This window comes from Dipodomys spectabilis, unplaced genomic scaffold, assembly GCF_019054845.1.
Source record: "Dipodomys spectabilis isolate Male_0828 unplaced genomic scaffold, ASM1905484v1 ptg000098l, whole genome shotgun sequence".
In the NCBI taxonomy this organism is placed as follows: domain Eukaryota; kingdom Metazoa; phylum Chordata; class Mammalia; order Rodentia; family Heteromyidae; genus Dipodomys; species Dipodomys spectabilis.
The window spans coordinates 11,994,212-12,558,647 of record NW_024870775.1 but is presented as its reverse complement, the minus strand read 5'-3'; the positions used below and the strand labels follow the sequence as shown (position 1 = coordinate 12,558,647).

The window sequence follows — 564,436 nt, the reverse complement described above, 5'->3', positions numbered from 1 at the left end:
CTGTAGGATCTGACCTGGGCTCTAGGACTCAGAGCAAACAATGAGTTCATCTCAGAGCCCTGGGTTGGGTTGGTTTTGTTTTTAGGGGAGAGGGTGGTGTTTATTTATTTATTTATTTGCTGTTCATGGGGCTTGGACTCAGGGCCTGGGTGCTGTCCTGAGCTTTTTTTTTTCTCTAGGCTAACATTCTACCACTTTGTGCCACACCTCCACTTTGAGCTTTTTCTGTTTTTGGTTGTGGGTGCCACTTCTGGTGTTCTGGTGGATTGGAGATAAGAATCACACAATCTTTCCTGCCTGGGCTGGCTTCAAACCAGATCTCAGCCTCCTGAGTATGGAGGATTAGTGGAGTTTTTGCAGAAACAGCCTGGCTTCTCACCAAAGTATGGCCTGGAAATGTAACCATAGTCCTGACCTGGGGCTGGACTAGAGCCACCCTGCCGCCCCCACCCCCACCCCCACTCCAGGCTCCTGCCCTCCTCCAGGCTCCCTTGAAATCCCCCTTGTCTGTCCCTCTGGTGGACAAGAGAACTTCAAGGGACTCGGATCTGAAAAGTCCAATCCACACAGCTTCAATTCCAGCCTGGGTCTAGGCAGACTTTGGGTGTTTTCCTCAAGTTGAATGTTGGGCTGGGAAGGTGGCTCAGTGGTAGAGCGCTTGCCTCGCATGCACGAGACCCTGGGTTCGATTCCTCAGCACCACATGAGCAGAAAAAGCCAGAAGTGGCGCTGTGGCTCAAGTGGTAGACTGCTAGCCTTGAGCTGAAGAGCTGAGGGACAGTGCCCAGGCTCAGAGTTCAGCCTCCATGACTGCCAGAGGGGAAAAAAAAAAAGTTGAATGCTGTCCACTACTTTGTAGTAGTAAGAAAGGCCCATGGCTGGGGAACTCCTGGAGCTGCAGGGAAACAGCTATTCCAATGACAGTCCACTGGAAGCCCCCCAGGAGGCTGCCCAACCCAGACACCAACTGCCCCCCCCGCCCCCCCCAGCCAGTCCATGGAGGGTGGGGAAGTTTCCACCCTGCCAGCCACAAATATGGGACTATCGGGGGAGGAGGCCCTAGACCTGAGCTGACCCTGGCACCATGGCTGAGAGACCTCCTTTTTTTTCTCCTTTTCTTCCTCTTCTCCTTCCTCCTCCTTTTCTTTCATTTTTCCTCCTCCTCTTCTTCCTCCCTTACTCTCTTCCCTTTCCTTCTCTTCCTCCTTAATCCTTCTCTTCCTCTTTTTCTTTTTCCTTCTCCTCCTCCTCCTCTTCCTCTCTCACTTTTCTTTCTCTTCCTCCTCTTCTCCCTTATCTTTCTCCTTCTCTTCTTCTACTTTCTCCTCTGTTTCTTCTTCCTATCCTCCTCCCCCTTTCTCTTTTCCTCATCCTATGCTTCCCCCTCTTTTTATTTTTCCTCTTCCTCTTATTTTTTGGGGGGGGTCCGGTCATGAGGCCTGAACTCTGGGCCTGGGCACTGTCCCTCAGCTCTTCAGCTCAAGGCTAGCGCTCTACCACTTGAGCCACAGCGCCACTTCCGGCTTTTTTCTTTTTGCTTATGTGGTGCTGAGGAATCGAATCCAGGGCCTCAGGCATGCAAGGCAAGTGCTCTGCCTCTAAGCCACCTTCCCAGCCTCTCTTCCCCTATTTTATTTTGGTCAGTTGTGGAGCTTGAACTTCATCGTTCTCCTCTTCTTTTCTTCTTCTTCTTTTTCCTCCTCTTCCACTTTCTCCTCCTCATCCTCTTCTTCCTCTTCTTTCCTCTCTTCCTCTCTTTTCATTCTCTTATTCCTCCTCCTCTTCTTCTTCCTCTTCCTCCTCCACTTCCTCCTCCTCTTCCTCTTCCTCCTCCTCTTCCTCCCCTCCATGGGACCCCAGCAGTGTCCAGCACAGGAAGTGGGGACACCCCACCCCTGAAGGCAGGATGCTGACGGTTGGAACCGGAGCACAGCAGCCTCAGCCAGCAGCAAAGGCTTCTCTCCCTCAGAGCCAGAGGGGATTTCAGCGTGAGGCCCACACGCTGCCCAGCCAGCAGGACAGTGACTCCAGGTGCCACTTGACAGCGTGGAGGCTGAGGCTAAGAGGCTGGGCCCCGCTCATGGGAGCAGAGGCCAGGCCAGGGCCCAGGGTGTGGGCCCAGGGCAGAAAGTATCACCCAAGGCAGGGAAGGTGGCTCAGTGGTAGAGTGCTTGCCTCGCATGCATGAGGCCCTGGGTTCGATTCCTCAGCACCACATAAGTAGAAAAAGCTGGAAGTGGCTCTGAGGCTCAAGTGGTAAAGTACTCGCCTTGAGCTGAAGAGCTGAGGGACAGCGCCAGGCCCAGAGTTCAGGCTCCATGATGGACAAAAAAAAAAAAAAAAAAAGAAAGAAAGAAAGAGAAAAAAAGAAAAGAAAGAAAGCATCACCCAACCTGGGATTAGAGACTTCCCACTAGCTACAGCCATTGCTCCAGGGTCCAAAATAGGGGGTGCACGGTGAGCCAAGACAGCTCCCCCCCCTGCTCTACAACATGGTGTGGGAGTCACCACGGTGAGGGACTACTGTCTGGTTTGGGGTCGTTAGTGCCCCCAGCCCTCCTATAGGCCAATCATGTTATAAGGAACTTAGAAGTCTGGATATCCATGGTTCACCCCCCTAGTCCTAGCGACTCAGGAGGCTGAGATCTGGAGAATCAGGGTTTGAGGCCAGTCCAGGCAGAAAAGTCCAAGAGCCTCCATTTCCACCTCACTGGCAAAAAAAAAACCTGACTGGAGGCATGGGTAAGTGGTAGAGCGCCAGTTGAACCAGCAAGCCAACTGAATGTGAGACTCTGACTTCAAACCCTGGTAGTGGCAAAACAAATAAACCAAAAGAAATGTAGGAAGGAGAACGGTGTGCATTTTTCCCATCCTGTCAAACATTCATAAAACGATATGCATAACACCAAGCTCATCCCAGGTAAACGTGTGCAGTCCTTGAGTTGGGCTATTCCTGGGAGACATCCCCAAACCTACACCACCAGCCTTGGCTCACCAGGCCAGGCCAGGCCACTGAGACAGAAATGAACACTGCTGGTCTGTGCATTGTGTAATCACAACTCTACCAGCTTTAGGCAACTTTAAACTCACATTCCAAATATAATTCGCGTGCATTCAACTGAAACTTGCAGTATTAGATTTATAACAAACAAAGAGAGGTCACTCAGCTTTGCCAATTTTTTTTTTAAGGAAAGGAAATTGAATGGGGGTGGGGGGGCGCTGCATTCAGCTTGGGCCTGCACTCTGAGTCGGATCCAGGTGATAGGAACAGGCAGGTACTTGCGGTTACCAATGGCGATGTGGCCGGGCCTGTCCCCACCAGGCCTCTGCCACTTCTTGGAGGGCCCCTAACACATGGGGGACTCAGTACTGGCAGTGACTCCCCCCACAGCCTCCCCATGAACCCCTCCTTGTCAGGAGCCAGCAATCCCCCCTCCAGAAGTCCCAGGGCTTCTCACAACATCCATCCTTCCTTCCTTCCTTCCTTCCTTCCTTCCTTCCTTCCTTCCTTCCTTCCTTCTGTCTTTCTTCTTGTTGATCATGGGGCCTGAACTCTGGGCCTGGGTGCTGTCCCTCAGCTCTTCAGCTCAAGGCTAGCGCTCTACCACTTGAGCCACAGTTCCACTTCTGATTTTCTGGTGGTTAATTGGAGATAAGTATTACGAACTCTCCTGCCTATGCTGGCTTTGAACCACGATCTTCAGATCTCAGCCTCCTGAGTGACTAGAATTACAGGTGTGAGCCACTGGTGCCCGGCACTCTCCTTTCTTTATTTTGTGTGTGTGTGTGTGTGTGTGTTCGGAGTGCATGCAGGCAGGGCTGTGGACACCACCCAGCCATCCTGGGTGGGAGGACAGATGGAGCATGGCTGAGCTCACACTGCTGGCTCCCGCTAACCTGTCACCCTCACGGCCCGCACGGCCGCACCCGCTCACTTGCCTCTCCGCAATGCCCTTCTCATTTTCCCCACCTTATAAACGCCTGTGTGGCCTCCCGTCCTGGAACGCAGAGGCCCCTGCCTGTCACGGGGAGCACGCAGACTGGAGGCTCTTTCTGCCCCCCCCCCCCCGAGCATTTGCATAGGATGCTTTAGCTCCTCAGACCTGTGCACCCCAACTTTGAAGGAGGAAGAAGAGGAGGAGGAGAAGGAGGAGGAAGAGGAGCCGTCCCAGTGCATCAGACATGGGCCTCTCTCTCCAAACCCCCCCCCAAAAAAAAGTCAGCACAGACGAGGTCTCAGCATCCCAGACACAAGACTAGATGAGCCACATGCGTCTTGCGGTTTTGAAAAGCTGGGAGCAATCCTCCCCCTTTTGCCCCCCCCCCCCGGTTTTCAGTTTAGATTCACTGGCCTAGCCAGATGTGAGCTCGGCCTCTCCTGCCAGTGCCAGGCAGTGCCAGGCAGTTGTGAGGACCATGGCTCCCTCATTTGCAGGTAGCCAAGGACCCCTCCCTGTTGGGGCTGGTCTCTATCTAGGACTGACAGCTACAGGGGATCCATTCTTCCCGGGGGGAGGGGTCGGGGGGCCTGGCCGCAGCACTCCCTCAGCCCAGCAGCAGCTGGAAAAAATTACATTCAGGACGAAGGGTCTGTGGGGGGATTTGCTGCCCCAGGCCACAGGAGGGGAGACCCCTGTCCTCAAAGGACCCCTCTCCCCCACCCCCCCTGCAGCCAGCCCTTCCCACAACCTTTTTCTTTTCAAGGCCACAGCCAGCGGCCTGGCTACTCCCCTCAGATCAGCTTCTCCAAGGCCCATCTTGTACCCTTGCCCCGCCACATGACCGCCCCAAGCAGTGGCCCTCAGCACAGAGATGGACTCCAAAGTGATCCTAAGGTCTGTGGTGGGAGGGGGGGGTCTCATAATCCCACACAGTGAGATAAATCCCAGCAGTGGGGTGGGTGCTGATGTGAGGCAGGGAAATGAACCCTTCCTGTTTGATGGACTGAGGGGCTAGAATCAATCAGGAAAGCTCCTCCCAGAAGCAGCAGCACGTAGAAGCAGAAATCTCTGATGGTGCAATGGAAGCTCCTGGGTCCAGCCATACCTGAAGCTGCTGCATTTCTGTCCAGCCCTCTGTGCCAATCAGACGCAAACATCTACTATTTCCAAGTGTAGCAGTCTCTGTGTATGTAAAAATGTTCCCATAGTTACCCAATAATGGGAGAACAAAGGTTTTCAGCCCAGGAAACTTATCTTTGATTTATGACCGACAGGACAGTTGTAGGTAAATAGGAAGCATAGGCCGAGGCCCAGCCACGGCTTGCTGCACCCGCTGGGCACCATGCACAACAGGCCTCTAACCAAAACAGCAGATCAGAATCCACTCCCAGAGCATGCCTAAGGTTCGTGTCACCTGGGGATCCTCTGGGTCTGGGTTCTTCAAGAGGGAATTCCCATCCTGGAGGCTCATCTGGGCAGGGTGATGCAGTAAGAAGAGCCACAGAAGGCCCCCCAGCTCACCAGCTGGCACCCAAGCCGCCAATGACAGCCATCAGCACGCGTGGAAGGAGAGAAAGGTTAATACATAAATCACAGGGAAATGTCAGCTGCCTTCTCATGACTGACATGTGATTGGGGGCGGGCCTGCCATGAGGGAGACTCGGCTGTTGGTTTCTGTATGTATTTCTGATCACATCAAGGCTGAGTTCTCCACCCTGGATGGGATGAATCTTTACGGTGGGAGATTAGACATTTGGTGAGTGCTAAGGATTCCCCACAAACCTGGCATCCAGGCTGAGCGACATAAGGGCTGGGCACTGGTGGCTCAGGTCTGTCATCCTAGCGGCTCAGGAGGCTGGAATCTGAGAATGGTGGTTGGAAGCCAGCCCAGACAGACAAAGCTGAATAACTCTTATCTCCAAATAAGCTGCTAAGAGCCAGAAGTGGAGCTGTGCCTCAAGTTGGTAGAGAGCTAGCCTTGAGCACAAAAGCTCAGTGCCCAGGCCCTGAATTCAAGCCCCAGGATCAACACACACACACACACACACACACACACACACACACACACACACACACACACACACACACACACACACACACACGTGCAAGACCTTATCTGAAAAATAACTAAAGAATAAAAGGCTGGAGGTGGGGCTGGGAAGGTGGTTCAGTGGTAGAGCGCTTGCCTTGCATGCATGAGGCCCTGAGTTCGATTCCTCAGCACCACATAAACAGAAAAAGCCAGAAGTGGCGCTGTGACTCAAGTGGTAGAGCGCTAGCCTTGAGCTGAAGAGCTGAGGGACAGCGCCCAGGCCCAGAGTTCAAGCCGCACAACTGACAAAAAGAAAAGGCTGGAGGTATGGCTCAAGTGGTAGAGTTCCTACTTAGCAAATGAAAAGCCCTGAAGGTAAATTAATCAAGGTAAATTTGCAGTAACCAATACTCAAGATCACTAGGTATGCCTGAGGTAACGTATTGAGATTGCATTTGACAATAAAATATAAAAATGTTTCTCAATTGAAGCCCTGGCTGGCCAATTTTTTTACTTCTTGTTTTTTGTTCTTATTGGGAGGTTGGGGAGCTTGAGCTCAGGGCCTTAGCTTTTTCACTCAAGGCTGGTGCTCTGCCACTTGGGCCCCAGCTCCTCTTCCGTTTTTTCTGGTGGTTAACTGGAGAGTCTCACAGACTTTCCTGCCCAATTTTGATCCTCAGATCTCAGCCTCCTGAGGAGCTAGGATTGTAGGTGTGAGCTTCCAATGCCCGGCTTCTTTGACTTTTTTTTTTTTTTGAACTTGGTTCTGATCCAGAAGCAGCAACTTTTTTCTCCACCACCAAATCCCAAGCATGCTCTGATCCTCCGTCCAGAGCTGGCTGGTCCCGGAGCCTTCCCAGCCAGTCTGTCCTCCTGGGCCTCTTCCAGGCAGCCACCCTGAGTGCGGGGAGTGGGGGGGTCCTGCCTGGCTCTGAAGGCCTCCAGATCCAGACCTGATCATAGCACCCCCTAGTGGCCGCAAGGCTAGCTTTACAATAGCCCTTCCACCTCTAAGGGGACCCAGCCCCATCCACTCCCCAGTGAGACTGGCCTGGCCCACGGGGCCCACTGCAGCCTCTGCCCAGGATTTTCTTTTTCTTTTTTGTCGGTCGTGGGGCTTGAACTCTGGGCCTGGGTGCTGTCCCTTAGCTCTTCAGCTCTAGGCAAGTGCTCTACCACTTGAGCCACAGGGCCACTTCCGATTTTCTGGTGATTTGTTGGAAATAAGAGTCTCATGGACTTTCCTGCCCGGGCTGGCTTTGACCCACGATCCTCAGATCTCAGCCTCCTAAGTAGCTAGGATTCCAGGCATGAGCCACCGGCACTGGCTGGGATGTGTGTGTGTGTGTGTGTGTGTGTGTGTGTGTGTGTGTGTGTGTGCGTGCGTGTGTGTGCGCACGCGCATGTGTGTATGCCTGGAAGCTGAGCCCTGTGGTTGAAAGGAATCTGTGGTGCTTCCGTGGGAACTCTAAAACATTTCCAAGTGTTGGTGGAAAGCAGGTGTTTCTGCTTTACAGGTAATCAGGCTAAAAATCCCCAAGTCCTCAACCAGGCCTTGAGGTCCGGCCATCAGGGGAGGGGAGGGAGAGGCTTTTTTTTTTATTTACTTATTTTTTGGGTCCGGTTGTGGGGCCTGAACTCTGGGCCTGGGCACTGTCCCTCAGCTCTTCAGCTCAAGGCTAGCGCTCTACCACTTGAGCTACAGCGCCACTTCGGCTTTTTTCTTTTTGCTTATGTGGTGCTGAGGAATCGAACCCAGGGCCTCATGCATGCAAGGCAAGCGCTCTACCACTGAGCCACCGTCCCAGCCCCAGATGCTTGTTCTTTAGCTGAGTATCTGCCATCGTCCCTTGGTGCCTGCGTCAAGAGCTACCCAAGGAGGTGCCGTTAGGTTCCACAAGGATAAATAGCCAAAAGCTTACCCACTGAAAACTAACCCACCAAAGTGACTCTGAGATGATTCCATAATTTCCCCTGTGTGTGTGTGTGTGTGTGTGTGCGCGCGCGCGCGCGCGTGTGTGTGTGTGTGCCAGTACTGGGACTTGAACTCAGAGTCTCCTGCTTTCACACAGCTTTCTTGCTCATGGCTGGTGCTCTGCCACTTGAGCCACACCTCCAGTCCAGCTTTGGGCTGGCTGATGGAAGGCAGAGTCTCTCAAACTTTTCTGTACCAGCTGGTACAGAATCCACAGTCCTCAGACCTCAGCCTCCTGAATGGCTGGGATTGTAGGCTGAGCCCCCCATCACCCAGCTCTGCTCATCTACTCAAAGGCAGCCACCTAAATCACTGTGTGCCACCTTGCTCTCATTTCTTGGCTGACACAGACCCAGGACCCTGTTCAATTTTGGGTGCTACCATTGGATGCCATGCTGGGGGCTGCTCTGCTCCTCTCCCCAGCCTCCCTCACTACACGAGCTGCGCTCTGTGCCGGGCAGCTGAGCCTGGCCGCGTGGGAGCCCTCGGCTCTCTCAGATGCTCCCGCTACCTGTGTGGGCGCCCCAGCCCCAGGGGAAATCTGAGGACAATCTGTGTGCACAGGACTGCTTTCCTGCTCATTGACTTCGTATGGCGTCCCTGGCCTGTCGCGGGAGGCATGCCCTGTGTCACCGCCAGATGGGGGTTCCCAGCCCCAACCCAGCCTCTCTCCCATCCCACTGGGGGTGCTGCCAACCCAAGCCTCTCCCCCTACCCGCGAGGAGCCGTGAACCCCATAAACCCAGCGGAGGCCTAAGGGACAGATCTTGAGCTGCTGAAAGGAGAGGTGGGAGGGGGAAGATGGCATCATGGCCCCTGTCCCTGTTATTTGTCCCTAAGTTGTCACTCTGGGCTTCAATGGCAGGAAAAGAACACCAAACTCACAGGCTGAATAGAAACCTGCTCTTGATTATGAAGGCAGCAAGGCCGGCCAAGCAGCCAGAACTTTCCACCTGACCCACGCCTGCCTGAGCAAGGGCTCCAGCTGTGCGCAGGCTCCAGCTGCGCTGGGCGTCAGGAAGGGGATCTTTCTACCCATTTTAAATGGATGATGCCAGGCACCGGGGCTCACGCCTGTCATCCTAGCTACTTGGGAGGCTGAGATCTGAACAGGAAAGACCATGAGACTCCAATGAACCATCAAAGAACTGGAAGTAGAGCTGTGGCTCAAGGGCTAGAGCACCCAGCTTTCAACAAAAGAGCTAAACAAGAGTGCAAAGCTCTGAGTCCAAGTCACACACACACACACAGAGTCCCTATGCTTCTGGTGGGTTATAAGATGGCAGAACATTTTGGTGTTTTCTGGAAAAGCTACACATAGAGTTGCTTTATTTTATTTTATTGCCAGTCCTGGGCCTTGAACTCAGGGCCTGGGCACTGGCCCTAAGCTTCTTTTGCTCAAAGCTAGCACTCTATCACTTGAGCCAGAGAGCCACTTCTGGCTTTTTCTGTGATTAACTAGAGATAAGAGTCTCACAGACTTTCCTGCCTGGACTGGCTTCAAACTGCAGTCCTCAGATCTCAGCCTCCTGAGTAGCTAGGATGACAGGGGTGAGCCACTGGTGCCCTGCTAGAGTTGCCTTTGCATCTAGAATTCCATTCCTGGGCCCACACACATTCCAAAATTGGAACTCCAGACTTGTATGTTGATATAACCCCAAAGGGGTAACAACCTGCTATCAAAAGACAGATGACAAAATACAGTGTGCACCAGCCACACACAAGACTGTCACTCACTCGTCAGGAGCGAGCAGACGCCACTACAACCTAGATGAGCTGGAGGACACAGACTGGGGGTGTGCCTCCTGCCTGTAATCTAGGCACTCAGGAGGCAGAGAGAGGGAGGATCAAAGTTGGAGGGGGGAAGAGTGTGGGGGGAAATGACCCTATCTGGAAAGTAAGTAACGGGAAAGAGCTAGAGGTGTGGCTCAAGCAGCAGAGCTCCTGCCTAGCAAACGCAAAGGTCCTAAGTTCCAACCATGGGGGAGGGGCGAGGGGACGCAAAACAGTGAAGAATTCCATTGTCACGCCGCAGCTGGACAATCCCACAGGGGCAGAACCTAAGTCCGTGGTGGCCGGTGGCTGCAGTGGCTGCCAGTGGTTTCTTTCTAGGGTGTGGAGAAAGATCTAGGAGGTGGCTAGGGGGAGGGGGAGGGGGAGTGGGGAAGGGACGCGTACCACCTGTGAATAGACCAGAAACTGCTGCCTTGCTCCCTTTAAAACAACCCCCTTAGGATTCGTGCTGTGTGCGTTGTCTTAGGTTTGGGGTGTTTTGGGTTTTTTTTTTTTACATATTACCCCCCCCGTCCCTCCCCCCTCTCCCCACCCCCCCTGCACTGTGCCCCCGTGAGGTCACTGTGCGGCCTCTGAGCATGCCAGGGATCTCGTGACCCTGACACCTGGGCACCTGCTTCCTTATACCTGAAATAGAGGCAATAAGAACTTACTCACACCACACCGGGCCAAGAGGCCAGATAAGGAGACAAATGCCCTGGGTTATTGCACTGGGATAACCGAGATAAAGCGTGCAAGGTAACAGGAGGCTGGAAGACAGGGCCATTTAAATCGCCACCTGGCAGCCATCCTGTCACACCTGTGCGGATTTCACCAGGCAGGTGGCCTTGATCCTCCCTGTCTTCCATTCCTGGAGCAGATCCTCTGTCTTACTGTTGCTCTTCACTTACAGCCGCTCCCCTAAGCGGTCACGCACCTGGTTCCCCCACCCATCCTGCAGCCAAGAAGGAACCACTATATCCCCACTCCACTTGTGACCACAGGGCCTTTGCACCACCAGCTCTGCTTCATTAAAGCCAGGACAGGCAGCCAGCACCTCCATCCCTTTGTGTTCTTCTCCATTTATCTTCTAAGCACACCCCCGGCTGTGGGAAACACAGTTACCTTTCTGCTACATAGTATCAGAGGTATTAACTATAATTTTTGAGTTTGTTTTCTTGTGTTCCTCGAGAGAACAGGCTCCAGCAGCAGGTTGGGCCTGAGTGTATGCCTTTCCCCGCCCCCCCGCAACCAGAAACCTACTTGTCTTGGGTCGTGAGAGGTGGAAGCCCCGCCAGCTCTTGGCTAGCCTCAGTTTCCCCCACTGCCAGATGAGATGGTGGGTTCTCAAGGTGCAGCACCGGTCCACCCAGGTGACGCTATGACGTCAGAGGACCCTGTTCCCGTCTGGGTAAGCCGTGCTCCTGCGTCGCGACTTCAGATGACCCCTTCCCCCCCTCCCTCCCCCCCCCCCCCCCCCCCCCCCCCGCTAGTGCGGGGTGCAGGCGCCTGCCTTGTGGGAGCATGCGCACATCTGCGCTCTGCAGGGGCGGTCGAGAGGCTGCGCGACGCACTTAGCCAGCAGGTGGCAGCAGAGCGCCAGAAACCAGCCGGACCGCGTCGTCCACTGAGCGAGCAGGGTGGGTGCGCAGGCCACGCCCACCGTGCAAGCCACACCCCTTTAGGCCCCGCCCCGCCGCGCCTCTGCAGGCTGAGCGCTGGGTCTGGGGTCTGTCTGCTGACACTTGAGCAGCAGCAGCCATCAGGGCTGGCTACTGGGGGCCAGGCCTTGTCCCAGCACCTGACACTTTCTAGAACCTTCCACATCTCAATTTTGCAGAAGGGCTGAGACTGGGAGAGCAGCTGCACCCCCCGGTAGGCACAGGGGCGTGAATCCCGCCATGCATGGCGGGGGTGGGGGGGATGACCTGGCCCCTCATGGGTACCCCAGTGCCAACACTGCCTGTCGCAGGGACGGCCCCAGGACCAGGTGGGCTCTGTCCCCAGAGTGAGGGGCCCCTCCCCCCACCGCAGGGCTCCGGACCTCTTCCCCTGTGGTCTGATCGTGGTGGACCCCGCATTCGTGAGCCCAGACCAGCCCGCGCTCACTCCCATGCTGGCCGAAGCGGATCTCAAGGCCCGGAAGGGTGGAAATGGTACTGGAGGCTGAGGGGCTGCACCCTCAGGACACCCTTTGAGGGAGTCACAGGATGTTGAGGCCCATCTTCTAAGAATGCCCCCTCCCTTAATGCACAGCCATTCACACTGCATGCACTGAAGCAGCATCCAGCCTTCAGGGTGGGAAGGAAATTCTCCACAAAATCCCACTAGAAAGTGGCGGCCCAGGAGGGGTTTGAGGTCAACTCCTCAGGTCCTAGGGGTCCACACAGTTAATATCTCTGATTTTTTTTTTTAATTGGTCCTGGGGCGCTGTTCCTGCGCTCTTCAGCTCAAGGCGAGCGCTCTACCACTTGAGCCATAGCGCCACTTCCAGTTTTCCGGTGGTTCATTGGAGATAAGAGTCTCACGGACTTTCCTGCCCAGGCTGGCGTTGAACCTCGATCCTCAGATCTCAGCCTCCTGAGTAGCTAGGATGACAGGCGTGAGCCACTGGTGCCCATCTTGTCCTCTGAGTTGTAAAGCTATGTTCCTGGAAAGGCTTGTGACTGCCACAGAAGGCCACTTGGAGCAGCCATGAACACTACAATACGAGCCAGTTTGCCAGAAGCCCAGAGGGGTGGGCAGGACCTGTGTGAGCAGTAGCCTGGATGATGAGATTCTGTCTCAAGAGAGGCGGGACTCCATTCCCAGGAGTATGAATCCAGAGTGGCCAGCAGGGCAGGGCAGGACTCATGGAGCTCATCCTCAGGGAACCATCTCTATTTGTCTCTCCCTGGAGCTCACATCCCAGGCTGGGGGCTCAAGCCTGTAATCCTAGCTGCTCAGGAGGCTGAGATCTGAGAACAATGGTTCAAAGCCAGCACTGGGCATTAAAGTCGGTGACTCTCTTATCTCCAATGAACCACCAACTTACCTGGCACTGATGGCCAAGGTTCCAGATGCCCACTGAGGTGGTCCCTACCCAGAAGGGCTCCATCCTTGTTTGAGGAGAGGCCTTGAGGCGGAGACCCGCTCCATGTCTAGGAGAGGGGGATGGGCAAGTTAGCAGTGGCCACCTTCAATGTCCTGAAATGCTCTCAGGATTCTGGAAACTTCAGTGGTCTGCGATTACAAGTAGCCTCGATTAAAAGCCAATCCACATCAAGGAGAAATGAATGGCTAACCACCTAGGGGAATGTTCGGGGAGGCCGGGCTGCTGGGGGGAGGCGGGGTCCAGAGGCCTCAGGAATTCTCTGCCACAGCTTTACAGTGTTTGTCTTTGCTGCAATTACATTTGGGTGTTGTTTGCCTGAAAATATCTCTCTTGACCTGGAGGGTGTGTCACACACACACACACACACACACACACACACACACACACACACAAACACACACACGTGAAGGCGGAAATGGAGCACGGGCCAAAACATTATAAACTGGAGGCTCCCTGGAAGGAGGATGCCTGGGGGTGGGGAGGCCGGTGGGGGCAGCATCTTCCCCCTGACATGTTTGCAGGGCCCTGCTGGCCTTGGATACAGCTTCCCTCTGTCCAGTCCCTGTGTCTAGCTTCTGTGTCCAGCTTCTCTGTGCCCTGGGTCCCCATGTCCAGCCTCCCCTCGGCCCCAGTCCTCTACGTAGCAGCCACAAAAGGGTCTCTGCCTGTTTCTCCTCCTGACTGGTGTGGCCGATGCCTCCCCTTGGTCTGGCCTGGCCACTGAGGCAGGTTGAATGTTTAGGTGTGTGTGCTTGGGTGTATAGATAGGTATGTGTCTGTGTCCATGAGTGTGCCCATGGGTGTATGAGAGTGTGTGTGATTGTGGGGGGTGTTTGTGATTTGAGGGGTGCACGGTGTGTCTATGTGTGTGCACACACGTATGGCAGCGTGTGACTGTGTGGGAGGTTTCCTCCCGTGGCCACAATGGGTGCTAAATGGTGGGAGGACTTGGGACATGCGCGGCGCTCGACCCGCCTGTCCGCACCCCTTGCTAACCAGCCACCTCCAACGCATCTTCTGAGCCCTGTGCCTTCTCCAGGCTGGTGCCGCACGGCTGCCACGTTCTCCACCGCGCTGGGAGAAAGCATGGCCACTTCACTGGGAAAACAAAGCATCACGTTATCTCAAGCACTGAAGGGAGAGCATTTTATCTTCCCGAAAGCCTTTGGACCACGTTGTATTTGCCCTTCTTTAGTTTGGGAGGGGAGCGGTTCCCGTGTTTGAATTCAAGGCCATAAGCCTTCCCCCTGGACACACACACACACCCAGGCCTTTTTACTTCACTTATTTCTCTTACATTCTTGCCCAGAACTGGCCGGGACCACGATTCTTCTACTTATGCCTCTCACGTAACTGATTATGAAGACATTCACCACTATACCTGACTTACTGATTGAGATGAGGTCTTGATAACTTTCCACCTGGATCCTCCCAGAATCTCTATCCTCCTACTCTCAGCCTCCTGAGTAGCTGAGATTATAGGTGTGAGCCACTATGCCTGGCCTTTATCTTTTTCCACTTTTTTTTTGAACAGCCAAACGGTGTCTCCTGGAATGACACCTTCATTCAAAAAACATTTTTTAATCCAATATGTATCAGATTTTTAATCCAAGATGGGTGGTGGGTCAGCATTTGCTGCTGCTCCGTGGATGGACTGACTCCACTGAAATTCCAGCAGTTCAGGCCTCAGTTCCCCAAAGTAAGAGAGATCCCAGCATATTCCATCAGTAGTAAGAACAAAAACACATAGGAACACGCTTAGTGAGAAACGTGCAGGAAACTTACCCAGGAAATCCGAAGACACTACAAACTAGAGTTGAAAAAACAAAACAGAAAAACCAATAGTTGGAGTGGGGTGCAACTGTAATCCTAACTACCCAGGAGTCTGGGATCTGAGAATCATGGTTCAAAGCCAGCCCTGGCAAGAAAGTCTGTGACACTTGGGGCTTGAACTTTGGGCCTGGGCACTGTTCCTCAGCTCTTCAGCTCAAGGCAAGTGCTCTACCACTTGACCTACAGCGCCACTTCCAGTTTTCTGGTGGTTTATTGGAAATAAGAGTCTCACAATCTTTCCTGCCCAGGTTGGCTTTGAACCTCAATCCTCAGATCTCAGCCTCCTGAGTAGCTAGGATTATAGGCGTGAGACACCAGCGCCCAGTTCTGTGAGACTCTTACTGACAATAAACTACCCCCCCCCCAAAAAAAAAAAGCCAGAAATGGAGCTGTGGCTCAAGTGGTAGAGCAAAAGAAGATCTGACCAAAAGAAGCTCAGGGACAGCACCTAGGCCTTCAGTTCAAGTCCCAGAACTAGCACACACACACACAAAAAAAAAAAAAAAAAGGAAAAAAATAGCTTCCTGAGACATTCTGGACTGGACAGATTCATTTCCCAAACATATGAGAAGCACCCAGGAAGGCAAGAGAAAAAGAAACATGGAAATGGGAAACATGGAAATCAGCCAGCCAAGTTTGCTTACCTCATAATGAGAGAAATGCAAACCAAAAACGGCACACATACAAACGACCTTTTTTTTTGGTGGTTGTGGGTCCTGAACTCTGGGCCTGGGCGCTGTCCCCCAGCTCTTCAGCTGCAGACCAGCGCTCTACCACTTGAGCCTCAGCCCTCTTCTGGCTTTTTCTCCTTATGTGGTGCTGAGGAATCGAACCTAGGGCCTCAGGCATGCAAGGCAAGCACTCTACCACTGAGCCACCTTCCCAGCCCCTAGGAATGACCTTTTATTACCCACCCAAAGAGCAAAGGCAGGCAGCCTGTGGGAGAGGAAGCAGCCTCGCACAGCTGATGGCTCTATGGGCGCAACTTTTATGGTCAATACAAATAAAAAGTATAAACAATACACCCATGCACCCTTTGTCCCAACCAGCTCTCGATATTACAGGCAACCCCTCCACCCAGAAGAGAGCGGCCGTGCATGTGGCCATTTACTGAAGAGTGACTCACAATGTCTTCTAAGACCATGAATAGGATACAGTGAGATAAGTCAAAAAGACCTCCATAAAATAAAACACAACTTCATTCATCGTGAGGTTGGATCTCAGAGCTTCACACTTGCCAGGCAGGTGCTCTACCACTTGAGCCAGGCTCCAATCCATTTTGCTTTAAATACTTTTTTTTTTCTCAGATAGGGTCTCAAGTGCTTGCCCAGGACGGGAGGGCAATCCTTCTACTTATCCCTCTCTTAGAGCTGGGATGACAGGCATGTGCTACCACACTTGGTCCAGGGTTGGCTCAAACCTCCATCTTCCCATCTTCATCTCTCAAATGGCTGGTATTACAGGCATGAGCCACCATGCTTAGCCTGAAAAAGAACTTTTTAAAAAACTTTTAATAGCCAGTGCTGATGGCTCATGCCTATAATCCTAGCTACTCAGGAAGCTGAGATCTGAGGATCACGGTTCAAAGCCAACGTGGGCAGGAAAGTCCGTGAGACTCTTATCTCCAATTAACCACCAGAAAACCAGAAGTGGCACTGTGGCTCAAGGGGTAGAGTGCTCACCTTGAGCTGAAGAGCTGAGGGACAGCACCCAGGCCCAGAGTTCAAGCCCCACAACCGACAAAACAAAACAAAACAAAAAACAAAAACCCCCACAACTTCTAAAAAGAGCAAAGGTCCACTTTCAGCTTTGATAGGCAAGATTGGTGAAAACATCTTCCCCCTAAGCATCAGGGAGCTGGCAGGGAGGCAGCAGGATATCTGGGGTTTTCAGTAAAGGGAAGGTTTGCAGAACCGGAGCGGAAGTCTGGGGAGTTGGGAGAGAGATGGAAGTTCAGGCCTGTCTCTCTCCCTTCCTGAAGGAAAATCCCTCCTTTCTAGTCTAGATTTGGATGCATCTGACCTGGTGTCTGCCTTGAGATACTCCTGTGCGCCACCCCCCCCCCACACACACACAATATCCTCAAAAAGATGGTTAGAGGAGAACCTGAACTATCCTTCCTTTTGCTCAACCTGTCAGAAATCAGAACACAAGGAGCACCTGACCATTCTGTCTAGCTCTTCCTTCTGCCTACTAAAACCCCCTCCTGGGCTGTAACCACAGTGTCTAGCTCTGACTCCACAGAGAGAAAGCCAAAGTCATGCTGCACCAGCAAGAACAAACTTGCAAGCCTCAAAGGGGAGGGTCGACCCAAAGGCCCCAGCTAGCCCTAGCCAAGGGGCTTCAGATTGAGTGACACAGGTTCCAACACCCCCGCCCCTCCAAATCCTGTCTGAGACACCACAGACAGAAAACGCCACGTGGAAGCCAGGCACCAATGGCTCACACCTGTAATCCTAACCACTCAGGAGTCTGAGATCCGGATGATCAAGGTTCCAAGGCCAGAAAAGTCTTAAGGGGCTCTACTCTTCAAAATAGCCAGCAAAAAGCCAGGGTTGGAAGTATGGCCCAAGTGGTAGAGCACCAGAGAAGCAAGTGTGAGGCAATGAGTATCAGGAAAAGAAAGAAGAAAGAGAGAAAGAGGAGAGAGAGAAAGAGAGGAGGAAGGGAAGGGAAGAAGGAAGGAAGGAAGGCAGACAGGAAGGAAGGAAGGCAGGCAGGAAGGCAGGAAGGCAGGAAAGAAGGAAGGAAGGAAGAGAAACTGCTAGATGAGCCCAACTTCCCACAAGTGAGTGTCTATGGGCAATGTCCCTTGGGGTGTATTCCTGTGTGGCCCTAGGTGGAGCAGGAATCTGGAGGAAGAGGGATACAATGCTACAAAGCCCAGCTGGGCAGAGCTCAGCCAGCTCAGCCGCCATGTGCCAGCCAACACTGAGGACAAGGTTCAGGGCAGAAGCTCCAGGAAACCGGCTGTGGTATTTTTCCAGGTTAATTACCGGGGCAGATGACAGACAACTTCGCCTGCTGACCTCTACCATGCCCAGACGCTTCCTAGGGGAAACGTTATCCAGCCTGCGCAATCAGCCATTCCCAGAGCCCACAGTCACCGTGGGGGCTGCAGGGGAGGGGGCACCAGCCGGGCTCAGGTGAAAGGTCAGGCTCTGAGCCTGAGGGGAAGCAGCCAGCCAGCCAAGGGCACTAGGGAGGGCTCAGATCTCCACGGGCAAGGCTCCTGGCGATTCACCTGGGCGCCAGTAGGGGACGCCCCTTTTCCAATTCTCCCCCAAGGTGCCACACAGCACCTTTAGGAGAGGTGGTGGCATTTTGTCCTTCTATTCTGTTGCCCATAGAGTGGGCTGTCTTTAGGGCAGGGGTCATGCTCAAGACTAGAAGGGGACCTTATTCAACAGCCACAGCAATGGGCTCCAATGTCCATCCTTGCACTGGGTTTCTGACCTTCATGTCCCTTGAGGCTGTCTGGCCCACTATAGGAAGACCCTGGCTCCAGATCCCAATGTGAAGACCCTCCCCGCTCCTCCCACCCTACCCCAAGTGGGCCCGGGTCAGCTCCTCCCAAGGGTGACCAGTGGGTGGGTCCTCGGCTAAGAGCTCTGTCCCCAGAGCTGGTACTGCAGGACCCGTTCCCCCTCCCGCCTCTGTCTTCTGAAAGAGCTTTCATCTTCACACCACTGGCCGCATCAAAGGACGTCTATGGTAAGTCATGTTTTCCCCCCAAAACCAGAAAAGTTCAAATCTCACAGCACAAACATTCGCTTCATTATTTAGAAATAACAAGTCCTTTGGGTCCTGGTATCAGATCAAAGCTCAGAAATTAAACTCTCCGGAAAAGAAGGCAGCCACGATCAGCAGATTTGTTTGCATAGATTTTTTTTTTTAATTTTTAATTTTTTTTTTCATTCAGGAGCTAAAAAAAAGGGGGGGGTGCAGATCTGCCTAGCGGTTTGGAAATCTGGTCCTGGAGCTTGTAGCCGGGAGGAGACAGCACTCCCAAGGCTTCTGGGTGTGGGAGCTGAAAATATTTGGTTGACATGACACTAGCTTGGCAGGTTATCAAGTGCCGGCCTTTGGGGAAATCTTCACTGTACTCCTTGAGCCTCAGTCTTGTACACGCACAAATGTACATATCCACACACACACACACACACACACACACACACACGCATGTGCACACCGCACATGGGGAGGGATGTACAGATTTACAACTCCCAATGAGAACAGAACAAAAAGCATTTCTCCTGATGGCAGCCTACCACTAGGTGCTTTTACCTGTTACTTTAACGGGCTGCTTCAGTCCCCATCTTTATAACAGGGGTCCTCTTCAAGACCACCATGACCCTAGTGGGCTCCAGCCTCCATCTTTGCCCTAGGCCAGCTCGGAGGCTGACCGTGATGGGTCCGCTCCATGGTGGACCTGCCCACCCCAGACTCAGATGCACTGCTCATTCAGGACATTGCTTCTCACTGTTCCTCCACCTTCCAGTCTCTAAGCCCTCACCCCACCCAGGCCCCCCAACTCCATGCCTCTACTCTTATCCCACTCCCGGCCCCCCAAGATCTCTCGTCCACATGCTGAACCCCAGAGAAGCAGGTATGCAAGCTCTGCCTCCTGCACTATGGCAGAGCCTAGTTCAGGCCTAAGCCCATCCCACAGTCCCACCCACTGGGTACAGGGATTGGCTTCTCTGTAGGCATGTGACCTGGGCTCAGCCAATGAGGTGTCAAAGCATTGGCTGGGGCTTCAGGAGAGAATATGGATGGAACTGGACACCCATGATGTGTCCTGCCCAGTGGGGATGCTGGACTAGGCCAAGCACTAGGCCCAGGAAGGCAGGTCCTGGAGGCCACCACTGAGGGCTGGATCAAAGCCAGCCTGAAGCCGTAGTGGTTCTCAAGAGCCATAAAACCTTCAACACTAAAGTCATTTTCAGTGGTTGTGTGCAGGTGTGTGTATGCATGCCAGTACTGGGGCTTGAACTCAGGGCTTGGGTGCTGTCCCTGAGCTTCTTTGCCCAACGCTGGGGTCTCTACCATTTGAGCCACACCTCCTCTTCCACTGTTTGCTGGTTAATTAGTGGTGAGTCTAATAGACTTTCTGCCTGGTCTGGCTTTGAACCATGGTCCTCAGATCACAGCCTCCTTGAGTAACTAATAGGCATGAGTCACCAGCACCTGGCTGGGTTTGTTCTTAAGTGCCAAAAAGGAAGCAGGAAGAGCTAGAACCCTGAACACCAGTCCTCATCTGTCACCAGCAGGCTTCTGCTCTCTCCTATCAAGTGGCAGGGCTGCCCCCATGTAGCACAGAGCCACTGGCTATGACAGACCTGGCCCTGTGGCTTCAGTCCAGGCTGCGCATAGCCTGGCCTCCTCCGGCTCTGAACACACAAGCTTTGTGTCTTCAGAACCTCCTGCCACTGGCTGGCACCCTATCTTGAGATCTGTAACTCAATCACACCTGTGAGTGTTTGTTTGCTGTAGAAGGTCACATGCCAGGCTCCGAGGTGATACCTTTCTACTCTGGCATGAGAGCTTACTGAGTCTGCCACCTGTGTGTTCACATAAATGTGGGTGTGTGGCCTGGCACTGGTGGCTTGTGCCAATAATTCTAATTATTGGCACAATAATCAGGAAGCTAAGATCTGAGGATCATGGTTCAAAGCCAGCTCTAGTAAGAAAGATGGTGAGACTTTTATTTCCCACTCATCACCAAAAAAGCTGGAAGCAGAACTATGGCTCAAGTGTTAGTTAGATTACCAGTCTTGAGCAGAAAAAGCTAAGCAACAGTGCCTAAGCCTTGCATTCAAGTCCCAGTACACACATACACACACCTGGCTATGTATGCACAGATATGCTGTGCATATCTGTTCAGCATTCACCTGTGGCCCTGCAGACAGGTAGATTCCCCAAAAGGCAGTTCTGAGACAAAGATTTGGGCAGGAGGCCTCCGGAGGCAGGAATGGGGAGGTGAACCTGGGAAGCTGGGAGCAGGAGCAGCATTGTGTACCCGCACTGAGTACATGATCAGGGGCAGAGTGACCCCCAGTGGCTGAGTACCCCTGAGCATTTACACATTCCAGATCCTCCTCACCGCCATCCCTCTTGGGGACAGACACGTGTCCAAAGAGCAGATCTGACTACGCCACAGAAGCCATCATTCCCTTTAAAGTCGTCCCGATCCATCGCTAAGTTTAGCACAAAACACAGGACACATGGGGGGCGGGGGAGAGGAAGAAATGTAAAACAGCTGGAGAAGCAGACAATGTGACTTTTTCTTTTTTTCCTCCCTTAAAAAAAAAATGGTGAACATACTGTCCCAGACAAGTTTCCATTTTCTAGGCAATGTTATTTTAGGCATCGGGTATTAATGGCTTGAGAATTAGTGTCAATTAAGTAATTAGGGGCAGGCTGGCAGCTAGCAGGGCAGGTACTAAATGGACATGTGTCTCCTGATTCTTCCCCAATAGCGCCCACTGCTTGGTGGCGCTTGGAGTCCTGCATAGAGTTCTTAGATGCCTGAGTCTCTGGATATTGTCACCCTCAAGCTCCAGGTTAAGCCTCAGGGCTCCTCAGATGCTGGGAACTCTGCCTGGTTTGTCTGCGCCCAGACCTCGCTGTGGACAGGTCCATGAAGCTCACAGCCCCCCCTTCCTCCAATCCCCAGTTTCCTGCAGGATGTCTCAAGTTCACTGATAACTCCTTGCCTGCACAGGTGCCTGGCAGGCAGTGACGCTGGAGAGAGACATCACCTTCATGGCACAGGACGTGCTAGCAAGAGCTGCGAACCCCTTCTACAGAGGAGAAAACTGAGGCTTGTCATATGAACTGGCTTTGCCAGAAATTCAGATCCAGGATTAGGACACTTCTTCTCAGATGTAGAGTGGGCAAGATTAGGTCCAGGCCTGCTCCCACAGTCAGCTCTGTGTGGACAGCAGGGGCAGGAAGGAAGAAGTCCACACCTGGAAGCCATCACATCTGGTCTCTGAGAGTAGGTGTGGCCCAGCGGGAGCCCCTCCCCCTCCTTCCACCTCAGCTCCCTCCACTTCAAAAGAAGGTTGTCTTGAGGGTTTTCAAGCCAGCCATCCTCCTCCTCATCTTTCTGAGTACCTCCTAGCTCTCACCCTGTTCTAGATGTGTGGCCTCCCCAGGCCGCAGGCTGCTTCTCTCTCTTATCCGACAGGGGACACCTGTGATTTGATTTAGGGCTGACTCTAAAATCCAGGACAGTCTCATTTCAGGGCCCTTAATCAATTCTATCTGCAAAGAACTATTTTCCAGCCCCCATTAAAGTCATCTTCCGCACCTGCAATTCTTTTTGTTTCGTGTGTGTGTGTGTGTGTGTGTGTGTGTGTGTGTGTGTGTGTGTGTGTGCTATCCCTGAGCTTTTGTGCTCAAAGCTAACATACTCTACCACTTGAGCCATAGTTCCATTTCTGGCTTTTTGTGGTTAATTGGAGGTAAAAGTCTCATGGAATTTTCCTGCCTGGGCTGGCTTCAAGCTGAGATCCTTAGATCTCATCCTCCTGAATAGCTGGGATTACAAGTGTGAGCCACAAGCACCCAACTCACTTCTTCTTTTTGGGTGATTAATTGGAGATAAAGTCTCTCAGATTTGTCTACGTGGCTTGAGTTTGAACCTAGATCCTCAGTCTCAGCCTGCTGAGTAGCCACGATTACAGGCTTGAGCCACCAGTGCCTACTAGCCCAGGATTCTTTACACTGGACATTCCTTAAACACATTCCCATTTTCCTCTAAGTGAAATCCACCCGCATCTCCAGCCTGGCTGCTCAAAGCCATCCAGACTCTGTAATGCCAGCGCCCCAAGGCTGGTGAGACATGCAGAAGGCCAGGGTCCCCACAAGGTGCTCAAAATATGTGTATGGACAGGACCCTTGGGGTTCCTGCATGCACCTATGCTTGAGTGACACAGATCTAGATAAACGAACAGCTGTCCTCTGGCTCTCCATGTGTGTTCACAGCAGGCTTGATCAGAACAGCACAGAGTCATCTGTGGCCCTCAGACCTCCAGGAACCTCATTGTGGGCTTCCTCTTTGCTCTGCCTACTCTAAAGGCCCCCAGGATTTTGAGAAACTCGTCCCCTCCACCCATCCTGGCTGCAATGGAGACCTCAGCCTGTGTGCACCTCTAGATCCACCTGGCCTGCTATATCCTAATTGCTCTTGCCCATCTCTGTGCAGGCCCTGCTCCCGGTTGCCCTGCTCCCTGACCCTGCCAGGGCCCCCTTGTTTACCAGTGGGGAGAACAGGCAGGCGGATGGGGTGTGAGTCCGTCCCTGGCTCCAGCTGTGGAGCAGCTGAGCTCACTGGAAACGGGCATTGAGTGTGAATGTGCCCCTTGTCTGGTGGCCTGGGTCAATAGGCCGCATGGCTACCCAGCATTTCTATTGACTTAAGATAAGTTCCGGGGGGTTGAGAACATTCGGTGTTTGGCCTGGTGTCTGCCAGCAGGGCCAGGCTGGGACAGCTGGGCCTGGAGACGCCCAAGCTGGGGCCTAGTAGCCAGCAGCCAGCTGCAGCTATCAGCTCACCAGACACAAGGCTAGCCATGCTCCTCACGGCAGGCCAAATCCAACCTACCAGCCTGGTGTGGCAATGCCAGTGTGGGAAACGGGTCAGGGCCTCACAGCTCTGTCCAGAACAGGTGTTGAAGTGACATCATAGCTCCCTAGAGATCAGTCACTTTTCCGCCTGCCTTCAATATTTATGTTTCCAGTTGCAGAAAATCTAATCAGACATCCAGCGACACCTGCTCCTTCCCTCTCCCCCTCCCTCTTTCTCCGTCCCCCCTCTTTCTTCCCCCCCCCCAAGCTGTGTTGCTGAGGGCCTGGCCCTGCAGATGTAGGGTTTTAGTCTCCTTGGGGACTCATGAGCTGGCATGTGTAGGGACTCAGGGGGTAGGTCTGGAGTGGGTGGGTAGGGACAGGTGGCCTGTAGGGTCCAGATTTTGGTAGGAGGGAGCCTACAGCCCATCTGGGAGCTCTAAGACTTATAGCTCTTCTGCTGCTGAGACTTGATTGGGTCAGAGGCAAGGCAGAAAGAAAGAAAGAGAGAGAGGGAGGGAGAGAGGGAGGGAGAAAAATAAAGAAAGAAAGAAAAAGAAAGAAAGAGAGAGAGAGAAAGGAAGGAAGGAAGGAAGGAAGGGAGAAAGAAAGAAAGAAAGAGAAAGAAAGGAAGGAAGGAAGGAAGGGAGGGAGGGAGGGAGGGAGGAAGCAAGGAAGGAAAGAAGGAAGGAACCAAGCTTTTTCTAGAAATTTCCTTTTGGACTATAGCAACTCTACTACCAAAAAACCTAACCAGTAGCAAGCAGTGGTGACATGTATGTGTGTAATCTTAGCTTCTTAGGAAGCTGCGATCTGAGAAGCTCAGTTTGAAGCCAGCCCTAGGAAGACAAATCTGAGACTCTTATCTCCAAAATAACCAGCAAAAAGGTGGAAGTAGAGGCGAGGCTCAAGTGGTAGAGGGCCAACCTTGAGTGGAAAAGACAAGTGCGAGCCTAAGGCCCTAGGTTCAAGATCCTATACTGGTATGTGTGCATTATGCACATGTGCGCATGCATATGCACGTGTGCGCAAACACACACACACACAGGTAGCAAACACTATACAGTAGTGGAGTTAGGCCTATGGAGGAGCTGCTATGACCATCACAATTATCCTGAGTTGTACCCTAAGCCAGCTACTGAGCCATTTGCCCTCACTGCCCACTGCCACTTTCTGAACCACTGTGGGTAGAGGCTTACTTGCTCTGCTCTGGGCAATTGCACCTTTTTTTGGTACCAGTCTCCTGGGGCTTGAACTCAGGGCTTGGGCACTGTCTCTTAGTTTTCTCACTCAAGGCTAGCACTCTACCACATGAGCCACAGACCTACTTCTAGTTTTTCCTGATTAGTTGAATAGTCTCATGGCTTTCCCTGCCCAGGCTGGCGGCCACCTGCAGTCCTCAGATCTCAGCCTCCTGAGTAGCAAGGATTACAGGTGTGAGCTGACAGTGCCAGGCTGGCAACTGTACCCTTAATAACAGAAGCAAAAAAGGGGGAAACTGAGTCACATGCTGGACACAGTAGAAGCTACTGCTGTGCCTTTGGCTGTGTGGTCCTGTTGGAGCATGTCTGAAGCATGGGAATGTGGCCTGTTAGGGAGGTGCTGATCCCTTTCCTGGGTTGTATCCCCTTCACCCCACCACGGGGGTGGGGGGCCCCAGAACCTCAGAGAAAAATTCTCTGGGGTTGTATTGGTCTGTCAGAGCAGGAGATAAACCCCACCTGATGTCAGAACAAATAAGAGGCCAAAGCCACAGGGCCTGGGAAAGATAAGACAGGCATTTGGGGTTGTGGTGGGGGCGGGAAGAGGGGAGGTTATGGCCCCTCCACTGCCCTGCACCCCCAGCCTCAGCCCAACAGAAACAAAAAGAGCAGACCTGGTTCAAGTTAATCATTACTGGTCAGCCCCAGGTGGGGAGAAAGAGTTGCTGTTTGTAAAAGGCTGAGAGGCCCCACCCACCAAGCCAGGGCCCCACCTACCAAGCCAGGGCCCCACCCACCAAGCCAGGGCCCCACCCACCAAGCCAGGGCCCCACCCACCAAGCCAGGGCCTGGCATGGATCTTGAACTCAGCACTGAGGTGGCCAGGTACCCAGCAGTGAATCAGACAGGCTGACTTCACACTGATGTGCTAAGTTTTTTCAGGAGACCAGGGATTGGACAAAAGGTGCTGCTCTGGTCCTTGAGGCCTGGGGACAGAGCTCTGTCGCCCCCAGATGAAGGAGAACAGAAACAGCTTGATCAGGCTGAACTATCCAAACTCACACAGGCCTAGAAAGGGTCTTCTGGCCCCCAGGCCCCACCTGACATCTCCATGTGAGACTGCTAGAAGCTGACTGGTTGGGGTGAGAGGGCTTTCATATTTTGGGGGGATTCAAGTGTCCCCTATCGTTTACCCCATTCACTAGCTTCTCCTCCCTCCTGACCTGCATTCCCAGTGACCAGCAGAGAATAGTGGCCTAAGCCCAGATTAAAACCTAAGCCACAGCTTAAAACCAGGCTTTGCCTAGGCTTGCACAGCAGAGACTGCTGGGGGTCAGAGAGGGCTGGCTGGAGCCTTCCCAGAGGCAGGGGAGGGGCCCTGGGAAAGGGGCGCCTTGCCTTGTCCTGCAAGTCAGATCTACAGGGCTCCTCCAAGAGGAACCCCTTCCGAGGGGAGGGGCTGGGGTCCCAGTGCTGATGTGGAGACAGAAGGGCCCAGGTCCCTTGGTAAGGGATGGTAAGAGGCGGCAGGGCAGGGGCCTCTGCTGAGCAGTTATGAAGCCCAGACCTGGACATAGGTTGTGGGTGGCTTATACCAGTGTAATTGTGATTTTTAGATGCATTAGACAAGTTCCTGGGAAGGGAAATAGCTTCTGAGGCTCACCCACAGGAAGTCAGGAATACTGATAAGGATGTGGAAATTCCTTCCAAGCCCACACAGAGGCTCAGGCCACAGAGCCAGGACTCTCTGTGAAAGGCACATAGTCCAATAAAAGGCTCCTGGGGCCGGTGGCTCATGCCCATAATCCTAGCTACTCAGGAGGCTGAGATCTGAGGATCATGATTTGAGACCAGCCCAGGGAGACAAACCTGAGAGGCTCTTATCTCCATGGAACCAGTAAAAAGGCTGGAAGTGGAGGTATGGCTCAAGTGGTAGTGTGCCAGCCTTGAGTAAAAAGTGAGAGTGAAAAGCCCTAAGTCCAATCCCTGGTGCCAGCACACACACGCATAAAGGCTCCTGGAAGGGGGTACATATGTGTAATGTGTGTATATTTGTTTACATATCTGTGTGCATACATATGTGTGTACTTGTACAGACTCAGACACTGAACTCTGTGTGCACATGTGCATGCAAGCAGTGTTAGTGTAAAAGTGTTTATACACAGATCTCATATTAACATATGTGTACACATGTGCACACCATGCAGTAAGTTGGTTGTGTACATCTGTGCATGAATGTATGCTAGTGTACATGTGTCTGGATGCATGGGTGTGCATGCTTGCACTGGTGCACTAGTGTCTGTGTGCACACATGCGTACATGTGCAGAGAAAGTGTGTGCTGAGCCCAGTGGTACTCAAATACAGATAATTGATTCTCATCTCGCCTTTGAGATTAATGTTCAACAAAAAAAAACATTTTCCAGAGCAAATGCTATTTAGTCCAATGTAATACATCCTAGTTCAATTATCTAGGCTTGAAATTAATTTGTTTTTCCTTTGACTGAAATTATGTTCCCAGGAATCAGTTTTCGTCCATCTCAATTTTACAATTAACTGATGGGTTTGTATCAGTTTTCAGGGTTCTTGCGTTCACACCAGGAAAAGAGAACAAAATCATGGGCCCTAAGTTGCTTCTCCTCACCTCCCTCCCTCACAGCTGGTGTTCTACCACTCGAACCATGCCTCTCTATCTCAGCATTTTGCTGTGGGTTATTTGGAGATAAAGAGTCTTATGGATTTGAATGGCTGGGGCAGCTCCAAACTTTGATTCTCAGATCTCAAGTCTCCTGAGTACCTGGGATTCTAGACATGAGCCACCAACGCTTTTCTCTCTTTTTAATTTAACCAGATTTAATGATAGTGAATCCCTCTCTGCCTGTTGCTTTGCAAATGGCTCCGTGGGCCTTGTGGCAAGACCTGCACAAGGCTGCCGAGGCCGGGGAGGCAGCTCAGGTCTCCCTCAGGTGTCTGAGCCTGTGAAGTTTCTGTTCGAGTTCCCTCCGACTTTTGGAATGTGGGGGTCTCAGGGCAACCCCCCCTCCCCACCCAGTGCATCCCCCTTTGGAGCTCCTCCTCAAGGCAGACTTGGGACTTGAATTCTAAGTCAATCAGAAAAGGATCCAAGTACCAGGCCCACAGATTCCCAACTCCCATTCTCCCTACTCCAGCTATTCCCAAGAGAATCTCTCCCTGGATGGTGATAAGTTCCAGTTGAAGTTCCAACTCTCTCCTGCCTCATGGTGGGTCTTGAGGCTCTGTAAGCGATGGATCCCACCTGCCAACCCTAGGAGCCCTGTCACCCAGCCACACTTAGCCACTGTGCTCACAGCATTCTAGTCCCCTCTTCTGGCCGTCTGCACAGAAGCCTCCTGAAGCCTCCCTTCCCCCCACTGCTTTGATGCTAAGCAAGGTGCCTCATCCCCTCTGAGCCTGCCTGCTACTCTTTGGCTTGGTACTAAGACATCCCCAAGAATAAAGGTCCCTGTCAAGAGTCTGGAGTGAGGACACACTCAGACTTTGTGGGACACCCTGGAGTCATAGCCTGTGCTAACTCTGGTCAAAGGTTGCATTCTCTCTCTCTCTCTCTCTCTCTCTCTCTCTCTGCTGCTGCTGCTTCGCACTGGCGAAACTGTGGAAGCCGCCACGTGTGGAGGAGGCTCAAGCTGTTTGAGGTGAGAAGTCACCATCCAGCCTCCACAATGGATCCTCCAGATGGCGGCAGACTCATGAGCCAGAAACCCCCAACTGAGCGATTCTCCAACCGCCATCCTCCAAGGCACAAGAAAGAGAGAAATCTCCACATCCCTCTAAGTCATGAAGTCCCCGGTTACACAAAGATAGAGGATGCTGCATGCTTTTCAAACTTGTAGAGTTGGATGCTGGAGCTTTTCCAGGGCATCGTGGAGCCTAGAAGGCTGTATAGACCCTAGCTACTAGAGTCCTCCTCCTGCAGATGGGCCTTGCCTCTAACCTGTACTTGACAGCCCACGTTGAAATTCCCCTCTGCCAATTAACCCTCCCCGCCAAGGCCATGACGAGAGGCAGATCAGCCCCAACCAACCCCAGCTCTGTACCCTTCCCGGAGTATGCAGGCACTGCTGCTGGGCCCTCCAAGTGTGTACTGTGCATTTGGACAGGTGTGCTGAAGGTCTTGGATTTGTCTGCTGGTCTCTGCTGCTGTTTTGCTTGTGTCCTAGCCACAGGAAAAAAAAAAAAGAGCACATCCATCTTCCTGCCACAGAGATGCTTGTGCCCAAGGCTTCTGCCCCCCACAGGAGCTGCAGGGAGGACTTGATTCCCCAATGGGGCCACAAGGCACAGAGAAACCATGCAATCTGCCCCTGGTCACCCAGAAGTGGTGAGACCCAGAGCTCTCAGCCTGCCCTGGGCCAGGTTCCTTTCAAAAGGTAAAAGAATCTGGAGATTTTTTTTTTTGCCTCTCTCCAAGTTGAAGACACCGATCACTCTATCAGGACAAAGAATCAGGAAATGGCCAAAAATGTGCCAACCTGCCCCAGGCTGTACCATCTGCTCACATCATGGTTCTGATTACAAGTTCCTGCAGGAGACACATGGCCAGGGGATCCTGTGCCCCGGGATCACTGGTGCCCCCTGTGGGTGGGGCTTTCCACTCTGGAAGGAACTGGGGGTGGGGGAGGTAGAGCAAGGCCACATCCTGCAAAGGTCTGCTTTATCTGTGGAGGCCCACTGGCAGCTCTGGGGTGCTTTTTACTCACACCTGAACCTTTGCAAAGGGCCATGAGTTAGCCACTTGTCTGTGTGTGACCACCAAAAATCAATGGAAACTGCACAGGAGGAAGAGAGTAGGGGAGATGGGAACATTTGACCCATAGAAGAGGGAGCACCTGGCATAGACAATGCTGGCCACAGCTGGCCAGAGGCACGTGCCCTGGGAGCTAGCCAGAGCTGGCGGAATCAGAGAAAATGAGAGAGAAGGAGGTAGGTATCTGTCCAGCTGGATTTGAACTCAAAGCTGATCAGGGACTTTCCTGAAGACTGTAGAATTCGCCAGGCCTATGGTGCCAGGTAGACCCCACAGACAGAGGCTGGCATGGCCGCCCCGGGCAAGGATGGATTCTGAGCCTCTCTCGTTGCACTTTCTCTTCACCAGGATTCAACTCCAGAGATTTGGCATCACCACCTTCCTGGGATTTGAACTCAGAGCCTCAGCATGCTAGGCAGGCACGAGCACTTGAGCTCCAGCTCCAATCCTTTTCTACTTTAATTTTTTACTTTTTAGTTAGTCTCTGTCTGTCTGTCTGTCTGTCTGTCTGCCTGTCTGTCTCTTTGGCCAAGGCTGGCCTGGAACCAGAATCTACCTATTTATGCCTCCTGCAAAGCAGGTATCACAGTCTGTACCACCACATCTAGCTTGTTAGGGAAGGTGGGAGATCTTGCTAAACTTTGCCCAGGCGCCGGTGGCCTTAAACCTCAATCCTTCTGATCTCTGGCCTCCCAAGTAGCCGGGATTATAGGGATGAACCACCACACCTGGCTTAACTTCTAATAAACAAGTCCTACCTCACAACTTCGTCTGTGCCTGCCCCCAGACTGTCTTCCTTATGCATGGGAGCCCCTAGCTGGGGTCAGTTTGGATCTCCCCAACATATGTCCTGTTATAAATATACCTTCAGTAGTTTCTTCCATCGCCAGTGCATTTGGGGAGCTGTGCCTCCCCCCTTTTTTTGCTGTAGGAATAGCAGGTTCCCATAAAGTCTCCAAGTCTACCAAGCAAGGATTTCTCTAAGTCAGACAGAGGTGGTGGCTCAGCCTTTCTGGGCTGTGTTGCCATTTCCCTGGAGGCGGACAGCTCTTGGCTCAGCCTCGCCAGCCCTTGGTGTGGTCAGTCTTTGAAACTGTTGCCAATGTGCTGAGTGAGTGAGGTTCTCACTGTGGTTTTTAGCTCATCCCTTCCGATTCCTAGCAAGGCTGAGCGCCCCTGATAACCAAGCTTTCTTTTTGGTGAACTCACTTGACCATCTGGAACAAAGCTAAGATACTTGGCCCTGTTGATTCCGACAGATGTCATTTTGAGGAAGGATAGAGTCTGGCTGAGTAGCTGACACCTGTAATCCTAGCTTCTCAGACCCGAGGTTGGCAGCTCCAAGCCAGCCTGGGCAGGAAACTCTGTCAGTCTCTTAGCTCCAGGTAGACACCAAAAAGCCAAAAGTGGAGCTGTGGCTCAAGGGATAGAGTGCTACCCTTGGGCAAAAAGAAGCATGGGTCCCAAGATAAGGCCCAGATGTTGGGAGGTAACTCAGAGTCAGGATGCTGACCAAGAGGCTCTGGACCGCCTTTGTGGGACCCTAGGTAGAGTCTGGCTCTTGCATTCAGGGCTCAGTGACATACACTAAGTGAATGCAATTATCCTAGTCACTGCTGTGGCAGCCAATCAGAAGAGTGTATGGAAATGACCCCCTCCCACGCCAGAAGCACAGGCAGTGTAGAAGAGGAAGGTCGCCCCCTGCTCTGGCCACGGCTGGCAGCTGGCCATTCTTTCTCAGTTCTTCTCCTCAGGTATCTGTGCACCCACTGCCCACAGCTGCTTCAGTCCTCCCTGGACTCCACAGAACTCAACGTTTTTCAAGTTCATGCAGGATCATGGCCACGCTCCAAGATAAACAGACCGGACCTCACAGGACAGGCTACTGTGTCTATTTCCTGAGATCCAAGAGCCAAAATTTCTCTACCACAGGACGCCCTTCCAGGACCCCCCAAACCCTCTCCCCTCCAGGCAGTTGGGGTTGATGGATAGGACTAGAACAAGTGGACCCCTCGTATGTTATTACTGCCTTGTGACCTGGTGTCACAAGCGAGGACTCTTGAGAAAAGACCCTGATAAAGCAGCCTTGGTGGGGAGGGGCGGGACATTCCTGAACGAGAGCAGACACAGCCCCCCGCCCCCTCCCCGGAGGAAGCTCCTTGCCGAATTCCATTCCGGATGTGGCTTTTGCACAGGCCTGGTCTTGTGGGGACAGGTGGCCCTCTCCTGAAACTGACAGCCCAGCCCCGTGGGCGGCAGGTGGCCGATCCCATGCAGGAAAGCGGAAGATCAAGTCCCCGGGGGTGGGGGGGCGCTGGGAGATGGATTGAATTCCTGGGGACCCACCCAGCCCCCTGCACACCAGCCCTGCAGAATAGATAAGGCTCACCGGCACAGCTCAGAGCTGCGGAGCCATCGAAACAGCTCAGGCTGGGTACAGAGATGGACTCTGCCACCACCCTGGACACGGTGGCAGATAAGACACCTACACAAACAGAGACACAAAGGCCACCCTGGTTCATTACCAGCAGCGTGCCAAGCCTTTGGCTGGCACATTATGGCATATTATCACATCTGCACCCCACAACAACCTTTTTAGGTGGGAATTTCACTCCCTTTAAACAGATAAGGAAGAGATTCAGAGCGACAAAAGGAAGGCCAAAGTCACGAGGGTTATAAAGCTGCTGAGCCTGGATCCAGCCCAGGCCCACCTGGACACACAGCCCACCTGGGCACTCACCCCACGCCCCTTTAATGAGAGAGAATGAATAGACTCTTTGTTCAAAGATGTTTAAAGCCATGCTGTGATGCTGGTTGCAGGTAAAGAGCAGAGGTAGACACAGGCCCCCAGCTTCCCTCCAACATGGTTGGAGCCCCTGGCCAGGGACTGGATGTGCATGTAAGCCAACAAAGGACCGGTAATGGTGGCATTTCCCACACAAACGAGGAACCAGACTGACAGTCAGCTCTGCTTTCCTCGAGATGGACCCCCTCCCACGAGCCTGGTTCCAGAGATTTGCTCAAAGGTCTCTGGTCTAGGACACCTGATATCACAAAGAATGGGGGCAAACAAAGATTAGCAGGGGACCTGCTTAGACACCCCTGCACCTCCCCCCGCACCTCCTGCTGACACTCTGGGCAAGGCCCAGCCTAACCCAAGAGAAGCAGATCAAATGCATGGATCTGGGAGCCTCCCATGAGACATTCTGGTCACTTGTACCCAACAATCTCATTAATCAGGATCCCTAAAGAGATAAGGGTGTATGTGTGTGTGGGGGGGGGGGGGGGAGAGAGAGAGAGAGAGGAGAGTAAACTCAGACACCTGACAAGGGGAGATCTATGTTAAAGGAGAGGGTGAGGGCTGGGAAGGTAGCTCAGTGGTAGAGCGCTTGCCTTGCATGCATGAGGCCCTGGGTTCCATTTCTCAGCACCACATAAGCAGAAAAAGCCAGAAGTGGCTCTGTGGCTCAAGTGGTAGAGCGCTAGCCTTGAGCTGAAGAGCTGAGGGACAGCACCCAGGCCCAGAGTTCAGGCCCCACAACCAACAAAAAAAAAGAAAAGAAAAGAAAAGAAAAAGAGAGGGTGATCAACCAGGCATGGTGGTGCACACCTGAAATCCCAGTACTCAAGAAGTGGAGGCAGGAAGATAACACATTTGAGGCCAGCTGGGGCTACAAAGTGAGATCGAGAGGTGGGGGAGGGGGATCACGGACAACATTCCTTGTCTGTTCACACAGTCCTACCTCATTCTTTTTACGTGTCACATTATATTCAACCCACTAATGGGCTTGTGGTTTGTTTCAAAACTTTGTTTTTCCACCAGTAATTACACAGTGCTGTTGCTTGGACCTGGTGTGTCCCCATGTCTCCCATGTCTCCAGCATGGCACCATTGGGAGGCAAGGTCTCACAGCACGTCTTCATGTCAATCAAGACAGGCTTTGGAGGGCATATTAAGACCCTAGGCTCGGGGCTGGGAAGGTGGCTCAGTGGTAGAGCGCTTGCCTTGCAAGCTTGAAGCCCTGGGTTCGATTCCTCAGCACCATATAAGCAAAAAGAAAAAAGCCGGAAGTGGCGCTGTGGCTCAAGTGGTAGAGCGCTAGCCTTGAGCTGAAGAGCTGAGGGACAGCGCCCAGGCCCAGAGTTCAGGCCCCACAACTGTACCCAAAATAAATAAATAAATAAAAGACCCTAGGCTCTTCTTCTTTCTCCTCCCTGCTTTGATGAATGCTTTGATCCCATGAGCTCCTACCATGATGGTGTATGCCACAGGCCCAAACCCATGGGGTTCACCAATCACAACCAGAAAACCCTCCAAGTGGGAGCCAGAATAACCATTTATAGCTAGGCACCAGTGGCTCACACCTATAATCCTAGCTACTCAGGAAGCTGAGATCTGGGGATCATGGTTTGAAGCCAACTTTGGGCAGGAAAGTCTGTGACACTCTACCTCCAATTAAGTACCAAAAAATAAAACAAAACAAAAACTAAAAACAGAGGCATGAACAGGGGCTGGATTTGCTCAAGTGGTAGAGTACCAGGCTTGGGGAGAAAAATCTCAGGGACAATGCCCAAGCCTTGAACTCAAGCCCCAGGACCAGCACACACACACACACACACACACACACACACACACAGTGTTTAAAGGTGAACTGTCCCAATGCTTGTCATAGCGTCAGGAAGCTAACTCATACAAGTTTATCCATGAACAGGTGTCCTGGCACCTCTGTGGGGGTAAAACAGAACCCTGAGAAATGAGTGTGAGTTTCTGTACACCTGTGGGGCAAACTTCCTGTTTCTTCATTTGCATTTTATCATTCACTCGTAGATGTGCTTTAGCAATTGGAATATTAACTCTTTATTGAAAAGATATTCTCTCATACTGTTGCATACTAATTTGGGGTGGTGGGGGAGAGAATAGTATTGGGATTTGAACTCGGGGCCTCACACTAAGTTTGTTTGCTCAGCTGACCCTCTATCAGGGGAGCCATGCTTCCTGCCTGGCTTTTTGCTGATGGTTTTGGAGATGGAGTCTCACAGACTTTTCTGCCCCAGAATGGCTTTGAACTGTGATCCTCTGGATTGCAGGCTTCTGTGTAGCTGGTATTACAGGTGTGAGCTTTAGGACTTGGTATGTTTTGGCTTTTTAATACTGTTTCCATGCAGTGGGTTTTTAAATTATTTATTTATTAATTTATTTATCTATTGCCAGTCCTGGGGTCCGCCCCTAAGCTTCTTCTAGGTGAGTGCTCTACCACCTGAGCCACAGTGCCACTTCCAGCTTTTTTGAGTGGTTTATTGGAGATAAGAGTCTCACAGAGTTTTATGCCTAGACTGGCTTCAAGCTGCAATCCTTGATCTCAGCTTCCTGAATAGCTAGGATTACAAGCGTGAGCCACCAGTGCCCAGACCATACAGTGTTTTTAATTTTTAAAATCCACTCAAATCCACACCTTCTCCCCTTGGGTTTCTGGGTTTGCACACAGCCAGCCCATGAAGTTTTCTGACTGGTGGTGCACCTCAGCACTTCAAGCATTAAACACGGGATTGCCACAGTCACTCCAAGTTTTTGCTTGACTAAGCACTGCATCAGTGAGAATCTCCCAAGGCTATTTACGTGTGTGTGTGTGTGTGTGTGTGTGTGTGTGTGTGTGTGTGTGTGTGTGTGTGTGCCAGTAGTAGGGTTCGAACTCAGGACCTGGGCACTTTCCCTTAGCTTTTTCATTTTAGACTAGCTCTCTACACTTGAGCCACAGCTCCACTTCTTGCTTTTTGATGGGTAATTGGAAATAAGAATCTCACAGACTTTGCTACCCAGGCTGGCTTCTATCCACGATCCTCAGATCTCAGCTTCCTAAGTAGCTAGGATTGCAGGCATGAGCCACTGGCATTCAACACCCAAGGCTATTTAACAGAGGGTCAGATTAGCCTACATCAGGGTGGACCCTGGGGCAAAGGATGCTCTGACCTCTGACCTCAGCCTGGGCAAAGAATGCTCCGACCTCTGACCTCAGAGACCTCCTGAGAACACAGGTCCATACATCTTCACAGTGGCAAAGTGGCTCCAATAAGGGCATAAGGAAAGATAGCAACATGCAAAATGGCGGATGGCCTTCTAACAGTCCACCTGGGGCTCAAGGGACAGGCACAGTGCCCTGAGAAGGGCTGCTTTTCCCAAGGATCCTTGGGCATTGAGCTTTGCTTTTTACACATGCACTTGGGTCAACTGTGGGTACCTGTGAGAAAATGCGTGGGGATCCTGGCTCAGACATAAATGGCATTACCAATGCTCCAGTTCCTGCCTTTGGATTTCGCTTTCCTAACTGGTCATTTCATTCCTGATAGCTGCCTCACAAATCCTTCCAGGTCCCTGTAGGACATGGCTGAGGGGCCAACACCTGGTCACGATTCATGTGCCACCCATGGCACCACTGTAGGGGCCTGCTTTGTCAGCTGTAGCGATCAAGTCCTCTTGCCTTGTCTGGGAAGAACAGAATACCATCGCCCAGCTTCCTGCTGCTCTCCTGTGGCGGTGTAGAGGACTCTCCATGGGTGGATGGATGACTGTGGATCTGGAGAGATGCTGGGGACCCCACTCCGCCTTCCCAGAAGACCTGGTCAGTTCCTGCCTCACAGGCTCTGGGGAACAGTGAGTGACAGGCCACCTGTGTCGCCTGGGTCACCAGCAAGAACATTGAAATTGACATCCGAGCTAATTCTGCTTTTCAGAAGTCCAGTTAGCTAGCACAGGACAGAGTCCTTACCATGCAACCCCTCAGCCATGCACAGGCAAAGCAGCAGAACAAATAAGCAAAGAGCACTTCTAGTGGCCATGGGCATTCACACCAAGGCTGAGTCTCCCAGAGTCTCAGCAGGCAGCAGCCCCCACCTAGTGCTAATCAGTGCTCATCCTCAAATGGACCAGAGCTGGGCAGAGCATCTAAGCCTGAGGCTCATTGAGCTCCATGCCATTTCCTCCCCAAGACACCCCTAACCTGAAAACAAGCACAGAGGACCATGTGGTCCTCTGCGTGCAGCGAAGAGCTCATCCCAGAAGCCCTGCAGTTGGCACAATTCTCAGCCTGTCACAAGAGGACGGGTCTGGTAAACAGCCGCCTCTGAAGCTCAGTAGGGACCTTGGGAGGGAGTAGAAGCTGGACCATGGCTGTCTGAGAGGCCAGTTTGGCTCCTCCCTCCTTGGCTAGCAGACTCTATGGTGGCCCACATAGGAGGCTCAGCCCCAAGAGGTACCTGGCACCTCTTGGCACAGTCAGCAACCCCATCCAGATTCTCTCTTCCCCCCAGAGAAACAAGTAGCTCACAGTCGGCCCCCCCTCTTAACCCAGCTTGAGGCCTCTTCCTTCTCCTCCAGCATCCCAGCTGGGGGCTCAAGGATGGATTCCCCAAGCCAACAGAGCCCAGAGCGCAGCAAATCACCCAGCACCCTCACTTCCACATCCCCCCCCCTTTTTCTTAATGGTTAACTGCATAATAAAAGCAGGCGATAATGAAAGTTTTTTTAATTTTTTTAAAAAAATGTCTTATCTGTCTCTCAGCCAAGGAGGTTGTGGACATAGTAAATGTCCCACAGGGCCAGGCAGCCCCTGACCACCTTTTATCTACAGCCAAGCTGTTCAAAAGAGAGCTTTTTTTTTTCCCTTCTCCCAAACCAAACGCCCTTTGCCAGTGCAAATTTTTGCAGTAAAAATAGAAAAGGAAATTCTCAATCTGCTGTTTCATGTGTGACAAGCGGTCCTGTGGTGGCACACAGCAACTTCAGGAATGCATTGCCCTCTCCAGGCCTCGTTACTGTCCCTGGAGGAAGCAAACACGGTGGCATTGTGAGTCTTTTGTACCATGCAGCCAACCAGCCAGCCAGCCAGCCGCAGTCCTATTGTAAGGATGGCAGAGTCCAGCCTGGGGTTACCCACATCCCCTTAGCTTTGATCTGAATGATACAGCGTGGATGTGGCTGGTTGCTATCTGGGTCTCAGATCCTCAAGGCCTTGAGTCCCCACCGGGTATGTAGCTCTTTGCTGGCAGAAAGCAACAGAAGCCTGGGAGAAGGCCCAAAACTCGTGTTAGACAGCCAGGAGCCCTGCTAACATCAAAGGAAGGCTCGGTTACCCAGCTGATGAGTCCAATCATTGAGAGATGATTGAATTGTGAAGCTTCTGGCTTAATCTGCGGATGATATGTGCTGATGGATGCATGCTTTGAGGCTATTATCGGGAAGTGGATCCTGGTTGGAGGAAGTCGATCACTGCGGATGTGTCCTGGAAGGTTTTATCTGATCCTTAACCCCTCCCCCTGTCTCTCACTACTTCCTGGCAGCCATAAGGTGAGCAGCTCAGCTCCTCCACACCCTTCAGCCACAATGTCCTGCACACCATGGCCCAGAAACACAGAGCTAGTCTACCTGGCTGAAACCATGAGCCCAAACCAACCTTTCCTTGTTCTCAATTGTTTTCCTTGAGTTAGCAGGCAGGGACAAAAATTGAGTGCACTCGCCTTTGATGTTGGGTTGTTGGTCTTCGAGGCCTGTCTCTGATTCTGGATGATACTCCAAATGACCAGATTTGTCTAAGTTTTCCCAGTGGCCAAAACCATAGCTAGTCTGGGAAATGGGAATGTGTATCAATACATTCCAGAAAAATCGTTTTAACAGTGCTTTCTACACATTGTTTTTTCCCCACTTTGATTTTTTGAGACAGAGTTTGGCTATGCAGCCCAAGCTGGCCTTGAACTACCCATTCTCCTGCTGCTACTGCCTCCTCCTAAATACTGGAATTACAGGCATACACGACCACATTTCAATGCTTTTTGAAGTCCTCAGGACCTGGACTATATTATCCAAGAAGAGCTGCATAAGTGCATGATCAAGTAATCACTTAAAGGTCCCACTGCTCTCTTGGGGCCAAAGGGGGACAGTTGAATATACTGCACATCATTGGAAGACCCCAGGACATAGTCTTGTGACTCAAAAGGCTGGCGTTGCCTATGGGCTCAGCCAGATGCTTCTCAAGAGTACACTTATCTCAGAAATATCATGAACTTTGTTCACATCTCAGAACAGACCTTATATGCCCCAGCCCACTGCTGGAGAATTCTTGAAGGTTTTGCCATTTCCCACATGCACACAGCCTTGCTGGCTCTGACCGGAAATGATCACATGGGACCACCCACCCTGCACCTGTCACTCATCCATCCTCCCTCCCACCAGCAGCCTCCCACAGGTGGAACAGGGATCCTAGGCTGGCAAGGAGTCACTTCTATTTTAGTGCCTACTGCCAAATGCCAGAGTCAGCCAGAGGGCAAGTGGCCACCACCTGCACACACCCTGGTGACATTTGACAGGGAGGAGGGCCTTGCTGCAAGGGAGAGGGAGACAGAGCCCAGAGGCCGGGTAGATGCACCTGTTTGATGGCAGCTAGCCTCTCCCCAGGTTTCCGTTTTCACCATCCAGAGCAGCTATATTAGGAGACCAGGATGTCTGCCTGTGTTCACTGGATAAGCACAGGCAAAAGGAATTGAGTGGGGTGGCCAGAGCACATGGTCCTGCTAATTGACCTGCTGGGCTGCCTGCTGTGGGTGGTATCATAAGGCCTCTTCCAGCCTCAGTGCCAGGCCATAATGCACCCAAGAGATGTGAAATGTACAAGGGGAAGAGGAAGCACAGGGAGAGGAAGCCTTGTATGAGAGAGTGCCCCCCAGGTCCAAATAACACCATCTAGGTGGGTGAGGGCCTCCCATGAGCTTCAAGATGAATCCAAGAAGGCCAAGCTTATCCGGATGCTGGAAGCTCATGCCTGTAATCCCAGCTACTCAGGAAGCTGCTATCTGAGGATCACAATTCAAAGCCAACCTGGGCAGGAAAGTCTGTACAACTCTTATCTCCAATTAACCACCTTAAAAAGCCCGAAGCGGAGATGCGGCTCAAGAGGTAAGGCACCAGCCTTGAGTAAAAAAGCAAAGGGAATAGCATTCAGGCCCTGAGTTCAAACTTCAGTACCAGCAAAAAAAAAAAAAAAACCAAAAAAACAAAATCAAACCAAAAAAGACTTGGCCTGTGAAGATGGGCCACCTCAGCCAAGATGTTAACGTTCCCTGTCCACGCTCTGCAAATGCATCCTCAGCCATGGGAAACATCACAGCAGAGTGGGAAAAGCCAAAGGGAGGCGACACACAGCTGGGGGCCAGGCGCAGAGTGGAGGGAAGCAGGAAAGAAAGAAGAAAGGGAGGGAAGGATGGAAGAGAGGAGGAGTGGGAGAGGAAGGTGATGCCAAGAACCCACCAGACCCACGGTCCCACAGACCCCTGGACGATCTGGGCTGCCACTTCATTGTCCCAGGAAGTGTCATCTTGGTGTGAAAAGCCAGGAGGTGGGGGCAGGACTTCTAGCCCTCATCCTCTCCCTTTGCTGGTCCGCTTTGTCCTCTGATGTCTCTGTCCTTATCAAGAATCTTCTGTGGCCTCCGCTGCCTGGTGACTGAGGTCCCAGTCTTCCCAGAGGAAGTGGCATTTAAACACATCCAGCTGGGGGCGGGGAGGACACCAGCCAGAGCGTGGGAACCAGGAGGCTGAGACTCAGTGAGTGGCGGGTATCATGGGTGAAGATGGCTGGAGGGTGGAGGAGACACCAGAGGCTGAGGGAGGACCCACGAGGGGGCAGCAAGGCCCAAAGTGGATTTTAAGGCTCTAAAAATCCAAGAAGGAAGAGCCTCTGGGTAGCAGCCACCTGCCTGAGGACTAGTAGCTCCTTGGAATGATGTGTGGTGTGTGTGTGTGTGTGTGTGTGTGTGTGTGTGTGTGTGTGTGTGTGTGTGTGTGTTGATCCTGAGCTTGAACTCAGGGTCTAGGTGCTGTCCCTGAGCCTTTTTTTTTTGGGGGGGGGGGGGTACAAGGCTAGTGCTCTACCACTTGAGCCACAGCTCCACTTCTGGCTTTTTCAGTGATATACTAGAGATAGAATCTCCTAGACTTTCCTGCCCCTGCTGGCTTCAAACTGTGATTCTCAGATCTCAACCTCCTGAGTAGCTAGGATTACAGGCATGAGCTACCAGTGCCCAGCTTGCAATGATATTTTGTGCTTCCTCCACCGCCCCTGCCCCTGGCCTTTTTCCCAGATAATGCCAGGAGGGAAGGGGAGGGTGGAGGTTGGGGTAGCTGTGGGATAGGGAAGCAGAGCTGAAGGTTGCACTGGACTGCTCAACACATAGCAAGCTCAGTCTGAATGCAGGAAGGCGTTGTAGGCAGGAGGCAGCTTGTTGGAGCTGGAAAGAGGCCGCCCAGCCAGGCATCCACCATGCAAGCTAGGACTCGCCAGCTGCCAGCCAGCCCCCTGGTCCCCCGCTCACAGCCCCAGGCCTCTGCCCACCCAGGCCTGGCTCACCACCCCCCTCCCCCCCCCCCATGCATCCCAGGAATTCCTGGCTTCACATCCGCTCTGTCTGGCGGCTCTGCTGCAGGTCGGGGCAGGGGCAGGTGGGAGAAGGGGTCTGTGAGCTGGTGACTTGAGTTGGAAGTCTCATGTCTTCTTTGAATCCAGCACAGTTGTCTGGACTTTGGGGACAGAGGCATGTTCTGCAGTGTGGAGGGTCTGAGTCACAAGTTGACCTCTGGGAATAGCCAAACAGTGAGAGGAGATGGGGATTGTGGAAGGCACATAGAGCCTGAGGTCAGAGGACCTATGTGGCCACAGCATAGCCCTTCTCTAAGTTGGGCCTTAGAAGCTTTGTTTGAATAGTGAAGCCAATAGCTTATTATGAGACACAGCCTATCAGATTCAGTGAACAGAGAACTCTCAAGAAACTGTAAGGACAGTTGGTGAATGGATGAGTGGCTTGATAGATAGATGAGTGGATGGGTGGGAAGATGGGTAGAGTGGATAGATAGATGAGTGAATGGATGATAGATGGATAGATGGATGGATAGTTGGTAGGTAGGTGAGTAGATGGACAGATGGTTGGTAGATGGGTGAATGGGTGGATGGATAGATGAATGATGAATGAGTAGATAGATGGATGGATGGTTGGTAGATAGGTAGGTGGCTGGATGGGTGGCTGGATAGATGAATGGGTGGGATGGATGGATAAATAGTGGATGGGTGGCACCCACTGAGGTCCACACAAAGGTGACCCTGCAGGAAGCATCCAGTGAGTAGGAGCTCCCCCACACACAAGGAGGTGGTAACCTGGCATCCACCAAGGAGGGATGGGAGTATGAGTGTGTTTGATGGATGGATGGATAAGTGGTGGATAAGTGGATAGATGGGTGGATGGTAGATGGATGAATGGATAGATGGGTATATGGATGAATGGTAGGTGAGTGTGTGAATGAGTAAACAGATGAGTAGCTGTGTAGATGGATGAATAGATGGGTAAATTGATGGATGGGTTGATGGATGAATGGGTGGATAGATGGATAAATAAGTAGGTAGGTGGATGGATGGGTAGATGGATGTTGAATGGGTGTATGAGTGAGTAGATGGATGGATGGATGAATGAGATGGATGGTAGATTGATGGATAGATGAATGTATGAGTGGGTAGGTAGATGGGGAGAAGTGTGGATGAATGGGTGGGTAGATGCATGAATGCTGGCTAGGTGGATGGATGGATGGATATATGAATGGGTGGGTGAGTGGGTAGTTGGGAGGATGGATGAATAGGTGGGTGGGTAGATGTGTGGGTGGATGGATGGATGATGAGTAGATGGCTGGTTGGGTGGATGGATGGATGGATGGAAGGGCATATGAATGGGTGGGTGAGTAGGTTAGTTGGGTGGATGGATGAATGGTGAGTGGGTAGATGGGTGAACCCCTATCTCTTCTCAGGTGTGGCACTTTGAGCCCAGCATGTCCAGGGAAGGGTCTGGGTAGACCTGACACACCCATGCTGTGGGCAACTGGGTGCCCTCACCGTCCTCTTCCACAGCTCCTCAGAGGTTGAAGGGCAGCTCAGAGTGGGGCCTCTGGCCACAGACAGTGGGTCCTGCACCACCCAGAGCAGCATGGGGGGAGGCACACCGCAGGACACGTGCCCTGCAGGTCAGCTCTGCCAGCTCTATGCCTCACCCCCGAGTGTGTGGAATGAACATAGCTGCTGCTGTGTGCCGGCGTCTGCAGGGGGGTGGGGGCCGAAGATGAGGTCAGTCTTACACTGGCTCCCAGACAAGGGTAGGTATGAGGGGATCTCCCAGAACATTCCAGAACATCCCATCGTCTGCGGTTGGGATTTGGCTCTGACCCCTGGCAGATCAGAGATGAGGGGCTGACAGGCATGCATTGTCTCATGACTCTGGATGAGTCACCTGGCCCTGATTCCAGCTTCCCCCCTGTACAATAAGAGGTGATGCCCCCCCCCTCCTGGGGGAACTGGCCCAGCCCAAAAGATGAGGCCTCATTGTTCAGCTCTGACCCTGGCTCAGCCAGGGCAGGAAGTAGGGCTGGACTGGGGGCCCCCTGAGGGGCCCCATTTTCTAAGGGTTGGAGGTCCTAGAGCAGAGGGTGGTTCCCTGTGCGTGGGCTCCGGGGCGGGTCTGTGTATGTCTGAGGTTAAGAAAAACATTGGCAAGGGAAGTGTCCCTGAGCAGAGACAAGCTCCCCTTCCCGAGCCCCGGAAGGTGGCAGCCCCACCCCCACCCCATGGGTCAGCTGGCCACTGGATTGTGTTCACCCCTCCCTCCTCAGGGCCTGAAATGTCCCCTACCTGCTCTCTGTTGGTGCGCAGATTTTGTAAGGACACTGGCCACCGTGCATTAGGGTCACCACGTGGCTGTCAATTCCACCCCCTGGAAACGTTCAAACGAAAAGAGCAGAGACCAGATGTGGGGAGGTGGCTGAGCCATAGTAACACCCCCTGCCTCACTGGGGTGGGGGGCGGGGGATGAAAGGGAGGGGAGGGGGGGAAGTGCAGCTGAACACCTGTGTATCTCACAAATACCATTCACAACCATCAGAAAACCTGTCCCGAGCCAGGCGCTGGTGGCTCACACCTGTAATCCTAGCTACTCAGGAGGCTGAGATCTGAGGATTGCTGATCAAAACCAGCCCCGGGAAGGAAAGTTCATGAGACTCTTAGCTCCAATTAACCAGCAGAAAACCAGAAGTGTCTCCAAGTGATAGAGCACTCTCTTTGAATAAAAGAGCTCAGGGACAGCATCCAGGTTCTAAGTTCAAGCCCCACAGCTCCACAACCAACAGGAAGGAAGAAAGGAAAGAAAGAAGGAAGGGAGGGAAGGAGGGAGGGAAGGAAGGAGGCAGGAGGGAAGGAAGGAGGGAGGAGGGAAGGAAGGAAGGAAACAAGGAAGGAAGGAAGGAAGGAAACAAGGAAGGAAGGAAGCAAGGAAGGAAGCAAGGAAGGAAGGAAGGAAGGAAGGAAGGAAGGAAGGAAGGAAGGAAGGAAGGAAGGAAGGAAGGAAACCTGTCCAGAGACAATGCAGGCACCATGGGGGAATCGGGCGCCTAAGCCCACAACTTGTACAAGAAAGGATTAAATTGTGCCGGGTTCCTACAGCAGAAGTGAATGAACACACCGTGTGGCTCTATGTGTATAAAGCCCCAAACCAGCCCAAGCTGGTGTGGGATGATGGAAGGCTAGGCGGGGTCTTCCTGCAGGGAGAGATTCCTGGCAGGAGGCAGGGACTCTGGGCAAGGGGCCAGTCCTGGGCTGCCTCACCATGTAGAAGCTGCTTATATGTTAGCTGAGTTGTGGGCTGGGCATGTTGTGTACCTTCCACCGGGAGCCAAACATCTCTACAATATTTTTAAAGTAATAAATCAGTTAGGAACCAGTGGCTCATACCTGTAATCCTAGTTACTCAGGAGGCTGAGATCTGAGGATCACAGTTCAAAACCAGCCTGGACAGGAAAGTCCATGAGACTCTTATCTCCAATTAATCACCAACAAGCCAGAAGTGGAACTGTGGGCTTCCATCTTTCTGCCTTTTCTCAGACTCATTCCCAATGGCCCTGTCCGATTTAGGGTCACGGACTTGCACCCCATCTTTTCTCCTGAGCCACACTTAATGTCCTTGTGAGGTTGTAGAGTTTTGATTCTTTCTGCTTGTTCTTTTCTTAGTGGTAATGGAGTTTGAACTCAAAGCTTCATGCTTGCTAGACAGGTATTCTACCACATGAGCCATACTTCCTGCCCTTTTACTTATTTATTTTTACACTTTTTTTTTGGGGGGGGTGTCCAGTTGTGGACCTGAACTCTGGGCCTGGGCACTGTCCCTCAGCTCTTCAGCTCAAGGCTAGCGCTCTACCACTTGAGCCACAGCGCCACTTCCGGCTTTTTTCTTTTTGCTTATGTGGTGCTAAGGAATTGAACCCAGGGTCTCAGGCATGCAAGGCAAGTGGTCTACCACTGAGCCACCTTCCCAGCCCTGTACTGGTTATTTTTGAGGTAGGGTCTTCCTTTATACCTCAGCCAGCTTGGGCTGCCATCTTCCTATTTGTTCTGTGTCACTGGGGATAACAGGCATGGGGCACAATACCCAAACATTGTTTGAGATGGAGTCTCTCGATTATGCCCAGGCTGGCCTCAAACCACTGTCCTCCAATCTCTACCTCCCAAGTAGCTAGGATTACAGGTATAAACCATCATGCCCAGAAGACTGGATGTCAGATTCTTCGAGGGGACCAGTCCTGCCTGGCCAAGCTCTGTGCAACTCATATCAACAGCTTCTCCTCAGTCAGGGCCCTGGCTGGGTGTCACCACTTCCCAAGCTCCTGTATGGACAGCACTGAACTCAGTACCAATACAGCATGCACTGCTGTCAATTCTGTATATGAATCAGTCAGGAAATTCTAGAGCCTGGTGCTATAACGAACAGACCCTCAGGTCCCAGGCATCATGATTAAGCCTCTTTCAGGGACTAGGCAACAGAATCTCCATCCCTGGTTACCATGATGATGGGAGTTAGGCCAGGGGGTAGGGCTCACTCTCAGAGGAAACGTGTCCTTTCTACACATGTCTCCTTGGACAAAGCAAGTCTTGCAGCCATGTCTCATAATGGGAAGAGGGGAGGCAATTAGCAGTGTCCCAGAAGGAAGTCAGGGTGATACCAGTGGTGGCTGCTGGCCACCTGCACCCAGGCTTCCCTTGGTCACCTGGCTTCTGCCCACCTGCTTGAGACTGGGCTTTGTCCTGTTCTATCATGCAAATCCATTCTGCCAGGATGGAGGAAACTGGGTTCAACTCAAGTTCAAAGGGAGATAGAGTACATGTCATCCTAACATATCCCAGCCTCTCCATGGTCACCTGGCCAGCCAGGTTGGGTGGCTGCCCTCGTGGATGCTTACTGTCTGCCCCCATGGGGTTCTGGGCTTTTCTATGTAGACATTCCATAAATACTCCCAAGCCAGTGGCTCATACCTTTAATCCAAGCTACTCAAGAGGCTGAGATCCTGCTTGGATGCCAAGTTGGACAGGAAAGTCTATGAGACTCTTATCTCTAAGGAACCAGCAAAAAAAGAAAAAAGAAAATGGGGAGGGTGGTGCAGAACTGGAGGCGACGTTCAAGTGGTAGAGTGCTAGCCTTGAGCAAAAAACTAGAGGACAGTGCCTGGGCCCCAAGTTCAAGCCCCAGTTCTGGCATGCATACATACTCATACATACATACATATACACATACTTCCACAAAACAATAAATATATGTTATGAGGAGTTTACTAGAATTCAAACAATGTAAAAGATATTCTTGTATCATGCAGCCAGTCTAAAGATCTGAGACTGAAAATAGAAAAGAGCTTGGGGTCCATTCACACATTCATTCATTCATCCATACAACAAATACAAGTATTTTTGTTCCTGGTGTACTTATGGCAAGGAATGAGGCTTCTAGAGATCTGCCTGTGGGAAGATTGCGCCCTCCAGGGAGAGACCAACAAGAAAGGAAGAATCGTTGGCACTGGGTGTACAAGCCTGGGATAGGTATGTGGCCAACACAAAGCTCAGCTCATACAAAGGCCCTGAGGTAGTGGTACAAGAGTTCAGAGGAGGAGTTGGTGGCCAGGCAGGCTGACAGAGGGGAAGAAGATAGGGGGCCCGAGCAGAGACACAGCATAGCCAAGGTGGGAGATACACACACACACACACACACACACACACACACACACACACACACACACACACACACACACACACACACAGCAGCTGGGCAATCAACTTCTGAGAATTCACCTCTGACAGCTCTGTCTGGAGTTCCCTCCCCTTCTTTCTGTCCCCCCTTCTCCATTCTTTTCTCTCTTCCTCCATATCCCCTACTCCATGACTCAGGACCATGGCAAAGGCCCACAGTTTGCTGTGAGAGAATTCATCGTTGCACTGGGGGAGAACATTTGAGTCAGACTTTAAAGTGGAATTTTTTCCCCTCTGAAAATAGGAATTGGCTGTCCGGGAGTTAAAGATAGAATCCTGTGGCAAGGCCAGGGTCACTGTCTGTCCAAGCTGGCCCCAGAGACGGGTGTGGGGCTGCTAGCCACAGCTCCTGAGCTGTGAGCTGTGGACTGTGGGCTGTGAGCTCGGGCGGGGACCCTTCAAGGGACACCCTTGAAGTTCTGTGGTGACACCAGATGGACCAGGCTGAGCCAGGCCCCAGCAGATGTCCATTCACAAGTTCCCATCCACTACTGCCTCACCTCATGATCTGCAAGAGACACGGAGCCCCTTCCAGGGCTGTGGGGGGCCTCCTGTGTGGAGCCAGATGTCAGCTCAGGAATTCCCATGTGGGCAGCGGGGAGCTTTCTCCTACTTCCTGTTCACTGGGCCTGGGTAGCCCAGCCACCAAAGACAGGCCGCCAGCTACAACATTCCACACACTCCCCTCCAGTAAGCCAGGACCCCAGGTTCTGTGGGAGATTCTGCCTGAGTTCACCACCTACTATGTGTGTGTGTGTGTGTGTGTGTGTGTGTGTGTGTGTGTGTGTGTGTGTTTTCTTGGCAGTACTGGGGTTTGAACTCAGATCCTCTCACTTGTTAGTCTTAGTCAACTGGTGCTCTACCATTTGAACCATACCTCCAGTGTGGCTTTTTGCTTGTTATTTTAGAAACAGAGTCTCAGGGACCCTATCCTGCTCTAGTTGGCTTTGAACTGTGATCCTCTGGATCTCAGCCTCCTGAGTAGTGAGGATTACAGAAATGAGCCACCAGTACCTGGGATAATGTGTGGTTTTCCTGCATATCTCCTCCAGGCCCCAGATGAAGAGCAGAACAACTCAGACTGTGCCTCCCCCCGCCCCCTCAAGAAACCCAGTGGAGCCCCACCCGTGGAGGCTTAGGAAAAGCACTCCAGCTGCACCTGGCAGGGGCTGGGCCTGCCTGCTACACCTGGCAGTCCTGAGCCCAAACCAGCTTGAGCTTCTTCAGTGCCAGGCAGGGGGAGGGGGCAGGCATCTGAGGGCTCCTGAGCTCCTGAGCTCCCAAGAGGTGATCTGGGTAACACCAGGAAGGCACAGGCTGGCCTCTCCACCTGTATGCCTTGGGGCTGGCTTCCCATAGCTGTCTGCACCCCCTGGTACCCTCTCCCTTGGCAGCAGGGAGCCCCCTAAACTCCACCTTCATTCCTGGTGGAGGAGGGGTTGTAAGCCCCATGGGCAGGTGCAGGGGTGCAGCAGAGCCAGAGTCAAGCCAATTCTAATGAACCTGAGGCACTAGACCCCCTTGCCACCCATCCTCCTCTCCCAAGGTGACTTCTTTCACAGAATGACCCACCTAGTGGCAAGGAAACAGGAGCATCACCATCGGCAGCAAGAAGGACTCAAAGCTAGACTAAGTCCAGAATTCCCAAGCCCTGGCTGCAAAGCTGACCTTCCCATCTACACTCTCTGCCTGAGTACCCAGCACTAGGCTGACACAGCCTGGCAGGTGTAACACACATAGCCCTGGTTTACAGATGGGGGATGGGGTGTCAGACTACAGCCCCACCCTGCTTTGTAAAGCAAAACAAATGCACAGCTGTGCCTGGTCCTGTCTGTCTGTCTGAGGCCACTTTCTCTCCCTGATTACAGAGCCGAAGGGCGTGGCTGAAATTCTGGTCCAAAAGAATTAGGAAGAGTAATGGATTTAATTATTAAGTATCTTTTTTTTTTATTTTAATGTGTTATTTTTCTGTGTGCTGGAGCTTGAACTCAGAGCCTGGGCATTGTTCCTGAGCTTTTCTGTTCAAAGCTAGCACACTGCCACTTCAGCCACAGCTTCAGTTCTGGCTTTTGGGTGATCAATGGGAGATAAGAGTTCTCACAGATTTTCCTACCTAGGCTGGCTTTGAACTTCAATCCTCAGCTCTCAGTTCTCCAAGTAGCTAGAACCACAGGCATGAGCCACTGATGTCTGGCTTATGATTTAATTTCTCTCAATTACACATACGTATATGAATCCAAATTATTTTACTTCTCCACCCCAAAGTCTTTCTTTTTAAGCATTTCTGGTCATATGTATCTGATAGTGATAAATTCATTCAGCTTTTGTTTGTCTGGATCATCTTATTTTAACTTTCTAAAAAAAAAAAAGAAAAGAAAAGAAAAAAGAACTTTCTAAAAATAAAGAAGACCAGGTTATTTTAATTCTAAGTTTACAGGATTTCCTGACCATAATTTAAAGATGCTATTCCATTGTCTTCCTGCTTGCATTGTTTCCAGCAGAAGTCTGCAGTTATCTCCCCATGTTTCTTTCTCTGTATATGATGTGATGTCTTCTTTTCCTGGCTGCTTTAAAGGCTTTCTATTTATCAGCCAGGCATAGATGATTCACACCTATACTCCTAGTACTCAGAGGTTGAGATCCAGGTGATCACAATTCAAAGCCAACCTAAGCAGAAAAGCCCATGAGACTCCAACCTCAATTAACCAGCAAAAATCTAGGCTGGAGACATGATTCACATAGGAGAGCACTAGCAGAACAAGCAACCCAGAAAGTACAGAAGAAAAAAAGAAGGAAGGAAGGAAAGAAAGAAAGAAGGAAGGAAGGAAGGAGGAAAATTTGGTCACTAGTTATGAGTGATTTATGATGTATTTTGCTGTAATTTTCCTCATTTCTTGTGCTTTATGGTAGTCTCTTGACTTAACATTTTTCTTATATTTTGACTTACCAGCCTCCCTAAACTTATACTTTTCATTAAGTTTGGAAATTTTTCAAGCATTATATCTTAAAATATTTTTCTGTCATCTTCTTTTGATCTATCCTCTCCTTCAAGGTCTAAAATTATACATAGTTCACACACACACACATAATATATATATATATATATATATACATTGTCCCAAAGCTCACTTGTGCATTTTAAACTTGTGTGTAGGTATGTGTATGTGTGTGTACATGCACACACCTGCACACTGCTCTTGGGGCTTGAATTCAGGGCCTGGGCACTGTCCTGAGCTTTTGCACTCAAGGCTAGCGCTCTAGTACTTTGAGCCACAGCTCCACTTCTGGCTTTTTACTGGCTAAGTGGAGATCAGTGTCTCTTGGACTTTCCTTCCTGGGCTGGCTTTGAACCACAATACTCAGCTCTCAGCCTCCTGAGTAACTAGGATTACAGGCTTGAGCCACCAGTACCCAGCTGTTAATTCACTTTGAGTTTTTTCTCTTGGTATGTCTTCAGGTTCACTCTTCTTTTCTTCTTGAAGGTCTAATATGCCTTTTCCTCTCTCTCCAGTGAATTTGTTTCTTACTCATTTGTCTGTTTTAAGATCTAAGAGTTCATTCTTATGTCCTGCGCATTTCGTAGAACTTCTCACATCTATGGGATAAACTGTTAACACCTATTCTGATGTCCTTGCCCTCTGTGAGCTTGATGTCAGTTTCTGTTATCAACTTATCTCCCCTTACAGCTAATCTCTCACTGGATATCAGACATTGTGATATTTACATTGTGGGGAAAGTTTTTCTACCCTGGGGACTGGACCTGAGTGATCTCTCCAGTGTCAGGGGTCCTGGACAGTGTGGTTGGAAGAAGCCCCTCCTGACAGTGATGGCTACTTCATCCAAATCTCTTTGTGCAGTCTTTTTGCCATGTCTTTTTTTTTTTTTTTTTTTTGGTCCGGTCGTGGGGCCTGAACTCTGGGCCTGGGCGCTGTCCCTTAGCTCTTCAGCTCAAGGCTAGTGCTCTACCACTTGAGCCACAGCGCCACTTCCAGCTTTTTTCTTTTTGCTTATGTGGTGCTAAGGAATCGAATCCAGGGCCTCAGGCATGCAAGGCAAGCACTCTACCACTGAGCCACCTTCCCAGCCCTTTGCCATGTCTTACAAAGTTTTCTTCCCCCCACCTCATGCCTACCCATCCTCTGATCCTATGCAAATTAGTGGAGTTTTCTCTTCATGCCACTCATTGTCCTGAGGCCTCTAAGTCAACCCGATTCCCCAGATTCTCTACTTTGTCTTCTCCACTCAAGACATCCATGGATCTTCTGAGTTGCTGCTCCCTGTACCCCAGAAGATAAGTGGGAGCATTATAGGACTTGGACCAACTGTTCCCTCCCACAGGAAACACAATCCTCCTGGCATGATACTCCATGTCATTTCATATACCCTGTCTTAAGATTTGGTAAAAATGGTGAACCTGGACTTCTTCTTAATCCACCTTGGCTAGTAACTATGGTTTTGCTTTTGGGCTATGTGAAAGTCTCAAGAAGCTGCCAATGGCTCATTGCATCATAAGCCAGAGAAAGGAGAGTCCACGAAAGAGATGACAAGTCACAGATTGACTCAGTTTGTGTGTAGGGGTGTTCCTCAGGGGTCTCCAAACATGTGGTAATAAGGAGGAAAACATAGCTAGGGCAAAGGAAGAGAAAAGACTAGAGGGAAATCCCACACCCAACTATCCACACATCTCCATCCATCTACCCATCCACTCACCCACCCACCCACCTACCTGTCCATCCATCTATCAACCCATCCATCCATCCACCTACTCATCATTTGCCTATCTACCATCTATTATTATTCTAACAACGCATCCACTCCTCTATGAGTGGGAAGGTAGTTATATGAATAGTTAGATAAGTGAGTAAATACATAGGTGGGTGAATGAATGAGTGGGTTATAACTATGGACAGATGGGTAGATGGAGGATGAGACAATGAAAGAATGGGTCAAGAGATGTGGCTCAAGTGGTACAGTGCTTACCTAGTAAGTGAAAGGTCTTAAATTCAATCCTTAATATAACCAAAAAAAAGAAGAATGAATGAATAAAATAAGCAATGCATTAACAGATGGATAAGTAGAAAGGTGTGGTGAGGGCTGGGAATGTAGCTTAGTGGTAGAATGCTTGCCTAGCATTCATAAGGGCCTGGGTTCTATTCCTCAGTACCACGTACACAGAAGAATCCAGAAATGGCACATTGGCTTAAGTGGTAGAGTGCTAGCCTTGAGCAAAAAAAGCTCGGGGACAGTGCCCAGGCCTTGGGTTCAAGCCTTAGGACTGGCAAGTAAAAAAAAAAAGGAAAGTGTGATGAATGATGGATGGATCGATGGGTGGATGAATAGATGAGTTAATGAGTGGTAGATGGAATGAGTGTGTAGATGGATCCATGGGTGGATTGGTGGATCAATGGATAGATAGATGTTTGATTGATAGATAGATAGATAGATAGATAATTGACAGATGGATAGATAGATACATGGAATGATGGATGGAATGATCCATGGATAGGTATAGATGGAAGAATGGAGGATAGATAAGTGTATGGATGGATGGTAGATGGATGGATGGGTGGGTGGATGAGTGGGTAATTAGGTGGATGAATGAATGAATGGTTGATGGATAGATAGTGGGTGGATGAGTGGATGGATGGGTGTGGATGAAGTGTGTATAGGTAGGTGAATGAATGAATGAGTAGGTGAATGGATGTATGGGGATGAGAGGATGAATGGATGGATGAATTGATGAATAGATAGATGAATGGATAGGTAGATGGATGATGGGAGGAAGAATGGATAAATGGACAGTGGATAGATGGGTGGATGAGTGAATGAATGGGTAAGTAGGTAGATGTATGGATGAATAGACTGATGGGTGAATGGATGAAAGGATGGATGGATGGATGGATGATGAATGGATGGATACATGAATAGATGAGTGGGTGGATGGATGAATGCATAGGTAGATGGATGATGGGTGGATGGATGGGTAGATGAATGGGTAGATGGACAGGTGGATGGATGATGGGTGAGCAGATAGATGAATGGGTGGGTACATAGGTAGGTAGGTAGGTGGGTGAGTGGATGGATGGATGGATGGTTGGATGGTGGGTGGTGGGTGGGTGGATGGATGGATGCGATGCATGTGTGGGTGAACATTAGGGATAGAGTGGTAGTCCCTTGAAATAAGCCCACAGGGTCAACTATGCACATATTAAGCTACACATAAATATAGCATACATAAACTAGGTGTAAAGCCAATGACAGCTTCACCAATCTCAGCTATTAGAGATTGGTGAACCAGCCAGACACCCAGTCTGGTCTGAAGCTTCAAGATCCTTCCATAGCTCTGCCCATAGGTCTTGGGAAGAATGGAAGACTGTCTCATCTGCCATCCTCAGGCAGGCTTAAGAATAAAAAAAATCATAGCAAAATTAGCTTATAAAACAACAAACTTTAGAACAAATAGAAGCCAGGGGGAAAAAGAAAGAAGAAAGGAAAGAAAAAATGAAAAGAAAGAAGGAAAGAATATGTATCTCTAACATACAGCAATGGGGTTTGTGATAACAATTCTCATACAGTCTAAAAATAAGGCATTAAAAACTCAGAAAGAGTCTGTATATGATCCACCCCCACCCACCACCACCCAACAAGGTCTGGACTACATGAAGGCTAGATGTGGCGCTCTGTGGCTGACACACAGGCCAGAAGCTTGTATTCACCTACTGGGCTCAAAAACCAATTCCACAACTGAATGAAAAGAGGAGTCCATTGGTTGACTGGAAATTCCAGTTGGGGATCTTAGGCATGACTGGATCCAGGAGCCTGGGTGGTATCTTTGATTTTCTACTTTTCTTTTCAGGTCTTAGCTGGCTCCTCTCTGAAGCTAGCTTCATCCTCAGACAGTCTCCAGTTCGTGGTGGGAATGCGGGATGTTTTAAGTACAGTTTATCCCCACTCCAGAGACGGAAACAGGGGTTGGGGGGGCACCTTTCCCAGCAACTTGAACTAGAATCCATGGAGATCTCTGAAAGCCTGGCCACTAACCCTTCCCAGAGACATAGAGAAGGTAGACTCCATCTAATCAAGACCTCCTTCCTGAAAGGAGCACAGGGAATCCAACTGCTCCCCAAGAAGAGCAGCTCTGGCCTCTTGAGGACATGGCAGTGTATTCTGATGCTTCCATAACCAGGATCAAGATTTGTGTCCTTTGCCAGTCTCAGTTTACCCATTTGCAGAAGATGCCTGATATGACAGTCCCACAGAGAGGTCATGCAGATGGCAGTAAAGGGCCACAGATGCTGATTCCCAGGCCTCTCCCACTGAAGGACTTAAAAACATGACATGAAAGCCTCCAGTGGCTTCAGAAAGGTAGTAATGGTGGGGAGGTATGTGCAGGAGACCACAAAATTCCATAAATAATGGTGTCCCTGGAGGAGGCGGGTCCCCAGTTAAGAGGAAATCCACACATGGGTTTGGCATCAGTCAGAGAAATGGCCTGAGTCCTATTTGCATTGGAGACCTGGGCCTGGACCCCCTTTGTCGTGTGAGGTTGAGGGGTGCTTGACATCAGAAAGCTGCCCCTTGGAGGGTGTAAACTGCTGTGCACACCAGGGAAATATTTGGTGGTAAAAAGTCAAATACACAACTGTCCCTTCCACTCCTTGATAGTTATTTACCCAGGAGGAGCAAGACCTATGGCCACAGACCCTTGCAAGAAAATTCTCCCAGCAGTGTCATTTACAAACGCCAACACCAGGAAAGAGCACAGATGTCCAGCAACAGGAGGACAGATGGGTGGACTGTGACATATCTTTCTAACAGACAGTCCTTGGCCAGAGAAGGAAGCAAGTGGCTGGTCAATGACACCACAAACCAACACCCAAAACTACAGGGCACCAAAGGCTCATTCTGTCATCCTATATATCCAGGAGGCTGAGATCTGAGGATTACAGTCAAAGTCAGCCTGGACAGACAAATCTAAGAGAATCCTATCTCCAATTAACTAGCAAAAAGCCAGAAGTAGAGTTGTAGCTCAAGGTGCAGACCCTCAGCCTTGAGTGAAAAAGCTATGTTAGAGCTCAAGGCACTGAGTTCAAGACCCAGTGCCTGTACATGTGTGCATGCACACACATGCACGCGTGTGCACACACACACATACACACACATAGACACACACAAATCCAAAACATCCTGGGTACAATTCTTCAATAAGCAAACCCAAATACAGCTCTGTGGTTGTCTTTTTGGGGGGGATGTCCAAGGAAGGTCCCCAGGGAACCTCTGAGTGATAGGCAGAGTCTCTGCCTGGACCCGTCCTGTCCAGTTCATTTGAATGATGCGCTTGAGATCTGAACACTTACTGGTTTAAAGTATATAGCAAGAGAAGAAATCAGGCCTCACAAAATTAATCAGAGGGGTTAGAGGTGAGGAGGTGGGAGAGAGGGTGGGAGAGAGACATTTCAGGTGGTGTGCAATTGAGATGTGTGCTTTCTATGTATGCATGGAACGTGAAGGGGGGGGGGGTTCACAAAATCAAACTCCAGGCTGTGTCCAGCATACAAACCCCTCTGCTCTGTCCTGGAGGCACCAGAGGCCACCATTGTGCCTCAGCCCTGGACCCAGTGTATGCCATCTCCCTGGTGGGGTTTGGGGTGGCTCCCTCGCCCCCCACCCCACCCAGGGAGAATGGAAGGACAGGCCTCTTCAGGGCCCAGCAGGAGCTCTGACACCTTCCATCCTCCCCTCTCCCTGGCTCTCTGCCTGAACCCCAGCCCCATGGAGAGGGGAGCCATGCCCCTGGGGCTGAGCCTACCCCACCCCAGAGCAGCTGTCTCCTCCCCGAAGTCCCAGCATGAGTCCCTCCACAGAGCCAGGGCCTAAGATGAGCAGCAGCAGCAGTGAGAGTTTCTGGGATGGGCAGGGAGGGAGGAGCTGGGCACCGGCTGGTGTTTTGGAAGAGTATAGACCTGCTCTCTGGGTGGGTGGGCTGGCAGCCCTTCCTCTACGACCCCCTCCGGCTGCAGCCTCCTCCGCCCTTCTCCCTCCCACCTCCAGACCACCCTGAATTCACCAACTTGTCTTCTAGACAGCTGGGAGTGTCACATGACCAGGCCTGGGCACCCCCCTCCCCCTCCCCTCCCTCCCTCCCCAGGTAGAACCGATTTCTAGGCCTGGGTCTCCCCTTCCCTGGCTCTGGCCAGAACCTTCTCCAAATCCAGCATTAGAGGTACTTTGAAATATCAAGGTTTCTAAAGATTTAAAAAAAAAAAAAAAGCCAAGTGAGAGAAAGGTATTATGAAAACATGGAATGTGCCAACTAATTAAGCATCTGATTATTTGCAAGTCCACACCCCCCCCCCCACAAAGGAGGGGAGAGGCAGCCAGCCAATCTCCAGCCACTTCAATGGAAATCAGACAGGAGGAAGTAGCACACATCAACAGCGCCAGCAACCAAAGGCAAACAGACAAATGAGCCGACATCAACCTGAAAATCCACACAGCCGAGGAAAGAGCCAGCCCGGGGAGAGGGTGGAGGTGGGGGGAAAACTGCAGAAGGAGAGAAAATATTTGCAAACCGCAGGCAGTAATCTGATAAGAAGCCAGTCTCGGAAGCAGCAGCAGCAACATCCAAAGAAACTCTACAACTCTATAAGGAAACCACACACCACAGGGCAATGGGGCGGGGAGAGACAATTCTCCCCAGAAGAGAAACCAATGGCCACCAAGCCCATGCAAAGATGGTCCACAGCACTGGCCACCAGGAGGACGCAAATCAAAACCGCAAGGAGAGTCGCTGCCTCACCATCCTCAGGGTAGTTGCTGTCCAGCACTACATGGAAAGCTGGGCATGATGGCTCATGCCTGTAATCTTAGCTACTCAGGAGATCTGGAGGATAGGAGCTCAAAGCCAACCCAGGAAGAAAAGTCCATGAGACTCCATGTCCAACTAACAAAATGTTACTCTGGAGGCATGGCTCCAGTGGTATAGAGCACCAGCAGTGAATGACAAACCCACCCGAGAGTATTAGGACCTGAGTTCAAGCCTCATCGCCAGCACACATACATACACATACACACACACACACATACACCACACACATACACCACACACACATACACATACACATACATACACACATCACACACACATGCACCTACACACCACACACACATACACACATACACATACACCACACACATAACACAACACACACATACACACACATACACACATACACCACACACACAAACACACACATACACCACACACACATACACATACATACACACATCACACAACATGCACCTACACACCACACACATATACACACATACACATACACCACACACATAACACACAACACATACATACACACATACACACACATACACCACACACACATACATACACACATCACACACACATGCACCTACACACCACACACACATACACACATACACATACACCACACACATAACACAACACACACATACACACACATACACCACACACACAAATGCACATATACCACACACATATACGCACATATACCACACACACATACACACATTACACACAACATGCACATACACACATACACCACACACACATATACAACTCACACAACACACACACACATACACCCACATACACCCCCACACACACAATAGATAAATAGATAAAAAATAGAATTACCACATGATTCAGCAATCTCCTTTCTGGATTCACATCCCAAAGAACTGGAAATGGGATGTGTAGGAAGTCAGGATATCACTGCAGCATTGACTAGTGCAGAAGCAATCTAGTCATTTTATAGTGGAGCAACATAATGGGGTCCAGCTGCATAAGATGCTTGTGGGAGGGTCCCACTGAGGAAACTGAGGGCAGCTGGAAGGAAGACACCTAGGACCTTGCTAGTGACTCACAGCCCACAGCAGAGCCCAGGTTGTTTTCTCCATGCCGCTAACACCGTCTGTGGCAAACCACCCATCCACACAGACAGCTATTCAGACATCTGGCCCTTGCCTCTCTATACCCCTACCCAGCCATCCAGCCATACACCTGCCCACTCACTCACTCACCTATCATCTACCTGTACAGACATCCAAACATCCACACACGCATCCACCCACTCAGTCACCCCTCTACCTGTACCTAGACACCCACTCATCTATGTATATAGCCATCCATTTACATATACATGCACGCATATACACATACATCTTCCCATCTACCCATCTACTCATCCATCTAATCTACCCACCAGCCAACTTTCTACTCATCCACCCACCCATCCATCCACCTCCCATCCACTCATCCCTCCATCCATCCACCCATCCACTCATCCATCCATCCATTCACCCATCCACTCATCCCTCCATTCATCCAACTACCCACTCATCCCTCTATCTATCCCTCCACCCATTATATATACATACATACATACACACACACACACACATACATACACGCACATGCATACATTTAACAAATTAATTAAATGGCTATTCTATACTGGGAGCATAGACAGAGAAGGGAAAAAAAAGCAAGCCTCTGCCCACCTGAAGCTCACAACCCAAGAGAGAAAATAGACACATGACAGACAGACAGACAGACAGACAGATAGATTCTATCTATCTATCATTGATACATAATAGATGGTCAGGCAGGTATTGGATGAATGACAGAGAAGTGACAATGAAAGGCTGGCAGTAGGTGACAGCTGTGCAGCTTGCATCTATAACCAGGGAGGAGACCCTGGAAGCAGCTTCCTCCCATGGAGAGGGGACCCTCCGTTTCCAGCAGGGGATGGAGAGCCAGTCTGAGGCACAGGAGGCAGCCAGGGGCTGGCTGGCAGCTGGGGAGGGAGGGCAAAGCTGAAAACATGAATGGTTCTGTAGCAGGTACATCAAGCCTGCCCTTACCCAAGGCCAAGATGCCACCGACCCCCAGCTCACCTGCAGCCCAGCTGGAGATGCTCCCTCCAGGCCCAGCCCTGCCCATGCCCAACCTGAGCCGAAGGTACGAGGGTGCCTTCTGGGACCTCCACCCCGTGCTGGAGGAGGCCTGGGTCTTTGAAACTTTCACAGAGGAATCCTTTCCCGGACTAATCCAGGTCCAAAAGGGCCTGGTGGTAGGGAAGGTTGCCTGGCTGGGCTTGGGAGTTGTTGCCTGGAGGAGAGGCCAGGCCAGCTAATCCCCACCGGGCAATTAGGGGCCTAGCTAGGGTTTCCTGTGTGCTAAGGTTTCCCTCCTTCCTGGAATGTGCTAGGGACCTTTGAAGACCTCCCTGAGGTACTTTACAGACTGGGAGACCACCCGAGCAAAGCAGGGGACAGGTGGCCTCTCCCCAGGGGGCCGTCAATTACCCAGAGTGGGCAGGGAGGGTCTTCCCACCCCTGGGTCCCCAGCTCCAGCGCCTGCCCCTGCTTCCCACTTTAGTCCAAAAACCATGAGGCCCTCTCGTCCTTGGCCCCAGATGAAACAGGGCAGGGACTGTCTTTGTTTTGTGTTGGGGGCCCTGGTTTGACACTTGGCTGCCCCTGCTCTGGGGTTTTCAAAGCACTGTCTGCAGGACTGGGGAAGGTGTCCTGGCCCAGGAGGCTGTGACCAGGGGTAGACAGAGCTGTGGGATGTCCCTCCCTCCCCAAGGCCTTGTATGATTCCACCTTACTCTGTCCCACAATCTCCTAGCAAGAACTCTTAAGCCATTAGAAGTAATTAATCCAGCTGAGGCTGGGGGAGGGGGGAAGGAGTCAGTAGCTCACACCTGTATTTCTAGTTACTTGGGAGGCTGAGACCTAAGGATTGCATTTCAAAGCCAGCCTGGCCAGAGAAGTCTGTAAGACATCTCTAATTAGACACCAAAAAGCCAGAAATGAAAGTGGGGTTCAAGGTATAGAGCACCAGCCTTGAGCAAAAAAGCTAAGAGACTGTTCCTAGGCTGAGTTCAAGTCCCAGGACTTGAACACACACACACACACACACACACACACACACACACACACACACACACACACACACACACACACACACACACAGCAAAGCACATTCCCATACAAACCTATGGACCATGGCTCCACTCATCTCCTCCCATCTGGGCAGGGAGGACCCACCATGTGGGCTGGCTGGGACAGAATGGACGGTTCTGTGTAGAGACAGAGGCTCTCTCCCTATCATTATCTGAGGCCTAGGCCAGGACCACAGATACAGCTCAGCCTGTACCTGGGGAACCTAGTCCCCCCCCCAAAAAAAAAACTCCACAGGAACAGCAAAGAAACATCAAAGGATTGTACCCCAGAGCTGCAATCCCAGCTTAGGGCTTGTGGTTTCAGGAGTGGGGTGTGGGGAGGCTTCATGAGCGTGAGGGGAGCAATCAGGAGGTTCTGGACAGCATGGCCGTGCCGGAGCAGGTAGAAAGGCATAGACAAGAGCGGACAGATTCTGAAGAGACTCGAGGCTATGATGGGCCAGACAGCCTTGTGCCCAATCCCACGCCTGGCCCCAAGGGACAGCAGAGAAGAGGGCCATCTCACATCCCGAGGGTCGCACCTTGCAGCAGGTGGCTCTCCATTTGCTCTGCTGCCCAGAGCTTGCGCTGGGACATGCGCATTTGGCAGCCAGGGCTGAGGAACCCTGGGAAGGCCCTCAGCTTGACTTTAGCTGCCTCCCTCGTTCAGACTGGAGGGGCCCTGAGCTATGTGTTCCATACAGCCTGAAAGAGCAGGTTGGTTTCAGCTAGGCCTGACCTGCCCCTTTCAAAAAACAAAACAAAACAAAAAAAAAAACCCTGAGCACCTTATCTCCAATTAACCAGCAAAAAGCCAGAGGTGGAGGTGTGGCTCAAGTGGTAAAACACCACCAGCCTGGAGTAAAAAAGCTAAGGGATAGTACCCAGGCCATGAGTAAGAGCGTGCACACGCACGCAGGAATGGACACAGACAGACAGACAGACAGACACACACACACACACACACACACACACACACACACGCAGTTGACTGACAAAATTCTCATGGCAGTCAGGTGCTGGTAGTTCACACCTGTAATCCTAGATACTCAGGAGGCTGAGATCTGGGGATTGTGATTCAAAGCCAGCCCAGGCAGAAAAGTCTTAAGACTTATCTCCAATAAACCACCAGAAAACTAGGAGCAGAGCTGTGACTCAACGTGATAAAACATTAGCCTTGAACAAAAAAGAGCTCAGGGAGAGCACCCAGGCCCTGAATTCAAGCCCCACAGCCAACAACAACAACAAAAATTCTCATAGCAACACCAGTGGGGTGTGGGCTCTGTGCTGGGACCTCACCAGACCACAGTCACCATCCTACCTCTCAGGACTGAGAAGGATTAAAAGGTAGTCCCAGTTCTGAACCATATCTGTGCAATGCCAGGGGAGTAGCACTTCCGCTTCCGGCTCACCCGCCGTGGGTGGGTCTGTTTCGTGCCTCGGCTGGCCCTGGGGTGGCCCTGCTGTTGGCCTGGATAAAGAGGAGCCTTGGTGCCAGGCAGGTAGAGGTCACATGATCACAGGTGAAGGAGGCTGTGGGAGGGGCCCTCAGAGCCAGGACTTGCCTAGGAGCTAGCTCCTGCCCATCTGGCAGCCACAGACAGCAGAGCTGGTGGGGCTTGAAAAGCATCTGCCCACTTCCTGGGGGATGAGACCCCCAGGGTTGACTTCCTCTGACTACGACAAATCCTTCTGGAACCACAGGCTAGCCCTGTGACACACACACACACACACACACACACACACACACACACACCCTGTGCCCATGCCAGGCTAGGCAAGTGTCCTGCATTACCTCCTCAATGCTCCATGAACCCTATGCCATGATATACTACAAGCTGGGCCACACCACACAAGATACCTCATGACACAGCATGTCTACCCTGTAGACACGACGGGGCTGAAGCAGGTTCAGATTCCCCATGGGGGGCCTGGGGAGTTAAGTCACCCCCAGAGCACAGATTTTGTCCATTTGCCTGTTCTCAGTATTTGCCACCCCAGAATTGAGCTAGGATTTTTTTTTTTAGGTGGAGGGAAGGCATTTGGAAGATTCAGGGTGTCTTTCATTTCTTCTTCTTTTTTTTTTCTTTTTTCTTTTCTATCTAACTGTGCTGGAAATTTGAGCTCTGGCATTCCTTTGTTTCTCCGTAACCTCCGCTGCAGTGTGCAAACACGTTCTGCATAATTCCATCCATCCATCAACCTCTCCTTTTTCTGAATTAGCCCAGGTCAGCACGACCGACCAGAGTGAAAGGCTCTGCTCTTTAAACATTAGCCAGACACAGGCGGCCCATAGTCTGCCAAGAGGGTCTGGAGGAGCTGGCCGAACCCTGGGCCACTGTCGCCAGCAGGCCTGGTTTGGGAGATCTTGTCCCATCCATCCATCCCCCCTCTTCCAGCTCTGACAATGGTTTCCTCGATCCCCATTTCCTGTCTGTGGATGGTGTCTCCCCAGTATAGCCAGGATTCTGATCTGCATTGGAGGCTGAGAATGAGGGAGAACAACTCCATGATTAAATGCAAGATGCATGGATGTCAAACACAAGCAGCATTGGAGGCTGCCCATGAGTGGCTACCAGGTCTGTGGCTGGACCCTGTGTTCATTCTGAGATGCCAGCTTGGGCTGGGACCCCAGATCTGATCATTCTTGAAACACAAGCAGGTCACTCCCTCTCTTTGCCTCAGTTTTCTGGTTTTGAGATGGAGTTGGTCTGGTGGTTTGGGGGCCTGTAGAGAGGTAGAAAATCGTGGAGGAAAGCTACTCCCTAAGATTGTCATGGAGCAGCAGGGCACCGGTGCCTCACGCTCACCATCCTAGCTACTCAGGGGGCTGAGATCTAAGGATCACAGTTTGAAGCCATCCTGAGCAGGAAAGTTCATGAGACTATCTCCAGTTAACTACTAAAAATCCAGAAGTGGAGCTGTGGCTCAAAGTAGTAGAGCACTAGCCTTGAGCAAAAGAGCTCAGGGACAGTGCCCAACAACAACAACAAAAGATTGTCACCAGCAGCTAAGAGAGGCAGGAGCCAGGGTCCTCCCAAATCCCCTTCCAGGCCACGCCCCCAACGACCTCACTTCCTCCCACTAGGCTTCACCTCCTAAAGGCCTCACCATTTCCCAGTAGCACCACAAGCTGGGGACAAAGCCTTCTACACATGACCTTCTGAAGACATTTCACAGCCTACCCATCACAGTCTCAGCAGGCAGGAGACAACCCCCCCCCCACGCCTTTCTCCTACCCATTGTCAGGTAATACCCATACCCCAGAGGCCCATCCCACCACCCAAGGATGGAATCCTAGGTAAGGGACTCACTGGGAGACCAGAAGCACTGAGCACATCCTTAGCATATCCAAAGATGGAGTCTTCCCTCTCCTCTCCTTCTCACTCTGCGAAAAGAGCTCAGAGATTCACAGTAGGCCATAGTGGGTCACACAGCACACAGGGCAGAGGGCAAAATCCTGGCATCAGACTAGATAAGACTTTCTCTTGTGGTGACAGTAGGCTCACCTCAAATGACTCACCTTACCCAGCCAGCAGGTCTGTTGGTTTTCCACCAGGGTGCAGAGAGGTTGTGTGCCTTGCCTTAGCTCATACAGCCTGCTGGCATAGCAATGACTGCTCTGGTCAGGGGAGCAGATCTCTGTGATGTGACAGGAATGAGACTTGGGGTCTCAAGCAGTGGAGACAGGAGGATCATGGTTCAAGGACAGTCCAGACAAAAAGTTAGTAAGATGACTTATCAATGAATAAGTTGGGCCTGGTGCTTCATCAGGTCTGTTAAACCAGCATCATCAGGAGGATCAAGGTCTAAGACCAGCCCTGGGCAAAAGTGAGAGACACTGTAAGGTTAACCACCTGCCTCTGGAGGCCCACTCACAGGCTGAACCATGAGGACCCCTCTCCGATTTCAGAGAGCCCTGCAGAATGGTCTTGGGGGCTTCAAGTTTGCTGAGGGGCTCTGAGGGGCAGGGAGGGCAGAGGAAGAGGGCAGACGTGAGAGATTCTACCTGAAAAATTGACTGAAGGTCTCCTCAGGACCACTGTGGGGGAACGCTCACGAAGTGCCCCAGGATGGGTCATTTGTATTGCACAAAAATGAAGATCAGAGCTGAGTGCCAGTGGCTCACACCTGTAATCCTACTTACTCAGGAGGCTAAGATCCGGAGGACCATGTTCAAAGCCAACTCAAGCTTAAAAAGTCTATCTGCAAAATAACCAGCAAAATGCTGGACTGGAGGCATGGTTTAAGTGGTAGAGTACCAACTGTGGAGCAAGCAAGCCAAGTGAGCATAAGGCCTTCAGTTTGAATCCTGATACCGGCAAAAGAAAATTGCAAAAGTGTAAAGCAATAATATTCTTAGTATTTATTTTTAACAATGGAATTATGTTAATAGGTCTATTAGTCATGCTAAGTTTACTCGGAATTAAGCACTCTTTTCTTCCTCCTCCTCCTTTTCCTCCTCTTCTTCCTTTTCTTCCTCCTCCTCCTTCTCCTGCTTCTTCTTCCTCTTCCTCCTTTTCCTCCTCTTCCTTCTCCTTCTCCTTCTCCTTCTTCTTCTTTGTGATAGTACTATGGTTTGAACTCAGGGCCTGAGTGCTGTCCTTTGGCTTTTCACTCAAGGCTGGTGTGCTCTACCACTTGAGCCACACCTCAACTTCCAGCTTTTTGGTAATTAATTGAAGATAAGAGTCTCATGAACTCTTTCTGTCTAGGCTAGCCTTGAACCATGATCCTTCAGATCTCAGCCTCCTGGGTAGCTAGGGTTACAGGCAGGAGCCACTGGTGCCTGGTGAGCATTATACTTCTCGCCCCTCTCCCAAGGTGGGCAACCCTCAGCTGACTGACTTTGAGTCAGCCAACTATCCCTTTGGCTTTGGTCCCTGCCGCAAGACAGAAACATTCTCCCTGCCGCCTTGGGCATTTTTCAGTTCTGGCAGGCAAGGTGTTTGCTGGCACCTCCTGCCCACCTATGAGTGTATTTGTGCAGCCCAGCCCAGCTCAGCCCAGCGGAAGCAGCTGGGAGAGCAGGACATTTGTTTAGAATTGCATCCCAACTGGCCAGAGGCAACTCAGAGTTGTCCAGAGAGCCCTTGGCTCCGTCCTCCTGGAATCCTGCCCCTGTGTTGGACGTGAGTCCAGGCGTAGAGGGGCAGCCAGGAGTGAGCGGGAGGGCTTGGGGCCAGGCGCGTGGCCTGGGAGGGACCATGGAATCGACCGCGGGGAGAGACCAGGGCCCACTCCTGTGCCAGAAGGCCAAGAGAGCCTTTCCTGTCACCGTTCCCTGGTATGGCTGCAGTGGCTGGGCCCTGTCATCCTGCCCAGGCTGGGGAACCCCCATGATCCCCTCCCTTGCTTGCTTCTCTCCAACCAGTCCCTCCCACCCCCACCAGTAGTTCCTAGGGACAGAGTAGGAGCTTCAGGGACAGGCACCTGTCCTGGGTCTCACATTGTCTGGCAAGGCCTGAAGCAGCAGAGGTAGGACCTACACTGGCTGTCCACATCTGGGCCTAGGCCCTCCTGCCCAGAGACCACTGCACATGCCTGGCCACAGCCCCAATCTAGATGCGAGGTGCAGGTGGGTCCTGCCTGTGGTTGGCACCAGAACCCCAGGATCCCCAACAGCTATTTTGAACAGATTGGGCCCCTAGGCTTCAGAATCTAGTATTTCCTCCAGTTCCAAGCAGATGCTGTCAAAGCCCTCTATCTTTATGGGGCTGCTTGCATCCATCAAAATAAGACCAAAAAGCCGGACACCGGTGGCTCACGCCTGTCATCCTAGAACTTGAGAGGATGAGATCTGAGGACTACAGTTCAAAGCCAGCTCAGACAGGAAAGTCTGTGAGACTCTTAACTCCAATTAATCACAGAAAACACTGGAAGTGGCACTGTGGCTCAAGTGGTAGAGCGCTAGCTTGAGCAAAAAAGAGCTCAAAGACAGTACCCAGGCCGAGTTCAAGTCCAAGGACTGGCAAAAAAAAAAGTATATGTAAAAACTCACTATCTACCAAACTCCCATGAGGTTCACTGGACAGTGAAGAGCAAACCCTTCTGTTTCTACATTGAAATCCACTGGCCCATGTTTAGGTATACGCTGCTAGCCTGCCCCATCTCCTCTACCACCTGCCTGTCCCTCCTTCCTCCGCCTGCCTCCGCTTCCCACCTCCAGTGGCCTGAGCTGGCCAGGAAAGCTTGCAGGGAAGTGGCATCAGCCAACCTTCCAAATGTTATTTGGAGGGAAAAAGATCAAGGAAAAGAAAGCTGAGGCTCTGTGGAAGGAAATCCGGGAGCTCAAGTCCCAGTAGGCCAAGGGGAGGTGTAGATTGCAGGGCACCCAGAGAGGCTGGGGTTGGGGGGGAGGGGAGGAGAGGGACAGTGTCCAGGCACCAGGATGGCACTAAAGGATGGAATCCTTGCTCTCTCCCAGCTGGCCGGGACCCAGGACTCTGAGGTGGGGACGGTAAGGGGGGTGGTGTTCTCCTGGCCCCCAGAACTTGGCTCTGAGCCCAGGTGCAGAGAAAGCACCAGAAAGCCCGGACAAGATCAGAATGTGCCCATGGGTGACCTCAGGAGTCAAGTGATTCCTCGGACCTTGATGGGAGGGAAGGTGAGGCCAGAGGGGAGTCTGCAGACTTGTGGAGACTCTGGAAAGCCACAAGGGTGACTGAGTCCATTACAGACTCTCTGCACACACTGTGTGTTGACCCGCCTGTCCTGCTTGTGGAAAGGGACACCCCCGCCTCTTGCAGACTTCAAAAGGCCCTGACAATTCAGACATAGAAGGGTCCTCCGCCCTCCTAGGGGGTCACACAATGTGGCTGACACTATGATACTCAAGAGATATACCTCAGACACCCCAAGGGGAAGAGTAAGCCAGGCCCAGGTGTTAATCCTTAGAGTCCCCTCTCTGCCCATTGTTGAACCCTGCTTTTATGGTCCCGAATGAGTAGAAGTCCTAGTCCCTGAGAACATTTGGTATCCTCCCCCCCCCAAAAAAAAAATCATTATGGACCTTGTATATCAAAGCCACCCTAGGACAGGTAGGACCTCTGAAAATTTGAGAGTGAGGGAGGCCAGGGCACCAACATAAACTTCAGGCGTAGCCGGGCGCTGGTGGCTCACACCTTTAATCCTAGTTACTCAGGAGGCTGAGATCTGAGGATCGCCGTTCAAAGCCAGCCCGGGCAGGAAAGTCTGTGAGACTCTTAACTCCAATGAACCACCTGAAAACCAGCAGTGGCTCTGTGATTCAAGTGGTAGAGCACTGGCCTTGAGCTGAAGAGCTCAGGAATAGCACCCAGGCCCAGAGTTCAAATCCCCTGACCAACCCAAAACAACAAAAACAACTAAAAACTTTCAGGCTTAGACTTGGGGGTGGTGGGAGTATTTGGAGGTTCAGAAATAATTCATTTCACAATTAGTCTTGAATAAAACCACCAGCCACCAGTAAGCCTGCATGCACCCCTTCCCCCACCCAGCCAGTCTGCCTGCCACCCAACCCAGGTGGTCTGGCCAGTTGGAGCTGTTCCTACACTGGGAAGCCCCCTGGACCCCAGCACCACCAGCACATTGTCAACACCAGGCAATTTTGCTCCAAGCCCTGGATGGATGCCAATGGGCAGCGGAAACCCATGTCTGAGTTGTGTCCTAATCCTCTAAGAAAATGACAGAACATAGATGTCCGCTGGTGGCTCACACCTATCATCCAAGCTACTTGGGATGCTGAGATCTGAAAGTTGCAGCTGGAAGCCAGCCTGGGCAGGAAAGACCATGAGACCGTTATTTCTGATGAACCACCAAAGAACCACAAGTGGTAGAGTTATGCATAGCTCAAGTGGTAGAGCACTAGTTCTTGAGCAAAAGAAGCTCAGGGACAGCACCCAGGCCCCAAATACTGGCATCAAAAAAAAAGTATACATTACCTGAATCGTGAAATGGTAACCCCTCTGTTCAACACCTTAATAATAACAATGAAATTATATATATACACACACACACACACACACACACACACACACACACACACATATAGATTAAAGACTGCAATGAAAACCCTCCTTTGCCAAGGACCCTACCCAGTTAGCAGCTGCAGAGGGCTGTGTCCCTTTCCACATCAGCCTTCAGCCACCCACCTAGCACTTGGGACTCTGATAGAAGCAGGAAATTATCACCAAGTGGGTGACTCAGGGAAGCAGTTGACCCAGAGGCCTAGGAGAACCTCACCAAGCCTTAAGCATCCTGCTGCCTGCAGTCTCAGTGGTGGGGGGGGGGGAGGGGGACTGAGGCCTGCCAGGCTAGAGCAGACCTCTGGCTCCACCACCCACCCCCTGACTCATAGTCCTGGCAAGAGTTAGCGCTGGTCACTCCTGCTCCCAGGGAGGTGGCCGCCTGCTTTTTTTTTTTCCTGGGCCTGGCTCTGGGCACAGCCTCATTCAAAGTGTGTCCGGGGCCTCGGCCAACAAGAGCTCTTTCAGCACAGTCCCGTCCCCCAGTGCAAGGAGGGCAGGCGGGGGTGGGGAGCGGCATAGGACAAATCCTTCCCGGAAACAGAGTCAAGAGGAGCCATGTGAGTGTGACCAGATGTCCAGCCTCCCTGGACCACCCAGTCACTACCCCCATGAGACTCTCAAATCATCCTAACCCCAGGGGTTCTGGGGTTCCCTTAGCCCTCACACTAGCCTGAGACCACCTTACTCTACCTCTCTGTGCTCAGGTGTGAAGAAAAGCCAGGCTGCCCCTGCGTTGCCTGTGGGTGAGCACCGAGGGCTCTCACAGGGATGCTAGCCATCATCCTCTGCTCTGCAGCCCTGGAGGCCACAGGGCTGGGCTTCGGCTCTGAGGGTTCTTGTCCAGGACCCTCCCAGATTTCTCCTCCCATGAGTGGACGGGAATACCAGGTAAGCAGGCTGATGCCCCCTACTTATCACCCATCTGGATCATCAGGAAAGGAGCCATGAAGGAGCTGCTTCTTATTCAACTCCTCATGACCTGAAATTACATGGCCCTCGAACTCAGCTTTGGTGGGAGAATTGACTGTCTATGGTCAGGGCTTTTCTGTGACCACTGGTTGCTGAACATGACCAAATCCCTTTCCTGATGCTTTAGATGGGATGGTTTACCACCAAAGGAAATACCAGTAGACCGTGGGGAGGGGGAGCATTGCAATATTTTATTAGGAAATTCTACCTTTTCTGCCTGAGTTCTACAGTTCATACTTGCTGTAATTTTTCACCACACACCCATTCATATGTCCACTCATCCACACATCTATTAACCCATATACCTCCCCATCCATCCACCTATACATCCATCTATCCATTTACCCACTCACCCATCCATCCATCAATCCACCCACCCAGCTAGCCATCTCCTCATCCATCCACCCATCCATCCACCCTCCCACCCTTAAGTCAATCCATCCACCCATCTATCCATCTATCCACACGCACTCATCCACGTATCAATACATCTATGTATTCAGCCATCCACCACATCTATTAACTTATTCACCCACCAACCCACATACACATTCACTCATCAGCATATCCATCCACCTATCCATTTGTCCATCTATTCATCCATTTACCCATTTACCTGTCTGTCCATCCATTCATCTATCATCTACTCACCCATCCATCCATCCATCTACTCATCCACCCACACATCCACCCACTCACCCACTCACCTATCCACCCCCCCATCAATTCACCCACCCATCCCCTCATCCACACATACACCTATTAACCCCTCCACCCATCCACCCACCTACCCCTCCACCCACCCACCAATGGCCACTTTCCCTCAGCTTAAATTATTCAAATCAGACAGGACTCAAAGTTGGTTTCCCAGCTGCACTGCCCACATGGGGGTAGGTGCCAAGACGGGCAGGCTCCACTCTCTGCCCAGAGACCCTCACTAAATAATACTGAGATTTTAAAATGGGATCGTCTTTACTCTTCTCAGCAGCATCTCTGGTCCAGTACCTTCCCACCACTGTTCAAGGGAGCTCATGGCCCCCAGAGGGGACCAGATCCCTGTTTCCTCCTCCCTGGACCAGGGGCTCAGGGTAAGGGCTATTTAGCCATGGGGATGTCCTCCTTGGACGTGACCTCATGCCTAGACATCTTACGAACATCATCTCCAATAGCATCATGCATTTTTCATGTGAGAATTAGTCTTTCTGCCTGAGCCCCATCCTGACACAGCACCTTCCAGATACTTCCAAACGGGAAATCGATAAACATCATCTACTAGGGATTCTTCCTTCCACACGCTGCCCTGACTGGAAGTTGCAGGCCGCTGGCCATACCTCACTATCTAGCCCACACAGCCCGGTGGGCATGTTGTCTTTGACAGTTCAGCTAGGCAGGCCACAAGTGTGGCCTCTGTCCATAGATGTTCTGACCTTGGAGCTGGGCAGGGCCCAGCCTGGCCTCCAGGGGCTTCAACTGGCCTGGCCATGCTGTAGGTTTAAACCTCACTTCCCTCCCCTCCTCCCCCCGCCACCAATCACTTCCACAAAGAGAGCCACGGCCCAAGAAAAGGAGCCAGGCTGGGCCAGTCACCCTGGGGCAGGGGCAGCCTGCAGCTACAATAGGGCCTTCCAGTCCTTGTACTGTTCTGAGGACCAGTTCAAGCCACCAGGGGGATGAGGGCAGCCCCAAACAAAGCTGCAGCTGGCTGGGCAGCCTTGGCCCTCTCCCCAGAGCCTCCAGACACATCTCCGGCCCGCATTTGAGTTCTATGTGGCCTTTGAGGGAGGCTGGCGCCCACTCCCTTGGACTAAGCAACTTTGCCTGATCCTGCAGCCCTCAGGAAAGAAAGCCTAGGGCCGAGGACTGGGCAGGAAGGGAGGGGGAGTCCCAGAACTGAAAGAAAGAGGAGGCAAAGGTCCAGGAGAAGCTGTGGGGAAGAGGTGGGCCAGGGGCCTCCGGCCAGTGGCCAGAGAGAAGGAGAGGCCTGGGCTAAGGGATGGGAGGAGAGCACAGAAGTGGGGGCTGGCTTCAGCATGAGCACCAAGGGCCAGGCTTTGTTGGGGCTGCAGAGCAGTCTACTGGAAAGCCACTGTGTGTGTGAGTGTGTGTGTGTGTGTGTGTGCGTGCGCGCGCGCACATGCACGCGTTTATAACTGTGCACGTGCACACATGCACACACACCCAAGAGTCCAAGGTAGAAGGCTGAGTTGCTCATTCCTGGAGTCAAGCAAGTATAGTCTGCTTCTATTCCTCCTCAGCCAGTACCCTTGGCAACTCACCCAATGGATCTAGCACCTGAGGCTGACCCAGGCTCTAGGGAAGATCTTGGAGTGAGGGCACAGGTACTCACTTGGATTTGATGGTGGCCAGAATTCTCAGAAAGAAGCTCTCTAATGCTGAGCCTGGCCACCTCAGTACTGTGCAGGGACCTGCCTAAGAATGACTTGTTACAGAGAAAATCATTAAGTGGAGAGAGGCAAGGCTGATGGCATTGTCAGAGTACCTGGATCCGACCATACCTGACACCCATCCCATAGCCCTGCAGTGTTTGCTATGAACTATAAAGGGCCCTCTTGTTGTCTATTAGGCCTAAAGAGTCCTTGCCAAGGTCCCTCTGCTCAGGGAGCTGTCCACCTCTCACAGCCTGGTCTGTACCACTACCTCCTCATCTCAGGTCTTTGAGCACCAGCTCCTCCTGCCTCAGTCCCCTGGCCCATTCCCAGAGTGCAGCTCCCACTCTAAGTTACTAAGGAAACAAATACGAGAGGTTATGAGACTCATCCCTCACACAAACACACAAGAAGAGGGTCTTCTCCCCACCCCCACCCCCAGCCAAATGTCTTCTGTTATTTCTGGCTATGCAACATCAGGCGAGTGGCTGAACCTCACAGATTAAAATGAAAGAGTAAGTATCAAGGTATGAATCCAACCAGGAGGCAGGCTGGGTGTGATCTCCGCTCACTGGCCCATGGCCCCCGCTTGGCTGCCTGTGACTCGGCTCCAGGTTGTGGTTGTCCTGAGTCTCACAGTTCTGGCTCCTCAACCATCCTTCAGGGAATGCACGGGCTCCAACTCCACCACCCCGGTCAGTCAGTGGTCAGCAGGGGCAACATTTGGGGACTATCTTTGAGTGGGCCCCAAATGCAACACAGAGAAAGGGAGACCCAGCCCTTCTTCAGGAGGCCCAGCATGGAGTTCCAAGTCTTAGTGTGGCCTTGGTGGGTTCCTGGTCCCATGGCCACCTCATGTCCCAACAGGGAGACCTCAAGGGACCACCACCACCACTTGCAGATGGGAAGTGGAGCTGCTCTGAGGGACTGGAGATCTCCCTGGGCCTCCGAGGGCTCGTTCCCTCAGCCCGCCTGCAACCTGGCTGGGGGCCAGCAGCCTCCCTGCGGCGGCTGCACCTGGATCTCTGGGAATTTGTGCTGAGTGACACATCCAGGTGACAGAGTCCCATCCCGGACAGGCCTGGGAGGCAGCTGGGGGCAGGCTGGGCCTTGTATGGTGGAGCCACTTGGGGAGGACCAAGGGGAAGGGTAGGAGTAAGCCCTTGCGGGGAAGGACAGGCCCCAGGCCCTCTTTCTAAGGGGTCTAATCCAGCTGGATGAATGTCCCCCCAAAAAGCAGGGCGAGCAGCCTTCCCTGGAGCACACAACCTCAGGTTACGGATGGGGTCGCATACTTTCCAAATGACAGCTGCTACCCACACAGGCCAGCACAAGTAGGGGCCTCCAGGCTTGCGGGTGGGGTGGGGTGGGAAAGGATAGAGCATGCCCCCCCCATGTGGTCATTCATGGGGCCTAATCTGCACAGAGTTCCTGTGACACTGTGGCTCTGATGCATGGAGAGAGAGACATAGCAGACAGGCACAAGGCTCTCGTAAACCTGGATTCCAGGCCTGCTAGGCGGAACTAGGCCCTCTTGGCAAGGTTCTTGGCAGCAGGATCCTCTCTCCAAACCCACATGCTAAGTTAGACCCCCACATTGCCCACTGGGGTGGACATAGGCTGCTCCCTGACTTGCCAGGATATGATATCTAGAAACTTCTCTGCTCCAAGTGCTCCAGTGGAACACGGGTCATTCTCACCAGCTCCTGCACCCCTATGGTCCCTCACAGAGACCCCCACCCCATAGCTACTACCATGTCTCAGAAGAGCCCCCCCATCCCTCGCCCCTCAGTGGTTCTACTCCTGTTAATACTCCTTCATTGTATTTTTTTTGTATGTGTGTGTGTGTGCCAGTCTCTGGGCTTGAACTAAAGGCTTGGGCACTATTCATCAACTTTTTCACCTAAGCATAAAGCTCTATCGCTTGAGCCAAATTCCACTTCTAGCTTTTTGCTTTTTCTTTGGAAATAAGAGTTTCACAGACTTTCCTGCTTGGGATAGCCTTGAACCTTGATCCTCAGACCTCAGCCTCCTGAGCAGCTAAGATTACAAGCCTGAGCCACAGTACCTGGCACTCTCTCATTTGTCTATTTATATGGATTTCCACGTCTACCACCAGTCCACTTCCCTCAGCCCCATGAAGAAGTGCCCAAGCCCTGTGGGAGAGAGGGAGCCAATTTTCTGGGATGTGGGCTCAGTTGGAAAGGGAGCTATGGGAAAGAGGCTAAAGGACCAGGCTTTAAGTTGCAAGGGGGAAAAAATGCCTCTAAGATCTTCCTTTGGGTCCAGGATGGAGATCCAGCCTCAGCCACCTGATCCTCTCCCAAATCCCATTTGAGACAATGCAGCCAGCTTGGGGAACTCTTAGCTCAGCACCCTTCTTCATCAGGAGTCCTAGGACTCTTTTCCCTGCTCTGAACAACACCAGCAAAATGCAGCATCATGTATGAAAAGCAGTCACTCCTGGGAGTGTGGAGGCCTACTACTCTCCCTCATACCGGTGGCAACCAGCAGTCTCAGGGAGAAAAACAGAGGTTGTTGCACCTTCTGAGGCTTGCTGTCACCCTGGCTCCTACAGAGATGGGCCAGACAGCCCCCACCTTCCGGAAGAACACCTCCTCCATCCCCTGGGGGGGGGGGGGACCAGCAAGGGTTACCAACTTCTAAGAAGTAAGCAAACAAGCTTCAGACCAGCACCGCCAGGGAAGAGACAGGGTTGTACAGTGTGCTCTCTGAACACCAACCCTGGGGCTCACAAAAGCTCTTCCTAGCCTGATGAATTGATGTACGGCTGGGGCTTGATCTCCAGTGACATATTATTTGTGTAACCTGCAGTTTTCTATTCACATAGTAATTTTCACCCCCCTCCCTGTCAAGCCAAAGACAAGTTTTCACCTTCAGTCAGAGCTGACGGAGCAACCAAAATAGCAGAAAGGGACCTGTCTCAATGAAAGTAATCCCACAAAAAAGGCCTGACGGACTGACGTGAGCTCACAATGGGCGCCCGGATAATGTCCGGGTTATCCAAACAGCCCAGGTGGGCAGGCGAGACGGGGCACGTTCCCAGGGACCGCGGGCGTCCCCACCCCACCCGGCTGCCATGTCTCAAAGGGGGATCTGAAGGAGTGAATTCGCAGGCACCGCAGATCTCGCTGGTCCCCATGCCTACCTCTGTGAAAGCTTCCTAAATCCTAAAAAATGTGATTACAGTTTAGTTGAGAGGCAGAACGAGAGGAAAGAACGGTAACATTTGGCAATTAGAAGTGCTTTCCTCTCTTTGCTCCTCCTCCTCACAGATGTGGGAGTAGAGACCATGGCCTGCAAGGCAGAGATGGCTCTTAAATAAGAGATCCATTTCTGGACAGATCCTGGTGGCTCATACCTGCACTGTTAGCTACTTAGGAGGCTGAGATATGGAGGGTCATAGTTGGAGGCCAACTGAGGCAAAATATAAAAGAATCCTAAGACTTCATATCTCCTGTCTCCAAAATACCCAGCAAAAAGGGGTACTGGATGCATGGCTCAAGTGGTAGAGCAGCAGCTAAGCAAACAAGTTGAATAAATTCAAGGTCCTGAGTTTAAATCCCAGTATTAACAAAAATTAAAATTAAAAAAATAAAATGAAGAAGCCAATATCTCTGGAGCTATTTCCTTGCCAATAACAAGAGTAGGAACTGAATTTAAGCTGGGCATTGGTGGCTCATGCCTGTAAAACTAGCTACTCAGTAGATCTGAGGATCATGATTCAAAGCCAGCCTGGGCAGCAAAGCCTGTGAGACTCCAATCTCCAATTAACCACCAGAAAACCAGAAATATCATTGTAGCTCAAGTGGTAGAGCACTAGCCTTGAGCAAAAAAGAGCTCAGGGACAGGGCTCAGGTCCCGAGTGCAAGCCCCATAAATGAGGAGAAAAAGAAGGAGGAGGAGGAGGAGGAGGAGGAGGAGGAGGAAGAGGAGGAGGAGGAGGAGGAAGAAGAGGAGGAGGAGGAGGAAGAGGAGGGGAAGAGGAGGAGGAGGAAAAAGAAGAGGAAGAAAGAAGAAGAGGAAGAGGAAGAAGAAGAAGAAGAGAAAGGAGAAGAAGAAGAAGAAGGAGGAGGAGGAGGAGGAGGAGGAGGAGGAGGAGGAGGAGGAGGAGGAAGAGGAGGAGGAAGAGGAAGAGGAAGGGAAGAGGAGGAGGAGGAAAAAGAAGAGGAAGAAAGAAGAAGAGGAAGAGGAAGAAGAAGAAGAAGAGAAAGGAGAAGAAGAAGGAGGAGGAGGAGGAGGAGGAGGAGGAGGAGGAGGAAGAGGAGGAGGAAGAGGAAGAGGAGGGGAAGAGGAGGAGGAGGAAAAAGAAGAGGAAGAAAGAAGAAGAGGAAGAGGAAGAAGAAAAAGAGAAAGGAGAAGAAAAAGAAGAAGAAGGAGGAGGAGGAGGAGGAGAGGAAGAGGAGGAGGGGGGGGGTGAGAAGAAGAAGAGGAGGAGGAGGAGGAGGAGCTAAATTTAAGCCAGGTGCCAGTGACATGCCTGTAATCTTAGGTACCCAGGAGGCTGAAATCAGAAGATTCAGGTTTGAAGCCAGTACAGGCAGATAAATCCAAGAAAGATTCTTATCTCCAATTAACCAGCAAAACTCCAGAAGTGAAAATGTGGATCAAGTAGTAGAATGCCAGCCATGAGCGAAAAAGCTAAGAGAGAGCAGTTTGGCTCTGAGTCCCAGCCCTAGTTCCAGCACATACCAAAAAATAAATTAATTAATTTAATAAAGCTGGGCACCAATCGCTTGCGCCTGTAATCCTAGCTACTCGGGAGGCTGCTCAGCAGTTCAAAGGCAGCTTGGGCAGGAATGTCTGTGAGACTCCTATCTCCAATTAAGGAGCAAAAAGCTGCTGTGGTTCAAGTGATAAAGCCTTGAGCAAAGGAGCTCAGGAACAGTGTCCAGATCTTGTGTTCAAGCTCGAGGACTGGCACAGAAGAAGAAGAAGAAGAGGAGGAGGAGGAGGAGGAGGAGGAGGGAGAAGAGGAAGGAGAAGGAGAAGAGGAAGGAGAAGGAGAAGAGGAAGGGGAAGGAGGAGAAGAAAGAAATCTACAAGCAAGATGACGATCTGTTTACATACAATACACAGACAATAGAGAGAGAACGGGCCTCTAACACAGACACAGCCGTAGGAGGAACAGCAGGCCCCAGCCCGGCTGCTCAGAGGCCCTCCCTCCCTCTTTACCCTCCCTCCCTGGGCTGCATTCCTACCTTGGGTTCTCAAGCATGGTGGATGGCTTGTTGGGTGGCCCAGCCTCATGGTGGACCAATGAGAAACTCAGTTTCTCTCCAACAAAATGGACCCCACACCACCTCCCGCCCACCTGTGGGAGGTTAATGAGTCAGTGTTTGTAAAATGTTTTGCAGAACAGATGAAAGGGCTCCAGGAGGGGGGTCTGCTCATTAGAGGGGCTCATCATGCTCATACCCCAGAACCAGGGCCAAGGGGCCCCAGAGGAAGCCACACTGGGCCTCCCGGAGCACCTGCTCCATGCAGTCACTAGAGGGGCCGAAGCGGATGCTCCTTCTCCTTCTCCTTCTTCTTCCTCCTTTTCTCCTTCTCCTCCTTCTCCTATCTTCTCCATCCCCTCCCTTCTCCTTTCCTCTTCCTCCTCCTCTTTCTTCTCCTTCTTCTGTTCTCCTTCTGCTTCTTCTTAGGCACAGATATTCAGATACCCCAGACTGGCAGGTCTCCCTTAGATTCACCCCCTGTGTTTGGGCAATGCATCGATCTCCCAGACCCAGTGTCTTATGCTTCAGTGGGACTGAGGGTCCTCTGCAGGGGCTTCTGTGAACCTGAGGATGGACCATAGCCTGATCCATTCCGAAATTTAGCCTGAGATATCTCTCTGTCTGTGTCTGTGTCTGTCTGTCGTCTGGTCTGTCTGTGTCTGTCTGTGTTTGTCTGTCTTCTGTCTGTCTCTGTCTCTGTCTCTGTCTCTCTGTCTCTCTGTCTCTCATGCACTCATTCAAGACTTTAGCCAGCATGACATACCCCCTGTTTCTCTGATGAATTGTGTTGAAATAGCAAATTTTGAATTATTGGACTAGATGCCATCAGAATTACATTTCATCTGTTTCTTTCTCTACTTGAGAAGTAGGGAAATATTTGAAGTTACGTATATGCTCACCGGCTGTGGCTGCGGGATGGCTCTGACCTGGGACCCAGTCTTCCTTTTGGTTATTGTTGTTGTTTGATTGATTGATTATTCATTTATTCATGTATTTATTCATTCATTCATTCATTTATTGGCCCTAAGGGAGTTTGAATTCAGGGCCTCGTGCTTGCTAGACAGGCAGGCTAGGAACCGTATCCCCAGTTCTTTTGGCTGTAGGTGGTTTGTTTGTTTGTTGTACCTGTACTGGGGCTTGTCCTTGGGTACAGTCCCTTCACTCTTCCACTGAGGGCTGACTCTCTACCACAGCTCCACTTCCAACTTTTTGCTGGCTAAGATAAGGATCCTGGATGTCCCTGCCCCAGATGACCTAAAAACTACCATCCTCAGATCTCAGTCTCCTGAGTGGCTAGGATGAAAAGCATGAGCTACCAGTTACTTTGTACGTAAGATCTCACTTTTTTTTCCTTTTTCTTTTTGCCCAAGGCCATCCTGGACCACAGAGCTCTTATGTATACCTCCCACACAGCTGGTACCAAAAATGTACACTTACCATACCTGGCCTGATGATTGAAAGGAGTCTCACTAACTTTTTGTTTGGGCTAGCCTCAGAATGCAATCCTCCCCATCTCTGCCTCCCACAGACCTGGGATTACAGGCATGAACCACCTCACCCAGCTGAACCTCTATTTTTTTTATTTTTTATTTTTTTTTACCAAAGAGGCCCTAGAGCTGAAGACAGAAATCTGACAGACTTAGGAAATTAAGAAAGTGTGTTCAGGATGCAGGCAACCTGAGAAGGGAGGGACATTGAGTTCTCTTCCTGAACCATCCTAGCCCAGCCTCCTTACTTGATGCCTGGCCAGGGGCTTCCACTGGAGACCCTGGATGAGTTGGCCCTTGGAAGGCAGTGTGACCCACAACTACTACTTCTCCTCATCCTCCTCCTCCTCCTCATCCTCCTCCTCCTCTTCCTCCTCCTCCTCCTTCTTCTTCCTTTTCTTCTTCTCCTCCTCCTTCTTCTCCTCCTATCTTCTCCATCTCCTCCTTTCTCTTTTCCTCTTCCTCCTTCTCCTCCTCCTCCTCCTCCTCCTCCTTCTCCTCCTTCTTCTCTTCTTCTTCTCAGTAAGACTTGAGGTGAACACAGAGGCACACAAGTTACTCATTATGATAACCAAGGAAATCCAGGGTTCCGCAGAGACATCGCCTCCCATCTCCAAGCCCCGGGGCGGCATCCATCTTCTGCTGTGGCCCGGGCAGAGCAGCTCACCTTCCTCTCACCCAGCAATAACCCGGATGGAGCCTCCGGCCATCCATCACTGTCACTGGGTTTTAAAGGCGGCCTGGCTGCAGCTGCTTCCGCCCCACACAGGGGAAGGAACGGAGGGGCTCCCCATGGGGCCGGCCACTGGCAAAGGTGCCCCGGTCAGGATGGGAGGCACTGGCCAGATGCTCATTGCTGGCCAGCTCCAGCAGGAGCCCAGCCAGCATCCTTCTGGGGTCAGAATGAGGTCTCTGAGCCCTTGCCTGGCAGAAGCGACCGGTAGCCTGGGCTGTGCCAAGAAGTCACTGGGCCAGGACTTGCGATGCAAATGCCAGTCCTCAGGCTTCATTCAAGAACTCCCTCTTAGCCAGGCACCGATGGCTCACACCTATAATCCCAGCTACTCAGGAGGCTGAGATCTGAGGATCACTGTTCAAAGCCAGCGTAGGCAGGGAAGTCTGTGAGACTCTTTTTTTTTTTTTTTAATGTTTTTTATTGTAAAAATACGGTACGGAGGGGTTACAGTTACATGAGTAAGGTAACGAACCAACTACCCACCAGAAAACCAGCAGTGGCTCTGTGGCACAAAGTGGTAGAGCTCTTACCTTGAGTGAAAAAGAGTTCAGGGGCAGTGTCCAGGCCCCAAGTTCAAGCCCTACAACTGACTGGGGGACAAAAGAACTCCTTGCCAGGTGCTGGTGCTCACGCCTATAATCTTAACTATTCAAGAGGCTGAGATCTGAGGATCAACGTTTAAAGCCAGCCCAGGCAGAAAAGTCCATAAGGCTTTATCTCCAAAGAACCAGCAGCAAAAAGCCAGAAGTGGAGCTGTGGCTCAAGCAGTAGAGCACCAGCCTTGAGCAGAAAACAAAATCGAAGACATAGTGCCCAGGCCTTGAGTTCAAGCACCAAAACAAACCTAAAAGAGTCCACTCCACACCCGCCTTGCTTCCAGACCCTCGTTTCTTTGTGTTTGACCTTCCGGGGGCCTGCATGTAGTGAGTGGCCAAGGCTGGGGCCAGGCCCTACCCACCTTTGTCTGGAAACCTGTTCATTCCTTGTCTGTTTCAGAGTGTCTGACCTCAAAAGTTGTGGAATACCTTCTCTTCCGGGCCTCCATGCAGAGCCTAGAGCCCCAGAGCTTGGCTCTTCCTGGGGGCGTCCACAGGGCTCCCAGGCTGATGGATGTGTCCCCTCCTGGGACAGACAGAGGCAGACACCGGTCAGGGCTGAGGCCTTGTCCCTGTCCTCAAACAGATCACTCTTTTTTTACTTCTGAGGTTTGAAATCAGGGCTTTGTGCTGGCTAGGCTGGCATCATACTGCTGAGCCATGCCTCCAGGTTAGTGTTCAACTGGTTACGTATGAAACAGGATCTCAGCCAGGTTAAGCCATGATCCATCTACTTTAGGCTTCCGGTAATTGCTAGAGTCACAGGTACGAATGACTTTATCCAGCTTCATCCATGCAAATGGAATCTCATGAACTTTTCTGCCCCAGGCTGATCTGGAACCATGATCCTCCAGATCTCAGCTTCCCACATTGCTTTGCAATGACAGGTGCATGCGCCATTGCACCCACAATGGCTTAAGAAGAGGGCTTATCAACTTTGTTGCCCAGGCTGGCCTGGAACCATGATTCTCCCATTCTCAGACTCCCAAATAGCTAGGATTATAGGTCTGAGCCATCAGTGTCCTGGTTCTGATCTCCAGAACCAGAGTAGGTAGGAAGGCTGGAACCCCTGGAGGAAAGAGGAGCTGGGGGTGAGCTGAGCATCAATGGCCAATGGCCCCTGCTACGAGGCTTCCATAAAACTCTGAGAGGACAGGGAGAACTTGCAGATAGTGGGACACATGGAGTGGCTAAGGCTGGCTCCTGGGGTGTATGGAAGTTCTATATAACTCTTCATCTGTATAACAGCCTTATGACCACCTGGGAAATGTGCTCCCAAGAGTTCTGTGAGCCAATCAATGGATGGATGGAAATGGGTAGATGGATTGGTGGTTCATGAATGAATACATCAGTGGGTGGGTAGACAGATTAATGGATAGATGGATGAATAGATGGATGGATGGGTGGAAGTGTAGATGAATGGATGGATCGATCCATAGCTCAATGAGTAGACAGATGAATGGATGAGTGAATGGATAGATAGGTGGATGGATGGGTGGGTGAGTAGGTGGATGCATGCATGCATAGACAGATGGGTGGATGGATCCATCTGTGGCCAGATGGATGCATAAGATGAGTGGATAGATAGATTGGTAATGGATGGATGGCTAAATGGGTGGATGAGTGGATGGGTGGATGGGGAGGTGGGTGGATGGATAAGTGAATGGAAGGGTAGATGGATGATAGGAGGATGAATGAGTAGGTGAGTGGTAGATGGATGTCTCAAGTGGTAGAGCACCTGCCTAGCAAACTCAAACCCTGAAATTCCCAGTAGTACCAAAATAAAAGCAGGGGGCCTACCATAGGGTCTTTGATATGTCCTGAGACTCTCTATTTCAAAATAACAATGTTTTTATTTTATTTGGCAGTTCAGGGATTTGAACCCAGGTCCTCATGTTTGAAAAGCAAGCAGGCTCCTGCCTTCAAAATAAAAATAATCTTACATAACTAAACAACCATTGAGGCTTAGATTTTTTTTTTTATAAAAAGAAACTTTTGTTTGGCAAAATAAATAAGAAGAAACTAAATAGATAAATGTCAAAATGAGGAAACATTTCCAAATTATCTCATAGGTGAAGGGTTAATAGCTGTGATATATAAATAGCCTCTACAAATAAAGAAAAAGAAAAACACTATAGAAAAAAATGAGCCCCAGAAATGGAGAAATAACAGAAAAAGGAAATGCTGATGTACTTCACTCATATGAAAATATGTTCAAAAAATAGCCAGTGGAAAAAATTTTTAAATGAAAGCAGTTTTGTCTATGAGAATGTGGGTATTGATTTTTTTAATGAATTGGGGAAATAATAGACCAATTGGAAAACAAGTATAGTTCAGCTAAGTGATCTGTTTTCCAACTGTACATTTTATGAAATCTGCATAATGCATAATGAATTATTTCCCACACTGAGGTGTTCTATAGGCATAAACTTAGTACCTGATGTCTAAGACCAAATTTGTTTTTGTTGTTGTTGTTTGTTCTTTTTTGTGCCAAAACTCAGAGCTTGGACACTGTCCCTGAGCTTCTTTGTACTCAAGGCTAGCAGTCTACCATTTGAGTCACAGCTTCACTTATGGCTTTTTCTGAGTAGTTTATTGAAGATAAGAGTCTCAACAGACTTTCCTGCCTAGGCTGGCTTTAAACCGCAATCCTCAGATCTCAGACTCCTAAGTAGCTAGGATTACAGGCATAAGCTATCCGCTCCTAGCAGACCAAATGTTTTTTAAAAGGAATATCTCATTGGTGACTTTTTGTCTATGTGCTGATAATGGGGCTTGAACTCGGCACCTCAATCTCTCATTCAGCTAGTGCTCTACCACTTGAGCCATGCCTCCAAGCCTGGTTTGTTACTGGAAATGGAGTTTCATGGACATTTTTGCCTGGGCTGGCCTTGAATGTCAGTCCTCCAACCTAAGTAGGTAAGGATTACAGACCTGAGTCACCAGTACTAGGTCTGTTAATGAATTTTAATTGATTCCATGTTTAAGGAATAGCATGTTGTGTATGCTGGATAAAATAAACACATTCCTTAGAGTCATCTTTTTTTTTTTTTTTAATCTTTTTTGTGATCCAGGGATTTGAACTCAGGGCCTCACAGTTACATCCCTGGCTGTCTTTCTCTTTTGCTTTATATATTCTTCAGGTAGGGTCTCTAGTTTTTGCTCAGGCTAGCTCAACCATGTAGCTGAGGTTATACAAATACCCCACCACACTCCACTTATTGGTTAAGATGGTAGTCTCACTGACTTTTTGCCAAGGCAGGCCTCCAACCTCCTGATCCTCCTGATCTCTACCTCCCAAGTAGCTGGGAGAGATGAGCTACCACTCCCAGTTTTTTTCATCTTTTTTTGGGGGGAGGGTCCAGTCGTGGGGCCTGAACTCTGGGCCTGGGCACTATCCCTCAGCTCTTCAGCTCAAGGCTAGCACTCTACCACTTGAGCCACAGCGCCACTTCCAGCTTTTTCTTTTTGCTTATGTGGTGCTGAGGAATCGAACCCAGGGCCTCATGCATGCAAGGCAAGCGCTCTACCACTGAGCCATCTTCCCAGCCCCTCATCTTTTTTTTTTTTAAATAAGTTTTTAATTGTGAAAATACTGTACAGAGGAGTTACAATCACATGAGCAAGGTAATGAGTACATTTCTTATCAAGCATTGTTGCCTCCTCCTTTGTTTTACCCCTACCATCCCTTCCCTCCCACCTCCACAACTATATCCCCCGCCCTCATCGTTTTTTTAAAAGTGGCTATGAGATTGTTTAAATCATATATGTGGTTGATATTCTACTGGACATGGTGGCCCAAGACCTTCCTTCCATATAAAGAAGAGAGATAAGGACCATTGAAGGAAGGACCACAGGGCTCTCTTTGCCCAAGCTTTAAAGTCTCCTGGGAAAGGGGACATGCATCAACCACCAGCTCCATTCTGCCTCCACCCGACGGCCTCCATTCTGTCCCTGCCCCCCTCCTCAGGCAGGGACTCACCAAGCATGTCAGCTGCCAGCCCGCCAGGCCCTGCAGGACCCAGGAGGGCCCAGCGGCCACCACCCTGTCACCAGCCTCAGCTCTGCAGGTGGGGCTCAGCCTCCGTTCTCTGCCTCTCCACTAGGCTCTACCCCGTCTCCCTCTCCTCTGCTTCTCTCTCATTTGTTTCTCTTGGGTCTCTTTTCATTTCTGTCTTTGTCTCTGCCCCTCCTGTCATTCGCTCAAGGAATAAACCAAGACACAGCAAAGACCCTGCCTCAGTTTCCCACCTGGAGTCCAGCTGCTTCTCTCTGAGTCCAGGAAGATTTCTGAGCTGCAGGGACCCCATTGTCTCTCCCCACTGCCCGTTCTCTCCTGCCTGGGAGCCTTCAAGTCTCAGGGTTACCAGAGGAACGTGCCAGGGGTGCTGGGCAGACAGGGGCTCCCCGTGCTGAGTAGGGGGCTCGCCAAGGGCTTGAAGGATCCAGGCTCAGGCAGTGGGCCAGCTGCCACCCTCTCACTGGGGCAAGGGAAAGAACTGAATTTCTCTATCTCTAGGCTTTGCCACCAGCATCCTGGGGTGGGGGAGAGCACGGTCCTGAATGGGGGGGGGGGGAGGGGGGAGTCTCACCCAGCTGCTGCTTCCTAAGGAAGCCAGCAAGCCTTCTGCTGGCATTCCTGATTTTCCCAGACAGGAGCCTGGTCTCTCAGGACAGGCTGGGGTCTCCAGCAGGGTGAAGCAGTGCGGGAGCCCTGCAGGGTATTAGTGTCCCACCCGGCCCTCCCACAGAGCCCCCTGTAATTTGGGATGATGTCACCCTCACAGAGTCACCAGAGTGAGATTTGTGGCCATCCCAGAATAGTCCCCTGAGGCTACCCAGCAACCAGGAATGCCGGGAAGCCACGCCCACAGGGACAGGGGTCACCAGTCTCCACAGCCTCTGGTGCTTGATAGAAACTTGAAGAAACTTCCAGAAGAATCCCATTCGGTGGGGTGGGACTGGGGGAGCCTCCAAGGCACAGCCCACAGAGACATGAAGGAATGGAGGGGCTCCATTGGGAGCCTGGCAGAAACGCAGCTCTGAGGTGCTAGGATGGAATTGCTGTCACTCCCACTTGGTTCCCAAGCCAGCCGCAGGACACACCCAGCCATGCTCCAGCCCTGGCCTTTGTAGGAAGGTGACCCTGGCCACCAGCGTGGCCATCCAGGGGAAGGGCTGTTGTCACCACTGCATCCCCATCACGGGATCTTGGAACTTACTCAAGGTCATGAAGCTAGCTAGCAGCACGGGAGCCATTCTGCATCTGTGAAGTGGATGGACTCTGGTGTCCCAATGTGCAGGGTGTGTGGGATTCCACACACCTAGCACAGGCACGCCTGAGCCCTGTGCAGCCCTCCAGGGATGAGGAAGACAGCTAGTCAACCCACCTTAATTGTGGATTTGTTACACAAGTTTGGGCCAAGAATAGAAGGAGGAGGAGGAAGAATAAAGAGGAGGAGGAGAAGGAGGAGGAGGAGGAGGAGGAAACAGCCATATACCAGTGGCTCATTCCTGTAATCCTAGCTATTCAGGAGGCTGAGATTGGAGGATGGAGATTTAGCAGGAAAGTCCACAGGACTCCTATCTCCAATTACTCATCCAAAAAAAAAAAAAAAAAAAGTAAGACACAGAGCCCAGGCCCTGAGTTTAAGCCCCAGTATCAGTACTAAATAAATGAAAAAAGAGAGAAAGGGGAAATTTGAGACACATTAAAAAGGGCACATCTTAGCTGGGCGCTGGTGGCTCACACCTATAATCCTAGCGACCCAGGAGGCTGAGATCTGAGGATCGCAGTTCAAAGCCAGCCTGGGCAGCAAAGTCTTAGAGACTCTTATCTCCAAGGAACCACCAAAAAAACAGAAGTGGCACTGTAGGTAGAGCACTCGCCTTGAGCTGAAGAGCTCAGAGACAGCACCCAGGCCCAGAGTTCAAGACCCACCACCAACCAAAAGAAAAAAAAGGCGTGTCTTCAGCAGAAGTTAGAGGGATCATGGCAAAGTTAATCCAGCACCTTAGAACAGTACTGAACTGCAAGCAGACTGAACACGCGCAGCTTCTCCATCACAGTGGGCTCCCTGCACCCACATACCTCGGATACTAAAGGTGTACCACACTGAAGACGGCCCCCTCTCACCTTCAGGAAGGGAGGTGCAGCAGATTCCGGGTCCTATGACTCCATTCCCACCAGCGATGGCAAACCCTGAAGGAGGAGTGAACAGAGGAGATCTGGGCCAAGTTAAGAAGGCTGCAAGCCAGGCATCGGTGGCTCACACCTGTCATCCTAGCTACTCAGGAGACTGAGATCTGAGGATAGGGGTTCAAAGCCAGCCCAGGCAGGAAAGCCTGTGAGACTCTTATCTGCAAAGAATCACCAGAAAACTGGAAGTGGTGCTGTGGCTCAAGTGGTAGAGTCCTAGCCTTGAGCTGAAGAGCACCGGGATAGTGCCCAGAGCTCAAGCCCCACGACCGACAGAAGAAGAAGAAGAGGAAGAAGAAGGAGGAGGAGGAGGAGGAGGAGGAGGAGAGAAGGAGAAGGAGAAGAGGGAGAAGGAAGAAGGAGGAGGAGGAGAAGAAGAGGAGGAGGAGGAAGACTGCAGGATTAAAAATGACACCCCCTTTCTGACAGCCCATGCTCTTCCTGTCCAGGCAGGCTCTTGTTATGGATGGGAAGCTCTAAAGGTAGAAAAAGGGGCTGGGGTCCAAACTCTGTTTGCCCTCCTAGTAAGGGGTGTCCATGTGGAGTGTCAGGTGACATTCAGAGCCCCATGACATGGGGCAGGTCACTTCCCTTGAGTGTGTGGGACTGGAGGAAATGGCCATGACAGCCCTGGATGGCCCCATCGGGGTGGAGGAAATCTATTACTGCCACTTGAGGGCACAGCCAGGCTCTCCGCCCACCTTCCCATCCCACTAGGTGATAGAGCCCCGGGAAAAGCCACCAAGGGAGGGTTGAGATTGTTGCCTGGTCGACAGACAGAAGATACGTACGTGCAGAAACACAGACACCCACGAGCTACTCCGAGCCCCAGAAAGAACCTATTTTAATTCCAGCAAGCCTGGGCGTCGTGTTCAAAGATCATAATGTCTATTTATCAAGTCTTCCCTGGATAGCCAGACATGTTCCAAGAGCTTTATATCTATTAACTCATTCATGCCCACATGGGACCTGCTGAGAAATATACGGCGATCATCAGGTAAACCAAGGCACACAGAGATTTATGGGCAGCATTCCCAAGCCACATGGCTAATTAGAAAACAATCTGACAGTCCAGATCAGGATGTATAAGTTAAATATCTTTATCTAATGATTTTGGTTTCTCATGTTGAGTTCATCTTGAGAGATGTGGGCCTGGGCCTTGAGCTCCTGGCCTTGTCAGACCCCAGGACCATGTAGGTGTGGGCATCTTCCCACAGAGGGTAACTTTAGCAACACTGCTGTTCCCCGGAGTGAAGCAATGCTTGTCCAGCATCTCTGGACCTCAAGTCAGGAATTGCTCAGGCTGCCTGAGGAAGGAGGCCCAGGGCTAGAGTTGTCCACCTGCCCTGAGGCCTCACTTCCTAGACCCACCTCCAGGATAGATCTTGGACAGCTATTAGCCTTTGTTTGTCCTACCAGGAAGGGCCCCTGTACTCTGATGCTCTTGGCCTCACTTCCTAGTCCCGCCCACAAGAGTTACCTGAGATAGCCATTGGCTCTTTCCCTACCAGCCAGGGGCCCCTGTACTCCAATGGTTCCCAAACAGGGGGTGGAGCCTAAGATCCCAAGTGTGAGCTACAACCATTGAGCAGCCCTGACACCTGCGAGGCCCCAGGAATTCCTGGACTCTGGCAGTTTCTTGTTATCCAGAACCCCTCTCTCTGCAGACTCCCTCACCCTGGGCCTTGCTTGAGAACTATGTTGGAGAAAAGCAGTGTGGCCTCCAGGCCTCAGTGCCCAAGGGAGAGGAAGGGCCCCGCCTACCTAGGACCTCAAGCATTTAGAAATATGGCTTCCCAAACTACATGTTAGTGACTCATGACTGTACTCCTACCCACTCAGGAGCTTAAAATCCAGAGGACCGTGGTTCAAAGCCAACCCAGGTAGAAAAGTAGGTGAAATTTCATTTCCAAAATAACCAGCAAAATGCTGGGCTGGAGTCATGGCTCAAGTGGTAGAGCCACAGTAGAGTAAGCACGCGGTCCTGAGTTCAAATCCTGGCGCTATCAAAAAGTGGCTCCTCAATCGGGGCTACTCTACCACCTTCTGGATAGAGGATCCACATGGTTCCAGCCCCATTTGTTCAGACCTTGGACAGGTCTGAGTCCACCTTTTATCTGTGTGTCTGTCTTTCTGAACTCCCAGGCTGGAACCCCTGCACTAGGGCTGAGTCTGCGTCCACAGGGACCTCATCGCCCAGCCCAAGCAGAGACTCCCTCAGCCCCAAGTCAGCTTCCATCCATCCCAAAGTGGCCCCTGGGGCAGCCAGGACCCCAGCAGCCCAGCTCTGTTCCCCCTCTTGTCTTCTGACTGGCCCTACCCTGGGCACAGGAGTTGGGAGCCAAGCTCTGATCTAGGATCCACACTTCCTGGGGTCCACATGGTGTCAGATTTCAACTCACAACACAGAAGAGATCCATATTCACTCCGAGGCTGTGGGTGTAAAGTTTCTAAGCCCGGACTAGACCTTAGGGACCTAGTGGCAGGCATATTTCATGTCATTGTAAAATAAACATCAGATACGATCACCACACGTCCATCAGAGACTCAGTTTCCCCACATCTGACTGAGCCCCTCTCTGGAGGTCCAGGACACCTACTAACATTCCTTCCTGTCCTGTCCCCTCCACCAGCAGGACCATCAAGCCAGCTTCCTGGCATGGGAGAGTCTGGCTTGGGTAAGAGGATTCATGGTCCCCGTGGCCAGAGAGTAAAATTCCCGTGTGGGCATGGCCTCCCACGAGCAGCCGTGGGGACACAGCCTGGCCACCTGCCAACTCCCCAGCATGCCTGTGGGATTCCTGGAGCCCAGCCAAATGATGTCGCCCCCCCCCCACCAGGGGCCCCTCAGCATTCTTGGCTTTTGTTTCCAATGACGCAGGGTCCTCTGGGAAGGGAGAGTCTTGGAGCTGGGAGGAGCATGGGGGTCCAGGGAGTTGCTTGGAATCCTAGCTGCAATGGCAGGATCCTGGGCCTCCTCACCCCTGCACCAGGAGGCCAGGGCTGATAAGTGATTTCTTGTTAGGAAATGGAGAGATAAAGAGGAAGCTGGGGGGGGGGGGGGTTGCGTGGTGGCGGGGGAGAGGGCTCTGATACTGCTCAAATCATGTATTAAACCAGAAGTTGGGGTACAAGCAAGACATGGTGGCTCCGATGCCAGCTCCTAGGGGTCCACGGGCCCCAAGCCAGCTGGACACAGCTGTTGGGCCAGCCGGAGGATTTCTGCCACTTGGAGATGGAGGTGGGTGGCCTCTTCTCCCCCTTTCCCTGCCCCCCCCAAGAGGCAGAGTGGGATCTGACTGCTCTGGGGGTACCCCCCTCAACCCTCTGGGGTGAAAGACAGAAACAACTGCACTCTATTTATATCAGCCCGCCTCCCCATCCAGGGGCAGCGGCCAGTCAAGGCAGGAATTCCTCTGAGATCCGTTTACACTTAAAATAAATGTTTCCTTAACTTGCATCGGATTGCTGGCAGTGAACTTGGGAACGAGGCATCGCTGAAGTGGGGGACACTTAGGAAAGGGCCCCCAGCTGCCACCAGACTCAATAACTGAGAAAGCCAAAGGAAAGCAGCCGCCAGACCAGCTCCACCGGAACCCTGTGGCTTCCCATAGATGCGTCCCTGCCTGTTTCTCACCTGGCCAGGCGGCTGCAGGGGCTTTGCAGGGTTGGGCACCTGGCTGCCAGATCCCCTGGGACAGATCACGGCCACACACCTGGAGTCTTGGCCTCCTCTGCCTTTAAACAGAAGTCTCACCCAGTCTAGCCTCCCTCACAGACCACAATGGGGGATAGCAGGACATCCACCTAAGCCAGGCCTTTGCCTCAGTGGGGTCGCTGCAGAGGCGCCGACAGGTACCCACTTGGCTTTGCGGAACTCCTCGCACTGCTCACATCGCACAACCCCCAGATCCCACACACTTCTTTGTCTTTTCTTTTCTTTTTGGTTGGTCATGGGCTTGAACTCAAGGCCTGGGTGCTGTCCCTCAGCTCTTCAGCTCAAGGCGAGCGCTCTACCACTTGAGCCACAGCGCCACTTCCGGTTTTTTGGTGGTTCTTGAAGACAAGAGCCTCACGGACTTTCTTGCCTGGGCTGGCTTTAAACCGAGATCCTCAGATCTCAGCCTCCTGAGTAGTTAGAATGACAGGCGTGAGCCACCAGCACCGAACCCCACACACTTCCAATGCAGGTGACCCAAGACGCTAACTGAACCCAAGATGGCTGAACTCCCCAACCCCCTGAAGCCCAGGCCGGGACAGCAAGCAAGGCCAGGAGTGGGGCTGGCCAAGCGCAGATCTTCGTTTAGAGTCTGAGGAGCTCCAGGCCTTGAGACTGGAAGGCTATTTCCAAATTCTGGGATCAGCTCAGGCTCTCCCCAGCCTGTGAGGCTGCGCACCTGCCTTTGGCAGGGTGGAGCCCTGGGTCTATGCCCTGAGCTTGGACCCACCCTTCCCACAGCGCCTCTGCGATGGCCCAGAATGCTTTGCCAGGTCGGTCCTCCAGAGGAGGACATGGAGGGCAGATGGCAGCAGGAACTTCCCGACTCCCCCGCTGAGGAACTTGGCAAAGGGGAGGTGACACAACCGAAGCTGGGTGAGGGGAGCCCCCCAAGACCTCCTGAAGCATGGAAAGTGTGCATGCCCTTGTCCCTGGCACCTTCTGAACAGCTGAGTGATAAAAGAATGTCACGTTTCCAAAGCCAGCACATACACACTGGGTATCAACCAGTGCTGGTACATTGGAGCGACAACAGAGAGTCCAGTTGGGCCTCTGTTGTTGGGGTCTGTACTGGAAAACTGAGGGGCAACTCAGCATCAGTAGGACTGAAAAGCTTTGACTTGACCCATCCAGGAGCTACTGTCCCCCAGAACAGGGTTTTGAAGATGAAACAGGAGTTTTTCCCATTGAAGAAAAGAATTGCAAATGGTGAAGACTGTGGCTACCAAAGTGTCACCTTCCCGCCAGGTGCCAGTGATTGTGCACACCTGTAATCCTAGCTACTTGGGAAGCTTAGGTCTGGAGGATCACAGTTGGAGGCCAACCTCAGGTAGAAAAGTTATTTCCAAATTAACCCAGGTGTGTGTGGGGGGGGGGGGTAAATTTGGGGAGCCAGATGTGGAGGTGTAGCTCAAGTGGTAGAAGGCAAACTATGAGCAAGGAAAATGAATTTGCACTCCTGTACACACACACACACACACACACCAAATATGTGTGACATTCTGAAGAATTTTCCAAGCGCATGAGGATGGACTAGTTCTCAGCACCTGCTGGAGACTGAGAGATGGACAAGGAGCCCCAGGAGTGGGCAGCAGAGGCAGGACCCCCTGTCCCCCCGCTGCCACACGGGCTCTTGACATCTATTTCAGAAGTTCCCCTGCAAAGTCTCAAGCTGGGGACCGGAGGTGGCTCCGGGCAAGGTCCCACCCCGTGTGGGGGCAAAGCTTCTCTGGCCAAGACACCAGGCAGGCACTTCCTGGCTTGGCTCAGATCTCAGGGGGCATGGGGGCGGAATTCCAGCTGGCATTCCAGCTCCTCCTCGATAATTTCTGCATTTCCTGCCCTGGCGGCATATTTCAACCATTTCCTTCTTGGGCCGCCTCCGGCCTCTGCCCGCTGCCTGGCCCCACGCTGACCCTGCCAGGGACAGAGGACCGTCTTGTCCCCATGGGTTTCAACTTTGGAACTGGCCCTGCCCTCAATCCAGCCTCCTGCCAGGGTGCCCTGGGGAGGGGGAGGGTCTGGAAAAAGGGGCGAGAGGCTCCAAGGAAGGGAAGCCCTTTGGGCATCCCCCAGCCATACCAAGCCCTGGCAGGCACACATGCAGCACCAATGGTGTGGTTGGGTAGGAAAAAGGTCTTAGTTTTCCCAGCTAAGAATCAGAGAGGAGGGTGCTCGGAAGGCCACAGTCCTCCACCCTGGCATCCTCAGTCCCTCTCAGCTGGGATCGTGGGCACCTCCAGCTCAGCTCTGCCATTCAGGCCTCCTACTCAGCCTGAGCTTGTGGGTACCAGGAAGGACCTTCCCTATGTCCGCATAAGGTGATCTCTGCCAGTGGACCATCAAAGAGGGCCAGGAGATACCTACTGCCACCTCCCTGGCAGCCGTGTGCCAGTCTGTCACCCTCTGGGAAAGATCAACCAGGTAGCCACATGCTTGGCTTTATAGAAGAGCGAGAGGACAGCAGATGGCCTTTTTTTTTCCCTTTTGTACCAGTACCAGGACTTGAACTCCAAGCCCCAGCACTGATCCTGAGCTTTTATTTTGCTCAAGGCAGTCACTCTACCACTTGAATCACAGCTCCACTTCCAGCTTTTTGGTAGTTCATTGGAGATGAGTGCCCCAGACTTTGTTAACCTGGTTGTGAGTGGTGATACTCCTGATCCACCTGAGTAGTCAGGATGACAGGCGTAAGCCGCCAGTCCCCAGCTAACACCTGGACCTTCAAGCAGTTCTGCTACTGTCTGTTACCAGATGACTCAGCCTGAGGCCCCTGCCACCCACCAGAGACTGTGGTTCAACCTTGTTCTAACCCAGGGGCGCCAGATACCTCCCACTGGGTGCAAAGATACACTGAAGCAGCTGGGTGCTGGTGGCTCATGCCTGAAGCCCTAGCTACTCAAGGGGCTGAAATCTGAGGATGGCCAGTCAGGAAAGTCTGTGAGACTCTTATCTCCAACTCACCACCAGAAAACCGGAAGTGGAGCTGTGGCTCAAGGTGGTTGCGCACTAGCCTTGAGCAAGAAAGCTCAGGGACAGCACCCAGGCCCCAAGTTCAAGGCCCCACCCCCACCCCCACCAACAAAACATTAAAAAAAAAAAAAAAAAAAGATGCATTGAAGCTCAGAAAGACGTTTGGCCACGCTGAGGCCAGACAGGGGCAGGAGCCCCAGACCATCTGGAAGGCCACGCCCGAGACAGGCCCAGTGCCATGTTCTTCTTGCCCCACTCTGGCAGCATCCCAGCTGCTCCCTCCAGCCGACAGCATGAGGGCTGAAGGAAGGACAGAGTATGGGGCCCACTCCCATGGTGGAGCCAGGGGGACCCAGAGGTAGGGACCAGTGCTCAGAAAGCCAAGCAGGACCCCCTTGCCCCATACTCCAGCAATGTATCCAAGGCCAGACAGCCTGCAGGTGAGAAGTTCTTCCAGGCTGAACCCAGCCTCCTGAGAGCCAGCTTGGTTTTTGGTTTGGTTTGGTTTGAGGATGGTGTTTTGAAGTACTAGGATTAGAACTCAGGGCCTCGCACTCACTGGGTTCTACGATTTGATCCTACGTACCTTTTTTGGTTGCATTGATTTGTGTGATAAAAAGAGTCTCATGTTTCTGCTCAGGGTCCACCTGAGACTAAAACTCTCCTACATAACTCCTGAGTAGGTGGCATTACAGATGTGCCCTGCACACACAGCTTATTGATTACAATGGAGATTTTGTTAACTTTTTGCCCTGCTGGCTTTGAACCTCCATCTTCTCCATCTTTACCTCCTTAATAACTGGGATTACAGGCATGCACCACTGGGCCCAACTTGCCAGCTTACTAATTATTAAAAAAAAAAAAAAAATCAACGAGATTCATTGGAAAGACTAGAAAAAGATCCCAACACATTCTTGCTTAATGAATAATGCCCAGAGCATCCATGGTGGGGGTTAATGTGTCACAGGAGGTCCATCTGAGTCCCACCCCCATCCCATCCCCCCAAAAGAAGAATGCTGAGAACGGCTTGTTTCTCCGCTTCCCATACGGCCAGGTGCATGGCAGCTGGGCCCTGCATGTAGGGAGAGATTTTGTACCCAAGTCCCCCTGCTTTTCTGCACCAGAGAAGAGAGGGAAATGGAGAACGTGGGCAGGCGGCTGCATTCCTAGAAGCAGCCGCTGCCTCTGAGTGGAGGTCTCAGATTCCCGGAAGCCAAAGAGAGACACTGAGGTCCAAAAACTCAGGCCCTTTGACCCCAGCACTAGGGAAGAGCATCAGCCACCAAGGCCAGAGACAATCCAAATGAGAGAACGTGCAGCAGGCTTTTGAATAGCATCCTTACAAGATACATCAGGAAATAGTGTACAATGCAGCCAGGCAAAGTAGCTCATCCCTATAATCCCAGCTGGGAAGGATTGCAATTAGAAGCCAGTCATTACAGAGTTATCAAGATTTCATCTCAATCAGTAAGGTAAGTGTGCAGGTATGTACCTGGCATCCCAGCTATGTGGAAGTAATAAGTAAGAGAATCACAATCTTAGTCCTCCCTAGAACTCAAAGATCCTACCTAAAAAAATAACTAAAGCAAAAAAAAAAAGGGAGCTAGGGATGTGGCTCAAGTGGTAGAGTACCTGTCTCGCAAATGTAAAACCCTTAGTTTAAAAGTCCCAGAATTGGCCCGGCACTAGTGGCTTATACCTATAATCCTAGCTACTAGGGAGGCTGAGATCTGAGGATCACGGTTCAAAGCCAGCCTGGGCAGGAAAGTCCGAGAGACTCTTACCTGCAATAAACCACTCAGAAAACCAGAAGTGGCACTGTTGCTCAAGTGGTAGAGTGCTAGCCTTGAGCTGAAGAGCTGAGGGACAACGCCCAGACCCAGAGTTCAAGCCCCATGACTCACACGCACACACACACACACACACACACACACACACACACACACACACACACACACAAAATCCCAGAACTTGTCTGGGAATGTGGCTCAGTGGTAGAGTGCTTGCCTAGCATGCATGAATCCCTGGGTTCCATTCCTCAGTACCACATGCTGTGGCTCAAGTGGTAGTGCCCAGGCCTTTAGTTCAAGCCCCAGAACTGGAAAAAAAAAAAAATCCCACAACTGAGAGGAACAAATTCTGTCTAAAAATAAATAAATAAATATTCACTTGTTTCAAAAGATGAGTCAAAAGTGTGAAGCCTCAGTACCAGCACCAAAAGGAAAGATAGAAAGAAGAAAACAAAGAGAGAGAGAGAGAGAGACAGAGACAGAGACAGAGACAGAGACAGCATGCATGTGCTCTTGGCAAAGCAGCAGCCACCCAGCTGAGACATCGCCCCTCCCATTGGCTCTACGACCTACAGTAGGTTTAACTTAGGGGTATCTTCAGGGTCAGGCTTGTCCCATTTGGGGGCCCGCCCCACCAATGCAAAGCTGGAATGACTTGTTTCTTACAGTTGAAAAGCCTGTTTTATTTGTTTGTTTTGTGCTGGTACTAGGGCTTGAACTCAGGGCCTGGGTACTGTTTGTGAGCTTTCTCGCTCAAGGCTAGCACTCGATCAGTTGAGCCACAGTTCTGCGTTCAGCTTTCTGCTAGTCATTTGGAGATGAAGAGTCTCACAGACTTTCCCATCCGGGCTGACTTTGAACCATGATCCTCAGGTCTCAGTCTCCTGAGAAGCTAGGATGACAGGCGTGAGCCAATGGTGCTCAAGTGAAGGAACCTATGAAGTGACGGCATTTGTCCAAGTCAGGAGGAGGCGGAGCTGGGATCCAAGCCTCCAATGGCTCAGCCGGAGGAGCCCCTCAGCCACTGCAAAGCACCAGGAGAACCTGAGGTTCCCACATCCCACGGCAGCCCTGAGCCTCCCCATGCACAGACGGAGCAAAGCATCAGGCCACCCCAGGCGTTGACAGCCCCTCCCAGAGCCTTGGGGACCGCAGGTAGCCAACACAACCCCTGCTAATAAAACAAATCACTGCACGCTACAGAGGCCGCAGCAGGAAACATCTGTGCACGGCCGGCTGTAACCCAGCCGTGGGGCCATCGCTCAGCTCACCTATTCTGCCCCTGTGGATATCGGAGCACCCGACAGAAAATGTGCCGGGCTATAGAAACAAAGGTCGGGGGCTACAGAGCTCGTGTACAGTGTCGAACCCCACACAGATGTCTCAGACCACCATCACATCTGTAACATCCATGTACCGGTCATCAAGTAAGGGATGGTCACCAAGTGAGGACCAGCCTTCATGAACCACATCTGTAATCCTAGCTACCCAAGAGGCTGAGATGTAAGGATTGCAACTCAAAACCAGCAAAGCTAGGAAAGTCCATGAGACTCCTATCTCCCAGAAGCTGAAAAATGGAGTTGTGGCTTATGTGGTAAAGCTTCAGCCTTGAGTGAGAAAGCTCTGGGACAGCACCCAAGCCCTGGGGTTCAAGCCCCAGGCCCAGACAAAATAAGAAAGGAATAACCAATAGCCCTGCCACTCCCTGAGACTCTCCCTGCTCAGGTCACTCAGCCATGGCCCTGGCCAAAGGCTCCAGCCCACAACTCACGTCTGCTCACTCCAAGTCCAGCAGAGTCATTCTCCCTAAGCCATGGGCGTCAGGAGCCTCCTCCCTACTGCCAATGACCCTCAGAGTGCTAAATGTATGGTAATTACAAGACTACAAAGTACCCTGGCTCCTCAGATCCAAAACCAAGCCTTTCCTTCTTCCAAAACCCAGAAGTCAGGCGCCAGTGGCTCACACCTGCAATCCTAGCTACTCAGGAGGCTGAGATCTGAGTATCACCATTCAAGCCAGCCAGGGCAGGAAGGTCCTTGAGACTCTTATCTCCAATTAACTATCAGAAAACTGGAAGTGGCACTGTGGCTTAAAGTGGTAGAGTGTTCACCTTGCACTAAACTGCTCAGGGACAGGGCCCAGGCCCAGAGTTCAAGCCCCACACCAACAAAACAAAACAAAAAACCCACAACACAGACTTATGATTCCCCCAGAGGAGACAAGATTACCACCCAGAAACTTTATATGGGGTTGGTGGTACCGTCTATATTTAAAACAATTCTAAGCTGGATGCTAGTGGCTCACGCCTATAATTGTAGCTACTTGGGAGGCTGAGATCTGAAGATCATGGTTCAATTAAGGCAATTAAGTCTATGAGGCAATTAAGTCCATGAAACTCTTATCTGCAATTAACTACCCAAAAGCCAAAAGTGAAAAGTGGAGCTGTGGTTCAAATAGTTGAGCGCTAGCCTTGAGCAAAAAAGCTGAGAGAAAATGCCCAGGCTCTGAGTTCAAACCTTAGTATGAGCACAAGGAAGAGAGAGAGGAAGGAGGGAAGGGAGGGAGGGAGGGAGGGGAGGGAGGGAGGAGGAAGGGGAGGGAGGGAAGGAAGGAAGGAAGGAAGGAAGGAAGGAAGGAAGGAAGGAAGGAAGGAAGGAAGGAAGGAAGGAAGGAAGGAAGGAAGAGAGATGGAAGGCAGGGGGAGAGAGAGAAAAGAAAATCTCAGCACTAGACCCTCTGTTGCACCATCAGCATTTCCGGTGTCCCACAGACACATGTGGCCTGTGGTGATGCTGGCAATGCAGGCAGCAAGCACACTGCATGAGGCCCATTGGCCAGCGCGTGTGCGGAAGCAAGAGGCCAGTCCTGAGCAGGTGCCAGGCCCAGAGCTGAATGCCATGTCAACAACCTGAGCTATCACAGCAAAGGCTGGAGCCTGAGCAGGCTGAACAGCAGAATCTATTACTCACAGGTCTAGAGGCATAGGGCTGAGGTCAGACTGGATCCTGCTGAGACCCATTTACTGGGGGAGAGAGTAGGAGAATTTGAACTTGCTAGTCAGGGGCTCTACCAATTGAAACATGTCTCCAACCCTTTCTGTTCTTCACGGAGAGTCATCCTGACTCTCATGGCCAACATCAGGCTGTGATTCTCCTATCTCTACCTCCTGAGTAGCTGATGTGCTTTGTTGCTGTTGTTTGTGCCAGTCCTGGGGCTTGAGCTGAGGGCCTGAGCACTGTTCCTGAGCTTTTTTGCTTAAGGCTAGTATTCTACCACTTGAGCCACAACACCACATTTAGTTTTTTGGTGGCTAATTGGAGATAAGAGTCTCCCAGACTTCCCCTGCCCAGGATGGCTTTGAATCACAACTATCAGATCTCAGCCTCCTGAGTAGCTGGGATGATAGGGAGGAGCCACTGGTGCCTGGCAACACCCATGTTTTAGTCTAACGGCTGGTAGGATCCCCAGCAATCCTGGGCGTTGTTTGACTGATGTGTGCATCACACTTATCTCTGCCTGTGTTCCCACAGCCCATGTGTACACCTGGGTATACATATGTGTTCACATGTATGTATTATCTACCTCTCACTAAGACAGTCATGGTGTGGAGCCCACACTGCTCCAAGGTACTCTCAGCTCAGACCTCAATTTGCCTACATCTGCCAAGCCCCTTTCCAAATAGGGTCTTGCACACAAGTTCCCAGTAGACATGAAATTGGGGGGAACTACACCAGCATGCCAACTCCCTTGTGCAACTTATGGCCAGCTGAGATGATGTGGGGCGTGTCTATCACTAGCTTTCTAGCTCCACCTGCAGGATGGGAGTTCCCAGGGTAACACAGGCCCTGTCACTCATGGATGCATGGATGGATGACAGATGGGGAAATGGATGGATGGATGATGGATGGGGATGGATGGATGGGAAGATATATGGATGGATGGATGGATGGATGGATGGATGGATGGATGGATGGATGGATGATGCATGGATGGGAAGATACATGAATGAGTAGTTGGGTGGATGAATGGATGGATGGATGGATGGATAAATGGATGATGGAGGCATGGAGGCATGGATAGATAGATAGGAAGATACATGAGTGGGTAGTTGGATGAATGGATGGATGGATGGATGGATGATGGATGGATGGATGGATAATGGATGGGAAGATGCATGGGTGGGTGGGAAGATACATAAGTGTGTAGATGGATGGATGGATGATGGAAGCATGAATGGATGATAGGTAGATAGATGGATGGATGGATTGGATGGATGGATGGAAGAAACATGGGTGTGTGGTTGCATGGATGAATGATGGATGGAGGAACTAATGAACAAAGCAATTAGCACAGAAGCCACATGGGTTTAATTTCTAGCTCTCTAGAGAGACTTGGGCATATCTACCCCAATCAGGAACAGTCTGGACGCTGCCGATGCCATGGACAGAAACAGCCTAGCTCATCCATGTCAACACCGGCAGCAGAGGCCTCACCTCTCTGTCCCATGCTGCCCTTGACCCAGCTGGCCTAGGTGGGGTCCCAGATATATGGTTGGCCAGCAGCTTGAAATTGGCCTTGGGCAGGGCAGCATTCAGAGACAGAGGGAAGGAGAGGAGGTAAGAACTCAGGGCCCTCCTCCTCCTCTATCAGTGTGTGTGTTGGGACTGACTGAGCCTGTGGGGCTTCCACAATAGTCCTGGGGACCACACCCCACAGGGCTGTGAATCCACTAAGGAAGGCCAAGCAGACTCAGCTGGGATCTGGGATCTGACTGAGGACCTCTCTGCTCCTCCCGTCCCCTGGGTTCCTTTGGGGGCTGGAATCAGAGGGGTCCCCCTTACCTACCCACCCCCAAAGGAGGCTCCTGATGCCCAGGAAGCTTCTGGAAGGCAGGAGCTGAAACTTCTTCACATGGTCTGTGCAAGGCCAGGCTCTGAGGGAAAGCAAAGCCAGAGGACTGGCAGCGAAATCGGGCCTGGCAATTCTCCTGGGGCTCTGGGTAGGCTCGAGTTTCTAAGGAGCGTAAACTGTGTCTTATAAATTAAGATATGGCTCCAATGAGAGCAAACGTCAGAAATAGCCCTGCTGACTCAGGCCCGCTCAGAGTTCTGTGGCAAAGAGCAGTTGGCTGGAGGACTGACCCTCAAGCTTCACAGCTGAGGAGGAAGCTGGGAGGAATTACAGTAGTTGGTGCTGTGCAGCCAGGAGGAGCCAGGAGGCCCAGCTCTGGATGGTCCTGTGGTTTTAGGAATGGGTCTATATGGGCCCAGAAGCATCTCTCTCTCTCTCTCTCTCTCTCCTCTTCTCTCCCCCCCCCCCCCATGGGCTCTGTTTCAAGGATCCTAGGATGCAGGAACACGTTTGGCTTGCTGGCTTCTCATTCTGATACTTCCTCCCCTAAAGCTGCCTTGCCTTGCCTGGCCTCCATCTGCACAAAAACCCATATTGTGGAGAGGAGGAAGCATTCTACACCAAAGCATCTGCATGTGTACACATCAGAGTGCTTTAACTACAAGCACTAGTCAGACTGGCCTCCAACTCCCAGTCTTCCCAACCTTAGCTTCCCTAGTGCTGGGATTATAATAGTATATCACCACACTCAGCTTGTGATGGCTTTAACAGGACGTGGGCCTCTTACCCCATTGCTAGAGATTCAGGCTGGCACACTCAGCCAGCCTCTAAAGGGACTCATGATACCGTGTGTGTGTGTGTGTGTGTGTGTGTGCGCGCGTGTGTGTGTGTGTGCGCGCGTGTGCGCGTGCGCAAGCGCTAGTATTGAGGCTTGAACTCAGGGCCTCATGCTCTTGCTTAGCTTTTTGATTCAAGGCTAGGGCTCTCCCACTTGAGCCACACCTCCACTTCTAGCTTTTTTGGTGGTTAATTGGAGGTAAGTCTCTCCAACTTTCCTGCCTGGGCTGGCTTCAAACTGCCATCTTCATATCTCAGCCTTTGCCTGGCTTCTATCTTAGTCTATGGAGCTGAGTCCACCTACTGGCTAGGTACCTAGGTGGGCATTGTTATCCTGAGGGCTGGGCCCCAGATGGAGCAGTGCTCTGTGTCTAGGACACCTGGGTAGTCTGAAGCCCCCCTCACAACCAAGCAGTAAGCTTGTGGCAGAATATATACCTGGGGAAATGGGCACTGTATCTTTCTTGTCCTCCCACAACTGACAAAAAACAGGTGTTTATCTGCAGGCCAGCAGGAGGGCATGCCCTGGGGGCAGCCAGAAATGTCTCAGAGAGAGACAGACACAGAAAAGAGAACTGGAAGGAATAACCCCCAAAATCAATTTCTACATAGAAGAATTATAACAAGCCTGTTTTCTTCAAGCTGCTGTGTCTGAAGTGAAGATGAATTTCTTCTTTGTGCAAATCCTGGGGCTTGAACTCAGGGCCTGGATACTGTCCCTGAGCTTTTTGACTTAAAGTTGGCATTCTACCACTTGAGCCACAGCTTCACATCCAGCATTTTGGCTGCTTAATTGGAGATCAGATTTGTCTGCCTGGGCTGGCTTCAAACCTCAATCCTCAGATCTCAGCCTCCAGAGTAGCTAGGATTACAGGCGTGAGCCACTGGCATCTAGCCTGTATTCCTTTTGTAGTTAGACAAAGTTCTAAAGAAACACTCTTGTCCCTAGACAAGAGTCTAGAGTCCAAAATTATAGCTGGGTCTCCTCCAGGGGAGAGCTAGTGAGGCGGGCAGTGGGGTCGGGGTGGCACAGGGAGTTGGTGGTTTGAGGGCTTCTCCCCACCCTCATGCTCCAGCACTTCCATACAATTACTATTTCATTCCCTACTAATTATCTGTGACTTGTTTTTCTGAAAACAAGAATTATATCTCCAGATTCCTTATCCATACAAAGGATCTGCTCAGAGCTGGCTGATGCGTTTCGCTGATTTTATTTTGCAGACGTGGGGCTTGAACCCAGCACCTCTACACATGCCAGCCACATACTCTGCCACCCGAATTATCCCCCCCACCCCCCTCAGCACTTTTGCTTTGTGAGGGAATGAGTAGTCAAGAGAAGCCAAGAATGGCTTGTCCCTTGCAACTTCGGGAGCAGTCAACACTCACAAATAATTATAAATTTTTAGCTGTGAGAGGAGCTGTTTTCCATTTTGGTGACGCTGGGATTTGAACTCAAAGCTCTATGCTTCCTCTGCTTATTTGCTCACAGCTAGTGCTCTACCACCTGATCTACTTCTCCAGTCCTGCTTTTTTTGCTGGCTAATTGAAGGTGAAGTCTCAGAGACTCTTCTGCCCAGGCTGGCCTCAAATCTCTATGCTTCAGATCTCAGCCTCTTCAGTAACTTAGATTACTAGCATAAGCCATCAGAGCACTCACTATGAGAGGAATGAATCATTTCTGTTGTTGAAGCCAACCAGACTGTAGACCTTGGAGCCACAGCCCCAGGGGAGAAACTGGACAGCCACCCTCCTTCTCCAACTTCTCACCCCTTTGGTCTTCATTCATAGTAGTAGCACTTTTCAGACATTGGAATATAGGTGCTCAGAAGATGGCAGAGATGTCTCTGTAGTCCAGACAAATGACACCCGGCTGTCAGCATGGGTTTGTGTGAAGACAAAGACCCAATGATAGTATTTCTGCAGGTTGTGGTCCACTTGGACCTACCTCCTTTCCTAGCCTGTCTCTGTGGGGTCTCCGTGTATGGATGTGGGGGTGAGGGCACTTCCTGAGACCTCTCCAGAGCCAGCATCGTGCACGGTCCAAAACAGCATAGGATGGGAGGGAGGACTCAAGTATTGTTGTGCATTTGTTTCTGTCACCAGAAAACACCAAATTAATTCCGCCATTTCTCCTGACCCCAAAATGTCTAAGGAATAGAGCGGGAGCGGAGGGATGAATTATTCATATCTTTGCAATCCATTCTCCCAAACATGTGTGAGAATAATTGGATTCTTTCCCCCTTCCTACCATAGCACTGTTTTTACCCCAGGGCTGTGAGTCCCAGGAAAGGAAGCCGCTGTGTCTGCACACGCCCCAGGGTCCCTCACAGCCCCACGCTCCTAGATAGGCAGTCATGGAAGACAGGCTGTCATAGATGTCGAAGGTCACCGGAAATGAGATGGCTGTGTCTCTTCCCCTGGGGAAGGGGTGTGTGTGTGTGTGTGTGTGTGTGTGTGTGTGTGTGTGTGTGTGTGTGTGTGTGTGTGTGCATGTGTGTGCAGGGGAAATCAAGTGGACTCCACATAGGCAGCCAGTGAAGGCTGGGGTGCCTGCCTCTGTGCAACCCCAACTTGGTACAAATGAGTTTGCTCATCTGACTGTGACTAACAGGCTCCAAGAGGGCTGGTCCCCAAGTGGGAAGGTCTCGGGGAGTTTGTCTTATGACCCTTGGCGATGTCATCTGGATCCTTTGAGTATAAATGTCACCTAAAGGGAGAAATCATTTTTGACCTTTCCTAGTCCCGCTGGTCCTCCTGTTGGGGTATCACCAGTTGTGGAAGGCTTGGTCACCAGCTGGTGGCGCTATTGAGAGATGACTGGATGGCAAACTTCATCAATGGCTTGGTCCATTAATGAGTTCAAGGCTGACTTGTGCAACTAGCCAACAGGGACTGAAGATCAGAGTGAGTTTGAAGGGTCTCTCTTACCTTGGTGCCTCTCCTCCCCCTCCTCCTTAGTAATCATGGGTTGAGCCTCCTGAAAATTATGACCCAAAGAACTCTTTCCTCTTTTTTTTTGTTTTGGTTGTTGGTCAGTTATGGGGCTCGAACTCAAGGCCTGGGCGCTGTCCCTGAGCTCTTGTGCTCAAGGCTAGTGCTCTACCACTTTGAGCAACAGTGCCACTTCCGGTTTTCTGGTGGTTAATTGGAGTCTTATGAACTTTCCTGCTGGGTTGGTTTTGAGCCACAATCATCAGATCTCAGCCTCCTGAGTTACTCAGATTACAAGTGTGAGCCACCAACACCCTGCTCTTTCCTCTTTAAGTTGATTTCCCAGGGGAATTTTGTCACAGCAACAGTAAGCTGGCTGATACAAGGTTTGTGTCCTGGGCCCAGCATTCTGGTAGGGACAGGTGCTAGGAGAGTGGAGACGTGGTGGGCCCAGTACTATGTTTGTGATGGAATGCCTTATTGGTTTGATGGGGAATCCAGCTTGGGGGGGGGGGGTTCTCTCCCCCTCCATTTCTCCCCCCCCCCCCATTTACTGTCTGCCTGTGCCATACTTCTGATGCTCCAACAGAAGGGGCTATGGGGCTGAGTGAAGCTGCTTTCAGCTCTTCAAACACTGTCAACCAGGCAGAAGCAGGAGGCCAGAAGTGGGGCTGGCCTGGGCGTGGTACACCAACACCTGATCCACTAATTAATTGTTTCAAATGGGCTCTGAAGGCCCTGGAAAATGACTTAAATAACTTGTTTAGCATGTGGGAACCAATGGGGGACAAAGACTATGGGGGTTAGTCCCCCTCCCAACTACATCAGCCCTGGAGGCTTCCCTCATTAAAAGGGCCTGTCTAGCCAGGCACTAGCGGCTCATGCCTGTAATCCTAGCTACTCAGGAGGTTGAGATCTGAAGATCACTGTTCAAAGCCAGTCCAGGTAGGAAAGTCCATGAGATTCTTATCTCCAAAAAACCACCAGAAAACTGGAAGTGGCGTTGTGGCTCAAGTGGTAGAGCACCCACCTTGAGCTGAAGAGCTGAGGGACAGCACCCAGGCCCAGAGGTCAAGCCCCATCACTGACAAAAAAAAGTGGGAGGGGGCTGTCCATACTGCCCCCTGCATTCCAGATATGTGCCCTACATCATCCATCTATTTCCTCCTAGAAACTCCATCTCCTAATAGCCCATTTAGCTCTGAAATCATCAATGACTTAATCCATTCATGAAGGTACCATTTTCCCAATCCCAGCTACCTCTCAATAGCGCCACCATCTGGGGGCCCCAGTCCTGCAGTCTCAGTTCAGCAGCCCTGTGGGATGGCTCTACTTATCCCACTAGATCAGACCACATCCACACCCCAAAGGCAGAACAAATTCGACTTCAGAACTAACAGTATTTAGGTCGTGGTTCAAGCTGCCTCAACTTTGCCCTCTGTAAGTTGTGGTCATGTGCAGCAGCGCCCATGGGTGTCAGTAAGATTGACAATGAAGAACATCTAGACCTGAGCTCTAGCGCACAATGCCATTTTGCCCTCAAGCACCTACTTCACTCCATAGCGAGTATTCATTTGAGTAGTGGTGTGATTGACAACCAGTTTTCCCCTTAGTGGTAAGCACTCAATGATCCTAGCAGGGAGTCAGGGCCCTTGATAAGGACTCCAGGAACTTAGGTTCAGTACATAGGTATGCATAGATGGATGGGTGGATGGATGGGTAGGGAGATGAGCAGGAGAAAGGAAGGAAGAAAATAAAGGAAAGAGGGAGAGAGGAAGGAAAGGAGAAGTGGAGGGAGAGAGGATGGAGGCTGGATGGATGGAAAGATGAATCAATGGATGGATAGATCAACTGATGTATCAATAAATGGAAAGATGGGAAGAAGATAGACTAGTGGACGGATGAGTGGGTGGGTGGATGGAAAAATGGGTGGGTGGGTGGATGGGAAGATACATAGGGTAGATGCATGGGTAGATGGATGAATTGATCACTCAATTGTAAAGATAGATGAATGGATGGATGAGAAGATAGATGAGTGGATAGATGAATGGATGGGTTGGTGGATAGATGGATGGATGGTGGACTGGTGGATGGGTGGATGAATAGAAAAGTAGATGAGATGATGGATAGGTAGATGGATGGATGGATGGGAAGATAGATGAGTGGATGGGTGGATGGATGGTAGATTCATAGGTGGATGCCTGGATGGGAAAATAAATAAGTTGATGGAGAGATGGTAGAGGAAGATGGATATAGACATGGTAAATAGACAATGGATAGAGGACAGATGTATGATGTCTCATGATACCAGAAGGGCTGCTCCATGTGGAGCTCCCTGCAGGGGCCCTCTGTCAGAGTCTGATAACAGGCCCTGTCTCTCTGGAACTGACCATCTTGCTCCCTTGCTGTGCAATTCAGGCTCTAGGCTTCCAGTCTCTGGCTGGTAAGAGCTGTCACAGAGGCCACACTGCATGTTGCAAACCTCCTTCACGTCCTATGCCCATGTCTCAGGACGGCAAAACTGCTGGGCAGGCAGCTGGGAGGGGCAGGTGTGTGGCGTACAGGCACAATGCCCAGGTTGATGGAGAAGGCACCTCCAGTGGCCCTGGCTCCAGGTGGTGCTTAGCAAGTGGACAAAGTGGGAGTGGTGACTGGCCCCTAAAAGCCAGACCAGAGCTCAGTGCAATCTTTCCTTCCTCTGACCCATGTCCTTGATGGGCCTTGCCTACCCCCCATTATTCCTTCCAGCATCCCTTCGCCTTCACCCTCCATGTTCCAGGTCCCCCTCCCCCTCCCCCCATCTCTCCCTACCCCCACCCCCGCCCCGCCACCACCACACACACACACTTTTCCTCCAGACTGCAGAGAGAGGGAAGTCTTGGCTCTCAGCTGTTTTTTGGGGGGTGGGGGGGGAGCACCGATTGTCTTCACCGCTTGGGAAGTTATGATCTGAAGCTGCGGCTTCCGAAGGCGTTGCCACGGAGACGGATTTTCTGTCATAAATAAACGTGTTCTGGGGTCAGGAGATCTCAAGCGAAACTAGGCCAGATTTTAAGGGGTGTATGTGGTGGTGGGGAGGTTGCCAGAATTCTGAGAGACACCAGAGGAGGAGCTGGACAGCTTTTGCTCATTCAGGCAGCTGTCCCTTCCCTGTCCTTGCCATCTCCCCCCCCCCAGGCTAGCACCCCGTCCCTTCCCCCTCCCACCTGCACACACATGGGCTGAGCCCCAGGGAAGGCCTGGCATGTGAGTCTCACGGTACTTGGATGGGGTAAGGTCAAGGGAATCCTCAAATAGGAGTCAAGTCCCAGGGGAACCACCGAGCACCCCATGGCCTGTGGTTTTGCTGGGTGACAAGTCCCTTCCAGTCTCTGGCCCTGGACCAAGCCCTCCCATCCCCCTAGGATTCTTGGCACATTCCTCATGGCGCCTCTTGAGGGGCCGGGAGTGCTGGGGCATTTGCCTGATTTGCGCTTGGTGCGAGGTGAGAGGACCCTCTGGTAGACAATGTGTCACCTCTGAGGTTCCCCCCCCCTCTATCTCCCATCAGCCCTTGGGAATTAGCTTTAGGGATTGTCTCCTGTTCAGGGTCACTACAGGTCAGTGTTTAAGAAGGTAGGGAAGGCACCGGAGCTCTGGGAGGAAGGAATGCTGGGCCCAGGGGCCCCTGGACGCCACCCAGGCCCCAACAGCGCCAGCCAGCAGCCATAAGCTGTTTGCCAACCTCTCTCCACCACCACCCCTGCGTTAGATAAATAAGAGTCCTCTGGCCATGAGCAGGGGCCAGTGCCAAAAAGCCTCCCTCCCTCCCGAATTTGGACAGCACCTGCCCACCCCCACCCCCCCGCCATGATTCTGGGACTGGAGTTATAGTTCACCCAGCCCCTCCTCCCAGGCCCCTAAGGCTCTAACAGGGACCAAGCAGCGCAAGGACCCCATTTTCCCAAGGTTACCCCATCACTCCCAAAGGAATGGGCAGGGGAGGAAGGAAGCAGAAAATGAACTGAGGCTCTCCTGAGGGATCCCCTGAGAATTTGGACCCCAACTGGGGTTTCCACCCATCCCCACTGCCTCTCATCCTCAGGCTATGGTGCCACCCTTGGCCAGAATGCCAGCTCCCCCTCCCCACCCCCCCAGGTCCCTGAGATGGAGAGGGAGGGACTTTCTTGACCTTTGTCCTCAGAGACTGCAGTCACGGTCTAGATTTCAGGACCCAAGTGACAAGATCCTGCCTAGGGTCTCAGGCACCTGAATTTGTGTCCCCCTGCCAGCCTGGTATCCTCTGCCTCTGGTTCAAACCCAGGACAGGCGTACCTCTCACAGCTGCCTAGCGTGCACATCACCCATCGGGGCTCCTTCCTCGTACAGAGGGAGACATGGCTCCTAGCTCAGGCCCATTCCCCGCTCCCCTCCCCAGCTGGGGACTTGTCCCCTCCAGTCTGTGCTGCTCATGCCACACCAAGAAGGGGCTGGGGTGAGCCAGCTCAAGGCATGGGTGCAGCCAGAGGAAGGGGTTGGTAGAGAAGCTCAAGGGCTGGGGTCGTGGATCTGAAGGAATGTGACTAGCCCAGGAGGCAGGCACAGTGCTCACAAGTGGGACAGAGGTCATGAGCACTGAGCATAGATTGGACCCAGACCAGAGGCCACCAGGTTCATTCTGGCTTGCAGGGTGGGACTGTGTGTCTGTCTCTATGTAAGGCCCTGTGCCCTTCCTTTCTTTTTTGTGCTGGTACTGGCCCTTGAACTTGGGACCTCATCCTTACTTTCTGGACTGGTGCTTTACCACTTGAACCAGGTCTCCAGTCTGGTATTTTCCTGGTTCATTGGTCATAAGAGTTTTGAGGACTTTTTTAAGCTGGGCTGGCTTTGAACCATGATCTTCAGATCTCAGCCTCTTGAAGAGCTAGGATTAGAGGCGTGAGCCATCAGTACCTGGTCTCGCGTGTGTTTTTCTATGCATCCGCATTTGCCTCTCTGTCTTCATGATGGTGCATGTCTCTCTGACTTATCATCTGATTCAAAAACGGAGACATCACAAGGGAATTTCAGACCAACACAGACAGATGAGTCCTCAACAGACTACTCAGTTACAATTGGAAGCATATAGGAAGAATAATAGGACCAGGCACTGGGCACACAAAACAACACATTTTATTTTTCTTTTAGTTAGTTGTTAATTTTGCGGTACTGGAGTTTTTTTTGTTTTTTGGATCCGGTCGTGGTGCTTGAACTGGACCTGGGCTCTGTCCCTCAGCTCTTCAGCTCAAGGCTAGCACTCTACCACGTGAACCACAGCACCACTTCCAGCTTTTTGTGCTTATGTGGTGCTGAGGAATCGAACCCAGGGTCTCATGCATTCAAGGAGAGCACTCTACCACTGAGCCACCTTCCCAGCCTCGTGCGGTACTGGAGTTTGAACACTAGTCCTCAAGCTTACTAAGGCAGGTGGTCTTCCTGCTGTACCACATACTCAGTCCTGATTTTTGCTTATTATGTTTGAGATAGGGTCTCACTTTCTGTCCATGTGTGCACCAGGGCGTGATCCACCCATATTAGGTGTCTCAGTAGCTAGCATCACAGGCTTACAGCACCATATCCAGTTCTTCATGGCAAAAGGATCTTGTCAAGGGTCGAGGCCAGGCTGGCCTCAAACTTTGATCCTCAGCTTCCAAAGTCACTAGGATTACAGGTATGAGCTACCAGTGCCTGGCAATAACACATTTTTCTCCTGAGCATGTGGAACCTTCTAGACCAGGATGGTCCAGATGTGAGGCCATAAAACAAATCTCAATACATTCAAAATAACTGAAACCCTATAAAACATGTTCTCTGGACATAAGGATGGCAAATCAATAATAGATGGAAATTTAGGAGAATCACTAATGTGGAAATTAACCAATATATTCTTAAATAATCACAAGGTAATGGAGAAATCCAAGAAAAACTAGGGCACTACATCTATGGCCAATGGATTTGTGACACCGGTGTTAAGGAAATTCAGTAGAGAGCTATAGTCTTTTTAACAGATACCAGGATAACTGAACTTCCACAGGCAAGAAGGAAATGGGACCCTTTACCTCACATCATATACAAAAACTGACTAAAAGTAAGAACATAAATACAGGCACTATAGAAGTCTTTGAAAAACATGATCAAACGCCTTTTTTTTTTTTTTGGTCCAGTTGTGGGGCCTGAACTCTGGGCCTGAGCACTGTCCCTCAGCTCTTCAGCTCAAGGCTAGTGCCTTGAGCCACAGCGCCACTTCCGGCTTTTTTCTTTTTGCTTATGTGGTGCTGAGGAATCGAACCCAGGGCCTCAGGTATGCAAGGCAAGCGCTCTACCACTGAGCCAACTTCCCAGCCCTGATCAAATGCCTTTATCAGTGCCTTTTGTGTACAAAATTTCAGGCAACATTGGTCTAATCCAACAGATCTGTCATCAGATAGGAAAAGAGCTGTTCTTCAGTCTATAACTCTCTCTGTCTTCTATACCAGACTGACTTTATGGTCACCCTAAGCGTGCATTTTTTACTGAGCCAGTGATGGGTGGATGGGAGGATGGATGGGTGAGTGGATGGATGATGGATGAGTGAATGGATGGATGGAGGATAGACAGATGGGTGAGTGGATGGATGGGTGGATAGATAGGTTGATGGATGACAATGTCTAGAACATAGAGTTTGGCTCTTTTCCGATGCCCTAGAAGTCTTGGGTACCTACTGCTGTTCAGATGCCTCCTGGCTCCTGGGGAACAGTGGGAAGGCATCACTGCCTTTGGAGCTTTGAGCAGTCTCAGGCCAGGTCTGTGAGGGTCTGGTGGGTGGGGGTGGGTAGGGCTCTGAGGACCAGGACAAAGGGCCTGGCCTGCAGAAGGTGGGGAGAGGGTCTAATGTCAGGCAGGGCTTCCAGGACCGTGGAGCTGTTCCAGGCATCCAACGTGACAGGCCTGGGGACCTGCTCTCCAGGTGGCTGTGCCTCAGTGAATTCAAGTCCTGGCAAGTCTGCTCGGCAGCTTTCTCTGCAGAAATGCAGCCCTAGAGGAAGGCACAGGCCTTGGGGAGCCAAGTGAGATCTTGAAACCCTGGGGTGGATGTGGCGGGGGGGGGGGGGGGGGGGGAAGCTGAGCATGGGGCACCTGCCTGGGCTTTCCAGACACAGCCACAAAGAACTACAGGAGCTGAACCGGGAAGGTACCCCAGAACTGGAGGCCATGCAGAGAGCTTCTGTAGAGAAAGGCCAGCCCCTCCTCCCCCCAGGCCACCCCCATGCCTGTTACCAGCCAGACCATGTCAGGAAAAGCTGTCTGCAGCCAGCCACAGAAAAGAATGGCAGCCCTACTCTGCCCTCACTGGCACAATCAGCAGAACCAGACACCTAGCATCAGAAAGGGCCAGAACAGGGCTCCCAGGGCAACTCAAAACACTTATCCCACAGAAGACAAGGCCAGGGCTGCCCTCACTGCTGTGTGATCTAGGTTTGGCTGGACACCTGCCATTTGCGAAAGGAAGGCTCTTGGAGCTATAGAAATACTCCCCAAAGTTGTGTTCTAAGGTCATCAGGGACTCTGCTTGAGGCCAGAGCCATGATTGATGGGTTCTCTCCTGGCTAGGACTGCCCAGGAGGAAGTTGGGAGGGCCAGTGCTTCTGGGTGTATACCTGGCTGTCCTGCACACTGGACAACACTGAGCCACACAGCATTGAGTCCTGTGCTCAGGAACAGAGTCACCTACTGCAGCTCAGGCACCTGAGGGGGAACACTTCAGAAGCCTGGGGCCAGGACAGATGCTCGGTACGTGCTGGTGGCCCTCGACTCTGAGAAACGCCGCCCACAGATCAGCAGGATGGGAGCCAAATAATAAATAGTCCACATTTTTTGGCGGCTCAGAGGCCGGGTTGGAAACAAGTCACTGTTTTATTGTGCAGAAAAACCACAGGCTTTTTCATCTGAGTGCCCGCCTGAGAAAAGGGTGGCTGCCAGCCAGGTGAGAAGGCTGGGTGGCAGGTCTGCCCCCACGTGCCGAAGGTGTCCCCTCCAGGCTAGCCCTGGCCCCCACCCAGAGCCACTAATTCCAGGAGCCAGGTCCCAGAGTCTAAGATATGAGCAGCTGGTGGTCCAGTTGGGCAGAGAACCTTCTAGAACCTTAAGTCTATAACAAGTCACCTGGCTAGAACATCATAGGATGCTGGTGGCTCACGTCTGTAATCCTAGATACTCAGAAGACTGAGATCTGAGGATCATGGTTCAAAGCCAGCCCAGGCAAGGAACGTCCATGAGACTCTTATCTCCAATAAACCACCAGAAATCTGGAAGTGGAGGTGGGCTCAAAGTGGCAGAGTGAGAACCTTGAGCAGAAGAGCTAGAGACAGTGCCCAGGCCCTGAGTTCAAGCCCTTGACCATTAAAAAAAAATTAATTAATTAAAAATATTAAAAAGCCCAAGCAAGCCAGGTACCGGTGGCTCACATCTGTAATTCTAGCTATTCAGGAGGCTGAGATCTGAGGATCTTGGTTTGAGGCCAGACAGCAGATGACAAATCTGAAAGACCCATCTCCAATTAATCACCAAAAGAGAAGACCAGAGTAGAGTGGTCACTTAAGTGGAAAAAGCAAAGGAACATCACCCATGCCCTGGTATCCCTACAACCAAAGAGAAAAGCCTGAGCAAGTCCTTCCTGTGTGGAAATTCGAGGGGGACAATGGAGGGAGTTGTACCTGCAGCAGACCTCACCACCATCCCTCTTGCTCTCTGGTAATGGGACCCCAAAACCCGCCTGTGTCCAACCCTGAACGTACAACACAGCTGACCAGGTAAGTGCCCAGCCCCAATTCCTATGCACCCAAAGCCATGGTAAAATGGTCAAGGTTGCATAGTAAGTTCATGCAAGGTCACAGGGAGGTCACCCAGGGTCATAGTGAGCTCGCCCAAGGTCATGCTGAGGCCACCCAGGATCATGATGGAATCAATCAAGGCCACAGCAAAGTAGCCTAAGGTCACAGAATGGTAGCCAAGGTGAGTGGGGCCACCTAAGGGACAGCCCTGCCGGGTGGTAACGCCCCCACACAAAATGGGGCATCTCGTGACCTTGCTGCCCCACCTGGGGCCAAGGAGACACCTACCTTCAGTATAGTCCCTTCCTCTCTGTGCCCAACAGCATCCTGTGATGTCCATTCAGGGTCTGACCCAGGATCTTTTTTGTTGCTGTTGGCAATGGGACTTAAATCCACTGTTTTCTTGCTCATGGCTGTTGCTCTACCACTTGAGTCATGCCTCCAATCCTGCTTTTTGCTGGTTAACTAGGACTTTTCTGCCCAGGCTGGCTTCAAACTCCAGTCCTCCAGGTCTCAGCCTCCTGTGTAGCTAGGATTACAGGAGTGAGCCACCATGGTGGGATAACAGGATCATCTTTAAAACGGGAATTTTCTAGCAGAATGAAACTCCCGTCCCTACAGTCTGCAGAGAAGCAGATGCCTGTGGAGTCCACCCTGAGGCCTGCTAGGCCGAGTCGATCCTGGCCCTGTCCTGGGCTCACCTTCCACCTGGAAGTCAGCCAGCCAGAAAAACTGAAGGAGTCAGGTCCAATGTATCCCATAGTCAGGGATACGAGGACTCCAGACATGGCAGCCTGCTGCTGCTCAGCAAACCTGCACTCAAGGTCTCCACTGGGGGTCCTCTATAGCACTGGTCCAGAAATGATGAAACTGGCAAGGTCACCCCAAGGTCACCACACAGAGGAAAACACCACATCCAGCCAGCCAGAAACCCCAAGTGCAACCCAGAGCACAAGATGCTTGTGCTACCCTACCTGGAGCTAGGCCTTTATCTGCCAGACTCAAAGAGGTACAAGGGAAGCCATAGAGGTCATAGGAAGAAAGGTCAAGGTCACGGGCTAATGCTGACTTCTGGATCCCACCAGGCTACAACACAGAGGCACAGGCCAGAGGAGCCAAAAGCAGAAGGTGGGACAACAAAGGCTGCCTAAAAGATAGCAGGGCCTTGAGACTCAGGCTTGTGATCATAAGGAGGCTGAGATCTGGAGGATCAAGGTTTAAGGCCCACCTGGGCAGAAAAGCCTACATTTCAAGACTACATTTCCAAAATAACCAACCACAAACCTGGCTAGAGGCATAGCTCAAGTAGTAGAGCACCGGCCTTGAGAGAGAAAAGTCAAGCAAGCACAAGGTCCTGTGTTCAAGGACCTGATACTGGGAGAAAAAAAAGATAAAATAAATCAATAGTTATAGATCAGGTGGTACTGTTCTACCCAAGTCCAGCCAGGTAGCACCCTCCTGTGCCCAGGGCCCTGGCCTATTTGAGTGGATACTCAACAGGGGACAGAGGCCCAGGCTGGCCCACAGGCTGGGCCACCGGGTTTGAGACCTGGTCCTCTGATTTCTGGCCCCACTTCCATCGGTTTCTCGACCCCAGCATCTTACCAGGTAGCACTGTACCAGGGCAGTGCATTGACCTCACAGGAACTTGAAAGGCAATGTTTGCAACCTGTGCAGCTGCTGCTTTGTAAGCCACACAGCCCGGCCTCAGTGGACACCTGGCAAACAGCAGCAGTCCATCCACCGTGAGAGAGCCAGGAATGTGGCTGGCCCGCAGTACTTTCCACCAGCCTCCAGCCAACTTCTATCACTTGAAAAGCATCCAACCTGAAGGGTAAGCCATGAGCAGATTTCCTTCTCGTGTGTGTGCTGGTACTGGAACTTGAACTCAAGGCTCTGCACTCACCCCCATTTGCTTGTTTGGCTGTTACTCCTACCACCTGAGCCATGCTACCAGCTTGGCTTTTTGCTTTTTTTTTTTTTAAGAGTCTGGCCTTGAACCACAATCCTCCAGGTCTCGGGTCTCCCAAATAGCTAGGATTGTAGGTGTGAGTCACAACACCTGGCTTCCTTTGTTCCTTACATCTTCCACACGCACCAACAACAAAGACGACCCACAGGCCACAGGGATGAGAGCAGTCATGAGCCATGAGGCTTCAGGAGGTGGCGGCCGGCTGTGGGCTCCATGCAGACCAGCCCCACAAGCAACAGGTTAGCTTGCTGTGGATGAAATCTTTTCCCCATCCCCACGATCTGCACTGGAACCCAGAACAACCAGACCTTCAATGTTCATTGTGAAAAATCAGCCTGGGGCTGCAGCCCTGATGGCCCTGGCACCCCCCCCTGTTTTCTCCCCAATAACAGCTCAATTAATAGGGGTACAGCTCCACAAAGAAACTAGGAAAAAAAAATGCAACCACAAAGTGCCCCATAGGCCTGTGATGTTGATGGGTTTTTTTTTTTCCATAAAACTGATAATATTAAAAATACAAAGTTCAACTTTACAAAACAAGAACAATGCCAAAAAATGAAACAAAGAAACCACACACATACATAATTCTGTTAACAGGTAAAGCACATCTCACCGAAAATAGAGAACTGAGGCTTGGTCGCACACTGACGTAGTGGGAATACAATTGACAAGACAGTTAAGATCAGCAGTGCCTAGGCTGGGTGAGGTGGCTCATGCTTGTCATCTCAGCTACTCGGGAGACAGAGATTGGGAGGATTGAGGATTGAGGTGCAAGGCCAGCCCCAGCAAAAAAGTTGGCCGAACCTCACCTTCCCACCCTGATCTCAATAAACAAGTTGGGCATGGTGGCTCACACCTGCCATCTCAGCAAAAATATATAAACTTATCTGAAAAATAGCTCTCTCAAAATGGCTTAAACCAAAAAATAAAATAAAATAAAAATTAAAAAAAAAAAAAGGTTAGGGAGAAAGACAGAAAGACAGAAACATTTAGGAAAGGATGCATGGGTAGATATTCCATGTTTTATTTTAATACATCTCATTAGTTTTCATCCTGCTAGGAAAAAAAAAAATACCGTCACAAAGTCCCAACAGTTTAACAACAGCAGCCTCCTGTGTTATCGGCAAAAAAACAAACAAACAAACAAAAAACAAAAAACAAACAAAACAAAACAAAATCCTCCAAGAGATAATTAAAAATTTTTTTTTAAAAATGCTAGGCAGAGAGTAAAAAGGAAAGCTTATAATCACTTTATGGTGTAAAAAAAAAAAAATCCACTTAAGGCTCTCAGGAAGGCCCCGTGCTGACTCAAGCGAGGAAGTATGGTTTTTTGTTTTTTTTGGGGGGAGGGCTCCCGGACAGCTCCCATGTACTCCAATCCCTGTGTCCCCTCGAAGCCAGTGACCCCTGCAGTCCCGAGCTGGCCAGTGCCAAGGGCAGAGGGGAGCAGAAGCCAATCTGGGGGCAGCATCACCTCCGTTCCTCAGGGCGGCCCTTTGCCGTTGTTGGCGTTAGCTAATTTGTTGGAGTCCGTGGTGTTTCTGTGTTTTGTGGTTTGGTATTGGGTTTGGTGATTATTTTTTTCTCTTTTTCTGACAAGGAAGTGTCTTACTGTCCCACCCAAGTGCTACAATACTTCCTTTGATGTGACATCGAACAAATGGACACTGTCTCTTTGTTCTCCGGGGGATTCTTGAACACAGTTTTTTGTTTTGTTTTTTTTTTTGTTGGTTTTTTTTTTTTTTTTTTTCACGGAAAAGAACAAAGACCGCACAACTGGCCATAAAGCACCGTACATAGTAGGTCCAGGAATGTAACACGCCACTACATCCGTGTCCCGAGAGGGCTGGGGGGGGGCTCATCCTCACCTCACATCTGCAGGAAGAACGGAGAAGACAAGAGGCTGAGAGGCCAGGCCCAGCTGATGGAAAACACTGACACATCTGGCCCCAGCAGGCCAAATACACACCACACAAGTCTTAATAAAAATTTCAAAAAATAAGTAGAAATAAATCAGGTTTGCCACGTGAACCCCATTGGCCATATCCTCAAAGGATTATTAGGACAAGGCTCCTAGCATCACATTAGAACCCAACACTCCCATTGTGCAGATGGGGAAACTGAGGCACTGCGGAATTTTGTTGTTTTGTTGTTTGCCCTTCTCTAAGGACTTGGCTGTGATTTCTGGAGCTCTGCCAGCCAATTGGAATGCCACGGGGGGGGGGGGGGGGGGAGGAGGGGGAAGGGGAGGGGAACACACTGGCTGTGATCAGGTACAACCATGCTGAACTCTTGTTGTTTGTTCTCTGTTTTCCTTTTTTCTTTTCTTTTTGGTGCTGGCACTGGCTGTGTACTCTTGCTTGGCTTTTTATTTTTTAATGTATTTATGCTCAAGGCTGGACCACTTGAACCACACTTCCAGTTTTTGGTTTTTTTTTTTGCTGGTTAATTGAACATAAGAGTTCTCACAGGCTTTTCTGCTCAGGCTGGTTTTGAACTAGGATCATCAGCACTGGACTTGTTTGTTGTTTTCATATTTGTCTGCAAATACATGCTCGGCAAATACTCTGCACTGAGCTATAACCCCAGCCTACACTGAGCCCCTGAACAGCTCATTCCCCACCCCACCCCCCAAATTCACATAAGCCTCTCCACAGCAGACATTCCAATACGGGCACCACCCACAGCCAGCAGCCTGGATGCTGGTAGGCAGCAAGTATGCTGGTCTCTCATGGGGGGGGGGGGGGGGGAGTCCCTGTCACCAGCTGGCCCATCTCAGCCAAACTCACAACAGAGGAAACAGTTGACCTTCCCCCCGCCCCCCCCCCCCACCCAAAGTGGGCCCTTAAGCATCCCTGCGACTCCCCTCAGGAGCCAGGGCTCTCAGACACTATCTCTAAGGAATCTCCTCTAGCCCAGAACAATTATTTGTTTTGGATGCCCCAGAGCTCCACGTGCCAAGAGGAAGGCCCAGCAGAGAGGTTCCAGCCCTCCTGGACCAGGCAGGCTGCCACCCAGAAGGCCAGGCCCCTTTTCTGTTTGGAGAAGCAGCAGACCTCTCTCCAGACACTCCTCACTTCCCAGGATGGCAGGTTGAAAAAGCAGAAGTCCCTGGATGGGATTTTGGGGGAGAGTTCTCCCTTCACAAAGATTCTTGGGCCCTTTTATCTTCCAGCCTAGAGAGCCAGTGTGATGATGGCTGAGCTCAGCAGCCACTACAAGCCATGAGGCAACTCTGAGAGGGAAAGCCTCCAGCTCCAGGAAGAAGGGGCACCCATGTCACCTCTGACTGCCTCACCTGCCACTGTCTCCTAGTCTTAGATCTTGTACGTACTTGGCTCTCCATCCCTGTCAGTGCTGGGGTACACAGCCAAGCACCCTAAACTTTTATAAAACTCTTGTAGCTCCACTGAGCTATCAGCAAACTTTGTCTCCAATCTGTCAGGCCGCAGTTTGTCCATCTGACAATGGGGTGAGCAGCCGGCTCAATGTAATCCCAGCTAGTGAACTGCAGAGCCAAGTTTGGCTTAGAATCAGGAATTGCGCTGTTTCTCGCTGCCTGTGTTCGATCACGAAGGAAATCAAGCAGCAAGGAGACCCAGAGCGCAGCAGGCACCCACCGAAGCACACAGACCCCTCTGGGCCAATCAGGACCCACACTGGTTGCCCCACCCACAGAAGCTGATTGGCTGATCAGTACATCATTGATTTTCCCTCCCTTTTGCCCCCTCCTCCCTGCCCTGCAAGCAGGGCCTACCTTGGTCTGGTGCTTTATGTGGGTTTTAACCTTTTCCTTTTCCGTTTTTTACCTGATTCCCTACGCTTTCCTGTTGAGGAGAAGGCAGGGTGGTGAGCAGCCTCAGGGAAGGCCATCAAGTGCAGCCATAAATACCTAGGTGTTTTATCTTTTTGCAAGAGAGCTCCAGCCACCCCTGCCAGACACTTTGGGGTGCCTCTGCACCCCAGGTTGTCAGAGAACATGAGGACCTACCACCTAAGGGTGAAGGTCAGCATCCACCTCCCCACCTGCTCCTCGGCCCACCTGGACGGGCAGCCTGGCAGGCCTGAGAGGAGACCCAAGGCCCCTGAGTGACAGGTCACCATCTCAGCCTGTTAACCAGGTGCCCACCCTCCTGTTCAGCTTCAGCTCCCTCCATGTGGTCATCCAGCAGGAGCCCCCTAATCCGGTCGTCATGGTGACTGACTCACCAGTCTCCTCTTCCCGATGGTCTGGATTCAGGCTGGAGGTTGCACATGCACACTCCAAGTGCTCCTCTAGTCTCACCTGGACCTCTTTTAATTTTGGCTTCTTCCTGACGTATTCAACTTTGGCCACCTGCAGAGGACAGAGCCCACACTAAGCACCCTGAAGACTGAGGGGGGGAGGCGGGGGAGGTGCTTTCTGGACAACCTAGGCTGGTGCATGGGAGGGAAGAGAGAAGAGACTGACTTTGACCTCTGACCCTACCTGGTACCCTCCCCTCCCCTTCCAGGTGAAGAAAGGAAGAGGTGACAAACAAGTTCAGTCTATTTCCATTTAAAAAGAAACATGGAGGTGGGTGTGCCCATGGCTCAAGCCTATAGTCCTAGCTACTCAGGAGATGAGATCTGAGGATCATAGTCAAAACCAGCCCAGGCAGAAGTCAGTGAGACTCTTATCTCCAAATAATCAGTAAAAAGCTAAAAGTGGGGCTGGGAATGTGGCTTAGTGGTAGAGTGCTTACCTAGCATGCATGAAGCCCTGGGTTTGATTCCTCAGTACCACAGAAACAGAAAAAAGCCGAAAGTGGTACCGTGGCTCAAGTGGTAGAGTGGTAGGCTTGAGCAAAGGCTCAGGGACAGTGCCCAGGTGTGAGTCCAGGTCCCAGGACTGGCAAAAAATAAAACAGGCCAAGTGCTGGTGGCTCACACCTGTAATCCTTGCTACTCAGGAGGCTGAGGTCTGAGGATTGATATTCAAAGCCAGCCTGGGCAGGAAAGTCTGTGAGATTCTTATCTCCAATTAACCACCAGAAAACCAGAAGTGGCACTTTGGCTCAAAGTGGTAGAAAGCTCACCTTGAGCTGAAGCGCTGAGGGACAGCTGAGACCCAGGCCCAGAGCTCATGCCCCATGACCAACAAAAAAATAAATAAAATAAAAAGCTAAAAGTGAAGTGCTAAGTAAAGCACCAGCATTAAGCAAAAACAGGCAAGCAAGAACACAAGGCCCTGAGTTCAAGCACTTGTATAAGCACAAAAATAATAAAATAAACAGATAAATAAACCTAAACAGCCAGGCGTGGTGGTGCATTCCTATTGTCCCAACACTTGGGAAGCTAAGGCAGGTGGGTGGATCATGAATTAAAGGCCAGTCTGGGCTGCAGAAAGAGATCCTGTTCAATAACAACAGTATAATAATAACACTAAAACTGAGTGCTGATGGCTTTCACTTTTATCCTAGCTACCTGGGGAGGCTAGAGAATAAACAGAAGGATCATGGTTGGAGGCCACCCTTAATAGAAAGATTCATAAGACTCCACTTCAGTGCCTGCCATCCCAGCTATGATGGGAAGTGTAAAATAAGATCGCTGCCCAAAGCAAGATCCTATCTCGGCAAATAACCTGTGCAATAAAAGGCTGGAGGCGTGGCTCAGCAGTAGAGAGCCAGCCTAGCAAGCTCCAAACTCTGAAAGTTCAAAGCCCAGTATGGGAAGGAGGACAGAGAGGACAGGAGGGAGGAAGAAGGGAGAACGGAAGTTGGGGACCCCTATGCCCTGCCTATCCACAATCCAGAGACTCTACATGAGGACCCCTCCTCCCAGAGGTTACAGCCCCCAACGGGCCTTGTGCATTGTGCATGCATACATGTATACACACGTGTGCACAGGAATACATGCCCCCATCATGGACATGCAAAGCCCACCGCCCACACAAGTGACCCTCACCCCACTACAAGGTGGCACCTTCACCCAGCCCCAGTTTGGAGGGACTGGTTAGGAGATGCTCTGCCCTCCTTCCTTGGAGCCCACACACCCACTCAGTTCTCCTGGCCATGCCACAAGAAGCAGTATAATCACCTCCACATACAATAAAGAGAGCCAAGGCACGGCGAGCTCCCCTCCCCAAGGTGCCCATCCCTAACCACCAGGCTATCTGACCACCAGTGGATCACCCTGGAGCCAAGAGCCACCATCCATCGCAGCCCAAGGGGCTACATGGGTGTCTGTATCCCCGAAGTAGCCCCTAGGGATGCTTCCCCTTCACCATTCAACTGGAGAAACTGAGGCTAGAAAAGACCCAAAGCCCATGATGGGCTGCTAGGCAGGGAAGGGTGGGGAGCACTAGTACCTAGTGAATGAGACCCCCAGGTGGAGACCAGATGTCCAGTCCTGGCCTCTAGGGCAGTCAAGAAGGTAAGAAAAGCCCATTTGCAGAATGATCTGGAATGGCGGGGGAGGGGAAATCCCCTATACACAGGGGTTGGCCCTATACCCGAGGCTGGCAGCACCTCTAGAAGCCTGGCCTCAGGCACTGGGGAGCAGGCCTGGCCAGCCCTGTCATGTGCCACCTCAGCTGCATTAATGGTTAACCTGTGGTGCAAAGGGTGCTGGATGCCCGGCGGGTGTGTAAAAGGCTCAGAGCTGCTTCAGGTGCGAACACAGCCTGCCAGGTATGAGCTCAGCGCCGAGGGCGTGGGGCCCCGGGGCAGGGGGCAGCCCCGGAGGTTTCACTACGTCAGGAGGCAGGAGATGCCAGCCTGGAGCTAGGCACTGCCTCCTGGATAGATGGGGTTGTATACACATACCTGGGGCTCCAGAGCAGCCCCCCCCTCCCAGACCCCCAACCTGCCCTTCCCCAGGTGCTTGAGCTTAGGGGAGCCTAGCCTAGCCCCCACCAGCCCACAACTAGTTCTTGCCCAGATACCTGGACTCCAGAGGGGGCAGAGAGCAGCCCCTCCACCACTGGCCCACAGTCTGCCCAAGTGGGAGGAAGTCTGTATCCTATGCTGTTAGAGGCCCTGCAGCCCTACCTGGGAAAATTGGGGCACAGGTGCTCCCTACACAGGAGGTCACCTGTGCAGAAGCACCTAGAACCAAGCCACAGGGCATTTGTAGGAGCCAGCTACACTGACAGGCACCTGTTAGTCCTTCCAGGATCTGCTCAGGGAGGGGACCATGTGTCCCAATGCTGAGCACAGTGCCTGTACCCTAACAGCCAAGAGAAACCCACTCTCCCCCACCTTCTAAATGGAAGAGGTCCTCCGTTGGAGAGGTTTCCATCCCAAGGATAAGCCCCAGAAAGTTTCAAGAGCAGCATGGAGGGAGGGCACCAGGCTATACCTCAGCCCTCCAGAATCAAGAACCACAAATCTACCAGCCTACACAGACTGGAGCCCAGAGTCCCCTCCCCTCTCCCTATGCTGCTTTAACCCAAAGAGGAGGACCCACTGACCCCCTTGTACCTCCAAACCTGGGGCTGGACCCAGGTCTTACAGTTCAGGCAGGGCTCTGGTCTTACAGACTTGACCTTGGATGACCCCAAGGTCAACAGCAACCTCTCCACAGGGCAGATCCTAGAGTCTGAGCCCTGCTGGTGAGTCCTGGTTCCCCCCAAGCTTTTCCACTGAGCGAGGCAGGTGCTATGGACCCCCTACAGCCACCTGAAGGGCTGCTTGGCTGGGGGAACCCACTTTTCTCTCCAGACAGGTCCATTTTTTATCAGAGACAAAACAAACAGCGATTTACAACCCTACCTGCTCAAGGAATGCCAGGATTCCAGAGACTCCAGCCACCTCTGTCTGACAGGAAATGCCTACATTTTTCTTCCAAGCACATGTTAGGAATTTTAAATTCTCAAAGCCTGCCTCAAGCTAGGCACTGGGTGGCTCAAGCCTGTAACCCTAGCTACTCAGGAGGCTGAGATCTGAGGACTGTAGTTGGAAGCCAGCCTGGGAAAGAACGTCCAGGACTCTGATTTTCCAATTAACTACTTAAAAGCCAAAAGCAGAGCTGTAGCTCAAGTGGTACAACACCAGCCAAGCAAAGGCTAGAGGTCTGAGCTCAAGCCTCAGGACTGGCACAGAAATAAAACACCTCTTCCACCGATAGTCAAGTCAAAAAAGGAAGATACTAATATCCCCAACACTCCTACTTATACCCCCAGGCCCCACAATGGGGGCCCTCACACCTGTTCCAGCCACCTAACCCACCCCTCCTCCCTCTGGTTCATGGAGAGTACACACCAGACACCCCATTCCCACTACTGCCACAAGCTCCCCTGCCTGCATGCTCCTGTAAGTTCACCCCAAAACATCACCCAAAATGCTAGCATTCAGCTGCTGCAGGAAGCCCCAGGGGGGAATTCTAAACACACCAGTGTCATGTGATAAAACTGAGCCCCACGCTATACATAAGCCTTATAGCCAGTTGTGTGCACAACTACAGCCCATTTCCCAGATGAGAAAACTGAGCAGACCCTTGCCTGGAGACCCCAGGGTTCTGTTCTTCTGTCTGCTTTGGAAACCTGCAGCTTGGACTTGGAAACAATGGAGCCTAGCAGCTGAAGAGACAGAAGCAGGAAGATCCAGGTCAGAGGCCAGCCTGGGCAAAAGTGTAAGACCCTATCAGAAAAGCAAACTAAAAGCAATAGGGCTGGAACATGGCTCAAGTGGTAAAGCACCTGACTAGCAAGTGTGAGGCCCTGAGTTCAAACCCCAGTAGTGCTAAGACAGAGGAGTGGGGAGAGAAGAGGGGGAATGGAAGAAGAACAGGCAAAGCTTGGCTCTGAGACCCCAAGACACTATTCCAACTGTCCAGTTTAGAACCCCTTGGAAAGAAGCCAACCACAACCTTCAAATTAGGCAACAGATGAAAGACTGGGAGCTCCACTCCACGTGGCTGAGGAACTCACACAGCATTAGGACGGTGATTGCAGATATAGGGTGCACATCTCAAGAGACCTGGGCCAGGACTTCAGCTTCCTTGGCCTCCTCCCCTTGAGGAAGAAGGTGAGACCTGCACCCCCCCCCCCACTTCCCTCAAGACTGAGAGAAAAATAGCACTAACTCCAACCCCAGCCAGCACTAGGTAGAGCTCTAAAGGAAACCCAATCAATGCAGGGTCAGATGGGCCATAGGCAAGCACCCTGGGTAGGTCTCATTGGCCAGACACAGTTGGCCATGCCACTGTACATCTCTCCCTTGCAGCTCCCATTGACCACCTTACTTCACGCCTCCTTCACCCCACCTACGTATGGGCCAGCCAAGTGCTGGCCATCCGGGCACAGGAAAGCCATCTAGGCCTGGCCACCTTCTGTCTGTACCCAGGGGACAGCAGTGGCCTAGTCATGTCAGCAGGGTATAGTAAAAGACTAGGACTATACTACATGTGTCCCCAAGAAGAGAAGACCCCAGTTCTCATCCCCACACCCCCGACTCCAGTCTCACCTAGGGCAGTAGCTAGAATATCCAGTCCTTGGGAATCACCAGGGGCTGGCCATCAACCTTAGCATGTATATTAAATGCCACACAGCCTAGGTGGTGCCACCAAGCAGGCTACCATTGAACCTACAGTGGGTGGATCCCCAGCCCGGGCCACATGGGGTAACCATTCCTGGACTTAAAACTGTCCTGTAGCTGGGCACTAGTGGCTCACGCCTGTAATCAGGAGGCTGAGATCTGAGGATCACAGTTCAAAGCCAGCCTGGTCAGGAAAGGCTGTGAGGCTCATATCTCCAATAAACCATCAGAAAACTGGAAGTGGGGCTGTGGCTCAAGTGGTAGAGCCTTGAACTGAAGAGCTGAGGGACTGAGTCCAGGCCCAGAGTTCAACCCCATGACTGACAAATAAAAAACCATCCTGTGTAGTGACAGTAGCCAGGAAAGACCATGGATCAAGCATTACAAGGACACAGGAAGAGCTGGATACAGTGGCACATGCCTGTAACTCCAGCACTTGGGAAGCTGAGGCAGGAGGATTCTAAATCAGAGACCAGCCTTGACTACATTGTGAGGCCTTGTCTCAAAGATAACAACAACGAAAAAAAGTTCTCAGGGGGAACAGGAGTCGTGGTAGAGTGTTTTCCTAGCAAGTGTGAGGCTCTAGTTTCAATCCTTTGTACCCCAAAAAAAAAAAAGCCAAAGAAAGCAGGGCAATGTTGGCTCTGGCCTATAATCCTAGCTCCTCAAGAGGCTGAGATCTGGAGACTCTCAGTTCACAAAGCCAGCCTAGACAGCAGGCTCACTTCCAATTAATCAGCAAAACAGCTGGGCTGGCGGTATGGCTCAAATGGGTAGAGCAGTGCCAGCCAAGAACAAGGAAGCCAAGCGAGCAGGAGGCCCTGAGTTCAAACACAGGTACTGGCAGGGGATAAAAATTTTAAAAACAAAAGCAAAGCAAAACTATAGAAACTGGAACCCAGCAAAGTGGGAGGAGCTACCCTTGAGTTTCCCCTGCCAGCCTGGCCCCTCCCCGCGTCTATTCCCACAGGGGCGGAGCTCTAAATGCATCTGGGATGTCAAGGCTACGTCTTTTCCATCCAGCTCAGCACCACCCTGGCTCCCAAACCAGCCTCCTGCACAGGCCTCCACAAAGACCCTCCTGTTCCATGGACCTTCCGTCCCTTCTCCCACAGCCCCGGAGGTCTGGGGCCAGATGTCCCCTCCTCACTCTTGGAGGTAGGGACTGGGGAGGGCTGGAGGATGCCCTCCTCAGGAGGAAGCCTGGGATGAAGGCTGGCTCTGGTTTGCAGGACTCAGTCCCTCTTGGTTGTCTGGGACCCTGGTGGGTAGATGAGATAAAGCTACAGTCCCAGCAACATGCAGGGGAAAGGCCTCTCTGGGGATCCACCTGGCTTCCTCGGAACAGATGCTTCCGGTCCTTTGAACTGGAAGACAGGGTGGGGTCATGGGGCTCCCAGATGCTGAGAACCAGGAACCCCTGAGTCACACCTTGACATTACCACCAAACTTTCTGAGGATACATTTTAGGCACCAAGAGTTCCTCTGCACCCATACAGAACTCCTACCCCTTTCCTTGCCTGCATGTACCCAAGAGGCCAGGCCCTGGTGGCTCAAACCTATAATCCTAGCTACTCAGGAGGCTGAGATCTGAGGATCGAGATTCAAAGACAACCCAGGCAGAAAAGTCAGTGAGATTCTTATCTCCAATTAGCCAGAAAAAAAAAAGCAGGAAGTAGGGCTGTGGCTCAAGTAGTAGAGCACCAACCTTGAAGGCAAAAGCCAAGTGACAGCCATAAAAACTGGAACCTAGTGCCAACACCAAAAGGGAACAAGATGGCAGATGGGTCTGTATAACTACCCAGTACCCTAACAGTGGGAGCCCCAAAGCCCAAGGAAAAACAGAAGAGTAGAACTGACAAGTAGTGGCAGGAGGGTGTGGCTTGTGCCAGGGACAGAGTCCCAGGCCACTTAAGCCTAGAGGCCCAAGTTAGCAACCCCTTCCCCGCTATTGCCCCATGCATGAGCAGCAACTGCAGGCTCCCAGACAAGCCCCCCAGGCCCAGGAAAACCCAGGGCTTTAAGGGGAGTGTCTGGCCTTAGAGATCCAGGCACTGGAATGTGGAATTTGCTCTTAATCCCCAGAGCTCCACGGGGACCAAGTCCCAGACAGAGGTCATGGTAGGTTCCAGCCAAGGAAACTAAATGAGGCACCTGTACGGCCTGCTGAGGACTGGTCCTTACTAAGAAAAGGGCTCCCTAGCATCTTCTTCCAGTGTTCAGGGTCCAGCAGAGACAGGGTAGGGGGAGTAGGGATGGAAGGGATTTTCCATAATCAAAGAATGGGACCAAGGTTACTACCGGAATTGACATCCTCAAATATTAATTCTGGAGACCCTTCACCCAAGAGAGAAAAACCTTAAAGCCAGATGCCCAGCCAAGGCATGGCTCTGTTGAGAGTATCCAGCCCCTTAGCCCATCCAGATTGACAGACGTGGCTAGTCCCCCTGGCTCTGACCCACTGGCTCCCATAAATCAAGTTAGACAATCAGAAATGGAAAACCAGTTTCCAGGCAGCATCGAGCTCTGAAAGCTCCAGACTTAACCATACCTCACAAAAGCCTGGAGATGCCCGAGTCACATGACAACCATGCTCAGGTTGAACCTACAGGGGTAGGAAACCCTCTGTCCAGCAGAAGCCTCAGCTCTGGAGCACATTTGACCAGCCTCAGACCCACTGACAAGAGGGCATGTTGCCAGGTGCTGGTGGCTCATACCTAACATCCAAGCTACTCAGGAGGTTGAGAACTGAGGTTTGAGGTTCAGAGTTAGCCTGGGCAGGAAAGTGCATGAGACTCTTATCTCCAATTAACTACCAGAAAACAAGAAGTGGAGCTGTGGCTCAAAGTAGTAAGAGTACTAACTTTGAGCAAAATGCTTAGGGAAATCATTCAGGCCCTGAGTTAAGCCCCACAAGCGACCAAAAAATAAATAAAGTGGATATATGGGTCACAAGGCAACAGACTAGACCCAATAGCCATTGGTCAGGCCAAAGTCCACAGACCCTAATGCAGCTCCTAAGAGATCTACAGCATCAAAATGGTCCCCCAGACCTTAAAACTATGGCAAAAATCAGGTGCCAGTAGCTCATACCTGTAATCCTCGCTACTCAGGAGGCTGAGATCTAGAGACCACAGTTCAAAGCCAGCCTAGGCAGGAAAGGCCATGAGACTCTCATCTCTAATTAATCAGCAAAAAGCTGGAAAGTGGAGCTGTGGCTCAAGTGGTAGAGTACCAGCACTGAGTAACAAAGCTAAGGGACAGTGCCAGACCCTGAGTTCAAGCCCCAGTACTGGCAGGAAGAAGAAAGAAGAGGAGGAAGAGAAGGAGGAGGAAGAAGAGAAGGAAGAGGAGGAAAGAGGAAGGAGGAGGAGGAAACAGGGCAAGAGAGAACCATGAACTATCATTGGACAGTCAGCTCCACCAGCCCCTGCCTGGGAGTATGCTGAACACTGGCCCCTCGTGAGCACAGGCTGGCAACAGACAGCTCTGCCCTGCCTTCATTCCAAATCCACCAGCCACCTGAGGACACTGGACAACAATCTGAGGACTGGCCAGCAAGACCAGGTTACAGGCTCACCTTGACACTCCGGTGGTGTACCCTGGAGGGCTGGCATTTGACGCTGCTTGTGTTACAGCAGCCGGTACAGCGCTTCACCTCCACACATGGGGGCCAGATCAGGAAGTTGGCAGACGTGGGGTCTACCTGGCTCCGAGGTATCTCATAAATGACCGTCCTGGTCTTGCAGACTGCGGGGATGGCTTCCTCTGCAGAGCAAAAACACAGGGAATGAAGCCGGGCGCTGGTGGCTCACGCCTGTAATCCTAGCTACTCAGGAGGCTGAGATCTGAGGATCGAAGTTCAAAGCCAGCCCGGGCAGGAGAGACCGTGAGACTCCTATCTCCAATAAACCACCAGAAAACCGGAAGTGGCGCTGTAGCTCAAGTGGTAGAGCTCTCGCCTTGAGCTGAAGAGCTGAGGGACAGTGCCCAGACCCAGAGTTCAAGCCCCACGACCGACAAAATAAAAAACAAAAAAAACCCACAGGGAATGATGAGTGACCACCCGAATCTCCCGGGCAACACGAGCACACACTTTGCGGAGTTTGTGAGGAGGGAGGGGTTGGTGGGGTTTTTTGGAGCCAGTGCTTGAAGTCAGGATCTTGCTCTCTTGCCTTTTTCCACTCAAAATTGGAGATCCTCAGATCTCAGCCTTACAATCAACTAGAATTACAGATGTGAGCCACCACTGCCTGGCTGGCTGAGTGGAGTGCTGGTGGCACCAGAGGCCATCTGACAGCAGAAGGAGGGAGGCTGGGGTAGCCCCGGGGACAGGACTCAGCAAGCTGTGTCTGTGCAAGGCTCACGTCAAGAGGGTCAGAGGACAAGAGGACAGGCTCAGCCTGATTCCCCGTGCACCCTGGGGCCAAGAACTTGGTCTTATAGGACAGAGAGGACAGCTGTTTCCTGCCTATCCCCCCCCAGGTGTGGCTTGCAGATAAGGAAATCCTCAAGGGATGCTAGAATACACACTGGACTCCCTAAACAACCCCTTCATAGCTATGTCAGCCTCCAGGCTCAGCTGGTCAGTATGTAGTGGGCACCTGACCATGCCCAGCCATGACAGTGGCCAAAAGGGTCAACCTTGCTGGCTGGCCAAAGGCTTAGGGATCTGGCCCAGCTCTAGAAGGCACCCATGTGTTGCTTCTTACTGCCATAATAGCACTAAGATGCCCTGGATCCAAGACCCAGAGTTGGGGTTGCAGGAGGCCCAGCCCAACAAGCCATGTCCAGACTGTGTGTGGGGGGGGGGGACACTGAAGAATGTCTGAACCTAATGGAGATGGACTCCAATAGGATCAGGAAGGCAGGACAGCACCCCTCAATCCCCACCATGTCCCTCTCCTTGTCCATATCTCCCCATTGTGAGACTCCGGTGATCACCATCTTCTCTGGGCCTCACGGAGTCCCAGGAATAAGAGGCCTTTCAGTAACTCTGAAGATGTCCTGCAAACAGAGGAGTCACCCGAACCCTGCTCTACAAATTCAGGAAAGGCCACTCCACACCTCCAGCCCCAACCATAGCCCAAGGCTCTCCAGGTGGCAGGGGCTAGGAAAACCTAGCCAGAACACAGAGCCAAGAAGAGGCCTTGAGCCTAATCCCCATTTGGCTCATGGGTGCCCACCCCTCACTTCAGTCTAGACAAAGGATTCTGGAATACTAGCTGGAAGGCTTTTTGTGTTCAGTTGCTGTTGCTGTCCCAGTATTGGGGAGGCTTGAACTTAGGGCCTGGGTGCTGTCCCTGAACTTTTTCACTCAAGGTGGGCACTGGACCCCTTGTACCACAACTCCATGTCCAGCTTTTTGTTGGCTAATTGGAGATAAGAGTGTAATAGGCTTTCCTGCCTGGGCTGGGTTAAAACCTTAATCCTAGATGGGCGCTGGTGGCTCACGTCTGTAATCCTAGCTACTCAGGAGGCTGAGATCTGAGGATTGTGGTTCAAAGCCAGATCGGGCAGGAAAGTCCATGAGACTCTTATCTCCAATTAACCACTAGAAAACTGGAAGTGGCACTGTGGCTTAAGTGGTAGAGCGCTCTCCTTGAGCTAAAGAGTGTAGAGACAGCGCCCAGGCCCAGAGTTCAAGCCCCCACGACTGACAAAAAAAGAAAGAAAGAAAGAAATCCTCAGATCTCAGGCTCCAGAGTAGCTAGGATTACAGGCATGAGCCATCAATGCCCAGCCTAGAGGGCATTTTGACTTTGCTTAAAACAACCCCAACTCCTGTCACCTAACAATCTTACCCACATACTACTCCCAGTGTTGGTAACTGAATCTCAAGAGAGGGAGATTGACTAGGTTAAGGTCACACAGCAATGAACAGCTAGACAATAAGAAGGCATTTCTCTCAGATGGACTGTGATGGACCATAGCCTCAACACCACCACCACCCCCCCCCCCAGGAAAGCACAGGCCAGACCTTGGGGAAACCCAACTACACCTCTCAAAGAGAGGCCTGTATGGAGCCAGCCACAGAGTCAAGTCATGGGGAAGGATGTCCATGAGCAGCTAGCCACTGGACATCCAATTGTACCCTATTTTCCTGCTGCACTGGGGGCCATTCTGGTGTTTGCATTCATTAGGAACTGGAAGTTAAGCTCAGCCACGTTTTCTAGCAAGGCCTCTTGGCAGACAGGCCCTGACAGGACCTGGCACTTAAGGAATTTATGATGCTTCTTTCCATGGCAGAGGGGCAGGCAGGAGACACGCCGTGGAGGAGGAAGAGAAGAGGAGAGCAGAAGGCCAGAGCCTTTGTTAAGTGGAGGAGAGATCAGGTGGCTGACTGCACCTGAGGCCACACATTCTCTCCGCCAGGGGCCTGCCCCCTCTCCCCCCCCCCACTGACTGCGGTACTCACCAATGCTTCTCTTCCGCCGGATAGGCACAGGCCGCTTTTCGGGTGCATGCTTGCCACGGGACCCATGGGCTCTCAGGCTGGTTGCCAAAGCATCCTCAGCCCCTGTGGGTGGAGAAAAGCTGGTAAACTAGTGCCCACACCCTGATCTGCGAGGTTAACGGGTATCCACACCTGTGTGTGGCATCCTGGGGCCCGAGCTGGGGCCAGCCTTACAGATCAGCTTTCAGAGCCTCTTGGGGGCAAAGGGCAACAGCTCAGCCCTCACTTCCCCACCTCATACAGCAGGGCCCCCACACCCTCCCCCTTACTCAGTAAGGCCCCCACTGCCCCCACCTCCTACACTGCAAGGCTCCTCATACTCCCACTCCTACTGAATAGGGTCCCCTACAAGATCCCCAAAATTCATGATCCTTCACATTCTATCCCAGTGGAGACCCCTTACCCTGTACCCTATATAACAGGGTACCCTTTCCCCTCATGCAGCAAGGCCTCCCATAGCTTCTACCCCTCAGGGTCCAGCCCAGCCACACAGCATGGTCCTCTTCTCCCTCTATAGTGCCCCAAACAAGAAATGGATCCAAAATGCTATAGTCTTCTCTGGGCCTATGACAGACAAAGCTAAGGCCCTTTGGGGAAGGGGCTCAGTCCGTGGACCCCCCTAAGGGGAGGCTAAAGGTTGCCCCGCTGACCCACGTCCTGGGCGGCTCCAATCGTCAGGCTAGACCACAGATGCCCTCTCAGTCCCCTGTGGATGTGTGTATAGCCCCTCCCCACTCATGGGCCAGGACTTGATGAAGTGTCCTAGCCCCCAAGGGGGCATCGGAAGCAAGGCTCCAGACTGGGCCAGGCGCCAGCCCCCTCTGGTTCCTGAAATAAGCCTGCTTTGAGGGCCAGAGGCCATGAGAAAAAGCCAGGAGGACTGGGGGAGCACAGTTACGGTTGCAGACCTGAGGCCAGAGTCCCATAAAACAGCAGTAACAGTGAGGGCCATGAGCGCTGGATAGGGTACAACCTAGAGATCACAGAACTAAGACACCCCCACCAAGAACCGCAGCCCCCACCCCCGGCACACCCCGGCCCATGCAAGCCACAGCACACAGCCCTAGCCAGGTTTCAGTGCTTCCTGGGGTCAGGGGAGGACACACATTCTTACCACTAACTAATATGAACAAAACTTCTCCTTGATTTGATGGAACACACATCTGAATCAATAAGGCCCATTAGGCCTCCAGGCTTGGCTCTACAGACCCAGCTGGAGATTTCTGTCCACCTGAGTCCTAGGTACCTAGTAATCAGAGACCTAGGCCCAGCAACTGAGACCCTCACAGGATCACCAAATCCCTAGCCTGCAGCCTCCTCTTCTGTTCAGGGCATCAAGATGCCCCAGCCCCTGGCCCAGTTTGAGACCTCTTTCTGCCCTGCTTTCCCAAGTTTTTGCGGGGTTTTTTTTTATTGTTTTGTTCTGTTTCTTTTTTTTTTTTTTACACTGTCTCCCAACCAGCTGGAGAAACCTTGGCTCCCCCGCCCTGCCCCCACACCCAGATATGTGAACCCACACGTTTAAAATGAAAATTGAAAACTTTGCACGAGGTGTGAACCAAGCCTGAGCAGAGCCCAACTTTTTAAATGACTCAATGTTCCAATGCTTTTTTATTTGAAGACCCAAAATAAGATCAGAACAGAACTATTCATGTAGTAAGAATTTCCCATCAGCCAACTGTTACAAGAAGCTTCCCCTCCCCTTTCACCAAAAAAAGTGTCACTATGAGTCATGTCCTAGGGGTCGCCATCACCAAACCAACAACTGGCCTGCTCTTCGTATCCAGGAGAAAGATTAGCAGCAGCAGCAGCATGATGTGGTGGGATGGGAGGACCCTTTGGTGACTTTTCTGTGTCACCCACATTGAGTCTCATACAACTACAGTAGATACTACTGGCCAAGGAAACTGAGGCCCACAGAAAAGACAACAAAGAGCTGAGCGCCAGTGGCCCATGACTCTAATCCTAGCTACTTAGAAAGCTGAGATTTAGAGGGTCATGGTTCAAAGCCAGCAAGCAAAAAAAGTTGGGTAGCGTGCATCTCCAATTAACCAGCCAAAAAAAAAAAAAAACCAGACTAGAGTCATGGTTCAAGTGGTAGTGCACAGGGTCCAGAGTTCTAACCCCATCATCACCACCAAATAAAAGCAGCAGCAGCAGCAGCAACCTGATACTGGTGGCTCGTGCCTGTCATCCTAGCTACTTAGGAGGCTGAGATCTGAGGATCCTGGTTCAAAGCCAGCCCAAGCAAGAAAGTCCACAAGACTCCAACTAACCAGCACAATGCTGGAAGTACGAGCCTTGAGTGAAAAGTCCACCCCTTGCCCTGAGTTCAAGCCCCAGTACCAACACAAGAAAAGGAAAACAAAGACTCCTAGCTAAGGGATTCATCAAGGCCAGCATCCAGCATACAAAGCCCAACCCAGGACTCTAGGCTGAACTAATGCAGACAGGACCACTACCCTGACAGTCTATCAGTGCCACTGATAACCAAGAACAGCAAGACTGACAACACAAGTCCTGGTCAAACAAAGCCATTCTGTCCCGGATCACCAGCCAAGCACTATCCCACACTCGGTGGGAAGTAGTGTGGGAAACCAGCTGAGAACTGCTTCACTCCAGAAGGAACTTAAAAGCTAAGCCATGAAACAGTGTAGGACAGTTAATCAAGGTCTCTATTTTGCACAGATGTCCACATGAACTGTGAGGACAGAGTGACTCCATCAACCCTGTCCTAGTTGGGTGTTAATGGCCCAGGACTGGGATGTTTATGTAACAGTTATTCAATGGCCCATGGGCACCTGACCAGCCCACGCTGGAGAACAAAGCTCATGGCTCCACACCACACCTACAAGACAGTGGTGAACCCCAAACCCATCACTTCTGTCCCTGACAGCATCATGGACATATGATGTCTGCATCCAACGGCCACATGGGAAAGGTCACTTTGTGCTCCCTGTGGACCAGAACAAAAGCTCCCATCAAACAGCCCAGAAGCAGCAACAAGGCTGGGAGCAAGTCCCTTCCTCCCCCCATCTCCATCTATAAAATGGGATGCTGCAGGCTCCTTGGATAAGTTATATGCCAATCACAAAGCTCCACCTACTAAGAATGAGAAGATGATGAAGGAGGGAGCTGGGATACCCCCAAAAACCATTTCCTGCTCTCCTCTGGCAAGCTTCATCTGAGGCTAGACAGAGAAACACTGAGAGCCCACCTAAGGGTAGACACCTTTGGGAAAATCCAAGTGAGGTAAATCAAACTAGTTTTCCCTCTGGACCAGCTCTCCCCACCCCTCCTCACCAGTCCCCTAAACAGTCATAAGCTCTCACTAGGACACAGTAACAGGCCAGGCAGCCCTGACTAGACCTAAAGAGAAAGTACAGCCAAGAGGACACATTACTGTCAACATTCTATTGGGGGGATAAATAAAATAAAATAAAATCTCAGGAGCCAGCAACAGCAACTACTGTCCTCAGACCAGAGATGGGAGTCCAGCAGGAAAGAAACCTACATGGAGGTTTGTGTCCCCAGTCAAGACTGGGAAGCAAGGAGGACACCAGAAACCCCCTAACTTGCTCTCAGTTTCCCATTCATACTTCAAATTGCCAGGCAGGTGGTTGGAAGGAAAGCAGGTCAGTTCCACCTCTGCCTCCCCTCAGGACAGAAGAAGAGACATTCTTACTTGGGCAATTTGAATCCAGCCTGGCCAGGAGTAGGTGAGCAGTAAGTCCTGTCTGGATTCACTACAGGAGAGGCCCCAGCCCAGAAGCCCCTAGGCTAGGATACCAAGAGCAAAACAGCACAGAAGGACAAAGTAAAAGGAATTAATGGGTGGGGGTGGGGGAGGCGGGGCTGCAGCAACCTGAATAAGAATGGTCAGAACAGAAAGTGAATGGCTGATTTCCCCAAGGCATTTAAAGCCTGGAGAAGCAGGACTCCAGGCCTCACTTCTGGAGGGGGCAAGCTGAGCCAGGGGGACCACCTCAGGGAGATACACCATCTTCAAAGTCATCTGGGGACCCTCAAATCACTGAGAAAGAGTGTTTGCCCAGCTACCCCCAGGCCAGCTTCTCTCCTCCAGGCTTGCAGATCAAGGGACCAGATCAAAATCCTCCTGGCCCAACTCTGATCTCCAAGTGAAATCCTACCCGACTCCTGATAAGGATCAGGCAAAGGATTTCCTGGGTCAAGAAACTGGAGAAACCAGCGGCCTCCTTAGAAAATGGTTTTGGCATGGAATGAAAACAGTTTGGGCCTCCCTACCACCATAATTAGGTACAAATTTCCAAATGACTAGGCCATGTGATTTTACTTAATTCCTCTAACCCACCCACCCCACCCCCCCCTTGCTGAATAGAAAGGGGGGGGGGGGGTAATTAGCTTTAAAATTCTTCACTCTGGCTGCCTTTCCTTCCTTTTTCAGACAAGCTCATCTCAGGCTCTGTTCAGCTAAGTTTTCTCCAGTGTCTCCTGAAGACACTGAAAAGTTCAGCAAAGTCGTGGAGCTCCCAGCCAAGTGTTAATTTTGGAAAAGGGTAACACAAAGGAGAAGTCCTTGTCCTACACAACACACACACACACACACACACACTCACACACCTCCAACACCACCTCTCCACCCTCCCCACCCCATATCTCAATAGCGGGTCTAGGTTTAGTCCATGCCTTTAAACCAGCCAGACCCTTCCAAACTCTGCGTTTACAAGTAAACTATTTTCTAAAGTGGCTTGGCTCCAGGCCCTGAGGGTGAGCCCCCCAAAATAGCCCAGAGCACGTGCGTCTAAGGAAGCGCCTTTTCACTGAGACTTGAAAAGAGGGGAGAGAAAAACAACAACAGAAGCAATCCACCGGCTGCCTGCAGCCACTGGAGCCCAACCCGCAGCTCACAGGGCTCACAAAGGGGCGCTGACCAGCCGCAGACGGCCCGCGCGCACCCTGGGGGACCTCGTCCCGCGAAGGACTGCCTGTCACCCGGGGCTCAGGGCTGCACGCCCACCCATCATCCTTCTGGATCGGGCCGCTCCTGGTTTCCCCGGGCACGCGTTGGCCCGCACACCTGGCCGGAGCGCCGGCGCCCTCTGTGAACTTTGGGTGACACACGCGGCAGTTTTGGTTAAATCCTGGAGCAAGCACGCAGCCCTCGGGCCGCCGCTGGGAGAGAAAGTGGCGACTGGAGGAGAAACGCCTGACTCATGCGCCTGGGCGTTTATGGCCGAGGAGTGGATTCTGACCTTTCGGTGCGCTCCTGCGCGCGGCGCCCGGCCTGGCCGAGTGCGGGGGCCGGCTCTCTGCGCAGCCCTCTCCGCACGCCACCCGCACCCTCCCCGCGCCAAGGGCAGGGGCGCGATTTACCTACGGAGTCTATCTCCAGGAGTCGCTGCAGGTCCCGGATGCTGTGGATCTGACTGCGAGCCAGCCGCTCGATCAGCTCACGGGGGATCTCCGCTTCCTGCAAGCAGATCACACGGTCAGCCAGCGCCAGCCCAGGGCCACGGTCCCGGCCCGAGAGATCCACGCGAGCCGCGCGCGGCCCCGCCCGACCCCTGCAGATTCCCTCTGGGCCCAGGAGAGGGAGGCTGGGGTGGGGCTGGGTGGGTGGGACTCCCAAGTCCTCCAACCCCATCCCAACCTGACCTTTGCAAAAACAAGCCCCCCAACCACCTCCTCTTCATGTTGAGACAATCAAAACAACCACCAAAATAAAACCACCCCAGCCCTCCCCAGGGGATCAGTTACAGGAGGTATGGCGGGGGAGGGGGCAGCCGAGGGAGCCTCGGAGTTTCTGGTTTAATAGTCAAATCGACATCCAGAAAGAACGGGGTCGAAATGCGTCACGGATCGACGACGAATAGTCACGGCAGCTCCAACACTTTAAATCTAGCCAGGAGGCTTAAATTTCACGCCCCAGAATCCTGGGGCCGAGAGAGAGGGTCTCCCCCTCGCCAACACACGCACGCACGCGCGCGCCCGAGCTCGCCCCACCCGGCTCCGGCCCAGACGCGGCCCTAGCGCCGACAAGGACTCCCCAAACCAGCCAGGGGCTAGAAGAGGCTACCGGGAAAGCAAGGGTTAAATACACACCTCGAGGCTTTTACCCAGCCCGGCCCGGACCACTCCCACCACACGGCCTCCCTCCCCCCCTTTGCCCCCCCCCTCCCCATTCTCCCTCCTGATCTTTTTACAGGGAGTCCGGGGTCGCTGGGGGGGCGGATGGGAGGGGGCGGTGGCTCAAGCACTAAGTTCCCACGACAGGGGCTGGGGAAACTCATTCATCACAGCAAAGCTCCCAGGGACTCGTGGGATACGTGGGGAGGGGAGGGTACCCCAGCGGTGGGAGGGCGCGGGCGCCTGGCCGGGCCTCAGCTGCCTAGCTCAGCCACCTGTAAGCAGGCCCCGGGGCGGGCGGGACTTGCTCGGGCCCGGCGCCCAGCTGAGCTTGGAGACGGAGAACCCGGGACTGTGCTTCTCCGCTGCCCACCCTCAAATCGCCCACCGCAGGCGCCTCTACCTGTTCACGAGCCGCCGTATTCCCCACCTACGCCTGGCACCGTCTTTCACACACATACACACCCCCTTTCCCCGCACCCCGTTACTGCAGAACCCGCTGCGCCCCCCCCCAAGCCACCGCTCTGGAGACGCGCCCGCGCCCCCCGAACTTTCTCCCCTCTCGTCCACCTCGCCGTTCCCCGTCCCTCCAAGGCAGAGAGACGCAACACGCTGGAAACTCACCAGACAACACTTGGGCATGGCAGAAAATAGAACCCGGTCGGGAAATGTTTTTGAAAAAAAAAAAATCAGCCCCTCTAAGCAAAATCAAAATGCTCTCCGCAGAGCCCGGAGCGCCCCGGCCCCGCGGGCGGCCGAGGGGGGCGTGCGCCGGGGGAGGGGAGGGCGGGTTGGGGAGGGGGGGTCATCAGAGGGGACGACGGGGCGCGGGGGTGGCACCCACCTCGGCCAGGGCATGGGCGAGGTATCCGCAGCCGAGGAGCAGCAGGCAAGCCCAGGTCCTCATCGCGTCCCGAGGCGCTGGCGGCTCGGCAGGGAGGCGAGGCCGCGGGGCGGGCGCTCCAGCCGGGCTCCTGTGGCGGCGAAATTCAGTACCATCCCTCAGGGAACGCGGCCCGGAGGAGGGTGGCGCGGAGAGCCGGGAGCCGGCGGAGCGCGCCCGGCGCGAGCAGAGAGTGCAGCGCAGGCGACGGCGGCGGGGAGGAACAGGGAGTGCGCGCCCGCCGCGCCGGGAGCCTCCTGGGCCGCCGGGTAGGGGGTGGGGACGGAAGGGGCGGAGGGCGGGGGCTGGGCTTCCTTGGTGCGTTCCCCGTGCTGGCCGCGGCCGCGCTCGCTCCCCGGAGCTGGCTTTAGGAGCGACCCGGCCGGTAATTCCGCATATTTGTGGGCATCAGTCCCGGGAGGGACCCCGGAGCGAGTCTGGAGCCGCTGCTGCACCAACGATCACCTGTCTGGACACCCAGCCGAGCCCTGGCTGCCAACTCGCCGTTTGTTCTCCCTGCGGAGGGCTGCGGACAACCCTACACGCCTATCGCCGCCGGCCAGCGATCGTCTCCGGCCTCCTCTAGTCGCCGATGCCCGATCGGGCACCAGTGCGGCCCAGCACGCCGGAGGCCCGGCGGCCTGCGTGCGCCCCTCCGCGGCGCGCCCTCGGCTACGGCGCCGCGCGCTCCGCCCTCCGCCGGCCGGGGCCGGGCAGCGCCCGCGGCCGCGCCGCCTGGCAGCCACCTCCTGCCCCGGGGCCTCGCTGCTCCGCCCGCACGGGCGCAGGGCCGAGCCGGCGCCGCCGCCGCCGCCGCCGCAGCAGCAGCAGCAGCAGAAGCCGCGGGGAGAGAAGGAGGAGGAGGAAGAGGAGGAGGAGGTGCTGGCAGGCCCAGCTCGCTGGAGTTGTGCGGGCTCCGCGGGGCGCGCGTGTGAAGCCGGCCGGCGGCAGGGAGGGGGGTTATAGCGCCGCCGCCGCCGCGCCCCTCCCCCGCCCCCGCCCCTCCCGCCTCCCTCGGGTTCCGGGCCCCGGACCCACACCTCGGAAGCGCGCGGGGATCGTGCGGGCCGGGTAGGGCCCGGCGGCCACCGCCACTGCAGTGAGGACACACGCGCTCACGCAGGCAGCTAAATCCATCAACACCTCGCGCCCGGCTCCGATCCCAGACGCCGGGGCTTCCCGCGCGCCCCTCCCTCGAGCTTGCCCACCCTCCGGTGCCAGCTGCAATCCTGCGGCACCGGGCGGGGAGGGGAGGAGGCCGCCGCACGAGCACCGCCGTCGCCGGCTCGCCTCTGTCGGGCCCCAGCGGCGGCCGAGGGCAGCGCCCAGAGCTACTGCGCCAAAAAGGGCATGAGAGCCGCCACTGGCCCCCGCCCGGGAGCTCGGGCCGCTTTCCACAGTTTGGATCCCAGGCTCGGGCTTTCCCTTCTCCATAAAAGGAGGGGGAGTGAGTCTCTGGAGAAAGGTGGGGCGGATTTAGGGGCGCGTCTAAGGCACTCACCTGGCGGCTGCCACGCGCCCCTGCCCAAGGTCCGAAGCCTGGGGCACCTGAATGAGGAACCTCCACCCACATTTCGAGGTGGGAACAAGGTTGGGGAGGAGATTGCAGCAACCTGTTTTATCCTTGACCTTGACACTCTGGCTGCCCCTTCCCTTCCTCCCCAAGTCTCCCACTCCCTTTCCGAAAGCGAGGCAGCACCGAGATCGGGATTGAGAGGGTGGAAGGAAAGGAAGAGAAAGGAACCACTGGTGAACCCGTGGGTTCTGCGTCTGGATCCGCGGGCGCACAGAGCGCCACCTCCGGCCAAGCCGCTGCACCGAGCGCGCCGCGGGGGAGCGACGCGCGTCGACCGTGGGCTGGGCAGGGCTGGACGGCTCCTGCGCGGCGGCCGAGTGGGTGCGCCCGGACGCTGGAAGATTGGACCCCGACTCACGGGCGGATGCCTGCCAGTGCCTCCCCTCGAGGGGGGCTACCTACAGCTCTGGTATCTGGGATAGAGGGGCTGTCGGGCCTTGCGGACCGCAAAGCTAGAAACGCCTGGGCCCTTGGAGACTAGGAGACACCTTAAGGGTGAGTGGACCTCCGAGGAAAATGTCACCCGCCCCAGCCCCCACTCCCCCGTCCCACCTCCCCACCCCCACCCCCGCCGCGGTCGCCCTCACTCCCAGACCGAGGTGCCACCTGGAGGGGACTTTTCATCCCCTGCTGGGCTGGGCGGGTTCCTGCATTTCAAAGGCCTAGTTGAGGGACGCTGGGGAGGGGGGCGCCCCCCACTCCCAATTTCTGGGGGCGGGGCCTCCCCGGCAGCTCTCCACTGCCTGCCTCTACGCCCCGTGCCCCACCCGCACGTCCCTGCTCGGCCCCTCCCGGTGGTGAGGAGGACCAACACCGAAAAGGGAAAACTTGGAAACGTTCAGAAGCGCCTGTTCCGACGCGGAGGGAGAAACACCGATGGTTTCTGGAAGGTGGCCCAGCGCACATCGTCAGGTCACAGCCGGCTAGACCTGGGTCCGGCCCTCGCCTTCCAGTCCTGAGTTGTGCGCATCTGATCCCGCAGAGCCCCTGGGCACCTCACGGGCAGAGAGGATGAGGCTCGAGGACTCGGAGTGACAGTGAGTTGTCTGTCGCCCAGCATGGCCGAGGGGATCCTCACTCTCCACCCACTCCACTCATGGAGGCTGCTGATTCCTGGGGGGTCCCCATCTAGATCAGTGCTTCTCTCCGCTCCCCTTCCTGATCCACGAGTACACGAGTGCAGGGCAGAGCTTAGAGGAGATCTGGGGACCACATGGGAGGAGGTGCCCTGATTTGGATGGGGGGGGGGGGACACAGCGAGGCGGGGCCTGGCAGCATCCTCCCAAACGCAGGAGCACGGTTCAGGCCTGTCCCCCCTTTCCCCCCACCCCCCCACCTCACCGCCGGCCGCTATTAAAAATAAAACCGCGACCCGTCGTCATAGCGACCACAACAACAGCGGCCGAGCGAGAGTGGTAACTTGCGCCTCCGAGCGCCAGCAGCCTGGGGTTCCCGGGAGCTCTGGCTTGGGACAAAGACACCCCCCCCCCTTCACCGTGTCCCAACACCATATTCTCGGGTCCTCAGGAAACACAGAGAGAGAGAGAGAGAGAGACGGGGGGGGGGCGCCCCCCAAGGCTCCGCCTTTCGAGAACTGGAAATTGAGACCCGGTAGGACGGACTTAGCCCAGCGGCCACAGGCTTGGATGTGGATCAACCCCTTAATATCTTAAGTGCTTCTTTCAACCCCTGGAGAAAAAGGAGGGTACGTGAGGCGATGGGGCTCGGGGACCAGAGCCCCCCGCCCCGAGGAGCTGGTGGAGGGCGCGGCGGCCCCAGCACCCGTTCCGCCCGCTCCCCGTCCCGTGCGTCCGGCGGCGGTGATCCCCGGCTGCTCAGTGTCACATGCTTTGCTTTTTTTTTTTTTCTGGCTAGGAATCGAGTTTCACATCCAGCCGCTATTAGGCGGTTCACACGGTTCACTGCAAACATTTGATAATGAGTCTAAATATACTTAGGAGACCGAGGAGGCGTGGGCGGCCTCTGCCCGAGCGCGTGGGCGCGGCGCTGCGGGCGCCCCGGGGGCATCCCCGCCCTCGCCCGGCCCCGAGACCATCCTGGGAGCCTGTGGGCCAGCCAGACCAGCCGGAGGGCCCCGTTCCACCTCCCCCACCCCCACCCCCACTCCGGAGGAAGAAAGCCAGAGCAGGGCGGCGGTCGGGAGACCCCGGGTGGAGGTGCCCTGGCGACCAGGTGCACCTGGGGGCGGCCCTGGATCTCCGGTCGCCCCCGGAGCGGGTGCTTCCGTCCGGGTCTTGAGCCTCCCTGGCACGCCCCCAAGGAACTCCGGGGCCTATAATTAAGGTGTCCGATGCTCCAAATAGACCCAAAGGGAGGTGACTGCCCCTGGCTGGCTTAACTCCTGACACCACCCAAGATCCAGAGTAGCCAGGGAGGGGGTGACTGGGGCCCTGAGAAAGGTGGGACCAGAGGGCGCCCACACAACCTATATTAAGAATTTGTCAGCCAGGGTGCTGCTGCTGGTGGCCACAACCTGGAACCCTGGCTGCTCAGAAGGTTGGGATCTGGAGAAGCAGCGTGGATGGGCAATGGGGAGCACAAGTAAGCCTCCTGGGCCAAAAGCAAGACCCTTGTGTGGAAAATAGCCAAAGCAAAAAGGGGGCTACAGGCACCCCTCCAGTGTAGAGGGCCCAGACCCGAAGTCAGAACCCTCTTGTTTCGCATAAAACCCGCCCCGCCCCCTTCCTACCCAACTGCACAACCAATGAACTTCCTTAACAGCCTGCCCCTCATAGGTGCTCGATTATTGTTGCCTTAATTGATACTTATTGCTAAGGATGATTTTTGTCTTGTGCCAGGATCTTCCTCTGCCCAGTTTAACCCTAGGGCTGGGACTTAGACACCCCCCCTCCCCATTGTGCCATTTGAGGCAAAGCCAAGTCTTGGGATTCCTATGAGATCTCCATGAATAAACACAGGATTGCTCTGTGACAAGTCAACACCCATTGACAAGTTAGGATCAGACCCCCAGTTCCTTGCTGGTCCCTGTCCCCGGGCCCCCTGGTTGGTTTGTTTTGTTTGGTCAGTTTTGGTTTCTATGTTTTGTTTTGTGCCTATTAGTAGGGCTTGAACTCAGGGCCTGTACACTGTCCCTTAGTTTGTTTTTTTTTTTTTTTTTTTTTTGTGGGTTGTGGGGCTTGTGCTCTGAGCCTGAGTGCTGTCCCTGAACTCTTTAGCTCAAGGCAAGCACTCTACCACTTGACCCACAGCGCCACTTCCAGTTTTCTGGTGGTTAATTGAAGCTAAGAGTCTCATAGGCTTTCCTGCCAGGGCTGGCTTTGAACCGTGATCCTTAGATCTCAGTCTCCTGAGTAGCTAGGATTACAGGGATGAGCCACCAGTGCTTGGCAACTTCCAACTTTTTTATGATTAATTGGAGATAGGAATCCCACAGAGGGCTGGGAAGGTGGCTCAGTGGTAGAGCGCTTGCCTTGCATGCCTGAGGCCCTGGGTTCGATTCCTCAGCACCACATAAGCAAAAAGAAACAAAGCTGGAAGTGGTACTGTGGCTCAAGTGGTAGAGCACTAGCCTTGAGCTGAAGAGCTGAGGGACAGCGTCCAGGACCAGAGTTCAGGCCCCACGACTGGACCCCCCCCCCAAAAAAAAAAACAAGAATCCCACAGACTTTCCTGCCTTGATTGACCTCAAATGGTGATCCTCAGATCTCAGCCTCCTGGGTAGCTAGCAAGGATTACAGGCCTAAGCCACTCTACCATGCATCTGCCTTGTTGGTGTGATTTGCCTGTGTGACGTTCAGTTCCCCATCTGGAAACTGAGCCATAGCCTGTCCCAACCCCAGTGGTCTCTAGCCTAGGGGTTCCATCAGTCCATATAAAAGAGGGCAGGAGGCTGCCAATCGAGGCAGGTGGCACAGCTGGGCTCTGTGCCTCAGTTCCACAGCAGATCCCAGAACAATTTGTTATAAGGAGAAACACCAGCCTCCCTTTATCTCTGGGCAAAGCTTTCTTGGTTTGGGGCAATTAACTAGAAGTAGCTTCAGCCATGTGGGCGTGGCCCCTTGAAGATCAAAAGTGCAGGTTGCAGGCGTTAATTAAGTCATTATCCAAGGCCCCCTTAGGCTAAGGATCAGGCCCTTCCAGTTCGGGGCTTCCCAAAAAAGGAGATAAGCAGTGAGGCCAGGTGGAAAATAGACCTCTAACTCCCTGGTAAATATTATTTTCACTTTTAAATACACAAGCAGAAATGAAGTCTAAAATCCACTATGAGCCCACAATTGCATTTGGTGAATGAAGACCTGTGTTAAGAACATTTGGTGGCTTCAGGAAGTGACAGACTAAAATCTAGATCCTGCCTAGGACTGGAGCCCAAGCTCCAAGAGCCATGGAACATTTAAACTGGTGGCTGATTAGAGTTGGGTTAAACACAATTAAAAAAAAAAAAATGGGTTGAGTTTGGTTTGTTTTGTGCTGGTCCTGGGGCTTGAATTCAAGGCTTTAGTTTTTTTTTTTTAATAAGGCTGGTGTTCTACCACTTGAGACACAGCTCCACTTCTGGCTTTTTGCTGATTTCTTGGAGATAAGAAGTCTCCCTGGGTGCCAGTGGCTCACGTCTGTAATCCTAGCTACTCAGGAGGCTGAGATCTGAGGATCATGGTTCAAAGCCAGCCCGGGCAGGAAAGTCCGTGAGACTCTTATCTCCAATAAAACCACTAGAAAACCGGAAGTGGTGCTGTAACTCAAGCCTTAGAGAGCTCGCCTTGAGCTGAAGAGCGCAGGGAAAGCACCCAAGCCCAGAGTTCAAGCCAAAAAAAAAAAAAAGAAGTCTCTTGGAGGGCTGGGAATGTGACTTAGTGGTAGAGTGTTTGCCTTGCATGAACCCTCGGTTCCATTCCTCAGTACCACATCAACAGAAAAAGTTGGAAGTGGTGCTGTGGCTCAAGTGGTAGAGTGTTAGCCTTGAGCAAAAGAAGCTCAGGGACAGTGCCCACACCCCAGGACTGGCAAAAAAAAAAAAAAGTCTCTTGGATTTGTCTGCCCCAGCAAGCTCCAAAGCCTTGGTTCTCAGATTTCAACCTCTTAAGTAGCTAGAATTACAAACCTGAGCCACTAGCACACTGTTGGTGCTGAGCTTTGAACTCAGGGCCTTGGGCTTGCTAGGCAAGTGCTCTGCCACTTGAGTACCCCATCCCTAAAATACAGAGAGAGGGAGAGAAAAGACAGACTTTCTCACTAGTAACGTTTAAAATTTTTTTTATTGTGGGGCTGGGAAGATGGCTTAGTGGTAGAGTGCTTGCCTTGCTTGCCTGAGGCCCTGGGTTCGATTCCTCAGCACCACATAAGCAAAAAGAAAAAAGCCAGAAGTGGCGCTGTGGCTCAAGTGGTAGACCAGACCAAAAAAAAAAAGAAAAATTATTGCTATTATAAAGGTGATGTATAGAGAGGTTATAGTTATATGTCTGGTAATGAGTACATTTCTTTTTGGACAGTGTCACCCCTTCCCTCACTCCCAGTTTTTTCCCTCCCACGCCCACCCATAAGTTGTATAGTTCATTTTTAATGTCTTGTCCAGTGAATACCACTGCTGCATCACTAGTAACTGATTTCTAAATTTAAATGGTATAAAGTTAAATAAGCAATGTTTGGTTGATCTTTTTTTTTCTGTCATGGGCCTTGAACTCTGGGCCTGGGTGCTGTTCCTGAGCTCTTCAGCTCAAGGCAAGCACTCTACCACTTGAGGCTGAGATCTGAGGATCATGGTTCAAAGCCAGGCAGGCAGGAAAAGTCAGTGAGACTTTTATCTCCAATTAACACCTCAAAAAATGGAAGTGGTGCTATGGCTCAAAGTGGTATAGCACTAGCCTAGAGCAAAAATGCTCAGAGAGAGTGCCCAGGTCCTGAGTTCAAGCCCCACTATCTAGTAAAAACATAATAAAAATAAAGTAAAATGAATATTTAGGAAGGCAGAGGTTAGAAGGATGGTAAGTTTAAGACCAGCCTGAGCTACATTGTCAAGATGCTCAAAAAACTAAAATAAGCTAGGCGCCAGTGGCTAATGCCTGTAATCCTAGTTGCTCAGGAGGCTGAGATCTGAGGATTGTGGTTTGAAGCCAGCTGGGGCAGAAAAGCCCCCATGAGACTCTTCAGTTAACCACTCAACAACAAAAAAACATAAGTGAATCGATGGCTCAAAGTGGTAGAGTCTTGAGCAAAAGAGCTCCGGGACAACACTAGGCCCTGAGTTTAAGCCTCAGGACCAACAAAAATAAAAATAAAAACTAAGCCAAGCATAGAGGCTCATGCCTAGCTACTCAGGAAGCTGAGACCCAGGGAATCTCAGTTTGAAACCAGCCCAGGCAGAAAAGTCCAAAAGACTCTTAATTCCAATTAAACAGCAAAAAGCTAGAAATGAAACTGTGGCTTAAGTAATAGAGCACCAGCCTTGAGTAGAAAAGCCAAGCAAGAGCATATGGCCCTGAGTTCAAGCCCAGTAGAGTAGGCACTAGGCTGAAACACCTGGCATGCAACACAGACACAGGAACTGTGTGGTGCCTGCGGTATCTCTAGGAGACAATAAACAGGTGACAGGTCATTGTGGGCCATTTTGAGTGTGGCTGGGAAGGGATGGTGGGAGCTGACTGGAGCATTCTGTGTGGAGATAACAGTAGGTGTGAAGGCCCTGGGGCAGGAACTGGCCTGGTATGTTTAAGGGCACAGCCACAAGGCTAAGGAGACACAGGGGAGGTAGGCTGATCACAGGGGCCTGAGAATAAAGGAAGGAATTTGGAGTTTTGTTCTGTTTGGTGGAGACAAGTTCTGGCTACGTGACTCCTGGGCTAGCCTCAAACTCTCATCCTCCTACCCAGCCTACTAAGTGCTGAAATTACAGGTGTATATCACTTACCCAAGCTGGTTTGGATTTTATTCTACTTTGAAGCTACTAGACAGCTCTGATTCCTGCATATCCCATATGAGAAAGGGCTCAGCCAGGGGAGGTGGGCTCCGGGTCCCAGGCCTGGAGAAGCTGGGTACTACAGCCCTTGAGCAGACCATGGCTCTGCCTGCGGCTTCTGTATGGCCCATATGGGCTTCTTGCACTCTGTCCCCTCTGCATAGCACATTATGCACAGCTGAGGGCTTCCTGTGCAAGCCCCAGAGCCCAAAACAGAAGTCACAAGCCCCCATACTCTAAGCTGAGTCCAGCCTACCTAGACTTCAAAGGAGGGGACAGAAAGAACAGAAGTTTTTCTGGGGTCTTGGAGGAACAGGCCACAGAAAAGCAGGAGTAGCTGCCACAGGGAAACTGCTAAAGATGTAGGAAGAATGTAAGAGGGTGCTCTAAAAAGTGTCTTGAACCCCTGGGGTACCACAGAGTCCCATGCCCTTAGTATCTACCTATTGCAGGGAAATATGTCAGGATGACAGTAGCAAGGGGAAGAGTCTCCCAAGCCACCTCAGGGTCTGGCCCTTTTTTATTTTATTTATTTATGTTGGTGCCAGTACTGGGGTTCAAACGGTCCCTTAGCTTTTTCACTCAAGGCTGTTTTTCATCTACCACTTGAACCACGGCTCCACTTCTGGCTTATTGCTGGCTAATTAGAGATAAAAGTCTTGTGAACTTTCCTGTATGTGCCGGCTTTGAACCGCTATCCTCATATCTCAGCCTCCTAAGTAGCTAGGATGATAGGCCTGAGCTATAGGTACCCGGCAGGTCTGGCCCTTAAAGCAATGAAAGCAACTCAGAGTCATGTCAGACCACAGGTCTACAGACTCAGGTGTGAGATCTTTATCCAAACCAGCAGTTTATAGGACTGGAGAAACACTGAGAGATGCCATGGGACTTCATTGCATAGAGGCCACATCACTGGTGGTGGTGGTATGCTGAGGGATGGCCAAGATGGCTTTGGAGGGGAGGGCATGATGTCCCCAGAGGAGCAGATGGATGATGTACCAAGGATGGACGGTTAGACTGAAGCATAGGTAGGTAGATGGATAATAGATACATAATGCATACATTCACATGAACGGGTAAGATGACATAAATACATACATAGGTTATACAGACACAGAGATAGATGAGATGCACAGAGGAGCAGTTGATCGTTTCAGAGATAAATAGATGTCAGCAAAGTAATCCTTACTACTCAGGAGGCTGCCGTCTGAGAATCACAGTTCAAAGCCAGCTCAGGCAGGAAACTGTATAAGACTACCTCTAATCAGCAAAAGGCCCGACATGGCACTCATGACTCAAATGGTAGAGTGCCAGCCTTGAGGGAAAAAAAGCCAAGCAGGAGCATGAGGTCCTGAGTTTAAGTTCCACTTACAAGACACACCCACAAAAGAATAGCTAGATGATGGCAGCTAAATAGATGGTAGGTACTATAGATGCATGATAAATAGATGATGGATAGATGGACAGAGACCTACAAATGAATAGTCATTATTCTGTGAAATTGCAAATGTTTCAAATAAAAAATGATCAGTTACTGCTTCCTACTTTTCTAGTTTTCTTGTCCTTTTTTTCAGACTTCTGGATGACCAGAAAGTAGGAGACACAGAGCAAGAGATTAAACGGGAGCATCCCAGTTCACATTATGTAAGCTTACAGAAGATCTGGACTCCACAAAGCAGAAGCTAAGGCATTAGTGCATTTGAAACATCTGTGGGCCACCATTCTGCCTGGCAAGGCTGAGCAAGGTGCTTTTGGTCTCAGGAGCACCATATTAGATCAGATTTGAAAATACCTTTGTCCAGTGACTCAGATGGAAGGATGGTCAAAGCTGGAGGCCGGGAGATGGGGGAGACGTTGCCCCGAAGGCCACAGAGCTGGAGGGAAGCTGTGGGGAGCAGCAGGTATTCAGACCTAACTGCTATGGAGCAGTGAACTATCAGAGTGGCCATGGGCCTTGACCCTGCCATCCTGCATCTGGGTACTAGCCTAGGAAAGTGCGCCAATTACAAGACAGCAATAAGCCAGACATAGCGAGTTATGCCTATAATCTCAGCTACTTGTGAGTGGAGCTCCAAAGGATCTCGGTTCAAGATCAGCCTGGACAAAATGTTAGCCAGTCCTCCACCCCTACATATAAACCAAGTATGGTGGTTCATGTCTGTAATCCTAACTACTCTGGACGTATAGGTAGAAAGATCAAAGTCCCAGGCTGGCTCCAAACAAAACAAACAAACAAACAAAAAAAAAGACAGCACTAGGCTTTATCTGAAAAATGATATAGTGCCTACCTTGCAGGCAGGAGGGAGACCCTGAGTTCAAATCCCAGAAACTCCTAGTTAATGAACGAATTCATGCATTCATGAATTCGTTCATTTAATAGCAATGACTGGAGGCAGACTTGCTCCTAGACCCACTCAGGGCCTGTTTTCCCTGCATTCAAAGTCAAGGCGTGGACACACGGTGCCTTTGACACAGCTTTTCTGCTCACCAAGGACAGCTCCACACTGTGGCTTCAGAGAGAGCCAGGCCCTGTGTACCCTGAGGCCCTGAGCAAAGCACACTGGGGCACAGAGCCTCAGTGACCCCATCTGGGAAGTGATGATTGGCCCACCACTGCTCTGATGCTCCCAGAGGCTGGACTTCAGCCTAGGCACAAAGCAGACAGGTGTAACGCCCAAGGAATGGGAGAGGGGCCCACTGTCTGCAGCTATGCCAGAGCCAACAAGCATCTGCACACCACCTAAGTGAGCAGGGGCACTTCAGATGGAAAGGTGGGGGGGGAGGGTCTTGGAGATCCTTTCCTGGGATGAGAAGAGGATACACAAGAGAGCAGCAGAAATGAGAGGGGCAAGGAGAATAAAGGACCAAAAGAAACCTAGCACCCTGTCATTCCTCCTCTATAACATTTTACAGAAGAGATGGGGAAAAAAAACCCACAGCCCACTAGGTGGGTTCCAGGGTCCTGGTGTCTATGGACTAGGTAGGCATGGGGCAGGTGGGGTCCGTGGGCATTGGGACACTGGAGCCCAATTCAAAACAGCCAAAGGCATTAGAAGAGTGTACTGGTTCCACATAATGTGGCATTCAGGAGTGGCTTGATCAAGGCATTCAGGCCAAGTCTACAGAACCAGCCTCTGGCTTCATTGCCATCCTCCTGCATGACAGCAGAGCTCAAGGCCACACCTTTCCAGCTCTGTTCGGACTGTAGTGCACCAAGCTTCATGGTCAGAGATTAAGGACACAATGCCCAAATGCTCAGGCCTGCTAGTTCATCTCAGAGAAATGATTCTCCATCTACAGAGAACTACAACAGCACTTAGAGACCCAGATCTGCACATCAGGCTTCTCCATCTTATATAGTTGTGAGTCCTGCACTGGCCTGGTAGCTCATGCCTATAATCCCAGCTGCTTGTGAGGCTGAGATCTGAGGATCACAGTTCCAAGCCAGCTCAGGCAAGAAGTCCATGAAAGGGGAAAGGACTCAAAAAAAAAAAGTCTGTGAGACTCTTCTCTCTCATTAACCAGCAAAAAGCCAAATGTGGAGTTGAGGCTCAAGTGGTAGAGCACCAGCTTGAGCCAAAGAAGCTCAGGGACAGTACTCAGGCCCTGAGGTCAAGCTCTAAGACCAGCACCAAAGAACAAATTGTTTTTTAACAAGCCTGAAGCTGCCTTTAATGGCTGACCTATCTCAGCTCAACGCTTTTAGCTTTAAGCAAGGAAAACTCAACCCACACTGAGGGACCCAACAAAGCTCCTCACTGCAGAGCCCAGAGGTCAAGCTTCAGGAAAGGTCTGACCAAGGGCCCAGCTGTGTCCTCTGAGAGGTCCTCTCTGATTTCTTCATGGTGGATTGATTCCTCATTTATGCCCAGCAGAAAGAGGGGGGAAATGCTTCTTTTCCTCCCCTGTAGGACTGAGGAAGCTCCTCAGGTCCTGCTTCATATCTGTGACATCGCCTACTCTCTGGCATGCTGGTGTCCTTGCCAACACCAGCTCGCCCCACCCACCAGCACTCCGCTTCATCCACCTTGTCAGACCCCCCTCTTACCACACCCACTGTCCTCTCAGCTTCCCAGACTTCCCACCTTCGTGTTATTGAGTGCTCCCTCCCGGCTCTTTCTCTGGGTCCATCTCCCCGCACCTCCTCTTCAAACCTACACCAATCCACCTGCACAGCCATTGATTCCTTCATCTTAAGCACCTCTACCTGCCAGGGCCTCAGAAAGGCCCAGGAGCCAGTGTGGCCAACCCAGCCCCACCCTGCCGGGGAGATCCACACACTCACGGCACATAAACCCACCAAGGGAACCCTGAGGCCCCAGTGGACCACCCAGCTCTGCCTGAACAGGAGGGAGCCCTGGGTCCAGAGCCAGGAAAAATCTGAGAGGGCTTCCTAGCAGAGGTGTCTTGGAGCCCAGAAAGGCAGCCGGAGCTCTCCCCAGGGCAGAATCTTCTCTTCCTTCTTAGCCACGCCCCACCCATCCCACCTCCCCCTCGGGGACCTTCCTGACTGGCAGCTCTGCCACCCGCTGAACCCTCCCTGCCCTCTGGCCGCAGGGCTGTGTCACCAGTCTGGAATGCACTTTCAATTCTCCTGGCTTCCCCTCCCCCCTCCTCCCCTGCCAGTCCGCCCATCGCTTCCTGAGTGGAGAGGGCCCAGCCCACGAATGGGAGTCTGGGGCTCCAGATGGGCTGTGCCCCCAGAAGGGGGCCTTTCCTTAATGGCTCTGAGGACTCCCCCTAAACTAGAGCACCCCGGATTCAAGGAAGGGTGACCTCTGTGCTAGGGACACTCAGGGAGGAGGGACATGACCAAGGGGGACAGGGACGGGCAGCAACAGTCCTGGGCATCCTCAAGGGCAGTTTGTGTCCTTGGTTTGCCAGTGGCCTTCCTGCAGGAGAGGTTGCTGAGAACTTCAGATCCTTGCTGCCCATGTTTCCACCCCAGCCCCCCCTGACACGCAAGGCGGGGTGTCTTCTGGGGCTGACGGCTGCGGCCCCTTGCCCTGTCCATGGTCACTGTCCCTTGAAGCCCCTCTTGGTTGGGAGCCCAGCCCTCACCCCCGCCCCCATTCCTTGGCTGGAGGAATGGGTGTGGCCAAGGGCTGAACTAGTCAGCACCTGCCAGAGTTATGGGGGTTCTGCAGGCCCCTTCCCCTCCTGTTCTCCCTCTTCCTTCCCAACAGCTCAGCTGGGTTCCCAGAAGTGGCCAGTAAGAAAGATGCTCAGGCTGGGCGCTGGTGGCTCACACGGGTAATCCTAGCTACTCAGGAAGCTGAGATCTGAGGATGGAGGTTCAAAGCCAGCCTGTGCAGGAAAGTCCATGAGATTCTTCTCTCCAATTCACCACCAGAAAACCAGAAATGGTGCTGTGGCTCAAGTGGTAGAGCACTAGCCTTGAGCTGAAGAGCTGAGGGACAGCACCCAGGCCCAGAGTTCAAGCCCCATGACCGACCAACAAAGAAAGATGCTCGGGATGGCCCTGGAAGAGCCAGGCTCCACACTCACCCCCGAGGGAGAACTTGAGGGTGGGGATGACTATTTGGATCAGGGCACCCCCCCCCCCAAGGATACTGAGTGTCCATCTTCCACACAAGGGTTCCATAACCCTGGTCACTCATTTACCTGGCCTTCTGACCCTCTTAAGCGCAATCCCAGCACCCTTCCTGGGCGTGGGGATGGGGAGCATCTCAGCAGCTTCCTCAGAAGCCCCAGAGCAGTGCCCAGCAACTCACTGAAATGGGTCCCCACAGCATGACCCTCTTCTCCACTGTTCAGACCCTAGATGACCAGAGGAGGTGTCACTTGCCGCTGTCAAGCCCCTTAGAAGGTCCCAGTCAACAGTGGTGGGAGCAGGAGAGGCTGCTGGACTCCAGCCTTGGTTCTAAGCCTGGAGGTACAGGCAGGGGGTTGAGGGGCTGCAGGGACAGCCGGCTTCCCCCTGCCCAGCACATGCTGAAGGTATGGGGGAGGAGGGGAGGTAGGAATCCAAGCCACTGTCCAGCCCATGTGACCAACACATCCTCTCCCCGCTCTCCAGTGGTGCTCGATGTGGTGTCTTCCTGGGCCTCTACTTCCCAGAGGCTCCCACGGAGGTGTGGCCGTCTGGGAGGGGGAGGGCCCTGGCCAAGGCCCAGAGGGCAGTGCCAGGCCTGTAAACAGTTTTATAGCCCACAGGCAGGCAGAGCTGGCAGGGCGGGGTGGGGCAGGCTGGGGCTGGACTGGGAGGCCCAGTTAGCTGATTTCCCTCCCACTCCCAGCTCAGCATCTCTGGGTGTGAAATGCACCCCCAAAGGGCCACAGGGAGGAGTTGGTGTTCAACAGGGCCTGGCATGTACTCCAGCTACTGATGTGTGTGAATGTGAGAGCCAGAAAGAGCACCAGAGACAGACAGACAGACAGACAGACAGACATCACCTCCCTGGGGCGTAACATACCCTCCCCCCCCCAGGCCATCAAGGGAGTGAGTGAATGGCCCAGCCAGTTGACTAGGTAGAAGGGGGTGCTGTCTTGCCCTATGGGTAGCGTCAGATGTTTTAACTGACACTTCATGTTCCTGCCGAAAAAACGCCTCCTACCAGACCGCTGGCAGCTCATACCTGTCATTCCAACTAAGGATGGTGATTTGAAGTCAGCCCAGGCAGGAAAGTCTGTGAGACTCGTCTCCAAGTAACCACCAAAAAGCTGCAAGTGGAGCTGTGGCTCAAGTGGTGGAGCACTAGCTTTGAGTGGAAAAAGCTAAGCAAGAGCACAAGGTCCTGAGTTCAAGTCCAGGGATGGGCTCCTGGTAGCATTATTGCTGGATGAAGGTAGAGATCTCAGGCCCCTCAAAGGCCTGGAAGCCTTAGTGAGCCCCTTCCTTGTGGTAGGCCCCAGTGTCTGCCCTTTCTGAGTCCCCAGGTCAGCACAACAAGTAATGCTTCCTAGCTCATTGAGATTCAGTCACAAAAGGCTCACAGCCAGTTGCCAGAGCCACCCCAACATGTGACCACGGCAGCTGCCACTTTGTGGCCAACCCATGTCCCAGGCAAGAGCCTGGGGTAGGCCATTCAGAGAGCACAGTGAAGCAGACTTCAGGGGTCCTCGACCTCAAGCAACAGAAAAGCCATACTCCAGCAGAGTCAGAAGTCCTCACTGCAAAAGCCATACAGTCACCTGATCAGGGTGCTTGTACCACAATGTGGTGTGAGGACATCATGCAATTGCAAACCAGACCAGGGCTCCAGGCAGAGGAGGGGAGCAACGGGGCTCCTCCCAGGCTGGATGTGCTGAACAGTGGCCTTGAGTTGGCGTCACAGTGTCCAAGGATGGTGGCTGCCTAGGCCCATATTCATGGTTTTGGTTTTTGTTTTGTGCTGGTACAATATGGAGCTTGAACTCAGTGCCTGAGTACTAGTGTGTGTGTGTGTGTGTGTGTGTGTGTGTGTGTGTGTGTGTGTATGCATACATACATATGTATGTATATGTATATAGCTCAAGGCTGTCACTCTAACTTGTATCATAGCTCCATTTCCAGCTTTTGGGTGGTTAATTGGCCATAAGAGTCTCAAGGACTTTCCTGCCCAGGTTGGCTTCAAACTGAGAGCCTCTTATTTTAGCCTTCTGAGTAGCTAACATAACAGGAGTGAGCCACAAGCACTTGGCTTAATTCATAGGTTTGGATAGAGCTGGAAGGCCCAGCTACAAGTAAGGTAGGTCTATATTATACTCTGACTTCCTTTTACTTCACACAATCTCAATTTGTGCTTCATCGATGAGGCTACTGAGGCTCAAAGAAGTTAATGAACTTGGCATATGCCACACAGCCAAAAAGAACTAAGATCAGAAACAAGGCATGATGCCACCTGCCTGTAATCCCAGCAATCAGGAAGCTGAAGCAAGAGGACCTTGAGTTGCAAGCCAGCCCAAGCTCCATAACAAGAGAATCAGAAGTTGAGACGTTAGGGAAGCTTTTGTTCTAGGCTTCAACCAGCCCTGCTTGATGTATGCATAGTCAGTTGGCAGTTGCTAGTTTCCATGCCAAGAGAATTCCTGAAGGGTTGGGGGCATGGCTCAGTTGGTTGAACACAAGCTAGTGAGCAAAAAGTGTTAGGTACTAGGGCTGGGAAGGTGGCTCAGTGGTAGAGTGCTTGCCTTGCATGCATGAGGCTCTGGGTTCAATTCCTCAGCACCACATAAGCAGAAAAAGCCGGAAGTGGTGCTGTGGCTCAAGTGGTAGAGTGCTCACCTTGAGCTAAGAGCTGAAGGACAGCGCCCAGGCCCAGAGTCAGGCCCCACAAAGGACCAAAAAAAAAAAAAAAAAAAGTGTTAGGTACTGAGCTTGAGTCCCAAAGAGGAAGAGTTCCTGAAAGGCACTAGCCTGACTTTTCCAACTGCAGGAGTAGAAAGGAGGTTGGTCCAAGGAGGCTGACAAAGGAGGCCGCTGGTCTAAGAGGAAGAATGCCGGTCTCTGTAGTGGAAGAAGGCCCGGCACAGGGTCAAAACCCTGCTTGGATCAACAAGGTTGGAGAGGAAGTGACCTCCCTGGCTGACTACAAGTACCAAATATGGATTCTCATGTCCAGCACATACATATAAGGCCTGACTTCGTTAAGTAATTTCCATCTACGGGAACTGAGCTCAGAGACAGTGCCCAAGTTCAAGCCCCATGACTGACAAAAAAAAGAACAAATAAAAAAGAAAACCCATAGATCAAGTGGGCTAGAGCTGGAAGAGGAGTCAGACATTGGGGACGGGGCCTCTACTTTGGACACTCTACGAGTCAGGAAGCATTAGTGTGGCTGGGGTCAGGGAAGAAGGTGTGAGGAGAACACAGAACTGCTTTCTAGCTGAGGCACCTTGATGGCCCTGGAGGCCCCCCCATGGCAGGCACTGGGTACCACAGACATGAACTCACCGCCCCTCCCTGGAGTGGGGGCTCTGGGCCTACGCAGTTGGGGGGCTTCCTGTCTCCCCAGCAAGGCAGGGAATTGCCTGACCTCAAAGTGACTCACAGGGTGATTCAGCTGAGCCGGGAGGAGGGGGAGACGAGGACTGTCCACTGTCTGGAGAGGCAGCCAAGGCCACTGTCCCAGCCGGGCTTGTGGGTGGGGTCCAGCCCAGGCACTTGCCAAGGATGACCTCATCTTGCCATGCCACTTGAATGGTCCTTACATCCATTGTAGACCTGTGAACCAGGCTGAGCACATTCAAACCAGGGCCCACAGGCACAGCCCCAGGTAAAGCGCCTGTGCTTACAGCAGCCCACAGGATCCTGCAGCCTCAACCTCCATGGGCTTGGAAACTTGGGTACCTGTCTAATGGCTAAGAATAAATGTAACCAAAAAAGCAGAAGATCTTTAGAGCAAAAACTATAAAAATCTTAAGAAAGAAATCCAAAATCCCAGGTGCTGGGAGCTCACACCTATAATCCTAGCTACTTTGGAGGAGGCTGAGGTCTGATGATCTTGGTTCAGAGCCAGCTGAGTCATGAAAGTCTGTGAGACTCTTATCTCCAATTACAGAACCGGAAGTGGAGCCATGGCTCAAAGTGGTACAGTGCTAGCCTTAAGCAAAAAGAGTTCAAGGGACAGCACTCAGGCCCTGAGTTCAAGCCCCATGATCAACAACAACAGGAAAGTCCATGAGATCCTTATCTCCAATTAACCAGCAAAAAGCTGCAAGTGAAGCTCTGGCTCAAGTGGTAGAGTACCAGCCTTGGCTGCAAAAGCAAATGGTCAGGGGCCAGGTCCTGAGTTCAAGCCCTAGTACTGGTATACACAAAATAACTTGAAATAAGCTTTTGGATATGTGTGATTCTGGAACATGGACAAGCAGGGGCAGGGAGGTCACCTGCAGGTGGAAGGTGACCATGATTATACCACACAGAGCCTAGATGACAGGCTTACAAAATGGTTAAAATGCACAGCGTGGTGCCCATGGCTTACACCTGTCATCCTAGCAACTTGGGAGGCTGAGATCTGAGGATCTGGGCTGGAAACCAGACCATGAAGACAAATCGTGAAGATTTGGTCTCCCATTAACCAGCAAACATCTGGACTGGAGGCGTGGCTCAAGTGGTAATGATGCATAAGTGAAAAAGTTGAGTGGGAACGTGGCTTAGTGGTAGAGTGCTTGCTTCGCATGCATGAAGCCCTGGGTTTGATTCCTCAGCACCACATACACAAAAAAGCCAGAAGTGGCGCTGTGGCTCAAGTGGTAGAGTGCTAGCCCTGAGCAAAAGAAGCTCAGGGACAGTGCCCAGGCTCTGAGTTCAAGCCCCAGGACTGAGGAAAAGGAGAGAGGAGGGGAGGGGAGGGGAAAGGAGGAGAGAGGGAAGGGAAAAAGCTGAGCCAGAGCATAAGGCCCTGAGTTCAGGCTCTAGTACCAGCACAAAAGAAAAAGGAAACAACCTTATTCACAACAGATTTCAGACCAAGACACCCTCCCTTCCCCCGAAAAAATTGGCAAAGAGGCTCTTCATTGCAGGTTTTATGGCTCATGCAGCACTTGGGGACATAAATAAGAGTAAGGCGAGCAGGTCCACAGGGCCCAGAGTCCACTGGTGCAGGCAGGGCAGGGAGGGACAGATGCCTTCCTGGACAGGCATGTCATGTCACGGGCGAGCGGGGGGGGGGGGGGGGGGAGGAGGGGGACAATAAGTTGTTTTATTGTGTGTCTATTACCCAGAGGCAGCGTGGGCAGCTCCAGGTACCCATGAGGTACAAACTGGGGGTACAAAACTGGGGGTACAATTGAGGTTCCAGCTGGCTCGTGAGGGCTGAGGGATGTGGGGCACAAGGTTGGATTCTCTTCCAGAGATTTGAACAAGACACACAGGCTTCGCTGGGGCTGGGACCTGGGGTTCACAGGGCTAACTATGGGGACTGGCTTAGAAGGGTTCCTTCAGCTTTATCCAGAATCTTCTTGACACCTCTCCTCTCCCTTCAAGGGCCCCCACAGGCTACTGACAGAGAAATGGAACCTGACATTGTCCCGTGTCCTCTGTGCACGCCAGGGCTTGGCAGGTCCCAACCCCATCTGTGAGGGGATCAGGGAGCCCTGACAATTATCCCAACCCAGCTGGGGACCTGCTTTCCATGAGGGGTAAGGACCAGCCACTGTCCTTGCCCGCCTCCTTCTCCATTGTTCTCCTGTACACGTGACACTGGTCCGTAAGTCAGGAGTCAGAACCCATCTGGCTCCTCTGAGGACCCCTGGGGATGCGGGAGTGATGGATGGGGCCCTCTTCCTGAATGTCCTTTTGGGGATACACCCATTCCACAATCAGTTCACACAGCCTCAAGAACAGCTCCAAGGCTCAGCTAAAAGGGAGGGAGGGAGGGAAGAAGAAGGGGAGGCTGACCCAGGGGACTCCTCAGTCTGGAGGTACATCATTCTGCTTGTTTTTGCAATGCACAGGTGATGATTGAGTCCCGAGGAAGGGGAGGTTCCATGCCAAGATGCCCTAGCCCCACCCAATAGCCTTGCAGAGCAACTCCGAGGCTGGGATGCAAGGAGGGTGCCAAAGGTGCTGGCACAACTCAGACGGTGAGGGAGATGAAGCTGTTGTAGCGCTGGATGTTTCTTTTGAGAATCTCTGAGCAGGGACCCAGCACGCGCTCGAAGCGGGGCCTGTCCAGCTTGACACACTTCAGGGGTCCGCGGGCCACCACGGTGGCTGCACGAGGCCGGTTCAGCAGCAGGGCAATCTCACCTGGAGGAAGAATCAAGCTGGGTCAGGGACCAGTTGGAGAGGCCTTGTGCCCAGGATGGACAAAATCCACCACAGAGGGGCACCAGGGAAATCTAAATTTCAGATCCACGTACAAAAAAAGCTGGGTGCTGGTAGCTGACACCCGTAATCCTAGCTACTCAACAGGCTGAGATCTGGGAATCATGATTCAAAGCCAGCCTAGGCAGGAAAGTTCTCAAGACTCCTATCTTTAATTAACCAGCAAAAAAAAAAACTGTGCTGGAGGTATGGTTCAAATGGTAAAGCACTAGCCTTGAGTAAAAAAGCCCAATGAGAATGTGAGGTCCTAGGTTCAAGCCCCAGTAGTGGCACACACATAAAAAAAAAAAATCCAGGGCTGGAAATGTGGTTAGTGGTAGAGTGCTTGCCTAGCATGCATGAAGCCCTGGGTTCCATCCTCAGTACCACATAAACAGAAAATTCCAGAAGTAGTGCTGTGGCTGTGCTCAGGCCCTGAGCTCAAGCCCCAAGACTGGCTAAAAAAAAAAAATCCACACACACACAAAATTAATACAAATACATCCTGTGCAATATGTATATAAACTGAAAGATTATTTTTGCTTGTTTGGTTGGGTTTTTCCCTTTGTGTCATTACTGGGGCTTGAACTCAGCACCTGGGTACAATCTCTTAGCGTTTTCATTCAAAGCTGGTGCTCTACTACTTGAACCACAGCTCCACTTCCAACTTTGGAAGTAAACTAGAAATAAGTCATAGACTTTCCTGCCTGGACTGGTTTCAAACTATGATTCTCAGATCTCAGCCTCCTGAGTAGCTAGGATTACAGGATTGAGCCCGGGCACTTGGATGACTTTTTTTTTTTTCTTTTCCAGTCCTAGGGTTTAAACTCAGGGCCTGGGCACTGTCTCTGAGCTTCTTTTGCTCAAGGCTAGCACTCTACTATTTGAGCCACAGCACCACTTCCACAGCCTTTTCTGTGTATGTGGTACTGAGGAATCGAACCCAGGGTTTCATGCTTGCTAGGCAAGCACTCTACCACTAGGCCACATTCCCAGCCCTGATTATTTCTTGCTTTTCTGAAAATTGTCCTGCCAGACCTCATAGGCAGCAGGTACTGCGGTGTGGGACACCCCTTTAGGCACCATGGATGGGCCCTGGATCTCGACTGGAGGTAGCCCCATTGAAGGTCTTCCTGGTGCTCTTCTCACCCTGGGGGGCCCACCATGAGGCCTAAGGAACCCTCTACAACTCCCCACCCAGAGCCTGAAGGAGATGCAGCCTGAGGAGGCCCAGACTCACCAAAGTAATCCGAGGGCCCCAGACGTCCCACCTCCACATACTCCTCGTTGGGGGACCGGCGCTGGAGGACTGAAGCGGTGCCCTGTGGGAGGGGACACGAGAGGTCAGTGGGGTGCGGGGGACAGACATGGGGGGGCTCTGCATGGGGAGAAGCTCCTTTCCTTTGTGGCTGCAGAAACCTTCATTGCTCCTTTGTGTCTCTCCTCTCCCTAGATGCCCTGGGCCTCCAAGTCTGAGCATCTGGGTGCCATAGAGAGCTGGCCACCAAGCTCTCCCGCAGATCCCAACCTGGCCAAGCACCCCATTTCCACACACACACACACGCAGCCCCAGTAACGGGGTTCACTCAGTGCCCAGCATGTTTGCTGAGGTGGCCATCTGACTCTGGAAGTTGGGGGCAGGGGTCACAAATGCTTGCGGCTGACCTTGAATCAGGCTCAAGGTCAGGGAGCCCAGAGAGGGAGAGGAGCTCAGTCTCAGGGTCACACACCTGCTCAGCCATGGCCCCTCCTGACTCCCCAACAGGGGCTCGGGGTCTGCAGACGGCGCCTGAGTCAATGATTAGCTGAGAGGCTGTGGGCAGAATATCACAGGCCACCACAAATGGGATAAATACTACAGACACTTGGGGCTGTCTGGGCGGCTAAATGCCTCTCACGCTCACGTCCCTGCTGCCTCAGGGGGAGTTTGGGTTCCAGCCCACAGGGTCCCCCCCAGATCCCTGCCTTCCTGTCTGAGCCAGCGTCCTGCCTGTCACCTTCATGCTAGGGAAGACAGAGACTGGCTCTCTATGCTGCTTTTGACACTGAACCCCAACAGTTGTGTGAGGCCAATCTTAGGGAGCCCCTCAAGCGCTGCCCAGTTTCTAGTCCCCAAGACAAGGCCCATTGCGCATCCAGAGAATCACCTGTCCCAGAGTGGCAGGAGAGGTCGGGGACCTCCCAGAATTCGGGTTCCCAGAGTCACCTATGCATGCCCGGACATCGCCTCAGAACCACTGGCGGGGCGTGAGCTGTAATTCATTACAAGGTGGGCTCTTCATCCCGCTCCCAGGACCAGCCTCGTCAGCACCAGAGCCAGGCTGTGCCCAGCTTAATGAGTAACCCTCGTCTCTCCACAGTCTGGAACAGACGGGTTGGTCTTGGGGTGCAGCCTCCACCCAGGTCCCCTTGTGCTACATGACTCCCAGACCTTTGTGTGTTTATAAATTAGGTTGATGGATGGACCAGGACGGGACATGTAAACATTGCCCGCTCCACCAAGTCGCCAAGGGTAGCACGGAGGGAGACAAGGGGGTACCTTCACCCCCAGAACACTGGGAGAGGGGGAATGGCCCCATCCACCCACATAGAGCTCCCTCTTCCCCCACATCTGGGTTGAGACAGGTCCTGTGTACAGCCCCAAGCTCCCCAGTCTGGGGCAGGGACTGACCTCTGTGCTCCCCAAGAAGGGACTCCAGGCAGGTGCTGTGAATTTGGGCATCTTTATTTATTTTTGGTGCTGGTCCTGGGGCTTGAACTCAGGCCTGGGTTCCTCTGTCTCTGAATTTTATTGCTCAAAGCTAACACTCTACCACTTGAGCTACAGTTCCACTTCTGGGTGTTTTTGTTTTGTTTTGTTTTAACTAGAGATAAAAGTCTCGGCTGGGAAGTTGGCTCAGAGGTAGAGTGCTTAACCTCACATGCATGAGGCCCTGAGTTCGATTCCTCAGCACCACATAAACAGAAAAAAAGCCAGAAGTGGCACTGTGGCTCAAGTGGTAGAGTGCTAGCCTTGAGCTGAAGAGCTGAGGGACAGCGCCCAGGCCCAGAGTTCAGCCCTACAACTGACAAAAAAAAAAAAACAAAAGACAAAAACAAAAAGTCTCTTGGCCTTTGCTATCCAGGTTGGCTCTGAACCATGATCCTCAGACGTCAGCTTCCTGAGTAGCTAGGATGTCAGGCTGAGCTGCCAGCTGTCCATTCGGAACAGGGGCTTGTAAGGCAGGCAGTGGCTGTCCCTGTTCTGGAATGGACCATCCAGGGTCAGAATTCTCATTGCCAGGGCCCCCACCATGTGGTCAAAACTCCCCAGGAAGCTCCAACCAGAGACTAGCCAGCATCTCCCACCACAGAGAGCTGGAAAAAATGCTCCTGTCCAAGCTCCCTGTCCCCAGCTGCCATGGAAACAGGCAGAACCTGGGAAGCTGCAGAGCCAAAGCTCAGGACTGGAAAAACACCCTTGCAAAAGATCTGCTTCCCATTCTCCCATTTCTCACCAGAGCCTAAACTTGGTCTAAAGTAAACCAGGTCAAAGCTCCCCAAAGACAGCCCAAAGGACACTTAACAAATGTTACCCCCAGGTGCCTGTGATGGATGGGTGGGAGTAAGGATGACCATTTCCTCTAATTGTTTTGATTAATTTTTTTTTTTTTCTGCATGAGCCGGGCACCAGTGGCTCACAACTACAATCCTAGTTAACTCAAGAAGGCTGAGATCCAGAGGATTGCCATTCAAAGTCAACCTGGGCTAAGAAGTTCGAGAGACTCCATTTCCAAAATAACCAGCTAAAAGCCAGGCTGGAGGTATGGCTCAGGTGGTAAAGTGCCAGTTGAACAAGCATGATATCCTGAGTTTAAAACCCCAGTAATGGTGGAGGAATAAATTAAGGGAGTCTGACCTTTAAGCCACATCTCTAGCCTTGCTTGTTGCTAGTTAATTGGAGATGGGAGTCTTTCTAACTTTTTTGTCTGGATTGTCTTTGAACCATGATCTCTCCAATCTCAGTTTCTTTGCGTAGTTAGGATTGCAGGTGTGAGCTACCACAGACAGTTTTGTCATTTTCATAAGCTAGGTTTCTCTATGTAGCCTGGAATTGGAGATCTTCCTGCCACCACCTCTCAAGTGCTAGCAGTACAGGTGTATGCCACCATACTTGGAGCCTTTTATTTATGTTTTTTCTGCTTATGTGGTGCTGAGGAATCGAACCCAGGGCCTCATGCATGCAAGGCAAGCGCTCTACCACTGAGCCACCTTCCCAGCTCGAGCCTTTTATTTTTTAAACAGTCTCACTAGGTAGGTCAAGCTGGCCTGAAGTTCACAATCCTGCCACCTCAGCTTCCTTAGTGTTAGAACTACAGGCGTAACCACCACATCTGGCTCACTTTCTGAAGCTTTGAAGAAAGCAATCATTACAACTAAAACTAATTTGTACACATCAGGCAATTTCAACTCGTTTACTCCATGCAAATCCAGTTTCTACACCCTATGAAAGCGGCTCTTCCCAGAGCTTCCTAAGGACATACTAGAAACATCTTGGGTGGGGCTAGAAAAATGGCTTCTGGTATCTGTTTAGGGGGCCAAACTCCTGTCTGCTGTGGTGCCTAGCTCTTCCCGGCTGTTCCACAACCTGGCTGCAGAATCCTTACCACAACTGGACAGCCTCCCCCGCCTCCCCCCCCCCCCCCACTGGTGGGTGACCAAGGTCAGCTTTAATGGCTGGTCCGTGAGTTCTGTGCCCTGGGGGAGGCGCAGCCCAGTGGCTTCCGTGGGAAAGCAGAACATTCCTGGGGATTCCTGCACCAGGGCTCCCAGGAGGGGCCCGGGGAGCCAGCCTGGAGCTGTCAGCCCCTGCCTCCTGCAGGGACTCCCCCAGGCCAGCCTGCCCTCAGTGGACATACAGCAGTTGGGGCGGGGACAGACCTCAAGAATCAGGGACTTGATGTTAGGGGGTGGGAATAGGGAGCCCATAGGCCACGCCCTGCTATGGTCACAACTCCTCTCTGCCGCAGCTCAGTTTCCCCCCCTGTCATCTTCTGGGGAAAGCTGGCCACACAGGGACCCCAAGCAAGAGTACAGGAGCCCCAGACAGGGGCTCAGCCCTGTGGCTTTGCCTCTGGGGGTGGGGGTGGGGTGGAGACTTGGTTGTCTGCTTATTATGGCTCTTCCTGGGGCCCAGCAGCCTGAGGTCTAGAGTGGGGCTCCAGCACCTGCTTCTGGACAGACATCAAAGCTCACTTGTTGACTGATTGACAGATGGCCAGCAGGACCCCCATTCCTGGCTGATGATACCCTACCAAGGGACCTCCATCTGGTGGCACCCCAATGATGGACCCCCAGGATGATAGCTCCTCCACTTCTGGTGGGTGGCCACACTCTTTCTGCCTGCAGGGTCATTCCTGGGCCTCCGCCTGCACACATACACACCCCAAAGCCTCAGTGTCAGCAGAGGGGCCAGGGTGGGTGGCTCTGCCAGGCAGTCAGGAAGCTTCTAGAAGTAACACACAAAATTATCAGGATGAGCCTGTGGGTACCTCTCCTCCAAGTATCCCAGCTTGGAACCAGCTCCGCAGCCCCCTGATACCTCTGTCCTCTATATAGCTCAACCATGGCCAGGAGGCAAAGATTAGGAAGCTCACCGTTCCAGGCCAGTCTAGGCAAAAAGCAAGACCCCATCACAACCAATAAGCTAGACATAGTAGTGCTCATCCCTCATCCCAGTTACTTGGGAGGCATGCACAGAAGGACTGAGGTCCAGGCCCAGGCAAAAACATAAGACTTGATCCAAAAAGTAACTAAAGCTCATGTGTAGAGCACGTGCCTAGGAAGCACAAAGCCTTGAGTTCAAACTCCAGCACTGCCAAAAAGGAAGGAAGGAAAGAGGGAAGGAAGGAAGGAAGGAAGGAAGGAAGGAAGGAAGGAAGGAAGGAAGGAAGGAAGGAAGGAAGGAAGGAAAGAAGGAAGGAAGGAAGGAAGGAAGGAAGGAAGGAAGGAAGGAAAAGAAATGCTTAAAGTGATGTCTTACTGTCAAACACATTGCCTTGAACTTTATTTTTCCAGGTACCAGAGTTTGAACTTGGCCTTGTTGCCTCACCTCCAACTTGGCTTTTTTCCTTCCTTTCTTCCTTCCTTCCTTCCTTCCTTCCTTCCTTCCTTCCTTCCTTCCTTTTGTACAGGTACTGGGGCTTGAACTCAGAACCTTGAGCTCTTTTGCTTAAGGCTAGCACTCCACCACTTGAGCCACATGACCACTTCTGCCTTCTTGCTAATTGAAGATCAGAGTCTCATGGGCTTTCCTTCCCAGGCTGGCTTCAAACCACAATCTCAACCTCCTGGGTAGATAGGGTTATAGACATAGCCACCAGCACCCTGCCGACCTTGAACAGACCCCCTCCCAGCACCCCCGGGCCAGTAGGGAGAGCCATAGAGGGGGTTACACACCAACATAAAGCTTTATCCCACTGCCTGGGCCCATGGCCCCCTTGGTCAGCCCAGTGCTGGGTCAGCCCAGTGCTGGGTCAGCAGGATTGGCGAGCCTGCAAATCGATTTGTCCGGAACTGTGCAACGGTTAGGGTGTTCCCACCACATCTCTCCCCTGCACGGTATTTAAGGTTCCTCTCTGCAGGGCCAGGAGTCACTGCTGGGGAATCTGGGACGCTGGAATATAGCAGATACTTTCCACATCTGTCTCATCTGGAATGTGTGCACAGCATGGCAAAACGGGTAAGAAATGGGATCCCAGGCCGAGGGGGTCCTGAAGAGTTGGGGAATGAGGAAGAAGACCATTTTTTCCATACTTGTTTGCAGGATACTGTTACACTGTTGGTTTTTTTTTCACCACTTCTCAGTTTTCTTTCTTTTTTTCCCTCCCCCCTCCCTCTACCCTCCCCCCTTTCTTTCTGTCATAGGGCTTGAACTCAGTGCCTGGGCGCTGTCTCTGAGCTCTTCTGCTCACGATGAGCACTCTACCACTTCAAGCCATAGCTCCACTTCTAGTTTTCTGGTTGTTAATTGGAGACAAGAGTCTCCAGTTAACTTTCCTGCCCAGGCTGGCTTCGAATTGTGATCCTCAAAATCTCAGCCTCCTGAGCAGGTAGGATTACAGGTGGGATCCTTAGGCATCTGGTTCTCTCTCTGGGCTTTGAACAATCTCTGGTGGCAGGCCGGAGCGTTCCCAGGCCCCAGGGTAGCTGTGGATGTTGCGGACATTCATAAAATTAATTTCCTAAGCAAGGAGATAATCCACCCCTGTGTTCCCATGGCAACGCCTCCCAGGCCTCTTGGCTGGGAGTGAGCTGGGGATTTTATGGGGAACCGGTTCTCAGGGGTCCAGCTGCCTGCAGGCTGCCTGGAGGGCTCAGGCAGAGCCTGGAAATGTGCATGTGCCGACTCGAATGGAGGAATGTTCAGCAGAACACGAGCCCCCGAGCCCCTGGCTCCCCACCCAGCCCCTGCCCAAACCCTCCTCCATTTTCCTGGACAGAGGCAGAGACAGGAGACGTGAACGCTGATGAGGTCTTGGAACAGCTGGCAGTCCCAGCTTCTGGGTCCTGGTACGGCCCAGCACAGGGGCTGCCTTGTCCCCGCCAGGCCCCCTGTACCTCCCCCAGAGAGGGGAGCCAAGCTGGTGTCCTGCTGCAGGAGGGTCCACCCTGTTGCAGTCCCCTGGGGTGACACTTAAATGGGGGATGCAGCTCTGCCTTCTGGAATGCCATGAGTTTGGCTCCTGGGCCCAATGGATGGTGTGAAGTCTGGGTGGATTTTTTCACATGCGGTGGAAATCAGCTCTGAAAACATCTTCCAGTAAAGCCTAAGCAGGAAATCACCCCCAAATCCTGTGGCTTCCATGACCCAAGGGTGGGGGGAGGGAGGAAGGGAGGGAGGAAGGGAGGACAAGACTTGTGCAGAGGACCTGGCTGTGCATTCTGGATCTCCAGGATGAGAATGTCTGCAACCTGCCAAGGGCACAAAACATCTAAAGAAATCCACACTGGGGTAGGGGGGTGGGGGGGGGGGGGAATGTCACAACTAAAAGAGTGTGAGGCGGGGCTGCCAGACAGAGGGACGAGGTGGCCCAACAGCGAGAAAACAAACAGGTTTCAAGGGCAGCCTGGAAGAAGGCAAGTGTAAGCCAGGCTCATACCGCTCAGCTGGGCGCTCTGGGGTGGGCACTGGGTGCCTCCCACTGCATCTGGCTCAGGTGTGGCCAGGTTGGCTCACACCATGTGGCCCACAGTGGCCGGAAACTGGTAACTTAGAATTGACTAAACATCGGGAGATCGTAGTGGGGGGGTGGGGATCCACATTATTAAGGAGACAGCTTCAAACATATTTTGCAGGATTGGGGCATGGCTTAAGGGGTAGAGGCGCCTGCCTGGCAAGTGTGAAGCTCTGAGTTCAAACCGCCAGGACAGACAAACACATCTTACAAGTCTGTAAAACACCCACACTTATTCTAGGATTAGGTTGCATGCCAGATACCTGGGCAGTATGGAATTTATGAGATCAAGTCCCACCTTGTCCCTTTGCCCCACCACAAGGGACAACGAGGGCATAATCCTGACAGTGCTGATGTCATGCTCAGAAGCACGATGAACCCCATCACTCATGACCTTTTAGAAATGTCTTTGTACAGCCTAAGTTCCTGGGATGGGGTGATTGCAGTCCAGCCCCATCTCCTGGGAATCCCACAGGGCAGATGGCAGCCACCCACCCATGGTGGGGGAGGAAGGGCTGGTCAGTCCCTGGGGCTCGGAGGTCAAAGAGCTCCATGAGGTGAGCTCTCACACATACCTCAAGGAGGGGAAGCCAAGGAGGGCCAGGGAGAAGCGCAGGAGGAGCTAGGATGGGATGAGCCCCTTGCGCCTGCAGAAGACGTGCGAGATGCCTTGCCCTAAGTCTGCCCCTGGTGCCTGTCCTGTGTCCTGGGCAAACAACAACTTACATCTGCACTCATGGCCTGGTGTGGCCGCAGTGGAGCACCTGGCACAGCTGGGTGTGAATCAAATCCACCGCAGACCTGGAGGACTGGGAGTTTAGTGTGGGCTGAATTCTGCAGTGGGGTTTGTGATGGCCTAAGCCACCTTCCTCCGTATTCTTGTGTGCGTGTCACATGGTGGGGGGGGGGAGGGGGAGAGATGGGGAGGGGGAGGGGGTGTGTACTGGGACTTGAACTTAGAACCTGGGCAGTTTTCTCACTCAAACTCTACCTCTTGAGCCATGGTTCCACCTCCAGTTTTTGTTTTTGGAGGTGGGGGGTTGTTCACTGGAGATAAGTCTCATGGACTTTCCTGCTGGGGCTGGCATTGAATCATGATCCTCGGATCTCAGCCTCCTCACTAGCTGGGATTACAGGCGTGAGCCACCAGCACCTGGCCCTGGACTATGCTTGATCTCGAGGAAGGGGTATGTTCTATCAGGGGTGTGAGGCCGTCATCCTGCCCACACCATGTGGAATGGGGGCAGAGGACCTGGGAGTGAGAGGGAGGCATCAGGCAGGGGATCAGGGAGGCGGCTCCCCCAGTGGCACCTGCACTCACCGTGGTGCCTGGAGAGCCCCGAGCACTGCCTTCTGTGCAGGACTCACCTCCGTGATGATGTAGAAGTCATCGCCCGCCTCCCCCTGGACCACAATCTTCTCTCCATCTTCAAACTGCACAGGCTCCAGGGCATCAGCCACCGTTAGCCGCTCCCACTTCTCCAGGGACTCTGCCGAAGAGGACAGGGGTTCATAGAACTCGAGGAGGGAGTCTGCCACTCCACTCTGCTAGAAGGCACCCTCAGAAAACCCGCACTCCCGCGCTAGAGATCAGAGTCACAGACTTTTCTGTTCAGACTGGCTTTGAACCGCAATCTAGGATTACAGGTGTGAGCCAGCAGCACCTGGCTAATTCTCTCTCTCTCTCTCTCTCTCTCTCTCTCTCTCTCTCTCTCTCTCTCTCCCCCCTTTTTTCCTTTTTTTTTTCAGTAAGAGAAACCTTTCTAGCCTACGCTTAGGATACTACCTAAGTAGGTCAGCTGCTAAAAATAGAAAAGTCATCTATTTTAGATCTAGGTTAGTAGGGGGGTTCTGTCCCTAAAATCTGGGAGATTTTTTTCACACTTCCTGTTGACCCCAGATGTCAACGTCCTGCTGTGTGGTATGCATAGCAAGCTGTTCCAGCTATACCCCCGGACCAGTTTTGTTGTTTTTGTTTGTTTGTTTGCTGTTGTTTTGTGGCAGTACAATCCTAAAGCCTGAACTACAAGGGTGCTGTCCTTGAGTTTCTTTGCCCAAAGCTGGTGCTCTACTATTTGGGTTACAGCTCCACTTCAGGTTCGGCAGTTAATTGGAGATGAGTCTCACAGACTTTCCTACCTGCGTGGCTTGTAACTTCAGTGCTCTGATATCAGCCTCCTGAGTAGCTAGGATTGCAGGTGTGATGACCAGAATCTCTCTGGTAGCCCAGGCTGGTCAGCCTCTCCAGTGCTGGGATTGCCAGCATATAGCTTTAAACCATATTTCTTAAAACTGATGGTAGGGTCCATTTCATATTATGAGTTATCTCATCACAAAGGGAAATAAAAAAAGCTCACATTTTTACCTCTACATTTCACAAGAGGATTCAAAGCAGACATGGGCGCGCGCGCGCGCACACACACACACACACACACACACACACACACACACACACACACACACACACACACACACACACACACACACACACACCCCTCTGGTCCCTCCAAGTATGAAATAGGTGGTGCTGAGCATGACAGGCATGGAGTGGGCCAGGCCCCTCATGTACAGAGCGAGTTCTACACCATCCTCCCACAACATTGCTGAGCAGGCTGACCTACATGCAGGAGGCTGGGACACACCTGTGACCCCTACTGACCCCTGCCACTCCAGAAGGACAGAGTCTGAAGGCACCATCAGGAGGATGAGATGTTACCAGAAGAGCCATTCTTCCAGTGAGCCCAAAGGGCAGGGTTTGCTGGGCACTGGTGGCTACGCCTGTAATCCTACCTACACAGGAGGCTGGGATCTGAGAATCGTGGTTCAAAGCCAGCCCAGGCAGGAAAGTCTGTGAGACACTTATCTCCAATAAACCACCAGAAAGCTGGACATGGATACCAGAAAGCATGGTGGCTCAAGTGGTAGAGCGCTCACCTTGAGCTGAAGAGCTGAAGGACAGCACCCAGGCCCAGAGTTCAAGCCCCACAACCGACAAAAACAAAAAACAAAAAAATACAGGGCAGGGCTGAGGCCCAGGAGAGTGGCCAACTGCTGGGCATCACTGGGCGGGGGAGGGGAACTGAACCAGCACCGCAGGGGGGGTGGGGAGGGCAGGGATGCTGAGAGGATCCTGTGCACAGAGCATGCATATGCATGTCTGCATCACATGTGTGCGTCTGTATAGGTGTGAACTACATCCATGCATGTGCAAGATTCAAGTGTGCACACAAATGCAATGTGGGTAGTCTGTGCACACATGGGTGTGCGTGCAACACCTGTGCAGACAGTGCCTGTATGTGGGTGATTGTATTACGTGTGTGCTTGTATGCAACTATGGATAAACATGGGCATCCATGTGCCTGTGCCTGTGCCGAGCATGTGTATTCTGCACATGATTCCCCAAACACGTGACTGGTGAAGAGGAGAGGGAAGGCAGGCGTGTGGGGCTGGCAGGCAGGCAGGCATGCAAATAAGGCCAGGGAAGACGCCCCAGAGGCCACAGGATGCCTGGTGCACTGACCTAGGATGGACACCTTGCTGAGGAACTCCTCATACATCTTGCGCTTCCTCAATGTGCTGCCCTGTTTGGTCAAGAAGAACAGAAGAGAGGCATCAGATTCCCCCAAAGCCTCAGGCCCCAGCCCATGGCCACACCCAGCCCTCTGCCTCCTCCCACTGCCCTCCACTTCCCACCTTAAACAGAACCAGCCTGGGGAACCACGAGGATGCCAAGGAAGCCAAGTTTCCTGAACCAAACCGGAGAGGATGCTACCAAAGGAAGCACCAGGCCATGGTCAGGAGCTTCCCCCCCCCCCCATCTGACCTTGAGTTGACACCAGCCCAGAAAGTCCTAGGCCAGAGCCTCCCAGGTGAGCCACAGAAACTCTTAACCACTTTGTTACATTGTTGCCTCAAGCCACTAAATTTAAGGCAAGTTTGTTATAGCAAGAACTAATGTATTTAGCTAACTTTGATCCTACCCACTTCATAAGTCTCCCCCCACTTTTGTCTTCCTTTTCTCCTCCTCCTCTTCCCTCTCCTCCTCCTCCTCCTCCTCCTCCTCCTCCTCCTCTTTCTCCTCCTCCTCCTCCTCCTCCTCGTCTTTCTGCTACTGGAGATTAATTGAACCCAGTGCCTTGAGCTTCTACACAGATGCTCAATCATTTAAGCTATGTCCCAAATTACACTCCAGCCTTTTAAGTGGATTTTATTCTTTGCCCAGGCTGATCTCAAACTTCCCCTCCTCCTGCTTGCCTCTGTCTCTCCCAAGTAGGTGAGATTAGAGTTGTGCCTCACCACACCCTGTCTGGCTTGACATACAATCTTCTAAGGTTCATAGACAGTCAGGGAGAACACACGACCTGCCAGGGCCTTCCATCTGCTTCTGATGTCTGCGAATCATTGACACACCCCAACATCCCTGAGGATCTGCCTGTGTCCTTTTGTGGAGCTGTACCCTGCTGGCCGCTACAGGAAACAGCAGCCTGGGGCCCTGAAGCTTCTGGCTGTCAGCTTGCTAAGACCACCTCAGAAGATGGTAGGGAGTTAGGTGGGAGCCAGTGGAGGTGGCTCATGTCCTGTAATCCTATCTATTCAGGAGCCTGAGATCTGAGGATCATGATTCAAAACCAACCTGGGCAGGAAAGTCAGTGGGACTCTTATCTCCAATAAATTACGCCCCCCCCCCAAAAAAAAAGCCAGAAGTGAAGGTTTGGCTCAGTGGTAAAGCACCAACCTTAAACAAAAATGCTCTGAGTTCAATCCCCAGTACCAGCCCAAAGAAAAAGGAAGAAAGAAAAGGAGGAGTACACCAGGAGCGCGCCTCCCCCCTCCCCCCCCCCCCCCCCCCCCCGCGTGAGGTCCCTGCAGGTCAGGGGAGGGAGGCATGGCTGCAGCAGAAGAGGAAGCGCTCTCAGGACCAGACGAGGGGGCGTGACATGGATGCCTCTCCTGTAAAGCGGTGACAAAGATGCAGTGAGGTGGGGCTGGCAGGGCTTCCGGGGGCCAGCCCAGGGGCTTCTCCACAGCCGATGGTGGCAAACATTGGCCACCCCTGCCAGCCTTTGCCACCACCAACTCCCTATACCCCTCCGCATCCTGAAATACAGACTCAGGGAGCTAAGCCAAGTCACACACTCCCAGCCAGAACACTCAGCCCAGGCAAAGGGACGTACCCCGCACCCCACACCCCATACCCCACACCCATTCTCCTGTTTCCCAGGGCTTATGTAGCAACAGCTACCTGCAGACCTGAGGGAAGGACACTCCACTCCACTGGACAAGGGGAGATGAAGATGCGGAGGCTACCTGCACCCTCGAGCCTTCGTGGAATGAGATTTAAGATTCCCTGACTCCTTAGGGTGCTGTAAGACCGAGCCTCAACTCATGCTCATAGTTGTTGCTGCTGTGGATGGTCACAGTGGTGGTCATGGTGGTGGTGATGATGGTGATGGTGATGATGGTGATGGTGGAAGGAAACCAATTGAACAGTTCAGCGCACTGCATCTGACCACTAAGAATATTATTACCTGCCCCAAAGCATTCCTGTGGAGGCATCTCCTGGGAGCACATGGCATGGGATGTGGTGACAGGACTCCAGCCTCATCCCTACTCCTAACCTCAAGTTTCCTAGCAGTTTCTGGCTCTGGACCAAACACTGCTAAAAAGGCCGTCACTCCCGATTTGTGTAGCCCCAACATAATCCCTCCCCATCCTCTCCTCTTCCCAGTGAAGGGCCCAACCGGGCCACAGGACTCACAGCCCAGCAGGGTCCACAGACCACCTAAGCTAGCACTAGACCTTCAGACAGCAGCAATGTGAACACGTTCATGGAGACAGAACAAATGGGTTTCCATGGCAACTAGAAACATCACCGCGGTGCTCAGGAGGTAGAGTGAGCCGTCTGCCCATTAGGGCAGGTCAGGATGGTTGCGGCAGCAGCCCAAGCCATGGAAGAGCCCCACCAGGCATACAAAAGGTATTTCTATCAGCCACTGGTGTCCTAGGTACTCACAAGGCTGAGATCTAAAGGATCACAGTTCCAAGCCAGCTGGGGCAGAAAAGTTCATGAGACTCTTATCATCTGTAATTAACCAGCAAAAAGCCAGAAGTGGAGTTGTGGCTCAAGTGATAGAGCACTAGCCTTAAGTGAAAAGCTAAGGGACAGCATCTAGGCACTGAGTTCAAGCCTTAGTATTTGCACATGTGCACTTGTGCACGCACGCATGCGCACGCACATACGCGCGCGCGCACACACACACACACAATACTAGCACCAATGCAATGTCCTGAGATTAAACTCCAATATGAGAATATGAGGGGGTGAGAAAGAGAAGGAAAAGAAAAGGACAAGGAGGAGGGGAGGAAAGGAGGGGTGGGGAAGAGAGGGGAAGGGAGAAGAGAAAGAGGGAGAAGGAGGAGGGGGGAAGGGAGAGAGGGGAGAGGGGAAGCAAGTCAAGCACTGATGGCTCTAAGTGTAATCCTATATATTCAGTAGGCTGAGGGCTAAGGATCATGGTTTGAAACCAGTCCCAGCAGAAAAGACTGCATTTCCAACTAACCAGCAAAAAGCAGGAGTTGAAATGTGGCTCAAGTGATAAAGCACTTGGTAAAGTGGTAAAGTGAGCAAGCAAGTCTAGCAAGCATGAGGCCCTGAGTTTGAGCCCCAGTCCCTCACATAACAAAAGGAAAAGAGGAATGCTGGTCTCCTTGGGTCAGATGCTCCGGGATTGTGGGTGTGGAGTCCCCACTGGCGGGGGGATGGCCTCCTGGAGGGACCGGTCTCCCTCCTCTCCCTCCTTGATCCACTTTATTCCAGGTGGTTGCAGAGACACCCACAGTGTGATGGGCACCAGGCCAGGGGGCCCAGCCCTGTTATTTTCTTCCTGGGACATGGGAGCTGGCCTCCAGGCCTGTCCTCTATTCTTAGTGTTCAGGGATCCAAAATGAGCGGGAGCGGAAGCGCCGGCTGCCTGTGGTCTGAGCGCTTCCCTGCACATAAACGGCCACAGCCAGGAATATTCGGCATCCATGGTGGGGAGAAGCAATGGCTCAGGCCAGCCTTGGCCAGGTGTGCAGGGTGGACATAGGGGCGGGGGCGGGGGTGGGTGGGACAGGAATGGGAGTGTCTCATTGGAGGGAGGAGGCCCTCTGGCTTCCCACACAGACAGACAGATGGATGGACATGGGAGATACAGGACGGGGGTGACTGGCACCTCCTGCAGGACCATGTTTGTCCCCTCTGGGACTTGAGCCCAGGGTGACCTGGAGCCCTGGCATGGGGCAGAAGAATGTGTGAGTGCCACATGAAGGAGCTGGCACCGTGGGGGAGAGGTGGGGTAGACTGACTTGGGGAACAGGCAAGGATTTGAGTCCCAGTCTCTGGGCCTCAGCCCCAGGGGCTGCCCTGAACCACCCTGAGGTTTCTGCCTGCAGGGCCAGGGAGCTGGGTTGACCATGAAGGGAGACCCAAGACCAGTGCCACCAGCCTCAGAACCTTCCAGAATGCTTTGCTCCACAGCCTGCTCTCTGCCCTACCATGGCTCATTCTAGTTAAGACTGTTTTTATTTGCCAGTCCTGGGCTTGAACTCAGGGCCTGGGCAGCTCTTTCTGTATATGTGGTACTGAGGAGTCAAACCCAGGGCTTCATGCATCTGAGGAATGTGAGCCACATTCCCAGCCCCTAAGACATATCAAGTCAGCTTAAACACCTCACTGTGGCTCTGGGTCATAGGTGCACCAGCCCTAGTGGAGGCTGCTGGTCCTCGGAACAGAGCTCTCCAGACCCTCTAGTCTAAGCCTTTACCCTTCCCTATCTGTCATGGCTTCCTTGCTGGCCCACAGCATTCCAGGGAGCTCCTACCTCCTGGCCTTTGCACTTGCTTCTTCTGAACAGTCTTTTGGCCCAGGCTTCCTGTCCCAGGACACTGCCCCAATGTAGCCTCGTGGGGGGAAGGCAACTTCTCTCTCTCTCTCTCTCTCTCTCTTTCTCTCTCTCTCTTTCTCTCTCCCTCACCCCACTCTCTCTTTCTTGTTGGTTGGTCATTGGGGCTTGAATTCAGGCCTGGGTGCTATCCCTGAGCTCTTTTTGCTCAAGGCTAGTGTTCTACCACTTGGAGCCACAGTTCCACTTCAGGTTTTCTGGTGGTTAAGTGAAAATAAGAGTCTCAAGGACTTTCCTGCTCAGGCTGGCTTTGAACTACAATCCTCAGATCTCAACCTTCTGACTAGCTAGGATTACAGGTGTGAGCCTGTAATAATAATAAGACAGAAGCCCCTCCCTGCCCTCGGCAGGGAATAGTCCCTGTCTGATTAGAGGTCTGTGTTTATTAACCACCTTGGATTTCCAACTGGACCTATATCAGCACCCTGTGGGCAGCATGAAGGGTGAGTAAGGAAGCGTCCTTCAGAACCACCCATGAACACCTGCTGCATGGCCATATCCGCCCTAACTAGCCCTGGCACAGTGTACTCCATGCATTTCTGCCTCACTACTTTGGTGGGGCTTTTTTTTTTTTTTTTGTCGGTCATGGGTCTTGAACTCTGGGCCCAGGCACTGTCCCTCAGCTCTTCAGCTCAAGGCTAGCACTCTACCACTTGAGCCACAGCACCACTTCTAGTTTTCTGGTGGTTTATTGAAGAGTCTCATAGACTTTCCTGTCTGGGCTGGCTTTGAACTGTGATCCTCAGATCTCAGCCTCCTGAGTAGCTAGGATTACAGGCCTGAGCCACTGGCACTAGGCTGTGAGTTTCATTTTTAAAGCTACCTCATGATCCAAGATAGCAGCTGGAGCTCCAGGCATTACAATCATGTTCCAGACAGTCAGCAGGAGAGAGGGAAAGCAAAGCAAAAAAGCAAAAAGGACTTCCCAGACCTTCTAACTGTCTTCTTTCTGGAACCCTCCCAATATTTTCTCATTCAGCTCCTTGTGTCAGGGAGGATAAGAAATGTCTTCACCTTCTATCAGGGTTCCTTTGGGGTGCGCCTGGCCAAGAGGGGACGGGGCGCCAGACTCAGCTGCTGCCTTTTCTTCCTGGCTCAGTTTCCCCGGCCAGGGTGTCACTCACCATGAGAATGCGCCGGTAGCTGTCGCGGTCAATGCCCCAGAGCTTGAGGTCGGTCTTGGCTTTCACCGTGGCAGCTCTGGGGGTGCCATAGATGAGTGCGAGTTCCCCGAAACTGCCGCCTTCACTGATATTAGTCACCCACTCCCCGTTCACATACACCTGCAGGGGACACGGGGGACAAAGAAAGGAATGGCATGGCTATGTGTATGAGCTCTCTCTCTCTCTCTCTCTCTCTCTCTCTCTGTGCCAGTTGTGGGTCTTGAACTCAGGTTCTCAAACTCTCACTCAACTTTCTTACTCAAGGCCAGCACTCAACCACTTGAGCCATGCCTCCAGCCTGGCTTTTTGCTAGTTAATTAGAGATGGGAGTCTCTGAGGACTTCTCTGCCCAGACTGGTCCCAAATTGTGATCCTCTAAGATCAGCCTCTTCAGTAGCTACAGTTACAGGCGTGAGCCACCAGTGTCTGGTCTGATCTCTCTTGAGATACCAGCACAGACTATGTCCCCTGCTGAGTCCCCACAGACCTCCCTGCCTGGGAGGTGGCCTCAGACTGGCAGGGACTGTGGTGGGCCATCTACTGATCTGGTCAGAGCCACGGCGGTCAGCAGAACCAGATAGAAGCACCCTGGGGCCTGACCTGCAGCCCGGGGTGTCCCACCTCCCTGCCAGATCTCTGATTCAATACATTGCTCATCAACAGACTCTGAATACTAACCTGTCACCATGCATGGGCTGACAGGCTAGGTGGACACGCTGCCCCTGCCCTTTCCAAGCAAGGGTCCCCAGTGTGTCCCCCACACGCTATCACACACTGCCCAGCCCCCTGGGAGCACCAGTGTGCGCAGTCCCCCGTGCCTACCCCACTTCCATCATCCCTCCATGTACGGCACCAAAGCCCTTTGGCTTGGAGCCTGAATGGAACCCCTCGGCCGTGCACGGCTGCCAAGCTGTGCCAAGAAGGAGTCGGGACAAGGTTCTTTTCAGCCTGGCACGCACGCTGTGCATGTCCGGCAAGAATGGTACGGACTGTTCATTCTGCTCTTCACTGTGCACCCCGGTTACTCCCCATCACCACAATGGCTCCCTTTTCCCCCCGCAGCGTGTCAATGAGCGCACACACGACTTCCCCAAGCAAGAATGGGTGTGTGCAGGGAGAATGGACGGCGCTGAATCACCGAGGGATTCTTCTCGAAATCAATGACTCATTATGATCTGACAATAACCGGAGCACAGACCTTTCTGTCTGCAGAGCCCCACGGGTGGCCATGGGCAATCCCACGGTTAATCAGGAGATGGCTACACCCTGAAAGTGGGGAGAGGGAGTGTGTGTGTGGCCCTGGCTGGGTCTGCAGCCTCCTGCCTGGCCTTGCGGGTGCCCCACTTCCTAAGGAGGGGTCCAGAAACTTGAGGGGGAACCCACATGGGCCCTGGGGAAATCTGAAGACAGATTCCTCCTGATTGCTACACCGGGCAGAGAGCTGGGCAGTGGAGGCCCGTGGTGAGAGAAGCAGCAATGCTGGCATTCTAGGGGTGAATTTGGGGAGCCCACAGGCAGCCCTAGGGACTCTGCATCTTGTTTCCACAAAGGGGACTCAGAGCCTGGGGCAGGGCAATGATCATAGGGTACCTGCAGCCTCCTCTCCCCGCTGAGCTGGCACAGCTCTCCTCAAAGACATATACCTTGAACATGTAAGCCGGGTGTCTGGAACCCTTGCTACTCAGGAGGCTGAGATCAGAGGATCATGGTTCCAAGCCAGGAAAGTCCATGAGATTCTTCTCTCCAATTGACCACCAGAAAACCAGAAGTGGAGCCGTGGCTCCAAGTGGTTGAGTACTAGCTTTGAGCAAAAAAGAGCTCAGGGGGGCTGGGAAGGTGGCTCAGTGGTAGAGTGCTTGCCTTGCATGCATGAGGCCCTGGGTTCAATTCCTCAGCACCACATAAGCAGAAAAAGCCGGAAGTGGGGCTGACGCTCAAATGGTAGAGTGCTAGCCTTCAGCTGAAGAGCTGAGGGACAGTGCCCAGGCCCAGAGTTCAGGCCCCATGACCAATAAAAAAAAAAAACGCTCAGGGACAGCACCCAGGCCTTGAGTTTAAGCCCTATGACTAACAAAAAAAGTTTAACACATAAATCTGAGCACAGGAGTGCAGGTACGTGCACAGACGTGTGAATACGCATGAGTGTGACTACCAAGGTGAGCACATGGAGATGAGTGTGCACATGGAGGTGGAAATGCACACGAATATACATGACAAGGTGCATGCATGTGTGTAAATGAATGTACAAGGTGTGTATGAATGTGAGCATGCAGATGCATTCTGTGCAAGCATGTGTGTGCAAGCATGACTGGAAAATGAACATGACGTGCAGCTGTGTATGACTGTACATGTGGGCATGAAAACACGTGTGTGTGTGACCATATGTAAGTGTGTGTAAATGCGAGCATGCCAGTGTTGTGCAAACAGCTGTGTGCATGTGTGTGCAAATGTGCTTGTGAAAATGCAAACATGGCTGTGTGAAAGTGAACATGTAGGTGTGCATGTGTGTGTGTGTGAGAGAGAGAGAGAGAGCAGACATTAGCCCATGTGCACTGCCACTCCTTGTGGGTGCCCCTCCCCCGTGCCACCCTCCCCCACTTGGCTCATCCACCCTGGGCCTGGGCTGCTCTGCCCTGGTTTGTTGGGTGCCGCAGCCCTGGGGCGCCATTCTCTGTGGTATCCCAGGGCCACCTTTGCTCTGCTTCGCTGGCTGCGGTTGAATGCCAGTCTCTAGAGGTTGCTCTCCCCCACCACCCACCCCATGCTTTAGCCCTTGTGGGTGACCCTGTGCCAAGTGCCAAGTCAGGAGTGTGGGCGGGCTCTGGGGTCACAAATCTGAGGGTGGCATGGCCTCAACCCCAGAGCCCTGCCAGGGGGCAGCCCTGGTGAGAGCCACCGGCCGGGAGCCCAGGTGGCCGAGCCAGTCTCTTTTCAGGGTGCAGGGCCAGGAAACCCCAGCCCCAGCACAGTACACGAGGTCCCCCAGAACAAAACACAGGGTGGCTGGATGTGTCCTGTCCAGCTAGTGTGGCAGCCATACTTTCCTCTTTCCTGAGGCCACACATTGTCTCTGCATGAGCAAGGGCAGCTAGGACCTGCTGCAGGAAGCCCCCTCCTCACTGGGAAGCCCCCCAGCCTCCCACGGCCCCCCAAAGGCATTAGAGGAAAGCATTGTGCATCCAGGGACCGGCCAGCGCCACCCTGGAGGACAAAGGGGCCATCTTTCTCAGGACACTGTGCTCTGTCTCTGCTCCCGGCACAGCGCGGACCCCACCCAGCTGGTACGCAAAGGGACTTCTCTTGTGTTGGTGCTTTTTTATTATTTTTTTTCCTTCTTCTTTAGAAAGAAAAATAGCAGGAGACCCCACTGGGCTGCATTATGCTCCCCAAGGCGTGGCCGTGTGTCCTGTGGACACAGCATCTGTGGGCTGTGTGCGTGCCTCTGTGTGTGTGTGTGTGTGCATGAGCATACATGCTTGTGTGCGCACGCCAATCCTGGGACTTGAACTCTTTTCTTGGATGCTGTCCTTGAGCTTTTTTTTTCTCTCTCTAGGCTGGTGCTCTTATCATTTGAGCCCCAGTTCTACTTCCAACTTTTTGCTACTTAATTGGAGAAAACAAAGAGTCTCATGGAATTTCCTGCCTGGGCTGGCTTTGAACCACGATTCTCCTATCTCAGCCTCCTGAGTAGTTAGGATTACAGGCGTGAGCCACAATGCCTGGCTCCACCATGCTTTCTTCAGTCACCTACCCTATTTCCCCTGCTGCTGTGGGCACTCCTGGCTCCCTGTGCCTTTCAACTACCAACCAGCACTGAGATGGGCCACAGGCAAACTGACAAACATGTCCACCAAGGCCTCAGAGAAAATGGAAGGTGATGTCCAGAGGAGGGGAGTTCCACTGAGGACTTTCCCATGGATGTGAACTTGAGCCAGTCATGAGCAGAGAATGCCCAGAGACACACACACACACACACACACACACACACGCACACACACACACACACACACACACACACACACACACGAATGCTCAAGGTGGAAGGATAGCCGTGCCAAGATCCTGAGGCAAAACTGGATCAGGAAGGGAACTGCTCTGCCCACAGGGCTGGAGATGCATTAGAGTTAAGACTGATCAAAGGAAGGGTTTGGCTGCGAATTCCAGAAGCTACAGGAAGCCCCCAGTGCTGGGTTCATTCCCAGAGGGAACAGTCCTGTCTCCCTACACAGAGATGCTGGCTGGGGACAGCCGGAGAAAGGCTGGATGAGAAAGAGGCTGTGCCACCTGAGGGCCCGCAGCACCCCACCCTTCACAGACTCCAGAGAGGAAGCGGCCATGCATACCCGCTTCCCAACATGGGAAAGCGGAGGCAAGAAAAGGGTGAGTTCAGGACCAGCTGGGTCTGCATAGTGAAACTCCACTCAAACAGAAAAAAGAAAAGAAACAGGCTCCAGGCCCCACCTGGACCTGGGGTCAACAATCTGTATGTTATTGGGGTTTCATCTGCAGTGGGGTGGCTCTAGACTGGGTTACCCTTAGATGAGGGCAAATATTCTTGAGAGGCTCCAAGTCTTCCAGAACAATCTCCCCAGCCAGTACCTTGGGCCATGGCCACCCAGTGTTCAATAAATGACTAAGTAAAACGTAACACCCCACAAGCAGAGTCTCCACACCCCACAATCACTGTCAGTCCATCCCAAGGCAGAAGCTGTGTGCCCATGTGACCACTGACAGATGGATGGCAAACAAATGAAAGGTAATCTAGGCACACAGCAGAATATTACTCAGCCTTGAACAGGAAGGACATTCTAACTTGAGGGTCCCATACTGAGTAAGAAAATCCAAATGCAGAAGGATACTTTACGTGAGTCCACCACCGCCCTCCTGTCAAGAGAAGTCAGATTCGTAGAAACATCAACATTTGATGGGGACAAAGTTTCAATCCGGGATGGTGAGAACATTTTTGTAGACAGCTACCTAACACTGAACTGTGCCCCTAATAGTAATAAAAATTCATGTTATTTAAATTTACACACACACACACACACACACACACGCAACGAACATTCCCCAGTGGGAGCCACAGAGGTGCCAGGGCAAGGGCCTTCTCCCTGCCTTTGAAAGGTAAAACCCACTTTTCTTCCAAAGCCAGAGAAAAGTCTGGAGCGTACAGACCCCAAAGACCATGGAAATCTGGAAAGGAACATAGAGCTAGGAGCCCCAACCCAACAAGTAGCCCAGAACTACTAGAGATGGATCAGATCTCAGGGAGGCACAAGATGGAACTGTATACCCCCTGAACCTGTATCACCAATGGCAGGGCTTAGATCAGTGGCTCATACCTGTAATCCCAGCTAGTAAGGAGGATGAAAAGTCAAGGCCAGTCTAGGCAAAAAAATGAACACGACTTCCCTATCTCAACAAATAAACTCAGATACAATGGTGTACATCTGTAATGTCAGCTCAGAGGGAGGCTTGCGAGGAACAATCAAAGCTTAGACTGACTCTGGGGGCAAAAATGTGAGGACCTATTTGGAAAAACAATAAAACAAAAATAAAGGGGTGCTAGGGAGTATGGCTCAAGTGGGAGGCTTCAAAATCCTAGTACCAGTGGCTTACATCTGTCATCCTAACTACCAGGGAGGCTGAGATCTAAGGATCACAGTTCAAAGCCAGCCCAGGCAGTAAAGTCTAGGATACTCCAATTAACTACTTAAAAAGCCAGAAGTGAAGCTATGGCTCAAGTGGTAGAGTGCTAGCCTTGAGTGAAAAAGCTAGGGACTGCACCTGGACCCTGAGTTCAATCCCCATTACACACACACACACACACACACACACACACACACACACACACACACACCCATAGCCCAGTGCTGAAAAAACATAGATATATATTTTAAAAAGCAGTAGAGTGTCCTTTTAAGTAGAAATGCTGTGTTCCATGAATAAAATAAATTGGAAGTTATTTTTATACTTAGAAAATGGATTATAGCTCTTGGCAACACACACACACACACACACACACACACACACACACACACACACACACACGCTAGCAGCCCCTCCCATCCCTGTCTCTGTAAAAATAATAATAATAATTTAAACCAAACCAGTGCATCTGGAACTTGGTGGGGAAGGAGGGTCCTGTCCACCCTGGGGCTGGGGATTCAGGACCCCAGCCCACCTCTCCGGAGCATCTCCAGGCAGATGGAGGGGCCTGGCACGTCAGCCCCAGAGCAGTCATTTACAGGGCTGCATAAACAAACTTAGAGGAAGCAGGGCTTCAGGCTGGCCCCTGCGGCTCTTCAGAGCTGTAATGACAGTAATTATGGTCATCTCAGCCCGTAACTCAGCCCAGCTCCCCAGCTGGCCAACCCCTCACCAACTCCTCACAGGCACCTTTCCAGGGCCCTGCGTGGTTTTCCTGCACACCAGATGCCCCCTCCAGCACAGCCTGCCTATCCCACAGGCACTCCCCTTCCTGTCCTGTCCTGTCCTGTCCTGTCCTGTCCCACTGGAAAGTCTGGCCACAGCCATCAAAGTGATGGGCAAAGAGGCTGGCCTGCCGGCCCACTCACAGGCTGGCCCAGCCATCATAGACTTGTGCCATCTGGTCTCTGGGTGATTCCAGTGCCAGGCCGTAACCACAAACCAGGCACCTACCCATGGTGCCCCCACATCCAGGCTCTGGCCAGGTGAGTCCAGAGAGAACCTTGAAGCTGCCTTTGACCTTGAACTTCCAGGCTGAGAGGGGGACCTACAGAGAGGTGGAAAGGAAAAGGGAGGGCTGGACATGTCCAAATGGTGTATTTGGGGTACGCTAATCAGGGGAAGGTGAGCTTGCTTTTTCCTTGACAAGAGTTGTCTTCTGGGAACTGGTGGATCACACCTATAATCCTAGCTAGTCAAAGAGGCTGAGATCTGAGGATCACAGTTCAAAGCCAGGCAAGAAAGTCCATGAGATTCTTTTTTGTTGTTGGTGGTGGTCATGGGGCTTGAACTCTGGGTCTGGGCACTGTCCCTGAGCTCTTCAGCTCAAGGCGAGCACTCTACCACTTGAGCCATAGTGCCACTTCCAGTTTTCTGGTGGCTTATTGGAGATGAGTCTCATGGAGTTTCTTGCCTGGGTTCGCTTTGAACCATGATCCTCAGATCTCAGCCTCCTGAGTAACTAGGATTACAGGTATGGGTCACTAGCGCTCGGCTATGAGATTCTTATCTCCAGTAATTTACTCAGAAAATGCCACAAGTGGCAATATGGCTCAAGTGGTAGAACTCTCGCCTTGAGCATAGAGCACCCAGGCCCTGAGTTCAAGCCCCAGGACTGGGAAAAAAATTGTTTTCTGCGTTCCTTGGTCTGCAGGAATCCAGCTCTGAGAGAGACAGAGACAGAGAAACAAAGAGACAGAGTCACAGAGACAGAGACAGAGAAAGGAGAGACTGAGAGATAGTCAGAGAAACAGAGACAGAAAGAGAGATAGAGAGCATGCAAGCCAGGCAACCTCCTGGATGGTCTCCAGGCCTAAGGCAAGGGAGCCTGGATGCTGTCCCTGGGAAAGGGGTGGAAAGGGGCTCCTGCTGGGGTGAGTTGGGGGATCTGGGAAAATTCAATCCCTTCCTCTCAGTGATCCTCAGCCCAGGACAACACAGGAACAAGACAGGTTTACTTCCTGTCACTTCTGCAGCCCAGGTGTTGGCTGGTCTGATGGGGGGTGGGGGAACTACACTGGGGCCCCAGACAGGTAAGGGGTAGAGGTGGAGGGCTGCCCTCAATGGGGTAAGCTGCAAGTGGAAGGGGTCCTGGCATGTCCAGGACGGCAAGAGGCAGCCCTAAGGAAGGCGAAATAGTCTAAGAAGGCCACATCAGATCTTTGACCCCTGTATCAGGTGAGGCTGTAGGTGGTCCTCATCCAGATTTCCTCTGTGATAATACTTCTTCCTCCTTCCTTCCTTCCTTCCTTCCTTCCTTCCTTCCTTCCTTCCTTCCTTCCTTCCTTCCTTCCTTCCTTCATTTATTTATTGTCGTTGTGGGGCTTGAACTCTGGGCCCGGGTGCTGTCCCTCAGTACTTCAGCTCAAAGCAAGTACTCTACCACTTAAGCCACAATACCACTTCCAGTTTTCTGGTAGTTAACTGGAAAAAAAAAAAAAAAAGAGTCTCAGGGATGTTCCTGCCTGGGCTGGCTTTGAACCTCAATCCTCAAATCTCAGCCTCCTGAGTAGGCGTGAGCCACTGGCACCCAGCTCTTCCTCTTCTTTTCTTTCTTCTTTTTCCTTCTTTTCTTTTTTGCCAATACCAGAGTTTGAACTCAGAATCTTGAGCTTACTGGACTGGTGCTCTACCATTTGGGCTACACCTCCAGCCTGGCTTTTTGGGCTTCATTGGAGATAAGAGGCTCACGGGCTTTTGGGCCCACCTTGGCCTCCAGCTTTGATCTTCAGATCTCAGCCTTCTGATTATCTAGTCTTACAGGCGTGAGCCACTGGTGTCCAACTGAGGTGTTGGTGTCTAACCAAACTCAACCCAGTGTCACCTCATTCCTCCTTACCCTTTCCCCTCATGGCAGCCTTTAGGCAGCCTTTACCCCAGGGGGTCTTTAGCTCTTGCCTCAGTTTCCCTGTTTGGGGAGAGAAGAGCTGCCAGATCCCAGCAGTGGGGTAGAGGGGCTGGGCTGGAGCTGAGACAGAGGGCCAGGGTTGTGACAAAGCGGGTGCTCACGGCAGGACGGCAGGGTGACTCACTTCCTGTGCCACAGCTCCGGAAGGAGATGGCTCTGTGAGATTCCCAGAAACCTCAGGCAGGCAAGGGACACAGCCCTGCCACTGAGGAAATGACAAAACGCCCTGTCCAGACACAACCCAGCTGGATGGAGGCTTGGGAGCCAACGCCAAGCCTGAAATAGCCTATACAGGGCAGCCAGGCATGGCATGGCCTGGACACTACACAGGGGCTACCTAGAGCAGGGTGGGGCCCCTCAGCAGAAGGCACCAAGTCTGTGGGGCAAAAGAGGGCATGGTAGAGCTCAGGGGCAATGGGCCCATGTCTGGAGCCTCAGGGAAGAGGAGAGACTCGGTCCCTGGCCCCAGGTGGCTTCCACTCTGCCACAGACAAACTTTAAAGAAATGGTCACAGGCTAGGCACTAGTGGCTCACCTCTGTAATCCTAGCTACTCAGGAGGCTGAGATCTAAGGATCAGAGTTCAAAGCCAGCCTGGGGAAGTAAAGTCTATAAGAACCCTATCTCCAATTAACCAGCCAAAAGCCAGAAGCAGTGCTGTGGCTCACAAGGTAGAGCACCAACCTTGAGAAAAAAGCTAAAGGACAGTGCCCAGACCATAGTACTGGTGTGCATACACCTGTGCATATACACACACACACACACAAACACACACATCAATCATAAGATAGGGTGTCTTGGGGCTGGGAATATGGCTTAGAGGTAGAGTGCTTGCCTAGCATGCATGAAGCCCTGGGTTCGATTCCTCAGTACCACATAAACAGAAAAAGCCGGAAGTGGCACTGTGGCTCAAGTGGTAGAGCGCTAACCTTGAGCAAAAAGCTCAAGGACAGTGCTCAGGCCTTGAGTTCAAGCCCTAGACTGGCAAAAAAAAAAAAAAAAAAAAAAGATAAGGTGTCTAATCCTTTTGATTTGGAGGCAGCAAAGAACCCAGTGACAGTGGGTGCTGGCCGTGGTACCATCCTAGGTGTGCTTGCAGCTGAAATGTCCTTTTGTTGATGAGGTCTGGGGCTCAGCAGGAGAGAGTCCACCCTGTAGGTTCAAGGGTGTGGATCTAGCCCCCAAAAGAAGATACTAGGAATGTAAGTCTCTGGTGTGTGAAAACCTGGTCTTCAATAGTGAGCAATCTTCAGGGTGTGGAAGAACCATTTCCCCATTTCAATACTCACATCTGCTTCTCCCTGGTCAATGACGTAGAAGTTATCTCCTTCATTCCCTGGAACCAAAACCAAAGAAGAAAGGGCAGACATGGTAAGACACACTGAATTGCACTGTTCTTGTTTTTCCTCTCAACTACCTCTTTCATTTTTTTGGCTGGTACTGAGATGTATATGAGGCCACTGAGGACCTCATGCTCTCGCTTGACTTTTGTGCTTTAGGCTAGTGCTCTACCATCTGAACCACAGCTCCACTTCCAGCTTTTGGGGTAGTTAATTGACCAGGCTGGCTTGGAATCTTGATCCTCAGATCTCAGCCTCCTGAGTAGCTAGGATTACAGGCATGAGCTCTCCTGGCTTGCTTCTTGAGACAGGGATCTTGCTAATTTCACTTCTTTTTTTTTCTGTTTTATTTTTCATGATAAGAACATTTATGGAAACAGTGGGTTAAAGCTGAGGTTCATTCGTTTCGTCAGTGGACATTCTCATGAACATACCCATATGCATTTTTTTCTGGTCTCCCTCACTCTCTCACCTTTTTTCTTTCTTTTCTTTTGTGCCAGTCCTGGGATTTGAACTCAGGACCTCTAGGCACTGTCCCTGAGCTTCTTTTGCTCAAGGCTAGCACTACCACTTGATTCACAAGCACTACTGGGTTTTTGGGGGGTAGTTTAGTCTCAACAGGCTCTCCTGCCTGGGCTGGCTTCGAACTTGAATCCTCAGATCCAAGCCTCTGAGGAGCTAGGATTACAGATATGAGCCACTACTGCCCAGTTGGTGATATGTATTTCTAAGGCACTGGCTCTGAACATACCTTGCTGTATGACAGTCTCTCCGGCAATGTGCGTGACTGGAAACATGGCATCAAATATGTCACTGAAAAATAAAATACACCACATTGAGGGATGCAGCAACACTGGGTGGCATAAATCCTGCTGCTTTGGCACTCAGTGCAGAGCCAGTGGCTCACACCAGTAATTCTAAATTACTCAAGAGGCTAAGTTCTAAAGGATCATGGTTCAAGGCCAGCTTAGGCAGAAAAATCCACAAGAATTTATCTCCAATTAACCAGCAAAATACTGGATTGGAGACATGGCTCCTGCCAACCACTTGACATTTCACCTTTTTGTTTGTTTGTTTTTGGCAGTACTGGGTTGGAACTCAGGGCCTCACACTTGCAGACATAAAAACACTTGAGACATGCCTTCAGCTGTTTTTGCTTTTCTAGTTATTTTTGAGATTGAGTCTTGTGTTTATGTTCAGGCCATCCTGGACTGAAATCCTATTTATGTTCCCCAAGTAGCTAAGATGACAGACTAGGGCTACCACAGCTAGCAGTTGGCTACGATAGGGTCTCATGTTTTTGTCTGGGCTAACTTGGATTGTAATCCTCCTATTTATGCTTCCTAAGTAGTTGAAATGACAAGCAGGTACCATGACACATGTTATTGTTGTTGAGATAGTAACTTTTTACCTGGGGTTGGCTTTCAATTGCCATCTTCTCAGTCTTATCTCTTGAGTAGCTGGGACTACAGTCATGAGCCACCATAGCCAACCAAGTCCAGGTCTTGCTAAACTAAAGTCTTCGGGCAAAGGAGAAAATGCACTCATGCCCTGCTCTCCAGAGACCAAGGCTATAAGATGCCCTGTCCATCTCTGAGCAGACAGGTTCAGCTTGTTAGAAAAGCAGGATCACATTCTATGCACTTATTTGGCCTCCACTTCAAAAAGCCAGAGCCACTATCATTGATGGCTCATGCCTGTAATCCTAACTATTTAGGAGGCTGAGCTCTAAGATTCATGGTTCAAATCCAGCCTGGGAAAGAAAATCTGTGAGACTCTTATCTCTAATTAATGACTGAAAGCTGAAAGTGGAGCTGTGGCTCAAGTGGTAGAGTGCTAGACTTGAGCAAGAAGCTCAGGGACAGTGCCTAGACCCCAGAGTTCAAGCTCTAGTATTGGGGCGGGGGGCGGGGGGGAGGGAAAGACCAGGTGCCGGTGGCTCACGCTTGTACTCCTAGCTACTCAGGAGGCTGAGATCTGAGGATCAAGGTTCAAAGCCAGCCTGCCTGAGCAGGAAAGCCTGAAGTGATGCTGTGGCTCAAGTAATCGAGCCCTTGCCTTGAGCTGAAGAGCTGAGGATCAGAGCCCAGTCCCAGAGTTCAAGCCCCATGACCGACCATGCAAGGGAGAGGGGGAATCCAGAGCCACAATAGATGACAAGCATTTCTCTTGTGGGTGAATATAATCCTACTGGACTCATCTTTCTTTCTTTCTTTCTTTTTCTTTTCATAGGAGTGTTCTACATTTTGGATGCAGGAATGGAGGCTTGGGGGGGGGGGGTGGAGGGGGAGTCAGCGCCTGCACACAGAGAACACAGAACCCCTAAAACACATGCATCCACCAAGCCATCCAGGCTGGTGAGGCCATGGCAGGATCTGTGCCAACCCAGCAGCCTGGCCATTTAATTATTCTAGACATGTGTGAAATGGGCCTTGCAAACAGATGTTCAGGGCCTGAGGAAGGGGTGCGCTGGCAGAGGCAGCGGAGACCATGGGGGAGGCCAGGTGGGCCTTGGGTGGATTGCCGATCCTGTTCTCAGAGCCCTCATCTGGCCAGGACTGTCAGGAAAACATGGTCAGATACATAGTGTCAGAGTAGGCTGGGCATGGTGGCTCACTCCTGTATTCCCAGCTACTGAAGGAGGGAGAGATCAAAAGGAATTTGATTCAATGCCAGCAGGGGCACAAGTCAGCAAGATTTCCCCCATTTCAACCAATAAAAGCTGGGCGTGGTGGTCCACACTTACCACCCTAGCTACGTGGGAGACATAAGTAAGAGGACCACTGTCCAGCCTAGCCCTGGGCATCAAGGCAAGACCTATCTCAAAAATAACTTAAAGCTGGGTGCCAGTGGCTCACACCTGTAATCCTAGCTACTCAGGAGGCTCAGATCTGAGGATTGCAGTTCAAAGTCAGTCCAGGCAGGAAAGTCTGTGAGACTCTTATCCACCAGAAAACCGGAAATGGCACTGGGACTCAGTAGAGCACTCAGTAGAGTGCTCGCCTTGAGCGAAAGGGTTCAGGGACAGCATCCAGGCCCTGAGTTCAAGCCTCAAACCACCACCACCAAAACAAAAAACAAACAATTTTAAAACACAAAAGGACTGGGCATGTGGCTCTTCCACAGAGAAGCTGTGAAGAACTGGAATCAAAGGGTAGGAATGCTAGAGACCCCACCCAGAGTACCACACTGGGAACTGCAAGCATAGCTTCTTTCCCACCTTGACAATTCATGAAGATAATTCACGTCCCAGAGTGAGTGTGCACACCTTTAATCTTAGCTACTTCGGAGGTAAAGATAGGAGTACTGAATTCCAAGCCAGCTTAGGCAAAATGTTAGTACAAAATGCTATCTCAAAAACAAACTAAAAGCTAAAGGTCTGGGGACCTGACTCAAGCGGTAAAGTGTTTGCCTCACCAAGCTCAGGCCTTGAGTTCAAATCCCACTAATGACCCCAAAAAGATTCTCAGAAACCTATGTAGGAGGGAGTGGGTCGAAGAACTGAGTCTCAGAGGAACTTGAAAATGCTCATTGGCTTTGGAAAGTTCTGAGCCACACTTTAAGTGAACACAAAATCAATGATCCAGAGAGCCCTGAAACCCTGGATCCAGAGTCCACAAAAAAAAAAAAAAATATATATATATATATATATTTTGGGTCCAGTCGTGGGGCCTGAACTCTGGGCCTGGGCGCTGTCCCTCAGCTCTTCAGCTCAAGGCTAGCACTCTACCACTTGAGCCACAGCGCTACTTCTGGCTTTTTTCTTTTTGTTTATGTGGTGCTGAGGAATCGAACCCAGGGCCTCATGCATGCAAGGCAAGCACTCTACCACTGAGCCACCTTCCCAGCCCTAGAGTCCACAAAATATTTTTTTTTTTTTTATATTTTTATTTTTTGGGCTGGTCATGGGGCCTGAACTCTGGGCCTGGGCGCTGTCCCTCAGCTCTTCAGCTCAAGGCTAGCGCTCTACCACTTGAGCCACAGCGCCACTTCTGGCTTTTTTCTTTTTGCTTATGTGGTGCTGAGGAATTGAACCCAGGGTCTCATGCATGCAAGGCAAGCACTCTACTACTGAGCCACCTTCCCAGCCCCTAAATAAGTAATTCTTAAAATACTGGCTATTGCCTTTGTGTTTAAAAAAATGTTTCTTGGCTGGGCATGGTGGTAACACACCTATAATCCCAGCTAAGCTGGTGACTGAGATCAGGAGGATTATGGTCTAAGGCCTGTCCTAGGCAAAACAGGAGATCCTATGTGAGAAATAATTAAAGCATAAAGAGCTGAGGATGAGGTTCAAGAGATGAGTGCCTCCTTTGCAGACATGAGGCCTTGAGTTCAAGTCCCGGAACAGCCACACACAGAAAAGAAAAATTAGAAACTCATAAATGCTGTCTGTTTTTTTTTTCTGTGTAAGACACGCCTTTTGAGTTCCACTTCCTAACTCCAGTAACATCTTGGTTTTGGTTCTTCTCAGGACAAGGAGGGCAGGTCCCCAGGAGGGAGCTGTGGGCAGGTCCCTGGCCAGCCCCCCAAGCATCCGTTCCCTGGCAAGGTTATCTTTTGGCCACAGGGTCCTTGGTCCATCTGTAGGAACCATCCAACTTGCTTTTCCTCAAAACCAGAAAATAAGAGCCCTTAGAAGGAACATATCTGTAAGAAATTATTTAGCCAGGCATGATGGGTTACTGCCTGTTATCCTAACTACATGGGACTCTGAGAGCCAGAGGATTGTGGTGGCAGACCAGCCATGGCAGAAATTTTTAGAGACCCCATCACAACAGAAAGAAGATGGACGTTACAACTCACCTCTCCATCATGCCAGCTATATCAGGGAGAAAATAAAATAAAAACAAGGAGGAAGGCAGGAGGTGGCTCCGTGGCACAGTGCTTGCCTCACATGCATGAGGCCCTGGGTTTGATTCCTCAGTACCACATAAGCAGAAAAAGCCAGAAGTGGCACTGTGGCTCAAGTGGTAGAGTACTACCCTTGAGTTGAAAAGCTGAGGGACAGCGCCCAGGCCCAGAGTTCAAGCCCCACAACTGACCAAAAAAAAAAAATGCAATTCCATCTTTGCTTGAAAAATACTAATAATCAGCGAGGCGCTGGTGGCTTACACCTGTAATCCTAGCTACTCAGGAGGTTGAGATCTGAGGATCTTGGTTCAAAGCCAGCCTGGGCAGGAATGTCCATGAGACTCTTATCTCCAATAAATCACTCAGAAAACCCTGAAGTGGCACTGTGGCTCAAGTGGCAGAGCTCTAGCCTTGAGCTGAAGAGCTGGAGGACAGTGCCCAGGCACAGAGTTCAAGCCCCATGACTGACAAAAACAAAACAAAATAAAACAAAAACCTAATAATCTCAATACATAATGGTAAAATATTTCCAAAAATGCCCTAGGTAATCCAAAAGACTCCATGCTCTTGGGCCTCAAACAGGGCTCCACCCTCCAGGCACAGGGTATGTGGTGCAGCCTCCCACACCCCAGTCTGGGGTTGTTACTTCCCAAATGCATCCACAGAGAAACTGGATTATTTGCTCTTTATCATTTGACCTTTAGCATTCACATCTGAGGAGCTTTTGCAATTCTATTCTATTCTCCTCCCAGGCATAGGAAAATGTCCTGTCCCCCCCCCCCCCCAAGCTTCCATCATCCACCTGCCCCTGCCAGAAAGATGCTACAAAGTTTCTGCAATCACAAACTCAAGCATGACAAACATCTCAGATGTCCCTAAGCCAGACAGACAGGCACTAGGTACAACAGTGCCCCCATATTGGAGACAAGGCATTGCTTGACCAAGGGGTTGCTCTTTTCTTTCTTTTTTTTTTTTTGGTTGTTGTTGTTGGTCATAGGCCTTGAACTCTGGGCCTAAGCACTGTCCCTGAGTTCTTCAGCTCAAGGCTAGCACTCTACCACTTGAGCCACAGAGCCACTGCCGATTTTCTGGTGGTTAATTGGAGATTAGAGTCTCATGGACGTTCCTGTCCAGGCTGGCTTTGAACCATGACCCTCAGATTTCAGCCTCCTGAATAGTTATGATTACAGGTGTGAGAAACCAGCACCTGGTCCTTTTTCTTTTCTTTTTTGAAGGAGGATTTGAATTCAGGGTCTCCTATTTGCTAGTCAGGTGCTCTAGCACTTGAACCCCAGTGCCAGCCCTTTTTGCATTTCGTTATTTTGTGAATCAGATCTCCTGTTTGTGACCAGGGCCAACCTTGAACTATGATTCTCCTATCTCCACTTCCACATTAGATGGGACATTACAGGCATGAGCCACTACACCAGGACCACTGTGCTTCTTCAGGGGGACTCTGTGTGTGTGTGTGTGTGTGTGTGTGTGTGTGTGTGTGTGTGTAAGACACATGTGCGCACACACAATAGAGTGCTGGGACTTGAATCCAGGGCCTCCTGCTCTCTCTCCCTTACTTTTCCACTCAAGGCTGGTACTCTACCATTTGAGACATACTTATACTTTGTGGTTGAAAGCTTTTGGTGGGGGATTTGGACCCCCCCAAAATGAGAGTTTAGGTCCTTGGCATTGACCACCCTCAGGTGAGTTTGCCTTGGACCTGCCCAGATCAGCCCTTCTGAATGACCCACTGGTGTCCTGGTGAGCATACAAATGAACACACAGCTGTGGTCACCTCTCCCACCCCCAGATGTGTGGGTGGGGGGAGGCCAGGAAAGGTGAGCTTGTTTACTAGAGGCCAGGGAGCTCTGTTTGCCCCACACAGAAACCTGACATCCTGAGTTCCTAATCCACAGAGGCCCTGGGGTCTTTAGGCCTGAGCTCTGAAGCTCTGTGTTCTCTGTCCCCTCCCCTGCCCAAGGCTGACCTCTGTTACCCACATCTCCAGCCTTTCAGACAAGCCCAGCACCTCCCGTCTCCACACTTAATGGCATTAAAAGGCACTGGAGTCTGCCATTCTTAAAAAGAAAACCAGTTTTCTATCCCTATCTGGAAGCCAACCTTCAAAGACTTCACCAGAGCCCATGGCCCAGACCTTAACCCATCTCACATTTGCCCCTTGCCCTCCCCACCCTGCCCATCAACAAGGCTGGCCTAGCATTTGCTCATTGTAGGCCCAGCAGGGCTCTGGGGAAGCAGAACACCTAGCGGAGAAAACAAACGTGGCAGAGATCACTCTTTGTGAGCATCCAAGGATGGACACTGCCTCGAGACACTCTTCCACCTCTTGTTCCACCCTCACCCATCCTTGCAGTAACCTTCAGGTGACCCCTGTGGTCACCTCCATTTCCCAGGGGACCCTTGGTAAGATTTGCCTGAGATTGAGCACCTGGGAAGAGGCAAGGTCGGCTGCAAGCTCAACAGCACTGACTTGCAGTCCCTCATGGTCTGGGTTTCCCTCGTGTCTTCACAAGCAGGGTTCAATTCCCCCCCCACACACCCATCTCTCTATATTTGGGTACTATAGCTGGGACTAGGGACCTGGGTATTTGGGACGGATTACTCTCTCCAGACAAGTGACTAGAAAGGAGTCCTGGCATGGCCAGGACTGACCAACAGAGAGCTGGGTCAAGATGACTTAAGGAGCCATCTTGGGTTTTGCCATACTCTGTTCTGGCCATAAAGGAAGCCACTGTGAGGAGGTGTCAGCTACCACCTGGCCAGTAGCTCAGAGAACACAGGCTCTTGGCAAGTCAATGCTCAGGCCATGCTCTGGATGTGTTTCTTCCTACTGCTCATCCCAGTTCTGTTACTTCTCACCTGAGGACAAAGTTTTCCTTGCTTCCCTCCTTCCTCTCTCTCCAACCAGCTGTTTTCTGGGGATGGAGACCACATGCCACTGCCATCTGTTATGTCTAGACAGGGTCTCATTCACAATGGGCCTCAACATAATATGGATGAAGGGAAGAAGGAAGGAGAGATGGACAGGTGCATGAGTGGATGGATGGATGATGGACAAATGGGCAGATGAATGGATGATGAATGGATGAGTGGATGGATAACAGAAGATGAATGATGGATGGATGATGGATAAATGGATGAGTGGATGGATAAATGGATAGATGAACGGCTGATGGATGGTGGATAAATGGATAAATGTAAGATAAATTTGGATGGATGGATAAATGGACAGGAAGGATAGATGGGTAGATGGTGGATGATGGATAGATGGATGAGTGGATAGGATGGATAAATGGATGGATGATGATGGATAGATGGATGGATGATGGATGGAAGATGTACAAATGGATGGATGGGTGGGTGAATGAATGATGATTAATAGGTAGGAAGAAAGATGGATGAGAGGAAGAGAAGAGAGAAGGACATGGTGGCTCAGATTTTTTTCTTGGTCGATCTTGAGCCTGAACTCTGGGCCTGAGCATTGTCCTTCAGCTCTTCAGCCCTCTACCACTTGAGCCACAGCACCACTTCCAGCTTTTTGTGCTTATGTGGTGCTGAGGAATCGAACCCAGGGCCTCATGCATGCAAGGCAAACATTCTACCACTGAGCCACCTTCCCAGCCCTGGTGGCTCAGATTTGTAATTCTAGCTATTTAGGAGTCTAAATATTGAGGATTGAAGTTGAAAGCCAGTCTCAGCAGAAATGTGTGTGAGACTCCTATCTCCAATTAACCACGCAAAAGCTGGAAAGAGTCATATTAGAGTGGTAGCCTTGAGTGAAAAAATTCAGGGATCACACCCAGGCTGAGTTCACCCTCCAGTATCAGCATACACATGCTGTGTACATACATACACGTGTATGTGCATGTGCATATGTGCGTGTGCACTCGCGCACGCACGCGCACACACACACACACATACCACACTTGAAGAAAGAATCAAATAATTCCCTGGAGGTGGCTTGTCACCATGCCAGCATGATGGGGGAGAGGAGCTAGGGCCTTAGTCATTGACAGTGTGCTGTTTCTCCTGCAGTTGGGTGATGTGTAAGTGTTTGCATTCTCTATATTTAATTTACATATTCCATAGTTTTTAAGTGCTGGCAGCTCCTCATTGGGGGAAATGCCACACACACACACACACACACACACACACACACACACTTTTTAGGGGTTTCATCGAGGGCCAAAAAAAAGGCCAAATCTAGACTTGCGAATGTTAAAACCTGCTTATCTTAGCACGGGGCCCAGCTCCAAACCCTTCATTTTCCCATGGAAAGTTTCAGCTTCATACAGCCAAATACATTTCCAAACTCTTCCGCCACAGCTACATACGCGCAGCGCAGCCAGGTTGCCATTCCTCCAACTGCTCCTACGAGCAACTTTGCAAAATGGCCCCGTTTCTTTTATTTTTATTTTTCTAGGGAATACTGGGAATTGAACTCGGGGCTTCACAGTAGTTAGGATAGCCTCTACCACTTAAGCCACGTACCCTGTCCCTTTTTACAGTCGTTATTTTCAAGGAAACATCTCCCTTACGGCCTGGCTGGACTGGACTGCCATCCTCCTACTTTTACTTCTGAGTCACTGAAATGACAGGTGTGCGCCCAGCCACTGAGCTTCCCCATGTTTCTGGGATAACAGGAATATGCTACCAAATCCAGCCTTTTGTTGAGATGGAGTTTTATAAAAATTTTCTTCCTGGGCTGGCTTAGAACCCTAAACTTTCAGATTCTAGCTTCCTGAGTAGCTAGAGTTATAGGCGTCAGTTACAGCTCCCAGATCAACTTCAACAGATCAAAATGCTTTTAATATATTCAGAGGTTACAGATTCCCCAAACTAGAGGCTGCCAGCAACATGACTCTTAAGACCAAGATCTGCCTTCTCATGAATCCATATTCCCATTCCTTCACACACATGGTTAGGATGGGTATGGGATCGATAGATCTTGAGGATATTTACATCCTTGCCATCAATAGCTTTCCCAAACCCTGGGATAGGAAGGACAGTGTCAGGGTATGAAATCTCTATGGGGTGTGAGAAGGGCACTGGCACGCCAGCAGGGAGCCAAGGAAGTAGTAACACATGTCCAAGGAACACCACTGTGTCAGCCTGGGGTCAGGGCTGTGCAAGTTGGGTAGCAAGCCCTTCTTCTCTGCACAGACAAGGGCACTCCTACCCCAAAGCCCTAGAGAAGGGAAGGTGCAGGAAGCAGACAGGCCTTGCCCTTGAGTTCAGTTATGCAGGCCCATCCACACACAAAGTACATAGAATATGTACTTGACAGATTCAGCTCCTCCTGCCAGATGGCTCAAGGCATACAGCACTGGATCAGGTCCTTGGGGCCTAAGAATCAAGAACCACCTGAAAGCTGGGTGCGGTGGCTCACGCCTGTCATCCTAGCTACTGAGGAGGGTGAGATTTGAGGGTTACGGTTCAAAGCCAGCCTGGACAGGAAAGTCCATGAAACTCTTATTTCCAAATAATCAGCAAAAAGCCAGAAGTGGATCAGTGGCTCAAGTGGTAGAGGGCTAGCTTTGAGCATAAAAACTCAGGGACAGTGCCCAAGCCCTGAGTTCAAGCCCCAGGACCAGCACACACACAAAAGAAAAAAGAAAAACATGTTTAAAAAAATCTATGCAACATATGCTTTTCCCCTCCTATCTATGTTTCAGGGTACTTTGTTACATGGAAACTCTTCTATAGGTGGAAGGTTCTGAAACTGAACCATTCTTGATTTCTGAATCACATTATTTGATTATAGTCTGTGGCTTTTTTTTTTTTTTGTCAGTAGGGGGCTTAAACACTGGATCTGGGCGCTGTCCCTGAGCCCTTCAGCTCAAGGTGAGCACTCTACCACTTGAGCCACAACACCACTTCTGGTTTTCTGGTGGTTACATTGTTTCCTGCCCGGGCTGGCTTTGAACTGCGATCCTCAGATCTCAGCCTCCTGAATAGCTAGCATTAGCCGGTGTGAGCCACCAGTGCCCTGCCTAATTACAATTTTTTAATTTAATTTTTTAAAAGAAGGGTTTGTTTTAGTATAGAAAGGTTACAATAGGGAGAAACAAAGTGAATCGTGTTCTGCTACCCATGCAGGAAATGGGAATTAAAGGCTCAAAAAAGCAGCTGTTACCTCTGCCTGTATCCTTTATCTGGGGAGAGGAGGTAATTACACATGGTCCTCTAGCATGGTTCTGGGTTGCCCAAATGGATGTTACTTATTACTCTAAAATATAGAGATGGGGGCTAGGAAGGTGGCTCACTGGTAGAGCACTTGCCTTGCATGCTCGAGGCCCTGGGTTTGATTCCTCAGCACCACATAAGAAAAAAGCCAGAAGTGGCGCTGTGGCTCAAGTGGTAGAGCACTAGCTTTGAGCTGAAGAGCTGAGGGACAGCGCCCAGGCCCAGAGTTCAGGCCCTACGACCGGACCAAAAAAAAAAAAAAAAGAAATAAAATATAGAGATGTCTTTTGGCCTACCCAAACATAGGGACAGTAAGTGAACTTTAGGGCTTCCTTTTTTCAGATAAGCCTCTTACCCTGTGGTCTCTACACTTTACAGAGAGTTGCCATAGCTTTACCATTTCAAAAGTAAGGAAGCCGGGCACTGATGGCTCACGCATGTAATCCTAGCTACTCAGGAGACTGAGATCTGAGGATCATGGTTCAAAGCCAGCCCAGTCAGGAAAGTCCCTGAGACTCTTCAATAAACCATCAGAAAACTGGAAGTGGCGCTGTGACTCAAGTGGAAGAGCGTTCACCTTGAGCTGAAGAGCTGAGGGACAGTATTCAGGCCCAGAGTTCAATCCTCACTACCGACAGAAAAAAATAAAAATAAAAAAGGAGGTAAGTTTTAGATAGCTAGTGACCCCCCACCTCAAGTGTTTCTCCTTCCTTCCTTCCCTCTTCTTTCCTTCCTTCCGTCCTTCTTCTTTCGTGTGTGTGTGTGTGTGTGTGTGTGTGTGTGTGTGTGTGTGTACCAGGATTGGGGGCTTGAACTCAGGGCCTGGGCACTGTTCCTTAGCTTTTTTACTTAAGATTGGTATTCCACCAATTGAGCCACAGCTCCACTTCCAGGTTGTTTTTCTGTTTGTTTGTTTTTAAACTGGAGATAAGAGTCTCATGGACTTTCCTGCCTGGGCTGGCTTTGAACCTGGATTCTCAGAGCTCAGCCTCCCAAATAGCTAGGATTACAGGTGTAAACCACAGGTGCATTTCCCTTTTTACTTTTCTTTACTTCTCTCTTCTTTTCCCTCCCTCCCTCCCTCCCTCCCTTCCTTCCTTCCTTCCTTCTTTCTTCCATGGTATTTGCTTGATTCTTTAGGATTTTTGCATTGACATGGGTAGCAAACTGTGCCTATCATTTATTTTCTTTGCTTGTATTAGCCTTATGGAGCTCTGCAGTCAGGATCTTATTGGCCTGTCAACTTCCTCTTGTTTCTGTTTTCTGGACAGACTCAGAGAGAGGGAGGAAGGGAGAGAAGGAGGACAGGTTGTTGGAAGTCTGACAGCTCTCTAACACAGTTCTCAGGAGTTGGCCCCAGATCTTCCCTGCAGCAAGTAGCTAAACTGCTTTTGTGTTAAAGCCCTGATTCCTTGCTTGCTCTTACACATACATTCACTAAAAGCAGGAGAAAAGCCTAGCATCTCTGCCTCTATTCTGTATATGGCTTTGCTCTAAGCCATTCTTTCTGCAGCCAGGTTACAATTGCCTTGGGCTCCAGGAAGGACTGGACCCATGGATAACATCTTTATGAGGAGAGACTGAAACTACCCTCAGGGGACAGCAGAGCCTGGCAGGCCAGATCACCCCCCAGATGAGAATCATTTCCTCTCATGAAGAAGCAGAACCCTGGAGCAAGTGGAATCTCCTCACAGGAACCAGATTGCTCTCCAGAACCTCTAGCAGAACCAGAATAAGGTAGATAATAATCAACCAGATCAGCTTTGTCCTGGACCAGTTCAATTATGGAGACTTCTAGGCTTCTGGCTCAATTCCTCCTCCAAGTAAACCTAAAATGCATTCATGAGTGTATACCCTCAGAAATGGGCTAGGGTCTATGATAGAAGAGCGGATCCAAAAAATGTGGTGCCTATACACAATGGAATTTTACACAGCCATCTGGAAGAATAATATTATGTCATTTGCAGGGAAATGGATGGACCTAGAACAAATCATATTAAGTGAAGTAAGCCAAGCTTTCCCCTCATATGTGGAAGCTAGATCTAAAATACACTAGGACATAATAAACTATACAGGACTGTAGGCATTCATACATAGTGAGACCAAAGGAGGATACTTTTAGTGGAGGAACATAAAGGTACAATGTCTCTGTGCCTCTGATCATTAAAAGAATATTTATTGAAATGAACTCCAGGAAATGGAAACAAGAGGATTTTTCCTTTGTTGTTGTTTTTGTTTCCTTTTTGTCTTGTTTATTCATTTACCTGTCCTTGGGAAGGAAAGATGGGGCACAGAAATGGAGGGACAAAGGATGAACAAATGCAGCAGTGGTACTCACAAGACACTGTGTTGAAAACGAACTGAGATGGCTCAGTGGTAGAGTGCTTGCCTTGCATGCATGAGACCCTGGGTTTGATTCCTCAGCACCACATAAGCAGAAAAAGCCAGTAGTGGTGCTGTGGCTCAAATGGTAAAGTGCTAGCCTTGATCTGAAGAGCTGAGGGACAGTGCCCAGGCCCAGAGTTCAGGCCCCATGACTGACCAAAAAAAAAAGAAAGAAAAAAAAGGAAGAAGGAAAGAAAGAAAGAAAGAAAAGAAGAAAGAAAGAAAGAAAGGAAGGAAGGAAGGAAGGAAGGAAAAGAAAAGAAAAAGAACTGTAGCCCAGCACTGGTGGCTCACGCCTGTAATCCTAGCTACTCTGGAGGCTGAAATATGAGGATCACTGTTCAAAGCCAGCCTGGGCAAGAAAGTCCATGAGACTCTTATCTCCAATAAACCACTAAGAAAATGAACTGTACAACTTGTGGGTGGGAATGGGAGGAAAAAACTGGGAGAGAGCAAGGGAAGGGGTGACACTGACACAAAAGAAATGTACTCATTACCAGACTTACGTAACTGTCACCTCTCTGGACATCACCTTTGTAATAAAAAAAAAAAAAAAAAAGATGGGCTGGGTATCATTCTGCTTCTTCCCTGGGTGTGTTCCAGGCCACATGATAAACTCCCCTCAATGCCTACATCACAGCTATCTCTTTACCTAGCTTACAGGACTCCAGAAGTCAGGGCCTGGGGCCTCAAATCTCTACAGAGTTCACCTCTGCAAGAGAGGCTGATCACAGGCTTCCCTGGGGCCGAGGGGAAGATCACCAGAGATGCCAGCGCCAGCAGGCAGTTGGCAAGACCGTGAACCCCAGACCTGCTGAAATGCCCAGAGGGGCCTAGGATCCCCCATGCATGCTGCAGAAGGCACTCGGTGCCAGCCCCAGCAAGTCTAGTCCGCTGTTTCTTTCCTTCTTATCACTCACATTCCTAATACCCCCTTGGAACTGTACCTGGAGGGGACCCGCCCGCCCTACCCGATCACACGGCCCCTCTCTCTCTCTCTCTCTCTCTCTCTCTCTCTCTCTCTCACACACACACACACACACACACACACACACACACACCCCACACACACACACACACCCCCACACACACACAACAGGTCCAGCCAGTTCTCAGCACACCCGGGCGCCCGCAGGCAATGGAGAACGCGCCAGCCAATCAGAGCACGTCTCAGAGAGCCTCGGCAGCCAATCAGAGAGAATCCTGGATTTGAGCGAGTCTCCCTCCGCCCCCACCCCCAACCCAACCCCAACTCCAAACCCGGATGGGGCCACGGGGGGGGGGGGGGGGGGGGGGGGGGGAGGAAGGTTGTAGATACCTGTGCACACAATTGAGGTACAGATTACCTTCCAACAGCTGGCTGTGCCTCTTAGAAAAGGCTCCCTGGAGGTTACTTTGATTGACAGATAGATAGATAGATAGATAGATAGATAGATAGATAGATAGATAGATAGATAGATAGATAGATAGATAGATAGATAGATAGATAGATAGATAGATAGATAGATAGATAGATAGATAGATAGACAGACAGATAGATAGAGTTGTTTTGGTGACTGTAAAACCACAGTCCCAGGACACTGATGGCAGAGAAATGACCATGCAGGCCTCTTTTTCCAAAAATGAAGCCAACTGTGTTAACACATTTACCCATCTCTGTTTCTTTATCTTTTAACTTAAGCTTTGTATTTTGAAAGTTTTTTGTTTTTTGTTTGGTTTTGGTTTTGGGGCCTGAACTCTGGGCCTGGGCACTGTCCCTCAGCTCTTCAGATCAAGGCTAGCACTCTACCACTTGAGTCACAACAGCACTTCTGGCTTTTTCTGCTTGCGTGATGCTGAGGAACTGAACTCAGGGCCTCATGTATACAAAGCAAAAACTCTACCGCTGAGCCACCTTCCCAGCCCTGTATTTTAAGTTTTAAGCTTCCCTAAAGATGGAGAGTCTGGACTTAGAGTAAGGACACCTGGTGGTACCCTGGCTGATGGTTTCTGGAATAGACAACTGATGACAACACAGACCCACAACCACAACCAACCAAAGATACAAAACATACGGATGTGTGATGACAGTGGAGAAGAGAATTAGGAGAGTTGATAACAACTGTGTGTTTGTGTACATGTGTGTGGGGAAGGGGTATGCTGGGGCTTGAACTCAGGGCCTGGGTGCTGTCCTTTAGCTTTTTCCACACAAGGCTAGTGCTGTACCATTTGAGCTGCTGGTCTACTTCCAGCATTTTGGAGCCAAAATGACATTTTTTAAAGAGACCCCACTTTTTAAAGAGACTCCTCTCAAGAGGAGCCCATGATAAACAGGGCTTGAGGTAAAGATATCAGAAAGAAAAAGGAAATGTTAGGTAGGTAGGAATAAAACGTGGCAGATTGGAAGTGGAGTTGTGGCTCAAGTGGTAGAGCGCTCTCCTTGAGCTGAAGAGCTCAGTCAGGGACAGCACCCAGGCCCAGAGATAAAGCCCAATGACTGACAAAAATAAAATAAAATAAAATATTAAAAAGTGGCAGACACAACACCTGGCAGATAACATGTGGTCTATCATGGCACTTCGTGGTCCCATAGTGCCTTGGGCTCCTGCTCAAATGCTGCTTCTTCCTATAATACTCTGGTATCTGCTCAACCAATGAAAAGAGCCAGGACTGCTCATGCATAAGCCATCAAGCAATCAGCACAAAGCTCGGGAGAGGAGATATAGAAGGAGCCTCTTACTATAAAATTGCCCTCCAGAGGTAACTCACTGGACTCCTTTTTAGGCCCCTCTCCTGATACAGTGCTATTACTTATTCTTTTCAAATCAATGTACTTTTTTTTTTTTGGACAGTCCTGGGGCTTGAACTCAGGTCCTGACCACTGTCCCTAAGCTGCTTTTGCTCAAGGCTAGCACTCTACCACTTGAGCCACATTGCCACTTCTGGATTTTTTTGTTTATGTGGTACTGAGGAATCAAACCCAGAGCTTCATGCATGCTAGGCAAACACTCTAGCAGTAAGCCGCATTCCTAGCCCTATTTTCTGTTTATTTTTTTAAGACTTCCCTGTCTTTTCTTCTTTACTAGCTAGAGAAAAGAAATCTGTTTCCCCAAGATGGCTCCAGATAGGGGTCTAGGCCACCCTGTCAATGTAGGGAGTGTCTGGATGACCAGAAATGCCTCTTGCTCATTCCTTAGTTTTCCACAGGAAACAGCAGCGAAGGCCCTGGGATACATGCCCTTTGAAGTCGATTTTCTCCAGTTACAGCTACACAGAACAGGGGCTACTGGGATAGGTGGTGATCAGAGCTGCTATAATCATGGAAATGTAAAACAACAACAACAAAAACCCTGTCACGATCTGAATGACATTGTTCCCTCATAAGAGTGTTGAAGGCCAGGTACCAGTGGCTCACACCTATAATCCCAGCTACTCAAGAGGCTGAGATCTGAGGATCACAGTTCAAAGCCAGCCCTGGCAGAAAAGTTCCCTTGAGACTCTTATCTCCAGTTAACCACCAGAAAACTGGAAGTGGTACCACAGCTCAAGTGGTAGAGCACTATCCTTGAGCTGAAGAGATCAGGGACAGCACCCAAGCCCTGAATTCAAGCCTCACAACCACCACCACCACCACCAACAAAAATGTTGATGCCTTGGTTCCCAATGAAGTGGTTCAAGGCCAGGCTGTGGAAGGTGATTGGATCCTGAGGGCTTTGATGCCATCAATGGATCTAGCCACTGAGGGGTTGGTAATGTGTTGGCATTTTTGAGAGACAGTGGAAAGAGGGAGGTGAAAACTAGAGGAAGGGCTGGGAAGTTGGCTCAGTGGTAGAGCGCTTGCCTTGCATGCATGAGGCCCTGGGTTTGATTCCTCAGCACCACATAAGCAAAAAGAAAAAAGCTGGAAGTGGCGCTGTGGCTCAAGTGGTAGTGCACTAGCCTTGAGCAGAAGAACTGAGGGACAGTGCCCAGGCCCAGAGATCAGGCCCCACGATCGGACCCCCCAAAAAAAAAAAAAAAGAAAACTAGAGGAAGGAGTGTGTCACTGTGGGTAGGAGGAGAAGTCCTGGAAAGACACATCTGGTCCCCAGCTCCTTCCTTCTCTCTGCTCCCTGGCCACCAGGAAGTGATCAGCTTTCTTCAGCTTTGCTTCTGCCTCACCCCAGGCCTGAAAGCCCTGGTGCCAGCTAGCCATGAACCAAAACCTCTAAAACCATGAGCCATGCCAAGTACCAGGGGCTCATGATTGTAATCCTAGCTACGTAGGAGTCTGAAATCTGAGATCAGGGTTCAAAACCAGCCCTGGCGGAAAAAATGTGCAAGACTCCTTCTCTGATTAACCAGCAAAAAAGCCGAACTGGAGCCATGATTCAGGTGGTAGAGTACCAACCAGAAGCAAGTAAGCCAACCATGAATGCAAGGTCAAGTTCAAGCCCTCATACTGACATTAGATAAATATAAATAGATAGATACAAAGATACATAGAAGAGAGATAGCCAGTTACTTAGGTAGATAGATAGATGACAGATAGATAACTAATAGATGATAGATAGGTAATAGATGACTGATAGGCAGATAGATCATTAATAGATGATAACTAGATAGATAAACCATACCCAAAATAAATGCTTCCTCTTTTAAGTACTTTTTCTCAGGTATCTTTCATGGTGACATACAGTACATACTAAAGTAATACATACCCAATAGTTGGGGGATTGGCTAAATTAGGGTACAAGACAGAATACAAGGTCATTTACAAAGTCATGCTGCAGAGACATCTGTGGAGATGGATGAAGGCTACTAAATAAGAATAACAGGACTACAGGTAACTCTGACACAACTTCAGGGAGAAAAGGACAAGCGTACCTTTAGAGTTAAAGACTTACAACACCACAGACGCAGGGTCTGGAAGCCAGTTAGGACACTGGGGGCTGAGCCTCTCTAGCCAAGAACCGCATCCACTGGGCATTTATAAGAGACTTCTCCAAACAATAGCAAACACTCCTCAAACTCCCAGGAAACTTTCGCCACGAAAGACCACATCCCAGGTCATAAAACACACCTGAGTAAATTGAAAGGATACACTGAGATCTCACAAAGAGGATTGCCAGTCACCGGGAGATTAAATCAGTAACAGGAAGACAGCTAGGAAAACCCCACAGTATTCTGACATTGAACAACAACATTTCTAGATAACACAGAGGTCAAAGAAGAAGGCTCCAGAGAAAATGAAAAATAATTGTAACTAAATGAAAATATCAGTTCATCAAAAGGCAAGTTCTCTTCATAGAAGGGAATGTACAGAATACACTATAAAAGATCTGAGAGCAATAGCATATACCTATGCCTTGGGAAAACCACCATTAGAAGAAGAAATCAATGCTCGGATGGGCTCAAGAGGTAGAGCACTTGCCTAGTAAGCAAGCACTCTCAGTTCAAATCCTGGGTCCAACCAAGAAAAGAGAAGAGAAAATCAAGTCAGGTATTTTGGATCATCTCTGTACACGTAGGCTGTGATCTACAGGATCATGGTTCAAAAATCAGCCAGGCAGAAAAGTCCTTGAGACTCCATCACCAAAATAACCAGCAAAAGGCTAGGCTGGAATCATGGCTCAAGTGATAGAGTGCCAGCCATTAACAAGAAAGCTAGGTGCAAGACACACACACATACGTACACACGCACCCAATTAATAAAGAAGCACAGTTTGCTGAACAATATGTGTAATTTGAGTTTTCTAATTACACAGGTGTTATATACAGAACACGCACCAGGTGTGGCCAGTAGTGCAGATAGGCAAGGGCTATTAAAGTCATGGAAGTGATTTATGCCTTTAGTGTTCATGGGGCTGATAATAACATGTTTCTGTTTTGTCTTTTTTTCTTGTAATTAGCGTATATTGTTCTCATGGTCTTGAGAAAAAGAACTTTTGCTTTTTCAGTGGCGGGGCTTGATCTCAGGGCTTTATACTTGCTAGGCATGGCAGACATTCTACCTTTTTTTTTTAGGCCCTTCCTCAGGCCCAACCCCAATCTCTTGCACCTCCTGAGTAGCTGGGATTACAGGTGTGTACTATCATGCCCAACCCTGAGGGCAAACTTTAAATCAACCCTAGCGGAGTGGAGCTGTGGGTGCCCCCTGGTTTCTAACACTTGGTCAACCAGAGGCAAGGATGTAGCTGAAGGCAACTGCCACAATGGAGCCGAATATGGGGCTGGAAATCTCATCATTTCCTCTCACGAGGGACTGAGAAACAAGGCTCAGAGCCAAGGGAAAGGGCCTCACATGGCCAGCAAGGTGGGAGGCCGCCGACAGCCATCCCCAGGGTTGAGGAGGGGTTATGTAGGGTCACTTGGCAAGGATCTCCCTTCCAGTATGTCATTCCAGCTCCCACAGGGGTGTTGGCAGCCATTCTGGGCACATGAGGAAGAGCAAAAGCTGGTCTGAAGTTGGGCCTGCATGGATTCAGCCTCTCCACTGGAGGGCTGTCCACACTTTGGGCCTCTGATCCTCAGGTATACATCTAACGGGGCAGAAAGTTTGCAGGAACCAACAACACCCATAATCATGTGGTCACTGGACCCATGCCCTTCTCCCCCACTTTCCCCACAAAAACTCTGCAGGGTAAGTCCTGGATGGATGAGCAGCACCTCAGTCCCCTGGAGGTGTGAACGTCCCAACAGGCGAGCTTTGAGCCTGCCCTAGCCCAGGACAGGGTCCCACGCTGACAACCCAGAAGGGATTCAATGTCCTGAAAGCCCTCAGCCACTCTGACACAAGCAATCGGTGTGGCCATGTCTCAAAATGTCACCATGGGTTGAGGAGATCCCTTTCCCCGGCCCCTGCTGAAGCATCCCCAGGCCTTCTCTGCTGTCCCCTGGCTCTCCAGGAAGAAGGAAGATGCTGGGCAGGCTCCTGCCGCCATGGTCGATTCCAGCAGCCACAGTGATAATCGAGCTCCGAGCGCGTGGGCTGGGAGATGGCAACCTTCACTGCCCTGGGAACAAACCCACGTCTGCAAAACCAATCAGTGGCTCCCCCAGGCATCTGGGAGGAGGGGGCAGGAGCCAGGCATTTCCCACCCACTCCCACTCCTGTCAGGCCATCTCAGAGGTACCAGGTCAAGGGAAGCTGACTGTGACCTCCCCAAGGTAGGCAGCGGAGACGGTCAGGCTGCAGGGAGACCCCAGCCATAACAGCAGCCTGGGGGCTACAGAACAGAGACACAAAGGGCCCTGGTGGCAGGTGAGCAGGGGACCCATGGACTGTCCAGGTCCTGGCTAGAATGCAGTTGAGGCTCATGGACACCCAGGCAGGGTCCTGTGGTTCTCTGTATCAGGGAAAAAATGGCAAACTCAGAGTTACTTAAACCTCCTGACTATTAAATTTGGTCTGCACATGCAGCTGTTAAATGGCCAATGTGTAGGCTGAGAGCAGTGACTCATGACTGTAACCCCAGCTACTCAGGAGGTAGAGGCTGGGAGGATCACAGTTCAAGGCCAATCTGGAGGAAAAGATACTGAGACCTCCATCTCAACTGCTGGGTGTGTGGGTGAGCACCTATAATCCTAGCTATGTGGGAGGTAGAGGAAGGAAGATCACAGTCTGAAGTGAGCTCGGGGCAAACACATGAGACTCTATCAATAATAATGGAAGCAAAAAGGGCTGGAGGCTTGGCTGAAGTGGTAGAGTGCCTGCATAGAAAGTGTGAGCCCTGAATTTAAGCTCCAGTGCTGGGGTGGGGGTGAGGGGGGTCTGCCAAGCAGCTGGTGGCTCACATCTGTAATCCCTGCTACTTAGGAGGCTGTTCAAAGTTAACCCAGACAGGAAAGGTCATGAAACTCTTAGCTCCAATTATCCAGATTATATTCCACTGTTAGGACGGCTTGCTGGTCAAACTAAAGGGATCAGCATTGTGGCCAAAAGTGGAACCTTTTCCACATGGCTCACCTTGAAGGTATGAAGCCTGAGGCCCGCATCAGGAAGCCCACTGGCCCCAAGCCATCCTAGCCAGACCAGTGCCAGAATCAGCGGCTCCTGGGACAGATGCCAACCCACAGTCCTGCAAGGTAGTGAAGCTCCCTACCTGGCAGGGGGAGGAAGCACAGCTGGCTCAGGTGCTAGGGATCGGAGAGGACTACAGCTCAGCCTAGAGGAGCCACACCACCTCCACCACCTGCAGCTCCTTCCCCCAAGTTTACATCCTCCTGCCATCATCCAGGAAAGATGTGGGAGCCCTCACATTCACATCCTGGAGCGGAACAGCCCAGGAGAGACTGTAAAGCGGGAAGGTATCGGCGCACTGATGGCAGAGCCCTGGGCTACAGCAGCGTTGCCGGGCTATGTACATCTGTGCAATGTATTACCTGCTGCCAAATTAACAATTGTGACTTTAGCCAGCTGCTGGTAGCTCACACCTGTCATCCTAGCTATTCAGGAGGCTGAGGGCTGAAGATCGTGGTTCAAAGCCAGCCCAGGCAGAAAAGCCCATGAGACTTTTATCTCCAATTAGTCACCCCAAAAAAATCCAACATGGAGTTGCAGCTCAAGTGGTAGAGGGCTAGCCTTGGGCAAAAAAGCTAAAAGACAACACTCAAGCCCTGAGTTCAAGCCCCAGGACTGGTATACAAAAAAATGTTAAAAACGACTTTATACAGCTTTGCATTTTCAAAGATACCTACGGTGAGAAAAGACACCTGTCCTCATGTCCAGGGACTTCTTGGGAGGACACACACACAGACACACACACACACACACACAGAGCCCTTTGTTTCCTAGAAGACCAGGACAGGACAGCTTTCTCTCTGGGGACAATCTCATGAGGGCATGGCTTCACCCACACTGGCACATGCCTTTCTCCGGCCCTCTGACACAGCCAGTCACATCAGAGCACAAACTTTGGAGCAACTGGATTTTGTGAGCCTCACCTGCAGCAGTCAGGACCTTGGCCAGGCTCTGAGCTACAAACAGCCACAGGCAGATCTCCAGTGAGATTGTGACTGGCTCTTGTCAGCCACTCTAAACTCCTGCGACAGGGGCACTGTGCCTCATCAGCAAGTAGACACCCAATTCTAGCTATGTGAATGCCACCCCTTTCCCTGCTGGGAAAACCTGAGCAAGCCTCCATTTTTCCTCCCTCTCTAAAATGGATACAGGTGATTCCCTTTGGGCCTCGCTGCATGGACCGCCCTAGATTGAGTTATGTTGTCATGATTTGAGGATAACCAGCCTCTATCCCTACCACCTACACTCCGATCTGAACTAGTTCCAGAGCTCAGCTGTCAAAAATCTTCCTACAGGCCAAGTATGGTAGCTCATACCTGTCATCCCAGCTACTTGGGAGGTGGAACTTGGGAGGATCTTGGTTCAAAGCCAGCCTGGACAAAAAGTGAGACTTGCATCTCGACAAATAGCCTAGGTATGGTAGCAACACCTGTAATTTCAGCTACACAAGAGGCATAGGGAGGAGGATCGTGGTCTGAGGCTTGCCCTGGGAAAAACATCAGGCTCTATCCAAAAAGTTAGGGCTGGGGAATGATGCAAGTGGTAGAGCACCTACCTAGAAAGAGTAAGGCAATACTGTCAGAATAAAAAAGGGAGAGGAGGAACCCAGTTCTGTATGCGAATGACATGCACCCTTCACCCTCAATGTGGTCTAAGAACAATTTTCCACTCGAAGGATACAGAAAGCCCAGAGAAAGCTGCCTTGCAGGCCTGTAGACAGCAGCACTTCTACTACCAACAGGACAGTTAGAGCATCTATTAGTGGAAACTGATTCTTGGGCTCATGGCTGCCAAAGATCGCTGCCAAGAGCAGCCTGGAGGTGCGGTTGCCTGTGTTTTCTTCTTGGATATCTACAGTTTCAGTCCTGGCCCCTAACTCTTCCACCCACTTGGGGTGGATTGTCCTGTATGCTGTCCTGTGTGAGTCTGGGGCTGTTTCCTCTCTTGTAGCTATCCAGTTTCCCCAGCAGCACTTAGGTTTTTCTTTTGCCAGTCCTGGGGCTTGAATTCAGGACCTGGACACCATTCCTGAGCTTTTTTTTTTTGCTCAAGGCTCGTGCTCTACTGCACTGAGCCACAGTGCCACTTCCATTTTTCTGGTGGTTCATTGGAGATCAGTCTCATGGACTTTTTTTTTAAATATATTTTTATGGTGAAAATACTGTACAGAGGGGTTACAATTACATGGGTAAGATAATGAGCACATTTCTTATCAAGCATTGTAGCCTCCTGCTTTGTTTCCCCTTCCCATCCCTTCATATCCTCCCCCTCCCTCGTACCCCCCCACCAAAGTTGTAAAGTTCGTTTTTCGACATAACGACTTGTACATCTCATTATTGCAATGGGTCCACCTGTATCCCTGTTTTAACAATTTGTTTTTTCCCTTCCCCTCCACATATATCAACATCATATATAGTGAAAGCAGAGGTTGTACCATGGGGGAGGGACATACAAGGCACAAAGACATAATCTTATAAATAAGTCTCATAGACTTTTCTGCCCCGGCTGGCTTCAAACCTCAATCCACATATGTCAGCCTCCTAAGTAGCTAGGATTGCAGGCATGAGCTACCAGCACTCGACTGCACTCTTGTAAGCTCCTGTGTTTCCTGCCTCCAGTCACTACTATAGCCCCAGAAAGCAGGGCTGTACCCCCATTCCTCCCCTGAATCTGCTCATCCAAGCCAGCTCTGAGCCCAGGGAGGGCCAGGTAGGATTGGTGGGGTCACCTCTGCATCCCTCCCTCCCTCAAAGGTCCAGTTTCTACTCAACATCTGAGCCTCAGTTTCCTTCTTAGTGAACCTGACCACATCCTTGCCCACATGGATACAGCATTCCCCCATTTCCCCCCGGCCCTCCCCCTGCTGCTCCAGAGGCCTCCTGCCCCAGGCAGAGTGGCTTTTGTCCCCTCCTTAATAGCTGGGGCACAGTGATCCCAGGTGGCTGGCACCCCCCTCCTTCATTAAAGCAACACTGGACAGGGTCAGCTCTGGGGTGGGGGTGGACAGACCTTGTATCCATCAGTCTTCTGGTGGTATTGGGGTGGGGTGCCCCGAACCACTGTCCCCAGTATACAGAGCAGCCCTCGAGTCTCTGGTTCCCCCTGCAATCATGATATCAGAGAGGCAAGTGGGTGCAGACAGTAGCAGAGAGGATGGGTCAGCTGTTGGGAGGATGGCCCTGGAAGGAGCCAGGAAACACATAGGTGACATGAAGCCTAACACCACTCCTCAGGGCAATGTGGCCTCAGACAGGTTGCTGGACCTCCCTGATCTATTCCAGATACTTCCTGACTAGGACTGCAGGACTTTGGCTCCATCTACCAGGTTCCTGGCACAGACCCTGGACCCTCTGACTCTGGTCCTGCCTCCAGGGGATAATCCAAATCTTTACTGGCCCTGTACCTCCGTACGGCTCCAACTATGTGGATAACATTGTCACCCCAATTCTTCACCCTGGGCCTGGTGCCTTCCCTTCTGCCCTCTGAGAGGCAGCCCAGCCCTCTTCCCTGGAGCTGCTGGCCCCAGAGACATCCAGGCTTTGGCCCTGAGAACCAGGTGGCCTGGCTAGCTGCTGGTCCTTCAAGGAAGATGATGCCAGCTGCACAGATGTGTCTGAGGCTGAAGCAGATGCCCAGCAGTTCTACGGATGTCAACAGCGGATGGGCAGGCATTTTACAAACAGGGACTATGACAATTTGAGAATTTGGTAGAGTGCCCCCCCCCCCCGCCCCCCGCCGCCCCAAGAAAAGCTTCTGTTCATTTTGCTCAAAATTCTCCAGGTTCAGCCAGGTGCGGTAGGTAGCACATTCCTATCATCCCAGCACTCAGGATGATCACTAGTTCCAGGCCAACCATGGCTACATAGCAAGACCCTGTCTCAAAAGCAACCAAACAAAACAAATGAACAGCACCAGATTCAAGATCTCCTGCAAAGTTCCTCACCTACTAGCCAGACCAGCAGGGCTTTGACTCTGGGGGGACCTAAAGCACTCTCTGGACCAAAGGTGCTATCATTCACAGACCAGAAGCAGGGAGGTCTTGATCCCCAGCCATGGTGAGACCCCCAGTCCAGGGCCTACACAAGCAGTGAGTCAGGCAGGGTCTGATAGGTGTTGCAAAACCTGAGATTTCAGCCCTGAGCTCCTCCCAATCCTGCCCTCCAGACCCCACTTCCTGCCAGTCAGTAAGCAACTCTACCACCCCTGCCCATCCACATCCCTTCCGCTCCCACCCCACAAGCAGGCCTCCACACTGCCAAGAGCTTCTGCCATCCTGGGATCCCGCCCCACCACATGTAAGCAGAAGTCATGGGTCATTCCACTTGGAGATGCCTCACAGCTGTGGGTGTCAGCTTCCTGGTCTGTACCACAGGGTGACAAGTACCAGGCTCCCCAGGTTACTGTGAGGCCAGATGGTTACTATGCGAAGATTTGGGGGTGTGGTGCATGTCTGTGGCCCAGCACATGGCCTCCAAACTGACACCATCATAGCTAGCCAAAATGCGAAGTTTGGATTACTCTGAGATGAAAATGTAATGATACAGAAATCCAATGGAGGGGTCGGGAGTGTGGTTCAAGCAGTAGTAGTTGTGAGGTGGGGACATGTCTCAACCAATCGTAGGATGGGGTGGAATGGGGCGTGGCTCAGCAATCACTGGCTGTGGGCGTGGCCCAAGCAGTTATCAGTCGTGGGATGGGGGCGTGGCCTGGCAATCCTGGCTGGAAATGGGCACAAGCAGTAGCAGTTATGAGATGGGGGCGTGGCTGAAGCAGTCATTGGACAGGATGGGGTGGGGAGGGGAGGGGCTCGGTAATCATAGGACAGGGCGTGTCTAGCCAATCACGGGCTGTGAGCATGGCTCAAGCTGCTGTCAGTCATGTGATGGGGGCGTGGCATGACAACCCTGGGCTGGGGGCGTGGCTTATGCAGTAGAAGGCCTGCAGAACATGTTGTGAGCCCTGAGTTCAATCCCCAACACTTAAAAATAAAAAGAATAAATTATGTAAAGTTAGGAAGCACAAAACTGTACACCCTATAAAACCTAAAAAGGGAGATTTACGAGAGACACCCAGGGTCTGTTTCCTGCAAATCTCCACCGCTCTATTCCTACCAGTCTCCCCTGCTTCCAATCTTTCCCTGTCACCTGGACACTGGCTGTTTGGCAGGGGCAGGATAGCTCTGGCACCCAGCAGGCACTTAATCAACGCCTTGGAATGAACCTGTGAATAAAAGCCTAAAATACCTTCTGTAACCACCCCCTGCCCCACGTCTGAGCAGCTCTGAGGCTAAGATTTAGCTGTAGATGGATGGAGTCTCTTCTGCCCAAAGGCAGCTGTTGCAGTCCAAAAATACCTCAGGCCATTCAGATCTAGCCTGCAGTCCTCACCCTGCTCCCTGGTAGTAGACAGTCTGCTCAGGGTGACCCATATTGTCTGCCCTGAGGACAGAAAAAAGAACCAGCAAAAGCGGGCTCCTCTGCACAGGGCCCACCTGCCCAGAGGGAGGGGGTCAGGTTCTGCGGGGGGGAGGTGTAGGAGCTCCCTCCTTGCCAAGTCCAGCAGCTCTGACCCACCACAGCTCCCTCCTACAGACACAGCCATTTGATTTCATGACCATATCAGAAAACACACAAAAAAAATGAAATGCAAAACACCACAGGGAGTGGTGAAGGGCCCGAGCAAATGGAGAGAAATTTCACGCTCATGACTCAGAAGTCTAGACAGCATTGAGGTGGCAGTTCCTCACCTAACTGACCTACAGTCCCACGCGGGCGCTTAAAATAGAAACTGCCCAACAGATGCTAGCAGAGAAATGTAAAGGTAACTTTTTGAAAAAGAATGAAGTAGAGGATCTACACCACCCAGTTTCAAAACTCACTATATAGAGAGCCACAGTAACCAAGAGAGTATGAGTTCAATGAGATGCTTGTAAAGAGATTGAACTGAGAGTCCAGAAATAAACCCATACATGGACACTCAACTAATAGACAATTAATAGAGAATAGCATTTCAACAATGGTGCTGGGAGCAGCTAGAGATTCACCTAAGAAAATGAATGTAGAGGCAGGCATGGGGGTACCTACACCTGCAATCCTAGCACTCCAGAGGCAGAAATCTGGAGGATCACAGTTGGAGGCCAGCCCAGATAAAAAGTTATCAAGAACCCCCCTTGCAACCAATAAGCCATGCATGGCACCACCTGTCATCCTAGCTAAGTTGATGACACATTGTTGGTGGCATGGCTTAAGTGGTAGAGTGCCTACCCAACAAGGTCAAGGCTCTGAATTCAAACTACAAAAAAAAAAAAAAAAGCAGTTTTCAGCAATATTATCCACAAGACCTCAAGCCAGCTGTTCCTCAGATGAAAAGATAAACAAGTATGGTAGACTCAGCCATTGGAGATACTATTTGTCAATAAAAGCAAAGCAATGAAGGACAAAGGCATGCTTAGGTATGGTACTCTGCACAAGTACCACAGCTAGAGAACCCAGCCAGACACAAAAGACTGTGCATTGTACTGTTTGAAAAATCTCAAATGTCTCCAAAGTGGGCAAGAGTGAAGATTTCTGAAGACAGGACCAGAGGCCATTCTGAGACAGTGGACCTATCTTAAAACTAGACCAGAGTGAAAGTGTCACAATTTTATAAATCCACCAGAAGGCACCACCTTGAGCTAGGTCAAGTCACTCACACTTGTAGTCTTAGGTACTTGGGAGGCTGGGATCCAGAGGATCATCATTCACAAACAGCCTTGACAGAAAAGTCTCTGACAGTCCATCTCCAAAATAATCAGCAAGAAGATGGGCTGGAGGCATGACTCAGGGTGGTAGAGTGCCAGACAAGCAAGTCGTGAGGCCCACAGCTCAAACCCCAGTACTACAAATAAAAAGTCACGGACTCAGATATGGCAGGGGGCATGTTGCACATGAATTAACCAGTGACTCTGGTGAAGAATCAAACTGTCCACCTGGTGAATGGCGTGGGCTATATGAGCTGATGTGCACACAGGTGCTCAGGTGTGGGGCACACCACCCATAGTAAACTATTTGGCTCTTAATGGGAATAGTCAAATTAGTTTGAAGATGACAGCACCACTCTGTTGCAAACCAGAAAGAAGGAAAACATTTATTATCTTTAACTTCCTGAGCTGTATTCTGTCCTTGTCTACTGCCACCTTCAAACTATATGCTTACAACTTTGGATCAGAAACAGGCATAGCCAGGCACCAGTGGCTCACGCCTGGAATCCTAGCTGCTCAGGAGGCTGAGGTCTGAGGATCGCAGTTCAAAGCCAGCCTGGGCAGGAAAGTCCATGAGACTCTTATCTCCAATAAACTAGCAAAAAGCAGGAAGTGATGCTGTGGCTCAAGCTGGTAGAGTGCTAGCCTTGAGCACAAAAGTTCAGGGAAGGCTGCCCAGGCCCTGAGTTCAAGCCCCAGGACTGGCACAAAATAAATAAAAAGAGCATCCTTGACATGCCAGTCTGTGACCTTCCGCTTCAACTGCCCCTTCCTGGCTCCTGCTGTCCTCCATTGCTGCACACACTGGGGGACCACCATCCCCCAGGCCCAGTGGGTCCCACGGGAAGCTCTCTCAACCTTCTGGGAGCTCCTCCTTTGCACCAGGGCAAGCCAAGTCCCCATTCAGCATCTGGGACTCACTGTACCTCTAGCACTGATACCCAGTGGTCCAGGCCATGGAGGCAAAGATTTGGAGGTTTACTCCAGCCTCTGGAGGGGAGATAGGAAAAGGAAGGGTTCCCCTGGAGATTTTCATCCCCTCACCCCCACCCCTCAGGTCTGTGTGGCTCAGAGACCAGAGTCTCACCCCATTCTCCTTCAGGGCCAAAACTCTCCCCCAAACACTGTGACTGCCTCCCAGGCCTTCATCCCCAAGGAGATGGGTAGGTGATACAGCCAGCCAAAGGGCACTGATGAACTGCAGCTCAGAGCCTGAGCCTTCTGTGGAGAGGGCGGAGGGGAGGACCTGGGAGGTCCTGTCTCATGCCACCATGGAGATGTGACCCCATGGAGATGACTAAGGACAGGAGCCTTTACAGCAGTCTATAAATAAGTGTGTGAGGATACAGGAGGGCGGGCACCCCAGCCCCGTGCTCCCACAGAGCCCTAATTTGGAAATGCCGATAAGGAATCTGGCAAGGACCTCATCTGGACAGCTCCTCCTCCACCCCAATTGTCCCCACGTGCCTCAGGGGGGCAGAGAGGCTGGCACAAGGTCATTGGCAAGCAGCCAAGAGAGCAGGAGGAGCCAGGCCTGCAGCCCCAGCCTCACTCAGTCCTAGTCCAGAGGAACAAAAAGCCAAAACCAAATCAAAGACCCGCAGGGCAGGTATGAAGGCCATGGAAGCCCAGGACAGATGAGTTCAGGAGTTCCCAAGGCAGAGCAAAACCTTGTGACCCTCCGGTGTCTCACTCCTGCAGCCGCCTCTGATTGGCCGCCTCTAATTCCTCCTCTGAAATGCAAGGCTGGACTGGGAGCGTGGCTCAGCAGCAGAATACCTGGACTAGCAAGTGTGAAGCTCTGAATTCAAATCCCAGTAGAAAGAAAGAAAGCAAGAAAGGAAGAAGAAGGAAGGGAGGAAAAAAGGAAGGAAGGAAAGGAGGGAGGGAGGGAGGGAGGGAGGGAGGGGGAAGGAAAGCAGGCAGGCAAACAAGAAAGCAAGCAAGCAAGAGAGATGGAAAGCTAGGAGTGCCCACCAGGTTCCTTTAACTAAAGGATGGGGACGGACACACGGCCTTCCCAAGGGCGTCCCCAAACACCCACACATTGCCAAGATAAACACCTCCATGAATCAGATGCCTGAAGGGAATTAGAGCAGAGTGCACATGAGGTTGGAGGCCATACAGCTCTCAGAGGCCATGACACACTGAGGGAAAGAGACGAAACCTGGCTTCCTCCAACCTCAACCTCATGTTCCTTTTAAGAGAACCATTTCAGTCCAGTGCAGTGGCTCATACCTATAATCTTTGCTACTCAACAAGAGGGAATTAGGAGGATCAAGGTTCAAGGTCAGCTTGGGCAAAAATTTAGTGGGACTCTATCTCAACGAACAAATTGCCCCTGAGTTTCCAGCTACATGGGAAGCATGGGTTCTCAGGAGGATCGTGATCCAAGGCTGGCTCCAGGCAAAAACACGAGACCCTATTTGAAAAACACCTAAGGCAAAAAAAGAGCTAGAAGCATGGCTCAAGTGTAGAGCAACTGCCTAGCAAGCAGCAAGCCTTAAGTTCAAACCACAATACTGGTGTGAAAAAATAATAACTGGGCGTCAGTGGAGCAGGCCTATAATCCTAGCTACTCAGGAGGCTGAAATATGAGGACCTCAGTTTGAAGTCAGCCTGAGCAGGAAAGTCCAGATTCTTATCTCCAGCAAGAAGCTGGAAGCGGAAGTGTGATTCAAAAGGTAGAGGGCCAGCCTTGAGCATAAATAAATAAATGCCTCAGGGAAAGCGCCAGGCCCTTGAGTTCAAACCTCAGGTCCTGCACACACAAAAAAGAAAACTTACTGCAAAAAGGCCCCAAACCATATTCCTCCATGGAGCTGCTCCCTTTACCCACAAAATGAAACCTTGCTTTTCCTGAAAGCGTCTTGGAAATGGTGCCCCCCTCCCCCAACCCACCCTGGTCTCCTGAACTCAAAAAACTGCATTGCTAGGAAATGGCTCTGAGAGCTAACTGCTTGGCTTTGTACCATGGAGTCGTTAGAACAGACGCAATTAAGAACAAGCCACATTAAACAAACTAGATTAGAAACAAGATTTAAATACTGACGTTGGCCACAGGCAGAGGGCTCAACTCCAGAGCATCCATTAGCCAAGTTCACTAACCACACCGGCACAGAGGGGGCTCTGCTCCACGGCCCAGGGAGACAGGAAGAAGCAGGAGTGGAGAGAAGGAGGGGGGCTGGCAGATCATTCTGGGCTGCCAACACCTGAAGCAGAATGGGAGACCAAAGAGACATGGCACCAGAAAAGAGGGAGAAACTGAAGTGTGAGGGGTGAGCCTTTCCCCCCACCCCAGGACCATGCCTGACACCTCTCAAATGGGGTAGCCACTCAGTCATGTGTGGCCAACACCAGTCTGCTGGCCCATCATCTAGATGCCAGAGTCTGGGGGCGGGGTTAGCAGCAGTCTACCAGCAAATCCATTGGTCCATCCTTAGCCAAGGACTGGGGCCAGCAGCAGCAGTCCACCAGCAAAATCCACTGGTCCAACCTCAGCCTGTCACACCAATATCTTATCCCATCTCAGCTCACCCTAACCACCATCTCTAGCCAGAATAACTGGGTTCCCCCTCCTCCTACCCTATCCCCTAGCTGCAAGACCTCTCACAGCTCCACTGTGCTAATCTTGGAAGGTCTGGGGCAAGTTTGAATGTAGGGCCTCGTGTTTGGTAGAGTTGTACTCTACCACTCTACCACTTGAGCTACACCCCTAGGGTCTTATGCTCTGCCCAGACTGGTTTCAAATCACAACTCTCAGATAATCTCTGCCTTCAAAGTAATTGGGATTACAAGTATGTACAACTATACCTGATTTGTGTTGATTCTTAATCCTTGGCTTTGGATCTTTGACCCACAATCCTGGTCCAGGAATATCACCCATGAACTATGTAAAGAATTTTCTTTCTCATCGTTTTTTTTCCTAGTTCATTTGTTTACTAATTTTTTTCCCAGTCCTGGGCTTGAACTCTGGGCCTGGGCTCTGTCCCTGACCCTCTTTGTGCTCAAGGCTAGTGCTCTACCACTCTAGCCACAGTGAAACTTCCAGCTGTTTCTGAGTAGTTTATTGGAGATAAGAGTCTCATGGACTTCCTGCCCTGGCTAGCTTTGAACCATGATCCTTAGATCTCAGCCTCCTGCATAGCTAGGATTACAGGCATGAGCCACCAGCACCTGGTAAGTTTCACTTTTTTGCCTAGACTATGATCTTCCTATTTTTTCTTCCTTTTTGTGTACCTACAATGACAGGCATGCACTGTACTGCCCAGATTTTTATTGCTAAAGATGCCAAGTCTCAAAAACTTTTTGCCTGGGCTGATCTGGAATTGTAAACCTCCATAACTAAGCCTGCATAGGAGTGAGAATTACAGGTATGAGAAATTGTTCTTGGCATGTCATGTATGTGTATACATACATGACATACATAATATTAGTAGTATTAATATAGATATAGTATTAAATGTACATAGTATTAGTTATATAATCCTGCAGAGGAGCAAGCATTACAGGAGTCAGCCATTTTCTTGGCATGTTGTATATACATATATATGCATCTATATGTATATATATTTGTATGTATGACATATACAGTAGTAGTATAATAGTATTAATATATACATTGTATTAATTATATAGTTTAAATTAAATATTATCTTGTCTTTTTTTTGTCTGTCATGGGGTTTGAACTCTGGGCATAGGCACTGTCCCTCAGCTCTTCAGCTCAAGGCAAGTGCTCTACCATTTAAGCCACAGTGACACTTCCAGTTTTCTGGTGGTTAACTGACGATAAGAGTCTCACAGACTTTCCTGCCTGGGCTGGTTTTGAACTGCAGTCCTCAGATTTCAGCCTTCTGAGTAGCTAGCATTACAGGCATGAGCCACTGGCACCCGGCTATCTTACCTTTTCCTTCCTTCCTTCCTTCTTTCTTTCTTTCTTTCTTTTGTTGGTCATGGGGCTTGAACTCTGAGCCTGGGCACTGTCCCTCAGCTCTTCAGCTCAAGGTTAGCACTCTACCACTTGAGCCATAGCTCTACTTCCAGCTTTTTCTGTTTATGTGGTGCTGAAGAATCGAACCCAGGGCCTCATGCATGCGAGGCAAGCACTCTACCACTGAGCCACCTTCTCAGCCCAAGTTTTTCATTTTTATATGTTGTATTTAAGTATTATTTGTAAAATTAAAAAATATATACATATATTAGATTACACGCTTAAAATTATATTTTTATGTTATATTCATGCAGCACTAATTAAAAATTAAAAATAGATTATATATTTATCTGTATATAAATATTGGATGAATTGAAAATGTTAGAATGTTCATAATCTCTGTACTCTTCACAGTTTTTGAAGGGGGAAATCTATTTCCATGTACTGTGGCTCTTCCCTGTTTTATTTGTTTTCTTTGTATGTGCCAGTCCTGGGGCTTCAACCCAAGGTCTAGATGTTGTCTCTGAATTCTTTTGCTCTAGGCTAGTGCTCTAACACTTGAGCCACAGTTCTACTTCCAGCTTTTTGTTGGTTAACTGGAGAAAAAAGAGTTTCGTGGCCTTTTCTGCATGGGCTGACTTCTGTGATTCTCAGATCTCAGCCTTGTGTGTAGCTAGGATGACGGGTGTAAGCCACCAGCTTCCAGTCCCCTCTTTTAAATAAAGGCAAGGAGACATGAATTTACAGCTAGTTAGAAGCAGACACTGCACAGGAAAACAATTCTTGACACTTGGAATTCTGACAATGCTCCTTCTTCCTTTGGGTGAATATTTTAAATCCATCTTCCCATGGAATTTATCCTAATGTAAAAAACATTTATGTTTTAAAGCATTTTATTGATCACCCTACCTCGCCTCTCTGTAAAAAATTATATTGAATTTTTGGAATTTTTTTTCCTGTAAACAGAAACCTCTAAGTATTTCTTTTCAAGATTGAGTCTTTTTGGTATTTGCACACAATCCACTAAATGTAAATACGTGAACATTTTTGATGAATTTTTTAAAGTGAGCTGGGCACTGGTGGCTCACACTTGCAATCCTAGTTACTCAGGAGGCTGAGATCTGAGGATTATGGTTCAAAGTCAATCTGGGCAGATAAATCTGAGAGACTCTTACCTCCAATTAACCAGTAAAAATTCAGAAGTAGAGATATGATTCAAGTGGAAGAGCACGCATGCACGTGTGCGTGTGTGTGCGCGTGCGCGCGCGCACACACACACACACACACACACAGAAGCAAAATGCTTTCCCCCTACCTGGTTCACGTCCCCCACCAGATTCTCCTTGACACCTCTGCACTCTCCCACCCTGCACTTAACTTGTCTCCTCTTTGTCTCCCCCTTTAGAACAAAGATCCATAAAGCCAGGGGTTGTCTGCACTATCTGCGGCCATCTTCATCCCCTGCTGCAGGTCTAGTCTAAGAAGATGCTCACAGAATTCCTGGTAGGGAGTGAGTAGCTTCCACCACAGTGCCCCCTCTTCAGCTGCCATGTACGCATGGTTCAGAGTTGATGCACAATGAAAGAGGACAGCAAGTCCCAGGGAGTCTCTCCTACCTCTGTTTCCCTCCACTCTGCCTGAGGGTGGGGTGGAGGAAGGCAACCACACTTCTATCTTGGGAGTTACATAGAGAGTGCACAAGGCTGTGAGATGGCACAGCCTGCTCTGGTGTGAGGGGCTCGGCTTATCCACATCAGGGAAGCTGTAGGTGGATCCTCGAAAGGCAGAAAATCCACTGTCAGTCTGATGCTCTCTGCACACCCCATCTCCCTGCATGGAGGACAACAAGAAGCAACAGTCCTCCTGTTCCCTCCTACTTAGTGCCTGCATGGTCCACAGAAAGCTCACAGCCAGTACTTACTGGATGGATGCATGCATGGAAAAATTAAAATGGATGGATACATGGGTAAACATAGGGGGGCTGGATGGATGGAAGAAAAGCAAAAAGCATGGGTGGATGGATAAACAGATAGATGGCAGACTGGATGGATAAATAGATGGACATATATGGATGAATACATGGGTAAATGTATGGGAGGGCAGATAGACAGAAGGCAGAATGGATGGGTGGATGGATGGATAGATGGATGGATGGATAGATGGATGAGTGGATGGATAGATGGATGGGTCAATAGATGGATAAGGGATAAGCACATGGCTAAATGTGTTGGGGACAGATAGATTGCAGAGTGGATGGGCAGATTATGGGTGAATGGATGGATGGATGGGAGAACGGATGAATGAACAGATAGGTAAATGGATGGATGAGTATATGAGTAAATGTATGAGGGATGGATGGATGGATGGACAAATGGATGGATGGATGGATGGATGGATGGTAGGAATATAATTGGCTCTTCCCAACCACCTCTCCCTCAATAATAATATAGATTTAACCTTAACTCAGAGGACACTGTGTCTGCTGTTAAGAAGTAAGGAAGCTTTTCTCACTACTAGAAAATAGTTACTGAGGAAGTTTCCACTACAGTAAAGGGTTAAATCTGCACCCCAGGCACCCGAATCCTCACATTCAGCTGCCAGGGCTCTGGCCTTCCCTCCTACGCTGTCCTGGGAGTCAAAGCACATCTTTGTTTGCCCAACTCTTAGCAACTGTTGCTTTTCCTGAAGGACAAGCAGGAGCCAGCTGTCAGCCCACAAAAAGAAAGGCAGGGAAGGCTGGCCCTTCAGTGAGCAGTTGTGAAATAGAAGCCACTCAGTGTCTGGATTCCAGGGGGTCCTTCACATTTTCTTATGTAACTACCTGCTCTCAGGCTGGGAACCCCAAAACCCACCCGCTGCACAGCAGCTCAAAGGGCTGGGGGCAGGAAGGACCTCTTCTAAAATAGAGAAAAGAAAGACAGCCTCATGGGTTGTTCAGAAACCACAGCAGCTCTGCATGTGGCCCATGCTGGCATGTCAAATGCAGCATGATCGAGAGGACAAGAACCTGGCCTGAAAATTAGCACGTGATGCTAAAATATTTACCGGTGACATGGATGGCTGAGATTTGCCCGCAGGGTCAGGAGGACGTAGGTGGGAACACAAGGAGCACCATCCAGCATTACATTACAGACACCAAACATGGGGAGCAACTCCCACTGTTGCATTAGAGACGTGGAGCACGAGGAACACCTCACACCATTGCATTGCAGCCGTGCAGCACAGGGAGCACCTGCCAGCACTGCATTACAGACACAGCATGAGGAGCACCTCACAGCATTCTATTAGAGACACAGAGCACAGGGAGCACCGCCCAGCATCGCATTACAGACAGAGAGAACAAGGGAGCACCACCCAGCATTGCATTACAGACAAGGAGCATGAGGAGCACCGCCCAGCATTGAACACAGATGCAAGCTGCCTCCCCATCCCACAGGGAGAGTGTAGAGGCCTGCAAGGACCTCAGGAGCCTGATCTCAGTGCAAGGATATCCTACAACCATGAGCAAGCCATCTGCCTTCTCTAGGTCCCAGTTTCCCCACCTGACTAATCCTAGTCGGGTCATCCAAGTGGATGGTGAGATGTCATGTAGAGCATGGTGTCCCCAAGGGGATGGGACATGTCTGGCCTCCTTACACTGGGACAGTCACAACCACCCTGCCCTCTCCATAGCCTATCTTAACCCCCCCCCCAAAGCTAGCACATTCCTTGTACCCCATTGGGAGCAACAGGACTATTTTTAGGGACTACGGCTCTGGAGCCTGGAGACAAGACAAGACCTAAGTTGCCCAGAGTTGGGTTAAAATACCTGAGGATCCCTCCTCTCCTGGGATCAGATCCCCAATGCTGGGAGGGTGTGGTGGCCCAGCTCACCACCAGGGGGCACCCCGCAAGGGTCTACCTTGGCTCTGGGTCTAGGCCCAGCAGCCAAAGACCTGCATGGGCCCTCTGAAGTCTTATCTGCTCCCTGCCAGGTGAGCACCAGGGCAGTGACTGCCCACACCCTCTCTGGGCACGGAGCCCCATCCCCACACCAGGTGCTTGCTGGGAGGAAAGGTCCCCTGTCACCTAACCCATGTGTCCACAGGGGGCTTGTCATTGAGGTGAGAAGGTTAATGGCCCCGGGCACTGGTGGCTCAGGCCTATAATCCTAGTTACTCAGGAGGCTGAGATCTGAGGATTGCAGTTCAAAGCCAGCCTGGGCAGGAAAGTCCGTGAGACTCTTATCTCCAAGTAACCACTCAGAAAACTAGAAGAGGCGCTGTGGCTCAAGTGGTAGAGCGCTAGCCTTAAGCTGAAGAGCTGAGGGACAGTGGCCAGGCCCAGAGTTCAAGCCCCACGACCAACCAAAAAGACAAAAAAGAAGGCAAATGGCTAGAGGGGTCTGCAGCATGAGACACACACACATTAGATCCTAGAGTTGTAAAACATAAATAAGTAAGTCGACACCAGGCAGCAATGGCTATACTCCTCAAAACCTGAGGCTCACCTCTCCCCCAAAACTCCAAGAGCTGACCTTGGAAGCTAGGATGCGTTGTCATTTTTCACACTCTGCAGCAATGCAGACCTGGAGACCTTTACTGACAGACTCTGAAGAGAGCTGAACTGCAACTGTCAACATACTGCAGGATTTCCAATCCACTGGAAAATTTTGGCCATGTGGAAAAGTACTGTTCTCTGAAAAAGGTTATTGCCATTGCTATTACCTATTCAGGTAATGAGGTACTTATGCCGTTGTGGAGGTCAGAAAGGTCAATCAAGATCAGTTCAAATCCCAACCTCTCCTGTTCCCAACAAGCTTGGGAAACAGTTAAACCTTTCTGGATTCTAATCAGGCAGCAGTATCTCACGCCTCTAATCCTAGTTACTCAGGAGGCTGAGATCCAGAGGATTACAGTTCAAAGTCAGCCCAGAAAGAAAAGTCTGCAAGACTTCATCTCTAGCAAAAAGTCAGGCTGAGGCATATGGTAGAATAGCGGCCAAGTAAAGGAAGCCAAAGCAAAGCCCTGAGTTCAAATCCTGATATCACTACAGCAGCAACAACAATGAAAAAAACCCAAAACGTTTCTAAGACTCATCTGCCAAATGGTCTTTGTAGCAATGTCAGCCTCAGAGTACTATTTGCAGGGTCTAATATGACAATGTTCATGTTAGGCCTTCCAGCCTCTGCCCCAGAATGAGCCTGGCGATGGTGCAAGAGGAGAAAACAAAACAAACAAACCTCAAATATTCTCCATGTTCAGGCCTTTAAGTATCTCTTCAGAGTGAGGCCTTGCACTTTTCCAAAATGGTAATTTTGTTTTTTCATCACCGCCCAAAAGGGAAGCAGAAAGTCCCAAAGCCTGAGCCAAGCTAGAGAGAATCAGGGATGAAAACGTTCTTAGCAGCCAGAGGCTGCTGCATGTGACCGGGCAGACAGCGTGTTTTCCCCATCACCTGAGCCCAGAGCCAAACCCTGGAAAAACAAACTGCAGAGACAGTGGGTGGGAGGAAAAGACTCAGCACAGATAGCTAGCGGGGCTTCGCTCAGGCCAGACGCCTCAGTTTTTAATTAGAGCCACAGAGAGAAAGAGTCCCCAGCCAGGGCCACCACCAACAGGCGCTGTTTCCTAATTATCTTGTGTTTCAGCTCCCCGAGGCTCTACCACGTTCCCTCTCCAGGCACCCTAATCGGGAAGTCAGAAGGGACCAGATGGAGACTCAGGGCCCCTGCCTCCCTCCCAGAGGCCAGGCTCTGATTGCCCTGGGACATCCCAGGGTTCTGGGGACCACATTCTTGAGGCAGCTCAGAGAACTAGCTGCCCAGCTAGCTGCCCTGTGTGGAGGTGAGATTTGCTGCACCTGCTGTTACCCCTGGCCCTCACCAGGAGCAATTGGATCCTGCAGAAGGGACCTGAAAGGGATGCTCTAGGGGGTAGAAAGCCCTGTTCCAATCCCAGCTTGGACACCTGCTGCGTGGTCTGTACATCTGCAGGGCCTCCATCTTCCCTCTCTGGGCTTCAGAGCTCTCATTTGTACAAGCCCACATCTGGGGCAAGGCGCCCTCCCCAGGACCATCCTTCCAACTTGGGGGTGTCCTAGACCAGGAGTGCAAGACAGAGCAGAGAACCCCCCTGTGGTGTGGCCTTAGAGGATGACCCTAGGGAGCAGCCTCAGGGTCACACCAGCCCCCAGGCACAGAGGGGACTGGCTGCAGGGGCTGTGTGCAGCTGGGCTATCCAGGGAGAAGCCACACAGTGGTGAAGGTCACCTGGCCTCACAGCCAAAGGACAGCCAGAGGACGATCATGATGGGGGGATGGTGACAGTGGTGCTGATGGTGGTGGTGACGATTATGGCAGTGATGGTGGTGGCGGCAGAGACAGTAAGACACGTGTGGCATCACTGTGTGACATCTTCATGACATCCCTCAAAGTCCATTTTAGTACCATCACTTGATGCCTGAGCACAGGGGGACCCCATGTGTACATGCCAGTGCACAGCTTTCTCCTTTCAAAGACATCCTAACCCCTCAGGTTGTGGTGTGTGAGAGTATGCATGCATGTACCTGCATGGGCACATGTATGCATGAGTGCCTGTGTTTGTGCATACACAGAACATTCCAGCCCAGTCCTCTGCTACAGGAGTCTCCACCCCCATCCTCTTTCACACCCGACATCCTCCAGGCCACAGCTGGCTCCCAGCACTGCAGTTCACCTCAGAACACGGGGACACCCCCCCACACACACACACTGACTATACCCAGAATGCCCAGTTCCCATGTAGGTGGGAGAGGGGAAGGTACTAGCAACCTGGCATCCTCAGGGGAGACCCCCCCCCATGCTGGAACGCTGGTTCAGCTTCAGGTGCCAGGGGTCTAGGGGGAAACTGAGGCTGTGAGGTGAAAGCAGGCAACTTGGCGAGTCAGCTCACCCCCACCCCCAACCAAGCTGCACCATTCTCTTTGAATAAAAGGATCGGATTAAATATGATCTTTGCCTTTCCCAAGCTTCAGTAAAGAAGATCAGTGGACAAGAAAGCACCCCCATCCCATAAGTGGGTCCTTGGCCCAGGAACATTTTTTTTTTTGGGTCCAGTCATGGGGCCTGAACTCTGGGCCTGCGCACTGTCCCTCAGCTCTTCAGCTCAAGGCTAGAGCTCTACCACTTGAGCCACAGCGCCACTTCCAGCTTTTTTCTTTTTGCTTATGTGGTGCTGAGGAATCGAACCCAGGGCCTCAGGCATGCAAGGCAAGCGCTCTACCACTGAGCCACCTTCCCAGCCCGCCCCCCAGGAACATTTTGATTTGTCTTACCCATCTGTGGGGACGCAGAGGAGTGGCAGGCAGCTGAGGGCAACACTGCCAGGCGCCCCCAGACTGAGAAGGGACCTTGCCACCCTTGACAAACCAGTCTCAGAAAGCTGGAAGCCAGGGTGTCTAGAAAGCTGGAAACTGGGCTGTCTAGAAGGTGCACAGAGGAGACATCAGGGGAAAGGTCAGCAGACAGTGCCTCCTGGCCCACTCCCGTTTGGAACTTTCCTGAACCCTCTGCCAGTTTTTGTAGAGACTATAGCCAGGAGGAGGAGCCCATCACATGGTCATGGAAAGTTCAAAACAGCAGACTTGAAGGAAACAGACGCACCCACTTAGCTTCCTCTCCTGCCTGTCTACTTGCATCCCCAATCAGTTCTAGGGTGTCACTGGGGACCTGCCTTAGCCATAAATGCCCACTCTGACAGACTGGGCCAGTGAGACCCAGGCAGATGCCCATGGGGACTTGTCTACCCCTGGTCACCTCCTCCTACAGGACTGGAGTTCCCTGCCTCTACTTTGAGTTGTCAAAACTGCACTAAATGGCTGGACTGAGTATTGGGAGGCTGTGGCGGGGGGCGGGGGGGGGGGGGGTTACGTCCAACTGCTCCCAATAGGGCCTACATGCCTTCCAGAGTGGGCGTCATCTTGACATCTAGTATCTAGTGGTGTTGGGTGTTGGGTGGCCCTGGCTGAAAAATCTGTTTTATTTTACTTACTTTTTATTTGTTTCTGCTAGCTCTGGGGCTTGAACTTAGGGCTTTGCACTCTCACTAGGCTTTTTGTGTTCAAAGCTAATGCTGTACCAGTTAAGTCACAGCTCTTCTTCTGGATTTTTTTGCTAGTTAACTGGAGACAGGAGTCTCATTAACTTTTCTGCCCAGGCTGGCTTTGAACCATGATCCTCAGATCCCAGCCTCCTTTGTAGTTAGGATGATAGGCATGAGCTATAGTGTCTAGCTGAAAAGCTGGTTTTAAATCTGAGCTCAAATCAGTGGCAGGCTCAAGGAAGAAAATGACTGAAAAGGGGTCCAGCTGGGTGCTAGTAGCTCACCTGTAATCCTCAGGAGGCTGAGATCTGAGAATCACGGTTCAAAGCCAGCCTGGGCAAGAAAGTTTGTGACACTCTTATCGCTAATTAACCACCAGCAAACAGAAGTGGTTCTGTGGCTCAAGGTGGTAGAGCATCAGCCTTGAACAAAAGAGCTCAGGGACAGCACTCAGGCTCTGACAAAAGAAAAGGGGTGGGGGGAGGTCCAGTATTCCCAGGAACCAGAGACATGACACCAAGAAATCACACAGCACACCCAGGGACTTCGGAGTGCATGAGTCACCCCAAATGAAACTAAAGAGGCACACTGGATTGAGTTTATGCAAACCTCTTGATGTTTCTAATTATTTACAGACTCTATTCCCAAAGCATGACCTTTGAACCCTTCATCACTCATAGGATCCTTCTCCTTAGAATAATATGGTCTCTGCCATCACTAAGACTGAGGTGACCCCAACTCAGACCCTGGCACCAAGGACAGGAAGGGGACCCGGAATCCTGTAATCTCAGCAAAGGCCAGGCACAACTGGCATATGGAATATGCCTGAACATGCAGCCTCTGTGATCATGTCTTTATATAACAGATTTGGCATCAGGGACTAGAGGTCCAGGAGACCCCTGACCTTGGCCAGGGTCCAGATGTGTCTCCTGAGCTGAACCAGAGTCACACACGGCACTGGTTTCTGAAGTCACCCCTGCCTTGGTTCCAGAAAGCAGTGACCCTCTCCTCCAGGAACCAAGTACCTCTGTGACTTGCCTGGTGACTCACACTGAAGGCTCAGAGGGGAGGCCAGAGGGGAGGCCAGGAGGGGAAGCCAGTGTCTCCAGATCCAGCCAGGGGAGCTTAACCTGGTGACCTGGTGACCTACCTTCTCTCATTGTCATCAAGGTGTGCAAAGAGCACATTTCTGGAGATGGCTTTGGCCAGCGCAGTCATGGTCTTGTAGTCCTTAGGAATGACCTGTGGGGAAGCCAGTGGAGTCAGGATGGAGTCAGACTTCTGGTCCATCACGGAGGGGAGGGGCTGGGGCCAGAACACTTCCCAGATTCTGCTTGGCCTTGGGGACCCCCACCATGACTTGAAATCTAGCAATTCTGCCCTCTGTGTGGTGCTGAGGTCAGATGATGCAAAAAGACCCAGTGTGAGATTTCATCTTGTGTGTGTATATGTGTATATGTGTGTATATGTGTATATGTGTGTGTATTTTAATAAAAGAGGAGACACCTGGAGTGGCTCAAAAAGAAGCCTGGGCATCATCTAAAATTTGGGATCATTGTCGATTGGCTCTGCTAGGATTCAGAACCACCTAGAAGGTGCTGGAAAATAGCCAGTTCCTAGGCTATATTTTGTGTTTATTTGAAGTACTGGTGTTTCAACTCAGGGCCTCAAAACCATTCTCACACTGCCTGTAATCCCAGCTACTTGGAAGGGAGATCAAGAGGACTTCTGTTTAAGGTCAGTTCTAGCAAATGTTACTAAAACACCCCTCCCTCTCCCCGCTGCCTTCTCAACTAGTAACAGCTAGGCAAAGTACCTTAAGTTGAGCCTTAAACTCATGATTCTCCTGCCCCAGCCTCTCAAGAGCTAGGATTACAAGCATACACCACTACACCTAAACCCACAAAGAGCTGCAGAGACCTCATAAAGGCTACCCCAAATACACGTTGAGCTCACACTGGCAGAGACAATGGTGACCTCCATCCTACCTACAATCTCATCTCCCATGCCATGGCTCTAATCTCTGATCAACAAGAAAACTGAAGTCCCCAGGGCTGTCAGATCTAAGGACGCAGGGGGGGGGGGGGCTCTCCTCACCTTCCTGACATAAGAGACGGCATCCTCCTCAGTGTAGACCTCAGCACTCACGCCTCCCCGCCTGCGACGTGCCTTCACCACAGGATTTGGGGGTGTTGGGGACACTTCCTCATCATGTGAGTCTGACTGCGAGTTCGACTTCTGCCGGGCCAGGATCTGTCTGTTTTCTTCCTGGGTGGGACAAAGGAAGAAGGGAAAGGAGAAAAGCAGCTGTCAGGGCTGTGCCAAACCTACAGACTCAACAAGAAAAGTAGAGCTGGAGCTGAAGCCAGAACCAGCACTTCCCCTGTGGCCCAGCAGACAGCCTATGATTGGTCAAAGTATAATCCTTCATTTGCATGAAAGGCTGTGCTGTGATTGGTGTACACTTAGTCCTTTATTTACCTGAAGGACTGTGCCATGATTGGTGCATACATAATACTTCATTTGCATGAGAGGCTATATCATGACTGGTATAACTGTAACCCTTCATTTGCATTAAGAGCTATGTAGTGATTAGTACTGTTACTCATGTTCCTGACTATGCCAAAATTGGTGCAAGTACAATCCCTCATTTGCATGAAGAATTGTGTCCTGATTGATATACACATGATCTTTTATTTGCCTAAAGGGCTATACCATCATTGGTACACATACAATTCTTTATTTGAATGAATGGCTGTGCAAACACAATCTTTTATATACATAAAGAAAGGACTGTGTCATGATTGGTGCAAGTACAATCCTTCATTTGCATGAAGACACTAGGAGGGCAAGTCTCTCACTGCACACAGTTTCTGGGAGAACAATGGGACCTGAGAGACTGGTTCATACTTTCAGTCATGCAGATCTGCTCTGCTCTGTCCACATGAGTCCCTGCTATTGGTGACTAGCACCTTCCCCTGCATACCCAGAGAGGGGCCTTAGCTGTGAGTGTCACTTGCCCTGAGCCCCAATTTTGCAGACACTTGCAGAGGCCAGAGAAGAGGTGGCCACAGATAACAGAGTCCCCCAGACCAGAGCCTGCTCTTGGGACACCAAGGCAGAGGAAGCTGAACAAGGGTTTGAGATTCCCATCATGCCTTGGCTCCCTGCTGGCTCAGCAGCTGGCACCAGTCATTTAAGGGGCTTACAGGTAGATGCATGGCTGTATATCACCTGTCCCCATACAAACTGATGACACAAGGTGAAAGATTCTGCTCATCGCCAGCCAACCTTGGTCATGTGGGTGGGTGACACAGGTGACCATGGCTGGGGAGGCTGTGGCTTAAGCACACAACCCCAACCAGACCACCACTCAAGGGCAGAATGGGCACTGGGGACAGAACTCTCCCACCTCATGTGGCACCTGCTTTGCATGGGCCATTTAACTGTGTCCTCATTCATCTGAGAATACTCAACACCCTCAACAGCAAGACCTGCAACTGTTCCATGAGGTTCTAGACAGCTGTTTTTTTTTTTAATCTTTCATGGGATTTCCAGAGAGAAGATGGCAGGTAGGTAGCATATGACTTCCTCCTAGACACTCCACTAAAATGATAGTAACATTAAAATATGTGCATATATAAATCTACAATGACAGGGAGAAGGTTAGAGATACCAAGGAGAGACAGCAAAAGATTCTTAGAAAACAGACAGCTTGGGGTTGAGGCAGATGCAGGATACTCCCAGCTCCAGGAACCAAACAACTTACCCTGAAGAAGCCACCAGCTCAGGTGACAGAGATAACCAAGAACAGAACTCTAACTAGGTGCTGGTGGCTCACGTCTTTCATCCTAGCCACTGATGAGGCGAGATTTGAGAGTTGTGGTTCAAAGTCAGCCTGGGAAAGAAAGCCCATGAGACTCTTATCTACAATTAACCACCAGAAAACCAGAAGTGGTGCTGTAGCTCAAATTGGTAGAGTGCTAGCCTTGAGTGAAAGGTCCTGAGTTCAAGACCCATGACAAAAAAAATAGAACAGGACTCCAGGTTCAGGAGGCCCCACACCAAACTGCCTCACACAACTTTCTACTACTCCCCACTTTTCTTCTACCTTTATTATGGAAATTCTCAAGAAGACATCAAAATAGAGAAAATACTACAATAAGTCACAAATGCCTTCACCATATGCCAGCCATGAGCACAACAAACCAGTCCTTTTCACTCTCCTCCATACATCTCAGACACATGTGCTCCTGCATCCAGTGGACTGAAGCAAATCTCAGATATCATATCTCTTCATTCTAAACATTACAGTATGAAGCTGTAAGAGGTGGGTCATGCCTCAAATCTTAGCTACTTTGGAGGGAGAGATGGGAAGGATCAAGGATAGAAGCCAGCCAAAGAAAAAAGTTTGGGAGATTCCCAAACAAGTTGGGTGCAGTAGCCTCTGTCTGTCACTCCAGCCACCAGGGGAAGTGCAAATAGGAGGATCATGATCCAGAATGACCTAGGGAAAAGTGAAACCCTATACAAAAAATAACTGTAGCAAAAAAGGGCAGAGGGGTAGGCTCAATTGGTACAGTTCCTGTCTAGCAACTGTAAGGTTCAGAGTTCAAAGTCCAGCACCACTCAAAGAAAAATACTTCTGTATGGATCAATAAAAGACAGCCCTAGCCAGGCGCTGGTGGCTCATGCCTGTAATCCTAGCTACTTAGGAGGCTGAGATCTGAGGATGACGGTTCAAAACCAGCCTGGGCAGTAAAGTCCATGAGACTCTATTCTACAATTAAACACCAGAAACCAATAAGTGGAGCCATAGCTCATAGTGGTAGAGCACTAACCTTGAGCAGAAGAGCTCAGAGATAGCACCCAGGTTCTTAGTTCAAGTGCCACGATTGAAAACACACACACACACACACACACACACACACACACACAACCTTATAAAACACCATCCAGGGCTGGGAATGTGGCTTAGTGGTAGAGTGCTTGCCTAGCATGTATGAAGCCCTGGGTTCAACTCTTCAGTACCATATAAACAGAAAAAGCCAGAAGTGCCTCTGTGGCACAACTGGTAAAGTACTAGCCTTGTGCAAAAAAGAAGCTCAGGGACAGTGTTCAGGCCCTGAGTTCAAGCCCCAGGACTGACCAAAACAAGCAAACAAAAACACCAGCCACAAGGCCGGGCGCTGGTGGCTCACGCCTGTAATCCTAGCTACTCAGGAGGCTGAGATCTGAGGATCGCGGTTCAAAGCCAGCCCGGGCAAGAGAGACCGTGAGACTCTTATCTCCAATAAACCACCAGAAAACCGGAAGTGGCGCCGTAGCTCAAGTGGTAGAGCGCTCGCTTTGAGCTGAAGAGCTGAGGGACAGCGCCCAAGCCCAGAGTTCAAGCCCCACGACCGACCAAAAAAAAAAAAAACACCAGCCACAGCCAGGCACTGGTGGCTCACACCTGTAATCCTAGCTACTCAGGAGGCTCAGATTTGAGAATCACAGTTCAAAATCAGCCCAAGCAGAAAATTCCTTGATAATCTTAGATCCAATTAAGCAGTAAAAATCTAGAAGTATAACTGTGGCTCAAGTGGTAGAGAACTACCTAGGCAAACAAGCTGAGTGAGTGTAAAACCCTCAGTTCAAAACGCACACACACACACACACACACACACACACAACCTTGCATACAATGAGACAAAGTCATGTGACTAAAAACTCAAAGAAACAACAGACAATATACACAGACGCTACAGGGGGTAAACATCACAGAACTAGTAGATACAGACTTTCAAATAGCTATGCTCAAATATGTGAGAAAATAAAAGGTAAGGTTATAAATGCTGGCACAGAAACAAGAAAAAATTAGTGAAAGCCAAATGGAAATTCTAGATCAAGTATTAGAAAACACAATAACAGGAACTCATAACTTGGTGGTAGACTTAATAGCAGATGAGAAGTACAGCTGAGAAAACTAATAACTTGGAATGCAAGTCAAAAGAAAACATCTGGGCTGAAGTACAAAGATTCAACAGGAAAGACAAAGGAGAAAAGCACAGAAGAGGATCTGGAATCTGGATAAGAAGCTCAAATATACATGAAATTAGAGTTCCAGATGGAGAGAAGAGAAACAAGGCTGCAGCTATGTTTGCTGAGATGATGAAAATTTTTTCCTGAACTAACAAAAGACACCAATCAGGCCACCATGCACAAACCCACAACCTTCATGGCCAACCAGGGATCTAAAGACAATGAAAGCAAACAAGTAGGTGCTGGCATCTCACACCTGTAACCCTAGCTACTCAGGAGGCTGAGATCTGAGAATTGAGATTCAAAGCCAGCTCCGGTAGGAAACTCGTACCAGTGCCACTACCTGAGACTCTTTTCTCCAATTAACCACTAAAAATAGCTGAAAGTGGAGCTGTTATTCAAGTAGTAGCCTTGAGCAAAAGAAGCTCAAGGATGGCTCCCAGGCCCTAAGTTCAAGCCCTAGGACTGGTACAAAAAAAAAAAAAAGCAAGGCTAGAGATATGCTTCAAGTAATAGAGGGCCAGCTAGGATGGATGGATGGATGGATGGATGGATGGATGGATGGATGGATGGATGGATACATACACACATACAAAAATAAACATAGCCAGATAGATACAAATATACATACATACACAGAGATGATTAATAGATGGACACATATATAGACACAGCTAGACAGACAGACAGACAGCCTAAGAGAAACATAATTGTGTGTGCAAGTATGACCTGTACCCCAAGAGGAAAGCTTAGGATAGCTAGGATAATAAGCATGAGCCACCAATGCTCAGCTAGGATCCTCCTATTTACACTTCCCCATTGTAACTCAGATGACAGGCATGTACATCTCAACAGTAACTGTTGAGTAGGGTTTGGTTTTGCCCAGATTAACCTCAAATAGTGATCCTCCTAATATCCGCCTCCCAAATAGCTAGGATTACAGGTGTGAGTCACTGTACCCGACTTCCATTTGTTTTCAATATGGCCAATGTGAGCTAGAATTTGTACACATTGACTTTGAGCTAACAGTGAAACCCTTATGTGGGGACTGCCCACAAAAAACTAGAATCAGCCTGGGCAAGTCCAGGGTCTCACCAGGACACAAGCTACCACTGAGCTACTCTCACTCAAGGCTAATTGGGGGATGATCTCAGGACTGAAGACGCAGTGTGTGTGTGTGGGGGGGGGGGGGGTCACAAGATCCTACTCTAGTGAGGGAGTCATGAAAGCCTGCCAGGAGAGAGAAGGCCACTTTAGGTTAGTGATGGATCAATCATCCATCTGGTGGTACCAGCTACACTACAGATAGAGGCAAAGAGATAACTTTACAAGGGACAGGCAGGATGTCAAGGCATTTCCTATTGGGATCTGTAGCCAAAGACTATAATGAGATCATGTGCCTTAGCCAGGGGTCCTGCTAACAATGTGGCTTGGGGCAATGTGACTTTGAATGTCATAGATAACACCCCCCCCCAACCACTTGGAAATGTCCTAAGCTTTGATGGTCTGTGTCCACAAGGGACTTATGTTAAGGTGAGAGAAGTCAGGCCCTACTCCCACAGGCTGGTGAGGACCCAGGCAGCCCTCTGTGGGAACCAAAGCTGCTTTTCTCCCAGGCAATGGCAGATGGGGCCTTGCTCTCTGAGATGATGTGGGTACACCTGTCCTGACACAGAATGGTTTTTCCAGCTTTGGAAGGTAGGAGGTCAACCCGGGCAGGATGCAGGTGTCCCAAAACACTTCACAAGGCCTCTAGAGGAAATCCGGAGGGGCCATGGTAGGGGGAAATCTCTGTCCTCCTCTCCCCCATTATTTCTGGATAGAATCTGTTCCTGGTCCTGTCCTGAGATTCCCAGAAAACCTACACTCCCCATTTCCTGTCTTCTGTTTTCAGACTGATGAATTGTCTAAAGTAGAAGGGTCAAGGTCACAGTTTGGGATCCATCAAGTTTTCCAAGCCAGAAAGAATCTTCCTAGAACCAATGGTGGAAAGAGGGCACCTAGCCAGAATTGGTTCTGCATCAAGCAACACAGCAGGGAATTTGTCCCCAACCTATCCCCAGGAGGCTGTCAACTTCCTGGGCTGGGAATGGTACTGTGCACCCTCCCCTGACAGTGTTTTCTTGTTGTTTTTTTTTCCTACCCAAGGGAAGAGAAAACATTCAGACAGGGCTGGAGTCGAAAGAGATTTTTTTTCTTTTTTTGTCTATAATGGGACTTGAACTTAGGGTCTGGGTGCTATCCCTGAGCTTTTTTTCTCCTCAAATCTAGCTCTCTACCATTTTAAGCCATAGCTCCACTTCCAGTCTTTAGGTGGTTAATTGGAGATAAAAGTCTGGCTCTAGTCCAGAAGAGATTTTTCTATAACCCAGTTTAATCTCTTTAGAGAAGCTCGTGGGCCCAAGAGGAACAGTTGGACTTCCTCATTCCTCCCAGCTACCCATTTCCCTGCCCCAGAGAATAGCTTGGCCTGCCCTGAGTAGCTAGAATCACAGGCATGAGCCATTGGTGTCTGGCTTGATTGATATGTTTGGATGCTCAGTGAAACATAGGAAGCTAGGAGCATCTTTGTTTGTACTTATGATAGTTCATTAAGTTTTAATTGTCTAGCTTTCCATTTATGGATCATTACGTACATGTGAGTTTCTTTAATTTCTTTTCTTTTCTTCTTCTTCTTTTTTGTTGTTGGTCATGGGGCTTGGACTCTGGGCCTGAATGCTGTCCCTCAGCTCTTTAGCTCAAGGCAAGCATTCTATCACTTGAGCCACAGCACTACTCCTGGTTTTCTTGTGGTTAATTAAAGATAAGAGTCTCACAGACTTTCCTGCCTGGGCTAGTTTTGAACTGTGATCCTCAGATCTCAGCCTCCTGAGTAGCTAGGACTACAGGTATGAGCCACTGGTGCTGGGTTTTATTTTCATTTTTTAAATGACACTATTCAACTATCTTAAACTTTCTATGAAGACAAATTTAATTCAGTTATGTGACTTTAATATGTACGTACTGTCTCACAATGAAGATTAAAATGTTTTCCCAAAACAAAAACATAAAAGAATGAAACAATACAAACTTGTATAATGTCTACATTAAAAGAATGATAAAAATAATCTTACCAAAAAAGTCTAAGCTCTAGCTGGATACTGGTGGATCACACCTGTAATCAGAGCTACTCAAGAGGCTGAGATCTGAGGACTGCAGTTAAAAGCCAGTCTGGCAGGAAAGTCCCAGAGATTCTTGTCTCCAATTAAGGACCAGAAAACTGGAAGTGGTGCAGTGGCTCAAGTGGAAGAGCACTTGCCTTGAGCTGAAGAGCTCAGGGATAGTGCCCAGGCCCAGAGTTCAAGCCCCATGACTGACAAAAAAAAAAGTCTAAGCTCATAAATTTAACAACAATGAGGGCTGGGAAGGTGGCTCAGTGGTAGAGTGCTTGCCTTGCATGCATGAGGCCCTGGGTTCGATTCCTCAGCACTACATAAGCAAAAAGAAAAAAGCCGGAAGTGGGGCTGTGGCTCAAGTGGTAGTGCGCTAGCCTTGAGCTGAAGAGCTGAGGGATAGCGCCCAGGCCCCGAGTTCAGGCCCCACGACCGGACCCAAAAATAAAAAAATAAAAAATAAATAAATAAATTTAACAACAATGAAACAAACCCAATTTCTCAAAATTACAAACCAATAAAACTTACTTAAGAGAAAATGGATAATCTGAATAGTTATCTATTATCTATTAAAGGATTTGAGTTTATTGTTTAAAACCATCAAAGAAAGCCAGGCATTAGTGTTCATGCCTATAATCCTAGCCACTCAATAGGTTGAAATCTAAGGATTGTGGTTCAAGCCAGCCCAGGCAGGAAAGTCCCTAAGACTCTTATCTACAATTACTCAGAAAAAACAGCCAGAATGGAGCTGTGGATAAAGTGCTAGAGTGCCAGACTTGAGTGAAAAAACTAAAGAACAGCATGCAGGCCATAAATAATTAACCTTCAAAGAAAACTCTATTCAATGTCTCCCCCCAACACAAGAGGGGTTATATCCAACTCAATTTGTAAGACCACCATTGTTCTGACACCAGTATTCATTAACATAAACAAAAAATATAGACTAATAGCCTCCACAGACACAGATGAAAAGATTTTCCACCAAGTATTAGCAAATAAACCCTGGTAATACATTAAGAAAACCATCTGGCCAGGTGCTGGTGGTTCACACCTGTAATTCTAGCTACTCAGAAGGCTGAGCTACTCAGAAGCCAGAGTAGGAAAGTCGGTGAGACTCTTATGTCCAATTAACGATCAAGTGGTAGAGTGCTGGCCTTGCTTTAAAAAAAAAAATAAAAAAGCTCAGAAGCTGGGTGCCAGTGGCTCATGCCTGTAATCCTAGCTATTCAGGAGGCTGAGATCTGAGGATCTGGGTTCAAAGCTAGCTCAGGTAGGAAAGCCATGAGACTCTTATCTCCAATTAACCACCAGAAAACCAGAAGTGGTGCTGTTGTTCAAGCGGTAGAGCATTGTCCTTGAGATGAAGAGCTGAAAGACAGCACCCAGGCCCAGAGTTCAAGCCCCAGAATTGCCCTCCTTGAGACAGACAGAGAGAGAGAAAGAGAGAGAACCATCTGACAGAAGTAAATGGGGTTTAACCTCAGGAATTCAAGGCTGGTTCAATGCCCAGAAAAACAACCAGCATAGTTCATATGTTCTCAGTAGGACAGAACTTTCATAGCTCTGGCAACCACCAGGACAAAGTCCAGACTTCAGCCCAAAACTCAGGACATCCACACCCTGTCTACTAAGACCATTCTTTCCCTTGTGCTCTCTCTCTACCCAGTCTTGTAGCCTCCAGGAACCATTTATTGTAACTTCAGCTCTGGAGCTTTCTGCAAGCTGCCCCATTGCCCTGACAAACTTTCTCCTCCACCCCATGCCTTCCTGGACAAGGTAGAGGAGTCTCCAGTGTCCATTTAATTCTTTCTCTGGAAAAATTCCCTGCCCCTCATCCTTTTCAAAGCGAAGACAACCATTCCAGCCCAATGCCCAATGTGCTCAAACTTCCAGATCACTTTCATAGGCCATGTCACCAACAGCCTGCTATGTGTCATGCATTGAACACCAACCACTTCAAGCTGAAACTACATCATTCCCATCTTAGTATCCTCAGAGTCTACCTCACAACCCAGATACGTTCCAAGGTCCTAGTGTGACTCCTGGAAAATGCTGGGTAATTGGTGGTAAGAATCTCACAAACTTTTCTGCCTAGGCTGGTTTTAAACTAAAACTCTCAGATCTCAGCCTCCAGAGTAGCTAGGATTATAGGTGTGAGCCACCAACGCCTGGCTTTTTTTAATTTTTTTTTGAAGCGAACATATGCCTCTTATAAGGGAGAATCCAGGCTGACCTTTGTGAGAGATTTCTACTGAGTGAACATCAACCCAGGCTCATAACATTTTCTGAGGAAGACAGGCTTAAACTGGGCTTTTACATCAGTATGGGGAGGCACTTCCCTCTAATCAGAGCAATCAGGCCTTTAAAAACAGAATTCTGGCTGGGCACCGGTGGCTCACATCTATAATCCTAGCTATTCAGGAGGCTGAGATCTGAAGATCTTGGTTTAAAGTCAGCCTGGGCAGGAAAGTCTGTGAGACTCATCTCCAATAAACCATCAGAACACTGGAAGTGGTGCTGTGGCTCAAGTGGTAGAGCTCTAGCCTTGAACTAAAGAGCCCAGGCCCAGAGTTCAAGCCCCATGACCGACCAAAAAAAAAAAAAAAAAATTCTGGGCACCAATGATGTTCTAACTAGACCTGGTGCCCACCTGCATCCCCCAAGTGAGAACTCCCAGCAAGCTCCACAGCTACCAAACACCCGGATCACCTCCTGCGAGAGCTGGGAAGATCCCAAACCCCTGAAGCAGAGGCACAGGGCTTTCTTGGTGGCTGGGAAAACCACACTCCAAGAGGTACCCAAGGAACCCAAGGCTACACAAAGCAGTGCCAGCTCTGATCCTCTTCTTCTGAAAAGAATTTCCACTGCCAGAGGGTGTCTAAGGAGCAGGGCTGGCAGCTACTGCCCCAGGACTTGGGAAAGAATACTGGGGCCAGGTGCTGGTGGTTCACATCTGTAATTCCAGCACCCGGGAGGCTGAAGTTTGAGGATCACAGTTTGAAGCCAGCCCAGGCAGAAAAACTCATGAGACTCTTACCTCCAGTTAACCAGAAAAAGCCAGATGTGGAGCTGTGGCCCAAGTGGTAGAGTGCTAGCCTTGAGTGGAAAAGCCAAGTGTGACGAAAAGGCACTGAATTCAAGCCCCAATACCAGAACAACAATAACAAGACAATATGGAGATGTGGGGGGAGCCACTGACCTTTTCAAGCTTCTCAAAGTGCTCCCGGAGGAACCTCATGGGGCGATCTGGCTTGGCGATACATAAGTGCACAATGCAATCTTTGAGCACCTGCTGAATATTGTGGTTCTGAACGTACAGCTCGCATCCCTTCAGACTGTCCTCCTCCTCCAAGTGGAAAGAGGAAGGAGAGGCCATGATGAATAGGAAATCTTCCTTCCTGCTGAGAAAAATGAAAACCACACAGACCTTAGGAAGTGCACTGCTGGGGCTTAGAAATATGACAGGGTTAGCCTGGTGGTCAGAGCCAAGCGACAGACAACACAGAAGAAGCTATTTATAAGGGAAGCAATGGTGGATCATGCCTGTAATCTTAGCTACTCAGGAGGCTGAAATCTGAGGCTCTCCATTCAAAGCCAGCCTGGGCACAAAAGTCTGTGAAGTTATCTTCAATTAACCAGCGAAGAAGTAGAAGGAGGAGGAGGAGGAGGAGGAGGAAGAGGAGGAGGAGGAGGGGAGGAGAGGGGGAGGGGGAGGGGGAGGGGGAGGATGATATGGGGAAGTGAGGGGGAAGAAGGGGAGGGGGAAGAGGAAGAAGAAGAGGAGGAAGAAGAGGGGGAGGGGAGGGGGGAGGAGGAATAGGAGTGGGAGGAAGAAGAGGAGGTGGAGGAGGAAGCAACAGCAGCCCAAAGTGGACATATGGCTGAAGTGATAGAGCTCCAGCCTTTAAGGAGAAGGCTAAGCAAGAGCACAAGGCCCCAATAACTAATCTCTCTCTCTCTCTCTCTCTCTCTCTCTCTCTCTCTCACACACACACACACACACACACACACACTTTCTCTCTCTCTCTCTCACACACACACACACAGCCATTTATTTAAGAGCTTGCATTTGGGGAGCTAGATCACTAGTTTAATAAACAATGCCCAATGCCTTAACCACTGAATAGACCTTTGTGAGGGTGTAAAATGTTCAAATGGAATTGGTGCGTGATCTGGAAGCTCCGTTCTGCTTCACTGAGGGATCTGAGATGAAAAGTGTGCAAAGATCATGTTGGCTGTTTCCCTGGCCTTTATATGTCCATTTTCTCCCACCACCACCCCCCCTTCCTAAATATACTTGTGTGAAATGAAAATGTTGTCACGACCCAAGGAGGGGAGGGGCCGGGGAGCCCCACCCTTCCCAGGATGGGGGGCTGGGGATGCTTGAGAAGCTGTCAAAGGTTAAGGTGGCCTGCCTGGCAGGAAAAGAATGGAAAGCATCTGGGGGTGGACCGGGAACAATAACAGATCCAGTCACAATAGCTTGGTCACCGGCCTTCCCTGGGGCTGAGACCCCACAGGATGAGAGGCCCCAGAGTTTTCCCCAGACGCCCCGAGATCCCACCTCCCCCAGCGCGGCCTGGCCTCTGTGTGGCGGGGACGCTCCCAAGACAGCAGCCTCGCCTAAGAGAGGAGCAGGTAGCGCCGCCCCCAGCCCGCGTGGGGCACACAGGGCGGGCGGGGACCCTGCTGGGCCCGTCCTGTGCCCCCCACGCCGGGGTGTGGGGGGGGGCGCGCGGCCTGGCTCCCCGGGACGGGCCTCCCTCCTCCCCGCCGCTGCGGGGGGGGGCTTCCCGCGGCCCAGCGGCCCCCCAAAATGCCCGCCTCTCCCCGGGGATGTCCCCCAACTCCCGGCAGGGCCGGGGTACCCACGGAGACCCCAGCTCGGATGCCCCACCCCAGTACCTGGATGCGCGGCGCCGGGCCCGAGGCGGCTGCGCGCGGACGGCGGGAGCGCGGGGATGGTGGGGACGCGGGGGCGCGGGGACGGCAGGGACGGCGGGGCGCGGGGACAGCGGGGACGGCGGCTGTGGGTCCCCCCCCCCCCCCGCAACGCCGCAGCGCCGCCTTGCGCCCGCCCCGCCCCGCGCCGCCCGCACGCGCGTCTCCTCACCGACCCCTAGGCCCCCTCACTCTTGGCTTGCCTCCTCTTCATCACCTTTCCACTTGGCCTCCCTGCCCACACCCGCCCACCCCTCCACCTCTGCCCTGGACTGGGGGTGGGGGGGTCACTACTGGGCCAACCCAGCACGGGAGGGGGGGGTCCCTCCTGAAAGGCCCAGCACCTAGGCTCCCCTGCGTTCACCCTGCAGCATGCACCTTGCAACACAGGGGGCTCCCATACTGCCTCCAAGGGAACCCTGCCCCCCTTTGCTGGCCTGAACTGCAGTCACTCTAGGGGGTGGCCTCCAGCGGCACTGACATCCAAAGCCTAGAACTAACAGGAAAAAGAATTTTTTTATTTTTTATTTTTTGGTCAGTTATGGGGCCTGAACTCTGGGCCTGGCCTCTGTCCCTCAGCTCTTCAGCTCAAGGCCTAGTGCTCTACCACTTGAGTCACAGCACCACTTGTGTATTTTTCTGCTTATGTGGTGCTGAGGAATCAAACCCAGGGCCTCATGCATGCAAGGCAAGCGCTCTACCACTGAGCCACCTTCCCAGCCAGAAATTTCTTAACTTTCTTATTTATTTATTTAATTTTTATTTTGTCAGTCCTGGGGCTTGAACTCTGGGCCTGGGCGCTGCTCCCCAGCTCTTCAGCTCAAGGATAGTGCTCTACTACTTGAGCCACAGCACCACTTCCAGTTTTTCTGAGTGGTTTATTGGAGATAAGAGTGTCACAGATTTTCCTGCCCAGGCTGGCTTTGAACGGTGATCTTCAGATCTTAACCTCCTTAGTAGCTAGGAGGACAGGTGTGAGTGCTTGGCGCCCGGCTAACTTCCTTATTTACTTTTGTTTGTGCCAGTACTAGGGCTTGAATTTAGGGGCCTGAATGCCTATCCCTTAGTTTTTGCTTTGTGGTTTTTTGGGTTTTGTTTTACATTCCAGGCTTGGTGCTCTACCACTTGAACCACAATACCACTTCCAGTTTTCTGGTGGTTTATTGGAGATGAGTCTCACTGACTTTCCAGCCAGGGCTGGCTTTGAACCATGATTCTCAGATCTCAGCCTCCTGAGTAGCTAGGATTACAGGCGTGAGCCACCAGTCCCCAGCTCTTAATTTTCCACTTTTCCCCTTTAATTTTCTATTGCCCAGCACCTTATTTTGTCACCATTTGCCAGTGAGGGGACGGACACAGACTTCCCTTCTCTTTCCTGGAAGCATCTCCACTCCAGGAAAGAGGGTGTGGGGCCCAGGTATAGAGGAAAGACATCTCCCCTGTCTTCACATACCTGTCCCCCCAGCTCCTCCCACTCACATGTCATATTCACCTGTCCACATTACTAGTTCTCCCCATAGGGCACCAGCCTTGCCTGTGTATCCCAGCCTCTTCCTACAAGTAGAGGCTATGCTCAGGTTTATGGAAGAAGCCTTCCTCCAGGGTGCCTCCCTTGCCCCAGTCCACACCACAGGCAGGCACTCTAGACCTGGGCATACCTGTTGAAAAGGTCCTTTTTTTTTTTGAAATTCTGTTTCAACTGAATCAGAACTTGCATCCCCGGGCTGTAACTTAAAATCTTGAGCTGTCACCTGCTTATTTCCCCTCATTTCTCTCTTCTTCTAAATTCTGCTGCTGAAAAAGAATCGGGTTTCACCTGCCCAAGGCAATTCTCTGGTTCTGAAGCATGGGCACCCTAGGGCTTACTGTTGCTCTTATGGGCTCTCCTAGGATTCCCTGAAGATCCCTGTAAAAACACCCACCCCCAATTACATTGTTCCCTGGGGGAGGGAGGAGCCATCTCTGGCCAATCTCAGTTCTGAGGCCTACTGAGCACTTTGCCCCAGCAGAGGATCCCGTGCAGGATACCTTTCCAGGCAAGGACCTCCTGGATGCCCTCTCAATGATGGCTGCTACTGCTAAGTTCCTGTCCTCACTCCACCAAGATCTTCAGATCTCAGCCTTTGGGTAGCTGAGCCACTGGTGTCCGGTTCACAGCTGCATTCCTGTAGGTATCACTGACTAGCCACTTCCCTGGACCAGCTCCCCAAGACTCATCTTTCTACTCGCCTAGGACCTTGCCGAGCACCCGGAAATGTCACATGCCAGATAAGTATTTGTCAAGTTGGAAGAATGAATGAGCAAACAAAGCATTATTTGCTAAAATCAGTTTCTTTATACTGGTGAAATATTTTAAAATACACAGAATCATGGCACTGGGCAGGCAAGGTCAGATAGAGACTGGCTATCTTTTGCCCTTGCCCTTTGTGGCTACGTAAGACATACTCAGTGAAGGAAGTTAAACCAAGTTTTAGACAGCTTTGGTCACATTTTGGTTCAAACATAGATTAAAAATTTTTTTTTTTAATTTTCAGGCATTGGGTAGAATTCAAGGCCTAGGACTGTCCCTGAGCTCTTTTGCTAAAGGTGAGTGTTCTACCACTTTGAGCCACAGTGCCACTTCTGGTTTTCTGGTGGCTAACTGGAGATAAGAATCTCATGGATTGGCTTTGAACCATGATCCTTAGATCTCAGCCTCCTGAGTAGCTAGGATTATAGGCGTGGGCCATCACTACCAGGCTAACCATATTTTTTAAAGTTCCATAGTTAAGATATAAGCCCAAGCCAGCTACCAGTACCTCACACCTGTAATCGTAGCTATTCAGGAGGCTGAGATCCAGAGGAACTGAGGTTTTTGCCTTGATTAAGGCAGAAAAGTCTGTAAGACTCCATATCCAAGTTGCAGAGTGCCAGCCTTGAGCAAGAAAGCAAAGGGTCAGTGCCTAGCCCTGAGTTCAAGATCTACTGTTGTATGTATGCGTGCATAAACATGCACACACATACACACACAAATCTTAAAAAGAAAAAAGGATCATTTCTGTTTACAGGTCTGAAGATCCAAGATAAAACAGCAACCTGTGGTGATGACCTTCCTGTGATCAGAGTCCTGAGGCATCACGGGCAATCACATGGTGAAACAGCGAGTGTGTGTGCACACACATGTGCTTGGATGTGCATCTGTGTGTGTGCACTGTGTCTTCTGGACTAGCCCTGGGGGTTTTGCCTGATGATTTTATCCAATCCTGGCCCCTCTCTAGCCTCCCACTTCTAACCACTAATGCCAATATCACAGTCATCTTCTCTTTTATGCCAGTTGTTAGTCTTTACATTCACCTGTTCTTGATACAACAGAGATTTCTAAATGTCTTCTAGATGTCTGGGTTATTATACCTGGAGAGTCCTGACTCTGCTAAAAAAAAAAACAAAAAAAAAACCCTTTGCATTATCAGGTAGCTGCTCCATTCAGGTATGGCATTGGGGGTCTGCTATTCCAAAGTTGGACTTGTCTTTAGGGTTCTTGCCTTGCCTTCCTGGAGCAGGGGACAGGGATGGGGGTGCTCCATCCCTGCTGGTGCTGCCTGCAGGGTCATGATTCCCACTGGGTCACCCCATGTGTGACAAGGTCAGGTGAGCCTGTGGGGGGCAGGGGAAGATGGTGTCACAGAGGAAACATGGTGGGGTGATGGTGGAGCTCCTTTCCTCATTAGCTATAGAGTTACCTTTGCGGTGTTTAGTTGGGAGGGATGGGAAAAGGTGACACCTTCTACCCTCATGGTCCTTGCTTCTACTACTCCCTCACTCTTCCTCCTCCTTCCTCTTCCTCTCCCTCCCCATTCTTCTCCTTCTTTCCCTCTCCCTCTCCTACTGGGGTTTGAAATCAGGAGCTTGCACTTGCTGGGCAGGCATTCTAACACTTGGACTTTCCAAGAGCCTCACTGGCCATCTCAATCTGTCCCTCAACGGGCACTATGAGGGCCTTTAAAAAGGTAAACCTGGGGCTAGGATGTAGTGCAGTGGCAAAGCACTTGCCTAGCAAGTGCAACATCCTTGATTTGATCCCCACTGCCAAAACAAAACAACCCCCCCACCAAATCCCTAAGAACTGGGTGCTGGTGGCTTATGTCAATAATCCTAACTACTCAGGAGGCTGAGATCTGAGGATTGTGGTTCAAAGCCAGCCCACGCAGGAAAGTCTGTGAGACTTTTACCTCCAATTAACCACCAGAAAACTGGAAGTGGCGCTGTGGCACAAGTGGTAGTAGAGCTCAGTGTCAGCTCCCAGGCCCAGAGTTCAAGCCCCATGACCGACCAAAAAGAAAAAGCTAAGAAAAAAATTTGGATGCAAAACCTGATCCCTCAAACCACCTAAGACCTTTCTTCAGCCCTACTGCTATGAGACAGATGCCCTGCAACCCCTTGCTCCTTGGAGACTTCTCTTCCCTTCCAGGGACAGTATCAGCCCCCCTCCTGAGCCTGTTGATGGCTGTGTTCATAGTCACAAAACCTTCTCCCAATGTGTACATCTGTCCCCTATTCCCTTTCTCCTAAGGGTGGCAGTCTTAGGGACCACCCCTATGACCTCAATGCAAAGAGCCTCCAAACAAGCTCACATTCTAAAACACTGGGATTATGAATTTGGGTGTCCATAACACCTACTACAGGGCCTTTGCCCAGGCAATTTCTTCTCTCAGCAGCCTCTTGGCTACCTATAGTCTATGTCATCTGGTTAGCTGCTGATGCTCCCCTAGGGAAACTTTGATCAGCTACTAGGATCCTTCCAAACCAGGACCTAAGGAAAGAAAGAACCAAGGCTCTAGAGGGCTTCCTACTCATATTAAAAAACACAGCCATTAAAAAAAAAAAAAAACAGCCATTACATCTTTTTTTTTTTTTGGTCGGTCGTGGGGCTTGAACTCTGGGCCTGGGCGCTGTCCCTCAGCTCTTCAGCTCAAGGTGAGCGTGCTACCACTTGAGCTACAGCGCCACTTCCGGTTTTCTGGTGGTTTATTGGAGATAGGAGTCTCTCGGTCTCTCCTGCTCCGGCTGGCTTTGAACCGCGATTCTCAGATCTCAGCCTCCTGAGTAGCTAGGATTACAGGCGTGAGCCACCAGCGCCCGGCTACATCTTAACAATAGCATTTGGCAAAACAAATATCAACAACTAAAAAAAGAAAGGTGTCATTCAAAATGAAGTCCAGCCCCTAAAATTAAGGATATGTGGTTGGGCACCAGTGGCTCAGGCCTGTAATCCTAGCTACTCAGGAGGCTTAGATCTGAGGATCACGGTTCAAAGCCAGCCTGGGCAGACTCTTATCTCCAATAAACCACCAGAAAACCAGAAGTGTTGCTGTTGCTCAAGTGGCAGAGTGTTAGCCTTGAGATGAAGAGCTCAGGGACAGTGCCCAGGCCCGGGGTTCAAGCTCTTCCACCACCACCACCAAAAAAGGATATGTTTGGGAAATGCTTAGTTGCCTATATTTGGGGATCCAGCCATCTACTTACTGCAGAACACCCCACTCCCCACTCCGGTCCCTGCTCTGCCTTGATCACTTAACTTTAGTACTCTTTATTGTCTCCTGGCCTGTGTGAGTAGGATTATAGGCTATAGCCACCAGTGCCCTGTGCCTTTTTGCTTTTAAGTTGTTTATGAGACTGTCTTGTCACCTTTGCCTGGCCTGGTCTTGAACTTGCAGTCCTACTGTCTTGTCTCTGGAGAAGCTGGAATTACAGGCTGTAGCTACAACCTACTTAGCCTCCTGGGAACTGGTGAGCCACCACCTGCGGAACTGGGAGGCAGAGCTAGGGTAGGTGGGGTGGAAGGACCAGAGAGCGCGTCCACGAGGAAGCGCGTCCACGTGAGCCCCAGTCCGGTCCCATGAACAGGCTCGCTCCGCCCCTCCTTCACCCAACGCGGACCTTATCCCCGCCCACGTCTTCTGACTCCGCCCCCTGTATTAGCCACGCCCAAAGCTCCAAGGCCCTTTGCCCACCCTCTCATCATCGCCCCGCCCCCGAGTCCCGCGTGCTGTCGCGAGCGACCAGCAAAGCCACTCCTGCCGGAAGACCTGCCGTAATCCGCGCCCCAACCGTCGTGAAGTGCGCGGGTTCCCTTAGTGACAAGTAACGCGCGGAAGATGGCGGCGCCGACGGAGGTAGCGATGGCTGCGGGCCCCGCGGAGGCGACCGAGGCGGCCGAGCTGAGCCGCGCCCTGGGCCGCCTGCTGCCGGGGCTGGAGGCTGACAGCAAACTGGGGCGGCGGCGCGCGTTGGAGGCCCTGGAGCGCGCGCTGGACACAGCGGCGGGGCCCGGCTCTGACCCCGTCACCTTTCAGGGTCCCTGGGCTGGCCTACTGCTTCCGCGCCTGCTGCGCCTCCTGGCCGACCCCGCCGAGGGCTGCCGCGCGCTGGCCGTGCACCTGTTGGACCTGGGCTTGCGCCGCGCCGCGCGGCCTCGCGACTCCCTGCCGCGCCTGCTGCCCGTACTTGCCGCGCGTCTGGTCCGGCCGGAGCCCACGCGGCCGCCGCCCGAGCCCTGCGAGGAGCTGCGGCTGGCGCTGGTGCAGCTGCTCGGCTTGGCGGTGAGCCTGGGCGGCGCGGCGCTCGCGCCACACCTGGACGACGCGGTGCGCGCGCTGCGCAGCACGCTGCTGGACCCTTTCGCTGCCGTCCGCCGGGAGAGCTGCGAGTGTGCGGCCGCCCTGGCGCGCGCCACGCCGGGTAAGCCCCGTGATCCCTGTACCTCTGCTTCTGTGGCCCCAGACACATGCCGCGTGAGCCCCCTGTGGTCCGTGCCTCCCCACCAAGGTCCCAGGCCCACTTGGGTGAGCTCCCCACTCCTGTCCGTCCTATTCTTAATCTGAAGAGCCTGCTACGGTTCAGTCCTTTCTGGTGACTGTGCGTGCAATCTCCTTTGGCGACCTCTCCTGGCAAACTCCAACCCAGGCTAGATGAAATCCCAGCGACCCTAGTTCCCCGCACATGTTCACCGGTGCAAGTTCCTCTCCGGAACTCTCACCTGTAGCTCCTGCCCTGATCCCCAGAAAGTGCAGAAATTCTTTTTAATGGGGGTGATTCGGTGACTTTTATGGAAAAGATTATGGAACTGGCTTGGAGACACTGCTCAGAACCTCCACTTTGGCCCTATTCCTCTATTCCAGTACACATATGTGTCTTTGGCTTGGGCCACTGTCATCCTTAAGTGGAAGGAGGCTGCCTTTCTCTTCTTCCCTTTTAGTCCAAACTCCTGTTGAAAAACAGGCCCATCTGATGAGGACAATCCCTTCTGTCTCAGGCTAGGATTGCAGAGTTGCAGGACACTGGTTAGTGTGGAAAGAACGCTTTGTAAAGAAGAAACATTTAAGTTGAAAATCTATGGCCAAAAGAGAGCCAGCCTTGAAAAACCTGGAAGTCAACCAGAGTCCTGGAGGGAAAGGCTGAGGAAAGAGACAGCAAGGGCTTCCTGATGATCATTGTGGGTTTTTTGTTTTGGGCCAGTTCTGGGACTTGAACTGGGCTTTATGCTCTTGCTTGGCTTTTTCCACTCAAGGTTGGCTCTCTGTCACTTGAGCTAGCCCTCCACTTTGCTGGTTAATTGGAGATAAGAATCTCACAGGCTTTTCTGCTGTGACTGGCTTCAAACTGCAGTCTTAAGATCTCAGCCTCATGAGTAGTGAGAGTTATAGTGCCCAGTTGGGGGTTATTGTTTATGTTGAATGGCCAGAAGAAGATGGCCCTGTGGTGGTGGCTGCAGAGCTGGGCTGGGGTGAGGCTCACAGAGGATGCCCTGGTAACCAGTGGCCTTCCAATCCTGCAGACCACTTCCACATGCAGTCGGAATCTCTGATTGGCCCCCTGATGCAGACCATCTCCCACCAGCACTGGAAGGTCCGGGTGGCTGTCATTGAAGCCACAGGGACCGTGATCCAGTTTGGCAACGGGAAGTCTGTGGATGATATTCTTTCCCACTTTGCTCAGCGGCTCTTTGATGACGTCACTCAGGTAACAGGCTTTCCCTGCCAGACAGTAGGTCCCATTTGTAGCAGCAACCTGCTGATTGTCTAGTTCTTGTCTCTTCTCAAAGGTGTCCTGTGTACCACATTCCCCTTTCACCAAGTAGAAGGGTGTTCCTGTCTCATATCTAGAAACTAGGGGAAATTGGATTGGCTCTGTGAGGGGGGTGGTACTGGCACTTGAACTCAAGGCCTTGTGCTCTCAATTGACTTTTTCATTCTACCACTTGAGCTAGTCTTCAGTCCAGCATTTTGCTGGTTAATTGGAGATAAGAGTTTCATAGATTTTACTTCCTGGGCTGGCTTTGAGCCACAATTCTCAGATTTTAGCTTCCTGAGTAACTAGGATTACAGACATGATTCCAGCACCCTTCAAAATAAGTTGTTTTAACTTTAGCATCTTCCCAGGGAATATAGAGCAGGATTACTCCTCTAACTGCTGTCCATCCAAAGTGATTTTTTGGGGGAAAGGGGGTGGAGGTCTGGTTTAGGGCTTGAACTCATGGCCTGGGCACTGTCCCTGAGCTTCTTTTGCTCAAGACTAGCATTCTACCAGTTGAGCCACAGCACCACTTCTGCCTATAGGGTACTGAGGAATGGAACCCAGGCCTTCATGCGTGCTAGGCAAGCACTCTACTACAAAGCCACATTCCCAGCCCTCCCTGAGCTTTTTTTCTCTAGATTAGCACTCTACTACTTTGAGCCACAGCTTCACTTCCAGTTTTTAGGTAACTAATTGGAGATAAGAGTTTCACAGACTTTACTGCCCATGCTGGTTTTAAACTGCGATCCTCAGATCTCAGTCTCCTGAGTAGCTAGGATTACAGGTAGATCAGCACCTGGCTTCTTGCTCTTTTTGATGATTGATCAGTTCCCAATGAGACAACCAAAGTTGGCACTTGTCTGTGCTGTATACCAGGCTTAGGTGTCTGTGCAGGTTACCAGCTTCATTCACTTTACACTGTTCTTAAATCCATGCTGGCTATGGGATTAAGAAGTGTGTATTTTTACCACATCAAAACACTGGTCAGATGTTGTTTATGACCTGACGCTCCTACTAGCTGGCTGTAAACTTGGCCACCTTATAAATGAGAGCTTACCTCACACCAGGAACCTCTACCCTAACAACTTACCTACATCTTTCTCATGACTCAAGATCTTATAACATGTAGTGTTTGGCATCTGTTTTGTGTCATTTGTGTGTTTTCCATATTTACCCACATTGTGGTAGGTGTCAATGCTTTGTTCCTTTTCATGGCTGAGTAGTATTTTGCTGTGAGCATTCACCACATTGTGTTCATTTGTAGATGGCCACTTGTTTCCACTTTTGGGCTGTTGTAATTCTGTGTGAGTATAGCCATGTACCACGTGTCTGTGTCTTTCTATTCTTTGAGGTAAAGCCTAGGAGAGCAATTGCTCAGTCACACCATAGATCCCTAGTCAGTGTGGTCAGGAACCACCACAAGGTCTTTCATAAAGGCTGTGCCCTTTCACGTTTCTACCAGCCCCTCCATACCATAGTCCTGCTAAGATTACAGTCATCTTAGTGCATGGCTTCCTTTGCCTAATGATAAATGGCATGCTCATTGCCACGCAGCTTATCATGTGTAACATTGGCCTTTCCCCCTCACTTTTCCTCAGAATTTGCATGATGTAGCATTCAGTGTGTAACTCACAGTACAGTTTGTGTACCACTGACATGTGCACAGGCAACTCAAGGGACCTAGAGGCTGAGAACTGGCTCTCAGCTTCTGTCCTGAGGCAGGCAGGCAGGACAGCTGGAGGGAGGAGGCCTATGTAAGTCCACAGGCAGAGCAGGCTGTACCCTCTAGGAAGGAAGCTCCATTTCACCCAAGGGCTGGGCTTCAGTGAAGCTATGTTCCAGGGGCCTTGGTGCACCCTTTTAGTCTCGGGCCATCTGTGTAGATCCTCCAACAGTGGCATGGGGGGCAGAGGTGCTGGGTCAGCACCTCCAATAAAGAAGACTTGGGCTGCAGAGTGAAGTCCTGGAAGCAAAGCTGAGAACCCCCTTCCAGTAGGAAAGGGAGTTTCCTGTGTCAGAGCTAAATCATTGCTCACAATATGCCATAACTGTGCATGTGAGCTATGTGAATGGTGTGACTGTAAACAGTGTAGCTGGGTGTAGCTAGCTAGCTGTAGTTACCATAATTGTATCTAGAGTACCTTTGTCAGTAGCTGTCTGGAAGTCAGGCTGTGTGTCCATAGCTTGCTTTGCATTATCAGCAATAAGAGTTAGCTCAGATGGTGCAACCCTCAGCCCCATGTCCACCAAGGGTGAGGTTGGTGTGGCTCCCAGTCTGGTGGCTATTACCCTGACCATTTAGTATGAGGGGTTACCTACTCTTTCAGATCTTTGCATGTTATCATTAATAACGCCTTCCTGTTAACCCGTGATAAGTTATAACAATACTTTTTAAATAGTTGAAGACTCATAGGAGGTTCCGTGGCCCTGTGCCTGTGGCTGTCTGCCCTGGGTTCTAGTACGTGGGTAGGAGCAAAAGGGATAAAGCACTACTAGGCTCTGGCTGTGTTACTAGTATTAGGCTTAGTACTCCCTTCTCCCTAACACATTTGTTCTTCTCAGGAGCTCAGTGACCTGCCCTCTTTCTTATTTTGTAGATGGTTTAAGTTTCAGGGAGGTCGGCACTGGCCGGGGCCCCAGGCTAGCAGAGTGGGGTTGGGGAGTTATTGGTCTCTGTGTCCTGTTGGAGCTGGGGGCAAGGAGAGTGGGAGTGGCAGCAGAGCAGTTCTACCCTGAATGCATGTGAATGAATGTTGAATGGAGACTGGGCACACTGGTGGCTCACTCCTGTAATCCTAAACTACTTAGAAGGCTGGATCTGAGATCAGGGTTTGAAATCATTCCCCGTAGAAAAGGCTGTGGAACTCTTACCTCCAGTTAACCAGCAAAAAGCTGGAAATGGAGTGTGGCTCAAGTGGTAGAATGCCAGCCATGAGCAAAAAAGCCAAGGAAGAACAGTCAGGTACTGTTTCAAGCTCCAGTACTGGCGTAAGAGAGGGTGGGGAGGAGAGAGGGGAGATAGAGTGGATGCTGCTGATGCCCAAGTGTTACTAATGGAAGAAGAGCCCCCCCCCCCCCCCCCCCCGACACACACACACTCCAGCAAGGGCACTGTACAGGGTGGCCCCTGCCTTGTCTGAGTAGACTTGCTCATTGTAGAACTTACTCCCGGGGTTAGGCTGGGATGGCATTGTCTGAGCCCCTTTCTGTGCTGGCTTCTTCCAGGTCTCACCATGCTTTCCTCTCCGGGATGTGCTCCCAAGGTGTGAGTCAGGCACCTAGTGTGGGTGTGGGCTTTTCCCCTCGTTGGGTGAGGCCTGTATACAAGCTCTTCCTTCGGCCAGCTGTAGCACTGTGGGCCCTGTGGCTTCCCCTTGGGGCTTGGTGACCAGTGGCTATGCCATTGATTGTCACTGCAGCATCTCAAATGCCCAGGGTTGGACAGGGCCCAGCCTGGCTTGGAGATGTTGACAAGGAAGACGGCACACGGGCCACATGGCCCAAGCACCTTGGGTCTATAGAGACTAGGCAGAGTATGGAGGATGGATGAGGGGGCTGCAGTGCCCTGGGACCTTGGGCTTGATGGCCTAGGACCCCTGAGGATTCATTTGTTTTGGGGCTACCATCCCTTCTCTGGCCATTTATAGAGTTTCTTTTCTTTGCCTCAGGTCCGGCAGGCAGTGACATCTGTAGTAGGGGGCTGGCTCCTGAGTCTGCGGGACCGCTACTCCTTCTTCCACAAGCTCATCCCACTGCTGCTGAGCAGCTTTAGTGACGAGATGCCTGAAGTCCGGTAGGTGGTGTCCAGGCCAGGTGGATGGGTCTTCTCCTGGGGACACAGGAGGCACACCTTTGCTCTGTGCTTCACTGACCAAGGCCACCACTTACAGCAGTTCTGTTTCAGCTTCAAGATCTCTTGTAGAAGCTGAGGCTAGGGCACACAGATGGGCTCTGGTTTCTAAGACAGCTTGCACTTCTTATATTCTTGGGCCCCGGCTAGACATTGTGTGGTCAGTTCGTGGTCAGAACATGGGGGTGGGGACTTAAGCCCAAGGCCCTGATTCCCCCCCTGTACCCCTTATCCCCTAGCTCAGCAGGTGCCATCCTGAGGCCTGCATCCACAGGGCATGGTGTTGGGGGAGGGGCTCCACACAATGCACCAGCTTCATTGCTGGCCTTTTCCTGCTGTTGCTAAAGGCAGTCGGCTGCCACCCTGTGGGAGAAGGTCGGGCTGCAGTGGCAGAAGGAGAATGAGGAAGACCTGAAGGATAAGCTGGACTTTGCCTCACCACCCCCAACCCACTACCCTCCACAAGGTGAGTGCTGCGTGGCGGAGGGAAGGACTGGGAGGAAAGTTTGTATTTACTGGGGAAGGTGCTCCTGACCCTGAGGAAGCCTCTGGCTCTGAGTGCCTGACCAGGTCAGGACAGCTCCTGTGTCTGAAGACAGCAGGAACCCAGTTTGAGGTCCCAGAGAGAAGGCATCTTCTCCCACTGGGCTACATTTCTCTCCTTCCTAGTGTCATGTGCTTCCTGGGCAGGTATAGACCTCTGTCCCTAGAGTCTTCTGGGGCCCTGGGAAGCTTCTAGAAGCATCCTTAGAGCAAGTATAGGGATATGTTAATCTGTCTTCTAGGAAGTGTTGGCGAAAGGTTCAGACATGGAGGGATGAGAATTTTGTCCTTTCAGCAAAAAGTAGCCAAACCCTGAGCATGTAGGTTCTAGACAAAATGAAGTCCCTGAACTTCCCATAGCCAGTATCCATCTGCCTGGGCCTGGCCTGAGTCATGTATGGGCCGGTATTACTAGCCTGCTGGGCTGGGTCCACACTGTGTCCCTGAGGAAGGCCCACTTCTCTGCCACCATGGCCTGGCCCCCCTCTGGCTTTCACTTGCTCTCATGTAGCATGTCTGGTAACTACAGCATTTCATACTTCAGAGACAGGAAGTAATGACTGTAACAAAAGGCAGGCAGGGCTGGTGGGGCCATGAAGGTGCTAGCCTTTGAGGTCCACACTGCCCTTCCCTCTGACCAGCGTCTTTCTGCTCAGGCAGCTTTGCCCACACTGTGAAACTAGTACAAAAGGAAGGCCTGTTTTGGAATAGGTACAAACCTGTGTTGGCAGCAGATACTGATTTAGTTTGAGAACACACTGTCCTTTTTAAATGTAGAATCAAGATGTAAAAGGAAGCATATGTGTCTATTTTGAAAGTACCAAAAATGCAGTAGGATGCTGAAGCTTTTCTCACCCCCCTCTGTTGGCACCACCTGCCTTCACTGTGGATCTCAGCTGGGCTCTGGGCATCGATCAGTGGTGGTTCTTCACAGTTGTAAGGCCAGCCATTTACTTACTGAGCAGTTTCTCGGTCCACAGGAGTCCAGCAGTGCTGACTGGAACAAGCTGGCTTTGTGGGGAGGGAGTTCCTGTCCTTGCTGGTAGACACTAGGTCACCTCAGCAGATCTGCTGCAGAGCTATGGTGACTGAATCGGAACAGAGGGAGGCTCTTGCACTCACAGACATTGTGCACATGCATGTGCTTACACAGCATGCATGTGTGTGCACATACATGGCCCCTGTGCACTCATTCACACACCTGCCCTGTGCACCTGCCTCTGGCAAGGGTCCCCACCCCCTCCTGCAACAGAGGCTTCAGGTTCTCTGTTTTGGAGTGGCTGAGGCCACAGGATATTTCTGACTCGTAGTCACTGAAGTCTGGTTTCTTCAACATTCTGGGGCTTACAGTGTAGTTATTCTCAGAATTTTTGTTTGAACTAGAGCAGAATAAATTTAGAATTTAATTACAGTAGTTAGTAACATAGGCACTAGATTTCATTAGATTTTTGGTATTTTTCCTCTAAAGTTACTTAAGTGTGTAGAAGAGAATTTTAAATGCAATGTCTCAGACTGACTTTTGTAGTATCTCAAGTGTCAGGCCACATCCATCTTTTGTTCTGACTCCATCTTCGTCTTGCTGCCGGCAGCCCTGGGCCCTGACCTGTCTTTCCCAGGTGGCCATGCCACAGCTGCCTTTCAGTAATGATGTACGTTACATCTCTAAAGTGTGCTCTGTGGCCTATGAGCTTCAGCCAGCACCACCTCAGAAACCAAGATGGAGGAGGGTTGGGAGGTCATGCCGTCCCTGACATCTGGGTTCCTTGGCAGCCACCTCTTCTCAGCTTTTTTGGTGTTTGGGAGAAGCCACGCCCTGGTAGCCTGCACACACTGCAGCTCCAGAGGGTTGGCCACTGGCAGCCGACACCAGCCAGAGATGCTAGACTGTTTCTGGTTCTAGGTGGTTGGAGGTAGAGCAGGTATGGGAGTGTCTTGTTCTCTTGGTAGATGTTGTAGAATTGTACATGTCACTTTCTAAGCTGGCCACACTGTTTCTCAAACTAGCTGCACTCTTTCATGTCTGCCCTCAGCTGAGGGTCTCAGTTGCCCTGTTCTTGGTATCTTGGAGGTGCTGGGGTGCAGTGGTGTCACTGCACAGACACTTTAATTTGTGGTTCCTCGATGACATGTAACAAGTGGTCTTTCATGCTTGCTTAGTCTTCTTTGGTTAAGTGATGGTGAGGTGTTTGTAGCTCCTATATTGGGTTGAGGTTGTTTGGAGTTTTGAGGACATCTTAGTCACATCAGTGTTCTGTGCATCTTCTCTGGGCACCTGCCTTAGAGCGCCCCACTCCCACCTTAGGCCTGGAGCCTGCCCCTTCTTCTCAGGTCTCCACTCCTGTGTGGCCCTCACAGAAAGCCTTTCCTTGCTGCCACCCTCTTGTCACCCACCTCCTTCCCCACTGAGCCTACCCTGTGTTGATTGCCTCTTCCAGAAGGCAGGCCTGTCTCCTGGGCGTCCCTCCAGCTGCAACCAGTGCATAGTCTGCAGACCCTCGAACTATGGTGGGTTCCTAGCCTGAGAGCATGACACTGAGTCATATACCTGGTCCCACGCTCACCATGCCCACCACACACAGAGGGTGGGGCCTAGATATGGTTCTCCAGCTCAGGCTTCCCCTGCCCAAGGAAATAAGAAAGACTTTAGAGCATGGGGCTCTGGTTCAACCCCTAGTGCCACCCAAAATAAAAGGAGTAGAAATAAACCCTCGTCCCCCCCCCCCCCACTACAGCCTGCCCTTAGCGTGAAGGCGACACAATGTCAGTTCTCTGTTACAACACCCCCCCTTTAAAACAATGTAATGGATGGGATGACAGGAAGGACATCATTTATTGTCATTATTCCTTGGACAGAGTGCCCCCTCCATGGGATCACAGGTTCATGCTTCACTCGTCTGCTCATTGTGCTGCCTGAAGGGTCATTTGGCACACTGGCTTCTGTGCTCTTTCTTCCTTTGGGACATCATCCTGTTTCATGTTTCCTCACCAGGCCTACATGCCAGAGGAGAGGTGTCTTCTGCCTGGCAAATGGCTGCCAGGCCTATTTACCAAAAAAGAATCCTGTTATAGAAGTAAGTAGGATTCCCTCTGACCTGTCTCACCATGATAGTGATTGGCATGCAATGCCTCTCTCTGTGTGGCTGTGTCCTGTCTGCTCTGCACACTTGCACTTCAGCTCTCTGTGAAAGGCTGGACTGGTTGCATTGTACAGAGGAGAAATGACTACATGGGTTTGCATGCAAGACGGCAGGTCCCACACAGCTCTGGAGATGAGTGGCCTGAAGGTAAAGTGATCCAGGGGTCACAGTCCTTGCCATGCCACACTCCACATGAGATGTCTCCATTCTTTCTTGGAAGAGCAGCCTGTAGTCATCTCTGTGTTCTCTGCTTTGGCAGCCAGCTAGCACCTTTCCCACACCCAATGTCCTTCCTGAGTGTTTGCAATGGTTTTTAGTACATGGTGCTCAGGCTTGCCACTGGTTGTGGATAAACAAGCTAGGAAGTTCTATGACCTGTCTGGCTGTCTGCAGTTAAGTTACACTTTGTATAATTGTGCAAGAAAATGATGTCCCATGTGCTCCCAACCCAACTCAAAACTTTGCACTGGCGTCCTACTGATGTGCAGGGTAGATTTTGGCAGCTCTCCAGGCTCTTGGTTGCACCAGGGACTGCGAGTGTGGAGTGTCTGCTACTAACCTACCAGGGGCCCACAGGGATCTGTGATGGAGATGTGGCTCAGCTTGCCACAAAATTGCCTTGGGTGAGAAAGGAACGGTAGGAAAAGTTCACGCGACTTGTCCTAACATGGGTTGGACACTGCAGTGCGAAGGCACACAGTGCCCTGGGGCCTCTCGCCCTCAGCCTGCATTCTTTCCATCACCCATGCTGATAGGGCTATGTACATACCAACAGACTCTTCACCTGTGACAGGCAGGTGTGCTGCAGCCCTGCAGCACACCATGAGCATGTCTTGTGGTCACTCTGTGTGGCTGTACCCATCTGAACTGCATACCAGGCTTTGGTCTTGGTCTTTTTTTTTTTTTTTAAATATCCAATTTTACCTCCTGGGAAGAGTTATGTCCATACTATACTGGGAAGGAAGAACGAGGGTGGTCACTGAGCCAGAGCAGAGGCTGCACATGCGTCCCACAGCTGCTTGCTGGGCTGTGCATTTGGAGGTTATGGTAGTTGTTGTGAGCTGAGCCCTCACCAATTGCCCTTGGGTCTTATGATGCCATACTGCTGGCCAACAAGGGCTTTAGAGTCTAGAGCAAGCCACTAGCAGATGGGGGAAAGCTCCCACTTTGTAGGGACCCACCTAAGACTGAGCCCAGAGCCCTCACCTTGGCCCTCAGCCCAGAAACTACAAACTTTGAGCCTAAACTCTCCCACCCTCACCCCCTTCTCTCCCATGTGTGTCCTGTTGTCTGTCCTGCTGTCTGCATTCCCTCCTGTCTAACAGTAGAATATTTGCACTCCTCACCTCTACTGGTGGCTTTTGGCAGAGTTAGATAATTACCTTCAATTATGTTCCAACTATGAAGATAAAGTAGCTTTGCAAATATTTGCATCTCTTTTTAAGTTTAATAAATAAGTCTTTTAATTCCAGTTGTCCATTTGTGTTCTGCTGGAAGCTGGACCCACATGCCCTGGTCAGTCGGGGGTGGGGCGCCAGTCATTTAAGTAGTCTGTTCAAGCTTTTTGCTGGCTGAAGTGCTGCAATTATGTTTTCAAAGAGAAGATGAATAGATGGTGGCCGAGCTTCCCGGGACCCTGACCTGGCAGATCTGGACTCTGGACTTGGGTTAATGATTTCTTCAGACTGTATTGTTTACCTGTGCAGACTTGCAGCCTGACAGAGCTGTGGCCTCCAGCAAGCCCATAAATCAAAACACAAATAATCAAATCTGGGAAGGAATTTGGATGTGAAGGATCTGAAGTCCTCACATACTACTGGTCGGGGGCAAATGGTGGGCTGCTTTGCAGAACAGCGGCAGTTTCTTAGCATGGTGCCTGCCATACCTCCAACCCCTCTTCCCCAGCAGTGGAAACCCAAGACATTTTGCTAAGCCCCCACAGTGGGCTTTGTGTATATGCCAGTGGGTTAGAGGTGCACAAACCACACAAGGAAGGAGACCAGTGTGTGCCCCAACACCTTGTGAGGACTCGTGCGGGAAGCCTGCTCTGTAGATGTTTCTAGAAAAATCCATAGGCACTGGAAGGAAGTTATTGGCCACCAAGGCACCATGTAGGCATTGGAAGGGCTTCTCAATGGGGCTATTGTAGCTGCATAGCTGTGTGCACCACTCTCCTAGCTGAAGATAAGTGCATCTAGCCACAAAAGGGCACCTGGAACACAGACTGGGGAACCCCACTGAGACTGGGGTCCAGTCCCAATCTGCTTATGCTCACAGTCTGTATGGAGGACTCCCTATCAGAAGGGAGCTGAACCCCATCTGCTCTGTTGCCCTGATTCCTGTGATGTCTCACCAGGAGCCAGGTCTCCTCAAGGGTGCAGGTGCAGTGAGGCCCACTTTTGCTGGAAGGTGCACAAGGAGGCACATGGCCCGAGGACTGCAGTGTGGAGCCTGAGATGAGGCTGTGGAGGGTAGTCTAGAGCGTCCTTTGCAGAGCCATACCCTTTCCAGGTCCTGGTTCTCCATGACCTGACTTAGTCTTTTGTTCTGTCTCCTTTGTGTATAGCTTCACCTGGAAACCACTTGGAGACATGGAGGAGACCGCTTAGGTTTAATTGTCAAACTAGTAATTTTGGAAATTACCACTTTGGAACTTTCTGGTGTTCGTTTAAATTCACCCTTAGAAGCCAAGCATTGGATTCAGTTTGGAGTGTAGCACATACTTTGCTTCAAGTAGCGGAGTATAGACAGAAAATGGAATCTGCTCTTTGACCCAGAAATTCTAGGAATAGGTGTCACTTGTTCTGTCTGGGGTTGCCCTTCTTTTGTGCTGGTCCTGGGTCTTGAACTTGGGTTCTGGGTTCAACTGTCCCTGAGCTTTTTCACTCAAGGCTAGTTAGTGCTCTACCACATGAGCCACAATTGGAAGTAAGTCTGACAAACTTGCTAACTTTGAACTGCCATCCTTAGATCTCAGACTCCTGAGTAGCTAAGATTCCAGGTGTGAGCCATCAGCGCCTAGTATTATGGCTGTTTTTGTTGATGTGTGTGTTTGTTTTCTATGGGACAAGTGTCTTGCTGTGTAGCCCAGACTGTTCTGGAACTATCTCAGCATTTGAGTGTTGGGGTTTCAGGTGTATGTCACCCCAAATATAAAGCCCTCCCCACAACTGCTCACCTCATGTTTTGTTTGTAGACTAAGTTGGTAATACTCAGCACCACCCTCAAGGATGGTAATATCCATAGCCCATGAACCAGGTGATTCCATTTTTAGCATTTATCCAAACTAAGCAATCAGAGATGTATAAAAAGAATTACGTGGCCAGGTGCCGGTGGCTCCCTGTAATTCTAGCTACTCAGGAGGCTGAGATCTGAGGATCACAGTTCAAAGCCAGCCCAGGCAGGAAAGTCCACAAGACTCTTCAATAAACTACTAGAAAACTAGAAGTGGGTCTGTGGCTAAAGTGGTAGAGTGCTTGCCTTGAGCAGGAGAGCTGAGGGACAACGCCCAGGCCCAGAGTTCAGCCCCACTACAAAAAAAAAAAAAGATTGATGTAACGAGATAATTATTTTTTAGAAGTTGGAAACAACTGGGTCTATTAGTCCTGATCCCTGTCTCCTGAAGGTAAACTGTAGTGTGGGCTCCTTTTGGCCCTCAGGGTCAGCTCTGGCCGGGCAGCCATCTGCATAAAACATCCATATCTGAGCTGCCCTGTGCCACAGCCCCTGGCCACAAGCCTGTCAGCACTTAGATGCAGTCAGCATGACTGAGCTCCGGATTGTTTATCGTGTCTAAGTGTGATGAAGTGAAGTTTGGACAGCATATGCACTGGCAGCTGCTGTGCCAGAAAGCTCAGTCCAAGAGCAAAGAGGGAGCTGGCAGGCACTGGAGAGTGTTTCCGCTTTGTAGTCCCAAGAGGGTCCTCCCTTGCAGCATGAAAGCAGCTTAGACAGTAGTAAGTAGATGGGCATTGGCTGTGTACTAATAAAACTTTATTTATAAATGGACAGTGGGACAGATTTTTCTTCTGAGCCATAGTGCTGACACCTGTTCTTTTGGTCAGTTAATTAGAGATAAAAATCTCACGGACTGGCTGAGCACTGGTGGCTCACCCTGTAATCCTAGCTACTCAGGAGGCTGAGATGTGAGGATCTCGGTTCAAAGCTAGCCCGTGCAGCAAAGTTCTTGAGGCTCTTATCTCCAATTAACTACTAGAAAACCAGAGGTGGCTCTATAGCTCAAGTAGTAGAGTGCTCACCTCGAGCTGAAGAACTCAGGGACAGTGCCCAGGCCCAGAATTCAAGCCCCATGACCAAAAAAAAAAAGAGAGAGAGAGAGAGACTTTACTGTCTGCACTGGCTTCAAATTTTGTTCCTCAGATATCAGTCTTCTGAGTAGCCAGTATTACAGACATGAGCCACTAGCATCCAGCTAGTTCAGTATTTCTTTAGAAAACGCCTCTGTAGGCTCTTCTGTTCCGCATTTCACGAACATGTGTGATAGGTATATCAGGAGTATTTTTATTTTTATTTTAAATTGTGACAAGCTAGTTAAGCCAGCAGATTGTACATACCTATAATCTGATAGGCAGAAATGATTGGAAAGATCATGGTTCAAGGCCAGCTCAAAAGTTAGTGAGACCCTTTTTAACAGAAAAGGCTGGGCATGGTGGTGACCATCTATTATCTCAGTTATGCAGAAGGTCATATGTAGGAGGATTGTAGTCTGAGGCCAGCCCCAGGTAAAAACCTAAGAGACCCTACCTGTAAAATAACTAAACCAAAAAAGGGATGGGGCATAGCTCCAATTGTAGAGCTCCTACCTAGTAAGCAAGAGACCCTGAGTTCAAAACCCCAGGGACACATAGACACACATACAGAGACCAGAATTTGAATCACTTGGACTTATTTTGAAATTTTTAAATAGGCCTCAAAATCTTTTTTGGTAGAACTTTACAAAATGGTTCTAAAGTAGAGCTGGAAATGCAAAGGCCCTATGACAGCCAAACCTTGGAAGTGAGCAAATTGAATGCTGCCTGAATTCTGCCTGTCCTTGAGGTTCACCCCCCCCTACACACACACACATCGTTCCAGTCAGAGGGCAAGGAAGGTCTCATGGAGAAAGGGCAGGATTTCAGCATCTGTGGTTGTATCATATTTGTGATCCACACCTTACTTGTATGTGCACCCGAGATGTATAAGCTGAGCCTATGACCTTGCCTGTGCAAGGCCTTCTTGCATCATCAGAAGACCACTGCACAGAGAAGACTAAATGGAGCTCCACCAAAATTTAAAAAAAAATCTCTATTCTTACCAAGACATGGTAAGAGAATGAAAAGAAAGGTCAAAGACTGAGAAGATAACAAAGTTATTTATGTTAGAACCTGTATCTAGAGTTCACAAAGATCTCTTAGAACTCAATAATAAGAATCTGTGGTTGTTTTTTTTTTTTTTGGCCATCGTGCGGTTTGAACTCTGGCCCTGAGCGTTAGCCCTGAGCTCTTCAGCTCAAGGCTAGCACTCTACCACTTGAGCTGGTGGTTAATTGACAATAAGAGTCTCATGGACTTTCTTGCCAGGGCTGCCTTTGAACCGCAATCCTCAGATCTCAGCCTCCTGAGTAGCTAGGATTACAGGGGTGCCCAGCAAGAATCTATTTTTTTAATGGGGAAAATGTATTTGAAAGACATGTCTCTGAGTAAGGTAATGTGAACAGCAAATGAGCCCAGAAAAGATATTCAGTGTAGTGTTAATATCAGGGAAAGGAAAGGAAACCGAGGGGAGAAGCTTGTTGCATTGGCCTATTTGGATGAGCTGGGCAGGGCGGGATTGCCCTCTGCTGGATGGGATGTGAGGTGCAGTCACCTTGAGAGACAAGTAAGTGGGTCTTGCTGCTGACCCAGCCATTCCAGCAGGACTGTTTTGGTGGTATTGGGTTTAAACTTGGCCCGTGGAGTTTTCTTGCTCATGGCTGCTGCTCTACCACTGCAGCTATGCCTCTAGCATTTGCTGGTTAATTGAAGGTTTAGAGTCCTATGGACTATTTTTATTTTTATTTTTTTGCCAAGGCTGATTTAAAAATTGTGATCATCAAATCTCAGCCTCCGTAATACCTGGGATTACAGCTGGCTTTCCTTCTTTTTGCCAGTACTTTAGTTTGGACTCCTTGTCCCTACCAGATAGCTGCTCTACCACTTGAGCCACACCTTGACCCTTTTTGCTTTTGTTATTTTTTAGGTAGGGTCTTGCCTTAAACTACTATCCTTCCTCCCAGCCCCATCTCACCTTCCTGAATAGTTAGAATTATAGGCATGAGCCACCAAACCTGGCTGACATTCTGATTTTTCAAGCCCTGGGTACTTTCATTACATCTTAAACAACAAGCACCTGAGGCTAAGTTTGTGGGTCTCTCTTCCCTCCTAGAGAGCCGCCCTGGGCTGGGCTGTCGGGAGCTGGTCTTCAGGAACCTCTCTAAGGTCCTCCCTGCCATCTGTCATGATATCACCGACTGGGTGGTAGGGACCAGGGTGAAGGCTGCACAACTCCTGCCCGTGCTGCTGTTGCATGCGGAAGACCACATCACCCAGCACTTGGAGATTGTCCTTAGAACCCTGCAACGGGCCTGCGCTGATGAGGAGAAGGCTGTGGTCAGCAGCGTGAGTGCCCCATCCCTGGTCAGGGGACAGGTGCAGGAGCTCAGCCTTCCAGGTGGGAAGGGTTGAGTCATAACCACTGTAGTGAGAATGTGGGCACTATTGTCCTCAGCTCCTAGTGACTACAAAATTGCAGTATATGCAGGGAGAGTCTTCCATGTGTCCCTGGGAGCCCAGCTTCCCCAGCATGGGCATGACCAAAGTGGCCATGCAGCACCCCACAGGCAAGTGAATAGGAGCAGGGAGCCCCATGTTAAACCATGCCCTCCCAGCCACAGCACCACCAGGTCCACCCCACTCCAGGACATAGTCCACACTTGGGAAAAGAGCAAATACTTTTCACTTGAGGTTTAGCTGCCTGTTTGAAGTTGTCTAGATCTGTGGGGCGGGGGGGGGGGAGGGGGGGGGGAGGGGGGGGGAGGCCTGAGTGTGCGTGCGTGTGCGAGCCCTGGTGCTAGAAATTGATAGCAGAGCTGTGAAACTCTTGCTTGGCTTTTTGCTTAAGGTTACCACTTGAGCCACTGCTCAGCTTTTGGGTGGTAAATTGGAGACGAGAATCTTTCTCAGATTTGTCTGCCTGAGCTGGCTTTGAACCTAGATCCTCAGATCTCAGTCTCCTGAGTATCTAGGATTACAGGTATGCACCACCAGTGCCCAGCTTGTACAGGCCTGGCTTTGATTTTTAGATATTTTCTTTTCTTAATTTTTTTTTTTTTTTGGCCGGTCGTGGGGCCTGAACTCTGGGCATGGGCGCTGTCGGTCAGCTCTTCAGCTCAAGGCTAGTGCTCTACCACTTGAGGCACAGCACTACTTCTGGCTTTTTTTTTCTGCTTATGTGGTGCTGAGGAATCAAACCCAGGGTCTCATGCATGCAAGGCAAGCACTCTACTACTGAGCCACCTTCCAGCCCCTAGATATTTTCTTGTAAATGTTCTGAATTAGTATATTTCCCACAGAAAAAGTGATGACTTTAGGTTTCAGCATCATTATGGGAAAAATAAGGTAAGCTGGGTGCCAGTGGCTCATGCCAGTAATCCTAGCTATTCAGGAGGCTGAGATCTGAGTTTTGTGATTCAGAGCCAGCCTGGGCAAGAACGTCCTTGAGACTCTTATCTCCAATTAACCACCAGAAAACCAGAAGTGTCACTGTGGCTCAAGTGGTAGAGCACTAGCCTTGAGCTGAAGAGCTCAGGAACAGCGCCCAGGCCCAGAGTTAAGCCCTATGACCATCAAAAAAAAAAAAAAAAGGTGAGCCAGCAGTGCCCTGTGAGCCAGGTACCACCCACTCGGGTCAGTCCCTCTTGGCTCCAGGGCGTTCCCCCACTCACCTGCTCCCCTTTTCTGTGATCTACCCTCTGAGGGGGGGAGAGTCTTGAATGGAATCAGGCAGTAGTGCCCTCTGGGGTAGGCTGTCTTCATCATTCACAATGTCCAGGTCAGCCGTACTGCTATCTCTGCATCATCTTCAGGGTAGGAGTTAGGAGTTGTGCATGGAGGAGCTGAGTCTAACCACGTATCAATAAGAAATCTAGGTCTCAGGTGTCACATGGAGAGTGTGAAGCAAGAAAGTCATGGGGACATAACCTTCCCCCTCCCCCCAAGCTGGACATGTATCCCGGTCTTCTGCCATGAAGCCTGGGAAACTGGAAAAGCTGCAAGGTGGGAGGTGGGGGGTGGGGGGGGATTGGACCTGTCAGGTGGTTCCTGGCCCTCTTACTCTCCCATGTTTCTCAGTGTACAAGGTCTGCAGAGTTGGTGGGGACATTCGTCAGCCCTGAAGTGTTTCTGAAGCTGATCTTAGCCATGCTGAAGAAGGTGCCCTCCCCCTCTGGCCTCCTAGTCCTGGCTTCAGTCATTCGAGGATGCCCACGAGATGCCCTCCAGCCACATGTCAACATCATCGCCTCGGAACTAGCCCAGGCACACATCTGCCAGGGGTCTGAAAACGTAAGCTGGTACTGCCAACTGGGCCACAGTGGCAGGTAGAGGGCATCCTGGGGTCTGAGACAGGCAAAGCATCTTTCCTTTCCAGCAACTCTGTGGTGTAACTGCCAACAATATGGTGACAGAGCAGCATGTCCGCCCCAGCCCATGGGTCTCATTAGCAATACCCAGGAATGGTCCTGGCGTCTTCTGGCTTTTGAGCCTCTGTCTGCCTGCCACTATTGCAGCCACTGGCCTTGGATGGCCATTTAAATGACTAAAAGTTACTGTAGCTGGGACTGGCCACAAGTCTAGTGTTCAGTATCCCTGTGTGCCCAGTGGCTGGCTGGTCAGTGGCACGCAAGAGCCGTGTCCCTGTCGATTGCTGAGGGGGGTCCAGCTGGACCATGCTCCTGTGGGTGTCATACACTATGGGAGTCCTGGGTCCATAGCAGGGCTCTGAGGGCCTTGCATCCACCTGAGAGGCAAAGGACAAGTCTGCCCATCTGTGCTTTATATAGACAGTCTCAATTGTGGACCCGAGCTTCTTCTGTGTAGATAGATGGCTCTTAGCCTCTGAATTCCATGCTTAAAACAACAACCTGCCCACCAACTTGCCAGCCTGGCTTAGTTTTAAATTGAGCAGCAAATCTGGCCGTAATCACACCATAGTTTCCAATGGCTGTTTTGTGGGTGTGTTAGGCTTACCTCTATGTACTTACACAGCAGACATGCACCCTGGGGAAATGACTCTGCCTCCATGGCCAGCATCCTGCACCAGTCCTATGAGCTCAGCAGCTACACAGCTTCTGACATTTATCAGCAGCTGCTCTGGTGCCAAGCCTGGCTAGAAGGAGGAAGGGTGGCTGGCTGCTCCGGGATCTCTGTCCCACCTTCCTCTGCCTCAAAGTGAGAGGCATAGAGTTGATGATTGCATTTACAGCCAAATCCTTGCTCTTCCCAGGACCTTTGTATTTGTTTTCCCTTTGGTGGTATTGGAGTTTGAACTCAGCCTTCTACTTGCTAGGCAGGTGCTCATCCACTTGAGCAACATCCCTTAGCCCTTTTTGGCTTTCCTTATTTTTTGGATTGGGCCTGTCTAGATTGCAATCCTCTTATTTACTCTAGAAGCCAGGATAACAGGCACCCAGCACCTTTCATTTTATTGATTGAAATGAGGTCTCACAGACTGTTTGCCCATGCTAGCCTTGAACCTCAGTATTTCTTTTTTTTTTTTGGTCAGTTGTGGGGCTTGAACTCTGGGCTTGTGCACTGTCCCTCAGCTCTTCAGCTCAAGGCTAGTGCTCTACCACTTGAGCTACAGCACCACTTCCAGTTTTCTAGTGGTTTACTAGAGATAGGAGTCTCATGGAGTTTGGTTGCCCTGGCTGGCTTTGAACCTCAGTTCTCAGATCTCAGCCTCCTGAGTAGCTAGGATTACAGGTGTGAGCCACCGGTGCCTGGCTCGTACCTCAGTATTTCTGATCTCTGCCTCCAAGTAGCTGGGATTAGAGACATCCACTTGCACACCCTGCCCTAGAACCAATTTTCTTTTCTTTTTTTTTTGCCAATTCTAGGGCTTGAACTCAGGGCTGGGGCACTGTTCCTGAGCTTTATTTGCTCAAGGCTAGCACTCTACCACTTGAGCCACAGCACCACTGCTGGCTTTTTCTGTGTATTTGGTACTGAGGAGTCAAACTCAGGGCTTCACGCATGCTAGGCAAGCACTCTACCACTAGGCCACATTTCCAGCCCCTAGAACCCATTTTCTAACAAGCTACTTGTTCTGGAAAAGCTCTGTACTTTTGATCTTGAGTAGTTCTGATGATAATTATTTTGATCCTGTGAATAGACTTGTAGGCCAGAACATTCTACTTCTAAAAGGGTACAACTTGCAGGTGTGTATGTACAGGTGTTTAAATATATAGTTTACAAACTTAAAATCAGAGGAAACATCATTTCATAATCAATTACTGAGAGACCAGTCTGTTTTTGGTTCCTTCTGGATCATTCAGACAGAGCCTGAGGGTGCATAACTCTCCCCTGCTTGCCTTCCTTTTCCTGGGCCTCTAGCCTCAGGCCAAGGAACCAGTCACCTTAAAAACCTTGGGCCGACAGGCTTTGTTATTCCTAGCTTGACAGACTTGACTGTTTGGCAAGCAAGGGCAAGCATGACACTATCCTGTCAATCATGGCTTTTTCCGAGAGCCCAGCATTCTCTGTGTGACAGGGAGGGGGCACACTTTGTGTCCTGTCACTTAAGAAATACCTGTGTTTCCTGGGTCTGGTGCTCAGTAGCTCTAAGAACAGGTTCAAAATGTCCTTCTAGAGTGAGCTCAACATTTTTTTAAAATCCTGGATTTCAGCCAGAGTCGGTGCAGACGTGTTCTGTGCATGTGTCTGACACTGCCCTGTGGTTGTCAGGGCTGCTTAGTAAGAAGGGGGCTTCCCCAGGTGTTCGGGGGCCAGGCGCTGCACCTGGAGCTTAGCTGGAGAGAACTTGATCCTCAGTTGGGGGATGTGTGTAGTGACAGGTACCTGGAATGTGAGGACACAACAGCTTATTCATTCTTGTCTGAAGAAAAGCTGAAATATTCAGGGTTGGCATTGGCCTTTACTGAAATAGTAAAGTCCGGAGAGTTTTTGTTCAAGTGAATTAGACTTTCTGCTGGCCATCACACTACCATCTCTTCTTGCTCTGTGTTGGGTCACTGGACAGCTCTGGTTAGCGGAGGCTTCCATAGATACCAGAGTCCTGCGCTTTCCTCAGGTATGGCAGAGGTCAAGCTTCTGGTTGGAGGCCAGCCTGGGCAAAATGTTAGTGAGATTCATCTCAGTAAGTAATCCAGGTGTGGCGGTCACAGCTGTCCTCTCAACCACTTAGGAAGTATGGGTAGGAGGATCATAGTCCTGACCAGCCTGGGCAAAGAGCAACTAAAATGACAGGCACTGTTGGCTCAAACCTATAATTCCCAGCTATTCAGGAGGCTGAGATCTGAGGATCCCAGTTTGAAGCCAGTTCAAGCAGTCAGGTCTGAGACATTTTTATCTCCAATTAGCCAACAAAAAGCTAAAAGTAAAACGAAGGGGTGGGGGAACTAAAGTAAAATGCTAGACCCTGAGCTCAAGCTCTAGTACCAGCATAAAAATAATAGTAATAATAATAACTAAAGAAAAAATGGCTGGAGTTATGGTTTAATGGCCGAATGTCTGCCTAGCAAGCCATAGACCTTGAGTTCAAACTCTAGTGCCACAAGAAAGAGAGAGACAGACAGACAGACAGACATGGGGGGGGAAGGAGGGAAGGAAAAGAAAGAATATCCGTTTTTACTGAGATGATGGCTCCTTAGATTTATATCCTAGGTCATTCTAATGTCAGCCAAGACCATGTCCTTAAGTCAGTGGATTCTGGCCAGAAAAGACTGGCGGGGGGGGGGGGGGGAGAGTAAAGACTGGAATGAATGCACCTGCCAATGCTGGGTGGGGGGGTCACCCTGTGCACAGCCACTCCCGCACCCCATGCAGCTGGCGAGGAGGGGTCCGGAATCGAAAGCAAACAACTCTGATGCAGTAGGGCCTTTGTTTGAGTCACATGATTTATGTCACTGGTGTGTTGAATCCTGAACTTTAGACCTGGTTCAGAAGTTGAGAACCTTCTGTCTGGCCATATAGTTAACAGAACTCATTTGAACTAGGCCCCCATTATTAAAGAGTTACAGCATGTCCCTTCAGTCTGGGTTCTTTTTTATTTATAAATTACAGTTGTAAATTACCGCAGTCCACCACCCTGATTCCTTCTGTACTTTATAAAACCTACATGAAGTAGTCAGGTTGAAGGGCATTGTAAGAAGCATGCCAGACCCTGGTGGCTTAGGCCTGTCATCCTAACCTCTCAGGAGGCTGAGGAGGAGAGGATTTCTCTTCAAAGCCAGCCTAGGCACACACAGGAAAACCTTAACCAATAGTTGAATTTGGTAGCATGTGCCAGTTATCCTAGCTATATGGGAGATCAAGCACAAAAGTATCTGAGTTCAAGGCCAACCTGGACAGTTTTAAAAGTCCATGAGAATCCTATCTCAACAGAAGGAGCTGGGTACAGTGGTACACATCTGTTGTCCCAGCTATAGTAGGAAGTGTAGAGTAGACAGGTGTATACACAGGTGTACACTTGGGAAAATGAGATGCTAACTCAAAAATAACCAGTACAAAATAGGGCTGCAGCTGAGCGCCAGTGGCTCACGCCTGTAATCCTAGCTACTCAGGAGGCTGAGATCTGAGGATCACGGTTCAAAGCCAGCCCAGGCAGGAAAGTCCGTGAAACTCTTCTCTCCAATAAACCACCAGAAAACCAGAAATGGTGCTGTAGCTCAAGTGGTAGAGCACTAGCCTTGATCTGAAGAGCTGAGGGATAGTGCTCAGGCCCAGAGTTCAAGCCCCATGACCGACAAATAATAATAATGATAATAATGATAATAAGGCTGCAGCTGGACTAGTGGCCCCGCAATCCTAGCTATTCTGAAGGGCTGAGATATGAGGATTGAAGTTCAAAGCCAGCCTGGGCAGACAAGTCCCCATGAGACTCTTATCTCTAATAAACCACTCAAAAACTGGAAGTGAACCTGTAGCTTAGAGTGGTAGAGTGCTAGCCTTGAGCAAAAGAACTCAGCACAGTGCCCATGCTCTTGAGTTTAAGCCCTACAACTGACAAAAAACCAAAACAACAACAACAAAATAGAGCTGGTGATATAGTTCACCAGTAGAGCACCTGCGTAGCAAGGACAAGGCCCTGAGTTTAAACCCCAGTTTCAACAAAAATAAAATAATAAGTATTAGACATAAGCTTTAGGAATTCCTGGGTCCTTGACAGCACATGGCTGCTTCACAGGGGTCCTGCTAACTCCCTGCTGAAGCCAAGAGGGAAGGTGTTTGACCAGCCCTTCAGCACTCACATCAGCCAGAAGCTGATGTGATGTGGGGGAAGGGGGGGTTGTTTTTTGTTTAGTTTTGCTTTGTTTAATCTGTAGTGCTAGGGCAGAATCCAGGCCCTGCCATGTGCTGGGCCAGTTGCTTCTCCCACCGAGCTGCCTCCTCACTGTATTCTTTGAACTGTAGAAATTTACTTTTAAGCTTGATCTTATGGTGTCACTTTTATTTTCTTTTAATTTGAGGGGCAAAGGGAGAGCTCAAGTATCTTAAAGTGAATCTAAGGTCCACTGTCATGTCACTGTACATAGCAGATAGGAGCTCTGTAAGCAGAACTTTTGAATACTCTGTCAAGGATTCCTCAGTTGCATGTGAGCCCTTACCTCCCAGTTGGTGTTCAGTTTTCATGGTGGACATACTCAAGTCAGGCCTGCCTGACACAGTGTCATGGTTCCTCCACATGTCGCTGTACATGTGGGCCACACATAAAAGGTGCTGGGGTGATCACTGCTGACTGTGCCTGCACTGTCTTTTCTAGGACCTTTACCTGGAGAACCTGCTGCTCTGTGTTCAGGCTCTGGTGTCCGTGTGTCAGGAGGATTGCAGTGCTGCCAGCCTGCAGCTCCTGAAGGTGCTGGTGACAATCATGGCTGTGTCAGGTGCCACAGGCCTTGGTGACAAGGTAAGGAGATGGAGAGCTTCCTGCCTTTCTCTCTCAGCAGGAAATATCTGCTATAAATCTCCTCTGCACTTGGATTTCAGGCCTGGGGCATGCTGGCTAGCACTAATGAAAGAATTTAGGACACTTGAGATGAGTCAGTCAGGAGGGGCCTTAGAGAGTCGTCCACCACCTGCAGATGTGTCTTAGTGTCTAGAAGTGAGGACTGCTTAATCTTGGTACCTGTCACAAAGAAGCAGAGAAAACAGATCTTCATGACCCTTGAGCCTGACCCCTGGGGTTTTCCAAGCCCACCCGGTATGCTCTGCCACAGGCTGTCCTTCATTCATTGAGGCCCAGCTTCACCCAGTTATTTCTGTCCCATTGGCTCTGTATTTTTCCCTGGCACCAGTGGCTTACACCTATACTCCTAGCTACTCAGGAGCCTGAGATTTGAGGATCAGCGTTCAAAGCCAGTCCAGGCAGAAATGTCAATGAGACTCTTATCTCCAATTAATCAGCAAAAGCCAGGAAGAAGTTGTAGCTCAAGTGGGATAGTCACAGCCTTGAGGGAAAAGGCTAAAGGACAGCATCCAGGGCCTGAGTTCAAACCCCGTGACTGGCACACACACATATACACACAAATCTCTTTAACATCAGGCTACATGGGCTTCAAGGACCCTCTGGGTGTCACTGATTCAGGAGGGTGGAGCCTCCCCTCCTGTTCTTGGGCAGCACAGGGACTTGGTCCTCTGGGATTTAGTGCCCTGTGGGGTTCCATCTGAGGAAGCCTGGCCTGGAAGAGGCTGCTGCATCTCTCTCAGGACATCTTTAAAACTCTGGTTTCTGTCTTGGAAAACCGTCTTTGCAAAGGACTCATTCCTTCTCAGACTGCTCGTCACTGAAATGGCCATTAATACTAGTGGTGGTGACTGCACTGGTCAGGAAGGAAGCTGAGTTCCATCAAGGACAGAAGACAGGGAGCAGAGGCATGGCTTGGAGGATTTCCTCTGCTGCTTAATTAACCCCTGGAGAGGTGCAGGTGGAGAGGTGACTGGCTAGCTCCCCTGTGTATTCGTCTGTCACTCCTGGTTCCCTGAGTTCCCTCCGGAGCTGTCCAGGGAGGTGTTTACCCACAGAGCAGATGGGACTGAAGAGCTGAGAGGAGGGTGAGGGGCTGACGATATGGCTCAATGGCAGGACACCTACCTAGTAAGCGCAGTGATATGTTCAATGCTTAGTACCACTAAACGAAGGAAGAGGTGGGTAAGGACAGCCTTGGGGAAACAGTTTGTTGTAATTCTTCTGGGTTTGGGTTTGATTTGGCATGTTATGTTTGTGTTTCTGGGCATGGAACCCAGGATCTTTCAGGTGTTACACAAGCAGCCTACCTCCAGCCTAGTTTAGTTATTTTTTTATTTTTATTTTTTATTTTTTGTCAGTCATGAGGCTTGGACTCAGGGCCTGGGTGCTGTCCCTGAGCTCTTCTGCTCAAGGCTAGTGCTCTACCACTTTGAACCACAGCACTACTTCTGGTTTTCTGGTGGTTAATTGGAGATGAGTCTCATGGACTTTGCTACCCAGGTTGGCTTCAAACCACAATCCTCAGATCTCAGCCTCCTGTGTAGCTAGGATTACAGGAGTGAGCCACCAGATCCTGGCTAATTCTTTAATTCTGTGCATGGCTGGGGTACCCCTGCTTTCGTGTGGTGTGTCTCCTTGATCTTTCAGAACTCAGGAGAACTGCAGGGGCAGAGTTATGGAGCAGAGATATTTATGTCTCTCATTGTTTGCTGTAGTGCTGATGCCTCACAGACGGAAGTCACCATGGGCCAGTCTTCTAGTCCACTCCTGGGCAGTTTCCATTTGCAGTGTTCCCCTTCTGGCTGTTTGCATTTAATCCACTGATGCCTGTGGTGTGACAACCTCTGGGGTTCCCAGCCTGAAAACCTGGAATGGTTCTGACCTTATGCTTGTGTCTTTCAGGCCCAGAAGACCTTGGATACCCTGGCTGTGGTAGAGAATGTCTCTAGCAGCCAGGACCTGTACCGCAAGCACATGGGCACCCTCCTGGAGCAGCTGACTGCCTCACAGGGCAACTGGACTCTCCACTCCATTGAGCTGCTGCAGTTCATTGTCATTCTTACTCGGTCAGGTAAGGATCTCTTATCTAGCCTCACTGCGTGTGCGCCAACTCCCATCCTAGCATGATGAAGGTCCCCAGGCCCGTAGTGGACCAACATTCTTTTTTTTTTTTGGTCCGGTTGTGGGGCCTGAACTCTGGGCCTGGGTGCTGTCCCTCAGCTCTTCAGCTCAAGGCCAGTGCTCTACCACTTGAGCCACAGTGCCACTTCCGGCTTTTTTCTTTTTGCTTATGTGATGCTAAGGAATCGAACCCAGGGCCTCAGGCATGCAAGGCAAGCACTCTACCACTGAGCCACCTTCCCAGCCCTGGACCAACATTTTTTTTTTTTTTTTTTTTTTTGTCGGTCGTGGGGCTTGAACTCTGGGCCTGGGCGCTGTCCCTCAGCTCTTCAGCTCAAGGCGAGCGCTCTACCACTTGAGCTATAGCGCCACTTCCGGTTTTCTGGTGGTTTATTGGAGATAGGAGTCTCGTGGTCTCTCCTGCCCGGGCTGGCTTTGAACCGCGATCCTCAGATCTCAGCCTCCTGAGTAGCTAGGATTACAGGCGTGAGCCACCAGCGCCCGGCTAGACCAACATTCTTAAGGGTTAAAGATGCTGAGGCTGCCGTGTGGAGGCTTGTAATGTAGAGCAGCTCTTCATTACCTACATTCTCCTCAGTGAGCTGTGGGAATGGGGTGGCCTATGTTCTTCAGAGGCATTTCTAGTTCATCTAGATGTACTTCTGTCCATTCTCCTGAAGTCTTCAAACTCAGGCCCTTACCTGGCATGAGGTGTTGCTTTAAACTCCTGGTGATGGTAATTTATACCTTTTCCAAGTGACTGTAGGCCTGCCAGTGTACCTGCAGCCTCAACAGACCTCCTGAGATGTCTGTACCCCCAATCTTGGTGACGGGCCCTCTCCTGTGTCACTTTTGAACAGCATAGCAATGAGTGACCAAGTTGCTAGAGAATCACTGGATCCTGCAGAACTGTCTGCAGAGCACCAGAGTCAAGGCGAGGACTGTGTGCAGTGTGATTCCTTATTCTGTCCTGTGGGCAGGAGCCATTGTCCCCAGCGGGGAAGACAGGGCACAGAGAGCTGAGATGGACAGGTGGGGCCTCCAGCCCTGGCCGGGAGAGGGCCTGGCTAATTTGTTTTTCACCTTCACTGAATGCTAGCACAATAATCTCATGAATCAAAGATTTTTAATCTCCACAGATCAGAAAACCTGGGAAACTCTATTTCCAAATAGCAATAAAGTCTGGATTTGAGTTCATGGTGCCTAAGGACATTTCCCTGTTGGCTTGCAGGTTTTGAAAGTATTTCCTGTGGAGCTGGCATAACTGATTGATTGACAGCCAGCAAAACAAATGCATGTGGGCTCACATTTCCTATCATACTTGAAAAGACAGGAGAGTCAATGGTAGAATGTTGCAATAAGATCATTATCAGCTATACATTCATGTGTGCAGGTGTGTGTGTGTGTACATGTGTATACATGTGCACATGTGTACATGTGCAGACGTACACACACATGCACATGTGAATCCTGGCAGGAACCACAGCATGACACACCAGCGGTGTCGTGACTGTGGACCACTGCTCAGAGTGTTCCTTACCTATTATTTAGAATCCGCTTTATTTTTCTTGTTTTCTAGAGTGGAGCTTAGACTACCAAAATGAACAGAGAAAAGTATTGAGACAATTTTTAAACAGGATTTTGTGTGTGCATGTGTATGCCAGTCCTGGGGCTTGGACTCAGGACCTGAACACTATCCTTGAGCTTTTTTGCTCAAGGCTGGTGCTCTACCACTTGAGCCACAGTTCCACTTCTGGCTTTTTTGGTGGTTAATTGTAGATAAGGGTCTCACAGACTTTTTGTTATTCAGGTTTATGTTTGACACAGACTTTTAAATCATATATATATATATATATATATATATATATATGTATATATATATATATATATATATAAATCATTGATTTAGTCTTAGCTTGTGAAGTATAGCCAGTGAAGTGCCCACATTAAAACTACTATGAGGAAGTGGCGCTGTGGCTCAAGTGGTAGAGCGCTTGCCTTGAGCTGAAGATTGCAGGGATAGCGACCAAGCCCAGAGTTCAAGCCCCACAACCGACCAAAAAAAATAAAACTACTGTGAGGAAGGGGAAGAGAAGGAAGCCAGCAGACAGCCTTTCCTCTCCATGAACAAAGCACTTTATCTGGGTTGCAGAGCTCAGGCATGCTTCGCAAGTGAAAGCCTTGAGCTCAGACCCCTAATATTGCCCCCTCAAAACTCCATTCTGGAGATGTTGCTCTCCAAATGTCCTCTCTGCCCACATCCAGGGTGTCCAGGCCTCTTTTGGTTCTGTGTTGGTAGTTTAAGCATACCCCTGGGGCTCACCTGTTCTGGGGATCAGGAGGGTCTCACTTGTCAGTATACAATTCATTTTGCATCCCTTTATTTTCCTAGACTCACCCACAACTTCAGTTAAACAAAAAGGAGTTTTCCCCCTCCTGAGGCCTCCTCTTGGCATTTTGCAGACATTGGACACACTGGGATTTGAGATGCTGGATCTTAAAAGAGAAGGTTGATGGGGTTGGAGGCGTGGCCCAGTTGATAAAAGCGCCAGCCAGTGAGAAAGTTTCAGGTACTGAGTTCCAGCCTCAAACCAAAGAGAGAGAGAGAGAAGGTTGATATTGCTGGCTTATTCTCAACATCCTGCAAAATTAGCAAACATGTTGCAAAGCTGCCTGGCTTGAGAGCCCGGACATATGCTGAAGTAGAGGACATATGCCGAGGTAGAAGTATGTTTGTTGGCCCAGGGTTAAGTGAAAGCCATTCTGATAACCCCTGTGCCTGTGCAGATACCACAGGCTCTTACAGCTCCCACCATAAGTTAGCAGACCAGCTGTTGCCTGGCTCTGGAGTCTTGGGGTAGAGGGAACAGTGTCCTGTTTCTCCCTTTCTGCCGCTGAAAGGAGATGGTGGTTGCAGAGCTCAAAAGCAAATGCTGGGCTGGGAAGGTGGCTCAGTGGTAGAGCTCTTGCCTTGCATGCATGAGGCCCTGGATTCGATTCCTCAGCACCACATAAGCAAAAAGAAAAAAGCCGGAAGTGGTGCTGTGGCTCAAGTGGTAGAGCGCTAGCCTTGAACTGAAGAGCTGAGGGACAGCGCCCAGGCCCAGAGTTCAGGCCCCATGACCGGACCCAAAAAAAAAAAAAAAAAAAGCAAATGCTGGACAACAATGTACATTGTTGTCAGTACCTGAGTTTTGGCTCAGAACCTCTCACTTGGCTTGGCTTGTTGGCATTCTTACTATTTGAGCCACATCACCAGCCCTGCTTTTTGATCCTTATTTTGGAGATGGAGTCTCAGACTTTTCTCCCCAGACTGGCTTCAAGCTGTAGTCTGCCTCTTGAGTAGCTAGGATTATAGGCATGAGCCAGTAGCACCTGTTAAAGTTGTTTGGTTTTTTTTTTTAGTTGCGGCGCTGGTATACTAGGGTTTGAACTCAGAACCCTGAAGTTGCTAGGTTGACTCCCTATCACTTGAGCCTCACTTCCAGGCTTTCAATGTACATGTTTTGGATGATTGATTTTGGTTGATCTTTAAAATACTGCTTGACTTGCTTTTTTTTTTTTTTTTAATTTGGAAATGTAGCTGGGTATGGTGTGGTGCATGCCTGTAATCCCAGCACTGGGGAGGCAGAGACAGGAAGGGATTGAAACTTCTAGGCCTGCCTGGACTGCAGCAGAGCAACACCATGTCTAAAAAAAGTTCTGATCAAGGTACACTGTATACATGTGTGGGCATGTCAAAATGAAACCCCTTCCTAGCTAATTCTAATTTTAAAAAGTTTAGAAGAATCTGGAGAAGTAGAAGAGAAATAGAAAGTTATTGAGTAAAAGGAGAGAGTCTAGGGATTCAATTTTTTTGTTCTGTCCTTTGGATAATGACTTCAGGGATCAAGAGGCCAGCCTGAGAAGACAGGCCCACCTCAGAGCCCCTTCCCAAACGCATGCTCCTGGGTCCTTTTCCTGCCCAGGGAATTCTGGGTATGGTGGTCCCTCTGCAAACCTGACCCTTCATTTTCAGGCCCAGCCATAGGAGAAAACCTACAGCATGTGATCCCCACCCTCAGGACCTGCCTTCAGCCCACTGCAGACCCACACATGCGCCTTAAACTCTTCTCAGTCTTGTCCACGGTGCTGCTGAGGCCAGATGACACCATCAACTCCCAGGGGTAAGTGGGTCCTTGGGGCTGGTACTGAACTAGATCCTACTTTCTGCATAGCAGTGCTGGCCATCACCCACCCCCACATACTGCCAGACAGACTCTACCCCTTCCATGTGGGAAACACTCTACCTCCCTACACTGTCAGACCCCCACACCTCCCACACCACAGGCAGACCCCATTGTCCTTCATGTCTAGACAGGACCTTCCTGTCCTCTCCACCCCTCTTCTGGGTAATAGCAAGATCGGGAAGGTGGGCACATCTCAGGGAGACTCCAAACCGTAAATCAAAGCTGCTTTAGTAGGGTCATTAAAATTCCACCAGGCAAAAGAGTTTTAGGGCACATTAACTATTAATGGCTTATCTACTGCATGTTCTCAGTTTTAAAAGCCTTTTGGCTTTTCAGACCTGACAATGAACTGAGTGAATTGCATTGATGGTGAAAGCTAGGCAAGCTTCTGGAAGCTAAAGGAACTTGTAGCAGCATTAACATACTCAGGACCTCTATTGTTAGGTCTTTGAAAGGAAAGAAGGACAGAGAGCACAGAAAAGGAGCCGCCTCTGGAAGGGGGAACAATCAGAGGCCTGTGGTCTCTTGGAGTGGTCTGTGAGCTGTGGCTGGGTTTAGAGACTGCAGGAGAATCCAGAGCTCCTTGAAGGATGTACCTGGCCCTTAGGCCACTGTTTTTCTTTGTTACAGTCTGCACACTATCCTGTGGCACTGAGTCCCAGCCTGCCTGAACACCAGTGCGAGGGTGGGCCTGCAGACCTGGGTCTCCTGGTTGAGAACTCAGGTGGTTTGGCTGTCAGTTCTCAGGATCCCCTGCTCCCACTTCCTTTTGCAGGAGCAAATCTGTGGAAGCACATGTGATGAACAACTGTAATGTTTCTTCAGGAGTTAACTCAGTTGTTCAGACTTTTATTTGTGTGCATGTGTGCGCACCTGTGCATGTGTGTGTCAATATTGGGGCTTGAACTCAGGGCTGGGCCCTATCTATAGCTTTAATGATCAAACCTAGCACTCTACCACTTTGAGCCATAGCTTCACTTCCGCCTTTTGGTGGTTAATTGGAGATGAGAGTTTCAGACTTTTCTGCTCAGGCTGGCTTTAAAACATGATCCTCACATCTCAGCCTCCTGAGTAGCTAGGATTCTATGCCTGAGCCACCACGTCCATCTGAGGCTTTTCCTTTTGACTGCAGCTTCCAGCTGGCCTCCACACTGTTTCCTGCTCCGCCTGTAGGGGACCCTTAGGACTTAGGAGGCACCATAAGGAAGTATTAAGTCCAGTGTTGGCAGTGCCTGAGGCAGCCATTCCACTGAGAAGATGTTGCCCAGGGCAGTGTGGTTACATGACCTACTATATATACCACCACCACCACCACCCAGTGTGTATCTGGTGCATGGTGAACACCTTCTAAGGCTCAGCCAATCCTGCAACAACTGACCTTACAAATACCACTGTGGTGTTGGGGTCAGCTTTGCAAAGTCCACCCTTAAAGACTTCTGTTGAAGGACTTAGGTTTAGAAGTAAGCTTTCTAGTCAGTGATCTGAGAGAAATAATTATAGGAGGAAGGGTTTTAGAAAATAACATTTAGTAGAATCATAAGGTACCTAATTGACCCTGTAGGGCAAGGGCCAGTGCTGGCTGGCAGCTTTTCTGCCTGCGTCCCCCACCCCTTTGCCCCCAGCAGTGATTGAGCACGGAAGTCTGGAGGTGGAGAGGACAGCCTTATTGAGCACTTCTGTATAGGGAGAATCTTGTCTTAGAAGAATCTCTTGCAGCCCTGAGGTTTGAAGCCAGAGCCTCACACTTTCTAGACAAGTGCTGTGCCACTTAAGCTATGCCCCTAGTGCTTTTCAGCTTGTTTCACATTTTTGCCTACGGGACCTTGGACCATACATAGTTCCCCAATCTATGTCTCCTGTGAACCTGTAATTATAGGTGTGAAGCCATTCCATCTAAATTTTGTTAGGATGGGATCTTGTTAGCCTTTTACTCAATTTGCTCTCAAACTGCAATCCTCCTTAATGTTGGCATCCCATGTAGCTTGGATTACAGGCCAAACCACTATGCCCTGCCCAGCCCCCTGGCATTCATAGTGCAGATGAAAGGTTCTGATGGATAGTGAAAGCTATGTAAATGTCTCCTCCTGGGGAGCCTGCTCCAGTCTTCTTCCAGCCCATTTCCTGTGCAAAAGTCTGTCCACTCTTCTCACCTGCCCCCTGCCCTGGCTCCAGGCAGTTCCACGGCCACCTCGAGACGGTGCTGAAGGATATCTTGGTCCCCAATCTGCAGTGGCAGGCAGGGAGGACTGCTGCAGCCATCCGCACAGCCACTGTGTCCTGCCTGTGGGCGCTCATCAGCAGCAGTGGTCTGTCAGCCAAGCAGGTAGGGACAGCCCTGGCCCACCCTGGACATCCTCTGCTCACACCTGCACAGGTGGCCACATGGGGAGAGAACTGAGGCACCACAGCCTGTGGGATGGACAGGGTCTGACTGCTCCTGTGTGATCTCAGGTTTGGCTCTGAGATGACTGGGGAGTCTGGAGAGTGTTTAGCAGTACTCAGGCCCTGGGTCTATGGTGTATGTGCTTGTTGTCCTCTAAACAAGAACTCAGTTACCAGGTCCACGGAGGACTGGCCTGGGCAGTGCACTGCTGGTGGTGATGGGTCCTGCAGGGCAGGTTGCTAGACCTTTGTACTTCTGCTTTGCCCCCCTCCCTTCTCTTCCCCCCCACCTCCCCACGCTCCTCTACCAGGCACCTGCAGCGTGTGAGAGCCCCCTGCTGGCAGCAGATGGTTGTTACTCCACCTGAAACCAAATGCTGCAGGACATGTACAGTGTACCCTGAGTAGGTAGATTTGCTAAGGAACTGGGGAAGGAGGGAAGAAGAGAGGAAGAAAGAGAAGAGGGGACAGAAAGACAGAATTTATTTATTTATGTGTGTGTTTGTGGTGTTTAGAGGATGTAATTCAGGGCCTCAGATAATGTACTACTAAGCTACATCCCCAGCCTAAATAAAAGATTTTTTGAGTTGGCAGAGCAAAAATTACTCAAATTATTAGACTTTAAAAAAGAAGATTCAGGGGGCTGGGAAGATGGCTCAGTGGTAGAGTGCTTGCCTTGCATGCATGAGGCCCTGGGTTTGATTCCTCAGCACCACATAAACGAAAAGCCAGAAGTGGCGCTGTGGCTCAAGTGGTAGAGTGCTAGCCTTGAGCTGAAGAGCTGAGGGACAGCGCCCAGGCCCAGAGTTCAGGCCCCATGACCGGACCCCCTAAAAAAGAAGATTCAGGGCTGGGAAGGTAGCTCAGTGGTAGAGTGTTTGCCTTGCATGCATGAAGCCCTGGGTTCGATTCCTCAGCACCACATAAGCAGAAAAAAAAAAAAGCTGGAAGTGGCGCTGTGGCTCAAGTGGTAGAGTTCTAGCCTTGAGCTGAAGAGCTGAGGGACAGCGCCCAGGCCCAGAGTTCAGGCCCCACGACCGGGCCCTCCTCCCTCCCTCCCCCTGAAAAAAAAAAAAAAAGAAGATGATTCAGGGTTAGGAAGGTGGCTCAGTGGTAGAGTGCTTACCTTGCATGCATGAGGCCCTGGGTTTGATTCCTCAGCACCACATAAGCAGAAAAAAGATTCAGTGTTGGGAATGTGGATTAGTGGTAGAGTGCTTGCCTAGCACACATGAAACCTTGGGTTTGATTCCTCAGTACCACATACACAGAAAAAGCTGGAAGTGGCACTGTGGCTCAACTGGTAGAGTGCTAGCTTTGAGCAAAAGAAGCTCAGGGACAGTGCCCAGGCCCTGAGTTCAAGCCCCAGGACTGGCAAAAAAAAAAAAAGAAGAAGATTCAGCTGGGTGCCAGTGGCTCACACTTGTAGTCCTAGCTACTGAGAAGTCTGAGAGCTGAGGATCACAGTCCAAAACCAGCCTGTGCAGCAAAGTCCATGAGACTCTTGTCTCCAGTTAACTACCAAAAAAGCTGGAAGTGGTGCTGTAGCTCAAGTAGTAGAACACTAGCCTTGACCAAAAGAAGCTTGGGAACAGCGCTCAGGCCCTGAGTCCAGTCCCTAGGAATGGCGCATCCCCCGCTCCCCCCCCAAGATCCAAGGATGTTTTGTATTTGCTGGCTGGAGTGTGCTGTTAGCCTTTTTTTTCTTTGTATTTTTTTTTGTTTGGTGGGGGAGGGTCCAGTCGTGGGGCCTGGGTGCTATACCACTTGAGCCACAGTGCCACTTCCGGCTTTTTTTTTTCTGCTTATGTGGTGCTGAGGAATCGAACCCAGGGCCTCATGCATGTAAGGCAAGCGCTCTACCACTGAGCCATCTTCCCAGCCCTCTTTGTATTGTTTTTGCATTACTATAGAGCTTTGTAATTGCTAGGAGAGCACTCTACCCCTTAAGCCACACCCCCAAATCCTTTTTTACATTGTTTTGAACTTAGGTCTGGTGTTCCTCCCCCAGGACAGTCTGGGCTGTGATCCTTTTAGTGTATCCCATTTAGCTGGGATGACAAGCATGAGCCACCATGCCCTGTTGGTTGATTGAGATGTTATCACTACCAGTGTTGTCATGGCTGGGATGGCTAGTGTGGACCCAGCCATGACAGTCTCATGCAGGCTTGCTGATTGCAGATGCAGGAGGCACAGGAGACTCTGATGGCACATGTGCTGGGCATGCTGGAAGAAGACTCCATGATGACCCGGCTGACATCCTGCCACATCGTTAACACCTTTCTAAAGACCTCTGGGGATGCGATGGATCCAGATAAATCCCTCAAGGTCTATCCTGGTAGGATACTTGCTTATGATAGCAGGTGTTTATGTTTGTGTCTGACACTGACTTTTATAGGAAAAAAAAGGATAAAGAAATTTTTGGGGCTGGGAAGGTGGCTCAGTGGTAGAGTGCTTGCCTTGCATGCATGAGGCCCTGGGTTCGATTCCGCAGCACCACATAAGCAAAATGAAAAAAGCCGGAAGTGGCGCTATGGCTCAAGTGGTAGAGTGCTAGCCTTGAGCTGAAGAGCTGAGGGACAACACCCAGGCCCAGAGTTCAGACCCACGACCGAACCCCCCCCCCAAAAAAAAAAAAAAAAGAAATTTGTGTGTGTGTGTGCACATGTACAGGTTTGCATGTGTGTGCACATCAGTCCTGGGGCTTGAACTCAGGGCCTGGCTGCTGTTCCTGAGCTCTGTTATTCAAGGATTGCACTCTAGCACTTGAGCCACAGCTCCACTCAGGGATGGTAGGTCTGCCAAGCCCACAGGGATGACTGCTGAGCCCTTAGTACACCCTGGGACCCTAGGGCAAGAACTCCCCCATGTGTGGGTTCAGTCCCACTAATGGGTGCTCACGCATGAGATGCCTACCCTGGATCTCACGCTTGGCCTGGTCTCGCCTTCCAGAGCTCCTGAAGCGCCTGGACGATGTCTCTAATGATGTGAGGATGGCAGCTGCCTCCGCCTTGCTCACCTGGCTGAAGTGTGTGCAGAGCTCCGAAGCAAAGGCCTACTATCAGAGCAACATCCAGTACCTGTACCGGGAGCTGCTTGTGCACCTGGATGACCCTGAGAGTGTCATCCAGGATGCAGTTCTAGGTGAGTCTTGTGATGTTCAGTGCATCTTGCCAGCCCGGGAGCTTTCCCAGGGAGTGTCTGCAGCCACCAGAGGTAAAGAGATGAAGGCACCTGCCTGGGTGCATCATCACCCTTGCTTCCTTGGCTCCAGCTCTGCTGGAGAAGAGGAGCATGGCATGGTTCCCACTTGCCCTATAGTAAAATTGATTCCCAGACAGATCTTCAAATGCCCCATCCTGGGCCATGAGGACCCCCTGAAGGTTTCTCCCCATGATGCCAGCTGCTCACAGGGCTGTCGTCGGCTTCTGCCACTTCGAGGCTTTCCTGTTTTGCAGAGGTCCTCAAGGAGGGCAGCGTCCTGTTCCCGGAGCTCCTGGTACGGGAGACAGAGGCTGTGATCCACAAGCACCGCTCAGCAGCTTACTGCGAGCAGCTCCTGCAGCATGTGCAGGCCACAGCTGCAGTGACCCTGTGACTGCTTTTGGGGTACCCTGGCCTGTGGAGGGCCTGTCAGCCCCACTTCACCACAGCCGGGGAAGTGCATCATGGTGCAGGCTCTGCTCCTCATAGACAATGCCCAGGGGCTGCAGCTGATGCCACTGGGGTAAATATCTGCACCTCACTGCTGGCTGCTGCCCACCCAGAAGGTGAAATGTTTCCCTGCTCAGGACAGCAGAGCTGGGCACATGGGCACCATCGCAGGGAGCCCACACCTCGCCGCACCCGGCAATGGCAGATGCCAGGTCCTGCTCTCTTCCACACCCAAGTGCCTGAAACACCCTCCAAGTGAAGTGTGACACTGTGAGCCACCGTTCATGCCATCACCATGGAACAGGCTATGTTCCCAGCAGATACTAACATGTATTTTTTTGTCTTTATAGAATTAAATTATTTATTATAGTTAATTGATACAGACTTTATTCATGAATGGACATTGTGGGAATTAGCTTCACAGTATCCAGCCCTAGGACACCAGGCTGTGCTCCCTGCATCATGCCAGCCTGCTCTCTGCAATGTCCTCTCTAGACTCCAGGGGGCAGGAGTGCCATCTCACACAGGCTGGCCCCCGGGGCTTGCAGATTCACCACTCGCATCTTAGATGGAGGGCTGTGGGTTGGGGAGAAATGACTGCAGGCCCTGCTCTCTCAAGTCCCCCTTCTTCTGCCTTTACCCAGCTGCTAAAAGCTCTGCAGGGATTCAGGATACCTGCATTAGTGCCCTTCCCCCCCAGGCGCCTGTGTCCTCCTCCTGCATCTCTATAAAGGGCTGGAAGACCCCCCTCACTACAATGACACAGCCAACAATACCACCACCACCAAGAACTTGGTAGTCAGGCACTGGTGGCTAATGTACACCTGTAATTCTAGCTACTCAGGAGACTGAGATCTGAGGATCACAGTTCAAAGCCAGCTGGGACAGGAAAGTCTGTGAGACTATCTCCAATTAACCATCAGAAAACTGAAAGTGGTTGTGGCTCAAGTGGTAGAGTGCTCACCTAGAGCTGAAGAACTCAGGTACAGCACCAGGCCAGAGCTCAAGCCCCACGACTGGCCCCATAGAGCAAAGGGAGTTTATTGCCAGTGTAGCTAACAAGGCCAGTTCTCTCACAGGAGAGGGAGAGATGGCACCTTTGTTCAGAGGCATCCTTTTACCGTCCCAGGACTAGAGGTGGGAGGTGAAGATAGCACATAGGCTGGGTGCTGAGTTTAGGTCTGGGCAGAGAGGAATGGAGATGATTCAGGAGAAATTGGCAGGAGCTCTGGGAAGAGATCTCTTTTCTTTGTGAAGAGCAAGATAGAGTTCAGCTCTGGGTGCAGGGCATTCCACTGATGCATCTGAGGACTAGAGACGTGCTAAGGCTTAGGATGGGGATTGTAAAGCCCCAAGTAGAAGAGGACAGACTAACACTGGGGATTCCTGCAAATGCTTGGAATCCACAGAAATTCACTCAGCTCATCAGCAAATGTTGATGGAGCCCTCTATGCCAGATACCAGGTGTCAGAGAAAAACTTGTGGGTATGGCTCCTGAAATCTACCTGAGTGGCAGCCCCAGACCATCCTAAGCATACAGGTGGGTGAGTTGTAATGGCTTTTTCCACCCTCATTGCAGCATCACCCACACACAGGCCACTTAAACCCATTTACCATCAACCCCTCTCCCATCGCCAGCTCCAGGCACCTACTTCCTGTCTCCATCACTTTCCAAATCTATCTTGTCCAACCGGAGTGGTTCCACATGTGGCCTCACGTGTACGACTTCTTACTTGGCATAGAGTCCATTCATTTGGCCAAGCATTAGTGGTCTCTCTCTACAGAGCTCTGTGAATCATACAGTCTCACCTCCACTGTAACCATTCACCTACTTAGTTGTTGATAGGACTAAGTTTGCACTCAGGACCTGACATGTGCTAGTGGCACTTGCTTGTGATCCTAGCTCCTCTGGAGCCAGACATAGAAGCACTGTGGTCTGAGGCCAGCCCTAGGGAAAACAAACAAGATGCTATCCAAAAACTAAAGCCCAAAACGGCTGGGGGTATGGCTAAGTGAAAGAGTACCTGCCTGGTAAGGTTGAGGCCCTGGGTCCAAATTCTGGTGCTGAAAAGTAAATAAATAGCCAGGCACTGGTGGCTCATGCCTGTAATCCTAACTTCTGAAGAGGTTGAGATCTAAGGATCACAGTTGGAAACCAGCCTTCGCAGAAAAGTATGTGTGACTGTTAATCTCCAATTAACTACCAAAAATCTGGAGGTAGAGGTGTAGCTCAACTGGCAGAGTGCCATCCTTGATTAAAAGAGTGTGAGAGGGCTGGGAAGGTTGCTCAGTGGTAGAGTGCTTGCCTCACGTGCCTTGAGTTTGACTCCTCAGCACCACATTAGCAGAAAAAGCCAGAAGTGGTGTTGTGGCTCGAGTGGTAGAGTGCTAGCCTTGAGCTGAAGAGCTGAGGGACAGCGCCCAGCCCAGAGTTTAGGCCCCATGATGACAAAAAAAAAGTGTGAGACACTTACTTCAAGCCAAAGTCAACAAGAAAGGGAGTTGAGCGCTATTGACAATTATGAGGTTGGCATCTTCCTACAACTCATGCTTCCTACACACTAGCCCTCACCTGGAATCTGGATGACCTTCACTCAGGGCATAGCAACTCCCTAGCCTGTGGGCACAGTGTGACAGTGACTCCAAGCCTCTCCACAGACAGGTGCATCTCCAGGGGCTCACCAAGAACAATGCAGGGTATGAGTCACAGCACTACTGACTGAGCTCACCCAGCTGTCCCCCACTTTGGTCTGTACTCTTGTGGCCAGCAACGCTTGGCCTGGAGCAGCTGCCCTTAACAAGGACAGGTGAAGCTCATGTCAGGAGACCACATTTCAGAACAGTCTGTTTCAGATCGGCTCGGTTACCATAGGCAGCCGCCAAAAGAGGATATTATTTCTGTTACCGCCCAGTTGGCTATGGGTTTTTGCTCTAGTTACAAATTGTGAGACAGCTGCCAGTAGCTCACACCTATAATCCTGCTCAAGAGGCTGACATCTGAGGATCAAGGTTCAAAGTCAGCCTGGGCAGGAAAGTCTCGGTGACTCTTATTTCCAGTTAACCACAAAAAGCTAGAAGTAGAGCTCTGGCTCAAGTGGTAGAGAGCTAGCCTTGAGCACAAGCTCAACAGTGCCCAGGTCTAGAGTTTAAATCCCAGGAATAGGAGGGGAAAAAAAAACTCCAAGTGGGTATGTGGCAAGATGTATGTGGCATGAAGGATTATGTTTGCACCAGTCATAGTACAGTCCTTCATGTAAAGGAAACATTTAGGCCAATCACAACACAGCCCCTCATGCAAATGAAGTACTACATTTGTATCAATCACAGGCCTTACTAGGCACTAGGGGAAGTGCATCCCCTCTGGCCTGGCTAGAAATGACTGCAGTGAGGGAGGTCATCTAGAGCTCACTTACCCTTTGCTTAAGAGTGATTCCAGGGCTAGTACAGGTCATATAAACTAGTCAGGGCTGGGATGTCTTTAGCCCTTCAGCTGTGGTAGCGTTTCCTTGCAGCACCTGGGTGTTCTCAAAAGCCAGAGCGAGCCACCAATACCTAGCTACTGGGGTTTGAGAACTGGGCATTGTGCTTGCTAAGCAAATGCTCCACTACTTGAGCCATGCCTCCAGCTCTTTAACACTCTTTCAGATAGGTCTTATAGATAGATCATTTTCCAGATAACTTCTTGTTTATTGCCCATTCTTGAAGCCAAATCCTTTTACAGGCTTCCTACCTAGGAGGGATTACAAGCTCAAACACCTCACCCAGTTTGTTGGTTGAGATAGGAATTTGCTAACATTTCACTTTGGCAGGTGGGAAATCTCAGTCTTTCCAATTTCCAACACCCAAGTAGCTAGGCATAACAGGAATGAGGCTCCACTTCTGCACTTCTGGTCTAAGTGCCTTGAATTTTAATGTCTCATAACTAGATACTCTTCGACCCAAAATTTTCCCTTGAAATTTTGAAGACACAGCTGTATTGTATTGCTTTGGGAAGTTTAATAGTTGTAGTTTCGTAGGAGGCTCTGTGTTTTCACTTTCCTTTGAAGCTTGAACTCTGAGCCTAAAGCCCTTGCTTGACTTGTTCACTCATGTGATGCTCTGTCACTTGAGCCACACCTCCATCCCAGCTTTTTTTCTTTTTTTTGTTGGTCATGAGGCTTGAACTCTAGGCCTGGGCACTGACCCTCAGCTCTTCAGCTTTACCACTTAAAGCCACAGCACCACTTCCAGTTTTCTGGTGGTTAACTGGAGATCAGACTCTCACCAATTTTCTTGCCCAGGCTGGCTTTGATCTGCGATCATCAGATCTCAGCCTCCCGAGTAGCTAGGATTATAGGCGAGAACAACTGGTACCCAGCCCAGCTTTTACTTTGCCAGTCCAGGGGCTTGAACTTAGAGCCTGAGCACTGTCCCTGAGTTGCTTTTGTTCAAGGCTATCACTTTACCACTTGAACCACAGCACTACTTCTGGCTTGCTCTGTATATGTGATACTGAGGAATTGAACCCAGGGCTTCTTGCATGTTAGGCAAACATTCTACCACTAAGCCACATTCCCAGCCCCCAGCTTGCTCTGTGTGTGTGTGTGTGTGTGTGTGTGTGTGTGTGTGTGTGTGTGTGTGCGCTTCTTGCATGTTAGGCAAACATTCTACCACTAAACCACATTCCCAGCCAGCTTGCTGTGTGTGTGTGTATGCGCGCGTGTGCGCACCAGTCCTGGGGCTTGGGCCTGGGCCCCGTCTCTGAGCTTCTTTTAAGCTCCAGGTTAGGGCTCTACCACTTGAGCCACAGTGCCACTTCTGGCTTTTTCTGTTTATGTAAGGAATCAAACCCAGGGCTTCATGCAAGCACTCTACCACTAAGCCACATTCTCAGCCAATCCCAACTTTTTGCTGATTGATTAGAAGACAGGTTCTCTTAACATTTTCCTGTCCATGCTGGCTTTGAGCCACCATCCTCAGAACTCAGCCCTCTTGGGTAGTTAAGATTATAGGTGTAAGCCACCAGTACCCTCACAACCTTTTCTTTATTCTTGCCACTGTAATTTCTCTAGTGAGCCCACATGGGCTCTGCCCTTCAATCAGAAAGGTTGATTCCATTTTTATTCTGCAGGGTTTCCTCTCTGTTCCTCTTTGTGGAGTTTCTTCCTGTATCTAATCTTGAAATTCTAAACTGATCTTTACATCTTCGATCAACTCTTGTCTTCCTCCTTTTCCTGTCATTTTGTTTTTCTGTGTCTTCTGTGGGGATATTTTCTTTTCAGCCCCAACAGTAAACTTCCTGCTACTTTAAAAAAAAATTAGATTTGGGCTGGGAAAGTGGCTCAGTGGTAGAGCACTTGCCTTGCATGCATGAGGCCCTGGGTTCGATTCCTCAGCACCACATAAGCAGGGGAATAAAAAGCAGGAAGTGGCACTGTGGCTCAAGTGGTAGAGTGTTAGCCTTGAGCTGAAGAGTTGAGGGACAGCGCCCAGGCTCAGAGTTCAGGCCCCACGACCAGACCCCTCCCCAAAAAAATTGTATTTGGGGGCTGGGAAGGTGGCTCGATGGTAGAGTGTTTGTCTTGCATGCAAGGCCCTGGGTTTGATTCCTCAGCACCACATAAGCAGAAAAAGCTGGAAGTGGTGCTGGGGCCCAAGTGGTAGAGTGCTAGCCTTGAGCTGAAGAGGACAGTGATAGCACCCAGGTCCAGAGGTCAGGCCCCACAACCAATAAAAAAAAAAAAATAAAAATAAAAGGGGGGGGGCTGGGAAGGTGGCTCAGTGGTAGAGCGCTTGCCTTGCATGCATGAGGCCCTGGGTTCGATTCCTCAGCACCACATAAGCAAAAAAAGAAAAAAGCCGGAAGTAGCACTGTGGCTCAAGTGGTAGAGTGCTAGCCTTGAGCTGAATAGCTGAGGGACAGCGCCCAGGCCCAGCGTTTGGGCCCCACAACCGGACCCAAAACAAAAAACAAACAAAGAAAATAATAAAAAATTGTATTTGGGGTGGAACCCAGGATCTTGAGCAGGTGCTCTATCACTTGAATTGCATTCCCAGGGCTTTTTTGCTTTATATTTCAGATAGACTTTACTTTTTTTTTTTTTTGGTGGGTCGTGGGGCCTGAACTCTGGGCCTAGGCACTGTCCCTCAGTTCTTCAACTCAAGGCTAGCATTCTACCATTTGAGCCACAGTGCCACTTCCAGCTTTCTCTGCTTATGTGGTGCTAAGGAATCGAACCCAGGGCCTCAGGCATGCAAGGCAAGCACTCTACCACTGAGCTACCTTCCCAGCCCCTAGACTTTATTACCTCAGACCAAGATTATCCTATTTATGTTTTCCTAATGAAAACACCCACTCCAGAAGATCACATGGACACAGTCATGTAGAGCAAAGGGTTTATTGTCAGCAGGGCTACCAAGGCCACCTCCCTCACAGGAGAGGAAGAAATGGCACCTGTCCTTATTCAGGAGCATCCTTATGCAGTCCCAGGTCTAGAGGTGGGAGGTACTCCACACATAAGCAGCTGGTCACTGAAGACAGCACGTAGGCAGGACAGAATTTAGGTTTCTGGGCAGACAGTGGGAATGCAGACCCATCAGATACAATGTGGAGAAAGGAAAACCGGTCAGGAGCACTGTGGAGAGTTCTCCTTTCTTTGTGAAGGCAGGATGGAGTTCAGGTCTGGGTGGAGGGTGTTTTGCTTATGCAGCTGGGGGCTAGAGATACATGCTGAGAGCCTAAGATGGAGACTGTGAAGCCCCAACTGGAAGAGGACATACTAACACTTAATAGCTAGGGTTATAGGCATTTACCACCCTTCATACTCTGTTTTTTCTTTGGGTCCTGGGGACTTGAACTCAGGGCCTGAGCACAGTCCTTGTGCTTTTTTTCTCAAAGCTAGCACTCTCTCACTTGAACTACAGCTGCACTTGCAGCTTTTTGAATCATTTATTAAAAATAACAGCTATACAGACTTTCTTGCTTGGCCTGTGTTCAAACCATGATCCTCATATCTCAGCCTCCTAAGTAGCTAGGTGTGAGCCACTGGCTCACTCCTGTAAGATGTGGTCTTATTCAGCTGGCTTTGACTTTGCCTCCTAAATAGCTGGGATTAAAGATGTGTGCTACCTTGCTCCAATTTTAGTTTTTAAAATTTGTGTGTGAGTGTGTGAGAGAGGGAGGGGGGGAGGGAGCGAGAGAGAAATAGAGAGAGGCCTTAGTGCTTTCTCTTAGCTTTTCTGTTTGAGGCTACTAGTTGAGCCACATTTCCAGCTTTTTGCTGGTTACACTGAAGATAAGGATCTTTTGGATTTGTCTTCTTGGGCTGGCTTGGCATGGTGGTTCTCAGATTTCAGCCTCCTGAGTAGCTAGGATTACAGGTGTGAACCACCATTGTAAGGTAAGTCTCTTTTTCTTTAGATCAACTCTATTCATATTAATTTTCATACAGTGAAATTGATCCACGTTACATGTGCATTTTGATTATTTTTGGCAAGTATATACAGTTATGCAATCAAACCAAAGGTTTTTGTTTTTAGAGCTTCCACTCTCAGCCCAAACTCAGGGCAAATCACAAACAAGTGACTCAAATCTGTAATATTAGCTACTCAAGAGGCTGGGATCTGAGGATCATTGTTTGCAGTTTGAGGTCTGCAGGATAGAAAAGTACAAGAGACTCTTAGCTCCAATTAACTACCATAAAAGCTGGAAATGGAACTGTAGTGTAAGCGTAGAGTACTAGTCTTAAGCAAAAGCAGCAAAAGCAGCTCAGGTACAGTGTCCAAACCCTGAGTTCAAGCCCTAGAAAACACACACACACACACACACACACACACACACCAACCTTGTACCTTTTGTCCTCATACTGAGCCTGCCCTTCATGCTGTCACCTTCCTTCCTCCTGAGTCTTACCAACGTTACTTCATGCTTTTCTACACCATTACATTTTGTTGTTGTTGTTGTTGGTCGTGGGGCTTGAACTCTGGGCCTGGGTGCTGTTCCTGTGCTCTTCAGCTCAAGGCAAGCGCTCAGCTCATGGCGAGCACTCTACTGCTTGAGCCACAGCACCACTTCTGGTTTTCTAGTGGTTTATTGGAGATAAGAGTCTCACGGACTTTCCTGCCCGGGCTGGCTTTGAACCGCGATCCTCAGATCTCAGCCTCCTGAGTAGCTAGGATTACAGGCGTGAGCCACCAGTGCCCAGCTACCATTACATTTTTTTGTTGTTGGTGGTCGTGGGGCTTGAACTCTGGGCCTGGGCGCTGTCCCTCAGCTCTTCAGCTCAAGGCGAGCGCTCTACCACTTGAGCTACGGCGCCACTTCCGGTTTTCTGGTGGTTTATTGGAGATAAGAGTCTCACGGTCTCTCCTGCCCGGGCTGGCTTTGAACCGCGATCCTCAGATCTCAGCCTCCTGAGTAGCTAGGATTACAGGCGTGAGCCACCAGCGCCCGGCTACCATTACATTTTTATGGCAGTGTGGTATACATTGAATGGATACACCACAATTTTTTTGTCCATTCACCTAGATGATGGAGGCTTACGTTTTCCAATTCCATTTTGAATAATGTTACTATAAGCATTTGAGTACAAGTCTAGGGTGGATGTTTAATACTTGAGCCAAATCTAGGATTAGAACTCCTGCAGGACAAAATAAGCCTACATTTAACTATAATAAAGTACACCCCCGGTCATCAGATCATCACAAGACTTTCTCACAGAGATGTAGAGTTCTGTTGCTCAGACTCTTCCCTATCACTGCTATGGTGCGGAAAGAACATCTTTTTGTTGTTGCTGTTGGTCATGGGCCTGAACTCTGAACCTGGCACTATCCCTCAGCTCTTCAGCTCAAGACTAGCACTCTACCACTTGAGCCACAGCACCACTTCCGGATTTTTCTGATTATGTGGTGCTGAGGAATCGAACCCAGGGCACTGTACCACTAAGCCACCTTTCCAGCCCCAAGAAGAATATCTTTTCTATCAAAGTAGTTTTCTTCCTTTCTGTTGAGAGAACTGTTTTTCTAAAGGGTTCCTGCTTTGGCCATGAGGTTTGACCCTAGTTAATTACATTTTAGTTGCTTATATCAGTTTCCTGAGCACTTCAGTTAAAACATCCTGTTAGAAGCTCAGTGATTTTTAATTACATCCTGTTAAGCCACATCCTTTTGAACATTGTGAACCTGAATTTAGTCAGTGTGAGAGGAGGGCAGGGCCTGCTGGCTTAGGGATAAAAAGGGAGCTGCATGCCTGCTCTATGTGCTTGCTGGCAGGAGTTTTAGCCCACAGTTCACCCTTCTACAGAAATAAACTTTGCCTTGCCTAGTTCCTTTTGAGTTGGTGTCCTTTTTCCTAGGTGACACCCAACATCCTGTACTTTTTTTTTTTTTGGCCAGTTCTAGGGCTTGAAAATGCCCATACACTGTCCCTGAACCTCCTGTGCTCAAGGCTAGCACTCTACCACTTCAGCCACAGCGCCACTTCCAGCTTTTTCCTCTTTATATGGTACTGAGGAATCTAACCCAGGGCTTCATGCATGCTAGGCAAGCACTTCTTCACTAAGCCATACTCCCAGCCTGTACTGTTAATCTTTTTTTTTTTTTTTTGTCAGTTGTGGGGCTTGAACTTTGGGCCTGGGCGCTATCCCTCAGCTCTTCAGCTAAAGGCAAGTGCTCTACTATTTGAGCCACAGTGCCACTTCTGGTTTTCTGGTGGTTTACTGGTGATAAGAGTCTCACAGACTTTCCTGCCTGGGCAGTCTTTGAACCATAATCCTAGATCTCAGCCTCCAGAGTAGGTAGGATAACATGTGTGAGCTACCAACACTCGGTTCCTCTCAAAGTCTTTTAATCGTCACTTTCTGTAAACAGATCCTACCAAACTAGCGAGTTGTGAGCAGATTGTGAACCTGAGCTGGGCCAGTCCAAGTAGAGGAGGACTATTGCATTAAGAATAAATAGGGAGCAGCCTGCCTGCAATGTGTGCTTGCCTGCCAAATTTTTTGACTGATGTAAGTAAATGCAGAAGTAAATTTTTCCTTGCCGAGTTCCTATCCTATCAAATTGGAGTCCTTAATCCTATGGAACACCCAACAACCCAAGCCATTTCTAACACTTAATGTTTCCTTACTTAGGGACAAGGGATTGTCTTGGATCTCCCACGGGACTTGGTTTCCTGCATAGCCTCTGGTGAGCAGAGGCTGACAAGGAGCTAGCTCCATGTCCCAGTAGAGTCCCCCAGGCTTCCAGATTTGAAAGCTGTGGACTAGGTAGGTGTTAGGGGAAGGAGACACCCGGCATCACCCAGAAGGGAGTTACCAGCCTCTGGCAAAGGCCTTTTTTTCTAGAGTACAAGATTCTGGCTCTTAGGCCAAGGCAACATTTCTAGTTGCCAGTTGCTCCCCTGGGTATGTATGGGGCAAAGCAGTTGCTCCAGCCCTGAATCTCTGGCTTTCCAGATCTGCCCTGGGCCTTGGGCCTGGGGACATACTGCCTCTGCAGTCTCTGGCCACCTATTTTGAGCCATGTGTCCTCCACTTCCCTTCCCCCCCTCACATTCCATAGCTTTCACCTTGTCTAAATTTGTCTATGCCTCTGTCCGAGGCTTCCATCTCCCCCCTCCCCCCTCCACCTACTTTCTTCCGCCTGTACTCCTCATGAACAAGACCCAAAGGGGAAGCAGGGACCAGCCTGGACTACTCTTGAGCTGAGCTCTGATCTAGATCTACAGAAAGATGAGATTGTCCACGTGCTGTCAGAAAAGCAGATTTAGTCATGTCTGCAGTATGCACCAGAATACACATAACACCTATGTTCTTGGAAAAGGTGTAGGATGGTCACTAAAAATATTGAAGAACCAGGCATTGGTGATTCACACCTGTAATCCTAGCTACTCAGGAGGCTGAGATCTGATTCCAACTTTCAATTTTCTCTGTGCTTTAAAATCATTTTCTCTGAATATTTAGCTCACCATGACCTCCAATATGCTTCTGAAAGTTTAAAAACAGCTATTCTGAACAAGGATAGCCCACGCGATGCATTTATAGATGCAAAGGACCTGATTATCAAACAGTTGGCCAGCCAAAATAAGCTGTAGACACAAGTGGATAGGCATTTTTTGAGAGCCGGAAACTTATTCCCACGTCTAAAAGCCTAGAGCCGCTGGTAAGTGTGGGTGCTTTGCAGGAGTGAAGCTGGGTCACCTAGAGAGGGTAACACATTTGGCTGTGTTGCCTTCACTATCTGCATGAAGAAGAGTATATGCAAAGGGCTGGGGAGTTTCCAGAGAAGGCAACAGTGTGAAGATGTCCTGCTACATTGCTGGCCAGAAAGAAGCATGCCACTGTGGGTTTTTTGGTTTTAGTTTATCATGCAGATACAGGGACTTGAACTCTGAACCTCTCATGCACCCTTAGTTTCTCTGCTCAAGGCTAGTGCTCTTTCATTTTAAGCTACTTGTCCACTTCCAGCTTTTTGATAGTTGGAGATGAATCTCACGGACTTTACTGTGGGGCTGGCTTTAAAAACAATCCTCAGAACTGAAGCTCTTTGAATAGCTAGGCTTGTGCCTATTAAGGGGATGTTAATCTGTAGTCTCAGCTCTGAAAGTAGCCTTAGGCAGAAGGACTGTGGTTTGAGGCTGGCCCCCGGCAAAACTGGAGACCCTATCTAAGAAATAAAGTGAGGGAGAGCTGGAGTCTCACTCACCGAATCCTAGATACTCAGATGGCTGAGGTCAGAGAATCTTGTTTTTGAAGCTAGCCCTAGGAGATTCTTATCTCCAGTTAACCAGTAAAAGGCCACTAGTGGAACTGCAGCCCAAGTGGTAGAGTGCCAGCCTTAATTGAAAAAGCTAAGGGACAGTGCTCAGGACCTGAGTTCAAGCCCCAATACTAACACAAAAGAAAAAGGAGGGGGCAGGTGGAAGAAAGGAAGAGAAGGGGGAAAAAGGTTAAAAAAAGGGGGGGCTAGGAATGTGGCTTAGTGGTAGAGTCCTTGCCTAGCATGCATGAAGCCCTAGGTTCAATTCCTCAGTACCACATAAAGAGAAAAAGCCAGAATTGCTGCTGTGGCTCAAGTGGTAGAGTGGTAGGCTAGAGCAAAAGTGTCCAGGCCTTGAGTTCAAACCCCGTAACAGGAGGAGGAGGAAGGGAGGGGAGGAGGAGAAAGAGGAGGAGGGGAGGGGGAGGAGGAGGAGGAGGAGGAGAAGAAGAGGGAGGGGGAGGAGGACAGGAAACAACTAGCACTGACAGTGTATGTGTGATGTGGTTGATAGAAAGGCTGGCAGAGATTGGCTCAGCTCTGTGACTTGTTCCTGTCATCCCTCTGGGAAGACTCCCCCCTCACCCGGCCACATACTCCATGCCCTACATAGCCACAGGGCACTGCCTGTGGAAACCACTTCCCTTCAAGTACTTTCCCTGCCCAGAACAGGAGCCAGAAGCTAATCACAGGGAGACCTAGACCCAGCATATGGACAAGTCAAATCATTTCCTGAGGAGAAAGGGATTTAGGAATTTTCCATGGGAATTTTCCTTCTCCAACTCTCTACAAGCCCTGCCTTTTGACTGTCCTGCCACACCCACTACACACCAATCGAGAGGGCTCCAAGCCTTCACTTTGGCTAGGTTTCTTTTTTTTTTTTTTTTTTGGGTCCCGTCGTGGGGCCTGAACTCTGGGCCTGGGCGCTGTCTCTCAGCTCTTCAGCTCAAGGCTAGCGCTCTACCACTTGAGCCACAGTGCCACTTCTGGCTTTTTTCTTTTTGCTTATGTGGTGCTGAGGAATCGAACCCAGGGCCTCAGGCATGCAAGGCAAGCGCCTTACCACTGAGCCACCTTCCCAGCCCTGGCTTAGGTCTCTTAGCCAGTCCTCTTCCCCTGGGTGAAGTCTGGTTCTGTTTACAACTGAAAGACCAAGCCTATTTTTTCTTTTTCTTTTTTTTTGGGGGGTGGGGGGTGCGAGGAGGTTGGTCATGGGGCTTGAACTATGGGCTTGGGAGCTGTCTCTGAGGTCTTCAGCTCAACGTGAGCGCTCTACCACTTGAGCCACAGCACCGGTTTTCTGGTGGTTAATTGGAGATAAGAGTCTGTGAAAGACTTTCCTGCCTGGGCTGGCTCTGAACTGCGATCCTCAGATCTCAGCCTCCTGAGTAGCTAAGATTACAAACGTGAGCCACCGGCGCCTGGCGCCCAGCCTGCTACTATTTTGACGTGTCAGTTCACAGAGAAACCCACTCAGATCTCTCTCCTGGGAGTCTAGCAGAACACTATCCAGCTGTCTAATCCCAAGCCACGTGCCTCATCTTCCTTTAGACAGGATTCTATCATGACCCCCTGACTCAGTTTCCCTTGATGAGAGACAGCACTGGCTATGCTACTTGGATTGCTAAGCAGCGTAGGGAACGTAGAATGGGTTCAGGGACACAGGGTATATATTACCTCACCTACAGCTTTCAGGGTCTTGTTTTTGTTTTTTTGGTGCCAGTACCAAGGCTTGAACTCAGGTCCTGGCTACTGTCCCTTAGCTTTTTCAATGAAGGCTGGGGTTGTATTCCTTGAACCTCAGCTGTACTTGCAGCTTTTTGGTAGTTTATTGGAGGTAAGAGTCTCACAGAGGGCTGGGAAGGTGGCTCAGGGGTAAAGTGCTTGCCTTGCATGCATGAGGCCCTGGATTCAATTCCTCAACACCACATAAGCAGAAAAAGCTGGAAGTGACACTGTGGCTCAATTGGTAGAGCCCTAGCCTTGAGCTGAAGAGCTCAGGGACAGTGCCCAGGCCGGGAGTTCAGGCCCCACCACCGCCCCCCCGCCCCCCCCCAAAAAAAGTCTCACAGATTTTCTTGCGCAGGCTGTCTTTGAACCATGATCCTCAGAACTCAGCCTCCTGAAAATCCTAGAATAGCTAGGATTACAGGTGTGAACAACCAGTGTTCCCAGCTCTATATCTTTCTTTGATGTGAGGTTGTACACTTACCCTGGGAAATGAAGGCCAACCCAGAGTCCTCGACTCTCTGTGATCATACCCTCCATCTTCCCTCCCTAACTTCTTTTTTGTGTCAGTACAGGGGCTTGAACTCAAAGCCTCATGCTCCTATTCAGCTCTCTTGGTCATAGCGGGCACACTACCACTTGAGCCTCCACTCCAGCATTTTGCTGGTTAATTGGAGATTGAGTCTAAAGAACTTTTCTTCCTTGTGCTGCCTTCACACCATAATATTCAGATCTTAGCCTCCGAGTAGTTAGGAGTTAGAGGTGTGAGCCACTGCACCCAACTCCATCTGCTTCTTGTTCCCATTTTTTCATAGTGTGCCCCATAGACCAAGTACTTAAGGAGTGCTACACTTGCCTCTAAGATGGACAAGGTGGTGGCCAGCATTGTCAGGATGAGATCGTAGTACTGAATTTTCCATGGGGACAGTTAGGGAGGGTGCAACTGCCTGCCATAATTTTCCCTCAAGCAGAATGGACTGAGTAGCAGCTCTGATTCAGGATTGGACCAGCAACAGATGGATCAGCTAAGCAAATGCACTATTTTAAAAAGCCAAAGTGTGTGTATCCAAACAATAATTAAGAAAAAAAAATCCACAGACACCTGCCTTTCCGTTTATAAGAGGCTTCATTCAGAACAGCTCAAATGCAAACAACCTGGCAGTCAGTCCTTCAGCTGTTCCTCTGCTCAGCAAACCAGGGCTTTGGATCCTGTAGGTAGAGCCAGGCAATGACCCCATGGGGTTTCACACACACTGACACAGATTCCCTGACAGCAGACCTGGGCATTTGCCACAGAGACCCAGTGACTAAGAAGCCTTAAATATCTACTCTCTGGTCCGCATATAAAAACAACAACAACAAAAAAAAAACAATGGGCTGGGAATGTGTCTTAGTGGTAGAGTGCTAGCCTATCATGCATAAAGCCCTAGGTTTGATTCCTCAGGACCACATAAGTAGAAAAAGCGGGAAGTGGTGCAGTGGCTCAAGTGGTAGAGTGCTAGCCTTGAGCAAAAGCAGCTCAGGGACAGCGCCCAGGTCCCAAGTTCAAGCCCCAAGACTGGCAAAGAAAAACCAAAAACACCTTTCACAGACTCCTCAACTAGTGAAAAGAACAGACCAACAGATTGTGAAACACCCCACATTTGGGGGGGGGGGAATGGACAACTACATGCAACAGACTGAACCTCAAAAGTTGCAGCAAGCCAGACCACCAGTGGCTGATGCCTGTATTCCTATCTACTCATCTACTCGGAAACCCACCCCGGCCTCTCTCCTGGGAGTCTAGCACAACAGTATCCAACTGTGTCTAATCCCAGGCTACGGCACGACCCCCTAACTCAGTTTTCCTTGATGAGAGACAGCGTTGGCTATGCTGCTTGGATTGCTAGGCCTGTATTCCTATCTACTCAGGAGGCTGAGATCTGAAGATCTCGGTTCGAAGCCAGCCTGGGCAGGGAAGTTTGTGAGATTCTTCTCTCCAATTAGCCAGCAAAAAGCCATAAATGGGGGTATAGCTCAAGTGGTAGAGTGCCAGCCTTGAGTGGTCAAAGCTAAGGGCAGGGCCCTCCCCGCGGTCCTTCCCCGAGGTGTGGCCCCTTCCCCCGCGGGGGCTGTGGCCCTCCCCGGGATGCCGCCCCTGCCCGGATCTCCTCCCCAGATCTCCTCCCCGAAGCGACCGCGACCGGGATGCGGTCCCCTCTCCAGACCTGACCCCAGTACGAGGTGCCACCCCCTCCCTCCCAGGGATGTGACCTCTCCCGGAGACGCAACTCCTCCCTCGTCTAGCGGCCGCTGGAGAGATGACCCCCGACGCCAGAGGCGCGTTGTCGCCTTCCCTAGGGCGCGGCCGCCACACCTCGTGACGCAATCCCGGCCCCACCCTCTCCCTCCCAGCGCTCGCTCTCTCTGGCGCCCGCGGAGGAAATCCGTCTTTTTATTGGTCGAAAGCTTTAGATATCTCGCTCGGTATTGGCGAAGATCTATATTGTTTCCGCCCCCGGCCCCGGAGCGGCGCGTGATTGGCTAGCGGGCCTGGGGCCTCCGTACTTGGCCTGGGCGGCACGGATGAGGCCTGAGGCGGCGGCGCGAGGCAGGTGAGCACCGGCTGGAGAGTCGTGACCCAAGGCGGGGGTTGGGGAGGCTGGGGTCGTCCTTGGAGATCAGGTACGTCCTAGACGACGTGCCTAGCAGAGGGGACGGGGACCAGCCGCTCCGAGGCCGCTGGAGCTGCCAAAGGCCGCCGCCGCCCCCGACCCGCCTAGCACCCCTTTGGCAGCCAGGCCGCGGCGCCCTCCGGTGTCCCAATCAATGCGCCTGTATCCAGGACCCCCAGCGCCCGTCTTCGAGCGTCCTAGTGCCCCCTAGCACCGTCCCCCAGTGCCTCAAGTCTCCTAACCCCCGTCTCCGACCCCCGGAGCCCGGTGCGCAGGCGCAGACCGCCCCGCAGGCGCGCCCTGCCTGCGCTCAGGTGCCTCAGGTGGCCGGCGAGGCGCAGGGCGGGGCGCTGGGGTGCGGGGACCCCAGCTGCGGGCCGGGGCCCGCGAGGCGTCCGCGGCCCAGCGTAGCGGTTTGTCCCTCGCCCGCTCGGTTGCGCTGGTCCCGCTGCGGTTATAAAACTCACGGTGGTTACTTGGGAGCAGTGTTTTTGTTGTTGTTGTTTTGTTTTTTTTTTAACTCCGTTTCTTTCCAGTTGTTTCTCCTCCTCTGCCCATGGCTTTCTGGCTGTCGCAGATCTGGTTGGTTTGGAAATGCCCCACTACGATTTGGGCACGAGTCTGATCTCATTTGCATTCTGTTCCACTTGCTGGGAAGGTGACACGCTTTTTCTTTTTCTTTTTCCCTCTCTGCGTTGCGTTGTATTTTAATTCGGCTACCACCTTTTAAATTTCCCCGAGGTTTTCCTTCTCTCTTTCTCTCTCCCCCCACTCCCACCTTTACTCCTGGATGCTGCGGTCAGCTAAATTCTCATGTGTTTCTAATTCTAAGCCTGGTTGTCTGTTGGTCCTGCAGCACCTGAGCTGCTGGGGGAAGAGGAATGTGTGTACCCTAGTTCAGGTGCTCTGCTTGCCTTGTGCCCGTGTAGCCTGGATCTCCATCACCTGTTGCTCTTGAAGAGCATTTGGGGGGGGGGTGTACATATGTACTCAGGGTCTGGGCACTGACCCTTAGCTTTTTCATTCAAGGCTGACACTTAAGCCACAACTCCACCTCCAGCATTTTGTGGGTTAATTAGATAGGACTCTTCCAGCCAAGCTGGCTTTGAACTTCTATCCTCAGATCTCAGCCTCCTGAGTATTTAGGATTATAGGTGTGAGCCACCAGCACCTGACTAACTGCTGCTTTTTTGGGGGGAGAGGGAGTCCAGTCGTGGGGTCTGAACTCTGGGCCTGGGCGCTGTCCCTCAGCTCTTCAGCTCAAGGCTAGCACTCTGCCACTTGAGCCACAGTGCCACTTCCGTCTTTTTTCTTTTTTTGCTTATGTGGTGCTGAGGAATCGAATCCAGGACCTCATGCATGCAAGGCAGGTGCTCTACCACTGAGCCACCTAACTGCTGCTTTTTTTGAGGTGGTGTTTTTTTGTGGTAAAATACACATAAAGTTGACTTGAGACCATTTTCAGCTGTTGAATGGCATTCAGTACTTTCATGGTGTTGTGCAACTATCATCATTATCTAGTTCCCAAACTCATCACTCAGAACAGAAACCCACACCCACTCAGCAGGTCCTCCCCATTTTCCTTCCCCCACAATGGGATTATCCCATCTTCTCCGCCCATGAACTTTTCCTCCTCTGAACATTTCATATTCATGGGTAGTAGCTCTGGGTTTGGCTGCTTTCATGTAGTACAGTGTCCTCAAGTTCATGCTGTAGCGTGTAGCATGTGCCTGTGCTTGTTCTTTTGTGTGGCGTTGATGTGCCAGATTTAGCCAGTGCAAGCATCTGCCCCATGGGCTTTTTGGTACAAGTATTTGCTTGATCACCTGGAGTATAACCTCCTCCCACTCCACCCCCCAAAAAAGTAAACAACAGCAAAAAGCTTGTTGTCACACATAAGGATCTTTGGCCATGTTCGATGTTAAGCATTTATTTTTAGAGTCTTGTAAAATTTTTTTTGCGGGGGGGGGGTGGGGCTTGAACTCTGGGCCTGGGTGCTGTCCCTCAGCTCTTCAGCTCAAGGTGAGTGCTCTATAGCTTGAGCCACAGCACCATTTCTGGTTTTCTAGTGGTTTATTGGAGATAAGAGTCTCATGGACTTTCCTGCCCGGGCTGGCTTTGAACCTCAATCCTCAGATCTCAGCCTCCTGAGTAGCTAGGCACCCGGTGAGTCTTGTAATTTTATTGGTCTAAATATCTCCCATACTTGGCATAGCAGTACTGAGACATTCGGTGGCTAAGCAATGAGGGCTGTTTCCAGTGGATGCATTAGGGCCTCAGAAAGGCTGAGGTAAATAAGCTGGCTCTTCCACCTTCTGCCATGTACAGATACAAGACACTCATGTTATTCCTAACACTAGGGAGGTGGGATGGGAGGATCACAAATTCAAGATTAGCCTGGCTACGTGATGAGTTCAAAGTCAGCCTTGAGTACATAGTGAGACCCTGTCAAAATGAATTAAAGGCTCCAGAGAGACATGGAGTAATTGTGACTTCCCAGTGAAGAAGGCAACTACTGGTGGCCAGAGAGGCTAAGGTTCAGGCTGAGCAGATAGGAACGCCAGATAGGAGGCCCAAAAGTGGTTATAGAGTTAAAAATAAGTGTTTACTGTAGAGTTCATTTGGGTATGCTGTGTGGTAGAGGGTTGGGGGCATTCCCTGGCATGTGGGAACTTGGTCCTTAAATTTTGAAATTAGTAGCTGTGATTCCTGTAACTTTGATTTTCCTACCATTCTGTTTTCATTGGATGTAAATTTGAGGATGGGCTTTTTTTCCATAGAGAATGGCCATTAGGTTTTGATAGGGGGCATAGTGAATCTGTAGGTCACTTTGGCCATCGAGATGCTTAGTCTTGAAATTTGTGGAAGTTTGCCTTTTTTACTTCTTGCAACAGCTTTGCGGTGTTCAGTGTGTAAGCCTTGTCTACTTGCTTTATTTTTTTAAACACTTTTTATTGTTGTCTTAAGTAGTTGTACAAAGAAGTTCCCATTCTACAAAACAATATATGAATATGGGTGTCTTAACAACATTGTCATCCCTGGCTCCTAACCCATCCTTTCTCACTTTTTTTTTTAATTGAGATTAGGTGATTATATAAATTTCACATATTTCACAGTATTGTGGAATAGTGTTACTTAAAGTCACAAACACATTTTAACCTTCACAAGGCAAATTGTCATCAAGGTCTATACAGTTTGTGAATTCTATGAGCTTTGACAATACAATTATTTCTCCCACATCAGGTGATCTTTACATTTTTGCCGGGCATGGGGCTTGAACTCAGCCTGAGGGTTGTCTCTCAGATCTTCAGCTCAAGGCTAGCACTCAACTACTTGAGCCACAGTGCCACTTCCGGTTTTCTGGTGGTTTATTGGAGATAAGAGTTTCAAGGCTTTTCCTGCCTTGGCTGGCTTTGAACCTTAATCCTCAGATGTCAGCCTCCTTAGTAGTTAGGATTATAGGCATGAGCCACTGGCACCCAGCTTTACTTGCTTTATTCTTTTTTTTTGGTCAGTTTTGGGGCTTGAACTCTGGGCCTGGGCACTATCCCACAACTCTTCAGCTGAAAGCTATCACTCTACCACTTGAGCCAAAGCACCACTTCTGGCTTTTTCTCTTTATGTGGTGCTGAGGAATGGAACCCGGGGACTCATGCATGCAAGGCAAGCAGTCTACAGTGAGCCACCTTCCCAGGCCGTTTACTTTATTCTCAAGGCTTCTTCTATTCCTTGATGCTATTGTAAGAGGAATTGTTTTTCTTAATTCACTTTTACATTCTTTGGGTCCTGTTCAGAGAAACAACTGGCTCTTGTGTGTTGGCCTTGTGCTCTAACTTTGCTGCATTTGTTTAGTATCTAATAAGTCATTTCTGTGGGTTTTAGGTTTTCTGCATATGAGGTCATGTCATCCAAAGTCATTTTATTTCATTTCTTTCTTTCTTTTGATGTCTATGCCTTTTTATCCTTTTTCTTGAATAATTGCTATAGCTCAGCCTTTCAAGACAAATGTCAGAACAGCAGTGTTAACTGGACATTCTTATCTTGTTCTTGGATCTTAGAGGAAGCTTTCATGGGCTTGGCATGGATGCCCTGTCATGTTGCAGAAGTTCCCTTCTGTTTTGTTTGGTTTTGGTTTTCTGGTTATCCTCCCTCCCTTCTTTTACTCTGTGTGTGTGTGTGTGTGTGTGTGTGTGTGGTTTTGGTTTTGGTTTTCTCCTCCCTCCCTTCTTTTACTCTGTGTGTGTGTGTGTGTGTGTGTGTGTGTGTGTGTGTGTGTGTGTGTGTGTGTGTGTGTGTGTGTGTGTGTGTGTGTGTGTGTGTGTGTGTGTGTGTGTGTACACACCAATCTTGGGGCTTGAATTCAGGGCCTGAGCTGCGTCCCTAATGTGTCCCTAATGCTTCTTTTTGCTCAAGGCTAGCACTCTGCCACTTGAGCCACAGCACCACTTCCAGCTTTTTCTGTTTATGTGGTACTGAGGAATGGAACCCAGGACTTCATGCATGCGAGGCAAACACTCTACCACTGAGCCACCTTCCCAGCCCTTTTTTTTTTTTTGGTCATGGAGCTTGAACTCTGGGCCTGAGCGCTGTCCCTCAGCTCTTCAGCTCAAGGCTAACGCTCTGCCACTTGAGCTACAGTGCCACTTCCGGTTTTCTGGTGGTTTATTGGAGATAAGAGTTTCACGGACTTTCTTGCCCGGGCTGGCTTTGAACCATGATGCTCAGATCTCAGCCTCCTGAGTAGCTAGGATTACAGGTGTGAGCCACTGGCGCTCAGCTTTTTTTTTTTTTTTTTTTTTTGAGACAAGGTCTTAGCCTAAGTATTAGCCCAGGCTGACCTGGAACTTGGGATCCTCCCACTGCTGGCTGGTTGAGTACTTTGTCATAATGGGATGTGGGCATTCTCCAGTGTGTTTTCTGCACCTTTGAGGTGATCAGGCATGCATGGTTTTGCCTAGGTGCATCTTCAGCAGACTACAAGGCTCCAGTTTTTCCTGTATTTCAGTTTTATCTCATAGCCCCACTTCCCTGGGGACAGTAGGTACCACCAGTTCTTCAGTCTTTGGGAATCCTTGGGCAAAAAAAATGGATGCTTGTCAGCACTCCCCACTGCAAGCTGATCGTGAGCTTTTCTACCTTTCACTCAGTTTTCTCTCATCTAACTTCTAACACTTTTTTGCTTTGGCTTTCTTTTTGTTCTTATGGATTTATCTTTTTTCAAAGGGACGTCTGGAAGATACTAGATTCTGAGGTCTTGTTTAGCACAGCATTTAAACAATTTTTTTTACAATTATTATCTTTAAGTAGTTGTACAAAGAAGTTCCCATTCTACAAAACAGTGTATGAATACAAGGTGTCTGACAACATTGTCACCCTTCGCTCCCAACCCATCCCTTCTCTAATTTTTTTTTTAAATTGAGATTAGGCGATTATATAAATTTCACATACTTCACAGTATTGTGGAATAGTGGTACTTAAAGTCACAAACACATTTTAACCTTCACAAGGCACATTGTCATTATCATGGTCTATAAAGTTCGTGAATTCTATGAGCTTTGACAATGCAAATTATTTTTTTCCACATCAGATGATGTTTACATTTCTTTCCTTTTGCTTAGTGTAGGCTGTTCCCTCTTTCCCTCTCATTCCTCCCTTCCCATCGCTGTCTTTGGGTTGCTTAGTTCTTTTTCTTCTATGTCCAGTGCAGCTGATGGGTCCCTTTGTTGTATATTGTTCTGTTTCCCATTTATTCTGTGTCCTCCTCCTGTCTTCCCTCTGTTGCATAGCGCAGCATTTTAAACTGGAAATTCCTGGGTGACCTATTTTCAAAGAATGCCATTATTTAATGGAGCATGTTGTCAGCCCATAACCGTTGCCCCCTAGTTCTGAGTTTATGACAATCAAAAGGACTCCTCAGCCAGGCCCCAGTGGCTCTCGTCTGTAATCCTAGCTAATGTGGAGGCTGAGAGCTGAGGAACATGGTTTAGAGTCAGCCCAGGCTGATGAATCTGAGACTTAACCTTCAATTAACCAGCAAAAAGCTAGAAGAGGAGGTGTGACTCAAGTGTTAGAGCAACCAGCCTTGAAGAAAAAAAATGAAAGGCCCTGAGTGCACACAGACACATACACACAAAGGGAAAAAGAAAAAAGGCTTCTTCAATAATGGCACCCATTCTTAGCATTTTCAGATTCTGTAAACAAAGCCAGTCTAACTGTGGTTGTGTCCCAGTAAGTAGCTGCCCTCCACTTAGCCCGGCTTCTCTTATCTTACACCTTGACCACCCTTAAAGGTGTCAGGGTGTGGTCCTCAGCCACTGCAGCCTCAGGCCTGGCAGTCTGGAGTAAGGAAGCTCCCTCCACACTGTTAAGTGCTGTGCTTGGAGCAGAGCTGGGAGGGTGGTCCTGCTACGGGCTGCCCATTGTTTACCTGCTGAGGATTGAACCCAGAACCTCCCTCCAGAGCCCCACCCCCTACCTTTTTGGTTTGTGCTTGAGCTGTCCTCTTTGTTTTTGTTTTTGTTTTTTTTGGGTCCGGTCATGGGGCCTGAACTCTGGGCCTGGGTGCTGTCCCTCAGCTCTTCAGCTCAAGGCTAGCACTCTACCACTTGAGCCACAGCACCACTTCTGGCTTTTTTCTTTTTGCTTATGTGGTGCTGAGGAATCGAACCCAGGGCCTCTGGCATGCAAGGCATGCGCTCTACCACTGAGCCACCTTCCCAGCCCCTGAGCTGTCCTCTTGACTCTCAGGTCTTCCTGCTCTCTGAGAAACTGGTGACCACACGCTCTCATTCACTTCTCCCCTTGCTCTTAAGTTTGGAGTGCACTGAAATTTAGAATTGCTTACTCAGTTGATTTCCCAGAATCTGTGCATGCTGGCTCTGCATTTGAAGCCAATCATTTCCACTAGGCCAAAATAAGCCAGGAGGCAACAGATGAGAAAAATACAGCACATGATGTTGCAGCTTATAAAAGTGTGTATTTGTAATTATATGTTATAATTGGCTCTACTTCAGTAAACAACTTGTATAACTGGTCAGCCTCACAGCTTGCATTTGCCCTTTAGTCAGCAGACTGGTTAGGTGGGCTCTATGTGATTGATTGCATAAGGGGTGGCTGCTGTGGGGAATTTTAGTGTTGGAGCCAAGACCCCTGTGACAGTTGCTTTGACCTTTGTGCAGAGTCAGACTGCAGGCCGAGAGAGTGAGAGTGTATCTACTACCCCTGTGGTTCCCTGAAGGCAGTAAAAGGACCCTTGGGAGCAAAACAGCACCTTACCTGGCTGCCTAATCCTTCTGTTTAGTTTTGCTTATTTTGGAGGTACTGGGGTTTGAACTGAGTGCCTTGAGCTTATTTTTATTTTTTTCCCCAGTACCAGGACTTGAACTCAAAGCTTTGAGTGTTCTGCTTATTTGCTCATCTGGACGGTCCTGTACCACTTGAGCCATGCCTTTTTCTGGCTAGTTTGGAGATGGAGTCTTTTTTTTTTCTTAATATATATTTTTTTATTGTAAAGATACTGTACAGAGCAGTTGCAGTTACATGAGAAAGGTAATGAGTCCATTTCCTACCGAGCATTGTTACACCCTCCTTTATTTTTCCCCTACCATCTCTTTCCTTCCCACTTTCCCAACTCCTCCCTCCCTTCTCCCTCTGCCCCTCACAGGATGGAGTCTTATGGACATTTCTTTTTTTTTGGGGGGGGGGGGTCCAGTCGTGGGGCCTGAACTCTGGGCCTGGGTGCTGTCCCTCAGCTCTTCAGCTAAAGGCTAGCGCTCTACCACTTGAGCCACAGCGCCACTTCCGGCTTTTTTCTTTTCACTTAATGTGGTGCTGAGGAATCGAACCCAGGGCCTCAGGCATGCAAGGCAAGCGCTCTACCACTGAGCCACCTTCCCAGCCCCATCTTATGGACATTTCTGTGTGGCTTGACTTCAAACTGAAATCCCCAGATCTCAGTCTCTTGAGTACCTGCTATTACAGATGTGAGCCACCAGAGATGAGCTTATTTTGATTTTTATTTTGTTTTTTTGTTTCTGGTGCCCATCCTGGGGCTTGAACTCAGGGTCTGGGCATTGTCCCTGAGCTTCTGTCCTCAAGGCTAGTGCTCTATCACTTGAGCCACAGTTCTATTTCTAGCTTTTTGGTGATTAACTATAGATAAGAGTCTTCAGGAATTTCCTGGCTTTGGACCTTGATTGTCCTAAGTAGCTAGGATTACTGTCATGAGCTACCAGCACCCAGCTTATTTTGACTTTTAATTGTAAAAGGAAGATGACTAGCATATGAAAAACATGGTGGGGCTGGGAAGGTAGCTCAGTGGTAGAGCGCTTGCCTTGCATGCACGAGGCCCTGGGTTCGATTCCTCAGCACCACATAAGCAGAAAGAAAAAAGCCGGAAGTGGCGCTGTGGCTCAAGTGGTAGAGCGCTAGCCTTGAGCTGAAGAGCTGAGGGACAGCGCCCAGCCCAGAATTCAGGCCCCACAACTGGACCCAAAAAAAAAAAAGAAAAAGAAAAACATAGGTTAATGATTTCTTTGAAGCATGCTGCTTCAGTGTTAGACTGTGCTCACCTTTAACCGGGAGCCTCCTGGGAAGGAGGACAAGTGCAAGGCTGTGGGTAAGTTACTGTAGTTACTGCCTTGCTCCCGTCTGGGTTATAGCTGCAACAAAGCTGGCCCACTGCTTCTAGCTAGGTAAGCCAAGTATAGGAAGAAGAGCAAACAGGACTTGGGTATGACATTCCTTCTTGCTTTCCTATGACCTTATAGCACTTTGGTTTTTTTTTTTTTTTTTGGTGTTTTAGTGTTGTTTTTTTTTTTTTTTTTTCCAGTCCTGGGGCTTGAACTCAGGGCCTGGGCGCTGTTCCTGAGCTGCTTTTGCTTAAGGTTAGCAGTCTATCACTTGAGTCATAGAGCCACTTCTGGCCTTTTCTGTTTATGTGATACTGAAGAATCAAACCCAGGGCTTCATGCATGCTAGGCAAGCACTCTACCACTAAGCGACCTTCTTAAGCCCTCTTTATAGCACTTTGGATGTGATGTTTCCAGGGTACCATCAGACAGGTGGGAATGTGTGTGTGAAGGTAATTTCAGCCTAACAGCACAGTATACCATGCATGACTGCATGTTCCCACATCTTGGACACTCATGGTGCTGGGTATCCCACCAAGAGAAAGACACCTTGAGGAGAAGCACTAGATGGGTCCCTCCCCAGATGGGGACACTTGGAGGTAGGCTCAGATGATCTGAGGGTGTGGTTGGTCAGTTTGGATATAACGAGAGCCAGAGGGTGGGGACAGGAGTCTGGGAAGAAGGTGGCAGCCCAGATGGGAGGACACAAACTGCAAGGCCAGAGTTGAAGAGAGGTGCATGGGGGTGGGTAGAATGTGAGGGGAGGGCCCCAGTGTAGACCAAGGTGATCAGGGAGCCTGAAGGTGAGCCAGTAGGAGTTCATGGGAGTGTATTAGGCTGATGGTTCAGATCACATTTTCTGAAGTACTGGCTTGAGGGTGAACACGAACTGGGAGTTTATCTGAGCACTTGCAGAGAGCTGGCCAGATTGGAAGATGGAGACAGGTGTGAAGAGGGACACAGCCTTCTGAGTTTGCTTAGATGGGGGAATGTGTAACTTGTGGGTAGACCTGTAAGAAATGCTCAATACAAAGTAAAACCAGAGGCCGACCTCCCTGTATACACGCTTGAATTGCAGCTGGGTTAAATAAATTATAAGTGGTGTGACATCTAAAAGCCTTAACAGCAAGTAGTGGGCTGCTGTGGACTATTCCTGGGTCTTTATTAGAGAAACCTTTCTAGAAGCAGGATGAGCCTGGGACAGCAGTCCTAGTTTGGCCAGCTCTCCTATGCCTGGCATATGTGTGCCAGGGCAATATCTCACATCCATCATGGCTCTTTATTACAACAGGAAGAGATGAAGCCCCTGAAAGGATAAGGAATATAATATGGTACCAGAGGTGTGGCTCCAGTAGTAAAGTGCTAGCCAGAAGGGAGCAAGCTGAGCAAAAGTGAGAGGCTCTGAGCTCAAGCCCTATTATCAAAACAAAAAAAGAAAGAAAAAAAATAGTACATTATCAGCCAGGTTTAGTGGCTTGTGCCTGTAATCCTAGCTACTCTGGAGACTGGGATCTAAGGATTATGTTTCGAAGCCAGCAGCCTGGGCAGATTAGAGGGGTGGCTCAAGTGGTAGAGTGCCTGCCATTAGGGAGCAAGCCAAGGGAGAACTTCAGGCACTGAATTCAAGTCTAGCTTTTTGCTGGAGATAAGGGCCTCCAAAGGATTTGTTTACTCAGGCTGGCTTTTCACTCTAGGCCTGGGCATCATCCCTGAGTTCTTCAGCTCAAGGTGAGTGCTCTACCACTAGAGTCAGCTCTACTTTTTGGTTTTCTGGTGGTTAATTGGAGATAAGAGTCTCACTGGCTTTCCTGCGTGGGCTGACTTTGAACCTGGGATCTCAGCCTCCTGAGTAGCTAGGATTACAGGCATGAGCCACCAGAGTCCGGCTTCAGGCTGGCTTTAAACCATGTTTCTCAGGTCCCAGCCTCCCAAATAGCTAGGATTGTAGATGTAAGCCACTGGTATCTGGCTTATTATTTTTAGTCTGCAAGAAAAATCTCTAGTTTATCTAGTTTCAACAGTTTTAAAGCATAGTACTTATGTCAAACATTTAGTACTGACTGATGAGACTAGAATCTCACCATTTAGCCCAAGCTGATCTTGTAACCTTTATTCTCCAACATCAGAAACCTAAATGCTGGGATTATAGGAAGTGCCACAGTGCCAATACCAAAGTGTTTTATAGCACTGCTTGTGCAATTTATGGCATATACTTAAGGAACTGCCTGATAGCAGCCTAGCTGCTGTTGAAAACCAAGCTGGAGCCCATTGCCAGTGGCTCACGCCTGTCATCTAGCTACTCAGGAGGTTGAGATCTGAAGATGGAGGTTCAAAGCCAGCCTGGGCAGGAAAGTCTGTAAAACTCTTATCTTAAAAAATGACACAAAGTTTCCAGATGTGATGAAGCCTCAGGATTCCAGAGGCAGAGCCAATGTACAAGCTGTGCAGTGAGGGCCCCAGGCATGCCCCCAGAGGCTCATCCCCCCCACCCCCCAATCAAAGAGATTTGGATGTCTGCCTGGATAAAACAACAACAAAAATGACACAAGGGCTGGGAAGGTGGCTCAGTGATAGAGTGCTTGCCTTGAATGCATGAGGCCCTGATTCCTCAGCACCACATAAGCAGAAAAAGCCAGAAGTGGTGCTGTGGCTCAAGAGGTAGAGTGCGAACCTTGAGCTGAAGAACTGAGGGACAGCGCCCAGGCCCAGAGTTCAGGCCCCATGACCGCCAAAAAAAAGCAGAAACAAAAAAACACAAAAAGGCTAGGAATGTAGCTTGGGTAGCGTGCTTGCCTTGCCTAGCATGCATGAAGCCCTGTGTTCGATTCCTCAGGACCACATAAACAGAAAGGGCTGGAAGTGACACTGTGGCTCAAGTGATAGAGTGCTAGCCTTGAGCAAAAGAGCTCAGGGACAGCGTCCAGGCCCCGAGTTCAAGCCCTACAACCACCAGCAGCTCTTCCGTGGCACCAATCATTTCTGTGGTCTGTGAATGATGTTATAAATATGCAGTGGCCCTTGGAACAGAAAAGGTTCCCTTGTACCTGCTCCAGAGGCCAAGATCCAAATAAGCATCTGCCTGGAAGGGTCTTGAAAGGAGAACCCACCTGCTCATGTTGACCTGGTGTGGGGTAGAGCTCAGAGTGCTCTGAGGGTTAAGGCCTGTACAGAAGGCTCTTGTTGGAGAGCTAGAGGAAGCCTGTCACAGGGGCTTGGTCTTGTGCTGAGGTGCCAAGCCATTTAAGGGGAACATGCCCTGGTCTCCCTGTGGAAGGTTCCTGGCCCACCTGCAGTGACAATGCACCACATTAATCACTGCACCAGCCACAGGGCCCAATGTGCCCTGTCTTCGGGGGTGGAAGGAAGTGCCATCCCAATTTTAAAGCTTGCCTTTTTCAGCTTTCTTTGGACAACAGATTGTGCACTGATTTTATTTCCGAGTCCTCGTTTTATTCTGTTCCTTAGCTCTGTGCCATTTGCTTGAAGCTATTTTCAACTTTATTTAGCCTGTGTGTATTGAGATTTTTTTTTTTCAGGCATTCTCTAGATTGCTAGGAGGCAACTGGGGACATTCTAAGCCGTGAGTTTGCCCCCCCTGAGGAGCTAGGATTGTATGAGTGAGCCACTGGTACCCACCTATGGAGGATTTTTTGACCAAAGTTTTCATGAACTAAACTTTTTGCTGTTGGTGGTGGTTGTGGGGCTTGGACTCAGGGCCTGGGCATTGTCCCTGAGCCTCTTTGTGCTCAAGGCTAGTGCTCTACCACTTTAGCCACAGTGCCACTTCCAGCTTTTTCTGAGTAGTTTATTGGAAATAAAATTCTCACAGGGACTTTCTGTCTGGCCTGGCTTTGAACAGTGATCCTCAGATCACAGGCTCCTGGATAGCTAGAATTACAGGTGTGCGCCACCAGCTCCTTGGTGGACTAAACTTTGTTTTTATTCCCACCATATAATATGGAAATAGCGTTAACGGGAGAAATGCAGAATCATTTAAGAATACTCTTGACATCTAAGTTTGAAAGATACCTCCTCAGATCTGGAAGGAAGTTTGTACCTGAACAGGTTACCTCTCCTTCTCTGTCATTGATCTTGTGTTTTCTTGGCCAGTGGTCAATGCTGTCTCCCTAACTTGGAAGGCAGAGCTGTTTCTCTACTGTTTCTCTATCTTGGCCCCATGTCTCAAGCACTCAGCTGACACCTGAGAACTTGGGCCACAGGGTGCCCTGAGCTGAGGCAGACCCAGCTCTGGTTTCTGTGTCTTGCACCAAGTTGGTCTCAAGTTAGTTGTTACCTTCCTGGAGCCCAGGACCTTGAGGAGAGGTGATTGTGAACAAGATCACACAGGTTGTAAGGCCTGGGCGGGCAGGCAGCAGGCAGGAGGAGCTGGCAGAGTGAAGAGATCAAGGTTTAAAGACAGACCTCTCTCCATGTCACCTTTGTATCAAACATCTATGCACAGTCTGGGTTGAATATTTTTCTTACTGTTCTGATAACAAGTGCAGACCTTGTCTCCTCTGTGAGTCTTTCAGACTAGCTATTTGAAGAAATATCTATTTGCCAGGGCTGGCACAGGAGAAAGATTATTACAGTGTTTATTAGAGGAGAGAGAGCACATGGCACCCTCCACTATCTAGGTACCAGCGGGGTCTGGGGATAGGAAGTCAGATAGGTGGAGCTCAGGTGGGTCTAGGTGGAGAGAGGAAGGGGCCAGCTGTATGGCAGGAACTCCAGGATCTGAGAACTAAAGGTGGACATAATGTTTACAGTCTGCTTCACCAAGTATGTGTCATCCCCCATAGAGAAGCTCAGGTGCAGTAATGGTAAACAGGGCTGGCACAGTCAAGTGGTCAGAGAAGTCACTGGGGAAAGTAAAGCTAGCAAGTTTGCTTTAGACAGTGAGGGACTGGACTGAAGAGGCAAGAAGATGCTGTGGGGCTGGGAAAGTAGCTCAGTGGTAGAGTGCTTGCCTTGCATGCATGAGGCCCTGGATTCGATTCCTCAGCACCACATAAGCAGAAAAAGCCGGAAGTGGCACTGTGGCTCAAGTGGTAGAGTGCTAGCCTTGAGCTGAAGAGCTGAGGGACAGTGTCCAGGCCCAGAGTTCAGACCCCACTACTGCCAAAAAAAGACCACTTTGTGGATGTCCCTGAATGCCAAGACAGTTACTCAGCCCAGAACTTCATGGTTGCTCAGTAAATTATTGCCAAACACAGGGCAAGCAGAACCTTTATTATCTTGCACCTGGGGCGGGGCCTGGTTCTACAGACACCCACCCGCACAACCAGAGTAGAGATTGAAACACTTCTTCATTCTCTTCTGTGCTGGTTTAGGTGTCCGTTCAGGTAGATAAAGGGAAGTAGTATGTGCCAAGTTCATACCTGAACATAGTTCGTTTTACTGGGCAGACTTCATGGAGGTGTAGAGGAATGAACCATACCTGCAGAGGTGTGCTCTGGCAGGGCTGGTGGGCCTGGGGTCTGAGAAGGAGTGATGCTTTCCAGGTTGTCTCCATGTGTGGGGTTCTGTAATCCGTGGTGTTAGTAGAGGTGCTAGGCATGGTGGTGCAGACCTGCAATCCCGGCCACTCAGAAGGCTAAGGTAATCCCTTGAGTCAGGATCTGGAGGACATCCTGGATGGCATTGTGAGACTTTGTCTCAAAAAGTCCAAAGAAGAGAAGAAATCAGTAGATGCAGTTTAAAACCATTTTTTTTTTTGAAGAAGGGTCTCCAAGACTGGCTTTGAATTTGTGATTCTCTTGCCTCTGCCTCCCAAGTACTGAGATTACAAGTATGTACTACTACACATGGCCAGAAGTTTTATTTTTTATTTTTTTAATTTTTTTTTTTTTTTTTGGGTCCGGTCGTGGGGCCTGAACTCTGGGCCTGGGCACTCTCCCTCAGCTCTTCAGCTCAAGGCTAGCGCTCTACCACTTGAGCCACAACACCACTTCCGGCTTTTTTCTTTTTGCTTATGTGGTGCTGAGGAACTGAACCCAGGGCCTCAGGCATGCAAGGCAAGCGCTCTACCACTGAGCCACCTTCCCAGCCCCAGGCCAGAAGTTTTAGAGATACACAGTGGTCTTTGTGAGTATTTACTTTTTAAAACAATCTGGGCTATTTTAAAGAAAATGAGGTGAAGTACTTTTTAGTTCCTAGAATTCAGCCACTTACATATTTTATCTATATGTGTATAAGTATATACATAAAATACATACATGTAGGCTGGGAAGGTGGCTCAGTGGTAGAGTGCTTGCCTTGCATGCATGAGGCCCTGGGTTTGATTCCTCAGCACCACATAAGCAGAAAAAGCCAGAAGTGGCGCTGTGGCTCAAGTGGTAGAGTGCTCGCCTTGAGCTGCTGAGCTGAGGGACAGTGCCCAGGCCCAGAGTTCAGGCCCCACGACTGACCAAAAATAAAAAAAGTTTAAAAAGAAATAAAATACATACATGTGTAAAGTATATATTATGGGACTACAGGTCTGCACCATTATATGTAATATATATGCATTTTATACCCGTGTATATATATTCTAAGATGTTATTTTTAGTTTATTTTCTATGGAATTTTCAACAATAGGTTATGATTCATATTACTATTATGAAGACTTCAAAAAAGTCAAAGTATATGAGTGTGTGTGTGTGTGTGTGTGTGTGTGTGTGTGTGTGTGTGTGTGTGTGTGCGCGCGCATGGATATTTTTAGCCAGAGCAAAGTTAGAGTCATTCCAAAGAAACCATGATGACAGCCTGGGAAGCAATGTGCTCACGTCCCGTTCTTTAAAAACAATCTGTGTTGGCTATGTGTGGGGGAGAAGTGTAAACAGTGCCCTGAGCATTTTCATAATTCATCTGTTCATGTCTGGCCAGTTTTCTGGCTGAGATGCTAGCCAGGAAAGAACTGCCCTGCTACCTTTTGACTCTGAAAATAAAAATAACTTCTGTTTTATCCTAACAGTAAAAACCTTATTTCCAAAGATAAACACTTTCAGGTGTTTAAAACTATACTTTGAAAAGGGCTCTGAGTTACTTTTGTTATTCTTTGAAAGCACCAGTTTTTATAATAACAAGTCTTGTTTAGGATTTCTTTTTTTTTTTAGTCTTGGTTTTTTGTTTGGTTGGGTTTTTTTTGAGGTGGGTCTCACTCTGAGCTTCTGTTTTCCCAGTGCTGGTATTACAGGTGTGCAATACTACCACACCCAGCTATCTTGTTAACTAGACTCAACAGAAGGCTGTCCTGGACTGGGGTGTGAGAAAACTTGTCTCCTTTTTAAGAAAAAAAAAAGTCAAAATCAGTGGCTGCTGTCTGTGTCACTAGAGTTCTGGTAACTCTAACCGCAGTCCTCTCTCTCCTCTGCAGCATGGTCTGAGACGGTGAACATGGACTTTTCTCGGCTGCACACGTACACCCCGCCCCAGTGTGTGCCGGAGAACACCGGCTACACCTACGCACTCAGGTGAGCTGTGGTGCTGCCCGGCCTGTGGAGGCTGTGTGCTTCCCTAGTGCACAATGCCTCCTGGGCCTTGCCGCTCCTCCAGCTGCATGCTGTTCAGATGTGCAGTCTGCGACCTTCCTGTTGCATTTAGTTCTGCAGGAGTGGCAAGTTGGCATGGAGCCAGTGAGGTGGCCCCTAGAGCCCTATTCCTCTGAGTCAGCTCATCCGGTGACTTAGGTTGTTAGTCACCGACAGTGACTTGCCATTTGGACCACACCCAGTTACAATGGTTTGTGATCTGGATGTCAGCCTGTGGTGTGGCTAGTGTGGGATTTCTATTGATGGCCTGGTGGGTTTTGTTTTTTGTTTTTGTTTTGGTGCTTGCTGGTCGTAGGGCTTGAACTCAGGTCCTGGGCTCTGTCCCTGAGCTTTGTTGCTCAAGGGTACTACTCTAACGATTGAGCTACAACAACACTTCTAGCTTTTTGCTGGTTATTTGGAGATGAGAGAGTTTGATGGACTTTCCTGCCTGGGGTGGCTTTGAACTGTGATCCTTAGATCTTAGCCTCCTGAGTAGGGAGGATTACAGGTGTGACCACCAGCACCCTGCTGGCCTAGTGTTTCTGTGTTAGCAGAAATAATGTGAGAAGGAAAAGTATTTACCTTTTGGAAGGCCGTGGATTTGAAGCATGGCTTTGCCTTTGATCAGGCGCTGTTCTCCTTTTATTCATGGTCTGAGATCGAAACCTGGACATTTGCTGACCACCTGTGCCTTTGTCCTCTGCCAGTAGGCATGGAAACCTGAGCCCTGTTCAGCTATGAGGTGGTGCCAAAAGGGTTAGGTTGCTAGATTGGTAAGGACCTGACTGTAGGAAGGAAACTTGGACACCTGGCAAGATGTACAAGGTGCAAGGAGGCTCGTGTCAGTTTTCATCAGCTTGGCTTCTGAAGGGGAAAATTTGTGGAAACCTGAAGAAAAGTAGGAAGCGTTTTAAGGAAATTTTTTCAATGCATTGCTTGGGTTCCATGTTTGCTGATTGAGCCTCTGTATGACCCAGGTCTTGTTGCCCATGTACAGGAGTCACTTGGGTTTGGGTTTGTTTTGTTTGATTGATTCAGGATCTTGCTTTGTAGCCAGGCTAGCCTCAAACCTACAATCCTCCTGCTTTAGTCTCCAGGCATAAACCACCACGTCTAGCTGGCACTTTATGTGAGGAGCCTTTTACTGTGTCAACAGAACTCTTCCCTATTCATAGAAAGAGTTATTCTTAGTAAGGTCTTCTTAGCTTTTATGACCTATATTAAGTACTGTGTTAACAGATCACAAGTGTCCAGCTGTCTCCTTTGGGAAAACTACCCTGTATTTCAGGGAGACTCACAGGAGGTACAGCTTCCTTAGCTAGACTTGAGGATGGATCTGTAAGTGTAAGTTGGAAATGGAAGAAAGCTGGGCAGGGCATGACCAGGTCTAGTTAGTAAGCTAGCCTAGGGATGCACACTCTATTTAAGGGGAGTAGAAAATATCCAAGGGGGCTGGGAAGGTGGCTCAGTGGTAGAGCACTTGCCTTGCATGCTCAAGGCCCTGGGTTCGATTCCTCAGCACCACATAGCAGGAAAAAAAAAAGCCAGAAGTGGCACTGTGGCTCATGTGGTAGAGTGCTAGCCTTGAGCTGAAGAGCTAAGGGACAGTGCTCAGGCCCAGAGTTCAGGCCCCACGACTGGCCCCCCCTCCCCCCCCCCAAAAAAAAAAAATCCAAGAATTTGAATCCACAGAGCCATGTTTAAAGTATAGGACAAGCCGGGAGCTGGTGGCTCATGCCTATAATCCTAACTGTTCAGAAGGCTGATCAGAGAATCATAATTCGAAGCCAGCCTGAGCAAGAAAGTCCAAGAGACTCCTTATCACCAATTAACCACCAAAAAGCCAGAAGTTAGAGCCATGGCTTAAATGGCAGTGTACTAGCTTTGAGTAAAAAGGCTCAGGGGTAGAGTGCTTGTCTAACATGCATGAGGCCCTAGGTTCCATTCCTCAGCACCACATACACAGAAAAAGCTGGAAGTGGGTGCTGTGGCTCAAGAAGTAGAGCACTAGTCTTGAGCTGAAGAGCTGAGGGACAGTGCCCAGGCCAAGTTCAGGCCCCACGACCGACCAAAAAAACAAGCAAAAAAACAAAACTAGGGATAGTCAGGCGCCAGTGGCTCATGCCTGTAATCCTCACTACTCAAAAGGCTGAGATCTGAGGATCACAGTTCAAAACAAGGCCAGGCAAGGAAAACCAGTGAGATTCTTATCTCCAATTAACCAGAAGTGGCACTGTGCCTCAAATGGTAGGACGCTCACCTTGAGCTGAAGAGCTCAGGGACAGTGCCCAGGCCCAGAGTTCAAGCCCTACAACCAACCAAAAAAAAAAAAGCTAGGGACAGCAGCGAGGCCCTGAGTTTCAAGCCCCATGCAAAACCAACAAAAAACAACAACAAAAGTGTAGGACAGCCAGGCACTAATGGCTCATACCTGTAATCCTAGCTACTCAGGAGGCTGAGAACTGAGGATCCTGCACACTCAAAGCCAGCCTGGGCGGGAAAGTCCCTGTGAGACTCTTATCTCCAATAAACTACTCAAGCTGGAAGTGGTGCTGTGGTTCCAGCCCCATACTCTGAGTTCAAGCCCCAGTACTGGCAAAAAAAAAAAAAAAGTATAGGACACCATGGTCAGGCCTATGAGGTGAGAGCAGGTGGTGGCCTGCACAGCTGTGCTGGGGGTGCTGGAGAGAGGCTCAGGAGGGGGAGGGTGGGGCTGGGAGGGTGCCACTCACATTCCTGGCAGCTCTGCCAGGGTGTGAGCTCAGAGACAGGGCTAGGAGAGTTTGGTCTAACAACAGAAAATGTGCAGCTTGGCAAAATGATGAGAGCTACAAGTCTGAGCAGGAGTGAAACTGCCACAGAGGTTGTAAGCCAGTGCATAGTGTAGCATGGAGAGCTTGAGGGGTGGTTTCTGGGACACTGAGCTCCTGTGCTGGCTCTCCGTATTTCCAGCCTCTTCTGAAAACTCTAGTGGGGGTGGGGGGAAGTTATGTGCGGATAACTCCTTACCCAGCTCAAGGCTGTCCCTACTCCTATCTGATGCCATGGAGGCCTCACCCACAATGCACTGCTCTTGTTAGCATCACAGCCGTTCCACAGTGAGTGAGTGTTTCTGCCGTCACCCACTCCAGCACACAGCAGCGCTGATGATCTCCAGGTCTGACACAAAACCCAGTGTCACACTGAAAACCAGTGCCTCACACTGCGCACAGTGTCCTAGCCAACCCATTCTTGGTTTCCAGATCCTCAAGCTCACTTTAGAGTAAGCTTTTAAATCAGTCCAGGCAGGGTCCTTGCCTTGTATTTGGGCAATTTCCCTTTCCCTTCCTTCCTTCCTTCCTTCCTTCCTTCCTTCCTTCCTTCCTTCCTTCCTTCCTTCCTTCCTTCCTTCCTTCCTTCCTCCCTCCCTCCCTCCCTCCCTCCCTCCCTCCTTTCTCTCTCTCTCTCTCTCTTTCTTTCTTTCTTTCTTCTACTTGAGCACCACGTCTGGTTTTTTCTGTTCATGTGGTACTGAGAAATGGAACCCAGGGCTTCATGCATGCTAGGCAAGCACTATACCATTAAGCTACATTCCCAGACCAATTTCTTTTATGATTCTTGACTTGTATTTCCTGTGAAGTGGTGTTAGATCTGAAAGTTTGACCACTTTTTATGTTTGAGACAGTCTTAACAATGAATAACTAGGCTTACAGGTGTGAGCCAATGGTGCCAGCTCCTCTTTGTTTCTGTATTGGTGTGGTTATATGACTAGTGGGTGGTGTGATGGGTATGTAGTTTCTAGCCACAGTCTTCAGGACACCTGTGGTACTGGTTGTCCTTTCCCTTGTAGTATTGGTTGCCCATGCTGTCAGCTCAACCTGTGCATGGGAAGTCCACCTCAGCGCTCACATAATGGGTACTGCACTGTAGATGGCCAATGCCTGTTACTGCTTTCAGAGAAGAGGTTTCTCCCAGGAGTCTGCTGGCCCTGGCCTGTTGCTGCTGCTTTTCTGGGCACACCAAGTCTCTGTCTTCTGCAACCTCTAGTGGTAGAGGAACTACCACAGTGATTCAGGCAGACCATGTGCCACTAGAAGGCCAAGTGCAATGAGCTCTGGACACTGCCAGTGAGCCAGCCCCATAGAGCCAATTGAGCAGAGAATGGGTGGGAATGGAAGGCACTGGTAGTCATGGGAGACTGTTGATTTTTTTGTCATGGGACCCACTGAAAATGTGTGGGCGTTGGTGGTAAGAAGAACCATAGAGAGTTGACAAGGTTGGCAATTACAAGGAAGGAAAGATCCCTGGAGAGTGGAAGAGTCTCAGAGCTTGCAGGTTCACTGTTGTAGGACTCCTTTCCACAGGAGCTGAGCTGAGCTGAGCTGTGTGTGTGTGTGTGTGTGTGTGTGTGTGTGTGTGTGTGTGTGTGTGTGTGTGTGTGTGTGTGTGTGTGTGTGTTAGGAGAAGGCCTACTCCTTTCCACAGGAGCTGAGCTCTGTGTGTGTGTGTACCTAACTGCATGTGTGTTAGGAGAAGGCCGACTCCTTTCCACAGGAGCTGAGCTCTGTGTGTGTGTGTGTGTGTACCTGACTGCATGTGTGTTAGGAGAAGGCCGACAGGCAGGAGGAGCTCCTCCTAACTCTAGAGGACTGAGTTGGATGAACCCACCAACTTTTGTCCTCCTCAACACTATAGAAAAATTAATTGTGCATTTAGTTGAATTCTTGTGGGGTGGTGTTGCTGAAAGCCGGGGCTCAGGGTCCCTCCTGCATCCACCTCTGGTGTCCTCCCCTGGGGGAGCCACCTGGTGAGGGATTACTGGGCCTGCTGTGCAGGAGGAGTAGCTGTGACATGCCTGAACTCCCATCCCGGCAGAAGTCAGAGGTGCGTCAGATGAACAATGCAGACCATGATCCTGTTAGGCTTTGGGGTACTAGGGAGACCAAGACTAGAGGCTGGGGTGTTCAGCTCTGAATCACTGATCCTCTCCTCCCTTTCCCCTGTCCTTCTGCCCCTAACACAATCATGTTATCTTAATCAGGAGCTTAGTACTTCCCAGCTTGTGGTCAGAGATGTGTGATTTGTTTAGTATATATAATGTGTCAGACTTTGTCATTGCCTATGTGTACAGATGCGTGGCTAAGGGTTTCAGAGACTTCACTCTGTAGTTGTGCTTCTGGCAGGGACAGTGTGGTGTAGAGCAGGGTAGCTCCTCTCGTGGTGGGCTGGAGGCAGAAGCCGAGATAGTTGTACCCTCCCCAGAGGTGGGTAGCCCTCCAAAGGCATGCCCTTCCTCTAGCCAGGTCCTATTCCCTTAACTTTCCAGAACTTTCTAAATGGCACCACCAGCTAGGGACCAGGTGTTCAAACCCATGACCCTGTGGAGTGCACCTCATGCTCAGACCTGAGTATAAGGTGAGGTGTTTTCTGTTTCATGGAGGATATGTGGGCTCATACTGTTTGATGGGGATATGTCCTTTTTGACCAGTGTCGAGGTCTGTGGAAGAACCCAGCACCTGCATTTCCCTGATGAGGGAAGTGGCCGTGGGACTTTGTGATCTGGAATTGCCATCGTGCTGATTCATGCCAGTCGATTCTCATGTAATATAACTAATGTGAAAAAATAATATTTGCAGACTAAAAGTAATTATGTATGATAGTCTACTGGACAAAAACTTTTAGATTGCATTGAAACTGGCCTGCCTCCATGTCTAGCCCAAGCCAAACAGTGCCCCTCTTGCCTACTCAAACCTCTGTGTGGAAGAACAGAGGGCCTTAAGTCTCCTAAGCCTGTGCTGTCAGTACTGGAGTTTGAACTCAGGGACTAGTCACTGTCTCTTAAGTATTTTAGCTCAGGCCAACACTCTACCACTTCAGCTAAAGCGCCACTTCTGGCTCTGCAGCTTCCTCCCTGGGCTGCCCATCACATCTGGACTGGAGGAGGGCTGCTGGTTGACAGCCTCGGCTCTCAGCCAGTCTACTGCCTGCACCACCTGTGTGCTGCCCAGGGGTTCTGGGCTCTTGGACATTGGGTTTTGACTCAGAAAAAAACTCTGTAGTCACACAGAACATTCTTTTTAAAAAATTTTTGTTATTATAAAGGTAATATACAGGGGGATTACAATTGTATAAATCAGGTAATGAGTATATTGCTTTTTGGGCACTCCTTCCCTTGCTATCTCCCTTCCCTTCCCATTCCCTTCCCACAAGTTTTATACAGGATTTTGTATGATCAGAGGCACATAGGCATTGAGCCTTTGTGTCTCTTTTTTTTCTTTCTTTCTTTTTTTTTTTGGTGTATGTGTGTGGCGGTGCAGTCCTGGGGCTCAAACTAGGCACTGTCCCTGAGCTGCTTTTGCTCAAGGTAGCATTCTACTACTTGAGCCACAGCACCCCTTCTGGCTTTTTCTGTGTGGTACTGAGGACTTGAACCCAGGGCTTCATGAATGCTAGGCAAGTACTCTAACCACTAAGCCACATTTCCTAGTCCCTTGTGTCCCTTTTTTAAAAAATTATTATTATTTTTTTTTTTTTGTCGGTCGTGGGGCTTGAACTCTGGACCTGGGCTCTGTCCCTCAGCTCTTCAGCTCAAGGCGAGCGCTCTACCACTTGAGCTACAGCGCCACTTCCAGTTTTCTGGTGGTTTATTGGAGATAGGAGTCTCACCGTCTCTCCTGCCCGGGCTGGCTTTGAATCTCGATCCTCAGGTCTCAGCCTCCTGAGTAGCTAGGATTACAGGCGTGAGCCACCAGTGCCCGGCAAAAATTATTATTATTTTTTTAATTTTTGTTGGTCGTGGGTCCTAGGCGCTGGCCCTGAGCTCTTTAGCTCAAAGAGAATGTCCTACCACTTGAGCCTCAGTGCTGCTTCCAGTTTTCTGGTGGTTAATTGGAGATCAGAGTCTCACGGACTTTCCTGCCTGGGCTGGCTTTAAACCTCGATCCTCAGATTTCGTCCTCCGAGTAGCTAGGATTACAGGCGTGAGCCACCAGCACCTGGCATGTGTCCCTTTCTTAAGAATAGCTTCCTTTTGTCTCGCTGTATGTGAATGCCTAGAGTAATTAATTTATCATGTCTGGGTGTATTTTAGATCTAGCTTCCACATATGAGAGAATATGTGTCATCTGTGTCTCTGAGCTTGGCTTACCTCACTTAACATGTCTTGTTCTAGGTGCATCCATTTCTGCACATGACATAATATTCTTTCAAATGGCTGTGTAAAATTCCATTGCATTTAGGCACCACATTTTGGGGGGTCTATTCATCAATTGTAGGGCATCTGGGCTAGTTCCATTACTTGGCTATTGTGAATAGTGCAATAATGGACATAGATACGCAAGTGTCTTTACAGTATCCTGGCTTGTGGTATCAGGGTAGATGCCCAGGAATGCTGTGCCTGGGTCATAGGGAAGATCTGTGTTTAGGGTTTTTTTGTTTTGTTTTTGCCAGTCCTGGGGCTTGAATTCAGTGCCTAGGCATTGTCCCTGAGCTTCTTTTGCTCAAGGCTAGCACTACCACTTAAGCCATAGCACCACTTCTGGCTTTTCTTGTTTTTGTGGTACTGGGGAATTGAATCCAGGGCTTCATGCATGCTAGACAAGCACTCTACCACTAGCCCCCTATGTTTAGTTTTTTGTGGAACCTCCAGGTTGCTCCAGAGTAATTATACTAGTTTATATTCCCACCAGCAGTGCGTTAGGGTTCCTTTTTTCTCATATCGCCGTCAGCATTTGTTGTTCAGATTCACCATGTTGGCCAATCTTAACTGGAATAAGATAAAATCTCAGGGATGTTTAGATTTGCATTTCCTTTATATCAGGGATATTGGAGTGATATATCTATGCATCAATTTTCTAGTTCTGTGGAAAATATTACAAGTCACAGACTCACTTTTGTATCTATATGGCTTTGGTGTATTTTCTAGTTCTGTGGAAAATATTACAAGTCACAGACTCACTTTTGTATCTATATGGCTTTGGTGTGTTAGGCACATAGATGGCTCTGGAGCTTACCTTTCTCTGTCCTCCTCATGCCCAATTGTATTAAATTTTTTTTGGTTGGTTGTGGGGCTAGAACTCTGGGCTTGGGTGCTGTCCCTGAGCTCTTCAGCTTAAGGCGAGTGCTCTACCACTTTAGCCACAGTGCCAGTTCCAGTTTTCTGGTAGTTAATTGGAGATAAGAGTCTCATGAGTTGGCTTTGAACTGTGACCCTCAGATCTCAGCCTCCTGAGTAGCTAGGATTACAGGTGTGAGCCACCAGCGCCTAGCTCCCAATTGTATTAAATTTCATGGTGTAGCCAAGTGCACTCTGATAGAGTTACCTAGAGGTGTGGGGATCCTTATGGACTTCACCTGTTATCAGGGCAAGCAGAGGCCTGTAGGGTGTCTGCAGGTGGATTGAGGGTTGGGGTGGTGAAAGTATACCCACAGGCACCTGTTCACCGATTTTTGTGTTGCTTTACTTTTACTCTAAAGGCATCATCCAGCAGCAACATCTGTTTAAAACTCAGGTTCTCTTTAAAAGCAGGTTGCTCCTGCTTATGGTTTATTCAGTTTGGTTAAGACTTGGAGCAGCAAGTATCATTTATATCTCCCACACATTTTTCCTTCCAGTTCAAGTTATTCTTCTGATGCACTAGATTTTGAGACTGAGCACAAACTGGATCCTGTATTTGATTCTCCAAGAATGTCCCGCCGAAGTCTTCGCCTGATCACGACTGCATATAGCACTGACAGTGGCCAGGCTGTGGACACACACTCCAGCAGCAGCAGGGCTGTGACGTTCAAGGACAGAGCAGCCAGGTGAGTTCTGCACAGCTTGGTGCTGAAACGAAGCCAGGAATCTTTCATGATCTCCTGGTGCTTGGGGGGGGGGGGGGGGGGGGGGAAGGGGGCAGGGAGGGGAAGGAGGGAGAGGGAGGTGTGCACGCCAGCTTCAGGACAAGTAAAGACTGACACTAATTCTAGAGACCTGAGGGAGGGTGCCAGGGGCTGACAACTGCAGGGTATAGCTGGTGGGCTAAGTTCCATATGCTTACAGGCAGAAGCTGCCTCACCCTGGTAATGGCCTGCACCTCAGAGTCCTACAACTGTGTGTTGAAGAGGGAAGGGGCTTGACCACCTGTAGCACAGATGACCTGATCTTAGTGGTTTGATTGTATTCCTTAGATATGTTAATTAACACAGAGACATGAATTTGATCTGTGAATGCCCATGTCCCTCTACTGCCGCTAAACCAAGAAGCAAAAGCTCACACAATCTGGACAGTGAGTCAAAGCATAATCTAAAAAATAAAATCAAGAACAACATTATGTTGCTCTTTTAAGAGCAGTGGTTCTCTATTAATAGAGTTCCAGCCTTGAGTTAAAAAGCTAAGGGCAAAGCTAGATGCTGGTGGCTCATGGCTGTAATCTTAGCTACTCAGGAGGCTGAGATCTGAAGATCACAGTTGGAAGCAAGCTTGGACAGAAAGTCCTCATGAAACTCTTTACCTCTAATTAATTACTCAAAACCTGGAAGTGGCGCTGTGGCTCAAATGGTAGAGTGCGAGCCTTGAGCACAAAGAGACTTGGGGACACAGCCTGGGCCCTGGGTTCAAACCCCACGACTGCCAAAAAAAAAGCTAAGGGACAGTGCCTAGGCCCTGAATTCACATCGCACACAGGCATGCACACACACATACACACAGTGGTGATTCTCTCCCAAATGAGGGCTGCAGGATTGCTGACACCTCGCTGGGTCATCTAGAGTATTACATACCCAAGAGTCAAGACTCAGCAGATTGGTAGTTAAGCCAATAGCCAGTGGACTCCAACGTAAGTTTGGTGTGGACCTGCGCAGCTGTGCTGAGGTGAACAGTTGGGGTGCACACCTGGCGACTAAGGTTCACCATATGCCTTTCATCACTACCTTTCACCTCCACCCATCCCGAGGGCCTGGTGTCACCACTCTGTGTTCCCACACTCTGTGCTGGATAGGACACCAATCATTTCTAAAGGCTTTTCTCTTTGTCCAGTATGGCAGGTTTGAATGCAGTAGTTATTATAGATTGCTACCTACACTTGTGCTTAACACCATTCCAGTGGCTAAGAAATAGTAGGGAGCGTTGATGTGTGTGGTTGGTTACGAAAGTGGGGGGGCCATTATATTAGGTCTTTTTTTTTTTTTTGTCGGTCATGGGGCTTGAACTCTGAGTCTGGGTGCTGTCCCTCAGCTCTTCAGCTCTAGGTAAATGCTCTACCACTTGAGCCATAGTGCCACTTCCAGTTTTCTGGTTGTTAATTGGAGATAAGAGTCTCACAGACTTTTCTTGCCTGGGCTGGCTTTGAACCACGATCTTCAGAGCTCAGCTTCTTGAGGTAGCTAGGATTACAGGTGAGAGCTACCAGCACCTGGCTATTGGGTCATTTTTATGTATAGATTATTTTAGATTTAAATGACTTTTGATTCATTCTAAAAATGACCAGAAATTATTTTGTTTGCAATTTTAGATGGAGTTCCTGGACTGCAGCCTAAGAATTCAATTCCTTGTGTAGATAATGCCTTATTTCATGACAGCAGGAAAGATAGTTTGCTGCAAAATGCTCTTTATTCTCTGCCACATATTGGTGTTGGTAAAAACCCAATCATTTTGCAATTACTAAAAAACGTCTGTCAATTTGTTTCTTGTTCCTTTCTTCTTAGATCAGTAAAGCAGCGCAAAAGCGCAAGCAAGCCGGCTTTTAGTATCAACCACCTGTCAGGGAAGTCTGCGTCCTCTGGCATTAGCCAGGACAGCTCTTGCAGCCTACAGAGCACTTCAGCTCTGCGGCCTCCTGTGCTGGACGAGTCTCTGATCCGTGAGCAGACCAAAGTGGACCACTTCTGGGGTAAGTCACTGATGATGTGGATGGCCTTGTCTCCAGCATGGTTACTTCTGCAATTATTGGTATGTGAAGAAGCAGGGTATGGCCAGGTGGTGGGTTTGCCACGGGCAAGGCAGGGCTATCTCCATGAAGGCTGTGGGCACTAATTCCATGTGTTGTCTGCCTGACTGAACTGCATTGCTTACTTTCATGTGAAAGATTAAGTGGTGACTGTTTTCTAAATACATGTCTTTTATGATGTTTAAAGATAGATAGTGTAGGGCTGGGAAGGTGGCTCAGTGGTAGAGCGCTTGCCTTGCATGCATGAGGCCCTGGGTTCGATTCCTCAGCACCACATAAGCAAAAAGAAAAAAGCCGGAAGTGGCGCTGTGGCTCAAGTGGTAGAGCACTAGCCTTGAGCTGAAGAACTGAGGGACAGCACTCAGGCCCAGAGTTCGGGCCCCACGACCGGACCCCAAAAAAAAAAACACACACACACACAAAAAAAAAGATAGATAGTGTAAAGCCAGGGTGCTGGTGGCTCATATCTATAATCCTAGCTACTCAGGAGGCTGAGATCTGAGGATCGAGGTACAAAGCCAGCCTGGGCTGGATAGTCCGTGAGACTCTTATCGCCAATTAATCACCAGAAAACTGGAAGTGGCACTGTGGCTCAAGTGGTAGAGCACTTGCCTTGAGCTGAAGAGCTCAGGGACAGCGCCCAGGCCCAGAGGTCAAGCCCCACGACTAACAAAAACAAAACAAAAAAATAGTGTAAAAACTGGCCATTATATTCCTGGAAAGCGCTAAGCAACATGGGAGTCAGTGTGTTTTCCAAGTCACTAAAGAATTTTGTATGGATTTGGTCTGTGGTCTGGCTAAAGGTGACTCCAAGACTGAGCACAGGAAAGTCCTCTTCAATAAGGGACTCATACACTTGTTGAGTTCAGTTTATGTTTTGCTTGCCCTTCTGAGGTAATTAGAAGACCCAGATTAGTTCCAGAAATTCTGTGTGCTCATTTTGGGAAACATTGGTGCTGTTTTGCTCAGCTAATGAGAGCAGTTGCTAGGCGACAGATGCACACATTGCTAGTTAGAGGCTGTGCCTGCTTGCTGATGCAGGAGAGTAGATTTACCTGTGGGCTCTCCCTGCCTTCCTGCTGCCTCTGATACCGTGTGTGCTCTGTGTGAGCTTCTCCCCACACGTGTCTCAAGTCCACAGGTAGTATCTACCTATGTCTGGAAAAATCTCACCAGTTTTAGGCATCTTAGCAATAAATCCTGCCAGGTCTTCTTCTGTCCAACAGCAAAACTTGTGTGTGTGTTTCAGGTCTTGACGATGACGGTGATCTTAAAGGTAATTGTTTTAGACCTCTTTTCTGCATGCTTTTCTGATGTTGTAGTTATATACCTGGACTTGACGCTAAATAGGTTCCTTCTACTTTTTGAAAATTTCAGGTGGAAATAAGGCCACCACTCAGGGAAACGGCGACCTGGCCGTAGATGCAGCCACCCGCAACGGGTATACCTGCCCAGACTGCAGCATGCTCTCCACGCACACAGATGTGCTCACAGCCTGTGCCACCACCCCCGGGCCCACCTCCAGGGTGTACTCCAGGGAGAAGAACCTGAAACGTAAGTTGCCCACCTTTCCAGTTAGAAAAAAACTTTGTTATAAAAGATTGTCCTCAGCATCTGCACTGTTTCTATTATGGACTTGAACTCATAATGAGCTTCTAGAGTTAAGAGAAATATATCTCAAAGTAGCTTTACCTTAACCTTTTTCAGCTTCCACTTTCTGGAACTAGTATTGTTGTTGTACTTAGAAGTATTTGAAATTCTACCAATGAGCAACACAAGATCGCTATTGGAGTGGTAAGGAGACAGTACAGTGCCTCAGATATATGTAGGCCTGCTTTTACAAAGCAGGCTAGACACCCATAAATTCCACAGAATGGCACCCACCTCTGGGCTGGTCTCTGAGGGAGGAATAGTTTCTGAGTGATCAAGTTGGGAACACTTGAGCACATGTGGAGTCCTGGCACTGTCTGGGCTGGCAGCTGTCACTGCACTCAGCAGAGGCAGCTTCTGTACCCAGGCACCTCTAGGCTGACACAGAAGTCCTAATAGGTGACCTGAGTGAGCGAGGTCAGGGCTTTCCAGCTTCCTTCTGGGCCTAGAGGGAGAGGAGGGTCCCTGACCCACTTCCTGTGCCAGGCATGGCTGTGACATCTCAGGATGCTTGGGGTGGGGACTCTCCACCATTCATGGCCTCTTGGCTCCAGATCACTTACCCACGTCAGGCAGCATTCTACTTGTCCTGTGTCTCTGCCCTGCTGTGCTGGGTCTGACTCGTGCTGTGTCCTGGCTGCACCCAGCCGGTAATCCACTCATAGTTGTCAAAGGGCTATGAGACATTATAAGGGCTGAGAGCAAGGCTGAGTGTGTAGTCCTTGCTTACTGCTGATTTTGAACTGCTTACTGTATTTTTATGGCCTTTGTGGCCAAAGGTCCTGTTTTTTTCTGCCTGTGGTATTACTGACATTGTTAGCATTAAGAAGTGCGAGGGAGAAGAGGTGGCAGAGAGAGTGTGGCATGCATTTCCTCCCCAGACTTGGAGGACCATGAAGTACTGGGCCAGGGTCTTTGCCATTTTACTGATAAGCAAACTGAGGTTAGCTTCTGTCATAGCCTGCTGGAAAGCCTAGGTTTTGGAGCTGAACCAGGCATTCCCGTAGGGCCTCAGGAATACTTGCTATATGTTGATTGCCTCAGTGCTAGGCATGATACTGAGCCCCTTTCCTGAGAGAATTCATCTTTTTTTTTTTTTTTAATGAGCTAGAATTCATGAAATTAACTATTATTAGTCTTCAAGTACACAGTCCAGTGGGATTTAGTGAATATACAGAGTTATACAGCCATCACCTGAATTCTGCCTCTGTGGAACTGTAGAGCAATGTACCTTTGTGTCTTTACTTAAATACCATTAGATCCAGGCTCGGTGGTTTATACTTGTAACTCCAGCACACAGGAGGCTGGGGCAGAAGGATTGCAAGTTCAGGCTTCCATAGATGACATGGCAAGTGACCTTGACTCAAAACAACAGAAAACCCTGTATTCTTTCAGGCTACACTATAGTGAAACTAGAAATCAACAGCAAAAGAAATACAGAAAATATTCAGACACATGAAGAATGTATATTGTTGAATGACCAGTAGAAGAAATAAAAAGGGAAATAAAAAATTCTTGGAATCTAATGAAAATGAAAGCATAAGTTACCAGAACTTCTGGGATCCAGCAAAGGCGGTGCTGAGAAGGAAGTTTATGATGTCAAGTAAATAGTCTGATAGTCCACCTCAAACTCTGAGAAAAATAAGAACAAGCCAATCCCACAGTTAGCAGCCAAAAGAAATAATACAAGATAGGACAGAAGTGAATTCAGTGGCATCTTTTTTAAAAAAGAAGCTATTTAAAATTTGGTGAACAAAAAAATGTGATTCTGATTCTTTGAAAAGATAAATAAGATTGACAAACCCTTATTCCCAAATTAATGAAAATTAGAGCTAAAAAGACAGTGTCAAAACTAATACCAGTAATCCACAAGATCACTGGGAATGCCTGAAAAACTTGCATTCTTATTTAAATAAATAAAGAAGTAACACAACAAAAATAAGTCCTTACATCCTACCTGAGTCCATGTGTGGTTCTGCAGCTTATCAGAATTGAAGTGCAAGTTTAGATTAAGGCCATTCCTTTTGTTTTGTTTTGTTTGGTCGGTCATGGGGCCTGAGCTCTGGGCCTGGGCACTATCCCTCAGCTCTTCAGCTCAAGGCTAGCACTCTACCACTTGAGCTACAGCGCCACGTCCAGCTTTTTTCTGCTTATGTGGTGCTGAGGAATCAAACCCAGGGCCTCATGCATGCAAGGCAAGCACTCTACCACTGAGCCACCTTCCCAAGCCCTAAAGTCATTCCTTTTGGTGCTATCCAGTATTACATTTATGGCTTTACAGAATCAGAATTCAGTTAATTTGTAGATGATGTTCAGTTGCTAGCTTGGGCGATTGTCTGTCTCCTGGTAGACCAACTGCAAGTAGAGCAGATATGGCATGACTAATAAGTGCCATTTCCTAAATCCTTCCAGTTGTCTTTATTTACCCAGCACACAGTGCTCCTCTTCCCCTCTACTTCCTTTTGGTGCTAGAAATACAGTACAAGGCTTTGCATCTACTAGGCATGAGCTCCACCCCTCAGCCACCGCCCAATGCCTGTACTCTCACCAGGCCTTCATAGTTTTGTTCTCTTAAATCTTGCCCACTTAGGCGGGCGCTAGTGGCTCATGATTGTAAACTTAGCTACTCAGGAGGCTGAGAGATCTGAGGATTGTGATTTTTTTTTTTTTTCCCAAATTCTTTATTGTGATTAAGTGATTACATAATTTCCCAAATTTCACAGTATTATGGGATGGTGATGCTTAGTTAAAGTCACAAACACAGCCGGGCGCTGGTGGCTCACGCCTGTAATCCTAGCTACTCAGGAGGTTGAGTCAGCCCGGGCAGGAGAGACTGTGAGACTCCTATCTCCAATAAACCACCAGAAAACCGGAAGTGGCGCTGTAGCTCAAGTGGTAGAGCGCTCTCCTTGAGCTGAAGAGCTGAGGGACAGCGCCCAGGCCCAGAGTTCAAGCCCCACAACCGACAAAAAAAAAAAAAAAAGTCACAAACACATTCTAACTTTCATGGGGCAAATTGTCTTATCATGGTCTATAACATTTATGAGTTCTATGAGCTTTGCAAAATAGTTATTTCTTCCACATTGGGTGATATGTACATTTCTTTTGTTTTGCACTCTTTCCCTCCCTCCCATCGCTGCCATTGAGCTGATGGGTCCTGCTGTTGTATGTTTTTCCCTGATTCCCTCTAGTTCTATGTCATTGAGGATTGTGATTTGAAGCCAGCATAGACAGGAAAGTCCATGAGACTTATCTCTAGTTAACCAGTAAAAAGCCAGAAGTGGAGCTGTGGCTCAAGTAGTAGAGCTCCAGTCATGAGTGAAAAAGCACAAAAATTTCTTTGGCCTGGAAGAGAGACATAGGAAAGCCTCAGCCCCGAAGTACCTCTTGGGCCCTCATGTTCCCAGCACTCCACAGAGGTCTGTTGGATGCACAGTGAACACACAGGCCCACTTCTCTCTGCCTCATTTCAGAAGCAATATTTCCTCAAGAAAAAAAGATATCAACTCCCTTTCCATACATTAGCTTAACAGTAAAAAGGACCAGAGATCCCACAGTACTGCTGGAGCTGCTGACACTGACATCCATAGATTCCTCCCCCCCCCCCCCCCCCCCAAACCATGTGTATGCTCACTGGCTCCATTTGGATATCTTGAAGTGTGGATAGACAGTGGTGGCCAATGGGTTTGTCCAGCACCTGGAAGGAGGTGGTGTGAGCTTCCTTTGCAGCTCCATTGTGGTCATTCACCAGGATATTCTTCTCCTATGGTCCTTACTCAAGACCATTTATGCAGTGCTTTGCCATTGTGCTTTTCTTTTTCTTTTTTTCTTTTTTTGACCGGTCATGGGGCTTGAACTCTGGGTCTGGCCACTGTCCCTGAGCTCTTCAGCTCAAGGCAAGTACTCTACCACTTGAGCCACAGCACCACTTCTAGTTTTCTGGTAGTTAATTGGAGATAAGAGTCTCACGGATGTTCCTGCCTGGGCTGGCTTTGAACTGAAATCCTCAGATCTCAGCTCCTGAGTAGCTAGTATTACAGGCATGAGCCACCAGCACCTGGCCATTGTGTGTTTTTTGAAATGAGTAATTGAGTCATGGCTTGTCAGGAGAAATGTAGGCTTCATGAAGAGTAACCTATGTCCACGGTTTTTAATAGGCGGTGCGTTGTTCTACATGGATAGGATTTTGTGGCTGGCCAAGTACACATCATCGTCCTTCTCATCATTCTTAGTGCAACTTTTTCACGTGGTTTTCCTGAAGCTCAGTTATGAACCAGAAAATTACAAATTGAAAAGTTATCAGTCAAAAGATTGTGAATCAGAAAGCTATGAGTCAAAAATCCATGAATCAACAGGTATTTAAAAATTGTTTTTTCTCCTTTCTCCACCAAAATATGCTTTCAAGGTGGAGAAAGCTGCTTCCTTTTCCTCACACAGCTCTGCACTCCCATGGCTGGGCAGTCAGGGGCTCAGCACTGTTCTCTCTCACCTGCTTTCCCTGGGTCTTCTATAATGGGAGCCTGTGGAGTGTTAGTGTGCTTGCTGTGTGTGTGTACTTCAGTCCTCTGAAAGTGGATCAGTAGTTAGACACTTTGAATGTTTTTGAAACATGACTTAATAAAATCCACTTTTTTGTGTGTGCCATTCATGGGGCTTAAACTTGGGGCCTGGGCACTGTCTGTGAGCTTTTGGAGCCATAGCTCCACTTCTGGCTTTTTGGTGGTTAATTGGAGATTAGCGTATCACAGACTTTCCTGCCCTGGGCTGGCTTCAAACTGTAATCCTCAGATGTCAGCTAGAATAACAGGCATGAACCACCACTGACCTGCTAAACTTCACTTTTTAAAATTTCCCCACACTTCCTTGCACCTGAGATGTCTGGAGTAATACATTAAAAACCAGCAGGCAGAAAGTTGGGAAGATTTAAAATTTTTTATTGTTATTATAGAGGTGATGTACAAAGGGGTTACAGTTATATAAGTCAGGTAAAGAGTACATTTCTTTTTGGATAAACTCCACTTTTGATCTTTGTTTATTGCCTTTTGAAAACAAAGCCAGTTTTCTTGAATGATGTTTAGAATCCTGTTGTTCCCAGACCCTGTTCCTCTTTGCATTACCCATTATTCTTAGCCAGGTGCGGGCTTTAAAATCTTGGTCAGACCCAAGCCCTGGCTCTGCATTGGGCTATGATGTGGGAGCCACCGGCTGGCCCCTCTGGGTCTAAGAGGAGACTGAGCTTGCCTTGCCACAGTGCGCTTCCCAAGCCCCTCTCCATGTGTTGCAGTGCATCACAGTTACTGTGGGAGCATGGCTGACAGAGAGCTTTCCAGAGAGGACGGCCACCCCAGTGTGGAAGGGATGTCCCTGTGTGAGTACCCAGCATTGCTCTGGGAGTGTTCCCACCAATGGAATGCTGCTCCACTAACCACTGGGAGTGGGCAGGCCATGGAGCTCAGGGGCCTCACTAACTGGTATGGGCTGGCAGCGCTTTGGCTTAATTCATCCTCATAAGCCAGTCACAACCAGATGCACTGGCTGTGACACTACGCGATGGAGTTTCCTAGTTTGCATCCTTTGCCCAACTGATTGATACAGTTTGCCTATTGATCTGTCATTCTTGCCCCTTGTCACCACACCCACAGGCGATGACTGTAAGGGGAAGAAGCTCCTTGGGATGCACGCAGACGCCTACTCGCAGCCAGCCAGGCCACCCCTGGTGGCTGGGGTCATGGGGCGCCTCTGCGCCTCTGCAGGTTGTGCCTTGTTCCTCATTTGTTTGTCCTTACTGTGGCCTGTTACCAGCACTGTTGGTCTCAGTTAGCTTGTGTTTGCAGTTCCCATGTTGTAAACACTCAAGGACTGTCGCTGTGCTTTAATGCCCATGTTCTCTAAGTTGATCTGGAGTGAATGGATGAAAAGCCAGTTCTCTGGCATGAGTGAGGTCACAAGCTGAGGAAAGGCTCAGTGCTCACTGCTCTCCACAGAGTTGCTCAGTTTCTTGTCCTGTGGTGGCGACACTGGTCCAAGAAGGCTCCATAAGAAGGTAGCACTTTCCAGGTCCCACCAGTAACCTTCCTTGTAAAGGGATGTATTTCCCATCAGCTCCCCCCACAAGCTAACCTTCAGAAGTGTCTCATAACTAGAAAGGAATTGATTTTTTTAAATCCTCTTTAACAGCATTTCTGTATATCAGCCATGTTGAAATGGCTTAATAGCTTGAGGATCAACATGTAGATACACATTAATAAGAGGATAAGAGTTTCGGCAATTGCTTTTGACAAAATGAAGCAAAACTCATTTGAAAAGCAGTTTGCCAAGCAGGGTGGCATGCCTGTATTCCCAGCATTTAGGAGGCTGAGATGGGAGAATCACTTGAGCCCTGGAACTCAAGGCCACTCTGGGCTATATATTAGTGAGGCCTTGCCCAGAAAAAGAAAAGAAATGAAAAGGAAAGAAAAACAGTCTTCCACTTTATGTGCTGGTATTGGATGCAGACTTCAGGGTGTTATGGTCTGTCACTCTATGGTCCCTCTCATTATTCTGGAAGACTCCATCCCTGGAGAACATTAGGGTCAGTTTTGCTTTGGTCTGTGAGTAGTCATTACTCACCTAGCACATGACTGCAAAGTCCATGGAATTTCAGTTTTCCCTAAAAGGCTGCATCATCTTTGCACCATGAATTCTACTAGCACCAAGTCCCAATATTTCTGGGCAGCTCCCAGCACCCTGGGGCTCTCAAGGGTTAACTGGTTTGTACCTATGAAGTCTGCAGGCAGGAGCGAGAGAGTGAAACCCCTTAAAGAAGCAAGGGTTTCAGAAGCTAATTTCATTTAGTCTTTGCCTTAGCAAAGGGGGAATTTGGTAGTATGTGACAGTGGGTGTATCCTGCTGGGCTGCTGGCACTGGCGCTCTGGCGTAAGCATCCTCTACACTCATCTTCTTACCACAGGTCACCTCATGATGCAGACGCTGCAGAAGATTGGAGCTGCAGGCTGGTTTGTGTCCCAGACACTGTGGTCGGCCCTGTTGCTGGCCATTGCTGCTCCAGGTGGATATTTTGGGTCTCTGTTAGCATTTGCTCCAAAGCTCTTGGCAGCTCAAGTGCCTGCAATAAGTCTTTTACCTAACCAAATAAAAGTTTCAGTTTAAGCCGGGCGCCGGTGGCTCACGCCTGTAATCCTAGCTGTTCGGGAGGCTGAGATCTGAGGATCGCGGTTCAAAGCCAGCCCGGGCAGGAAAGTCCATGAGACTCTTATCTCCAATAAACTACTAGAAAATCAGAAGTGGCGCTGTGGCTCAAGCAGTAGGGCACTCACCTTGAGCTGAAGAGCACAGGGACAGTGCCCAAGCCCAGAGTTCAAGCCCCACGACCAACAACAACAACAACAAAAAATTCAGTTTAGGTTCCCGCGCTTTGATCTTGCTATAACATGCTTCGTTCTTGACTAGAAACGCTAACCTCCTGCTCTCTAGGCTGCATGAGCACCCTGTCTGGTGTGACAGGTTAGGCGCCAGACTGACTATTGGACTCACATAGACAAGGTGTATGATTGGGGCTTCCTGTGGTGACTCGCACCCTCACACTCTTCCTCCACTCGACTGTAGCTTCGCACCCCTCCGTGTTCCCATTATGGCCTTCTCCCAGGCAGCCTCCAGGAGTGTGTTTCTCGGCACACTCACAATGCTTGCTCTGTTCTCTTTCTTAGGGAAGGCAGCTTCCAGAATGTTCTGGTGGCTAGGGGTTGGATGGTACCAGTTCGTTACTTTGATTTCTTGGCTGAATGTGTTTCTTCTTACAAGGTAAGGAACCCAATTCCTTGTCAACATGGTGTTCGAAAGAACCAGTTTTATGCTTTTACTGGAGCTATTACTAGATTTGCATAGTATTTCATTATTTGGTATATTAAATCTTACATTAATATATCATTTTATATTTTACACAATGGAAAAGACAGCTGTCTCAGGGACCCAGCTGCAGGGTCCACAGAAGTTCAGTGCTCTCCCTAGACACCACTCCTGGCAGTGGGCAGCATCCTGGGGCATGGAGCAGGGCCTGACTGTCCTGTGGTTCCCATTTAGTGCATCGTGTACATGTGATCCTTGCATTTTGTTGGCAAGGTCTTCTGTGTGTATCAGAGAGACACACACACCTTGGAGACAAACTATAGCTGCATGTTTTCATTTGGGTGGAGGTATCTTTCATAAAAATATCAGAAGGGGAAATAGGATAGTGAACCCCACCTTCAACTTTTCGCAAGTTAAAAGACTTTCTTTTTTGTTCCTAGGTGCCTTCGAAATATTTGCAAGATTTTCCTCTTGCTCCTCCCACTATTACTCCTACTAGGTGAGGAGAATTTGCCTTGGATGCTTAGATAAGCAGGCTGAACATACTAGTAGCTTGGGGAAGTTGAGCGTTTCAGGAGCTTTGGGGAGCCTGGCACAATGGTTCTCTCTTCTGTAGGTGCCAGCCTCTTCCTGTGGGGCCAAGGTGATTTCTTCTCTCTCCTGCCTGTGCTGAACTGGACAGCTGTGCTCCCAGCACAGAGGGTGGATGATCCCACGGATGTGCTTAAGCCTGGTTCTTCTTACCAGGACCAGCCTCTGCAGGTAACTTCGACTGGTGCCCAAGCTCTCAGTATCCCTAAGGGTGTCTGCATGGGCAGTTCACCAGAATGCTGTAAAGCAAGGTTTACAACTCTGTGTTCTGGAATAGCTCAAATAATACATAAGTAAATAATCTCCTTATTTGGCTAGTTCTAACTTAAAAGCATATATGATTTTGTAAAATGCAGAAAGCATGAAGAAGATGTCACACAAGGCTGTCTTTTATGCAAGATTTTGTGCCACTCTGCAGTGTCTATCCCTGCAGTCAATACCCTGCTATAATGTTGCCTTTGTTTTCACTGAGCCCTCCTGCTTTTCTTCAGGCTTATGACCAGGCTGCGCGGTGGCGCTGGGAGAGTGACATGGGGCAGCAGGTGGCCTCTTTGTCTGCACAGTGCCACAGCCATGATGAGAAGCTCAGGGAACTGACAGTCTTACTCCAGAAACTCCAAGTGCGAGTGGACCAGATGGGCAATGGCAGGGAGGAGCTGCTTTTCTGGGTTCAGGATGTGGTCAGGCAGCACCTGCAGGACATGAAGGCTGCTGAGCCACCAGGAACTAAGGTAAGGCCCAGCAGCTCCAGGGACAGATGGAGCTTTTTGCATGCCACCTTGTGAATTCCCCCAGCCTACATGTTAATGTTGGTAAACGTACCACGTCACTTCTCATTTAGCTGACATGATATATAGGAGACAGAGGGAGGAGGGAGGGACTAGGGACCACCTATGCCTTCCAAGGACATGCCCCCCAGTGACCTACTTCTTCCAGCTAGGCCTGCTGCCTAGCAACAGCACTTGGTACATTTCAAGGGCCCAGTAGCCACACATACCTGGTAGCTATGAGCTGGACAGCTCAGGACAGGAAGCCACCAGGAGCTTAGGGCCAGCTATTGTGTTTGTGCACTGGACCATCTCTTTGGCTGCCCTACATCCCTCTGCTATAGCCCACTGCCAGTCTTCACTTTGTAGATGACTTCCTTCCTCCATGTCTGTGCTGTGGTCAGTCAGCATGGTGCCCTTCTTGTTCAGTGCAGCTATTGCCACCCCATTTCAAAGGGGTCTTAAGTCACCTACCTTCCCCAGAACTCTGGAAACCAGGAGTTGGCTTTTTTCATTTAGCTAATGTTCCAAATACTGCATTCATTCTGCTCATTTGAGCACAAAATGCCCATTGCCTAATCACTTTTTTTATTCTTTTGAGATAGGGTCTCACTGTGTAGCCCAGGCTAGCCTTAGCCTCCCAAGTGCAGGTATGGCCAGCGTGGCCACGCCCCCCAGCCCTAGTCACTTCTTGAGTAAGTTACTTACCTGCAGAGCGCTCAACTCTGAGCCATGTTCCCGAGTGCTGTGGGTAAGTGTCCTAGTGCTCCATCCTGGCTGGACACGTCTGTGTCACGTATTATATGCCCATGTCATACATACAGAGGTGAGTAGCTGTGTCATGGGTCTCCATCATGGCTTGTACTTTGAAACTTTAATGATTGCAGGTGCCTAAACATCTTGGTAGTACTGATCCACTTCCTTCCCATTAGTGCCTCCTGGCATTCATTAATCTTTTTTTTTTGTCAGTTGTGGGGCCTGAACTCTGGGCCTGGGCACTGTCCCTCAGCTCTTCAGCTCAAGGGTAGTGCTCTACCACTTGAGCCACAGCACCACTTCCGGCTTTTTCTGCTTATGTAGTGCTGAGGAATTGAACCCAGGGCCTCATGCATGCAAGGCAAGCACTCTACCACTGAGCCACCTTCCTAGCCCTCATTAATATTCTTAATGTTATCAGAAAAGCTACTTGTGCAATTTTACTTGGGTTTCAGATTTCAATCTGGTAGGATGCCCATCTAGCCATTGGCCCCGAATTCAAACCCCATTCTGGGGCTGGGATTGTTACTTAGTGGTAGAGTACTTGCCTACCTTGCATGAAGCCTCTGGGTTCCATTCCTCAGTACAACATAAACAGAAAAGGCCAAAAGTGGCACTGTGGCTCAAGTGGTAGAATGCTAGCCTTGAGCAAAAGAAGCTCAGGGACAGAGCCCAGACCCTGAGTTAAAGCCCCAGGACTAGCAAAAAAGAGAGAGAGAGAACCCCAGTTCTGTCTCCCCTCCCCCAATTTTTTTTTTTGATTGCAGGTACTGGTGGCTCATATCTGTGAGCCTAATTACTCAGGAGGGTGAGATCTAGAGCGTCCTGTGCAAAGTTAGTTCAAAGAAAAGGCTGTGAGACTCTTGCCATGGCTTAAGTGGTAGAGTACCAGCTGAGCAAACCAACTTAGCAGCCAAAAAAAAAAAAAAACCCAACCAACCACACAAAAAGGTTTTCAGAGTCAAGGGTTAGAGATGTAGCTGCTGAGGCCTCATTGACGCTGGTCAGATTGGTGGGCCAGTCTCCTACTTTGCACACTCTAGTAGCACTGACTTGCTTGACCTCCAGTTTTGTTTGTAGCCTAATTTTGCCTACATTTGTTCTTTAATTTTCTTTCTCAGACTGACTTTATGACTTTGTACCATGAACATGAAGTACGTCTCTCAAACCTGGAAGACGTTCTTAGAAAATTGACAGAAAAATCTAAGGTATTTATTCTTGGCCTTATAATGATAGCTCCAAACAATAAAAGAAAAATGAACTACCGTGGATAATTTGGAAAGTTTCTTAGCCATGAGCAGGCCTTCTTTCAGAGTTGCATCTGCTGGTATGTTTCTTAAAACTGGAACAAGTGGTTTCTGATGCTCCCTTTCTCATTGGGTACTTGGACCATTGGGCTGGACTTGTAGCATCAGTGTGAGCACAGAGCAGGGCCATGGGGTGAGGAGACATTTTGTTGGCTCCTGGGAGCTGTGAATTCAAATCCAGCCAGTCCCGTTCCAGAGCCCACCTCTGGACACTCTCAGCATCACACATCGTCCACTAGATCATGTAGTCTTCAAGGGGAATGAAAGACTAAACATAATTTGGATCACTTGGAGTCTGGCAAAGCTAGAGTATTTACATAGGGTCAGGGCTTAGCATGGAAACAGGCCGAGCAGGTGCTCATGTGTCACAGAGCTGAATTAAACATGATTTGCCTGGGGGGCCAGCAGAGTGGGGCCACTGAGGTCTTCAGTCATTGACCCTGTTCTTCTTGGACCGTTTCAGACAGTGGGACCCCAAAGGCACCTCACCTGGGCACCTAGTTCTGTGTGGGAGCTCAGGGGCGCCAAATTCAGTGCTCTTCCTGACTCCTCAGGGCAGACATGTTGCCCCTCAGCTGCTTACTGGGGGGCTCCTTGCCTTGTTTTCTGTTCTCTGCCCAAAGCTGAAGTAAATGCTCTCATCTGCCAACCCCTAGGCAGATCTGGACTTGAAGTTCATACAGTGTAAAGTAGTCAGATGTGATTGTGTCAACCACTTCTCCCTCCCTAGGCCCTCCAGAAGGAACTGGAAGAGACCAGGCTGAGGGCAGTTGGGTAAGATGACTTTGAGTTGCACTCTGTTGTGTCTGTTTCTAACAAGGTGCTGTTTGCCCCACTGCACTTCAGTCACCCAAGTCACTGGCTTTGTGTGGGTTTCTTGGGGCCCCTAGGGCCAGGCAAGGCCAGGCAGCATCCCCTCCACAGGCACCGTGTCCTTGGGGAGCTGCTCATGACAGGTGTGAGGGCCCAGTGGCCCTCAGGTGAATAGGACTCTTCTGCTTACCAGCCTTTCCACTGGAAGCCATGTTGAGCCCCTCCCTGGGTGCTTGGCTGTGACTGGGCCTCATGCTCATACCTGGATGTCAGTTTACCTACTTGCTGAGGTCCACTCTCCCTGTGCCTGCCTCCTCTACAGCCCTGCCCTACCCAGGGCTCATGCCAGCCTCTGCCCCTTAGCTTCTCGTAAACCCTGTGGTTGGCCACAGGGCCATGAGGAAAGGGACCTGGCACCCTGTGTATCTGCCAGGGGTGATGTGGGCTCACACTTCCCACAACCATGCTCTCTTAGCGGATTCGATGAGCCAGTGTGGGTGTGGAGGGGACTGTTGTGAGAGAGGCTTTGTTGGGAGTCCCATAAAGTAGAATGGGCAAGCAAACTGCCATGTGTCCAGTACAGCTGTGTCGGTCATTCCTGTAGTCATTTAGACTCAGCTCATAGTGATGGTTAATGTGTCTCATTTCTGAGGCCTTGAATATAATGTAAAGGAATTAGACATGCTGATTTCTGGGGGTCCTTTGAGCACCCTGGATGCTGACCCACTTTCCCTTCCTGGTGCTGGTCTCCAGTGAGGCAGAGGAGCAGCCCTTATTGTCTCGTGTGCAGCATCTGGAACAGGAGCTGGGCATGCTGAGATCACAGTTGTCGGACTGGCAGAGTCTGAAGGCCAGCTGTGAGCAGGTATGGATCTGACGGCCACCCTGGGGTGACAGGCCACCTGACAGTGTCTGATCTGGGTCTGTCAAGGTGTTCAGTTTCAGTTTTCTTCAAAACTTTTTTTTTGTGGGGGGGGGGGGGTGTCAATTGTAGGGCTTGAACTCTGGGCCTGGGCGTTGTCTCTCAGCTCTTCAGCTCAAGGCGAGCACTCTACCACTTGAGCCACAGTGCACTTCCTTTTTTGGTGGTTAACTGGAGATAAGAGTCTCCTGGACTTTCCTGCCTGGGCTGGCTTTGAACCGGATCCTCAGATCTCAGCCTCCTGAGTAGCTAGGATTACAGGTGTGAGCCACCACTGCCTGCTCAGAACTTTGTTTTTGTACTAGCCCTTGAGCTTGAACTCAGGGCCTGGGCACTGAGCTGTATTTAAGGCTAGCACTACTTGAGCCATAGCTTCATTTCCAGGTTTTTGGTAATTAATTAGAGATAAGTCTGATAGGGGCTAGCTTTGAACTGTGGTCCTCAATTCTCAGCCTCCTGAATAGCTAATGTTCCAGGTATGAGCCACTAGCACCTGGCCTCAAAACTTTTCTAACCTGAATTTAAAAGGCTTTTTGTTTCATGAAGTTGAGGATTGAACTCAGGGCCTCTCACATGCCAGGCAGACACTGCTAGTAGAGTACCTCAAGTACACCCCTTCCCTCCCCTCAAGCACAAGTACTGGATCCTTGATCCTTCAGTTACATACCCAACCACATACCTGAAGTTTCAGAATGGCCAGTTGGATGCTCCTTGAATTTTCCCCACTTGGTCAGTATGCAACCCTTGGTGCACATCTTCCCATGCTTCCGCCCATACAACCTCAAACTGACACAAAGGGTGACGGGGGGTTTAGATAGAGGGAACAGTGTATTGGTGTTAGGGACTCTTCTTCCCAAAGCTGACTCAGCTGGGCTATGCAGCTTGCTCTCAGCCTCAGGCAGCCAAGAACCTCCAGCTGCTAAGTAAAGTTGCCCCCCGCTCCCATCCACTTGGGGTAGGAATGAAGCTTTCTATGAATGATGGCCAGGGTGGCAGCTTTCTTGGGGCCATTGATGCACTGCACACCTGAAGCCCGTGGGAAGTGGTTACAAGTACACACACTTGGAACAATTGTGCATACAGATCTGGTCAACATCCATGATATTTCATCGTAAGCTTGTTCATTTTGTGCTAGTACAGGTTTGAACTTGGCCTTATGTTCTTGCTGGGCTTCTTTGCCAGGCATATGTACTCTGCCACTTACAGCCTGTCTTTTTGATGGTTATTTTGGAGATGGAGTCTTTGGTCTTTTCTGCCTGGGTTGGCTTCAAACTGAGATCCCTCAGATCTCAGCCTCCTGAGTAGCTAGGATTACAGGAGTGAGCCACCAGCACTGAGCTGACTTTTTATTTTATCAGATTAGGTATGTTGAAGAACAGGGGCTCTGCCACTTACCTCCGTGCTTGGCTTTTGGGAATGTGTGGCGGGGAGCACCAAGCAGCAGCAGTGGCTCAGAGGGAACACTTACTCTCTTGAGTGTAACATGAAGTTGTGTTACTGGCATGATCGGTTTGTAAATGTAAGATACTTTGCTGAAGTGGTCCAGGGGACAGTCACTCACCTCCCATCCACTGACATCCCCCAGGTCGATGCCCGGGTCAGAGAAACCATCCAGCTCATGTTTTCTGAGGGCCAACATGGCGGCTCCCTCCAGTGGCTGCTAAAGAAGTTTTCTTCTCAGTTTGTGAGCAAGGATGAGTTGCAGGTGTTGCTACAAGACCTGGAGTTGCAGTTGCTGAAGAACGTCAGCCACCATATCTCAGTGACAGGACAGGTGCCAACGTCCGAAGCCATTGTGTCTGCCGTGAGCGAGGCAGGGATTTCTGGCATCACAGAAGCGGTAAGTGAAGATGCAGGCCAGCTTCCATGTCCACCACACTCACTGCCCAAGCATGTTTCCAGCCCGCAGGACTGGTATGACATGTTTGAGGCACAGGGTCCAACCCTTCCTTGCTCTTTAACAACTACTGGTGCAAGGTAGAGGGTGCAGTGTTGAGAGTGGCCCACAGATGTCCCCTCAGTGTACGAGGTTCCTGACCTTGGCTTATGGCACTAACCCGAGATCTCTCTTCCACCTGGTGGCTGGGCCTCTGGTCCCCTCTCCAGCAAGCCCGTGTCATTGTGAACAATGCTCTCAAGCTCTACTCCCAAGATAAGACTGGGATGGTGGACTTCGCTCTGGAATCAGGTGGTGAGTAAGAACCACTGAAGGGGGTGATCACCTGTTGGTAGGAGTGGGGAACTTGAAAAGTCCTGAGAAACCTTCAGGAATGTTTGCCAGACTGAGGCAGAGTTGTTCTGTGTGATGGAAGACCCTGACCAGTTGTCTGTTGGACAGAGGCCTGGAGTGGCCTGGCTATGCTAGGCCTGTGTTTGCAGATTATGCTCCAGGGTTCTGAACACTGCAATTGGGCTGGACACTGTGCCTGCAAGCTGGCTGTAGGGCTTGCCAGAGCAGTCCATCACCTCACTGGTGGTGCTGCACCCCACCCCCACCCCTACCCCCAGGCCAGGCCTGTGAGCATTCTGTAGAGACCTGGGAATGCTAGCACTGTGAGGACAACTCAGGGAAGGTATTGCCACCAGAGGTGGCACAGAAAATTAAGGTTTTCAGGGGCCAAGGGGGAGCGTCAGAGATGGAGGACAAGGGCACAGTCTATTTTGACTTGGTGCACCAAGCTAGGCGGTCGGCCTCATTAGGGCCCAGTTTTTTCTTATCTCAAAAGATGGTTGGTGTGAGTCACTACCTGCCCAGGCTGGGATCGACCATGGTGCTGTAAATGCTGGTGGGAGTCAGCGTATGATTTGTCTAACGTGGTTTTTTAGTTACATATTTTGAAATGCATTAACTTAGGAAGTTGTTTTCAGCTTAGGGGCATTGAGTGACATTTGAGCCCAATGGCTTGGGACAGTGGTGGTCATTTGTTGCCAAGAATATGTCAGATTTCTTTGTTACTCACCTAGAACCCCAATGACCCAGTGAGGCTGGCCCACACCTGTTCCCAAATACTTTTAGGGCCTCACAAGCCAGAGATGCTTCTGAGCATGAGGGAGATTCAGTGGTTCACAAATCCGAGTGTCAGTCATCTACATCAAGACCACTTTATGTTCCTGTTAAGAAGGAAGCTCCTCCTACCCCTTCTCAGAGATGTGGAAGGGATCATTATACATAGCACATGCAGAGGCCATTGCTGCTTAAAATGTAGGCTCTGAGGAGTTTCCAGTTCTTGTTATTCATTGTTCTTGCAGAGGGCAGACAGGACTTATTTCTGTAAAGGTCACCATCTTTAGCCAGGTGCCAGTGGCTCAGGCCTATAATCCTAGCTACTGGGGAGACTGAGATCTGAGGATCGCAGTTCAAAGCCAGCCCAGCAGGAATACCCATGAGACTCTTATCTCCAATTAACCACCAGAAAACCAGGAAGTGGCGCTGTGGCTCAAGTGGTAGAGTGCTCGCCTTGAGCTGAAGAGCTGAAGGACAACACCCAGGCCCAGAGTTCAAGCCCCATGACTGACAAAAACAAACAAACAAAAAAAAAGGTTACCATCTTTAGCTATAGTTTGGAAATAGCTAGTGTGACACAGCGTGGGCGCCATCACTGCCAACTTGCTCCCGCTCTGGCACTTTCCTTGTGGTGGGAGTTGTCATAGTGATTCATCATTTGGGGTGGGCACTGCCAGCTAGCACCAGCACTTTGGTACTCTTTCATCCTCATTCAAAGGAGCAAACACTTATTTGGAGCTGCTGTCTCTAGCAGTTGACACTATTGGTAGGGTTGTTGTTTTTATTTTTGGGTGTTACTGGGATTTGAACCTAGGGCCTTGTACTTGTAGGCAGACACAGTGACTGCCTGCCACCCATAGCCCCACCACACCATACCACACACACCAGGACCACACCATACCACACACACCAGGCTCCCACTGCTGGGCGGTGGTTTTTAGAACACTGTCATTAGGTATGTGGCTGGGTGACAGTGAACACTGGCGCAGTTCCATACATGGACAGGCTGTGTCCTGTTCCATGCAGCATAGGTGCTGAGACTATGTCCCTGTACCCCAGGTGGCAGCATCCTGAGCACCCGTTGTTCGGAGACCTATGAGACCAAGACAGCACTGCTGAGCCTGTTTGGAATCCCACTGTGGTACTTCTCCCAGTCGCCCCGTGTGGTGATCCAGGTGGGTGACGTTCACCCCACCCACCCTGTCCCTCAGGGGTGAGGGTGCAGGTATGTGCCACTATGCCCAGCCCTTTTGTACCAGGTGGTATAGGAGCCCTGAGCAGACTTGGGAGACAGTCCCACAATGGGAAACAGAGCCTCCACCACCTAGCACTTGTGGGTGGCCTCCGGCCCTGGGCGTGCAGTCCCCCATTGGACCCCTGCATGAAGGCCTCTGGCATGGGCTGCCTCACAGGACCTGCCCTCAAACACATTGATGCTTCCACTTCCGTTGCTTCATTCTACACTATTGGTTTTACAAGTTAAAAGGAAGAACTGAAATCACTGGGTACATGCATTGTGCCTCAGAGCTAAAATGCTGTCTTGAACCTTCCAGTAATTCCTTTCGTGTAAATACCACAGGATAGCTGTCTGAGGGAGCCCAGGAAGTGGACCATTGTTTGGTTACCCAGGATCACCCATGCTCAAAAAGTATTACATGGAAGATTCCACAGTATAATTTAGGAAAAAATGATTCATTATATATTGTCAGGAAAGAACTTTGTACTGAGAATTTGTAATTTTGGAAAAAAAAAATGCCCTTTCCAAATGTGTATAGCAGGCAATGGTAATTACTTTGACAGCTGCTTGTCTCAGTGTCTAGCCTGCACTTGAGTCAGAATTAAAGGAAATTTTCTTAGAGGTGTCTTTATCAAGTCTGGGGTTTCAAAGTTGGACTAGTAAATACCAAATGGGCTTTTCTCTGTTAATTAAACTTCATTATGACTTAAGATGGTATGGTTCTAATTTTGGAGTTTGTTCCCTCAGGCCTTAGAAATAGGACAGTTTAGCCCAGGCAGGAAAGTCCATGAGACTCTTATCTCCAATAAACAACTAGAAAACCCGAAGTGGCTCTGTGGCTCAAGCAGTATAGCAGTCGCCTTGAGCTGAAGAGCACAAGGATAGTGCCCAAACCCAGAGTTCAAGCCCCATGACTGACAAAAAAGAAAAAAATAAATAGGACAGTTGAATTTTCAGACTTTTTTTTTTTTAATCTGAGACCAGCACTCAAACTCAGTGTCTTGACACTTTTGCCCATTGGCTGGTGCTCTATAACTTAGCCATACTTCCAACTCCAGATTTTCAGCTCTTACCTCATGTTCACATATAAGAAGAATAGACTTGATCCTGTGTATGTGTGGGAAGGAAATGGTGGGCAGGGGGAGTACTACCTGAAGGAGGGCAGTGCGTCCCTGCGTCCCTGCCCCTGCCTCCTCCAGCAGCTACCCTGAGATCTGCCTGTTCTCACATCCCCTGAACCTTTATCCTCTGTGGCTCTTTGGAGTCCGCATGACACAGGCACAGGTCCTGGTGACTGGCCCCATTCTGATGCTCTGGAGCTCCCATCTGCCAGCTGGCTCATTAGCAGATAAGACAAGTCCCCTCAGCTAGCAGTCCAAGTGGTGGACACCAAACGATAATCTCCCCGTATCCGCATTTACTTCCCATCTGCCTTATTAGGCACATGGAGTCTCTCTCCTGTGTCTGAAGTATGCTTCCTCATCTTTAACACAGACTTGGACCTGCACACAATAATCGTCTTTCCCAGCCTGCATGACATGTTTGGTTTGTTTGTTTTGATGCTTTGAGAGTCTCATTGTAGCCCAGGCTGGCCTCAGCCTGCCAAGTGTGCTAGGATTACGTGTGTGTACCGCCATGCCTGGCTTCATGGACCATTCAAAATATATTTATTTCAGTCGGGTGCTGGTGCTCACGCCTGTAATTCTAGCTACTCAAGAGGCTGAGATCTGAGGATCGAAGTTCAAAGCCAGCCCGGCAGGAAAGTTTGTGAGACTCTTATCTCCAGTTAACCACCAGAAAACCAGAAATGGCGCTGTGGCTCAAGTGCTCACCTTGAGTTGAAGAGCTGAGGGACAGTGCCCAGACCCAGAATTCAAGCCCCATGACCAACCAAAAAAAGTCTTTAGTCTTTTTTTTTTTTTTTTGGTCCGTCGTGGGGCTTGAACTCTGGGTCTGACTGCTGTCCCTCAGCAATTCAGCTCAAGGTAAATGCTTTACCACTTGAGCCACAGTGCCACTTCTGGTTTTCTGATGATTAACTGGAGATAAGAGTCTCACAAACTTTCCTGCCTGGACTGGCTTTGAACCAAGATCCTCAGATCTCAGCCTCCACAGTAGCTAGGATTACAGGCATGAGCCACTGGCACCCAGCTAGGCTTTGGTCTTTATGCCTCTGTTGATTCTGCGTCTGCGGGCATGTCTCAGTTCTGAGGGGTTGTGTTTTTCCTTTTCCTAGCCTGACATTTATCCAGGGAACTGCTGGGCATTCAAAGGTTCCCAGGGGTTCCTGGTGGTACGGCTCTCTATGCTGATTCACCCAACTACGTTCACTGTGGAGCACATACCCAAGACACTGTCACCCACTGGCAGTATCTCCAGTGCCCCCAAGGACTTCGCAGTCTATGTGAGTGCACCCCTAACTCAACCCTCCTCCACCCTGGGAGCTTCCCAACATTCTTGTTTCCCTTAGCCTTGGCCACGTGGTAGTTAGGAGACATCCAACTTTCCCACAAAGCCACCTACAGGCACATGGTGATTGTTGCCCAGTTCCCGTGCAGTGAGGCAGGTACTTTATTTAATGACAGAATACCTGGGAATTACATCCTTTTTTCTTGGTGGGACTGAGTTTAAGTCATCAGAGCCTCAAACTTGCTAAACATGTGCTCTATTTTGAGCCAGTCTCTTTTTGGGTCTTGTTTTATACCTTTATGATTCTTCTGTGCTTCCCTGGGTCACTGGGATGACAGGTGTACCACTTTACCTATCCATTGTACTTCCTCTATAGCTTGCAATGATGGGCACCAGTCACAGCTCTCCTCCCAAGTAGCTAGGATTACAGGTGTGAACCAACACATCTGGCAAGTGATATATTCTTCATTCATTTTTTAGGGGGCGCTGGTGGAGGAACTCAGGACTTTGTGCATGCTAGGCAAAGCTCTACCATTGAACCATAATCCCCAGTGAAAGAGTCTCGCTATGTAGCCCCCTATTTATTATTATTGAGTAGTTGTACCAAGAGGTTTCAATTCCAGAAGTCGGGTTATAATTGCGATGCATCTTGTTTTGTCTTTTTTTTTTTTTTTTTTTGGTCCGGTCGTGGGGCCTGAACTCTGGGCCTGGGCGCTGTCCCTCAGCTCTTCAGCTCAAGGCTAGCACTCTACCCAGGCATGCAAGGCAAGCGCTCTACCACTGAGCCACCTTCCCAGCCCATGCGATGCATCTTGGTCAGTGTCATCATGCTCCCAAGTCAATTATGAACTTGGTTGTCCTGCCTCAGCCTCCTGTGTTTGTCTTTTAAAATTTATAAAAATAAAAAATTGGAAATAGGTCACCCATAATCCCAGTACTTATGGAAAGCCACCATTACTTCTAACTTTTTTTAGTCTTTTTTTTTTCCCCTTAAAAAAAAATGTAGTGGGGCTGGGAAGGTGGCCTAGTGGTAGAGTGCTTGCCTTGCATGCAGGAGGCCCTGGGTTCGATTCCTCAGCACCACATAAGAAAAAAAAGCCGAAAGTGGCACTATGGCTCAAGTGGTAGAGTGTTAGCCTTGAGCTGAAGAGCTGAGGGACAGCGCCCAGGCCCAGAGTTCAGGCCCCACGACCGGACCCAAAAAAAAAAAATGTAGTTGAAGCCAGGTACACACCCATAGTCATAGCTACTTGGGAGGCTGAGGTGGAAGGATGTTAGTTTGAGCCCAGCCTGGGCAGCTACAGTATACCAGATCCTATTTTTTTTTCAGTATAGTTGAAATAATGTTGTTTTGGTTTGGTGGTTTGTCTTTGTTTTTATGCTGGGATTAGAATTCCAGGGTCTAGTGCTTGCCAGGCAAGTGCTCTTCCACTTTAGGCACACCTCCAGTCCTCTTTGCTTGTCTCACTTTTTGCCTGGGCTAACTCGGACTGTGACCCTATTTATGCTTCTTAGGTAGCTAAAGTGCTAGGCAGGCACCACTGTGCCCAGCATTTATTGGGTGAAGTAGAGTCTCATGAGCTTTTTTTTTAGGCTAGCAATCCTCCAGTTTCAGCCTTCTAAGAAGCGGAAGCTAGGATTACAGGGACGAGCCACTGCACATTGGTAGGTAATCCTGTTCTTAAAACTGTGGCCTGCCTTATAAAACAAAAGTTTAAGCTGGTGTCTCTGACTCATACCTGTAATCCTAGCTTCTTAGGAGGATGAAATCTGAGAACAGGGTAGCCAGTCTGAGCAGATAAATCTGAGACTCTTACCTCTAGTGAACTTGAAAAAACTGGAACTGGAGGTATGGCTCAAGTGGTAGAGACCTTGAGACTCAGTTCAAGCCTCAATATCAGCAAAAATAAAAGATCTGTCATACCCACTCTGCATGGCTGTTAAGTTGCTGAGTGTGGAAAGTGCTGCTGACCTGCTGTACACTCTTGTTCTTCACAGCCCAGTGCAGGCCATGTCCACTATTCACACAGATGGCCAGGAGCCCCTGAGCCCAGCATCCTTGTGCCATGAACTGCTCTGTTTCTGTCAGCCAACTGCTCCTTCTGAAATGTGCATGTGTCAGTCACCTGTCACCCTGACAGGTGCTCAGTTATCCCATCTTATGCTCACTGCTCCAAGTTTTTCCTGCAGCATCTTTTATGCATGGCAAGACTTTTCCTGTTGTGAGGTAGACATTCAAATAGCCCCTTATCTTTCAATCATACATAGTAAAGAGACCATAGTAGTGTTAGGTTCAGTTGCATTGCTGGGCAACACTCAGCAGTGCCCACCTCTTTGCCTTCTCACACTGGAGCCCAGCCTGGCCAGCCATCCTCTCTGCTCTCACCCTACACATGGCCCTGGCACAGTTTCCATGGAGCAGTGCCTGCCCCTCTAGGGCGGCCTGGACAGTGCTGGGCAGCAGGTCCATCCCTGAGTCAGGCAGTAACATGTTGCTCTCTACCGGCTGATGCTGTCTCAGGGCTTGGAGAGTGAGTATGAAGAAGAGGGGCAGCTGCTGGGCCAGTTCACCTATGACCAGGATGGCGAGTCACTGCAGATGTTCCACACGCCGGTAAGTGGACAAGGACCAACAGGCGGGGCAAGGGCTAGCCGTGGCGGGCCACACTGGTGGGAGACAGGCTACCAGGATTACCTAGGGTTCCCCGAGTTCTCCTCATCTTCATCGCCTGTGAAGTAACTAGGCTGTCAGGTACCACAACCAGGGACCAGAAGGACATGGGGCTGGTAAGTAGAAGTGAACAGGCTCCCCTCTATTTCAGGAGAGGCTGGACAGGATGTTCCAGATTGTAGAGCTCCGGATTCTGTCCAACTGGGGCCACCCCGAGTATACCTGCCTGTACCGGTTCCGAGTCCACGGAGAGCCTGCCAAGTAGAGACTCGCTCTGTACATGTGTGTATATAGCAGTCTGCCTCGGAGAACAGGAACATGGCTCCCCCATCAATAAACGCCCAGGTGGCAGCAGGTGTCCGCAGGGCCCCAGTGCAGGTCTCTGCAGACTCTTGAATGTATGGCTCTCACTCACATTCACTGTTTTGGGGATTTGTTTCTAAGCATGGAGCTGCTGTCTCTCAACCCCGGGGAGCAGCGCTGGGCAGAGCTCGCAGAGCCCTGGCTCTGCTTGGCTCCAAGCACTTCAGGATGCAGATGTCTGTCTGCTAAACCACATATTTTCAGGGAAAACGGTCACCAAATCTTAAGGTCTGAGCTTCTCCTTCAGGGCTTTCCCTCTTCATAGCAGGCTGGGATCCTAGGTAGGAAGGGGCTGAGAAACACCACAGGGTCCCCAGCAGGTCTTGGTGAAAGTTGGAATGTAACTCTAAAGGGGACAGTGCCCATCAGGCTCCCCCTCCCCACTCATGCACAGTTGAAACACAAGACAGGTCACCCTCTGGTAGGTTTGGCTGAGGGGACACCAAGGCACCCAGCACTCTGGGGCCACCTTCTACTAGCCCTGCTCACTGGGTCACCTCATGACCATTCCTGAGACTCAGTGTGGTTATAATTAATATTTAATGTTTGGGCAATTTTATGAGCAGACTTTATATAATTGAGATACCTGCAAGGCACTTAGTTTTACCTTAAGAACTGCTTCATTGGTTCATCCAGCAAGGTCGCTGTGCCTGCCAGTTGTGGGGGGTGGGTTGGGCTTGTGGGGGGCTCAGGCTATGGGATGCCAGCCTTCACAGACCTTCACATGCTGCAGGTTGCATATAAGGCAGAATTTCCTAGATAAAACGCAATTTTGCGGTTGGGGTGAAGATATTTTGAATATTTATTTTTAAAGATGCAAGATAGGACTTTGTGCAATGTATTTTTGTAAATGCTTTTCAGAATATTTGTCTTTGGTAGTGCTTCTACTGCCACCAAATTGATGCTATTGAGATGTTTAAATAAAAGAGTTTTAATTTTTAAAAGTGCATGTGATATTTCAAAGGAACAATAAAGTGTATTTCTTTTCTCATTTAGTCTTTTATCTCTCTGCCCATGGGGTGGGGAGGGACTTGGGTTTGCATCCTCTGCCATCCAGGCTCTGCCCCTGGGGCACTGGCATTGCCAGTCCAAGAGGGTAGCTGACCAGGTGCTCCTGGCTAGGGTGAGCCCTGGTAGGAGGGACCTTGCTGGGTATGCACTAGGTTCCATCCCCAGCACCCAGCTTGAAGAGACATTAGGAATATGGGGTGTGTGCGTGTAGGGGGAGGGGTTGTCCTCAGAGGCTGGCCCAAAAGAGGCCTGGTCCTCATGCAGAGGCCACCCCTGGCTGCTCATGAATCTCTGGTTTCTATGAAGCATGCCTTCCCAGTTAATGAAATGTCTATTGGAGATATTCTCAAGAATTGAGTGACTCTGTCGTTTAACTCCTTGTCCATATCGACAGCCATCTTCAATTTACAAGTGTTCCCATGGTTTCACAAGCTGGTGTTTTAAATGCAGGAGACAGCTCTTCTCCAAGGCCCTCCCTGCTTTCTGCCTCAGTCCAACCAGTATCATTCCAGCTCTGAAAAGAACTGTAAGTAAAACTCCAGAAGCAATTCCTAACTTAAATTGCACACAGCTCCAAGTAGGTGCCCAGTCTGTGTGCACTCCTGGCCCACTTGTCACTAGCGCTCACCCTGGTTACTGGGGGCGAGCATCACAGCACTGGGCTCCAGGGCTCCTGTCCACGTCAGGCAGACCCTTCGGCTCACTGCCACGTCACCACAAGAGGTGACAGGACAAACGGTGACATCACTCACCTGCTAATCCCTTTCCCTGTAACCCGTCTAGCCCGGGTTCCGGTGCCTAAGGCAGTCGGGCCCAGCGTTCTCACTGAACCCCGAGTCTCAGGCTCCACCAGGCAGAGCGTCCAACCACGGCTCCACCGTGACTCGTGTCCCCTGCTCTCACCCACACCGGACGGCCCTGTCCCTTCGGTCGCCTGCCTGACCGCCGCCGAGCCGCCGGATCCCCGCTGTCACTCAGGCTAACCGCTCACGGCTGTGCCCCGTCCCTCCCGGAAGCTGGCCGGGGCTTCCGGAGCGGGGGGGGGGGGGGGGGGTGCTCGCAGGGCGGAGGGGCCGCGTCGGCGTCCACGTGCCTAAGAGCTGCGGGGCGGGGCGCTGCCCGGTCTCTCCGCGAGCCCCGCGGTCACGTGCGCCCTCATTGTGGGGTGAGCAGGGCCCCGCCCCCAGACGTGCCCTCTCCGCTGACGTAGCCCCGCCCGCGCTCCCGTGACCTCCCGCGGGCTCCCTGGGCACGAGGTTCCATCCGCGCTCACGGGGCCGCCCCGCGCACGCGGCCGCCCGCGGGCTCCGCGGAGGCTCCGCCCCTGGTCACGTGTCGCCCGCGGCGTGCCCGCCCCTCGCCGGTGCGCGGGCTCTCCGGGCCACCGTAGAGGGCGTCGGGCGGCCGCGGGGACGGAAGCCGGGAGGCGCTGCCGACCGCGCCTGCGACAGCGTCAGTCTCTGCGCGGAGCGCCGGCCAATGGCGGCGTCGGCGGCGATGGCGGAGCAGGAGGGCGCCCGCAACGGCGCCCGCAATCGCGGCGGCGTCCAGCGCGTGGAGGGCAAGCTGCGCGCCAGCGTGGAGAAGGGCGACTACTACGAGGCGCACCAGATGTACCGGACCCTCTTCTTCAGGTGGGCGCGGGGCGCCCTGCCCATTGGCCCGCGCCGCGGCGCCCCGCGCCCCCATTGGCCCGCGCCGCTGTCTGTCGGCGAGGCCCGAGCGGGGGCGGCGGGCGGCGGGCTCGGACTGCGCGGCCTGCGCCCAGGCCCAGGCCCCCTTTCCTTTCCTTTCCGAGCCGGCTCTCTCCTCAGCCTCGGCCTCCCCTTCCCTTGCCTCTCTTTCAGAGCTCTCCCGGGCTTCCCCCAGGCCTCCTTCCTCGGCCTCCTCCTCCCCAGCCCTCCTCTTCCTGCCTGGACTCCCCGCTTCCCCAGCCTCACCTTTCCAGACCTCCTCTGCTGCTGGCCTCTCCTCCCCCTGGCCACCTCCTTTTCCTACCAGCTTCTTCCCGCCTGGCCTTTTTTCCCCCTCACCATCCACTTTGGCACTCCTTTCACGGCCTTCTCCTCTGGCCTCCTTTTACTTCGGGTCCTGGGCTTAGAGCTGTGTCTCTGGGTCACGCTGATTCTGTGACCGGCGACTGCCGCTGAAGGCAGCGCGAGTAGAGGCCGTCGACCTGTCTGCGTCGCCCACTGCCTGTTGGCTGCGCCTGCGCACGGGCGCCAGGGGCATCCGGGCCTGGAATGGGTTAACCTTGATTCCTCAGTGCAAGACCTGGGCCACTTAGCTCTGTCTGGACCGTGGAACCGGCCTCTGCACCACGGAGGCTCCTTCCATCTTAGTAGACTGTGTGCGCAAGGCAGGGTCTTTAGAGGAAGCCATTTGTGCACTGCATGGGCTGGTAGCATTGCTCACCACCATCACCCAGTGTTCCATGCACAATGGAAACTTACCTGCTGCCTATCTCGGTCACCAGGTCCCAATCAGGACATTGCTGTTTGGGACAGCTGCTGCGCTCAGTTACAAAACTCTGACCTGTTCTCAAGGACTTGGTAGGTGCCAGCCTACATAGGTGAGGCCCAGCATCGCTGTGTTCAAAGACCTCCTGTTTGTCTCTTCAGACCTGCTCTGGAGCCTTGGGGTTAGAGGTGCTGATGTAGGCTTAGGCAAAATTAGTTTTTGTTCGATCTCAAATGACCTGTAGGGCAATGTGGTTCCAGAATTTCTGGGTTCTAATCCCTACACTATAAATACAAACCAGCTCGGTCATGTCTGGTTTTGTCATTGTATTCTGAATGACTTTCTTGTTTGGAAATCTAGTTGACTAGTGTAAGAAGAGAGGGGCTAACCGTTTTGTTACAAACTGTTTGGTGTCCTCTCTAGCAGAAGCTGGTCCTCAGTCCAGGAGGTGGGGGCAGGGGAGGCAGTACTTGGATTTGAATCCAGAGGTTTTCATTTGCTGGGCAGGTGCTCTACACCAACCACACGTCCATCCCTTTTTGCTTTAGTGATTTTTTTTTTCTTTTCGGGTAGAGAGCTGGTGTTGAGCTGCAGTTTCAGTTGAGCTGGGGTTTCAGGTGTGTGCCACTATGCCCAGTTTGTTTGTTGACTTGGAGTCCTCGCTAACACTTTGTCTGAGCTAGCCTCAAACCACAATCCTTCCTATCTCCACATCCTGAATAACTAGGATTGCATGTACCTAGCTGCCATGGTTGGTCTTTAATGTGAGTGTAGCTGTCACTGGATAGGTGGCCTGGATTGTGATAGCCCCGAAAATCTGACTGGAAAAAATGAACTGAGGGTATCAGGGACCATGTAACCATAGCAGCACCCCTGTCACTGGCCAGTGTCAGTCTGCCCCCCCCCTCCCCCCCCCCCCCCGGCCCCCCAATGGCACCAGAGTCAGTAAAGATTTGCCCAGTAAAATCACTGGGCAAATGGCCGTGCGCTGGTAGCTCACACCTGTAATCCTAGCTACTCAGGAGGCTGAGATTTGAGGAGCTCAGTTCAAAGCCAGCCCAGGAAGGATAGTCCATGAGACTCTTATCTCCAATTAACCACCAGAAAACCAGAAGTGGCGCTGTGGCTCAATTGGGGAGTGCTAGCAGGGACAGCGCCCAAGCCCAGAGTTCAAGCCCTACAACCAACCAAAAAAAAAAAATCACTGGGCAAGTGTGAGTCCTTGTTCCAGCCCTCCCGTGACTGGGTGCTTGCTTGTCAATTTTGTGTTTCAGTAAGTCTGTCAGTCTGAAGTGTTGTTCAAGGTGAGCTGAGCATTCCCAAGGTGCCAACTGAGAGATCCACACCCTTGCTGTGTCCTGGGCAAGCAGGCTGTGGTTATCACCAGGGGTCCCCTGGGCAAGTCCCAGAGCCTCAGGAGTCACCTCCCCCTGTCACCCCAAGGCCCCAGTGGTCACGTAGAACTGTCTGTCCTTCCAGGCAGTTCAGGCAGAACTCACTTTTCAGAATCTATCAAAACATGCTGGTTTGCACACTTACACATAAGTATTGATGTAGATATTCTGTTCTGTGGACTCAGACCCAAATTCCCCAGAGGAAAGTTGCTCCTCTGCCCGGGGAGCAACCTAGTCAGGCTCCTCTCTGCTCCTGGATTGTGGAAGGGTGTGGCCACAGCACATACTTTTCTCTCTTTCTCTCTCTGTTGACTAATTGCTCAGTATAATTACTCTGAGGTGCTGCCTGTGTGGGTCATTTTTAGTGCTGTGTGTTATTCCACCATGAATGGCTCACCATGATGTTTTAGAATGGGGCATTCAAGGGTGTGTGCTACAGATGTTGGCTGTGATCCTGGTATACCTGGTCACCTTGGAATTCTCTGGTTTCTGTCTCAGCCATGGTCGGACATCTGTCTGCTCAAAGACGGGAGTCAGTTTTGTAGGCCTGGGGACAGTGGGTTCCTAGAGAAGTCAGATACTCCATGGCTCTTAGGACAGCTTCGCCAGAGTGGCCCTGGCCACCATACTGGCTGTAACATTTGCAGGGTGGCTTTAGCAGCTCAATGTGGTCCAGAGCACCTGCAGCGCATAAGGTGGGCATCCCACACAGCTCTTCCTGACCCTTGTGTGGATGGCTGCTTTGGCATAGGACCTTGTTTTATTAAGGTTTGTAACCTTAGACAGCATCCAGTTTGTGTCCTCTACATGCTGTGGCCCTATGCCTGGGTGGTGTCAGCCTCCGCGGCTGTGGAGCCATTTGCATCCTCAGACACTAGAGGTGGGCCTTGGTGTCACCTGTGGACTGAGTGTTGGGGCCTAGTGGGCCAGCTTTGAGTGGTCAAGGCCAGCAGTGAGATTGTGTGCTGAATGAGAGCGAGCTAAAAGCCCTTGCCACGCGCCTCACCGTGTGGGAAGGACCTGCCGTCCTTGGCGCATGTGACTGCTGGTCTATTCTGCCATGGGCTTAGTCACAGCAATCCCTCCATTTTTCAAGTTCCTAGCACTGAGCCAAGCTGCCCAGCCAAGGAATGGGGTCCCCAGGCCTGTGCCCATCCCCATTGTGCTTCTCCGAAGGAAGGAGCTGTTCTCCTCCCATGGACTCCGGGAGCTTCTCTCTTGCTATGTGTCATTCCAGAATACCCAGCAGGGTCAGGCCCAAGTGCAGAGCAGCTGCCAGTGCATCAGCCTGTGTGGCCCCCAGTGCAGACCGCCCTCAAGAGGAGTACAGGGAGCCAGGCGCTGGTAGTGCACACCTGTAATCCTGACTACTCAGGAGGCTGAGGTCAGAGGATTGCAGTGCAAATCCAGCGTGGGCAGTAAAGTCCATGAGACTCCTATCTCCAGTTAACCATGAGAGAGAAAGAGAAAAGAGTAGTACAGAGTTGGGCATTAGTGGCTCACGCCTATAATACTAGCCACCTAGGAGGCTGAGATCTGAGGATTGCAGTTGAAAGCCAACCTGGTCAGAAAAATCTGTTAGAGGGGCTGGGAAGGTGGCTCAGTGGTAGAGTGCTTGCCTTGCATGCCTGAGGCCCTGGGTTCGACTCCTCAGCACCACATAAGCAAAAAGAAGCCGGAAGTGGTGCTGTGGCTCAAGTGGTAGAGCGCTAGCCTTGAGCTGAAGAGCTGAGGGACAGCGCCCAGGCCCAGAGTTCTAGCCCCATGACCGACAAAGAAGCTCAGGGACAGTGCCCAGGCCCTGAATTCAAGTCCCAAGACTGGCCAAAAAAAAAGGGGGGGAGGGAGAGTGGAGCTGTGGCTCAAGTGGTAGAGTGTTAGACTTGAGTTAAAAAAGGTGACAGTACCCTAGGCCCTGAGTTCCAAGTCCCAAGAAGAAAAGTAGTGCTGAGACACTACAGCCTGCAGCTGTCTGTCTTCCTTGGAGATAGGCTGTTGCCACTGCCCAGCTGTGCAGCAGGCACACGGGGCCAGTGTGCTGTGGGTGCTTCAGGGCACCTGAGGGCTATGCTTGTGATAACACTGGAGGCCTGGCCAGCATGTCTTCCCTCAGTCTCACCAAGTCACCCACATGGATGGTTTTCCATGGTTGATTTTCTTTTTTGCCGGTCCTGGGGCTTGAACTCAGAGCCTGGGCACTATCCCAGAGCTGCTTTTGCTCAAGGCTAGCACTCTTGAGCGACAGTGCCACTTCTGGCTTTTTGTGTTTATGTGGTATTGAGGATTTGAACCCAGGGTTTCATGCATGCAAGGCAAGCATTCTACCACTAAGCCACATTCCCAGCCCCATGGTTGGTTTTCTTTACCCATAACCTGTCTGAGGGTGCTGTGCTGGGCGACAGAGCTCACTGACGACTATGTCTTCCGTCTGCATGAGGCCAGGCAATGAGGATGCAGCCCTGGAGGACGCCTTGTAGGGGCAGCCTTGTGCTGCGCTGCCACATTCATTGCTGTCCTTGTCCCGGGTCTCCACCCTGGAGCCTACATCCCTCATCCACTTCATGTAGACTGGCCCTTCTCAGATGGATGGCCCCATGACTCCTGTTTGTTAGGGGTAGCTTAGCCTCGGTTCTTGAGGGTCAACACAAAGCCTGCCCTCAAGCACCCTCTGCAGTCCAGGGCATGGCATGCTGGCCTGGCCTCACGAACCCCTCTTTGCAGATACATGTCTCAGAGCAAGCATGCAGAGGCCCGGGAGCTCATGTACTCAGGAGCACTGCTTTTCTTCAGTCACGGCCAGGTAAGGCTCTGCTCCCGCCTGCTCCCTTACTGTTCCAGGCAGGAAAGGAAATGGGAATGGCTGAAGAGAGGTGGGTGGAAGTGCAGGGGGCAGAGGGTCCCTGTGCATCGGCTGTGGAGATTTGGTTCTCAAGGTGTCATCATGGGCCCTTGGCGGCCAGGCCTACGGCACTGGCTGTGGGACTGGATACTGCATGTGTGATGGTTTTATTTGCTCCAAGTCCGAGTGGTCAGTGGCCCTGTGCTGCTCTGTGCAGTGCAGAGATGACGTTCTTCATGGCGCTCCTAGGCTGCTGACTGTGGGGCCACTGCCAGTGTTCTCTGTTCTGCTTCTGCCACTTCATTTCTAATCAAGTTCATTTGCACATTTTGTAGCAAAACAGTGCAGCAGACTTATCCATGCTGGTGTTGGAGTCCCTGGAGAAGGCAGAAGTGGATGTAGCTGACGAGTTGCTGGGTGAGGAGTCCTCACTGTGTGTGCCGCACGTGGGGCCTCTGCCAGGGCTCCAGAGCTAGGAGAGTGGGTGGCTAGACTCTGGATGCAGTGGGACTGGCACCGGAGGTGACACCTGTTGGGCATCCTGGCCCACAGGGTGAGTGCCCAGGGCAGAGCCCAGCCCAGCCGCCTGCTGGATGAGGCTCTGGTGACCTGCTGCCTGGCATCTGGCTGCCCATCCAAACTCCCATGCCAGGGCTGGCTGCGAGGGCAGAAAGGTGTCAGTGTTTCCTGGACACTCGGGCACACAGCGCTGGATCGGCAGTGGAGAGACCAACCAGAGGGTGACTCTGAACAGCCCCGAGCCCCTGGGACACAGATACACCCAAGTGGCTTCATGCTTTTCTTTAGCGGTTACATGTGGTTGAGTGGCTCGTGTTTGTGGTGTGGGTGCCACGGGGAGCCTTCCCTGGATGAGCTGTGTCTGTGGTATTTCCAGAAAGTCTGGCGAGGGTGTTCAGTTTGATGGACCCCAATTCTCCAGAGCGAGCAGCCTTTGTGTCCAGAGCCCTGAAGTGGTCCAGTGGGGGTTCCGGGAAACTGGGCCACCCTCGGCTCCATCAGCTGCTGGCCCTGACCCTATGGAAAGGTAAGCCTGGGGCGTGGGGCGTGGGGTTCCAGGTGACATAGTCACCTGGCCTTTCTGGCTGCCTGGCCTCTGCTGAACTGTTGAACTGCCCCCAGCGCTGGCATAGTGGCCCTCGGTCCCCTCAGGCACCTCCTCTGCCAGCGCTGTGGCTCCATCCCCGCCCCTCGTGTTCATCTTTCCTCATTAAGTGGTCGTGAACTAGTGGAGCCTGCGTGGTTGGGTTGTGACTGCCCTGGGCTCCCACTGAATCTGAATATACATCTGAGTCCATTGGGACTAGAGCAATCCGCTGCCCTGGGGTTTGGGGCTCTGCCCCCTTGCTTGAGGAGTTTGGGTTGGGCCTGGTGGGGATAGGATGCTGACTTTCCTCCCAGTGGGCATTGCTGTGGGCATGCGCAGCTATACCTGGGGGGGGGGGGGGCTTCCTAAAGAGAGACCATGCTAGGAGGTGTGCAGGGTCAAGGGTCATGGGGCACGCTGTGAGCCCCAGGAATCAGAAGGTGTGGGTAGGAATGGTCATGGGCCTGCATGGTGGCAAGGCTTCAGGCAATAGACTCTGTGCTCTGACAGGCAGTCTACCTGGTCCCCTCAGCCTTCCCTCAGCCAGCTGTCGGTGACAGTGACTGCCATGGGTAGCACCTGTGCTGTGGGACAAGGTCTGGCACTCTGATTTCACCCCAAGCCTCCCTGTGGGTGGGATCAGCCAGCTCTCAGTGGTTCAAAGGGCATTCCGAGAGGGGGACACAATGGGCCCTGTTTCCCCCCGTGCTCTGCCTGCCGTCGCTGCTGTCGCTGCCCCCTCTGCAGCCCCATTCTCCCTAAGCAGGGTCTGTCCACAGCGCTGTCTCCCCTAGAGGCCCCCATCCCCTCTCCTGCTGGGGGCAGGGTGCCACCTGCCACAGCCTCCTGGGGAACATGGTGATGGGAGAGGCTGAGCCCCAGGACATGGCTGCTGTGTAGATGCTCATGGCCCTCACCAGAAGGCTGACGGTGCACAGGCTGCTTGTCCCGTCTGGCTACCCAGCATCCTCCCTGGCTTCCCTGAGACATGAGGCTGTGCAGGCCCCTCACCAGTTCAGCCCCATCACTGCCCGCACCTTACCTGTGATCCCTGCCAGCAAGCATTGGGTGGGGAGATCTCTGGGGGGACCTGAGGAGGTAACCAGGCCTGTCATGACCCAGTGTCCTGGAGGAGGGCTCAGGCTGGTCTCTGCTGCTATCCTGAGATGCAGGGCACTGTCTGGGAGGCGGTTGAGGATTTGTGTTAAAGTGGGGTGGGGTTTCTACACTGCAAGCACTTATGAACATTATGCGGTTTGCACACACACGTTTGCATGCATGTGAGTATCTGGCGCGTACAAGCACCATAGCGGCAGGGCGCCTTTGTGTCTGGGTGAACTTGGCCTGCGCAGCTGTCAGGCATTTGGCCATTGAGTGCAAGGATTTGGTGGCAGGGCTGGCCAGAGCAGTTGATAGCTCAGCCCTGGGACCCAGTTGGGACAGGCAGGGGGCTGGAAGTGGGGTGCTCCTAGAGGCTGTCTGCAGTCCCCCCCTTTGCCTCTGCAGAGCAGAACTACTGCGAGTCTCGATTCCACTTCCTGCACTCTACGGACGGCGAGGGCTGTGCCAACATGCTGGTGGAGTACTCCACGGCCCGCGGCTTCCGCAGTGAGGTGGACATGTTCGTGGCGCAGGCAGTGCTACAGTAGGTACTCGGGAGGCCATGGGCTCCTGGTGCCCACACCTTGCCACGCCGCAGGCAGGAGCTCAGGCTCATGGGCCAGGAGTATGAGCCTTGCCACCTTTTAGGGGTGTCCACCAGGACCCCCAGTGCACCCCCACTGTGAGCTTACAGTGGGATTTGTTGCTAACCTCTAGGTTTTATTTTGTATGCCAGTATTAGAGCTTGGGCTCAGGGTCTGGGCACTGTCCCTTAGCTTTTTCACTCAAGGCTAGTGCTCTTCTACTTGAGCTGCACCTTCTCTTCTGATTATTTTGGTGGTTAATGGAGATAAAACTTTCACAGATTTTGCTGCCTGGGCTGGCTTCAGTCTCAGCCCCCTGAGTAGGATTACAGGCATGAGCCTGTGGCACCCAGCTCTGATTTTATTTTATATTTTTTGCCAGTCCTGGGGCTTGAACTCAGAGCCTGAGCACTGTCCCTGAGCTGCTTTTGCTCAAGGCTGGTGCTCTGTCACTTGAGCCACTGACTTTTTGTGTTTATGTGGTACTGAGGAATGGAACCCAGGGCTTCATGCATGCAAGGCAAGCGCTCTACCACTAAGCCACCTTCCCAGTCCCATAACCTCTGACTTTAAAGATGAGAAGTTGTTTAACCCCCGAGGCTCAGCAGCCTGGCTGGGTTATGTGTACACTCTTCTCTCTGGGCTGGGCAGCAACTCCCAGCAGAAGCCAGGGCTACCCAGTGTCCAGCACAGTGTCCAGCAAGGCACTGGGGGCTTCAGGCACATGTGCAGACACAGGTGGAGAAAAAGGCCCACACCTTCTTCCATGTGGCCAGCACCTCCTTCCTGAGGGTCACTGTCCACCCATGAGTCACAGAGGGCTGCAATGTTGCCAGCTGTCCCCAGGGACCCTGTGGTCCCCTGTGACCCCAGACCCACAGAGGCCCAGGGCTATCCTGGCCATGGGGTACTCCAGAAGCCCATCTCCCTCACACCTCCACCCATGGGGACTTCTCACCCACAGGTTTCTCTGTTTGAAAAACAAAAGCAGCGCGTTGGTGGTCTTCACTACGTACACACAGAAGCACCCATCCATCGAGGACGGGCCGCCCTTCGTCCAGCCCCTGCTCAACTTCATCTGGTTTCTGCTGCTGGCCGTGGATGGGTGAGTCCTGCATCGGTCCGCCCATGGGTTGGGAGGTGGGTTGGTGGACTGTGTCCCCTCTGAGACCGTGCCCGCCTATTATTGCAGCGGCAAGCTAACCGTGTTCACGGTGCTGTGCGAGCAGTACCAGCCCTCCCTCCGTAGGGACCCAATGTACAATGAGGTAAGGCCCTGCTGTGGCATGACCTGGGCCTGGCCCACGCGACGGGGGCGGGCAGGGGGGTGGGGGGAAGCGGGGGAGGGAGCAGCCTCTGACCCAGGCTCTGTCTCCTGCAGTACCTCGACAGGATAGGACAGCTCTTCTTCGGCGTGCCGCCCAAGCAGACGTCCTCCTACGGAGGCTTGCTCGGTGAGCTCGTGTGCACCCTGCGCCCTCCCCTGCCCACTTTCTTCCTCCCCTCTGTAGGGAGCCCAGGCGTTCCCCACTCGGGGCAAGGCCAAGGCCGCTCAGCCTCCGTGTAGAAGCGGCTCAGAAGCCTGCAGGTTTTTGGGACGGGACAGTGCTGAGGTTGCAACTTGGGTCTTTGTGCTTCCTAGGCCTTTTGCATTTGAGCCACTCTTCCAGCCTGACTTGGTTTAAATGTTCTTTCTTTCTCCCTCCTTCCCTGTCCCCCCACCCCCTCCAGACCCCCGATTTCATTTTGAATAGTGGCTCTCATGCACTGCCTGCAGAGCACCCCGCTGCTGGGTCTCCTGGAGGGGCAGGCAGCCCCTTGACCCTGACAGGTGTGCCTGGCTGCTTCCGAGTTAGAGTGGCTCCCAGTTGTGCCATAGCCGTGCCCTGCTCATGTGGGGCTCCCATAGGCTGCCATTGGCTGTGCCCTCTGCACGTGACTTTTAGGCATAGAGTTTGCCTGTACGTTGTAGCAGTCCTGGACGAGCCAGGTGACACACGCACACATGTGTGATAGATAGTGTGTCTGGGGTGGTTCTGAGCTCGGTCACATCAGGAGTCATGGTGCACCTGCTAGGTGGCATCTGATGTCCATGTGGATAGTCATGTGACATCTGCCCCTTCCATGGCGTCCTGTGTGGCTGCACCTCTCCCCTCTTGTGTCCGCTCTTCCCAGCCGTGCCACAGCCTGGCCAGGTCCAGCTGCAGCCTTGTGATGGAGAGCCAGGACATGGCATGGCCCTGGGCAGGGAGAAAGGGTCCCTTGCCAGCTGCTGCATGCTAACCACTATCCTACATGACCTCTGTCCTTACAGGCAACCTGCTCAGCAGCCTCATGGGCTCCTCGGAGCAGGAGGAAGGGGAGGAGAGCCAGGATGACAGCAGCCCCATCGAGCTGGACTGAGCTGCCGGGCCTGCGTTGAGACGCCCACGGCCGGCACCGCCGGGACAGTTTTCTGTGCTAGGCCCAGACTCAGGCCCTTTGTCCGCCCGCATTGTGCGGGCGCCACCGTGTGGAGCCTGTCCCTATTTATGTATGGTGGCTGAGGGCTGTGTGGCCTGCCTGCCGCCATGTGGCCAGGACCGAGAGTGAGGGCCGGGCTCCTGCGGGCCACTCGCGTCCTTTCAGATCACCCACAATAAAGCGCAGAGCTTGCTGCGACACCCCGCTGCCGTCCTGTCTCTGGTTCCTTGGGGAGGGCTGCGGGGTGACACGGCAGCCTGGCACCAGGGACTGGATAAGGTGGACCCCATTTGCCCGACATCCACTCACTGGTGTCCAGTGCGGCTTAGTGCACCAGAGGAGCCATGGCCACTGGCGGAGGCAAGCCGGGGTCCCTGGCTCCGCACACAGTGGGGTTTTTGTGTATCTTGTTCACCCATGGTCTGTTCACAATCATGGTTCTTTCCCATCTCTGCTGAGCACGAGGGCCATGTGGCCTTGGGCTCCCCAGGGTGGTGGCAGCAGCCGGATGCCCGCAAGTCCTGTGATGCGATGCTGAGATGCACACAGGCCCTACAGGCCGCCCTGGCGACGCCCCGCCCCGCCCCGCCCCGCCCCTGCAGCCCACTTCTCAAGGTACTGAGACGCCGTCCTTCATGATGCAGTATTTATTTTTATTGGGTGATTTCTTTGGCCTAATATTTTAGGATTTTACCAAATAACCAGGAATGAGCAGATCTGCCCTCTGTCACTGATAATATCCCATGGTACTAGAACTATAAAGGGAAACACTTTATTTTTTCACAATTAAAATGAGAGTTGTGGGTGAGTCCAGCGGGCATGCGTGCTTTACTGTAAACGCAACTCACGAAGGCTGTCAGATGGTGACTGAATAAATCCTTTGTACCGGGCTCTGCACGGCTCCTTTCTCAATCAGTGTCAGGCTCGGGGAGGGGGGGGGTGCCTGGGGGGGGAGGGGGTCTGCCACTTGGCCCTGCTCCATCCTATGGAGCCTTGGGGGCTTGTGCACCTCCAGAGGAGGCGAGTCCTGCATGTTTTCCTGGGTGGACCCAGTGGCCGATGTTGGGGTGTCAGGATCCCCTTGTTGGGCTTATTAGACACGAATGTGTCTGTTTCCCCGAGGCTCAGCCACTGGGTGGCAGCTGCAGGAAGAGACCCACACAGGGTCCTGGGCCCAGGCTGTAGGAATACCTGTTCAGACATCACACTTTGATGTGTTGGAGTATATTTGGGCACGTTTTGTTAGTATGTGGTTTTTTCTTAAGGTTAACACTAGGTGAACACAGAAAAGGCAGGTGACTGAGCCACGTGCGAGCACAGGCTGTGCCTGTAACGCCGGTGCCCATCCTCCCCGCAGCACCTGCCTCGCATTCCCAGCCTATGCATGTGGTGCATTCCCAGCCTATGCATGTGGTGCCCTCGTCCCTTTTGTGCAGTGCCAGGTGTGGCCACCAGGGGGCAGCCAGCACCATCACCCTGCCCAGGGCTGCCATGTATCACCAACGCCTTAGTTTTCTGTCTTGTGTAAATCCTTCCCAGTTGTGGAATTGTTCCATAGATTTTTTTTTTTTTTTTGATCACTTATGATGCTTGAACTCTGGGCCTGAGCAATGAGGGTTTTTTTTTTTTTTTTGGCTCAAGGCTAGGTAGCGCTCTACCACTGAGCCACAGAACCACTTCCAGTTTCTGGTGGTTAATTGGAGATTAATTTCATGGACTTTGCTGCCGCAGGCCTGGCTTCAAACAATGATCCTCAGATCTCAGCCTCCTAAGCAGCTAGGCTGATAGGTGTGAGCCACCAGCATGTGTCTCTGGATTCTGTTAAAGTGTTAAGGCAGTCAAGGCAGCAGCATATATGCATCTGTGTGTGAACACACGGACATCACACCATGTACTCAGAACACAAGCAGTGTGGTCTCGTGTCCAGAGGAATTCTCCAGATGTGCCCTGGAAGGCTGTGGACAGGCAGAGAGGCTCAAGATTCTCATATCAGGACTGAGGCAGCCCAGGAGAACCAAATGGCGTGACAGCCCCCAGCCAGGTCATCGCCAGCCTGCCCACCTTGGGGACATGGGTGGAGTTGGGGGGGCCGCTGCCTCCCTGAGGCTGATGGTGGAGGAGGTCTGGAGTGGCTTGGTAGTGTGAGTACGTGGAAGGTGCAGGACCTGTTAAGATGCGGGGCGCCCTGGGAGGTACCCCCAGCTGTGGTCCCTGCCCTACAGTGACGGGTACTAAAGGGTGCTGGCGCCCGGGGGTGTTTTGGGTAATGACGGGGCTATCCTGGGCTTCCCTGAGAGGCAGGGTAGCTGCTGTGTCTTCTGCCCCGAAGGAGGCCATGGGGTAGCCCAGCCCCGCCACTTTGCCTCCTGCTGCCACCCCAGCCGCCACCACACAGACGGGCCGCTCCAGAGCCACACTTTATTCCAGGACGTGACACAGGGCAGCAGGATCCCCGACCTCAGCCTCCTCCCAGGCCCCCCTGGGCTACCCACCGGTGCGCCCCTGCCCTGTCCAGCCCGCCAGGACCTGCCCTGCAGGGTCCCATGAGAGGGAAGCCCGGCCCAGGAAGGAGGTCAGGTAAGAAATAAATACAGGTGGCTCTCACTACTGGCCTGCCAGCAGCAAGCGGGGGGGGGGGGGGGGGGGGGGGGGAGGCTGCAGGGTCACCCCCGCCTGTGGTGTCCTCTTTGGGGGCTCTGGCCATTGTCCCCAAAGGATTTAATGACCACAGGGCCAGGGCAGAGGGCACCAGGAAGGGCCGAGCACCAAGCTGGGCACACAGATGCCCACAGCAGAGGAAGTGGCCACACCAGCCTCCCAGAACAGAGCAGCCTAGGCCCCGTGCACTGCGCCTGATGGCACCTGGCGATCCCTGGCCAGGCCTTCCCTCAGGTGTTTTGGGAGCACGGAGGACCATGGGGCCATGAGGACCTGGGAATTCATTGTTCTGGAACCTGTCCCAGCAGTCCTGGCTGGTTAGGCAGAAGATGACCGAGTCTATTTTCCAGCCCCCTACCCATGACTGACATACAGTAGGTGCTCAATAAATACTTGGGGAGGGGGGGGGGTGTTAAGAGACATGCGGCAGGCCCCAAGGTGAGACCCTGGCCCACAGCCACCGCTGTCCACAGCCCAGCACGTGGTCCTGTCCTGAGGCCCAGGAGTCCCTTCAGGCTGGACTGGGGGCCTGGAGAGTTCAGGGAGCTGCCCCTGAGCTGTGGGAGCAGGGAGGGAGGGGTGCAGGGCGGCTGGGCATGAGCAGCAGCGTGAGGGGGTGGGGTCAGGCCAGGCCATGGGCTGGGTCTGCCTGGGAAAGGTTCCAGAGCATCAGGTCCCAGTGGCTGAGGCCCGACTCCACTTGGCCATGCCCAGACTGCCTGGAGGAGAGAGGCTGGAGGCTGGAGGCCAGAAGGCAGGAAGGCTGTTCTCCCTGTGGTCCGGAGCTGCCTTGTCAGCTGTGTCACTGTGAGTCCGGTGTCCTCAGGCCTCAGCTGTCTCGTGCTAGGGTTTATGCTTGAAGTGGGCTTCCACTAGAAACAGGAAGGAGTGTCCGTTCTGGTCCAGCTGGCTGTGAGGCCCACCCTCCCCCAAGAGGCTGTCCCCCCCAGGGCGTGGCCAGCACAGGGCCTGGCCTGGGTGGGTGCCTGACCCTTCCCAAGCTCACCTGCATACTCCTGGGGCAGCATGGGCCGGTCCACCACCTTCTGGAAGGCCTCCACCCACTCCCTCTGGTCTGACTCAGTCTCACAGGTGAACAGGAACTTGCGATCCGGTGTGACAATGGTGATGCCGTGTGGCCAGTGGTGGCCCTGCGTGGATGGCGGGAGCCCCTCCAGCACCGTGTAGCCGCTCTCCTTGCTGCCGATGAAGACCTCCCCGCGGGCGAAGGCGTCCTGCAGGACAGGCGTGCTGCAGCGGGGCAGGGGTGCCCTCCCCTCCCCTGCCACCCGGCCCACCCCACCCCTGCGGGAAGAGGACCAGGCCAGTCTTTGCTTAGAAGTGGCTGAGACCAGATGCTTCCTTCCAAGCCTCCGTGGCCCCCAAGAAAGGTGGTGCCTGCCAGACCCTCTTACCAAGGGGTCTTTGAAGTACATGAGCCTCCGGTCATCCATGGTGAACCAGCGCTTCCGAAAGCCTTCCGTTTGCTGTAGGCCAGGGGCAAGGGGGGTGGGGGGGCAGTAACCATCTGACTCTGGCCAGATCGCCGCAGCTCAGTCCCACAAGGGCATGGCCTCACCATCTCTTGATCATGTCTTTCTTGGTCCCACTGGGCCCTGCTCTGCCCACCAGCCCACTGCAAGAGGCGCTTTAGCAGAGGCTGCACTGAGCCACCATGAGGGTAGGGACTTGGAGTGGGCCTGGCCCCTATCCCAGCCCCAGGCAGCAAGGACTGCAGGGGTGGGGCTCCCCGATGACCCCGAGCTCAGGATGGCACAGACAAAGGGTGCCAGGCCCAGGCCATCCAGAATGAGATGAGGCCCAGTGGCTCACTGCCACACCTGGGAAGGGGTGAGCCCCCAGCCTGAGGTCAGCAACCCCACCCCAGCCCTCCCCGGGCAACAGGTTACAAGAAAGGAAGCTAAGCTGGGGCAGGCCAGAAAGCTCGCCCATGTGCACACACACGCCCATGTGCACACACACCCACCTTGGGCCCTGTTTTCTCCATGTAGCCTTCCTTCAGGTAGTTCCGGGACAGCTTGGGCACCAGCTGGGCAGAACAGCAGAGTCGGGCCTGGCCCCGCCCTCAAGGCCCTCCACCTACCTGGCCCCGCCCACCTGGCCCCGCCCTCAAGGCCCTCCACCCTCAGGTTGGGCCCCACACCCCCCAGGTATGGTAGGGGTGCTGTAGTCCTGCCAGACCTCGGGCTCAGGCCTGCCAGCTGCAATCTTTTCCGGGTCCCCACATACTCTGGTCAGTCCCTGCCCACCACCGCAGCCTCCTCCCGTCGCCCCACCTGGCCCCACTCACATCAGCATCGCTGGCCCCTGGGAAGGCCACCTGTAAGTAGTGGAAGCGGGCGGCCCGCAGCGCGTTGAACCAATCCACGATCTCCTGGAAACCGAGGCTGGATGAGCAGAGTCGGGAGGGGCAGCCTGGGCGGTCCCTGCCCCGCCCCCCAGGGCCAGCTGCTGGGTGGAGGCCAGAAGTGGCCAGGTACCCAGGGCAGGGATGGCAGGTGGGGGTGACGCGCAGGGCCTGCGGCTGGAACTGGGGGTCTGGGCGCTGTCCCTCAGCTCTTTCACTCAAGCCTGGCGCTCTACCACTTGAGTCGCAGCGCCACTTCTGACTTTTTGGTGGCTAACTGACGATGAGTCTCACAGCCTTTTCTGCTGAGACTGACTTTGAACCCTGGTCCTCAGATCTCAGCCTCCTGAGTAGCTAGGATGACAGGCGCGAGCCACCGGCGCCTAGCTCAGCTTCTCTCGTCCTAGGGGATCCCTGTGCTCGTATTTATGGGGGCTTGACATTCAGGCCTCCTCAGCCAGCCCTCCTAACCAGCTCACTGCCTGGAGCCCATGCGTCCTGCACAGGCCTCTCCAAGACTACTGCTCTCTAGGGATCAGGGGCTCCCCACCCATCTGCTTGCCACTGCCCCCACAAAGCCTTTCCATGGGGGGGGTCTGAGCAGCCCTGTGTGCCACCCTGCCCGCCTCAGCCCCAGCCAGCAAGCAGCCTCCATCCTCAGGCTCCGCCTCCTCGCCCAGCCCGGCCCCCTCTACCCACTTCCCGCCACGCTGTCCATCTGTCCTCCAGGCACCACGCATGCTGACCCTCCAGCTCTGGGCCTGGGCCTCTGTGCTGGCACTCCCCTGACACCAGCCTCCTGCCCTGCTCTGTGGCCTCTGCATTTCCCCCCCTGGGACTCCAGCCACCACACCAGCCCTCTGGGGTGTTGAGCTGCCCTCACAGAAGCACCACAGATCTGGTCTGTCCTGCCCACTGCCTCCTCCTCCTCCCCCTGCTTGGCATCACAACATCCCCAAGCTCACGTGGGGCCTGGCACCCTCCCCCACCGCCCTGTGTCTCGACAGGACTCCCTTCCTTGCCTGACTCCCTGGCCTTGTTCTGCTTCCCAAACACATTCCACTTGCCTCAGGATCTTTGCACATCCCCCAAGGCTCTAGCTCTGCCTCCCTGACGCTTATCAAAGTGGAGGGCCTAGCTCTTCCCAGGTCCATGTCAACAAGACCCCAACACAGAGCAGAGCCTTGGAGAGTGGGGACAGGAGTAACAGGACAGCACCGCCCCTCACTGGCGCAAGCCCCAGCTTGCAGACACCCCTCTCAGAGCATGGGTAAACCAGGACCCATTAATGTGACCAGAGGGTTTTAGGGTTGGGGGGGGTAGGGTCAGTACTGGGGTTTGAACTCAGGGCTTGATGTTCGCCAGGCACCGCAGCTATTTTCAAGGTAGGACCTCGGCCTGAACTGCTGTCTTCCAGAGCCGCTGGGGATGGCAGGTAGGACCCACCACATACAACCTCTGTGCTTCCTCCTCAGCTGGGACAACAGGCATGCACCACCACACCCAGACGCTGGTTGAGATGGAGTCTCACGAAGTCCTTTCTGCCTCGCTGGCCTCAAACGGCGATCCTCCATTCTCTACCTCCCAAGTGGCTAGGATGACAGTCCTGAGCCACTGGACCTGTCTCTGAGGGATGTGCAGGGAACTGGGGCTGATGAGTGGACCCACAAGTGGGCAGGAGATCCCATGGCAGAGGGGTGCCCGTTCCTTCTGGCAGGCTGCTGGAGAGGTCACAGGATGAAAGCAAGCCTGCCAGAAGGAACGGGCACCTTCCAGTGCACAGAGGCCTCAGAGGTGAGCATGAGTGATCAGGGGTGGGCCAGGGGTGGTGTGGCAGTGGAATGCTCAGCACACGGCAGGCCCTGAATCCTGCCTCCAGTGAACAGGTGCATGTGGGTGCATGCACACACACACACACACACACACACACACAATATTGTACATCTTGAAACAGATTCCCTGCTTAGAATGCTCCAAGAAGGACCTCTGCGAAATTAGAAGCCCAAGAGCAGGCTCTTGGGAAGGTGGCTCAGTGGTGGAGCGCTTGCCTAGCATGCATGAAGCCCTAGGTTCCATTCTTCAGTACCACATCCATAGAAAAAGCCGGAAGTGGCGCTGTATGTAGCTCAAGTGGTAGAGCACTAACCTTGAGCACAGAGAGGCTCAGGGACAGAGCCCAGGTCCTGAGTTCAAGCCCCAAGATTGGAGAAAGAAAGAGAGAAAGTGAGGAGGGGAAGGAGGGAGGGAAGGAAAGGAAGGGAAAGGAAAGGAAGAAACCCAAGAGCAGAAGACAGATCTTCAGCCAAGCACTGGTGGCTCATGCCTGTAATCCCAGCCACTCAAGAAGCTGAGATCTGTGGTTCAAAGCCAGCTGGGCAGTAAATGCCCTGAGACTTCTCTCCAGTGAACCACCAGAAAACGAAGTGACACTGCTCCGTCTGGCAGGGCTATGGACCCGGGGCCAGCTGCGCCCACCACCAGCCCTGCACCTCTGGGTGGGACCAACTTGGTGTGTGGGGCAGGCACCCAGCTGCAGGCTGAGTACAGGCCGACCTCCACACACACTCCCCCCCACACACACACCCCTACCTTTCCATCCTCATGGTAAATGAATATGTTCCGCGTGCTGTTGTCCTTCAGGTAGGTGACCTGCAGGCCGTGGGGGTGGCCGATCTTAGCTGGCTGGAAGGTGGCGTTCAAGTGCTCAATCTTCATGATGGCCTTTGGTTCCTTGGCCTATGAAGCAAGGCCCCACGTGAACGGCATGCGGGGCCGGGGGCCACTGTCTGCACCTGAGGGCTCTGGAGGCTGGCGGCACACACAACCTGCTGTGCTGTGTAGCCTTGGACAAGTGACCTAACCTCTCTGAGCTTCCACATCCCAGCTGAGATCTGAGGTTTAAGGTTCAAAGCCAGCCTGGGCAGGAAGGTCCCTGAGACTCTTATCTCCAATTAGACACCAGAAAACCAGAAGTGGAGCTGTGGCTCATGTGGTGGAGTGCCAGCCTTAAGCAAAAAAGCTCAGGAACAGCACCCAGGCCTTCACTTCAAGTCCAAGTACTGACATTAAAAAATAAAATAAAATCCAGGGGAACTGTGGCCAGGCTGAAGGGCAGGAGGTACCAGCACTTCCCAGGTCCCATTACAGGCCAGAGGCGGCCATGTTCCTGCACCCCCTGGGGTGTCCTCAGGGGTACCCCTCCAGTGCCAGGTGGTGTCTTCATCGGCCCTGAGTCAGGACCAGCGGGGCAGGACACCCCGGCCCTGGGATCCTCACGTGGGAAGCACAAACCCTGCTCAGGCGGCCCACCCCATCTCTGGGTGCTTACATCGTTCTTGTTGAAGTACTTCAGGGCCCCCTCTCGCTCCGTCAGCACAAACTTCCGGCTTAAAAACTGCCCGTTGTCCCGGCCTCGCTTCCAGAGAAAGCCCTCGCGGTACCCTGGGGGGGGGGGGGGGGGTGGAGAGAGCACAGGTCACCTGAGCCCCGCCATGGGGGGCATGGAGGTGGGTCCCATCCCCAGAGACCGCCACCCTGGGCAGAGGTGTTCAGTGCCACCTGGCCCAGAACCCACGGATCAGAGGGCTCACATCGCTCTGCCCAAGGCTCAGCACGGCCCTGTGCGCACAGGCGCAGGGGCCCTGCGGAGCTGAGGGACCTCGGGGTGGGTGATGACAGGGGCAGCGGGGGACCCCAGGCCACGGCAGGAGAGGGGGGACCATGCGGAGACACAAGACACACAGCGCCTGGCCGAGCAACACCTGAGCCCCCAGACGGGGCAGCGTGGAGCCCGGGGCGCGCCCGCCCTCGCCTGGCCTCACATCTGGGGGCCCGCTGTGGTGCACTGACCCCAGAACTCAGCGCATGTGCATTCTGAGCCTCTGCAGCTCCAATGCAACCCCGTGTCCCTCCCCCCCCCCCCCCCCCGTCATAGCCTTGACCCTGCCCATCCCCCACCCTTCTGCCTGTTTGGACTTCTTTTATATGTTCCAGCCCTGGGACTTGAACTCAAGGCCTGGCCGCTGTCCCTGAGCTTTTTCACTCATGTTGGCACGCTACCACTTGAACCACAGCTCCACTTACGACTTTTTACGGGTTAATTGGAGCTAAGAGTCTACCTAGGCTGGCTTTTGACCCTTACAGCTCAGCACCTTGAGTAGTTAGGGTTACAAGTGTGCGCTATGGTGCCCGTCTTTGGACTTTGTAGAATCACACGGTGGGTCCTAGCTGGGGGGGGAGGGGGATTTGGAAACACAGCTGTTGGGGGAGCATTGCGCAGGACCCACAGGTCAGGCCAGCTCAGATCTCACACACTGCTGCCCAGCCCGAACCCCAAGCCCCCCCCCCCCAGAGGTACGGCAACCCCAGGTGGCCAGAGACAAAACAGCCCCCTGGCACCGCTGGGGCCCATCCGTCAGCCTGTCTTGGGCCTGCCGGGCCAGCCTATTCCCTCCTCAATAGAGCCTATGGATGATGTACTGTGTCCCCAACATGGCAGGAATGGAGCTACACAAGTCCCCTGCCCTCAGCATACAAAGTCACTTGGGATGTTTGCTGACTGGCTAATCAAGCATCGAGGCCGGCAAGTCTATTTGGTTCCCACTTTCGGGATCCCCACCCAGCTTTCCAGGCTGGGCACTGGAACAGGCGAGTGTAGATACCTACAAGTGCCAGGGGCAGGGCAGTGGGCTAGGGAGCAGCCATATCCCAGCCTGGCAATGACCCTCCTTCCAATCACAGTGCCCCAGGAGTCCCTTACAGACATGACTTCATTTATGCCCAGGCCAAAAGAAAACCACAGATGGGTGGCAATGGCTCACGCCTGTAATCCTAGCTACTCAGGAGGCTGAGATCTGAGGATCGCAGTTGGATGGCTTCCAGGCAGGAAAGGCCAGGAGACTCATCTCCAATTAACCACCAGAAAACCGGAAGTGGCGCTGTGGCTCAAAGAACCAGAGCGCCAGCTTTGAACTAAAGAGCTCATGGACAGTGCTCAGGCCCTGAGTTCAAGCCCCAAGAACAACCAACAACAAAAAGAAAGAAAAAAGAAAAAAACATATCCTGAAAAACAGGGGCGGGGCCTGGGAGGCTGAGCTGGGCAGGGCTGGACCAGCCAGGGGCCCAGAGGCAGAAAAGCAGCTTCCACCCTGCAGTTCCAACTGTGTCCGGCAGGTGGCAGCAGATGCCCAAGAGCCAGGCTGCTTGGGCGTGGCTGCCTCCCTGCAACTCCCAGTGGGTGTCAGGACTCTGCCCCGGGCCGGTGGCTCTGGGTGCTCCCAGCCAGATACAAGTCCTGGGCAGAGGGCACAGAGCACAGAAAGGTGTCAATGCCCTGTCTGGATTCTCGGGCAGCAAGACGCCACGAAGCCTAATTTGAGGCACATGACAAGCGATATTTTGGGATAGGGACAGGATTCCTAGCCAGGGCGGGCACCTCTCTGAAAGCCTCCATTTCCCCTGTGGTGACATAGGAAGGGGGAGGCCACCTGTCACCACCGCCTAAGACTCAGCCAGCAGCACAGCCTGTGGGGCCGCAGGCTGCAGGACCCGTTCCCACACGCCGGACTCCGCATTGATTAGACACTTCTGATACGCAAGGCCCAGGAACACGGGCTGAGAGGCTGGGGTGGGACTTCCTCCTCCTGAGGTTGAAAAACAATCCTTAGGAAAATGAAGACTATGCACTGGGAGCACTCTGTGTCCTTCAGGACCGAGGCTGGCCTAGAATCACAGCAAGCTGAACACAGAGGCGCCGGTCCCCACATGAGCAGGGACACAGCGGTCACTCTGCAACACACGTTGGTGGATATTTTAGGTTGTTTTTGGTGATACTGGGGTTTGAACGCAGGACAGGCACTCACTACATCACTTGCGCCAAACCCCAGACCTTTTCATTTGCTTTTCAGCCAGGGTCTCAGGTGCTCTTGCCTGGGCTGGACTTGAACATGTGATCCTCCTGCCTTTCCTCCTAAATGTTGGGATTACAAGCATGCACAGCTCATCTGGCTGTTGCAGGCTGGGGATTTCTTTCTCTGTGTGTGAGACCACACAGAGACCAAAAGAGACGGAGACAGAGACAGATAAGAAGACAGAGATAGACAAAGACAGAGAGAGTGTACTGGGCATTCAACTCAAGAGCCTTAAGTTGACACTTAAGTTTTGTTTTTGTTTTGGGCTTTATGCAAGGCTGGAGCTCTACTTGAGCCACAGCGCCACTTTTGCTCCTTAACCGAAGATAAGAGGTTCATGCACATTCCCACCCCAGCTGACTCTGAACCTTGATCCTCAGATCTCAGCCCCCTAAGTAGTTAGGATTACAGGCGTGAGCCACCAGTGTCAGTCTTGCTGTTGGTTTCTTACCACGTTAAACTCATACTCTCTGCGACCAGAGAGGCATGGGGCTGTAGAAGGGACCCCACTCTCATGAGAGGTGCACATGAAGGCTTCTGGCCACATCATCATAACCACAGACTGCAAACAATTCCATCACCCTCAGCTGGAGGGCAGGTAACAAATCATGCCACCCTTTGCCAGGAAGACCACTCTGCCCTCTGCAGACGGCTGGGGGTCCGGCATAGGCCGCAAGTCTCCCAGGCAAGCTGACGGAGAGAAGTCAGATTGCCAGTGCACACAGCAGAAGCTTCAAGTGATATGTTTCTACATTTGTCATAGCTCTGTACTCAAAATAGGACATGCAAAGTTTATGCAAATTATGCAGCATGTACATAAATTGTAGGGTTTTTTTTTTTTAAATCAGGGCAGGTAACTCTGCGGCCGCCTCTAAGGAGGAGGCTTGGCCTGGTGTGCGGGAGTTGGGAGTTCTGCCCTCAGGGTCACTGTAAGCCCTTCAGAGTAAAAGGTGGGCCCCACCTGCCCCTCGCCTCTCCCTGGGGTGTTGACCCATGGAGGGGTGCTGTTCCTGCCCCTCCTAAGTGATCGCTAGTGGCAGCCTGGGAGGACCAGCCACGCGGAACCTGCCCAGGGCTCTGCTGCCTCTGCCCACTGCCAAGGCCACCCAGGCTCTGTCTGCCAGTCCCTGCTGGGTGGTCACCAGGCTCAGGACCAGCTCCCGTGTGAGCAGGGGCCCAGGGGCCCTGCCGCCTGCCTGCCGGGTCTCACAGCAATAGAGAAGCCAGCAGGGAGAGAGGCAAAGTTAAGTCAGGCAGACCCTCAGAGGGGACCTCCTCCCTCCAGTCCTCGTTCCTGCCCATTCCCAGGCCGCCGTGGGAACAGCTCCCACCTCTCCCCTCACACAGCCTGAAAGTGAGGCTGGGGTCCTGTTCCCACAAAGCCCCGGCCTTGGGAGGCAGCCTGCCAGCCCCACCCACTTCCCACCAAGCCCCATCCACTTCCCATAAACCCTACCGTTCCCAGGCCACTCCCACTCAGTACCACCCACCTCCAAAGCCCCACAAACACCTAGAGCTCTGCACCAATCATGTGATTCTCTCCAGTGCTGGACCCCATGTTGACCCCTCCCCATTGGTAGGAAAACTAAAAAGGGGACAGGGCTTGGCCACTCAAGGAGCCCAGCCCCGCCCCTCCCACACTGCCCCGTGGCATCCAGGACAAAGGTCAGGAGAGGCAGCAGCCCCTGGATGCCCCTGCCTGGCACAACCAGGCACCCCAAGAGGGCCCTGTCCCTGGGAGGGAAGGCGGGGACAGGGCCCTCTCTGGAGGGACCCTGGTGCCAAGCCTTGGGTCCCCGGACAACAGGGACCATTGTCTGGACCCCCATGAAAGGCAGCTATTGAGCACTGACTGGGGGCGGGCTGGGCCTGGGGGCGGAGTCTGGGCTGGGGTTACAGGGTCAACCCCACAGCAAGGTGGGGGGGAGGGAAAGCAGGTGCAAGGATGCACCCACGGTACCCCATATCCCCAAGTCTGGGGGAGGGGGTTCAGGCACTTCCTGCCAACCTGTGACATGGGCAGGGGTGAGCCCTGTGGCGGGGCGGGAGATGGGCAGGGTCCCCACACGCTCCACTCCTGTCCCAGGACATCAAGATGTCGCAGGGCTGCTCGCTGCCCCTTAGGGACTCACGTGGCACCCAGGATGAGAGGTGCAGGCGTCTGGATCCTTAGGCCCACAGTGAGGTCCAAGTCTCCCAGAGATCTGCCTGCCTCCAGCGGCCGCTTCCTCAACCCCCCAGAAGTCTGGGCCAGGAAGATGCTGGAGGCGGCAGCCGGCCTGGGTGTGGGGTCCTGTTCCCAGCAGCTTCTTGCAGAGGGCAGGGTAGCAATGTGGTGGGAACTCCCAATCAAGGCTCCCAGCACCTGCCTGATCCTCAGCCAAGGGCTTTCCCCCCACCCCTGGCTGTGCTGGTCCCCCAGAAACTGACCCTAGTGCAAACCTGGTGTGGTGGATGCCAGCCCCGAGCCTGGGCCTCTGCCCCCCTCCCCCCAGGGGAAGCAGACACCACAGGATGTCTCCCCATCCTGACTTGCTCAGGTGTTTTGGTTTTGATGGCACTGCGGCTGGCACCCAGGGCCACACACATGCTGGGCAAGGGATCTGCCGTTATGTTACACCGAGGTGGGCTGGCTTCCCACTCAAAGATGTCCCCCTCCCACTCCTGACCAGCTGGGATTACAGGTGTGCACAGCCACACCCATCGTACTATGCACTAGCATGGACACATGGAGCTTCGCTTCGCTCTGGTTACAGCCTCACCAAACTTGCCCCCTACATTTTCCTGCCAGGCTGTCAGGAACCCCTGGGGCCTGGTGCCCATGTCTGTACTAGGCCACCACCATGGCTGGGACAGATGAAGCTCTGAGCAGGTGACCGGGTCCAGGCGTGCCAGCCATGGCGAAGGGCTGTGCACCCGGCCCTGCGTGGCAGGCGTGGCCACCCCGTGGCCTTGTCTCTCATCCCGGGACCCTGCAGCCCTGGGAGGGGACCTGCAGTTCCGGACTCAGCTCGGGCAGGCCTGAGGCATGGTGCTGCATAGCCCAAGCCTCACCTCCTTCTCTGCAGGCGGCGGGGTCTTTCCCAAGCCCCGGATTTCCCCTTTCTCCGCCCAGGACTTCTGCATTTCTGACTTCTCAGGGACAGGAGGGGGTGGGGCGTGCCACGCTAGTGAGAAAGTGGTGTGGAAAGTGGCGGGAAGTTCCAGGAATCCCCCGGGCATTTGTCTGTCTGTCCTCTGCGCGTGGGGGGAAGGGTGTGAGTTGTCAAGGTGCCTAGGAGGACTGGCAGCTGGGCGGGCATCTCGGGGACCAGGCCCCCTGGGGCGCCCTGTGGTCTCCCTGACACCCGCCCACCAGGCCCCAACTTAGCCTTGAGGTGCTGGGTAGGAGGGGGCTGCAGGAGGCAGGAGGCTGGAGGCTCAGGACCCCACTGCTGGCCAGGGCAGGCGGAGAAAGGCAGGAGGGGACACACAGGCCTAGCCTCGAACCCCTGGCTGGATGTAGGCCCTCCTGCCTCTGCAGTGGCGGGTGGCCATGGGCTGAGCTGGGGCTGCAAGCTGGCCGGTGCCAGCCCTGCTGAAGCAGCACAGGTCCTGTGCCCCCCTCTGACGCCATCATGTCCCGGGTGGACCCAGGATCACACAATCCACACCTAACTCCTTACGTTTTCTCCCCCCGCCCCCCACCCCCAGGACCAGGTTTTGAACTCAGATCCTCATGCTCACTTGGCTCAACTTGGCTTGGTTGGCTGGCACTCTGCCATGTGAGCCACTCCAGCCTCACTTGTTTTGGTGGCTGTTTTGAAGAAGAGTCTCCCAGACTTTTCTGACCTGGATGGCCTCCAATGATAAGGCTCTAGATCTCAGCCTCCTGAGTAACTAGGATTAGAGGTGAGGGTTACTGTGTCTGCCCGCCCTTCCTTCCTTCCTTCCTTCCTTCCTTCCTTCCTTCCTTCCTTCCTTCCTTCCTTCCTTTTTTCTTTCTTTCTTTCTCTTTCTTTCTTTCTTTCTTTCTTTCTTTCTTTCTTTCTTTCTCTCTTTCTTTCTTTCTTTCTTTCTTTCTTTCTTTCTTTCTTTCTTTCTTTCTTTCTTAGCTATATAGTCCAGCTGGCCTCAAACTTGCAATCCTAGCTGAGCGCCCTAAGCCTAGCTACTAAAGATGATGAGATCTGAGGATCGCGGTTCAAACCCAGCCTGGGCAGAAAAGTCCATGCAACTCTTATCTCCAATAAACCACCAGAAAACCGGAAGTGGCGCTGTGGCTCAAGTGGTAAAGCACTCCCTTGAGCTGAAGAGCTGAGGGACAGAGCCCAGGCCCGGAGGTCGAGCCCCACAACCAACAACAACAAACAACAACTTGCAATCCTCTTGCCTCTGCCTCCCAAGTGCTGGAATCTCAGCTGCACACCACCACAAGATTCCGAGGGGCTGCCTGGCTTCGTGGTGTCAGCACCAGGAGCCCTGCTTGTGACTTGGGACATGCACCCAAGCCCCCGACACAGAGTCCCAGCACACCTGCAGGCTGCTCTCCCTCAGCGGGCTCAGTGGGCTCTCTCTCCCATTCCTCGTTCCTTCCTCCCCTCAAACCCATCAAGGTCCCTAGGTGAGGAGGGGGTCAGGGTCGGAGGAGGGAGTCCATCTCCAAATCAGAGCTTGGCCTCTGGGTGGGGCTGTTGGAAGAAGCATGAGGGGCTGGTCCTGCTCCCAGGGGCAAGCGTGGACTGTCCTGGGTGACCAGGGGGCCACCTCCCCTGTGAGGGGCGTCAGCAGGTGGGGTCCTCATGGGCTCTGTCTGCCTCGGCCCGCCCTGTGTCTTCTCTCCAGCAGGCGGGGCCATGTCCTCAGGAGTCACAATTCTTCCATTTTTGGCTTTTCAGGGTTTTGAGACAAGGTCTTGCTGTGTAGCCCAGGACAGCCTCAAGCTTGGGATTCTCCTGCCTCTGCTCTACCCAGTGCTATAAGCCCTACTCAGTGCTGGGCTTACAGGCATGGGCTACCTCACTCAGTTTGAAATACAGTTTGGAAGGGTGAGGAGCTTGATGTTTCACCCATTCATATCATGTGTTCCAGAACATTCCACCACTCCTAAAGGGAGCCCTGAGAGCAGATACCCCCTCTCCCAGCTGCTCTTCTGCTGGCCCCTGGAGCTGCCCAGGGTGGGCTTTTCTACACACAGAATCCTGTTGCACATGGCCTTGGGTGCTGGGTCCGAGTGCCCCATCGTGGTGAGTGGCAGTGCCAGGCTCCTGGTGGCCGTGGGCAGGTCTTCCAGGGACCTCCGTGGGCTCGGTGCCCTGTCTCCATGCTCTTGCTGGGACACCGGGGAGCAGAGCTGCTGAGTGGCTTGGCAGTTTCCTGTCCTTCACGCGAGGGGGACCCAGGGCTTGGCTGGCAGTGGGGCGTGCCAGAGGCCCCAACACAGGGCCCGAGCGGGGCTCCCCTTTCCCCTGCAGGGCGGGGCACGGCGCAGTTATCACAGGTTGCTGAGGAAGGAGTCAAGGCTAGACCCTGTGCAAGGCTGAGGAAGCCAGAGGCTCCCGGGGGGTCCCCAGCATCTGCGCTGGCCCAGGCCTGAGCTCCAAGGGGCAGGATGCCCATGGGGACAGTGGTCATGGGGGCTCAGAGCCCAGAGACCCAGCAAAGGTCCCAGGGGTCCTGTTTCGGGAGGTCTCCTGCAGAGAGCAAGAACCCCCCTGGCCCCCAGACCCAAAGCCATCACACACAGGACACGCGGACAGGAGAAATCCCAGCCCGCCTTAGCCCCAGTCCCACACGGGGCACCCCGATTTTGTTCTTGGGAAACACTGGGGTTTGAACCCAAGGCTTGCTAGGGCAGGTGCTCTACTATTGAGCGACACTCCCAGCCCCACGGATTTTAAAGGAGACACAGATATGAACAGAGGAGTGGAGGAGGGCTGGGGCTGGGGTGACTCTCTGGGACCCCCGGTGATCCGCAAAGCTTCAGCACGCACAGGGAGTTGACAGCGCTCAGCTGGCCGAGGCGGGGGGGGGGGGGGGGGGGGGAGGCAGGGTGTTGGCGCAGCCCGGAGTCCTCTCTCCTGTGTGGGTGCAGGACCTCACAGGCCCCCGAAGGCCTCAGCCCAGGGGCTCCACAGACCCCAAACGCCACCAGGAAACTCAGAAAAAACATGGATGAGGCAGAGGGTTAGTGAGGGCCGGAGCCCGGCGGGCGGCTCACCTGCAGAGTACGGCTCCTGCTTCTCGGGCTGGATGAACTCCTGTCTCTCATACTTGGCGCGGATCCACTGCTCCCGGAGGAGTCTGGGGGAGAGGGGGAGACTCAGGAGGGTGCTCCCTCATGCAGCCCCTGCCCCTGGGGGCACAGACAGCACTCAGCACAAGGGGCTGCCCAGCTCCCGGCCAGCAGGTGGGCACTTGATCTCCGCACCTTGGCCTCCACTCAGTCAGCGTACCCTGCTGCACCGCCCCCCCCCCCCAGTCCCCTGGTCTCTCAGGGCCTCCCCTCAGGGCCCCCCAGCAGCCAGGTGGATGGGTGAGCACCAAGCCCCATTGGTCACCTCCACCTCCCCCCCCACCTACCCACCTCCGGCCTGTGGCTACCTGCACACCCACTTGGGACTTCCTCATGGCTGGGCTGCCCAGCCCACCTACAGCGGCTCTCAGCACTGGGGACATTGCACACCGCACCCCTGTCTGGACCGGCACCCATCCCCTGTGGGCTGTTGGTTTTTTTTGAGGTGGAGATCTGGCCTGGCTCCCCATGCCTCAGCCTCCCCCAGGGCCTCTGGGCATCTTCAGGGCACAGCACCTAACCAGAAGAGGACATCGCTGACCGGGGCCCACCCCAGGGTCACAACGCCCCAGCTGCCCCATGTTGTCCTGTTCGGGTCCATGCAGACCCCGACATATTGTCCTTTCCTGGACACTGTCCCCCAGGCCATGGTGCTGGGGCCCAAAGGGCAATGTTCACAGGGAAGCCCATGTTCCGGCCCTCCCAGGAGCATGGCTGGCCAAGTCCTCACTCATGCCCACTTCCTCCAGCCTGCCAAGCTGTTTCTGTTTCTGTGCCAGTCCTAGGCTTGAACTCAGGACCTAGGCACTGACTCTAAGCTTCATCCTCAAGGCTAGAGCTCTACCACTTGAGCCATAGCTCCACTTCTGGCTTTGGGGTGGTGAATTGCCCAGCTGCTTTTGAACTGCCATCCTCAGATCTCAGCCTCCTGAGTATCTAGGATGACAGGCAGGAACCACTGGCTCCAACTTGTTGGTGTTTTTTTGGTGTGTTTTGTTTTTGTCGGTTGTAGGGCTTGAACTCTGGGCCTGGGCACTGTCTCTCAGCTCTTTAGCTCAAAGCTAGATTTCTACCATTTGAGCCACAGCACCATGTCTGGTTTTCTGGTGGTTAATTGGAGATAAGTGTCTCATGGAGGGGCTGGGAAGGTGGCTCAGTGGTAGAGTGCTTGCCTCGTATGCATGTGGTCCTGGGTTCAATTCCCTCAGCACCCCATACACAGAAAAAGTCAAAAGTGGTGCTGTGGCTCAAGTAGAGCGCTAGCTTTGAACTGAAGAGCTGAGGAACAGTGCACAGGCCCAGAGTTCAAGCCCTACGACTGATTAAAAAAAAGGAGTCTCATGGACTTTCCTGCCCAGGCTGGCATTGAACTGCGATCCTCAGATCTCAGCCTCCTGAGTAGCTAGGATGACAGGTGTGAGCCACTGGTGCCCGGCTGTTGGTTTTTTTTGAGGTGGAGATCTGGCCTGGCTCCCCATGCCTCAGCCTCCCCCAGGGCCTCTGGGCATCTTCAGGGCACAGCACCTAACCAGAAGAGGACATCGCTGACCGGGGCCCGCCCCAGGGTCACAGCGCCCCAGCTGCCCCATGTTGTCCTGTTCGGGTCCATGCAGACCCCGACATATTGTCCTTTCCTGGACACTGTCCCCCAGGCCATGGTGCTGGGGCCCAAAGGGCAATGTTCACTGGCCCCCAGCTCCTCACTGTGCACCGCACCCCGCAGTGCTGACTCCCACGCATCCCCCAACACTGCACACCCATCATTGGATAGCTTGGGTAGGGGTGGGGGGCTCCCTTGCCCTCCCCCCCCCCACACACAGGGTGTCAGTGCCAGGGGACCAGTCCCTCCGCGGTGGCCAGGCCGCTCAGGTGGGGAAGCACTCTCAGTTCTCATGCAAAATGGCCCAACCACAGAGCCCGGGCTGGCCAGGGACCAAGTAAGCCTCAAAATAACTGTGCTGAGCCCTGACTCATAGCGAGAGCCGCGAGGGCGGGGCCGCGCCTCAGAGGCGCGCGGTGCAGACAGCGACAGCGCGCGCAGCTTCTGGTCTCAGCCAGGCTCCAGGGAGGCCCCAAACCTCCTGCCTGGTGCTGGGAGCCTGGCACTGTATGCCAGCCAGGGGGTGACAAGTTCACACGCACAGCACAGCAGAAACCCTGTCACCCGCGGCCAGCACACACGTCACCGTCCCTGCCACAGGCCCCCTCCTGCTCTCCGCCTCTTCCCTCCGTCTTCCCCTCCCCTCCACCTCCTCTCCCACTCCCCCTCTTCTTTCTCCTTTCCCTCCTCCCGTCTCTTTCTTCTCCCTCTCCTCTTCCTCTTCCCTCTTCCTCCTCCCTCCCCTCCCCCTCTTCATTCTTCTCCCCCTTTCTTCCCCTCATCCTCCCCCTCATCCTCCCCTTCCCACCCACTTCCCCCTTCCTCTCCTCCTCTCTGTCAACCCCTGCCCCAGCCAGCATCCACATCCTGGGGACCCCACACCCCCCAGCTCGGATGGGGCCCAGGTGGGCCATGCCAGTGACCTGGTCTCTGGTTGCAGAGGGCTTCTGGGTGGGGTCCAGGGGAGTTTGGTTCACAAAATGAGTCACCCCAAAGAAATGCTGAGTAAGTCAGAGGCTGGGTAGGGTCCAGGTGTGTGGGGACTGAGGGCAGGGGCTAGGGCCAGCCCTGGAGTATGGGGGTCTAGCAAGAAGAAGGGCTGGGTTTCACCCCATTTCTAAGAAAGGGAAACTTTGGTGCTGTTCCAGGCCCTGGAGTTAGACCTCACTGAGCCCATGGCTGAGCAGATGGGGAAACTAAGGCTCAGAGGGCAGGTCAGCATTCAGGACCCTAGACAGCTTTGTCCCTTCTGTCTCTGGAACCTTCCCATCCAGGTCTAGCAGCTTTTCTTGGCCACTGGGAGCCCCTGGGGGGACCCAAGGGCCACCTGAGACACCCCCCCCCCAAAGAAAGGCCTTTCCCCGCACGTCCGCACACCGTGTCCCTGGAGTTCTGTCTGCTCTCTGGCTGTCCAGCTGCAGGGAACCAGTCAAAGAAATGCCACGGTGGAGGGGGCATGGGCCTTCCTTCCCAGGGACCAGCATGACAGCCTGTCCCCAAGTCCTGGGGCTCCCATCCCCCGCCCTGCCCCCCTCCCCCACACCCCTGACAGCCCCTCCACTCACGGGCAGTCGGACAGTGTGGGCCGGTAGTAGAAGGGCGGCACTTTGGACTCGAACGTAGCTTTGGCAGCTTCATTCCCATGGGAGGCCATGAACTGCGGAGAAGGGGGGCAGGGTCAGAGTGCTGGGAGCCCCAATCTAGGGACAGGGCAGGAGCTGGATGAGCCAGTCTCCCCCCCCCCCCCCCCCCCACCCGCAGGATCTCAGCAACACTGGCCCCAAGTGAGCAGGAAGGGACTCGCATGACAGAAACACACTAAAGTCCCAAGCCAAGCATGGTGACACTGCCTATAATCCCAGCACTTGGAGGGGGAGACTCAAGAGTTTGAAGCCAATCTGGGCAAAAGTAAGGCAGGAGGGAGGGAGAGGAAGACAGAAAGCAGAAAGGAGGGAGATGGATGAAGGGAGGGAAGGAAGGAAGGAGAGGGAGCAAGGGAGGAAGGAAGAGAGGGAAGGAAAAAGGAAAAAGTCTCACAAGGGAGCCTCCAAGGCACGGAGCTCTGCCCAACACGTGCTATCGTTTTTGTTGTTGTTAGTTTTGTTTTGTTGTTAGTCACAGGGCTTGAATTCAGAGCCTGGGCGCTGTTCCTGAGTATTTTTTTGCTCAAGGAGAGCGCTCTACCACTTTGAGCCACGGGCCACTTCCATTTTTCTGGTAGTTAACTGGAGATAAGAGTCTCACAGAACAGGGTGCCCGTGGCTCATGCCTGTAATCCTATCCTCAGCATGGGCACAAACAGGGATGGCTACAAACGTGTGGCACCCAGGGCAATGTGCCAAACAGAAGGGGCCTTGTGCTGTGGGGCTCCATCCACAGGAAACGCTCAGAACCAGCAAGTGTGGAGACAGGAATCCAATCTTGTTGCTTAGGAGTGCTGTAGCGGGGAGAAAAGCACTCTGATGTTGAGTGTGCTGAGGGCTTCTCCGAGGCCACCCCTAAACTACAGGCCTGTCCACTAGGCAGGGTGCACAGTGTGGTATGTGAATAATATCTTAATTAAAAAAAAAAAAAAAACAGGCCTGGGAGTGTGGCTTGGTGATAGAGTGCTGGCCTAGCACACATGAAGCCCTGGGTTCGATTCCGCAGTACCACATACACAGAAAAACAAAACAAAACACAGAAGTGGTACAGTGGTAGTGTTAGCCTTGAGCAAAAGAAGCTCAGGGATAGTGCCCAGGCTCTGAATTCAAGCCCCAGGACTGGCACGTGTGCATGCGCATGCACAAACACACACACACACACACACACACACACACACACACACACCCCAAGCTGGATGCCAGCAGGTCACGCCTGTAATCCTAGCTACTCAGGAGGCTGAGATCTGAGGATCATGGTTTAAAGCCAGCCTGGGCAGGAAAGTCTGTGAGACTCTTATCTCCAGTTAACCACCAGAAAAAAGAAAGGGGCACTGTGGCTCAAAGTGGTAGAATGCTAGCCTTGAGTGAAAAAAATCTCAGGGACAGCGCCCAGGCCCTGAGTTCAAGTCCATCGATCAAAAGAAAAAAAAACAAACGAACTCCTTTTCTGGTATGAGTATTCTGTAAGTGCTGAAACCACAAAAGAAAGGGTAGATTGGTTTGACTAGGCCAACGTAAAAAAAAAATTCCACAGTAAAAATCATCATGAATGAGCAAAGCCAAAAGCCAGCTTAGAAAAACCCTTTTCCAGGAACTTCTCAGAGGGTGACTTTCCTTGACATGACAAGAAACCAGATACATGCAAGCAGTACTCTTGACAGAAAAGCCAGAAAGGGTATGAAGAAATGGCCATGATAAGAAGATATTATGGGGTCTAATACCTGTCACACAAAGCTCCCTTCCACCAGAGAGCAGGAAATTCCAAATTCAGATCAAGAAAACCCTCTCCTATCAGATCTGCAAAGGGGGGAAAGGGTGGCAAGCAGCTATAGCAGCTACTGCCAAGCCAAGCTGAATAGCCTTTGACCTTCCACCTCCACCTCCAGGAATTCAGGCCACCACAAAGCTCTTACATGCACAAATAAAACACAATGAGGTGGTTCACTGGCCCTGTGGCCACAGCAGGAAAAGATCAGAAACCAAGCCCAGTCTGGTAGTGCATGCCTGTAATCCCAGCTACTCAGAGGGAAGAGGCAGGAAGATCATGGTCCAAGGCAAACCCTGAGCCAAAGCTGAAGATCTATCTGCAAAGTAGCTTGTGTGAGGACATGAATTCAAACCTCAGCACCATCAAAAACCACCAGAACAAAATGGCAGCAACCCAAGCATCCATCCTGAGGGGACTGGACAAAGACATTGTGATCCATTTGCTCCAGGCTTTTAGCAGGACACAGGCTGGGGAGACAGTCTTCTGGGTGGATGAAAACTGTACAGGCAAGGGACAACTCTAAGAAAAATGCACACCCCCTTCCTGGGAGTGGGAATGGAACACTGGTGGCTCATGCCTGTCATCCTAGCTACTCAGAAGGCTGAAATCTGAGGATCATAGTTCCAAGCCAGTCTGGGCAGGAAAGCATGTGAGACTCTTATCTCCATCTAACTACCAAAAAGCCAAAGTGGAGCTGTGGCTCAAGTGGTAGGCTGCTAGACTTGAGTAAAATAGTTCAGGGATACCACCTAGGCCCTGAGTTCAAGCCCCAGCATGCACACACACACACACACACACACACACACACACACACACAAACAAGAACATAGGACAAGCAAGGTGTGAAGACCACACCTGTGATTCCAGTTCTTGGAAGCTCAGGAGGAGGACAAGAATTGAAGGCCAGCCTGAGCAACATAGGGAGGCCTAATCACAACAAATATATAAGAACTTAGAAAGATGTGAGAGGGCAACATTGAAAAGTACAACCCGCTGGGCACCAGTGGCTCACGCCTGTAATCCTAGCTACTTAGGAGACTGAGATCTAAGAATCGTGGTTCAAAGCCAGCCCAGGCATGGAGGCCCATGAGATTCTTTTATCTCCAATAAACCACCAGAAAACTGGAAGTGGCACTGTGGCTCTACCATTTGAGAGCACTCACCTCGAGCTGAAGAGCTGAGAGACAGTGCCCAGGCCCAGAGTTCAAGCCCCATGACCAACAAAAAGAAAAAAAAAAAAAAAAAAAGAGGGCTGGGAAGATGGCTCAGTGGTACAGCGCTTGCCTTGCATGCCTGAGGCCCTGGGTTCAATTCCTCAGCACCACATAAGCAAAATGAAAAAAGCTGGAAGTAGCACTGTGGCTCAAGTGGTAGAGCGCTAGCCTTGAGCTGAAGAGCTGAGGTACAGCGCCCAGGCCCAGAGTTCAGGCCCCACGACTGGACCCAAAAAAAAAAAAGAAAGAAAGAAAGAAAGGAAGAAAGGAAGGAAGAAAGAAAAGTACAACCCTAAATTATGGAGCAGGGGAAAGGGCGGGTAAGGGTAAGAGAAGAGGAGGGGACAGAGGAGGGGGAGGAGGAGGACACAGCCCCTGTGGCACAGCCAGATCACCTTGCACGCTCTCTTGGGCCAGGGCTGCTGCCCCATTTCCCCTCCAGTCACCGACATAAACAACAATGAACACCTGCCGGTGGCACAGTTGCCCCACCCCATGGAGCCACTGGCCACCTTCTCTTGCCTGGACCATGGGTGCCTACAGCCTCTCTACAGGCCTGCCACAGGGCTCACAGCTCCTCTGCCACAGAGCCCTCACCCTGCCCTAGCCACGTCCTCTCTCCACTCCACATGGGGTCTGCTCTGTGTGGCCCCACATGCATGGACTATGCATCGGTTCCACCTAGCCTCCACCCTGGCCTTCCTGGGATGGCAACTCATCTGTCTTGCTGGGGGTCTCCGGTGCTGTGGGTGCTCATATGACCGTGTCTGATGGACAGGTGAGTGAGTGCATGGATGGGTGGATGAATGAGTGCATAGGTGAATGACTATATGGGTGGTGAATGGATAGATGGTGGGTGGATGAATGGGTAGATGGTAGATGAGTGGGTAAATGGATAGGTGGGCGGATGGATAGATGGATGAAGAATGGATGGTGGCTAGATGGATAATGGGTAGATGAATGGCTGAATGGATGAGTGGATAGACAGGCAAGTGGGTGAATGGAAGCATGGATAAATCAGAGGCTTATCTTTCGTGATCCCTCTATGATTCCTCACAAGAGTTAGTAATTAAGCCTGCACCGGTGGCCCACACCAATAATCCTAGCTACTCAGGAGGCTGAGATCTGAGGATCAAGGTTCAAAGCCAGCCTCGGCAGGAAAGTCTGTGAGACTCATCTCCAATTAACCACCAGAAAATCAGAAGTGGCGCCGTAGCTCAAGTGGTGGAGTGCTCGCCTTGAGCTGAAGAGCTGAGAGACAGCGCCCAGGCCCAGAGTTCAAGCCCCATGACCAACCAAAAAACAAAAAAGTAAGCCATCAGCCCCAAGTCTCTGGGAGCAGCAAGAGTCCCTGTCAGGTCAGAGCCCTGAGCTTTAGGGACTCCAAGGTATCTGTAACACAGTTGGACTTTGTAGAGTGGGAGGACAGGACCGCCCCCCCTACACCTCCCTCCCCCGCTGGCCCCTCCCCTGCCAGTACCTCCACTTGGGCATCGTCCCAGGCGTCCAGGCGCACCGACTTCACCTTGCTGACCTGGGGGATGTTGCGGTGGATCCCGGAACAGCTCAGGCAGATGAAGACCCCCAGAGTGTAGGAAGCCCAGTCAGGATCTGCAAAGAAATGGCTGGACATCAGAGGGAGCCCCGCTGGGACCCTAGCATCAGGTCAGAGGAAAGGGGCCATGTGGACCACCAGCCAGGGTTCCTTCACCCACTCAGTCCCTTCTGCCAGCAATCCCGATGCAGACACAGAGCACAAGCCCAGGCAGTGGCTGGTACTGGAGACGCCAACCCTTGAGGACATCCAGGTCCCATCAATCCCAGCAGGGCTGACACCCAGCTTTCTAGGATGGCTGCCCCAAGGACATCTCTGGGAGGGAATTGTCCCAGGACAAAAGGGCCTGGAGGAGGCGAGGTTTGGAAGAGGCGAGTCTGATACGATTCTGAGCACGAGGCACCTCGTGGCCAGCACGGCGTGTGTCCTGGGCCCGGTGGTGAGAGGGGCAGAATCCAGGGGCCGGGGGTCCGATCTCAGCCAGCACCAATATTGCCCAGGGCAGACAAATTTGCAACCTCCTTGCATGGATGTGTTTAGGAATTATAAATCTTTTTTTTTTTTACCCAGTCCTAGAGCTCGAACTCAGGGCACTGTCTCTGAGCTTCTTTTGTTCAAGGCAAGTACTCTACCACTTGAGCCACAGCACCACTTCCGGCTTTTTCTGTTTCCTATATGGTACGGAGGAATGGAACCCAGGGCTTCATGCATGCTAGACAAGCACTCTACCGCTAACATTCCCAGCCCAAAATTACAAATCTTTTTTTTTTTTGTCAGTCGTGGGGGCTGAACTCTGGGCCTGGGCGCTGTCCCTCAGCTCTTCAGCTCAGGGCTAGCACTCTACCACTTGAGCCACAGTGCCACTTCTGGCTTTTTGTACTTATGTGGTGCTGAGGAATTGAACCCAGGGCCTCATGCGTGCAAGGCAAGCAGTCAACCATTGAGCCACCTTCCCAACCCCTGAAATTATAAATCTTGATGTGTAGTTTGTTGTAAAAAGTCTAACAGAACCAGGCACTGCTGGCTCACACCTATAATTCTATCTGCTCAGAGGCTGACATCTGAGGAGGTTTGAGATTCAAAGTCAGTCTAGGCAGATTTCCACCAAAAAGCCAGAAATGGAGCTGTGGCTCAAGGCTTGAGTGAAAAAGCTAAGAGACGCATCCAGGCTCTGCATTCAAGCCCCAGAACAGGGACACACACTCTCACTCTCTCTCTCTCTCTCTCTCTCTCTCTCTCTCACTCACACACACACACACACACACAGAGGGAAGAAGAAAGAAAATAACCACTATTGAAATGGTCTAGAGGCATAACTCAAGTGGTTGAGCACCTTCCTAGCAAGTGTGAAGCTCTGAGTTCAATCCCCAAGTACCACCAAAAATCAAAAACAGCTAGGCGTCAGTGGCTCACACCTATAATCCTAGCTACATAGGAGGCTAAGATCTGAGGATCACAGTTCAAAGTCAGCCGGGGCATGAAAGTCCATGAGACTCTTATCTCTAATTACCCACCAGAAAGCTGGAAGTGGCGCTGTGGCTCAGTGGTAGAGCACTAGTCTTGAGCTGAAGAGCTCAGGGACAGCACCCAGGCCCAGAGTTCAAGCCTCACAACCGACAAAAAAAAAAAAAAAAAAAGGAATAAGAAAAAATATATATACACATATATACACACACATATATACATATATACACATTATGTATTATTAAAATACTGACCTCCTCAAAAAAGAAATCAAAAATAGAACAACAGGAAGACAATCTAAACAGATGCTCAGAGAAAATTCCCTAGCTGACAGCAGAGCAAGAAGGATGCTGTCACTTTTTGTTTGTTAGTCATGGGGCTTGAATTCAGTCAGGGACTAGGCGCTGTCCCTGAGCTCTTTTGCTCAAGGCTACCACTTTGAGCCACAGCGCCACTTCTGGTTTTCTGGTGGTTAATTGGAATAAGTCTCACGGACTTTCCTGCCTGGGCTGGCTTTGAACCACGATCCTCATGCTCCTCAGATCTCAGCCTCCTATGTAGCTAGGATTACGGGCGTGAGCCACCAGAGCTGGCGGGATGCTGTCTTTTCCTGAGTGGAGCCCCACGGTCCTTGGCAGGAGCCTCAGGACACCGGGATAAGCGCCCGCTGTGCAGGGTCACTTCCTCCATGAGCACTCAGGGCCCTTGTGGCTGTCTGAGTTATTCCTTCAGGGAAGAATGGAATGCAGAATTCTCAAGCAGGAAGGCAGGGTCCTCTTCCACTTTACCCTCAGGCAGAGGTGCTGAAGCCTGGGGTCAAGCCCAGGCCCAGGCTCTGGTGGAGGAAGCTGTGGTTGGTGGTCCCATCGGGTATGCTGCTGCTGCTCACCTGGTCCCAACAGCCATCTCCTCCCAGTGTTTCACCCTCAGCCTGACCTGCAGGCCCCTCCCCACCCCTGCATCACCATGCTGCCCAGGGCAGAGCCTACCTACTGGGGTCTACAGAATGAAATGAAGAAGTCCAGATGAGCCTAGGGCCGGTGGCTCTCACCTGTAATCCCAGCTACTCAGGAGGCTGAGACCTGAGGATCAAGGTTTGAAGCCAGCCTGGGCAAAAAAGCCCATGAGATTCTTACCTCCAATTCACTAGCAAAAAAGCTGGAAGTGGAGGTATGGCTCAAGTGATAGCATACCAGCCTTGAGAAAAGAAAGCTAAGGGACAGCGCCCACACCCAAGCTCAAGCCCCAGTAGGGTGTGTGTGGTGACACAACAGCAGAGCTGTGCTTCCCAGAGCCCTCCTTTCCCCCACACCGCCTTCCAGTGCAGCACACTGGGAGGTGCTGGGAGGTGCCGGCCCTGGTTAGACCGGACAGATGAGGGAGACAGGGCAGGTGAGGGAGGGAGGGCGGTGACCCCAGAGGGGGCCTGAGCCAGGCCCTGCAACCTGGTCAGCCAGCAAGACCTGTGGTCATGCATGGGCCCTGGGGCCTCAGGGCCTCCTTCACGGCTGGCTCTAGCCTTGGCCTGGAAGGGGAGCGGAGGGAGGCTGCGGCCTAGTGATGTTCACAGGGCTTTCAGACACCTGCCCTTTAGACTTAGGAGGTGAAAGCTGTGACGTGCCACTGTCTGGGATTCCTGGGTCCAGCACCATGCATGCTCCCCACCCCCCCCCCAGCCCCAGCTCTTCCAGCCCTTGGAGGTGGCAGGCCCCGCCTTTCTTTGGCTCCCAGGCACCCCTGCATCGAGTGGGAAGAGGCAAAAAATAGCTGGAGGGAAGCAATCTAGCCAAAGCAAAGCCCCAGCTCCTTCCTGATCCAGCTGTCCCCAGCAGGGGAGTCACACCTGGAGCCCAGACAGGCTTTACTCCAATCTTGAAATCTTGGTTTTGTTTTTGTCAGTTGTAGGGCTTGAACTAAGGACCTATGCCCTATCCTTGTGTTTTTGTGCTCATGGCTAGCTCTATACTTTGAATCACAGCACCACTTGGATTTCCTGGTGTTTTATTGGAGATAAGTCTCACGGACTTTCCGGCCTGAACTGGCTTCCAACCACAATCCTCAGATCTCAGCCTCCTGAGCAGCTAGGGTTACAGGTGTGAACCACCAGTGCCTGGCTTTTTTTTTTTTTTTTCTTTTTGCACCAAAGGAAAGGCCACAGAGAGGCCTGGCCAGCTCCTGCCCCAGGCCCACAGGAGGCCCACAGCAAGCTGTGCACAAGCCACACCACATCCCACAAACGGCTTCACAAACCACAGGGATGGCCAGGTGCCTATGGCTCGTGCCTGTCACTGTCAGCTGATCAGGAAGCTGAGATCCAGAGGGAAAAAGTCCACAAGATTCTGCCTTAGCCAAGAGGCCAGGCATGGTGGCACGTGCCTACCATCCCAGCTAACCTGGAGGCCAAGGTCGGAGGATTGCAGTCTAGGCCAGCCCAAACAATAGGCATGAGACCTTATTTGAAAAAATAACTAAAGCAAAATAAGGACTGGAAGTGTGGCTCATGCAGGAGAGCACCTGCTTTAACTAAAGCCCTGAGTTCAAACCTGGGTAAAACACGCACGCACATGCACACACACAGACACACACCACACACACAGACAACCCCTCCCTCCCCCCCCTCACACACAGCTCAGAGCTGGCTGAGTGGTGGAACTCTTCCTAGCATGCATGATGCCCTGGGTTCCATCCCTACTACCACACTCAATCAGTCAAGAAATCAAAATCAGCCAAAGTACAGGTGGCTCATGCCTGTAATCCCAGCTAGCTACTCAGGAGGCTGAGATCTGAGGATCACGGTTTGAAGCCAGCTCAGTTAGGCAGGAACGTCAGTGAGACTCCAAGTAACCACTAGAAAATTGTGGCTCAAAGTGGTAGAGCACTAGCCTTGAGCACTAAAGCTCAAAGACAGCCCAGGTCCTGAATTCAAACCCCATGACCGAAAAACAAAAATCAATATCATTTAAATTAAAACCACTGCTGTAAGAGGGTCTCTCCCTGACCCCTGGACACTGTCACTGGAAATCCTATATCTAGCAAGGACCCAGGCTGCCAGGGGAACCCCAGGGCCTACAGAGGGACTATTGGCCCAGCCTAGTGCCAGGACATCTAAAATCCTAAGGGAAAGGCCCCTTCCCCAGGTCCACTCCCCCTCCTTCCCGGCCACCCTTCCCACAGGGCAAGCAGAACTAACTTGTCCCCTTCTGGGCCACTCTGCCCACCCAGGACCCCAGGATTCTCCGCCCAAAATTTGGAGTCGGCCTCCAGGGCCCACAGCACCCCCAGAGAGGGCGTAAGCAGTGGCCAGGCATAGCAGAGGGCATGGAAGGCCCCTGGGTAAGGGGCTGCCCAGTACCATCCCCAGGCCCCAGCTTCTCCCAGCCCCACTCCCCCTCCCATCTGCCCTCCCTCTGCCAGGCTCTCTGCCCTGCCCTGTTCCTCGGGTTCCCTGGCCAGCTCCAAGGTGACTCAGCCTGTCTGTTTCCGGGAGCAGGTCTGAGGCACCTGCACAGCTAAGGTACCTCTGGGTCACAGCCAGGCTGAGCAGGTGTGTCTCCCCTGGGGGAGGGCGTGGCGGCGATGGCCTGGCTCAAGCAGAGTCCTGCGGCCCTTGGCCAGCACCTTGGTGCTTCCCCGGGGTTGGCCCACAGCTGAGGTCCTGGCACAGTGGCAGGTCTGCTGTTCCAGCCGAGGGCAGGTAGGTAGCTCTGGGGAAGCATGCCCCCCCCCCCAGGGAAAAGAGGAGTTCCCTTGTGGGTGAGGCTCCAGAGCCCCACAGCCCTGCACTCCAGATCACCGGCCCCACCCTCCAGCCTGCCGCTGACTCTGCCCCGACACACCCCACCATTCTGCTCCTTCCTGTCCCCAGGTGTACTGGGGGCCAAAGGTAGGGACCAGGTGGATTTGAGACACTGAGTGACCCACCCTCTCCCCACCTAACTGGTGCTCAGTGATTACTGGGGCTCTAGATGCTCCCCAGCTTCTCACCCAAGGAGATAGCCAGCCAGCAAATGGGGGGGGGAGGGAGAGGAGGCCTGGTCCTGCCCTTCCACTGGGCTCAGGGATACCCTCCTGCCTCCTTTCTTCCCATCAAACACTCCCCATACTTCCCAGCGCTCCCCCTGGGAGCTCCCCCTGGACTTTGTGCTGCTACTAGGGCTTGACCTCAGGGCCTGGGCACTATCCCTGAGCTTTTTTTTTCCTGCCCAGGCTGGCTTTGAACCTTGATCCTCAGATTTCAGCCTCCTACATAGCTAGCTAGGATTACAACCCTGAGCCACCAGCACTTGGCCTTAAGGACAAAGGAAATATTGAAATGTCAATGAACCCCAGTCCTACCTGCAGGGTCAGGGCTCCTCACTGCCCCTCAGGAGAATGCCTGATTTCCCATGCCTCCCAGCACCTTCTCCCCATCCCCAGTGGAACCTCAGGACCATGGGGCTCCTCACCTGTCTGTCCACCATACCCCATGTCCATGTGACCCACGGGCTGATGACAACAGACTGTTGTTGCCTCTACCAGACCACATCATGGCCTCCCCCCAGCCTCCCTGCCTCCCTGCCCCCAAGCCTGCCACCTGCCCAGTGGCCCCCAAGTTCCATGGTGACTCCCATCTAGCCCAGAGCAAAATCAAGTCCCAGAGTGGTCACCAAGGCCCTGTGTCCTCCTCACAAAGCCAGAGCCACGGGCAGCGCTCAGAATGCATGTCCAGAGGCCGACAGTCTCAGTCCAGGAGATCAGCCTCATACCCATCAGGAATCCAGACTGCTTAGCAAGGCATGATGCCTCTACCCTGCTACTCCAGAATCTCTTGCAGTCCCCTGGCCTTCCTCCTGTGTCTCCGCCTGTCTAGGCCAGATGGAGCTCTGCACCTGCTGCCACGGCAGCTCACTCCCCCCACACCCTAGTCAGGCCAGTCTCTGTTCCCTGTGTCCTGGTCCCCAACTGTACCCCACGGCCACCAACTCCCCACTGCCTACTCCAGCACCATCTTCTACCTGTCCTCTGCGGCAGTCCTGGCCTGCCTCTGTCTCCCCAGTCTAGGTGTAGAGGGAGATAGGAAGAAAGCTCTTCCCTTGGCCCCATCCCCCACTGAGCACACTGCCCCCCTCAGGGTGTGTCTGGGGGTGGCGGGGGGCTCTAACAGGTTTAGTAAATGGTGGGGAGTATGGAACCCAGGATGGTGGAGCCTGGTGGGGGCATGCCTGGCAGGAGTGGGGTCTGGGATGGGGCGGGGCCTGGGAAGGACATGGTTGGACCCCATTAAGAAATGCCCATGGGAAAAGCCAGTCACTCCCACAGCCAGCCCCCACAGCCTAAAGAGCCCCCTCTGGGTCACAGGGATGTGAGGCAGAGGGGTGCTATGTAGAGGCGCTGGCTGGTCAGGGCTGGGTCTGCCCCACACAGGGGCAGGAGAAAAGGTGGCCCCCAGCTCTGAGCACAGGCTGGTTGGCCAGCACTGGCTGCCAGGTCTGGCTGAGGTGGGGACCATGGCCTGAGCACAAACCCAGGGGTGGTTGGACTGTGCTTAACACTACCGAGAGCTGGTGACTCACACCTACAATCCTAGTTACTTAAGAGACTAAGATCTAAGGATCATGGTGTGAAGCCAGTCTGGGCGGCAAAGTCCATGAGATTCTTATCTCCGGTTAAGCAGTCCCCCCACCCCAAAAAAAGCCTGAATTGGAGCTGTGTCTCAAGTGATAGAGCATTAGCCTTAAGCAAAAGAGTATGCCAGGTGCAAGTGACTCATGCCTGTAACCCTAGCTACTCAGGAGGCTGAGATCTAAGGATCAGGGTTTGAAGCCAGCCTGAGCAGAAAAGTCCCTGTGAGACTCTTATCTCCAATTAACCACGCAAAAACTGGAAGTGGCCATTTTATCGTATCATTGCTAAATGACTCCATGTTCTTGACCACATATATGGTATATATACGCGCACATCCGAGGGAAACTAGGAGGAGGACACAGAATCAGAGGGAAACAGGAAAACATACAACAGAGGAGCCCATCAGCGGCACTGGACATTGATGAAAATGAACTAAGCAACTCAAAGGCAGAGATGGGAGGGAGGGAATGAGAGGGAAAGAGGGAACAGCTTACACTAAGCAAAAGAAAAGAAATGTAACTATCACCTGATGTGGAAGAAATAGTTGTCAAAGCTCATAGAATTCACTAACTTTATAGACCATGTGAAATTTATATAGTCACTTAATCTCCATAAAAAATTATTTAAAAAACAACAAACAAAAAAACCTGGAAGTGGCACTGTGGCTCAAGTGGTAGAGTACTAGCCTTGAGTACCAAGAGTCTCAGGGAAAGCACCCAGGCTCTGAGTTCAAGCTCCAGTATGGGCATGCACACACACACACACTCTCTCTCTCTCTCTCTTTCAAGAAAAAAAATAAATGTAGGTGGAATGCCACCTGAGGGAAAGCCTTCTAGGCTCATCTCTGGGTGAGCAGCCCCCAGCTCCCATCCACACACAGGTCCTCCCCCAAAGGATGCCCAATTCCTACGACACCTTCCCCCAAGGCTTCTAACTAATAACCCGCAATTTCTGAATCATCACTTCTTGCCCCAAGCACAGGAGCTAACCCTGGAGCTTGCGCTGGGTCCACCCCTCTGGTCCAGTGGCTAGTATGCTAGGCCCCATGGGCCTTTGAGGACTGACCTCCAGTGGTTCTTACCCAACAGCCCCCATGTCTTAAGACACCTGGAATTCAGGGCTGGCTGGAGCCCCAGGCTGAGGGGCTGCATGAATAAGCAGCGCCTGACCCAAGGCATCTCCACATGTGGTCCCAAACATCTCACTGCTGGGCACAGGGGCTCATGCCTGTAATCTCAGCCTCTTGAGAAGTGGAGATTGGGAGTATCTCTGTTTGAGGTCAGCCTTGGCAAAAAGCTCAGTGAAGTCTTATCTCAATCAGTTAAAGCGCGGCATGATATTATACACCTGTAATCCCAGCTACGTGGGAGGTGTAGGTAGGAGGATTATGGCCTAAGGGTAGCCCTGGGCAAAAAATAGGATACCCTACTTGAAAAATAACTAAATTAAAAAGGGCTGGGGGAGGGGCTCAAAGTGGTAGTGTGCCTGATTAGCATAGTTCAACCCCCAGTACTGCCAAAAAGGAGGAGAAGGAGGAGCAGCAGCAGCAAATACTTCCTCTCTGAGCCACACTTCAGAGCCGGAAGGCTGGGGCCTGAGAGTGACAACACTACCACAGTCACTCACCTCCCAATCAGCGGGGACACTGAGGCCTGAGGCTCACAGGAGAGCATGCCGCTGCTCCAGTTAGATGTGCTAATCGGGGAAGGTCCCCCGCCCTGCCAGGACAGAGACACCCCACCTGCCCAGCTCAGCCTGGGATGGGAAGTATTTCTAGCTCAAGATTGGGGAGCCCATCCTTAAGGGCAGATAAAAGGAAGGCTAGGGAGACGTGTCCACCAGGGGGCGCTGTAGGGCCCTCCAGCCTGCCTCACAGCCAGGTGGGATCCACCCTCCTCCAAGAGCAGCGCCCAGGTCTGGTGGCTGCTGCTGCCCAGAGCAGCGGTGTGGTAGGCGGGCTCCCCTAGGGCTTCCCTGGTGTGGTCAGGAAGTAGCCCCATCCACGTGAACACCGAGCACCCGGTCTCTCTCCGAGCCCATCTGGCCACAGTGGGACAAGAGACCCCTCCCACCACTGCACCCCACAACAGAGCAGCAAGGCTCCCGCAGACAGGCAGAGCCTGTGTGGGCATGCCACCAGGTCATGAGGCGGGCAGCAGGGCAGTGGATGTAGCCTGGGGCGTGGCAGAGACACGAGCTTGGCTCAGGCAACCAGCGCACAATCGGGTCTGCCCCCACGTGGGGTCACCAAGTCCCCTAGGACAGCCCAAGTTGTGAAGGCCTCAGTTCCCCTGGCTGCAGAGGGCAGCACCTCTTTCTGCTGCTGGCTCTACCAGGCTGCTGGTCCCATGAGCACATGCTGATGTCATGGGCAGTTCTGAAAACTGGTGGCCTGGCTGTATGCCATCAAGACAGGGCCAGGGCTGGGCTCCAGAGCTGATGAGGCCTCTGGGACTGAGGGTCTGGCGGGGTGCTGGGTGGGTGGCCAGGGAAGGGGGGAACAGCTCCTCCTGGCTCTTCTCCCTGGGAGGCCTACAGTGTGGAGGGCTGAAGATGGAGTCTGTTCAGATAAGCTGCTCCTGGACAGAGTGGCCAGGGAGGCTGGGGACAGGAGAAGGGCCAGCTGGCCTCCCCCAGGCGCCTCCCCCAGACCAGGCCTGAGCACTGAGGCTCCTGGACCCCAGCAAGTGGGTCTCTAGGCGTGGGAGGGACGGGGTGGGGGGAGCTCGGTGTAGGAGGGTGCATAACATGGGTGTGGGGGCTCCGCAGTTGCCCCAGTAGGTCAGTACCGTCCCCCCCACACACACACCCAGTTACGGTCTCCCCTGAGGGATCCCTGGCTCCTAGTCTGGTTTCTCCAGGCTGCCCTGTGGCTCTGTCAGGTCCTGGGACTGGGGCTCAGATGCTCCCCACCCAGAGTGGGAGGAAGTAGGAAGGCTGGGGGACCCAGGTCCTATTTTCAGACTGTCTGCTGTGGGTCTCCAGCCAGCAAGTGTGGGAGCCAATGTTCAATCCCCCTCCCCGCCCCCGGGGACCTGTGCCACCTCATGGAGAGTTAGATTTTCCCCCTGAGGGGCTCAGATGAGTGATCCCCTCGATTCCTGGGGTACCTGGATGGCAGCTGGCTGTGGGGACTGCGGGGGGGGGGGGACGACGAGGGCTCCCTTCTGTGGGTGGGGTGGACAGGCCTTCCCCACGCAAGGACCAGCCTGGAGCTGTTGGGGAGCTGAGCACGGAGCCCTGCCCTGACCCCCGTGGACGCCCGGGGGGATACCCAGTGGGGACCCACGCGACCGGGCACCTGGAAATCCCCCAGCCCAGGGACGGACGGCCAAGGGACAAAGTCTGCGGGATGCCCGGCCGGGAGCCGGATCGGTGCCCCACCTGTCCCGTCGGCCCCGCGGCCGGGCCACCTGCCCCGGGCAGCTGGGTGGAGGGATGGAGGCCGAAGCCCGCCGGAGCCCGCGGGGCCAGCGGGCCCGGGGCGGGGAGGAGCGCGTGCAGCCTGTGGGGACGCCATGACGTCACCTCCAGGTAGCCGGGGCCCAGGTGGCCCCCGCGCCCAGGTGGCCCCGCGCGGCGGCCGCGGCCCCGGCCGACACCCCCACCCCACCCGGGTTTCCTCTTTCTCCGGGGAGCTCGAGGTTTCGCAAGGCGGCGGCGGTGGCAGCGGGCGGGACGCGGGTGACAGCGAGCCGCGCGGCCCGGCGGGGGAGGGGAGGGAGGGAGGGAGGGCGCCCCGCGCCCCGCGCCCCGCGCCCCGCGCCCCGGCCCGCCCGGCCCCGCGGCCCCGCGCGCACCTACCCGGGGCGCCGCAGTCGGCGCAGCGCGCGTTCCCCGGCCGCCGCAGCAGCTCCAGCGCCGCGCGCCGCCGCTCCTTGGCCATGGCTCCCCGCTGCCCGCGACGCCGGGCCCGGCCCCGGGCGGCGACGTCCTCGGCTCCGCTAGGGCCCCGCGCCGGCCGCGCGCCGCCGCCGCCCCTGCGCCATCCCCGAGCGGCTCAGTCCGCGCGCCGGTTCCGCATTCCTGCCGCCCGCCGCCCGCCGCCGCCGCCGCCGCCCGAGTCGCCGCGCGGAGCTGTGCGGCGCGGGCCCCGGCTCGGCGCCTCCGCCGGCCCGGCCCGAGGGCGGCCCCCAGCGGCGCCGCCCGGGAGCGGCCGCCTCGCCCCCCGCGCCCGGCCGCGCCCCGCCGGCCCCGACCCCGCGGCCGCCGCCCTCACACCGCGCCCGCGCCCAGGCCGATGAAGCTGGGCAGCGGCGGGCCGGGCCGCCGTCCCTGCCCAGGCGCGAGCCCGGGCTGACGCGGGCGGGGGTCGCGGGGGAGGGGAGGGCAGCCTTCACCCCAGACCGTGCACACGCCCGGCCCCCACCACACGCTCACTCCACGCACACACACACCCCGGGCAGTAGTGCCCACAGGACACGCGCGCCGGGTCCCAGGCGGGAAGGTGGCAGGGGACTGTGCCCGCCCTCCCGCCCGTCCTTGGCAAGCCTGAGCATCTTTTTGGTTCCAGTCCTGGGGCTTGAACTCAGGGCCTGGGCGCTGTCCTTGAGCTGCTTTAGCTCCAGGCTAGCACTCTACCACTTGAGCTACAGTGCCATTTCCGGCTTTTACTGTTTATGTGGTACTGAGGAATCGAACCCAGGGCTTCGTGCCTGCTAGGCAAGCACTCTACCCCTAAGCCACCTTCCCGGCCTCTTTCCTTTTTTAAATTTTTATTTTTGAGACAAAGTCTCACTATGCAGCCAGGCTGGCCTCAAATTCTTGATCCTCTTGATTCAGCCTCCTGAGTGCCTAGATTACATACCTGTATCACCATGTGGCCTCTCTTTGGCCTCCATTTTTTTCTCTTTTGTTGGGAGGTGGGGTGGGGTGTCAAACCGCACCAGAGCTTGAGCACAGAGCCTCACATTTGTGCAGCTCTGCTTGCTTGACTAGTGTTCTGCTGCCTGAGCCATGCCTCCAGGCCAGCTTTTTGCTGGTTATGTTGCTCAGACTTTTCTGTCTGGGCTAGTCTTGAAAAGTAGTTCTCCAGATATCAGCCTCTTGAGTAGCTAGGATTGAAGGAATAAGCCACCCCTCACTTATGCATCTGGCCAGGCACCAGTGGCTCACACCTATAATCCTAGCTACTCAGGAGGCTGTGGTCTGAGGATCATAGTTCAAAGCCAACTTGGGCAAGAAAGTCCATGAGACTCTTATCTCCAATTAATCACCCAAAAGCTAGAAGTAAAGTTGTGGCTCAAGTGGTAGAGCAGAGCACTAACTTTGCTTGAGGACAATGATCAGGTCCTGAGTTCAGGACCCAGGCCCAGCACACACGCGCACACACACACACACACACACACACACAAACACACACACACAAGCTCATGTGAACAATACTTTGCTCACCCAGCCACTGGCTTGGGTGTTAATACACCCTGTGAACAACCCCTTAGCACCTTCCAGCATGTACCAAAGACTTTGCAAGTGCTTCAGATGGAGCTGTGTCTGGAAGTGGCCAGCCAGGCCACTGAGACGAGGGGTGTGGGTGTTTGCATCTCACTCAGCCCTTGCCCCGTGGCCCTCCACAGAGATCTGTGCACACATGGTGGCCTCTGCCCCCTACTCCCTGGCCCAATCAGATGGAAGTTGGCTCTGCCAGCTGCAGGCAGCACATAGTCACCAACCACAGAGCAAATACATTTCCGCATTCTCCAGCCCTGTGTAATTGGGGTTCTCTCCCTTTAACTGGTTGCTTGTCTTTCTCCTGCATCCCACTGGAGCCTTTTTGGGTAGGGACAGGTGGCATTTCCATCTCTGGGCCTTGTGCCAGGCTGGGAACCTGCCACCCAGCATGAGCGTGAAGGATGACACACACAGACTTGCGTTCATCATAACCGCACCCCCGGCATACATGTCCTGCACGTGCATTTCCTCATTTCAGCCTCACGGGCCGGGAAGAGAGAGGTCTGGAGAGGTTCCTACACTTGCAGCTCACCTATTCCTGGCAGGACTGGGGTAAATAAAATGGTAAAAGGAAGAGATGTGTCGCCTGCAAAGCAGCAGGCCCAGGCCGTTGGAGGGCCAGGGAGGCTGTGCTGAACGAGCAGGTGGCCCACAGGCCAGAAGGGACAGCGGGTGCAAGGTCTGCCTGCTGGCCAGCTTCCAGAGCCCTGTGCCTTCTCTGACTGTCCACGGGCTGGGACGGGGGGGGGTGAGGATTGGGGACGCAGGGGAATGAGCACACAGACATGGAGGTCTGGCTCTGAGTGGCCAGACCCAGCCCAGTACTGGCCAAGAGCAGCTTGGGAACCACAGGGGCTGGTGAGGGTGCTATGCAGACAGCCTGCCTGCTGCTGTCCTCCTGCCAGAGCACCCTGTCCCCTGCTCTCTTACCCAGGGCCCTCTCTTATCTGGGCAGAGTAATCATTGGAGACAGGACTTGTCTGCTGCAGTATCTCCTGAGTTTAGGAGCTGCACACAGTAGGTGTGTAGGGAGTCATGTAAGTAGGTCTGAAAGAAGCTGCACACAGTAAGTCAGAAGGGGGCCACATATAGTAAATCTACAGGGAGATGCACACAGTAGGTCTGCAGGAGGCTGCACACAGTAGGCCCAGAGGGGATTGTACATATCAGGAAAGGGCATAGTGGGTCTGTAGGAGGCTGCACATAGTAGGATTGCAGGCAGCTTCAACCGGGAATTGGTCTCTTACAGGACTGCAGATACCCAGTTGGAGATGGGCCTGGGCTTCAGCCTGTACACCGCCAGCAGAGCAGCCATGTTGTAAGGACCAATGACAGGGGAACCCTGAGTCCCCTTCCTGCTGGCCACCTCTTCCTTGAAGCCCCCTGACAGGCAAGGCAGAGTCTCTCAAAGATGACCTCTTCCCAACAGTAAAGATGCACACAAGGCCCCAGAGCTCCCAGCACCCAGCCCAGAGCCTGGACTTACAAGGTCCAGCGTGCTGGTGCCCAGTGCCCAGTCTCCTTCCAAGAGTCCCTTTCTTGCCGGGTGCTGGTGGCTCATGCCTTTTAAGAGTCTTTGATCTGAGGATCAGGGTTAAAAGCCAGCCTGGGCAGGAAAGTCCGTAAGACTCTTATCTCCAATTAACCACCAGAAAACTGGAAGTGGCGCTGTAGTTCAAGTGGTAGAGCTGAAGAGCTGAGGGACAGCGCCCAGGCCCAGAGTTCAAGCCCCACAACTGACCAAAAAAAGAAAAGAGCCCCTTTCTTGTCATTGTGAGCTGACAGTTCACATACTAGATTGTTTTAAAATTATTGCTGTGAGCCGGGCGCTGGTGGCTCACGCCTATAATCCTAGCTACTCAGGAGGCTGAGATCTGAGGATCGCGGTTCAAAGCCAGCACGGGCAGGAGAGACCCTGAGACTCCTATTTCCAATAAACCACCAGAAAACCGGAAGTGGCGCTGTGGCTAAAGTGGTAGAGTGCTCGGCTTGAGCTGAAGAGCTGAGGGACAGCGCCCAGGCCCAGAGTTCAAGTTCCACGACCGACAAAAAAAAAAAAAATTATTGCTGTGGCACTGTTCACAATAGCTAGGATATGGAAACAACCCAGATGCCCACCACAGATGAATGGATCCAAAAATTGTGGTATCTATACACAATGGAATATTATGCAGCCATTAGAAATGACAAAATAATGGCATTTGCAGGGAAATGGATGGAGCTAGAAGGAATCATATTGAGCGAGGTAAGCCAAGAGCAAAGAGACAAATGGTACATGGTCTCCCTGATAAGTGGATGCTAAATCCAAAATGTTAGGTGATACGACAAAACTAACAGGACTTAAGAAACAAAGAACTCCCACTCATCTGGTCGAACCACTACTAAATATCCCCATGCTGCTGATCACATGTATGGTGTATAACATGTGAACACCGTTATATGTTATAGACTGTGATAGACAATATGCTCCAGGAAAGTTAGAATGAACTTGTGACTTTAAATGAGCATCATTATTCCACAATACTGTGAAATTCGGGAAATTATGTAATCACTTAATCACAATCAAAAAAAAAAAAAAAGAACCTGGGGGAAGGTAGGGAGGGAAGGGATGGTAGGGGGAAAACAATGGAGGGGGTAACAATGCTCAATAGGAAGTGTACTCATTACCTCACTCATGTAACTGTAACCCTCTGTATAGTATCTTTACAATAAAAATAAATAAAATTATTGCTGTGGGGATGGGGAGTTACATATGTCAGGTAATAAGTACCTTTACAGACTACTAGATTTCCTTTTCCTTTTTTTTGGTCAGTTATGGGGCTTGAACTCTGGGCCTGAGCAGTGTCCCTCAGCTCTTCACCTCAAAGCTAGCACTCTACCACTTTAGCCACAGCACCACTTCTGGTTTTCTGGTAGTTAATTGGAGATAAGAGTCTCAGGGACTTTCCTGCCTGGGCTGGCTTTGAAACGGCGATTCTCAGATCTCAGTTTCCTGAGTAGCTAGGATTACAGGCGTGAGCCACCGGTGCCCAGCCATACAGACTAGATCTCTAAGAGCAGGAAGCAAGAGTTGATCCCATATTGGGGACCCTGTACCCCCTCCTTGAATCTCCCCAGCTCCACGCCCCCTTGCCGATCCAGCTTAGAAACTCCATTTGTCCTGGGGCTCAGCATTTTTGGGTTCTGTGTCTGGACCCGCCCACTGGCCACACCCAGCTGGGACTCCAGGCAGCCTGGTCCACACCTGTCCTTCAGCCCTCTGGGCCTGCAAGTTTTGGGACAGGGAGGAAGAATGGGCTGAGCCCTAGGCTGCTGAGAAATGAAGACCAGATGGTGGCAGCCTGGTGGAGGCCACGTGACATGGACTCCATCCCTGGAGGGCAGATGCAGACCCAGCTGTGGTGCCTGATAGAGGAGGTGGCCCCACAGCATAGAGGGACCTGGCTCACAATGTAGAGGGACCCCAACTCGCCCAGAGCAGCTGCACATGAGGGTGGGCTCCCTTCTATGCTAGCTCAACCTGGCTCAATGGAGTCCTCCAAAGCATATATTGGTGTCTTGACCCAGGGACCTATGGATGTCACCTTATTTGGAGACAGGGCCTTTGAGGATGTCATCAAGTTGAGATGACACTTGATTAGTGTCCCTAGGCCAGCAGGACCTCAGGCAGGTGAACAGAGACCAGGGTGTGTCTGCAATCTAGGAATCCTGATTGTCAGCAACACCGGAAATGGGTAGAGCCCAGAGCCCCCGCCATTGCCCCCAGGTGCCTTTCTGCCCTGCCTGTGGCCCTGAGGGAGACACACCTGTTTGCAGCTGCAGAGGACTTCTCCTAGAGGGGGAGGGTCCCAGCTGTCTGCATCAGAGATACCAGGCAGAGCTAGGCAAAGGCCACGCTGTGGCTCAGGTCCCCAGCTATCCTCCCCTCCTCCCAGCACATCCTCCCCCTCCTCCGCCCCTGCCCCCACCATCTTCCTGCCCATAAGTGCATTAAAAGGTCTGCTCATCCCAAATCCACCTGAGTGCCAGCAGCATGCCCAGGGCTGTCCCTGCCCACCAGGGGGCAGCACAGGACAGGACCCAGGACAGAGACACGGCCGGGACCAGCCACTGGCCAGGTCTGCACAGCCCTCCTGCAGACTGAACCCCAAGCTGGCATGTGGTCTTGGTTAGATGGAGGATACCGGGGAAGGGGCTGGAAGGTTCCTGAAGTTAGACCCTTGGGTTTCTGGGAACAGGGCAGGTGCCCTGTCTTTGGGGGTATTTAGGAACACAAAATCAAGTACTGGTTTATGAATTGACCTAGCCCCAGATCCATCCTGGAGAGTGAGGGAGCAGGGAGAGAACGACCTGCCCTTCGCTTTCTTCCCCACACGTGAGCTGAGGGGCACAGAGCCAGGACCAGGCCTGAGCCAGCCATGCTGACCTCTAGGGCCTCCATCCCTCTCCGGGCCTCGTCAGAAGGACTGGGCTGCTGTGGCTATGGCCGTACCCCTCTGTCTCCATGCCAGGCCCCAGACCCCCCCCCACCCCCCAGAGGGGCCAGGCACCTACAAGAATCAGGCTTAGATGACAACGATCACAACCTTGCAAGGCAGGGACTTACTGCAGGGCTGCAGTTCCTGTTTGAAGCTCCGCTGCTCTTGCTGAGTGGAGGCCCCCACTCAGGATTTGCTTCTCACTCAGAGGCAAATAAAAAAAAAAAAAAAGAATGGCAAGGTATCTGTAGCACAGTGTTTCCAAGTAGTTTTGCTCAACAGAGGTTCAAAGCCAGGCAGAGTCCCCAGGACGGCTGCCAAGGAGCCACATTCCTGCTGCCCAGAGGCCCGGGGCGTGTGTGGAGCAGGGAGTGGGGGCAGAGCCACCTCCCCAGGGCCAAGATGGCTCGGGCATCTTTTCCTGAAGCTCCACAAGGAGGGCTTATCTAGAGTGTCCATGGCAGTGACAGGTGGGGCTGGGGGCCCTTGACAGCAGGGAACACTCATTGTAGGCTTGGGACACTTAAACTGCTTTTGAACCAGTGGCTGTAATCTACCTATTCTGAGGATCACAGCTCAAAGCCAGCCCAGGGAGAACAATCTGAAAGACCACTATCTCTAACCAGCAGAAGACTGGGCTGAGCAGGGAGCTGGTGGTTCACAGCTGCAATCCTAGCTACTCAGGAGGCTGAGGTTTGAAGATCACAGTTCATTTTTCAGCCCAGCCCCTCCCCCTAAAAAAAAAATCAGATGTGGAGCTATGGCTCAAGTGGTAGAGTGATAGCCTTGCGTGAAAAAGCTGAGAGACAACACCCAGGCCCTAAGTACCAGCCCCAGCACCAGCCAGAAACAAAACAAGCAAAAATTTATTCTTGGCGGGCTTTGGTGGCTCATGTCTGTAATCCTAGCTACTCAGGAGGCTGAGATCTGAGGATGAGGTTCAAAGCCAGCCTGGGCAGGAAAGTCTGTGAGACTCTTATCTCCAATAAACCACTAGAAAACTGGAAGTGGCACTGTGGCTCAAGCGGTAGAGCGCTCACCTTGAGCTGAAGAGCACAGGGACAGTGCCCCAACACAGAGTTCAAGCCCCATGACCAAAACAACAACAAAAACACCAAAAAAGCTGGACGTAGAGCTGTTTAAGTGGTAGAACACCTGCTTTGAGCAAAAAAGCTAAAGCATAGTGCTCAGGGGCCCTGAGTTCAAGCCCCAAAACTTGCACACAAAAATGAAATGGAATGAAATGAAAATTAAAAAATAAAGACAACTCCTTACACATACCTCCAGTAGTCCTCCTGGGAGCTGCAGTACCACCAATTTCCAGGAGGGGGCAACAGGACACAGCAACTCCGTGTGTCCAGGTATGGCTGGCAGGTGAGGGGAACACATTTCTTTCTGTTTTAACTTCCTAGAACACTGCAGCAAGGGCCCTACGAAGTTTAAAGCCGTCACTGAGCCCCTGCCTGTTGGGGAGGTTTACTCCCTGGCCATCTGTGTGAGGGGACGCCTCACTGCCAGGTCTTGTCCCCTCCCCGCACCCACCCACACCCATCCAGCCTAGACGCTCAGCTTCTGCTCTGTATCTGCCTTCACCCCAGGCTGTTCAGGGCAGCAGCCCTGTTAAACATTCTCTACTGGTCATGTAAACCTATGACCAGGGGTGACAGAAAGCTCTGGACTTGCTTTCACAGGGGCTGCGGCAAAGGGGATAGATGGGTGGTTCTTTGGTCTCTGAACTGGGTTCCCATTCAAGGGTTGGGGGAGATCTCTTCTTCCCTCCACAGCTACTGCCAGACTGGCCCCTCCCTGTGCTCCTCACCCAGACTCCAGGGGCTAGAGTTCTCAGGGGTTCCTGGTGGCAGAGCCAAGTGGCTGCCCTAGGCCATGGCACACACATAGGTGTGTCCCCATAGTGGTGTGCCCAGCTCCTCCAGGCAGGGGCCGCTTGACAGCACTGCGCATGCCCAGGCTTCCATGCATTGCCTGGTGGGGTATCTGGGGTAGGGCTTGGAGGTTTCTCTCCCACCTTCCCATGGCCTGGCAGCTCAGTTCCTGGGCATGGCTGCCCCTACCACCTCTTTATCTCAGCTGCCTGCACCACAAGACTTTGGCCTGCCACAATGCCCCTCCCCCCCCTTTGTCCTTTTGTCCTTTGCCCCAGGGGTGGGTCCTTCTCTGGCCAGAATAGGGTGTGGTGCAAGGCCCAGCCAAGGAGAGGTAGAAAAAGCCTGCCTTGGCAGCTATAGCACCTGAGAAAGGCCAGGATAAGGGGCCTGGTAAGAGGGGCCTGCTCCAGAAAAACAACCCTGGTGGGATACAAAAAAGAAGAAGAAGAAGCCAGGGGCTGGGAATGTGGCTGAGTGGTAGAGTGGCTTGCCTAGCATGCATGAAACCCTGGGTTCAATTCCTCAGAACCACATACACAGAAAAAGCTGGAAGTGGCACTGTGGCTCAAGTGGCAGAGTGCTAGCCTTGAGCAAAAGCAGCTCAGGGACAGTGCTCAGGCCCTGAGTTTAAGCCCTAGGACTGGCAAAAAAACCCCAAACCAAACAAAAACAAGAAGCCAGAGCCATGGGCTCATGGCTATAATCCTAGCTATTCAGGAGGCCAAGAAAGATCTAGAGTATTGCAGGCTAAGGTCAGCCTGGCTGGAAAAATCTGTAAGGCTGTCTGTTCAAAGGAAACTGCAAAAAGCTGGTGGTAGAGCACCAGCCTTGCAAGTGCAAGGCCCTGAGTTCAAACCCTAGTATCAAAACAGGACTGGAGGTATGGCTCAAGTAGTAGAGCACCTACTCAGAGAGCAAAAGCTCAAACCAGAAAGGCCAGAGACCCCTCCAAAATACAGAGAAACTGCCATTAGTGCCAATCACAGCAAACCCAGGCAGACAAGGGAAGGACATCATGGAGCCCTGGCCTCACTCCAGGAAGGGGCAGCTGAGCCTTGACCCCCTCATTTCCTGCCATCAGCAAGGAAGACCACATGCCCCTCCTCCGGCCTGGGCTGGTGCCACTGGCCAGGGTGCCCAGGTGGGCTAGGGGCCTCGGACGCCCCTCTTCCCTAATCAAACTTGGTGGGGAACATGACTGGGCCCTGCAGCAGGACAGGTGCCCATGGAAGCAGCTGATCACGGGTGCCAATGCCAGCTCAGACCTTCTGCCCAGGAGCCACCTCTGCCCTCCAGCACTCTGCTTCATCAACCTTGTGAGCCCAGAGCTGTGAGATTTGATTTGTCTCCTGTAGAAGAGGCGGTAAACCTGCAGGATTATGACAGTCACTTGCTCAGTGGCTGTCATGTCGCTGGCAATAATAAAAATCCCTGCATTCTCACCCATTAAGATATTAATCTTAGCTGGGCACTGGTAGCTCACACCTGTAATCCTAGCTACTCAGGAGGCTGAGATCTGAGGATCACAGTTCAAAGCCAGTCCAGGCAGGAAAGTCCATAAGACTCTTTATCTCCAATAAGCCACTAGAAAACCGGAAGTGGCACTGTGACTCAAGTGGTAGAACACTAGTCTTGAGCTGAAGAGCTGAGGGACAGCGCCCAGGCCCAGAGTTCAAGCCTCATGACCCAACAACAACAAAAAAGATATTCATCTTGATAGCAGATTTAATGCGAGCACTAGGTGCTGAGATCCCATTTCCAGGATAGGAGACAGAAGGAAGCCCGTGGTGGACAGAGGCCTTGAGGGCCAGGCCTTCTCCAGGGTCCTGCATTCCAGCACCACTTCATGTGTCCCAACCAGAAGTGTCCACACTGTCTGTCTATACCCCGAACAGCACATACAATGGGCGTCAGATGTAATATGATATTACCACAGGCATCTAACTTAGAGGGGTTATAAAAGTACAAGTCAACACAATGAGCTTCTTTAAACTAACGACTCTTTTGTTTCTATAAAAATGATACATGCTAGTTATAAACTAGAGCCATAAAACGCAAGAGAGGAAGAGCCACAGACTATTCTGTACCAACAATTTGCTGAGCAGTGGCCAGCATCTCTCCACATTTGTGTAGATCACCAGATAGATAATGCTTTGGGGACTGGGACTGGCACGCTGTGGTGGATGGTTTAAATTTCCTGTCACCATCTTCTAAGTACTTTTTTTTTGGGGGGGGGGAGTCATTTGTTAGCAAGCTGCAGTACCAAGGATTACAAAAATAATACTGAAGCAAAGGAAGAGGTGACATTTTCCAAAAAAAGAAATGTATTCATTGCTGGGTACCAGTGGCTCACGCCTGTAATCCTAACTACTCAGGAGGCTGAGATCTGAGGATCATGGTTCAAAGCTAGCCTGGGCAGGAAAGTCCATGAGACTCTTATCTCCAACTAACCACCAGAAAACCTGAAGTGGCGCTGTGGCTCAAGTGGTAGAATGCTCACCTTGAGCTAAAGAGCTCAGGGACAGTGCCCAGGCCCAGAGTTCAAGCCCCACGACTGATAACAACAACAACAAAAAAAGTACTCATTACGTGACTTATGAAATGGCAACCACTCTAACACCTTAACAATAAAGTTGTATTTTTTTTAATATTAGAGGTAAAATTTGGTCCTGAGCCAAGTGTGGTGGTGCACAACTGTAATCTCAGTTCCTTGGGAAGCAAAGGCAGGATGATCAAGTCCAGCCTCAGCAGAGCTAATAATACTGTACCTGAAAACAAAACAGAAACAAAATGGGGTGGCAGGCTTGGAGTGTGGCTCAGGTGGCAGAGCACTTGCTGAGCTGGCGAAGGGAGAGGCCCTTGGTTTGGTAAAACCAAGACTCAGTCCTTAGAAGTTGCATGTGACTGGGGGGGGGGGGGGGGAGGAGTGCAGAGAAGATGGACAATGAAGCCACCAGCTGCCAGGAGCTCTGCTGTCTCGGAGGGAGTGGGGCCCACCGCAGTGGACCTTAGGACCCTTAGATCCCAGGAACCCTCCTAGCCAAGCTTGGGGACCAGTGCTGTTCCCCACATCTGGGTGTGTGCAGGACAGAACAGTGTCCCCAAGGCTGTAACCCTCCAACCATCAGGGTCCACAGATGGAGTCAGAGGGGGAGTAGCCAGTGGGGCTGCTGTGGGCTGCCTGGGGCAGCAGGCATGGGAAACAAGCTGTGGTATGAGCTGCTCCTTGGTTTGGATGAAAACAGTGGAACTGCAACCCAGGGGCACAGTGCCTCCGGCAGCTGGCAGCGGAGGGAGTGGGCTCCTGAGCTTCCTGGAGGACCATGTCCCCAAATCCCTTCAGATGCCCAGGTCCCATGCTCCCATCCAGCCGCCACAGCAGACACAGGGCACCAAGGGTAGCCATCCTGACGTGACTTGCATGCATGATGACACATGTTCACTAGCATTCCTGGGACAGGGGCCGGGCTGGCCTCTGATTACTCATGCCCTTCTGGGAAGGGGACCATAGGCCCAGGTGTCAACCATGGCTACTCCTGGTATACCCTGGAGAACACAGGGATGCGCAGGCGCTGTGATGTATTATTTATCCACAACCCAAGCTGGCCTCCTGCCTCAGCCTCCTCAGGGGTGGGGTTGTGGGCTTGGTTCTGCCTGCAACAGCTGTGCTCCAGTGCAGGGACGCAGATGGCCAGGTGGTGGCGCTGTGCCCCCTTTCTGGGACTGCTGAGAGCCTCGCCGGCTATTTTGAAATGAGAGGAGCCCATGCACACAGGACCTTCCCTACAAAAAACACTTGCAACATTTTATTTCAAAATAACTTCACACGACAGAACATTTGCCCACAGAGGGCAGATGTGGCCCCTGGCCACACCAGGCTAACCTGTAGGCCTTTGGCATCCAAGTCTGTCCCAGGGTCGCTGACTGACCAGGCCCTGGGCCTCACTGCTCCCAGCCGTCCCCTGGTCCTTTAGGCCTGCCAGCTGAGGAGTCGTGTGCCTGCCGTGTGGTGCACCCTCAGCTGGGATACCATTTCCCCACTGCTCATCCCCCCGGGCAGGCAACACTCTGTCCCCGGAGTGGTGTGGGGGACACCTCAGTAAAGCTGTCCTGGTGGTGGCCATGTGCACTGGGAGCTCTTCAGGCTTATCTTGTGGATCCACTTCAGTGGATCTGATCTGTCAGCAGCCACGATCATGATGGTGGCTGTCACACTGGGCATTCTGACCCAGGTGTCTTCTACACAAGGCAAATGAATAAGGAAAAGCTATCCCCTTCCCTGCTGACCTGCCATTCAATTATTTCCACTTGCATCAGGGCCTTTTGTTTGGAGACTGTCTTGCTACTTAAGTCTTGAATTTGTAATCTTCCTACAGCTACCTCCAGAGAGCTGGGGTTATAGCTGGGCGTGAACCACACCCAGCTCTTACGGCTGATTGGTTGATGGGAAACTAATGAGACCATTAATCAATAGCATGCCCAATCTGCTGTGTATTGGGAAGCCACAGATCAAACACTGCCCCAGCCACGTGGAGCAGTGAACCCAAGGAAACAGACCTAGCCACAGGAAGTACTTGAGGGGTTTAACAAAGCCTATCACCAAAAGGGCCTGGGCCTAAGACAGCAGGGACCTAGGAAGCTTCCCAGGTTGCAAGTACTCATAGGCTTGAAGACAGACCACCAGCCTGCTCCCTCCCCCCTGCGGCCTATGGGCCTGCCAGGCCTGGGAAGGGGCAAGTCTGAGAGTACACAGGCCCATTCCTGGGATTAGTAGATCTGTGGCTTTGAACTCAGGCACACAGCAATGATACTCCCCCCATATCCTGCCCTAGCATTAAGACAGCCCTCAGGCCACTGAAAACCGCCTGGGCTAAGAACACTGCTCAGTACTGGTTGGTACCTGAGATTACTACTTAACACAGCCATCATGTAGTACAGAAATGGGGGGTTGCTATGACAGAGTGAAAAATGGAAAGACAATGAACAGCCTAATTCCAAATCTACTAACAACTCAGGGTATGACATGTAAGTGATAGGAACCAAGTGTGCAGTCATTTTATAAATACACAATGATACAGGTTAGAAAATAATCCTTTGCTTATGGATGCTTGGTGTCGGCCAGACACAACAAAATATTAAGCAGATATATCAAAACCCAAGTATCAGTTGGGCACGAGTGGCTCATACCTATAATCATAGTTACTCAAGAGGATAAGATCTGAGGATCACGGTTCAAAGTCAGTCCAGGCAGGAAAGTCTGTAAGACTGTTATCTCCAATTAACCACCAGAAAACTAGAAGTGATGCTGTGGCTCAAGTGGTAGATCACTAGCCTTGAGCAAAAGAACTTAAGGACAGCACCCAGGCCTTCAGTTCAGGCCCCAGGACCAGCAAAAACAAAACAAAAAAACCCAAGTGTCATTTTTCCACTTCCTATTCCAGATTTAAGATGGGCCTGGGGGGGGGGGGGGGCAAGGAAAAGAGGAAAATGAGCCAGCTATGGTGGTACATGCCTGTAGTCCCAACTATTCGAGAGGCTGAGATGGGAGGGTCGCTGGCCAAAGCCAGCCCTGGGCAAAATTGCCAGACCCTACCTAAAAAATAATTCAAGCAAAAAAGGGCTGTGGAGTAGTTCAAGAGGTAAAGTGCCGGCCTAACAAGCACGAATCCAAGTTCAAATCCCAGGAGTATAAAGGGGGCTGGCACAGAAGAGGGCACCCTTCCAGGAGGAGGGTGGTAGGCTGGCGTGGGAGCATGATGAGCACGCTGGGCCAGGCAGACAGGACACTGCGTTGTGGGGTGACCGCCACTCTGAGTGGGACACCCCTCTAGTGCTCCTGCCTCTGCCAGGAGCCCCAGGACCCTGCGACACACGTGATATAAAGAAGAGCCACTGGAGGAGAACGTGGGTATGACAGGACAGGGACTGAAGGGAGTCCCCAGAGAGATGCCTTGGTGGCTCCCTAGGGAGCATCAGGACCCCTGTCAGCTGCAGGCCACAGGACCACGTGCTCTGCTCTGGACGCCATGGACACCGATATAGTCAACTTCTCATGAAAATTAGTTCTTGGCCTCCGTCTTCCTGTCCTTCAAGTCTCCAAAGCCCAGCTTTTCCAGTGGCTCCTGAGCCATGAGTTGCCTGCAAGAGACATGGAAGCTGTCACCATGGAGGGCAGAGTAGAGCAAGGGGCTCCTGGTACCCGCACTGTCCTGGAGAGAGGCAGGTTGGCTGCCCCCTCTGGCTGTGCCCACCCAGCCACACTGGGGCCTCTCTGCAGCCCGCCCTCCCCAGCACACAAGCAGACACTCAGGGCCTGGACACCACTGGGTGTCCACAGGGCTATACATGGAACCTGGGACCCAGGAGGGTCCAAGGCTGGGAGAGAAGGGGACAAAGCAGGACACCTAGCACCCTAAATGTTGGGGCAGACACATGAGTAGTTCACGACCATACCTCTGGTCACCAGGCCTTTACAAAAGTGTTCATGAGGAGCAAGACACATAGCTTAGTAACTGTGAAAGAGCTCCTTCGTCATGCCCGCCAGGGCCACTCCTGGTTCCCTGATACACCCTAGGTGGCTGTCACCTTCTCCCCACCGGTGGTGCCCACCTCCTTCTGGCTTAGGTAAAACCATGGACATGAGAGCCCAGTGTGGTATGGGCCCTTACCTGGCCTGCTCACAAGTGCAGGGAGAAGAGGGCTGCTTATGGGGAAGGGGGCCTTAGAATGCCACCAGCCAATGGCGTTTCACATCAGCCTCTAGGATTTGGTTAAGCAATGGAAAATGATCTGCAAAGATGTCCACACCCACACCAGGAACCTGCGAGGCTTACACCTCCTATAATCCCACTGAGGAGGCTGACATCTGAGGATTGCAGTTCGAAGCCAGCTGGGGCCAGAAAGTCCATGAAACTCTTATCACCAATTAAGCAGCAGAAAGTCAGAAGTGGAGGTGTGGCTCAAATGGTAGAACCCCCAATTTCAAGCCCCAATACTGGCATAAAAGAATAAAACAAAACAAAAAAAACCTGCCTTAGCAGACAACTGTGCAGAAACTAAATTCCTCTATAAGCTGATTATGGCCTCAAAAGAGAAAAATCAAAAGCAAGCTCTGACCACCATGAAGCGCTTCTGGGTTACAAGCTTCTTCCCAGTAAGGATTAGCATAGTTTTTTGTTTTTTTTTTTTGGGTCCGGTCGTGGGGGCTGAACTCTGGGCCTGGGCTGTCCCTCAGCTCTTCAGCTCAAGGCTAGTGCTCTACCACTTGAGCACTACCGGCTCTACCACTTCTGGCTTTTTTTTTTTTTTTTTTTTTGCTTATGTGGTGCTGAGGAATCGAACCCAGGGCCTCGAGCATGCAAGGCAAGCGCTCTACTACTGAGCCACCTTCCCAGCCCAGGATTAGCATAGTTCTTATTTTCAAGGAAAGCTCTCTGAATCCCAGTCTTTCTTTCTTTCTTTCTTCTCTCTCTCTCTTTTTTTTTGCCAGTCCTGGGGCTTGAACTCAGGGTCTGGGCGCTGTCCTTGAGCTACTTTTGCTCAAGGCTAACATCTACCACTTGAGCCACAGTGCCACTTAGAACTTTTTCTGTTTATGTGGTACCGAGGAATCAAATCCAGGGCTTCATGCATGCCAGGCAATCACTCTACCCTTCAGTCACATTCCCAGCCCTAAATCCCCGTTTTTCTTGTTTTATTTAACATGAACTCTGGGCAAGGCAGGTAGAACCATTCGTCTTTCATCACTGCCATATTCCAATAGCTCCCAGAAAAACCAAGCAACACAGTGTGTATTTTTATAGTCTGAGATTATGAAAGAAATCAAGCTATAGTCTCACATCTCTCCACTCAGTCAGCAGTTTTCTGACTATGACTCTGAAACCTTATAATGACAGGTTAGCAGCACCCAAGTTTGGAAAGCAGGTGCTTTGAGGAACACAATCATGTGTAACGGTACCTCTCAACAGAAAGGTCTCCAAGGCTGCCAAACAGCTTCTAGAACAAGTTCAAAATGCCACTAGCAAACATCTACAGTTCTGAAAAATACAAACTAACCTCAAGCCCGAATAATGCATACCATAATGGCTTCTGTTTGGAAAGGAAAAAAAAAAAAGACTCTGGAAAAAAGCTGAAATCATAATTGTTAGCTTGTACTTGCCTTTCCATTCTGCACTCTAAGTATTCTTTTGATTCATTTCTGCACGCAGCATTTTCAAATTTATTGTTATAGAGACACTTCATGAATTTCTCTTTAAAGTGTTTACATTCACCTAGAATGGAAACAGAATCTTGTTTTTAAGGTGAAAATGGGACCTGTAATCACAGCAGCTTAAGAATGATACCACTGTTCCTCCTTTTTTCTGGTGCCAGTACTGCCAGGCTTGAACTCAGGGCCTAGTTAATGTCCCTTAGTTTTATTGCTCAAAACCAGTGCTCTACTACTTGAGCCACAGCTCCACTTCCAGCTTTCTGATGGTTAACTGGAGATGAACCTCACAGACTTTCCTGTCCAGGCTGGCTTTTAACTATTGCAGTTCAAATTTCAACCTGAATAGTTAGGACTTCAGGCAAAAGCCACCATGCCTGATTCCTCCTATTCTTTTTCGTGTGCGCGCGAGTGCGACACACACACAACCTGGAGCTTGAACTCAGGGCCTGGGAGCTGTTAAGTGCTGTTAGTACTGTTAGTACTCTACCAGCTAAGCTAAAGTTCCATTTCTGGCTTTTTGGTGGTTAACTGGAGATAAGAACATCACAGATTTTCCTGCCCGGGCTTTGAATGGAGATACTCAGATCTTAGCCTCCTGAGGAGGTAGGATTACAGGTGTGAGCCACTGCCCTTCCCTGTCCCTTTCCTGTCATTCTTACTTGGAGAGTCAGTTTAAGGAAGGTGGTGAGAACCTCACAGGAAACGCACCTCAAGCTCCAGACCCACTGAGCCCCCACCCTCCTACATCCCTCCAGAGAGCCTGCATCCAGGCCCCGCCCCTCCAACACTGGACACGCCCCCAGGCATTAGACCCTCCCCACCAGCACTGGACACGCCCCCAAGCGTTAGCCCCGCCCCTCGCGCGCCAAAGCTTCTGACCCCTCGTCGGAGCCTCCGCCCAGGCCCCGCCCCTCACGCCCAGCGCTACTCTCCCGACACCTGTTCTGTGAACCGCAGAAAGCAACCCTGCCCACCGGCGTCCTGTCCTCACCGAAGTGATCCAGCGGGAAGCTGCCCTTGTCTGGGGGCCGCGGCTGGAAACTCTTGGTCCCGAAATTCATGGCGGTCGACATGACTGCGATGCTCGAACAGCAAGCTCCAAGAGCGACGGACGCAGGGCGGCCGGCCGAATGCCGAGTAGGCCCTGGGGAGTGCCGAGCACGTCGAGCGGCACGCCCACTCCCGCCGCGCAGGCCCCGCCTCCGCTGGAAGTTTCTCGGCGCGGTGAGTTCGGTGGCTCGCTTGCCCTGAGACGAAGCCCCGCCTTCTATGCCTGACTTGGGAAGTGGAGGCCGGAGCATTGAGAACTGGAGGCCGGCCTGGGCTACAATCGCACGTTCATTGCATTCTCCCATGGTTAGTAGACGCCTGAGCTGCAGGCCCGGACTTGTGGCCCAGTGGTAGAGTGCCTGCCTGGCAAGTTCAAGGCACTGAGTTCAAACCTCAGGACCACCAAAGGAGGGGTAGAATCCCTCCTGGGAGCCTGTCCTAGGCTTCTCTCCCAGTTTCTGGGGTCTGGTCCCTCCTTGACTGGTAGAATCTAAGACACCACCTCAGTCTCCATTTGCCATGTGGACTTCTGTCTGAGTGTTTATTTTATAAAGACTCTGCCATGTTAGGACACACCTAATGATCCACTCATTGAAACAAACCACCACTGAAACCTGGCTTTTTGGTGGTCAATTGGAAATGGGTCTCATGGACTCCTGATCCTCAGATCTCAGCCTCCTGAGTAGCTAGGATAACAGGTGTGAGCCACTGCTACCTGGCTTTTTGTTATTGTTTTTAGTTTGCACTATTGTATCCCAGGCTGGCCTGGAGCTCTCAATCCTCCTGCCCCAGCCTCCTAAATGCTGAGATTTTAAGTGTGTCCCACCACACCTGGCTCACTGGATTTCAAAGGGTTACATTCTTAGGTATTGGATTTTTTTTTTTGAGGGGAGAGGGGGTATCCTACTGTAAGGTCCCTGGCATTTACATGGCTGTTGTATGGCCACAGCAGAGGATGGGATTGAAGACAGTGGTAGATCCTCTTCCTATCTCTGTGCCACCGGACACAACTTTCAGCTGGGAGATGGAGACAGATTCCTTAGATGTCCCAGAGGAGTCAAAGGCCTTAAGATTCTGCTGTGAATCCCACTCCTTCCTGATCCACCTAGAGGAGTCAACCCGCCGTGCCAGAGTCTGCCCCTCTTCAAGCCTGACAGAGTGCTCCTCCTCTAGAAGCTTCCAGCACTCCCTTTGCTAGACCAGCAGTGTGCACTACTGGACTTCTGGGCCCAAGGCTGGATTGGGCTCTGTGTGCCCAAAGCTACTAGCAAATATTTGGGGACTGCCCAGCAGAGGGGACCTCACCCCTGAGGCCCATAGGAAGGGTTCAATGGAAAGTCCATTAGTCGGTTTCTGTTTTGGGGTGTGTTTGGGGTGTGTGTGTGTGTGTGTTTGGGGTGTGTGTGTGTGTGTGTGTATTGTGTATGGTCTGGGGCTCTGGGCCCACTTTCAAGTACAAAAGGAAACTTGTACCTACCTACTCCTTCTGCACAAATGACCTTGCAGACAGAAGCAGAGGCCACATGCTGGTTATTCATTAATGTGTTCAGGGCCATGAACAGTAGAATCTTTTATTTCCCAGCCAAAGAACCCTTTCAACTTGATCACATTGCTCAGCTGTTCGGGGACAGCCTTGTCCCCTGAGGTTATTGCCTCTGTCTTTGTCTCACAGCTCCAAGAGACCCAGGAGGCAGTAGAGGACAATCACTGGGAGCTAGCAGCCATTTTTAATTGCCCATTACTTGACAAATGATTATTGCTCTACATCAGCTATACAGCTGTGTGTCTATTTGTGTGTGTGTGGTGTGTGTGTGACAGTAATGGGGCTTGAACTCAGGGCCTGGGCACTGTCCTTTAGCTTTTTCTCTCAAAGCTGGTACTCTACTCACTTCTGGCTTTTGGAGGTTAATTGGAGGTAAGAGTCTCATGGACTTTCCTGCCCAGGTTGAAACTGGAACCTCGATCCTCAGGTCTCAGGCTCCCGAATAGCTAGGATTACAGATGTGAGCCACCAGCACCCAGCTTGGGGTGGGGATTTTTTTTTTTTTTTTGCAATTCACAGATACAAGAAGTGGGAAGGGACCAGGCGCTGGTGGCTCATGCCTGTAATCCTAGCTACTCAGGAGCCTGAGATCTGAGGATCTTGGTTCAAAACCAGCCGGGCAGGAAAGTCCGAGAGACTATTATCTCCAATAAACCACCAGAAAACCAGAAGTGGCGCTGTGGCTCAAGTGGTAGAGCGCTAGCCTTGAGCTGAAGAGCTGAGGGACAGCATCCAGGCCCAGAGTTTAAGCCCCATGACCGACAAGACAATAAAAAAGAAAAAAAAAGAAATGGGAAGGGAACTTGCAGAAGTCAGAGAGAATACATTACAGGGAATAGGAGACAGTGATTCATAGCTCAACACTGCATTGGGGAATAGCTCGATTAAAAGCACACAGCACTCCTTAGTTAGCTTATTATATAAGCTTCACACTCCTTCCCTGAGCTGCAACTCATAGAAAGAAGAGTAACTCTCTCCTCTGACCTTGAACACTGGCCCAAATGATTATTATGCTCTGGAGAGCTGAGCAAGAATATGTTAAAGAGCCAGATAACTCATGCCTATAAATCCTAGCTACTCAGGAGGCAGAAGTCTGAAGATCAAGGTTTGAAACCAGCCTGGGCAGGAAAATCCGGAAGAAGTTTATCCCCAAATCCAGAAGACATTTATCCCCAAATTAACAAGCAAAAAACCCTGGAAGTGGAGCAGTGGCTCGAGTGGTAAAACCTTGACCTTGAGGGCAAAAAGCTAAGAGACAACACTCCTGAGTTCAAGCCCCAGGACCGGAACACACATGTGTGCATGTGCATGGCACACGCACACACACACACACAGAAGCAAATAAATAAGTGCTTCCTGAAGTAGTTAAGTGGACTTCCCAGGGCAGGCAGGAGCTCATCTTGGATGTGAAGTAGCTGTCTTGGTACTGGGCAGTAAAGGAACGACAAAGAAACTCATGGAGCCTGGCACTGGTGGCTCCCGCCATTAATCCTAGCTACTCAGGAGGCTGAAATCTGAGGATTAGAGTTCAAATCCAGCCCAGGCAGGAAAGTCCATGAGACTCTTATCCTCAATAAACCACCAGAAAACTGGAAGTGGTGCCATGAACAAAAAAAGCTCAGCCCAGACCCTGACTTCAAGCCCTACAACTGACAAAAAGCAAAGCAAAACAAAACTGCACAGGTGAGGATGATGCCAGGGCGCTCTCTCGGCAGTCACCCAGCAGCGTCACCATCCACATAGGTCGCAGGATGTGAGCATCCTTCACAGATGCACAGCCAAAGCTGGTTTTCCTCTCATAGCCGATTGAGGGGACTGAGAACTGGGAGGGACAAGGGCTGGGCTCTGTACTTCTGCTGGGTGTGGATGATCCCCTGGGAGCCAGCCCCCCAGTAAGGGGCCCCTGCTGGGTGTGGATGATCCCCTGGGAGCCAGCCCCCCAGTAAGGGGCCCCTGCTGGGTGTGGATGATCCCCTGGGAGCCAGCCCCCCAGTAAGGGGCCCCTGCTGGGTGTGGATGATCCCCTGGGAGCCAGCCCCCCAGTAAGGGGCCCCTGCTGGGTGTGGATGATCCCCTGGGAGCCAGCCCCCCAGTAAGGGGCCCCTGCTGGGTGTGGATGATCCCCTGGGAGCCAGCCCCCCAGTAAGGGGCCCCTGCTGGGTGTGGATGATCCCCTGGGAGCCAGCCCCCCAGTAAGGGGCCCCTGCTGGGGGACAGGACTCTGCCTCATGTTGGGGCAGGTGGTGTGAATCAGGCCCAGCCACTTCTGCTGCCAACAGCCACCAGCCCCTCCCAGCACTTTCCCAGTGTGCTGCCTCCTCAGCCCAGCAACAAGGGCTTGGAGGTTATAACTGGGGGGCAGATAGGGCTATAAAGCTGCTACCTGCTGCTGAGCAAGCCTGCCCAACCTGGCTGAAGTCTGAAGGGTCGCCCCTCTGGGCAGCTGGCAGAAGCTCCTTGTCCTGTTCTGTCCATGCCTGGGATAGCAGTGACCCTTGCCCCTGCCAAGTGGCAGCCCTTGAAAGCCCACACCAGAGCTGGGTGCTGGTGGCTCATGCCTAGCTACAGGAGGCTGAGATCTGAGGATCACAGTTCAAAGCCAACCCGGCCAAGAAAGGCTGTGAGACTCTTACTTCCAATTAACCACCAGAAAACTGGAAGTGGTACTGTGGTTCAAAGTGGTACTGTGCTAGCCTTGAACAGGGACAGTGTCTAGGCCCTGAGTTCAAGTCCCATTACTGACCAAAAAAGAAAAAGGGCGGGGAGGGGGGGCGGGGCAGGGGAGAAAGCCTTACGCCAAGGGCAGCTCCTGCTGAGCTTGCATTGGCAAGCATGGCCACCAGATGGCATTGCTGCCCCTCTGCAGACCTGGGGATTGGGGCCTTCCAGGATGGCGAGGAAGGGGGAAAGGGTGGCTGGGGGGCGGGGGTGGCATCGATTGGAGAACTGTTCCATGTGTGGTACATGGTATCCTCTGAACCTGCCACCCCTAGAATCCCTCTGCGGGAGGCTCAGAGTTGAAAGAGTAATGAGATCCCCCTCCTCAGAGCTACGACCCCAGTCCCACTCCGGTGGAGACACCATGCAGAACTGGCAGGTCTGAAGTCAAGGATAGGACAGCCAGGGCGCTGTGTCCTTAGGGCCTGGCACACATTGTGGGGACACAGGCATCCTGGTGGCCTGGCCCCAGGCGGCCCTCGGACCCGCCCCCCCACCAAGCCTCTGCAGCTCAAGGGGGCCCCCTGCCATGAAGCCAACTCCACATTCTGAACAGCCTGTCACTTTAAGCCATGGTCGGCTGGGGCCCCTGTAAACTGCTCGTTCCACATTCTCAGGGTGGTAGGGTGGGTGGGGTGCGGCACACCCTGGGGAGGGCAGCTATAAGGTGCAGGGCTGACGGGGCCCCGGGGAGCTGGGGCCTCCCTGTCCGCTGAGGGCATGGCCCTGTTAGTCTTAGGGCTTGGGGGGCTGCTGCTGGTTGTGGGGTTCTGGTGGCTACTCAGTGCCTCTGGCCAGGACCCCTCTCCAGCCCCACGATGGCCCCCTGGACCCTGTCCACTGCCCATCGTGGGGAACCTGAACTTGCTGCGGGTGTCCCAACAAGACCGGTGGCTGATGGAGGTAGGTCCGGCAGCCCCACGGTACAGCCAAGGCTGTCCACGGGTGGCAGGCATGTTGGGCTGCCTGGAGTAGAGGGCCTTTAGGGAGAATTATAGGTTTCCAAAAGCAGTTGCTCCTGGTTGTGGCCTAGAAGCTAACAAATTAAACAGCAGCATCCTCTGGGGCATCCACTGTGCTCCTCATCCCTTGGCGGGCTGGGGGCAGAGACAAGTCCTGGGCTGGGCTTTGCCTAACTGCTGTACCAGGCTGACCCCTAGGGGAGGGTGGCTCAGGGCACACACACTGCTTCCATCTGCCTGTCTTTTTTTTTTTTTTTTGTCGGTCGTGGGGCTTGAACTCTGGGCCTGGGCGCTGTCCCTCAGCTCTTCAGCTCAAGGCGAGCGCTCTACCACTTGAGCTACAGCGCCACTTCCGGTTTTCTGGTGGTTTATTGGAGATAGGAGTCTCACGGTCTCTCCTGCCCGGGCTGGCTTTGAACCGCGATCCTCAGATCTCAGCCTCCTGAGTAGCTAGGATTACAGGCGTGAGCCACCAGCGCCCGGCTTCCATCTGCCTGTCTTTACTGTGAGCTGAGGGCTGCTGCTGGCTAAATGGAGACCCGAGGTGGGTCATGGATGTGGGAGGGTTGGGATGGGGGTTCCTGGCTCAGCCCTGCCTGCTCCCCACCAGCTTTCAGAATGCTATGGTCCGGTGTTCACTGTCCACCTGGGACTCCAGAAAACCGTAGTGCTGACGGGCTACGAGGCGGTGAAGGAGGCCCTGGTGGGAACTGGGCAGGACTTGGCTGACAGACCACCCATTCCTATCTTTCAGCTCATCCAGCAAGGCGGGGGTAGGTGCATTTCCCCGCCAGGTGGGGAGGGGCCTGGCTTTCCTAGGCTGGTCCAGGCAGGATAGGTGCCCAGGGGCTCTTTCCCATCACAAGAGGGGAACACGCTGACTACCTGCAGGTATCTTCTTCTCCTCTGGGGGGCGCTGGAGGGCAGCCCGGCAGTTCACTGTCCGTGCGCTGCATGGTCTGGGCGTGGGACAGGGGTCCATGGCCGACAAGGTGCTGCAGGAGCTGGCGTGTCTCACGGAGCAGCTGGACAGCTATGGAGGTGAGCGAGCTGGGGCTGGACAGCTATGGAGGCGAGCTGGGGCTGGACATCTTTCCATGGACCCCCTCCCCACCTGACGCTTGTCTTCCCCTCCCCAGGCCGGCCCTTTCCCCTGGCCCAGCTAGGCTGGGCGCCTTCCAACATCACCTTCACGCTCCTCTTTGGCCAGAGGTTCAAGTACCAGGACCCTATGTTTGTGTCCCTGCTGGGTCTCATTGATGAGGTCATGGTTCTCATGGGTTCAGCCAGTGTACAGGTAAGAGGCCACTGTCCTGCCACAGTAGGCCCCCCCCCCCAAAAAAAAAGCTGCGGAGGGGGCCCTGTCTCTGGACTATAAGAGACCAGTACTGCAAGGACATCTCATAGTTTCCCACCCCAGTCATTAGCCCTGTGGTCAAACCTGCTGTCCTTTGATTTGATTTGGAACATCAGGCCAGACGTGCACTCTGGAGCAACGGCCCCCCATTTTCTCCACACATACGCACCAGTACTAGACATAACAGGGGAAGAGGGTCTCTTCCTCTCCTGCACTCTTCATTGGTCATTCATAACACAGCTGTCACAAAACCCAGTTCTGACATCCAGAGGGGTGATGTTAGAGTGGACTTTGCCAGAGAACCACGCAGACATCCAGGCACCGAGAACAAAGAAGGGTTTGTTGCTGGGAAAGGGGCTGGCAAGACCCCTTCTTACAAGGGAGAAGCTCTGGCTATTGTCTGGGGTGACCTGTATTACCTAGGAGGTTTAGGAGGGGCTAGAAGGGGTTAGGAGGTAGAGACCCTGGTGTGGACATGAGGGCCAGGGGCTGCTGCACAAATTGTAGACAAGGGTCCTGCAGCTGCCCAGACCTGAAGGTCAGTCTAAGGGGCTCTTATTGCCTTATATGGTGGTAGTTACCCCAGAGAAGAGCCATCCCAAGGTAAAGGGGGTTGGAGGCTGATTATTTACTGCCTTTAATAAATGGGTCTAGTGTTGCCTAGGAAGGGAGCATGTTAAGCTGTGGAGAGGAGGAGTGCACTAAGCTATGGGAAGGGAGCTCATTGGGCTAACAGGTGAGTTTGGCATCACTGTGTCCTGCGTTTACTATGCTGCCCCTAAACTTAGGTCTGGTTTTGGCCTAGCGTCCCAGGCATGTGGCGTATGCATTAAGGCCAGACAGGGCTGCAGCCTCAGAGAGCACCAGGCCGAGCCACGCAAGCCCAGAGCTCTGGCTGGGAGCAGCTGTGGTTCTTCTGGGCAGCTCCAGCCAGTGAAACAGCTGCTTCCTTCTGTGGGTGCCACGTGAGATTTCCCACGGGGTCAGCAGAATGGCAGTTGGGATTTACTGAGCAACTGCTGGTGCTGAGCCCACCTTGCTTCTCTCCCTGCGAGGTGTGGGGGTCTTAGAGATGACCGGCAGCAAATGTGGGCCCATCCATGCCACCAGTCCCTCTTCCCTCCTACTTTAGCAATCCATGGTAGGGTGCAGCTGCTGAGATTCACACAAAGCCACCCAGCTCCTTCGTGAATCCCTGGGTCCCAGTGTCCTCTAGTGGCCATAGCCAGCACGGCACCAGCACAGCAGCCAGAGCCCTGGGCAAAGGCCCTGGACCTGTCCCTGGTGACTGGTTCCCTCACAGGGCTTGCTCCTCACCCCATTCCACCACCCTGTCCTCCAATCAGATGTTTAACATCTTCCCCTGGCTGGGTGCCCTGCTTCAGCTGCATCGACCCGTCCTGCGCAAGATCAAGGAGGTGCAGGCCATTCTAAAGATCTTTCTGGATGAGCGTCAGAGGGACTGGTGTGGCTCTGTGAAAAGCTACATGGATGCTCTGATCCAGCAGGGCCAGGTGCGGCCAAGGCCTGTGGCTCTGCCCAGGGAGGTGGGGCTGGGGGGAGAGGTCTTTGTCTGCCCTGTCTCATTTCCAGCTCCAGGCCCTGGGCACAGGGAGATGAGTGGGTGCTCAGCAGACACTGACACCATCAATCCCACCCGGCCTGCCACCCATGCACCCATCAGGGCCCAGAGCTGGGGTGGTTATTGGGTGGGGATGGACGCCAGACCTCCAGCCACACCCTGCCCACCTGCCACATAGGGGGATGACCAGGAGGGCCTATTTGATGAGGCCAATGTCCTAGCCTGCATGTTGGACATGCTCATGGCTGGCACCGAGACCACATCGGCCACGCTGCAGTGGGCCATGCTCCTGATGGCCAAGCACCCAGGTGTGCAAGGTGAGGTCCGCCCGTGGCCAGCCAGTCCTCCCCGGTGGGTGGGACTTAGGGTAGGATCTGGAGCTCCTAGAGACATAGCTCTTGCCCTCTGGCCCAGACCAAGTACAGGAGGAACTGGACCGTGTGCTGGGCCCTGGGCGGCCACCCCGGCCAGAGGACCAGCAGGTGCTGCCCTACACCTGCGCCGTGCTGCACGAGGCCCAGCGGTTCATCACCCTCCTGCCCCATGTAGCCCGCTGTACATCCAGCTGCGTGAAGCTGTGTGGCTATCTGCTCCCCAAGGTGAGGACTGGTGGGGGGGACCGGCTCATGCCTTCCCTCCCACTTGGGGTGGTGGGGCCTTGGGACCCCAAGATGTCTGAGTCTCAGGGATGGACGCCAGCTCTCCTTTGTTGGAAGCAAGGAGTGTCAGAGCCAGAGATTGGGTTCCCTCTCTGTCCCCAGGGGCTCTTGGCTGTCTGTTTCCTGGGGGGGGGGGTCCATTGCTTCTGGGGGGGCTTTCACTGTGTGCTGTGGCCAGGTGAGTGCCTGGGTGCCACCTGACAAGGGCTAAGCATAACAGCAGGTGGGGGTAGCTGGCTCCTCCTGGCTCCAGGAGCCTCTGCAACTCAGACTGGGACCCCTGCCCTCAGGGCACGCCCGTGATCCCCTTACTGACCTCTGTGCTCCTGGACAAGACGCAGTGGGAGACGCCAGGCCAGTTCAACCCAGGGCACTTCCTGGACTCGGAAGGTCGCTTTGTGAAGCGGGCAGCCTTCCTGCCTTTCTCTACAGGTACCCAGGCTGTGGCTCCTAGCTGTCAGCTCTGTCTGTGCCCCCTGCTCTCCCTTCCCCTCCAGTAGCCAGCCTGGCATTCGCCTGCCTAGCTCCATTTCCCACACAGGGCGCCGAGTCTGCATTGGAGAGAGCCTGGCCAAGATGGAACTCTTCCAGCTGTTTGCAGGCCTGCTGCAGCGGTTCCAGCTGCTGCCCCCGCCAGGCATCAGCCCTGATGCTCTCAACACTGAGCCCACTCCAGCCTTCACCATGAGGCCACCAGCCCAGGCCCTGCGAGTGCTGCCCCGGGCCAGGCCGATCCAACAGGGGAAGCACTAGGGTACCCTCCTCCATACTCTGGCTTTCCACAGCCCAGGATACCCCTGGTAATGTGGTGTGGTAGCCCCTTGCTTGGGGCCCCCACCTTGCCCACAGCCAGCACAGGCTGAGTATTCCAAGGCCTCAAATTCTTCCCAGGCTCCCATACCTTAAATACCACAGACCTCTTCTCCACTATCCAGGCCCCAAGGCAGACAACTGGCCTGTTCCCTCAACTCCCACCCAAGACCTTAGCAATGTCCAGGCTTCCCACCTGGACCTGCACCTCAGACACACCTTGGGTTCCTATATCTCAGCTGCCTCCCCTGCAGCTTCCCAGTGCACCCTACATGCAACATCCATTCATACAGCTCCTGGCAGGGCAGGATTCACCAGGCCCACCCACTCACCACCTCTGATCTGCCTGGATGTGCTGGGACCTGGGGAAGAACTCTTCCATCCGGACCTCAGTTCACCATCTGTGAAATGGGTCACCAGCAGGGCTTGTAAGCTTCACCAGCATCCGCAGGACTGAGGCTTAGACATCAGCAGTGCTACAAGCCAGCACAGGGTGAAGGCACCCACAGGGGCATGGCTGCTAGGGGAGGAGACCCTGACCCCTGGAAAGGGGGGAGGGGTGTCCCTGCTGGCCTCCTCAGAGCCAGGGATGCAGGTGGCATGTGAGGAACAGAGGCCCTGAGCCAGTCCTTTAACCCTACACTCAGAGCAGAGGCCAGCCATGGGATAGGCCACAGCAGGCTCTTGGTCACCTTGCCTTTGTTGTTGGTATGTGTGTACATGCATTTGTGTACCTGTGATGGGCTTGAAATCAGAGCCTTGGCACTATCCTTTCCTTTAGCTTTTCCACTCAAGCTGGTTCTCTACCACTAAGTCACAACTCTACCTCTGGTTTATTTTTTTTACTGGTCCTGCGGCTTGAACTCAGGGCCTGCGTGCTGTCCCTGAGCTTCTTTTGCTCAAGGCTAGAGCTCTACCACTTGAGCCACAGTGCCACTTCCAGCTTTTTTGGTAGTTAATTGGAGGTTAAGTCTCACAGCTGGGCTGGCTTTAAACCATGATGCTCAGATCTCAGCCTCCTGCATAGCTAGGATCACAGGCGTGAGCCACTGGCACCTGGTAGTGGTGACATTTGTGGCGGGATGCCCGAGGGTAGTAGAGGTGGCTAAGGACCCTCTGCCTGGGCCAGGGGCTGTCCCCCCAAGCTGGCAGCTGTGGCCTGAGTGGCCTGCTTTGTGGCAAGGCATGGCCTGCTCTTACTGAACCACTAGGAGGCACCCTTAGGCCCAAGGCCTGGGGGTGGGTTGGCCTGGCCTCAGCCCCACTGGCCCTGGCCAGCACCTTGGCCACATCAGCCTCCCTGCCAGCCACCCAATTGGTTGTATACCCTGTTCACCCTGAGCTATGGGCCGTGCTCTGTGGGGAACACAGAGAGACAACCCTTGCTGGAGAAGGTAGCCTGGAGCAGTGGTCAGTCAGTGCAGGTGGCTAGAAATGTCCCTATGAAGCCGGCCTCCACCCTGGGGAGGCCACGGCTAAGGCTGATGCTGACCCAGGAGAGAGTGTGTGAGCTACAGAGCAAGGCCTTGGCCGCTTTTATTGTAAACGTGGCCAGGCAGCTCAGGTTCCCCACCACAGGAATTCCGGGAAGCCAGGCAGGGACTGGATGTGAGGCAGGGGACAGTGCTGTGGTCAGCTGTGCTGGAGGGTCTCTGGACCAAACACTCAGGGCCAACTTGGTGAACCCCACACCCCAAAGTGGAGCTCTGGCTGGCTTAGAGGGCCAGCCACTGGCCAGTTTTTAAGATGTTGCTAGTTAAAAAACAAAACAAAACAACAGACTTTGCTCAATGGCCATGTCCTGGAATTAGGGCCATGTGGTGGGACTCATGTGCTATGCAAAGACCCATACCTTACTGAGGGTTCAGAGACTCTCTGAAAATAGCCCATGGCTTTGGGCAGCCTCAGACCTGTGCAGCTGACCTGCCGGTGGCCTCTTTGTTCCCACAGCACCCTGAGGGAGATGGTCAGTGCCCCCTGAGGGTTGCCGGTGGCGTCCAAGCCCCCATCCGTCTGCTAGGAGAGTAGTTGTAACACCTGCCGGAGGCGCCCAGCCTTCTCCAGCAGAGCAGCATCCTTGCTCGCTTCATCCAACTCCTGCATCTGGGCCTCAGCCTTCTGGACGGTCAGCTCCCTGGCCTGGCCTTTGAGCCCCTCCAGGTAGGCCAGCAGGGTAGAGAAATGCTCGTCAGGAACCTGAGGGAGAAGAGGAACATTTCAGCTGGTGGGGCCTCCACAGGGACCCTACAGGGGACAGACAAGATGCCAGGCCCAGCCCTGGTGGCTCACTCCTAGCTACTTAGCAGGCTGAAAACTGAGAATCATGATTTGAAGCGAATCCATGCAGGAAAGTCTGTGAGACTCCTATCTCTAATTAACTACCAAAAGGCTGGAAGTGGCGTTGTGGCACAAGTGGTAGAGCGCTCTCCTTGAGCTGAAGAGCTGAGGGACAGTGCCTAGGCCCAGAGTTCAAGATCCTCAATGGACAAAACAAACAACAACAACACTATCTCAATCTATAGAACCATGGCCCTCCAGAGCAGGCACTTGGCTCTGCACGTGGGCACAGGCAGGTGCCTTGAGATATTGTGTGTGTGTGTGTGTGTGTGCGCGCGCGCGCGTGTGTGTGTGCGTGCGCACCTGGGCTGTGTGGCTGGGAGCAGGGTCCTGGTGTGTCCAACATGGAAAGACTTGGCACCAAACCACACAGAACCTCCAGGACAGTCCTTCCCTGCTGCTGCAGCTGAGCCAGACCATGTGCCTGGCCCTTGCTGCGTGGGAGACCCACCCACCGCCACGGCACACGGACCTTGTCCCTGTCGTACATGTGCAGCAGCAGCCAGGTCTGCCTTGTCTTCTGGAATCTCCAGCTCGCGTCCTTCCGGGCCCACCTGGGGGAGCAGGGTTGATCTCAGACTGGACAAAGATCCCAGGGGCTGTGCGTGGCATGGGACTCCTCCCCACCCAAGGGGACTGCGTCATGGGACAAGTCTGGCTCAGGCTCAGGGCCACCTCAGCACGCTCGCATGGGACCTCCCACCCTCTGTGGTGCCCACATCTGCTGGAGCAGGACTGAAAAACTAGAGGACGCCACCGCAAGACTCCTGATCTCCTGCACCAGCCATCCTTTGAGCAGCATCTATGGCAGGAGAGGCCACGGCCTTTCCTGCTCCCTCGGGCCCAGGGCGTGTGAGGGCAGGGCCACAATGCCTCTGGATTGTGAGATGGACAGTGAGGAGAGGGCTTCCTGCTGACGTGGGGGCAGAGACAAGGGACATCCACCCAGGTTGGCCCCGAGATTGGCCTCCATTACAGCCTGAACAGGCCTCTGTGTCAGGCCTGAATGCCTGGTGTCACCTGCCTGGACGGCTCCACAGGTGTTGCCTGTGGCCCTGTTCACCCGAGAGATGCTGAAGAGTGAGGAAGGGCTGGGAGAGCAACTGGGGGGTGGGGGGGTTGGTAGAGCATGCAGGATTAAGAGGGCCACGTGGGACAGTGGGAATGGAAGGGGGGGTCCTGATACAAGGATGGCCTGACGGGGTGGCAGGCAGGTGGCTCCAGGAAGTTACCAATGCCCACAGGAACCCTGGCCTCTGAGCCAGGGACTGGTCTAAACCATCTCTGTGCAGAGCCCCTCACTGCTGATCCTAGGAAAACGGAGTGGGCCTTCAGCCACACTTCCCGGCCTCATACTCACTGGGCAGGTGCTCTATCACTTGAGTCCGGCTCTCATCCCTTTTTTGCTTTATTTTCTAGCTAAGAGCCAACCTCAGACTGTGATCTTCCTACCTACAGCCCCTCATGTAGCTGGAATTACAGACCCATGCCACAAAACCTGACTTACTTGTTGAGATGGAGTCTTGCTAACTTTTTGACTGTCGAGCCTTGAGCCTTCCAATCTCAGTCTTCTGAGTAGCTGGGGTTAAGGCCACGCATCGCTACACTAGGCTCCAGCTGTCCTTTACAATAAACTGTCCCCACTGAAATCACTGTGGCTACTTTCTGTCCTCTAATAGCACCTGACTGGTTCACCCACCCAGGCCAGTTGCAATCTAGAATATTCCATCTGAACATTCCACTGGACTTTTCTTCCAGTCCCTCAGGGTGGTAACTGCAGCTCAGCTCTGAAGATGGTGGTGGTGCCCCAGCCTGGCACAGTGGGGCTGAGCATGGCCATCTCTGGGATGTAGGGAGAGGCTCCACAGAATGGGGGGCTGGAACCCACACAGATTTGGAGGAAGATGAGGATGTGTCAATACTCCAGGGAGGACAAAGGCGGGTGCAGCCAGGACCAGGCCCAGCCCACTCAGAAACAATGCTGGTCCTACAAGGGCAGGGCTAGCCACATGGCATGTGGCTCTGAGGCCCAGCTGCCATGGGCTGAGCTTCCAGTGGGTTCCAGGACTGGAGGCTTGCTCCGGCATCTGAGCCTGTGCACAGAAATCTGTTTGCTCCCATGTCTCGCTGGCACTTCAGGCCTAGCAACACCTGCTCCAAGTCACCCTCAAAGCATGCCAGCTTCTGAGGGCTCTCGATACCCTGGTCAGCCACAGAGCCTCCACCCCAGAAACCTCAGCACATGGATTCCAGGACACACTGATTAGAGAGGGAAGAGGGGCGCAGGATGGAACCCAGAGGCTTGGTGGCCACCATGGGAGCAGTCTCCTGTCTGTAGGCAGAACATAGCCTCCCCAGCCACCAGTCCCCAGGCTCTGCCTGGGTCCCTCTGTTGGGCCTAAAACAGCCTGCTCTGCCCAGGGCTGGGAGCCAGCCATGCCCATGTGCACAGAAGCTGCTGAGCCCTCTCTGCCTATTGGGCTGCTGGGAAGGCAAGTCCCTCCCGAGGGGCATGTTCACCTTAAAGTACCCCAGTCCCTCCAGCCCCACAGGCCACACGGAGCTTTGATCAGGTTTGCCTGGTAAGAGGGTTCTGGGTGCAGGGTGGGTGGGGCCTGATCTGGCTGCCATTGTGGCCTGGGTGGTTGTTCCAGGCACCTGTGTTTAGGGCTAGGCAACTGCAGCTGCAGGACAGGAAGGACACAATAGCCAATAGGCAAAGGAGACAAAAGTGGTCTCAGGCAGGCTGGGAGATGGTCCTGTCCTGGGGTAGCTGGCACCCAGCCCAGCGCCCTGGCAGGGGTAGGATGCCCTACAGCCACCACATGACAGGACTTACCCATAGAGGTAATCCAGGGCCAGCTCTGCACCTGAACGCTTGGCTGGCAGGGCCTGGACAGTGGCAATGCCCGCCTCACGCAGCCGCTTCTTCTCCTCCTTCTTCCGTTCCTTCTTCAGTTTCCTCTCCAGGACCCTCCTCTCCTCTGGGGACAGCTCAGGGTCTGAGTCCTGCACACTGCTCACTGCTGCTCCCTGCAAGTCAAGGACAGCACTGGTTAGGTTTGGGGTGGCTGTGGAGCAGGGATGGTACGTGTTAGGGTCCCCCTCATGTGCAGGGCACTGGGCCCTAACCCCTGAGGTCTGGCCTGGATCCTGCATGTGACATGTCAGCTGAGCCTGTGCTGTAACGGAGGTCAGATGACAATGAGCAAGAGCCATGGGAGGAGCAGGGCTCGGCTTTGCTGGACCTGGTGTGTGCTGAGCTACGTGTCCACTGCCCACATCCATCATTGTGACACCCCTCCCCTGCCTCCCGCCCTCCGGCAGAGGTCACGGGCGGTGGCTCTCCAGGGAGTGCTGAAGCCACCAGGTGTGTGCCCAGTCTGTCCAGGGCCTTCTTACACAGGCTTGTACCATCCCCGCATGGCCACCAGAGGGCAGCATTTACCCCCTTTTTTCTTAAATACAATTTGATTGCTAGTATCAAGGTGTACAGTGGGGTTGCCATTTCCTATGTCTGATGAGTACATTGCTTTTTTTGGATAATGTCACCACTTCCTCTGCTTTCCCCGTTTCCCCCTCTCATCCTGCCCAGATTATTTTCCACACAGTGTCTACTGGACAGCATGACTGTACTTGTTCACCCTTTCCCCTTCCCTTTCTGCGCTCCCCTGCCCCCCAAAAGAAAAAAAAAGCAAAAACAAATATACTACCACTACCTGAAACCCCATGTTTCCAGCAATCTTAGACAGCACTGCCTGCTGGCTGCCAGCGCTGCCTGGTCTGGGTGTGGGGGATGGGGCTGGTGTCTGGTGTGGTCCTTATTACTGGGGTCTCATTCCTCAAGTAGAGTTTCTAGCTACACTGAGGACCCCCCCCCCCCCCGCCCCAAGCAAACAAGAGCCAACAGGTGCTGGAGAGCATCAAGTAGCGTGAAGCCTTTCTGGTCAGGGGACACAGAGTGGAGATGCTGACAGCAGAGTCCACTCAGCTTTCCTGGAAAAAGCAGAACAGTGTGAGACTGTGTGTTTACTCTGACCCAACTCAGGGGCAGGAAATGGAGTGTGGTGAGGCGCCTGGCACATACCACCCCAACCCTTCCAGAAAGGGTGAACCTCTACCTGTGTGTAAAGGTTCTCAGAGCCCCATCCTACAAAACAAGGCAGAATGAAACAAGCAGGGCTCCCTTCTCCCTGCAGGGTCCCTCACAGGGCATTCACCCCAGCATACCCCATCTGCTAAGAGCTGCTCTCCAGTGCCTCCTACCAGAGGAGTTGCTCCCAGGGCTGCTGGGCTAACTTCAAGGCCTTGTCAGGAGCCTTGGGCCTCTTGGTCACATGCACCGTCGGCAGGAAGGGGCCCCTTGGATACCTGTGCTCCCTCTCCCCAGTGCTCGGCACCAAGAGGTGCCATGAGACTGTATACAAGGCAAGGCATGCAAGTGCTTTGAGAGGCCGGATGCCTTACGTGTCACTCAGAAGGCTGAGATCTGAGGACTGCAGTGCAAAGCCAGCTCTTATCTCCAATGAACTACCAGAAAGCCACAAGTGGAGCTGTGGCTCAAGGGGTAGAGACTGGCCTTGAGTGAAAAAACTAAAGGACAGGTTCCAGGCCCTGAGTTCAAGCCTTAGTATTGGTACACACGTAAACACACGTAAGCACACGTGAGAGAGGTGTGACAGGCTTGACCAACGCTGCCTGTTTTTGCAGGCCCAGGTGGCTTACGTGGGCAGGAGCCACAGGATTCTCACTGAGGGCAAATGGCCCTCCCAGTGCAGACCCTCCCCATGCCAGGCCAGCAGCGCCACAGCAGCTCATGGTGGACCACCTGTGTGGCTGACTGTGTAGGCTGTGCTTTGAGCTAAGTGCCTGGCGTGGCTTTCTGTAGCACTTTCTCTTCAGATGTCGTGTCGTGGTATGGTGCACATAGGGTATGCCCTTGTAGAGGGCAGGCCTGCCATACGTGACCCACCACCAAGGATCCTGCCCACAGTCTCAATGTGGCAGTCGTTTGTTTTGTATCTCATCAGAGGTGTCAGGCCTTGGCTGAAATCTGGTTGTTCTGAACCCTTGGGGTTTGAAGGGTGCACAGGGCTGAGGGGATGGGGAAGACAGCATGCTCCGGCCTCAGGAGACCATCCCTAGGCACTTGGAGGCCAACAAAGGCAGTGACTGGAGGGGAAGAAGGGCCACAGTGGAAGAGCGCCCTCTCCTCTCAGAGTCAGCATGAAGGCACCACCCTGCCCGGGTGAGTGAGGGAGCTCCCCCAGGGCCCTCTTGGCACACACGGAGACCCATGAGGGCTCCTAATGGGAAGATACAGGTAGGGCGGCTGGCCTGGGCCAAGGGTTGGGCAGTGCCTACTGTTTCCGAGCACCCATGGAGTGAGGTGCCTGGCTAAAGCATTCTTCCTATTGGAAGCCCCAGCCTCTGCAGTAGGGCTCAGTATCTCTACAGCCAGGGGACTTCTGTGAGAGTGTGCATGGACATCTGGATGGGCACAGTCCACTCAAGTCAGTGTTGGACCTAGCTCTAGGGACCCAAGGGTGTAGGGCTCTGAGCCGTGGAGTCCACTTCACCTATGTGCTAGTGTGGGGCCCTTATGGCATCCTATTGAAGGGCCTCTTTGTAGTGTAAGAGACACGTTAAAAGTTGCTTTTGCTGGTCGCCGATGGCTCCCACCTGTAATCCTAGCTACTCAGGAGGCTGAGATCTGAGGATCGTGGTTCAAAGCCAGCCCAAGCAGGAAAGTCCCTGAGACTCTTATCTTTAATAAACGACTAGAAAACCGGAAGTGGTGCTGTGACTCAAGTGATAGAGAGCTTGCCTTGAGCTGAAGAGCTGAGGGACAGCGCCCAGGTCCAGAGTTCAAGCCCCATGACTGACCAAAAAAAAAAAAAAAAAAAAAAGCAGCCCAAAGCTGAGTCTACCTGCTCGAGTTACAGACTGAGCCATGGCCAGCCAGGTCATGCCCTTGTGACCCAGGACTGCGTTAACTGCATACCTTTCTCATCCTGTCCCCAGTTCTCCCTATGTAGCCTGAAGCCAATGTCTGCACCCCTGAAGACACTGAAGAAGTACTTAAGTGATGTCCTCCTGTGGCTGCCATGGAGTGAATCTTTCTCTGCTCTTCACCAAGTCTCTTTATCTGGCACATGGAGGTGAAAGGCCAGACCTAAAGTAGGACTTCTGGGATTTGGGCCTGCAGTGGGCCCATGACAAGTCACGGCCCCACAGGGAGCAGCACCAAGTCTAGAAGGGAACTCTAACCCTTTCCCCCAGAGGATCTGAAATAGGTGTACACAGAGCTGTCTCAGACTCAGGCTTGAGGGCAGCTAGGCTGTGGGGGTGGGGTGGGGTATTGTCACCGCACAGCCACGAGTCTGGACTAGGGCAGACAAGAAGGTCCTGGACGGCAGATGCCAACTCAGCAAGCCTGTGCTTCCTGTGTTGAGAGGGTCTGGGCCGTGGCAAAGGGGCAGGGCGAGCCTGGCCTGCTGCTCCTCTCACCACATGGTGGTGTTTGTTGCATGGACTGCATTTCTCCAAGTCAGCCACTCTGGCTGCCTCCTGGTCCTCTGTGCACACAGCAGCTGCCTGCCCTTGCCTCACTTGTTTGGGTATCACCAGAATGAGAACCTAAGACAAGGGGCAGAATTTCAGCACAGCTCATGCAGTCCTGGGGTGAGGCACTTCCCGCCCAGTCACCAGCCCCGCCCAATGGTGGGCAGCCCAGTGGACACTGGTCTATTTTCTTCCACCTGGAGTGCCCCTGAGCCCCCTGGGGCCCTGACTGGTCAGGGTCCCCTTATCTGTTGAATCACACCAGGACCCCACACAGGGTATGTCTGGGAAATGGGCTCCCTCCTTCTTCAAAGGCCTGAGCTCAGGAACATATTACCATGGCTGACCGCCTCCTAAGGACCGCCTGGTGGGAGGGCACGTGGAGGCAGGCTCAAATGGCCTTTGGGTGTCCTGCACCAGGGCTGAGGAAGCAGGCAGGAGTAGAGGTTAGGCCTCTATTCCTCTTAGGGGAAGTTGTACCCTTCATAGTCTTTACCCTGGGCTCCAATGGCTAGGAGCCACAGGGCTCTGGGAGGCATCTTTCCTGCTCCCTCTTGCTGACATGTAGGACTTATTAAGAAAATGGAGGAGAAAGGAAAGGAACAGGCCAGATTCTTTACCTCCACAGGTGAGGACTGTTTATTGAGGCACAGTGAGGGACAACAAACCTCCCCACAATATCAGTTGTGTCGGGTGGTGGGGGTAGAGTTAGGCTTTTCTAGGGTCTAGGCACAGACAGAGGTTACTTGAATTCAGTACAGGGGAGGTGACTGCAGGTGAGAGCAGAAAATAGGATAACCAATAAGCCAGGTGTCAGTGGCTCACGCCTGTAATCCTAGCTACTCAGGAGGCTGAGATCTGATGATCACGGTTCAAAGCCAGCCCAAGCAGGAAAGTCTATGACTCTTATCGCCAATAAACTACCAGAAAACCAGAAGTGGCACTGTGGCTCAAGTGGTAGAATGGTAGCTTTGAGCCAGAGAGCTGAGGGATAGCGCCCAGGCCTAGAGTTCAAGCCCCAGGACTGACCCGCGGCCCCCCTCCCCCCCCCCCCCCGCCAAAAAAAAAATAGGGTAACCATACATAGTGATAATTGACCCCCTTATCCAAGGTCTCAAGCTTTTCAGTGTTCAGAACAGCTCTACATCTGTCTGCTTTGACTGTTTGGCCTTCTCAGGGTCCAGTTCTCAGCCTTCTGGCATTCCAACCTCCTAACCCTTTCCTGGTCTCACAGCTCAGCCTCAGAGTCCCTACAGGTTAGGCCCACAATGGAATCTTAACAGCCAGGCTTGGGTCATATTGCCCTGCCTACCTGGGGTTTTGCCTGATGTTGGAATGCACCTGGAATAACAGGATGTGTGTGTGTGTGTGTGGGGGGGGGTGTTACTCCTTCAGAACTAAATTTCTCAGCTACAGTTTAGGGGATCAGAAGGCTAAGGTTTGACCTACCTTACTGCCCAGTCTCTATCCACAAAATCCTTTAAACTGTCCATGTGGCAATCCCAGCATTTGGAATCTGGGGTGAAGCTCAGTGCGAGTGCTTACCTAGCATGTGCATGTGGCATGCACAACATCCTGGGCTCAATCCCTTGCTCATGCGCACGCGCGCGCGCGCACACACACACACACACACACACACTAAAAAGCCCATCAGTTGACATTAGCTACTTTGCTTTGACAAATTTCCTAAGGACAGAGCCAGAACTACAGCAGAGCTATCATGGTCACACATCAAAGTGTCCCAGGCCAAAGCAGTGCCCTCAAGAACCCCTCTGGGTTCAACCTGCCTGGTTTGCCTTCTCACTGGGTACCACCCAGCAAGGCAATGACCCTGTAGAACTAGTGACCTGAGAACTGATGTGTCAGCAATCCCTGTCAGCAAGTCCCGCCTAGGGGCTGTGCTGAGGCCACTAACTTCCTGAAAGGCCATGGGGCCTGGTGTGAAGATAATAGTTGCAGGGACATGACCCTCTCCTAGTCTCCATCTTTGAGCACAGAGCAGCTATGAGGCAGGGGCACAGGAAAGCCACTCATCTGGTCACTTATAGAGGACAGAGGACAGTGCCAGGCCTTGCTTGTCTCTCATGAAGTCCCTGATGGTCTCCCACTGCTACCCTTCCATCACTCACAGAGGACACCATCCAGGTGATGGCAACTGTGAAGGGAGAAGGTAGCCCTCTGCCCAAGCAAAGTGATATTGGGTCTGGAGCCTGGGACCCCCGCCTGCCTGCCCGACTCCCCAAGCTGTTCCTTCCATCTCCTCAGACTCAGCCTAAGCTCAAGATCTCCACAGGACTGAGTCCCATCAAAAAGGCAACACAGGTGCAACGTTGTTTTTCTTTTCCTGAAACAACAATGTTTTCAAATTTAGCTTTTGATGATGCCAATTCCAGCACAGGTGGATGTGGGAGTCAGTGGTTCAAGACATGGGTGCTGGCCGGGCTCCTCCCACAGGATCTGTCCATCCATGCTGAGACCAAAGTGCCCTGACTCGGGCCACAAGGTCTTTCAAGGTCTTTCACCAGCTAATGCTGGTGACTCTCACCTGTCATCCTAGCTACTCAAGAAGCTGAGAACTGAGGATCACAGTTAGAAGCCAGCTTGGGCAGGAAAGTCTGTAAGTCTTTTATTTCCAACAAAACACTCAGAAAAAGCCAAAAGTGGCTGTGGCTCAAGTGGCAGAGCACTAGCCTTGAGCAAAAGCAGCTCAGGGACAGCCCCCAGTCCCTGAGTTCAAGCCCTAGGATGTGTGTGTGTGTGGGGGGGGGGGGGGGTTGGGGTGGGAAGGAGGAGTAACAGGGATTAATGTAGTCATGGCATTCAGCATACACTATGTAGAAAATGAACTGTGCAACTTGGGGGCAGGGATGGGAGGGGAAACTGGAGGAAAGCAAAGGAAGGGGTTAACATCGTCCAAAAAAAATTGTACTCATTACCTAGGTTCTTGTACTTGCTTTACTACTGAGCGATGTAGTCCTTTGGAATTTAGTTTTTAAGTCTCACTTTTGCAGGCTGTCCCAGAACCATGATCTTCCTATCTCTGCTGTCCTTGTAGCTGGTACCATAGGCATGTGCCATCATACCTAGCACCAGTTCTTTTACCACAAGGCACATAGGTTCAACTGGCAATTCTCCTGCTTCCCATATAGCATTTGGTTGTGACAAGATGGCACTTGGCTCTTCCCTCTCTACTACCGAGGGAATATAACTCCCCCACTTTGTGCCCTGATGGCAGTGGAATGGCCGCGGCAGACCAGCGGAGCTGCTGCTGCAGGCTGTACAAGCTGCTTTGAGGATAGGGCAGTCTGCGTCTCAGCAGGGTAGGGAGCAGGCAGAAGCTGGGCGGACACCGGCTCTGTCATCGAGGCGCTCACAGGCAGGCATACGTGAGCTCCTGGAGGACAGGGAGGATGGCCGCCCCACTAACTCAGCGTATCTCCCGTCTACGCTCTGCCACCGCTGAGGGGTCTGTGGCGATGGGGTGCAAGCAGTGCTCCACTGGTATCTGTGCTCCCCATCATGGCCAGAGGCCCTGCTCCTGGGAAGTGGATCTGAGGACAGTCCCAAACTGCAAAGGACCATGAAGCCTTCTTCTTGGGAAGTCCTCTCCCCATGTGCTTTACAGAGATATATCATTTCCAGAAGCAATGCTCTATTTTTATGTGGTCCACACAAGCTTCACATCACAACACAGCCTGCCTCCTCCTGGGGGACATTTGTTCGTTTGGCCAGTACTGAGGGGGTTTGAACTCAGAGGCTGACACTTAATTCAGATTGGCTGGCACTTTACCACTTGAGCCAGGTCTCCAGCTAGGCTTAAAGCTGGTTACTTCTTCTGGAGACAGAATCTTGGACTTTTCTGCCTGGGCTGGCTTTAAACTGTGATCCTTCAAATCGCAATCATCTGAGTAGCTAAGATTACAAGTGCCCAGTCCTGGAGGTGGACAGAGAGGAGAGGTGGAGGAGGTAGGGATACTGCTGAAAGGGCTACCGAGATGACAAACCCATCTCCTTGTCTCATGTCTTCACAAGCCAGCAGCAGCAGCACTGGTCTACTGCAGCCCAGCTGGTGCCAGAGGCCCAGTGCCACGGTAGCTAAGGGCACATCCCTTGTGCTGGTGCTTCAGGTATGTGAGACCCCATCCCTGCTGTATGAAACTCTAGGCGGAAGGAGGGACAGACAGGACAAGGTGGGGTGGGCTCCCGTGGAGGTCCACTGAGATTGTAGCAGACTGCAGTGGACTGAGGAAGCAAGAGGAAGTGGGGATGTGGGCCTAAAGGAGAAGCTGGGGAGGTAGGAGGGAGGACTCAGGCTCATGTCCAGCTTGTGGGGTGACCCCTACATTCCAGGAGAAGAGGAGGAGATAAGTTTTTTTTACAGATAAGTTTTCCGTGTAGGCCAAGATCCCAGAACACCATGCAAAGGACAGGAAGGCCTAGAGATCAAACTGGCAACATTTTCAGTTCAGTCCCCAGCATCTGGTGGCTCTGGCACTTGTGGACTATACTGCTCCCCAGTAGAGCTAAACAATGTTCCCTCATACCACTCTGAAGGGCTTCATAAGACAGGAAGCATACTGAAGAGGCTGCTTGGGCCCTCTCCTTTTGCAGCTCCCTCACTCCCCCAGGTCAGTGTCTGGCATAGCAAACTGCTTGAGGGGGATCCTTCCTGGTTCACACCTGGAACTTCCAGCCCCTTCTTGGTAGCCCCTCACAGTCTGTGTGGAAAAGTAGGCATAGCCACTACCAGAGAGGTTTGCTGGGACACAGGGACCAGAGCTGGTCTCCCTAAGGCCCCACCCCTTGCTGCCAGACTTCAACACCTCCTAGAATTTGGGTTGTGCTTGTGGGAAGGTGGACATGTCCCTGGCTTATGGATTCACTCTAGTGAAACGCATGCCACTTCTTTGGCTACTGCTGGGCCACCGTGGCTTGGAGTCCAGCATCACAGACAGCCCATGTGGATATCACAGCTATGGCTTTTGGCCCAAGTAGTTAAGTGGGTTGGAAGGCAAAGGTCACACAGTAATGCTCCTGTATGTTAACAGAGAATTCTCTGCTATCCCAGATCCCTGGCCAAGACTATTTCAAACTCCCTAGCTATTCAAATTCCAACTTGAGGCTGGTTGCTGATGATGGCTCATGCCTGAAATCCTAGCTACTCAGGAGGCTGAGATTTAAGGATTGGGATTAGAAGCCAGTCTGGGTAGGAAAGTCCATGAGACTCATATTGATAACCAGCAAAAAGCTGAAAGTTGAACTGTGCCTCAAGTGGTAGAACTCAGCATTGAGGGAAGAAAAAGGGGTGGGGGGGGAATAAAAGCTTAGGTGCAGCCCCAGGCTCTGAGTTCAAGCCCCAGCTCCAGCACATATGCACACATCTATTAGATAAATTCAGTCACTCAATGCATGGATGCAGTAAAGAACACATGTTCACCACATCCATGTTGCAGCCCTCAAAGGAAAAAAAAAAAAGCAACTTCCCAAAGTAGGATTTCAAATTAGGCCCCGGGACACAACCAGCCTCCCAGCCTGAAGCTCTGTTCTTCCTGAAGGACCCACGGCTCAGGAGAGGCTGGAAGGGTCCCACTGTGAGTACAAACTTTAATGTTCTCACCTACAGGCTGTTTCCTTCTCCAACTCCACCCTAGACTTGTGCCCTCTGGGCCTTGCAAACACGGAACCAGGGTGGCAAATGGTTCAAGGGCCTGCACAAAGGCACTATGGGAGAAAACAAAACACGTTACTGGGTCCATGAGAGCACAGCAGAATCACAATTAAGAAATACTTCATTCAATGCCGGTGAGCTGGTCACCCCGTCGGCGTATTGTTCGGTGCAGCTTTCCTGGTCCAGCTAGGTGTGGGGTAGTGCTTTCTCAGCCGGCAAGCGCCCACCCCCGTGTGTCCACTCAGTGCACTGCCAAGCTGGCCCGAAGGGGCCGGCATGGGTTAAGCGAGCCCCTCGCACCCAGGTCATTCGTTAGCCAAACCGGTCACTGCCCGGCGGGGGCTTAGCGGCTGGACGCCGGGTGTCTAACCTGCCCGGGGATGGAGGGCCCGTGGCGGCGGGGCCGGACCCGGACGCCCAAGGTCACGCGGCCCCGGAGGGGAGGCCTCCCCGACGGCCACCACCCGGCCGGCCAGGCCCCGAGCCGGGGCTGCGGGCGCCAGCGCCTCCGGCCACCTGTCGTCGCGGGGTGGGACCGAACCCGGCCCGGACAGCACCCCCCTGCTGGCGCACTGACCTCCGCGTTCTGGGCTGGCGGGCGTCGTCAGGACAGGCGGCCAGCACCCCAGACGCGCCCGCCGCGGCCGGTCCCGTCCCTTCCCGTCCCCGCAGCCAGCCGCAGCGCCCGCGCACTGCGCATGTCAGGCCGCCCGCTCGGCTGGAACCAGATCCAGCCGGCTGGGCGGTGACGCAAGTGCGCCGGCGGTGTGTGGGCGTGGCGTCGGCGGTGGGCGAGGCCTGCGCGGCTGCACGTGGTGCCCTCTGCGCTGCTGTCCGCGAGGCGCGGCGGGAGCCTGGGGAAGCGGCGCGGGCGCGGGGCTCGGCCGCCACGCCACGCAGCGGGAAGGCGCCCAACACTGCCCCGGCTGCCTCCCGCTCCCGCATCCCAGCACCTGTCAGGCTGGCCCCTGGGCGCCCCTCCTGGGCCCGCTGCCCTTTGGCCGGCCTGTCCTCGCTATCTGGTCCCTTGGCAGGGGGGGTGCGGCCACAAGCAGGTGCTCAGTAAACGCCACTGGGCGCGCACGCGCGGGAGGCCGCGCAGCACCGCACGGTCCGCACTGCACAGACAGCTCCAGTCTGTGTCCCGTCCCTAACGCCAGCTTCGTGGGCCCAGGCACCGCGGCCCGGAGAGGCGAGGGAGCCGGCGAAGCGGGGACCGGTGAACCCGAGAAGGGCGATGAAAAGGCAGAACTAGGCGCCCAAGGCACACTGCTCTGGCCGTCCCGGCTCGGGGCCCGAATCTAGACTGCGGGTTTTTTCCATTTTTATTTTTTTTCCTCTGTGTGTGTGTGTGTACTGGGCTTGCACTCGGAGCTGATTGCTGTTCCCTTAGTTTGGTTTTGTTCTGTTTTTCCTCAAAGCTGGCTCTCTACCACGTGAGCTACAGCTCCACTTCTGGCTTTTTTTTTTCTGGGCCTGGGCGCTGTCCCTCAGCTCTTCAGCTCAAGGTTCGCCACGCTCTACCACTTGAGCCACAGCGCCACTTCTGGCTTTTTCTGCTTATGTAGTGCTGAGGAATTGAAGCCAGGGCCTTGTGCATGCAAGGCAAGCGCTTTACCACTGAGCCACCTTCCCAGCCCCCACTTCTGGCTTTTTGCTGATTAACTGGAGTCAGGAGTAACACAGACTTTCATGCCAAAGCTGATCTTGAACCTCACTCATCAGATGTCATTCTCCTTAGTAGGGAGGATTACAGGAGTGAGCCAGGGGTTCCTGGTGTAGAATGTATTTTCTAGTGATTTTCTACTTGGCCATTTCTGGGGTAGCTGTGAGACTTTCCACACACAGACTCCAGAGGCCTGGCCTGAGTGGCTGGATCAGGGAACAGGGATGGTGGAGATACCTCTGCTCTACAGTCAACCTTGCTACTGCCATTGGTATCTGTACTTTAGGACAAAGAACCTGATGTCCAGAAACCTTTTTTTTTTGGTCTGTTGTGGGGCTTGAACCCAGGGCCTGGGTGCTGTCCTTAAGCTCTTTGGCTCAGGCCAGCACATACCGTACTTTCCTGCCCAAGCTGGGTTTGAACCATGATCCTCAGATTTGTCTCCTGAATAGCTAGGATTTTACAGGCATGAGCCACCAGCTCTCCACTTCAGAAACGTAAAAAAACTTCCAACTAGCCAGGCGCCAGTGGCTCATGCCTGTAATCCTAGCTACTCAGGAGGCTGAGATCTGAGGATCATGGTTCAAACTCAGCCTGGGCAGGGAAGTCTGTGAGATTCTTATCTCCAACTAACTACCAGAAAACCCAAAGTAGTGCTGGCTGTGGCTCAAGTGATAGAGCACTAGCCTTGAGCTGAAGAGCTCAGGGACAGCGCCCAGGCCCAAGTTCAAGACCCAAGACCAACAAAAAACAAGGAAAAAAAAACCAAAAAACTTCCAACTGGCAAGAGCCATGGCAACTTTGGAGGTGATGGCAGAGTCCAGGGCTCCTTCAGTGGGTGACATGGCTGCTCCATCTTCTGCGAGCGGAGCTGCTGCCGCCTGCAGCACAAGATCCAGCCATCAGTGACTTGAGCTGTCCCAGGCTATGCCAACCAACATCTGTGTAGTATGTGTGGCTGTGGCAAGATCTTGCCTATTAGCCCCACGCTCAACATGCACCAGGCCAAGAGCCACTGCCTGAAGGATGGCTTAGTAAGTCCAATAATAAAAGATTTGAAAACTGTTGTCTAATTGAAGGATGTCCAGAGGTTCCGACTGGCCGTTTTCTCAATGTTCTCTTGTAAAACAGCACTTTATGAAGATGCATGCGGAGAAGTGGTGTAAATGCAGCAACTGCAACATCTCCTATGGGACCGAGTGAGACTTGAAGACATCCAGAGGCTGTCCCTATACCAGCAGAACAGAGCTGCAGTCTCACATCTACTGAACTGGTCATGGGATCCCTTGCAGGACACAAGGATCCACCTAGTTAAAAAAAAGGAAAAGGGAAAACTACCTGCAAAGCCAGAAATTGTCCAGTGAGATCATTGAAGAATCACTGAACAACCAACCAACTCAACTTCAGAAATAAAACTAGTCGCCTCTGTTGAGGACTCTACAGCTCTAATGCCAGGAAGTGGAGTGTCTCAAGCGCTTTTACCAAAGCCCAGAGTGGGTCTGGTTAAATTTCCAGTCATGTGGTTTTCCCCCATGCCAGGGGCTGCCCTTGTCTGTGGGAACTCCGATCCTTGGCCTGGACTCAAGACACTTGCTCTGTGAAGGAGACCCTACTTCTTTCAAAAAAGGATCAGTCCTGTTGTTGAGCCAATGCGTACAGGTGTTCAAGTGAACGTGGGTAAAAATCAATCAAATCCTTCACAAGGACTAGAGGACACATGTCAGAAGAACAGCATATCTTCAACAATTTGCCTCACCAAACCTGATTCCTTCTGCTTGGTGGCTTGGCCCTGACTCCTCTGTGTTGTCTTATTCTCAGACTGAGATCTGTCCTTTGATTCTCAAGTGTCCCTTCCCATCAGTTAGCACCAGAAGCTCCTGCCCTAAGATAACTGCGTCCATAGCTGCTCAGACAAACTTTCACAGATGCCTGTCTCCAGCAAGGCAGGATCTACAGAGAAACCCAAATCGGTGGCATGCAAATCCTGCACCTGCCCAAGTACCCATGGATCACACTGGCATGTGCAGAGCCATTTGTGGGAGTATGAACTCTCCTACAATGTTCCTACAAGCAATGTAATAAGCAGCAGTTTAGTAGCAGAGATGGTGACTCAGGGTTTGCTATCTCAAAATCACCCAAGACTTTAAATCAAGATACTGAGAGGTCTGAAGCCATTCTAAACTTCAGTGCACAGAGCAATATGCTCCCCACACAGAACATGACAGACAACCAGACCCAAACCATAGATTCATGAAGTAACTTGGAGAACATCTTGTCACGTAGCCTGCCTAGTCAGACGCTTGATGACCCCAGTCTTTTTGTCTGACAAAAATCCTGGACCTAAGCCGGGCACCCATGGCTCATGCCAGTAATTCTAGCTACTCAGGAAGCTGAGATCTGAGGATCATGGCTCAAAGCCAGCTGGGCAGGAAAGTCTGTGAGACTCTTATCTCCAATTAACCACTAGAAAACTGGAAGTGTTGCTTTGGCTCCAGTGGTAGAGCGCTTGCCTTGAGCTGAAGAGTGCAGGGACAGTGTCCAAGGCCAAAGTTCAAGCCCCACGTGGGGGGGGGGGGGGGAGGGAGTGGAGGAGGAGGGGAAACCAACAAAATCCTGGACTGATACCAGCTTCCCTCTGGCCAAACTCAGAATCGCGGGATCGATTTTGATACTGAAGAGTTCTTTTCAGCCTCAAAGTATCCAGACTCACACTGAAGAGAGTAGAGTGAGCACCATGAACCTCTAGTCAGTCAAGAGTCACTGGACATTGAGACACAGACCGACTTCCTGCTTGCAGACCTCTGCTCAGCCCTACGGCTGTAGGGAGGAGTCTGAACTTCTTTGATCTGCCCCTACGGAGCCTTCTGGAACACTCCAGCTCTCCATGACACCTGACTCCTCCAACACAGAGACCCAAAACGAAGGAACCTCAATAGCCAGACCCATAGTGCATAGTACAGAGTCACAGACCTTGAGTTCTGGCTTTGAAGCCCAGGGAGCCTCTTCTTCTCCAATAATGAAACTCAGACAGAATGACTTTCTTGTGGCTGATTTGGACTGGAACACGGTGGAGTTTCAGTTCCATTCTGTTGAAACCCAAAGGCTGAGCTGAGCGCAGTCTCTAATTTCTGAACATGAGTCCACCATGGACAGCACTTATGACATCCTTGTGGACTGAGAATACAGAATGGCGACGACAAAGCTGACTATAGAATCTAGTAATTGAGGCTGTTTATTCTAATTTCTCTTATTGTATGTGTCAACACTAAATTTGTATATACAGGCAAGTGCATAATAAAGTGTAAGATGTTGATTTAATAGTGAAAAAAAAAACCAAAACTCGGGCTGGGAATGTATGTGGCTTAGTGGTAGAGTGCTTGCCTAGCATGCATGAAGCCCTGGGTTTGATTCCTCAGAACCATATAAACAGAAAAAGCTGGAAGTGGAAGTGGTACTGTGGCTCAAGTGATAGAGTGCTAGCCTTGAGCAAAGAGAGGCTCAGGGATAGCGCCCAGACCCTGAGTTCAAGCCTCAGGACTGGCAAAACAAAAAACAAAAAAACTGGGTGCCAGTGGGTCACGTCTGTAATCCTAGCTACTCAGGAGGTTGAGATCTGAGGATCACAGTTCAAAGCCAGCCCAGGCAGGAAAGTCCAAGACTCTTATCTACAACTAACCACCAGAGAACCTGCAGTGGGGCTATGTTTCAAGTGGTAGTGCCTTGAGCTGAAGAGCTCAGGGACAGCTCCCAGGCCCAGAGTTCAAGCCCCACGACTGACAAAAAAAAAAAAAGAAAGAAAGAAAGAAAATGAAAATCTCAGCACCAGTTTCAGGAAGTGGACTTGAGTCCAGCCATCAACTGCATCCTCCTGTGGGCAGTATGAGGCCTCTGTGGGGTGGCAAATGTAGGGGGCCAGGAAGTGGGTGCCCCAGCAACCACAGCAGCAATAGTGGCCCTGTGGTCCCTCGTTAAGACAGTGAGTGGGAGAGGCCTGTGGTCAGCTAGTCTGTTACAGAAAGCTTTGCGTGAGGTGGAGGCAGAGGTTCTTGTAAATTGAATGATACACTGAATTCAAGCCCCCAGTGCTCGACACCAGTAGCTCATGCTTTTAATCTTAAGCTACTCAGAGGGCTGAGATCTGAGAATCACTATTCATAGCCAGCTTGGGCATAAAAGTGAGTCTCTAACTCTAAAAAAGCCAGCCAAAATGCCATACTGGCCAGGTGCTCACACCTGTAATCCGAGCTACTCAGGAGGCTGAGGTCTGAGCATCATGGTTCAAAGCCAATCCAGGCAAGAAAGTCTATGAGACTCTTATTTCCAATTAACTACAAGAAAACTGGAATTGGTGCTGTGGCTCAAAGTGGTAGAGGGATAGCCTTGAGTGAAAAAGCACAGGGACAGAGCCTAGGCCCCGGTTCAAGCTCCTTGACTGGCCACTCCCCCAAAAGAGGAAAAATACAGACTGTAGGCACAGTGCTAGTGTCCAGTTGTGACTGAAAAACAAGAGCACACGGGAAAGTATAAGACCTGGTACAAAAACTACTAATACTATTACTACTAATAATAATGAATAGGGAAGGGAATAATAGAGGGAATTATTGTAATTAAAATATAAAAAACTGAATGACAGGGCTGGGAAGTTGGCTCAGTGGCAGAGCGCTTGCCTTGCATGTCTGAAGCCCTGGGTTCGATTCCTCAGCACCACATAAGCAAAAAGAAAAAAGCCAGAAGTGGTGCTGTGGCTCAAGTGGTAGAGCACTAGCCTTGAGCTGAAGAGCTGAGGGACAGCGCTCAGGCCCAGAATTCAGGCCCCACGGCCGGATCCAAAACAAAAAACAAAACAAAACAAAAAACTGAATGATAGCTGAGCACTACTATAGTATGAAAGACTCAGAAAGCTGAGATCTAAGGATTGAGGTTCAAAGTCAGCCTGGGATAGGAAAGTCTTAGACTCTTATCTTCAATTAACCAGCAGAAGCCAGAAGTGGCACCTGATGCCAGTAGCTCACATCTGTAATTGTAGCTACTCAGGAGGCTAAGATCTGAGGACTGTGGTTTAGAGCCAGCCCAGGCAGGAAAATCTGTGAGACTCTTATCTCCAATTAACTACACAAAAAGCCAGAAGTGGAGCTGTGGCTCAAATGGTAGAAAGTTTGAGCACAAAAGCTCAGGGGCAAGTGTTCAGGCCCAGAGTTCAAGCCCCATGATGAAAAACAACAACAAAAAAGGATATAGATGACAGGTAAGAACACAAAACAGTGTCACCATCATTCCCAAGAGAGAAAAGGTAACGTGTAACAATTGCCAGATGTGGTGGGTAACACCTGCAATCTCAAATACTCAGCAAAATGAGATCTGGAGGGTCATGGATTCAAAGCCAGCCTAGGCTTTTAGAAAAGTCCCTGAGTCTCCATCTCCAAAATAACTAGCAAAGAGATGGGCTGGAGGCAGAGCTCAAGTGATAGCAGCTGTGAGCAAGAGAGCCAAGATAACACAGAGCCCCTGAGTCCAAACCTCAGTATTGATTAAACACTCTCTCTCTCTCTCTCTCTCTCTCTCTCTCTCTCTCTCTCTCTCTCTCTCTCTCTCTCTCACACACACACACACACACACACACACACACACACACAAACTGATAGCACCTCTTGTTGGTGAGAACACAGGAAACTGGGGTTTGTGCCTTTTGATTGTGGGAAGGCAAAGGAGGCATTTTGCAGTTGATTAAAAATTAACTTGTAAGCAGCAGAAGTTCAGTCAATGATAAAATGGAAACTTAATATCCACACAAAACCCTAAAAGTAATTGTTTATAGCAGCTTTGGAGAAACAATAAAAAATGACCTGCAGTTGGTGAGTGGTTAGACTCAGCCTCTCCATGCACAACTCCTGACTCTTACCCTGTCAGGAAGAGGGGGAGGAAGGGGAATAGGAGGAAAGGGGAAAGGTGGGGGAGGAGGAGGAGAGGGAGAAGAGGAGGGGGAAGAAAAGGGAGAGGAGGAGGGGGAGGGTGGAGCAGGACGGACCTGGGATACTATGACCAATGAAGACAGCCAACCCTAGAGGGCACCACTGCCGGATTCCATTCATCCCTGTTCCCCAAATGGCAGATCACAGAGATGGGGAACAAGTGAGTGCTGTGAGGGAGCAGGGCTGCCTGAGGAGCAGCACCCTGGAGCCCACAGAGTCTGACCTGGGTGGAAAGTGCATGGCACACTGGCATCTACAATACCAAGACAAGCTTCCACGTGGACAAGGGAAATGGGCACGGGGAACAGGGCCTGCTTCCAACCTCCTGGGAATCTGGAAACAAATCTGGAAACAGAAAAGGAAAGGTAAAGAAATAAAACCACATACTTACAGTCATCTGAAATTCAACAAAGGAGCCAAAGATATACAGTAGAAAAAACATAGTCTCTTCAACAATTGGTGTTGGGAAAACTGAGCAGCCATATGCAGAAAACTAAAAATGGATCTCTGCTTGTCATCATGCACTAATATCAATTCAAAGTCCATCAAAGACTTCAACATCAGACCCCAAACTCTTACTGCAAAAGAGAGTAGGAGAGACAGAACTTGCAGGTACACGTAGAAACTCCCTGAATAGAGTCCCAGAGGCACAACAGATAGGAGAGAGATTGGATAAAGCCAACTACATTAAAAAGTTTCTGTACAGGCTAAAGACATAACTACTTAACTAGAAAGCCAGCCAACCAATTGGGAAAAGATCTTTACCATCAATACAACAGACTAAGGCCTAATATCTAATATATACAAGGAGCTCAATAAATTAACCCCTCCCAAACTTAATACACTGATTATTAAATGGGCAAGGGAGCTAAGAGGAGACTTTTCAGAAGAAAATGTGAGAATGTGGCTGGGAATGTGGCTTAGTGGTAGAGTGCTTACCTAGCACGCATGAAGCCCTGGGTTCAATTCCTTAGTACTATATAAACAGAAAAAGCTGGAAGTGGTACTGTGGCTCAAGTAGTAGAGTGCTAGTCTTGAGCAAAAGAAGCTCAGGGACAGTGCTTGAGTTCAAGCCTCAAGACTGGCAAAAAAAAAGGGAAAAGAAACATATGAGAAAATTTGCTCATCAGGGATGGGGTAATTTAGCCCAGCGGAAAGGCGCCCGCCTGGTGCGCGCAAGGTCCTGGGTTCGGTCCTCAGCCCTGGGAAAAAAAAATTGCTCATCATCCCTGGCCATAAAGGAAATGCAAATCAAAACAACCCTAAGATACCATCTTACTCTAGTTAGATTGGTCAGCATTTTGAATTCTAACAACAAATGCTGGCAGGGAGATGGGAGAAAAGGAACCCTATCGCACTAGTGGTAGGAATGTAAACTAGTACAATCACTCTGGAAAGCAGTTGAGAGGTTGCTCAAAAAACTACAACCTGCCCTACAACCCAGCCATACCACTCCTTGGTATCTATCCTGAGCATTATAAGCAGGATATGATAAGGACATCTGCATATCCATGTTCATTGCCACACTATTCACAATTGCCAAGATATGAAAACAGTGCAGATATCCCACAACAAATGGGCAGATCCAAAAAATGTGGTACCTATATACAATGGAATTTTATTATACACCCATTAGAAAGAATAAAATAATGTCATTTGCAGGGAAATGGAAAGAACTAGAACAAATCATGTTGAGTGAGGTAAGCTACCACCAGAGAGACAAATGGCAGTGTATGTTCTCCCTGATATGCAGAAGTTAGATCTAAAACACACTGGGATAAGACAAATTACACAGAATTATAGCGATCAAAAGAGGATAATCTTAGAAGAAAATCACAAAGGTGCAATACTCAAGCTACTCTTCATAAGTATATAAAATAATATACATATTGAAACGAACTCTAAAGATATGGAACCAAAAGATGTTTTTCTTTTTAATCAGTCCTGGGGCTTGAACTCTGGGCCTGGGCATTGTCCCTGAGCTCTTCAGCTCAAGACAAGCACTCTACCATTTGAGCCACAGTCCCACTTCTGGTTTACTGGTGGTTTACTGGAGATAAGAATCTCATGGACTTTCCTGTCCAGGCTGGCTTGGAACCTCAATCCTCAGATCTCAGCCTCCTGAGTAGCTAGGATTACAGGTGTGAGCCCCGGGCACCTGATGTTTTTCTTGATTTGGTTTTTGTCTGATGACTCTGTATTCTTTAGATGTTGTGTACTCACGTGTACATCTGTGGGAGGGTAGGAGGACAGCACAGTATTAGAGGGAAAATGGCAAAGAAGTGCAGCAGTGGGGCACATGGGACATTGATGGAAGTGAACTATGTAACTCGTGGGTGGAGATGGGAGGAAGGGAATGGGAGAGGACGGGGGACAGATGACACTGTACGAAAGGAAATATACTTAGTACCTGGTGTATGTAAAGGTAACCTTGCTGCATATCACTCTGAAACAATAATAAAGTAAATTAGAATAAAAGAAAGAAAGGGAAGAGAGAGAAAGCTCAGAAGTACCAGGCTGGCTGCTTGGTTCCATGGACCTGGCACTCACCAGCTGCAGACCCCTGTGACAGCCTGAGCAGCCGGGGGAGCAGAATCAGGCATCCAGCCCGAGCCTGGGCCCCACCCGCCTTCCTTTCAACTGTTGGCACTGGGTTGGGAGGACTGGCAGTGAAGAGTTCCCAGGGCCCACTCGGAGAATATGGCAGACAGTGGGAGCTGGGCACCTGTCCTGAGTGCGCAAAGCCTGGGTCCTGAGCATGTCTGGGGGGAGACTGATGGATGCTTAGCCTGGGAGCACAGCAAAGGCAGGGGTCTAGGCAGTGGTGAGTGTTGTCATGGAGACAACATCACTTGCCCCTTGTCAGCTAGGTGGCAAGGAACCTCCGCCAATGTACAATCTGCCCAGACCATCCCAACTCGTCCCATGCTACCTCCTTCCCGCAGTTCATAGTCGCCTCAGCACAGGAGCAGTGTTTCCAAGTGTTGCTTTACAACACCACAGCTGCTTCAGCCTTCTAGGCCTCAGACCCTTGCCAGGGCCAACTGATGACTGTGCAGGCCAGGCCCTGGCCCTGGCCAGAGTTCTCCCTGCAGTGACTGACATTAGCAGTAATCCTTCCTCTTCTCCGCCTCTTGCTCAACTGCTTCCTATCAGGCTGCAGTGGAGGGGCCCAGGCAGGTGAGGGTCTGAGTCAAAGCCGGGTACACAGCATGTGGTGTGGGGACCAGTCGGCAGGTAGGGCCTGGAGGCCCCATGTCTCCTGGGTGTGGACATGTGTCTGTGCTCTGCCCACATGGCTGTCCTTTGCCTCCCACGCTGGTCACAGTGATACTGTCCCTCGTGGTGGCCATCTGCTGGGGAAGGTGGCCCTCTACATACAGGAGGAAGGCTGTTGGACAGGGCTGTCGGCTGCTGTAAACACAGATACCCGGAAAGCCACCTCCTCCTGTTTCCCCTCTCCCCAGCTGCCATAGCTCATTCCAGCAGCATGCTGAGTGGGGCCAGAATTTCTGGGCACAGAGCACCCGCAGGGCCATGCCAGGACCTACTGAGTGTGGAACACCTGCCAAATCAGGCTGTGTGTGTGTGTGTATGTGTGTGTTGGAGCTAGAGAGGGGGTGGGAGCTAGGGAGGGCAGTGGGTGTGGCATGGAGGGGGCCGAGCCTGGTATGTCCCACCAAGCTCAAGTTCAATGTACTCCCACCACAAGGCAGAATCCTGCCGGAGGTCTCCCAGAGGCTCCTGGTAAGGGAGCCCACTTGACTGTCTCCCCATGCCTGTGACTCCTGGAGGGAGGAGGGGACAGGGTCAGGACAGCTGCTCTGTAAGCCACTGCTCTCTCACATTCCAGCTACAGAAGGTCGTAGCCTGGAGCCGGGCTGGGAGTGGGGTCGCCACAGCCCTGTCCTCCTACGGGCAAGCAGGCACTGTGTGCCAAGTGCCCTGGGGGTCACCGTTAGGCCAGAGGACTTGGCTACATTGTTAGAGCTACATCCTGGCTCTTCTCAAGTTACAGGTGGGAAGAACAAGTTTGGTGCACACAGCAAAGGTCCTGGTACAAAGTTATATAGATTGAAAGCTGGAAGGAGGAAGCAGTGGGCATCAGTGCTAACAGATGTTGGCCTGTGCTGACCCCAGGAACCTGGGTCCTGCATGGATTCACGGCACTGTGCCTGGCCCAGCTCATCCCCAGAGGAGGATCTATTTCTCATCAGGCCTTCCCTATTTCTGCATGGAAGAGGCGGACAGACCAGCCATTCTCTCAAGACCTAATAAATTAACTTAAAAAAAATACCCTGTCCCTGGCCAACATGTCTAACTGGATGCACAATTACAAGAAGAGATGCATTCCCAGGGGCAGGGGCCCATTCAGGGAGGGCAGCTATAAGCCTGGCATTCCCCCTGCTCCGCCCCCCCCCCCCCCCCCAGCAAACGCAAGCAGTCCTGGGAGCTGGGCCACTCTGGGCTCCTGACCAGTGCCGAAGTGCCCTTGTGCCCTTGCTGTGGAATGCTGCTGATCTTATCAAGCTACTGGGGAGGGGGGGGGCAGGGAAGACCTTCCAAGTCTCCGGAATGTGCAGGAGAAGGGCAGTTCCCATGTTTCTATGGCTCATGACCTCAGCACTGGGCTGAATATAATAGGGGGCCAGTCTTGTGACTCCAGCATTTGTGACCACAAAAGCAGCTGTAGGTCAGGAGCCCATTCCCCTGCCCCCCCCCCCCCCATTTTTAACCATCAACACCAGAGGAAGGTGTAGCAAGAGTCAGGTAGAGTACCGCATAACTTCTGTCCCCTCCCTTGCCTTCACAATGGGGGGAGTGGCCAGTGCACAGTACCCGGATGTAACCCTCAGCACCATACAGCACGCTTCTCCTCTCCCTGTCTGGAAGGTACTTCTCTGGGCTCAGGGCAGAGAGGGCTCACTGGGAAGCTCCCCCAAGTACAGTGGACTCTGTCTTCCCTGCCACACAGCAGCCCACACTGGCTGAGCCTTGACAGGCTTGGCTGGAGTTGCCCTGAAGTGCTTTCCAGTTACAAACAGCAGTTCCACCAGCCACAAGTACCCTGTGGGACATGGAGGAGTCTAGGGGACAGGCTGCACAGACCCTGATCAGGACATTTACACAATGTAGACAACAGAACGTACATTTATGCAGTTCTTAGGAGGACCAAAATTCCCAAACCTGTTCTAGAAAGTGGGGCTGATGCTGGCACTGACGTCTCATACCTGCAATCCTAGCTACTCAGGAAGCTGAAATCTGAGGATTGAGGTTGAAAGCTAGCCTGGGCAGGAAAGCACATGAGACTCTTATCTTTAACAAAAAGCCAGAAGTGGCGAAAATGTGGCTCAAGTGGTAGAATGCCAGCCGTATGTGAAAAAGCTCAGGAAGAGCACCCTTAGCCCCTGAGTTCAAACCCCAGTACAGGAAGGATGGAAGGAAGGAAGGAAGGAAGGAAGGAAGGAAGGAAGGAAGGAAGGAAGGAAGGGGAAGGGAAGGGAAGGAGGGAAGGGAAGGAGGGAGGGAGGGAGGGAGGGAGGGAGGGAGGGAGAACGGGCAGGTAGGCAGGTTGGATGTCTCTCAGTGGTAGCGTACTTGCCTAAAATGCAAGAGGCTCTCTGCTGTGCTCTAACATTGTAAACAAACACACAAGAACACTCCCCAACCCCAGCATGATGATCTAGAAAGCCAAGGACCCATCTAGGTAACTGTAACAGAATACTGTTTATTTCATTGATTGTTGAGACACAAAACTCTCTATACTTAGAGGGTTTCTTATAAATGATAAAACATTAGCATGTAATTGACAGGTTGCTCTCTTTTTAGTACCCCAGAAAATAACAGTACTTCCTTCTCTCTGTCTCTCTGTCTCTCTCTCTTTCTCTACCAGTCTTGGGCTTGAACTCAGGGCCTGGGCACTGTCCCTGAGCTTCTTTGGCTCAAGGCAAGCACTCTACCACTTGAGCCACAGAAGTACTTCTGGCTTTTTCTGTTTCCTATGTGATATTGAGGAATTGAACCCAGGGCTTCAAGCATGCTAGACAAGCACTCCACCACTAAGCCACATTCCCAGCCAATAATGGTACTTCTACTGTTAGTTATGTATTGGAATTCGTGGGACCGGGAACTACGTACATACCTCAAGAGAACAGGCAAAATAAGATGAGTTAGGTGTCTGCTGATGGCTGATAGGGGCTCCTAACACCTTTGGGCAGACCAGGCCCAGCCAGCTAGTAACTAACTCCCATTGTAACAAAAACCTGATGTGGAGCCATGCTTGTAATCCTAGCTACTCAGAGGGCTGAGATCTGAGGATAGTGGTTCAAAGCCAGCCTGGACAGTAAAGACCATGAGACTCTTATCTCCAATTAACCACCCAAAAGCCAAAAGTGGAACTACTCTTGAGCAAAAAAGTTCAGGGACAAGCACCAAGGCACACACACACACACACACACACACACACACACACACCACCACCACCACCACCACCACCACCACCACCACCACCACCACCACCACCACCACCACCACCACCACCACCACAACCCAACCTGACTGTGGAACTGATAAGCAAGACAGCTAACAGGCAAGAGCAGTGGGGGAAAGGTAGGCACTACAGGTGTCTCTCTCTGACCTGGGTATCGAGTCTAGTCCCCAAAAGCCTCAGGAGGCCAGGGGGCCCACTGAGGTGCTCAGGGCTGAGGGATGGATGCCCCACAGTCACCGAGGCCGATGCTGCTCTGACTGCCATCCACACAACCCAGGCCCTCCAGCAAATCTACATCCAACTCTGCCACACGCCTGCTTCAACTTTGTTTTTTTTTTTTTTTGTCGGTCGTGGGGCTTGAACTCTGGGCCTGGGCGCTGTCCCTCAGCTCTTCAGCTCAAGGCGAGCGCTCTACCACTTGAGCTACAGCGCCACTTCCGGTTTTCTGGTGGTTTATTGGAGATAGGAGTCTCACGGTCTCTCCTGCCCGGGCTGGCTTTGAACCGCGATCCTCAGATCCCAGCCTCCTGAGTAGATAGGATTACAGGCGTGAGCCACCAGCGCCCGGCGCGTGCTTCAACTTTGAAGCAGCAGCCTTTGAGGCCCTGAACCGGCATGTGCTGCGGGGCACTGGAAGACGGCAGCAGAGAAAGCGACCGCGTCCTTCCACTTTTCCCACATGTAACAATAGACAAGATTATCAGCTTCAGATGAAAGTTGTTTCTCGAAAGTGGCTTTCCTGCTAGCGGTTCGGTTTACAACGAAACTCGGGGAACCGGGAAGTGACGGGCGAGCCCGCGGCCAGGCGGGGAGCAGGTGTACCTGGAAGCGCTAGATTACCAGCGGTTTCCTCCCCCACGGCTCTGAGCGCTGCAGATAAGAGCGTTTTTTTGTGACTCAGCACACCAAGCACTTTAGAAAGCACCATGCAGTTCCCAGAAATTTCTCGCAAAAGAGCCTGGGGTTTGCGGACTCCCCGCAGACTCGGGATCCACAAGGGGCGCCGGCGGCCCTCACCCCTACGCGCCCCCCCCCCCCCGGCGGAGCGCGTGGGGGCGGGGCCTGCGGCGCCGTTGCCCGGCAACCAGGAGGCAGGGCAGGGGCGGGGCCTGCGGGAGCGGGCGCCCGCCGGCCGGGGGCGGGGCCTGGGCGGGGCCGCCCGTCACGTGTGTACACAGGGCCCCGGCGGCGTGCGCGCCGTGAGCCCCGCCGCCTCCGCGGAGCCCCGAGCCCCGAGCCGCCCGCCAGCGGCTCTCGCGCGGGCCGCCGCCCAGCCAGCGGGTGAGTGGGGCCCGGGGCCTGGGGTCGGGTCGGTCGGGCGAGCTCCCGGTGTCGGCCGCGGAGGGGGGGGGCAGCCACCGCTCCCGGGGCTCAGCCTCGCTCGTCCTTCGCCCGGGGCCCGGCCCAGCGTCGCTGCTGTCCCCGCGGGAGGGACCGGCGCCCGGCCAGCCGAGCCCGGTCTGCCGCGCCAGGGGCGGACCGCCAGGGGCCGGGCGCCCGCTGGGTCACTGACCCGAGGACCCGCGGCCAGGTCGCCGCTCGCGTAGGCGGCGCTGGCCCCTCACCTGTCCCGGCTCGGGGTCACCGCGGCCGCCCCTCCGGTGACGGGGTCTCAGGACGCCGGGATAGCAGACCGGTGTCGAGCGCCCCGTCCAGCGCGCAGCGGGGACAGACGCCTTCGAAGTCTGGCTGGTTGGAAAATCGGCCCCCTCCGCGCTGTCACCGCGCCGGGCGGGCGTCCCGCCCAGCCTGGCCCGGGACAGCGTCGCGCTGGCCGAGCCGCAGCACCTGCCACCTTTGATCTCCTTATCTGCGGACAGGGGCTTAGTTGAGATCCTGTCCCACGTTAAGCAACCAGCACCTCTCCTGAGGGAGCAGCGTGACGCCCCCTCTTTTTTCTTTCCTATCTTCTGCATTTAGTAGAAGCACTCACAGAGGAGCAAGCAGCGTCTGTGAATCGAGAGGTTCTGACCCAGGAGGCGCTGCTCGTGCTTCGTGGTGACCAGGCACTATATTGTCCTAACTGGGGCACTGCTAAGAGTGAAAAGAGGCATTATTAATAATTACACCAAATGGCTCACTCCTGTAATCTAATCCTACCTACTTAAGAGGCTGGAACTTGGAAGGGTTTTGGTTTGAGAACAACCCCTGGCAGAAAAGTCCGGGAGACTCTATTTTCAAAACCAGCAAAAAAAAAGTCTGGCTGGAGGCATGGTTCAAGTAGTAGAGCACCAGCTGAGCAATCAGAAGGCCTTAAGTTCAAGTCTCAGAAAAGCAACTAATTACACCAGGTCTAGACATTACTCTTGACCTGCTATACAGCTCCTTAAAGACCAGATCTCCAAACCAGAATCAGAACCTCTTCCTAAATGAAGATGGCTTTTAAAAATTTGAATATATTCAGCACTTATTGTGCCCTTTGTGTTACAGATAGGCCACACAGGTGTCCCCTTGTTGTCCTGCCTTTCTCATGAGTATGGAAACACCCTGAGGAGGGAGGAATACAGATGGAGGGTAGAATGTAAATGTCAGAGTTGACTTGGCATTTGTATTTCATGAGTCTCTAAATAAGCTGATGAGAAAAAAGTGAAAACATAAGGAAATTTAGGAAGAGATGTAAAGGTGGACGGCATCTGTTTAACAGTGGATAAGTGGCACTCTTAGGAAAGCTTGGCTGGATAGCTGACAGGCAGGAAGCTGGGTATGCTGCTCACTGGGGAGGGAGAGGAAAGGAAAGAGCTCTTCTTCCTCTCTCTGCCCCTGAAGTTACTTAGAATCCTGAAATAGGAACTGTCAACTGTCCTGTAATGACCTAGCTACATTGTGGAACCATATAGCCAAGGCTAGGCCTTTGGGGAGGGGAGCAAATCGTCCAGGTTCACGTGTAAGTGAGCATGATAGTCAACGGATACTTGGATACTGATTTCTTTTCTGTTACTCCTACCCGAAGGTGCCCCAGCTTCCCCACTCCCCAAGGCAAGGCTGGCTCTACTACCACACTTGCCTGACCTGGTAGCACCAGACTGCCTCTGTCCACAGGCTCTCAAAGGGCCAGGACTCCAAAGCACCAGTTCCAGAGCCCAGGGGCACTCCATTTGGAAAGAAAAGCTGAAAGTTTTTGACTGGCTTGAGATGCAACATGAGAAGCTGCTGAGGAGAGAGGAACTGGGTCTCTTGGGAGTGAGTGCAGGAGCCCTGTGCAAAACAAGCAGAAAGGCAGATGGAGATGGGCAGGTGTCCTGTGTACCCCAGAGCACACCCTGGGCCCCTCCATGCATGCTGAGGGGAATGTGGGGGGGGGGGCTCCCAATTTTAATCAGAACCAGAGCAAATCAAGTAAGCAGCTCTCTAGATTAGCCCAACCGTGAGAGTAAAAATAAACACCAAGGCTGTGATAAGATCTGCAGCTTCCCTGCAGGTAAGACTTCAGGAAGCCCAGATGGGGTGCCACGCCTGCTGCTTGGGGTTTGAAATAGAGACTTCTGTTTTCAGCCTGGACCATGAATTTCTGAGTTGTTGTATGTGTGTGTGTTTTTCCTTTTCCTGTTTTCCCTGGTCTGGTGTATTTGGACAGGGCATTAATTTTTTTTTTGGGGGGGGTGGGGGGTCCGGTCATGGGGCCTGAACTCTGGGCCTGGGCACTGTCCCTCAGCTCTTCAGCTCAAGGCTAGCGCTCTACCACTTGAGCCACAGCACCACTTCCGGCTTTTTTCTTTTTGCTTATGTGGTGCTGAGGAATTGAACCTAGGGCCTCGAGCATGCGAGGCAAGCACTCTACCACTGAGCCACCTTCCCAGCCCTAGGGCATTAACTTTAAACCACATTAGTTGGGGGAAAACAGTCTAAGTAGCTAGTACTAATAAAGAACGTATGTCCCATCTTCTTCCAGGGAGATAGAGTCCAAGGCCCCTGCACAGGCACCCAGTTTGCTCTTGGCCAGGGTTGCTGGTGTCAGCCCCAAGGGCTTTCCAGAGCCAGCAACAAGCACACTCTTGGCCATGGACCGACAGCATGCTCCCTGTACGCAGCTAGGCCAGGTTGCCCGGCTCACACTCACTGCTTGGCTGTGGGAATTAGAAAGCAAATGTCACTCAAATCCAAACCAGCTATCCACATAAGGAGGCTTCTTACTGCACCCTAGGAAGGCACAGCCTCAGTGATCAGAGCCAGCCCAAGCCAGCTCTCCACACTGAAAACCATGACAGCCTGGGCCTCCCCTGAGCGCTGGGCTCTGAGAGCTGGATGCTAATTGTCGCCAAGGCCTCTGCCTATTACTATCAAAACAAATAAACACTTGGGAGTCATTTTCAAAGCACTCTGATTGTTCCAGAACATGCACCCCAAGTGAGTCTCCTGGTGCACAGCAGGTCTCCTTCCAACAGAAGTAGCTTGCCAGGTGCCTGGGCTGGGAGGCCTCACAGCTGGGAGGCCGAGCTGTCTGCCCACTGGCTCCCCAGCCCTCACACACACTGTGCCTGGGCCCTGTAATCTATTGCTAGGGACATCTACATCCCCAAAAGTTAAACTGGGACTACTCTGGCCCGGCTTCTTCCCTTGTGCACAAGTTGTGCACAGCAGCAGAGGGAGATGGCTGTACCTCAGCACCATGGCTGTGGGCATGATCAGGGAGGCATTCCCAAGGGTGCTGGTGCCCAGAGCAAAACACCATGGGTGAGTAGAACAAAGGCAGGTCGAATAGACAGGACACAAGGATATCTCAGACATGCATGGAGAAAGGTCCCCCCCCCCCCCCCCCCCCGCCCCGAGCTGAGAGGGGAGGCCCTAAACAGAGGAAGGCAGACTTTCCTGGTGAACAGTAGCAGGAAAAGGAGACCGAGAGGTTATAGTGAGTCAGGTCCAGCCATCCCCCCTTCCCCCGCTCCGAAACTTTCTGTGCTGGGCCTGCACTGTCCATATCCCTGTGTCCCTGTTGCCACAGACAGTTCCCTTGGGCCACTCCTGGCATCCACTGCCATCAGGGATCACTGATCAGCTCTAGGCTTTTGTTGCTTACTGACCATCACTATGAGCAGATTTACAGTCAGTTCATGCCACAGGGCTCTTTTAAAATAAGGTGTACAAGAAAGAAGCCAATGTCTCACCATAATACACTCCAAACAGCCAGGCTGAATGGGGCCCTTGTCCTATCCATTGTGGCCTCAGGAGGTGGTCCATGTGGGGTCCACCCAGTTACAAGCAGAAAGGCTGGGGTAGGGTAGGTAGTTCCCATGGTAGAAGACCACTTAGCATGCCCAAGGCCCAGAGTTCAACCCCCAACCCCCACTACAGCCCCCCAAAAAGGTATAAGCAGAAAATAACTTCAACCCTTTTTTTTTTTTTTTTGGTCGGTCGTGGGGCTTGAACTCTGGACCTGGGCGCTGTCCCTCAGCTCTTCAGCTCAAGGCTAGCGCTCTACCACTTGAGCTACAGTGCCACTTCCGGTTTTCTGATGGTTTATTGGAGATAGGAGTCTCACGGTCTCTCCTGCCCGGGCTAGCTTTGAACCGCGATCCTCAGATCTCAGCCTCCTGAGTAGCTAGGATTACAGGCGTGAGCCACCAGCGCCCGGCAACTTCAACCCTTGAAGCACATCTTCTTCCCAATTCTGCGTTCCTTGGAGAGCAGTGAAGACAGGCCAGAGAAGCAAGTATTTTACCCTGTAGTATGGCACTGGAGACTATCAGAGGCCCCAGCTAGAACACAGTGACTGCAGTTTGGCAGAGCCTCTCTGGTCCCCCAAGTGAGCTGAGCGCTGGAGGGTCTTCCTCATCCACCGTGCCCTGCCTGTGTGTGCTTACGCCGCTCACTTGGACTCGTGTGCTGCTGCCCCTATGTCTCCACTTTACATGTCAGTCAAGCATGATTCTGAGCAAAAGGCCACAGGCCAGCCTCCTAGTGACAGCAGGGAGGCTGGTAGCCTGCCCCTCTAGGGCCCACCTTCACGAGAATTGCTTTATTTAATCCTCCTGACATGCTCATAAGGATTTTCTGAAACAGGGAAGCAGGCAGAGCTAGCAGCAACCTCCTAAAAAAGCTTGAAGCAGGAAGAGTGGCATGCAAACCTAAGGGGGCCTGGCTCCCAGTGCCACTGCCCTGGCTCTCGGCAGACTTCAGGGCACAAGCCCCCTGCCAGCAGCCAACTGATTCCAGAGGCCAAGTTGGTATGTAAAAAGCAGTTTTAGGACTGTGGGGCCATGTTGCAAGTTCATGTTGGAGCAGGGAGCCCTGGGGGTGGGAGGACGGGGGCAGGGGGGGCGGGGGGGGGTGTTGGACAACAGCTGCTGTGCTCCTGTCTGTGTCGCATTCTGTCAGCCAGGCCCAGGCACACCTACTGTTCTGACTTAGGTCAGAACAGTATGTTCACAACTGTGCCCTAGCTGCTAGGACCCCAGACCCTGCAGACCAAGATGCATCAAGATGTATTGTCTCACAGATCCACAGGGGCTCTGCCTGCACCCAGGCGTGTAGCAGGATGTCTAGGCCAGGTGCTTCGAGGATGTTTGAAGATGACCTCTGGGAAGGTGGGAAGCTTGTGGGGCTACTGTTAGGAATCAGGAAGAAACCCAAGATCTCCAAACTGTTCAAGGCTCAGAACAAAGCAGCCAGCCACCCAGCTTGGGAGGATGGGCACTGCTACAAATTTCAAGAAGGCAGAAAGCTCCCCAGACCACTGGGTTGGTTCTGATCTCAGCAAGGACCCTGTCCTGCCTGTCCCTACTGGTCTGGAGACCAGACATTCCCACAGGTTTTCTTTTCATTTCAGTAGTATGGACTAGGGCCTCACACAGGCTATCCAAGTGTTCTACCATTTGAGCCACACCTCCAGCCCTTTTGATTCTTCATTTACAGAGTCTCATTAACTTTGCCCACGCTGGCCTTGAATTTGAGATCTTCTTGCCTCCACCTCCTAAGTCCTAAGCAACTACAGGTGTGAACTACCATGACCAGCTTTCTTTTCTCAAGTTACTCCACAACTGCTCAGTTGGATGGGACAGAAGGGACAGCCCCTCTGGGGCCAAGGCCACAACTTCCAACATGACACCTGAAGCCTTCTTTCCAGGAAGTCAGGTCCAGCTCTCACCCATAAGGATATCTGAACACAGTGACTCTCCAGTAGGATACACATGAAGGCCCTAGCTGAAGACACAGGGCAAGGGAGGCTGTGGAAACAGCTAAGTCCTTACAACCCCACAGGGCAGGCACCTACCTGGGCCGCCCCTGGTGTACCTCAGAGGGAAACAAAACCTGTTTTTTGGCACACTCCTGTGTGCCTACCCAACAGAACCGTGACAGGCTCAGAATGGCCTGAGGGTACCCCAAGTCAGCAGGGAGGCCTGGACAGGAACAGAGCCACAAATGGATCACCAGTATTCTGCCCCCTTCTGCCCCCAGCTTCCAGCAGGCTCCCCTCAGTGGAGAGGCCCCTGCCCCCACCCATATGTTCTTGGAGGCTTTGCAGGGCAGCCCTGCCCAGCCCCCTCCCCTCCTTCCCTCCCCCCCCCCCCCCCTAGTCCTAACCCCTAGCTCTGAATGTATGTGCCCAGTTCTTTCTGCTGTAGCAGTACCTGGGACAAAGACAGAAGGGGTAAGGAGCCTGGCAGGCTACAGTTCTGAGTGGATCAGGGACCAGCCAAGCGGTGGGGAACATTTCCACGCACACTCTCAGCTGGCTCCAATGCCTTCATTCAGCCCTCTGCCTCTCTCCTCCTCCCTGACCTGTGTGGGCTCCACAGGCTTGGAACCTTGGAGACTGTACCCATGTATGTAAGGCTGTGCCAGCTGCCTCTGGGAATGAATCATCAGCAGCATAAGGCTGGCCAATACTTGTTGCCTTCTTTGACTCTGGCAGTTTGAACTCAGGGCAGATGTTCTACCAACTGAGCAAACCTTTCAGTCCCTTTTTGCTTTGGTTATTGCTCAAGTAGCGCTCCTGCCTAGATAGTGATTCTTCTACCTCTGCCTCTTTGGTAGCTGGGGTCATAGGTGTGTGCTACCATGCCTGCCTGCCATGCCTCCCCCTTTAAGAGTATGATTTCTAAAAAGAGAGGGCATATGAGTCACCTATCAATGAATTTTCTTTCATTTTTCTGACCTTGTGTTTTCACTTGGCTTTCTAACTTATGGTTAGTACTCTCCCACTTTAGTGTAGTATTTTGTTGGCTATTTTGGAGATGGTGTCTTGCCATCTTTCCCAGGCCAGTTTTGAACCTTGGTTTTCCAGGTCTCAGCCCTGAGTAGCTAGTACTGCAGGAGTGAGCCACCAGCACCCAGTCTCAATGAATTCTACTGGGAAGAAAACAACAAAATGGTCTGGGACATTTGGAGAGTCTGAGGTCTTGTGACCCTTCTCCCTCCTAAGCAGTATCCCAGCACCTGCATCACATCTGGGCTCACTCTGCTTCTGGCTCACAGGGACTCAAGGCCTGCTTCATGCCCAGGGGACAGCCGTCCAGAGAAAGCTGGGCCTTGGCTTGTGGTACAGTGCCTTCCTCCTACCACATCCCAGCTCACTGCACAGAAGGGAGCAGCTTTGAGCTCTGTATTGGCTGGGATTCCAAGGGAAGGTGGATACTTCCTCCCATAGTGATGAGAGAGGAGGGGAACAGGGTGTGTACCATGTCCTCAGTCTTCTAGGAGAGCTGTGCCAGGATCAGAGCATGACTGAAGCCTGGTCACCACTTGAAGCTGGTGGAAAAGCTACCTGGGGCTGGCTGTGCCCTGAGCTAGTAGAAAAGGGGGTGAGGGAGGAAGTAAGGGCCCTACTGAGGAGAAGTTCATCTGAATGGAGGGGTGCAAGGGAACTGGAGACAAGGACAGCTCCTGGTGCTGGTCTGAGGAATGTGAGCACAGACAGGGGATAGGGTGGGACCTACAAGTGTGGCAGGTCCTGCCGGAAGCGTGGAGGAGGTTTTTGGAGATAGGAGTAGCCAAGGACAAGAATGGAAGGTGGACAAACCAGCCAGTGCGACAGGATCAGGTCCTGGTGGGAGGAGGAGGAAGGGGAGGAGATGACTAAGGAAGGTTGCAAGAGGTGAGGCAGGCCCTTCCTTCTGTGGGCTCCAGGCATGTGGGGAGTTGGACAGGCAGTGCTTTAGGGCTGCAGGTAACAAGTCAAGGAATGGTCTGATGGTCTGATATGTCTGCTGGGGTCCCTGGAAATTGTATGCTGAATCTGGGCCTCAACTCATGAGCAGCGCCCCCTGGGGGCTGGAGATTGCACAAGTTCTTGTGCAGTGAGGCATTCCTGGAACACCCTCCCCTCCAAGCTTTCACTGTCAAGACACTGAGCACACTTTTTTTTGGGGGGGGGGGGCAGTCTGGGGCTTGAACTCAGGGCCTGAGCACTGTCCTTGAGCTTCTTTTGCTCAAGGCTAGTGCTCTACCACTTGAGCCACGGTGCCACTTCCGACCCTTTCTATGTGTGTAGAACTGAGAAAATGAACCCAGGGCTTCATGCATGCTAGGCAAGCACTCTATCACTAAGCCACATTCCCAGCCCCACTGAGCCCACTTCTGAGGAGACTATTTTGTGGTACGTTCTCTTAACCTCCAAATCTCCCACCCTCTAGTTCTGAGCTCTTTATTCTCATGAAGGAATTTTACCAGAAGGCCTGGCTGACTGGAAAGGCTGCTCAGCCCAGGTCCTGTGACCTGTGTTGAAGAGTGGAAACCAAGTCATTGTCCCACTTCCTCAAATAGGGAAGAAGTGAGGATCTCAGGGAATGGGGGTGCAGTTCCACTCTATCTCAGGGTGGGGGCTGGGGAAGCAGAATTGGTGCCGGCCTCAACAGGATGGGATCTCCCTGCCCAGTTGGCTCCCGGGTGATAATGGAGGAAGTGTCACTCATCATGGCTGGGTGGCAAGGACGGGCAGGGACCAGACTGACTGAGCTCAGTGGCCATAGCCCGCCCTCCCAGCACACAGCCAGCTCTGCTTTCTGCTCTCTGCTGGCCAGGGGCACTGCATGGGGCAGCTGCAGGGACACTACTCTAGGGGATTGCTGGCTTGTCCTCCCCTTTCCCATCTTGGTCTCACCAACACCCTTGCCGTAGGTGCGGCTGGTCCCCAGTCCCCCAGTGACTAGAAGACCCCTGCAGGGCAGTGTCAAGACAAAGCAACCAATGTCATTTTTAGGACTGATGATGAAAACAAGTATCTTTGGGCTTGGGGGTCTTCATCTGAAATAAAAGTTCTGAGAACAGATAGAAAAATACCCAGAAGCTACCTCTAGCTACAGAAGGATCCTCAACTTATCAGCACTTTAATAAGCTGCCAACACAACACAGCCGCTGCCCCTCTGCTGGGCCTGGTCTGGTGTGACCACCCCACACGGTGGCATTGATCTCAAACCAGAGGCTGGGCCACACTGAGTGTGAACACCCAGGGGAATTCTAAACCGATGCTGCTTCACGTGACACTCTCTGGAGTTCCAGGCCACCCAGCTGGCAGGCATCAGCCCTTCCTCCTGCTCCATTTTCAGTGGCAGGGCATTAGCAGTCCTGGCAGCTTCAGTCTCCCTCTACTGTGTTCAGGGTGCCGGGGGAGAGCAGCCCTGCCAGGCAGGGCTATCTGCAGGACAAGCCTCGGGCTCACATCTGTGCTCCTGGGTTGGTCCTCTTTAATCTTTTTTTTTTTTTTTAATTTTATTGTGAAGATGCTATACAGAGGGGTTACAGTTACATGAGTAAGGTAATGAGTACATTTCTTGCTGAGCATTGATACCCCCTCCTTTGTTTTTCTCCAACTATCCCTCCTCCCCTGCCCCCCTCCCAGGTCCTCTTTAACTTGATGTGCACGAGCTTGGGCAACCTGGAAACATGGGCTTCTATTTTAAGCCTGCCTTGTGCCATACTGCATTTTCCAAGTGTTCTGTCCCTAGGCCTGCAGTGAAAGTGGACAGAATCTCTATGGTAAAGGCTTGGAGAGGTCCAACTATTTTGTCCTTAGTTGCTGCAGACAAATGTCTATTCGCTTTATTTTCTCAAGGGTCAAGAGAACTCAGCTACAGAGCCAAAGGATGCTTGTGGTTGGGACATGTGTGAGGCACCACAGCAGACCTGAGCCCGGACCCCCAGAGATATGAACGACTTGATGTGCAGCCGACCGTCCAAGTCCAAACTCTCATTCTCGAAACCGGCAGTAAACATAGATAGGGAGGGGCCGCTGCGCCTGCCAAGGGAGGCAGAAACTTGGTGAGTAATTTACTGGAGGAAAACAAGTGCCGCCTCCACGGCACGAGCCTTCACAAGCACGCGGCTCTCACGCACGCTCAGCCTGTGCTGCCAGTTGCTGCAGAGCAGCAGGGCTTCCAGGGACACCACAGGGCCTCTGGGCTGCGGAGACCGCCTAGCCCTGCCATGCTGCCCACTGATGGTGTCTGGATCCCCCAGCACAGAGGAATGTGGGACCTAAGATAAAGGTAAGGAAGAGGTGGGGGGGGGGGGGAGAGGGAGGACAGGCAGTTGAGTCACATAGAGGCACCAGGGAGAAGCTGCCTGTGGGGAGGAGGCGGTGCTAGTGAGCAACCACCATCCAGAGCTTCCCAGTCAAGTGACAGGAATGCTGAGCGAGAGGGATAGAGTGGAGAGGGAGAGAGGACTGGATCTGCCTGGAGCTCAGTGTGTCAGGCCAGGGTCAGCCTGTGCGGCCAGCAGAGAGGACACTGTCTCAGTCAGGATGTGAAGGGCCACCTTGGAAGGGGATGTGTGGCTCTCACAGCCTGTTCCTAGCTTGAGGAAGAAGGTACTGAGTGAGAACATGAAGAGACACCTTGACAAAGCTTGGGTCTAGGATGCCATGCAAAGACCAGGCCAACAGGGGTCTGGTGGACAAGAATGTCACAATGCAAGCTTCAGCTTAACCCCAGTGGCCAGAGCCAGAAGGCTCAGTGGGCAGGAGCCAGAGTACCAAACTGTCCAATGGCTGGGTTGGGCCAGTGGTCAGGATTTGGGCAAAGCACTCCAGAAGGATAAATAGAAGGACAGAAGACATCTAGCAACCACACATTTCAGGAATGGGTTGGGTTGCACATCTCCTGCGATGCTCTTGGCCAAGGTAGATAGTGAAGAAATGCATAGTATGGCGAGCAGCACTTGCTTGCATTGGAGGACCTGGGAGGGCTGGGGGCATGGTTCAAATGGTGGAGTGCCTGTGTAGCAAGCACTGGGGAATGGGGGCAGAGGGGAAAAGACCAATACTTGAGTGCAAACACTTGTCCAAGGAAGGAAAGTGGGTACCTGCATCTGATGGGATCCAGTGCTAAGCACCTCTCCTGCTGGGCACCAGTGGTCTTGACTAAGGATGATGTCAGGAACCTCATATTTACCTGAAATGTCGGGGCAGACCTCTGGCCAAGCTGCCAGTGCTATGGGACTTTAGCTACTGGCTCCAGACCCTCCATTTCCTTCCTGCAGCCCTTCCCAACACCAACTGGGCCCCACTGTGGATTATGTGTCTGGCAGGAGTCTGGTGGTGGCCAGAGGTCCGTCCTCACTGCCATGATCCTAAGTGGCAGTGTGACCCTGTACACATGCCCACCCGCAGGACACGGTGGGTGGGGACGCAGTGGCGCCAGCACTGCAGCCTAGCTTCCTCCCTTTGTTCAGAGCTTGGGAAACAGGAGCGTTGGCTTCCTGTGCATCTGCCTACAAGTATTTTATTCTGGGAGCAGAATAAAATACACTAAAAGTTAACATTCTGAGTGTAAGGTTTCCTTCCAAAGAATTGGACATTTTTGGACATGGGATCTGAGGGAATCCTTTCTCTACACTGTGAGTTTCTTCTTGGAGTATGTCGAGACCATTGGACAGATGTAGTCTGTAACCCTGCCTTGTGCTTCCTGAGATAGGCCAGACCCTGGGGCTCAGGCTGCCCCAGGGCTGACCATCTATGCTATAGCCGCTACTCCTAGAATGGGCAGATGCAGGCAGCCACAGCCACTCTGTAGTTCTCAAGAGAATGGTTGACCCTGGTGCAGGACCCGCAGGATCCTCAAGCAGACTCCTGTTTTCACGCACTCCTCCCAACATGGCAGCTCTTCTTGGGGGTCATGGGCCCAGGCCTAGCTGGTATAGCACCAGAGTCTTCACACAACCATTCCCTTGGGCCAGGCACACCTGCCCACAGATGTTTGTGTCCATGTCCTACCAGGTGCCAAGGAGTGTGCTTCCAGGTGCTCAGTGGATGTCAGCTTCAAAGGGTAGGAGCCAAGCAGGACTGGCTGCTATGTGGGGCTGGTGGCGGGGACACCCCAGAATTGCCAGGTGTCCTGCGTTTGGGTGATGGTGAGCACTTGTCACAGCCAGTGTGGCTCGGGACACAGCAGCGTCTGCAGTGGTGCCCTGGCAAGTCACCCGGCTCTGCTGTCCTTTAGAAGCAGCCCAGAGTCACCATGTCCACTAGGTCCCCTTAGCCTCTGAGCCTGGGCCCTCCCCTGCACAGAGAAAACAGGGCAGTTGTCCCAGGAGTCTGGTGGTACTGAGCTAGAGGACAGGGTATGACTGTTTCTCTCTCCACAGAGGCGCCATGTGGAGCTGTGGCCTCCTCAATGACACAGGACGTGGTGAAGAACAGCTATGCCAGGACCTGCGCCTGGGGCTCTGGGTCCTCTCCCTGCTCTACCTCGTGGCAGGCGTTCCTGTGGGCCTGGGCTACAATGCCCTGCTGGTGCTGGCCAATGTGAACAGCAAGAGCAGCATGACCATGCCAGATGTCTACTTTGTGAACATGGCCGTGGCCGGCCTGCTGCTGGCTGCACTGGCCCCTGTGCACCTCTTGGGACCTCCCCACTCCAGGTGGGCGCTGTGGAGTCTCAGCAGCGAGGCCCACGTGACGCTGCTGATCCTGTTCAATGTGGCCTCCCTGGTGACCATGTACTCCACCGCACTGCTCAGCCTTGACTACTACATTGAGCGGGCTCTGCCACGCACCTACATGGCCAGCGTGTATAACACGAGGCATGTGTGTGGCTTTGTGTGGGGTGGGGCGCTGCTCACCAGCTTCTCCTCCCTGCTCTTCTACATCTGCAGCTATGTATCCTCCAGGATTGCTGAGTGTGCCAAGATGCAGAACACAGAGGCTGCTGATGCCATCCTGGTGCTCATCGGGTATGTGGTACCGGGCCTGGCTGTGCTGTATGCACTGGCACTCATCTCGCGTGTCCGGAAGGAGGCCACACCCCTTGACCAGGATACAGGCAGGCTGGACCCCTCAGTACACAGGCTTCTGGTGGCCACAGTGTGCACACAGTTTGGGCTCTGGACGCCTTACTACTTGAGCCTCCTGGGGCACACAGTGCTGGCCTCGAGAGGGAGGCCTGTGGATGGGCACTACCTGGGGATCCTGCATTTAGCCAAGGATTTGTCCAAGTTTTTGGCTTTCCTGAGCAGTTCCATAACGCCCCTTCTCTATCGTTACATCAACAAGACCTTCCCCAGCAAACTGCGGCGGCTGATCAAACGAATGCACTGTGGGCATCGGCACTGCTCCCCTGGCCCCTCGGGCATACAGCAGGTGATGGCACAGGCATAGGGGACAGCCACAGGCCCAGGTCTGGATACAGAGCCTATGACAGGCAGAGTACTTTGCCACCCAGCGCTGCAACACTTGCTTCCCCTGGGGGGTGTGCCAGAGGGACAACAGCACATGGATGTTTTCCTTCAAGTTTCCTGTGTTGTCCCCTTAATGACAGATCTTGGGCCAAGGTCCTGTGGAAGGCAGCAGGTGCCTCTCCCAGACCCTCCTGCCTGGAGCTGTGAGCCTCTTTGCTAATATCTTCCCAAACGCACTGACCTCCGCCCCTGTGGCATCAAATGAAGAGAAGAAAACCCAAAGCCAGTATTGGTACCCTGTACTTCAGGGCAGATTCCCCTTTCACTGTTTTATAAAAAGACATGCCTGATGTTAAGATGAGGAAAACAGAACCAGTGGGTGCAGATGTCTGCTATACAGTATCATGAAGGGCAGGCACAGCACATTGGCTTGGCATGCTGCAGCCACACAATCAGGCTCTAAGTGATGGTCAGTGAGCACTGGCTCCATGTACCTGCTTCCCTCCTGCACGGAGGACAGCAGCCCACTTATCTCAGCACACGCCTGTCTTTCCACATAAGATGCTCTAAGTGTGCACACAACTATAAAGAAAAATAAACGCAAGGAAAAGGAAAACACCATCAGACTTCTGACAGAACACCAAAGCCAAAGGGCCTCCCCAGGGCAGAGGTCTGGTTTGTGAGGCCTGGAGGGATGAGAAGGGCAGGACTGCCCTTGGCTTGGCTCCTGAGCTGGCCAGGGACTGGTGGCCAGAGATGTGGCACCGCATGTGGACATCAGCTCTGGAGCAACTCAGACTAGAACCCCCAGGCCAATGATGCCTCAGGGAGACTTCTCTGGACTTCTGTCCACACATTTGGTAAAACATTATAAAGTGAAAAGTGGGAAGACTCCAGGTCTCCAGGACTAAGTTATAGCCTATAGTCCCCAGCCCTCAGTTCTGATGATCTCCCTGCATGATCCTTGGAGTAATGTGAGGTGCTTCAAGCTAGCCTTTGCAACTGCCGCTGTCTCTGCAGACGGTTGGGGTGATGGTGGGGTGCAGCCCCAGCCCCACACTGCAACACACATTGTCTATAACACATTTCCTTCTGACTGCCCAACACAGGCTGCCTCTGAGCTCACCCGCCCAAGGACCATGGCCCTGAGTGCTGTGGCTTTCTTATACAACGGCCTCCAGCTCTGCTCTTCCTGTCTTGGGAAATTCAGTTGCTTTCATTTTATTTATTGTATGCAAACTACATCCCTTTAGGACAGGCCTGAGGAAGTTTGCTGTGTGAAGAATTATGAAGATACACTGGACACTCTGGCCTCAGGGCCACATGGGACAAGTTCTGGAGGGCTCACTTTCCTCTCTGTAATCCATGGGGCTGAAGCAGGCAACCGTTTCCTCAGTTGGTTCTGACTGTAAGTTTTTAAAGGCATGCCAGGATCTTGCTACACCCTTAAAGCAGCCTACCTGGCTCACCCTCCCCTCAAGTGCAGGGCTAGGAAAGGCTGTGGCCTACACACTAGCTATGCATCCTGACTACAGCCTGTGCAATCTCCATGTTTGCTGAGGAAATAGCTCTGCAAAGAGCTACAAGGCCAGGTGAGCAGGCCCAGGGGCCAACCGCAGCTGAGCTTTTTGGGATCCACATGAAGAAAGCTGTTTATGCAGTGATGTTCTGGCTTAAAGGACCTTTTTCCTTGCTTATTCTAGTTTCACCTTTACTCCTGGAGGAGCTCCTAAGTAGGGCATGCTCCCACCACAAGTCAGGAGAGGCACCACCTCCTCCTTCCCCCACCAAACAAAGCAAGAAGGAGCCCAAGTCACATTTCTGCTCTGTGCAATTCCTCCATGACTTTAGGTACAAACTGGGGGACTGGATTCCTAGGACCTTACCACCATCTGCCTAGTCAGGTCTTTCTAGTGGAAACACACAGACACCTGACACACAGACATACACACACACTTTGCAGGCAGCCACCTGTAGCAAGCAAGCAAGATTCCTGATGTCGTGCGTCCTCATCCTGCCACCTCCAGGCCAGAGACCCTCCTTTTGCTTGCCTCCTACTGGTTCTAGCCTTCTGCCCACCCCAGTGGCTATTCTAACACCCCAATATGGCCCAATGATCTTTGGCCCTTGCTACCACCTTCCTGGGTTGAATTCATCCTGGGATCCAGTGTGCCTTGTATGTCTCTTGCCCTGCTCATGTCAGATTTCCAATTCACACACACATACACACACAGAGGACCTGGGATTCTCAGAGAAGATCCAAGGGTTCAGGGAAGAACCAATGGTCACATGCTCAGTGCTCAGTTCTTCCCAGGAATTTGAAGATGCTGTATGTTGGGGAGCCATTCATTCTGTTATTAGCGCTGCCTGGCTATTGGAAGTCAAAATGAATGATCTTATTTTCATTAACCCACATGTTGCCATGTTTCATTATTTATACCCCAAAAGGTGAACTTAATGTGGGGTTCCCTTCACAGAGGTTATGCAACACTGTAGAAAAGTGAACCTGCTGCTTGCCATGGCAGCAGACAGATCAAGAAACAACAAACACTTGTTCTTTTCAAAAAGCCCTGGGCAGAACACAAAGCAAGAATAAATGAAAGAAATAAGTCGCACACTGAGTTCTTGTATCTGTCCTCTACCTGTGGGCTCTGCCCCAGTAGCTGGACCACCTGCCTAAAGTTCTGTGACTGTGAAAGAACAAAGTACTGGAAAGAACCCCAACCAGCTAAAGGCAGACATCATCACTTACCACCCAATAGCAACATTAGTTTTTTTGAGACAAGGTCACACTAGATAGCCTAGGCTGGTCTGGAACCCATGTTTCTTCTGCACCAGCCTCTGAGGTGCAGAAATCACAGGCAGGCAATACCGTGCCCAGCTTCTGACTTCAGTTCTTAAGTACATGCTTGGAGGAGTGTGTGATGAAGAGCAGAAAACTAGCACAGAAAGTGCCATCGACCAAGCTGTTTCCCCCGCATATACCTCTACACTTGAGGGGCTCTATGGGTCATATTTACAGAGATTCTCTCAAATTAACAGACCGTGGGGCTCAGTACCCCTCATGTCCCTGGAAACTCCCTGTCAGCGGTAGAAAGTCGTGACCGGTTCCATGCCTACCACAGGCTGGAGGGCAAGGGCATCCTAGCCCAGTCCTGTTTGTCCCTGAAGGGAGATACAGTCCTCAGGCTGCTGTTCTTGGGGGCTCTGGGGCCCATGAGGATGGACTGAGGGGGTCCCAGGGAATGGAGAAGGGGCTCATGCAGCTTCCCGTCCTCTTCATAAAGGGTACACTGGTCTAATGTGAGAAGGGAATGAATGGACAAGTGGTTATCTGGGAATGACACCTAATCTGAAGAGACCCAAGTTTATATTTAAAATAAAGAATTTGCAGCCTGGAGGAACACATGGGAAACACAGTGTTGAAGGCATGGTTTTCTTGGCAAAGCCCAGGCTCAGCTTGGGGATCTAGATTCCAGCTGACCACCCTAGCTCAAGGCTAGGCCATTCTAAGGGCCTCTGGCCCTTGCATTCTGCCCACGCGCACCCACAAGGTAGAGCGCAGTAATGCTAGCTCCCTCCCCAGCACACAGCTGGCCTCAACTGCTCCTGCTCAACCCTACCACTCACATACTAAATGCCCAGTGGCTCATCAGGCTGAGGGGCCCCTCCCAGACCTTGCTGGAAACTTCTGCCTTCCCACATCCTATACAGGACATTCCTGGGCAATCCTACCACTGATGTCTCTGGGTGAGGGCTCTTTGAAAGCCCAGAGGTGGTCGTAGGAACCTCAAAGGTGGCAGCAGCAGCCATGTTCATGGAGTGCCTGTTGCTGACAAAGCTTGAAGTGCTCTGCGTAGGCCTGGCAGGTATGTCATGGGTGAGCTCATGGGTGCCAACTGCCTGCCCAGGTGGGGCTGAGGCCAGAGCAAGCTCCTCCACGCCTGGCCCTGTGTCTGATGTCACTGGCTCTGGTGGCCTGCTGGGGTGCACTTAGTCAGGAAAGGGTGCCCCATAGCATCCTCTGCAGGCCAGGGCAGGATGGGGCACAGCCTCAGCCATGACCATGTGTCACCAGAGCCCAGCAGCTACAACCTGGATCCCCTGCCTGCCCAGGGGCTGAGGTTTTCTCTAAATCAAATGGATATGAGCCCTCGCCATGGGCTTATCCAGTGTGGGCGCTGCCCCATTTCCACATCCACAGGAAGGTGAATCCCACAGAAATCCACCCTCCCTCTTACTAGGCTGGGTGGGGCAGCACTAAGCACACTAAAAGCAGCATGTAAAGAGATGGGGTCACTGCAATACCACCGCCAGTACCCCATGACCCTCAGGTCTGGCAGCATATTCACACACGTTCTATCCAGAAGTTAAAGTCACTGGAAGAGTCCTCAAGTATTGGAAGCATAGTGGGCATGGCTCGCCCATGTTCCCAAAGGCACAGAGACCAGGGGGTCCTAGGGGGCAGAGAAGAGGTAGGGACTGAGGTCCTCCTGACAGGTTACCCTATGCTTTTTGTTACACACAGCCAGGAGCAGCCTTAAATGCTCTGTCCCTAGCCATAATGTCTAGGCAGCTCTGTCCTTAGTCATGTCTAAGCGTTTGCCTTAGTTAGTCAAGTAACTTAACATGCTGTGAAGACACAGATTGAAGTTACTGCACTTTTTTTTTTTTGATAGCACTAGGATTTGTTCTCAATGCTTCTTGCTTGCTAGGCAGGGGCTCCATCACTTGAGCACCACTCTAAGCCCTTTGTGTTCTGGTTATTTGAGATAGATGTCTTACTTTTTTATTCTGGATGTGACTGGACTGCAATCTTCTTATTTATACTTCCCATAGAGCTAGGTTGACAGGCATGTACCATGATGCCCAACTTTTTCTGTTGAAATAGAGTCTTGCAAATTTATTTTGCCTGGGCTGGCCTGGAACAACTATCTTCTTGATCTCAGCCTCCCAAGTAGTTGAGATAACAGATAGGAGCTACGAGCAATGGCTGAAGCAGTGGCTCAGATGTTGGCCCCATGAGTGCTGAGTGCCCAAGACAAGTGTCCACTGTATTTCCATCTCCTCTGCAAGGTGGGTGCCTGTGCACATGGTGTTGCTGGACAGTGCTTCATGAGGGCAGGCCCTGAGAGACAAAAGCATGGGCTTGGGACACTTGCTCAATGCAAACTACCTCCTTGTCTTTATGCTCAAATGGTTAATGTGAGAACTGATCAGGCCATGGGATATCAAGGAACAGACACTGTTGTCAGCAAAGGCATGCAGTGACATCCAGGTCCCAGATGACGTGATGCTAAAGGGCAGCATACAGGCTTTGCCCCCCAAGAATGTGCACAAGGATGGGGATACAACTGGTGGTGCAATCCTGGGTCAGCATGCACAGGACCCTAGGTTTCATCTCCGGCACTGAGAAACAACTCACCAAAATCAAGCATGCAGGGCTGGGAAGGTGGCTCAGTGGTAGAGCCCTTGCGTTGCATGCATGAGGCCCTGGGTTTGATTCTTCAGCACCACATAAGCAAAAAGAAAAAAGCTGGAGTGGTGCTGTGGCTTAAGTGGTAGAGCACTAGCCTTGAGCTGAAGAGCTGAGGGACAGTGCGCAGGCCCAGAGTTCAGGCCCCACGACCGGACCCAAAAATAAAATAAAAATAAAATAAAATCAAGCATGCATCAGGTGAACCCTATTCACAAAGGCAAGGAAAACGCATCAGCAGTATTGGGGCACATGACTGCCAGGCCCTAGGACTCAGTGGTGATACCTGGAAAGGCCAGAGGCCACCTAGAAGAGGAGGGCACCATCCTGGCAGCTAACCACAGTGTCCTGCCTGTTCACACAGACAGAAGTCAAACACCAGCAGCTTCCTGAGAAGGACAACTAAAACACCAGGCCACAATGGCCACTCCAACAGCCTCCAGTGCTAGGCACAGCCCATACACAAGTCAGCCAGGGTGCCCTCCCGTGGTGAACAATGGAAAATCCGAAGGATGCCAGAACTGGCAGGGTACCTGGGGAGCAGTCCTGGAGGAGTCCCTGCTGCCATGGGCCCTGTGGTGTGCAGATGGGGCCCAGGGGAATGAGGGGAACAGGTGTAGAATGCCAGTGAGGTCATGCTGGGTCCCTTGTAGGTGTGACACAGAGTGCACTCACGCTCCAGCTCACACCCTTCAAACTCCTCAGTCCGAGAAACAGCACAGCTCCAGCTCCATCAGTTTCTAGTCCTCATGTGCCCAGCCTGCTCCAGGCAACAACGGAGGGAAGGGGAGGTTATAAAGTGGCACAACCACTGGGCATGTACTTGTGGCTACCACCCATTCCACTTGTCCCACCACAGGCCTTTCCTCAATATGGCTGACGTCTACAACCTATACTTTCACAGCAGCTTTGCCACCAGAGCCCAGCCTGGACACCTGTCACCTCCCAGCCATCAACCAAATCTTAAGAGCCGCACACAGCCCTGTCTTCCGTCCTAGCACAGGAGACACTGCCTGTGCGGCTGTATTATTGCATGGGTGCATGTACTGTGAGAACCCATAAGCCTGGCCATATGTGGTCTTGCGAGGGGGGCGGGGACACTGACATTGTGTGTGCCTAGGGGCAGAGGCGCTTGGTTACTACTGTAAGGGCAGCACAGTCGTTTCTGAGATCTGAGCAGTGTCAAGGGTTCCATGGCTGCCTGTTTTCAGAGCACCACCCAGTGGCTGCCTGAGGGCATCACCCTGCAGGGCAAACCAAGCAAGGGCAGGAGGCGGAGTGGAGAGGTAGAGGAGCAGGCAGGCCTGGAGTGAGCACTCAAGAGAGGCCCTGTCAGCCTGTAAAGGGCTTCCAGCAGCTTTCCAGGCAGAGAAAGTGGTGGGCTGACACAGTCCGGGGACTTCTGCAATGGTCTCACCCCACCCCAGCGTCCCCAAAACAAAGTGGTGGGCCAGGTGCCCAATACTGAAACCCCACAGCTTCCACCAGAACCCCCAAGTTTACATTTTAAAAATGCCTCTAGTTTATAAGTATTCTTCATAATGTTGGTAACAAGGTTCTGATGACAAAGCTGGGCTTTAGCCAAGACCGCCCTGTAGCAGCCACTCTGCTGCGATCTGGACAAATCAGCTCTCAGGCTTTGGCCCTTGTGATCTGCTGGCATCCAGGGACAGGAGTAGACTTCTAGATCCTGGGACCCTCAGGTGCATGACGCTCCCCACCCTCCCTATGGATCTGGGGTGAGAAGATGGCAAACCACCTTTGACTGAAAAGCCCATATTCATGTTCCCAGGAGGGTGCTAGCTCAGGAGCCCTTGCTTCCTGTGCCCTGCCCTGTCACTCCTCACATCACAGGCCTTCAAGAGGCCACAGTACCTGAGTCCTGGGCCCAGGAGGTGGGTAGTTCATCCAGGAGCACCCCAAACCTCACTGAACCCTGTGAATAACATCTGACCCCACAGAGCCCCGCCCCAACCAGCTCATTGTCTCGCAGTAGCGGTGGCACCAAGCATCTACCTACAATGACAGGCAGGGTCTGGCAGCATAGGGTCTGTCCCTCCATCCCTGCACACAGGGCACAGGAACAGTGGGCTTCAGAACAGAGGCCAGCCCTCCCCTCACAGCTGGAAAACCCGAGTCAGAATCAGAGAGGCTGGTCTACTCTAGAACACTGGCAAGTGGGTGTTCAGGGCAGGCACTGCCCTGTCCACTGTGGGGAAGACTAGACAAATTAGACAGGGCAGGAAGCCCAGGGAGCCTTCAGCACCCCCACAGCCACACATCCCAGCTACCATAAACCACCACCACCACCACCACCCTCACAAGGGTGGGGGTGGAGGTCTATGCTGCCAGGGGCAAGGCACCATGGGGCAGGGAGTCAGGGACCATCCTGCAGGATGGGGCAGAATATGAGTTTGTAAAACGATCAATCAAGGCCACCAGAGAAGCCAGGAGTAGCAGCCACACAGAGAGACTTGGGGGCCAAGTGTGAGGAATGTCAGGAGAAGCTCTCAGAGGAAGAGAGCAGGTGATAGCTACCTGTGCTCCCACTAACCTCAGGACCAGTGAGCTGAGTACGGCCTCACCCGAGCTCATCATCAGGCAGGGGCTGGCATGGTGAGCTGACACAGGACAGTGTGGGGCTGCCAGGAGGCAGGTGGGGAGGGGGAGCCCAGGGTCTGGTGGACATCCTGGAGGAGGGAGACACCCACCGGCTACAGAGGTAGGCAATGGAGAAGAGGCCATTGCCATCCAGGGCCCTAGATTTCTCTTCCCTGGGAGTCAAGCACTGGGGCTCCAGAGAAGAGTCTAGCTCCTAGAATAAGGCTCAGTCCCAGATTCCATCGAGTGGCTTCAATCCCCCACCCTTAGGATGACAGCAATGCCCTCTAAGCCAAGGGGCCTGGGTGAGATGCCCAGGATACTTTCCTGCCTGACTCAGGAGGCCAAAGCAAGCATGTAAGGCTGGCAGTATAGAGTGCAGCACCAGCCAGGGGCTGAGCATAGCACTGCATCCCCCTGCAGGTGTTTTCCCTGGTGCCATCTGTGACCACAGGTATTGCATAAAGTCCCCAAGGGTTCTCCCCTCCCCCCCACCAACATGACACAAGCTTTGCAAAGGGGTGTAAGCACCAAGGAAGAGGAACGTAAAGCCTACAGCATCCCAAGTTTCCACAGGGCTACCCTAGGAGAAGCTGAGAAGAGGAAACCGCTCCCCAAATCCATTACCTTGTGTGGCCACAGCTCTCCCTTCAGAACCTGGGGCCTCCGCCCAGGACCTGCTGCTAGCGCTGTAGCCTCCTGGCACAGTCCAACTGTGTGCGGTGGGCAGGGTAGCAAGGGCTGCTCAGCATTGCAGTCAGGACTCAGTTACCTGGCACCCAGGCCACACAGCATCTACTGTCCTGGTTCATTCTGTTATCAGAGAGAGAGGGCCAAGACCCCTGATCAGGACTGGGCTACCATGGCCCCCGGTGAGTGCTGGGAGAGGCTCGGGAGCGCATAGCTGGCTGGCATAGGTCTTGAGCACTTAAGAGTCTGGGTGGGGTTTCAGCTCCTATTTTAAGTTGCAAACGTTGCTGCTTTCTGGGAGGGGCTGTGTGAGGGCCAGCACGCATCTGCAAGAGAGCCCTGGAAGCTGGGGCTCAGCTCGGCACACGTTACCCCTCCATCCAGTACAGGGAGATTTGAATGTGTATGGTCATGTGACCAAACCATACACTACTTTAAACCCAGTGTGTGTCGTTTGGATGACTTCAGGCCAGTTCCTGTTTCTTCTTATGAACTGTAGGTTTCTGTGCCTGCCCGGCTTCAGCGAGTAGAGCAGCAGAAGCTAGGCCAGGAGCAGAAGCTTGGCTCCACAACAGCTTCTTCCATCCTGAAGAAGAGACACAAGCTGTCCATCTGCAGGCAGCAGAAGCAGCCTTGGCACAGGTAAGCATCTGTCCACCTCTATGGGAGGTGGCAGACCTGCCATCCTGGCTTCCACCTCTTGAATCAGCGCTGGCTGGGGGATGGGGAGGCCTAGAGAAAGTTTGTTGCTGTGGTGGGAAGTTTCTTTAAGAACTCAAACTTTCCACTACAGGTTGGTTGTCATACGAAAAAAAAAAGCAGCTATTGTTCTAGGCTTTGTGTGGAGATGACTGCAGGCACTATCATCGCACTAAAAGAGGTTGAGAGGCTCTAGTGGGTGCCCAGAGGGGCTGGAAAATGTTTCTGGGGGTCAGACTTTGCATTAATGGAGCTGCCAGCTAAGTAACTAGTGCTGGGTCTTCTTGTAGAAAGAATCCCACAGATCTGAGTTGGCAGAGCACACAGCACATCTGAAATGCACACATGGTAATGGAGGGTTCTGCTGGTTGGCTCTGGTGGGGTGAGGTAGGCATCCAGACGTGTACTTTTCCTTCCAGAGGACACTGGCAGGCAGGGCGGGGAGGAGCCTGTGGGAGCTGTGGCTAGACTTCCTGAGACAAGGGAGCTGGCCAGCCTCCGCACAATGCAGGCTCTGTGCTCCCAATACTTTAGTATAACAGCAGTGTCCCTGTGAGGGCAAGAAATAGAGCTAGCTGGAGCCCCCACATGCAGGTCCATTACGCTTCATAAGGCCACTGGATAGAGCTCTCTGGGATGCTCCATAATGCACTCCAGGGCTTGTCATCAGCCCAAGAACAAGCATGTGTGAAACTGGCCTCGCTGCCCCCACAGACCAGCAGGAAATGTGCTTGCTCAGAACCAACAGCCAGCTCAGCCACTGGGCTGCCCAGGACAGGGCTTGGCCAAGCACATTGAGTCTGCCTAGCCAGGTGGCCCTCGGAGCTCAGGGTTCTATCAAAACCTGTTAAGTGAGCAGCCAGCCAGGGGGCCAGTAAGTGGAAGGAAGGGCTGGGCAGTGGAAGTAGGGAGCAGCAGGGCTTGTGGGTTCTACAGAGGGCAGGCCGCTGGGCGAGGGTCCACCCACAGCCCCACACAACCCCTCACGATAGGTAGCAGCTCATGCAGAGCGAGGGCTGCCACTCAGTTCTCAGCCCAGGCCCTGCCCCATGCTGCTCTTTCTTCTGGGTCACTGCTGGACACCAGGACTAGCAGACACTGTGTGAAGATTGGGTAGGAAAGGGCTGGAGAACCTGGCCCTTACCACACTGAGCCAACCACAGGCAAGGGTCATGTGTTTCCATAGCTATGCGTTAGTGCTGTGCTCCTGGTGTATGGGTGTGTTGATCAGGTATGTACATGCATGTAGGCAGAGTTGTGTTTGTGTTTCCTGGCAATGCATGCACATATATGTACACAGCATATTTATGTGTATTTGCATGTGTCCAGTGTGTGTATAGCAGTCTATGTGTGACACGTGTCTTCTTCAGAAGATCCAGAAAAGCAAAGTGGGCTCTGTTATCTTTCTGCTTTCATTATTTTTCACATCTTAGGCAGAGACTCAAATAGTCCCTGAAAACAAATAGCCTTGGGACCACCAGGGGGAGGCCAGGAGCAGGAAGCTGAGGACTTCCTACGCTGCCTTCCTTGACCCAGGGGTCACAGCCAGAGGCAGATGGCCTGGCCGGCTCCCATACACCACTCGGATGTCAGTCTAAAGCCCCTCTGCAGCTACTCCACACCAAGCTGGCCAAGGGCTGGGGGCGTAGGACACCAGGCCACGTATGCAGAACAGCAGTGAGTCATTGGAAGTTGCCTCTGCCTGCAGGAGCCAGGGAGACTGAAATGGAAACATGACTGGGCCAACAGCAAAAGCTCTTGGCCAAGTCCTGCCCAAGAAGGCAGGGCTTCAGAGTAAGCAGAGTGGACTGTCACTAATGCCACTGTGCGCTCCATCCTGATCACAGCCCCTGCCACCTCTCCCACAACTGAGTGACACAGACTACCAATGCCCTCGGTTGGGGCTAGGGAAACAACTGAGCTGTACCTCACTAGACCCATGGGGCCACAGGCAGATCCTCTTGGTAGGGCTCATGGCCCCTGCCCGGTGGCTGAGGTTCATTCACCACCAGGCCACTTGCACGTAGGGCCCCTCAGACCATGTGGAGAATCCTGACCAAATTTCTGCAGACTTTGCACAAATGCAAAACAATCTGTAAGAGCAAAAGCTCCAAAACGGTTCAGTCCAGACAGAGAAGGACTTTGTAATTACTGACCTGGCACAAATTATGTAAGGATGGCAAAAACCAGGGCAAAGCACAGAAGACCTTCCAACTGGTGCACTGGACAGGGGTTGCACAGTTCCTGAAGGATGGACATTCAGCAGTCTGTAACAGAGCTGTGGGGTGAAGCACGAGACCCTGGCCTGTCTGGGGGAGGCAGAAGTGTCTGCCTCACTGGGAGCTGTACAGGGGTATGGGTTGCCCTTTCCTCCTCTCCCACTCCCTAACTCTGGGAAAGCAACTGATACTAAAGCCAGCCCATGCGTCCAGGAGCCGGTCGGAATCTGGAGGGCCTGAAGCTGCTGCGAGGGACAGAGCATTCTCAAGGCGCTGGCCCTGGGGAGCACCCCAGGGATCCAGGCTGACCTCAGCAGCCCTTCCTCAGGGCTTGGGAGTGGCTCTGAGCCCCTGGTTCTCAGCCTGAGGATGGCTGCCATGGAGTGCCCAACCCTCTGCCAGGAATTCTGGGGCTTTGTAAGACCTTTGCTTTTTCTGGAGTTAAAAGTACAATTCCAGCAGGAACGAAGAATGGTGTGGCTGCCTGGGGAGACTCAATAGTGCCAGGATGACCCCAGGAGCCAGCAATGCCACTCGCAAGGACATGTACCCTCCTAAGCAGGCCCACCGCAGCCACTGCTGCCTGCAGACACCAACCTCGCATACCTGCCAGCACAGGCCAACACCACGTACTCAGCAAGAGGACACAACAACCTGGGACTCGTGCCAGGAAGGGCACCATGCCCCATGAGAAAGCAAGCTGGCTTTTGCAGCAGCTTCGCATGCAGATCCATCTCATGTTACTCTAAAGTAAAAGTTCAGGAATAGAAAATGGACACTTGGTGGTGGCAGAAGAGATAGATGAAGGGGCTGGGTGTTAATGGGGAGTGGGAGACAGCGAGGGGACTGTTCCTCTTGCTTATGTGGTGGTTACAGTCACTGTATGATCAGGTCTTCCATGGTTCCCACCAAGGAAAATGTGTGTCACTGTAAATTCTTTAAAAGAGCCATTAAAAAAAAAAGGAGTGCCAAGTTCTCAGCAAAAACTATCTAGGTTCTGACTTCGGTCACTGTGTCAACTAGCTGGTGAGCCAAAGACGAACATCTCTCAGTGACTCATTATGACCACTGGGAGCAAGACTGTAGCTGCAGCACCTGTCTCATGTGGAAGCCCAGGTCTGAGGAGATGACAAATTCCAAGTGTTCCATCAGGGTCTGGCATGTGGCATGATGCCAAGAGAGAATGCCATCCACCTAGGGGCCAGGCCCCAGTCACTCTCCCTCTCCATCACTCACTTGCTGTGGTTCTAGAGTTAGGGAGATGTTGGAGAAGAGAATTTCAAGGCCTAGAAGCTCCCAGGATACAGGGAGCCAGAAGAGGGAGCCAGGAGACTGAGCAGCAGAAGCAACCCGTGCAAGGCCCAGGAGGATCGGTGCTCTGTGCTCTAGTTACACAGCCTCTTCAGTCAACAAGCAGCCAGTGGCCGCTCACGCCTGAAATCCTAGCTACCGAGGAGGCTGAGATTTGAGGATCGAGGTTAAAAGCCAGCCTAGGCATGAAAAGTGTGAGACTCTTATCTCCAATTAACCAGCAGAGCCAGAAATAGAGCTGTGAATGAAATGGTAAGAGCACTAGCCTTGAGCAAAAAAAGCTCAGGGACAGCACCCAGGCCCAGAGTTCAAGCCCCAGGACAAGGACCAGCATGCACACATACACACTAAGAGGAAAAAAAAAAAGAAAAAGAAAACAAAAAAGGAAAGCCAGGAGCTAGAAGCTCATACCTATAATCCTAGCTACTCAGAATCACAGTTCAAAGCCAACCTAGGCAGGAAAGTCTATGAGACTCTTCAATTAACCACCAGAAAACCAGCAGTGAGTGAAAAGAGCTCAAGGACAGTGCCCATGCCCTGAGTCCAAGCCCCATGACCTCCACAAAACAATAATAAAAAAAAGAAAGAAAAGGAAAAGGAAAGAAGTGGCCAGGGGGCCTTGCGGGCAAGCCTGGCACCAAGACCTGACAATGTGTGATTGTGGTCTGGCCCTCTAGGTAGCACGGGGTGATCAGCTGCACCAGGGCAGCACAAACAGGGGGCTCGGTACTGCATGGGGCTGAGGGTCCTACTCTGCCTTGAGGAGCCCTGAACAAATATACAGGACTACACTGTGCTGAAACATCAACTGGGGAGGGGTTTAGCGTGGATGTAGACAGAGATGTGGGCAGAACGGAGAGCCTGAGTGGTGCCATGTGATATCTATGCCCAGTGCCCACCACTGAGCAGTCAAATGGCCTTCTCTCCTCTCTTCTAGTGCACCCAGTCAAGGCAGGAGACCCAGGAGCTAAGCTGAGCCTCCACACGGTGTGGCCCAAGTGGCAAGTGGAGAGCAGAAAGTTGCTGCAGTGGAGCTCTAAGCACTGAACAAGGTGCCCTCTTGCCCTAGAGAGCAAGGTGCTCTCACTCAGGGCCAGGCTACAGCCACACCGGAGAGCTGGGCAGACAGCTGCAAGCAGCACAGCTCCTAACCGTGGAGATCCACAGACACACCACCTGACACCACACTGTCCACTCAGCACAGACCAGATGTGGACAGAGACTGACATCTGCACAGCACTGTTTCCCAGCTCCTTCCCATCGTACTGATGAGATGAAGATCTTCCTCTCAGGCTAGTCATGATTCTTCATTTCCAAGCCACCTAACCCTTAAGTAGTGGTGAATTAGAACAGTCACAACTCACTGCTGCGTCTTGAGCCAGAAACACACCTACGGAGTGTCTATAGCATGAAAGGTAGATTGGCCTTGAGGTGCCAAAACACCACCAGAACATCAAAGCGGACCCCCAAAATGCAAAATCAGAGTTCAAATCTCAGTAAACCCCCTTCCAAAAACAAAAACAAACAAAAATAAATCTGCAATTCCCTTAGCCAAACAGTGGCTCAAACCTGTAATCCTAGCTATTTTGGAAGCTGAGATCAGGAGGATTGTGGTTTGAGCTAATCTGGCCAAAAAGTTTGAGACTCTCCTCCATTCTTTTTTTGTTTGTTTGTTGGTTGTGGGTCTTGAACTCTGGGCCTGGGCACTGTCCCTGAGCTCTTCAGCTCAAGGCTAGTGCTCTATCACTTGAGCCACAGTGCCACTTTTGATTTTCTAGTGGTTTACTGGAGGTAAGAGTCTCACGGACTTTCCTGCCCGGGCTGGCTTTGAACCGTGATCCTCAGATCTCAGCCCCCTGAGTAGCTAGGATTACAGGCATGAACCACCGGCGCCTGGCTTCCTCCCCCAATCTTAACTAATGTATATGTTATATGAGCATCTGTTATCCCAGCTACACCGAAACTGTAAGTAAGAGGATCTTGGTCCAAGGTCAGCTTTATCTGAACAATAACCAAAGTCTCAAGTAATAGAACACCTGCGTAGTAAGTTCAAGGCTTTGAGTTCAAATCCAAAGTACTGCCAAAATCAAAAGAACAACAGCAAAAAGATGAGTCCAAAGGCCAGCACACTGTGCCACGAGCAGGCACCCTTCCCAAGGCCAGTGAGTTATTCTAAAGACCCCCTCTTCTTCTTCCTCCCCGCCCCCCCCCCCCCCCCGCATACCACATGGTCTGAGTGTATCAAGGTGCAGGCAGTGGCCCAATAGACTGGGCAGATCAGTCCCTCTGGCCAAGAACTTCCAAGGCCTATTGCCAGAAACAAAGTCTGCCCCAAACTCCTATTCCTGGATATGCGGGCTTTGTTATGACAGAAAATCATTTCCTAAAATGTTTTTTAAAAAAACTAGGAGGAGGGAGGGTAAGTTTCTAAAAAACAAGCAAACAAAAAAAAAAACAAGACATACGGAATTACATTGTGAAACCTCTCCAGACACCCCCAGGCTGGCAAGGGGGTTAATATGGCCGGGTATACAAACATCACCCCTGAGAGCCATCACTCTGGACTGGTAGGAGCCTCCTGCTCGACACCAGGAAACCCAAGGGGCAATACCAAAGCCAAAGCAAACATACTTCAGAGCAAGTTGCCTTCATCTGTCAGTAATTTTTGAATGGAAGTTTAAGTAGGGCACTCAATATGTTGTATTCCGAGATAGCCAAAGACAGAAATCAAAAGAAGCTTCAAGACATCTTCAAGGAATATAAAAATCTTGAAGCTTAAAAAGTGCCAGTTCTCAAAGGCCCTAAAAGAACCTTTAGAAACTACAAGTGCAGGGGGCTGGAAAGGTGGCTCAGTGGTAGAGCACTTGTCTTGCATGCCTGAGGCCCTGGGTTCGATTCCTCAGCACCACATAAGCAAAAAGAAAAAAGCCGGAAGTGGCGCTGTGGCTCAAGTGGCAGAGTGCTAGCCTTGAGCTGAAGAGCTGAAGGACAGTGCCCAGGCCCAGAATTCAGGCCCCACGACCGGACCTCCCCCTCCAAAAAAAAAAAAGAAACAAGAAGTGCAGAAAGCAAAACAGGAGCCGGGCGCTGGTGGCTCACGCCTGTAATCCTAGCTACTCAGGAGGCTGAGATCTGAGGATCGCGGTTCAAAGCCAGCCCGGGCAGGGGAGACCATGAGACTCCTATCTCCAATAAAACCACCAGAAAACCGGAAGTGGTGCTGTAGCTCAAGTGGTAGAGCGCTGAAGAGCTGAGGGATAGCGCCCAGGCCCAGAGTTCAAGCCCCACGACCGACAAAAAAAAAAAAAAGAAAGAAAGCAAAACAGGGAGGATGCCTGAGCCATAGCTCAAGAGAAAAGAAAGAAGCCCGTAAGAGGGTCGTACCTCTGGTCTGCAGGTGAGCAGAAAGGTGGAGAGCATGAGGCTGCAGAGACACCTGAAGGCAGGAGAGCTGACAGGAGGTAATGGATGACATGACCAGGTCACAGAAAAGCCTAGGACAGACCTGGGCATGCAAACACCCAGCACACTAGGTAGTCAACTGCCTGTGTATAAAATAAGCACGTCTGTGGGCACATGGCTGAGCTTAGGATGCACAGAACCCTAGTGGGGTGATAAGCCAGCAACAGCTGTTCATTCCTACCATACTGCCAAACCACCTGTATACAATCTGTAGCCACACTGTGTGCATCTGCCAGGCTGGCCAGGAGCAAGATATGCTTCAAAACACCCCTACACATATAAGTACACACGTATGCACACACATTCCTCACCCATGGGCTGAGCCCACCCACACCAGCAGCCCATCCCTTAGGTACCCCAGGAAAATTATGCTTCCAATTTGATTGCCTTCTTTTCTTTTAATAAACAGCAACGTTATCTCCCAGCCCCAACTACTATTTAGTTAAAATTTAAAGGAAAGGAGGAGACAATTGTATGGAAACACAATTATTTCACTGACCAAAGATGGTGTAAGCCTGTCAGCATGGTGATTTAAAGCCCTAAACCCAGGAATTTACAGCTCACTGTAATAAAGTAATTCACAGCTCAAAGAGCTGGATGCCTGACAACGCCCAGAGAGCCAGCAAAACATGCTGCTCCTTGAGCCCCTAGTGTCTGTGTTGAGTAGGAAGAGCTCCAAAATGAAGGACTAACTGGTTAGCATGTCCCAGAATTTCTCAGGCTCACAGCCAGATTTCAAATGCAGAGTTAGGCCCTGCCTGCATCCAATGTGGATTCTAGGCGATTCTGCCAGGGGCCAGAGGCCAGGGCCAGCCTGTGCGGGAAGCTCTGATGACTCAGGGAAGAACTTCCAGAACTCTGCTCCTGGTGGGCTTCTGGGAGACAGAAGCCATCGCCAGGAGATTGTTCACAGGGCACACCCTTGTTCCTCACCCTGAGCAGTGGCATTTAGATGTGGCTGAGAGTGATGAGGACAAGGTTGTGAGACTGGCAGGGCTGTTCAAAGGTGGGACAGAATTTTACACACACACACACACACACACACACACACACAGTCCCCTATGCTGTGTACATGGCACTGGCCACAGCTCCACGGGCTCAGCAGCAGGGTGGCATGTTGGAGACAAAGCCTTGAGCCCACACATGCTGACACAAAGGCGGGGCCAGCCTGTGACTATGTGGCACATGCTTCCGTTACAGGGGTGTCAGCTCTCAAAGATGAGCTCCCACAACATGTCCTGGATCCAGTACCCGAGCCACGTGTCCCCAGCTGTGGAGGATGTCATTGCTGTCCAGAGCATCATCTCCAGATGCACACATGTGTATGTGGTTCTGTGCGTCCCACTGAGCCTGGCCACTGGTCTCTTCAACCTGATCACGTTCGTCCGCAGCCGAGCCAAGCTGGGGGTGCTGGACAAGCAGCTCTTGGGCCTCACTGTCACCTGCATCATTATGACCCTGCTGTCACTCAGCGCTGCCAGCAGGCCCAACTACATGCACACCACCAACCTGGGCTGTGGGGTCCTGTCCTTCTTCACCAATGTCTGCTACTTCACTGCCCAGTACCTGCAGGGGGCCACGCTCATCCCGACCCTTCTGCCAGGCTCCTCGTGCCATCTGCTCCTGGAAAGCCAGGGTGCCCTGAGCCCTGCAGCAGGCCTGGCTGCCATTGGGGGCTGTGCCATCTGTAGCTCACTGATCATGGTGGCTCTGCTGGGCACATCCGGGGAACTGCACAGAACCACCCTGTGCCAGGTGGACCCACTGACCACTTGGCCAGAATATGAAATTGTCAAGTTCAGTCTGGGCTTCGGGCTGGCCCTGGCCTTCAAGCTGGTTCTCTTGGTCCTATTTGCCACCCAATCAACCTGGCGGGCAGCTCCGGCCCAGAGGGACACGGCCTCTGCCTGCAGTGTGGTGCTGGCTGTGGCTCTGAACATGTTTGCCTGCCGACTCCTCTACAACACAGTGCTCCTCCAGCGGGCCAGGCGGAAGCTGCAGAGGGACATTGGCTCTCCAAGGGATGAGCTGCTCATGAACCTGGCAGAACTGGTCCTGTTTGGGGAGAGCTGCATCAACGCCCTGGCCACCCTCCTCCTGCACAAGCCCTGCAGGCTTGCACTGCTGGGCATCCTGGGACACCTCAGCCAGAGATGTAGAGGACAAGAGGCTGACAACAGTGTCTCCCTGCACAGAGTGGCAAGCTAGGGCTAAACCACACAGACGGATGGACACCATGCCTGTTCTAGGTGTTCAGGAAAGACTCACAGAGATGCCACAGGGATGTGGGCATGCTTGGAAAGTTCATTAGACAGTGGTTTTAGGGCCTTCTACTCAGTCCATGAAAAAGCACCATGGTTCCATGAGTGACACCCAAGCACGAAATGACGAGGGCAGGAGTTGGGCACTGCACGCTCAGCCTGACATCTTCCCCAGCACTGTCCTAGCCAAGTGACACAAAGAGACACCAGTCAGCACAGACATTCTCCAGCACCCCTAGGCCATACCATGCGCTGCTCCTCCTGCCACTGCCGTTCAACCCCCCAGTACTGCCATGGTGTCTGGGCGATGGAAATCTGGTCAGGGACAGAGAGGTTCTGTCTTCACATCTGTCATCATCATGTAGCTCTGTGATTGTCACCTACACACTGAGAAGCCCTGGAACAGTGGGACTGAACCCAGTGCCTACAGTGTCCCAGAGCAAATAGGTAGGGACACCGTGTGGCTAATCTGTGGGAGGGTAGCACATGCATTCTCCCATCTGAAGGTCTGTGGACAGGCTGAGAGCATGAACTCTAGACGTTTGTGTCCACAGCTGCTACCCATCATTCCCACTAGATTTTTATCAAGACTTTGTCATGTAAAGACCTAAACCAAGGCCTTTATGAAATCTATGGCTGCCTAGTTTCAAGTATTTTTGGGAGGAGGGGAGAGGGGATCAGTTGTGGGGCTTGAACTCAGGGCCTGGGAACTATCCCTCAGTTCTTTATGTCAAGGCAAGTGCTCTACCACTTGAGCCACAGTGCCACTCCCCATTTTCTGGTGGTTAGTTGGAGATAAGAGTCTCACAGACTTTCCTGCCCAGGCTGGCTTTGAATCATGATCCTCTGATCTCAGCCTCCTGAGTAACTAGGATTACAGGCATAAGCCACCGGCACTCAGCTTAGTTTCAGTCTTAACGGCATTTTGTATCTAAAGAATAAAAGAATGTCTATGATAAGCTTTCTTGTTGATGTTTACATATCTGCATGATTCCTTCAGAGGAAAAGGATTCTGGATCCTAGGCAAGTAGGTGGCTTCAGCAATGATCTATGGACATTTCTTTCTTTTTTTTTTTTTTTTTTTTGGGGGGGGGGTCCGGTCGTGGAGCCTGAACTATGGGTCTGGGCGCTGTCCCTCAGCTCTTCAGCTCAAGGCTTGAGCCACAGTGCCACTTCCGGCTTTTTTCTTTTTGCTTATGTGGTGCTGAGGAATCGAACCCAGGGCCTCAGACATGCAAGGCAAGCACTCTACCATTGAGCCACCTTCCCAGCCCTCTGTGGACATTTCTAAATGCTTTCAAAAGACCCCCTTGCTATTTCCCCCTCCACTTATTTATTCACCTTCACGGCAACCTTAATGTGGCATGTGTGAGGTCTATCCACACACTCACAGCAGGCAGACAATGGGTAGACCCTGTTACCTGCATCAACACACAGAAGACAGTAGCAGGGCTGCTTCTCCCAGCATAGGTTTGAACTCAGCATCATGTTTACCAGACATGCTCTTGCTCTTTCGGTCATACCACCAGTCCTAGTTGCCCTGGTTATTTTATTTTGTGGGTCGTGGGACTTGAACTCGAAGGCCTGGTTGCTGATCTTCAGTTTTTGTGTTCACACTCTGCCACTTTGAGCCACAGCTCTACTTCCAGTAGAGGTAAGTCTCTTACATGATCCTCAGATCTCAGACTCCTGAGTAGCTAAGATTACAAGTGTGAGCCACTGGCACCCAGTTGCTCTGGTTATTTTTTGCTTTTTTGCCCAGGTTGTCCTAGACTTCCATCCTTCTACTTATGTTTCCAACTATGGCTAAGATGGCATATGCTTATCAAGACATCCAGCTTTTTCTGTTGAGGTGGGGTCATGCAAATTTTGTCCATTAGCCTGGAACCGGGATCCTTTAGATCTCTGCCTTTCAAAGAGCTTTATAGGCATTAGCTCCTGACATCCAGCCAACACAGGGTGGATTTTGTTTGTTTTTAATTTTGTGCTTATGCTATGACTTAAACTCAGGACCTAGGAGCTGTCCCTGGGCTTTTGTGCTCAAGACTAGTGCTCTACCACATGAGCCACAGCAATACTTTCACCTTTTTGGTGGTTAATTGGCGATATGAGTTTCATAGACTTTCTTGCCCAGGCTAGCTTCCAATGGCAATCCTTAGATCTGTCTCCTGAGTAAGTATGATTACAGATGTGAGACATGAGCACCAAGAAAAGCTACTTCTTTTGAGAGCCTTTTATGAATTTCAAGGTCTTTTATGAGCTGGTCAAGGTCTATAGATGTCTATATTTAGAGCCAACTTAACCTGTACACCTAAGCTTTGGTCTCTACTGACTGTCATACACTTGGATATAGTTTGAGTTGTGTCTCTCAAGTCTCATTTGCTGAAAGCTTGGTCCCAGTGTGTGACTTGGAGGTAAGATGGTTAAGAAGTGGGGTCCAGTAGAAGACCACTCCAGGCTCCAACCTGACTTTCCAGGCCTGCCATGTAATCTCTCCCTCTTGACACATTCCACTGTGACATAACCCAGCGAAGGAGCCCCTCACCAGAGGCTGAATCATCAGGACCCCTGGATCTTACACTTTTAATCTTCAAACTGTGACCTAAGCATGGCATCAGTGATTCATACCTGTAATCCTAGCTACTCAGGAGGCTGAGATCTGAGGATCATGGCTTGAAGCCACCTGGGGCAGACTTGAATTCGAGACTAATCTCTGATTAACCACCAAAAAGCTGGAAGTAGAGCTATGTATGTATGGTTCAAGTAGTAAAGCACTAGCCTTGAGTAAAAGAAGCTCAAGGACAGCACCCAGGCCCCAAGTCCAAGGACCAGGACCAGCAACAAAACAGAACAAAAGAACACTGTGACCTGAAATAAACCTCTTTTTTGTATAACATACCAGTGTCAGGCATTGTGATTATGATGGAGGATGGATTTATGCATGCATGTTCACAGCTCTATGCTGTCTGGCTGGAGAGATGAGGACAGCCAGCAGCCCTCTGGTAGCTGTGAGACCATTCAGTGTGGAGCTGGCTAGCCATCTCTGCTTCTAGCCAGACCGGCCTTGAGGACCCTCACTGTACATGTGCAGCATGCAGCCCAGTTCCAGCAGACTGCCTCCAACTTTCTGGGGCTCTCTTCAAGTGGGGCCTCCTGTCCTGGAACTACATGCCAGCAATCCCAGCTCCTTCGGCCTAGCCAGCTCTATGTCTCTGCATGGATGCCTCCCTGGGCTGCGGACTGAGACTGCCCAGACAGGAAGTGGTGAGACAGGGCCTCACCTTCTTGGATGTCTGACAGTAGCTGTTCCCTGTATCTGCCCTATTTCCAGTGGCTCCTGGCCAGTTCATTGAAAAATACCCTGCATTAGTCGATGCCAACACCTCATGAGCTGAGATGAAGACCCAGGTGCCCAGAGGCCCAAGGAGGCAAAGCTGCCTGCAGGGCTGGGAGGCCTGGAGCTGCCAGCTACACTGAGTTCCTAAGCATTTCAGCCCTGGGAGTAATTTTAGAAACCCAACCACAAAAATGTGCCTTGGTAGTTCTCAAACAGTAGGATCCTCTTAAAAAAGAAAAAACAAAAGCTTACAGGGGGCTGAAACAGGAAACATTAAAAAAAAAAAAAAAGTTCTCACTGGAGAAGAGGAAGAGGGAAGGGCACTAATGTTGGAGCATCGGGCGACCCCCAGGTCTCAGGACCCACCTAGGACCTTGATAAGCAACTCTCAGAAGAGACTAGTTGTCTCCAGCAATAAGGGAATCCTGGGTGGGGAGCAGCCACCACAGCCCCAGCCTCTGCAGGCTCCAAGTAACATCACCTAGCTGTCACTGCAGGTTGGTGGAAAGACCCCAGGACACCAGCAGATCTGTGAGCTATACACACCAAGCTCTGGTTGCCACAACCCCTCAAGAATAAGAGGAAATGTCCCGAAGGCTCCCAGCAACCACGTAGCAGGTATTGCTACTCAAAAGTCAACATATGTGAAGCCACCAGGACAGCTATGTGTGTTGTGGCCAGCCATGCACCAGCTCTGTGAGCTATAAATTCCTTCCCACACGGGCAGATAAGAAAGCTGATGCTCACTTCCCCAAATAAACACTCCATAGAAATGGTACCTGTATTGGGCAACCTGTTGGCCACCTGGATACACTGCCACCCATGTCGAGAGACGGCCAGGCCCACAGCCAGAAGGTGAGGAAAGAATCACCGTTTACCACCCTCCAGGCACTGGTCATGAGGCCCAAGACATGCAACCTAAAGTGAAGGTCAAGTGATAGCCCTGGCATGTGCAGAAAATAAAAGGCTGAGTTTCATAGCCTCACATCCCAGATGGCCAAATGGGGTAGTGCCACACATTGGGCAGGCACAAGAAGACTCCAGTCACCTTCAAGTGTCAGGACTGTCCCATGTCCCACAAGAGAGCATCGGGCGCAGGAGACAAAGCAGGGAGAGACACTGCCAGCACTGGGGAAATTGGGGCTCTAGTCAGCACTGGCTCAGGACTTACAAAGTGACAAAGTTTGTGTGCAGGAGGGATGAGGGGACAGGGCCTCAGTGACTTTGATGGCTTCTGAAGCCAAGAATAGCAGCTTTACTGTATGGGCCCAGAGTCTACACACTCATTACACAGTATTCGCTGTTCACAAGTGAAGTACCTAAGTGTTAACCACAATGGATTCTGCCATTTGCCCCATCTGAAGATAAGCCCTGAGGACTGAGCCATGCACCCCTTGTCTTTCCCTTTTAGTTTCTCAGATAGCGTCTTGGGCTTTTGCCCAAGCTGGCCTCAGATCACAAAGATCCTCCTACCTCTGCCTTCTTAGTAGCTGGTTAACTTCTTAATTGTTATTACAAAGATAATAGACAGAGGGGTTATAGTTAGATCAGGTAACGAACATTTCTATTTGGACAATGTCACCCCTTCCCTCACTCTCTCCAGTTTCTGACCCTCCCTGCCCTACCCCCCACCCCCCTCTCCCCACCTATAAGCTGTATAGTTCATTTTTAACATCATGTCCGGTAAGTAGCACTGTTGCATTTGTTCACTCTGTCCCTCTGTTCCTCTGCCTTCCTTAAACCTCCCAAAGACAGATAAATGAACAAACAAGACACAAAGAAAATGAAAATAGCAACAAAGGGTTGGCTAACTTCTTAAACACCCATAAGAACATTCATCCTGCATGGAACAAGTTTGTTGGAGACAGCCATGATGTGGTGTGGGGCCAGGATACTGGACCCAGACTCACCCTGGGCTGCCCTTTGGCAGTGGTTGCTGAGTGGCAACCCCTGGGCTTGGCCTATCAGTAACTGAGTCTGGAAGCGGCCCCAGCTCTGGAGGGCGGCTTACCAACTCTGCACAGAGCACTGCTCAGCCACACCTTGTAGAAGGTCCTCGCCAAATGTCACACTTGGAACCAACAGCTCTCTCAGCTTGCTACAGCCTTCTGTAAGACCATACTCAGAGAGCATCAACTGAGTTAAAGGGAGGGCCTAGATGCCCACCAGCTGGGTCCTGTCCCTGCCCTGCACTAGCTAAAAGTATCACCAGATACATTACTCAACTATTAAAGTTTTTGTTGATTTGCCAGTACTAGGTTTGAACTCAGGACCTTGCATTTTATTTGCCTTGCTTTGCTCAACTTGTGCTCTAGCATTTGATCTATGCCTTCAGTCTCACTTTTTGCTGATTATTTTGGAGATGGAATCTCATGGGCTTTTCTACCCTGGTTGGCCTCAAACCACAATCCATCAGATTGCAGCCTCCTGAGTACCTAGGATTACACTTGTGAGCTACTTGTATCCTGTAACTACTGAACTCTTTAAGGAAAGGTCAGGCTCCAAGCGAGACCCTAAGGAGCCTTTCTGCTGCTGGCCCTGCATTTGGAGCACACAGATACAGCAGTGGTCACCCGGCTATCCTCTGGCCAAAGTGTGGAGGCAAGCGAATGGTGGGCCAGGGACTCCCAGGAGCCCAAAGCCATCCTCACCAAGTTCTGAAGCCCAGAGCTTGAGTCTGTGAGCCCCAGGAGCAGCTATTTTTAAGTGCCACGCCTTGGCTATTTCAAGGGCTTGAGGCTTTATTTTATTTATTTAATTCAAGAGGAAGCTGTACTTTCTCATGACTCATTTCTTTCAAAATGGTGTCTCAAGCATTTTTAATGCGGGAATCATCTTGAGTTCATAAACTGGTCAGGAATTGTCTAAGAGCCAATAGGCTCTTCACTTTATCATGCCATTCAAACAAAAAGTGACTTCATTACAGCAGGGTGGCTACAGCTGGAAGGGACCCCAAATACTAGTACTTTTCCACTAACAGAGAAAAAAAAAGGTAACACAGTACTGCTTAAAAATACATGGAACAGGCAGGCATGGTGGTACACACTCGTAATCAATCATCGTGCTCGGGAGGCAGAGGCAAGAGGAGGATGAGATCTAGTCTGAGATACAAAGAAAAAGAAAAAATAATAAGCTGGGTGCTGGTGGTTCATCCCTGTAATGCTAACTCCTCAGGAAGCTGAGATCTGAGGATCCTAGTTCAAAGCCAGCCTAGGCAGCAAAGTCCATAAGACTCTTATCTCCAATGAATCACCAAAATGCTGAAAGTAAAGCTGTGGCTCAACTGCTAGAGCACCAATCCTGCTCTATCACTTGAAAAAGCCAAGAAAAAGCCAGGTACTGGTGGCTCAGGCCTGTAATCCCAGCTACTCAGGAGGCTGAGATCTGAGGATCATGGTTCAAAGCCAGCCAGGCTGGAAAGTCCATGAGACTCTCATCACCAGAAAACTGAAGTGGCACTGTGGCTCAAGGGGTAGAGTGCTCACCTTGAGCTGAAGAGCTCAGGGACAGCCCCCAGGTCCAGGGTTCAAGCCCCACAACTGAAAAGAAAGAGAGAAAAAGAGAAAGAGATTAAGAAAGAGAGAAAGAGAGAGAGAAAGAAAAGGCTAGGAGATCGTGCCCAGGCCCCAAGTTCAAGCTCTAGTACCATTATAAATAACACTAAGAGGTACTACTCACGGTCCCCATCCCAGTGCCTATCAGCACCTGTGCCTGCCTCTCCAGCAGCTTTCCCTGGGCTCAGACTCTAAAGCAAGGGCAACCACCAGTAGGTGGGGCACTTGGAGACACAGCCATATGGTCCAGGACTCTGACTGCACCAGGCTGGAAAGCAGGAAGGGTGAAGGGTGGACAAGTGGAGAGGGCAGGTAGTTTGGAGCAGAGGGAAGGGAATGCTTCTTCCTGAGTTTAAAGTTTTTCCTGCAACGTCTTTGTGAAAGTCATAACTTAAATCTCTAGGCAATATTCACATTCTATTATGTTAAAAAATGAAATCCAGCATTTAGTTGAAAAACCAGCAAGTTGAAATAATTTTATTGTTAAATTTCATAGAGCTCATAAGCTTTGTAGATTAAGATAATGATGATCATTGTGAAGGTTAAAATGTGTTTGTGACTTTAGCAAAGTATAACTATGCCATAGTATTGTGAAATTTATATAGTCAATCTTAATAAAGAAATATTTGGAGAAAAAGAGTAAGTTGCTAAAGCAAAAATATAACAGTGTTTCAAAGAATGATGAAAGGTTATTATCTAAATGACAAACATGGCTATTATAACCCCTTTAGACTTATGAGAATTGTGTCAGTGGGTGAGGAAAAGCAGTTGCACTGGAAAGTTCCATGTAAACATGAATAGCCAGAGTGAGCTTGTTGCTGAGTGGGAGATGGGAGAAAAGAGGCCAGCAAAGAAACAGTTAACATGGGCCTTAAAAGGAGGCCAGCAGAGCCCAATGAGCAGGGCCCGAGAGGCTATAAAGCCGGCCCTGTGCCAAAGGCCCAGACGGCTCTGACTCTCAGAGCCTGGGAGGGTGCAGAGCGCTCTAGGGAGCCCTCTGGCTAGAAGGCAGGCAGGCAGGCTTCCCTCCCTCCGAGGGAGGCTTCCTCCTCCCTGCCTGCTGCTTCTACACTCCCATTACCTCAAGCCCCCACACTGTGCCCAGGGACCCACTGGGACAGTTAAGTGCCGGGTGGCCCTCCAGCAAGCTCCCAAGCGGGAACATGGGACGGCTCTGCTCAGAACCCAGATGTCTCCGGGAGACCCAGCCCTTGGCTCAGGTAAGATTTACATCCTTGCAGTGGGCCCTGCACCCTACTGCCTGGGGGGCTTCATGAAGCCGCTGTCTTTTGTGGCAAGGGGAGAAGTATCCACATCCCTCTTCTAGAGGAAAGTCACCAGGGACTGTGGCCTGGGATTGGCCACCCTGGGTGTGGACAACAGGGGCTTTATGTGTCTCTAAAACACAGCAGACAGTGGAGCCCAGCATTCTGCCCACTCTGCCCAAGCAGGAAGGGGTGTCACTTAGAGAGCTGCCTGGGAAGGGGGTGCTGCAGGCCCTCCTACAGAACGTTAGTGATGACCAACCAGGCTTAAAACAAAATGATACCAAGTTGTTGGATGCCCTCTTTGTACTTGTTAAAGTGCTGGCCAGCTCTATGAGGATGCTGTGACGGGGGGAGGTTCACACAGGCCCTCAATCTAAGACCACCCCATTCCCACGGCAGTGCTTGTGTTTAAACTCCTCCTCCTTCATTCAGCAAGTTCAGGTAGTGTAAGAAAACAAATGTGAGCCAGGGGTCCTGCTCTAAATGCAGACTCTTTGCAGGATGCCCACAAAGACAGTACTGGGGGCAGATTTTAGGATTTTAGAAGGTAAACACAGAAACTTTTACCACCACAGATGTGGGCCACCTAGTGAGATCTTGGGACAGTAGTGCAACTGTGTAAATCGCTTTTGAGCCAGGGATGGTGAATAAAGAACCCAAAGCAGCCCGGCACCAATGCTCACGCCTATAATCCTAGCTATCAGGAGGCTGAGATCCGAGGATCACAATTCAAAGCCAGCCTGGGCAGGAAAGTCTGTAAGACTCTCATCTCCAATAAACCACCAGAATACCGAAAGTGGCGCTGTGGCTCAAGTGGCAGAGCACTAGCTTTGAGCTGATAAGCTCAGGGATAGCATCCAGGCCCTGAGTTCAAGCCCCATGACTGACCAAAAAGAAAAAGAAAAAGAAAGAAAGAAAAAAGAAAAGGAAGCAAGGAAAAGAACTCAGGTCAGTATGGTGGATTGGGTGACACGAGAGGCTTTTTTTTTTCTTCCTGGGTCTCCCTGCTTCCTTCCTGGCCCTCTGGCTGACACACAGACTCTGCCCATGCCGTGTGGTCCTGAGAACACTGCAGGCCTGGGTGCTGCTCTCGAAAGTGGCAGGAACCCCCTCCCCCCCACCTCTGAGTCTTCCTCCCTTGCCCAGCAAAGCTTATCTACTTAGTCACAAAATGCAATGGGAAAATACACTAGGTTTTAGAGTAATGCATTAAAACACTAAATAAAAATTTACACATTCTTTTTTAAGATGTGAGTCTCACTAAAGTTGCCCTGGCTGGTCTCAAACTCTTGAGCCTAAATGGTTCTCCAGCTTCCACCTCCCAAGTCTCTCAGATTACAGGATTGTACTACCGTGCCTGGCTAATTTCTCAAAACAGTAACTTTTTCTTTTTTTAAAAAAGTAGACATGGAAATAGAACCTAGGGCTTCAAGAATGCCAGACAATGCTCTACCAGTGAGCTACACGACCCAACAATGGCCATTTTTATTCCTTCTATTTATTATCCTATGTGTAAAGAAAAAAGTTTTGTTTCTGGCATCCAAACTCAGTCCTACCATTGGTAAAAGGGCTTTAATGCAAGGGAAAAGACGGTTCCAGTTCCAGATTTCTAGATCTGCCACCTTTCAGCAAAGCTGGGTTCCCTTTCTCCTGTGTCACTTCTCTCTCCCACAGCTGCTGAGATAACCCTATTTCCTGTCCCATCCAACAGTAGCTCACCAGGACTCCTGCAGCTGGAGGCTATGTCATACCATCTGTTGCTGTCTGACTGCTAATCCCGCACCATGACTGAGCCTGTCCCCACCAAACAGCCTGCTACCAGGGTTGCCCTCAGAGGAGGGAGCCGGACATGTCCACATTTGCTTCTACTTCTGCTCAGGGACATCTCCCCACCACAGTGAAGCCAAGAATCCCTGCCTTCCCCCATGCTTCTGTGATGCTGCCCCATCTGACTTCTACAGGCCCGAGCTACTCGATGGCCTAATCCTGTTCTATGTGCCTCTGGCAGGTTCTCAGACAGGGACACATGTGCCAAGTGCCCTGCTAGTCTCTGGACTGACAAACTGTCTCCGGGCTCTTCTACAGCTCTTCCTGCTGGACAGATGTCCAGCTCGCCTAGAAGGATGGAGCCATTGCTTCACACTGATTTTTGTGGCTCTCTCAGCAAATCCTGAGAACACAAGAGCCATGGATGTGGCATCTCCAGCCCACACCATAGGTGTGGGGATTCACCTGGGCAGTGCAGAGTCAGTAGCCAGCAACAGTACGTCCCCAGCCTTCAACCTGTCCCACCCGCTGCTTGGCACCGCCCTGGCAAACCAGACTGGGGAGCTCTCTGAGCATCAGCAGTATGCCATCGCCCTCTTCCTCTCATGCCTCTACACCATCTTCCTCTTCCCCATCGGTTTTGTGGGCAACATCCTGATCCTGGTGGTCAACATCAGCTTCCGGGACAAGATGACCATCCCTGACCTGTACTTCATCAACCTGGCAGCCGCGGACCTCATTCTGGTGGCTGACTCCCTGATTGAGGTGTTCAACCTGGACGAGCAGTACTATGACATCGCTGTGCTCTGCACCTTCATGTCCCTCTTCCTACAGATCAACATGTACAGCAGTGTGTTCTTCCTCACCTGGATGAGCTTTGACAGGTACATTGCACTGGCCAAAGCCATGCGCTCCAGCCTCTTCCGCACCAAGCACCATGCCAGGCTGAGCTGTGGCCTCATATGGATGGCCTCTGTCTCCGCAACCCTGGTACCCTTCACAGCTGTGCACCTGCAGCACACGGAGGACATCTGTTTCTGCTTTGCTGACGTCAAGGAGGTGCAGTGGTTGGAGATCACATTGGGGTTCATCATCCCCTTTGCCATCATTGGACTCTGCTACTCCCTCATCGTCCGTGTGCTTGTCAAAGCTCATAAGCACCGGGGACTGCGGCCACGGAGGCAAAAAGCACTCCGCATGATCTTCGCCGTGGTCCTGGTCTTCTTTATCTGCTGGCTGCCAGAGAATGTGTTCATCAGCGTCCACCTCCTGCAGCGTACGCAGCCGGGGACCGCACCATGCAAACAGTCCTTCCGCCATGCCTACCCCTTGACTGGCCACATTGTCAACCTGGCAGCTTTCTCCAACAGCTGCCTGAACCCCCTCATCTACAGTTTTCTGGGGGAGACCTTCAGGGACAAGCTCAGGCTGTATGTGGAGCAGAAGACCACGCTGCCGGCTCTGAACCGCTTCTGCCATGCCGCCCTGAAGGCAGTCATCCCAGACAGTGCCGAGCAGTCAGATGTCAGGCTCAACAGTGCAGTGTAAAGAGCCCACCTAAAAGGTAATCGCTCACACCTGAGCTGGGGGCGGGGCAGGAGGGGTGGCCTCAGTGCCTCACAGTCAGTTCCCCCTGCTAGGTCCCCCTTACAATTGCTGGGGAGCCATGTTCCACTCTCCTGACTTCATCCTGACTTGCCTCAATCTGTGTCCAAGTGCTCACAGCTGAGGGCCCTGCCGTCTGACCTCAGGGGGCCCAGGTCCACCTTGCTGCCTGGCTCTGCCTCCATACACTGTGCTCCCAGTGGAAACCATTCTGCCACTGACCAGTGCAAGCCCAAGATGGGGGTCTGCTTGTGTTACAAGGCCAACCTGCAGCAGGAGGAAATGAAGTCTGGAGACAGAACACACTCAACCAAACCAACCCAAACTGGATACATACTGCAATGCCTGTGACGCGGGAGTTCACATGCATGGGCTGCCAGGGCACTGGAGGCCCTATGAGAACAAAGTGGATCACACCAGAGCACAGGGAAGGCAGGACAGCATGCCTGCCTGCACCACCAGCCCGTTGGGTGGCAATTCCAGGAATGTGGAGGGCAGTCTACAGAGTGCTGTGGTGAGATGTCCTGGCATGTGTGGCTGATAATCTGCCTCTCCAACGATGATGTCACAAACCGATCAAAAAACCAAAAGACAAACTAATGGTGGCTAGTACTGTTCTGTGTCTGTCAATAAAATGTAGTTATGTGCTGATACTCCAAATGCTCTAAGTTGTTGCTCCAAGGGTAAGATGAGGCAGAAAAAGCACAGCCCAAGGTGAGCTCCTTGATCATGAAGAAATAACACTGTGTTACAAAACCCAAGGGCCATCCTGCAAGGCCAGCATCCAAACTGCTTGGCACTTTTAAGATGCCAGAAAGGGTGTTGTCTTGTCTGACACTTGTGCTGAATTGTCTCTGGGTGCTAAACTTTTTTGTTGGTGGTGGTGGTGATGGTACTAGAGCTTGAACTCAGGGCCATTCATGAGCTTGCTAGGCAGAGGGGATGGGGAGCAGTTCTACTACTTGAACTATACCCTCAAACCTTTTCTGCTTTAGTTGCTTTTCAAATAGTGTGTCACCATTTTGCTAGGGCCAGCCTTTGCCTATTCCTACCTATGCCTCCTGTGGGGCTGAGATGACAGGTATGTATCCATATACCCAGCTTTTATATTGAGATGAGGCCTCACTTTTTGTCCAGGCTTCCCTCAAACTATGATCCTCCTGATCCCTGCCTCCTGGGAGGAAGGGTTAGAGGAGGATCGCAGGCATGAGCCACCATGTCTGGCCTAGGATGCTTTTTATCAACCACCTTTGCAGCCACACGCTGGTATGCAGAACAGGACTGGCAGAGTTATGGCTAGGAAACCTGATGGTGATTTTTTTTAAGACATGTGTTTGACCCTAACTCTCCATTGTGACCTCATTGCTGGTGGGAGGACAAGATGTTCCAAATCACAGACAAGGAGGCAGGGTTGGAACTACATGGGGTGCCAGCTCTTCACCCTTCATCCTACCTTGAAAAGCAGTGATGCACAGATGCCCTAAATGTGTACAAACTGGAGATCAACCTGTTAACTTAGAGCTGTGACAGGAGGGGAAACAGACAAGGAGTGACAGAGTTTCCTATCTGCCCTTCTAGAGGTCCTCCCAGGTCTGGGCAGCCTGGACACTCAGGTTGGCCGAGGCCACTGTCTTGCTCTAAACCCTGCTAGCCTTTCTTTAGGCCAGGGCAGAGGCTGTCCATCTGGATGGCTCTGCCCAAGACCCTGCTTACTTCCCAGGACAGATGCCATATACTTTGGTACCACCTTCTGCCTGGGAACCTGGCCTTAAAGTCCCAGCAGGTGGGGACCGGAACAGATCCCACCATAGTAAGAACTGTTTAGGGCCAGTGGCTGAATGGCAGCTTATGCCCACGAGAGCCACAGAACGTGTAGGCAGCTAGACAGCCAGGGCCTCTGAGGTCTCCCTCACCCTGTCTGAGCCCTGGAGCTGAGGTCAGCAAGCCCAGCAGCTTTTAGAGAGCCCGCCCAGCCCTCCTGGCAGCATTTGTCTGGAAGCTGAAGCTAACTTCATTATTTTTGGCACAAACCCCACAAGATAAAATCAAGTTTTAATTGCCTTCTTGCTTCCTGGTAACCCAACTCTCTTCTCTGTACTAATGCTGTGCAAACCCTACAAGGAGCTGGAGCATAACTGTAAGTGCCCAAGGCATGGTTGGTTAGCACTGAACTAATTTCAGCATTTTCCTTTGTGCTGAACTCTTGACTCACCCCAACCCCTCTATCCCTGATCAGGCCCCGGAGAGAAACAAGGGCAGGCAGTCCCTTAGCACTCACCCATGACACCTTCAGTCCTAAAGGAAGTGGGGAGGAACCCAGCCAAAGCCCAGCAGGTGGTTCCCTACAGCTCTGGAACAAGTTGGTGAACTGTGATTGAGCACCTGAGGGAACCTGCTACTATTCTTGAACTCAGAACAGGGTAGGACCAGAGGTGGAAGAACCTAAGGAAGGCGGGGGGTGGGCAAGAACTCCATGAGAATAGTGGGATGTACATAAATGTAGCAGTTTAGACCCAGGACTTCTGACATAAAAAGGTGTCTGCAGGTGCATGCACTTGTATGTAAGTGTGCTGGGTCCAAGCATGTCTGCACTGTGCGCAGGGCACATGCAGACACAGACATGGGGACTCGCACATCCCCTGGCTCCACCCATTAAGTCCAGAAAAGAAGGGGAGCAGCTGCACAGGCCCAGTGCCGCTCTCTATAGCCCCAGAGAACGTGGCTGATTCCAGCAGGGCAGGGTGGTCACAGGTACACCTGGAGCACAAGGCCCTGCAGGTATGGAGGCTTAGAGAAGATGATAAAGTGACATGCAGAGGTCTCATGAGGCGGCCCAAAGGACCCCACTGGCCAAATCTGAGATGATTTGATCATCCATCCAAATCGCTAAGAAATATGAACTACAATGTCTCAAATAAGATCCCACAAGTCCATTCCAATAATAAGCAGGTAAGTAAATCTAATTTGAATAAATAATAATTAAACAAGAAGAAAAGACTGTGAGCAGTGGAGGGAGGGGGAATTCTGCCTGGGGGTGAAGGAGAAAGGAGTTCTGGAGACCGAGCTCAGGTCAGGCAGGAACTCCCAACGAAGGCTGCGTTTGGGGGCACAGTGAGGAGCAAGGCACCCACAGCTCACACCAGCTTCCACAGTGGGCCAGTCCTCACCCTATGATCATGTTAACATCACTCAGAGGACAGACGGAGTCCAGACATGACCCCAAGAAGGGCAGGGTGCCTTCTATGTGCTAACCTAGCCCAATCAGGAGCAAAGGTCAGAAAAACCCAGATGGTGAGGAGCCAGAGTGCACCACATATGTCAGTGTCATCAGAGGCAAGGCGGAGTGGCTTCCAGACCAGGAGAGGAGAGTGGTGACAGTTAAATGCAATGTAGGTTCCTCAGCATCCGGAAGGAGAAAAAAGCAGCACAGACCTGGGTGGTCTAAGAAGACAAATGGCTGCAAAAAGCATAGAAGTGGAGTTGGAGTGCCAGGGAGATTAACGTCAGCATGCATGTTCGGCTTTGGCACATTGGTAACACCATTGGACATCACTCACTATGAAAGAACAGCGTTGACAAGCTGCCACCTGAGTGACCCTTGCATACAATACACATGGTGTGAGAAGCTGGACCCAGAGGGCCACATACAGGCATAGGTGAAGCCAAAGGCAGTGCATGGCTGCTGGGGACTGTGGGGAGGGGAAGGACATGTCTACCAATGAGTGAGGAGTCCATTTGTGAATGAAGCCAACATCCTGACATTACAGTGCTAGTGGCTGGCTGTCTGATTGCTAAAACCACAGGAGCATACTTAGCAAGTCACATCTCAATAAACACAGGCTAAACATGGCTGGCCACATCTCACCACTGGCCTTCTTGGATGCTCCCTTGCTCAGTGCTGCATAAATGCCACTCCAATAGCACCTTTATTCCTCTCCACAGTAGTCATGAAGTATGCCTTTGAAGGGAAAGGGTTAAGCTATCAGAAGCCCTAGAAGCTGTCCTCTAACATCTACTGTAAAGCTGCTAATTAAAGTTTTCTCTGCTTACTTACTGCCCGGCAATTCTAGCTTTTTTCACTCTTCCACAGTGGGAGCTAATTATCGAGGGTCTCTTTTGATATTCTTTTAAATTAAAAATAGTGGAAAAGAACTTAGGTAGGAATTAAAGCTGAATGGAGTAGATTGTCCCCTGGTATCATGTGACATGGCGAAGAACAGTTCTCTGCAGGGACGCTATCCACGGGGAGTAGAAGGGGGTGGCACTGGGGGGGGTTCATGAGCACTCAGGGCCCCCGGGCTGACAAGCTGGACCTCCTTGCCCGCCACATGAGGCCAGGTGCAGGAAGGAAGCCAATGGTGGCAATCACTTACTCAGACTGGGACAATGTATGGGAACTTGAGAGAAGGGGTGGCACCCACAGCAGTCCACAGCACTGTACCCTGAGGATCAGCTAGCCTGTGACCTGAGCAGCAAACTCACCCACAGCCTGGGTCTATCAACCAGTACACTCTGAGCAGGAAAAAGTGAGGGCAAAGGTCCTGTCAGAGGGGGATAGGTGCAGGCAGTCACAGCACCTAGTCTGAGCAGTAAGTCTGACAGCCAGTGTGGCCTCCCAGGACAACCTTAGGCTGACACAATCACTCATAAACACACAGGCGTGTGCAAACACAACTGCCCTCAGCGTTTGCCTACACCAGTCCTGGGTATGAGAAAAGCATCATTCGCTGAGCTACTCAGCAAGCTGCCATTATCCTCTGGGTGGGGAGCCCCTCTGTGAACAGGATGTCAAACGCCACAGGAACACAGAACAAAAGGGCTCCCAAACTTGCCAGTGTTCCTACGCCCTTACCCAGGGTGGAACCAACCAGAAACTTATCACCAGAAATCAGCTGCTGGTCCTGGAGCAGCCCCAGCTTCATGCAGAGGGACTGGCTCTGCTGCGCGCCAGTGAGTCGAGGGGAGACATGTCAACAGTGAGGGCAGAACAGAGGGGGCAGCTACTTAAGCTGTTCCTGTTCTTTCCTCCCTCTAACTCCTCCTTGGAGAACATAGCCTGGACTGGGTTTTTAACGTGGAGCCTCATTCGTGCTTGCTAGGCAGGATTCTACCACTTGAGCTACGCTTCCAGCCCTTTTTGCTTTATTTTAGGGACAGTCTCAGTTTTGCTTGGGCCAGCCTGGGCAGTGTCCTGTGGGTGACTCTGACTAGGCAGGACTGCAGGCGTGTATCACCATGCCCAGCCTGGGCAGCTTCTAAAGTGCCCAGTCCACTTTAAGCCTGCTCTCCAATTTCCTATGTGGGCAGGTTTCCCTCCGGGGCATGTGTCTTCCCCGTAGCAACCTCAGAGCTTGGGAAACAAGGATAATGCCATGCTCACAGGAAAGTTCCAGCACAAGGCCCTAGGAGAAATGGCCTTCACCTGCTGAAAGGACGCAAAGGGCACGGCTTATCCTTGGGGCCTTAGCTCCTCCTCGGGTGTCACCAGAGGTGAGGGCCCCAGGCCTTAGGAGGAGATCAGGCCAGGAAAGTGACAACAGAGAGCGGAAGTAACCATCACCTGCATGGGACATCTGGTCTTTAGACAGGACACAGAGTTCTCTGCTGACTCAAATACATCCAGTCCCCAAATGACCATCAGGACAGGCTGCATCACACTCCCCCACCCCCCACTTCTGTGCCACCCACAGAGCTCAGGCAGCCATAGCCAAGGCTGGCTGAATCTGGAGCAAACAGCCAGTCCCAGACTCCAGTCTCCTAGAGGGCCTGAAGGTGGCCAAGGCCAGACCAGCCAGAAAGCACCCAGGTACCCAAAACTTTTTAAAGACAGAGAAATCCTGAAAGGACAAGAGAACTCCCAGGGCATTTTCAAGGAGCAAGCTTGATAAAGCAGAAGTCAATGCCTATGTGTCTGATGGTGCCTCACTCTACCCCACAGCACACACTGCATCCCCGGGGCTGCTAACTCTAGTACAGGGAATAATAGTAAGGCCCTCTCACTGTTACCCAGGCCTCTGACAGTGTACATACATGTACTTCTGCATATATGCAGACACACAGACATGCACACATACATATACACAGGCACAAAACACATAAACACAAAGAAGCTGGGCATGGTAGCATATACCTGTAATTCCATCATCTGGAAGGATGGAATAGGAGGATCCCAAGTTTGATTCCAGGCTAAACTACACAGTGCAATCCTGTATCAAAGTAACAACAAAAAGACACAGATGAACAGGCATACATGTTCACAAATGAACAGACTAGGGCATAGACACACACATGCACAAATAAGCACACACAGACACACACATATACCAACACACCCATGGCCACGATGAAATGCTACTTACACATGATATTATTTAAAAGCCTAGGGAAGTCACTGATAACTCACACCCATAATCCTTACTCAGGAGGCTGAGATCTGAGGATCATGGTTTGAAGCCAGCCCCGGCAAGAAAGTTTAAAATATTCTTATCTCCAATTAACCACCAAAAGGCTGGAAGTGAAATTGTGGTTCAAGTGGTTTAGGCTTGAACACAAAAGCTCAGGGACTGTACCCAGGACCCTGAGTACAAGCCTCACAACTGATCAAAAAAATAAATAAGAAAAAAAGCCTGTGGGCTGGGAAGGTGGCTCAGTGGTAGAGTGCTTGTCTTTCATGCATGAGGCCTCCAGTTCAATTCCACATAAGCAGAAAAAGCTGGAAGTGGGGCTGAGGCTCAAGTAGTAGAGTGCTAGTCTACAGCTGAAGAGCTGAGGGACAGCGCCCAGCCCAGGCCAAGTTCAGACTCCACGACCGACAAAAAAGAAAAGAAAAGAACAAAAGCCTAGCCACCCCACGTGCTATAAGGAAACTGCATTGTGTGCTCTGCCACTGAGGCATCCAGTGGCATGGTCAGGATTCAGGGGACAAGGGATGGTTCCTAACAGCTGCATCCTGGGAGACTCCCTCTGTTGTGGGCCACACGTAGGGAAGTGATTCTAGGGAACAGAATGCAGCAGCAGGCATAGGAGTCACCTCTAGAAGTAGCTTTGGTTTCATCATATTACCCTCTCTCCTGCTCCCCCACTTAGCTAGGTCAGCTGTCAATGGAGATGCCCATGTGGCAAGTGTGGGCGGCCCTGGGCAAGCTTCCCTGTAACTTTGCCAGTCAAGGACCCCAATAAGACACACCTGACACCAGAGCAATTATTAAATCTTGCAGTCACTCCTCAGCTTCTCTACTAAGACCCTAAGACCTGAGACCTGCCCCAGGTATGAGGGCCTCCTGAGCATGTCTGGAGATTCCTGCAATGAGGGTGTCCATTGTAACATTGTTTGTAACTGCCAAAGCCTAGAAACAACTCAAGTTATTAACAGGAAGGTGGGCAATCTGTGGTGTATGCAGCCTCAGAAGAGAGGGAACAATCTAGAGATATACACAGCACGTAGCCAAAGAAGGTGAAATACAGAACCTGATGCATACTCCACCTCCATGCATGTAAAGTTCTAGTTTGGCACTCAGGACTGACATGGGAACAGCACCCTGCAGGAGCAGGCAAAGAAGATGCTGATACACAGCGATACCTCTTAGCTGGTGGTAGATGTCTGCACTTGTCTAGCTATGGTGCTTGCATAAATGGGGGCCCTCTGTAGCCCACAACTACCAAGCTGACAGGAGAAATCACCACCAATGCCCAAACACAGGCTTACTGCTTCAGTCCTTATCCTCTCCTCCATATACTTATCTTTAAAACCAGGATGGAGAGAAGAGCCGCACTGCCCTGCCCTAAAACCCAGTAGGGTGGCAGGGAGCTCCCGGATGGGGGAGATGAGAAGACTAGAGGTGGGTGGTGGATGACAAGAAGCCATCAGGTAGAGCAGGAATGGAAAAGAACAGCATGGCTGCCTACCTATCTCTAAAAGTCATCAGCCGGGGCCTCAGGACCCACACACCTGGGCAAGTTCCCACAGCTATGGCCTGACCCCTCCTGTCAATGCTTCCACCTGAGGGGAGGTCACCAGCACAGTGGTTCAGGAGCTGACCCTCTCACCAGGCCCAACTACTCAGTCCCCAACACCTACAGACACCTTGAGTATCCTGCTTCCCTCTGCTCCAACCTCCCCTTCAAAATGCTGAAGTTTAATCTGTCAGGAATGAACACAACATGTGTGCTATAGCTTGGGCCCCAATCTCCCTGGCCCCCCGGGGAAGCTCCTGGGCTGAAAGCTTAGCGAGATGTGGCTGGACAGTGAGGGCTCTGACCCAGCCATGATGGCAGTAATGGGTTCAGGCCCAGGCGTCTGCAGGGAGGCAGTGGGAACTCAGAAGCGACAGGCCACTGGACACGCCACTGAAGGGCACAGGGCACGCTCCTGCCTGCCTCCTCTTCCATTAGCTCCCAAAGATGGGTGGGGAGCCCTCTGAAAGTGTGAGCTAACACAGGCCTTTCCTGCTTTCAAGTTACTTCTCTCGGATTAAAGGCTCACAGACACCTCCAAGTGAAAACACCAGGATTTGATTTTCAACACTGTGTTTGGGGAGATATCTACCTGCCACTCCCTGCATGCTCGCTGGAAGCCACCCCTACCCATGAGTGGGAAAGGAGGGGTGCTGCAGCAGGCTGGGCTCTGACACAGGTGCTCTATCCTGCACCCACGGAGCGCAGCAGTCAGACCTAAGCTACAATGTGGAAGGCAACTCCCCAGATTCATTGTCTTAAACAAAGTCCTATTTTCTTTTTTCTTAAAAAAAAAAAAGGTGGGCTGGGAAGGTGTCTCAGTGGTGGAGTGCTTGCCTTGCATGCATGAGGCCCTGGGTTCAATTCCTCAGCACCACATAAGCAGAAAAAGCTGGAAGTGGGGCTGAGGCTCAAGTGGTAGAGTGCTAGCCTTGAGCTGAAGAGCTGAGGGACAACACCCAGGCCCAGAGTTCAGGCCCCAGGACTGACCAAAAAAAAAAGTTCCCAAAAGCTGTGTGATTCTCAGGACTGATCCAATTCTCAAATCACTTGAGTGCATAAATTGGTGTTTATACTGTGTATTTGTCTTAAGGAAGAAAGACCAAGAGTGCCACATATTAAATTTCTTACCAAATACAAACTAGAAGGAAACTCAATTTATATGCATAGAAACATTGCTAACCCTGCCTCTAGTTTCAAGCGCATGGTCCCTCTTCAGACATGCTGGCGACTTGCACCGGAGGGAACCGAGGGAAACAGCTACAGCTGGATCCAGGAGGCAACTAGGGACTTGGAACTGAAAGCCCTGGCGCCGGGAACCTGGACAACCTGTCAGGGCAGGCTGCAGCCCAGCTCACAGGCCAGGAAGGACATAGGAAGCCCACCAACTATATGAGATACCCCAAGTGGGACCCCCAAGCTACACATGCAGACAGACATATGCGCACAAACTAGGTGCGCGTGCCCCATGTGTCACTCACCACTCTTCTAGAAAGTAACTCTTTTTTTGGCAGTACTAGGGCTTGAACTCAGGGCCTCATGCTTGCTAAACAGATACTCCAATATTTGAGCTACAAATCCAGTCCTTTTTGCTTTTTCTTTTCTTTGTTCCTTTTTTTTTTTTTTTTTTTGCCAGTCCTGGGACTTGAACTCAGGGCCTGCGCTCTGTCCCTGAGTTTCTTTTGCTCAAAGCCAGCATTCTACCACTTGAGCCACAGTACCACTTCTGGCTTTTTCTGTTTACATGGTACTGAGGAATCAAACCTAGGGCTTCGTGCATGCTAGGTGGGCACTCTACCAGTAAGTAACATTCCTAGCTCCAGTTTTTCTTTTGGGTCAGTCTCAAACTTTGATCCACCTATGTACACTTTCCAAGCTATATTATAGATGTATACCACTACATCTGGCTTATTTGTTCAGATACCAGTCTTACTTTTTACCCAGGCTGGCCTCAAACTTCGATCCTCCTGATCTACACCTCCCATGGATGAAACATCTTTCTACATAAAATGTGTGGATACCACACACAGGTCATAGGGGTGGATGTTTCTGTGGGTGCCCAAATGACCTGCATTTCTAAGTGCCTCCTGGCCCACAAGCAGTGGCTCTGTGAGCCTCAGCCACTGCAGGCCACCATTGTTGGCAATCCTCTGCACATAGTCACACAGGCAACGAAAGCCAAGTTTGATGGTGAACCATTGAAGGAACCCCCGCATGGGCCAGGGTGAAAGCTCCATCTTGGTGGGTATCTCAGATGCAAACCGTGAGAGGAATAGTAGCTGTTGGTAAAGCGGGAGTTATAATTCAGTAGGCATTAGCCAGGCACTGATGGTGGCTCACACCTGTAAGCCTAGCTACTCAGGAGGCTGAGATCTGAGGATCACGGTTCAAAGCCAGCCCAGGCAGGAAAGTCCATGAGACTCTTATTTCCAATAAACCACTAGAAAACCAGAAGTGGTACAGTGGCTCAAGTGGTAGAACACTTGCCTTGAGCTGAAGAGTGCAGGGACAGCACCCAAGCCCAGAGTTCAAGCGCCACGACCACCACCAATAACAATAACAATAACAAAACAAAAACAACAACAATAATAATAATACAGGCGGCAGATTTCTAGAAAACAGGCAGTGGCCACCCCGTGCTACAGTGGCTACGAAGCAAAGCATCTGAGAACCACAGAGGCTAAGGAGGCCACCCTCAAGTGACCCTAACTTGCATCTCAGCTCGCTGTCATCAGGTTTGTGCCAGTGAGACTTAATGAGGCTGGAGTTCCTAGTGGGAAGCCAAGGCTTGGGAATTCAGCCCACAGTTTCACTTGTGGCTTAATGTTTAAGAATGCAGAATATTTATGGCTCACCTCATGCAAGTACTACCAGCCTCATGGAGACTGCACACACTGCTTCATGGAGACTGTCCTTATGCCAGAGGCAGGACACAGGAGTGCCAGGATTCACCCCAATCCAGAACTTGTATTGTGGCTCCCTGGCCCATATGGCCAAGGCCGGCACCTCCAGGTTGGCATAACTGTAGGCAGCAGGGATGGGCCTCAGTGTGGCCTGGGGAGTCCAGCCCTGGCACAGGGCTTCCTCCGCCCTGCACTCTACACAGGCTCTGTCAGAGCTGACTGGGGTGGCCCATGACCACTGTGTTCTCCTAGCCGGCCCACAGAGGTTGCTGTATTTCCTGAGCAGAGGTGGGGCTGTCAGGAAGTGACACACACTTGGGCAGGGCTGTGAGGTGAGGACATGCATCCAGGTGGGGCTGTATGGATGTGAGGCCATGCATTCAGCTGGGCACTACATCAAAAGTGACTCATTGCACAAGTGTTTCTGAGCACAGAATGAAAGCTGTCCACCTGTGACAGTAGATAGCCTCTCGGGGCTTTTTAACAGCTGATGCACACCCCCTCTCTGCCCCTCCCCAACCCAGCTTCTCACTTGGGCCTGGGTATTAGTAACCTATCCCCCTCAGTGCTCCTGACAGGAGACCATACAGCTTTCTGAGGAAAAGGCTGAGTTCTGCCATTAACTGTCCCAGAAGCTCAGTAAGTAAAGCCAGACGCACTCCGTGCTCCGAACAGCAGGAGATGCGCGCTCGGTGCCTGGGAAAACATCTTCAAAGCCATGAGTGTTTTCCCAGCTGCGGCTACTCCACCCTGGGAAATCTTTCCATGCCATTTCAAGAATGAGTCTGAAAGGATTGTGCAAATATGCAGCCCGATGTCTCCATTCTGGGAATTCACACCCCAAGCAGGACAGTTTCCCTGAGCACACTGGTGGGCTGGTGACCATCACCCCTTGAGTGTCACAGTGGGCACAATGAAACGCACAGTGACAGCTCTCCAGGCTGACACAGCACCCTCAAAGGCTTCCCCTAAGCAGTCAGAGAAAGAATCCTCACCGGAGGCTGGGCCAAGGCAGATGTATACACCTGCATGTTTCTATTTTGTCAGCATAGAGACCCATGGGAGACCAATATGAAACAGTCATAAGTAAGGCACACCCAGCACTGCACAATGCCCTGGGAAGAAACACATACATCCCCAACCAGCTCTCAGCACCTTGGGAGCAAAATGTGACCTTCACTAGAATACCAAATGTGCACCATGACCTACAAATGCAAATCACCAATGACTGACTCCACAGCACACACACGTAACAGCAGGCAGGCAAGCAAGCCATGGGGACAGAACTGCAGTCTAGGGACCTAGGCTCTGGCCCATTCATCAGTATGGGACAGGCTTCCCACCCAAAGGCTAGGGACTCATCCTGGTCATCTAAGATAACAACTTGAGACAAGGTCCCCACTGTGGCCTAACGGTCACCTTGGAAGCTCATGGACTAGTTTCAAAAACACCAGTTTTTGGAGGATGTGAGAGTTTGACCTCAGCCACTACCCAGGTCACTGCACAAAGCTCTGTATGCAACCTGAAGGCCACCCATGCCTGCCTTTGAAAATGCTCAGGAAAAAATTATAAATATGCTGAAACATACCAAGTGCTTTTCTTTCTAAACTTTTCCATGTTTTCTGTATTTTTACAATGAGAGTGTTTTTATTTTTAAAAAGGGGTAGAATTAAGTAAGTGACGTCAAGCTGGACCTGGTAGTATCAACTATAGTCCCAGCTATTAAGAGGCTAGGGCAGGAGGATCACTTGAGCATACAAATTCAAAACTAACCAGGGCAACATGGAGAAACCCCTAACTCAAAAAATGTGGGGGAGGGGATTGAGGGTGTGGCTTGGTGGTAGAATACTTGTCTAGCATTCAAAAAGTTCCATTCCCTGAACACTCACTCACACACACTCTCTCTCTCTCTCAAACACACACACACACACACACACACACACACACACACATATACATCCCAGGGAAATGAAGCTTTGATTAATTCATATGGTAGAGGACCAGTCTTGAGCAAAAAAAGCTAAGGAACAGTGCCTAGGCCCTGAGTTCAAGCACCAGTGCCAGGATGCACACATGCATATATGCATGCACGTGCGCGCTCTCACACACACACACACACACACACACACACACACACACACGACAAGTACAGTGGTGCATGTCTGTAATTCAGGCTATTTAGGTAGCTTTGGTTTGAGGGAAACCCAGGCAAAAAGTTAGGGAGAGCCCATCCCATCCGCCAGCAGACATGCATCAGAGCCTGGGCAGGGGGCAAGCTCTTGTTCATCAGAGCCTCCTATAACATTACAGAGCACAGATGTGTGGATACTCGACTTCCTGCAGATTCCAAGATGCATCAGAGGGCAATCACACCACAGCCAGAATGACCCCCAGAATCCATTCAGTTCAGGAGTCTCCTGGAGACTGTGCATGTGCCCCAGGCACCATGCATGGCAGAGCTGGAGTGGCAGCAATGAGGATGATGTTAAGTGAAGGACAGATGGGAGGTGGGAGGGAGACAGGCCAGGGCCAGGTACAAAAAGGAGCTCAACCTGCATTCCTGGAAGTAAATGGTCTGCCTTATGAGGCAAGAGTAGACAGGACGGAAGCCAGGAGAGCGGGTATAAGAAGGGAGGCCTGGTCATATTCAGGATGCTTAAAGGCATGCAATACAGGCTTACTGGACCCGGATCCAGTGAGAATAGGGATCAGAACGCATAAGAGGACCAGGCTCTACACATGGTCAACTAAGCTAAAACACAAAATCTAACAGTGGCCCTGCCAGCACCCTGCCTCTCAGGCAGCAAGGTAGCTGACCTGCTAAGCAACAAGGATGCCAACAAGACCAGCCAACAACAGGAACACCTTTGCTTGTCTGCTTCTCCCCTGGACTGCACTGGTGGAGGAAAGGAAAGACTTCAGCTAGCAAAGCCTCTGCCTCCAGACTTGGACCAACAGTCATGGTGAGAGTAGAGATGTTTGGCTTTTGGGATGGGAACTCAGTTCCACCAAATGCCCCAAGGGCATCTGGGAGGTCCTTGTGAGAACTGTCCCCACTGTGAATGGCTTTGAGGCTGGGGGCTTCCACAAAGTGCTATCTTTATTTCTAGAGTTGGGGCTCAGTATGTTTAACCATTCTGTTGTTTCTCCTAGTGTACTATCTGTCTGAAGAGAAAAAAAATGCCTCCTGCCGGGTGCCAGTGGCTCACACCTGTAATCCTAGCTACTCAGGAGGCTGAGATCTGAAGATAGCTAGCGGTTCAAAGCCAGCCTGGGCAAGAAAGTCAGTGAGACTCATCTCCAATTAACCATCAGAAAATCGGAAATGACGCTGTGGTTGAAGTGGTAAAGCACTCACCTTGAGCTGAAGAGCTAAGGAACAGTGCCCACACCCAGAATTCAAGCCCAATGACCAATCAAATAAATAAATAAATAAATAATGTCTCCCATGTTACCCAATCCACCATACTGACCCAAGTTCTTTTTTTTTTTTTGGGGGGGGGTGGTTATGGGGCTTGAGCTCTGGGCTTGAGCACTGTCCCTCAGCTCTTCAGCACAAGGCTAGCACTCTGTCACTTGAGTCACAGCACCACTCTGGTTTTCTGAGTGGTTTATTTAAGAGTCTCATGGACTTTCCTGCTTGGGCTGGCTTTGAACTGCGATCCTCAGATCTCAACCTCAGGTGTGAGCCACCAGCGCTCAGCTTGACCTGAGTTCTACATATGTATACTCTTTACACTTTTACAATGATTATTTTTAAGCATTTTGATCTCATAAATTGGCTAAGACTTTTCAGTGAGCCTTCTCTGCTGAGAGCACACAGAGGCCTTACATTTAGTGCCCTATCTATCCCCTAGTTCTCCAGCTGGGCATCTGTCCCGCAACTACCTTGCCTGCTGGCCATGAAGGTACTTCCCAGCAGTGAGAAATAACATGGCTGCCATAGTCACAGGCCTGTCACAGGCAACAAAACTTAGAGCACAGCCAAGGACCATCAGCCTTACCCTGAACCTTGTCTGCTCCTAATACTCTGATTTTTGGTCTAGACACTAGCAAAGCACCCTGTCTGCCAGGCAGCCCTATCCTTCCCACTTCCCTGAGCAGCCCGCATCACCCCGTATGGCTCTTGCTGTGATGGGCAGACACGGAACCTATGCACACAGCATGACAGCTGACCTCTCCCCAGTTCCTTCATACACAGTGACACAAGCCCTGGCCACTGAGGCAAAACAAGGTGGCCGAGGATCTAGGAAATGTAGAAGAAGGTCTAGCACTGATTGGGCCACACTCAGAAGGGGGAAGGAATTCCACTGAAAACCCATACAGAGGTTCCTTCTCCTATTGCACCATGGGTGGGGACACAACATTGGAAGTCAGGCACAGTGTGAAGAGATGGAGCTACTCCAGCTACAGGATGGAATGGTCTCTGCTTCCCTGAGCAGCAGCCTGGTCTCAGGCCCACTCCTACTGAGCACCACTGCCCACTCCCGCCTCTAAGACAACATCTGCCCAGATGGAGACAACATAGTAGCCAAGACCCTATACCTCCTGGGCCTCCTTCTGGGTCTGAAGCACATAACCCAAGGGGAAGGGCGGGAACGGGCACCAGGGACCCTGCACAGGCTAGGAGGCAAATGCCACAAGGGGCACCTGGTTCCCACTGGAACCCAGGTGCATGCACCTTCCTGCTCAGGCCACAGCAAAGGCCTAAGAAGATATAACCTGGAGGTGACTGCAGTGCCTCAGGGGGTAGGGACATCCTGACTTTCCTGTTTCTCCTACACATTTTTCTGTGTTTGCTAATTTTTTTTTACATGGATCATGTACAACTCAGAAAAACAAACATTACTGTTTAAAATTACATTTGCTGAGTTCTTTTCTGCTGGCCACAAAGAAGGAAGGCTCACCAGCCTCTCTCCAGCCCACAGCAGCAAGTAGAGCAGCGAAACCCACAGGAGTGCAGCTGGACAGGGGGGATGGGCAGGCGGGTCCTGTTTTCCTTGGCCTGGAGTGAGAGCTGTCAGACTCACATGACAGTGAGAAAAGCTGGTCAGCCTCCAGCCAACAAGCTAGGAATCGGAGCCAGCACGTGTGCAAAGGCAGAAGGAGGACACAGGAGGCCTGCCTGCTTCCCACCAGGGTCCTTGGCCCACCTCCACCTGCCTATACCAAATCATGCAGGAAAGCTCCTCTGGTCTGTTATAAAGGCACATTGGCCACTGGCATAAAGCCAGGCAAGTCCCCCATTCTAGGCCACCAGTGTGTCCTGGAAATGGAAATTAGGAGCACTTACCAGGGAGCCTTGTAAAGGTAATGCAACTTGTGACTGTCCTGACTTCTAGGACAACAGCTGGCTGTCTTGTGTTTAGCCATGCCCTCTGGGATGGCTAAAATGAGCCTGTGACATCTCCAGGCCCACACGCTGTATAGCAGAGGGGGCAACTCGGGGCAGGGATGGGAAGTGGAGCAGCACCTTGGAAAACAATGGCAGCTTCTAGAAAACCCATGTGCACATATGATACAGCCTACAAGCACGTGGGGAACTGAGAAATGAGAACTGAGCCTCATGAATGGCCATAGCAGCCTGAGTCACAGACTACCAACTACTGCAACCCCAATGTCCTTCCTTCCCTCATAGTTGTGGAGGGGACGCTGCCAGTATATCTTAACAATAGTGGTTCAGAAATCAACAGGTATAAGAGAACACTCGAAATGTATACACACACACACACACACACACACTCTCTCTCTCTCTCTTTCATATACATATATTCATGCAAAATACACACTAAAACATGTGTGCATAATACACTCATACACTTACACACATATAGTGCATACATACACACTTGGGAGCTGCATGACAGTTCTGTCCTGGTCTTGACACTGCTCTAGGCCATGAGGCACACAACATCATTCCAGAACACTGGGCCAAAGGCTAATAGGTTCTCCTCTACTAGACTTAGGAGACAATGAGGGCAAGCACCCAATGGCCCTGTCCTGCTCACCAGGCAGGTGTGGGCCACCCTCCCTCCTCAGGCCAGCACTCAGTGACCAGGAGACAGGCACCCAGTGGGTGGCTGTCATCCTGAAGAGCCCTTGAGTGGCACAGAAATGCTATAGGAACCTCCTGTGACACATGTATCTCAGAGCCAGCAAAGGGCACAGGGAGCAGCTCTTCCCTGTTACCTCTGCTAGTAGGCTCTATCGTAACACCTCTCAGTTGGGCAGCAATGTGAGGGGGCAAAGTGGCTTCAAAGCACCACAGTCCTCCTCATCCTCAGGAAAGCTTTGCCCTTGTGGGCAGCCAAAGTCCAGGGCACTCCAGTTAAGCAGCTCTGCCAGTCTCTGATTCCGTGACCAGGCTCCCTGAAGACGTCAAGGATCCTTTGTCCAGGATTCTACTCATTAAACTCACTAAGCAGCCACCGGGAAATCAGCCAGTAGCCTTCCCAAGAGACAGAAGAAGCAGGAGGCCAGAAAGCTAGGGACACAGCCCTGGGGGAGGGGCAGGCTGTCCAGTCTCTGGAGTACATGGAATCTCCACAAAAACCTGGCCATGTACAACCATCAAGAAGACACAAGGCGGGACTGGGAAGGTGACTCAGTGGTAGAGCGCTTGCCTTGCATGCCTGAGGCCCTAGGTTTGATTCCTCAGTACCACATAAGCAAAAAGAAAAAAGCCGGAAGTGGCGCTGTGGCTCAAGTGGTAGAGCGCTAGCCTTGAGCTGAAGAGCTGAGGGACAGCGCCCAGGCCCAGAGTTCAGGACCGGACCCCCCCCCAAAAAAAAGAAGACACAAGGCTTATGTTAGTCTCTGATGCTCAGATGGACATGGCTGCATGCTTAGCCTGCCGGCCCTGAGCCCCAGTGCCAAGGCCACCTTTCCACTGCAGCAGTGACACAGCCCTTGGTACTTTATAGGAAGCCAAGTCCTGCCAGTCACCGAGTGCAGCCTGATGCTCACAGCCCCGCTCACATAGCCAGGTGTCCTTCCATCAAAGTGCTGCCAGCAACTTTTCCTGGAAACTCAGGCTGCCTGAGAGGCACCTACACAGCAGGAGGTGAGACTGGGCTGTGGGCCAAAGGTGCAGGCAAGGTGGGAGTGTGGCTTTGGTGAGCTGGGAATTCAAACCACAGAGCCCAGCGCAGATGAGCCCATAGTCATCTGTGATGGACAAATGCCTACAGCCCGGCTCTGGCCCCACGCTTGTGCACTGTAGGCTGCTACTGCAGAAAATGGCAGGGCAGGAGGACTGTGATCCAACTCAGGGCCACAGAATCTAGAACACATTCTAGATACCCTTCACACAGAAGCTAACCAAACCCCAATTGAGACATACTCTGACCAGAGAGAGGCATTGTGACCAAAACAATAGCCAAACCAGAAGAGCCAACCACTGTCAGAAAGCCTCCAATTCACAGACAAGAATCATAAGGTTAGCTGAGGCAGGAATGCAGTCAGGAATGCAGTCTGTCCCGGGCAGCCACAGGTATTGGACATTTGAACATAGCCGTTGGGGGCCCACGGGGCAAGGGGAAAAGGAAATCAAAGCCTGGCGACCCACCAAGGTGGAGGGCCTAAGGAGAGAGCTCCACCCCTGAGCATCTCTGTAGCAGCCATGACTGGTATTAAGCTTTGGGTGCCTCCACAGAAAGCCCTGCTCTGTGTATACTGTGTACACATAAGCACTGGGTCACAGGGACTATAGTCATGACACGAGAAGCAGAGACGCTGGTGATACCTTGAAGTCTCTGGCTTCTCCAACAATGCTTAACCTTCAAGACACTACAGGCCAAAAGATACGTGCCTTTACAATTAAGCATCCACTGTGCATGGGAAAGCAAAAGGGCTCCCTCACAGCCAAGAAGCAAAAGACAAGGACAAGCCAAAGTCGCACTTCCTCCTCTTCAGAAAGATCTAATGACTCCAAGACCTCCCATAAGGCCCCACCTCTTAAAGGTTTCACCACCTCCCCAAAGTGCCATCCTGGGGACAAAGCTCTGTGTGTGTGTGTGTCCGTGCACGTGCGCGTGCGGGTGCACACGCTAATCCTGGGCCTTGAACTCAGGGTCTAGGAAACCTTAGCTTCTTCGCTCAAGGCTAGCACTCTACCACTTGAACCACAGCTCTACTTCTGGCTTTTAGCTGGTTAACTGGAAATAAGAGTCTCATGGACTTTCCTGCCCCAGCTGGCTTCAAACCTAAATCCTCAGATGTTTTCCTCCTGAGTAGCTAGGATTACAGGCATGAGCTAGTAGAACAAAGCCTTTATTTAACAAATGGGCCTTTAGGGGGGGTCTCTGGAGATCCAAACCCTAGCAACAGGCACTCATGTACCTAAAACTCTATTTCCACTTACAGACTAGAACATTCCACATGGTTATCAGAGAAGGTGAATATCCATAGTTATCGAAAGGTCTCTATCCACCAGCAAGAACTTGTATAACATGTCCCAGAAAAGAGCAAACTCTCAAGTACCTGAGAATGATTGTAACAATCAGACCAGATGTCCAGAGAAAACCACCCCACCTCCTTAAATGACATTCAGTACAGCCTCGACTACTCACCAAAGATGAAATCCAATAACCAAGAAAATACACTCAGGGCTGGGGATTGGCTGAGTGCTGTGAGACCTGGGGTTCCATTCCCATCACCAACAACAAACAAATGTGATAGTCAAGAATACTGTCCAAAGAGACAACTCAAAGATGCTTATTCTACTGGACAATTAAACATACTTTTTAAAAACTAAAGAATTCAGAAGGAATCTTTTACTCCCATTTGCAGCAAGGGGAACAGGAAAGGTTTCTCTCTCTTCTCCATTTCTCCCTATTTTAATCGTTTTATTAAAATAAATCAGAATCATTCAAACCAGGGAAGAGAGCCAGGCACCAGTGGCTCACGCTTGTAATTCTAGCTACTCAGAAGGCTGAGATCTGAGGATCATGGTTCAAAGCCAGGCTGGGCAGAAAAGTCTATGAGACTCTTATCTCCAACAAACCACTAGAAAACCAGAAGTGGCTCAAGCGGTAGAGTGCTCACCTTGAGCTGAAGAGCGCAGGAACAGCACCCAAGCCCAGAGTTCAAGCCCCACGACCGACAAAAAAAAAAAACAACAACAGAAGAGGCAGATGCAGATGGCTCAAGTCTGTAATCCTATCTACTCAGGAGGCTAAGATCTGAGGATCAGGGTTTGAAGCCAGCCCAGCAGAGTCCATGAAACTCTTTATCTCCTAAAAACTACTCAGAAAAAGCTGGACGTGGTGCTATGGCTGAAGTGGTAGAGTAGTATCCTTTTTTTTTTTTTTTTGGGTCTGGTCGTAGGGCCTGAACTCTGGGCCTGGGCGCTGTCCCTCAGCTCTTCAGCTCAAGGCTAGCACTCTACCACTTGAGCCACAGCACCACTTCCGGCTTTTTTTCTTTTTTGCTTATGTGGTGCTGAGGAATCGAACCCAGGGCCTCAAGCATGCAAGGCAAGAGCTCTATCACTGAGCCACCTTCCCAGCCCCAAAAGCACTATCCTTGAGAAACAGAATCTCAGGGATAGCACCCAGGCCCAGAATTTAAGCCCAGGACTAGCAAAACAAAACAAAACAAAACAAAACAAAAACAGGGAAGAGAGTTGAACATGTGATGAAAGACAACTTCAGAATGTAAGAGTTCACTATCAGTCATCCTCTGTCAAATGCAAGGAGAAACTACACACTTTAAGTCCTGCAGCTTACTGTGTCAACATTTCCTCAATGTAGCTGTTTTTAAAACCACACACGCAGTACAGTAGTACAGTACAACTGCACCCACATTGTTAAAACAACAATATCAAGTGCTGACACAGTTGCCCTAGAAAGCAGCTTGGTGGGTTTTCAGAGAACCCCCTGTGCCACCATGACCACAGCAGGCACAGACCTGGTACGTCCCCAGGAGAGCAGGCACAGGAAGGCTAATACAGGCACACACACATATCCCAAACTAGAGCTGACTCAATGTCCAAGAAGCACCACCCAGGGAAGATGTACATGTGAGATAATTCCACCGTGAACTAGTATTCAGCCGCAATTATGGAAAATGTGGAGCCAGGGAGAAGAGACCTGGTGAGCCAGCCCAGATGCCTAGGGTAACAAAGGTTCTCTAGGTCTGTTTCCCACATGGAAGATGACCCACCAGTCTGAATCTCTTCAGCCTCGATGTCCAGCTTACACTCAGCTGCCTGCCAGCCCATGTCCAGCAGTGACGGGCAGTAATCCCACCACAGCTAGTTCAACTCAGGGAGACGTGTGTCCAGCCGAGCCATCACTCCTCCCAAGGGTGCGATGACAAAAGCCTGGCTAGAGCAGGAAGCTCTTCTGGCAAAATCCCACTGGACAAGCGTTTTGGCTTGGATAAAATTCTCAAGGCCATGAAGTTCACAGCTTCAGTCTAATGGTTTTATAGGAAGCTGAGGGCTAACTGCCCATGTGATTTGTGTCTAATTTTCAAGCTTACAAAGAAAATGAAGTAGCATAAAGCCACACGGCTTGTCCACGTGAGCACCACGGCCCAAGGCCTATTGGGCAGGATTCCAGAGCCATGACCACGCAGGGATGAGCAAGGCTACACTTGGAGAACTGACTGCCACTGGCCAGCCAACTGCCTACACACTCACTCATCACTCATACACACTCCAGCCTGGCTGGACCTGGTCCCCGTCCACATGGCCAACAGTCACAGCAACGGGCAGCAGATGCCAACAAGCACGGGGATATTTCCTTACATGGTGCTCCCCAGCTCACTCAGAGCCACTGCTGCCCAGGTCAGACCTCACCCCAGACACCCTGAGGAAACCCAGCTATAAGTCTCTGCTCTGTTGCCAGCAGCTGGGTGGCTACAGGTAACCCGGCTATTTATTCTATGGTCTGCAGAGCCAGCCCAGCACTGCATCTTGGCCCTGGCATCTCGGGGCTACTGAAAACCCTGACCCCATGTTGCTGTCCTTGGTTGATACAGGGCCCATCCTGGAGAAACCATGAGGAGCCCTGCCTGCCTCACAGCCCTGCTCCTGCCAGCCAAGGCTAGCCTGCTACAGATGCGTCCACACCCTGCAGACACCTGGTGAGGCCTGGTGTCATGGTGTTATCTCCCTTCATGTGGCTCAGTGTCCAGGAAAGAAACACGATACCCAGGACATATGTCCTTGGCAGGGATAGGGGAGGGGGGAAGGCACTCTGCAGGGTCAGGTGGATCTCAGTCCTCACAGCCCTTTGCAACAGGAACTGGCTCTGGAGGATTCAGTTCAAGTAACTGGGCTCATCAGAAGAGTTTCCCAGGGCACAGGGCAAAGCCTGAGACTTTCCGTCCAGGGAATCACCCCAGAGGAAGAAAATCCTGTAGACTCCAGCCTGCCAGCACCAGGAAGCCCCTGCAAAGCACTGAAGAGAAGAAAGAGCAAGTGCCAGGCCCTTTCCAAGACCAGCTGCCAGGAATCCAGTCACCAAGACAACAGGCAGGACGTCCATAGCAACGATCCTGACAAGGACATCCCAAAGTGCCTATATTGTCCCACAAATGCCCCCCCTGCCACGCCCCAGACCTCAGCACCAGGGCAGGGAAGGCTGCAGCCCCATGCAGTCTAGGCTGCTAACAGATTGAACCCACAGGCCCAAGTGGAACCAGACTCCATGGAAACCACTCCCCAAGGGGCGATGAAATTTCCAGGACATGGGGACATGTCCGCTGTGCTGGCAGAAGCACACAACACTGGACTGTGGGAAGTGGACACACAGGCCTGTGTTCTACAGATAGACATTACTGGGAGTGGACGCAGCAGATCCCAGAGCTTCACGCAGCCATTGGGGGACAGGAGGGGACCAGCGTTGTACTTTTCCACCAGGCCTTGCTACCCACCCTGCTCCAACACTTAGGCTAAGTTCTCCATATTTTTCCTCTAAAAAATATGCCTGACACCTCCTTTTGATCCTTTCCCATGAAAACCAGAGACTAGCGCCCTGGCAGCAGAGGTCGGCACCTGTGTTGGGAAGGATAGCCTCCACTTTGGTGGAAGACTGGCTCCCCAAAAGACAAGAAGGGGGTCTGAGGATATAAATATGCCCGCAAGCCACAGCACCAAGTCACAGAGACCATACCAAGAAGCAGGCCTGGCAGCCTGAGAACTCACTCAGGCTCCTGCACTCTATCCACAAGGACAGCATCTGTGACCTCTGCCAGCCAGCCTGCCAAACCACAACTCCCCATGAACCGCCTCCCCGCCCCCCAAGATCAGTGGACCACCCGCTGTTTCTGTGGGGCCAGAAGCCACTTCTCAATACCTGTGATCACAAAACTAAACACAGTCTGCGAATCTACCAGTAGCTCCATGCTGAAAACCAAACCAAGAGACCAGAGGAAGCATGCAAAACACATTCATCTTTTCTCTTACTCAACATATACTTTCACTTTTTTTTTTTTTTTGCCAGTCTTGGGGCTTGAACTCAGGACCTGGGCATTGTCTCTGAGCTTCTTTTGCTCAAGACTAAGACTCTATCTCTTGAGACACAGCGCTACTTCTGGCTTTTTCTGTTTATGAGTGCTGAGGAACCCAGGGTTTCATGAATGCTACGTGAGCACTCTACCACTAAGCCACATTCCCAGCCTTTTACTCTTCTGTTATTGATACTAGGGATTGAACCCAGGGCCTTCCACTTGGAAGGCAGAAGCTTTACCACTTGAGCCATGTCCCTGCCCATTTGTTTTTTAGTTTGTTTTCTCAAATAGGTCTCACACTTTTGCTTGGGCAGGCCATGGACTATAATCCTCCTACTTCTACCTCTAGAATGGCTGGGGTTGCAAGTAGGTACCACTATACCCAGTCTCAATACAATTTTTTGTTTGTTTTTTCAGGGATGGGGAGTTGTTGCTTGTATCACTTGAAATCAGAGCCTGGGCACTGTCCCTGAGCTTTTTGGCTCAAGGTTAGTGATCTACCACTTTGAGCCACAGCATCACTTCTGGTTTCCTGGTGGTTAACTGCAGATAATAATCTTACAGACTTTCCTGCCCGGGTTGGGTTTGAACCGAAATCCTCAGATCTCAGCCTCCTGAGTAGCGGGGATTATATATGTAGGAGCTATGGCCCCAACTTCAAAATGCATTTTAGTAATCAAAATACTCACCTATTAAAAAAAATAATAACTTGAACTTAAGCAAAAAGAATGCCTATCACTCACTTCTGGGCTTGGGCAGGAACTTCAACCTTGGCCATATAACCCATCAACCCTAAACCAGAGCCTCTGTGTAAGTCCTTCCAGGGGTCAGGGGCCTGGATGCAGGAAGCTGCAAGGAGGGATGGCTAAGAAAGAAAAGAAAGCTACAGGTTTTATAAATTAAAAACCTCCCCAGTGATTCATGCAGATCATTTTCAGGAAACCAGAAGAGTCTTGAGAAAGGAGGAAGGACCACAGCTCTGCCCTCAGAGGCTGGAGCTCTGGGAGAGACTCCAGGGGCTGTGGGACGTCACCCTCCATCTGGAATCCAGGAACCAGGAAGAACCAATGCTAGGAACAGAACTTAATGGCCTTCTAAACGAGTTTAGCAAGGCACGGAAGCAGGTGCCATGCTGCCCTGTCTCCCAGGAGCCTCTGCAGATGTGATCAAGGTGCCTTGTGCATACAGCTGCCAGTCCCCAGGGGTGCACAGCCATGGGGAGCCCAGGGTGAGGCAGAGGTGCCAGGCTTATCTGCTTTACAGACCTCCTGTACCACCCACTCTCATGCCATAGGCCTTGCCCAACCAACAGTTCTGTGCAAGGGATGCTCAGGGTGGCCTAGATGGACAGAGTCCTAGTGATCAACCTGTGACCATGCAAAATCTGGTCAGGCACCAGTCAAGGGGATGGGGCTCTGCCTTCCTATTCAGGCATGCACATTCCAGCATAATGATCCCTTTGGGTACCACACAAAGGCCCAGCTGGCAACACTGGAGTGGCACTGCAGCATGCTTACTCCGATCTTTCCTTCCAAGATAAGGCAAGGGCCTTAGCAAGTCATCATCTAATGGCAGGTCTATCAGTTTGTGTTTTGTGGGGCTGGGGAAGAGGTTCAATTGTGGAGCACTTGCCTATGCACCAGACCCTGGGTTCTGTATATATATGTATATATGTATGTATTTATACATACACACCCAAATCACATCAGTCTCAAAACTGATAGAATAAACTTCTTTTCTGGTTATTTGTAATAGTAGGTTACCGTACACATCTATCTGGACATAGGATATAGGACGACCACCAGCATGAAGCCCTCCATGTCCCCATCGCCATCCCCATCCCCGTCCCCGTCCTGCTAGGACACTGGGCTCAGCCCAGATGTGGGCACAAGCCTCAGAGGCCAGCCAGTACCACGCTGGGGCACCCTGCTGCACACCTCCTGGGATTCGCCATATGTCGACTGGCGGACACAATGTGTGGCCACTGAGCTGGGTGGACTACTGCAAAACACCAGCTGGAACAGCAAGGGCACCACTGTGAACTAAGCAGATAAGCACTGCACAGTGAAACCTAAAAATCACACAGGAAGGCTGGGCCAGAGCCCAGGGTAGGGACAAAGCCCGTGACACAGACAAGAACAGGGTGCACATTCTCGTGGCCACTCAATTCCACTGCTTACACCCAACAAGTGGTGGAGCCCCACACTCTTAGCACATGTTGTGCTACATGTGAACAGTTCTTCTAGTACCTAGGTTTGATCTCAGGACCAGGTGCTTTACCACTTGAGCCACACCCCAACCACTATTACATGTGAGATTTCATACTCTGGTTTCCAGATCCTACCCCTGGCATGTGTCACAGTAAGAAACAATGTCCCCTTCTGTTCCAAAGCCTCTTCCAGAGAGCACAGGCCAGGCCACATGCAGGCTTTACCCTCCTGGGCCCTCACTGGCCCACATAGCAGCCTGTAGACATGGTAGCTGAAGAGAGGCTCCTCCCACTTACCTGAAGCCCTCTTGTCCCACAACCACCTGAGGAAACACTGAGACGGTCCCCCTGTAGCTTGTACCAGGCCTGCACCACAGAGGCACTGGGCCTTACCTCAGAGCTGGCTTTCTGCTTATGAAGCATGACCTCAGCTACTGCTGCCCCTTCCTTCTTTTGCTTTTTGCTCTTTTTCTCCATCAGTTGAGGAGCTTTTCTCTTCTGTTTTGCCATCCTGCAAGACAGAACACACTGCTAAATGAGGAAATGAGACCTTAGGACACAGATCATAACAAAGGGGGAGAGTACACTCCCACAATAACACAAATACAAAGAAATTTTATTTTTTTTTGCTGGTCCTGCAGCTGAAACTCTGGGCTTGGACACTCTCTGAGCTTCTTTTTGCTCAAGGCTAGTACTCTACCACTTGAGCCACAGCACCACTTCCAGCCTTTTCTGTGATTAACTGAAGATAAGAGACTCAAGGACTTTCCTATCTGGGCTGGCTTTGAATCCCAATCCTCAGATCTCAGCCTCCTGAGTATCTAGGATTACAAGTGTGAACCACCAGAGCACGGCTAGGGGATTTTATTTTTTAAATGCTAAATATATATAAGTTAAAAGAGGTCAAGTACAGCTAGGCACCAGTGACTGACACTTGTAATCCTCACTACTCAGGAAGCTGAGATCTGAGGATCATGTTTGGAAGCTGGCCTGGTAGAGAAGTCCATGAGGCTTATCTCCAATCAACCAGCAAAAATCCAGAAGTAAAGCTGTGTCTCACGTGGTAGAGTACCAGTCTTCAACAAAAAAAAGCCAAGTAAGAGCATGAGGCCCTGAGTTCAAGCCCTAGTATCAGCACAAAAATAAGTAAAAATAAAAGAGGCCAGGTACAGTGGTCCATGCTTATCATTCCAGCTACTCAGGAGGCAGAGGTAGGATTGTGATCAGAGGCCAGCCTGGCAAAAACAGAGACCATACCTGAAAAATAACTGAAGCAAAGAAGGGATAGGGACTTGGCTCAAGTGATAGAGAGCACAACTGTCTAGCAAGTGAGAGAGGATCTGAGGTCAAACCCAGTAAAGCCAAAAACAAATAAATAGAGAATGTTGGTAATGGAAAGACCCAGAAGCACTGGGCCTCCCTGGAGACCAACCTGGGCCAAATCTGGGAGAGAGCCAGGAGCGGGCATAGAGCATGAGCTGGGGACCCTGCCCCGCATGGCGTTGCCACTGATTACAGTGCACTGAAAGTTGATGACTACTCTGGAATCAGAAAATTCTAAGCCCCATGGTCTTTAATTAAGCCTTGCTTTAAAAAGTATCTGAAGCCAAAGGCTCCAAATTTCAATTAGCCATATAATAAGAAATCTTGAAAGAATAGGACTGTTGACACAGGGGCACTGAAGGCACCAAGCCACCTCATCAGAGAACTAAAAAAGTTCAGCAAATATTTACACACTAGGTAGGAAAAAAGTTAAATCTACACTCATTCCGGGAATATTATTTTAAAATGGAATGGCTAAATCTATTTGTGAAAAAGAAGAAAAAGACATTTCCGTGTTATTGAGTGGTTTCTTTCAGTAGTTCCTAACTTTGGGACAACAAATGTTTGTCCTAGAAAACATCATTTACTTTTATATTTGATTAACTGATTTTCAACTAAGATGCCAAGACAATTCAGAGGTGCAGTGACAACTGAACAGCCAGTGTCAGAGAGGGAATCTGGATCCCTACCTCATACCATACACAAAAACGAACTAAACCTGGGCCAAAACCCTGATCAGAGGAGGAAAACGGGTCAATCTTTGTGAACATGCTGGTATTTTAGATCACTAAAAACATATACAGCAGAAGAAAAGAAAAAAATGTACTATATCGAATTTAAAAAATTTATGTTATAAATGGTGGCAAGAAACTAAAACCAGAAAGAAAGAAAAAAGAACGGTAACTATTATTGAGATGGTAGGGAATTAGAGCCTCGTTCACCACTGGTAAAATGGTGCAGACACTCTGGTAACTAATCTGGGCAGTTCCTCAATTAAAAACAAAAACAAACAAACAAAAACCATGCCAGCTGCCAGATGCCAGTGGCTCACACTCATAATCCTAAAGACTCAGGAGGCTGAGCTCCAGAGGACTGTGGTTCAAGGCCAGCTTAGAAGAAAAAGTCAGAGAAACTCCAACCAGCAAAAAGCCAGACTGCAGGCATGGAAGTAGAAGAGTGCCAGCTAAGCAAGCAAAACCCTGAGTTCAAATCTTAGTTCCAGAAAAAATACAAAACAGAAGTTCATAACAAGCAGCTACCCTCTGACTACCAGCAATTCCACTCTTAGATGCATGTACAAAACAAAGAATACAAAGAAGTGTCACATGACCAGCTGGAAATATTCACAGCAATAATGCGAGACTATCCACAAAGTACAGAGAACCTAAATGCCCAAATGTGATATAACCATACAGTGGAGTAGTATTCAGCCCCCCAAAAAGAAATTCTAGCACATGCTACAACTATAAAATGGATGAACCTTGAAAACATGCTAAGTGAAAGGTCAGACATGAAAAACCACATAATGGCATAATTCCACCTGTAGGAAATATTCATAATTTCAAGTAAAATACAAGCAGAAAGAAGCCCATGGGTGCTGAGCATGAAGGCAGCAAGGAGGACAGGAAGTGAATCTAATGTCTTTGGGAAGAAAAGTGTTCCAATATTAGGTTGTGGGGATAGTTGCACAACTCTACAAATACACATACATTTTTATTTTTTGTTAGTCATGGGGCTTGAACTCTGGGCCTAAGCACTGTCCCTCAGCTCTTCAGCTAAAGACAAGCGCTCTACCACTTGAGCCACAGTGACATGTACCCGGTCGGTACCCAGCTACATGTACTTTTGTTTTTTTGGTTGGTTATGGGGCTTGAACTCTGGGCCTGGGCACTGTCTCTCAGCTCTTCAGCTCAAGGCTAGCACTCTATCACTTGAGCCACAACACCAGTTCAGGCTTTTTCTGCTTATGTAGTGCTAAGGAATCAAACCCAGGGCCTCATGCATACAAGGTAAGCACTCTACCACTGAGCCACCTTCCCAGCCCTACATGTACTTTTTTTTTTTTTTTGGTCAGTCATGAGGATTGAACTCTGGGCCTGGACGCTGTCCTTCAGCTCTTCAGCTCAAGGCTAGCTCTCTACCACTTGAGTGACAGCACCACTTCCGGCTTTTTCTGTTTATGTGGTGCTGAGGAATCGAACCCAGGGACTCATGCATGCAAGGCAAGCACTTTACCACCGAGTCACCTCCCTAGTCTCTTAAAGGCTATAATGCCATAGACTTAAAATGGAAATGCTCAAGTGCCCTTTTTTGAAGAAAAGAAAGAAGCCGGGTGCCAGTGGCTCACACCTGTAATCCTAGCTACTCAGGAGGCTGAGATCTGAGGATTAAGGTTCAAAGCCAGTCTGGGAAGGAAAGGCCGTGAAACTCTTATCTCCAATTAACCACCAGAAAAATGGAAGTGGTGCTGTGGCTCAAGTGGCAGAGTGCTCACCTTGAGCTGAAGAGCTCGGGAACAGTGCGCAGGCCCAGAGTTCAAGCCGATGACTGACAAAAAAAAAAAAAGATGTGGAAAATACATGTGCTGAGATGCGTGTTGGTGAAAGCCATGTGTACCCTTAAAGTAGGACAGTATGTTTACAGCCAGAGCTGGGACCCATAAGCTACACCTGTGGTACCACTCACCACTGTCAGAGAGCTTATGTTTTCTCACAGGCCTTCAGGAAAACACCAAGTGACTTGGATCAAATCCTACAAAGCAGCACAAGACTAAGTTCCCTGGGTGGGGTGGGTGGAGGAAGAGGACTGTACAGGAGCAGGGGTAGAGAAAAAGCCCACCATCAAATTTCCAAGAGTTCAGTGAAGGGTATCCAGAAATGGAGTCTGAGTCCCCACACCCACATTGATCTACTCCAAAACCACATTCTAAACCGCCCAGCCTCCAATACTCAGCCCATAGATCCTGCTCTCCTCTATGCCCTCCCTCCCACATCCTATTTGAGTATTAATTTAGGGCTTGAAGGCCATCCCACCTCCTGTCCTTCCAGGGGGCAACGAAGGCACCCTAGAACCCAACTGCCTTTCAGTCACTATGACCTGCCACCCCTGCCTGTGCAATGGGGCTCAGTAACAGTATCCTGTTCCCCACTCCAGCCCCTTTCCCACAGGGCCTCATCTCACCTCTCCCAACTCTTCTCTCCAACTTCTCCCTGCCTCCACCCTCTGGAGACAACTTCAGGCTTGGAGCAGACCCAGAGGCACTTGGAGAAACTTCCACAAGCTCCCCCCAACACCACATCAAACACTTTACAATGCATAGCCTCTTCCCCTTGACCACAGCATCACTGTAGGCAACTTACCCCATCTCCACCAGCTTTAGCTCTGCCTTCTCACTGCTCTTCCGGAGCAACTTGCCCTTTAGTGAACCCCATTTACTCAAGCGAATCCTAGCCCCAGCCACTTTACCACAAGGACACCATGTGACTAAGGATCATGGCACATAGGGTACTTGGCCAGGTGACAGCAGCTCAGCTTTCACCATTGTGAGGCCTCTTCTCAGAGTTCTCCCAGAACTATACTGCTTACTTGGTACATTATACCTGTGTATCTCACCCACATACCTATAACCCCAAACTTAACACACGACAATGACAGCTCCTGTTCCATCTCCCCTCCATGTCTGTCCTCTCAATAAACAGCCAAGTGATAAAACAATCCTAACTCACTGGGTGCCAGTGGCTCACACCTGTAATCCTAGCTACTCAGAAGGCTGAAACTTGAGGACCATGGTTTGAAGTCAACACAGGCAGACAAGTCTGTGAGGCTTAGCGCCAAATAACCAGCAAAAAGCCAAAAGTAGAGCTGTAGCTCAAGTGGTACAGCGCCAACCTTGAGCAAAAAAGCTATCCAGAATATCACTTGTGTTTACTATCTATACTCTACTATCTATACTCTGGGTACACTGGTCCAGGCCAGTCTCTCTGAGACTAATCTCTAGTCCTGCCTTACCCCTCCAGCTGATTTCCCATACCCTTCTAGAGTTAAAATATCTGTGTCAGATCCGAGTCTCACCTTGGCTTGAATGCTTCTCTGGGTGTCCCTTGGAAACTGCAGGGTCTCTCCCGTTGATGCTCTGCGCCCACCTCTGGAGCCTCCTCTCCACTTCTTTCCCCTCAATGGGCCCCAGCCTCTCCCTCACCTTCGGCGTATGCCTACATGTTTCCCCAGCTCACAAGTTCTCTTACATGTTCTCCCCGGCTTCTCCTCTCCACCTTCCACCCGCCCGTGGTTATTTTTCTCTCAAAGGTTCACATCACCACGTGGTCTCTCCCATCTAGAAGCAGATGGGACTTTAGTCCGACGTTGGTCTCCACCTGATCCACAGCTGTGGCCCCGTAGCCTAGAGCAATGACGACACACAGGAGGAACCCAAGGAGCGGCCATTCAATGAATGGATGAATAAATGAAAGATGGAAATGCGGGACAGGCTTACGAGAGAAAGGGAGTGCCAACACCTTTGCGGGCAACTAGGGCTCGCCGCCTTCCCACCCCGGCCTGCAGGCCGCCCTCAGCTCGTCCACACCGGGCCAGCCGGGGCCGCTCGCCGCCCGCCGGGCTCCCGCGGGTGCCGACCACCGGGTCCCGCGCCGAGGCCTCTGTGGACCACGTGGAAGGCGGTAACCCGGTGCCCACACGCGGCGCCCGTCGGGACTCGGGGTCTCCTCGGCAGTCCCGGCGCCCCCGACGCCCAGTCACGGCCCCTTACCTACCTGAGCCTGTCTGCATACGCCCAGGTCCGCAGCGACACCTGCTTCCGGCAGGCCGGGCGCTTCAGGTACGCGCCAGTCCCGCCTTCAGGAGCGTGGCGCCTCCCATTGGTGGTCCGTTGACTCCATCTTCGTGCTGACCAATGGCAAGTGGCAGCTGCAGGTCCAGTTCTGGCGCGGTGTGGTTGCGTCATCTTTCAGCGCCTCTGGCTGCGGGGGCAGGAGTGGAAGCCACCGGTTGCCAAGGCAACTTACCCAGGACCGAGCGCGCGCTAGTGGCGAGCGGCAGCCTGAGTGCCGCGCTGCGCTTTGCGCCCGTTTCGCAATGCGCCGGGCAGGCAAGAGCTGCAAACTAGAGCCTGGCGCCAGTGGCTCACGCCTGTAATCCTAACTATACAAGGAGGCTGAGATTTGAGGTTCGCAGTTCGAAGCCAGCCCAGGCAGGAAAGCCCCGAGAGACTATCATCTCCAATTAATCACCACCCCACTCCCCAAAATGGAAGTGGCGCTGTGGCTCAAGTGGTAGAGCGCCAGCCTTGAGCTGAAGAGCTCCGGGACAGCGCCCAGGCCCAGAGCTCAAACCCCACGAAAAGAAAAAGAAAGAAAACAAAAAGAAAAGAAAAAATGCTTTTTTTTCTTCTTTTTTTTTCTTCTGGTCGTGGAGCTTGGGGACTGGGCACTGTCCCTGAGCTCTTTTGCACAAGGCTAACACTCTACCACTTTGAGCACAGCACCACTTCCAATGTTATCTTGTCAAATACCAGGGTGCAGCAGAGTGCTTGTGGCCATGCCTACCGTTCTACCCAACTCAAGAGGCTGAGATCTGAGGATCACCGTACAAAGCCAGCCCTGGTAGGAAATCTGTGAGACTCTTAGCTCCAATTAACTACCAAAAGCCTGGCGTAACACTGTGGTGAACTGTTGGGACTACTCTTGAGCTAAAAAGTTCAAGGTCAGGGTCCAGGCCCTGAGTTCAAGCCACATAACCTATAGACACTTACAATAAAGAGGATGACTGTGTCTCCAGAAATATGGGTAGTACTAGGTGTTAGGCCCACTGGGGAGAACTGGCCCCTTTCCTTGTTTTTTTGCCCATGAACCCCATTAGTCCCCACCCAGCACCTGTAAACCAGTTAACTGTCTTGCCTAGGGGCAGCAGGAGGTCCCTTGGGTTCTCATTTCCCCATCCTTTGAGGTCACCTCTGCTTCCACTGTGGCTACACCCCTCCCACCCTCCCCTATATAATCTTTCTCCTCCTGCCATAAGCTCTCTTGTCCTGCATGACTCCATCTTGTGCAGGTGGGCAGTTTGGTCTCTCCCTCTCAATAAATCCTCTTCCCCTGAGCCAGAGGGAGATTCCTTTCAGGAACCCTTATATGCTAGGTGAGAGAGTAGAGTCAAGGCAGATGTCAGAATAGGCAGGTACTCTCTAGGTTCCCTCTCTATGGATAGTTTCTGGGCCTTTAATTATTGGAGAGGCCATGCTGGGATTTGAACTCAGAACCTTGTACTTGCTCCTCTGGCTCTCTACCACTTGAATCATGCCCCAAGTTTTTGCTTTGGTTATTTCCCAGATAGCTTCTCACATATTGTGTGTGTGTCCTGGCTAGCTTGCATCACAACCCTACTGACCCCCTTCCCAGAAGCTGGGATGACAGGCGTGTTCCACCATCCCCTTTTTTGAGTTGGGGTCTTGCTAACCTTTACCCTGGTGTGAGAAAAAGTAGTCTTTTCTGTCAAACCAAAGTGCCTCCATCTTACATAATGATATTTCCTGGTTTTGATATTTGCTGGAATTGCTTTTTTACTTCAATTGGAACTATTATCTGCACTGTTTGTGACCAGCCAGCCATGTTAGGAATATGAATATGTTAAAAGGAGTTCAAAGAATAAACTGCAACTACCAGGTATGCTAATTGTGACCAGCTAGCCATATTAGGAAGATAAATCTTTATCAATAGAATTAAAAAGAAGATCCCTTTGAGTGGGAGTCTTTTTTGGGGGGAGGGCGGGTATGTGGGCCATCAATTCAGGGCCTTGGTGTTATCTCTGAGCTCTTCTGCTCAAGGCTAGTGCTCTACCACTTTGAGCCACAGCACCATTTCTGATTTTCTGGTGGTTAATTGCAGACTAAAAGTCTCACAAAATTTCCTGCTTGGGCCAGCTTCGGCCCCAAATCCTCAGATCTTAGCCTCCTGAGTAGCTGGGATTACAGGCGTGAACCACCAGGGCCCGGCTTGAGTGGGAGCTTCCCACTGACTTCATCAACCTATTCCAACTATATTTGTCAGTTACCCTATTCCCAATCCTGCTTCCAGCCAGCTGTGACAAGAGGGGATAAAAGGTAAATCAAATCTTTTATAAGAGTTAAAGAACAGTTCTATTTCTAACCTTGGCAATCGATGTGAGTCTAGTCTTAACTCCTTGACAAGGAGCAGAGACAGTTTGGACTCTGATAAAAAAAAAAAAAAAGCCTAGCAGAGCCAGGCAGTGGTGGCCTACATCTGTAATCCTAGCTACTCAGGAAGCTGAGACCTGAGGATACCAGTTCAAAGCCAGTCCAGGCAAGAAAATCCATGAGACTCTTATCTCTAATAAACCTCTCAAGAACGGCCAGAAGTGGTGCTGTGACTGAAGTGGTAGAGCACTAGGCTTGAGCAAAAACAATCAGGAACAGTGACCAGGCTTTTGAGTTCAAGCCCCAGGACTCGCAAAAAACAAAAACAAAAACCTACAGGGCTGGGAAGGTGGCTCAGTGGTAGAGTGCTTGCCTTGCATGCAGGAGGCCCTGGGTTCCATTCCTCAGCACCACATAAACAGAAAAAGCTGGAAGTAGCGCTGTGGCTCAAGTGGAAGAGAGCTATCCTTGAGCTGAAGAGCTGAGGGACAATGTCCAGGCCCAGAACTCAAGCCCCACAACTGACCAAAAACAAACAAAACAAAAAGCTAGCAGATTTCCCTGCCTGGTGTGCCTGTCTAGCTTTGAGAGTGATGGCATTGCACCCTTTTGCACAAAAGTAAATTGTCTTGACAAAATCTCCTATATCATTAAGACTATACTTTCAGGGATCATTTCTGTAGTTTGTTACTAGAGAAACCTCACTGATTATGTGTAGAGTATCGTAATGGCCTATGACAGAAAAGGAAGAACTGGAGACTGCTATGATGGTATGATTGGTTTTAGTGCTGATGAACCTTGGGACTCTGTTATAGATACATGGAGCCCATCAGAAGGGCAGATGGCTTATGCATCATAGGGTGGCTCTGGATATGATTATTCCTATGCAGGGAATAGTGGCTCATATGGTGATCTTGGTGGACCTATTATTACTACACAAGTAACTATTCCCAAATATTTGGCTGGATCTATTATTGGCAAAGGTGGTCAAAGGAATAAACAAATCTGTCACGAGCCAGAAGCTTTGATCAAAATTGATGAGCCTTTAGAAGGATCCGAAGATTGGATCTCCAGATTCAGGATGCACAGTATTTACTGCAGAACAGTGTGAAGCCGTATTCTGGAAAGTTTTTCTAAGACTAGTGAAGAACTGAAGGAGTCCTGCATCTTTTTTTTTTTTTTTTAAATCTGCTTCTGCTTAAAAAGCCAACATTCCTCTGCTTCGTAGTATTCTGCATTTGAGGTGCAGTGAAATCTTTACTGTTCACCAGATGTTTTAGTTCCTTACAAACAGGGTTGGGGGGGAGGGGGAAGGTGTACAAAACTAACATTGAGCCGGGCTCTGGAGGCTCACGCCTGTAATCCTAGCTACTCAGGAGGCTGAGATCTAAGGATTGCACTTCAAAGCCAGCCTGAGCAAGAAAGTCTGAGAAACTCTTATCTCCAAATCTTCAATAAACCACTAGAAAACCGGAAGCGGTGCTGTGGCTCAAGTGGTAGACACTCGCCTTGAGCTGAAGAGCTGAGGGACAAGCTCTCAGGCTGAGTTCAAGCCCCATGACCAACAACAACAACAAAAAACTCACATTGAAATTCTGAAACAGCAGCAGAGTGGATTTTTTGTTCATTGTTGGTGGTTTAAAAAAAAATTCCCCCTATGTAATAACTGTGAACACCTTGCTTGTGGTTACTGTAAACAGTTGGGGGGTGGGACAGGGAGGAAAGTAACAATAGTTCACATGTTCCTGGCATTTGTTAGAGCAGTGTGCAGAATGTAATGCTCTTTTGTAAGAAACTTTTTATGATTTTCAAAATAAATTTAGTGAACCTAAAAAAAAAATCTCCTATATCAATGTCTATTCCTTTCTGATACTGGGGCATTGCTGTGCACTTCTAACACACAGCAGAATTCTGCTGATCTCCACTACCTCCTGAGGCTCTGGGACTACAGTGACCCACGGTGCCCAGTGTGCTGTTAGTTTTTTTGGCTACTATAATTTATAATAAATACCTGTCTTGTGTGTATGCAAGAGAGTCTCTGTAAGGCACAAACTCAGACTTGGGGGGGCACTGGGATAAACATGCTTCACTTTTGTGGGGACATTGTTTTCAAAAAGCAAAACTACAAAGCTATCTTTTATATATAGACTGTTTCCATACATCTGTCTCCGTCTGAACTTCCTATTACATTCTGTCTTTTCTTCAAGTGCCAGCATGAAGCCATCTTGAGGACCAATCCCCCCCTAAAGCTTTGTTTTGTTTTTTGTCAGTGGTGGGGCTTGAACTCTGGGCCCGGGTGCTGTCCCTAAAGCTCTTCAGCTCAAGGCTTAGTGCTCTAGTGCTTGAGCCACAGCACCACTTCTGGTTTTCCGGTGGTTTATTGGAGATAAGAGTCTCATGGACTTTCCTGCCTAGGCCGGCTTTGAACTGCTATCCTCAGATCTCAGCCTCCTGAGTAGCTAGGATTATAGGTATGAGCCACCAGTGCCCAGCCTCACAAGCTTTTCTAAGTATTTCCTTCCAAGTAGCTGGAACTATGGGCATGCATCACCATGTTTGACCTGCCTTCCTTATTCTTTCATGTTGTGCTTTCCACATGAATGAGAGTATAGAACTACATAGTCCAGAAACAAGCTTGCTGGTGTCCTAACCAGGATTATGTTCCGTTTATTATTTTAGAGGAAATGGACATGTGAAGAACAAGGACTGTCTTTCCATTCATCTTCATCTCCGCTTGCATGTGTGGAGTATGTCCTAAGGATTTGTGCCTTGGACGTCTGGCATATGCCTCGTTAAGTTAATTACTAAGTACTCCATCTTCATTGTCTTTGTAAATGGGATTTGTTTTTCCATTATGCTGTCGGATTGTTGTTTATAGGAAGGAAGGATATCGACCCTGACTCCTGCGTTGGTTTTATGTTCTGTTGACTTTCCTGTTTGGGAAGCCATGGCCATTTTAGGATCTTACAGAATTGTCATTCCTGAGTTTACTGAACCCTGTGCTTTTGTTTTTGCAGGATTTGAACTCAAGCCTTGTACTTGCTAAGCAGACACTCCACCACATAAGCCAGGCCCCCAGCCCTTTAGTTACTTTTAGTTATGCTTTGGGTTTTTGTCACACACACACCCCCCAAGTCTCTCATGCATTTTTTTGCCCAGGTCAGCCTGACTGTAGTCTTTAAACCTCTTGAATAACTGGGATTACAGGTATGCACCACTATTCCCGACTAATACCTTTTTTCATTTTTTATTATCTTTTAAGTAGTTGTACAAAGAAGTTCCCAAGCTACAAAACAGTATATGAATACAAAGTGTCTGACATTGTTACCTATTACTTCTAACCCACCCCTTCTCACTTTTTTTTGTCAGTTGTGGGGCCTGAACTCTGGGCCTGGGCACTGTCCCTCAGCTCTTCAGTTCAAGGCTAGTGCTCTACCACTTTAAGCCACAGCACCACTTCCTGGTTTTTCTGCTTATGTGGTGCTGAGGAATTGAACCCAGGGACTCAGGCATGCAAGGCAAGCACTCTACCACTGAGCCACCTTCCCAGCCCCTCATTTTTTTTTTTTTTAAGATTAGGTGATTACATAAATTTCACGTATGTCACAGTATTGTGGAATAGTGACACTTAAAGTCACAAACACATTTTAACCTTCACAAGGCACATTGTCATTATCGTGATCTATAAAGTTTTTGAATTCTATGAGCTTTGACAATACCATTATTTCTTCCACATCAGGTGATAGTTACATTTCTTTCCTTTTGCTTAGTGTAAGCTGTTCCCTCTTTCCCTCTCATTCCTCCTTTCCCATCACCGTCTTTGGGTTGTTTAGTTCATTTTCATCTATATCCAGTGCCGCTGATGGGCCCGGGCCCCTCTGTTTTATGTTTTCCTGTTTCCCACTGATTGTGTCCTCTTAGCTTCCTTCCATTGCATTCATATATGTACCATATATGTGGTCAAGAACATAGAGTCAGTTAACAATGATAGGACAAAATGAGTGGCAGTCCTTTGTTCTTGAGTCTTGTTAACTTTGTCATATCTCCTTGCATTTTGGCTTTAGCATCCACATAACAGGGAGACCATGTGCCATTTGTCACTTTGCTCTTGGCTTACCTTGCTCCAAATGATTCACTCTAGTTCCACCCATTTCCCTGCAAATGCCATTATTTTGTCCTTTCTAATGGCTGCATAATATTCCATTGTACCATAAAAACATCTTTCTGTTGGTGGTGGGTTTTCTCCTAAGATAGTAACAGTAATTCTAAAAAAATTAACCTTAGTTTATAGTTCCAAACCAAAACCTGCACTATGCGCAGAATGTAAAATTAGAGAGCTGCTCTCCTTTTGTATTTAAAACAAACCACAATTTTTTTGTATTTATTGTAAGAAACAGCTTTTTTTTTTTTTTTAAGGCAGCATCTTGTTATATAACACAAGCTGGCCTGGAACTTGAGATCCTACTGCTTCAGTGTCATAGGCTGGGATTACAGGAGTGTGTCACCATGCCTGGCTAAATCTTAGCTGGTAATACATTCTAAGATCTTATAAGGAGAATGTGTGGAAACTCCCCACCCCGTGTCCTGACACTAGAAGGGAGGACTCAAAGTCAACAACTCAAAAACAACAACTCCGGACATTAAGTGACCGTCTCAACCAACACAGCCCCTGTGGGCCTCACTCCCCTGTGTAACAAACTTGGTCAGAAGTTGTTCTATCATTTCCTCAAAATAAAGCAAACCTCCATGTTCCTGGGGAAAGTTCACACAGTCACAGGGGTCAGACTAGTTTCCTTCTCACATGCTTACAAAGTAAGTAGTGCTGGTGGATCATGCTTATAATCCTCTTTACTCAAGAGAATAAGATCTGAAGATGGTAATTCAAAGCCAACCCCAGAAGGAAATGTTCTGTCTCCAGTGAACCCGCAAAATGCCAGAAGTGAAGATGTGGCTCAGGTGGTGGAATGCCAGCTGGACGAAAAAGTCAGGCAAGAGCTGGGTTCTGATAGCTCACACCTGTAATCCTCGCTACTGGAGGCTGAGATTTGAGGATTGCAGTTTGAAGCTAGTTAGGTCAGGAAAGTCTGTGAGACTCTTACTTCCAATTAACCACCAGAAAACCGTAAGTGGAGCTGTGGCTCAACGTGGTAGAATACTAGCTTTGAGTGGAAAAAGCTCAAGGACAGCACCCACGCCCTGAGTTCAAGCTTCACAACTGACTGGGGGGGGGGGGGGGAAGGGGGGGAAGCTGAGTGTGGTGGTTCTGAGTTCAAGTACTAGCACAAAAAAAGCAAAAACAAAGAAAAAAAAAAAAAAGACAAACCTTAGTGTAAAAGATTTCCATGTTCAAACTTAAACTTGGGAAAGACTGCTCTGATCCATTTTGAGGAACTTATTTCAGAAACAAACTTTCAAATTTGGTCTTCAGCTGACTGCACAAAAAGAATTCAAAGTTCCCCTTTCCCACGGTGAACTGCACAACTAAGACGAGCAGCATCTGCTAAGCGAAGCCAGCTTCCTGCTCCCCAGGACAAGGGCTGCCCCATTCTGATTCCAATAAAAAGCCTTTGGTGACACCTTGTGGACAAGTTTGAGATTGCAACCCATGCACCACTGGCAGCTGGCTATGCTGGAGATGGGGACACTGAACGTTGGCTTGTCTTGGGTGTACCCAGATGTGACAAGGCCCGAGGAGAGCTTACCCAGGGATGCAGTGATGTGCTGGGACCAGAAGTACAAACCTCCTGGCCACCCCAGCAGTGCGACTATTCCTGATTTCCCAGCTGAGTGGTCCTGTGGGGTGGTTGGGGCTGCCCTGGAGCGGCTCATCAACTGACACCTAGATGATATCGGGTAGCATCTGACACCCAGTGACACCTAGATGATATCGGGTAGCATCTGACACCCAGCACCACACATGCTCCGTGACACTGGCTGCCAGGGCCAATGGACAAATGGGGCTAAGACATGGCTGACAGCCAAGATTTACAACTTAAAAACCACCCAATGGTCTGGGAATGTGGCTTAGTGGTAGATGCTTACCTAGCATGCACAAAGCCCTGGGTTCAATTTCTCAGTACCACATAAAACAGAAAAAGCCACAAGTGGTGCTGTGGTTCAAGTGGTAGAGTGCTAGTCTTGAGCAAAAGCAGCTCTGGGACAATGCCCAGGTCCTGAGTTCAAGCCCCACGACTGACAAAAAACAAAAAACCCACAATTCTCAGTAGCCAACAGGAGTGGATCCTGCCCACCTCAGTCAGGTAGGTGCTTCACCACTTGAGCCATGCCCACCAACCCTATTTGCTTTAGTTATTTCCCAAATAGGGCCTCACACTTACGCTTACAGAAGACCCCGATACTCCTTTGTACACTTCCCAAGTAGTTGTGATACAGATACATGCCATCATACCCAGCTTTTTATTGATTGAGATGGGGTTTTGAGAACTTTCCGCCAGGGCCAGCTTAGAACTGTGATCCTCCGAATCTTTGCTTCCCAAGTAGCTGGGATTACAGGTAGAAGCCACTGTGTGCAGCCAAAAAAGCATATGCATTCTTATTTTTGTGCCTGGCTCCTGGGGCTTGAACTCAGGGACTAGATACTGTCCCTGAGCTTTTGTGCTCAAAGCTAACACTCTACCACTTAAGCCACAGCTCCCTTTCCAGCTTTTTGATAGTAAGAGTAACTAAAAGATTTTCCTACCCAGTCTGGCTTTGAATTGTGATCCTTGGGTCTCAGCTGAATAGCAAGGATTACAGGCATGAGCTATAGGAAACTTGAGAGTGGCTGTTTGGCTGTAGCAGGTTTCGAGTGCCAATGTGGCACACGTTAGATTCTGATTGGCCAATCCTCACCTGAGGCTCGCTGTCTCACCTGAGGCTCGCTGTCCCACTGTCCAGGAGGCCCAGGACTGTGCTATGTGCTAACAGAATCTGTACTTCCTACTTCCCTCATTTTAAAATAACAAGCCGGGCACCAGTAATCCTTGCTACACAAGGAGGCTGAGATCTGAGGATCACTGTTTGAAGTCAGCCTAGGCAGAAAAGTCCGGGTAAGGCTCTCATCACCAATTAACCACTCAAAAACCGGAAGTGGAGCTGTGGCTCAAAGTGATAGAGTGCTAGCCTTGAGCAAAAGAACTCAGGGACAGCACCCAGGCCCTAAGGTCAAGCCCCACAAGTGAAAAAAAATAAAATAAAATAGCGAATTGCTTATAATGAAACAGAAGAGATAAAACCAATTATGCTGTTTTATTAATCCAGTCTATGTGGATTGTTACCATTTCGGCGGGCAAACAACCAGTGCGTTTATCCTAAGTCCAGAAGCCAATGAATTCAACATGCATTCCTCAGGGCAGTATTAAAATCCCTACAGAGGCCCTGGACCTGCATTTGGCTCTCACAGAAATGGTGTGAAATGCATCTACACACCCATGTTCCTCAAGTTTCTAGTGACCATGGTGAGTCTATCTCGGAAGCTGCACACAGGCAAGATGGCAGAGGGCTGGGGCAGCAGCTGTTCCACATGGCAGCTGTGGCCATCCGTGGTAGGTGGCCCTGCGCTGGGGTGTGGATGCCAGTGCTGAGAAACCCCGGGCTTAGGACAATGTCACCAGCTAACAGCAAGTGATAGTCAGTGGTCTACACTAGAAACTGAATACACCCAACTGGCTAGATTTTTTTTTTTGGTACCAGTCCTGGGGCTTGAACTCAGGGCCTGGGTACCATCCTTGAGCTTCTTTTGCTCAAGGCCAGTGCTCTACCAATTGAACCACAGCTCTACTTCTTTCTTTGGTAATTTATTGGAGATAAGTCTCATGAATTTTCTGCTCAGTCTGACTTCAAATTGTGATCCTCAGATCTCAGCCAGTGGACCTTGCAGTCTTGCTTGGCTTTTTCACTCAGGGAAGGCGCTCTACCACTTGAACCATCCTTTTTGGTGGATATTCTGGAGATGGGGGCCTCACAGGCTTCTGCCTATGCGGGCTTTAAACCTTGGTCCTCAGATCTGAGCTTCCTAAGTAGATAGGATTACAGGAATGAGCCACGGTGCCTGGATTTAGGAGCCTTCTGATGCTTGTTCTAACAGCGAATCCGTGTCCTACTGGTGAAGCTTTCCATTTTAGACTGTGCCAGAAGCTGGAGAGGGTGAGCAGAGCAGGGCACACTGTTGTTACCGCTTCACCTTCCACCTGAAAGGAAGCAGAGTGCTGGGCCACACTTCAGGTCCCTGGGCCCACGCTGGTGGCTCCAGAAGCAGTGCCAGCACCCCCGCCTGACAGGGATGGTGTAGAATCTGGAGGCCCACACCACCCTTCCCCATGGAAGCATGCTGTGCCATGGAGTCCTGGCATCTACACAAGCTCACTACACTACTGGGCTCAGAGCAGCGCCAAGTGCCGTGCGGATACAAGTACCTGAGTAGCTGGGTCAGCCAGCCGGAGGATGGAGTGTTCACGGTGCCCGGTGCTTTAGACTCTGCTGTGGTTGCTGAACACCTACACAGACAGCCAGATGTGCATGGAGGCGGCAAGAAAGAACACCAAGACCCCCAGCACTCGGTCACCCACTGGCCACCAGGGCCCCGTCCTGTGGCCGACGCCTCCCATCTGCAGAACATGCCATGACACCCAGAAACAACCACAGAGGCTCCCCAGCTTTAATCCTTTTATTAAACCCCAGCTGCACAGCTAGTGGCTCAGCACTGCCAGGGGCCCCTGCTCACCCCGCTCGGCTGGCGGAGCTGCCAGAGGAGCTACAGCTGTGGTCCAGAGGATGCCGATGCTGGATGCAGAAGTTGCGCTGGCACTGCACACACAGCAGCTGCAGCATCTCCTTCCTCCGACAGCCTGCCCGGGAACAGCGGTGTGCGAACACCTGCAAGCACAGGGCCTCTGTGAGTGAGACTGAGGACACTGGCTGCTGCAGCTCCCGCCTGGCATCTTAGCTACTCAGGAGGCTGAGATCTAAGGATTGTGGTTCAGCCGGAGCAGCAAAATCTGTGAGACTCCACAGAACTACCAAAAATGCCAGAAGTGGAACTATTGCTCAAGTGGTAGAGCAACAGCCCTGAGCAAAATAGAATCTTAGGGACAATGCCCAGGCCCTCAGCTCAAGCCCCAGGAAAGGAATTTTATTATGTTTTTTAAATTTTATTTTCATTTTTTTGGTCCGTCATAGGGCCTGAACTCTGGATCTGGGCGCTGTCCCTCAGCTCTTCAGCTCAAGGCTAGCACTCTACCACTTGAGCCACAGCACCACTTCAGGCTTTTTCTGCTTATGTGGTGCTGAGGAATGGAACCCAGGGCCTCCTGCATGCAAGGCAAGCACTCTACCACTGAGCCCCCTTCCCAGCCCTCAGGACAGGAATTTTTTTTTTGTTGGGGGGGGAGATCAGTAGTGGGGCTTGAATTCTGGGCCTGGGTGCTGTCCCTCAGCTCAAGGCTAGCGCTCTACCACTTGAGCCACAGAGCCATTTCTGATTTTCTGGTGGTTTATTGGAGATAAAGTCTCACAGACTTTCCCGCCAGGGCTGGCTTTGAACCATGATCCTCAGATCTCAGCCTCCTGAGTAGCTAGGATTACAGGCGTGAACCACTGGCACTGGCTGGACAGGAATTTTAAAAGGAAAAAAAAAAAAGAATAAAAAGAAAACAAGCAGGGAAGAAGAAACCCAGGCAGAGCTGGAGGTGGCCACGTGGCAGCCTCACTCACAACTAACTACCAAGGGGCAAGCTCCCACTGGCAGCCAGGAGCATGGGACACAGTGTGAGGCGCTGCACATGTGTCTCAACAGGACCCACCAAGCAAGCTTGAAAGGTAAATGTAGCTTAATACAAGGATTCCAGAAAACCTTGTTACCTCTCTGCCTCAAGAGAAACCCTAGAATGGAGGAGACCCCAAACTTAGGCTCCCAGGGTCTTGAGTCTCTGCTTCTATAGCTGAAAACTGACTCTCCACACAGCTTCTCAGTGGAGCCCTACCATCTGTGGTTAGAACTCTGCCCTTCCTGCCCTTAGGACCAGCTTACCTTCTCTCTTGGTGCAGCACAGCCTACACAATCTCTATCCATATGCTCACTGACCACCACGTCTGCCAGCTCCCCCTTCTTTACTGGAACTGGGACGTTACAGAGAGGACACACAGGGACGCGAACATCCTGCAGGGAGGAATGACACACAGCTGGGATCCAACCAGACTTCACGCAAGATAAAACAGAGTCCAAGTAGACACAAACAGGCTGGGCGCCGGCAGCTCTTGCCTGTCATCCTAGCTACTCAGGAGGCTGAGATCTGAGGATCAAGGCTCGAAGCCAGCCTGGGAAGGAAAGTCTGTGAAACTTTTATCTCCAATGAACCACCAGAAAATCAGAAGTGAGGCTGTGGCTGAAAGTAGTAAAGCCCTAACCTTGAGCAAAAGAGCTCAGGGACAGCGCCCAAACCCTCAGTTCAAGCCCCTGACCAACAGAAGAAAAAAAAAAAGACAAGGTGCAGAGATCTGGGGGTCTGGGGACCAAGGCGGCCAGTGAACTTGCATGTGAAGGGGCAGGGAAGGGGCGAGGTGAGCACAGGAGCTGTGGCATGAGTGCATGGCTCAGGATGGTGGGGCCACGTCCCACTTCACACAGCCTGAGCCGCATGGTCCCCCACTCATTCGCGTGCCAGCCACATCTGATCCTTCGTGACACCCCACGCAGGTGTGTCACCACCACCACCCACTGCCAGCCCCACACAAGGGCTCTGGAGCATGTGTTGGGGATCCCAGCAGGGCTGGTCCCACAGGGTTGGCTGTGTGTGTGTGGAGCTGGCACATCTGCCCATAGAGGAGAAAACGCCATCGCCGCACACAGACAGCGGCTTCACCCCTACTGGGGCCTAGAGGCCCACACCACAGCCAGAGCCCCAATCAAAGCATGTGACACCAAGTCGTCTGTCCTGTGGATCACCCAGGAATCGAGGATGCCAGCTGGGAGTTCCCACAGGGGGCATCCAGTACATTTGCTGTGTGGAGCAGGCGGAGCCTGTGCAGCAGCAAGGCCAAGCACAGCCTGCACGGCCCTTTACCTGCTACCACTGTCTCACCTTACAAAACCCAGTCCTCCCTACCTCCTCCCCACCCCCCCCCCCCCCCGCTGTTTTTTTGTTGGGGGAAGCAGGTACTGGGAATTGATCTCAGGGCCTGAGCACTGTTCCTTAGCTTCTTTGTTCAACACTAGCACTCTACCACTGGAATCACAGCTTCACTTCTGGCTTTTTGATGGTTAATTGGAGACAAGAGTCTTTCCTGCCCAGGCTGACTTCAAACTACGATCTTCACGTCGTAGTTTCGGGGGGGGGGGGGGGAGGGGGGGTTGTTCTTTAAAATTAAAAAAAAAAAAAGGGACTGCTGCTGGGCTCCAGTAGCTCACACCTGTAATCCTAGCTACTTAGGAGGCGGAGATCTGAAGATCGAGGATCCCGCCAGCTGAGGCAGGAAACTCCACGAGACTCTTATCTCCAATAAACCACTCAGAAAACCAGAAGTTGTGCTGTGGCTCAAGTGGTGGAGCACTCGCCTTGAGCTGAAGAGCCTTGAGCTGAAGAGCTGAGGGATAGTGCCCAGGACCAGAGTTCAAGCCCCACAATGGACAAACCAAAAAAAATGGGACTGGGAGTTGAACCCAGTGTTATCATCAGTGGTAGGCAAGTGATCAAGCCATACCCATAGCTTCCCCTTTGAAACTTTACTTAAAAAAGTCTTGCTAGCCGGGCGCTGGTGGCTCACGCCTGTAATCCTAGCTACTCTGGAGGCTGAGATCTGAGGATCGTGGTCAAAGCCACCCCGGGCAGGAGAGACCGTGAGACTCCTATCTCTAATAAAACCACCAGAAAACCGGAAGTGGCGCTGTAGCTCAAGTGGTAGAGTGCTCGCCTTGAGCTGAAGAGCTGAGGGACAGCGCCCAAGCCCAGAGTTCAAGCCCCACGACTGACCAAAAAAAAAAAAAAAACAGTCTTGCTATGTAACCCAGGCTGCAATCCTCCTGCCGTAATCTCCAGCATGGTTGGGATTACAGGCATCTAACACAGAACTTGACTAAAATACTCAAGTCCAGGGCTGGGAATGTGTTTTAGTGGCAGAGTGCTTACCTAGCATACATAAAGCCCTGGGTTCGATTCCTCAGAACCACATAAATAGAAAAGCTGAAAGTGGCGTTGTGGCTCAAGTGATACAGCAATAGCCTTGAGCAAAAAGAAGCTCAGGGTCAGTGCCTAGGCTCTGTGTTCAAGCCCCAGGATTGGCCAAAAAAAAAAAAAAGGAACTCAAGTCCTCCTTACTTTTGACTCTTACTTGTTTGGTTTCTAAGAGAGCTTGTCTCTCATTTACAAATCCATTCTGCACCTACATAAAAACTATTATAGCCTCATTCATGATTTTGTAGCTCAGCTACAGTAACAATCTGACTGCATGGGTCTCTGAAAACAAAAATGCCCGAAAGAAGTCCCTCAGTGGTGGAAAGTCTCTGTGCATGCAATATGGCATGACAGGCCACATGCAGCCAGGGAACATTGGAGATATAATCTGTAGCTAGGAAACTGGGGGCTCTATTTTGTTTGAAATTTTGCAGCACTGGAGATCAAAACCAAAGCGTTGGGCATATTAGGCACACGTTACTCCAGGACCCATCCCCAGCCCCTGGATTTTATAATTTTCAGAAGATTAAATGGCGCCTGGAGCCAGCAAAGGCTGCACTGGACAGTGAAGAATAGACTGTTCTGGAGATAGCACGATGAATTACCTTCTTGAATGCAAAGGGACATGTATGTGTGGCGCAGGTAAAATGATCTTTACAGAAATCTTGTTTACATGCATCACATTTTAGTGGTAGAAAATCTAAAAAAAAAATAAAATAAAAAAAGGTAAAGTCTCAGGGATGAGAACAAAAGACTGAATTCTATGTAGGCCAGAGTAAGCAGGTAATTAATTACCTCCACTTAGCACCTCATTCACACTTGAGATAAATATATCCAGGAACTGCCATGCATATAGGAAAATTACTTTGGGGCTGAGTTTACCACCACCAAAGAGCATGAAGAAAAGAGCATGAAGAACCTATAAAGCTACCTTTTCAACACAGATCCCATTTCATGAGATGCCACAATTATTTAAGCAGCACATCTGTATCTATTTGGCCCTGGTAGCCAATCTAGTGCCTAGCCTTACAGGACATTAGCAATGCTGACCAAGCCCCGCAACCCAGGTCAGAGTCCCAATACCTCTGAGAAGCCAGAAAGGCCACAGGCAGAGAGCAATCAGCTCATGAAGGTAACAGCCAGATTGTCTCACAAAACAGCCAGCAACACACCATTTTCTACTAAGACTGTTTGCAATGTGCTCACCTAGTTGCTTGCAAGTCTTCTCTGAGCAATGCTTTCCCAAGTCAGGAAACTCCATGGTGCAAACAGTAATCCAAACACAGGTGGCAGCTAGATATCACCTATTGAGAATATGAAAGGAAGAGGATAGCAATGAGGGCCCTGAGTTAGACTTAGCACCTGCCACAAATGAGGGAATCATTTACCCACATCCTTGGTATGAGCATTACTCATCCCAGTCAGGTGCCCTGCCACGCCCCCTTGCTTAGTACTGGGGCTTGGATGCAGGGCCTGAGCACTGCCCTGAGCCTTTTCACTTATGGCTGGAGCTTTCACTTAAGCTACAGCTCTACTTCTGGCTTTCTGATGGTTTATTGGAGATAAGAATCACATGGACTTTCCTGCTTGGGCTGGTTGCTAACAATTATCCTAAAACATCAACCTCCTCCAAAGTAGCTAGAATTATAAGAACGAGACACTGGTGCCCAATACCCTGGGCTCTTTTTAAGACTCAAATATCATAAAGCTTTGTGGCTTTCCAAAAAAATAAAGTGTAAGTTTTAGCATAACTACCAAGTTACTGGAAAGATGGGTTAGTTTTTACAAATTTTAATTCCTAATTTATGAAGCCTGCTTTGAGTTAGGGGTAACAGTAAACCACATTTCATACACTGAAAGGGGTTCCTACTCACATAATCACAATGGGTGTGTGTGTGTCCATCCAGTCCTGGGACTTGAATCTGGGCCTGGGCACTGTCCTCGAGCTTCTTTTGCTCAAAACTAGCACTCTACCACTTGAGCCACAGCTCCACTTCTGGCTTTTTCTGTGTATGTGGTACTGAGGAATTGAACCCAGGGCTTCAAACATGCTAGGTAAGCACTCTATCACTAAGCCATATTCACAGCCCCTCAGTGGCTTTTAAGTCCGTTTCATCTACTGCCTATACTTGTTGATATAAACAAAACTCTGTCACCAGGTGCTAAATCACATTAGATGAGTTACACTCTCTGGAGATTTCACTCAGTCCCTAGCCTCCCCCACTCCCTCCCTTGTGCATTGATTTGAGTTTTATTATGAGCATTCTCCCTAATGACATAAAGCAAGAGCTGATCAGGGAGAAGTGCCAGCCATTAACTCATCACAGATATTGGTAGAGAGGACTAAAGTCCACTGCAGCATCCACAAGGTCCCCTCCATCACCTGGCACCCACTAAACTACTCAAAACTCTTGTCCTTCCCACAAATACCTCCTAAGCCAGGGCTACGGGTAGGTATCTTTTCCAGATCTTCCCATCAGATAGCTCCACTCTTCTGGAGCCCACCCTCCTAAACTATCCTTCATAATCTGATATGACCCACCCTGTCAAGATGGGTTTAAAATTCTATTTCTCTCAAAAGGGTCATCCCTATTACCTCCCTCCCATGCTAAGCTCCATGAAAAAGCCCACCCTCACCTCCTCCTGCTGAAAGCAGATTTTAGCAGAGTAGCCAATCTGAAATCTCGTGTGTGTCTGTCCTGGACTTGAATTCAGGGCCTATGGGCTGTCCCTTAGCTTTTTTTTGCTCAAGGCTAGAGATCTACGGCTTGAGCCACAGTCCCACTTCGGAATTTTGCTGACTAAGTGGAGATGAGTCTCTCGAGGAATGGGAATGTGACTTAGTGGTAGAGTGCTTGCCTAGCATGCAAAGCCATGCGTTTGATTCCTCAATACCACATAAACAGAAAAAGCCGCTCAAGTAGTAGAGTGCTAGCCTTGAGAAAAAGCAACTCAGGAACAGTGCCCTGGCCCTGATTTCAAGCCCTAAGACTGGCAAAACAAAAAAAAAACAACAATAAAAAACGGAGTTTCACGAACTTTCCTGCCCGGGCTTGGTTTCAAACCGCGATCCTCAGATCTCAGCCTCCTGAGTAGCTTGGATTACGGGCGCGACCACAGGCGCCTGGCTCCAGAATCTTCTCCTTCCTAGAACTGACCGGAACCTGGCATCAGCCTCCGAACGATCTCGCTCCTGACACCTACCTCAGGGACAGTGCCTGGACACGGTCATTCTGCTATGACAGTGCCCCTCCCCACAGGGCCGCCGCGACCCCTCACGTCCCCCACTCGGCTCCCGACTGGCATCCGCCCCGACCCGCAATGGCCCAACTCCGTACTTGCCTCTGGTCAGCGACCTGGGCAGCTGCAGGATCCAGCGGACTGTAGAGATAAAAAAGCGGGTGTCCCTCTCCGCAGTTACCGCGGGGGGAGGACAAGGTGGCAGGAACGAAGGCGCCGGAGGCACTCGGCGTCCAGGACCCACCAGCACCCACAGAAAACGCAGCATCACGGCGCCCCAAAGCCCTCGCCATTTATTCACAGTCGGAACCGCGCGCCCGGGGCGTTCCTGGCGCGTATGGATGACATCACCCACAAATCAACCAATCGCGCTGCGCCGTGGTCCGACAGCTCCGGCGCGTTCTTACGTCATCACCCGCCTGGCCAATCCCGACGCGCCATGGCCCGCCCACTCCTCGCCCTCCGCTCCTCTTCCGGAATGAGTGGTCGCCCTCTCCGGGCTTGGGCTGAGTCACGGTGAGGTGGCTTTGCGCTGGGCCCCAAGTGGACCTGACCCCCCCCCAGCGGACCCAACCCTGGTCGACCGTGCGCTGTCCCCCGAAGCCCTTGGGGTGTCTTTAGGGTAGGAATCCAGGACTGCAGAAGGCCAGGTGGCTGAATCCGAAGGCCAAATTATTATGAGGGAAGGCTGAGAGCCGAGGGTTCGAAGCCAGCCTGGGCAGGAAAATCTAGTTTATGAGACTCTTATTTCCAATTAACCAGTTCTCTCCCACCCCCCCCCCCCAAAAAAAATGCCAGAAGTGGAACTGGGGCTCAGTGGTAGACCACCTGCCTAGCAAGTGTGAGGCCCTGAGTTCAGTATTATACTGACACTGTTGGCTCACGCCTATCATCCTAACTACTCGGGAGGTTGAGACCTGAGGATCACGGTTTGAAACGAGCCCACAAGAAAAGTCTGTGAGACTCTTATCCCCAGTTAGCTACCAAAAGAGCCAGGAGTGGAACTGTGAAGTGGTAGAGTGCCAACCTCAGGGATGGCACTTGGACCCTGAGTTCAAGCCTCAAGACCAGCACAAAAATAAAACAAAAATTAAATTCCAGAAGATTGTTTGGCAACTGTTGTCAGCCCATGATGGATGAGGGCTCCCCATAGCACCTGGCAAGGTCTGAGATCCACATGTGGGAAGAATCTCAAGGTGTCTCACAAGGTAAAAGTTTTAGCAAGGATTTTAGTATTGTTGCCAGAAACTGAGCTCAGCTGATCCATCTTGATGCTTGGGGTCCAGCATGAGGAGAATTCAGCTAAGACACAAAGATAGTGGAAATGATAGGAAAGTTTATTAGAGAAAGAAGAGAAAGATGAAGTGGCACAATGGCACTTCACGTAACCTTTGCTCATCTTCCGGAAATAGGGGGAATTGGGGACAGGTTAAAAAGTATGCAGAGCTAAATAGTCTCAGGCCTCAGGCAAGTTCAGAGGGAGTCAGGTGTCATCAAGTAATTTGACAGATATGATTGTTCATGTGAGCAATATTAAGAGTGACACCTGGTTGCTGGTCTGGTCCTTGTTTGCTTCCAAGATGGCTGCAGGAGAGAGAAGGCTCAGGACCAAGAACACAGATACAAAATGCAGGAGTGTCAGATGTGTATTCTTTTTCATGGGGCCCAAGTCAGGAGTGCATATGTCTTGGAAAAAATGTGTAAAAAAAATAAAATAAAATTCAGCATCTAAAAGGAGATGGTTTCAAGACAGCCTAGGCAGACAAATCTGTGAAACTCTTATCTCCAATTAACCAGTAAAAGGCTGGAAGTGGAGGTGTGGCTTGGATGGTAGAGCACTAGCTATGATATAAAAAAAATAAAAGGGCTGGGAATGTGGCTCAGTGGTAGAGTGCTTGTGTTGCATGCATGAGGCCCTGGATTTGATTCCTTAGCACCACATAAACAGAAAAAGCTGGAAGTGACGCTGTGGCTCAAGTGGTAGAGCACCAGCCTTGAGCTGAAGAGCTGAGGGACAGCACCCAGGCCCAGAGTTCAAGCCCCACAACTGACCACAACAAAAAGCCAAGGGAGGACCTAAAGCTCTGAGTTCAAGGCCCAGTGCCAGCACAATCAGTCAGCCAAAGAATAATAGACCTGCCTAATCAATGGAGAATGAACTACCTAAGAATTTAGGAAAGAAGGAAGCTAAGAAAGATAATGCTTTATTTGTCTGAAATACCTGCAAATGGAGATGGGAAATGTGTTGGGCTTAAGGAGGTGGCAGCACCTGAACAATGGTCCCAGCAGTCAGACTGACATGGGGCTCCGAGCCATGGATAAGAAAAGAAACCATGTGGGGCTGGGAAGGTGGCTCAGTGGTAGAGCACTTGCCTTGTGTGCATGAGGCTCTGGGTTCAATTCCTCAGCACCACAAAAGCAGAAAAAGCCGGAAGTAGAGCTATGGCTAAAGTGGTAGAGCACTAGCCTTGAGCTGAAGAGCTGAGGGACAGCGCCCAGATCCAGAGTTCAGGCCCCACGACTGACAAAAACAAAAAGTAGCCATGTGTGCACTGAAAAGATGAAGTCAGTGTGTCGCCATCTAGCAAGGATAAACATGATTTCCCTTTGCCCACTTCCCATAGGACAGTGTCTCCCCTGCTTGGGCACAGTCAATATTATCTTTCCGTTTATAATTCATGTCCTCTGCAAATATGTATAGGATGTGTGCTATGTGCCCATCACCCTGCCCAGCTTCAAGAAAACATGACAGAAGGTTGTGATGGCCTCTGTCTTTTCCCTGGACCATGTAATTTTGTGCATGGAAAGAAAAGGTCTGAAAATCTGTATAGTGTATACAAGTGATGTATTTCTGAGGGACAGAGTTTGGTAACACTACTGAATTCAGAGCAAACATTTCCAGAGTGAAACTGAAATTGGATGGGATCTGGTAGTCCTAGAAGATTGGAAATTGGACTGAGTTGGGAGGGGGTTGGTTAAGGACCTGAGAGAAATGCCATAGTTGGCTGTGTATCCATAGGACTTCTTTTCTTTTCATTGTCAGTCATAGGGCTTGAATTCAGGACCTAAGCACTGTCCCTGAGTTCTTTGAGCCACAGTGCCACATCCGGCCTTTTCTGTTTATGTGGTACAGAGGAATCAAACCTAGGGCTTCATGCATGCTAGGCAAGCACTCTACCACTAAGCCACATTCCCAGCCCTCACTAAGGTCTTTGTCACCCATGCATGTGAGCTCGGCCTGTCTCCTGCTGCCCTGAGGCCCTCAGTGCCACTGCTGGCGGCAGGTCACTGTTCCCCATCATTTTCAGACTGTCATTAGCTTGAGAAGCATTCAGGGTGACTGCTATGATCCCACCTGGGACCCTTTGAGGGTGGACGCAGGTGCTAGTAATGATTTTGTCAGAGCAATCATGGTGACATGGGATCTGATCTGGGAAGGCAGGACATAATATCAACAGAATCCTAAGTGGCTTTGATATGAGTCCTGATGTCCCCTCCACTCACACAAAATGGGGAAAGGGCTGAGTGTTGGTGACTCACCTATAATTCTAGCTACTGAGGAGACTGAAATTTGAGAATTGGGGTTCAAAGCAGCCCAGGAAGACAAAATCATGAGACTTTTATCTCCAATAAGCCACCAAAAAGCTGAAAATAGAGCTGTGGCTCAAGTGGTAGAGCATTAACCTCGAGTTTTTTCACTCAAGCCAAGTCAGAGAGCAAGGACCTGAGTTCAAGCCCCAGTCCTGGCACCAAAAAAAAAAAAAAAAAAAAGAGGAAGGAAAGAAAAAAGGAGAGAGTAAAAGAGAAGAAAGGAGGAAGAAAAAGGAAGACAACAGTAGTATGTATGTGGGAATAAATAAAATGACTTCGGGGGCTGGGAATGTGGCTTAGTGGTAGAGTGCTTGCCTAACATGCATGAAGCCCTGGGTTCGATTCCTCAGTACCACATAAACCGAAAGTCAGAAGTGGTGCTGTGGCTCAAGTGGTAGAGTGCTAGCCTTGAGCAAAAGAAGCTCAGGGACAGTGCCTAGGCCCTGAGCTCAAGCCCCAGGACTGACAAAATAAAATAAAATAACTTTGGTAACTGGGCATTGGTTTCTTATGCCTGTAATCCTAGTTACTCAGGAGGCTGAGATCTGAGGATCATACTTCAAAGCCAGCCTGGGCAGAAAAGTCCTTGTGAGACTCTTGTCTCCAATTAACCACTCAACAACAACAACAACAAAGGGCTGGGAATGTGGCTCAGTGGTAGAGTACTTCCCTAGCATGCATGAAGCCCTGGGTTCCATTTCCTAGTACCACTGCATAAACAGCAAAAGCTAGAAGTGGTGTTGTGGCTCAAGTGATAAAGTGATAGCCTTGAGCAAAAGAAGCCCAGGGAGGGCTGGGAAGGTGGCTCAGTGGTAGAATGCTTGCCTTGCATGCATGAGGCCATGGGTTCAATTCCTAGCACCACATAAGCAGAAAAAACTGGAAGTAGCACTGTGGCTCAAGTGGTAGAGTGTTAGCCTTGAGCTGAAGAGCTGAGGGACAGCATCTAGGCCCAGAATTCAGGCCTCACAACCAACAACAACAACAAAAAGAAGCTCAGGGACAGTGTCCAGTCCCTGAGTTCAAGCCCCAGGACTGACAAACAAAAATGGTTGTGGAGCTGTGGTTCAAAGAGCTCAGGGAAAGTGCCAGGCCCAGAGTTCAAGCCCCACAATTAACAACAAAACAACAACAAAAACCTTTGGTATGCAAAGATGAGCTATGCAGAGGCCTTGTCTGCCAGGTAATTTGAAAAACACCCAATTGCTGTCTGGGAACAGGGTATCCATATACCCAGTAACTTCATGAAGACTGGAGTGGACTTTCCTCACTCACCCAACTTCCTACATGGGGTGTGGAAGCATGGACTGAGCTGTGTGCATTTACCCAGAGCTGAAAACTTCCACAATGTGTACATGTTTGAACTCAGGGCCTCATGCTGGCTAGGCAGGAACGCTACCACTTGAGCCACACCCTTAGTTCTTATGCTCATATATTTTTTGTGCTAGTACTAGAGCTTGAACTTGGGACTTGAGCACTGTCCCTTTGCCTTTTCCACTGAAGGCTGGTGCTTTACTATTCTGGCTTTTTGTTGATTAATTGAAACTAAGAATCTCATAAACTTTCCTCTGCCCTGGCTGGATTTGAACTGGAATCCTCAGATCTCAGCCTTCTGAGTAGCTTGGATTACAGAGGTAAGCCACTGACCTCTTGCTCATATTTTGCTTTTTTTTTTTTTGTCTGTCCTGGGGCTTGAACTCTGGGCCTGGGCACTGCCCCCAAGCTTCTTTTGCTAAAGCATTCTACCACTTGAGCCACAGCACCACTTCCAGCTTTTTCTGTCTATGTAGTCTATGTTGTACTGAGGAATCAAACTTAGGGTTTCATGCATGCGAGGCAAGCACTCTACCACTAAGCCACATCCCCACCCCAGCTCATATTTTGCTTTAAAGACAGGATTCCTCTTTCTTTGCCTGGAGGCTGGCCTTGAACTTCATATCCTCCTATTACCACCTCTGGAGTAGCTGAGATTACAGGCATGTGACATCATGCCTGGTGTGCAGTTCTGATCTGAGTCCTGCTGGTCACTGCCTCAGGATCCCTCAGCTTCCATCCTCAAAGCAAGGCAAAGAGCCATGCACTAGCAGTCTATGCCATTTGTCTGTTCTCTACTTTGGTTTGGTTCCTGGTGGATTCTGAATAAATAATAACCTTCCCAATTTCACAGTGACTCTGTGTGTGTTTGCAGCCAGGCCCCTTTGCTAGCCCTCCAGTCTTAGCATTAAATATTGAAGCTCTGGGCCCTGGTGGCCCCACCGTGAGGCAGCAGCAGAGGTTTGGTGGAAAGACTCCCACTGGCTGGTTGCTAGAGTTGTTCATTATTTTACTCCATGCATATCGGCAAGGACTGGACATTCTTCCTGCTCTGCATTCGCATTGGTGTCAACTTGAGACAGAACGGTGGCTCTATGTTCAAAATAGATCTTTGCTCTCTCTCTCTGTCTCTCTGTCTCTCTGTCTCTGTCTGTCTCTGTCTGTCTGTCTGTCTGTCTGTCTCTCTCTCTCTCTCTCTCTCACACACACACACACACACACACACACCTAGAAAGTGTGAGCGGTACAGCTGGAGCGGAAGGGCCTGCGTGACACCAGCTTCCAAGGATGGACTTGGCTGGATGCTGTCATGAGGAGAAAAAGCCTAAGTTGTCTGAGAAGCAAGGTGTCTGAAGAAGGAAAACACGCTGGGCACTGGTGGCTCACACCTGTAATCCTAGCTACTCAGGAGGCTGAGATCTGAGGATCTGAGCCAGCCTGGGCAGAAAAGACCCCATGAGACTCTTATCTCCAATGAACCACTCGAAAACTGGAAATGGCACTGTGCTCAAAAGTGGTAGAGTGCTAGCCTTGAGCAAAAGAGCTCAGTGACAGTGCCCAGGCCTTAAATTCAAGATCCTGTACTGGCATTAAAAAAGAAAAAGAAGTACTGGGGCTGTGGCTTAGTGGTAGAGTGCTTACATGAAGCCCTGGGTTCGATTCCTCAGTACCACATCAACAGAAAAAGCCAGAAGTGGTGCTGTGGCTCAAGTGGTAGCTTTGAGCAAAAGAAGCTTAGGGACAGTGTCCAGGCCCAGAGTTCAAGCCCCAGGACTCGCAAAAAAGAAAAAGAAAAACAGGACAGCTCAGCTCAGCGCCCACTCCAGGCTGGAGGAAAGGAACATTTTGCTGCCCACAGGAAGTGTAAGGGGTAGGAGGTGAACACCCTCCAAAGGCTGTCAGACTCTCCAGCAAGTCACCCACTGTCCTGAGAACTGACTCTGAAATTCTCCCAACCCCAGCCTCCTAATTAGTTGTCCCATATAGATTGTAGCATGCACCACCACGCTCAGCTTGTTTGTTTGTTTGTTTGCTTGTTTTTTGTTTTTGGTTGGTCCTGGGGCCTGAACTCTGGGCCTGGACGCTGTTCCTCGGCTCTTCAGTTCAAAGCTAGCACTCTACCACTTGAGCCACAGCACCACTTCCAGCTTTTTCTGCTTATGTGGTGCTGAGGAATCGAACTCAGGGCCTCATGCATGCAAGGCAAGCACTCTGCCACCGAGCCACCTTCCCAGTTCTCAGCTTGTTTGTTGAGAAGATTTTTTTGCCTTGCTGGCCTCAAACCTCAACCTTCTGAGCAGCTGGCATTACAGGCGTGAGCCTCCATGCCTGGCTCTGGCTCTGGAATCTTTGAAGAAAATGGGAGAGTAGCCACCAGTCTTGGAGAGTTTGAAATGTGAGAAGAGCCTGCTCCTAGATTCTCATAGAGAGATACAGGACAGCTAGTCATTTCTAGAGACCAGGGATTTTCTTCTAGACCAGGAATTTTCTAGATCAGGAATTGTCTTCTCTTTCTGTGGTGACTGTGAAGCCCCAGGCTGCTGATCTGAGCCATGTTGGTTTGGCTGTTCCCACAGTGCTGTGTTAGATAGTGAATTTCACTGGAAGGGAAAGAAGCAGGAAGGGGTGGGGTGAGGCTGGCTGGGGGTAGGAGGCAGGTGCACACCTCCTGGGCAGCAGCCTCTGCCAGGCCCACCGCTCCCTCTGCTGTGGCCTAGCTCCTCTGCCAGCATAACTGATAACAGAGGACAGTAATTGTGGCTGTAAATTTCTAGGCCCTGTCCCAAGGGCCCTGGGTCAAACAGAGGCAGCCAGACTGGGCTCACCCAGTAGGAAAGGGCCCCTCCCCACCCAGCTGGCCATTTCTGGTCCCAGGCAAAGTCCTAGTGTTGGACAGCAGCCCCTGGCAAGAGCCTGGCTAGCGAGTGGCTGAGTTCCGTGCAAAGGCATGGGATGGCTGCCTCTGCCGCTGGCATTCAGGATGTGCTGAGCACAGCAGGAGAGCTTCAGGAAAGGCTTCAGGTCCATCCAGGGAGCTGTGGGGTCCCAGGCCAGTGGCAGCACCCTACTCCTTGCTGCTCACCCTCAAGAAACCAGTGGATTTGATTGGGGAATTTGGAGCTGTGTCTAGGAATGGCTCCTGGTAAGCGGAAGAAGTGACAGTCTTGTATTGTGTTTCGCTGAATGTTTTGTTCTGTTTTAAGGTGGGGGTCTCTATATATTTATTGTCCTGCTTGAACTTCCTGGGCTCAAATCATCCTTCTGCCTCAGCCTCCTAAGTGCTGAGACTACAAGTGGCATCACTGAGTCTGGATCTTGCAGCAGCTCTTTTTGACGAGACAGTCCACCAATCTGCTGGGAAACACAAGACTTAAAACTACTGCTCCCCGCAGGCCTCCCCGCCCACACCCCCCCCCCCCCTGTGTGTTCTGCGGCCCAAAAGCCTTTGCCCTCTGACTAGCTATACTGTTGATGTGAGTTCTTTTGTGTTGTTGTTGGTTGTGGGACTTGAACTCAGGGTATGTGTGCTATCCCAGAGCTCTTTTGCTAGTGCTGTACCACTTTGAGCCACAGCACCACTCTGGTTTTCTGAGTAGTTCATTGGAGATAAGAGTCTCACAGACAGAGCTGGGTGCTGGTGGCTCACGCCTGTAATCCTAGCTACTCAGGAGGCTGAGATCTGAGGATCTCGGTTCAAAGCCAGCCCGGGCAGGAAAGTCCGTGAGACTCATCTCCAATAAACTGCTCAGAAAACCAGACATAGTATGGTGGCTCAAGTGGTAGAGTACTTTCCTTGAGAGCTAAAGAGCTGAGGGACAGCGCCCAGGGCCAGAATTCAAGCCCACGACTGACCGACAAAAAAAAAAAAAAAGACTTTCCTAGGCTGGCTTTGAACCACCGTGCCCAGATCTCATCCTCCTGAGTAGCTAGGATTATAGGCTTGAGCCACCAGTGCCCAACTTCTTTGCTTTTGTTTCTGCTGCTGCTGCTTCCTCCTCCTCCTCCTCCTCTCCTCCTCCTCCACTTCCTCCACTTCCTCCTCCTCCTCCTCCTCCTCCTCCTCCTCTTCCTCTTCCTCCTCGTCCTCCTCGTCCTCCTCGTCCTCCTCGTCCTCCTCGTCCTCCTCGTCCTCCTCGTCCTCCTCCTCCTCCTCCTCCTCCTCCTCCTCCTCCTCCTCCTCCTCCTCCTCCTCTTCTTCTTCTTCTTCTTCTTCTTCTTCTTCTTCTTCTTCTTCTTCTTCTTCTTCTTCTTCTTCTTCTTCTTCATCCTTCTTTGCAGTATTGGGGTTGGAATTTAGGTTCTTGACCTTATTAGGCAGGCACTCTTACCACTGAACCATGCTTCTAGCCCTTTGTGCTTTATTTTTCAGATAAGTTTTACATTTTTTGCTTGGGTTGACCTTGGGTCTTGAGCCAGGATTCTCCAATTAAATTCTGCCTCCTGAGTAGTTGAAATTATAGATATGAGTCACTACACCTAGCCTGAAAGTTTCCCTCCCTTCCTTCCTTCCTTCCTTCCTTCCTTCCTTCCTTCCTTCCTTCCTTCCTTCCTTTCTTTCTTTCTTTCTTTCTTTCTTTCTTTCTTTTGAGACAGTTTCTCCTCCTATAACCCAGACAGGGCAGCCTTGAACTTCCAATCTTCCCAAATGCTGCATTACATATAGGCCTTGTCAGCTGCTGGTGACTCATGCCTGTAATCCTACTTACTCAGGAGGTGGTGATCCGAGGATCAGGGTTCAAAGCCAGTCCAAGCAGGAAAGTTCCTGAGACTCTTATCTCCAATTAACCACCAGAAAACAGGAAATGGTGCTCAAAGTGGTAGAGTATCTTGAGCAAAAGAGTTCACAGACAGTGCCCAGACCCACCCAGTTCAGTCCCTCTACCAAAAAGAAAAAAAAAGAAAAAGAAAAAATAACTATCCTCACACCCAGTTTTTCTAAAAAAAAAATTATCTTTTGCCAAGAGCTGGTGGTTCACACCTGTAATCCTAGCTACTCAGGAGGCTGAGATCTGAGGATCACAGTCTGAAGCCATCCCCAGCAAAGAAATCCCCTTAATACTCTTATTTCCAATTAACAACCAAGAAGCTGAATGTGGAGCTGTGTTTCAAATGGTAGAGAACCAGTTTTAACTGAAAATGCTGGTCTGGGAAAGTGGCTCAGTGGTAGAGTGCTTGACTTGCATGCATGAGGTCCTGGGTTCAATTCCTTAGCACCACATAAGCAGAAAAAACTGGAAGTGGCACTGTGGCTCAAGTGGTAGAGTGCTAGCCTTGAGCTGAAGAGGTGAGGGACAGTGCCCAGGCCCAGAGTTCAGACCCCACACTGGAAAAGGAAGAAAGAAAGAAAGTGCTAAGGGACAGGCCCTGAGTTCAAGCCCCAGTGTCACAACCTGCCACAGTCAGGGACAAGGCAGGAAGGGAGACCGGACTATGGAATTGAGGTTTGTGGTACTTGGGACCTGTAGCCTGCCGCCAGCTTCAAATCCCAAGGTTCTGTTAACCAAAGCATTATTTGTTTGTTTGTTTTTGCCAGTCATAGGGCTTGAACTCAGGGCCTGGGCACTGTCCCTGAGCTGCTTTTGCTCAAGGCTAGCACTTTACCACTTGAACCACAGCACCAATTCTTGTTTTTTCTGTGGATGTGGTACTGAGGAAGGGAACCCAGGGCTTCATGCATGCTAGACAAGCACTCTACCCCTAAGCCACATTCCCAGCCTCTACCTAAGACTCTTTACCACCCTTCTCAACATTCTCAGGGGCTGTAAGGGAGTTGGTGGGAGACCAGGTGCCCCTCATTAGCAAAAATACTGGTTTTAGCTGGTTGGAGCCAGTGCTGGCTACAAGACATGTTGAGGGGTCAGCACACTCTATGTCCTAACTTCTGTCACACAGTGGAGAGGCCAGTTTGTCCTTCAATGGAGCAGATGGAATAGAGGCCCCTCTTCTCCACAGGGATTTATCCCATGACCCCAGTGGATGTCAGAGCATAGTACCAAACCCTGAGTTCCGCTTGTTTCCTATGAGTGTCTTTATGACAAAATGTAGTCTACAAATTAGATTCAGGGGAAGAAAAAACTGCAGGAACTAATAATAAAGTCCAGCCATGGGAACAAGCTACTGGAATAAAAATTATGCAAATGTGCTTCTGCTCTTTCTCATAACATCTCTATTTTTTTTCCTTTTCTGGAAGTATTAGAGTTTGCACTCAGGGCCTGGAACTTGATAAGCTGGTGCACTACCCCATAAGCCACTCCTCCATCCCTCTTGTATTGCTGGGTGTCTTTAAGACAAGGCCTTGATTTCTGTCTGGATCTGCACCTGGAATGTGATCCACCTACCCTAGATTTCCCAACATTGCTGGGATGGCAAATAGGTATCATTGCATCCAGTTTCCTTCGGTGGAAATGAAGTCTCACAGACTTTTCTGTCCAAGATACACTCAAGCTGTGATCCTCCCATTCTCAGCCTCCCAAGTAGCTAGGATTACAGGTATGACCCACAGACCCCTGTCTTCTCTGATTTCTCTCTATTTAGAATGGACATACCAATGTTTGCTTTTCTCCCCCTCTGCCTCTCTCTGTCTCTAATGCTCTGTGTCTTCTACCTCTCTATCTTTCTTTCTCTTCCTTTCCTTCCTCTCTCTCTTCCTAGATAAAGATATAATCTAACTATAAATACATATACACATATCTTCTTTTGTGTATGTGCTAGTACTGGGGCTTGAATTCAGGTCTGGGCACTGCCCTTTAGCTTTTTCCCTCAAGGCTGGCACTCTTCCCCTAGAGCCATACCTCCACTCCTGGTTTTTGGTGGGTTAATTGAAGATAGTAATTTCATGGACTTTCCTGCCTAGGTTGGCTCTGAACCTTGATCTTCATATCTCAGTCTTCTGAAAAGCTAGGTGTGAGTCACCAGTGCCTGGCTTGCTTATTATTTTTATATAGAGTCTTGCATTTTTTCCCTGGCTACTCTGGACCATAATTCTCCCAGTTATGCTTCTGCAGAAGCTGAGATTATAGACATTTATCCCCATACCAGACTATTGGTCCAAATGAGATCTTGCTAACCTTTTTGTTTAGTGGTACTGATGTTTGAATTCATGAGCCTCGCACTTGCTCAGTTTTCTTGTGCACAGCTGGTACTCCACCACTCGAGCTACACTTCCAGCCCTGCATTTTGCTGGCTATTTTGGAGATAGACTCTTTCAGACTTTTCTGCCAAGGCTGACCTTGAACCTCAGTCTTCGAGATCTTAACCTCCAAGCTAGCTAGGGTTACAGGCAGGATTCACCTGTGCTGGAATTGCTAACTCTTTGTGCAGGTTGTCCTCAAACCTCAGTCTTCCTGATCTTTACTTCCTAAGTAGCTGGGATGACAGGCTCGAGCCATTGTGTCTAGTGAGCATCAACATCTTCAGGGTTTTATGCATTGTACTCGAACATCCACTACACTGTCTTCTAGCCAACAACAAAATTTAGAGGTCTGTCTATTGCCATTCTACGTGCAGACAATGGCGATTTTAAAATCATTTTATATGCTAAGTTATTTTTCCCTTCCGTAGAGATAATGGAGATGGGGCGGGGGAAGGGGAGGAGAGAGAGCGAGAGAGAGAGTGCGAAAGTGAGAGGTGAGAGAGAGAGAGAGAAAGAAAGAGAGAGAGAGAGAGAGGAGGAGGAGCCCATTGCTGGGCTGGTCTCTGCCTGAGCTGGTCTCAAGGCCTCATAGGCAAGAATCCCTTCTGGCCTGGTGTTTCAGCCAGAGTCGGTCACGCTGTCAACCATCAAATTGTCGGGAAAAGATTATAATTGCTCAATCAGGCAGGGACAAAGGCTAAGAGATGAACTGCCCATCTGTCAATAGGAACAGAAGCGAGGATTAGAAATTAGTTGGTGGCTTAACTGATATTTTTAGAATTGCAGCAGAAAAGGATAGGACTTAAAAAAAAAAACGGGGAAAGCGATCTGTGCTGTCTAATTCGGTGAAGATCACAGTGAACTTAATGTGCTTGTAAAGAAACGATCACAAATATGTGGGGAGAGGATTTAGCCATAAAACTGCTTGAAAAGCAGAATTTGATCTGAGACAGTCAGCCTAGATTTACGAGAGGAGACTTGCCCGGATGTCACGTTGGAGATTTCCAGAGATACTGTGTGTTCGGAGGGCAATGACATGCTTTGTGTGGCTGGCATCTGTGAAAGAATTTGGCAATGAGCTACATAGAGATTAGATTTAGGCAAAGGTAAGGAGTGGGTTGGGGAGAGGGAGGACAGGAGGCAGCTCAGTGGGAGAGCACTTGCATGGTTGCTGGGATGTACAAGGCCCTAGGGCTCAGCCTCAGTGCTGAGAGGGGATAAAATGGTAAAAGATGTAAGAAGAAATGGCCTGTGTCTCCACGCAAATGCCCTCTCCTGCAAGGCTGGGGGGAAGGTGACAATGTCCTATTAGTCATCCTCCAAGCCACACCCACAACCTCCCACAGGTAGGGCCGTTATAGTCATTGATTAACACGTGAGAGAGAGAATAGGGCCCTAGGCAGAAAGTCTAGACTTAGCCACTCCCATCACCAGGCAAACCTTGCCCTCCTGCAACCATGCCCACAAATGTAAACCACACTTATCAACGACTCCTTTTACAGGTCATCACTCAAACTGCATCAACACCTAAACCACACCCTCCCCATACTTCACTACTTAAACCATCACCTTGTATTCCAGTCATTGGCCATTAACTTAAGCCACCCCAGCACATAATCATGCACCGCTCACACAAAACCATATCCAGTCACTGTATAAACCACACCCACCAGTACTTAAACCACGGCCACCCCCCAATCAAAGCCACACCTGCCACCATAACACCACACCTACCCTCCACAAATCCAGATCGTTCACCAAATCCACAGTCATTACTGCTTAAATCACACCCACTCAAATCTCGCCTGCCCCCCTTGCAGTACTCCACTAGTTAATTGGAAATGGAGGCTTGAAGACTTTTCTGCCCAGGGTAGCTTGACTTGAGCAACCATCCTCCAGATCTCAGCCTCCTGAGTAGCTAGGATTATAGGTGTGAGCCACCAACACCCAGTGCGCTCTCTCTCTCTCTCTCTCTTTTCTTTGTTGGGGTCTTTTGTTTTTGTTTTGGGTCAGTCATGAGGGCTGAACTCTGGGCCTGAGCTTTATTCCTCAGCTCTTTAGCTCAAGGCTAGAGCCCTACCACTTGAGCCACAGCGCCACTTCTGGCTTATGTGGTGCTGAGGAATCGAACCCAGGGCTTCATGCATGCAAGGCAAGCGCTCTACCACTGAGCCACCTTCCCAGCCCTGCCGGGGTCTTGTTATATGGGGCCAAGCTTGCTTGCAACTCTCCATCCTCTTGCCTCATCTTCCTGAGTGCTAGGATTAGAGTTATGCACCACCATACCCAGCTGATTATTTTCTTTTCCATTCTTTTCTTTTTTGCCAGTCCTGGGGCTTGAATTCAGGGCCTTGGCACTGTCTCTGAACCTCTTTGTGCTCAAGGCTAGTCCTCTACTACTTGAACCACAGCACCACTTCCAGCTTTCTAAGTAGTTTATTGGGGATGAGAATCTTGTGGACTTTTCTGCCCAGGCTAGCTTCTAACTGATTCTCAGATCTCAGCCTCCTGAGTAGCTAGGATGACAGGCATGAGGCACCATTGCCCAGCTGGATCTAATTCTTGTTCAGCCAAGGCCACTGCAAGTCAAAGTTATCTAACTTTTGCCACCTAGTGGCCAGATGCCAGAAAGACACCACTTCAAATGGGTAGAGCTGGGCCTCTGCCTCTCCTGGCTGCCTAGGGCAACGACTTCTGAAGGGGTGGAGTCTGCTGGCACTGAAGCAGGGTAGGAGCCTGGAGTGGAGTTGTGTGGGAGTGGCTAAAGATGCTCTCAGCTTTTTACTTAAATGCTGGGCCTGCTACTTGCTGTCAGAACTCCCTGGTGGCACTAAAAACAGGCCCCTCAAGGGGTGTGGTGATGCTTGCTTGTAATTTTTACCTCTCAGGAGGGTGAGTATTGAGAGTCTGAGGCCAGCTTGGGCTTCAAAGAGAGATCCTGTCTCAAAGTTTAAAATAAGAATTGCGGGGTGCTGGCGGCTCCTGTCTATAATCCTAGCTACCCAAGAAGCTAGGATTATAGGTATGAACTACAGGTGCCCAGCTGTATTTTGGTTTTTGACATAGAGTCTCAATAGCTTTGCCCAGATGGACCTTGAACTCAGAATCGTCCAGCCTGCCTCCTGAGTAACTCAGATTATAGGCGTGCTCCACCATACTCAGCCTGAGTTCTTTCTGGACAAATGAAACGTTCAAATTCCCAAGAAAGCAGAAATGCTGTTTTTCTTGCAAATTTTATATGAGCATAATTTAATATAAGGAACAAGCTAATAAAATAAAGAGCATATATTATTACAGCAGCACAATAAAAAAATAAGAAAACATAGAGACAAATGGGCAACATTTTAACCAAGAGTAAAGGAAAATAAAGTAAAACTAGGACGTACATTACATCCAGCACATAAATAACTTTAAGAAGAAATAATAAAGGTGACTTTTACATAACTTTTAATATATTGGGGTAGATTATTTAATTGCAGTAAAATACAGTGCTGTAAGTTTCACAAAAGTTTTACTCAGCGCTAAATTCTGTGTGTGTGTGTGTGTGTGTGTGTGTGTGTGTGAGAGAGAGAGAGAGAGAGAGAGAGAGACAGAGAGAGACAGAGAGACAGAGAGACAGAGAGAAAGAGAGAGATACTGCTTTTTGAACTCGGGGCCCTACTAAGCAAGCCCTCTTCTACTTAAGCCGCACCCATTCATTTTTCAGATATAGATCAGGTTTTGGCCAAGTCTGGACTTCAGTCCTCCTACTTATGTCTCCTGAGTAGCTGAGATTGAAGACATGTGCTAGCATACCCTATTTGTTGGTTGAGAGAGGGTCTCATTTTTACCTAAGCTGGTCTTGAACCTCCATCCTCCCATCTCTGATCATAGAGTACCTGAAATTACAAATGTGAGTCCCTGGGCCTTACTAAATTCATACTTAAGAAAGACACAATATCAAATATAATGGATTTGTTAGATTCTAAAGTTTAATTTATTTTCATGTCTGTGGCAAGGGCACCAGCAGGCCAAATCCCCCTTCATTTGTGTTATAAATATGCCCTCCAAGAGCGATTGGAGTCACGACAATAGACTTGTCTCAGCAAGGCAAAATTTACTTCTGCCAAAGGGTGTACCATCAGCCAAAAATCTGGCAAGCAAGCACACAGAGCAGGCAGGCTGTACCCCCGCCTCTTTATCCTAATGCAGCAGGCCCCGCCCCTCTGCTTGGATTGGTTGAGCTCAGGTTCACAGTCTGCTCATGACTGGCTAGATTGAATAGGGCAAAATATATTTGCATAAGGTCATCCCTATTACAGAAGGCCCCACCCCTTTGCTTGGATTGGCTGAGTTCAGGCTCACAATCTGTTCATGATTGGCTACTTTGGAAAGGGTAAAATGTATTGACATGAGGTGACTTTGACATATGATCAACAGTAACATGAGTTATGGCAAAACATACCTACATTCTCTGCTATTTCCTGATCAATCTGAGGTGTGTTTTAATTCCATCTTGAGAAGAAATCAGTTGAAGACAAAAGAAAAAAAAAACCTTATATTTCAAAAACCCTTCGTTAACCCAAAGTGGTTCCTCTAGCATCACAAGAGTCAAACCACCAAGCCAAAGCAGGAACTTTTAGGCAACACTCTGAAAAGAGTTTTTCTCCCCTTTGGAAAGTGGCAGGTTATCTTTAAGCCTGCTCCCTTCTTTTTTCAAGTCTCTGGAGGTGGAACATTGTTTGGCAATAAGAAGGACTGGAGTTTTGAAACACAACTTGGAAGACCCTCTGGAGAATTATGTTGAGTGGAAAAAAGCCAGTCCCAGAGGTCCCAGACCACGTGATGGCGCTTATGTAACATTCTTGCAATGACAAAGTTACAGAAATGTTCCACTGGCTGGCACTGCCTGGGGACAGAGAAGCTGCGTATAAAGGCAGCGGGCAGATCTTTCTGGAGATGGTGCCAATGTCCTGTGGCTGAAGGGGGAGGGGCATGGTGAACCTCACAGAGCCTGCTGTCTATGTCTATGGGCGTCAGAGACCATGATGTGTTCCAAACATAGTGCTATTGGGTAAACCAAATAAAAGGTCTCTTCCTTCCCTTTCCTTTCTTTTCTTTCCCTTCTTGTGCATACCAGGGACTCAACTCAGAGCCTTGCACTCTGGCTCAGCTTTCTTGCTCAAGGCTGGCACTCTACCACTTGAACCATACCTCTAGTCCTGCATGCTTGCTGGCTTGCCTGGAGGTGGAGTCTCACAGACTTTTCTGCCTGGGCTGGCTTTGTTTTTTGTTTTTAGGGGTTTTTTTTGGGTGGGAGTCATGAGGCTTGAACTCTGAGCCTGGGCAATGTTCCTCAGCTCTTCAGCTAGTGCTCACTTGAGCCACAGCGCCACTTTTGGTTTTCTGGTGGTTAATTGGAGATAAGAGTCTCATGGATGAG

The 564,436-nt window shown here is 51.4% G+C and overlaps 13 protein-coding genes and 2 pseudogenes across 30 annotated transcripts; 9 read left to right on the top strand and 6 right to left on the bottom strand.

The window, feature by feature from the left end:
* Window positions 1-113,890: 113,890 nt before the first annotated feature.
* Pdgfa (platelet derived growth factor subunit A) lies at window positions 113,891-137,931 on the bottom strand. 3 transcript variants are annotated; one of them, XM_042686693.1, is made up of 8 exons: window positions 137,333-137,931; window positions 135,793-135,922; window positions 134,196-134,292; window positions 128,802-128,903; window positions 125,964-126,151; window positions 117,096-117,222; window positions 116,644-116,713; window positions 113,891-114,761 (listed from the first exon to the last, which is right to left on the bottom strand). In XM_042686693.1, the coding sequence occupies exons 2-7, from the start codon at window positions 135,853-135,855 to the stop codon at window positions 116,658-116,660; spliced, it is 633 nt and encodes a 210-aa protein (XP_042542627.1). In that variant the 5' UTR covers window positions 135,856-135,922; window positions 137,333-137,931; the 3' UTR covers window positions 113,891-114,761; window positions 116,644-116,657. The 3 variants fall into 3 exon arrangements, with proteins under 3 accessions (XP_042542627.1, XP_042542626.1, XP_042542628.1); XM_042686692.1 differs by lacking the exon at window positions 137,333-137,931 and adding an exon at window positions 136,872-137,309; XM_042686694.1 differs by lacking the exons at window positions 116,644-116,713; window positions 137,333-137,931 and having other exon boundaries at window positions 135,793-136,475.
* A 17,042-nt stretch (window positions 137,932-154,973) lies between these two features.
* On the bottom strand, window positions 154,974-238,639 carry Prkar1b (protein kinase cAMP-dependent type I regulatory subunit beta). Of its 3 annotated transcripts, none has more exons than XM_042686689.1 (11): window positions 238,592-238,639; window positions 236,894-237,092; window positions 226,616-226,786; window positions 225,669-225,760; window positions 184,120-184,181; window positions 183,318-183,364; window positions 173,374-173,532; window positions 167,827-167,887; window positions 165,675-165,796; window positions 157,331-157,412; window positions 154,974-156,033 (listed from the first exon to the last, which is right to left on the bottom strand). In XM_042686689.1, exons 2-11 carry the CDS (start codon window positions 237,068-237,070, stop codon window positions 155,861-155,863), a joined length of 1,146 nt encoding a protein of 381 aa, XP_042542623.1. In that variant the 5' UTR covers window positions 237,071-237,092; window positions 238,592-238,639; the 3' UTR covers window positions 154,974-155,860. The 3 variants fall into 3 exon arrangements, with proteins under 3 accessions (XP_042542623.1, XP_042542625.1, XP_042542624.1); XM_042686691.1 differs by having other exon boundaries at window positions 236,894-237,088; window positions 238,600-238,624; XM_042686690.1 differs by lacking the exon at window positions 238,592-238,639 and adding an exon at window positions 237,824-237,905.
* A 6,110-nt stretch (window positions 238,640-244,749) lies between these two features.
* Window positions 244,750-281,222, top strand: Dnaaf5 (dynein axonemal assembly factor 5). 3 transcript variants are annotated; one of them, XM_042686686.1, is made up of 13 exons: window positions 244,750-245,352; window positions 246,449-246,633; window positions 250,356-250,480; window positions 250,885-251,003; window positions 260,641-260,873; window positions 262,605-262,817; window positions 268,255-268,398; window positions 270,361-270,529; window positions 274,598-274,745; window positions 276,981-277,131; window positions 279,372-279,528; window positions 280,143-280,334; window positions 280,649-281,222. In XM_042686686.1, exons 1-13 carry the CDS (start codon window positions 244,770-244,772, stop codon window positions 280,786-280,788), a joined length of 2,559 nt encoding a protein of 852 aa, XP_042542620.1. In that variant the 5' UTR covers window positions 244,750-244,769; the 3' UTR covers window positions 280,789-281,222. The 3 variants fall into 3 exon arrangements, with proteins under 3 accessions (XP_042542620.1, XP_042542621.1, XP_042542622.1); XM_042686687.1 differs by having other exon boundaries at window positions 276,981-277,134; window positions 279,375-279,528; XM_042686688.1 differs by lacking the exon at window positions 262,605-262,817 and having other exon boundaries at window positions 276,981-277,134; window positions 279,375-279,528.
* Window positions 281,223-296,847: 15,625 nt separating this feature from the next.
* Sun1 (Sad1 and UNC84 domain containing 1) lies at window positions 296,848-349,336 on the top strand. 5 transcript variants are annotated; one of them, XM_042686646.1, is made up of 23 exons: window positions 296,848-296,902; window positions 312,950-313,046; window positions 321,699-321,887; window positions 323,769-323,953; window positions 325,260-325,286; window positions 325,388-325,564; window positions 329,818-330,015; window positions 330,945-331,028; window positions 331,303-331,413; window positions 332,610-332,708; window positions 333,367-333,460; window positions 333,946-334,004; window positions 334,122-334,267; window positions 334,588-334,827; window positions 336,741-336,827; window positions 337,657-337,697; window positions 338,490-338,604; window positions 340,247-340,501; window positions 340,768-340,852; window positions 342,725-342,840; window positions 345,139-345,306; window positions 347,833-347,925; window positions 348,134-349,336. In XM_042686646.1, exons 2-23 carry the CDS (start codon window positions 312,970-312,972, stop codon window positions 348,245-348,247), a joined length of 2,760 nt encoding a protein of 919 aa, XP_042542580.1. In that variant the 5' UTR covers window positions 296,848-296,902; window positions 312,950-312,969; the 3' UTR covers window positions 348,248-349,336. The 5 variants fall into 5 exon arrangements, with proteins under 5 accessions (XP_042542580.1, XP_042542579.1, XP_042542581.1 ...); XM_042686645.1 differs by having other exon boundaries at window positions 337,657-337,700; window positions 338,493-338,604; XM_042686647.1 differs by lacking the exon at window positions 325,260-325,286 and having other exon boundaries at window positions 337,657-337,700; window positions 338,493-338,604.
* A 1,414-nt stretch (window positions 349,337-350,750) lies between these two features.
* On the top strand, window positions 350,751-362,192 carry Get4 (guided entry of tail-anchored proteins factor 4). Its single transcript, XM_042686898.1, has 9 exons — window positions 350,751-350,990; window positions 355,932-356,010; window positions 356,385-356,466; window positions 356,945-357,094; window positions 358,661-358,799; window positions 359,804-359,944; window positions 360,032-360,107; window positions 360,221-360,293; window positions 361,154-362,192. Exons 1-9 carry the CDS (start codon window positions 350,836-350,838, stop codon window positions 361,240-361,242), a joined length of 984 nt encoding a protein of 327 aa, XP_042542832.1. The 5' UTR covers window positions 350,751-350,835; the 3' UTR covers window positions 361,243-362,192.
* Window positions 362,193-363,706: 1,514 nt separating this feature from the next.
* On the bottom strand, window positions 363,707-404,651 carry Adap1 (ArfGAP with dual PH domains 1). Of its 2 annotated transcripts, none has more exons than XM_042686973.1 (11): window positions 404,570-404,651; window positions 386,217-386,347; window positions 381,677-381,768; window positions 378,437-378,519; window positions 369,657-369,769; window positions 368,918-369,064; window positions 366,272-366,355; window positions 365,948-366,010; window positions 365,376-365,447; window positions 364,967-365,195; window positions 363,707-364,832 (listed from the first exon to the last, which is right to left on the bottom strand). In XM_042686973.1, exons 3-11 carry the CDS (start codon window positions 381,763-381,765, stop codon window positions 364,804-364,806), a joined length of 909 nt encoding a protein of 302 aa, XP_042542907.1. In that variant the 5' UTR covers window positions 381,766-381,768; window positions 386,217-386,347; window positions 404,570-404,651; the 3' UTR covers window positions 363,707-364,803. The 2 variants fall into 2 exon arrangements, with proteins under 2 accessions (XP_042542907.1, XP_042542906.1); XM_042686972.1 differs by lacking the exon at window positions 404,570-404,651 and adding an exon at window positions 397,164-397,369.
* Window positions 404,652-410,600: 5,949 nt separating this feature from the next.
* Window positions 410,601-415,027, bottom strand: LOC122113767 (cytochrome c oxidase assembly protein COX19). 2 transcript variants are annotated; one of them, XM_042686851.1, is made up of 3 exons: window positions 414,375-414,543; window positions 413,333-413,444; window positions 410,601-411,312 (listed from the first exon to the last, which is right to left on the bottom strand). In XM_042686851.1, the coding sequence occupies exons 1-3, from the start codon at window positions 414,454-414,456 to the stop codon at window positions 411,234-411,236; spliced, it is 273 nt and encodes a 90-aa protein (XP_042542785.1). In that variant the 5' UTR covers window positions 414,457-414,543; the 3' UTR covers window positions 410,601-411,233. The 2 variants fall into 2 exon arrangements, with proteins under 2 accessions (XP_042542785.1, XP_042542786.1); XM_042686852.1 differs by lacking the exon at window positions 413,333-413,444 and having other exon boundaries at window positions 411,225-411,312; window positions 414,375-415,027.
* A 4,387-nt stretch (window positions 415,028-419,414) lies between these two features.
* LOC122113826 (cytochrome P450 2W1) lies at window positions 419,415-424,135 on the top strand. The gene is made up of 9 exons (XM_042686943.1): window positions 419,415-419,597; window positions 420,267-420,429; window positions 420,548-420,697; window positions 420,796-420,953; window positions 422,360-422,527; window positions 422,774-422,912; window positions 423,010-423,194; window positions 423,545-423,686; window positions 423,796-424,135. Exons 1-9 carry the CDS (start codon window positions 419,415-419,417, stop codon window positions 424,005-424,007), a joined length of 1,500 nt encoding a protein of 499 aa, XP_042542877.1. The 3' UTR covers window positions 424,008-424,135.
* A 1,436-nt stretch (window positions 424,136-425,571) lies between these two features.
* CUNH7orf50 (chromosome unknown C7orf50 homolog) lies at window positions 425,572-529,365 on the bottom strand. Its single transcript, XM_042686784.1, has 5 exons — window positions 529,175-529,365; window positions 523,476-523,593; window positions 429,241-429,434; window positions 426,874-426,955; window positions 425,572-426,260 (listed from the first exon to the last, which is right to left on the bottom strand). Exons 1-5 carry the CDS (start codon window positions 529,363-529,365, stop codon window positions 426,081-426,083), a joined length of 765 nt encoding a protein of 254 aa, XP_042542718.1. The 3' UTR covers window positions 425,572-426,080.
* On the top strand, window positions 441,247-443,431 carry LOC122113562 (annotated as a pseudogene).
* Window positions 453,965-469,717, top strand: Gpr146 (G protein-coupled receptor 146). Of its 4 annotated transcripts, none has more exons than XM_042686589.1 (3): window positions 453,965-454,039; window positions 463,746-463,951; window positions 466,277-469,717. In XM_042686589.1, exon 3 carries the CDS (start codon window positions 466,284-466,286, stop codon window positions 467,286-467,288), a length of 1,005 nt encoding a protein of 334 aa, XP_042542523.1. In that variant the 5' UTR covers window positions 453,965-454,039; window positions 463,746-463,951; window positions 466,277-466,283; the 3' UTR covers window positions 467,289-469,717. The 4 variants fall into 4 exon arrangements, with proteins under 4 accessions (XP_042542523.1, XP_042542524.1, XP_042542522.1 ...); XM_042686590.1 differs by lacking the exon at window positions 453,965-454,039 and adding an exon at window positions 465,909-465,957 and having other exon boundaries at window positions 463,651-463,951; XM_042686588.1 differs by lacking the exon at window positions 453,965-454,039 and having other exon boundaries at window positions 463,652-463,951.
* LOC122113565 lies at window positions 476,543-486,687 on the top strand. Of its 2 annotated transcripts, none has more exons than XR_006148453.1 (2): window positions 476,543-476,717; window positions 478,208-479,927. XR_006148453.1 is itself a non-coding variant. In XM_042686587.1 (2 exons), exon 2 carries the CDS (start codon window positions 484,985-484,987, stop codon window positions 485,972-485,974), a length of 990 nt encoding a protein of 329 aa, XP_042542521.1. In that variant the 5' UTR covers window positions 476,543-476,717; window positions 484,967-484,984; the 3' UTR covers window positions 485,975-486,687. The 2 variants fall into 2 exon arrangements, 1 of the variants encoding a protein (XP_042542521.1); XM_042686587.1 differs by lacking the exon at window positions 478,208-479,927 and adding an exon at window positions 484,967-486,687.
* On the top strand, window positions 493,903-498,209 carry Gper1 (G protein-coupled estrogen receptor 1). 2 transcript variants are annotated; one of them, XM_042686586.1, is made up of 3 exons: window positions 493,903-494,138; window positions 495,898-497,517; window positions 497,670-498,209. In XM_042686586.1, exon 2 carries the CDS (start codon window positions 496,374-496,376, stop codon window positions 497,499-497,501), a length of 1,128 nt encoding a protein of 375 aa, XP_042542520.1. In that variant the 5' UTR covers window positions 493,903-494,138; window positions 495,898-496,373; the 3' UTR covers window positions 497,502-497,517; window positions 497,670-498,209. The 2 variants fall into 2 exon arrangements, with proteins under 2 accessions (XP_042542520.1, XP_042542519.1); XM_042686585.1 differs by having other exon boundaries at window positions 495,898-498,209.
* A 2,857-nt stretch (window positions 529,366-532,222) lies between the features above and the next one.
* On the top strand, window positions 532,223-532,409 carry LOC122113924 (annotated as a pseudogene).
* A 7,014-nt stretch (window positions 532,410-539,423) lies between these two features.
* Zfand2a (zinc finger AN1-type containing 2A) lies at window positions 539,424-547,292 on the bottom strand. Its single transcript, XM_042686855.1, has 7 exons — window positions 547,080-547,292; window positions 544,944-545,041; window positions 544,343-544,437; window positions 541,598-541,726; window positions 540,293-540,444; window positions 539,985-540,065; window positions 539,424-539,759 (listed from the first exon to the last, which is right to left on the bottom strand). The coding sequence occupies exons 2-7, from the start codon at window positions 544,996-544,998 to the stop codon at window positions 539,741-539,743; spliced, it is 531 nt and encodes a 176-aa protein (XP_042542789.1). The 5' UTR covers window positions 544,999-545,041; window positions 547,080-547,292; the 3' UTR covers window positions 539,424-539,740.
* Window positions 547,293-564,436: the final 17,144 nt, after the last annotated feature.

What these genes read in the sequence shown, in the direction of transcription:
- Gpr146 (XM_042686589.1), top strand. Translation starts at nt 466,284, where the DNA reads ATGTGGAGCTGTGGCCTCCTCAATGACACAGGACGTGGTGAAGAACAG.
- Zfand2a (XM_042686855.1), bottom strand. Translation starts at nt 544,998, where the DNA reads ATGGAGTTTCCTGACTTGGGAAAGCATTGCTCAGAGAAGACTTGCAAG. An exon ending in GTCCCTTTGCATTCAAGAAG is followed by an intron (nt 541,727 to 544,342) that starts GTAATTCATCGT and finishes TCCTCCCTGCAG; the next exon opens with GATGTTCGCGTCCCTGTGTG. An exon ending in GTGCTGCACCAAGAGAGAAG is followed by an intron (nt 540,445 to 541,597) that starts GTAAGCTGGTCC and finishes CTGTGCTTGCAG; the next exon opens with GTGTTCGCACACCGCTGTTC.
- Get4 (XM_042686898.1), top strand. Translation starts at nt 350,836, where the DNA reads ATGGCGGCGTCGGCGGCGATGGCGGAGCAGGAGGGCGCCCGCAACGGC. An exon ending in TTTTCTTCAGTCACGGCCAG is followed by an intron (nt 356,011 to 356,384) that starts GTAAGGCTCTGC and finishes CACATTTTGTAG; the next exon opens with CAAAACAGTGCAGCAGACTT. An exon ending in CTGCTGCTGGCCGTGGATGG is followed by an intron (nt 359,945 to 360,031) that starts GTGAGTCCTGCA and finishes CTATTATTGCAG; the next exon opens with CGGCAAGCTAACCGTGTTCA.
- Sun1 (XM_042686646.1), top strand. Translation starts at nt 312,970, where the DNA reads ATGGACTTTTCTCGGCTGCACACGTACACCCCGCCCCAGTGTGTGCCG. An exon ending in CTGAGCCACCAGGAACTAAG is followed by an intron (nt 334,828 to 336,740) that starts GTAAGGCCCAGC and finishes TTTCTTTCTCAG; the next exon opens with ACTGACTTTATGACTTTGTA. An exon ending in TTTCTGGCATCACAGAAGCG is followed by an intron (nt 340,502 to 340,767) that starts GTAAGTGAAGAT and finishes TCCCCTCTCCAG; the next exon opens with CAAGCCCGTGTCATTGTGAA.
- Dnaaf5 (XM_042686686.1), top strand. Translation starts at nt 244,770, where the DNA reads ATGGCGGCGCCGACGGAGGTAGCGATGGCTGCGGGCCCCGCGGAGGCG. An exon ending in TCTGCCAGGGGTCTGAAAAC is followed by an intron (nt 262,818 to 268,254) that starts GTAAGCTGGTAC and finishes TGTCTTTTCTAG; the next exon opens with GACCTTTACCTGGAGAACCT. An exon ending in GACACCATCAACTCCCAGGG is followed by an intron (nt 274,746 to 276,980) that starts GTAAGTGGGTCC and finishes CCCTGGCTCCAG; the next exon opens with GCAGTTCCACGGCCACCTCG.
- LOC122113826 (XM_042686943.1), top strand. Translation starts at nt 419,415, where the DNA reads ATGGCCCTGTTAGTCTTAGGGCTTGGGGGGCTGCTGCTGGTTGTGGGG. An exon ending in GCTCATCCAGCAAGGCGGGG is followed by an intron (nt 420,430 to 420,547) that starts GTAGGTGCATTT and finishes GACTACCTGCAG; the next exon opens with GTATCTTCTTCTCCTCTGGG. An exon ending in TGGGTTCAGCCAGTGTACAG is followed by an intron (nt 420,954 to 422,359) that starts GTAAGAGGCCAC and finishes TCCTCCAATCAG; the next exon opens with ATGTTTAACATCTTCCCCTG.
- LOC122113565 (XM_042686587.1), top strand. Translation starts at nt 484,985, where the DNA reads ATGAGCTCCCACAACATGTCCTGGATCCAGTACCCGAGCCACGTGTCC.
- Prkar1b (XM_042686689.1), bottom strand. Translation starts at nt 237,070, where the DNA reads ATGGCCTCTCCTTCCTCTTTCCACTTGGAGGAGGAGGACAGTCTGAAG. An exon ending in GCTACCGGCGCATTCTCATG is followed by an intron (nt 167,888 to 173,373) that starts GTGAGTGACACC and finishes TTGACCAAACAG; the next exon opens with GGCAGCACATTGAGGAAGCG. An exon ending in GGGGCCCTCGGATTACTTTG is followed by an intron (nt 156,034 to 157,330) that starts GTGAGTCTGGGC and finishes TTCTTCCTCCAG; the next exon opens with GTGAGATTGCCCTGCTGCTG.
- LOC122113767 (XM_042686852.1), bottom strand. Translation starts at nt 414,738, where the DNA reads ATGGGAGAATGCAATGAACGTGCGATTGTAGCCCAGGCCGGCCTCCAG. An exon ending in CTTCCCGCTGGATCACTTCG is followed by an intron (nt 411,313 to 414,374) that starts GTGAGGACAGGA and finishes TGTCTCTTGCAG; the next exon opens with GCAACTCATGGCTCAGGAGC.
- Gper1 (XM_042686586.1), top strand. Translation starts at nt 496,374, where the DNA reads ATGGATGTGGCATCTCCAGCCCACACCATAGGTGTGGGGATTCACCTG.
- CUNH7orf50 (XM_042686784.1), bottom strand. Translation starts at nt 529,365, where the DNA reads ATGACGCAACCACACCGCGCCAGAACTGGACCTGCAGCTGCCACTTGC. An exon ending in GCGTATGCAGACAGGCTCAG is followed by an intron (nt 523,594 to 529,174) that starts GTAGGTAAGGGG and finishes TCTGTCTTGCAG; the next exon opens with GATGGCAAAACAGAAGAGAA. An exon ending in ACATGTACGACAGGGACAAG is followed by an intron (nt 426,261 to 426,873) that starts GTCCGTGTGCCG and finishes CTTCTCCCTCAG; the next exon opens with GTTCCTGACGAGCATTTCTC.
- Pdgfa (XM_042686693.1), bottom strand. Translation starts at nt 135,855, where the DNA reads ATGAGGACCTGGGCTTGCCTGCTGCTCCTCGGCTGCGGATACCTCGCC. An exon ending in TCGCCCATGCCCTGGCCGAG is followed by an intron (nt 134,293 to 135,792) that starts GTGGGTGCCACC and finishes ATCTGCTTGCAG; the next exon opens with GAAGCGGAGATCCCCCGTGA. An exon ending in CCTGGAGATAGACTCCGTAG is followed by an intron (nt 128,904 to 134,195) that starts GTAAATCGCGCC and finishes CTCCACCCACAG; the next exon opens with GGGCTGAGGATGCTTTGGCA.
- Adap1 (XM_042686972.1), bottom strand. Translation starts at nt 397,245, where the DNA reads ATGGCCAAGGAGCGGCGGCGCGCGGCGCTGGAGCTGCTGCGGCGGCCG. An exon ending in TGTACTTCAAAGACCCCTTG is followed by an intron (nt 365,196 to 365,375) that starts GTAAGAGGGTCT and finishes CCTGTCCTGCAG; the next exon opens with GACGCCTTCGCCCGCGGGGA. An exon ending in GCTGCCCCAGGAGTATGCAG is followed by an intron (nt 364,833 to 364,966) that starts GTGAGCTTGGGA and finishes TCCTGTTTCTAG; the next exon opens with TGGAAGCCCACTTCAAGCAT.